Source organism: Polyodon spathula, chromosome 3 (assembly GCF_017654505.1).
Source record: "Polyodon spathula isolate WHYD16114869_AA chromosome 3, ASM1765450v1, whole genome shotgun sequence".
Taxonomy (NCBI): Eukaryota; Metazoa; Chordata; class Actinopteri; order Acipenseriformes; family Polyodontidae; genus Polyodon; species Polyodon spathula.
The window spans coordinates 4349915-4926630 of NC_054536.1; the positions used below are offsets into that span (position 1 = coordinate 4349915).

At 37.8% G+C, this 576716-nt stretch overlaps 6 protein-coding genes across 13 annotated transcripts; 3 read left to right on the forward strand and 3 right to left on the reverse strand.

Annotated features, from left to right (window-relative positions):
* Window positions 1–23372: 23372 nt before the first annotated feature.
* Window positions 23373–66621, reverse strand: LOC121310680 (la-related protein 4B-like). Of its 3 annotated transcripts, XM_041243682.1 has the most exons (17): window positions 66145–66621; window positions 54355–54487; window positions 47842–47989; window positions 44833–45006; window positions 42333–42414; window positions 41550–41686; window positions 41116–41219; window positions 38661–38771; window positions 38010–38063; window positions 37712–37921; window positions 34795–34901; window positions 34294–34542; window positions 33459–33504; window positions 32055–32219; window positions 29842–29966; window positions 27044–27155; window positions 23373–24974 (listed from the first exon to the last, which is right to left on the reverse strand). In XM_041243682.1, exons 2-17 carry the CDS (start codon window positions 54433–54435, stop codon window positions 24663–24665), a joined length of 2217 nt encoding a protein of 738 aa, XP_041099616.1. In that variant the 5' UTR covers window positions 54436–54487; window positions 66145–66621; the 3' UTR covers window positions 23373–24662. The 3 variants fall into 3 exon arrangements, with proteins under 3 accessions (XP_041099616.1, XP_041099614.1, XP_041099615.1); XM_041243680.1 differs by lacking the exons at window positions 54355–54487; window positions 66145–66621 and adding an exon at window positions 48922–52382; XM_041243681.1 differs by lacking the exons at window positions 44833–45006; window positions 54355–54487; window positions 66145–66621 and adding an exon at window positions 48922–52382.
* Window positions 66622–75135: 8514 nt separating this feature from the next.
* On the forward strand, window positions 75136–87043 carry LOC121310713 (nucleolar GTP-binding protein 1). Its single transcript, XM_041243686.1, has 17 exons — window positions 75136–75242; window positions 76157–76327; window positions 76412–76515; window positions 76875–77011; window positions 77432–77532; window positions 78601–78693; window positions 79500–79691; window positions 80224–80289; window positions 81454–81543; window positions 81638–81748; window positions 82261–82338; window positions 82831–82882; window positions 83257–83357; window positions 83836–84033; window positions 85632–85697; window positions 85814–85957; window positions 86384–87043. The coding sequence occupies exons 1-17, from the start codon at window positions 75195–75197 to the stop codon at window positions 86534–86536; spliced, it is 1905 nt and encodes a 634-aa protein (XP_041099620.1). The 5' UTR covers window positions 75136–75194; the 3' UTR covers window positions 86537–87043.
* A 2136-nt stretch (window positions 87044–89179) lies between these two features.
* LOC121310761 (isopentenyl-diphosphate Delta-isomerase 1-like) lies at window positions 89180–94157 on the reverse strand. The gene is made up of 5 exons (XM_041243700.1): window positions 93938–94157; window positions 91435–91607; window positions 90991–91083; window positions 90386–90516; window positions 89180–89640 (listed from the first exon to the last, which is right to left on the reverse strand). The coding sequence occupies exons 1-5, from the start codon at window positions 94060–94062 to the stop codon at window positions 89323–89325; spliced, it is 840 nt and encodes a 279-aa protein (XP_041099634.1). The 5' UTR covers window positions 94063–94157; the 3' UTR covers window positions 89180–89322.
* A 214-nt stretch (window positions 94158–94371) lies between these two features.
* Window positions 94372–105309, forward strand: LOC121310729 (leucine-rich repeat-containing protein 37A-like). Of its 3 annotated transcripts, XM_041243689.1 has the most exons (11): window positions 94372–94715; window positions 95423–95720; window positions 96707–96778; window positions 96872–96943; window positions 98239–98310; window positions 98398–98478; window positions 99504–99575; window positions 99937–100008; window positions 101259–101333; window positions 103548–103672; window positions 104371–105309. In XM_041243689.1, the coding sequence occupies exons 1-11, from the start codon at window positions 94655–94657 to the stop codon at window positions 104496–104498; spliced, it is 1128 nt and encodes a 375-aa protein (XP_041099623.1). In that variant the 5' UTR covers window positions 94372–94654; the 3' UTR covers window positions 104499–105309. The 3 variants fall into 3 exon arrangements, with proteins under 3 accessions (XP_041099623.1, XP_041099622.1, XP_041099624.1); XM_041243688.1 differs by having other exon boundaries at window positions 94372–95720; XM_041243690.1 differs by lacking the exon at window positions 99937–100008 and having other exon boundaries at window positions 94372–95720.
* Window positions 105310–107005: 1696 nt separating this feature from the next.
* On the forward strand, window positions 107006–145314 carry LOC121310772 (WD repeat-containing protein 37). 4 transcript variants are annotated; one of them, XM_041243713.1, is made up of 15 exons: window positions 107006–107194; window positions 110154–110331; window positions 123948–124044; window positions 124916–125011; window positions 125296–125360; window positions 127776–127859; window positions 129188–129323; window positions 130374–130445; window positions 131349–131393; window positions 132065–132141; window positions 132461–132695; window positions 133952–134093; window positions 141650–141784; window positions 142037–142151; window positions 143435–145314. In XM_041243713.1, exons 2-15 carry the CDS (start codon window positions 110194–110196, stop codon window positions 143564–143566), a joined length of 1569 nt encoding a protein of 522 aa, XP_041099647.1. In that variant the 5' UTR covers window positions 107006–107194; window positions 110154–110193; the 3' UTR covers window positions 143567–145314. The 4 variants fall into 4 exon arrangements, with proteins under 4 accessions (XP_041099647.1, XP_041099640.1, XP_041099657.1 ...); XM_041243706.1 differs by having other exon boundaries at window positions 107007–107194; window positions 132458–132695; XM_041243723.1 differs by lacking the exon at window positions 127776–127859 and having other exon boundaries at window positions 107008–107194.
* Window positions 145315–154012: 8698 nt separating this feature from the next.
* On the reverse strand, window positions 154013–310180 carry LOC121310805 (double-stranded RNA-specific editase B2-like). The gene is made up of 10 exons (XM_041243728.1): window positions 309819–310180; window positions 209061–209147; window positions 200244–201187; window positions 178137–178251; window positions 173085–173253; window positions 169328–169479; window positions 164399–164567; window positions 159852–160033; window positions 155398–155579; window positions 154013–154638 (listed from the first exon to the last, which is right to left on the reverse strand). The coding sequence occupies exons 1-10, from the start codon at window positions 309919–309921 to the stop codon at window positions 154435–154437; spliced, it is 2307 nt and encodes a 768-aa protein (XP_041099662.1). The 5' UTR covers window positions 309922–310180; the 3' UTR covers window positions 154013–154434.
* Between the last annotated feature and the right edge of the window lie 266536 nt (window positions 310181–576716).

Here is a 576716-nt window from a genome sequence, read left to right on the forward strand (position 1 = left end):
TATCCCTCTTCCTTAATTATAAGATTCAGTACCTTTTTGCTTACAAAATGAACTCCTGGATATGCATTAGGAATCCGACTTGCACAGGCTATTTATCAAATTCACATGACATGTCCATGCAGTAGAACTGTCAACAGAAGACTGCAGGATGAGACTGATTTTCTCAGGCTACAGGAGAAAGAAAAAAGAAAATGACACCATCAAGAGGATCTATTACACTAATAATAGATGGAAAACAGTTACAAGCATGATAATGTTATCATAATGAATCCATCCGCAGCTGTGAACGCTGAAAACGTCTCAATAGTCCACTGCATTTTCCATCTTAGCGTGTATAATCAATTTATAGTATACACTTAAATTAAGGGCATTCTGAATGGCCTTTCATATCTCCTAAAAGATAGAATCAGGAATCCTGCATAGACTTCCCATAGTGGGACATTTTACATTAAGAAGCTCTTTTCTTTCTCATATGAAGGTGTTTCTATTTTTTCTTATCTAACCACTGTTAATGACATTCTGTACACGACAAAAAGAAGCATTCAAGTTTTCAGAATCATACCTGTTGAACTACAATAATCTATTAATCCTATTAGCGCACTGAGTCCAGGATCATCTTCTTAATTACTCATGAGTATAAATAGTTAATGACCTCATCTATACAGGGCCGGCGTCGTGGGGGGCGAGAGGGGTGCGACTGCACCTGGGCCTAGCCTCTGCTTGGGCCCAAAACAAAGATATTCTAGAATATTTTTGAAAAAAAAAAAAAAAGAAATTGGTATGGCAAAGTTCATTATCGAAAAACTGTTCTTATACTGGTTAAAAAATAAACCATGGCAAAGCTCTACTGTCAGTCAAAAAACAAATGATCAAATCAGAGCTACGCAGGCGGGACTCAGCGTGAAACTTTATAACAGGTCAGTGTCGATTAGAAAACAATAGACTGTTCCAGCTGCTGTTTATAACGATTCCAAGGTCACATAGGCCTATCAACCCTCTTTAGCTCTCTATGCGAACTCCTACATCACACCACAGTTTTCCATCATAGACTTGCCTGGTAAAAAAAAAATTAAAAAAAAGCTTGGTGGAAGCAGGCTAACTTTTCCACAGTCGTGGTAATAAGTACATAATGTACGGTATATCGAATATGCCATCAAAACACAAGTCGGCTTACTCAAAGTGAAAAAGCAGAAAAGATGGTAGAAATTTCCCAAAAAGAAGCAAAAAATACAAAAAATAAATAAATAAAAAGTACAATAAATGGTTTGAAAGTGGGCCGACAACAGCAGATGGAAGTATAGTGCAGCAGCGGAACTGCCAACCTCCTCCTCGCACAAAAGATAAACAGCTGAGCCAGAGGAAAGACGTCAATCAGAGACATCTAGCACCGGCCCTGCATTTAGATCAATAGTATAGCATACTCTACTAGTATATTAATATTGTATTCAAATGAATACATACAAGTGTGTTCACAGTCGTTTTCACTAATACAATACGAATAACACAAACAGTCACCAGGCTCTAGATAAGAACATTAGAAAGTTTACAAATGAAAGGAGGCCATTGAGCCCATCTGGCTCGTTTGGTTGTCAGTAGCTTATTGATCCCAGAATCTCATCAAGCAGCTTATTGAAGGATCCCAGGTTGTCAGCTTCAGCAAGATACCATAAATGAGGACAATGTTATACTCTGTAAAGAATGAACTGCTCTAGAACCCCACTGCTCATAAACCCTGCAATACTCAAGCAGCTGTCATATCTAACAGCACCCTTGCAGCAAGCATGTATTACAAACAGTGATCCATCAAAAACAAGAATCCAAATCTAACATGTCAGTTCCTTGTTCAGTGATTGATCCTCGTGACATACAAGGCTGACAGCAGGACCGAGGAGATCAGAAAGCGCATTGCTGGCACCCAGGAGATCACTCTGCCCCCAGAGATGCTTTGCACCCATCAAAGAAGACAAGCCCCTTCAGACACCTTCCCGGATGATAAGTGGTCGAGATGTTTTGAATAAACACCAAAAGATTTCACATAACAAAAAAAAAATATATATATATATATATATATATATATATATATAAATATAGATGGTATTTACTTTACTTGATGTGGCAGCATGGCAGGGTGCAGGTGCACAGGTGGGGACGTGGGGATGTGAGATTGTTTTTAGCACATACATGTTCCATATTAAAGCTTTATTCCCACAGAGCTCAGATAAGAGAAGGGATCTATTTTAATGACAGTAGCAGATTTAAATGCTGCTGCCTTGTAAACCCTAACCCTGCTGGGGTTTTTCTACTTAGGGTTCTATATGTCAACATTATTAAATAATACATAATAAATGGTTACACTTTACATTGTCTCTAATTACTGTGTTAGTAGTTACTTTGTAAATCCATGTGCACTTATACATAATTACAATGTTATTATGCACAGTACAATGTACTTAATGTGTGAATCTTTTTGTGCAATATATAAGTACACAACTATATCATAATATATGCATAATATTAGGGGGTATGCACAATAACATTGCAATTGATTTCCATTACATGAGAGTAGATGTTGAACTTGCTGATTTGAACTCTGCTCTCGCCAGGATAAGCACCAACTAAGACGTAGCTTTGCAGTAAACTAAAGTGATCCATCTGCATCTCCATCCATTTGCGTTGTTTTCCATCTGATGATGTAGATATCCTTCTGTCTGGCGTTGATTGCTGAAGGTTAATGTTGGCTCCAGGAATCAGCTCATTTTACCTCCCCAGCGCATCAGCACACACAACGGCTGTGATGCTGGCTCTGGGGATCAACCCAGTGCGGTCTCCCCAGCGCATCAGCATGACAACCGTCTGGATTGAGCTAAGTAGGGTGCAGCTCTGGGGTCTTCCAGTGGGCACCTTCCACCCTCGGTGTTTCATTGACTAGTCCACGACACCTCAAGAGGGCTCAACAGTGATTCTGGCGTCCCAGCACCACCCCCCTCCATCCCCCACTCAGCTCAGCTCAGCCCAGCTTACCTCTACATCAGCGTTGCTTGCTTTTTTGAGATCCCCATCCAGAATCTTTCCATCTCAACCACAGCCAGTTGCTGCTCCTTTCTGCTGCTTCAGATAAGTTCTTCACTGTGCGACGCAACTCTTGGCCACTGAACCTGATGTCTCTGAGAAACTGGGTTGTAGAGGATGCCACAAATCCTCGACAACCCACCTCCACTGGGTAAACTCGGACTCTTCATCCTCACTGTTCCGCTTCAGCAGTTAGTTGAGCATACCGAAGTTTCTTTCTCTCATACGCCTCATTTTCCCATGGCACTGTTAACTCTACCAGATGAACAAGGCATGCTGATCCAGACCACAAGACAATATCAGGTCGAAAGTTAGTGGTGGCAATCTCAGGTGGAAAAATAAGCCATTGACCAACATCTGCCAGCATCTTCCAGTCTCTAGCAGCTTCCAGTTGTCCTGAGGGAGGCTTGATTTTAACACCTTTTCTTGGTGGTTGCTCTCCTGGACGGAGGAATATTGTCTTTTGTGTGCAATGCTTTGATGGAACTGGTGGCAACTTATTGGTCAGGTTACGATTGTCTTCCAATGCTAAGGCCAAACATTGCAGCACCTGGTCATGGCGCCAATTAAACCATCCTTGGCTAAGACCCACCTTATATCCTGTCAAAATGTGCCTTAATGTTGCAGGTAATGAACACAAAGGACATGAGGGATCCTCACCCACCCAGAGGTTTAGGTTCTGTGGTGATGGGAGAACGTCATATACTGATCTGATGAGAAAACTGACCCTGCTCTGTTCCATTGTCCATAGGCCTTGCCAGCCGATCTTGCGTTGTTCCACACTCTCCCATCTCATCCATTCTCCCTGCTTGGCCTGGGAAACGGCCTTTACACACCTGATCTTCTCCACCTGCTTTTGCAACTCCTTTTCCGTGCTGCACTTGCCCCATAATGTCTCTAATTCGAAGGGCAGCCTTAGCATCTTCCACTGCTTTCTTTGCTGTCCATTTTCTTCCAGTTTTCAACACAGGTGCTGCCTCCCTTACGCATTTGTCATGTGAATCTACTAATGTCATTTCCAGTCGGACTTTGGTGCACTTAAACTCCTCGGTTAGAGCAGAGATTGGTAGCTGCAGTATTCCTTTACCATAAAGTCCCACTCTGCTGAGGCAGCATGGAACTCCCAACCATTTCCTGACGTATGAACAGATTAAAGCTTCCAGCTTCTCAATTGTTGTCAAGGAAACCTCATGTAATTATATGTAAGTACACATGGATTTACTAAGTACAATGTACATGTTTTAGGGCGGTGGTTTTAAAATCCAGTTTAAATCATTAAAATGGACCTCATTATAATTTTCTGAGATGACCACAAACTTGGAAGAAAAATGAGAAGCAGCTGGATTATTCTGAGCCTCCAGGAGACACTGTCAAACAGGCAAGTAGATATCACACAGGCAAGTAGATATCACCCTGGCAAAGATGTACTCAACTGTTTTTGCACACCTTTATGACACCTAATGAACCAACATGTTGCATCCTTCAGGCTTCTTAAAGTGCAGAGGCAACCTCTGCTGGAACATATACACTCTGACAACCTCTCCAGCTTCAGAGCTAGTCTGCCCTGATCGGAGTATCACTGATCACCTTCTTGTCAGTTTTTTGTATATATGAAATACAAATCGGTATGTAATTCAACATGTTACGAAACATTATTCAGCAGGCTTCATTCAACATTATACAGCTACATTTGTTTAATTCTATAGGATAATGCAAAACTTTTTGGCCATTGTTGTAGATTATACATTTGTTCACATAAGACAAGGGAGAGCCATATATTTACTTGAATGGAGTGAGAAACTATGCTCTGTGCTGGCAGTTCGGATTTTCCAGGTAAGCTAAAAGCAAGCTCAGAGCCAGATATAGATAGATATAGATAAACATCATGAGAAGTCAATACAGGAGCATCAGAACTCCAAACCGCTCAGAATCTTTGCATTCACCCGACAAAGGCAAAATCAAATATAAAGGAATCAATTAAAATATATTTGAAGCTACATATTCTTTAACATAATTCAGACAAAATGTCAGTGTTGTCAATTAAGGACTTCTTGACTGCAATCACAGGGGTGTGGTATTTGTGTCTATCGCAGGGCATGTCCTTTGTCTGGAAGTTTCCTTGAAAGCTCAGAAATAACTTGCTTCCTGAAGCAGGGTTGAATCATTTCATTGAATGTACTCCTTGTAAAGTCTATTTTTCCAGTGATATGTACGAAGCCAGCAATACAATCAGGGAGTATGGGTATTCCCCCCATTATTTTGTAAAGTTTAACAATTTGGTTTTCTATACTTATAAAAGGGGCACTCTGGAGCATCTTAACACAACACATGGCTTTGCAAAATTGTGAGAGAAAATTGGCTGGTTGATATAACACATGATGCATTACTGTTGATTTAACCCTTTCAGTCCTAAGCTGAAGAAAAAACTACTGTATTGAATATACATGAGAACAAGACAGAAGTAATAGTAACATTTTTACATATATTTCTACACTAGCTCAGACTGGGACCCAGGACTCCCGACGGCATGTGTTAACATACGGAGCCAAGATAAGGACTGAAAGAGTTAATGATCCAGAAAATATATTACTTTGGAAGTGTCTCGTTGAATAGCATTACAGAGCTTGAGAAGCATGAAGGATTAAACAGGGTTATTCTTTGCAAAAGAAGTTCACTAAAAGATAGGAGACTTTGAAGTTACCTGATATATTGTAGATTTCAAAAATTACAAAAAAGGACTGGAAAAAATTGCTATAGTAATTAGGACTGTGTAGTGACCTTAGGTGAAACTTTAGTTTTAAAATATTCAATTGGAAATTAAAGAGTGAAGGAGTTAACCTACATTGTAATACTTTTCAGATAAGAGGAAGTAGACTCATATTTGAAATACAAAGTTTGCCCTATTTTCTCTCTGTTTTCTCTAAATTAATTCAAATTAACCAGTTGATCACAGCACCAGTCTTGGACTTCTTAATGTTATCTTAGATAAGGTCTGTGAAACTAACAATACTTAAAACAGTTATTAAACTACTCCTACATGCAACAAAGTTGTTAATCTAATCAGTAGTAGACTCTTCGGTTTGCAGGTGTATGTAACTTGTGATTCACTGCTGTTACAGATTCTGTCCTGTCAGTGAGATGAGATGAGGTGAAACGCTCTCTCACCACGAATGTAGATGAGCCTGGCTCTTTTGCATAGTGATTAAGATGCTCGCTTGTGGTGCGCACGGTCACTGGTTCGCACCTTCACCCTGTTACATGTAGCATGAGATATAATGCATGCTCATATAAGATGGACACCCAATTTCATATTTCTAGGGTAGTCTTCTGCACATCAGATTTTTGCAGCCTAATGTTGGACGCATCATTGGCCAATATTCGAGGATTCTACCAGGTCTGTTCTTGAGCAATGCGTAGGCATCAGCGGGCACTGTAGTAGATGTCCCATCATCTGTATCTGGCCGTATTCATATTCGTATTGTTCATCAATTTGAATCCCCCACTGTTTCAGGGCACCCTTGCAATGACCCTTCTAGGGTAGTGGTGCTACAGGAGTAATCACAATGGCATGAGCCATTAATATAATCTTAAAGCAGTGCTAACACTTTCATGTTTTAATATACCAATGGTATTACACTGTAGTGTATAAACCAATCCAATCCACACAGGTAATCCATGACAGTACCATATGTTAGCAACGTGCTACTGGGTCTGTAAGACTATGCAATACTTTGTTCCGAAAAAGTTGATTAAATTTGAAGTAATCCCGCCCCCGGGCAAGTGTGTGCTTTTGATAACAAGTAAATAAGACAATTAGATGCTTTCAGCAGCTCACACTTTTTCAAACCATATTTAGGTATTGACGGTACTGTTAGTGCATAAGGCATACTATCGGATATCACTGTCTTGAATTGGTTTTGCTATTGAAGAGAGTTCCAATAGGTTTTTTCCAAGCAGGTGACATCAACAGTACCAATATCTATAATAGAACCTCATTATGGACCAGTTCATGCCATGAGAATAATGTTTGTTGCAATGTGTTGTTGCGTACAGACCACAAAATATGTGGCCCGATTGGCTGAAATATATTTTCCTACAGTGAGCACCGCAGAGAATTGTGTGCACTAATTAATAATACACTGAATTTAGACTGTGAGAAGGTTGTATCAACCAAACAGTGCACAAGGACAGAGTGTGGATTTTCCATGTACTAAGGATCTGGTCACTTCATGTTGTCCTGCGCCTTTTAAATGGGCTACATCCTGTGTAATTACATTTAAACAGTAGAACTTCATATAATCAGCAGTAACTGTTTGTTTTCAGATGAATTTCATCTGTAATGTTTGAGTCCTGCATTATAGGAAAGCCTATAGCCCAGGTTAGCGGAGATATTTATAAATCAAACAGAACAAACTCTTATGGCGATCTTCTCATCATCGTCGTTGTTGGTCTGCAGCAGGCAGCTATGATCCCTCTCCAGTCGTCTTGGTGTGAGCAGGCATATTTCACTCTGCACTTGTCCTGTTTGGGTACGTCTGTGTTGGCATTCACGGTGTGCATTATAGTATTACGTGGTTCATTTCCTTTCCAAGCTGAGAATGTGTGCACTTAACCAAGCAAAGCTGTCTATGACAGATGGCTTTTCACAGAGGCTCTGGGATCAGAAGTGATAAACTTAGTAGGGACAACAAGATCTCAGAGCATTGCTGGAAGAATTGCCTTTATTATTTATTTATTATCATTAATAACTACAAAAAGTATATTTGTAATACAAGGGTTTTAACCATCCCGCATTTAACTGGCCCTGGAACACAGAAGATGCTTATATTTAAAACCCTTAGAAATCTCAATAAGAGGACCCATTTTTAGACCTTACAGTACTTGATAAAAGAATGGTAGTTAGAAAGCATTAGTAATGTATCAATCCTGGGTTTAATACAGAATGGAATTCCTCACCTTTAAGACAGTAGAGCTGTAATGTGTTATGTTTTTAATACAGTAGGTGGTAAGGAGTATATTAATATTAGTGAGCAAGAAGAGGCTTTTAGTGTGCATGCAGTAATGTTATTATGATACTGAATAAACATCACCATGTATTTTACTGTGTGGATGCTTGAACTGTGATCAACCTTGTTTCACCCACCTCAATTCCTTTTTCATGACATTTGCCAAGCCCCAAACAGGATTTGTTTAATATATTTCAGGTGTGACTATGTGGATATTGAATATTTTCAAATGGGTCATTTTACCTTATGGAGTAACAGCAGGGGCTCTCAAACAGAGGTCAATCCAACTTGTTTCATCTTGTTTAATATCCATCTCTTAACGTCCCGGTGTATATAATTAGAGGCGAACGCTCGCCTGCACTGCAGCAAAGCATTCTGGGAAGGAGAAGAACAGGGTTCTTCACATGGCAGTGAGCAGGTGCTCCCAAGGGCCAGAATATACATACGTTTACATAAGCTGAAAACACCAGGGGCATGTCATTGAAAACACGTGTGTAGCACAATTCAGGGAAGGGAAATAAAATCTGAATGGGACTTCCCCTTTTATAGATAAATAGCAACCCATTTGACACCGGGAGGCTTCAAAGAGCCCTAGCAGCCTATCAGCTGGAGAAGCCTGCTTTTCATTCCAGATATCTGGAGGGTTGTGAGGGAGGTCTGGGGCTGGCTGAATATCCCTCAGAGCTCTTAATAATGCCTTTGGCATCTAGCGAGATGACTGGGTTGGATTTTCTATTTAGCTGTGTTGGAAAATTGCCTTCATTTAAGTCAAAGAACCCATGCAACGTTGAATGCCACTTAAGAATAACATAAATATAAAACGCACAACACAGTAAGTGGGATTATAAAATGAGATCTGTGCTTCAGGTCAAGTCGTATCTTATCAATACAGGATTACAGTGGTCAGTTGCTCCTATTTCCCAATCACTGTTAATACTTACTGCAAGAAGGTTTTGTGGTAGGTGTGTGAATTACCATCAGCACTCTACATCGACTAGAAAAGCCACAGCATATGTGGCTATACACCCCAGGTTATTTTATGCCAGCCTTGTACTGTATACTGTGTCTTGGGTGCTTGATTCAACACCCATTTGTCGTGATGCAAGAAAAAATACTAGACCATCTGCTGCAACAGAAAACTGAGTAACCGGATCTACTCCACATGGCCCTATTCATAAGCCAGTTGCTTTTTTAATAGCTTGCATAAAAAAAAAAAAGTGTTGAGTTCTGCTAAAGCGTGAATGTGGAAAAGGATACGGTCACAGGTTGTTTTTTAATATCAGCCACGGTACTCCTATTACAATCAGGGTCCGCTTTTACCCATGGCTTCTTGTTTTAAAGGTGCATAATGGGAACCTGTGCTTTGTACAGAAACAATGTGACGGTTCAATCAGCTACGCCTAAAGGTTATGTTTTCTCAGCATGCAGACAATGCAGCCTGCATCCAGGCTACAGCATGCTGAAGTGGCACCCAATCAATGAACTGCAACTGACAGCAGTTCTTATTAGGGGTTTTCATGTTTTCAATATGTGTTGCAAATCTAAATAGATGACATCAACCGGGGTTATTTTGAAAGTGGGCATTAAAAACAATGTGATTAGGTACTGCTCCCAGGGGTTTGGAGTGTGAACAGCACAGTCAGGGTCACTATATGCATCCTGCAATATATTTTAAACATATCTGCATTCACAGCAATCACCTGTAAATACATTTCTCAGGAGCGTTTGTGTAATGGGCAGTGCTGTGTGATACGCTGTCTTTACAGATTCAGATACGACTGTTAGTTTTGTAGCTGTACCGGGCAGTGCTGTGTGATACGCTGTCGTTACAGAGTCTGTCCTGTCCTGTCATTGAGATGTGCCCAGGCTCCACCCAGTTACATTTGTAAGGAGAAAGAATTTCTTGTATGAGTATACTGTATCCAGATCATGCTCTCTCCTCGGTCTGGATCAAACTGTAAAAGAAGGTTGTCATACGTCTGAGTTACAGTGCTCATATTATATCACAATTATTTGACATTCCCTGTGTATACCGAGTGGAACTATTAGGTAGTTATCTAATTAACTTCTAAGTAAACCCTGTATGCAGTATGTGATCTTCACATGATATGCCTTGTAGACCGCTACTGCAGTAAGAAAGGGGTTGTTGCCTTTGCTGTGTTAAACATTTGGCCATCCTTTAATTCCAAGTTTGCAATTTTCTCTTCATAAAGTGTATGTTCTGCCTGCACTAGATAAAGAAATAGAGTTAACCAAGGCTTGTGTCTTTTAAATGTGTCAGTTGGGCTTGTGCAAAAACAAGCAGAATAGTTCTCTAGTTTCTTTGTTTCTGTTTGGAATATTGCAACCATGTGGACTAATACAGCAATTGCACTATTGTTTTTGCTCTTCAAAGTAATTGTAGCTAAGAGGATTTCATTATATTGGTCTATTCATGGTTTAGGTCTCACATGTGCAGTTTTGGAAGAAGCACACATTTTATTAAACAGATTTACTAAAACATGCTATCTTATGACACTAGCATCTAGAATCTCTGTTTGAAAGACAGGCACATTTTTAGATGGCCTTACCCTTCCTGGATCATTTTACCTATAGATGAAATTGTCCCCTCCTCCTCACTGGCTTCTTTCCTAGCAATAATCAATCATGTGCTTTCCCTATTGACTGACATGCTTTCAGCCATTAACACACACTCAAGACACTGCTAGGGTGAAAGGACCAAGGAAATGAAGCAAGGCAAGCAAACTGAGAGCTCAGTGTAGTACCAGAGGTCTGTTTTTAAATTTAAATACATGTTTGATATAAACTGCAGTTTAGACCTGTGCGCACACTGGGGAAGATGAGCGCAGTTATTTAGTTATCTACAATACCACTATGATGCATTAAAGTGCATCAATTATCTGCAGCTAATAGAGAGTAACTTCAATTTATTTTATTTCTATTTGCAATCCAGACCACCCAAGTGACCCACATTTCATGTGTCAGATCCACAAATTGACATTAAACCCCCAACCTGCGACTGTCATTGTACACCCTCAAAATCAAACAAATAGGGACCCAACCTGCGACCGTCACTGTACACCCTCAAAATCAAACAAATAGGGACCCAACCTGCGACTGTCACTGTACACCCTCAAAATCAAACAAATAGGGACCCAACCTGCGACCGTCACTGCACACCCTCAAAATCAAACAAATAGGGACCCAACCTGCGACCGTCACTGTACACCCCAAAACAACCGTCATTGTACACCCTCAAAATCAAACAAATAGGGACCCAACCTGCGACCGTCACTGTACACCCTCAAAATCAAACAAATAGGGACCCAACCTGCGACCGTCATTGTACACCCTCAAAATCAAACAAATAGGGACCCAACCGGCGACCGTCACTGTACACCCTGAAAATCAAACAAATAGGGACCCAACCTGCGACCGTCACTGTACACCCTCAAAATCAAACAAATAGGGACCCAACCTGCGACCGTCACAAATGTACACCCTCAAAATCAAACAAATAGGGACCCAACCGGCGACCGTCTGCACACCCTCAAAATCAAACAAATAGGGACCCAACCTGCGACCGTCACTGTACACCCTCAAAATCAAACAAATAGGGACCCAACCTGCGACCGTCACTGCACACCCTCAAAATCAAACAAATAGGGACCCAACCTGCGACCTTCATTGCACACCCTCAAAATCAAACAAATAGGGAACCTGATGTATGGGCAATTTTGGCTGGTTCTTAGCCTCATAAGCATATGAATGCAGAAAGTGAATTAAGCTGTATGGGTGATGTAACTGAAGTTTGTCAATATTAACATCTGATTGTATGTACACTCCATTGATAGATTCTTAATTCAAGTTGAAAATTATATAATTTTAAATTAACCAATGTTTTTGCTTTCTTTTTTTTTATTGATTTAATGAATTATGTCAGATTGTCCAAAGTTTTCTCAAGGAAGGGGCATACCCCTCCCCACCCCTCCCCTAACAAACAGTCAGGCCCAGCATTCCAGCTGATGAAACTGGAGGCCTATGCACTCACTGAAAGGGGTTCTGGCTTCTCGTGCAGGGCAGTTTTAGGAATATCCATTTTCATTTACTTTCTTTAATGTATTAAAATAATGTCAGATTGTTCAGATGTATTGAGATACACGGTGAAAAATGTCAGTCCAATATTTGGCAAAGCTGTGGCAGCACCCAAGACTTGCCATAAATCCTTTTTACACTAATTGAGTCACAGTAGCTTCTCTCCATTCTTATTAACTCGGGCTGAGTCACTCCGATACAGGGTAGCTAATGTGACTATATTTGGAAATACTTACTGCACATCAAACCTGCTGTGTGCTTGCAGAGTTACAGCATGAAAGGGAACCTCCCTTTGCAGCGACAGAGTTTTAATATATCAAAGTTGGGAAGCCTCGTCTAATAGGAGGCCATGGCCCTATAGGAGAATGGAAAAGTGGATACCTTGGCAGAGGCACAAGGATCAGTCTCTAAGAGTCACAGGGTTGAGGAATTTCCCCAACTAGTCAATACTTTATCAGAGAGACACTTCAGCAACATCAGAGCTCCTCTCACACCACTGATGGGAGATGACACACATCCCTCTCACTCCCAAACAGGATCTGAACTCAGGACCTTCTGGCACAGACAGACGTGCACTAATCTAACAAACTGACAATGCTTAAAATGACGCCTTTATAGCAAGTCAAATACAGGCTGGCATTTACAAACTCCATTCCCTGTATAAATACAGGGAAATGTTTTGTTTCTTACTCCAGAGTGCAAATGAGAGTGTGCAGCCAGGCAGGGACTTTCCTGGATCCCTGGGCTGGGGAGTTTCCCCACAGCTGCCGGGCAGGGACTTTGCCCGCTTCAGCCAAACCAGAGCGGACATTTCACCAGCTGGGAGTCCCCCCCGTCCCCGTCCCCCCCCGGCTCCCCTATAAAAGGGGCTGGGAGCTGGACATTGGGGGTTAGCCTGGAGAAAAGGGACTGAAACCTGGAAATTGTTTAAACTTGTTATTTTGGTCAGCGTTTTGTGTGCAAAATAAAGCCAAGTGTTGTACTTCCAGAAGCTCTGTTTTGTCGTCTCCTTGACATCGCTACAATATCATAACCACGGGGAAAGTAAAGGAGAACTGGTGTGTTTGAGTGTTTTATGTTAACCCTACATAGACAGTGGATGAATCAGCAGCTGTGTCTGTGGGGCGTTACAGGCCCATACTGGAGACTGTCACTTTATAATACACCAGAAATAAAGAACAATATGCCTTTCTCTTTGTCACAGATTACCTGCTTGAACAAGTGTAACAGAGCGGAGCCCATGCACGAATGCAGAAGAGCCAGGCTTGTGTGCACTTGTGGGGTTTTTTAGAGCTTTTAAGCTCATCTCACTGATGGGACAGAATCCGTTATAGCAGTGTTTCACACAACACTGCCTGTTACACAAGCTTGATTTTCATCAGCTTATTGCAGACTCTTAAAAACTTACACATATCAATGTCAGGTGAAAAAAAAGACAAATTCACTAAATTGTATTCGATCTATGTATGTATGTATGTATGTATGTATGTCTCAAGCAGGTTCAATTGAATGATATAAACAGCGACCAGTAGCAGTTCCTTACCAGGCAGGCTTATATCACTAGTCTTCCCTAGCAGAGTGTTATGTGCTATAGCTGCATAATGAATTGATGTACGAATCTCAGGAATGATACATTGTGATGTGTGTTTGACTGTAACATATGTCATGAGAAGATATATAAGCAATGGAAATGTAAACCGCACATTGATAAGATGAGCAGGAACAGTGGAATGAATGTTGTCTGTTAATGGTTCTGCTTGGTGTCTTATTGTATAATGCGATTGTCGGGGTCAGAATTATAATGAAGATTGGCATTTGTGTTCCTGAAATGACTTACAATGCCCACAACCTTACCAATTCCGCACTATAACAGGTCAGGCTATAACAGGGTGGCACTGTATTTCAATGGTATCCCAACTTTACTGAAGAGTTTTGAACAGCCAAGACACTACATTTAAAAAGTGTTCTCACTGCAAAAAGAATATTTAAAGGATGTAGGAAAACTACTGCGGCTGCCTTTACAGAACTAGGGAATGTACTGTATCCAATTGGTATTTCTTGAAGCACAACTTGGTTACCTTGGTCATCTATAATGGTACTGTTGTGGTCAAGTTAGTACAAAGGTCCGAGTGGCTCCCCTGTGCGATGCGGGATTCCGGAGGGAGCGTCACATTGGGTCTGGTGCTCCTGCGGGTTCAGGCAAGGAAAACCTGCAGGGACTGCTTCTCATCGCACTACAGCGCACCCTACTGGCCAGGCACCCAGTGAACTCCGACAGACACCTGCAGGGCTGGCCTTTATCCTCCAGAGGCCGGTCGCTTAGCGACATCCGCTCTCGAGTTCCTGGGTGTGAAAGTTAGCATAAAGGGGATAAAAGTAATATTAAACAATACAGTTAGGGCACTGCCCCCTCTCCCCCCTCCTCCAATTTGTTACCAGGGACTAGTATCAACAGAAATAAAAAGTTTCACCAAAGGAGATCAAGAAGAACATGCCACTTAGACAATAGGTATATATTGGATGGATTGAAGAGTTAGATTCTCTTACTGTTGCGAACATGATACAGTGCTACATCATTTAAAACGACGCCCTCTGGTGACCAGTGAGGGATTTTTTTTTTTTTGAGGTTCTAGGTCGTCACAGTAATGTTTTTTCTCCATTCTTTTATACCCTGCAGTGACTACAATGGCTCCCAATTCACATTCAAATGGAAGAAGCAACACTAATGTGGATTTGAATCCCAACAGGTATTTATGATCTGAAGTGACTACTGTACATAGGTGGGACGGGAGACTCATTTCAAACGCTGCTTCTCCAGTAAGCTGCATGTCTCTGCAGGGTTCAAGTTACTCCCACATCTCTGTAAAAGCCTCGTTGCTGCAATCCCACCAGAACGTTGCCTCTCCTGCAGTGAAATGTTTAAAATGATTCTATTCTAATTTTTACCGATGTCTTTTGCAAACATAACAAAATGACTTATCTACCAGAAAACAGTTTCAGAAATACTGGTGTCAAATCGTGATTGCACAATACCATTGCTTTACTGCTCACTTTTCCACTATAACGTGAACACTGCAGTTAATATGTATTACTTCAGAGGGAAATAGTGTTATGATGATTAACTGCCGAATGACATCATAGAGCAAGAGTTCTTTGACTACTGTCTTCTAAAGTGACTGTTGGTTGGTTAGTGGACAATAGTTCTAACTATTTGTGTTACACTGTATTAGCCAATAAGGTTGTGAGTTTCAATCTACTTGTTTAATAACATGTTCTATTTAATTGACTTTTCTTGCTGCAGAGTGGGAATTCAATAGCTTCTTCAGGGTAAGAACTAAAAGTCGTTTGTAGTTTCGGCTTGTCTTCAATGGCTGCCAGAACACAGATAAGAAATGTTTCTGCTTCATGATTTTGTCACATAACAGCCAGTGGCTGTTCCAATTATTTCACTGAAAGCAGAATACACAGCAGCAGGCACATGAGCAGCAAGTAGATGTAGAGTTTTTGTGGAAAAGGCGGCATTTATACAAGGTGTCTGTCAAGGCACAAGGCCTCTCTGCGTGCAATGCTATGACCCAACTAGACTATTTTAACTGAAGAATGCTTTTTGCCCTTTGAGCATGCTCAGTTCAACATGCCCATATGAAACGTGGGGCCCTTTAAAGAATGGAACGCAATGGGTTTACTCAAGCGCTTGTGTCTTGCTGAGCTCCCATGTTGGGATTCTGAACAGACCAAACACTGGACACTGGCATGGTTTGGTTAGTGCTGGCCAATCTGTGACAAGTGGGAGGCAGAAAGGGTTAGCATAATCAAGAGAAACTGACTTCCCCTCTAATGAGGAATACTTCTTTCTGTGCATGCACATTAGTTTTTAATGTACTATTTTAATATCTACGCATATTAAACATGACATGATTTGGATATATGCTTCTAATAAAATAAAATGAGTTTATCAATGGCAGCTGCACATGTTCCTGTTAAGTTTATCCAACACTAATTTGCCCCTCTTCCTTTATCTAAACACATTGCAAATAAACCTTTTCTTTTTTTCTTAAGCTGCATTTTTTAAACCCGGTTAGAGTAACTGAATGTTAGTGTACAGCTGGCAGGTTGGCATTGTAAATAGAGATCAGTCTTGATAATTATTGTTAAATCCATATTATCTTGTCATTTTTATTTCAATTAATTTTATTGTTGTACATCTACCTGCATCCTAGGCCAGGCAAATTAAAAGACATACCTGAGTACCGCAGTTTATCATTCACTGTTGTACATCCATTTGCAATTATAAATAATTCATCCTTACCTGAACGTTTTTGTGCCATTCTCTTGTTTTCCCATTTTGAAGCAAATCTTGTGTATTTTTTTTAATTATAAAATACTGGAAATAAAATTTCTGCCAGCCAAGTGCTACTTGGAAAAAATCCTGACTTGATTTCCAAAATACCTCGAGAGAGATTGTATGAGTCTGCAAACTAAAGGAATCGGATTTACCTGCTCACCTCAATCAATAGAAGCAATCTGTCATTCACACTGCCACCCTGGCAGCGGAGGAGACCGACACTCCAGTTATAAAATGTGATACAGCATTTCTTTGAATCATGTTTGTTATAAACATTATTTAATAAGTGGTGCGTATTCATGGATCGTGGTACTGGCAACAGTCGAATAAAAGGATAAAGGAAAAATACTTAAAAAAAAAAAAAAAAAAAAAAAAAATGTCTACACACGTACACTAGTTAAAGCGACAAACATTACATTGGCGTAACCCTAATAATAACCACAATAATTCACACTCATAAAAAATAAGAATGATACAATACATAAATAGCCTAGCCTACATGCAAAATGATGCGTACAGGTCGAAATGACCAAGCTTCTGGTTAAGAATACAATCACAGCCCAACACTGTGGTTCTGACCTCAGCTCACAACCAGAGCGGTTTTGCTATTTCATTTACTGTCTACGATGAACAGCGCAGTAGGAATTTTACGACTATTTTAAAAATTAAATTTGAATGGTATTTAAAAATAAAACATGTCTAAAAACCACTGGCCTGTGACGCTGCTGCCTGTCAAGCCAGGCGGGCTGTTGCCTAGCAACCCAAACAGCTAAAGGTTAGCTCAGGAGAACTCCCCATTGTGTAGATGCCCTCCTTAATTATCATACAATGACACCACTGCTGCAGATGAGGTCTGTTGTATAAACGAAAAGGCAGGATCAATGGGGATTTTGTTTCCAGGAATAACACTGCTACTATCATAGCGTGCTACCGCTATTTTTGTTGTAAGCATTGCTGATAACATGATCAAGAGCTGTATTATTGTAATGGGAATGCTATTGTAATTATTGTTACCTGCCTCCAAACACTGTGAGAGAGGGGATGAATCAAAAGAATAACACCCAAGGAAATGCTTGCCTTGATCCCACAGAAGCATGCATGTTTGAAAGAAGGGGGAAGCAGCACTGCAGCTTCGTGTTCAATAGAGCAGCTGGATAGGGATATACAGATACACACATTATATAGATCTGTTCGTTTTTCAAAAAGTAATGCAATGCATTATATTGCTGCTCTGTACGCAGGCAGAGACTGCACAGCAATTGCACATTTGCCAAAACTACCTGCGTTACAGCAGCTAAAATAATGTAAAAACACACTCATGACAAGTACTTGCATTGCTGCACATAACCTCATTGATAACTGCACAGAGTAACAACAATACATGGAACACAATACAACATATGCATTTTACCAGCTTAATCTGCAGGAGTTCATTGTTGTCACTCTTGGCCGTTCCTCCACTCTGCTCAGGGGGGTTCTCGGCGGGTAAAAGTTCCAGTCTTTGGCTCTGGGGCGGTTTATAAAAAGCTACTATGGATTTTTAGTGTCCCGTCTTCATTTCTTTAGTATCGTATGCACCTCCGATGATAATAACAAATAGCAGTTTGAAATACAGCAGCTGAATGACGTGACGTAGTTGATTTTCAATGATCAATTTGCCTTGCTACGGTGCATACAGCACTAGTGTTGGATGAGAAAGTCGGGTGAGTGGAATCCGAGCCTGATCCACTGTATACAGCTGAACCCGGCTCCAGTGATTCAAAACTCCATTCCTTTTTATTATTTTTATTTATTAAATCTTGATAATACAATGTTGTGCTGATTTTTTAAAAGTTAGTTTGCGTAAAATGGGGGAACCTACCCCCTCATCAAATCGCGCCCTGCCTTACAAAATGTAATACGTTAACATAGAAACATACTGCAGGAGTAAGGAATAAGTCGCGTAGGGTTTATTTTACACACGTGAATTAACTACTAAACAAAGGATGGAATAGGACATATAGTTGATAACGCACTGTATTTTTTTTTTCCCCCCATTCCTTGCCACTGCTGTTTCTTCTGAGGTTTACTTGTGCCGTTTTGTAGCTTAGCAAGCATATGAAAACTTAAATGAACTTTAGCCCTTCAAATAAAACAAAAACGTGGAAATTGCGTTGTACAGTGAAGGGGGAAAAGCTCACGCTTATTACATAACAGCAAATATATACAGTCTATATAAAAAGCACGATATTTCCAGCAAGTTGGGCGCTGTTTAAGCGAGTTATTTCAGAATGACGTGCTTGCCTTTGTCCAATGAGATCCTGACTCGCTGTAAAGCAGCACAACGCTTTTCTGTCCCAGATGGCTTCCTGTAGAGATCACCATGTGTGCGCGCAGAATCTGGTCTGTTTACTTTTTGCTGCCTGAAACATCAGGGGTTGATTGCAGCGTAGGCTTAGTACGCATCAAGTGGACTGAAAAGCGATCTGGCAAATCCTGCAGATCTGTACTAAGCTAGTCCTGAGTCCTCCTGCAGCGTTCCAAATATCAAGCGGTTTGCTAGTCTGATCAAGTTAGCCAGACAATGAGGGCTAACCCATAACAACGCGGATGGAAATTCACAATTTAAAAGGTGTAAAGACAAACAAGACATCTTGTACATCGTCATTACGAACATTTGATTAAAAGCATTGAGGACAGTGAAACCACTGGCAAGTGTCAGAAATAAAAAAAAAAAAAAAAAAAAAAAAGAAGCAAATACAGTAATACATATGTAAACACATTTAATATATATTCATAATCTATATCGATAGGCCTAACTGTACTTGTCTTTATGCACATTCCATACTAGCGGATCATACTTGCATTTTAACTCTCCTTTACCCTAGTGCTGCATTGACACAACTCAAACGTGTTGTTTATATAATACTGATTATACATTTGACGTTTCAGTCGGTTAAATTGGATACATATAACGTCCATTTTATTATTAATTATTAATACAGGAATGTTATTGTGTGGCACTTTATTACAGTTTTTGCAACATGTTTATGAATAGAACAAAACCAGGCTCTTCAGAATATTGTGTTCCTCAACCATAATAAATAAGAACAGGAAAAAGGTGCCACATTTAAATTATAGGCTACATTCTCGATCTACCTAGAACATGTCTAATTGCTTAATATTGTGTATCAATGATACAAGGTAATGATACAATGTACACAGTGCAATTGTCAATGTGATACAATTGAACATATTGTATATAGTTCTGTACTCTGTTACATTTTAGTGATGCCTTTCACTTGCGCTTCATGCGACTTGACATTGGCAAGCTAACCTTACTGAACACTATGCTTTAAAAGGCTGTGAAATATCTGGGTTTTTTTCTATTGGGGTATGTAACACATGATTTGAACTGTATAGAGTAGGTTAAGATTTCCAACACAACCAGTGAGCAACTGGGAACAGAGAAGCCAGTTTTGATTTCCCTGGCAGTGGGGTCTATAATTCTAATCATTAGTAAGATGTAGCTGGCTGGCTTTACATAGGCAAAAAATAAACTAGGTTTATGAAATGCAGTGCGTTTCAGGGTACAAAATAAAAAGTCTTCATATTTAAAAACGAGTACATTTCCAAAGCACTGAAGTGCATTAATGTGCAAGCCACTTCAGGGACTTGGATTCAGGGCAGGGAAAAATGGACACAAGAATTCTGGCCTTGTGGATAACATGGGAGAAGTTTGACATTATTTAGCCAAGACATTATGAGATCACAATGCTATCCTTCCATAGATGTTACCCAACAGTGATCCGGAACACATTCAATGCAGGTCTGCTCCACCCCCTGTACCTCAGCCAAGATACTTGTGTATCAAAATGTATTTGTGTAACTAAGTCTACAAAAGAATCTGAAACTGCATTTTTTTTTTTTTTTTTTTTTAAACAAAAATACAAGAGAATATCTTCTTTAACAGTGCCTAAATCTTTATTTTTTCAATAAGCTACATTTCTTTTCAAATTAGACAGTTTACATCATGACACAAAGAAACTTAAATTACCAATAGTTTACATATAAGCTTGATTCCAGTCTTAATGGAAGAAGACAGACAACAAAAACATAAGCCCTCAAAATAAACTCTCCGTTAACAACTGTTACTGCTGTTAGCTCTTTCTCTTTAAAGAATCCCCGATTGTCTGCTGCTGTTAGTGTAATGTGTCATGATACATAGGAAAACACTCCAACCACAGCTAGCTGATAGATAATGGTATGCATCATTAGTCAGCTGCTGCCTTTTTACACTGCATTACACTCACAAGCATGGTCAATGTGTACAACTAGCTGCAACCTTCACAATGCGTATTACAGTGGACTACAGATGTTAAGATATTTAAAAAGAAATGTGGGACTTGATGTGAAATTCTAGATTACACAAGCGTAATAGTCCAAACATAATAGAATTGTAGTGCTGGGGAAAAAAAAAAAAAAAAAAAAAAAAAAACCCCACACACACACTGCAGAACATTAGCATAACTTTTTCATAAGCACTGCCCAGTGACAAAAAAAAAAAATGGTTCAGATAACCAATAAAACACTGCCTTTACAAGGCAAAAAAGTTTCTTTCCAATATAATCTATTATGAAGCAGTCTACAGCCCCACCATACTGCCTAGAGAGAAAGAGAGCTATCCCGCTCTCTCTCATATATGGCTATTTTGCATTCTGGTATTCTTTACAGACAGAAAGCAAACTAGAAACACACATACCAGGAGTCAAGCTTGATTCAAACTTCATACTCAATGGACTATAACAGCACAAACAAGTTATACTTTTTGCACAACTGGCCCAGGCATACAATAGCTTAGTGTAACAATACAGAAATGTTGGCCATGGTATACAAACTAAAATGTGCCAGCTGGCTTTAATGATGAACTGCGTGTTGCTGGTGTGGAGACCTTTCTTTTTTTCTGGTTGCAGCTGTTGATCGCTAACCTTTCCAGCAGCCAAAATACAACTAAAATCACCACAGCTGGCTTAAATCTGTCAAGTATGAGATGGCACAAACAGCTGGGATATTTTGCCACACCGACTGCAGTCCAGACATTTATAAATCTAACAATACTAGACAATGTATGGATTTATTGTGGCATATGAGCCCTTTCCCCCCAAAAAAATTATAAATGTACATTTCCTAAATATGTATCCAAAAAACAAAAACAAACTGCATATATCTGAATTCATCTGAAGTACTATTAAAAGTTAAGGACTGCTGTAAGAACATTTCACTTTTATGAGTGGAAGTTAATTGACAGTGTGTTAACATACACAACATAAAAAGGCCTTTTGCCCTGTAAATTCTGTGTTAAGACTGAAACTGATAATGATTTTGGTTATAAGTGGTTAAGTTTTTAAATTTCTGATGGTAAATGTGCTTTTCCGATCAGTCAGGCGGTGCACACCAAATGCCACTTTGGTGTCAGTTGGGTACAGCACCTTATATATAGTTTAAAATATCCAAAATGATTTACACAGTAAAGGGCTTACCTTGCTACTTTGACACTTAGTAGTCAACAATTATCATAAATCAAGACTGCTTACTCACAAGGGAAATGGAATGAGACTTTGCATTTAAAGTATTACAATCAGAGTTCTTTCTCCACACTGTCTCCCCAAGAAGACAGATTCAATTCAGCACACAAGGGGAAGAAAAAAAAAAAAAAAAAATAGGTTGGGGGTCAAAGTAGTTGGGTTTAGTTTTCGGTTTCATCTTAAACATCCAGCTCGACAGTAACATTTTAATAGTTCAAGAGATCAAGGAGATCATATTTTTTTTTTTTTTTTTTTTTTTTTTTTAAGGTACCTCTTTATATGTTCTGATTATTTACAACTGTACAATCATAGCACATACTTCCAAGTGCACATATTTAATACAGTATCGACTACTTGCATTTACAGGATTTTTTTCTTCAACAAACTGAAAAAAAGATCAAACTCATAAGATCTCTAATATAATATTACAAAATGTGATCTGATGCTAGTTTGTGATTTTGTGTTTGTTTTACCAAGTAAGATCAGTGACAGTAGATATTATTTGGTAATGCCGTGCCACTATTGGTAACCCTTTGGGGGTTGAAAAGCAACAAACTCTAAGCTGTCTTATATAAAAGTTAAGGCAAAGTCATTTTCAAGTTTAAATAATATTCAAGTTTTCAAACACTGGATGGAATTTCTTAAAGAAAGAAAATGCTCAGTTGTTTAAATACCTTTGTATGGAATAAACTGCATTGGTGTGTAAATAAGCATGCATGGTACATCTTGTTTACACTGACTAACCAAATGGAAATAAAAAACCACATTGTTTTAAGTGTTAAATAAAAGTAAGAATCACCTGGATTTAAATCACACACTGACAAACAGTGCATTCCAGTCTCAGAACTCTAAATTACTTTAATTATACTAATATTTTAAACAAAGAAAATCTCATCAGAAGTGTAAAAAAACAAAATAAAAACACACCCACAAATACAGAGCCCTAGTGCCGTCACAGCTCACTAAACTGAGTCCTGTTTTGCAGGGTTTTAAAAGTAATCCTCGTTCACACACAAGTACTCCAAGATGCTCCTTGTTGCAGGAAGGAAGACATCAACAACAACAACAACAAGTTGAACTAAGAGGAGCAGAGCTCTGTAGAAGAGCACTTGGCACAAGGTCCAGAGAGCAAGGCTTTGTTTTAGTCACACAATTTAGAGCACAGAGGGTAACTGGTTATACTTATGATGAGTCAGTAGAAATCTACAGGGGGGGGGGTGGGTGGAATAAATAAATCCAAGTTATTAAAATACTGTTATCTGGCTAAGAGAAAAGAAAATCCTGTTTTCAAAGCAAAGATATAGGTAATATACCCAAATATATATTTCTACACATTGCAGGGTAAAACTAATATTTAAAAAAACAATGCTTGCAATAAAGCGCTAGGTTCTGAACCAGATAACAGAATTCAACTGGGCTTAAAGAAAAAAAAATCCCTCCTTTAGTGTTTTATAGGACACAGGACAGAACAGTACATGCTAACTTCATACAGTACGTATTGCTGCCTACAGAATCTATGCCTGCCAATCAAAGATGCAAATGTGTTAAGACTATTACAATCAGCAAGTGATGTATACAGGCACAGCAGGCAAATAAAGTGTCACTTTTTTATCATAAATCCACAGGCACATCTGAATCTATTTGACACGTCTTCTGTGTGCTGTCTGTGGATTTCTACTGCCTCTAATTATAACCTCTCCGTGTGGCAGTACTGCCATTGTGTACTTTGTATTAGTTATAACTAGTTACCTTGGCACTACACAGACAGGTATTTGCTTGCATTCTTCAGCATAAACTAAACCAAAAAGTAATCTACCAAGTAAGGTGCTCAACAACAACTATGCAGAGAGGCAAAAAGAACCAAAAGGGGCAGCGTTTATTCCAGCTATAACACCACAATGCTTGTAATTATATATATAAAAAAATAAATTAAAAAAAAAAAAAAAAGGCTGGTGTTAAAACAGAAAACTTGTGGGCAACATCTTTACTTGTGCTGCTCAACAAACTCTAAAATCACTTGGTGAAAAACTTAATCTTTCAGGTTACTCAATACTTCGATCTCATTAGCCAAAATGGCTCTAACATTCCACCTCGCAAATTAAAGCAATTTAAAACAGATAACCTGACCAGTATGGTAATTCACGGCACCCTAGTTGCTTACACAAATTACATTAGAAGACTAAATATAGCAATACAAAGAAAACAAAAATCAGGTAAGTCGAGCACTGCATTAACCAACACTGGACCCAATCTATTTTTAGTTCACTTTCATATCATGACATCCAGATATAATAAATTATTATTAAACTCTTTCTAAAAGTTGTCATTCCTCTGGCTAAAAACTAATCCTTTTGCCAGCATTCAAGTGCTTCTTTGACAGATTAGTCATTTCCAATGCCATCTCTACAAAACGAGCTAGTTCTGGTAGACACAAAAGAAATGGGGGGGGGGGGTTCTCAACATTCGAAAACTGCTTTTGTCTGCAAGCCCTGTACCAGCAATTCATCCTCTATGCTGTGATTGGTGACTCTGGGATAAACATCCGAAAAGCACAGACTAATTTAAGCCTCATAAACCTCGTGTTTACTGGGGGGATTTGGGGGGTGTGCCGAAATCTTTGTTGGGGTGTTTTCCAGCCCCCTGGATCAGTGGTGGTGGTGGCGATGGCCGACACCCCGATTGTTTCCTTGCCTCTCTTGGTCGACCGGGGACTGCCTTAGCTGGGAGAGTCTCTCTGAGTTTAGACTCCATTTTCTCTCCTGTGGTTTCGGGTGCTTTTTTGTCTTCATTGGCAATAATGGAATTGTTTGGCTTCACTTCTTTAGGAGTCTGTAGTGTTGGAGTGTCTTTCGCCGTCCTCTGGCAAATTTCTGCATAACTAGGCTTTCGAAGCTCCTGTGCAACAACAATGAAAAAAACAAAAACACAAAAACACACACATCAATTCATACATTCTGGGCACATGACATCATGAACACACTATAGATTACAGGTTTCCATTTCTTGTATGCGTCAACTGTGTGATCTATAAAACAGACATATAAAACTTAAATACAAACTTTGCTGTGCCAAGTAAAATCTCCTGTCTAACTTAAACTTCTGTTATAGACTAGTATTTTAATTTGTTTTTTTCTGTTCCACCTTGTAATTAAGGGTGACTTTCTACAAGCACTGTAACTCAACCCTGCTGACCTGTATGCAGGTCTAGGAAAGAGAGCTCACCTCACAATATACTCTAACAGCATAGACAAGGTAACTCCACTCAAAACAGCAGACTAGAAAACTAAATCGGATATACATAAAAAGCAGTCTTTCACTTATAAGTTATTTTGCTAAAGTGCGCAATTTCATCATTACTGTTTGTATTCATTTTCCATGTTTAGATAGAAAGATACATGATTTGAAAACAATGGCACCAGCTTTACAGTGACAAGCTGCCACAATAATCCTGCGCAGTCAAGTAAGTCATGAATATTTTTCCAAAGTACGGCTGTATTGCAGGGTTTTCTGGAATTAAACTGCAACTATGGAGGGAAACTGGGTAGCAGAACAGAGAACACACTGCTTTTATTCCAAGAGCAACAGCAGCATGTTTAATGTCTTCATGAAATCAAGAAATTATAAAACATTATAATAAGTGAAATAAAAACACATCTTTTTTAGAAAATCAAAAACAAAACTGTGGACTGTAATCTTAAAATGAAAAATGCCAACCGAGTTGCAACATGGGTCAGGTCTGTGATTCTTCAGGAGATGTACTTAGGATTTAGGTCTATCAAGAGAAACCCTCTACAGCATGGATCTGAATGCAAAGCAATCTGACTTGTGGCAGCTTAAACATTTTTGTCTGCTTTACTAAAACAACACTAAATTCAAAAACAGAGTGCCATTTTAGTTTCAGGTAGCTTGATTTCAAGTGTTCTCGCTTTCAATACAGCAGACCAGTTACCCGGTCCATTTACAACACAACACTAACTATTTAAACTAGTTATAATTAGGACTGCATTCAGTGCCTAAAAATAGGTATTTCAAGCTATTTCACAAGTAAACATTTATTAAAAAGCAGAAAAAATGCTTTGTCACATTCAAAATTAATAATTCTCTACTTATAATACAACAAATGTTCCTACATATTTAAAGGTTAAATTGTAGACTTTTGTTTATGTCCATCTTTTCTATTCAGTGAATTTTCAAACAAAATAAAACACAATAAACTAAAGATCGCTGGACAGCGATTTTTAGCAGAAATGTTTACGATCTTTGATGCAGCTGGTGTCTCTCGAAGACTTTTAAAAATTGTGCAGTTCTATGCAGTGTGTTCAATCATTTACCAGAAGCAAACTATACTAGCCGCCAAATAAGCCAAATGTTTGCTGTATTTATTTTTAAGTAGACTAAAAAAAAAAAAAAAAAAAATATATATATATATATATATATATACACACTATTTTCAAAGGGAACTACACATTACATGGCAATGGGCAAATCTGTGAAAGAAATACAGCCTTAGTTATAATAGGATTGTCTTTTTCAAAAGAATCATGCAATACCACAGACACAGGGAATTACAACAGGATATACACTTCTCGGTTGTAATGAGTCAAAGACAAAATATCTGGTAATTCCCACTGTGTGAATAATTGTTGTTATTATTATAGGGTCAGTAAAATATGGAATGCAAATGGAACCCGGTGCACAGGTATATTACTTTCAGCTAATGGTGATGCCAATAGCAACATAAGATGCATTTTAATTTTTTTTTTAAATCAGATTTTCAGCCATTGGCATTGGAAAACAGACACTGACCAACTTCACATACTGCACAAACAAAAAAAAAAAAAAAAAAAAAAAAAAAAACGACCAGGGCTCAAACTTCACCTGAAGATATTTGTTTAACTTTACTCATTACTGAGTAAATAATAGCTTACTATATAAAACTGAATCTAAATTATATGAAGACTTACTGTAGCAGCACCATTCACCTGAACCGATTTACTTGCAGTGCTAAGAGCTGCAGTTAGCCGTTCAAGGGGAGTGTGTGTCTCTCTCGGATTTGCATCTTGGACCTTCACCTCGCTGTAAAAGCAATGGATGAAAGATAAATTCAAGCACACTATCCTGATGGTAGAAAACAAGTGGAGCATTCTGATTCCCTGCCACGGAGCCCAGGAGAACACTAAAAGCATGTTCTATCAATTGTCTCAAATCTGCAAGCAGCAGAATGACTTCTTATTTGATATTTAAAAAGAATGCTTTTTAGTTTCCAAGGACAAGTTCTTGGTTTTCTTCTCATTCAAGTTTACAACTTTAGAATGCAAAGAGATGCACTGCTCTTCTGCATCACATAGTATCGTACATGTGGATCAGAACTAAATAAAAGGAAGCCCCCTCTAGTGGGCTGAGAGGGTACTTATCAGGCTTGTTTGATTAGAGCAGGGGTTTTCAAACTTTGTCATAGTGAGTCTTCCTGAGCTATGAAAAAAAATGAATGTGCCTCCCCATAGTTTACTAAAACTATGTAACAACCCGAAAATCCTAAAAAATTAATAAAAAAGTAGAAGGGATTTGATCAATATAGATCAGTATGAGTTTCAGAAGTATTAATTTTAATTTAAAAAACAGTACAAATAGAAGCAGCTCAAATAATTTTTTGTCCTGTTAACTTTTAGTGGGTTTTAATGTAAGTTTAAAATTGCTGCTTTTGTATGAAGTGTATACTCTTTAACTCTTATTTAAATAGTCTAATTGTGGCAGTTGTATGTGTGACATACTATAAAAATGTATTGTGGTTTGTTCTTTTTTCCTGCTATGTGCTGTAAAGTGCTTTGCCATACTTTTGTATAAACAGCGCAATATACAGTGCTTATAGGAAGTATTCACCCCCCTTGGACATTTCGGTTTATAGTGTTACAACCTGAAGCTGCACTTAAATGGGATTGTTTTCCCTTTGATTTACACAACCTACTCAACACTTTGAAGCGGCAAAATTATTGTAAAAAAGTTAATGAAAACAAAAAAAAAAACAAAAAAAACCTGAAATGTCTTGGTTAGATAAGTCTTTACCCCAATACTTTTATAGTCAATACTGTCAGTCTTTTGGGGTAAGTCTCTACCAGGTTTGCACATCTGGATCGTGCAACATTCGTCCATTTTTCCTGACAATTTTTGAAGCTCTGTCAAGTTGGATTGGGATCGTTGGTGGACAGCAATCTTCAAGTCTTGCCACAGATTCTCAAACTGATTCAAGTGCGGGCTTTGACTGGGCCACTCTAAGACATTCACTTTCTTGTTTTTAAGCCACTCCAGTGTCGCTTTGGCTGTGTGCTTGGGGTCATTGTCCTGCTGAAAGGTGAATCTCCGTCCCAGTCTTAGGTCTTCTGCAGACTGAAGCAGGTTTTCCATCAAGGATTTGCCTGTATTTAGCTCCATCCATTTTGCCCTCTACCCTGACAAGCTTCCCAGTCCCTGCCGATGAAAAGCATCCCCATAGCTTGATGCTGACTCCACCATGCTTCACAGTAGGGATGGTGTTACCTGGGTGATGTGCTGTGTTGGGTTTGTGCCAGACATAACTCTTTGCATTTAGGCCAAATAGTTCAATTTTTGTTTCATCGGACCACAGAATGTTTTGCTCCATCTTTTCAGAGTCTCCCTCATGCCTTTTTGTAAATTCCAAGCGGGACGTTACAGGGGCTTTTTTCAGAAATGGCTTCCTTGCCTCTCTTCCATACAGGCCAGATTTGTGGAGTACCTCAGCTATTGTTGACACATGGACAGTTTCTCCCATCTCAGCCATGGAACGCTGTAGGTCTTTCACAGTTGTCCTTGGCCTCTTGGTGGCTTCTCTGACCAATGCTCTTCTTATCCAGCTGCTCAGTTTGGGAGGACTGCCTGCTCTAAGCAGATTCTGGGTTGTTCTGTATGCCTTCCACTTTAATGATCGACTTGACTATTCAATGCCTTTGAAATCTTTTTATACCCCTCCCCTGATATGTGCCTTTCCACAACTTTATCCTGGAGTTGTTTTCAAAGCTCCTTGGTAATATCTTTGCTTTGAATGCACTACCCAACTGTGCGACCTTAAAGAGACAGGTATATTTAATCTGAAATCATGTAAACCACATTGCACACAGAAGGACTCCATTTGACTTATTGAATGAATTCTGAAGGCAATTGGTTGCACCTGAACTTATTTAGGAGTGTCATAGCAAAGGGGGTGAATACTTACCTAATGAAGACTTTTCAGGTTTCGAGATGCTGGTGTAGCTTGCAGGGCTGCATACTGTGGTTTGCCAGTATTTCGCCACATAGTTTTATTCTTGTATTTTACGTATATTACTTACTACAGAAATTGTATACATACCTTTCCAATGTTTTTGTTATTATATACAGACCTACCACATGTATTTAACTTGGTCAGATTTGAGCTGTTAACAGATTCTCAGCTGAAAGTAGAATGTATAAGCTTTTCCTTGAACCATCAGAAAAATAAGTGAACCTTCCACCTCAAAATTACTTTGAAAAGAAGGTCAAAAGGAAGCATATATTCAATTTTTTCAGTACAGACTACTTAAAACAGAGAAACCACAGACAAAACATTATCTTAAGAAAATAGATTTACATTTTCTTTTGAAGAAACAGAAAAAACATGGCTTCAGAATCGCACTTTCTGACAACTGAAATCGAGGAATGGGTGTTCAGCTGTGTGTATTTTAGAATAAACATGGTACTTTAAGAGTTAAAAAAGATGACAACAGCTTACTCTGGAGCTTGGGGTGGTGAAGGAGGGCCCGCAAAGCTCACTGGCAGTGCAGAAGTAATAGGCCGTGGTGGCTCTTGAGGGATTCCTGAAGGGATAGTGTTGGGACTGGCATCTGCATTTACATTCTGAAATGACATTTAAAAAGATCATTTCACAAGCTTCTCTATTACAGGATCCAAATCAAAACAATAAATAAGTCTGACAGTAAAAAATCTATTCAGCATCTTGAACTTAACATGTGCTGTAACCCCCCCCCCTTTCTTTTATAAGAGCATCTATGGTAAAATGCACCACTATACCTTATAGCTTTCATTGCACATTATCATCTGCGAACATCATTTTGTTAAGTTTGTGCACCAGACCACCAGTAGAATGACATTACAAACATGGGTAACACCATCATTACAAAGCCAAATCTAGTTCACTCCAACCACCCCCCCACCCCACCCCCAGTCCGACATAGCGGCAATCCCTTTCGGTCCATTGCCGAAAACTATGATCTAACACACCATGTGTTGCGTTTAAGCCGGAAAAAGCAGAGGCGAGGTGTTCCCTAATCATCTCTGATCGGAAAGAAGGCGGAGACAGCCGAATAGACCATGTACAGGCTGAGCAAAGCAGAATTGAACAGATAGAGACCGAGACAGAGTGAGAATGGCGCATAGAAGATAGAGAAAGTCAAGGCAGCCTGAAGAACTTGCACAGATGATGGATGAGGCAGACAGTACAGACGAAAGCGGCTTGGATGATGATTTTGATCAATCCAGTGACGAGGAAGTAAATATTTCTCTTACTGTGGACTCTGAGGAAAGTGACCACGAACCAGACACGCAGCCTGAGGCCGAATGGAGGCACGCATCGGTAAGTGCAGATGCTTTCACAAAACTCCAATTTACTGTGGTAAATTGTGGATATCAAGGGTGTACTACTTTGAGAACTGCACTGGAGTTTTTTCACGAACGCTTTGTTTACTGAAACTGTAAATGAAACCAATAGATATGCGAGTGTAAAACTAACAGGACCGGTGCGTCACAATTCTATTTGGAACTCCTGGAAATCTGTTATGTTACCAGAGATGAAGGCATTTTTTGGGGTGTTCTGCTGAATATAGGACTGAATGTAAAAACGGACATAAAAAGAATATTTCTCTGAGGAATGGGCTAACAGAATGCAGTTTTTCAAAGATGTATTCAAGAGATCACGTTTCTTGCAGATCTTCTGAATGCTACACCTTTGCCACCCCCCACTCAGGTGCCTCTGGCTGCTTCTGTTAGCAGAGGACAAAGAGTCAGGAATGTGGTCAGCTACATAGAAACAAAATGCTGTGAATTAATTATTCCATTTGCATTGACGAGAGCAACGTTGGCTTCAAAGGAAGGATTATCTTCAAGTGCTACAATCCTCAGAAGCCTACTAAGTGGGGGATGCATGTGTTTGTTTTAGCTGACTGTGAAACTGGTTATGTCTCTACTACTGTACCTTACTTTGGTAGCCCAACAACAGACTCCATGTTAAGACCTGACATGCCATTTTCATCAAGAATTTAAATAGAATGGAAAGCCACATTTCATTTCCAAAAATGAATAGAAGAGCACCAAAGACTGTGCACTGTGCAGCGACAAAGACAAAACGGGGGAGGAGAGAGACTGTATACCTCTGCAAAACATGCTCAAGGCAGCCAGGATTACACCCAGGTGACTGTTTTGAAAGATACCATACCATGGACACATACAGATCATTTGTCACTAAATGCCTTTTTTGTTTGCAAACCTCGCCTGGTGTAAATAGTTATAACATTGATGAAAAATAGTAATATTATATTATATATTATACATGTTTTTTGTTCAAATAATTGGTACTGTTGTCTTTGTATAGAGTACCATTTGGACTTGCACTGCTTTGTTACTTGTTTTAAGCAAACAAAGTCACTTTATTTCAATTTGAATAGCATGTGGTCTGAAATTTTATATTGTTGACAAAAATTAATTGGACCTGACCAGCCTGACAGCCGTAGAATAAATGGACTGCAAAGGGTTAATCCAAGCACGAAAAATTAATTATAAAAACACCTCTAACTTGATGCCTTGAGTGTATTTAAGAGTAACAAATAGTAAATAAAGCCACAGCAAGCTATAAACTATTTCAATTTGGCTATGGAGAAATGACAGCCTACGGTATGTACATTGTAAGGCTAATACAACATTGTCCAATACCTTGTCTTTAGAAGATCCTATTACAATATTGGACAGTCTGCTCTCAAACGCCTCCTCAGTCTTCAGATGACCTGCAGCTCCAGGCAAAGGAGGGAAACTGGACAGCCCCAGCTCGAAGCTAGGGGAAGGGGGTTTTGGGGGTGGAGGCGACTGTGTTGGTGCCCTCTACACAAATAAGAATTGAGAGACAGTTAGGATAGTATGTGCTGCTAAAGTATACAGTTATGCAGTCCAAGCTGAACAAAGGGGTTCAAACAAACTGTTTGCCTTCGGAGCCAACGGCTCCTTGGCCCAAAAACAATTAGTCGACAAATACAATTGTTTGGAGCCACTTCAGGAGCAAGATGGTTGCTAGCATATTCATCTGCTTAAAATACACGACAACTTGTTTTGATACTAAGAGAGATAATAAAACACTAACTTAATATTTGTACTCAGGTTTGTTGCCTCGTTCTCCTGAATGGTTAATCTATGCAACGGATGAGTGCAATTAACTCGGCACGTTCATATTTTAGATATTTTGCAAACATCACGTATGAACTTGGAGACTGCACTGTTAATTGTTTATAGTTGTAATATGGGAAATAGCATGTTGCAGCTGAGAGCTACATTTAGTGAATGACTATTATTGCAATCAAGTAAGCAGCATGTCATTTTTAATTCCCTAAATGTCCCCCCCCCCCCCCTATACATTTCCTAATTATAGTCCTAAGTGTTTCTATGCTTGCACTGTTCTTCAGATAGTCAGTTTAAGAAATAAACTTGTTTCCCTGCAACAGCTGACCCTGCTTTACTACAAAACCCACACTGGATTTACTGGTTTTTATTACTGTAACATCTTAAAACGGCTGTGCCTGTTTTTTGGCTGAAGAGATACCAGCTCATTATCTAACTAGAGAAGCTGCTGAGCAATTAATTCATTTTCAAACCCCTGATGGTCAACAATAACCAAATCGATTATATCTGGTATAGATGGGGCTGTTAAAGAAGATGCAATAGATTAAAAAAATAAATAAATAAATAAACCCTGTTTGTGCTGTCTTAAATATTATGACACCCTGCAATTTGACTGGTGAAAGAAGACATTTGTTTATTGGAGATCACAAACAAAACTTTGTTTGATAAAGTACCCTTTTTACATTCATAAATATATCAACACATTTTTAAAGGGAGGTGCAGCAGTTTTGTGTAACAGGCACCAAGGCCCCCAAAAAACAGTTGCCAAAAATGCAGTTGCATGTGCAACCATTTGATTCAGTCTGGAGGTCTGAAAGGGCCTATGTCTAGCAATGAAAGCAATGGGAACTCCAATAAGGGCATGCAAACATTTAAGGTTAGGACTAACCTACACAGTGCTGTATCTTTGGGGCTTTTGAAAATGAAGAAAATGAAATGAAGTCTTACCGTAAACTTGTCTTCCCTTTTCTTCCTATATCCATATACATTTTTCCTTAAAATTAATTCAACAAAATTGTATACAGTTAGTAACAAACATCCCACAGAACTGCTATAAATCTAAAATGACAGCCTCCAGAATGTCAGTTTCAGAACTATTGCACAAGCAGCTCTCTAGAGATATAGTAACATTCCAGTCTGACAGTCTGCTTTGAATGTTCCTTCGTCTTCATGATGCAGTTTTTGTTAGGAAATGTACTAACCAACTGTGGGACCTCCCAGAGACAGGTGTATTTAAACACCTTAATTGCACACAGGTGGACTTCGTTCAACTAATTATGTGACTTAAAGACAATTGGTTGCACCAGATCTTATTTAGGTGTCATAGCAAAGGGGGTGAATACTTATGCAATCAATTATTTTCTGTTTTACATTTGTAATTTAGAACAATTTGTAGATTTTATTTTTCAATTTGACATTATGGACTGTGTGTTGATCAGTGGCAAAAACTAATTAAATCCATTCTGATTCCATGTTGTAACACAAAATATGGAAAAGTCCAAGGGGGGTGAATACTTTTGAGAGCCGCTGTATATCGTTGCTCAACTGATTACCACAAATGCTGAGAATGTACAATATTTCCTTAGGTTGATTTATTTCATTTAAAACCAGACATATTACAAGACATGAGGTGCAAAAACAGAGAATCCAGTTAACACAACTTTGGACAGACCTCAGCTTCAAACAACTTTAGTGAAACTGTTAACTGCACTCTTTGAAAGTTTCCATATTCAATAGCTAAACTTAAATTCAAGGAGCAGATTATAAAGAAGGCAGTGGTTACCTTCCCCTTCCCATACTAGATGAACAGTCTGCACTGCTTGGCTCCTCTCTCCCAGTCCCTATGTCTCTCTTGTAGCCCATGCTGCTCTGTAACCGTGGTCTGCTTTGTCCAACCGGCCGCGTCTGAGGGCTGCGAACACCATTCAGCAGCCGATCAGTGGGAAAGTGAAATATAGTTGGGCTGTCAAGAAGTCCTGGTCCACGGTCTATATTAGGTACTGTAGGTCTCAAGTGAGGTTTACTGTGATTCCTACAAAACATATGAAGCTTTTAATCCTGAAAAAGTTCACAACAATATTAACACATGACAGATAACTTTTTTTGGTTGCTGCTTATTAGTTAGAACTTAAATGTAAAATTTAAAAGTAATTTGTTCATTTAAAAACAAAACAAAAAAAACCTGGATCATATAGGTTATTAAATATATCTTTAATGTGTTTAATGTTAATGTGGCTACTCAAGACTTTAGTCTAACAAAATAAATATTTGCAAAATGCCACACCTATTTCTGGGAGAGTACGGTCTGATGGTTAGTGGAGATGAAGCAGGTTTAAAGCCGGGAGATGTAGTAAACCCATTTATAAATCCAGTATTGGAAAACGGCGATACCTGTTGAGGAAGAAGAATTTCTGCAAATTAACATGGACTGAGGACATTTATACCTGGTGGTTTGTGTTACTTTAAAGAGTTCACAGATGTACTATCTTTCAGGTAGCAAACTGATTAAAGGAAAAGGGAATGCATACTGAACCACAGTGTTCCCTTGTGAACATACTTATTTTAGTAGAAAAGTAATCCTTTTTTGTGGCAGTTATGACATGTTGGGGATGTAACATAACAACCTAAGAAAGTAGCTTATTCATCCCAGAATCTCATCAAGCAGCTTCTTGAAGGATCCCAGGGTGTCTGCTTCAACAGCATTCCTAAAGAGTTGGTTCCAGACTCCAACAATTCTCTGGGCAAAAAAGTGGCTCCTGTTTTCTGTTTTGAATGCCCCTTTATCCAATCTCCATTTGTGACCCCTGGTTTCTTCAGGTCGAATAAGTCCCCTGGGTCGACATTGATACCTTTCAGAATTCTGAATGCTTGTTCACGGTGTAGTCTTCTTTGTTCAAGACTGAATAGATTAAATTATTTTAGCCTGTCTTTTAAACTCTGGATAATTCTGGTCGCTCTTCTTTGCACTCTTTCTAGAGCAGCAATATCCTTTTTGTAGGGAAGTGACCAGAACTGAACACAGTATTCCAGATGAGGTCTTACTAATGCATTATAAAGTCTTAACATTACTTCCCTTGATTTAAAATTCAACATTTTTCATTATATATCCAAGCATTTTGTTGGCCTTTTTTATTGCTTCCCCATATTGTCTAGATGAAGACATTTGAGTCAACATAAACGCCTAGATGCTTTTCACAGATTCCTTCTTCAATTGGTAATCTCCCATATGGTATTTATAATGGATATTTATTGCCTGCATGCAGTACCTTACACTTTTCTATATATGTCTGCCCTGTTCTGAATGCTGTCTAGATCATTTTGAATGACCTTTGCTGCAGCAAAGGTGTTTGCCGCGCTTCCTATTTTTAGGTCATCTGCAAATTTAACAAGTTTGTTTACTATACCAGAATCCAAGTCATTAATATAGATTAGGAAAAGCAGAGGATCTAATATCAATCCATGTGGTACTCCACTGGTAACCTCGCTCCATTTTGAGGTTTCTCCTCTAATCGGTACTTTGTTTACTACATATTAACCACTCCCTAATCCATGTGTATGCATTTCCTTGGATCCTTACTGTGTTCAATTTGAGAATCAATCTTTTATGTGTGACTGTCAAAAGCTTTCTGGAAATCTAAATAAACCATGTCGTATGCTTTGCAATTATCCATTGTTGATGTTGCATCCTCAATTCAATTAAATTAACGATTCATTTAAATTGATATTTCTTCTTATAATAGCAGGTATGTATCATTTGTATTATTATACAATACCAAAAGCACAACATAGATCATCATAATATACCAAATGGTTCTTGAATAAAGAATGTGTAATTTAGATGATATACTATAAAGACAGTATGCTCTTCCATCACATTTACTTTCTGTCTTAACAAAACAGCCCATCCTGAAAGACTGGTTGACCTTATTATACATCACACAAGTAGCCCATCAGGATACAGACGCCTTATTTTAAATTATACTCCAATCTACTGCAATACAACAATAGGAGAAACTCCTAGCCAACGTTGCTCCTATATAACTGTTGATAAATCTTACCAAGGAGGTGCAACATCAATTGAGGTTGAACAGCCCATTAAAAACTTAGAAGTGTTGTAACTGGAATTACTATATTTGCTACTATAGTCAGTCTAATGCCAAGAAGGGAAGCTGGAAGGAATCCAGATATTGACCTCTATTAAATGTGATGTCTTGATGCACTGGGCCATGAATACAAATTGCAAAATCCTAAAAAAACGGCATCATTAGGTAAAAATAGTCTTTGGTCAGAGACCCCTGCAATGGTATAAATAACACCGTGTAACAATTTTTTTTTGTTCCTGGGTAGTAAGTGTTATTTCCTAATTGCATATGCCTCAAAAGTATAGAAAATGTCTATTATTCCCCACAAACTTTGCTTTTGTGACCAGGACAGTGATATTTCAAAATATCACTATTTCCAATGGGAAAACAGGCAAATGTGTGTCTTTTCTTTCACAGTCAGAAAAAATGAATATATGAATCCAAATTAACATGTATTTATACTAAAGTAATACAAAAATGACTACAGAAGATTTAGAAGCGAGTAGTTTTGAGATTTACGATTATACTGTATTTACAGTATAAATAAATCATACAGTTTTCCTTGGCTGACCACTGCGTCTACGGTCCTCAACGTTGCCCGAAATTTCTGCCAGCCTTGAAATTTGCCTGGGAAAGACCTTGCTGATGCAGTATAACTACCTTGTGTCTTGTTGCTGTGCTCAGTCTTGCCATGGTGTATGACTTTTGACAGTAAACTGTCTTCAGCAACTTCACCTTGTTAGCCGAGTTTGGCTGTTCCTCACCCAGTTTTATTCCTCCTACACAGCTGTTTCTGTTGTGTTTCAACCTACATATTGAATTGACGATCATTAGCACCTGTGTGGTATAATTGTTTAATCATACACCTGACTGTATGCCTACAAAATCCCTGACTCTGAACAGTTTCAGGAATACTAAAACTGCAGCCCAGTATCCAGATCATTTCCCACTAACTATATCAGCAGTTTAAGCCAAAACATACAACCAACAACTTATGCATACGATTAAAAAACAAAAACAAAAAAACCCCACACAAAACAGCAACCAGAAAGGAACCCTAAAATTGTTCAACGTTTGCTAAATATTCGCTACATGCAAAAGAAAATGCTTTCTGCTTACCAATGCTGGATCAAGGAAACTGTGTGACGTTGACCAGGTCTGTGGAGTAATTAAGCTATATAGTGGAAATTGTTGCTGTGGGCTGTACACTGGAGGTATGTAAAATGATGTTGTGTAGCGCTGTTGAGCATACAGGTTCACATCCACTGGTCTGTAGCCATTCTTTGGCAAAAAAGTGTTGATGGCTATTGCCTTTGCTTTAATTCTTGCCTGATTGACGAAAAAAAAAAAAATCCATAAACACTTAATTATGCATTGCTTTAAAAATAGAAGAAAAAAAATCAGCAAAACACTTTACCTTGATGGGTTTTCCCTGAAAAGTTTTCACCTCTTCTCGAAGGTACCTATAGGCCTATATATTGGAGAAGCATAACTTTAGTGTTTTATTTAAATCAAATAGGATAGAAAACACAACTTAAAAGGAACAAAAGCAACCAGTTGTGTCAATCTCAGGATAAAGTGTTAAAGTCCACGCTGCTAAACCAAACAAGAAAAAAGCTATTTAATAACAGCAAACTGATGCTCAGTGGAACTATTTTGAATTGTTAAAACCATTCATGAAGAGGTCAGAGAGTGCTGGGCTTGCTTCATGGGGTTTGTTTTTTTATTTTTAGAACCAACAAAAATAACCTTTCAGGCAGCTTATTCTGTCGAGACATTTTCAAGCAATTTTCTCCACGTGAAGAGATAAAGCAACAAAAAGTTAATTTGATCAACTTGTGAATGAGAAAATGTCAAATACAAAAATCAACAATTGCCAGATGTTTCAAGGGCTTAAGACGTGTTACAAAAATTACCAGGGGGCAGCAAAATACTGGTTGGAAAACTCATGTAACATCAGTAACACACATTTCACAACATGGATGAAACACTAAATAGATTATGTAAAACCGTAAATGTATTCATCTTAAAAAAAAAAAAAAAAAAAAAAAGCAATTTATTCATATACCTGTTGTGCATCAGCTTCAGATTCAAAGGTGATAAACCAGTTATCATTGTAAGCAAACTCGCAATTGATGAATCTGGGTAGGTTTTCTCCTTTAAATAGAGCTTCCACCTCCTGAAAGAAAAGAATGTGAATATCCGAGTTAAGTGTGCAATTACACAATATCAAATTCAAGATTAGATTTAGTGCACAGACAGAAAACAAAAGCTATGCAAAGGTTGTTACAGTGCAATGACAGACAAGATCACCTTTCATAAAAAATAAATAACACAGGTCTTGATTTCTACATAAACTGTAAGATGTATGCAGGTACAGTATTAAGTCAATTCTAAAAACCAAAACAAATCAATTACCACCAAAACTTTCTTCCTAGTGGAAAACATTCGATTTGACAAGCGTCTTTACAGAGCTCTAAGGCTTTGTATGAAGTCAAAACAGGGACTTTCTTTTGTTATTCTTTGGCATATTTGCTAATGTTAATATTTTTTAATACTAATTTCCTAGTGCTTGTCAATTAATTGACCCCTTAAGTCAGATAACCAATGCAAGAGAGGTATTTGGTATTTAATTTATCTAAGTTAACCAAGTGTACAGTACGAAGGCAACCTCACAATTTAGGCCACTTTTTTCATACAGAAATAAAAAAAAGGAACATGACTGAAAGATGGCAGCCATCTTAGGTCACAAGTCAAAGTGAAGGGTGCCATTAGACTTTTCCAGTGCAGTTTCCACAAAACTGAAAACAAAAATGCGTCAGTTTGTTTGTTAAATAGTTTGGAGATATTTTCTGTAGTAGGTACAGCTCATACCAGCTCCCCTTCCAGGGATGCTTAAAGTATTAGAAACTAAAACTGTAAAACCAGAAGTTATATAAAAGAAAACTAGACAAACATCTAGAATGGTTCAATTAATTGGAAAAAATCTTTTAAAATAATCAAAATCTCACAATATTTGTGACAAGAAATTAATGACCGTTCTATAGTAAGACTAAATAAGGCCAGACTGTTTGTCTCGACTGGCATTAAGTGAGTTTTCACTATTGTTAGTTTAATGTTTAATTAATTTCTATAATATATATATTATATTGTGTGTTGTGTGTTGTTGTATATTTTTTGATGTTGACCGGCACAAACACACCTAGGGTGCGTGTGGTTCCCATGATACATACCACGCCTAGGGTGGTGATAAGCAGAGGGCCTTTAACCACCCCAGAAGTGGTGTATATATATAATATATATATATCTATCTATCATCGGAACCGCACAGCCCGAAGTGGCTTTTGCTGCTTGTAACACGGCTACCTGTCATTTGTGGGAAGACAAATAAGAAAAACTAATTAAAACGCATTTAAATTAAGACAAAACCAGAAACTTTTTATTGGGTATATATCCGCAGTGTAATAGTCCCAAATTTTATTTAATTGAATTAATTATTTGCTTATTAAAAAAATTGCACACGTTCGTTTATTGTGAATTTCTGCAACGAAAGTGCCATCTCACTAGAAACTAGAGGGCTGAGCACAAACGATGATGGGCGGAGTTTCAAATGACACTAAGGAAGTAAGGAGAGCAGCTGCGATGGAGACTGAAGCCGGATCTTGAAGTGAGTTTGTTAACTCGTTATATGCAAGCATTTACTATAAAGTTTACACATATTCTTTTGGATCTCAAAATATGTTTTTGTTATTTGTCGGACACCCTCACGTCCAAGTCGTGCCAGACTAAGTTGACGATCGAACCAGACTTCACACACCAATTCGACCGCGATGTCAGGGGACAGTGTCTCAGTTTCCCGCAGATGCTTCAGATTCAGGCCGGTAATTCAAGGGGTGGTGTCGTTACCTGCTTTTCTAAGAGTTTTCCTGACGGAAATGAATACATTACTGCTGGTTTTAAACTCGCTGTCAGCAGAGATGTTAATTTCTACTGTTAAAATATGAGTTTTTTGGATTTATTTCCATAAAATGAATGTCCATATATTTCTTTCTTTAAGTACATTAACCAGTCCATGCTGCAGTGGTGTTTTTTTTTTTTTTGCAATCTTTGTTTTCTTCTATTTCATTTACCTGTTCCCCCATCAACTGTTGTCTTATTTTATTTATTTATTTATTTCAGATGGACTGCTGTCTTCATTTAGAAAGTTGAACCAGTTATGTGGATTTTCATTCCCAAATATATTAAAGGAAGTAAGTGAAATGCCACTCATTTTTGGCAGTGGTTTTGTAACTAACAAATAATATGGCAGTTTGTCATGGAATTTAGAATGTAGTGGTGCGTAGTGATTTAGTCAGTGTGAACCGGCTCATTTGTATGCAAGCCATGGTATACGCATACATACACACAAACAATTAGTTTTATACTTATTTTTGAGAAATACATATCCTTGTGTACTAAAATGATAAATCCAATAGGTCAAGACAGACAATGGCTTGTATTGTAACGGAGACAATACAACTAACCTCAATTGGGGTTGACTCTGGAACTTCTCGCAAAATGACAATGCAGCGATTCTGGTTTGGTCTGACTTTCTCCCCCTTTTCATCCACTTGAACTAAAGGCAAAGCTAAAATAAAGAGATACACAAATGGTCACATTTAGACATCACATCTTGCACAGTTTATTGAAGTTTCTTACTCCAAATGCAGTCTTAACAGAAGAAAATTCCCAATAGGTGAAAACACACATGTTTCATAACCTACTTGATAAACTGAATGGACAAAATATTCTAATATTGTCAAACCACACATGCTTTCAATGCTATAAAACAGCATGTAATAAAACAAACCCCAAACCAACCAATGAAACCTGCTAGTTTGTTTCACTTTGAGATAAAAATAAATACAAATTGAACACAAGGCATTATTCAGATTGACTCCAGAACTGTCATACTTACTCCTTAAGATGTCGACGATCAAATCCATATCAGTGCTGAGTTTCTTTATATGATCGAGGTTCGCTACTGTCATTATTGGCACATACTGGTCACTGTCCATCTGAGATATTAGGTACATGTCGCTGGCAAGGTTTTCACTGAACAAGAAAGCAACAAATGCAAACATGTCACTCTTAGTTGGCCTTGACTTGCCCACCCACAGATCAAATTCTTTGTTGTTAAAAGAGAAAGCTTGCATTTAGAGAACACCTCCCACATAAACCAGAGAAAGGACTAATGAGAATTATGTTGCAAAATAAAACTGCACTTCTTAGGAACCAATTCCCCCAAGGATACTTGGAAACAAATTATTATGGCTACATGTAAATCAAATCAAATTTTATCCTACTGGAAAGTATAATTTTTACCCTTTCCATATCACAGAAAAAGATATTCTTATCAGTTGGCTTGGGATCCAGAAACACTCCATCTTATGATTTAGAGGACTAAGAATCAATATTAGGTTTACTGTTACCATTTAATTTTACAGTGTGTACTACAAATTTAAGATTTTTTTTTTTCTCTCAAGGAGGACAGCTACAGAACTCAAGCTTTCACAAGGAAACATTTTACCCATAAAAATAACGTGTGTTTTAACAAACCTTTTGGCTATAATGTATTCTACAACCGCCCATAATTCAAAGTGGTGCCAACACTAACAGTTCCAATATTGTGCCGACCTTGCAAATCAAGCTGCAGAAACATGTTATTTTTTTTAAATGTGTTTTTAAAGAATGTACTTGCCGAGATAAGCAGAACTCAAGAGTCTTTTTCAGATGTTCCCGAAGGTCCTCCTGACTCCGAGACCGAGGTGGATCATTTCCTCCTAAAAGAGACACAAAATGAAAAGATGTAAATGTGCAGGAATGTTACATTTACATAAATCACTGTGTTTAAAGATTGCTGTTTATTGTAACCAACAAACCTTTGTCGAGTTACAACTATGTATATTATTTTCTATTAATTTGTATTTCTCTGCAGCAGTGTTTGTGTAGCAGCTCAGACTGCATTCATGTATATTTAAAATTGACAGTGTTCGGTTTCTGAACTCCTTTCCATGACGACCACCGTTACATCTGTTAGAAATGGATCCATTGTTATTAATACGGTTTTGCCGTCCTGTCCACGTACACACTTTTGTTTTGGTGTTCAATTATTATTATTGAGACGAGCAGAACGCGTAAACAATTAGCTGTCTTTAAAAGTATGAGGTTGTGAAGACAACAGGCTTGCATCATGGCTTTGGGAATGCATGTTTTTTTGCTTTTTGATATTCCATCACGAGGGATTTTGTCAGAGCAGCACTGCTCTGCAGTACACTTTACCTCAGTCATCATCACTAACTTTGTGGAGATTCATTTGTCACTTATTTTGGCATTTTTTGGTGTAGCCATGACAAACCTGCTCACTGTAAAATGTAAAGCAGTTTAAAATATTTAAACTGTAAAGCAAGTCGGGCGCGTGCTTCAGAATATTGACTTCACTGAATCAATAACATGTCGGTTTACCTGTCCACACTTAAGCTGTTCCGAGTATTGAAACATTAACTGTGACGCCGGTACTAAGTTAGCGTTTGCCTTTTTGAGCCTTTTTACACATGCGCGAATCTTAGACCTTAAAGGCAAGATTCTCTTGGAGATTCACCCAAAGTGACAGGATGCCATGTGCATTTTTTTTGAGAAAGGAAAACAGGTATTGCATTGCAGACTGTCATTTTTGTTTAAATATGCTGTCATCTTATTTGTCAAACTGTATTGCAGGCAGCACTTTCTTTAAAAAAAGGTGGCATTTATCGTAATGTATGCTTGCGTTTAATTTGTTATACATATAATTGCACATCAAAATAAATCACAAGACAAATACATAATGGTTTCTGATACAGTATGTCACATACAAATTATACATGCATTTCTCTTTCACTGTATTTGTACAACGAAAACCTAATATAAATATCCGAGGTGATTACAAATTTAAAAATGCCACCTCTGGTGAGTTTGCCACATCTTTGTAAATTGGGAATTAAACACCTATTATTAAATAGATAATGTCGTATTAGAAACTTATTACATTAACACCAACATAACTGCACCACAAATAAATTAATTTCTGCTTATGTCATAACCCACATACAAAATAATGCATGTACTGTATTTCTCTTTCACTAATACTTGCAAATATATTGCAAGTACATGTACGAAGAAAACCTATAAAGCAGCGAGCGATTAAATGTAATCTTTGTAAACTACGTAGCCTAGAGTTAACCTATTATTAAATATGAAAACATGTTATTAATATTACGTTTTCGATTTTTACCACATATAATGTAGCTTTTAATAAAGATCCTGACAACATTAAGAGTAAAACAATCAACTAGACATTGGAAAAATCGTAATAAGTCTTGTTAAAGTAACTTGATGGCTTAACCTTGCCTTTTAGAAAGGCTCAAAAAGGCAAACTCCAACTTATGTCCTGTGACACCAATACGAAACCTGCTCAGAGTTTCGTACCGATATAGTTATATCGGTACGACACTGATAAGAACTCCAGTCTGGACAGCTGTTTCGGTACGGATCTGCAAAAATGTTAGTGTGAACAGGACAGCTGTGGACTCTCTCCACGCACTAGCTTCAAACGTCACATGACAGATATGACAGGTCAATGTAATGATTGCAACACATGAAGCATGCAGGGTTTATATAACCCCGATTATATGAAGTCTCTAAACTTAAATGGTTTCCAAGATATGAGGCTTTCACACTGTGGCAATGGCAGCTTTGCAAAAACAAAAAGTCACACAAGGGTTACTTTTTTATAAAACACCCAGGGGCCAAGCGGCAATATGCATGTGCACTGAGTATGAAGACAAGAACTTGCACTGTTAGGTCTTTCATTCAGAAACCAAAAAGTCACATGACCCCAAAACAGCAGCCAGCAACACAAGTCATAGGTGAGTAAGAGTGCTGATTTTGCCAGATCAATTTTTTTAATGTTAAGAAAACTTAAGTTGCCAGATTATGGTTTATGAGAGACTAGCAATAGTAGAGGTGATGATGGCAGCGAGTTTGCAAATGCACACAAGCTCTTACGGGGATGCTTAGATTAATGGTGTAGTTCTGACAATGTATTCTAAAGACAGTAAAAGGCAGCAACACAAGCTCCACTGAGTATCATAGTTAGACTAAGATGAATATAAATTTTGCTGGTTTCTAAGCTACATTCATCCCAGTTATTCCCAATTGTTTACCCGTTTGACTGGCTTCCTGAACAGAATCAAACTCAGTGTAAACAGAGTCTGGGCACTCCAGAGCGACAGCAGCGTTCATGTCTGCTTGCTCTGTTAATGCTGTTGGAGGCTCCTGGGGTTCAGACAACAAAGCCTCCCGATACAGCTCATCTTTATCACTGTGGGCATCATAACCTAGTTTAAAAAAAAAAAAAAAAAAATTAAAAAATACTGGAAAATAGAAGAAAAAAAATGTATCTAAATAACATTTCACCAGAAGACTGTATACAATAATCTAGGCGAATCACCAAAGGCTTTTACTGCAAACTTTCACACAATTATGCACAGTAGGCTAATATAAAAAAAAGGCTGCACCTTATGTTTTAAGCCAAATATCAGAAGCAACCTGATCCATCTTTGTGACAAACTGCCCGCCCCTGTGTGTATTTTCTGTTATGTTGCGTGTGGTGTGTTAAATGTTGGTGTACAGTCACTGGTACACGGGATATAAACGGGTCTGTGTAACATGAGTGTTTAAAATGCGTATTTGTATTTAGGCAAGAGGATTGCACAGACTTCATGTGCAAGTAAAATGTAATATGTGAGCACGGGGAATTGCACTTTATTCATTCACGTGCAGCTGTACCAAGACTCCAATTGAATGATTGATTATCAGTCGAGTCTCGGTACAGCTGCATAAAAGCTGCATGTTTTTAAATACTCAGAGTTGTTTGTTCGGTGAGTGGAGAACGGGATTGGAGACGGAGGTAATGAGAATAAATAATAAAATAATAATCGTTAAACCAGCTCACCGTGTTTTTTGGCTACCAGTGCCGTGTCCTGTGTTTTTGTTTGTTACCACCGTTTATTTTCTATCTGTTCTGTTCACTCATTAAATGCTGAGCGAAGCCATTTGCTCAGCTCCACCAAACTCCACCTCTCTCTTTGTTTATTTTCCTGTTTCTGGTTGGACATCCCCCACTCCGGCCGTCTGACACGTGGTGTCAGAACCGGGACAACAGCGCCTCCAAGACGCTGACCAGAGCAGGAACCGCAATTTGTTGTTTTTAAAAAAAAAAAAAAAAAAAAACACACACAACAAAAACAAAACAAAAAAAATAAATAAATAAAAAATGGAAGGCTGGAACTGGAGAGATGGCTGCCAGGATCTGGAGGACCTCCTCGGTGGTCTAGAGGACCAAGGCTGGTGCCTTGCCTGTGGAGAGTTCAGTCACCTGGTGGTGCGCTGCCCCTAAGAAAAGGGAGTGGAGGAACTGGCCCAGGAGAGGAAGGTGAGGAGGAGGCAGAGAAGGGGAAAGGGGAAGAGGAAGGCAGAGTGTCTACCGCTCCCATCTCCACTAGCAGATGAAGAATGCCTGCAGATTTTGCCTCCAGAGCCAAAGGGAGAGCCGCACCAGTCCCCTGAAACAAGGGTAGACTACACTCCGCTCCCACCTCTGCCGCCAGAAGCAGAGCAACAGGAGCTGCCTCTGCCTCCTCCACCAGCAGACGGTGAATGCCTGCTGGGTCCCTGTCCACCAGCAGAGGGTGAATGCCTGCTGGTATCACTTCCCCCACCATCAGGGGGAGAGGAGCAGGAGCAGGAGCAGGAGCTGCCTCTCCCTTCACCAGAAGGACCAGGACTAGATGCTGGCGGTCCTCAGCAGCCCTTGCATAGGTAGCTGAGGGAAGCACCGCCCGGCCGCAGTGGCCGAGAAGAGGGCCAACACCCACACCCCAGCTTGTCCTGACTCCCTGCCTCGCTTCATCCAAGGATGCTTGCCTCGCTTCGCCCAAGGATGCCTGTCGCGCCGCATCACCCGGGGTCGCTGGAACTGCTTTGCCAGGGGTTGCAGTCAGCTCTGCTTGGCCGCAGGGGTCAGTGTGGCCGGTGTCCACCCAGAGGGAGCTGTCGGCTATAAAGGGGGGAGAGGTCAGGAGACCACCTTCCCCCGCAGCAGTTTCGCTGCCGGAGATCTTGGGGGAGGTCTGGAGACCACCAACCCCAGCAGCTTTTCCGCTGCTGGACTTGCCCCGGCTGAAGGAGTCAGTCTGGGAGCTGTCAGCACGTCTGCTGACGGACGCACCATTGGCAGCATTTCTGCTGCCAGTGGTACAGCGGGAGGAGAGATTCGCCCCACTGTCAGCACGTCTGCTGACAGCATGGCCAGTAGCAGCCTGGCTACTGGCAACATTGCCATCCATCAACCCCTTAAAAGTCCCAGTTCTTGGCCCAGGACTTCGAGCAAGACTTGTGGGATTTTAAGGGGGAGGTGGCCATTGAGGTCATGTGTGCTTTGCACAGGGAGGGTATATGTGACGAAAAGCCCGCCCCTGTGTGTATTTTTTGTTATATGTTGCGTGTTGTGTGTTAAATGTTGGTGTATAGTCATTGGTACACGGGATATAAACGGGTCTGTGTAAAACAAGTGTTTAAAATGTATATCTGTATTTAGGAACGAGGATTGCACAGCACTTCACGTGCAAGTAAAATGTAATATGCGAGTACGGGGAATTGCACTTTTAATTCATGTGCAGTTGTACCGCGACTCCAGTTGAATGACTGATTATCAGTCGAGTCTCGGTACAGCTGCATAAAAGCTGCATGTTTTCACCCACTCGGGGTTGTGTGTTCGGTGAGTGGAGAACGGGATTGGAGACGGAGGTAATGAGAATAAATAATAAAATAATAATCGTTAAAGCAGCTGACCGTGTTTTGTTTAGTGATAGTCCGTTATTTTTGTCTGTTTATTTTGGCTACCAGTGCCGTGTCCTGTGTTTTTGTTTGTTACCACCGTTTATTTTCTATCTGTTCTGTTCACTCATTAAATGTTGAGCGAAGCTATTTTGCTCAGCTCCACCAAACTCCACCTCTCTCTTTGTTTATTTTCCTGTTTCTGGTCGGACGTCCCCCACTCCGGCCGTCTTTGTGACAATCTTATAGAAGTGTATGTGGAATATTAATTATTTAACTTTAGTAACGAACAATTTCAATTTTTCAAAAAACATTTTTACAAAATATGACCTTACCTTCTAGACAAGTTTCAGCTGATTTATCTGAAGTTTGTTTCCAGGTTTTGTGAACACTGCTATCGGTGGCCCCAGTGGATTCCAAGTTTAGCATGGGATTTGCCCATACTTTTGCATTTGGGTTAAGGTCAGAAACCTTGGTAGATTCCTGCAAAATAACAACAAAATTAGTTCACAACTGTATTACACATGAAGCATTAATATCCACAAAGCAGAATAAAAAGATCATGAATTCACATGCTAAGGCTATCTATACTCAGCAAAAGGTAAACATTTTATTAGAGTGTTCATTATTTGCCAAACAGTTAAACAAAAGCAAGATGCGATTCATTAAAGTGTCAATCCATAGCATGAATCAAGCCAAGTACAAGGTTGTCCTGGAAGAAAACTTGCTTCCTTCTGCTCTGACAATGTTCCCCAACTCTGAGGATTGGTTTTTCCAGCAGGACAATGCTCCATGCCACACAGCCATGTCAATCAAGGTGTGGATGGAGGACCACCAGATCAAGACCCTGTCATGGCCAGGCCAATCTCCAGACCTGAACCCCAATGAAAACCTCTGGAATGTGATCAAGAGGAAGATGGATGGTCACAAGCCATCAAACAAAGCCGAGCTGCTTGAATTTTTGTGCCAGGAGTGGCAGAGTCACCCAACATCAATGTGAAAGACTGGTGGAGAGCATGCCAAGACGCATGAAAGCTGTGCTTGAAAATCAGGGTTATTCCACCAAATATTGATTTCTGAACTCTTCCTAAGTTAAAACATTAGTATTGTGTTGTTTAAAAATGAATATGAACTTATTTTCTTTGCATTATTCGAGGTCTGACAACACTGCATCTTTTTTGTTATTTTGACCAGTTGTCATTTTCTGCAAATAAATGCTCTAAAAATGACAATATTTTTACTTGGAATTTGGGAGAAATGTTGTCAGTAGTTTATAGAATAAAACAAAAATGTTCATTTTACCCAAACACATACCTATAAATAGTAAAACCAGAGAAACTGATAATTTTGCAGTGGTCTCAATTTTTTCCAGAGCTGTATGTATGTACGTATGTATAATATATAATGATACTTACAGTTTCATTATTTTTGTTCTGCCAACCCCATAATCCAGATTTGTCTGAAACCATAAGATTGTAAGGACAAGCCGACATAAAAGCCACAGCAACCTGCAAGTCTGGCGGTCCAACAAACGGTTTAGTCATCTGTTGCATGTTGTCTTCTGTAGGTATTTCAGAGTAACTAGAATCCCATATGCAGTCCAACGGACATTCTGGGGACTGTTTTCCACAAAACTGCCCAAGCAGCTCTTCACAGTGCAGTTGGTCCTGGGCGCATGGTGACCTGCAAAATTCCTTTGAAAAACCCTGACTATCATTTTGTAAGGGGTCCTCCAAAATGTCTGCCAAGAAATCTACCATGCTATCATTTTTATGAAGGCCTTCATCATTTAAATTAGCACTCTCACAATGTTCTGTTTCCTTGTGTTCAGCCTTTAGTGTGATCAGATGCATTTCGTATGAAGGCGTAGAAGCATACATGTCAAGCTGATCAGGATCCACCATTGAGGCATTTGGGATATCAACTCCACTGCACACATCTTCCTCAGAATTACAGCCTCCATCGCCATTAGCAGTGCCCTTTGAATTATCTGCGTTTTCAGACCTCATAGGTACCGTCTCCACTACACCATGTGCTCCACCTTGTGTTAGTCCTAGCGGCTTTTTATTAACAATGTCTGTTTCCCTCCAAATATTATTGACTGCACCGACATGGCAAATTCCAGTTGGTTCTCCGACATCAAAGCAAGCCGTCCCCTCCCCTGAAAAGTGTTGCAATTCTAACTTTGCTAAAGCCTCTGTAGCTCCACTCTCTGTTTGCTGATCACTCGTAGCATTAGCTGCATCACAGACTCCCAATTTGGATTCAGCAGAGGAGACTTGCATGACGTTGCAAGGCAGTTGCTGTTCAGCAGCTATAGCATGCAATCCATGGTCTGACCAGTTTTTCTGAGGAGAGACACTCTTGCAGTTTTCCAGTACTGCAGGCCTGTTTGGCACACAAGAGAGTGCACTGGATTTGGTATTTAAGTCCCTGTTGTCATTTAACACCTTGCTTCTATTTTCAGCTATAAAGACAGCTTCAGACTCCTGCTGGAAGATTCCCATGTCATATTTCATCAAGACATTCTGCTGCATTACACAATCAGAAGAATCTTTTGAATCCTGTCCTCTGTCAAATGCTGTGTCTAAATGATCTCCACTTAAATGAAGCAAACATGTAGGCCTATCCCATAATCCAGTCGCGCTATAATGCAATACCCTCCTACTCACATCTGACCTTGCTGCCACAGAAACTGAGCTGACATCACTGCCTGTGTCAAATGCTTCAGCCTGTTTCAGGCAGATGTTACCTTTATCATCTAAATGCTCCTGTGTTGCCAAGGGGTAGAACTGTGTTATTGTTTCCATGACATTTTCACAGTTTTCATCAGGGGCTAGCAGTTCAGTATCGATTTGATAAATACATTTGTTACTACTGTGACAGAGATGCTTTTGCTTTTTAGAATTTAGGTGCTGACTGATGTTATCAGCAAGATCCTCTGAATTATCACACAGATCAAATTTTAGACCGATTGTCTCTTGTGCTTTATTTAACAACTCACTTTCTACTGTGTCACCAGACTTGCCAAAACTTTGTGTTGCTTCCTCATTACTAAAAGATGCTCTCATTTTGGCTTTTCTTATTGAAGTCACCACTGATCCTGATACAAATGATTCCAATAAGTCAGGGGCAGAGTCATGAAGGTGCTCTGCTGTGCATGGACTGCTACAAATTTCTAGTTCTTGCTCCATTTCTCTGCCTGTATTTAAGCATTTTGGTGCATCAATGCACCCAAAACTAATTTCAGACGAACCACCGGTCATACCACAGGCTTCATCTTCATCACCGTAAACCCTTTCACACAGAGGAGGACTGCACAGATTCTCAGTTGGGATACTTTCCTTTAAGCTATGGCCAACTGAAGAATGAGTGTGCAAAAACATTTCTAATAAATCAGGAACAAAGGCTTTCTGTGGACCTTCTGCATTTTGTGACGTTGTGGTTTGAATTGACAGCACCAACTGCTGTGGCTCACAGGCAGCTGCTGTTTTTACAGACTGCAGTATTGAAAACCCCCTCTTGGTGCCTGGAGACCATGCCACATTGCAGATTCCTTTTTCTGCAACAGCTGAATGATTAAAATCCATTGCAACGTCTTCTTGGACGGCAGCAGGTTCCCTCCAATCACTTTCTAAATCTTCAGGGTCTATTGAACAAATGTTATAAAAACTTTGTGTCCTCAGCTTACTTTGTTCCAAGCAAATAGCAACAGAACACATATTTTCTTCTCCAAATGTGTCTAGTTTCTCTTTATTGATCAATTCATTCGTTCCCATATTAGAAGAGAGCATGTCCACTACCCCTTCAAGTTTATGTTGCAATATACCTGAATTTCCAAGATGTATATGGCTGTTTTCCAAGCATTTCACATGTAGCAAACCAGTTTCTCCAAGTTCCTGATTTAAAGTCAGCTTGTGTTTAAGGGGAGTATGATTTGTGGTTGTTATATGTGACTTTCCTGAGCTTACTGCTGGAATAGCATGGCAGCTATCGTCCTCTGGCACCTCATTAAAAGTCTCCAGAATTTCGCTGCCAAATCTTTCTGTTGTCAAATCTTCTCTGATCAATTTTTCATCCTCTGCATCACCGTTCCCAGACCCCGTAAACATTATTCCAATAAAACTTTTCAAATTTTGAACACTGGAAGAGCTGTTTTTTTTTCCATTTCCCTCAGTGTTTGTGAGTGGTTTATTAATAGACAAACTCTGCGTCTCGTGATTTGTAGTGGGGAGACTCCATAATAAATGCCCATCCTGCTCATGCTCTCTGCGGTTCCCGTCAGTATATGATGGGTCACTAGCGAGAGAGACCCCTATCCTATTACTGTGCTTCACAAACTCACACCGCTCCTCACGGTTAAGATCTGCAATTGGGGAGACGTGGTCACTTATTCCTTCTTTAACTGCTTCTTCTCCTGGAGTGGTTGGTAAAAGCCTTGTTCTTTCATTGGGCTTGTTTGGATCCATTTCTTTACTAAAACAGCAACCCATGCTGACTATAGCTGTCGCAAAGCAGCAGTCCTTCCTACAACTCTAAGGTCTGGAAAGTAAATGAAATGGCACTTTTCACAAGAGCCGCAGACAGCACCCGGAGACCGAAAATAGCATATTTAAATCAGCATGAAGGACTCACATGCTCCTGTCACTCCAAATTCAAATGCCAAACGTGATGCTGTGTGTAAAGAGTGTCCCTACCGAAATGTTTTTTTTAGTCCTTTTGTGCTCAAATTCTAAGTATAGCAGGGTTCTCCCCAGGATTTCCGTACAGCAGAACATTATAGCCTTATCTTGCATACATAATATGACAAAGAATTTGAATAATGTGTTGTCTTTCGTTGACTATATCTGGTTGCGCTTATGCTCTACATTTTCTTTTTCATTACTGTTTTCTATCATAGTAGATTCCTGTGCTTATTTAGGCACTCTATGATTTGACTGGGGAAAGAGAACGTAGGGTTATTGGAGTTCACAAAAAAAAAAAAAAAGCCCACGGTACTCTTTTCACTTCCTTTTTTGCGTAATTATTGAGCTTATTGCTTCTTTTAAATAGTTTTCTTTAAGTTTTCAGGGCATTTTGTTAATGCACGCCTTTTTGTTTTTCGTTATTCTACGTTTTTTGGAATGCAACTGTTTATTTAACCAACACAACAGTACTCGCACACGTTTGGTCACTATCATAACTGTTCATGAAACCGCAGTGTAATAATCCAGCACCTCTGCACTCAAGCATTTGTATGTCTGCTGACAATAGCCGATATCCCATCACGCCTTTCTTAAAATCCATACAGCCCCTATAAATGAACCCCCAATATCTCACAAGCACCTGAGTACATACTGTTACGATATCACAACAAAAGGAATGCTGTTTTTTTTTTTTTTTTTGGTGCATACATATAGCTATTCTGTACTATATATCATCTTGCAGTACAATAATACGACAAAAAAATGGAAATAATCTTATTTTTTTGATAAAGCAGCCAGCGCAAATATTGTATCAGGCGGTGAATTGCGGCGATCACCGGCTTATTTTGACCCCCTGCATTCAGTCACTATTTTTGTTTTGAAAACAATTGGTTGTTTTGTTTTTTTTTTTAGCAGAAAACCCGCCCCTTCAGCTCAACGATTGGTTAAATCTTGTGTCAAGATGTGACACAGCTGACGTGGTTCCAAGATTTTTTTTTTTTCACCCAGCAACACACATCTAATCTAGTCTTCTAGAAGCGCAATCAATCCTTACTGTTTAAGGCACAGTAGCATCTGCAAAATGGGCGGATTGGGTTTTTTCACCCAGGTGACGACAGCCTCTTTGCTGAAAAGGCCTGATGAGAACCCTGTATAGCCAAATACTGTATCTCCATAAAGTTCCACTTTCTTTTGCTTTTTCTTTGCCCACTTGAGAGAACGTTTACAGAGTCTCCTACGTAACTGTTAAACAATATAATGCTATATATATATATATATATATATATATATATATATATATATATATATATATATATATATATATATATATATATATATATCTTTATATATTATTAGCGAAGGTATCCGAGGTTGGTTATATTATGTTATGAGGTTGGTTGAGGTATGAGGTTGTTAGGAGGTTTTTAGTTTTTGTTTTTTTTGCACCAGACGGCACACAAAAACAAACTAACGTACCCGAGGGCCACATCACCGCATATGGCCAGGGGCAAGATTCTAATTCTGAGGCCAGGATGTGGGCTGTATCATTGATATGGCCAGACGCTAAAGCAATGTGGCACTGAAAGAGTTCATTTTTACTGGACAAAACCAGGTATGGAACTTGAGAAAGAAAACAGGTCAGTGGATAAATGGCAACTGTATGATTATGGACACAACCAGGGTCCTGGCACTCCTCCAAGTTTCAGGACACTCACATGACTCCTTCTACATACTCTTTGTTTATACGTGCAAATGCTGATTTACACTATTCCATTTACTTCAACTACACTAAATACACTGCTAATGGTTTATAAGCAAGTAGTTTTCATTCCTGGTCCTTACTTTATTATGAAGTCATTAGTACAGGGTACATGACCGACAATTCTCCTGATCGACTGGTCATTTCAAAAAGCAGCACACATACGAAGGTTTACAGATCAGATAATACAATGTATTCCTCTCAAGTTAAAGACTTGTATATAATTGTACTGTATTATCCAACTTTCCATAGGTGTTCTGTGTTGATTGAATAGCACCATAAAACAGAGAAAGCAAGCAGATTGCAACAGTGCAGGATTTTGTGATTTCATCTACCCCTATGCAGGAGTAGGACTTTAGTAAATCAGAGTTCTTTGTTTAAATATATAGAAGACACAGACTCACCAGATGAGAACTGTCTTTTGCTTCTTGTACTTGCTGCACCTGCGGTTCAGCTACAACTTTTGTATCCTGGTCAGAAGTCATGAGCCGTCTACTTTCTGGCTCCTCAGGGAGAAGTCTGTTGGTCACAAGTAAGCTGTAAATAAATAAAAAAAAAATTAAAAACGTTTTAGGTAACATTTAATTTTCTGTTACACCATGTACAATACAGTAATTTCTACAGTAAATACAGCAACGGTGTTGTTCAAACTGTAAACAACATCTCAATCAATCTAACTTCTGTTTCTGTCTCTTGCTTTTGATGCATGATCCGAACTGAAGAAAAGCTGTGCTGGCACTTTATAACACAAACATCTTATTCAGCATTCATTTTATAACTAAATAAATATTAGGCCTATTAAGTCTTTCCTAATGTATTTACTTTTGCTGCAAAAGGAACTGCGGCTTTCTCCGGGAGATGAGACACTTCCGCTTTGCTTCAGCCCCGCTCCGGCAGCCGAACTTGGGGCGAGCCCATTCCCTCTCCAGACCTGCTCTCCTGCTCGTACTTGGTTTGCTTGTCTGTCACTTCGAACTGAACTCCCGATCGTTGTTTAGCCAGGCTGTTTATAGTTTAAAAACTGCCGATTAAAATGATCTGAGAGGGAATGTTTTGTAAAAAATATAGCGCTGATTACATGGTGCTTTATGCATGGTTAATTCTGGGAAAGCTACATTTTGCTTCACTAAGTTAAAATATCCAGTTTTGGATATCAGACAGGACGCTCTAAAAGCACCGAGACACCTCCAGATAATTGAGATTTAACAGAGATGTTCAGTTGGATATTGTCAGCATACATATGAAAACCAACACCCTGATGCTGCATCAATTCCCCCAGTGGTAGTATATAGATCAGAAAAAGAATAAGGCCCAAGACAGATGCCTGGGGTACTCCACAGGTCAACAGAAGCATACTGGCCACAGCCTGTGAGATAGGCCTGGAACCAGTTTAAAACAATACCAGTAACAAATAAATTTGATTCCAGGCCATTTAACAACAAAATCCATAAGGAACAGGAACCTGCGTCACAGTTCAACATCATAGACGTGAACAAGAGATGTCTCGGTGCTATGAAACGGTCAGAAACCTGACTAACTTCTCAAAAATAGTATTTGCAGCTAGATGTGCCTACAGCTGGGAGGCAACCACTCGCTCCAACACCTTTGACAAAAAAGGCTAATTTGATATTGGGCAGTAATTACAGAGAACATTGTTATCAAGATTAGGTTTTCTTCAAGGGTGGAACACTTCCAAATGTAAGGGATAGGTTTATAATATGCAGTAAAACAGGAGCAACAACACTCGACTGAGTTTTCAAAAGAACTGAGGGGAAAGAATCAAGATAACAGAGACAAGCACATCAACAAAGAGTAGATGAGATGGGTGCAACTTCAGAAAAACTAGAAAATTATTTTCACTTAAATAATTGAGGGCTTGGAACAGTTGGAGAGACAGATACTGCAGAATCACATAAAACAGATATCTTAACGAAGAAATCCATAAGTTCCTGACAAAAAGCAACACGGGAAACCGGCAATGTAAAATTTGCAGCAAGAAACAACAGTTTTTCTACTGAAGAATATAGAACTCTGGAATTTTCATAATTATCCTCCGTAATTTTAGAAAAACACTTATGCCTAGGAGTACAACACAAAAAAGTTGAACTGTACATGTTAACATTGATTAGGATTCACAAAAATAAATACTTTGCATGCCAAGATGGCATTTGTGCCATGCATTCCATTCGCGGTCCAGTTAAGGAGAGCCTGGGTTGTTTTTCCACTGCAGAGCCAAGCCGTGCTACTGACGCCACACGCAATGAAAGACAGTTGTTATTAATTAGCTCAGTTTGCCAAAAGATGCGCAAACAACTTATGTTAAATTAATAGACCAATGGTACAGGTGTATCTGGTATTTTGGAAATATATTTAGGCATTTCTTGATAACCCACAAATTTTACTTTTCAATTACTTCTGGTGAAGGGGAAAAAATAAGGTTTTAAAAATATGATTTGCCAAAGATATCACATATTAGGATAGTTGTTTTTCTAGAGTTGCTTTTGTTTGGGTGCTTAAAAAAAATCACAAACCGAGAGCCATAGTTGTATGCTGTACAGTATTTTGGTAGACTTTTTGTAAATACGTTCAGAATCGTTTTATTAACCACATTTTTTTCCTTTATATGAATATAATAAGGTCAATCCAGACCTTTGTGAACACTTCTATTTGCCCACAGAAACTAGAGTCTGCACTTCCTCACTGTCCCAAGGATAACCTTGAACTGCAGCCCAGGCAGCTAAGCCAGCCTTAATGAGTTATGGATGACGGACTTCTGCTGGAAACAGGTTCAGGACTTGGAAGACATGCTTCCACTGGGTTCCCGTTCCAGGCAGACCGCAGCTTCTCTTAGCAGTTGTGGAATTGGTTTAGCCATTGAAGAATATTATTACTCCTGCTTCTTCTCGATTCTACACTAAATCCAACCTGGCAGACCAGCTAGTAGATAATCGACCGCACCAACAATATTGTCCGGCCTTCCAGTGCGATTGACGCTAATGAGAAATACTACAGCGAAAATAAAAAACTAAATAAAATGTTTCTGGGTAACGTACTTAGATGTATTTATTTGACTTATTTTAGTTTTAAATTATTATTTATTTTGTTTTTTTCTGAATTTGATGTTTATTTATTTATTTCGTTTATGTACTGTGACAATGTTACCCGTCCGTGTGTATTTCAGCGTTATATATTGCGTGTTGTGTGTTAATGTTGGTGTATAATTATGGGTACACGGGATATAAACGGGTCTGTGTAACACAAGTGTTTAAAATGTATATTTGTATTTAGGCACGAGGATTGCACACTCTTCACGTGCAAGTAAAATGTAATATGTGAGCACGGGGAATTGCACTTTATTAATTCACATGCAATTGTACCATGACAATCATGAATGATTGATTAGCAATTGAGTCTCGGTACAGCTACATAAAAGCAGCATGTTTTCACTCACTCGGGGTTACGTGTTCGACGAGTGGAGAATGGGATTGGAGACAGATAATAATAAATAATAAACAACAACAACAACTAAAATATCAGCTCATCGTGTTTGTCTGTGTAATCCGTTTTGTTTATCTCTAATTTGGCGAAAGTGCCGTGTCCTGTGTTTTTGTTTGTTATAACCTTTTAATTTACTGTTCTGTTCATTAAATGCTGAGTGCTAGCAAGCACTCAGTTTCCCCAAAACTCCACCTCTCTGTTGTTTATTTCCTGGCTCCTGGCTCCTGGTTTCTGGTTTCTGGTCTGACGTCACCCACTACAGCCGTCTTTGTGACAAGTGGTGTCATCGTGAGATTACCAGCGCCTCCTAGACACAGACCAGAGAGGGAACCGCAGTGTTTTTTTTTTGGAAAAAAAACCCAGCAAAAATTGAAGGCTGGAGAGATGGCTGCACTGAGCTGGAGGAGCTCCTTAGTGATGTGGAGGACCAATGCTGGTGCCTTGCCTGCGAGGTGTACGGGCACGTGGTGGCTGTCTGCCCCTACCAAGAGGGAGAGGAGGAACTGGCCCAAGAGAGGAAGGTGAGAAGGAGGAGGCAGAGAAGGGGAAAGGTGAGGAGGAAGCAGAGGGAGCCAAGGTGGTACACTACGTGCACTGCTTATGGGCATGAGGATGAGAACTGCCCAGAACAGGAGCCAGAGGATGAGGATCCCAGTTACCCTACGCCCTGAGGGGGTGGAGCCCGAATGTCCTCCGCCTGAGTGGGTGGAGACTGCGTATCCAGCGCCCAGAAGGGGGGGGGGGGGGGACGACGACACAGGCATCTACAGCCTGTGTTTCACCTCCACAGCCTGCGTGGAAGGAGGCCGAGCATCCACAGCCCGCAAAGGGGGAGTCAAGATATACAGGTGAAGAAACATTGTAAAGGTTTGGAATAGAAATAAATGAAAAATCAGGCATAATGTTGCGCAGGACATTTTTCCTTTGTCACTCGGAGCCACTTATGAAAGAGCTTGGTTTCCATGAATAGCTAACAGTCAGTACTTACACAAACAATTGTAATGAACAATCCATACCACAAGTGCAGTGGTACAGTACCCCAAACGTTATACATGTATTAACAAGTGGGACTCGTTTCAAAAGTCATCCATGTAGTAACAAGTGGGACTCGTTTCCTATCATTTCACCCCAAATCATATGTTTTTGCAATGGTGACTGCCAAGGATCATCCCACATTGAAATGTGTTTCAGTTTTTGGCAGTCATTGCAGAAATATGTTTCAGGGCTAAATAAAGAACACTTGTCATTCTGTACTGGTAGCAGATGATATTTGAGGTATCACAGATTTTTTATGGCTATTTTGCATATACTTAGAGGATGCAATTATCTATTCAGGGATACCAAGTTATGTAATGAGCAAGGGGTCAGAGTGGGAAACACTGGGCAATAAAAGCCCCACATCTAGGTCATTCAACATTCCTAAAAAAAGGACAAATGAACATCTTTCTCTAGCAACACACACATACATAAAAACTAGGGCTGTCCCAATTAAAATGTTTGATTGGTTAATTTAAGGGCATTACTTGATTAAATTGGTAGATTAATCCGTCCACATTTTTAATAAAGATAACAATCTTATCGCGGCTGTCCTGCATAGTAATACTTCTGAATCGATATAATCAAACAAATCCAATGAGAATTTAGTCTTTTTAAAAGCAATTTTATTATTTAAATTTTTTGTTAAATGTAACAAATTCACAGAACAACCATTCATTCGGGCCACAATCAGTCACATACCTGAAAACACAAGACAGCTGAGCTGCGTTTCCCATTATAGCTACATAATTTGCTTCCTGTACTGTAAAAAAGTGTTTAAAATGAACAGTTGCATTCAAAAAACGTACACAAGCGAAAAACAAAAAATACAAATGTATATGCTCCAAAATATTATCTACTTAGGGTTATTCAATGTTTAAACAGGTCCACGAAATCTTAAATTTTATTCCATAAACTACCCAGGAAAAATATGTAAATTCTCCACGATTTATGTAGAAACCTACTTATGTTCCAATGACAAAAAAAAGTAACTGTTGGAAAATACTCATCTGTATTATTTTGCACTTGTTTTTGGTTAAAATAAGATAAAACTAGAATACAAATCAAATCACGGGGCTAAACTTTAACCCGCTCTGGGTCATGTGATAATCACAGTGTATATTTTCTAAATGTCACAGACTACAATTTTCTTGCATTATACCGCCCCACATACTAAACTACACGCTGTCCCCATCCTCAATTGTTACTTTTTAAATTGTAAATTACAAATAATAGTACTTTATTTATCTTTGGCACTAAAAATCTGACTTTCTATTCAACACGGTTTTAGCCTTATTCACAAACTAGACAGTAGCATAAAATCCAAAGCCAGATGCATACTCAATAAAAATAGCCAAGTTATCAATCTTGGCTGGTGAGCCATAGGGAGAGCTGTATTGCTTTTTGCGCTCCTGCAGGTTTATGGTTAGTGTCCCACTGCCTTGTTATCCCTGTAATGAAACAGTCTGCTCCACCCTCCCTCAGCATCCCATGCTTAGGCCTACTACCAGCGTTCCCTCCAAGGCAAAAATGAGCACATTTGTCACAGTAACTGGCAACAACCTTGGCACTCAGTTTACTAACTTTCACAAGTTATTATCAAATATCAACCTCAAATCAAGACTCCAGCCACTCGAGGTAAATTATTTTGAGACCATACTTAAAAAACATTAACATAAGTATATTTGTGTCTGTCTTGCAGATTATTTGCTGATTTCCCTCTGTAAAAATGCATGTCACAGAGCAAGTCACTACACTACACACCGTTGGTTTCATAAAGACATTGGAGTGTGTCTCCTCTGGAGAGGAGACACACCTTTTTAAAACTTGCAAGTAACACTACACAATTTTGAAAGGAACAATTGAGAGGATTAATTATGTGTTTACATTAAAAGGGGCTCTATTTAAATTAAAATCTAGCAATACATAGCAGTGAACCTGTTTTAGAGCAACGAGTCAGTCAACATGCCTTTAGCAGAGTTTCATATTTTATCCTGGTTATTATAACGCCAGTATAACGCTAAACTGAATTTGTGGAGTATTGTGCATATGATTACACTCAAAAGACATTGCTGGACTGTTACTAAACGGTTTCATGTTTGTTATTGTTATTGTAAATGCCAGCAATAAGCTAAACAGGTTGCATTAGAACAGTTTCAAAATTGTACAATGCAACAAAAATATATTAAAAGGGTTAAGGTGTGGTTCTCACTGATAATTTACCCTTTCTCAGTCAATATGGCAAGTTTCTCACTATCTAAAAAGCTTGGAGGGAATGCTACCTACTACCAGTACTGGTTTAGTTGTCCTCCTCGGTCTTGGTCTCTATCTAAACCTCAAGTAGGAACTCAGTCAAACTGCTGACAAGATTCAAGTTTACTTTTCAAGTTGCTTTCCCACAGTGTCCATCGATTTTAAATTTATACGACACAAACAAATATGCATCAGAAAACTTTTCTGGATAGCACGTGTTTTCATTTGGTTGTACTTGCTATGCAGCTTTTCATGCTTGTGACAGAGACAGAATGATTCTTGTTGATAAATCTCCCTCCAAACCTGCGAGTGCCCTGGACTGGATGACCCGACAATTCATGCCCAGGGTTAGGCGGAAGTCGGCCATCTAGAAAGGGGGCGGAGCTAAGGTACACTAAATCATCGACCCCGAAGGGAAACTACGTGGCAGCCACGGATTGGAGGTGCAGTTGCAATCGTTAACCAAGAGGCCATGACTGATGATACATAAGGGGATGTATCGAGGTAATCTGTTCCTTTGTTATGGTTAACACTGAAACGGAAGGAGGATGGTATTGTCTATTGTGGCCAGCACAAAACCCTGACAGCACTGCACTTGTTTCACGATAAATTGTATTTGCACCACAAGCACTACAGCACTCACTTTGGACTGGTGACTGTGTTTGCATATTGTGTGTGTATTAAATACCGTGTTTACTGTTTTGGGACTGAACCCCTTTGGTTATACTGTGTAGTACACATTCTTGTGTACTACCATTCTTTATTATTTACAGTTGTGACTGACTTTTTGGATTATAAATAAAACACCATTGCATCTGGATTATCATTGTCTGTCTGTTATTGACCACCGCATCACTCCTGCACACCGCAAACCACTTTGCCACAATGCTTTACAAATTTGCGAGAAGGTTTTTGCATCACAGTACTAATTTACATACAGGTTTTTACAATAAGATTTCCAAAAATTTGGATTGAAAAGGCTGTCCTTGTATTGTTAATTCTGAATGTGTGAGGTTTTGTTTATGGATAGGTGGTTGACTACTAGCAACTATTGTTTATCTATGGCTTCTAGCTTTACATATATTAGAAAAATTGATATCCAGCTTTACTGTTTCAAGCACAAACGCCAGCTACAGTACTACAGCTTTCCAATCAACAAGGTCTCCGATATGGTGTCTAAGTGTTTAAAGGCAATCCGACTACTGTGCAACAAAAGAAAACATATTAATTGCAGTTGACCAATTAACTAAACCCTATACCATTTGGATATGATCCTGGATCAGATCCCATTAGTTCAATTGACCCCTGATGTCCGGATGGTTGTCTATCTCGTTCAACAGGGTTTGATTTTGGGACAGGTGTGTAGATGAAATCGTCATAATTGAATGTCACTGTTAATCTGACAAGTCAGATATAGTTTCATAAAAACTGAAATTTATAGTACTGTTTGAGTTCACACTTTCCTGTTAAATGTGCTCTTGACTTGAACTCTGAATGCGATGGTTAGTGCCTCATTGGTTTAACACAATGCTATCTATCTAAGAACTATTAGGAAAAAAGCATTCCTCAGAATGTGACAGCAAACCAATACACATCTGTTTCTTTATTAATTTACTGAGGTATGCATTACTTTTCCACTTGCAGGGCTTGAAATGGCTGGCGGTCATGCTGCAATTGCCGTGGGTGCCCTTATCAATTGCCGCAATGCCCATCAAAATGTTTATCTATTCATGGCCATTATGGCCACAGCGCCCTTTCTGCTTCAGCAACTAGAGAGATGCCTGTACTAGGAAGTGTTCGAGTCCAAACAAGAACAGGATTACATGATTTGCGTGCTTAAGTAGCACCACTTCCATACAAAAAAAAAAAAAAACAACACACAAGATCTGTGTTTTGCACTTGTGCCATAACAAAACGAAAACTTAAAGAAAATAAAAATTCAGCAAAAGGTCAACGATCATGTTTTTAAAAACAAAGTGAAAAGGTTACAGTATCAAGCTAAAAAACATTTTCTTTGTGAACTCCAATAAAATAATGTTAAGTTAAACTGGGTTTTTATTCTGTGCCCAATGATTAGCTTTATTTATGACTCTTAAGCAAACTTGCACCACATCTGAGACTTTGGCTTTGACTTAAGTTTAGTGGCCTTGGTGCCCTCTACAAATGTATTATACTGGAGGCCATTTTGGCTTTGCCCTTTTTGTTGCCAATAACTTATTTTAAATGGCAGTAAAGAATGTATGTATTACACAAAAACAGTTTAATTGCTACTGTAGATATAAAATTGCATATCTGAAATCAACCATCACAATGAAGTAGTATTTGCCACAATAAAAGTTATTTACAAAAATGAATATTTTTCATTTTAAAGCTATTCTTCCAGTACAATCTTCATTTCTGTGATTTATAATAAGTTAACACATTGTGCGTAGGGTGCCTCTTATTGCATAAGAGATGTCATTCCCCATAGTGGAGCAGCCAGGAGCACTCAGCTTCATGATGACATCTCTAATACTGTACAACAAGAGACATCCTCCTCACAATGTGTTAACTTAACACAAAACTACTGGTATAAATAAATAAATAAATAAACCACTTCTAGAAGACTGTTCAGCTGAGGAAAATAATGAACAGTACAAACTTTCACATTTATTAGTCAATACAGCAGTGTTTCTTTCTTGTTTGAGACACTGGCTCAAGCTCTGATCCTGCCCCAGAGCAGATTCTTTTAGTGCAAAGTAACAACCAGGATCGGATGATGGGAGTCCCTATAGAAGCAGGTGATGTAGAATCCCATGCCTCCTTGTCCAAGACTTCATGCCAAGCATGCAATATTACTAGATAGGTAGAGACCAAAGTGACTCCAAACTGGTCGGTGCAGTCTTCCTGGAACACACATTTCCATGTTATTATCGGCTCCTAATTTGAGTAGCTTTTGAAACAGCCAATGATAACACTGGGGAATTGAAATAAGTCCAGGGTCCTTCCTTGGTGGTTCATCCAATAGATTGCGATTTTTGACATTTTTTAAATTTCTTTAACTGGCAACTGGTGGTGCCATTTTGGGTGCCCAAATAAATATTTGGTGTCTACGGACCACAGGGCCACCCTTAACTTTGAACCCTTCAGTGACTGAATTTGGTATAAGGTAACACCACTTACAATGGCCATATTATACACAACCTATGCAAATTAGTGAAAATATGCACTTTATAGACAAGAGGAGTGTCCAAATTCACTAGCCAAGAATTCAAAGGTAGTTTTAAACCAAAGGTTCACCAGGTGGCATTCACACAGTGTATATTTATTTTGTCTGTCAACAGAAACCGTTTGACAATGTGTGAATACTATAAATCACACATTAAATCACTTGCATGGAAAATTCAATCTTTTGATTTGTAGAATGCATATTACATAGACAGTGTAAGAGAAGTGCTATGGTAGAATGTTTGAAACATACAAAAAACATATACGCTAACACAATTAATTAAAAAAACTGAGCACCGTCCACCCCTCCAGCTTGTGTTAATAAAACCAATAAAATCTAGCCCAAAAGTTTGTTCAAACTGTACAGTCATTGCCTGAGTTCACAGTATTGTGCTTTGCAAGTAAAATAAATAAAACATAGCTGGTTTAAAAACATACTACAAACACACACAAGACTAGTAGTAGACACTGCACCATGTTTAAATCGATTAAACAAACTGCTAGAAACAATGTTTGTTCAATAACCAGTTTAACCTACTTTGTATATATTTAATAAACTGCAATATAGAACAGGATCTGTTTAAAATTACTTAAGGGTTTTCTGTAGTAGACAGGTGTCCAACTTGTATAATTATACATTTCGGGAAAGAATACAAATGTGAAACGCACATTATTAATGCTCTGAATACTGCAAACAGAAACGATCAAGTTTCATTCATAACACGTTTTCATAAGAACTTAGCACAACAGATTTATTCAACAGATCTGAATGATGCCAATTATGGTAAAATGATAGGCCTCTGGAGTTTTCTGTCTATTATGAACCACACACATTCTGTCCTAGTTCTTCTAATCGAACAGCACAGAACTACAGGTAAAGATATTAGCATAACTCTTCCAGTGTGGCCCAAGTTGAGAAAGTTCGCAACTGTATTAAATAGCCAGCGGTCGACGCAGTGCGGGTCTGAGGAGCAGCTGACACAGCGATTCCTGCTGACAGAGGACCAGAGAAACTATACAAAGTAGGCATTAAACACTGAGCAAACTAACCCTCAACTAGTATGAACAACCTTGCAAGGTTAAATGTAGCCTGTACAGACGCAACATATTTAACAGCCTTGTGTAAAAAGGCAAATTTAAACACGCGTGTTTTACTTTCATTTCTTTATAGCTCTGATCGAAGAAAAAAAGTTTTCAAAAGCTGGGCGAGGCTTTGATAACTCTAGTACAACAAACATGGCAAATGCATCACTAAAGCACTGGGCTGTTCTAACTAGCTTCTAGTGGGAGGGCAGACCCAGACGTCAGTGGTAAAACAAACATTAAGCCAGGAACAAGGCAGCGACAATCACCAGCTATCAAATATGCACATAGCGTGGCCTCTTCGGGTTCTAAAAATATAATTTCGTTACCTTGTGATCACCTCCACAAACACGCATTTCCAAGCAATAAAATGTAATAAAGCGCACCTATCATTTCATAGCTGTCATCAAACCTTTGTGAAATGGCGATTTAATTATAAACTTTGTCCACCCTTTATATTATGTAATTTAAAAGTGAACAGCAATAATGATATCGTATCACTGCGCTCCAGTCACACATCTAATGGCATTCTACCAAAAACATTAATAAGTAGAATAAACTGTCAGTATTACAAATAACTTCTCGGGGTCTTTTTACACCAGCATCAAACTTGTTCTAAACACCCGGTATAAACGCGATTTAACACAGACTCCATCATCAACAATTACCCATTTACAGCTACAACAACATTGATTCAGCAGCAGCATCCTGAAAGATGGCGACCTCCGTGTATGGGATTCAACCCCCCTTCCTTTTCAAATCCAAACTGTCCTCAAACCAGGCCCTCTATCCCACTTAGCAAGGTGGTAAGCAGACAGCAACCCAGAACTGATTTTATGCTAGTTAGTTATTAATTTCTCTCTATGTACCATCACTGGCCTTCTGACTACTCTGCTCAAACCGCCATGGAAAACCCGAGGCAGGAGGCATCTGTCGGTGTTATTTTTCACATTCCAAAATACTTTATTTTTAACCGATCATTCAACGTATACATATAGCTCGGTCAGATTTTTATATAAAATACATAAAACGCGTATTATGTTACAAAATAAATAAAAACAAAGTAAATATGTAAAAGAATCTCCTTTGCTGGGAGAGGGAGAAAGGCGCTTACTCACCTGTCGACTGCACACAGGCACAGCGCTACTGACTGTGGGCCGCCTCGCTTCGGATTCCTGTCCCTTAATGATGGCAGGAATTCAACCGGTAGCTTTTCAAAAACAAACAAAAAAAGGAAACAAAGTAAGGAGTAGGATGGGTGAGGGGTCCAAATATGTTCTAAATAAGTCTTAAATTAAAAATGTCGGACTAGACGTAAAAGTGAAGTTCTGGCTGATATGTTTTTCTTCTTGGTGATACAACAAAAAAAAAAAAAAAACGCTCGGTTGCTGTTTTTCAATTTCTTTTGTGGGCGGCTCAGACGTGCTGCTGGTTGAGGAGGAGAATAACAAGGGAATGCCGTTTAATTGTCACTCTCTTCGCTGCAGTTTACGACTCTTCTATCTCAATATCAGTGGAGAGGGAAAAAACACACTTCTTGTCTCCCACTCGGAGAGCAGTAACCACTACACACACACACACAACGACCGCAACCGGAGCTCCCGCCTCCCTGGCTTCTAGGTTGGCTGCTGCCGAGGCCCATAAGACCCACTCGTGACCGAAGACGTGGGTGGGGATTGGTTGTGACCTATGGGGAATTCGGCGTGCACACAGTGACGGCGCGTCTAGATTATTATTTTGTTTTATTTCATTTAGTACCAAGGGTTTAATTGTACACGCCATTCGAAGACGTATCCCCTTTAAAAAAAAAAAAATTAAAAAGCAGAGAAACATAAAAAGCAGATTTAAAAATCATAATGGAAGTCGACTCTCTCCTGTTGCACCTGTTGTGACAAGCATCAATCTAACACGTTTAGGCAAACGAATGTACTGTATAGGGTAAGTTAATCAAAGTAGGCGATAATTTAGGTTTAGAGTAACAAGAAGAGCAATACCTACTGCCACTATATTGCAATGCCCGACACTCACGTTAGACGAAATCAGAAGCAGCAACAGCACTGAGCATTCACCCTGCGAAGTACCCTTACCAGAGGATTTACCCTGCGAAGTACCCTTACCAGAGGATTTACCCTGCGAAGTACCCTTACTAGAGCGTTTACCCTGCAAAGCACCCTTACCAGAGCATTTACCCTGCGAAGTACCCTTACCAGAGGATTTACCCTGCGAAGTACCCTTACCAGAGCATTTACCCTGCGAAGTACCCTTACCAGAGGATTTACCCTGCGAAGTACCCTTACCAGAGCATTTACCCTACGAAGTACCCTTACCAGTCAATACAACTTCAAAGCGGCACTGTGTGGCAAGATTGGACAATCCCGCTTTTCAATTAAAAAAAAAAAACAAAAAAAAAAACAGGCGACTGTATCGGTATCCCTTTAGTATGTGGCTTTTCACAGAACATACTGTTAGACTGTGGTCTGAAAACGTCTCGGTTACTTGCAGAATGAAATACCGGAAATTAACATTGTTTTCTATTTTAAAGGAAGGTTTGGGAGACAAAGACGTGATGTGCTGCTAACTCAGTACATAGGCCGATTCTTAAGCGTTAGATTGTATTAGAGGAGTTCTAATCAAGGTTATACAAAAGCCATATTATTTGCAATTATGAACTATTTGCTCTTATGTAAATATTTCAAATACAGTACTTTCCAAATTGCTGCCTATGATATCTTATCTATAGGGCGCATGGTCTGATTACAGCTGAGTCTAGAGTATTGCAGGCGGCTTATACTACAACACGTGACCAGCAGCAGCTTCATCTAAATTGTGTTTGAAATGCATGCATACTCAAAACTGAAGTATAAAACAGAAGCAAAGAAAGAAACATACAAAAGCTACAAAAAATAACATTGGTAATACTGCCAGTTATAATAAGAGGGAACAGCATTTTTGTAATGCATTAGTAAAAACAAATAATGATCTTTTCGCTATTCAAGTTTGTCATAATTAGAATTGAAAACTGTATTTAATTCATAACTTCTAAAAGCTCAAACCTTGGTTCAGGTGCATTTCAGAGATACTGTACAGTTCAGGAAAAAATATAATACAAATCTGTGATATGTATTACACACTTTTGTGTTAATGAACTAACTATATAATGTACGTGAAAGCTACCAAACAGACCAGACCCAAGGCCCTAGCCAGCTGGTACTGCCCTATGAATGGAGTGCCCATGAATGAAACCTCTATTAAGAGGATGCCATGTGTGGTACAATACAATACAAGCAAGTACAATACTGAAGAGAAATTCAATAAATCAATGTACTACCTCCAGATGACATCACAGTTGGTGGAATGTATGAAAGTCATGCAGCTGGGAAGTAACATGACTGCAAAAGAGGAACACTAAATTTCAAGTCAAAACATTCTAGGATTAGAAAACAAACAGCAGTATTGGGTATGAAAATACCTTCTAAATATCTATTTGTTTATTCTGTTGCATACAGTATATTAAACATAACATATCTGCCACCTTATAAAACATTTTATAAAACAATATGCCACAAAACCACTGTAAAATATTTATAACTGGAAGAATAGGTTTTACTTGAACATTAGGCCCTAAAAAGAGTTGCATCTGGAACTAACTGTCCTTTGATTATCCAGCTGGTAATTCCGTGTGTCCCTGATTCTTCAGTAATGCTCAATTCATCCGGTAAATTGCTGTAAAATAAACAGCAATGCGCCTGCACTGGTAATTGTGCAGACAAAACTACAGTACAAAATGCATAGCAAGACAAGTTTGCGAATGCTGGACTGTTCAAAACAAAGCCTGAGGGAACATGTGGGAATACAAGGAAGTACATGCAAGTGGATACATAACTGGAGAGAGTCCTTGCAAGAGGAGAAACCTCTTACTGGGGTCATGTACTCAGCGGGGTGCCACAGGGATCCTTGCTTGGGCCCCTGTTGTTTCTACATCAATGACTTGGATCGAAGGATAATGCATACGACACAAAGCATGGGGGCCTGGCCTACATGCTTCCAGCCATCCAGGAAATCCAAATGGATTTAGTCTGCATATGGAACTGGGCAGAAAAATGTAGGATCCAAATACTAGAACAGGCCCACCAGAGAAAAGCCTGGGTGATGTAATAGATTCATTGCTGTCAGCAAGCACCGTGCAGGGAAACAAGCAAAAAGGAAAACTGCATGGTTATATAGCCACAAGTGTTGAGAGCAAACCGAAGGCCGTTGCGATGAGGTGGTACAACACACACCAGAGACTGCATTTCTGCTCACCACAGCACCAAAAAGGACATTGTGACCCCGGGGAGAGTCCAGCAAAGAGCAATCAGACCAATCCCAGGGCTTATAGGAGTGAGATATGGAAATAGGCTGAAGGAACACATGTTGTGCCATCCTGCTTTACTGACATTTGAGAGCACTATACAGGACAGGGAACACTGAGCAATATATCATACCTGCAAACAGGAGAATAGAATGGTCCTTTATAGGGTATAGCTTTGTGCAGCACAACACAAACTAAAACCCCAAACTCCTACAAAAGTCTGTCAGTGAAATAATATAGTTCAGTTATTCAATTGCTGGTGAAGAGATTCTGCATTTTTAAAGATATTAAATACGATTAAAGGTTATATGAAATGATAACATGTTCTATTTGAGGGTGAACAGACTTTAAAAGGATAAGTAGCACATCCAGTAAAGGCACTCCGCGTGGAGTGCAGGATGCACCCTATAACCTGGAGGTCGCTGGTTCGAGTCTAGACTATTCCACTACCGACCTTGTACGGGAGTTCCCAGGAGGCAGCGTACAATTGGCCGAGGGCTGCACGGGAAGGAGGGCTTAGGTTGGCCAGGGTGTCCTCGGCTCACCCCACAGTGAGCTGGAATGAAATAGACAATTAGGGCTTAGTGAATTGGGGAGAAAAAAAAAATGGCAATTCAAATTAAGAAAAGAATGATGTAAAGTCAGCAATTTGAGGGTGTGTGTTTTCAGTCTGTGTAGATTGAATTCAGTTTCTTTTACATATGACCCACTCATGACAGATTGTAGGTCTTTGAACAAAATAGATGTAGTGATTTAAAATACTGAATGTAAAAGGCCGCTTATTTATAAAAGAAGTTCATACTTACTTTACTGTATATGATATCAAATCAATTCTAGAATTGCAGTGGTGTCCTGTGAACCTGACACTTTTTTATTATTCATTTCAAGACCTCTATGTTAAGTTCAATGATTATAAAAAAATAAATAAATAAATAAATGACGTTTAATTAATTTTTTTTGTAAATTATTCTATGAAAAGAAACTGCCCTTCTTGGTATTCATGTAACATCAAAAACATATGCACAAAAGCACACATACAGACCTGAAATCAGCAAAAGACATATACAGTACAGAAGTATTGTACTGTATAGAAGGGGTTCAATAAAGCATAGTCTTTGATAAACACATATCTTACTATTTTCCATAAATAAAAAGCACACATATCTGTATACAAGGGCACTGGAACTAGGGGTGCTGAGGGTGTGGCAGCACCCCCTGTCTTTGCATGGTTTCCATCATATACAGGGGTTACAGTTTTGTTCAATGGCTTTCAGCTGTTCCACTTGAAAAATTGATCCAGTGTCACTGTCTGTATACATCTTGAAAATAGGTTTGAAAGGTTTGCAAATACAGTCCTGTGTATAATATTGTATTTATTATAGTTAACACAGTACAAAGAGAATGCATTGAAGCATACTGTACCTTCCATTCATTTACAGCATAATGACAATACTGAAACAGTAGCTTGCTCAGACAGCTGGTTTATAAAATACATGTGTGCAGTTTCAAAGGTAAAATAGGCAGAAGCAAACAGGTGTGCTACCATCCTATAAAATGTTAACAGTCCAAGTGTAAAAAATCCTTAAAGGTAGAACAGACTTTTTTCCTACCTGTCTCTAACATTAACCTTTTAAAATATAATTGGAACCGCTTGCACCATATTATTTGATGAATGAAGACTGGAAAAAGAAGCAATGAAGTAAGCCATGGTCTACTACAGCTGTATAGCAGTAGAGTTTAGGGCTGCTGTGCAAGCAGCTCTAGGATAAGTTCTACATATAACGCATTGCAGACCTTGGAATAAGTAAGCCCTGCTGTCAGTGTAGGATTTGACTTGCATCTTTGTGTTGTTTGTTTATTCTCATTAGGCTCTTAAGCAGTAGGGGTGTCATGTAGGAACGTGCTTGAAGATTAATGTTGGTGCTGTAGAAAGCACCCCAGCAGTCTGCCCAGACAGTGTGAGCTGCCTGCAGAAAAACAGAGGGCTCCTGCTCTCAAGAATGAAAGCACTCCCAAATATTTGAAAAGCATCTTGTTTTTGATTTAGCTGGGAAGGACTGATGCTGTGATGCATGATGATATATGTTGTGCTTACAGCAAGTGCTTATACAGCTAACAAAATAACTGCCTAAGCTGAACTGCTCACGCACATCCTTTCACTATTCAGGCAACAGTTACAAAGCCCCTGTGCTCAATACAGTTCTACAGATATGCTCTAGGATAACATCTTAGTGGGTAGAATCCCGCCTCCCACACTTTGACCAGGTGTTCTCAGAAATGAACCACTTATTTCATTGTGTGAACCCTAGTAAGGATATTCTTGAGCACCATTTGTACAAGCGTTGACGAGCTAGCATCGAATAACTTGTTCATATTTGGTGGACCTGATTCATTTTGGAATGTGTCTCGTGTTTATTCAGTACATTATAGTTGTTATATTGCAGAAGACACTAAGAACGTTTACAGTGCTGTGGTAACTTCACTCATGCTGATAGCCGTAAACACACCCTTGGGGCTTGTGGGTTATTCGGCTATCCTGATTCGTGCAATAACTGCAGCACTATAAACGGGCATGGTGTATCCTCTATTGAGTATCAGCATCTGATGCTATATATTAAGGAGGCGCCTATCCTTGTCTCTTCTATTTCTGCATCTATATACAGATCCAGAGGTGTTTGTTTTTTTTTCTCAGTGCCGACTCCCATATTTAAGAGTTCAATGTTCTTTTTCAATTGGAACTTCAGAAGTGTAATGCCATACCAGTGCATACCAGCTCAACAAAAGCTTCTGTGTCTGCTGCATTGCCCCAGGGCATCACAGTTCGCAATTCACTACATCTCTTGCGTTTAATGCGTGTGTGTTTCTCATAGTGAAGAATCTGTTTCCAGATTGTATTTCTTATTGCAATGGCTCAGCAGAGAGATGCTCATTGTATTCCAGGGTAGGCTGCTTTTTGGGGGGATGCTGTTTGGCAGAAGGAATTGTCTGGGGTGCCTGCAGCAGGTCAGACAGGCATGGAGGCTGCTTATCTCTTGTGGCCAGCTATCACTGCAAGAATAAATGTTGCTAATGCTAATAAAAGTGATGGAAAGTGTTGATGACCATTCCAAGTAGTTACCGTTTTCTAATATAACAACAGGCAGTTACAATGATGCCAGCTAAAAAAAAAAAAAGTAAGAAAATGTATTTGTAATCTACAGTTTACATAGCACTGTAACAATACTGTTCTATTATCTGTGCCTTTTTCAGATACTCTAAATGCAGTGTATGTTCATATGGGTAAAGATAGGGGGTGGCTGTTTCTTGAAAACATATTGTTTCTGCAACTTCATATTTGCTGAAGGCTCATGAAAGTTTCAAATGCTGCTGTATTCAGAAGCCAAACTTATTAAACATGAAAATAAAGACTGCTGCATAAATGAGATGAAAGAAGCTGATGTAGCGCATTGTTTTACCCAGAAGACACCTCAGCAGGTAACAGTCATTGCATTACCTCCTTCAGCTTTGGGAGTTCCAACTGCAATTGGACATTTTCCACTGGCACCATTAGATCACAGTCTAGACACATTCTATGCAGGATTTGAACTTGTACCAGTACAGTCTCTCCACTTGGTATTGTGTACTGGGATTGTACCAGTACCAGCAAAGTCTCCACTTGGCATGTCTACTGGGAGCCTCCAATTGGGATTTCAGCTGGAATCCTTTAACATCTTATTGGACTGGAATCGCTACCTTGATATATATATAAGTCGTTCTCAATCTTTCATAGAGTTAAACAAACTTCAGTCCATCTAAGAAAACAGTACAAACTCTGTATACTGATGTTGTTATTGGGTTGATTGTACAATGTACTTTTACATTACAATTGTCTTTTTATTGTTTTTCCAGGACCCCCTTGTAAACAAGGCCTCTGTCTCAATGGGTAATTGTTCTGGTTGAATAAATAATTAAAGATATAAATAATACTCACACATACATTTCAGTCAAATAGACAGGTGGATGCCTTAATCAGTATAATTACATGCTTGTCTACTTGTCTTATTGTTTTTGGCACAATAGTTTACAGAGGAATTCTGGGTACAGTGGAATCGCTGCATAGAACAAATATCCCTTCACATAAAATCCATGCAAGAGGGCAGAAATAAGCATTCAATGTATTCCACCAGCATCCTTTATCCAGCAAATAGGCACCCACACACCAGATATAAATACATGACATAAAAGCAGGAGCTAAAAGGCTGAGGATTTGAGAGTTGTTTTTCAGTTAATATGCGATTCTGTGCTAAAAACAAGCACCTTGTCTGACTGGGGTGGGAAGGGCCAAATCAACAGCCATGCAAATCAGTTTTAATAGGCTTGATAAACATGCACTGTCAAGAAATGCCAATGAAAGTGACAGTCCGTCTTTCTCTGATTCCTCCCACAGCCCTACTGCAGTAAACAGCATGACTGGCCAGCCCACACAACAGCGAGCACCAATCCCTACAGGACACAGCCAGACCATACCCGCCAATATGGCTCATCAACAGGATTTATGTTAGTGCTTAAACAGACTCCTCTGTGGTAATATTAGCTCAGTGTGACCGGCAGAGTCTGCAGTGATCTGACCACAGCATGGTCATGTAGGTGGCACACAGCTCTCTTTGTGATTTAGAAATTACACTTGTTGTCGTCCCCAATGCATGATTTGTTTCACCTAGCTTGCATAGGAGTGTGAATTATTATTAGCGATTCCTCTTCTTTATTCAGCTATTGAAAGCTGCAGATAGATTAACGTGGACATGGCAGCTAGGGGCACCATTCAGCACCAGGTCAGGAAATAAACTTGCGTTCGTAATAAATTACAGCACATTAGCACAATTAATAAACACCGAGCCAGACTTTGCAGCCTCCCGGCAACAGCAGAGACAATTTATAATGTAAGAATAGTATCTGGCTCATAAAGGCATTGGGCGCGAGGAATGGTTGAGTCGGGCATAAGACCTTGTCGCTTGAACCTTTCATTCTTGAAATATTTTTGTCGAAATGAAGGACAACATTTATTTGTTTGTTTGTTTTACCCAACCAATGCATGATTCAATCAACATGCAACAATCTGCCTGCAGCCTGGACACAGTATATAACAGAATACCAGTAGTGCTGAGGCAGTGATACAGCATGAGTCCTGTGGCTGTCAGACAAACTGCAAAAGGGCTAACTGCAAATGATCAGCAGTACTTCTGGACAGGTGTGTGCCCCTGCCTGTGGCTGCAATACAAAACAATGCTGTAATCCTGCTGGGTAGACAGCAGATGGTCATGTTAATTACACTAATTAAAGCAAATGCACCTGCTTAGAAAACCAATCAGAACACAAGCTGTGGTTGTGTAACTTGATACATTACATTTATAGGTCACTTTTGTAGTTTAAAAAAAATGTTAGTAAGTTATCAATCAATATAATTAAAGAGAAAGTTAAAATAACAGGTAGATGCCAGTTAAGAATACTCCAATTTTACACGGTAGCCTGTCCTCACAGCAGGACAATGGTACTTCATGGTTACTCCTTGCACGACCACGAAAGCCATCTGTAATACAAATTCCATCATGCAACGTGCACTGGGGATTGCGTGCAACAAAAAGTGACACGAACAAGCATAAACATAGTGACGCAGTTCCAATGTGCGCAGCAGAGGGCAGTAGCGAGTAACCGTGCTATTCATTCTCCTTTCCGCATGCCCTCCTGCGCAGTCACATTTCTCGGTGATTAGAGTAGAGAGTTGTTCCGTACACGCTCTCGCGATATTCTAGGCTGGTGAGCGCTGCATAGGGTGGCAAGATGGCTCTCTACAACTTTAAGAAGATTATGGTGGTCCCTACCGCAAAGGTATTTTATTTATAGGCTAAAAGTAATTTCAGGCTGCGTGTTGTTTTGTATGTGAATGTTGAACTCTGCCGGCTAGTTGGCAGCCTCGTATGAACGCAAGAGCTGTGTAACCTGATCGAGAGCTCTGCGTCTGCGCTGCCATTGCATTGCAGGAGACACGTGTTTGTAAGAGTGTGCTACAGTAATGTGCGCGTCCATTTAAACTGGGATCCAGAGACTATAAACCACGCACATTTCACAACTAACACGATTACAAGAGTCGTTAGATTTTAGTTTTGCGTGTTACCTCTGTGAAATGCTATTAGTAAAAAAAAAAAAAAAAAAAAAAAAAATAGTGATGAAGGAAGACAAATAGAAAAGCTTTATTTATTTTGTACAACAGTAAAATACATAGGTTTGAGTGACACATCATCACGATTGACAGCTGGAATACCCCTTGTGTATTGTAACCAAACTGGACTGTCAACAAGGTCTGCTTACTAATGAACTAGTCTGGACAGAAAACCAAAGAAAGACCATTATCTAAAATTGCATTGCAGTATAAAACTCAGCATCATTTTGGGTCACTTACTGTAGGTGAATAGATCAGAATGCTATTGTACAAAGCCATTCTGACCCTTACATTTGTGGAGATAGAGAGAGATTCTATACTGCTGGGACGAACATGCAGTTTTCATGTTTGGATATTCAAAATTCAAGCAAGTGTTTCTATATTTTCCTGTGTATTCAAAATCAGATGCCATGATGGTAAAGAACATAAGAAAAAAATAAATCACCTGTGTTAAGCAAAGAAATGGTCTGTCTACTCAATATTGTTCTTGTCCAACACACAAAGTGTGAATCACAGCCCCAGTTAATGCCTGAGGGTGTGTTGTTTTTCTTGTGGTTTTAAGATGCATCTTTCTGTTGTTTAGGACTTCATAGACATCACATTATCGAAGACCCAAAGGAAGACTCCCACAGTTGTTCATAAGCATTACCAGATCCACCGAATCAGGCATTTTTATATGAGGAAGGTGAAATTCACGCAGCAGAACTACCATGACAGACTCACCCAGATCCTAACTGATTTTCCAAAACTAGATGTAAGTATTTGTTCATCATGAGTGTCTTGGGGGAACGGACATCATAGTAATGTAGCCTGAAGAACGTGTGTATTTTCATTTCAGGACATTCATCCTTTCTACGCAGATCTTATGAATGTTCTGTATGACAAAGATCATTACAAGCTGGCTTTGGGACAGATCAACATTGCGAAGAATCTCATTAACAAGTAAGGGGTTCTCAGCGCTCATCCATGTTGTTCAAGAACTCTCCTTCTTCTGATTTACACATGATTAATTATTTTAGCAGCAAGTAAATTCAAAGACGACTCCATGAAAACTCATTAAAGTCACCAGTGTCCAGTACTGTAATATGTGAGCCTATACATCTACATATTGATGTGTCAGATTAGTTTGCAGCTGCCTTGAGTGGAGTGTCTTTCCTTTATTACCAGAGTGATCTGCAGGTTTACATTGTCTTTCCTACATGTGGTACAGGTCTGCAGTGTTGAAAGATGGAACATGTACAGCTTGCTGAAGTTACGCTGATCTCATTTTTTTTTTTTTTTAATTGCTCTTTTTATTTTAGTGTTGCCAAGGACTATGTTCGGCTGATGAAGTATGGAGATTCTCTTTATCGCTGCAAGCAGCTGAAGCGTGCAGCTTTGGGGCGTATGTGCACCATCGTCAAGCGACAGAAGCAGAGCTTGGAATACTTGGAGCAAGGTAAGCCGTGCTTGGGAGGGGACATGACACTTGTGTTTGACAGCTCACGTTGTGTTCAAAATAAACAGAACACATACAGTAGTGTGCAAATTTAACACCTCAAGATTGTAATTGATATCATTTTATATACCTACCTGCATGAAAACCTCAGGGTGTAAGAATTTCAGTTTGGGTCAGTAATCGGTGATGTAGAAACTATAGGCACTCGTGAAAATGTTAGACCACTTTGTGCTTTTACTAGGTATCTTAAACAGCTTCTAAAAAGTCTCTTGCTTTTTACCATTTGTGGTTATGTGTTTCTTTTTCTCTTACTATTTTAAATTATATGTGTGGCCTATTAAAGTCATCAATCAGTTCTGTTAAATTTGTCCACTGCTGTTTATTGACAGGAATGTGATTCCCTGTTGTGTTTTTGTGCAGTACGTCAGCATCTTTCCCGTTTGCCAACCATTGATCCCAACACCAGAACCCTTCTGCTCTGTGGGTACCCCAATGTGGGAAAGTCTAGCTTCATAAACAAGGTATGTGGCTGAACATCCGTGTAGAATATAAAGTGGTGCTCTTCTGTTTGCCGTTTAATGTTCTGTCTACTAAAATCTTTTGCTTTGTGTAAACTAGCCTTGTTGGGCCATGTTTTCAAAGTGTTTAGTCTTTAATTAGTTCCTATTTTTTGAAAGGAAAAAATCATGTTAAGGTTAGAAAATGAAAAACAGCCCCACTGAGTGCTTAAGAGAACTTGAAATATATTACTTAATTGTGTGGTTCTAGCTGTGTAAAATAAACCAGTCAGTCTGTGACCTTATAAGTCTTCCTGCTATTTTTGATTACATTTGCAACCGCAGAGACTGTGATAAGAGGGTGCAGTATAAAAAAAAAATTGATTTTTTTTTTTTATAAAGTTAACCTTACCCAAATGTCAAAGTCTTGTAAATTCATATTTTGTGTGTGTTTTTTTTTTTTCTCTGGTGATGAACACTGTTGTAGCAGATTCATCAGTACTAGGACGTTGGTATTTTCATGTTTGGAAATTTGTTCAAAATTCAGACAAGCATTTGAATATTTGTTCATGTGTAAATCATAATAAAAAACATTATATTTAACACTCTGTTAAAGTGAAAGACTATCGTAAGAGTACAAATAGCTTCTGAAGGCCTTGCTTTACCCCACTGAACTCACTCCAAAGCAAATGATGCCATCTAGTTTAAGTTAATCATTTTTGCAGACCAAAACAGTACATCAAGTAGTCATGTGTTTGGCAGCTTGGGCTGCGTGTGCATCCTTTTTATTTTTTGCTGCTAAGTAATCCCACACGTCAGACGAAGCTCTTTTTCCACTTTAGAAACTGTAGCGCAAGTACTGGCAAGGTGGTAAGCAGGTGCAAAGCAGAACCTGCTGTGATATGTATTTCTAAGTTTTAGTAGTGGTGTAATTTCTGGAGGACACAGACATTCAGTTTTTCCCTTTTGAATACATGTTGAGCAGTGTTCAATCAGATATTGGGCTATTTGTCCCAGCACTGATTTGTAGTGATGTAGTGGGAACACATGCTTGTAAGCACAGTGGTGTTGATTCTTTAATTCCCTCCACAGGTGACCAGAGCTGATGTTGAAGTGCAGCCCTATGCCTTCACCACAAAGTCTCTTTTTGTGGGACACATGGATTACAAATACCTGCGCTGGCAGGTAAGTGCCATTAACTAGTAATGAAACCAGTCCTAATAGAAGCCACCAAACAGCTGTCATGATATACCTGTGGTGCTGTAGTTTCTGAAATCGTGGTCCTGGTCCAATAGACAGTTTTGATACCTTTTCTCTGTTTGGATGTACTATGTGTACCGGTGGATTTGTTTTTCTCAAATCGAAACTTTTAAAGTATTTTAGAAATAAACAGAATGTAACGCTGCCGATGTATAATACACCTTTCTGCTACCAATGTAGGGAAAACTGCCTTTGCATGGAGGAGGCAGTACCTGTTTAGTGAGACTGCTGTTACTTTTACAAACTTCAAGTTGAGTTGTTCTGATTACATGGGTTCATATTGTAATAGCTTAAAATGAAACTGGACGAAATAAAACAGCTTTGCATCAGGCTTGGAGTAAATTCCTGTTTTTCAGTTCAAATTCATTTGTTAAATTAATCAAAATTGCCATTAGCAGTATTCTGTTAAAATGAGCCTCTCACAGTGGCAGCAAATTTACTTAAATTGAATTTCCTGTTAATCAATTAAACTGGCTTCAAATTAAAACAGTTGGAACAATTACAATGATTACTGACCACGACTCTGCTGTGTGTTACCTTGACAATGAGGCGTGTGCACTCTTCCTTGTTGTGCTGTAGGTAGTGGATGCTCCTGGTATTTTGCTGTGTGTTACCATGACAATGAGGCGTGTGCACTCTTCCTTGTTGTGCTGTAGGTAGTGGATGCTCCTGGTATTCTGCTGTGTGTTATCTGACAATGAGGCATGTGTGCATTATTCCTTGCCCTGTAGGTAGTGGATACTCCTGGTATTCTGGACCACCCTCTGGAAGAGAGGAACACCATTGAGATGCAGGCTATCACGGCGCTGGCCCACCTGCGCTCTGCCATCCTGTATGTGATGGATGTGTCCGAGCAGTGCGGGCACGCTCTGGAGCAGCAGCTGGAGCTCTTCCACAGCATCAGACCCTTGTTTGCTAATAAGGCGAGTCTCTTCTGGAAAGTTACAGAACTCTGAGCTGTGGTACTGAACTAGCTAAGCAATGTTAACGTACTGAAGTGCATAGGGACCGGGACACTGATCAGGAATGTCTTTGTATTGAGAGTGTGGTTTGTCAAGTTGTGCCCTGGTGAAGATTGGTGTGCCCAGGACAGCCCTCTCTCTGGAACTTACATTATCTGGAATACTGTAGTACTCCTGTAAAGTCATGATGTAGTACTGCAGTACTCCTGTAAAGTCACGATGTAATACTGTAGTACTGATATAACATCATGACAGACTACTCTTCTCAATCTCTGCTTTTTTCTGTGATAAATCTGTATTTAAATGTCATTAGCTAAATCAGGTTACATAATTTATGCTCTTGTGAGAAATGCACACTGTGGACAAAATATTCTGGAAAAGCCTAGGGCATGTTTGTCCATTCTGTCTTGATTGTGGTGGTAAAAGGCAACATGTTTGGTAAAAACGTTATTCAACATTTTATTCAATTTTTTTCTAATGTTTTTCATTACAGCCATTGATTGTTGTGGCTAATAAATGTGATGTGAAGAAGATCGGCGAGCTCTCTGAGGAAGACCAGGTCAGTGTCTTTCACTTCCCCCTTTTAATCAAGCCGTCAGATAGCTTTTAACCATTTACTGTCCTGGGTATGTTCCCATAACTATTTAATGCCTATTTTCTCAATGTCAGATATACTGGACAGCAAAGGGTCATTTTGGGGATTGTTTTACTCAATTCAGATATACCATGTGACTTTCAGAAGTATTTAACCCTTTGCAGTCCATTTATTCAGTGCTTGTCAGGCACGTCAGGTTCAATTTATTTTCACACGTGCTGTTTAAAATCCCCCCCCCCCCATAGACGTGCATACTGATAAATCCTCTCCTGATCACTTGTTTTATCACCAAACTCCTCAATAATGCGATCCAAGTCATTATTTTATTACTATAACATCTGAAAAAGCTCTGCAGATGTCTGTGATATTCTTTCAGCGCTGGATGCAGAAGCAGCCACCTCCTTTGTTTATGGCTGCTTATCTTGGTGTGGCGCAGCTGCTAGGGCTCTTGCTCGCATGCCCCTTTTTTCAGTTTCATTCGGGCATTGAATGGTTTTCTTAACTTATTCTGGAGAAAAAACGACTAGAGACCTGTGCTTTTTACGTGTTTTCGGTGATGTCGGACAGGGTCCGGCAAATGGACTGGAAAGGGAAAATCGTAATGTCGGACCTGGTCTGAGATTGGACTGCAAAGGGTTAAGCTTCACCATAGGGGGACCTTGTAGGAGCTTGCAAACCCAGCAGCACTTACTGCTGCTAATATCTCAGACTATTAAGTCAAACTCTAATGACAATTTCACTTTGTCCCTTGTAACCTAAGATGGCTGCCACATTGTGGTCATGTGGTTTGCTTTCCGGATGCAGTTCCATTCAGAGTAGTGTCTAGTGAATATTAACTGTTTCAGTGCCCCATTCTTCTAATCTTTAACCATATTTTTGATAGACTACTTGCTTTCAGACAGGGTTATTACAAGCTGTGTTCTATGATTCTCTCAAATAGATTCCATTACAAGCAGTGACCAGTAGAAATTTCCATATTACTGTGCTTATTGAACCTGGTATGCCGTACCTCTTACTACGGGGGCTGCTTTGTTTTTGCATTGTAGATACCATAATGTAACATGCATATCAAATAATTGATAACATTTATAAATAAACAAAACTTAAGACTTTTTTTTATTGTTGCAGAAAATCTTTGCCGATTTTGAGGAGGAGGGAATTCCAGTCATAGAAACTAGCACCCTGACAGAGGAGGGGGTCATTCAAGTGAAAACGCAGGTCAGCTGTTCAACCCATGCACTGTGCTCTTCATTTTGTTCAAGTTAAAATGAAGGCGGTTCAGGTTCTGATTCTCTCTCGCTTTGTTTTTCAGGCTTGTGATAAATTGCTGGCTCACCGGGTTGACAGTAAGATGAGAGGAAAGAAGGTGCATGATGTACTGAACAGATTACATTTAGCTGTTCCTTCTAAAAGAGATGAGAAGGTAAGTGTCGGGACTCCCCGGGAATATCTAACCCTTCCACTTCACCCACACACTCACGCAGAGCGTCATCCTGTTAACACACACACACACACACACACACACACTCGCAGCGTCATCCTGTTAATACACACACACACTCAGTGTCATCTTGTTAACACATACATATACACACACACACACACACAGACACAGAGCGTCATCCTGTTAACACATACATATACACACACACACACACACACAGAGCGTCATCCTGTTAACACACACACACACACAGAGCATCATCCTGTTAACACACACACACTCGCAGCTTGTTTTGCTTTTGTGTTATATAACTGTAGAGTAACTATAGGTCGTTTTATTTTTTCTTGATAGACTACATTTTGGAGGATAATGTTCTTTTTATAGTGTTGGGGAAAGTGTGTTTTTTGTCTTGGATGCATATCTAAAATCCCTAGTAATTGTTATCTGAGAACATGGAAAGGTGAAATACATTTATTTCAATTACATTGCAGGTGCGACCTCCTTTCATTCCAGAGGGGGCTTTGGCGCGCAGGAAAGCAATGGAAATTGATGCACCTAAACGCAAGTTGGTAGGTAGTAATGGGGGAATGCAGAATGGTTTTGGTTACAGTGGTCATTTAAATCATTCCAGCGTCGGTATTGCCACTAGTTTAAGAGCAAATTTAATGTTCAGAACAACAAGTTAGAATAAACAAAAGCATGGAGGAGAGGTGAAATCAAGCCTGATCAGAAGCCTGATCGTATTTAACACAGTGTAATACTGCCATCTCAAACATTATCTGACTACTCAGCATCACAGGTACACTTCTGGTACAGGTATAGAAAATAAACTGAGTGTGAAATAAACAGGCTGTCAGATCACAAAAATAAGAAAACCACCTAGTGGAACGAGCATAGTTCACTTCTAAATTAACAGAGTTTGGTTGGTTTCAAACAAACCCAGTTCCTCTTGAACTGAACTCCAGCAGTTCAGTACACTGCAAACTAGATCTGAGTGAGGAGAAAACTGACCAGTGCATGGACATGTCTACTTCACTGAATCCATTTGCTTTCATCATCAGGAGAGAGATCTGGAGGTGGAGCTTGGTGATGATTACACCCTGGACCTACAGAGTAAGTGTTGTCCTCAGTGATAAGCTGTCCAACATAGTGAACTGCTCCACAGCATGGGGATCCATTCAGAGCCCTCCTCCCTTGTGTGTCGTATTAGCATTCCATATGCACATGCTCTGGGTGCCATGGTGCCCTACTGTTGACTCCTACTGATAGCTCGAAGCTTGTATTCATAGAACACAATAATTGGGTGTGCCAAGCTGGTGAAACTAATATCTCTAAAGTATAAAATGTCACCACAAGGAAGCTGTGATGCTACTGTTACATTTTCAAAGTTGATATTGTGTAGTACTATATGTACATATTTATAATGCATGCTGTTTGACAGTAATTAACTTTAGATTTACCCATGTATCCACTTCTTTATTTTCTAGAATACTGGGACTTGTTGAATGAGAATGAGAAACATGATAAGATCCCAGAGATATGGGAGGGTCACAATATAGCTGATTATATTGATCCTGAAATCATGAAGGTAAGTGTCCACTGCTTGTACTGCATTTACTCCTTTTATCTGCTCAGTTTGTAATGTGGTGGCCTGCTGAGTAAAGTGGAGTAGATGCTCTGATTTACTAGAGAGTTATCAGAGTTAAAGAGTATCACGTTCTGGGATGTAGCGGTTGTTTGTCAGTTCATCCACCCGTCTGTTTCCCTCTTAAAGTTTTGCAGAATTGCTAATCAGATTCTGATTAAACATTTTATTGCTAACTCTGTACTATTCTGTAATACTGTTAATATGTCATGGTAATCAACTATATCATGGCTTATCACATTGTCATGAAACATGGTCATATATATTCTACACTATTCTGTACATACTGTTGATGTCATGGTAATCAAATTTGTCATCATACTGATGGCTCTAATTTAAGTTGGCATGTGTGCTTACGCGAGGACATGCGCTATATTTATATTGTATTTAATTGCTTCTTGTACCTCACCTGCTCTTCCAGAAACTTGAAGATCTGGAGCAGGAAGAGGAGTTGAAGGAGAAAGCCGGAGAGTACGACTCGGATGATGAAAGTGAAGACGAGGAGATGCAGGAGATCCGGCAGCTGGCCAGCCAGATCAGAGAGAAAAAGAAACTGAAAATTATTGCGTCCAAGGAGAAGGATGTACATGGACCAAGAATGCCCAGGACCGTAAAGAAGGTATTGTAGTGACTGTCCTCTCAAACAAATATTCTAAATGCTGGACCTTTTCAACTGGTATGACACAAGGAATCGCACAACAAGAGCTTTTCCGTTTAACTGTGAACGATGCCCCAGTAGGATTCCCTGTAAAATTCAGTAGGAGCTGCGTGTGTGTGTGGAGGATGTTGTAGTGGGGTTTGGTAAGAGCTGCGTGTGTGTGTGTGTGGGGGATGCTGTAGTGGGGTTTGGTAAGAGCTGCGTGTGTGTGTGTGTGGGGGATGCTGTAGTGGGGTTTTGTAAGAGCTGCGTGTGTGTGTGGGGGATGCTGTAGTGGGGTTTTGTAAGAGCTGCGTGTGTGTGTGTGTGGGGGATGCTGTAGTGGGGTTTTGTAAGAGCTGCGTGTGTGTGTGTGTGGGGGATGCTGTAGTGGGGTTTTGTAAGAGCTGCGTGTGTGTGTGTGTGTGTGGGGGATGCTGTAGTGGGTTTTGTAAGAGCTGCTGTAGTGGGGTTTTGTAAGAGTGTGTGTGTGTGGGGGATGCTGTAGTGGGGTTTTGTAAGAGCTGCGTGTGTGTGTGTGTGGGGGATGCTGTAGTGGGGTTTTGTAAGAGCTGCGTGTGTGTGTGTGTGGGGGATGCTGTAGTGGGGTTTTGTAAGAGCTGCGTGTGTGTGTGTGTGGGGGATGCTGTAGTGGGGTTTTGTAAGAGCTGCGTGTGTGTGTGTGTGGGGGATGCTGTAGTGGGGTTTTGTAAGAGCTGCGTGTGTGTGTGTGTGTGCTGTGGGGGATGCTGTAGTGGGGTTTTGTAAGAGCTGCGTGTGTGTGTGTGTGGGGGATGCTGTAGTGGGGTTTTGTAAGAGCTGCGTGTGTGTGTGTGTGGGGGATGCTGTAGTGGGGTTTTGTAAGAGCTGCGTGTGTGTGTGTGTGGGGGATGCTGTAGTGGGGTTTTGTAAGAGCTGCGTGTGTGTGTGTGTGGGGGATGCTGTAGTGGGGTTTTGTAAGAGCTGCGTGTGTGTGTGTGTGGGGGATGCTGTAGTGGGGTTTTGTAAGAGCTGCGTGTGTGTGTGTGTGGGGGATGCTGTAGTGGGGTTTTGTAAGAGCTGCGTGTGTGTGTGTGTGGGGGATGCTGTAGTGGGGTTTTGTAAGAGCTGCGTGTGTGTGTGGGGGATGCTGTAGTGGGGTTTTGTAAGAGCTGCGTGGGTGTGGTGGGGGATGCTGTAGTGGGGTTTTGTAAGAGCTGCGTGTGTGTGTGGGGGATGCTGTAGTGGGGTTTGGTAAGAGCTGCTTGGGGGTGCTGTAGTGGGGGGAGCTGCGTGTGTGTGTGTGTGGGATGTTGTAGTGGGGTTTTCTACCACGTAGCAGTGTCAGTGCATTCATCTCCTCTGTTGTCAGTTGTCCATTTACACAGACAAGGTTACCAGAGATCAGAAACCAGAGGTCTGGAACCCCATTGAAAATGTTTTACCAAAGACTTGATATTCACAAGACAATGTGGAACTTTGTACAGTCGGGTAGATCCACGCATCAGAGCCTTATTGAAAATAACTTTTGTCGCGTTTGTGTGCCATCTACCTGCTTGTCTGCTTTTTTTTTTTCTTCTAATGCTTTTGTATTTTCTCAGGTTGAAAGAAAGACTCTTGAAAGAGAGATGAGTAGCCTTGGTATTGATATGAGTGGTAAAGATGACGTAAGTGTTTTTGCAGACATGATACGTCTGTCTATTTTACTTTATTCTTTATACATTGAAAATGCCTGATTTCTGGCTTTTCCCTTGAGTGCATTTTCTTTGTAAATCCGGTTCAGGCTCACTATGCTGTCCAGGCCGGCAGATCCAGAAGTCTTACCAGGAAGCGCAAACGTGAAGCCTCTGAGCCGCCCACATCCAGAACTCGCAGCCAGAGCGCCTCCCGCCCCCCACGGGACGTGTCCGGGATTCGGGATGATAAGGTAGGTTGAGAGGGCTCTTTGAGAGGTTTTCTGCTAGACAAAGTTTTGATAATGCTAAAGTTAAATAGAAGAGTCCTTAAAAAAAAACAATTTCAGGCAGATCTAAAATTGCTTGGATATTTTTAAACGGAGGGAATTTTGAAGTTTTAGGAGGTGTTAAGCATGAAGACTGGGTATCTGCTAAATTTATTGTATTTCAGTTACCTGAACAATAAACATAACCTACTAGAAAAGCCTGGTAGTTGAGTTAAGTGGAATGCCAGAGCTTTCATTCTTAGAAGTGTTCATGTGATAACCCCCCTATTCCCCCAGTGTGAGTGTTCCTTTGTCACCTAACAAAAATGTGGCCACAAATGAATCTGTTAATTCAGTTCTAGATTGATGTCCAATCGCTGATCATTTATTTATGTTTAATTTCATTCATAGATGTTGAAAAAGGTTAAGAGGATGATGAAGAACTCCCAGAGAGACATGAATCGCATGGGCAAGAAAGGAGAGGCAGATAGGCATGTGTTTGATCTCAAACCCAAACATCTGTTTGCAGGCAAGAGAAAGTCAGGCACCAACGACAGAAGATAAAAGTGATATTTCAGATACAAACTGAATTTACTTTCACCGTGTGCTTGGTATATTGTCTAGAGAAAATGCATAATTCAATGGACAGATTCAGACTCTGCCGTATATATTTGTTTGAGAGATGGGGATGCTGTAAGCCTACATAATCCTTTTCCTGATGTGTTTAATTCGGTAATGCAAAGCTGCTCCAGTTTGGGTTTGAAAAGTAACATTGAGGATGCACACAAGTCCGGCATGAAGTGTGATGGATGTGCATGTCGGATAAGAACTGAATATTTAGCTGGTTTTACCATTTTGTAAAACCCTTGGTGCACTGTTTGCTCTGTAGTTGTCTGCAGAGTTTATTAAAATACTGTGTTTGGGATGATTTCTTAGATACAGGAAGCTCTTTTTGTATTTAATCAGTCAAATAGTGCTTCAACATCAGGGTTGGGAATAAGACTTCTATTGCATACGTTTCACCCATTCCAGGTTGTAAGAGGAACTTGATTAGCCACAGTATATACTGTAGGTATCAAGCTCAGGTGTCTTATTAGACGCACAGTAAAACCAGGAATGGATCAAACCGCTATGCAATGTGAGTCTCATTGCCGCACCTGGTCAGCATGAATACTTCCTACCCGTCTACAAAAGGGCCTTGTTGAAATGTCTCGAATAGAAACTGGTTTTCAACGAGTGACATCATACCTTATTTTGTGTCATGTTCCCAAATAATCGGATATTAATGTATCCATGCCTTTCAACATTATATCATTATTATTATATCAATGATGGACTTGCTTACCAAGTTGAAGATTAGTGCTCATCAAGATTAGGTGTCAGTGAAACTGTCTATTTATCATAAGTTGAGGGGAGGTATTGAAGAAACTGACTGGGAAGAGCTGCAGCTGTATTTCTTCTAGAACAGTTCACAGTGCCAGGGATACACCCAGATTGTAAATATGGAGTGGTAATTCCAGGATAAGCACGGGTGGACAGTTGATTCAGTTCTTGGTAAATTCATAGCGCTGTACAAGGCTCTTCAAAAAGAAGACACACTTGCTTATCCCAGCCAGGGAATGAAGTAGACAGATTTTTAGGGGTAATTCTTGCATTCTTGGGGGAATTTGCTTATGCCATGTCGTTTAAAATATTCCACGTCAATTTGAAATACATGCTTTAAATGTATGTGTAGTATTTGGTAGTTTATTGTACTGTATAATTTGTATGCTTCTACATTTTTGGTCAGGGTTTGGGTATGGTGAAATGTAAACTTCAAGTGAAGTTAAACCATGTCTCTCATATGGGAGATACTGAAATTGGAGAAGGAATCTATGAAAAAGATCTAAGAGTTTTTGTTGACTCAGAAATGTCTTCATCTAGACAATGTGGAGAAGCTATAAAAAAGGCTAACAAGATGCTCGGATACATTGTGAAAAGTGTTGAATTTAAATCGAGGGAAGTAATGTTAAAACTGTATAATGCACTAGTAAGACCTCATCTTGAATACTGTGTGCAGTTCTGGTCACCTCGGTATAAAAAAGATATTGCTGCTCTAGAAAGAGTGCAAAGAAGAGCGACCAGAATTATTCCGGGCTTAAAAGGCATGTCATATGCAGACAGGCTAAAAGAATTCAATCTGTTCAGTCTTATGTTCTTCTTATGTTCTATTAAATATCTCTTCTCCATGACTCTTGACATGCGCTTCTGCATTGTGTTTTTAAATGGACAGTAAATCAATCACACTAATATTCCTATAGAATTTGGAGTTGTGTAAAGCCATGTTTTCCTGTCATGATTTGCACTGGAACTAGGCATAGATAAATGACAGGATGGGGGGTTTAAGGGTCAACTTTGGGTTATGCTTGGATTGTTCCTTGTTCAGGGGATGGCCAAAGTTGACCCTTCCACTCTTGGCCTCATGTTACCCTTTTCTAAATGGTTTAATTGAATGAATTAAGCCGCTATCCAGACCCTGAAGTACTTAATTATCTCATTTTACCCATTAAACCTGGTGTGGAATGCTCTCCAGGACTGTGATTGGACAGCCCTGTCCCACTTTATTTCATTTGAGAGACAACTGTGCTTGTGATATCCATGCCACATGTAGTTTTGATCAGTGGTGTAGCACAGTAGTTAGTCACTGTCTGTGTACTTTCAGGTATGTCAGTGGCATACTGTGCATGATGCTAGGTAAAGGGGCAGAGGTTTCTTCAACTTGTCATCCATGTAGCTTAGTATCCTGCATTTCTTTTTGTATACACCACCACTGTACTACACTGTACTATTATAAAGAAAATAGTGCTAGCAGGGAAGTACTTTGAAACACTGTATGCTTCTGTTTTGCTGACTTAGTAGCAGGAACCAGCTGAGTGTCCAATTTAAGGACCCTTTTCTTTTAATGTTGAAAATACAGCACGCCGGCCACAGCACAGACCTTTAAGTAAAGTCACTTCTTAATATACAGTATTAATTCAGTATTTGGATATGATTAAGACAATGATGGAATATATCATTACTTGCTGTATACCATACGGTTTGTCACTGCATAAAAAAAACAAAAAAACCTGTTAAGCTGCAGTCAAGTATTGTTTTATTTCATGTTAACAAATAACGTGCAATATTTACATACTGTAACTGCACCAGAACATTTTACAAAAAATAAAGAAAATACCCTGTGTGCTGGTTACTGAGATGAATACCTAAAATAAAAATTACTGTGCAAAAAAAAATTAAGATTAAAATGCATGTAGCAGCTTCTGTACCGTGTGGTATTTGCATTCTATACAGACTTTGTTAAAATAAAGGCTTCACATCCTATGTATTTTGCCGTGGTCCATAAACTGCTTTAAATTCTGAAGGTTATCCCACCACTTGAACAGAAATGTCTCTGCAATCAGGCTGAACCACGGCGTGATCTTGATCTCGTTGTTCTTCGCCTTGATCAACATCTCTTTGAGCTCCTCCTTTGAGACGTAGCAGTGACTTTTGATTTCATTGGGGTCGGGGTTTAACTCCACCTCCTTCTGCACAAACAGAATGTAGTCAATTTCGTGCTCCCCCCATATCCCATCAGACTGCGCTTTGTAGTGAATGCGGGTCAGGTATGTCAGCTCATCTGGAAGTACCTGCATTAATAAGATGAGGAAGAGTTAGAAATCATTGCTGGCCATTGAGTTAGAGCTCATAGTGCTAAAATAACTTAACCTGAGAGAGCAGCAGGTAGTCCAGAATGAATGCTGATGGGTGTCTGAAACAACATGATAAATGTATAACACAACCCATTTAACTAACCCTGGGTTTGATTATATACCCTTTTCACTGCCCTTTACTGGGAAATCCAGCGTTTCAGTTGTGTTATTAAACTACAAAAACACAAAGCAAAACGTGACAAAGGCCAGGAAAATTAATTAAAACATAGTCTCAGGAACTATTCTGCAAACTACATGGACTTTCTTCCTGATCACAGAAGACACTGTATAGTGGGATAACTCAATGCTAAAGCAATTCCTAGGCATCAAGATGTTTCAGTGCAGTTTTCAGGAATTTCCCCCTCTGCATAGAACGAGCTTCGTTAGCCACAGTACGTAGTTATCAAGCTCAAGTGTGTCTTTACAGTAAAACCAGGAATGGATCAAACTGCTATGCAATGGGAGTCTTATTTGTATCCATGTGATTGCTTTAGTACTAAGTATGTTTACCCAAGACATACAATCTTTTCATCTAAAAACATATAAACATGCTTTCTTAATTAACCACTAATAAAATCTGCTTAAAACTTGAAATCCTGGTACTACACAGTGCCGAAAACAGTATTCAACAAAAGGTGTTCTGTTAAACTGTATTGAGGGTTTAGTGCAATGCTGGAATTACCTGCTCCATTGGGATCCCCAGCTCTGCTTTCAAGCGCCTCTGTGCTGCCTTCCTCACGCCAGCCGCATCCTGTTCCTCCATTTCCAGGGGCGTGTGCAGCGGGTGACTACAGCAAGTGTTAGTGAAACAACCTGCAAGAAAGGTAGAGAAACACATGGCTTTGAGCCTCTCCAACACGGAAGTGATGGGAGTTTTGTCCTACATGACTGTCATACAGTTTTCTATATCTATGAGGCACATACAGATTGTGTGTAAACATTTTCAAGGTAGATAAGCCACAGTTCTACTCTACAGAACTGGCAAAATGACTGCAGCCTATGTGGGAAATCATACGACTGACCCTTGTCAGAAGAGGTGGGTGACCGGCATTGATCCTTGTCTCCAGAAACAGGTTAATCAGTACAGTATCAAACACATGGCAGGACAGTTGTGGAACATCCCCTTCGGTCACAATTTTAAACTTTAATTTTAAGACATTTTAAAACAGTTTGTGAACTCCGTGGAGTTTGAGAAGTTGCTCTGAAAACTTTGAAAAAAAAAAAAAACATGAATTATAAAAATATACAGAGATAGGACACGGGATATAAGAAGAAAAAAAAACATACCTGGGAAGGTGATCTTGGCATCAGATCTCTGTTGTAGCAACAGTTTATCTTCATTATTAAACAGGAAAACACTGAAAGCTCGATGCAACAAACCTAAAGAAAACACATTTAAAATCACTTCCAAGTTATCTGAAGAGTGTCTTATAAACAGTGGCAATGTGGGAAATAAAGCGGGCAACGGAGAATTGGTTCAGAATTTAAAATTAGGGTTGATCTGTGAGGCCGGAGTTGACTGATTTGTCTATGTGATTCTTTGTAGGTCCTCAGAATAGACAGGACCTTGGTTTGACACGTCATTGAAAGGAATCCCCTTTACTAACACCCAATCCAAGTAATACCCAAACCCAACCTTGACGAGCTTACAAGATATGACTCCAAGAGTGTATGGCTGCAGTTCTTAATTAATAACCAATACCACTGATCAACACCAGTGAGTCATTGTACCTTCATCAATGTTTGAGTTTAAGTGGCAGTTTTTCTTTGTATCAGCTCCAATCGTCCCATCATTTTCATCAATAAGGATGCACATTTCAGAAAGAAGCTGGACCTGCTTCTCATCCAGGCTATCTGTGTTTACTTCTGGCATTGTCAACAAGCTTCCTGAATTTCCAAAATACCTACAAAAAAAATGCTGTTAGCCTGTATTGACATTTTAACAAACTGTATCTGGTATTACAATGATGCAAACAAGACTCTTATTGCATAGCAGTTTCACCCATTCCAGGTTTTACTATGCGCTTGATTAACCAGTGTATAGGCAACAAGCTCTGGTGTGTCTTATTAAACTCACAGTAAAAGCAGGAATGGATCAAACTGCTATGCAATGGGAGTGCGAAATGTTTACGTTGCTCCTATATGGATAGATATACGTGTGTATACAACCCATACAAATAATCAAAGAATACAATAGCCGCAAGAAACCCATGAGAGAGAAATAATGAACCAGTTTGAATACAGCGTGCCTGGTCTAGAACAGTGGTGCCCGTGGGTAGTAGCGTGGGAAAATAAAGAAAGCTTTAAACATATTTTCCAACAAAAGCACCACAGCAGTCTGTTGACACAACTTATGCTTATGCTGTGTACGTACTCTACATTGTTTTTTGTTTGTTTGTTTGTTTGTTTTTGTTTTTCCTGAAGGACTTCTGCCTTACGATCAACCAACTGAATATCTGTATTGTCTCTGCGGTAGCCCAATCATAAGTTAGCTGGGTGGGACATAAACTTTGTCTGTTTCAGTTAGAGATATTGACAGTAAGTTTAACCAATAGGAGAGTCATATCTGGCAAGTTTTACGCAACTGTCCAATCATAAGCAAGCAGAGGCTGTTCACGGTATTCTGCATAAAAATTGAGGGCGAGTGAGTAGCTAATGGGAAAGTGAAAGATCTGACAGCGATCCAATCATTCGTGAGCAGAGGCGGGTGGTAATATGCCAGGTAAGCACTGAATTTCGCTGACTTATTGATAAATATAATAAATGTCAGTATGTAGAATTTAATTTTCTATCTCTATATTTTTTTTTTTATTTCACCAGACAAGGGAAACACAGTTCATGTGAGTGCTGTTTAGCAGAATGTATTAACCAAGCCCTCAGAGAATTGTCAGTGGTACCCTAAACTGCCTCATGTACTTCTGGTAAGGGATACCAGAGCACAAATCTACACACCTTCATATGAAGTGTAATTAGGCATGTATGACGTTAAAGATCCTTCAGTAGTAGTTTTCATGTTTTGCTCAATCTCTTGAGTGCTGCTAATGGATTCTGAATTTTGCACCCTGCTTGGCGAATCTGAGGGACTGCTCTGCTGCGCTCGTATTTATGAAATTAAATAACACAAAGTAAAAGGGCACAAGGGCCAAAATAAACACAATACACAAAACAAGTACCTTTCAAATAATACACCACCAGCATTCATTTGTCTTTTCTTCTCCAAACTCTAACTCTATCCAGAGAGGATTTCTCCTGGCTTTTATAGTATGTGACTGGATCCCAATTAATCACTAACACCTGTAACAATTTTTTTTTTTTGTTCCTGGGTAGTAAGTGTTATTTCCTAATTGCTTATGCCTCAAAAGTATAGAAAATGGCTATTATTCCCCACAAACTTTGCTTTTGTGACCAGGACAGTGATATTTTGAAATATCATTATTTCCAATGAGAAAAACTGGAGCTTTTGTGTCTTTTCGTTCACATAAAGTCAGAAAAAAACAACACATGAATCCAAATTAACATGTATTTATACGAAAGCAATACAAAAATGACTACAAAAGATTTAGAAGTGAGTAGTTTCTCGAGATTTACGATTATACTGTAAAGACACAAATTCGCCCGTTTTCTCATTGGAAATAGTGATATTTTGAAATGTACCTGTCCTGGTCACAAAAGCAAAGTTTGTGGGGAATAATAGCCATTTTCTATACTTTTGAGGCATACGCAATTAGGAAATAACACTTACTACCCAGGAACAAAAAAAAAAAAAATGTTACACGGTGTTATTAACCAGTGTTTTGTTATTTGCAAACATAAGTTTTCCAGACTGATCTAAACAGAAGGCTCGTCGCTGTTGAAATAATATGCCCAAAGTGAAAATGTGTAATGGTATGTTGTAATCAAAACGAGAATGGGAATTCAGACTTGTACGAAATGATGTACTGTTGTTTATCGGTAGTTACATGTTCAAACCCCAGCACAGCTGAAAAGTAACCTGAAACAATAAACATTAAACTACATCATGTTCTTATTATTACTGTACATATATGATACACTTTGATGTGCACATCTGCTGCCTGGCCAATGCCAAACCCGAGATACAACAAAAAACACGCTCTGTAAAAATAACACACATTCTATTTTTGTTTGTTTGTTAGTTTATTTTTACCCATACATTCTCGTGGAATGTGCTGTAGCTAAGACAAGAAAACCAACAGAAAAACGACGTATAGCTTACCTGGCCCGTGTGTTAAAACAAGCAGCGCTCGTTTTTACTGCCCCAAACAGCGATGAGTTTGGCTTAGTCACAGTAAACCCGTCACAGGGCACCGTCCTTAGAGCCGCCCCCAAGCAGCGCAGCATCGCCAGACCCGACAAGCGCACCAATCACACAGAATGCCCTTACAGACAGGCGATCGAACCACAGCCGCTCGGAGCTGAGGTCCCAGCCAAAGCGCTGCTTCAGGCGCAGTAAACTGTTACAAAACAGCGTCTTACTGAGGCACTTACCCGCTTTGTTTTGTTAAGAAATACTAAATATACAAAAAAACCTCACTACTGGACTGAAGCGCTTGGAGGAAATAGACGGTTGTCAGCTGACACTAAATACCGCCCACCCTCACCACGCAAGATGGTTTTGACACAGAGAACACACCCTAAGAAATCGTGCATGTATTTTTTTAGATGCATCTCGCTGACTTATCCATTTTTAGCCCTCTGGTGGCGTATATTGGCAATACACCTTTTCACATATGATTCGTTTGGACGTTGTGTTTGAGAATCCTCCAGGTTAAACCAAATGGACTGAGAGCACTTCAGTGCGGCATTGGACTTCGTTTAGTATGTTACCAGCCTGGTTCAAATGGGTTACTTCAGTGCAACAGGAAAGCAAAACGGCCTATTTTCACTTTGTAAGGATAAAGAATAAACCAACAACCCAAACAGGGAATTATCAATGATAGGAAAAAACCTGATCACTCAAAACATGAACCACATGCAACTATTCGTGTTCTTTGGTAAACTACAGTATATACATTTTAACTTTTTGCTGTCCAGTGTCTGATATGTTTGATATTAGGTGTGATTTAGAAAATTGGTGCTAAACTGTTTTGAAAGTTTAACACCGGCGAGCAGACTACTGGTGCTAAATGATCAAACCCCACCCTAATCAAGCAACTCCCAAGATACATTATTGTTTAACTCACAGGGCTAACGTAAACATGTTTAATGTGGATCTCTTTTTTGTGTGTGCGCGGGAGGGTCTGCATTAGTAAACTACAACTAGTCTTAATCTAGTTTTAATCTGAATGGGCTCTAGCTAATCAACGTTTTGGTGCGCTGACATTGTGATTATCAATAGCAGGCTATCCTAAATACAAACAAGTGGATCAGACTCATTTCATTCTAGTTTTTAGGCCCATCAAGTGGACTAAAATTGATATTCAGCAATCGACCCCTATGCAGTGTGCGATAAAAAAAGGCGCGTTTAATGTTTAAGTGCTGTAGGCTACATGTATTACAAAAATACGATTGTTGTACTACAGCTTGTGATATTTTTTAAAAATGTGATATACAAAATCCGATTCGCTGATGAGGTCGACTCTAAAGTTTACAAAAAAAAATCGAACGCAAACGGAAAACTATAGCGAGACAAAATTCAAATTAAATCCCATAACTGTCTATAGATCGTCCCTGACCCGTGCCTTTTCATTTTGTTTTACAGCATTCTGTTTGTGGTTAATTTATTTCAACCGGCAAAACTTCAAAATGAGTCACACGTGGTTGCGAGGAAGCGACATTATCATCGCGATGGCAGGTTTTCCACATGTATTGCTTCTGCTGTCGTTATTTTGCTTCCTGGGAGATTTTTCTAACAATATTTTCGCCACTGCTGCAGCATTAGCGTGCCCACCGGCCCCATGCTTGTGTTTTCGAAACATTCTGTCCTGCACTTCGGAAGATAAGCGGTTAAAGTTGAAAAACATCCCCGCATTAGACTCAGCAGCAGACTTCTCTATCCTGTAAGTAACCTTTGTTATGATTATAAAACATTGCTTGCATTTTATGAATTAGTCATTTAAGAAATAACAACAACAAACAAACAAATAAATAAGTTACCGAACATGTAAGGTATGGCCCATGTGTTTTTTATTTTTTTATTTTGTTGGTGTTACAATACATTTTTTACATGTGTACTTAAATCTAATTACAATGTTATTATCCATAGTTATATGTAAGTACACAATTATATCGGAAAAGAGTCGGGTGGTTAGGGTTAGTGATAGGGTTAGGGTTATATATGGTGCAAATAAAATTCAACATGTACTGTACATTGTAACTATGCATAATAACGTTGACATTATGTAAGTAGAACTAAGTACACATGTATTTGCTATGTAAATAAACAGTAATTATAGACGCCTATGTAAAGTGTTACCCATTTTGCATTCACATATATTTCTTAACAAATTGGGTGGGGAAAGGGGATAACTGACCTTTCAAATTTCTAGTGAGAAAGGTCTGAAATTGCTAACGAAATGCCTTTTCACACTGCATTGTTTTCAGGTGTACACACAGTAAGCTTTCACAGCCGTTAGATGGCTCTGTATTGTTGTAACTACAGTATCTAACAGTGACAACACAAACCAAGGTTAGCACTGCAAACTGTGAATAGTAAACTGAATAGAGGGAAAAAGGGGACTTCATTGTTATGGTTGAAGGGTCGATTCATTTTTGCATGCCTTTTTTATAAAATAACATGAAATAATAAATTAACTTAAAAACAACAATCTCTGATTTTATCATAATATTGAAGTTTAAAACCAGTATACCTCTCGACACTAAATGGTCTATTATGGTAAGTACAAAGGGAAAGTAAAAAAATGAATCAATAGCTGTGAAGAGCTGGACTTGAACCTTTGCTGCAGGACAGACAACAATGGTTTATGTTTGTATCATGAATGCACAGTAATTCTGTATGATAAATCTGCTTTCTGTTTTCTTTAAGAGATTTCCGTGGTAACAGTATTTCCAAATTAAAAGGAGCGACATGGGCTCAGTATCAGAATGCAGCATACCTGTAAGTAAGAGATGCCAGAATATTTTAAACATACGCTTTGTTGAAAAGTATTGTACTGCATGTCATTTTAAATAACACTCTTCTTTTTTATAGCAATTTGAAACATAACAATCTGACGGAAGTAAACAAACTCTCCTTTGCTGGCCTGTTCAAATTAAAATATCTGTAAGTTTCATTTAATATTAAAAACTGTATTTCTACCCATGTTATGTATCTGGGTAAACTTGGGCATGGTTTATCATTCAAGGAACTGTTTCACCCTGAAAACAAGGAAACAGCTGTTCTCCTCATTGTAGAATTTTGGAACGTTATTATAGAACAGATTAAAAAATGAACAGGAAATCATAGACTGCCTATATGATGCAGTAAGATGCATAGCTATGTTTTACAGTGCCCTTTGTGGCTTGAGACTATGTTTCAGGCCACTGCATGACACACCAGGGGAGACTTGGGGGTGTGACACAGCAAATCTGACTCAAACTATGTCTCCCGGTCTACTGGAACCAGGTTTCACAACACTGTTGCTGAAGAATTGGCTTTGTATTCCCTCGGCTTAAGCGACCATCAATACTAAAATTGAAAACATACTACAGTGTTTGTTATATTACAGTAACCTGTTTGGTAAAGTTGGGATTTCAGTTTTGTGTGAAATACATTATAGAAGCTAAGGGGTTCACCTTCATTATAGATGCAGTTTTTACTTTGCAACAAGATTCATTTAAAGAATATTGAAGTTTGAGGGAAATACATCTTTTGAAAATTGTTAATTTGACCAGGTAACCAGTGCATAGCTTAAATCATACCCTCTGCCACTGTTTCATTGATTTACATATCATTTGTTGTGGTCCAGCCTGTTAGTGTTAGTTTCTTAATCTTTTCCCCTGTGTTTTGAATGCAGGGGAATGAATACATGTTTGGACTTGTTGTTTGGGGTGGTGTTGTGTTGCGTTATCACTGAACTCTGAGATCTTCAGCAGCAACATGTTAGAGAAAGTGCACAGATTTCTGTGTCTGCCTGCATATCTTCACCTTCCACAGATAATGATCTCCTCAGATGGGATTCTGCCTCTCGCAGACCAAACTAGGTTGAGGAGTATGTTTTCCCAAGCTGTTTAAATTATGGTATTCATTTAATGTATTAGAAGGAGATTGGGAATCTATAAGAAAAAGATTGAACACTCTACTAGAACTAGCCTGTATTGATACATTCAGTAATGCACTGCTGTTAAATTCCTGTTCAGTCTTTTCTACTTCAGTAGCCCTTTCTGCTGGTGCCAAATTATATTTCTGATTTGGAACTGCAAGAAACAAATACAGAAATGTGTTGTGTGGCTTGTTATTGACAGTCTGACTGGAGGGGCACATCCCTTTATTTTATTTATGGAATTATTTTGTTATCAATTGTACTGCTTTTGTCTTCTCATCATGGTATTGAAAACATGTTATGCTTTTTCCTGCAGGTTTTTATCTGACAATCAAATAATGTTCATGACAAGTTATGCCTTTGAGCCACTGTTACATATCCAATTAATGTAAGTTAAACACAATGCAATCTAAAATTCACCTCTCAGTTTGTTTCGTTTTATTTTTATGTTTTTAACAGTTTGTTTATCTTACAGTGATCTCAGTAACAACCAGCTCATTGGTATTCAGGATGATCTTTTCAAGTCAAACTCCGGATTCCCTTACTTGAAAGTATTGTAAGTTGCACTGTGCACATTAGTGTTATAAAATATGCGTAAAATGTGGGACTATGTTAAAACATAATCAGTTAACAGAGATCCCTGGTAACATGGGTGAATAGACTCAGCCACACGCCCTGGGGGGTTAATTAACAAGAAGAAGAATGAATTCTGCAAACACACACTGAATGTAAGAGTATTAACTAAACAGCGGTCCTTGTCAAAAAGGAAAACTATGAAAGTAAAGTGATTAAGAAATGTGTGGCACTGTAGTTTAACCTGGTGCAATTATAAAAGCCTGCCTATGGCAGCACACATACAGCAGCCCATTGTCTAAAAAGAAAACCCAATTCCATAATCATAATCATATGCAAGTCATGGAGTGCACCTCTGTCCTGCGTGACAAAGTCAGTTTCAATATAAGTTTGGGCAGAAACACTTCATCTACTTACAGGAACCCCCACTTTGTCTGGTGCAACAGTTTATTTGCACACTCACTTTTTCAGCAACTTGACTGAGTTAATACAGAGGTATACCTGGCCCATATCTCCAGTAGGCCCTTTGTTAATGCCGACTGGCAGTGTGTGAGTACCTTACCTGGGATTTAATACAGGACATGACGTCAAATCAGAGTTCAGTTGCTATTATGGTTTCTCCATGTAAAATATATAGAGAGAAAGAAGTTTAAAAATGGTAACTCCTCTCTATCATGCCATCACGCTTAAAATGTTGCTTGGATATTGTTTTTCTATTTGAATTCTTTTGACTTTTCTAACAGGTTCTTGGTTATATGAAACTTTTGCCCATAATGATCCAGACAATGGTTGGTCTAAATACTGGCACTCCTTATATCTGTATCTGTTGGTGTTTCTGTCGGGGACTATTTATTGGGTGCTTATAAACATTATAAATGTAACAACATTACAATGGAAAAAGGTCCAGCAGTTTATAACAAGGATTGGTTCAATGTTTAATGCTGCAACTAGAAATGAAATACTACAGAATAATCACTTATATATAATTTTTTTCGTATTTGGAAACAGAGATCTGAGCAACAACCACATTGTAACCATTGGCTGCGATGCTTTCGGAATGCTTTCCCAACTGCTTTTCTTGTAAGTGCAGATATTTATAAAACCATGCTATTCTGTGCTGTGTAACATAATATGCCACATTGAAAACACTGTGAAATAAAGAACACCATTTCAAATCCAAGTTTTATCAGAACTAGACATTTGTGACCAATATTTGACAAAGAGAAGGAGATGTGATACCTTTTATTGGACTAACACAATAATAATTAATCACAAGCTTTCGAGATCAATATTTGAAATTAACCATTAAGAATGAATGACTAGACTAGAAGCAGTAGGCATGCCAACCACCACAGGCTTGACCCTTAAGTTCCTAGTTTCTGCACTAAGAATTTAAATTGTATACAAATTTAAATACTGTTTTATTAAAAAATTCCTGTAGGAATATGAGTGGCAACGATCTGGATTTCATAGGCGATCGTGCTTTTGAAAATATGACATCATTAATGTATTTGTGAGTATGTCTGTAATGTATTACCTGTAGCTTTTGTGTTATTTATTGATAGGTACAGTATTCGGACAAGTGAGTATAACAAGCAACATGACATGTGGAATCTGCCATTCTCTTTTATTGGGATTGACTCATTCTGTTGAAGTCGGACTCAGTGGGAAGGGTTAGGGTTATAACTAACTTTTAAAATATTTTCAATCAGAACCTTATAAAGAAAATCTTCAGCACATGTCAGAAAATAACAATAACTGGAGCATGCATCCATTGTACTTGGAGACATCAGTACTACCCTGACCTCCTTGGCTTATACCCACTCACATGCCTGTTATCTAGTCAAATACTGTACTTATCACAAGTGTCACAGAGTGTTTACAAGAAACTCATTATTTTACCATTGCTGTATCCAGTATTGTCTGTATCGCAGTGTTATATATTTCAATATAATCACAATTTTTTTGTAAATGGTTACGATATTTCTATTCATAGGTAAATCAAGCAGTGAATTACTTTTTTTCCAACTTTTACTTGGAAACGTTTGCCAGGAGAAAAAGATGTATCGCAGTGTATCCAGTTGACTCTGTCTCTGGCTCTGATTGGAATGAGGGGCGTATTGTGAGAACACAAAGTCAGCATTGTTGCCGGAGAGATTGTGAACTGGTTTATTCAGAAGAGAAGTGGTTTTCCTCAAGAGTAATTGTTGAAAAATGTATTCCCCTGTTGATTTATGAGCCATGGTGTGTGATTACAAATTGTGAAATAGAACACTGTTATAGACAACATGGGGCACAGCAAAGGTAACACTTTCATTATCACAGTGGTGCTACCGCTACTCTAACACTGTATAGCAGGAATCATCAAGTGCTGCTTGGAAATTATTTCAATGTTCCTGAAAATAACAGCAGCGCTCCTTATTTCAGCAATTTAGAACCCATTGTCAGAGCAACCTTTAAGATATTTAGGATATTTATGCAGCATTTTTCTCAGTGACAGCTTAAAAATACTGTTTATTCATGGAGTAAAGCATCATTGTTGTTGTGTAATGTTCATCGATTGCTTGCATGACCTATCCAGAGGTATTATTCAAATGTGGATTATTTGCTACTGGTTTGTAATGACACAAAACCTGTTTGATATTTGTCCTTGAGTTCAAAGAAAGGGTAGAATAGGTACGCTACACCACATTTTTAAATTGTTACTTATTAAAGCATCAGCAACTGATTAATGATAAAAAATATGTTTTCTGTTCTTTTTAGGGATATCCACACAAGCCAAATCTCAATAAAAACGCTTGGAGTTATACTGCATAAGACAAAAAGTGTTATAAACCTGTAGGTATTATTATTATTATTATTATTATTATTATTATTATTATTATTATTAATGGACACCGCAGGCATGTGTTTCAAATAACAGGATTGATATTTTGTCCCATACATATAGCTCTCACACACATTTACATTTTCAGTTCAGATAAAAAAAAAAAAAAAAAAAAAAAAACATGTAAAAGAAGTACAAGTAAATACCAAAGAATAGGAAATTGGATTGTAATTTGAATTTGTGATATTTTTATTTGTGTTCATGTAATATTGTTTATTAGAATGTATTAACCAAGCCCTCAGAGAATTGTCAGTGGTACCCTAAACTGCCTCATGTACTTCTGGTAAGGGATACCAGAGCACAAATCTACACACCTTCATATGAAGTGTAATTAGGCATGTATGACGTTAAAGATCCTTCAGTAGTAGTTTTCATGTTTTGCTCAATCTCTTGAGTGCTGCTAATGGATTCTGAATTTTGCACCCTGCTTGGTGAATCTGAGGGACTGCTCTGCTGCGCTCGTATTTATGAAATTAAATAACACAAAGTAAAAGGGCACGGGGGCCAAAATAAACACAATACACAAAACAAGTACCTTTCAAATAACACACCACCAGCATTCATTTGTCTATTCTTCTCCAAAATCTCCAACTCTACCCAGAGAGGATTTCTCCTGGCTTTTATAGTATGTGACTGGATCCCAATTAATCAGTAATTAACAATTACCTAATTAAGGCTCCAGCCACATTCTCACATGTATTTCTGACAGGGAGGTATTTAACCCCCTTCCTTCCGATCAAAACACATAATAGAAAAATCATAATAATAACAAGAACAAATATCTATCAATCTATCGAGATATATATCTGTATATATATATATATATCTATATCTATATATATATATATATATATATATATAGCATAATAACAAAATAATATATACATTAATAAAGGGGTGGGCACACGTCATAGGCACTTTGTAGGGGGATCATGACTTTCACGTTCGATTCAATATATATTCAGTATGGCTGCCTAGTCATAGTGGCAGTTTCCCCACTGTCTTTATTACTTCAAAACGGCTGAACAATTGACTTTAATGAGTATTTACTCGTTATGCATAGATGTATTTAGTTGAAGAGGATCAGATGAGACGTGTTGCTTGATTTAAATGAAGCAGTGTTTCTGATCTTGTTTCTCATTAAGCATTCCTGTAAGGGAAAAGTATGCCTTTGTAAACACACCGTCCCTTCCACTGCTCCTACTGCCTACAATCATAAACTATTCAAGCTGGCAACATCATGTTTACAGTGTTATGAAAACTCCTTGGGCAAAATCAAACGACACCTTTTGCTTTGACCTGTCATACTGGGGTCATGTAACTTTTTCATTTCTGGATGATAAGGACCTATTGTTGAACTTGGTACACACATTCTGTATTTCTGTAAGACAAGTTTTAGTATCTCCAAAACCATTTGAGCTAGTGACTTTATATTTTCAGGGTTATCAAAACCTTCTCAAGACATTGACCTCTGCCCTAATGTGGCTGCCATATTGAGGCCATACGATTTTTGAAGTTACAGCTGCAGAGGGACCATACACTTTGAGTTATTGTGTTAATGTTTGACACAGCTGTATTCTTTGAATCTCTTAGTTATATTACCAGTGTTGTCCACAGGCTATTTGTCGAGCCAAGTGAGACTCTGGCTTCGCTTCACATCTGAATCTGTCTCGGAGCCGAGCAGGGCAAGAGGACGGGATTCATGATTTTTCCTCATTACATTAGCTATCGATCTGTCTGCAAATCTGATTTAAGAAGTAATCCAGACAAAGATTACTCTACAACATTTAATATTGCATGCACACAGTTTGAAAGAAGAAAGCATAAGAAGTCGATAACCTTACCTATTTTACCATTCAGTGTCTAAGGCTGAGTATCTTGCTCATCAGATCCTCTCAGAAGCATTTTTCTCCTCTTTGCTTACTCAGCCCATTGTTGAATTTAAGTTGTATTCAGTAAGATATGAAGTTGAAATTGAAGAAAAATACAACCATAACCTCAACTCAAATACAGTGCCTCTTAATACATGTACATGTGACTTGACGCGCTCATTGCGTGTGACATTGTGATGTCAGTTTACATTGAAATTAGTATTCTGCAGTACTTCTACAAGATCTTTGATCTCAGGAACTGATCCAATCCACCTCTATCTTTTCCCTCTCTAGGTATCTGTCCCATGCCAGTAAATGCTGTTTGTGCATGTTCCCAAGTCACGCTCGCTTCTATCTTAGCAGAACTTTGGAACTGGATTGCAAAGATTTGAAATGTGAAATAACTTTGAAAAAATGCTGTAAGTTATAGTATTAAATAAGCTTACTTAAAATTTGTATCATAACCCCTGACACACAAAAAACAACCTTTAGCTATGTTTACAATATTAAAAGAGGTACCACACACTTAGCACTATTATTGGGTTTACATCAAATCTCTGAGTGACTGTCCACAACAACTTTGTAAGATTTTAGAATAATATTAACACCCAAGTGGCTTTGAAACATTCCTTTTGTCATCCTAGCTTTTTTTTTTCCCCTGAGAATGGTTAGCCTACATATGTCATTATTTGATAATTGGTTAGATTAAGATTTTAGGACATAAAAAAAGATTTGTTAATATTGTGTGCTAAATGAAAGTCTTTGCAAGATACTTGTACAATGTACTTTTAACAGTTATGGTGAAGCACTAGTGAAGCTCAATACCTCTCATTAGTTTGATTAACAATCAGAATCATACTTTCATTAACCTTTACAAAGACAGCAAGCAAATACAAAGTGAAACAACTGTATGTGTTGTGTTACACTGCATTGTACTGCTACTACTTCAATAATATTAATAATAACAAGCCTGATTGTTATTGTTATTTATGAACATGTCATTTGTCATTATTACTTTACCCTTTAAGTTTGGATTAACATGAAAACTTTACACAAACAGTGTCACTTATTAAAGTGTTGAAAGTCATTAATATTGTACATTCTGCTGTTTTTGCAGATCCAAATGAAGAAAATTCCCTGGAGTCTGTAAGACCCAGCTGTAATCAGAGGATTCCTGAGAAAACACCAAACATGAATGAATCCAAGAGTTTATTTAGGCGTAACGACTTTAACTATTATATCTGATATGAAAAGTACTACTACTGCTGTAACCATAAACAACACAGACAAACGTGTGGATATTAACTGTGACTTGCTTGCTATTTTCAGTTTGCTCTCCTTTGCTTCATTGGATCGGAATGCCAAAGAGGCTCCGTGTTTATTTCAGAGATCCTACCTCTTGAGAAAGAGAGGCTCCAGACTTCCATCATGCTAGTAGGATTTGCTAGTAATGAACCCTCTACACAGACTCCATCCAATTCCACTAATAATATTTTTACTGGTTACAAAGAATACTTTAAACAATAATATAGTATACTAATAACGGTATATCATATTATATTATTGAAAACTAACATTAAGAATATAGCATTATACATGTATAAGTAGGGTACTTCAACAATTTTAGATTCTCCCATTTGTGTCAAGCAAATCAGCCCTGTTCCAGCAGGATTCAGCTTCTCTTTCGTTCAGCTCTGAGTGGTTCAGCGAAGGCCACGACAGGATGAGATAGCCATCTTTTCACATCACAGGTATGAGGGACAATAAATAGCCTTTACTTGATACCTGCAAGATATCTGGACACGTCATTCAGGAATACCTTCTTTACATTCCAGTTAACTCAAATGTGCCTATCTTACAATATGATCAGTTTCAAACCCTATTCGACTAATCCTACATTATCTGGATCAATATTCAGATGCGAGAATGACACTCCTTCTGGGCCATCACATTTAAATAGCATTCGACAATGCTTAACCATATGGCAAAAAGCAGGGCAGGGTTTTGGCCCTATAAATGCTCTCCTGATCATTCATTTTATGACCAAACTCCTCAATACGATCCAAGTCATTATTTTATTACTACAACATTTCTAAAAAGCTCTGCAAATGTCTATGATATTCTTTGAGCGCTGGATGCGGAAGCAGCCATCTCCTTTGTTTGTGTCCATCTTATCTCTGTGGTGCAGCTGCTAGCTATATTGCTCACACGCCTTTTTTTTGGCTTCATTCGGCTCCTATTGGTCTCACACGGCCATTAAATGGTTTTCTCGGCTTTTTCCGGAGAAAAAACGACTAGAGACCTGTGCTTTATGTCTTTGATGATGTCTGACATCAGACTGGAAAGGGATAATCGCAATGTCGGCCTTTCAACACTTGTTTAAAATTACATATTGGTTCCAATGGGGTTACCACTGAAGTAAAGTAATTTCTAAGGCTCTGAACCTGCTGGTTGATGCTCCTCTCAGAGGGTCTTTCACTGGACTTTACCCAATGCCAAGTCCATATACCACCACGAATTGGGTGTGAATGGCAGATGTAAGGCGACTTTTAATTGGATTTAATTGGATTTGAATGCATTGGTTCTCATTTCATTTTCAGTGATTTGATTGTCCAAATTACTATGTGTAATAATTAGAATTACAACACACGCTAAAGTTAAATTAGAATGTTTGCTAAATATTTGAAACATGTACTGAATACCGCGTTTTTTGACCAGGGTGGCCTTCTACAGTTTGCTTGTCACATCGTGGCTGGTGTGTAGAGGCCTTTAAACTTAAAAAATATATAGGAGTCGTCTAATCTATTGGGATTAGAAAAATGAACTGTAGCATGGTAGTATTAGAGGAATGTCGGGGGGTTTGGGGGGTACTTCAGCCTTGCATCAGAGCCCAGTAAATCCTAGCACCGGTGTTCTGAAAATCTGTGCTACCTACAGATCCGTGTTTAATTGATTTTGTTTTTATGACACACCTATAAAGATGTGAGCTGCCATTTTTGGCGTAAGCTTCATTTTATACTTATACTTTATTACGTACATTTGGTTTTTGTGACCAAAACCTGATTATATGCTATTTAGACTTGACTGCAAATGCTGTTTAGAAGATAGCATTTTGAGATGTTGGTGTTAACATTAAGTTAATTTGAGTGCCCTTACTAAGTTATATATAGCTGCTAGCTATTTTTTGTTATATATATTTTTTATAAATATGTGTTTTGTTTACGGGGTAGCCCATTTTGAGCTGTCATTTCTGCCTCTCCAAAAGAGTTCCCTGGGATTTAATGGGTTGAAACCTGTACATTTAGTCAAAACATAAGTAACCTTTTTTGAGGGAAACTCTATTTTTCAGATTAGTCTAATCTGTGCTACCAGGAAGCCCATTTTGAAGGGGAGGCACAGAGTTTCAGAACACCGGCACCGCTGTATGCTTTACTCTTGCTTTTACTATGTTTAGTGTTTGTATTTCAATTGTAATAAAATATAAATGAGGAGAACAAGGTAAATATAATTTAGTTAAATATATAGGCTTGGTTAATGGAAATTTTGCTATTTTGTTTTATTAGTAAACATGTATGTATGTAGTATAGCATCCATTTGTTCATTTTATTGATTTAAAAGTGACAGGTCTTTTCTACATTAACCAAGTTAGGCCTAGCACCTTTATTAAGCACCCTCCTGCATCTTTGTAGGCAGTCGCGCTGCAAAGTAACACCCACATCGGTTGCCCGGAGCGCTGTCCTTTAACCCCAGCTATTGTCGGTGCCCGGATGCACCGAGGGATTGTCGGTTTGACAGCAAAGAGGAAAGCGTATATACAGTAATTCGTGCCAGAACGGGCAAAGAAACCTGGTCTCTGGAAAATGGTCACGCAAAAGGCCGTGCAATATCTTTCCGGCTTGCAGATGAAATAACCGAGAATCGGCTTTCCGCATACTGTCTATGTGAGTACGGAAACATTGCGCTTGTGTTTATATTTCATGAGAGCAAGCTTTGGATTCGGGAAGTTGCATAATAAACATGGCCTGCAGTGGAGAATACGTCGTTGGTTATAATATTTGTAACATAACACGGGTTTCGCTGTCTTATTTTTTGTTTATTGATACTAAACGCTGTTTGCTAAAATCAAGAATATCCGCGTACGTGTAACGAAAGAAAATTAATTATGATGACAACAATGACAGATCTTTTCAGTTAGTATTCATTTTCAAGCGAGTTTAACACAAACAAAAATTGTTAAATCACTACGTCATTGTAGTAGCATATCTATCTATCTATCTATCGAGTTGAAATCCTAGTGTCAAATCCATCGCTTTTTATTAAATAGGCCCAGGGGTATTATTTTTATGCACTAGCAGACATAAGATCAGTGCGTGTTGGTACTGTGCTTGACTGGTTTTACTGTTTAGTATATGCTACATTGGTGCTTCTTAGTACGTTAGTTAACGTGTAAAAACATTGATCACGTTAGCCTTTTAAACCTTACCAAGGGCACACATTGAAAATGCACTGTTGTTTTCAAAGCCAGGTCATCTGCGGTGCTTTTGTATTTTGAAAACATTTAGCCTAGAGAAGAATACAATATCTACCACTGTAGCGTTCCATCACAGACTTACTGTAGCTCTTAATGCGTTTTGTGGTATTGTGCACATAATCGGTTCTCTTTACTGGTGCTAGCAGTTTTTTTTTTCAATGCAGTTTAAACATTTCCAGCCTCTCAAGCAGCATCCCGTGAAGGGCAGTGTTGATTAGCCTTGGCAGGAGTCAAGCAACGTCATGCCCATCCACCTGAAACTGCTGTGAAACAACCAATTGCAGGGCTCTAAATTGGCAAAACAAGGGCAAGCCAGAACGGCCTTCACTTGAATAAAGCTGTAGAGGCACCAAGACCAGAGTGTAGGATGCGATGTAATTTTGATTAGAAAATATAATTATTGGCCACAGAAAGAAACAACATACTTAAACTTAATAAGTTTAACTTTTTGTTAACTAGCAACCCTAGGTCAAAAAAAGTTGGTTGGGAAATCGTAACATTTGGTTTTGTTTAATTATTGACCTTTTGCTGTGGTTCAGCCCTTCATTTAGTGCTGGGACAAAAAAAAAAAAGAATATTCAAACAATTGGTTTTTGACATCAGATGTTCATATCCGCTACAAATGACGAAAATACCTTGCACTTATTTACTGTTTCACCAGAATATGCACAACAGTTTTAAAAAACAAGACAATTGAAAAATAGCTCTGTGTGATATGTGAGATTTAAATGTTTTTTATTCTTCTAAATTTCTTGAATGCAGCGTTTTTTTTTAGGTAAATTGTACTTGCACACGTTTGAGCCTGATCATAGCTGCTGCAGGATCCTTTATACAGCACCTCTGGACTTCCAGGCATTTGTCCTCGATCCAGTTGTTGTTGTTCCTCTCGCACTTCAGTTTAAAGCATGTGATATGCCTGCTTTTTCTTCCTTTACAGACTGACGTCCGTTCATAAATATTGTATGGAATTGGTGCGACTTAAACTTGGATCCAAACACATCCTAATACAGGTGTCTCTCTAGTTACTGTAGCTGAAAGGGTGCCGTGGCCATAATAGCCATGAATAGATAAACATATTGAGGGGCGTTGCGGCAGTTGATAAGGGCACTCTTATTGCAGCATGGTCGGTGTTCATTTTGAACCCTGCATTTGTGGTGTGGTGGTTAGCGCTGCTGCCTCACAGTGCCAGCGTCCTGGGTTCAATTCTGGCCTAAGGGTCTGCCTGTGTGGAGTATGCATGTTCTCCCCGTGTTTGTGTGGGTTTTCTCCGGGTACTCCAGTTTCCTCCCACAGTCCAAAGACATGCTGTTCAGGTTGATTAGTCACTCTAAATTGACGTGCGTGTGTGTGGTGCCCTGCGATGGGCTGCTGTCCCATCCAGGGTGTAGTCCTGCCTTGCACCCTGTGTCTTCCCTGTGTTAGGCTCCGGCTCACCGCTAGCCTGTAAAGGATTAAGCAGTTAATGATAATGGATGGATGTCTCAGAAATGGGATGTTCTGACGGAAGCTTTTTGATATAATGCATAAGGTCAAATTTCCTAAATCAACAGACAATGTCATTTCTTTGAATCTCATTTGGTATATAAACATTAATTATTATTTATGAATGTTTATTAAATTATTTATTATTTGAGGTGTTTTCATGAACTTTGGTCATTTTCTGAACATATCCTAAAGCCTAGTACCAAATTCAGGATGTAGACATAGTTAAAAAAACAAAAACAAAAAAACATAGAAGTGGTTTACCTAAATAAACTTTGTAAATACTCCTCTCCATTGGATGACTTCAAGCTATACTGCAGCTGGATCCAATACCAATTGATCCAAATTGCTAAATAGGATTAACATGGATTTTGCATTACACAACAATAAAAAATAAAAGGTAGCCTAATAACTAGTCTACTCATAGTCAAAAGGACAGCTATTAGAATGTTGCATCCCTAATATTATTATTATTATTATTATTATTATTATTATTATTATTATTATTATTATTATTATTAACACATGTATTAAGAAAAAATAAATACAGTGAAATGCTATTCTGTTTTATTTAATGGCATGATATACAGAACGATAGGTATTTAGTATTTCAAAGTGTGTTTGAGCTTTATTCCTATTACTCTATTAAATTAGCCTAATGAATGAATGATAGCCAATATGCAAGATACCTGAAACAGTTTAGATTTGCCCAGATTGTTTTACTAGATCTGTTATACTAAATTGACCGTTGTTGTTCAGGAGGAAAGTTTTTGTACACAAATTATTTATAGATAGTGCTTTAAGCTTACACATGTAGTATACTAGTTTCTTATGCACCACACACAAGGATCTTACAGCATTGTATGAACTTAATTCTATGTGCTTAGTTTCAGATAGGAGACTTGGTGAAGACGTCACTAGGGAGTAATGCCTGTTGAAAGTGGAACCAGTTCAGCTGCTCGTCAAGCAAAACAGAAGCGCAAGTCCCACAGCCTTTCCATCCGCAGGACCAACAGCACAGAACAAGACAGACCAGCAATGCAGAGGGACGTGCTGGAAGGACAAGTAAGTCTCTATGTCTCATCTATTATTATTATTATTATTATTATTATTATTATTATTATTATTATTATTATTACTGTGTAACAGACAGCAGAAAAGGCCCATTCTTTGTCATATCAAATCAACCTCTGTAACATTCATGTAGATATCGTGAATACGTTAAAACCCTGGCCACTATATATTGTACACACGTGATATGATTAACTTGTGCGTGTAGTATGAAAGTGCAAAGAACTTAACAGTTGACCTCTGTTGAATGTAGCTATATCTTCCAAAAATACTTCCCTGTTTATAATCCTTCAAAACATTCTTTACATTTGTACTTACCCTTTCCTAAATTATTATGTACATACCTTGTTAAATATATTGTTTACTCAGTTAAACAAAGTGAACTGCTATATTCTACTACTTGGCCCTAGCTTGTCAAAAAGCTGCTTCATCTGAGCAACGTACATAGGGTTGTGCATATTACAACGGCAGTTGGTTATGTTGTAACCCCTGAGCTGTCTACTGTATAAGACTTCACAATGTAGTATGTGTGCTGTTTATGGTAAAATAATATGTCTATGTTAATATTATTGTGTTATGCTGCTGTGCTGTTCCAATAGCCACATATATATATATATTGTAATTCGAAGGTGAAACATCATGCATATATAAATTCAAACAAGGGATTCAAAATAGCCTTTTAATCTATGCTGTCTGGATTGCAAAACACATTTCTGCCAGTGCCAACTAAAATAAAAGATGACATTGGGCAGTACTGTACACCTTATCTACAATAAATGCCAATACTAGCTTATTCTCAAGGGATGGAATGAAGCAGGATCATGTTATGTTGCCAATGTTTAAAATGTATCTGAGCAGTCAGGTAACTATTTATGTGCCAGATCACTTGTGTATTGCTGTGGGCTTTGTTTTTTCTCCCACGTTGATACTGTAGCGCTTGCTACACATGGCAGCATATGAAGCTTGGTTCCTGCTGTATTTAATTGAGTGGCAGATGCCTGGCTGGTCAGTCGTGTTGTTCTTATTCATTTGTTGATTAGACAATGGCGTTCTTTGGAAATAAAGTAAAGTATGCTAAATTAAGTTATAATGGTAAATTAATCAACGCATCAATAAGCTCTGTTTATTTTCGTATATACAGTGCCTTGCAAAAGTATTCAGACCCCTGACCAATTCTCTCATATTACTGAATTACAGATGGTACATTGAAATTTCGTTCTGTTTGATATTTTATTTTAAACCACTTAAAATAAAAAAGCAATTATTGAAAGGTGACATTGGTTTTATGTTGGGAAATATTTTTAAGAAAAATAAAAAACTGAAATATCTTGCTTGCATAAGTATTCAACCCCCACACATTAATATTTGGTAGAGCCACCATTCGCTGCAATAACATCTTTAAGTCTTAAGTATGTACCAGCTTTGCACACAGTGTCGGACTGATTTTGGCCCATTCTTCTTGGCAGATTTGCTCCGGGTTGTTCAGTTTGGTTGGACGACGCTTGTGCACCGCAATTTTCAAATAGTGCCACAGATTCTCAATGGGCTTTTAATGGTTCACAGGTGGAGGCCATTGGTAAGGTAATTGTGTCCTCGTTAGGGCAATTTCTTTCATCGGTGCAAACTGGGAGCTTCCACAGCACAGGGGTTGAATACTTATGCAAGAAAGATATTTCAGTTTTTTATTTTTCTTAAAAATATTTCCCAACATAAAACCAATGTCACCTTACAATAATTGATTTTGAGTTTCAGTGTTTAAAAAAAAAAATCAAACAGAACGAAATTTCAGTGTACCATTTGTAATTCGGTAATATGAGAGAATTGGTCAGGGGTCTGAATACTTTTGCAAACCACTGTACCTGTTATTGGCACCTCTGCATTGGCTCTCTGTGATTGCTAATTAAATATTCTCATTGACCCTAACGTTAAACTCTTAAGTGATTCGTGTAAATTGGGAACAGGTTTAGTCTGATGAAACAGTAATTATTTTTCACTGTTATCTGAATGGGTGTTAAGCCATGTCTCTTTAAGGAAGGGCACATTCTCTTTCTTCTTGTTTCCTGGTTTGTTATTTTTAATCTCTTTTTAAAGCTTACCTCCTATAAGAATAATAGAATGTGTCATGCTTCTCACCCAGAAGCCAGGAACAGTTGAGTTTGTACTGAAGTAAAGTAGAGCATGGCAGCATTCACGAGGCACTCGGTGCTACCACGATGGCATCCAGAAGGACAGCATTATATTTTTGGATTCCTGAGTAGATCTTTTTATGTAATTCTGACTGTGGTGTTCTATTTGTGGTGCAAAGGCCCAGCAGTGAATTGTAGCCCCAAGCATCGTCTGACCATGTAGAATCTTGCCATTCGAAATATTTCCAAGGATGGGTAGCTTTCATACTTGGCCTGAAGATCAAGCCACCACTGAATAATATGTTTTGCAAATGCCGGTACAATCAAATGCCAGTACAGTTTTGGTGTAAGCTTAATATAAGTTTATATGTTTTCTGTATTGTTACAGTCCACACTCACATGTCTGATTTGTGGCAAAGTGGCTGCTGATTGTGAACAGGTGTAGCGGTGATGCAGTGCAGGAATCATCACAGACGATTTGTAATCCGTTACAGAAAGTGTTTTATTTATAATCCAGGTCTGGCGACCAAATAATAAACCCCAGCAATACACAACGTTGTGTAATGCACAGAGGTGACATACAGGCTTACAGTCCAAACAATAAACACAAATGATCTGCCCACAATAGTACTGGACACGGTCACCAGCCCTTGGTGCGTGCAGTCGTGCTTGTGGTGAATGATAAACAGGGTTACTTTTGTGACTATTGGTGCAGTGCTGATCCGGCTTGTGCTGGCCCAAGGCGACAGCTCCGGGGTCGTGTTAGCCGTCTGGTGGTTTAACAAACACAGACAGTTACTAACAGAGAATACAAGTAAACACAACACTCATGAATATTCTTTTTAGCGAATTCTTTATTTCTCACACAGCAACTACTGCGGCTCTCACAGTCCTTCTAGGTCCATACACAAACCCAAGCGAAGGAAAAGATTAACGATTCTCCGGCCCCTTTATGCTATCATGCATGACCCCATGGTAAACAATTGCAGCTCCCTTTATTGTTTGCAGCTGCTACCTCAATTACCTTCCAGGTCAGTACGTACCTGCAACTGAGTCTCGCCGCCTTCCAGGCTGACTGACTTCCCAACCCTGGAAATGAACTGTTAGGCCAGCCCATCCAAGGACTTTCCCTTTCGCTACTTAGTACCCTCACAGGTTGGGAGGGAGATTTCCAACCAGAACTCATTATATTTCCGTCACAGACCCTATAAAACTTTGGCTTTGCCCCGTTCCAATCCTTGTCTGTTTTTTAGGGAACACAAAAGAGATAAAATATCAAAAATACATACCAGAAAGGACTGTGTTCCAGGCTTCCATTTAGATGTACTGTATTAGTTTTGTTGGTACAGTACTATATTTTCAACAGAAGTATTTTAATTCTGAACAATATGATTCTGAAAAAATCACTTGCCAAAAGAGATGACACATGGGCTGTAATACAGTACATACTTTTAAATCCGGTACGTGTTGTAGCAGTATGTAAAATTCCTTGTTAATGACCCAGCAGCTAAATTAAATCAAAATGTTACCCATGCACAGAACTGCATGTAATGTAAAAGGTAATGCAGTTTAGCAAAAGATTAAAATAAAAACCAACAACACAGTTTCCAGCATTAAATCAGTATCCAAAATCAGTATTCAGAATTGCAGTATAGTGCTCAATAAGGCCTAATGTCACAGTTCACTTGCAAATGAAAATGTACAAAAAAAAAATTAAGATCACAGATTTTAAAAAATACATCACAGTATCTAAAACTGTTTAATGATTAACTGTTACATTACCCTAGCTTGTCTCTTCACTTTGTTTTGACTGCATTTGTCAGGTGAAACTGGAGGAGTATAACTGCACAATAAAAACCGACTGATTTGACATGCAGGGAGACAAAAAAAAATGTGGGCAGTGACGGATAGTCAAATAAATTGTAACATTGAAGAGATGGGCTTTGTATCAGAAAACTGGTGATGAAGTCGGAAATCGCTGTAACGAGTAAGTGCATAAATTTGTTATACATATACAGTACCTGTCAAAAGTTTGAGTACACTTGGTGGAAACTAGGTTTTTTTCATAACTGACAATGTTTTACGTCATACGTTTTGTAAATATTTGAAGATGAAAACCATGTTATAATATACAAAACAAAACATAAGGAGTAGCAAAGCAATATTCAGGAAAATTGAAAATTGTCTTTAAATCTTGGATTCCTCAAAATAGCCACCCTTTGCCTTAATAACAGCCTCACAAACACGAGGCATTTGGTTAACAAGTTTCGGCAGGAAAAATCACCCGACATGTCTTCCCAGCTCTTCTGCAGCAATTTCCAGAGATGTAGGGCACTTGTGGGTAGCTTTGCTTTGACTCTTCTGTCCAATTTGTCCCATACAAGTTCTATGGGATTGAGGTCTGGAGACTGGACAGGCCAGGTCATTAGATTGAGTTGTCCTTCACTTTCCTTCTTCGCCAGATAGTTCTTGCACAACTTCAAGGTGTGTTTCGGGTCATTATCTTGCTAAAGAATGAAGGACTGCCCAACTAGCAATAATCCTGATGGAATGGCACGCCTCTGAAGTATGCTATGATAGCCATGCTGGTTGAGCTTGCCATGGACTTGGTAAAGATCACCAACTTTGTCATCAGCAGAGCAACCCCAGACCATGACACTGCCTCCTCCATGCTTGACAGTAGGAACCACACATGCAGAACTCATGCGCTCACCCTCTACATCTTACAAATACTCGGCGGTTGGACCCAAATATTTCATATTTTGACTCATCGGTCCATAAGACCAACTTCCACTCCTCAAAAATCCAGTTTCTGTGTTTTTTGGCCCAGGCAAGTCTCTTCCTCTTATTCTGCACTCTTAACAATGGAGGAATTGCTGCAAATAAACCAGTTAGGCCAGCTTCACGCAATCTCCTCTGAACAGTTGATGTTGAAACATCTGTACTTCTAGTAGCATTTAGCTGAGATTGTATTTCCGGGGCAGTTAATCGCCGGTTTCGCAGACTTGTGCCTCGAATTAACTTGTTTTCTGATTCCGAGGTCACCCTTGCTTGGCCTGCTTGATCTTGTTCAGTCCTCATGAGTGCCAATTTCTTCAAATCGTTTGGCCTTGGCCACAGCAATTACAGACACTTGCAAAGTTCTTGCAATTTGTCTTAAAGATTGACCTTCATTTCTTAGAGTAATTACAGTAGTGCTTAACTGCTTTGATTAACTGAGTGCATTTTGCCATTTTCTGCTCCCTTACATTCAGGAATGACAAACTTGTGCCTATGCTACCTATATTTATAGTAATTATGGACTCTCACCTGTTAACAGTAATTGGTGACAAAAGGTTAATTAGGTAACATGCTAGTTAACTCAGAGAACATCTAACAAAGACACTTTTATACTTAGGCTAGTGTTCTAACACTGTGTTATACACATTTCAGACTTTTAACTGACTTGGGCTTCAGACTGAAATCCCCTTGCTTTGGGTGACCATTTCATTGAAATTGACAAGATTTACATTTTCATTTAAAAATTAAATTTTGGAATGCAATTCACTTATGATTATCATATATAAGTACACCATATAATGAAATATTAAGTGTTTATAGACAAGTTTATACAGTTAAAAGCATGGATATTCATGAAAAACCTGTAACTGATATCCGAGGCTGACTAGTCTGAAGCTGTAGTATAGGCCTGAATACAACTAGTGACGTGGATGTAAGGTGTAAGGTGACCAACTGACAGGACCACTTTTGTGGGGCTTTGTGGGATACTGGGATAAACTAATAAAACTATTCTAAAAATCTTGATGTGTTTTCGGTATACAACAGAATAAAGACACAAGAGACCGAAGCACCGCTTTACTAAACGCTACTGATGCAAACCCATTACGGCAGTGAACTGTTGCGCACTTGCTCAGTGTTATCAATGTTATGTAACTGAAAGAACTTAACACTTTCCTTCCTAGTGCACTTGCTATTGAACTACATACACTAAACCGGCAGTGGTTAAAGAGGGGCGGTATGACATACCGACAAAAGAAAAAAAAAATCTAGGGGGGGGATAAAAATAATATAATTTTATACTGCAGCAAAACACCTAGGCTTACCCGCAACTCTTTAGTTTTGCACAAAAATAAATTTGACTTTATTGTTTCTACATTATTATCAAGCACAAGTTTCCATGTTGAAATAAACGCCACGGTGAGAAAAACGTAAGTCTGGCAACATGTTTCAGCTTGGATATAAATTAAACTTATACAAATCAACAGAAAAAAGGAACGTTCCTCAAAAACTGAAAAAAAAAAAAAAAAATGTTTGGTACTGTTTACACACTACCTATCTGTACAGCTGACTGCGAGAGAGGTTTTAATAAAATTAATATAATTAAACATAATCCGTTGCTCTGGAGGTAAAATCATCAAACGAATCCTCCCCTGTACATTTCTTCCTGTGCATACCAAACCCTTTATCATACCACTTTAAACACTGTATACCTGACATTTAAAAACAAAAGCTAAAGCTCACAACATTTTTAATGCATTTTTGTTTTACAAATAGAGGAAAATTGTAATGTATAATTGGACAGTAAATTGATAAAGAAGCTGAACTCTGCTTACTAGTAATTTTTATGTTGCCTTCTGCTTCTTGAACTTGTACTTCTCTGATTGGGTAGTTTCCAGAAGTGCCTTTTCCTTCAAAGCAAAAGCATAACACTCTTGTCAGTCTTGTTCATAGCTTGCCTTGACTTGAATCTCACTCTTGATGAGGTCCACGCTGCCCCGGTTACGCTGATCTGTCCATGCACCAGACATTAAGGAGAAGAGTCTTTCAACAAAGACGTTGGTTACAGGAAGGCTTAATGCTAAAGAAACCAGAACAGTAGTATTTGGAGCTTTTGTGCTCTTCAGTAAAGTGCACCATTTTTTTCCCACAGGGTCTGTTGATTCTGTGATGCTTTTCAAGACCTGGCAAAATACTACAAAACTTGCCATAGAGAGCATCCATTTCTAGCTTGGGTGTCATCTGAAGAGCTTCACATAGTTCAGCAAAGTGGAACTCTTTCTTCAAAGAAATCCTCAAATCAGAGCTGGGCTCAAATCTAAAGAAAGAGTCAGTCATTTTTTGCTGGATTTTGAGTGTAGCCATGATTTCATACAATTCACTTGCTGTTAATTCATTAAACTCTATAAGAAGAACCCTGCTGTAAAATATTTAAAGTGCATTTTGTAAGAATTTCACATCTCTCAAGTCCACATCATCCTCTTTGTCATGTTCAAAGTATTTCCACAGGGTTCTTGGACACTCGTCTTCCCCTAAGGACAAGAAGTAGCTCTTTAAGGCAGGCCAGCAATCGTGTAACATCTTGACAGCAGGAAGCAAACTTACCCACCTTGTTGGCACATGTCTACGTAGTCAGATATTATTCAGACACGAAATCAAAAAAGATTTTTAGTTTGTGGACAGGTTTGGCGGATGATGAAGTAAGTGTAAGTTTTTGTTACCGCACTCTCTATGCCGAGTCTAAGTCTGTCAGTTGCGTGATGTGCACAGTTGTGTAGAATGTGGGCCATGCAGTTTGCTTTAATGATGCCAGGATTCTTATCTTTTTTTTTTTTTTTTTTGCATTTTTCTTCCATTTGTTTAACCCTTTGCAGTCCTGTATTGGACCAGGTCTGTCGTGTATATTTACATTTTTACATCTAAGGTCATATCACAACGTGATTTCCTCACAAATTACTATTAAAGAACTTAGTCACTGTAGCTCACCAATTTTCTATAAACTACAGCAATAAATTACTCCAATAGTAATTCGCAGTTCTGAAAATTAATTTTAATTGATTAAATCATGAATGTTTACTCTCTGTAAAAGTGCACCTTGTTTCAAACCAAAAAACCACAGACAATTTAAGAAATAATGATTTTTAACTAGTTTTATTGTATAGCACACATGGATAAGCAAAGACAACACATAATAGATATTCTAAATCTAATAGCTATAGGCAACTCTTGATAGGTTAAGAATTATATATTTCCCCTTGTGGAGCTTGAAGAAAGGTTTTAAGAGCAGGAGTGTTTCAAAGTTTTGCAAGTCCAGTTGTAAAAAGAGTCCATTAATGTGCAAAACTTGATTTAAGAGTCCTGGAGTTTCATTGCAAATTGTTAGATTTCCAAGAACAATGTGTGAAGTTTTTCTTTTAAAATCCCATGTAGAAAGTCAATTGCAGTTAATCCTCTTCAAAGATAATGTCTTTTGGTTGCAGTTCAATTCAAAGTTTAGTTCCAAGGCAGATCGAAGTTCTTAAGTTGAAGAATGTTTTCTCCAACAAGGCATCTTCAGCAGCTTCCATATATATAGATGATTCCTCAAAGATTAGGTCCAGAATAAAACTTGAATGGATGGAAAAATCAAGACCCCGAAATCATTCGATTTCCAATCTTTTAAAATTGGCATGAGATGGGTGTTGTGAGACACCAGCCAATCATTTGGGATTGACCCAAATTGTAACCTCATTGGCACTTCTCCTTAGAAAAAGGTGTGTCCTTGATCTTCAAAGATTGTCCATGCCTTGGATAAGACTGTCCATCAAATATCTTTTTAAAAGATAACTTAAGAAAAGTCTCTTTTATTAATAACTCCACTCTGCTCCTTCCTGTCTCTATAAAACCTTCGTATTCATGTTGCCCACAAAAAGATGAATAACTCCTTACCTTATTATATACGGCTACTCAGAGCCTGGGTAACACAAATTATATTTGGTTATAAAGTACTATTTGTTCATTTTAAATTGTAACTTATTCTTTACAGATTTAACTATGTACGTGTCAAATGACATTGTAAGGCACAAAACAAATATTTTCAATCCTTAGTATCATACCGACAGTTATCAAAATACAATTTGACAGACACCAATCATCACAGTGTGGATAGTGTTTGGCACTGTTAGTTTAAGAAATTTATGAACAAAATGTTAGTGTCAGTCTTGTATTTAGAAAGTTTTAGGAAAACTATGTATACTCATCTAAACATTTTAAAGGTTTTCTGACTACAAAGCTAATTCAAAGACATTCTCTAACCCACTCAGAGGTACTCATAAATTTCAATAAACATTTTAACACCTGGGCTAGACAGCCATTTTATCAGAGTCTGACAATTTAGAAAAACAGACACACTTTCTTGAACCACTTGGCCTGGTATCCTTTATCTAATCAACACAATCTTGTTAATTTCTTCCTGGCCCTGGCTAGCAGTTCTGCAGACTGTTTCCTTAGTTTTCTTTTGAAGCTTGCATTTTAAGATGGGTGAGGGGAGATGAGAGAAAGAATGCAGGGAGAACTCAGCACATACAAGAAAAATATAGAATTATATTAGGATACATAAATCTCGCTCACAGATCTGACATTACAGTTTTCCTTTTCCAGTCCGATGTCGGACCCTGTCTGACATCATCAGAAAGATGGAAAAAAATGAGAAAACCTTTCAATGGCCGAGTGAGACCGATAGGAGCCGAATGAAGTGAAAAAAAGAAAGGCCCATGCACCACAGAGACACGAACATAAACAAAGGAGATAGCTGCTTCTTCATCCAGCGCACAGAGAATTTCACAGACACTTGCTGAGCTTTTTGTAATAAAATAATGACTTGAATCTCATTATTGAGGAGTTTGCTGATAAAACAAGTGATCAGGAGAGGATTTATCAGTATGCACGTCTGTAAAGAGATATGTGAAAAATACAGCGAACAAGGGTTAGGGCTTGGCTGGAGATACAGTACATAACATAAGAACATAAGAAAGTTTACAAACGAGAGGAGGCCATTCGGCCCATCTTGCTCGTTTGGTTGTTAGTAGCTTATTGATTCCAGAATCTCATCAAGCAGCTTCTTGAAGGATCCCAGGGTGTCAGCTTCAACAACATTACTGGAGAGTTGATTCCAGACCCTCACAATTCTCTGTGTAAAAAAGTGCCTCCTATTTTCTGTTCTGAATGCCCCTTTGTCTAATCTCCATTTGTGACCCCTGGTCCTTGTTTCTTTTTTCAGGCTGAAAAAGTCCCTTGGGTCGACACTGTCAATACCTTTTAGAATTTTGAATGCTTGAATTAAGTTGCCACGTAGTCTTCTTTGTTCAAGACTGAACAGATTCAGTTCTTTTAGCCTGTCTGCATATGACATGCCTTTTAAGCCCGGAATAATTGTGGTCGCTCTTCTTTGCACTCTTTCTAGAGCAGCAATATCTTTTTTATAACGAGGTGACCAGAACTGAACACAATATTCAAGATGAGGTCTTACTAATGCATTGTACAGTTTTAACATTACTTCCCTTGATTTAAATTCAACACTTTTCACAATGTATGCGAGCATCTTGTCTGCCTTTATTTATAGCTTCCCCACATTGTCTAGATGAAGACATTTCTGAGTCAACAAAAACTCCTAGATCTTTTTCATAGATTCCTTCTCCAATTTCAGTATCTCCCATATGATATTTATAATGTACATTTTTATTTCCTGCGTGCAGTATCTTATACTTTTCTCTATTAAATGTCATTTGCCATGTGTCTGCCCAGTTCTGAATCTTGTCTAGATCATTTTGAATGATTTTGCTGCTGCAACAGTGTTTGCCACGCCTCCTATTTTTGTGTCGTCTGCAAATTTAACAAGTTTGCTTACTATACCAGAATCTAAATCATTAATGTAGATTAGGAGTAGCAGGGGACCTAATACTGATCCCTGTGGTACACCACTGGTTACCACACTCCATTCTGAGGTTTCTCCTCTAATCAGTACTTTCTGTTTTCTACATGTTAACCACTCCCTAATCCATGTAGATGTGTTTCCTAGAATCCCTACTGCGTTCAGTTTGAGAATTAATCTTTTGTGCGAGGACTTTGTCAAAGGTTTTCTGGAAATCTAAATAAACCATGTCATATGCTTTGCAATTATCCATTATCGATGTTGCATCCTCAAAAAAATCAAGCAAGTTAGTTAGACACGATCTCCCTTTCCTAAAACCATGTTGACTGTCTCCCAGGACCCTGTTACCATATAGGTAATTTTCCATTTTGGATCTTATTATAGTTTCCATAAGTTTGCATATAATAGAAGTCAGGCTTACTGGTCTGTAGTTACCTGGTTCCGTTTTGTTTCCCTTTTTGTGGATCGGTATTACGTTTGCAATTTTCCAGTCTGTCGGTACCACCCCTGTGTCAAGAGACTGCTGCATGATCTTGGTTAGCGGTTTGTAAATTACTTCTTTCATTTCTTTGAGTACTGAGTCCTTTTGCGATTCAATGCCTTTTAAACCTGTTTTACTCTGAAAAGTATTTTAAACCGCACGTGTGAAAATAAATTGGACCTGACACGACTGACAAGCACTGAATAAATGGACCGCTAAGGGTTAATACTATTCACTAGCACTGTACCAACTGTTTGAACTGAACTGACTATACTTGCGCTAAATTCTCAAATATCTAGACCATAGTAACAATCAGATGGCCGTGACTAAAGCAAAGAGTGATTCCTATCAATGGGCTTCAGCTGCAAACAAGGATACACTGTTGTGTTGAGTTGTGTTTTTGAATTTAAATTTTTTGAAAATTTCTGTTTGAAATGCGGTATGCTTTCTTATTTTAGCGGGATGTGGGACAAAGGGTCCAGTTTAGGGAGTGTCCTGCACAATGTGGGACGGTTGGTCATCCTACATGGGTCATACTTTAGCCCCTCCTCTCCACCCAGACCCCCGTCAGGCATGAAAAAAAGCATAAATGTCACTGAAACTCTTACTTGGCAGTCATGTACTGTGTTTCCTGGTTAATTTTTGTTATTTAAAGATTGGCATTAAAATTTGAGACCAGTACTCATTCACTCGGAGAATTGACAGGGAATGATCCACAGGTGTTCACTGATGACATTTGACTGAACAGCTGACTTGTCACTGCAAATGCAGAAAATGGTGCTCCATTGTGTTTGACAGCTGATACTGTAGATACTGTATTTATTAGACACTTTTGTGCTTATGTGAGCAGTAGTGGCAGTGTACCACGGTATACTGAGTGGGACTTTCCTGGTTTAAATATTTCTGTTGCGTATCGTAATGTTCATAGAGTGCAGGGTATTGAATTCATCCAGTACTTGCTCCCTTCATTCATATTTTATGGCTGATGTGTACCTGCAAATTATTCTTTTTGTTAAGTTGCTTTATTGAGTTCAGTATAATAGTACCTGTTCTCACATTGTTTGATAGGGCCCCTATTGTAAGCCAACAGGAGAGATTAGACTGCAGTGCCTTTTGCGGCTGAATGCTGTCATTATGTCTGGTAACCAAGGAGACCTTTACTTTTAGGCACATGATTGAACAGCTTTGAAAGCATAAGAGACCAACTGTTTGCTAATTGCCTGTTTCAATATGTGTTTGCATGTGGTGTTGACAGAGTGAATGGTTAACCTCTGTTTGACGTAGACTGGTCTATGAATGCTGCAGCTCTCCTAAAACCAATCAATTTGGCCTTCTTTGCAGTGTCTAAAAACATGGGAGATAAGTTGAACTAATTGAAGTGAGCTGAGTTAATAAAATGGTTGTTTATTCTTGGGTGGATTTTCTATGACTTTCTCGACCTGAGTACACTGGAAATAGCATTTGAAGGAGTATGGAAGTAAGTCCTGTTTTATCTTTTAACTTGTGCACACATCTGAAGTACATATGCACTAGAGTTCTGTTGTACAGTGAAGTGTTGTATTTTAGGATCTGAAAACTTTCAGCAAAGATCCAGTCTCAAAAGATAGCTTGAGACCCAATAATTAATGAAAAAAATATTTTGAAATCAAATATAGCCATGATTTGATAACTAATGGGAACAACTTATAAGTTGTTCATTATTTATTTATTTATTTATTTATTTATTAAATATTTTTGTCCCCGTGATCACTGATACATAAGCAGTTGTTACTGCATAAAGCACAAGCCACATAAGATCTAATACCAGACTGGTTTAATGTGCAACTGTTAGTCATCATAATTGTAACTTGTCTAAATAATTTGTACAAAAAAATGTGATCCAAATAATGTATGCTTCTTAAGCACATACCATGGCATATGAACTTCTCTACGGTATGTGTTTCTTTGTGTTATTCATCTTGACAAGTGCTAAACCATATAGTTAACCTCTGTTTTATCTATAAACAAACACAAGTGTAAGATCCATCACAAAATGCACAGAAGTGCAGTCAAAATGAAAACTAATTTGAATAGATAACCTGTAATTACATGAGCTGTATAGCTAATCTTGGGCACTGCTTATGTAATTTGTGAATTTCTGTGTATTTAGCCAAAGCAGTTTACCCTTTGGTTTATATGGGGGAAAAAATAGTGTAATAGACTGAGGTACTTTGAACAAGCAGCACAAATGTTTGTTCTCTTGATGGCAGGTTTATTCAGGTTCTACAATTGAAAACCTAACAGTAATTTATTAATCCTTGTCGATTTTTCCATGTAGGATTCAAAACTGCCTTCAGCTGTACGACACAATCTACTTGAGCTTTTTGGACAGATTGAGCGCGAGTTTGAGAATTTGTATATTGAAAATGTGGAGTGTAAGTACAGTTTTTTATTTCTTCTGTTCAGCAGTATACACAAAGAACTAATTACAAAATTGGATCCGTTTTAGACAACTAGATAAAATGTGAAGTTTTTGGGAAATTTGAGAAAATGACTCCAAGCAGTAAAATAAAACAAACCTATAAAATATCAGAATATTTTTTTTTTTCTTTCAATCATTATTTTTTGATTAGTATGACATTATGTATTCATACAACGCTATCAGCACCTTGCAGTTCCAGTAAGGCAGGTATAAAAAACATAATTGATACAAAATGAAATCCAGTAAAAATGAGTCATCTATTCAAATACGTTGTGTAATTGTTGCAGCACTTGGATAAGATCTGTGATTTTTCTATGAGCTTTAAGAGTTTTTAGGCAGCAGTATTTGGATTTGCCACTGTTTAGATTAAAATAGACTGCAGTCTTGTAGCACCTTTTATTTTAAGACACGTATTAAGGATATTATATTTATGAAATGCATATAGAACATTATGAGATTAACTAAGTGTAGACCAGTCATAGCTACATCAGTAATTGCTTTTAGAGAAAAGAAAGTTTTTTTTTTTTTTTGTTAGCTTGACCAGCTCTAACAGAATATTATTTCTGGAGGACATTTTTGAATCTCAAGTTATTCCCATAAAACCAAATGTTGCCTGCCTAGTAAGCTTATACAGTGCAGTCCAGTTCTGACGAGCTTTAAATGATTATTTTTTTTAACGGTCATATTTCTAACTCTCAGACATCTTTAAAAGGCCTCCTTGACAATCATCTTTTACTCCGTCATAGCAAAGGTAGACTCCAGCAATGTTATGAAGTGACTTTTACTAACCATCATTGTAACAGCACTCATTTCCATATCCACAGTGCGCCGAGAAATTGACACACTTAATGAGCGCCTGGCAGCTGAAGGACAAACCATTGACGGAGGGGACCTGAGCAGGGGACCTTTGAAAGCAAAAGGTGAGCATAGAATTTTACAGTACAAATACAAACTTGCTTGCTTCTGTGTTCAAAACAATATGAGCTACAAGTGGTGCCTTGAGGTTCTCGACCTGCACCGTTCCCATTGCCATTCAGCGTTGGGCCTCAAGCTCAGACTAATGTCATAATGTTGTGGTAAGGGCTGTTAAATGAGTGTGCGCATGTGTATAGCTACAGACAGTGTTTTCACTTTTCCTATTACTGATGCTTTGCTTTGATTCTCATGCTTGTGGATTCATTATAATGTATTTTTTCTACCACAGCCAGCCACAGTACCAGTCAACTGTCTCAAAAACTGAAGACAACTTACAAGGCCTCAACCAGCAAGGTATAAACACATTTTTATATATGTTTCTTTAATACAGCTAATTTTAAATACAATATGTGTTTATATGCTATTAATTATTTGTATGAGTCCTAACAAATTAATACAATTCCAGTATCATTTGAAAATTAACCATACATGCTATGACTCCAGCATAAGCAATAACAGACTATTGTGATCTTTTATATATGTAAAAAAAAACAAATCAATAACAAGTGTTAATTTGCCCACCACAATTCCAGTGTTTGTGAGGAAGATGAGAACTTTATCAAGAGAATCAAGCAGAAATTAAAATGCCCTGTGGAATAAAAAGTGAATAATTAGTTTTGGTTTAATTATTGGGATAATTTAATTTCTAAGGATATGGTAAATGCAGTTGCTTGTCTATTGGTTCATAAAACAAACCAGCGGTGTGTTTTTACGTAAGTATTGTACGTGTATTGTTTTTTAAGCAGGAAGTATATACAATAAAATCTTAACTATCATTAGCCTATGTTATACCACAGTTGAGAAATTCCACTGTAAAAAAAGAAATAAACAATGCATATTTTTTGGTATCACTTCAAAAATCATGGCATAAAAAAAAAATACTTTCATATGTTTCATCAAATTAAATTTCCAGTGAACTGCTAGGCTGTGAGGCATCATCCGGTTTTGAAACTCCCTGAATTCTAACAGTCCCTGAACAGCATTAACAGTTAGGCAGTGTACCACATAGCAGAGCCCTCAGCAGGACTGGGATCACGTGAGACTGGGATCTCGTGCATAATAGCGGCAGCGGGGAAAAGGTACTTTTGTTGCGGGTGAGACTGGGTGGGCAAAAAAAACAGACTGCGGTAATTGCGGGAAAACACTACCTCTCTCATCAGTTTACCAAAAGTAGCCTAGAAATTGCTGATTATTTTGTTTGAGCTTCTCTTTCCTATATGTGTTTGTTTCCCTCACTCCGATTCCAGTGTAGCACACCAGTGCCGGCTCAAGTCAGGTCAGAGAATCACACTCGCATGTTTTGTTGTTATGTGACGTCACATTCGCTGCTGTTTTCTGGGAAATGGATGCCCGTTACAGCACTGAACCCATAGATATACATTGAATGTAGGGGAAGGCTTTTTCCAGTAAGAACTACACACGGGCATCCCTTACATCAATGGAAAGCGTAAAGCATGTGCTTTTAAATTAAGCTAAAAGTAGAATGCTCTCTTTTGAAGCGACCGATTAATAGGCAAGAAATGAAATCTAGGGATCTGACTCCTGTCACGTGACAAGCATAAGTTTCGGTTTGCTGTAGTTTCGCTTTGGAACGTCTGATACGGGCATACGATAAATCACTGGAAAGCTCTAAATCTGTACTTTAGGGTGTGTATTGAACCAGTAAGCTGGCTATTATGGTGCCTGAGATATTCACGTGAGGTCGGGCCAGCTGGCTATCCCAGTAAAATATATAGAAGTGTATGGGGGGGTGGGGCAAAATTTGTTTTATTCTTTGTGTTCCAAATGTCTGAATTCCGTTTTTCTATATAATATATTAACATGTTTTTTTTGTAGCATGGGGTAATCTGTCTCTTGCGGGATTTGTGGGATCTGATGTTTTTGCAGGTGAGAGTGGGATAAAAATGCAAGAAACAAATGCGGGAGCGAGTGGGAGTGGGTATTGTGGGGCAGGGCGGGAGCAGGGCCCTACCACATCAGACTGTTTATTAATAATACGGAAAGCAACATAATACTACTTCAGAATTCAGTTCGACTGCATACTATACTGTCTCACACACATTCTTATGTGTGGTGACAGTGCCACGGTACCTCTATCACCACAAGTATGACTGGATCATTTTACATCCAGTCCCTATACCAGTTTCTCTCTGCTGCTTTCATGCTGCTTTTTACTGTATAGAAAAACAATCCTTTGTTAGATGCTCTGTATTTATCCGCTCCTTCTGCGTAGAAAAACGGACCGTAAAGTTAATCTCATGAATAATAAATGTGAAGTTAGACAACTATGTTTTAAATCTCACGGAAATTTCTCAACCTTGGTATGAAGTAGTGACTCTTTATTTTGTACAGAGAATTATCCAACACGTGGTGAAGAGGTCAAAGTACGCCTTTGACGCTGAGCATCTCGGGAGTTTATTAGCCCTCTGACTCATACATGGGGTAATTCTCAGTACTCAATGGAAATTCAATACATAATCTCAATTACACTTCAGATTTTTCCCATTTTTGGTGGGCTGCTTCCGAAAGACTGTGTGACTACTGTGATAACGTTTCCTCAACAGAAAGACCAGTGATCAGGAGACTCTTAACCAAATTACTAGTTTCCAAATTGAAACGATAGATTGTGAGGTAAGATTTGTATGTACTGAAGGGAGCTATTCAAACCCTAAGGTATTAAAATCTTTCTTTTTTTCAATTGCTATGTAGCGCTCACATTCTTTCCATGGCAAATTAGGTGGACCTTGCAACTTCAATGTGGGAAACTGGGAGTTATGGGGTGGAGACTCATGGGTAACTGCATTACTTTCCAGTGTGCCAGTATGCATGCACAGGCTGGGGTTGGTGCTCATATATGGATGGTTGATAAGAAATACTAATACCTGGAATTCATTAACAGTTTGTTCTGCTATGCAACACAAGTGTCTCTTGTAGCTGAAATGCAAGAAACCAAAATATGGAATGCTTTACTGGATAGAACAACCCCTGTTGCTGTGCCACGCTGATTTGTGTACAGACTTTATATACATTATGAAAGTGACTGTAAATATTGTAATGGTTAAACCAAACTGAAAGTGGAAGTCAGTAAGAGATGCATGATCTGTACTTTTTAATGTAGGTTTACATGAGTTTCATATGTATGTCTGTATCTGGAGCATTGTAACACACTGGAAAAACACCAAGGGTGGCCACTATAATATTTTGATCTATGAAGCCATGTTTCCACAAGCTTGATTCAGCAGAGAAGCCACATGTCTGACCTGCCGTTGTTTTGAGTTTTCTATTCCTACACAATTTGCACTGGCAAGGTGCGATATAAAAGCCATCAGATCCCCGTTATTGAACTGACGCTGTAACTGTATGAAAGTAATGCCTTTTCTATTCCCTTTTAAACATTTTCTGTATTAAAAACACAGGCCGATTTGACAATTGCAATAAAACCGAACACCCAGAATATCATGGGCAGACACTACCCAGGTCTGCTCAGGGCCTGGCCTTGTTTTCAAAACAACAGTGTGGTTCATATAGAACTAGACAGGCTCTGGACAAAAAGAAAGCAGGGGCCACACATACGAGTGGAAACGCAGCTTTAGAGATCTGAATACAGTGCTGGCTGCGGTTATTAATTGCTCCCTGTCTCAAATGTAGGTTTTAAAAAAATATATATATATATATATATATATATATATATATATATATATATATATATATAAAAATTTATTTATTTTTTTTTTTTAAAGGCTGTGAATTATGGAACAGTAGAGTTTTGCTTTCAGTTCCTAACATGTTTGACCTAACAAGTGTTGTAGCATGCAAAATAAAAATGGCTTTTGACATTCTCTAGTTTCCTCAGAAGTAAAAGAAAGGGTATTGCTTGCTTGTTCTAATTTCAGTGTTTGGAACAGCATACAGTTTCAGAAGGAATTCATTATACATGAAGTGGATGTCAGAAAAATGTCTGTATTTTAATTAAAAAATGTCTGGCTGAGGTTTGAGCTGTTCACATAAACATGTAACGATAAACTGCCTACTGTATTTGCTGTACAATAGTTTTAATAACGCAAGCACAGTACTTTAGAGAGATCGGTGTAAGCTACATTTTTCATGGCTCCTCATTACAGATTGTGTCCAGCTTCAAAACCACAACCTCAAGAGCAGTCTGCCAGCTGGTTAAGGAGTATGTTGGACACAGAGATGGAATTTGGGATGTTAGGGTCACACGGACACAACCCATTGTCTTGGGCACCGCGTCAGCAGGTTAATTGGATTTGTATGCATTTTACTAATTAGAATGTTGTGGGTTGTTTTTTTATCCAAGAGTTAAAAATAATTAGTTCCATCATATACGGAACAGCAAACCCGTAATAGTTTTGTTAAAAACTGGAAAATCGAAAGTCAATTAACAGAATGCTAAGTTAATAATATGCCCAAAACTGAGTGTTAGAACTATTGCCCCGATTTTATAAATAGTAAAAACAAGCTTGCTAGATATACTGTAGTAGTTCCAATGTGCATGGACCCTAAGTAATACAGCAATGTTACTGTGTAAATCGTTTGCTACCAATTGACAATTTACCTGCAAATGTTCCATACATATTGTGATGCACCTGTGTTTGTGTTTGTGTATTGTGTTTGTTATTTTCCTATAATTAAAGGTCCAGTGTCACAGTTTAACTGTCATAGTGTTGTACATGCATTATTTTTCAATTAGAACCAATTTTAACTTTCCTGAAAAGACATTTAATACTGTGCTGTTATCTCATTTTAACATTTTAGAGAGTACCCTTTGTGTATTTTTGATTCAGATCCCAGAAATAAAATTCTGGCCATCAACCAAATTGTAATTTAAAATTGCAATTTAACGTTGTCTAGAAATACTAAAAAAAAGTCTAAAACTGATAGGCTGTTTAGTTCATTCATCACAAATAACACTGCTGCATATGACAGCGTGAGCATCGTGTATAAGATTTAGCTTGGGGGAACAATCGAATAAGAATAAATATTTGCATGGACTTTAATCGTGGTGCACCAGGTTACTACCTGACCGGAACACAGATTCCAGGACTGCAGCCAAAATTATAAACTACCACCAAGCGTCGAGACACACCAGAGCTGCTTGAAGCAGTTCATAATGCTGAAAAAATACTGAAAGTTATTTCAAGTCATCCTGGAAGATAGGAAACAGCACAGTTAGGTGTAATACCTTACAGGTATTGTTATAACTTTCATGGAACAGATACTGGCACTTTAAAAACAAAAGTAAATTCAGTCTATTTCACTTTCTCTGCTTTATGCTTTTTTATACAGATCACACTGCCATGCTGTGGAGCATTGAAACAGGAAAGTGCCTTCTTAAATACGTGGGTCATGCTGGGTCAGGTAAGAGGTTATATAACAACTTCACATCTCTGTTTTTTTTTTTTATTTTATTTAAATATGTGCTAAATGTCAGTTTCTACTACTGGTTAATTCCTATCGGGTTGTGTAGCATTTCATTTCCTTTACCTTTATCTGCCTTTCATGCACTGCAAATACCTGTTTTAATTAACTACAACATTGTTGACCATCTATAAATGACTTCGAAGGCTGCAGTAAAATAGTTTTAAGCAAAGCATCAGTGTTGTACATTATTGAACATGCACAGCGGGAGTTGCAGAGAAAGGAATTGTATGAAGTTGGCATTCAAAAGCAGATCATGGTGTCAGGGATTAGGGTTACAGGTACTCCGAAGAAAGGAAGGTAGATTTGTAAACATGATACCCGATTAGATCAGATACATTAACTGATAATAAAGAGCGTTTTGAACAGTCCTGCATCACAATATCTGAAGTGATGGTGTTATAACATTATGAAAGTGACTGGAATGCAAACGCTATCTGTTTCCCTTGTTGGAAGCTATTTTCTGACTTCTTCAAAAGCCTTCTGATTGACAGGTACAGCAGCAACTGGAAAGTGCTCTTGGGCTAGCCTAGAGCATCTTGTGTAGCTTATTTCAAAATCTTTAATAATGCTGGGCTTGCTGTTCAGTTAAAGGTTTATTATTGCTGAAAGGAAAAATGGAAAGCAGATTAGTTTCAGGCTATGAGTTCTATCTCGAATGACCGGTAGGCGAACTCAGTAGCTCCAGGTGTGTAGATCCTGGTTCATGTGTTTTTTCTTGTTGCGGGCGATGGCGGGTCTGCTTGGTGATCATGAAATAAATAGAAAGGAACTTCAATTTTTTTACTCTGTACATTTAAAAAAAACAAAATAATAATAATTTATCTTATGCTTTTCTTTCAGTTAATTCAATTAAATTTCATCCAACGGAGCAAGTAGCACTCACAGGTAATGACCTTCAGTACCTTTTAAACCACGTGTCAGTGTGTAAGATGTGAGTGCATGTCCTATTTGAACAGCTGTGATAATAACTTGCAGCATGAATAAGATAGAGGTTTGATGATGTTGAATTCCTGAAGAACTTCGCTGATATGTGATGTAGTGCAGTTCAGATTTTCTGCTTCCAATGCAGGATAAACTATGTTGTGATGGTTCAGTTTGCTATTTGAACACTGCACTACAACACTGTGAGAAATAGCATGCTTTCTGACAACTTAAATTAAACTTAATACTTATCAAAAGTATTAAGCCAGCATTTGTGAGACTATATATTATATGTAGCAGTGATAATCTCTTGAAAAAAGACTGTTACGTTTATACAGTTCAGCAGTTATTTTAGTCAGTGTGGCACATTCTTATCACTTGCTTAGTTGTATTATGCCACCTAATTAAAGCGCAGTTTTCTCACTCAAGGCATGAATTTGTATCATTTACATTTGCTTTAATTAATTTTAATGATGGTTTTGTGAAGTGGTTGTTAGCACTATATATTGCCACATTTATAATATTGTAACAGGCCAAAAATGTGTGTACCTAATTAAAAAGGTGAAATGTTTTGATGAGTAAACATTCATTTGTTAGGTAAACTCATGTCAGTCCATCTGCATTTACACCAACAGCATCTGGAGACCAGACGGCTCACATCTGGAGGTTTATGGTGCAACTGCCCACCCCACAGCCAACAGCAGACACCAGTGTAAGTCAAGACAAGCTGTACACTTTAACAGTAAGCTGTGGTTAGTTCGTTGTAAGCCTTGGTTTAGATATACCAATTTTACAAGTTTTAGATTACTAGTATTAAGATCTCCTGCTGTTTAGATTATTAAATTGACTATGGCGTTAATGTGGCAATTGTTGGCATAAAATAAATAGAACAAGCAAGCAACCATATTTACCCATTTTACATTAATTCTAGAAGAAAAAACAGGGGTGAAAAAAGACTTGCAAGACTTGTCATGGAAAAATAATTACAATTTAACAAAATAGATAACAACATTGTTTTGTTTTTACAGCAGGTGTCTGTAGATGATGAAATTGACTTTTCTGATAAAGATGAAGCTGATTGTGACGGGGATGGCTCCAGCGAGTGTCCGACTATCAGAATTCCTTCGACCACGCTGAAGAGTCACCAGGGCGTGGTCATAGCCGCGGATTGGCTGGTCGGAGGAAAGCAGGTGGTCACAGCTTCATGGGACAGGGCAGCTAATCTGTATGATGTGGAAACATCTGAGCTTGTCCATTCACTTACAGGTATGGTCAAAAGAGTCAGCAACAGTTCTGATGGTTACTAATATGTCTTGCGTTTCATTTACACCAAGTTTTTGTTTTCTACGTGACAATGAATCTCACTGTGATGTATTATATGAACCAGCCTTTTTGTTTTGTTTTATCTTGGATTTGAATGGGTTAATATGCAGTATCTCAGACACAATCCAAGTTGAAGAGATTTAAGAGTATATTAAAGGGTACCTGTACCCTAAAATCACAAGTTGCACATTTAGCGATGTTTTCTTTGTCCACTTTCTTGGTTAAGTAACACATGAGGGAACTGACATATTGGAGCCTTTCAGGCAGTGATGTGACGTCACGTTGCGCACATGGGGTTATGGGATACAATGGTGAAAACCCATAGAGTGAAACATGGGGAGTGCAAGCTTTTGGGTGCTTCAAAAATAAGCATAAAAACAAGACAGAAAAGTTATTTCATGTGCCACAGCCTATTAATTCAGAGTGGACGATCATAGCAAAAAAAAAAAAATGACTACATAATTTGAAAATGGGGCATACACAGACAACCTTTCCATTCGGTCGAAATCGTGTGTGAGCACCACTTTGAACCTGAATGCTACAAAAGGAACAGAACAGGTAGAGCTTCTGGGGTATGGATGCAAGACGAGGCTGACGACCTTTCCATTCGGTTGAAATTGTGTGTGAGAACTGCTAGAAATGCATTTCTCAACTTTTACTTGGGAATGTTCACCAGAAGGAGGATTTGTCTTGGGAGCGTTCACCAGGAGAAGGAGGATTTGTCTTGGGAGCGTTCACCAGGAGAAGGAGGATTTGTCTTCGGAGCATCCCAATTTATACAGGTCATGCTCCCCTCTGCAACGCTGCTCTGGTTCTGTTCCCACAAGAGCCATTAATTCAATCCGTGCATCAGCGTTGCAGCCAGAGGTATGGTAATATCTCTGGAGGGTTACAGAATGGGTCTTAATGAGCATCATATGAATAATTACTGTAGGTACAGAAATAGAGCAGTGTTCCAGGGGGTAGCATCGTCCTGAATACACTATGATTCTGATGTGACAAATTGTGTAAGGAACTGCAGTACAGAAAGTGTTCATGTTTCCATTATCTCAAATAAGTGCAACTGACTCTGACTCAGACATTGTGTGCTGACGGAGTGTTCATTCTGCAATCATGCAATTTACAAACAAACCAGTAGATAGCAATAGACACTTTTAAGAGGGGAGTAACAAATGTATCGATGTTCTTGTTTTTTTTAGGTCACGATCAGGAGTTAACCCACTGCTGTACTCATCCCACACAGCGTCTTGTGGTCACTTCATCTCGTGACACCACCTTCCGTCTCTGGGATTTTAGAGATCCTTCAATACACTCTGTGAATGTCTTTCAGGGTCACACTGAGTAAGTGATTGGTATTTACTGTAGTAGTTGTATTTCTATCTTTTATTTATTTATTTATTTGTTTATTTTTAAATTTAGATGGCTTTTCAAGCAAGAATGCCAAAAGTAATTACCTTTCCCTGTTGTCAGAAATGTGCTTGTTGTTTGCAGACCTGTTACTGAATACTAAGGACAAAAATATTTGATTTGTCTCACCCCCTCCCCCTTTTTTATGTACAGGTGTATCTAGAAATGCTTATCCAATTGAGATGCAACTCCAATTTTGTATTTACGCCTGGGTTGGGGGTAATTTTTGTTTGTTTTTTAGGTAACATTTGGTAACAAGCAAGATTTGTTTGTGTACAATATATAGTGTTTTAATAGGTTATTAAATATAATAGTAATGTGCTACATGTATGCAAGTGTTATTTACAGTAGTTCCAGGAATAAGAGAGGGGAATGAAAAAGGGCTAACAGGTATCTACAAACATTTCAATTTCATTGAACTTGCAGTGTAATTTAAACGTGCTGTGTGTGTATATATAGGGCTTCAGTTTTTATTCATTTCAATTTTCGGTGCTTTTTTTTTTTTTTTTTTTTTTAGCTATTTTTTAGTTTTTTTCGGTGCTTTTGCTTTTTATATACTATTAATTGTTTTCGGTGGAGGTCTTTTCACACCAAGCGCGTCGCGTCAAAAAGCATCTGCTTCCAGATTATTTTGACGCCGTGAAGTTGTCAATCAATCTGAAGCCCCGTCACTGAACTCAGCGTTCCCCTTAAAGTACAGAATTCTATTGCTGTGTCTTTCAGCATGAAGCACTGTAATATAAATACTGTCTTGTGAAAACTAAATAATAAAGTTCTGTGTCTTTTGCAGAACAGAAATTAAATACAAATGGGAATATGTTATGAATATTTCATGTACATGCATTTGGTTAGCATGCTGTTAAGAGTGAAAAGCAGTCTTTCTTTAATGTACGTCTTCACTGTTGAAAGTTCCTTCCCATTTGACACAGGCATACACACACAACAATAACTTCATTGTATAATGAATTATAAACACTTGCTTTCTACCTGCAATCGGCTGTTGAAATTTTGAACAGATCGTATGTTGCTGTAAACTCCTCGTTGTGATCTTCATAGACACACAGCGCTTGCTTGTGCCCACTTACATTTTTATTTCTTGAAACTTGTTTTCACACAATGCAGTGTAACCAAGTAGTCTTGAAAATAAATACTCACTTTTTAAAAAACTAGATATCGCTAAACAAAATACTTAAAACTGCCGTTGAACATCTTTTCTATTTACTAGATAAATGTGAGGTTTATCTGTCTCTAGTATTTTTTTTTTTCCTGAGCTTTCTGGTCCCCCCCGTTTGTTGGACACACACACCCCACAGAGAAATAGGAACACAGTCGGGTCTGTTTTGCACTACGCGGCCGGTGTGAACGCATCCATACAGTGTTCTGTAAACAATGTTATGCTGGACGCTGATGCTTTGACACAACATGCTTCGTGTGATAGGTACGAGTCAGGAAGGAGCGACATTGTCCAGCTGCTCTGGAAAGGTAGTTTGTTTTTGTTTTTTTGTATTAGGCTTTTTTTTTTTTTTTTTTAATGGGAAAGGAGTGACGTAAACGTGAATTGATTAACCATTCCCAGTGGCTTCTGGTGTTTATTGGCTATACACCGATGGGGGGGGGGGGGGTTATCGGTTTTTATTGGCTAAAACTGAAAATCAGAAGCCCTAAGTGTATAGAATTTTAAATGTGCAACATCAGTTAATAGTTATACTAGTTTATCTGTTTATTATTGTTCCTTTCACTCTTTGCCACATTGTGGATCACAATGTTCCAGTAGATACACAGCTGTACAACAAGATGGCAGTGCAGTCCTTTACTGTCTTGAAAAGCGTGCTCCTGACTTGACAGCATGACTTACACATGTTCTCCTCGTGAATGACAGTATCATACATCTCTTTAGAAACTAGGGCTCTTAGCAGCACAATATATTTGTTACAGTGTTATTATTTATTGCTGCTTTCTGTATTTAATGGTTAATATTCATGCAGCTGCTTCATTTTTCATCCTGTGTTTAGAAAATTAATCCCTTGGTCATTTCTACTTCTTGCTCATTGCTTTTTTTTTATCTCCTGGGTATTTTGCTCTGGCACAAGCAGGCAGACAGCATTTCAGAAAGTTCATTGTTCTGTAACAGCAAAAGTTTTTACACTTGGGAATCCATTGTGGATAAAGAGAATTGCAGAGTTTTAATTACATTACCAGCCTCTTAGCACGTGGAATTGAGCACTTCCGATTTGTAAGCACCTGTCAAGTTAGTTGCATATTCCTTGCAGACAGTTCTCCATGTGTCTCTTGCAACTCTGCACAGCTACATGCCATCACTGTGTAATATGCAGAACATTGCTCCCCACATATGAGCACAGGTTCTAACCTGGCTCATCACTACACTGGTCAGCATTGTATGACTGTCAGATAGAGATGGAAAAACCATTAATGCTGCTGTACTGCCTGTATTTTACTGTATTTAATAGCGCTACATTAATGAACAAAGCCCCTAGGACACAGTGGATTCATCTTTTTAAAGTAATTACAGTTTTAGTGATTGTTGAAAAACATGCAGACTGATGAACCATGTATTTTTCTGAGGACTAAGTGATCTCCTTTAATAGCAGGAAAATAAAAAAAAAACATTCTGAAGGCTCATTCTATACATTAATACAAAAAAACCCAACAAACAATATCTGAGCTGCTTAATGAATATCCACTCAAGTAATTTTCTAAAGTGATTATTCAGTGGGTTTGTAGAACATATTTCAGTATATATTCATAGCTAGAGACTGGTTATTGTTCCCATTCTGAGTGGTATTTGGAGAAGAACCCTGTTGGTTGCTTTGTATTATGTTTGTGTAACAATGATCGTAATTGCTTTAATAAGTGATCATCCGGGGTCCTAGTTTTCCTCAATTAAAAAAAAAAAAATAAATCATCAAAAAATAAAAATAATATTTTCTGCGTTATTCCGCAATTAAAATAAGTCTAAAATTGAGTTCCTCCCGTGACCTTATAAGAAATGCAAACAGTATTATGGAATAACAGTTTACACTGGAAGTATTTATTTGTACACTTTTGGAACAAGAGAAAAAGAAAGCAATTTCCACAGCGTCTTTACTGCAGTTGTGAAGCTGGCCGAGTGCTTGGATACCTGTCCGTGGAAGCTTGCAGAAAACTCCAACAGCTTTTCACCATTTACTTTCACCTTGAGCCGCCTTTGAGGAAAAAAAGTGTAAATGCAGAGTAACAAAAGCCAATAAACTCACACTGTAAACAACTTGTTAGAATGTTGATGTTTAAAATGGTCTAATTGAATAAAAACAAAAACTAAATTGCACTGAAGTTCTTAAACACAGTAAACTCAGTACATTTCTTTGATAGCGGGTGTGTAAGTGCACAATTGTTGAAGTCAGTTTTCTTATTATATGGTATGACAATTTAACATACAACATGTTTTCCACATTGTAAATGGGGCACATTTCAGCTTTTTTAATTTTGTTAGCAATTGTTGTTTTGTTTTATGCAAATCAGCTTTGTGTCTCTGAGGAGCCAGGGAGACAGCTGTTAGTTCTAACGAGGAGTGCTAGCATTCGAGTATTTCTGTTGATTGAGACCCTCGGAGGGAGCAGAGTGTTCCCGATCAGCCAGTGGTGTGTGGTAAGAATGTACCGTGCTGTCAGCTTGAAGTGTATGCTTGGCTGCTGTGTACGACAAGATAAATGAGTGCTGCTGGGATTTGGCAGATACTGAAGTCTTTCTTGGGAATAGTGGTGTTGCACCATACCTTGCTCTGGAGATCTCTACTATTACACCCATGCTGAATACCATTTTTCCGGTGCTGTTTTAAGTTTGTCACTTTATGAGCTGTTCAACCTATGGTGAGTTATAGGGCCAGTGCTTTCTGAAAATAGAAGCATTTTGAAAAAAAAGGAAAATGCATAACTTGAAGAATTAAGCAAAGATCAGAGATAGATCTATTTCTTAAAGATTCATTTAGGAAACACACTGTGTTGACTTTCTATGCATCCTTCCTGGTTTGGACTGTTCTGCAGCACATGTATGCAAAACCAGGTCTCTGCAATTATAGAACACATGCCTTTAAGATTGTGTGTGTGTGTGTACAGTATATGTGGTGCAGAATAAAAGGAAAAAATAATTAAGGTTGTGTAGCTTTAGAAAACCATAAATTCTTGGTTTGCAGACTGGCGGAACTTCCTCTTCTACTACAGACAAGCCAATTAACACAGAATAAGACCTTGATCTATATTACTCTACACTGCCCAAACCTTTACCTCCCTGGAAGCGATGTCTATTTCCCTGTTAACTGAACACAACAAGTCCTAATGATAAAATTCGTGCTAACTCTCATCTTGAGGTGCTTTTGTAATTCACGCAGCACTTTGCAGATTTCCTCTCCACTGAATATGAAAGATAAGCCAGCTGTGTCAGAACTTGACTGTTCTCATCAGTCTTTAAATTGAGATTGGAATTCTTGTTTTTTTTTTTTTTTTTTTAATATCAGCCTGCACATCGCCTCAGCAAAGCGCTACCTACTGATTGTGCTAAGTAATGTGCTTTGGAAAAACAGTGGCAAGTACATTACTTTCAGCTGTCTAATGACACATGACTCAAATGTGTTTTGTTTTTGCTTTATTTTGATCATGGAGATATGATTAGCAAACATATTAAACCTAGAGGGAAAACTGGGGAATTACTGACACATTTTTGCTCCTGTACAAAATGGAAGTACAATTAGGGCTATGCATGACCTGGTACAAAACAACCTTTCTGAAGTTTATCTTGCTACATGAGCATGTTGCATCACTTACCAGGCTTCATTTGGTACCAATTGCGCTGCTCAAAATAAAAACATTGTTGCAGTACTTTGAGATGGATCTTTAATACATCAGTTCAGCAGTTGATTCAAATCATTTTTAAAGCAGTTGGCACAATGTGCTGACTTCAAGCAGGATACACTGAATGGGGTGTGTATTTGTGTGGATGAGATTCTGGCATTCAGAAGAAAAATCTAAATAAAATCCATATTTGGTGTGACCACCCTTTGCCTTCAAAACAGCATCAATTCTTCTAGGTACACTTGCACAGAGTCAGGGATTTTGTAGGCATATAGTCTGGTGTATTATTAAACAATTATACCAAACAGGTGCTAATGATCATCAATTCAATATGTAGGTTGAAACACAAGCATTAACTGAAACAGAAACAGCTGTGTAGGAGGAATAAAAGTGGGTGAGGAACAGCCAAACTCGGAGCTAACAAGGTGAGGTTGCTGAAGACAGTTTATTGTCAAAAGTCATACACCATGGCAAGACTGAGCACAGCAACAAGACACAAGGTAGTTATACTGCATCAGCAAGGTCTCTCCCAGGCAGAAATTTCAAGGAAGACAGGGGTTTCCAGATGTGCTGTCCAAGCTCTTTTGAAGAAGCACAAAGAAACGGGCAACGTTGAGGACCGTAGACGCAGTGGTCGGCCAAGGAAACTTACTGCAGCAGATGAAAGACACATCATGCTTACTTCCCTTCGCAGTCGAAAGATGTCCAGCAATGCCATCAGCTCAGAATTGGTAGAAAACAATGGGACCCTGGTACACCCATCTACTGTCCGGAGAAATCTGGTCAGAAGTGGCCTTCATGGAAGACTTGTGGCCAAAAAGCCATACCTCCGACATAGAAACAAGTGACTCAACTATGCACAAAAAGAGGAACTGGGGTGCAGAAAAATGGCAGCAGGTGCTCTGGACTGATGAGTCAAAATTTGAAATATTTGGCTGTAGCAGAAGGCAGTTTGTTCGCTGAAGGGCTGGAGAGCGGTACACGAATGAGTGTCTGCAGGCAACAGTGAAGCATGGTGGAGGTTCCTTGCAAGTTTGGGGCTGCATTTCTGCAAATGGAGTTGGGGATTTGGTCAGAATTAATGGTCTCCTCAATGCTGAGAAGTACGGGCAGATACTTATCCATCATGCGATACCATCAGGGAGGCATCTGATTGGCCCCAAATTTATTCTGCAGCATGACAACGACCCCAAACATACAGCAAAAGTCATTAAGAACTATCTTCAGCGTAAAGAAGAACAAGGAGTCCTGGAAGTGATGGTATGGCCCCCACAGAGCCCTGATCTCAACATCATCGAGTCTGTCTGGGATTACATGAAGAGAGAGAAGCAACTGAGGCTGCCTAAATCCACAGAAGAACTGTGGTTAGTTCTCCAAGATGTTTGGGCCAACCTACGCCAAGTTCCTTCAAAAACTGTGTGCAAGTGTACCTAGAAGAATTGATGCTGTTTTGAAGGCAAAGGGTGGTCACACCAAATATTGATTTGATATAGATTTTTCTTCTGTTCACTCACTTTGTATTTGTTTATTGTAAATATAAACTATTAACATGTCTATTTTTGAAAGCATTCTTACTTTACAGCATTTTTTAACACCTGCCTAAAACTTTAGCACAGTACTGTGTGTGTGTGTGTGTGTGTGTGTGTGTGTATATATATTATATATATATATAGAATATATATATATATATCTAGATATATATATATATATATATATAATATATATTAAAAAATATTCAAATTATATTTTTTTTTAAATTTAATTTCTACTGAACCTGAAGATGTGGAACCTGACTTCATTCCCTCTTATACTGCCAAATAGTGTAAACCACTGTGAAATAAAGGAAAAACAATTTAGACCAAGGTAATACTAAATGGGCAGTACTTGTCAGCTGTGGACATTTATAGAGTGGAGCTGCTGATCCAGTTTTATTACACTTTGGAAACCAGCTCCCCTTTCCCTAATGAGCTTCGACCTTGCTTGTCAGTGGGCTCAGGGGGAATAGAACATTTAAAAATATCTTCTAACTTATAATGGGCCACATTTTTTAATCGAGCTTTTGATCTAATAGCTTTCCTTGTGTTCCCTGGTGGCGACCTACAATGTCAAAAAATGATTTCACGCTGATGCATTAGATCTCAAACCATGCAACTTGGTTTTGCTGTAATTTAAAGCACAGTAAGCACGCCTGCACCAGTAACGCCCTGGAGTTCAGCCCTAATTAAACCTTAATATAATGTCAATTTGAATTAAGAGGGCTAGCATGAAGAGGCCCCGCTGGCCTGGATGGTGCTAATCTTAATCAGCAGCCTGAACAGAACATGAAATCAAATTCTTTTTTAGTAGCACAAAAATGACAGGAACGAGTGACATTATAAATTAGAAATATTTAACTCCATTAAATGAATGCCTGTGACTTCAGCTATCTCGAAGTACGGTGAAGAAATGCGGTTCGTGTTTGAGATACCGGGGGTGGGGTGAGGTTAATAAGTTGCTGTGTGCCTGGGGCTACATATTTATGTAAATCACGATTTATATATCGCTTACATATAGAGAACTGCTTTTCCAATAGAGGTAAGCCTGTTAAACAATTGTTATATATATATAAACCAGGGCCGTAACATGTTCTGTTTTTGCTCATTTTAGCACTGTTACTTCGGCCGTTTTCACTGTGGGGGATAATGTGGTTTCTGGCAGCGATGATCGTACTGTAAAGGTTTGGGATTTGAAGAACATGAGATCTCCAATAGCAACCATCCGTACCGACTCCGCGGTGAACAGGTAAGAGCACAGGGAACATGACTGCATGTTCATATGTTAGTGCATATGTTAGTTTATAAACGAGCTGGGCACCTCCTTGACTTGGATCATTATTATTATTATTAACTTGAAGTTCCAGTAACAAATGGAAATGCATGGATACTGCATTATTTACAATGCATGTATTAGATTTGGTGAAGGCTGTTTCAACTTGTCAATTGTAACATTTTATATACTTAACATAATGCAGTAAATATTTTCTCTTCCACACAGGATTAGTGTATCTGTGAGCCAAAGAATAATTGCTCTTCCACATGACAATCGTCAGGTCAGGCTGTTTGATATGTCAGGAGTCCGGTTAGCTCGTCTTCCTCGCAGCAACAGACAGGTAATACGTCTGCCAGGAGCCTATGTCTTCCCATCTGACACCAAAAAGTAAAATGCATAACAGTTCCAAAATATTATTGATTTAATGGTCTAGGTTTTAGCTGTTATGCCTGCATCCTCTAGGGTCGCTTAATATTTCCTAAGTAGCATCCTCAAAAAAGCAGATAAATTAAATCTAGTTTAGACATTTGATATTCTGATCCTTGGAGCATTATAAAAGATAAATTAAAAGAAAGTAGAGTTCTGTAAAAAAGAATATGTAAGGTCCCTCCACAGATGGTCAACCCAAAATTATATATTTCCCCTTCTTTTTGTTTTTCTCTTTGACGGTTTTGTTATAAATGTCAGTTTTGAGATGTACAAAGTAAAACTTTCCGCTAAAAGCCTTTTTTTGTACACATTACAGAAAATGGGTTTTGAATAGTTTTATTGAAAAGCAATTGAAAACAGGACCAGCACTAATGTGTCATTAGTCACCACTTTGTTTGATTTAGGATTTGCAAATGCTTTATGCTCTGAATCACTCAAGTGCTAAAGAAAGTGAATATATGCAGTATGTGCAAATCACTGTACTGGTAATAGAATTTACATGATGAAGAAAGTTAAATATTTACATTTAGCATGTAGAGATTAACATTTTTATTACAGTGATCTGAGCCTAGTTTGAAGCAGTGCAATGGAGGCAGTCAGGGATAGAATAATTTCATTGTATAACACAAGCCAGAAACTTCTTAGATCCTTTGTTTCTTTCTAGGTGAATTTATGTCATGACAATGGTTTTGTTCCTCCTAGAAATGTTTCTTTTACTTCTACAAACAGCATGCTATTTGTTAACATCTCTCATATTCTAAGTAATGATTACTGAATGTAAATAGGATACCCTGAAATAGATCAATAGAAGCCTTCACACCCTACCTAAACCTGGACCCCGGTATTGTTTCCAATGTAAATGGCCTTGTTTTCTAATAGACGCCAATAATATCATGACGAAAGTTTTTCATGAACATGAATTTGTATTTTCAAGCCATTTTGTCCATCAGATTTACAAAACATCAGTTGTAGTTTAAAAACGTACTTGTCAAATATAATCACTTGGGGAAATTTAACAAATAACAAAGTTATAACTTTGTTTAATTTGTGTCAAACAGCTGTGAAGAAATTCAGTCAGTGGGATGTGAATGTATTATAGTTGTCTAGTTTGATTCAGCTTGTCCAATGAGAAATGTATACCTGCTGTTTACATATCCACATGAATACAATGAACACATCTTTATTCCCTCAAAGGGCCACCGCCGAATGGTGTGCTGTTCAGCCTGGAGTGAAGACAATCCCACCTGCAACTTGTTCACCTGCGGATTCGACCGGCAAGCCATTGGATGGAATATCAACATCCCTGCCCTGCTGCAGGAGAAATAAGTTTTAGAAGCGCTCTCAAGCCATGAACTGTTACCCATTGAAGTGTTTGTGCTGAGCTCAGATCAATGTGAAACTTTCTCCAGGGAGAAAGTCTTGTGTATGTGTTGTATTTGCACCTGTGTGCACCCTGCATGGAATGTATATAAAACGTGGGATTGTTTTGGTTTTAAAATACCCTATATGCCAATATTTCAGTCTATGAGCTCTTCTGTATTTTTCTATTTTGTTTTGGTCATTAGAAAAACTTTAGTCTGGTAAATGTAAAATTGCACATAACTTATTACAAAAGCTTCAGCAGAAAAAGAAAAAAAGAAAACAGCCTTCTGACACACTTATGGTTCAGATGTGAAATGCATTAGTCATTGTAACAAAACTGACCTTTACCTAGACATTACACATCTACTTCATTCTTCACCTTGTATATTTAAAGATGTAAACCATACAGGGCTGGATGTTGCAATATTAATGTAAACTTCAATTGAGTGTGCAGTTCCACTGTGTACTGTTTGGGATTGGCATACAGTAGTGTAATGCAGGTGAAATGTTGTCATCTAGGCTTGTGAATAGTTCTGTGTAAAGGATTTTAAGACACAGTTACTGATTTAACTTTTGATTTTGAACTGCATTTGTACAGAATTTTACAGGTCCTTGTTTTAACCCTATTTTGTAGACCTGTGCCACCATCATGGTATGAACTTGGAGAGGGAGGCGTAGTTTGTTTTAGCTTCAGGAATGAAGTGATAGTTCTTTTCAGAATATGGAGAAATAAAGGGTAAGTAGTTAAGGGTTAAATACATTGTAACCTGTTGTACTTTTCTGTGTGTAGAGTATGAGTGCAGATGGTTGAACACACAACGTGTGATTATTGTATAAAACTAGTATATAGCACAATTTAAGTACCTTAATAAAAAGGTTTTGGCTCACTGCCTCACTTTAAGTATTAAACATTTATAAATGCTTGAAACCTAAAAATTGAGCCACACGTAGGAAACACAGGTTAGGATCTTAAAAGATCGATTTTTTAATGTGCTGTAAACTCTGAACATGTTGCTGGTAGTTTGAGACGCATCACTATTTGCTCTTGAATGTAACAGATACAAATCAGCCAGGCCCTTCCATGCATGCTATTTGTTAAAGCAGTTCTTGCTGATTTGATCAGTTGTTCTTTGACAAGGGATCCAGAAACGCGGTTGCTTCTTACAAGCTAAGATCATCTGCTTGTCAGTGGGTTTGTTAGTATTTCAGTTTCACAATGTTTAGTTGTTGTGGTTTTTTTTTTTTTTGGTCTTTTACATTTTCCTTTCCACTCTAACACAACTGTATTCCCATTTAATTAAAATATAGGTGATTTGTCTTTTTCTAAATCTTTGTGGTGGTCTTTTTTTATTTTTTATAGATACAGTACTGTCTTTTTCATTTCTCAGACTTGAAAAGCATTCTAAACTTCTTTCAGCATGGTCAATGCAGTCAGCTGATCATTTTGTTCTCCATGTAACTCCTGCGACACAAGCTCAATATAATGGCTGGGTATTAAAAATAGAGAACTGCCAATTTTGCAGTTGTCAAAAACACATAGAAAACGGAGAACCTGGTGGAGGTGGGAATTGCACAGACAATAGCAGAGTACTTTCAAATAAACCTTGTTGTTTGATCAGCAATACAAACATTTAGCTTGACAGTGATAATAGTAGTGTATGAAGAACATGAGCTTTTAAATCCTAATAAAATATGGTGATTTTGTTTCATTATTCAGTTGTCTTGGTCTTGTGTTACGAACTGTTAACAGTTTATAACTTTTTAATGCAATTAACTTTATAATGCAGCTTAATTATGGTGCAATGATTTTCAATCAATTAATATATATATATTTAATTAGTTATATTAAATGTTTACAGACCTTTAACGAAAGGTGTTAATACATTTGTCGGGAACAAATATTTGATTGCGTTAGTGCTATACCATGCAATATAAACAACAGAATTATTATGGTTAGTCTCATTTCACCTTGAGTGTGATATTCCTATTCTAAATAAGTGTAAAACCAAAACTACAATGATAGTCTTTTAATTGAGGTTGGTTGCACTAACATATGAACATGCAGTCATGTTCCCTGTGCTCTTATTTCCTCATTTGCAACAAATTCAAAAACCCCTCTGACCGTATCATATTTAACCTCCCCTGCTCCTTCCATACCTCCCCTGTCCTCCAGCTACACTGGCTCCCTGTTTATTATCGTTGCCTGTTCAAATTCCTTACCCTTGTGTATAAATCTCTCCAAGGTTTTGCCCCACCTTACCTGGCTGCACTGATCACCTACTATGTTCCTCCACGTCCCTTACGCTCCTAATCCTTATTGTCCCTCTGTCTCACTCTCGCCCTGTGCCCGTTACCGTTTCCGATCCTTTTCCCTTCTTGCTCCCTTAAATTGGAATAGACTTCCACATCATAAAAGTCACCCACACTACGTAGTTTCCACACCTCCCTCAAAACGCACCTCTTCTCCCTGACCCCTGACCTCCTGTTATGACCTTGCTTGCCCGACCCTGACCTAGCCTCTGGCCCTCTGCTTTCATATAAGCATCTCATCTGTATCTCCCCACCCTATCCCAATAAATTTACATTGTTTTTTCACCTATTCTTTCTTGAGTGTACCATTTGGTTTAAATTTGTAAAGCGCCTTGGTTAAAGGTGCTATGAAAATGTGAACAAATACATAAATAATATGCCTGTGACATTAGTGACAAATTATATAAAGTAAGTATATTTTAAATATAATGAAGAAAATAAATGGAAGACAAGTTTCTGGGAGATATGTATAATTATTTGTCTGAGACTCTAATCCCAGGAAATTTGATCTAATAATTACTGGTACAGATTAACAGTAAGTAGGCAATGATGCTCACGATTTATCAGTCAGGTTTTTAACTCCTTTGTGGCCAATTTCTATCTAAAAATACAGGATAATTGATCCCAGTGAGCCGCACCGAAGGGCTTGTGGGTGAAGTCTGATTCATGAGTGTCACTACATCCATGCAGTCATTACGAGAGTCTGAAACCTCAAGACAAATTAGTCTTTCCCTGCTGATGTCAATTAGTTTGAAAAGTATCCCTGCTTGGAGCACAAGATACTGTGCACAACAGACTAATACGGGATTGTCCTTTTGATTTATATATTGGTATCAAAAATAAAAAAATGTGAGCAAATATTTTTTTATGTCCGGTTCATGCAGTGCTACAACCTTCATTTTATTAAGATGGGTATTTAAATGTTTATTCATCAGCCACACTACAGTTTCACCTGGAGAGTGAAATCGTCTGCACCCCTTCAAGAGCTTCTTTACTGTCATTAACCATCCAGCTGCTTCCCTTATTGACTGACATGCTTTCAGCCAGTAACATGCTGCTGATGTGAAGCAACCCAAGAAATGTAACCGATTCCTGAGAAACTGAAAAAAATACATTTTCAACCAGATTATACATGATAATACATGCTCACTATGACATTTAAAACAGTGTTTCTTTCTATATACATTGGAATTGTTGTTGTTTAGTAATTATTCCTTAGTTGCATGTTTATAAAACCGTGTTGCTATGTTTACACTCTGTGTTGTATTCATTTGTATTATTATTATTATTGTTATTTATTTGAAGACATTGACAGTATTTATAACATATATACTGAAACACAGTGGAAACAAAAGAAACCCCTTTATGTTGGATCATTATGTTGCCTGGAAGGATTCAATACAAAAATACAGCACTTGTGTTTCCCCTGTTTATGATGGAATAGCACCATGAAACAGCAATAATGTGGGTCTCAAATCTACCCCTCGTGGTGGCTTTGATATATAGAAGGGCAGAATGATGGCTTCCTTATAATTGACACTATACAGTAGATGCCAGTTATTAGCAACCCTGATAAAGACAATTTTTAGTTATAACAACATTTTCCCAGGAACCAATCCCGTCCCATAGACTTTTATGTTAATGGAATTCTGATATTAGCAACTACACATCGCTTATTGACAACTTTATTACGAGTTGAGTTGCCAGTGGTCAGAGCACACTTTGATGATTTATACACATACTTCATGCATCTTTTATAACACACTGACTTCGCAACTGCATATTTCTGGCAAACTGAGGCAGAATCGTGGCTTTGAAACTGACTACAAAGCGGCACGCAAAATTGAGATAGATTTACAGTGTGAGGTGGTACATTGTGAAAAGCAGACATTTCTTATTTCTTATCCGAGAGGTTGTTAAATAAGTGACATTACTGTACAAATATTTCAGCAAAGCAGGGTTAAAAGTATCGGAGAAGCAAAGGGCAAACTATGCTTTACAAAATAGCTGTTTTTAATTTTAGTTCTCTTTCAAGTACAAAATGTAACCATTAGCTTATGGGTATTTACCTCTTAAAGTCCCGAAACTTGAATAAGATATATCGAAGCTGCTTGACGAGCCTGTGACGCAGTCATGGCCCGCCCCCAAGGACATAAAAATACTGAGGTCACAGAGCTAAACACCACTGTTCCTTTCGATAACTGACCTGACAGGAGAGCTGTTACACAGAAGTACTTGTTTCGTATAGTAACGCCCAAGGCAACCTGTCTGCTTAGCCTTGTAGCATTCCAGTCGTTCTGCAATATTGCCCTTGCGATGGCTTTGGCACACTTACCCATGAGGTAATGGTTACATTTCGTACTTGAAAGGGAACATTAGATTATTATCATAACGTGGTTCCCTGAAATAGAAATGTAACCATTAACCTTTTTAATTTAATGGTTAATTGTTCATTTTTTTTCTTCTGTGTGAAGTGCTTTAGGAAACTGTTCAGCACCCATATACCCAGTCTACTCTCTGTGAAACTGCCTACAAATGAAATGGGCTGAGACTGCCAGGCTGAAAATGATGCTTTCTTACGGTTTAGTTAATTCTCTGGGCTCTGGTTGACACCTGCAACAGGAGCTGGAAGATAACAACTTCCAAATGGATTTCCTTTGGGGGGGGGGGGATTAATCTATTTTCTAATATACTGCAGCCTCCTTCATCTGTAACATCTGTCACATGTTGCAAATCTTCATTTTACAGCACAGTTAAAGGAACCCTTTAAGGTCAGTGCCAGACAGTTGTGTGAGATAATGTCATTTTTTCTCCTGCTCTTCGTATGTGCTTTATCAGTTCCTGATCAAATTTAATTACACGTATTCATGCGCTGGAATGGATTTCATTTTCTTTTTTTCTCTTCTGATGAGATTTGAACACTTCCTCACTATAATTATAGGGCATAACTGAAAGAGACAATTAATAAGAGCACATTTGAAATATGGTTTGGTAGCTATTTTGATCTTCCTAGATTTCTCAACTCAACTGTTGAGACCATTGCTGGCAGCTTTCTGCTTACACTAGAGGATTTTATTATGACGGTGTCCTCACGCTCTCTCTTCATCTTCAATACTGCATAGCTATTCATTAAAAACCCAGGATACTTTCTTAATAATGATCAGGATTATTTGGGTAAAAAAATAGTAAAAAGCATTTAATTTATTAAGTGTACAAAGAAACCTATAATTAAAAATGTAACACAAAACAGTTAAAAAATAAATAAAATCTTTTTACTATAGGACAAGACTGGCAAGTATGTTTCTATTTCCATATTACACACTAAGATTACATCTTTTTCCTTGTAGGCACATGCATACTGGGCAACGGAGCTGTGTGTCACTGCGGACGGAACATTGGGATCCCCCTGTATATCCTGTGTCCCTTGATTACACTGGAAGGCTGAACGAATACTGGAATTGGGGGTCCGGGCTTGTCTTCTTTTTGTGGTTTTAGATCTTTTAACCTCATCTCTTCTCACCACCAGGACAGGACAGAATCCGCAACAGCAATGTATCACACAACACCGTCCATCACACAAGAAAACTCAAAAATGCTGCACTGCTATTCCTGCTGCAGATAGCTGCTTTCAAGATGATAATGCATCCATCCACTGAATGGTTTTAATATCATTGCAGAGATGCTTTAGGAATCTTGGCCACTACGATCAAAATGAGCATTGCGGATGAACTTGAATAACGCGTCTGTCATCAGGATCCTGTACCTACCCCTCTGCACTGAACTTGAGACTGAATCTTGTTGAGATCTGTCATCAGAATCCTGTGCTTACCCCTCTGCACTGAACCTTGTTGAGATCTGTCATCAGAATCCTGTGCTTACCCCTCTGCACTGAACCTTGTTGAGATCTGTCATCAGAATCCTGTGCTTACCCCTCTGCACTGAACCTTGTTGAGATCTGTCATCAGAATCCTGTGCTTACCCCTCTGCACTGAACCTTGCTGAGATCTGTCAGCAGAATCCTGTGCTTACCCCTCTGCACTGAATCTTGTTGAGATCTGTCATCATGATCCTATCCCTACCCCTCTGCACTGAACCTTGTTGAGATCTGTCATCAGGATCCTGTGCTTACCCCTCTGCACTGAACCTTGTTGAGATCTGTCATCAGGATCCCGTCCCTACCCCTCTGCACTGAACCTTGTTGAGATCTGTCATCAGGATCCTGTGCTTACCCCTCTGCACTGAACCTTGTTGAGATCTGTCATCATGATCCTGTGCTTACCCCTCTGCACTGAACCTTGTTGAGATCTGTCATCAGAATCCTGTGCTTACCCCTCTGCACTGAACCTTGTTGAGATCTGTCATCAGGATCCTGTGCTTACCCCTCTGCACTGAACCTTGTTGAGATCTGTCATCAGGATCCCGTCCCTACCCCTCTGCACTGAACCTTGTTGAGATCTGTCATCAGGATCCTGTGCTTACCCCTCTGCACTGAACCTTGTTGAGATCTATCATCATGATCCTGTGCTTACCCCTCTGCACTGAACCTTGTTGAGATCTGTCATCATGATCCCGTGCTTACCCCTCTGCACTGCATTGAACCTGAGACTGAACCTTGTTGAGATCTGTCATCACGATCCTGCACTGAACCTTGTTGAGATCTGTCATCATGATCCTGCACTGAACCTTGTTGAGATCTGTCATCAGGATCCTGTCCCTACCCCTCTGCACTGACCTTGTTGAGATATGTCACAGGATCATGTCCCTACCCCTCTGCACTGAACCTTGTTGAGATATGTCACAGGATCCTGTCCCTACCCCTCTGCACTGAACCTTGTTGAGATATGTCACAGGATCCTGTCCCTACCCCTCTGCACTGAACCTTGTTGAGGCTATGCTACAACGTGGCAAGGCTGTGGTCAAAGCAAACCAATACAGGTCTGAATAAAATGTCCAGACCAGTGTAGGTAAATTGGTTACTGTTCGACAGGAAGATGCAGTATATCAACAGCTTTTGTGACAGAAAGTTGACTAAATCAGTTGTAATATTGTCTTTTTTTATTCACTTAAACAGAAACATTCACTTATAAGGTATCACTGAAGTACAATTTACAGACCTTAGCAGCAAATTTATATATTTCAATTCACAATTCTTTTTTTTTCTTTTTTTATACAAATATTACAAATGTACATCCATTATTACAATATTGCCATTCAACCATGCCTCATATGCATTTCTCTCATTATTCATTATTCAGTTTTCTCATTGTTGAAACGTTACAGTGTAAAGCGACAGAAAAAACACAAGATAAATGAACAAAATAAATTCATGAATCTATATCTATATCTGTATATTGCACTTAAGTTTTACGATACATTTATGCAGAGGGTTAAACTAACCATTACGTCTATAGTGTATTATATCATATATCAAGAACTACAACAAATCTATATGAAAAAGAAAAAACAAAAACCTGTAGAACAGCAGAAACAATACATGGAAACTAAAAATATGTTTTCTTACCCTGAACTAAATTCTATACTGATAGAAACTGTTCAAACAAGTCTATGATAAACCTGCAAACCCTAATTCACACCTAATTTACATTGGATTCCAAGACGCAGACTCCTTTTGTACTGAGCCCTTCTATATAACCCTTTATAAAAGAACACCGGAGGGGCTTTATTGTTAAATTGTAACTATTTCTTGTGTGCCCCCCCCCCCCCCCCCCCCCCCCCCCCCCCCCCCCCCCCCCCCCCCCCCAGCACTAGAATTTCCGGTAACAAAGCCAGATGAGTAATTCAGAACTTTTCAGTCTGTGTTCCACATTTTGAAAAAAAAAACAAAAAAAACATACAAAAACAAGGTTATAGTAGAGAATCGGTCAGATATGAGATTAAAGTAAATATTTCCACTTTGTGTTGCAGACAGACCTTAGCAACCTGGCAAAATTCAATACCTTAAGCATAACAATATAGGCCACCCTGCTTGTTTAAAATGACTCCTATTAAATGTGTTAACCTGGCATGTAGAAAAAGTAACTCTTGATAGACATCCAGTTAATGCTTACGTTAACTCTTTAGGGCAAAATATTTTAGTTGCGCACCACCTGCCTATTTAGATCTTTGTGTGGTCCAAATCAACATGCTTATATTTGCATGTGTGCTACTGTAGTACTGATTACTAGAATTAACAAGGTCTTGTCTGGGGGATTTTAAGAAACAAACAGCAATTAAGACAACTGTTTAGCTACCTAGCATACACTTTTATCAGTGCTTCAGCCTCCAGCATCACTGTAAAGGGGAAACGAATGCTGAGAGACAGGGAAAGGTAATCTCCTGGGAGTACATCTGGCTGACCACTAGGTGTCGATGTTGTTCAATATAAGAGTCCTATTTGAAATGTGTTGCTATGGTTTAAAAAATACCCAGCAACAGACAAGCAGGCTGGGTTTTTCAGACTCGTGTTACCCTGTTTTTTTTTCGTGGTGAGGTGGCTAAGTGCTCCCAATAAACCCATGAGTTTGTATTATTTGTAATGAAATGAACACGTGCCACAAATATACAATGCAAGTTAAATTGTACATTCTTTACAAAAGAACATGCAAGAAATATAATTAACTACAGCAAGTCTGTACTACGCTGTCTTGGGAGAAACAAGGGCTATACAGCTAGTGGCAAGATATTATATTTATTGTGTTTAGCTAGATTGCAAAATTATAAAAAAAGTTTTATATATGTTTTTGCTCAAAGTCAATTTCCCAGTGTTTTGGTATGTATAACATATCTTTGTCAAGGGAAAGTGTGTTTGAAAACAAACATTGGAAGTATTTATAGACTTGATGCCATGGTAACCACACATTTATCTCTGCTTAAATCTAATGTGCTTGTTGTGTTATTCATTATATATCTAATGATGTAATTATCTACTGTTTCTATTTAAACCTTCAGGCGTCACGGTAGCTAGTGTATTTATCCATGTATTTTCTTTTAGACTTCTATACTGTACATGATCTAATTTTATTGTTTCTAAAATCACAAGCTTGTGCTCATCCAGGGCGTGTCTGTTTCTTGTAAGGTGCTGAACTTGGCTTCTCCATGGTGACTTCATAACAGTCATGTTCCAGAATTTCCAGTAGTGTGAAAACCCGTCAGTAGGAGGCCTTCAGACCCTATCTTTTGAATGAAGACCTCAATTAAGGAAGCTTGCCTTCAGTTCTTTGACCTCCAACAAAGATACTGGCTAAACAAGGTGAAATACTGTAGCTGTAAAATGAAAGCCATGGGTTTTAGTTATTTAAAGATAGTCTTAAAAGCAAAGGTGCAAATCAGTGTCACAACACCATTCTGGCTACAATTAAGGTAAAAGGAGGAATGATTACTATTTATTTCTTTGTACAGATAAAATGCTAGATTGGGTTGGAAAACTGAAATGTATTCACAGCTTAATAATGCAACTGCAGCAGTTACCTTAAAATGTTAGGGCACTGCTGTCGAAGCGGCCTGGAGTCGGGTTTGTAAGTGTGAACATGTGGGTGGTTTGTGCACGGCGCACAATATGTGTGAGACAATGGGAGTGGATTATCAGTAACCTGTGCTTGAGGTGCATTGTTTTGGTAACACTTTACATTAAGGGTCTCCAAATACTGTGTATGTACATACATAAATCTATGTGTACTTACACATAATTACAATCTGATCATGCATATTTAAAATGTACTTAATATGTAAATCTTTGTGCACAATATATGTAAGTACACAATTGGTACATATAATCAGAAAAGGGTTAGGGTTATGTTTGGAGTTAGGGTTAGTGTTAGGGTCAAGGTTAGGGTTAGATATATGGGTAGGGGCTCCCTGAGTGGCATATCCAGTTAAAAGCATTGCCACTCGGAGTGCAGGATGAGTTACACAGCTTGGAGGTCACCAGTTCATGTCCGGGCTGTGTAAAGAGGCCGAACTTTGTTGGTGACTTCGAAGGGGGTATCACATTGGCTCTGATGCTCCCGGGGAGGGGGATGGGAAAACAGCAAGGATTGCTTCTCCTCATCGCGCAACAGCGAACCCTACTGGCCAGACGCTCACACACCGTCAGAATGTCTGTGTTGTGTGGGGTCTTGCTGCGGTGAGGAGAAAAAACATAATTGGATATTCTAAATAGAGGGAAAAAAAAGATATAGGGTTAGGGTATTATAATGCACAAAGATGTACACATTAAGTACACTGTAACTATGCATAATAACATTGTAATACACAGTAATTAGATACACTTAACCCATTAAGTACCAAATCCTTTTTTATTAAAAACAACACAGTTGTATTTATGTAGTTTGATACATTGCAATTTGGACGATACATTTGGACAAGTAGGCTGTCCTCAAATGAGGACAGTGGTGCTTAATGGGTTAATGCAAAGTGTTACCATGTTTTATTTTTTCCCTGTGTCTTCTTTGTGAGGCCTGCTCTCCTATGGAGGGGAGAGTTGGCCGGAGAGCCTGAGTTTAACAGAGCACTCCAGTAAGCTTTCACAGGGGGGTGCTGACATGTGCCGTTTCTACAGGCAGTAGAAAGTGACCCTGCTCCGGCGGCTTCTTTATCCAGGTGCCCAGTCCGGCTTCCTGCAGCGATTTAAACAACTGCTGCTTCACAGTTTGATATGTTCCAGCAGCCAGCTTGGCTTCACAGTACATCACTGGCATTTCCCCATGGCTCGGCACTTGCATGCTCAGCTGAGGGCAAAAAAAGGAGCAAAACAAAACGAATGAGCCGGCACAAACTGGAAACTTCAACAGCTGTGTAATCTTCCCATTTAAATTTCTCAAGCAATTTAACATTCTCTGTGCTTTTGTGGATTTTCTTTATTTCAACAAAAAGTGGGGGTGGGGACAGTAAGGGGATTGGGGATAGGAAACAGTGTGGCTTTTGAAGTTACTGCACCAGTTGGTTATGATATAGATTATTCACGATTTCCTTAAATCTGTACACATAACTTCTAAATATGTAAATAAAAATATTGCATTTCCATTATTTAAAGTCACTCAATTTTTTTTTTATCCTCTAAAGCAGGGGTGCCCAATCCTTGTCCTGGAGGGGGTGACCTCCTGGTTTTTGTTCAAACTGTATAATGAATTGATTAATTGGACCAATTAAGCTTCTAATAACCTCCACTCCTGTCCTAAAAGAATGGTATCCAGTTCAGGTAGATATTGTGCACCTGTTGTGTAACTGTTTCTAAAACTAGTTGACCATTATATCGCCCCTAGAAGTATAATTGCAACAATTGTATATTTCTATATTACTAATAATAGTTCAATAATGTAAGCTTAATAATTATGTTTGATTGACTTTACTCACTGTTGTCAAGTATAATTATTAACATGGACTACTTAAAAGTAAAATGAAAAATGATTGCGTCCACTTCCTTACATATGTCTCATCTGTACACTCATCTCAGGGCTGAAAATATTCCCTTGAGCCCCGAAGCCTACCTTGTCATAAAGCTTTGCCCAGCGAGTGAAGAGTGTGAGCTTGCAGAGCCGGGATGAGCTGCTCGAGTCCTTCTTCTTGCCTGTCGTGGTGTTAATGACCTCCAGTCCAGTGTCTCCCGCAGTCCAGTTCACACTGAAGCAAGGGGACTTTCCTGGCTGCCGGCTCTCAGTGCTGCTTAATCCTAAAAAGAATCACATGGACCAGACCATTACAAACCATCAGCTGCTTACTAGCAAGTAACAGTAAGTAACAAATAAATACAGGCTGATACAAACATGGACATGGACAATACTGTTAGGAGAAAAAGATACAAAAATAACCACCTGTTACCTCCTACCACACGTCCACCTCCTACCACATATCCACCTCCTACCACACGTCCACCTCCTACCACAAGTATACCTCCTACCACATGTATACCTCCTACCACACGTCCACCTCCTACCACAAGTATACCTCCTACCAAACGTATACCTCCTACCACATGTCCACCTCCTACCACACGTACACCGTCTATAGGTTTATTTTGTAGATTGTTATTTTTTTCTGCTTACCGGTACTATCTGTGATGAAACGTGACACAGTACTCTTTGATTTTGCAGGTTGGGATACAGTTGCTTTGACTAGTTAGGGACTATTATGCCCTGATAATATATGTCTTCAAGCCATTGTACCACCATCGGGCATCTAACTGCTCTAGGCCTTATAAATGGCACAGTCGGTGACTTGGCACATCACGTAGTTGAGTTCCTTTGCATAACACTTCCTCATAGTTTCCTAATATTGAACAAAGTAGCCACTTTCTTTACATTGTAAACATGTCTTGTGTAATCCCAAGTCTACAGATAATAGGTTCCTTGGTAGAGCAATTGAAATAAATATATATAACCTTAGAGGGAGGGTCATTAGAGGGAGTGTGTCTCTGTGCGTAATGGGAACATTTAAAACACATCAACTTGTTGGTAAATAGTCTACATAGGCAGCTGACCCTTCCAGTCAGTTTATGTTTGTTTTCATCACAATTAGCCTGTGGGACAGTTCTTTAATATTACTTCCACAAGAGGGGTAATTGTTACCTTCAATATCTTACAATACAGTTGTGTACTGAATGTGATGCCAATAAAAACCACCCACAGCAGAAACATTAGCTTGCAGGTGTGAGAGTACAGTAACATTCTGTCTGAGGAGAATGGCTTGTGAAATATGAGCTGATGGTATAGCTGGAGGCCTCAGATTTGTATAAAAACCTGATTGTAAATAAATCATACATGCTTTTCTTTCTCTCATATGATCTTTAATTAGAGAGCAGTGAGACAGACTGCTTCAGTGCTGCAGGCCTGCAGTCAGGTGAGGTGTAGGCTATGGTAATTGGATTTTTAAATGCCATGCAGCAAATGTTTTATTGATTTCTATGGTGTCTGTCGTTCTTTTGTATAGCCAAAACAAAAGTAATTTATAAGGAGTTTGTTGAAAGTAAACTAGTAATACAAGAAGGCAAACTTCCCAACAGATGCCTTCATCAGCACGATTGCAGAATTTATGAATTGCGTCCTTAAAGTTATGCCTGATGTAAACTATACAGCAGGACGCTGCCACATATGTTATTGGTAATGCAAATACTATAGTCTCGAGTCAAGGGAATTAAAATGTACATTGATGAATTCTTACTAGTAACTTTACAGTATTTACATAAAAAAATGTTAACAAAAACAGTGAGCGACTCCAGACAGACGAGAACAGCATGCTCTTAATTAATTTCAGCATTTCATTGTTTTCACTGAGTGTATGTGTACTACACTGTCATTGTGGATTCTGTTTGATAGAGGTGTAGCGGGCAGTGCTGTGTGATACACTGTCATTGTGGATTCTGTTTGATAGAGGTGTAGCGGGCAGTGCTGTGTGATACACTGTCATTGTGGATTCTGTTTGATAGAAGTGTAACAGGCAATGCTGTGTGATACACTGTCATTGTGGATTCTGTTTGATAGAGGTGTAACAGGCAGTGCTGTGTGATACACTGTCATTGTGGATTCTGTTTGATAGAAGTGTAACAGGCAATGCTGTGTGATACACTGTCATTGTGGATTCTGTTTGATAGAGGTGTAACAGGCAGTGCTGTGTGATACACTGTCATTGTGGATTCTGTTTGATAGAGGTGTAACAGGCAGTGCTGTGTGATACACTGTCATTGTGGATTCTGTTTGATAGAAGTGTAACAGGCAATGCTGTATGATACACTGTCATTGTGGATTCTGTTTGATCGAGGTGTAACAGGCAGTGCTGTGTGATACACTGTCATTGTGGATTCTGTTTGACAGAGGTGTAACAGGCAGTGCTGTGTGATACACTGTCATTGTGGATTCTGTTTGATAGAAGTGTAACAGGCAATGCTGTATGATACACTGTCATTGTGGATTCTGTTTGATCGAGGTGTAACAGGCAATGCTGTGTGATACACTGTCATTGTGGATTCTGTTTGACAGAGGTGTAACAGGTTGGTGAGATGAGATGAGCTTAAAAGCCTGGCTCTTTTGCATCGTGGTTGAGACACTTGCTTGAGTTGCGCGAGGTTTGCGTGGTGTGCCCAGCCTCTGCCCTGTTACATATGCTATTACACACTTTAAAGGGAGTGTGCCAGCCCCCTTTTTTCGCAGATATTTCACAGTGTGACTGTGACTGTGGGACTACGGTTCAAAGTTAAACATGGGACTTCAACACATCAGTTGGAATAAACTCCAGTATGGGTTCCTTTTAAAGGAGAAGGAAAGCACTGGAAGGACTACTCAGTCCTTTTGTCACCAAGGGTGCTAAAAGAACAGGAATCTCAGTGCATTTGACTCACAGCAGCTCCACAAACATCTGGTGTACAGACTAGATGTGATCATCAGACCGTGTAGGCTCACATAGCATACTGTCACTGGAATGAGGACGATTCAGATTCATTTATTTAAGCAGGATAGGATCCTTGAGGTATACATCTCATTAGAAGGGGGTCCTAGCAGGAAAAGATCAACGACAGACACTGTTACCCAAGACATGACTTCAAATTGAGTGAGGAGAGCAGAAAAAGATGGCACGAATGGAAGTGGAGTAAAAGTAAGTTTAGAACAAAAGATAGGAAGGCTCTTTTTTCCAGTTATAAATGCATGCAATAGCCTACCAAGTGACGTAGTAGGATCTAAACACAGCGGACAGTGTAAAAAAGACCAGATTCTGTGCTTTTAAATTAGACCCCCCCCACCCCAGTAGGGGAGATTGGTGTGCTAACAAGGGACAAACCTTGAAGGAGCGAATAGCATTTTGTTGTTCTCAAACTTTTGTTATATTCTTATGCTCTAAGTAATTAGACATTCAGTGCGTGAAAAATAACCAGGTAAGGTCAACAGAAGACAACGGAGCTAGACCACAAGCAAGGATTATATTCATGTTCAAATCCACAGTTACACACAGTAACACCCGGGAGCACATGGTTTTACATATGAAACACATACTGTGTGATCAAGACAAAATCAATACAAACTTCCTGCTCTGTGCTCAGGCCATTTAGCATCAGGGGTTTCCACTGACCTGCTGAACGGTTCATTAGTAACCATGGGCATGGTTCATTTCCCAATGGACTGACCATGTATGACAATGAATAACTGCCAGAAAACAGTTGTCAGCAAAATGAATGGCTGGAGAGACCAGACTACTGATGTCTGAGAACAGCCAATGCTGTATATCAAATGTCATTTGTGGCAGTTGCATTGCAGTGTATTGATATTTTCACGAGGAGTCTTAGTATCCCTTTGCACTCCAAAAATAAAGGCAAACTGAGAAACCTTTTCTTTCCATATCTTTCAGGTTTTCTGACGTTTAACTGAATGTGTTTACACTCAAACTTTAAATTTAGTGCCTGCTTACTTACAAGCACAGAAATATGACTTTTGCTACTAGTTAATACAAATATAGCCGTAATGATGGAGCTACTTTATACAAAGCATGATACTCAAGTTCATTCAGGAAAGTCATGCGATATGATTATTTATTGAAGCTTAGACTAGACAACACTATGGCTTTATACATATTTTTAAACTACATTCTTTGGCCTTTGGCCTTGCCTTTCAAGGTAGTCCTGCAGGATAGCTGCCTCCCCTTTCGACAAAGCCAAAAAGCAGGTGAAGACTGGGGAGGAGGAGACAAGGGATGTAATGGATTGAGGTAAGACATAAATCCCTTCCTTGCTGATCACTAAACATATTGATTATCAAATAACAAATAAGATACTAGCTATTCGACTAATGATTTGTTCTGCTATTGGAAGTGCCTAAAATATGCTTGATAATTATGTCATCTGATCTAAGGTTAAAGTGAGTTCCTTACCAGAATCTCCACTTTGCTTAAAGTGCCTGTGCTCTGAGATGCATGATTATATGCATCATCTCATTTCATGATAATGGGCTTCATAACTTACCACTGAGAAGTGGCTGATTCTGCTTGTATGACGCTGGCAGCTGACCAATGTGCTGTACCCGATGGCTCACTGTCCTTGAGAAGTGACCGATGTGATGAAGGCTCCCCACAATGAAGCTGTGCAGGTAGATAGGCTCGATAAAGTAGCTGAGGAGCGATCCCTGGATACCAAGAACATTCCATCTAAAAGACAAATACATGAAGGGATCAATACGGTGTCAGCAGAGATCTGTTTATTTAAGTATATTAAAGGTCAGGCACTCATAGCTATGTTTATTTGCATTCCCCCCTTTCCAGAACAGTGTGGTCTATTCTATTGATCAAAACTGCAGTGGCTATAAAAACAGCCACCATGTCAGTCATTGAAATAACCATTTTTACCTTTACAGACTGCACTAGAGACTTAAATTCCCCCATTTTCATAACCTTCATGATATCAATATTTACTGTAGTGTTGATTCACTTCTATTTAAACCACAGAAGAGTCCCCTGTGTTTCCTGCATCCGTAATGTAACCGTTCCCCATCTTACTTAACCTATGAACTCCCACATTGATGCATATCATTATACATTGTAGTGACCTTGAAAGCAGGTGTGCTTTCTGGAGGCTCCAGCTGTGCCAACACTAGCTTCTTCTCTGGGGTCCAGCTGCTGTTCCACAAGGAAAAGCTTTTTATAAGCTGTGGTAGTTTCTGAAGGACATCCACATGAATCCTAAGCCGCTTGACCTCTATTCATTGAACCTGGTGGTTGTTTCCATTCTCTTCCATGGCTCTTCTGTAAGGTGACCCGACGCATGCTTTGACAAACTGCTGAGACAGCCTGAAGGGGCTAGATTTTTTTTTTTTATTATTATTTTTTTTTTGTGCTGTTGCAATTGAGTTTTTACAAAAAGGTGTTACTGGATTTATGGCTGTTTGAAAATATGTATCGTGAAGTTCAGAAATGTGTTCATATTCATTAAAGAATATTAAAATAATGATATTTACTGTTCCATAAGCACAGGCAAAATAATATAGAAAACACTAGCTGTGTCACCTTGCAGTTTATAAATCAAATAAATTCAGCAGCACTGTGGTCTGGGCAGTAAAGTTAACACAAGCCAGGCTGGGGATTCTCTATTTGGGGGGCAAAGCGAAACCCAAAGGAAAAAGGGAGATCCAGCTTCAAGAGTTTGAATCCCTCTGGATTTGAGAAAGGTATTCATGAGTTCTGATGGAGGGAGTGCTCACTGAAGAAGAGAACCAAGATGATTGCTGAGTGTACTGTATTAATAAAGGTGACCAAAACCTCCACTTTTCCATAGCTTCTTTTCGTGTGCAGCAATCTCATGACTCTTTGCACAACAAAATGTTCCTTCTTAAGCTTTGAACATGTTGCTCATTTCCAATATTTTATATGCCATTTTTAAAATGCATTTATTTATATGAATATACAATACAATACAAATCTAATATATTTTTTTATATAGCAGCCTTCATACTGTGGCCTCCCAGAGCGCTTTATGAAATTAAAAACAAGCGCGCTTATATACACTCCAGCTACAACCAATTATATACAAGCACATTAAAAAACAACTATTGAATTTAGACTTAAACGAACCCAATGTTTCATTTTGAATTGGGCTAGGAGACCATTAGGGTCTTTCAAATGCCATCTAATGATTTTCTGAACTCATTTTGGTTATGCCTGCAGTGGTGTTGGTGCAAGCTACAGTAACATTATTAATATTTGCAGGACATGCCAGATAATCAGAACAGATATTGAGCCCCCATGCTTTAGTACCAGCTTAGTGCCAACATAGAACTATCCAAACATTGCAGCTTTTTTTTTTTTTTTTTTTTCTATTAGACAAAAATTTTCCTGAAATCAAAACACAAAACGATGTGGTTTGTACTCCAAACCCTCAGTCAGCAGCCTGGTGAGCTTGGAAATGCACAATCAGCAGCAAACATTATGAGGCTAATTTTCACATCACTGTTCTTTTTTGTTAATTAATGTCTCTAAATCATTACCGCAATTATTGAGCTTGCCTCTTCCCTTCGCATCTCCTTTATGATTGATAAGGAGTCATTATATTTGTTGCTTCCTTGAGCAGCCAATTAACACACAGAACACTTTCCAATAATTACTGAATGCTGACATTCAGCCCGCCCTACCTGGAGAACGAACTGTTCAAGGAATCTACGACACCTCTTATATGGAAAAAGGATTTGGGTTTAATTTTTTTTTTCTCTCCCTAAAACACAATCGATTTAGCCTGCAATATTAATTTGCCTGTGAAGCAGCGCTGTGAATTAGAAACATCTTTTAATCTCATGCAAGAAAAGACAGCCATCTGGCTGAGTTTACGGGGGAGTCTCTCTCTACTTCTCCCTATCTCTCTTTTCATCTCCCTCTCCCTCTGTAAATGCAGACCATTAAAGTAATGTGTTCATCGCCATAAAACCCAAATGGAATATAAAGGATAATATTCATACACAAGCCTTCAATTAAAACAGCCATTGCCTTAATTAAACATCTACTCCGGTCCCTTCATTTTACTTAGAAAAATAAATTTTTATTGCATTTTGTAATCATAAAACCGCCCCATCTACCAAAAACAAAAAGGACTGTCAGTTTTGCAAGCAAAATTACCAACGCACCGTCTGGTGCGATAACCCGAAAATGCCACAAACTGCATTGATCACATCATTCTTCACTGCAGAGCTACAGAACGTCAAGGCAGCTGGATAAAGATTCAACTTGCTGCTCTTGACAGTGCCCTTGTAAGCTACCCTGGTGACCTGAGCTCTTCTGTGGAAGTATAAATTACAGGGATATAAAATGAGTGTGGGAAAGCGGAGGATGGTCTATTTTTGTGTAAAGTAATTACACTGACCCCCGCAGTGGCCTGGCCAGATCTAATCAGGCCATTCCCAGCCCCTATGAAGTGAATCAAATAGGTCACATTAACACCAGCAGAGGTAGAACAGCAACAGTGATTGGCCGACACCGGCCCAACCATCCCAGCCTTTGAATCCTCCAGTGATTGAAGCATGGATTACAGGCCACTGCTAGGATTAAAACTTCTGATTGCCTTCTCTGTTAATTCAGTATCTAGGGATGGCAGCCCAGAATAGCGCAAAACTGAATTAAAAGCACCTGGAAATCTCTTGTAATGGCCTAATTGTAGCAGTGAAAGATACAATTACTTTGGAGGATGTTAAAGGCGCTCATCATCCATGGAGCTACAGAACAAAAAGAGCATTTTTAATCTTATATAATTCATTTTCAATGGGCATTAACAATTTAAAATGGTGTGCCTGCACTACTTGGATCTCTGTTTTTGAAAGACTGTACTTTTTTTTTTATAACGGACATCTCACTCATATAATATATTTTTAGGAAGCTGGAAACTTTCACTGTGGAAAATGAAAAGAATGTCTAACAGTGTATCAGGTTACAGAAATATTCTGAAACTGGCCAAAGTTCATTTCATTTTTAAGAAAAATCTATATTTTTACATTTCTGCCAAATCTAAAATATTATACTACTGCATGTCCAGTTTTCAATGAACTGCTAAGACATCCTTTGCATTACTTTTCAGTAAGCAGAAGTCAAAGGAATTGATAATGTATATTTCAGAAGCAATTGAATTATTCCATATAAATAAGGCTACATTCACTTCTGCAACGAAAAAGAGGTTTGCTTTCCTAGCCCACCTGCACCACGGAGTAGCAGCACACTGAGAGATTAATAAAGCGCCAATTTCTTTGCTGGTAAGAATGCCCTCCCACATAAAAAATAGTAAAAGGCCTCCAGTTTTATTGTTGAATTGCTTTATAATACTCCAGTATTTAAACTAACCCCCCATGTCTAGTCTTTAATAAACATAATCCTTAAATCAATATATTGCCCTTCTCCATCTAGCACTGAAATATCACTGATCTGGAGCTGGACAGATCTATAGCAAATGTTTTTCACCAAGATGAAGGGGTCCTAATACTCTTTGGTAAATTTAAAAATACTGGTAATATTATTCCCAGCGGCCCACTGTACTGCCTAAATGTATTAGAGATATTTTATATCCACCCCCTAAAACCAAGACCCATACAATACAGATTCAAGCATTAACTTAATAATAAAGTATGAAAAGCCTGTGCTACAGTCTAACAGATGAGAAAGTAATACTGTGAGAAAGAGTAATACTGTGCACTGTTCCTTCTCACAAGACATCCCTTGCACCCCCCCGTCCCCCGTCCCCACGATGGCCCTGTTGCAGATAAGTGGAAAGGCTGACCATAGGGAAGCCATAGGCAGGGGGGCAGGATAGCTGCCCTCCCCGTTAGACAAAGTAAAAAAAACAGGTGGAGGAGGCGGCGAACGCTGGCACACAGCAGGGACGTAATGGATTGAGGTAAGATATAAATCCCTTCCTTGACAATCATTGGACATATAGTGTCTAAATTGTGCTACATGTTTAATGTGATTTGATTTACGGTTAAAGTGAATTCCATGCCAGAACCACCGCTTTGCTCAATCTATGGAAGGTGCTTGTGAACCTACCTGGCAATTTTATCCGTGCAGGACATGGTGACGAGCTGCTCCCCCTGCATCACCCCGTCCCAGGTCTGCACTGCACTGTGACCTCGCACAGGAACGGTCCCCTCTCCAGATTCGATCTTCGTCCGTAGGTGCCCGTGGAATTTCTTCACAATGTGCTTGCCGCTGTGCACTTCACACAAACACAATTACATGCAAACATTTGTTAAGATAAGAACATTGTTATTTTTGGTTTTGAAGTCATAATTCATATATCTTTTGGATTCATTGTACATTAGTATGCAGACCAGTCTTTACAATGTTGTAACCCTTCAGTCCTGAACTGAAGAATGTAAGATGAAGTTTTGCAGTATAATTAAAAAAAGGAACTCCTTTATTAAGTATACATGAGAACAGGACAAAAAATATTTTGTACATATGTTTTGGTAAATGGGACTTTTAAAGTCTTGTCTGTACTTTACAAACACTAATAAGGCCTGCCAGGACTGAAAGGGTTAATGATTGAAGGTAGTATGCTGTATGTATACACATTTTAGGTCTTTTTAAGATTATATTTATGTTTATGACAACTCAGATTTATACAGCAAGACACTTAAATACGTAAAAAGAGGGCTACAAGTTCACCCCAAAGACCTTTTCACATCGAGCTCAGTATTGTTAGTTATTATTGAGCATACTTTTTTGCAGTCATGAAACATCCTGGATTGATGACATTGAAAACTGACCCAGCTAGGAAGAAACAAATGGTTCCCCATGCTTCATGAAACATCCTGGATTGATGACATTGAAAACTGACCCAGCTAGGAGGAAAAGAAGGGTTCCCCATGCTTCATGAAACATCCTAGATTGATGACATTGAAAACTGACCCAGCTAGGAAGAAACAAAGGGTTCCCCATGCTTCATGAAACATCCTAGATTGATGACATTGAAAACTGACCCAGCTAGGAGGAAACAAAGGGTTCCCCATGCTTCATGAAACATCCTAGATTGATGACATTGAAAACTGACCCAGCTAGGAGGAAACAAAGGGTTCCCCATGCTTCATGAAACATCCTAGATTGATGACATTGAAAACTGACCCAGCTAAGAGGAAACAAAAGGTTCCCCCGTGCGTCATGAAACGACCTGGATTGATGACATTGAAAACTGACCCAGCTAGGAGGAAACAAAAGGTTCCCCCGTGCTTCATGAAACATCCTGGATTGATGACATTGAAAACTGACCCAGCTAGGAAGAAACAAAGGGTTCCCCATGCTTCATGAAACATCCTGGATTGATGACATTGAAAACTGACCCAGCTAGGAGGAAACAAAAGGTTCCCCCGTGCTTCATGAAACATCCTGGATTGATGACATTGAAAACTGACCCAGCTAGGAAGAAACAAAGGGTTCCCCATGCTTCATGAAACATCCTGGATTGATGACATTGAAAACTGACCCAGCTAGGAGGAAAAGAAGGGTTCCCCATGCTTCATGAAACATCCTAGATTGATGACATTGAAAACTGACCCAGCTAGGAAGAAACAAAGGGTTCCCCATGCTTCATGAAACATCCTGGATTGATGACATTGAAAACTGACCCAGCTAGGAGGAAAAGAAGGGTTCCCCATGCTTCATGAAACATCCTAGATTGATGACATTGAAAACTGACCCAGCTAGGAGGAAACATAGGGTTCCCCATGCTTCATGAAACATCCTAGATTGATGACATTGAAAACTGACCCAGCTAAGAGGAAACAAAAGGTTCCCCCGTGCGTCATGAAACGACCTGGATTGATGACATTGAAAACTGACCCAGCTAGGAGGAAACAAAAGGTTCCCCCGTGCTTCATGAAACATCCTGGATTGATGACATTGAAAACTGACCCAGCTAGGAAGAAACAAAGGGTTCCCCATGCTTCATGAAACATCCTGGATTGATGACATTGAAAACTGACCCAGCTAGGAGGAAAAAAAGGGTTCCCCATGCTTCATGAAACATCCTAGATTGATGACATTGAAAACTGACCCAGCTAGGAAGAAACAAAGGGTTCCCCATGCTTCATGAAACATCCTGGATTGATGACATTGAAAACTGACCCAGCTAAGAGGAAACAAAAGGTTCCCCCGTGCGTCATGAAACGACCTGGATTGATGACATTGAAAACTGACCCAGCTAGGAGGAAACAAAAGGTTCCCCCGTGCTTCATGAAACATCCTGGATTGATGACATTGAAAACTGACCCAGCTAAGAGGAAACAAAAGGTTCCCCCGTGCGTCATGAAACGACCTGGATTGATGACATTGAAAACTGACCCAACTAGGAGGAAACGGAGGGTTCCCCATGCTTCTGGATGCCTGATTCGAATGTCCCCTGATGCACCTCTTTTACCAGCAGATGAAATGAATCAGTATTTATGATGATTATGCCCTGAAGGGACTCTTTTATGTTTGTTTGTTTGATTGTTTATTGAACAGGTGCATGTCTTGTTCAGGACGGGACCATGACGGGGGTTAGAATAGGGGGAGGGGAATTAGTTAGGTGAGGGATAGTGAAGTGGGGGGGGGGGGGGGGGAGTTAATGGCATCTCAGGTAGATCACTCCCTGGAGATGAGTGGTGCAGCTCCTGTTGTTGTCAAGCAGTCGGTGAGAGTGATGTGCTGCAGTGATTGGTGGGGCAGTGGGTCAGGGGTGGGTCTTGGCATGTTGGTATAAAGCAGGGGGATTATGCCAGAGGGGAGAGCTGTTAGTGAGTGCAATTGAGAAAGGACAGACCATTTCAATGTGTTGCACTAATTGAGGGCTACGAGACTTAGCCAGAGAGAGAGAGCCGGTTAGAGGCTGTGAGGGCGACTGGAGTAGGGAAGAGTAGAGAAGGCAGGACACTGTTAGTCTGGCGAGATAGTTAAAAAGGGGGTTTGTTGTTTTGGAGTGGTCTTGTGTTATTTGGAGTATATATATGTTACGGGTAATTTCCGAAATGAATCTCAAAGATCTTGCATTCTATGTTTTGAGGGTCAGAGTCATCCATGATTGAAGAGCTTGTTTGACCCACCTACCTGAGTAGCATCACTTACTCACTCATTCACTCACTTACTCACTCACTCATCTCATTCATAAAAACTACACAGGAAGTCCTGTTTCAGAAAATAGGCATATATTTAACAATGTATTTTTATTGAGGACATGACTATATAAAATATTTAATGACACATATAAGACTAATTTATTTTTTAAATCTAAATATGTTTTACGTACTTAACTTACACTCTCAGTCACTCAAACGTGAATCAGCTAATCATTCACGTTCACCCAGTAACTGCATCCAGCTCTCTGATTGGACAGTTCAATACAACTCCTTATTATTATTGGTTGTTATTATGCTATTAATAATACTGTACTGTTTATATGCAAGTGTCAATGAAGTTTCTCATGTTAATTCTCTGTAGTAAGCTGAATTCACTGTCGTGTTCGTGGAACCATTCCTGGACAATCCTAGCCTTGTGGCATGGGGCATTATCCTGCTGAAAAAATCCATTAGCAGATGGATACACTGCTGCCATGAAGAGATGCACCTGATTGGCAATGATGTTCAGATATCCTGTGGCATTCAAACGTTGCTCCACTTTCATCAAGGGGCCCAATGTGTGCCATGAAAACACACCCCACACCATCACACCACCACCACCACCAGCCTGCAATGTGACACTTGGCATGATGGATGCATGTAATCATGTGGTTTTCTCCATAACCTAGTCCTTCCATCAGCGTGAAACAGCAGGAACCGGGATTCATCAGACCAGGCAATGTTTTTCCAATCCTCCAGTGGCCAGTGCTTTCATTCCTTAGCCCACTGCAAATGCAGTCGCTTGTATTTTGCTAAAAGAAGTGGAACTCTGTTAGGTGGTCGGCTGCCATAATTTGTGTCAAGGTACGACGAGTTGTGCGTTCTTTTATGGGTCTTTGGGCACCAATGTTGTACTGGACTGTCAGTTAACTAATTGTAGCCCGTCTGTTGCTCTGCACAATTTGTGTCAGCCTCCTTTGGCCTCTTTCATTAATGAGCCATTTGGCTGGATGTCTTTTGGGTGGTGGACCATCCTTGATACACATAGGAAACTGCTGAGCATGAAAAACCCAGTAGCGTTGCAGTTCTTGACACACTCAAACCTGTGTCCCATGGCACCTACTACCATACCCCGTTCAAAGCCACTTAAATCTTTTGTCTTGCCCATTTACCCTCTGAATGGTACACATACACAATCCATGTCTCAATTGTGTGAAGGCTTAAATAATCTTCTTAACCTGTCTCCCCTTCATCTACACTGATTGAGGTGGAATTAACAGGTTACATCAATAAGGGATCATAGCTTTCACCTGGATTCATCTCGTCAGGCTATTTCATGGAAAGAGCAGGTGTTCGTAATATTTTGTACACTCAGTATATATATATATATATATATTATATATATATATATATATATATATATATATATATATATATATATATATATATATATATATATATATATACACACACACACACACAGTAGTGTAGTGTAAATGTATTACTAAATGTGTATATAAAATCAAACCACTGTAAACCTTGAAAATCTTGGAAAAGGTTCAAAATAGGCAAATTAGTGATTGTCTAATTTAATTGACATCTTTAATAGGCCTTGCATGCAATTAATTTAAAATAGTGAGAGAAAAGGAACACATAGCCACAAATGATAAAGTGCATGAGGCATTTTAGAAATTATTTAAGATGATATTCTGAGGTAATCTAATACATTTGCACACTACTGTACTGTATATATGTCATGTGCCGTGTGCGTGTGTAACGGCTCAGATTATCCCTGCACATCACTTTCTGTAATGCTGAAACAAACCCCTTTGTAAATACAGCGCAAGACACAGTATGTAAAAACAAGGGAAGGAATGGGTCTTACAGTGGGATGTAATCTCATAGGGAGAATTGAGGCGTGCATCTCCACAGGGTGAGGTGCTGATGTACATGTGGAACAGGATGTTCTCTCTCAGTCTGTAGCCTGCCTCCTTGTGCCGGATGAAGATTGATTGCTCCCTGTCCTCTCGCTGTTTGCTTTAGACAGGAAACAATAAAGAAATTGATGTGTGAAGATTGAGGCAGAAAAGACTGTTCACGATGTAAACTTAAGTAGGACCCCCCCCCCCCCCCCCCCCCCCCCCCCCCCCCCCACTGTTTCTAGTAGACATTCTTTTCTTCTCTTTTTTTTATTTGAAGAAAAAAATATTCCAATACAGTAATCCATTGCATATCCGACTGTGGTGGGATACCAGAGTAAGGGTGGATATCTAAAAAGTCGGATGAATGAATCCTGTTTTAAATACCATTATATGCAGCTGTACAATGACTATATTCACACAATTATTGTTTTGAGGTTCAGCTTTTATGAGGGAGCTCCCCTACATCCTTTGCTTAGAAAGATACAGGGTATAATGCTTGTGACAAGGTAGCCGTCTGCCGTGTGGGTGTGTACATTTGCTGCTGAGTGACAGGCAGGAGTTCGAGATGGAGGTTGAAGTTGATATGCCCCACGCAGACGAACAGGATTTATTTACATATCAATACACTGAACAGCTCACGTGACACTACCAGCAATGGCAGCAGTACATACAACACAGTGTATGAAAAATTTGGTAGGCTCTACAGTATCTGAACTAATTTGCTCTGTTCAACGGTCCTGAAGAGGTTGATCATAACAGATGATCAACCTCATGACTGTATTAACGAATATGTTAATACAGTCATGTAATATTGTTATCAATATATTTTTGTACTGTAATGAAACATCTGTGTGATTTTTTTTTTTTTTTGCGTATTTTAAAACAAGGTTGACATTGCTGCTGCTGCTGCAAAAAAAGTTTGTATATGTTAAATGCCCAATGGTTATATACAAGACAATCTCCTTAGCAAACCAGACCTCAAACCTTTTGTGCCTGTATGTGTGTATATCTATCTAATGTTTGTATAGAAGTAATTTCATTTTGGATAAATGGTTAGGGAGGATATGGGACAGGCAGATACGCAGCAGATTACTGTACTTTTAGTGTTGCTGCTAAATATTTAATTGCCAATGTGGGCTATCCCAGAACTCAAGAGATCCCATGGTGGGAGGTACCATACCATATAATGGACCTCTATGAAGTCTCAATTAATTGCACAAGTCACTGAATACCCATGCATATCCAGACAGGAAATTATCATATCAAAATACAGTAAAATCAATAATAATTGTGGCAATATTAGTTCCTTCTTTAGAAAGAGAAACCCAGACACCTCGTCTTTATTATTATTACAACACGTAAAGGTTACAAAAATTGATGAATGCAAAAATGTACCTTAAAGAAAACATTAACATTTCAGGGGCCTGTTGATGCTGTGCTACATCTTGCAATTAGATATCGGGCTGAGCCTAAAGGATGGATTTCATAACGATGATTATTCACTTGTTCATCTGGTAAGGTCAGTTTTTTTGTATGCAAATATGACATTAAAGGAGGGATCACTGTTTTCCATGAAACTGTATTACAGGGGGCATTTAACACCATTAAGAAGCAAATAGGGCTTTATCTTTATGGCATGAATTAACAGTATGACTGGCAGACGCAATTGTTTTCGTTTTCATGGAGACATCTGTTCAAATAAGAGTTTTGTGGCATGAAAACTCCTGAGATAGACAGACACAGCAGAGCAAACAATAATGCTTATTTACTGAAGCTTTACAAAAGGAAGGACCAAGTGATGGAAATGGAAAATGTGCCTTTAACACTATCATTTATCTGTCTCTGTAGCCAGGCAGAGGAATAATAAGCATTTCTGTGAGCTTAGTCATTAGAATGCATTTGGTTTTTCAACATGTCCTGTTACCATGGTATTAATTATGGGCCAATTATGAAGATTAAGTGCAGAGGGGGAAAGAAACAAAGGCCATAAGACAGTCTTGCTTGTGATATTCCTGCAGTGTAGTTAAACCTGAAAAACATGGTGTGTGACACTTCAGCTCTTCAGGATAACATGACTTGGAATCCCAAATGAAAGTCAATAGCATAGGAATTCCCTTTGTCATCTATTTAGGGTTCTGTTCTTTTCACAGTAAAACATATCTTATTTCACAGCATTTCATGGTCTAAAAATTGATATTTCAAGATATTTTATAATTAAACATAGTATTTTTATTATAATGCTGTTGCTATTATACAAGAAATGCTCCTAAATATTTAGGAATATTTCAATGCTTAGCTGCAAAGCAGTACATGCAAAATTGTAGAACATTTCATTTTTATGTCCACCTTTTAAAGACAGTCTATTGTTACCATCAGTGAATTATCAAACAAAATAAAAACGTAAATACATGTAAAAATAACAACAGACATACAGTGTGCCCTTCTTGTACTGGACAGAACGATCTTTAAAACAAATATTTCCAATCTTTGATGCAGCTGGTGTTTTTTTCATTGAAGACATTTTAAAGAAATCTTGCAGCTCTGTGCTGTGTGTTCCACAGTGTAACAGGTAGTGTGTCAATGAGGCAAATGTTTGCTGTATATATTTTTAAATGATAATATACAGTTGTGTGTGTGTGTGTGTATATATATATATATATAGATCTATATATATATATTATATAGAATATATATATATATATAGAAAGTTCTTTCAGAAAGAGTTTTCACAGGGAACTACATATTTCATGGCAATTGTTAAATTTCATTATTTCATGATAAATTTCATGGTAAAATTTTCACATTATTGATAACCTTATAATGTGTTATTTTTAGGACTTGAACTTTTTGATTTTTATTTTCCAAATCTCTACCTCCCTTTAAATGTTAATCAGTAGTTGTTAAACTGTCTTTGCATCCTAATAAAGAGAAAAATAAAGACTGGATTTAAGATATTTTTTTTCTTTGCTACAAATTAAGGAGATTTTTAAATGATGGGCTTGCTATCAGTGTACACTCCATACTGTGTGATTTATGCTGAAAAGAACATCTGTCAGGACAGCTCTGTTAAACGAGTGAAAAGCACAATGATAAACCAGGAGACTGCAAGAATCAAATGCAATTAGGATCAGCGATAAGCAATTAACAGAGTTTGAAATAAAACTCAGTCAAGAATTGAAGGTAAAAACAAGTGATGTCATTTTGTAATTAGCAGCTTTTTCTGAGTTTAATTAGGAAACAGAATTGGTTTAAATAAGTTAAAGGGTCATGTGATCAAAAATCCCCCCCCCCCCCCAAAAAAAAAGTCAAGCCCTAGTTATATTATAAAGGTACCTCAATATCAGACTTTCTTACATTGTATCAAATGGAGTAGCTTGCATTTCTAGTGGGGGGTTCAACAAGCAAGAAATAAATAATGGATGACTCAGGAGAAAATGGATTTACAAGCAGAGTCAGTCTGCATGAGTAAGTGTTGCAATAGGGATGTTTCTATGAATATGAATTCTAATTCAACAGACATGCTATTTTAGTTCTTATTGAATTTCTTCAGGTTAAAACCCCAGTCACAATGTAAAATGTTGCCAGAAAGCTTCTACCTAAGATTTTAGAGCTGGAATTGCAGACCTAGCTGGAGGACTATAGAGTAGATTGATTCAATCACACAACTATGCAGACACAACTGACAATGTATCTTAATTAAAGCTTTTAACCATCTTTTACCTCAAAAGGAGCTCCAGCTGAGAGTAAAGGAATCGAATGAATGCTCTCCGTACAACAATTTCAGCATGGCAGTCATTGACAACAAGCCCCTGGTCACTGATATATTCACCGTTGATACATTTGGTACCAGTCGATAATGCAATCACTTGTGCTTGCCTGATGTCCAAACCTGTTAAAAAACAGTAACACAAAGCAAATAACAATGCAGGTGAACACAAAACACAGCAAGAGGAACCTTTTGGCTAAACCTTTTGGTAACACCTTCGGGTCAACGAGCACATGTATTGAACCATTTATGACATTGCTACTAGCGGTACCTCATTTCTGTTGAGCAGCTTTTTCACTTTTTGGGAATGACAGATAACAAAACAAATAGGCCTGTATTTTTCACTTGTGCAATTGGCCACTCCATTTTGTATGTATAATGTGTAATTGCTAACCAATTACTGTACACCTGTCTTTGCCCTTTAATCTATGGGTGATGTATTTGGGCTCTTTAAGAGTTGAACAGTCAATGAGCGAATCATCTTGAACTAGATAGTAACTTAATGCAATAAAAAAGGGATTTCCACTTTGTTAACCCCTATAGACTTAATCCGTTGCACTGGCAGAAAAAAGCCTGGTCTTTCTCATAAATTCTTTGCTCAACATGTTTTTTAAGACGCAAATCTCATTCTGCACCATAAATTAGAGGCATAAAATACTAATTCAAGTCGACAATAGATTTTGAATCCCACAAAGAAAACAAGCATTGGAGAAAAGCTAAATTTTGTTTGATTATAATTCAAAAGCACAGTCCAAAAAAAAAAAAAAAAAAAAAAGGTTCAGCAAGATTTTGACAGAATGGTGCCTGACTGCTTGACAGCCCTACTCAACATGCTTACCTGTGCTTTGTTGTGCAACTTGCTAAATCTCTATATCTTTGCAGATGACATGGTTCAGTGGTTTTGCAAGCCCCCGGAGGCACAGTGTAACATATGAACTTTTATCTGAAATGCCCCAGATGTTATTGTGCACAAGGCAGCATAACCTAAGCTCCAGAAAGCTGGTAATAATTTTAATCAGGTAGAGTGATAGGTATGTTTCTTCAATTCCATATTGTTATCCTGCTTAGGTTGTCACTTTATGGAACGATTCTCTTTCCTGGCATTAAACTGCTTTTAACTGATGGAAAAAGAAAATACCTCACGGAATGAGTGTGCTGAATTTACCACCATAACCCCACCAAAATGATTCAAAATGTTATTTAAACCTGTCAGTCAGCATTCTGCGTGTCGCTCACAGAAGCCTTGACATCATAAAGAATGTTCTGATGTAATAACCTTAAAGGGATGGTAACCTCTTGCTTACCTATTATTAGCCTGGCTAACATTATTGTAGGTCCTTCTTATTATCCTCTGAATATTTAGCTCTTTCGCTTGTTAATTGAGAAAAGCCAATGCTATAGATAGACTGCTGCATTTTAGTATATTTTCTGTTGGCTACACAGTCTCTCTGCAGTTTATTGTACCTATGGAGAGAGTCTGAACTACATCACACAGTGATTAGGTACAAGGTACATATAGCATCAGTAATTTCTCACCTGTAGCATTGCGTTTGAAATATCTGCATAGTCCGCATTTAATAGTATAACATACAGGCAAATAGCCAACAGAAGTTAACCAGAAGAAAAAATAATAGCAGTAATAGTCGTAGTAGTTTTTAGATTACCGTTTTTTCAATAATAATACAAAATGGCTGCAGATACCTTTTTAGATCTAAGAAGCTTAGCAGCAATTTCTCTGGCTAACAACTGTGGAATACATAGCTGGCGCTTGAATGGAGACGTCACTCAGTCAACATTCCAGCATGGCAAGGTACTTTAATAACATTACAAATGCATGTGGGTATCAGACTATCGTGGAAACTTGGAAGATGATCCAAATTGCTTATGAGTTATATTCCCACGCACATTGCCATAGAACCTCTTAAAATGCAATCAATCAGACTGGTACTGGTAGGAGTGCAAATCCACGCTGAAATCTGCATGCTTTATGCTGGGTCCATTTCAAAGGGCACCGCTACCTACACGCTACATTATTCCAGGGAATACCAAGTTAAATGCTCGGAAACATGGTCTCATTGACATTCAAGATTATGCTGGGATGTCAGCACAATCCCACTGTTAATCTAACTGGAAAGGGCCACGGAGACACATTGTCAACTTCATATTTTCAGCTGTTGTACTTAATGTTTAGATCAATTTTGTACAAGAAAGCATGCAATAAAATTCCAATCGTTTATCTCTGCATGAAATAGCTTTAAAGGTCCTCTCTGTCCAGTGTGTGCTGCAGAATAAGAAAAGCTAAACAGCCTGTTTGAAATCAAAATGATTGTCAGTCTCACAAAGAACTCAGAGGGATGGGAGCAATTGTGACAGAGCTAAACACAGGTGCCAGTCACTAACACATCAAGATAGACTTTAAATGTGAGGCTCTAAATGGGGTTTGAGAGAGAGGACCTCCCTGGATTTAATCTGTCAAAATCTACTTGTCAAAGTCAACAAGAGAAATACTTTCTCAGTATTATCTATGTCCTTATGATAGTGCTGTAATGGGATTTTTTTTAAAGGTCCCTGATTTAATGACATAATTCTACAACATTGACTACATAAGAAAAAAGAACCAGTGGAAATGTTGCTTGAGCTAATAAAAGGGAAGACATTGTTTTTTGGTTTCTTTTCATCGGATCCTATGTGCATGCATTTATATTCAATTATAAATGGACAGTGTATAGTGTTTACTATGATTGGATATTGGACGTCTGTGTATAAGGCAATTTTGTAGACATATTATGATTACACTATGAGTGTCAATATAACCCATACTCGTGCAACATCCCGTAATTCTATTAGACACATTATTATGTACTTGACCAATTGTGATGTCACTGTTTTGAATCAACTTAGTTCAAGAAAATTTCAGGAGGTGCCTTAAACTGAAGGAAAATGAAGTCACTTTGTGGCTTGGAACTTGGTTTTAAGAGACTAGGTTTCAGGCCACTACATGGTAAACCACGGGAGACTTGGGGTTTGGTATGGTGAAGTTGCCTCAGACTAGGTCTCCCAGTCTGCTGGAACCAGGCTTCAAGCCAGTATTCCTGAAAAAGTGGCTTTGTGTTCCCTCAGCTTAAGGTATGACTTTTTCAAGAAAGGTGATGTCATGAATGGGTTTTGTTTGTGATGTTTCAAAGCAAAATTCCATTAAAAAAAAAAAAACACATAGAGAATTATTCAATTTAATAAAATATATGATGCCCATACTAACAACATGCCTCCAGCTGGAGAAGCAGAGTTTTGAAGAAGTATTAAAAAACATTGGGAAGAATAGTATTCAGTAAATACAGTATGTCAAGCTCAGATTAAAAATCGTTTCACTAATTCTATTGAATATAATGTTGCCAATGTTTTTATTTTTCTTTGCCATGTGCTGTTCATGTACTGTACTCATAAGCTTCTTATCAAATAGACAAGGTTTCTGATTCTCACTTTAAGAGGGACTTGCAAAAAATACATTTTTAAAATAAACTTTCCTTTCTTTAAAGAGTTTGGGAATAGCAGTTCATAAGAAAAAAATGTTTACATTTATATCTAAGAACACAAGAGATGTTGGAAATGAGAAGAGGCTGTTTGGTTTATTACTAGCATTATTATCTGCCCCGAATTCCATGGGACAGAATCACAGTACAATACTGTCCCTAGTACTTCCCGGTAAATTAATCCACGTGTTTAGAAATTTCTGCTTTAAAAAACCAAAACAAACAAAAAAAAACTTTCTGCCTTCTATTCTTAACATATTTTAGCAATTGTTCATTTTGCCTAGTTTGAAGTGCAGCCTTTTGTTAATTATCATCCACTTCAGGTTAAATAAGACACTTTCCTGCAAATGATGCCTCGATTCTTTTAAATTCCTGCCTGCACACGCCTATAATATAAACCCTGTAGACATGCTGAGAGGGGAATAACGCCCCTGGTGTTTCTGTCAAGACTCCATTCCTGCTCACACACTAGCCATCCTTGTGCAGCCAGCATCTGGATCTTTGAAGATAATTCTCCTATTAAGCAACAAACACAGCAATTATTGGCGGCAATAGGAAATGGGATTAGGCCAGCGCGAGTGTGGATATTCAGAAGCAGGAATGAGAGCCACACTACTGGCTGCGGTAACAAGATAGTGATCCCAAACTGCAGTGCACACTGATGAAGCTGCCCATGGCAGCAGGCCCCATTAAACTCAAAGCTGGGCAGGTATAACCAGGAACCTAGTGAGGCATGAACTTCAGGGGAGATCTTTCTATTAGCAGTGTGTTTAGCAGTAGGGAGGTAGCACCAACTGCATAGAAAGCAAATAGCTAAGGCTTACTCTATGAGGAAAATACAACAGCCCATTTCCATTAATGACTGCAGTTCCTATAATGGTAATACAATCTGTTTTTGCTTTGTGTTCCTGTGCAATTATTATAGTTGTTGTAATGATAAATTAGCAATTTCTTATTTACTTATAAATATTGCAATTTGGTCCTGAGAGGTGCTGCTCCAGCATTGAGTTGTATTAATCTCTTCCCTATGGCTGCCTCAGATACATTCGCTAGTCACTTTGCTAGTTGCTGCTGTTGTGCTTCACTAAACAAAAAGCATCTGTTAAAAGGTCCCAGCAAACACCATCTAAAAGGCAAAGAATATTAAAATTGCATTTCACCATTTTATTCTTACAAAGACATAGAATTAAAGCATACTATAATGGTGTCTAGTTTGGCTAAATGTTTTTACAGAAAAAAAAAAAAAAAAAATGAAAAAGCTTTCATAACCTATAAATAAAGCCAAAATAAACAGAAAACATTTTAGAGACCAACATGGATACCTTCATGCCTAGATGTTTCATAAAGCACAAGTTTAAATATTTCATGTTTGTTTGATCGAATGCTGCAGGGTGCAGGTAGAATGCATTAGTCTTCAATATATTGGACTTGATAAATAATTCATTGCCATATAAAAGTCATTAAAATGTGCCATACCTCTGGTCATTACGATTCCTGCCAAGACTTTGTGGCGTGCATGCAAGGATGTACAGCTGTCTGTCAACTCACGGAATTTCTCAGTCACCAACTGGAACACTGAATCTGCAAATTCCTGAAAGACACAATCAGTTTTCCTTACACTAACAAACAGAGCAATTCAGAATTACGTGCATTCATTTAACTGAATGCAGGCAACAACATTGAAACACCTGTGTTATGTGTAAATGGTTGTCCCTCATGTGACTGGTTAATTTGTTATATAAATGCAGTATATAAAAGCTGCATCTCCCTCTCTCAATGCCTGCCATATCTGCTGTCTTACCCATCATGACTGAAACTTGCATAAAATAAAAGATGGCAAAAGTCAAAGATGCGCTGAATAATAATCCTGAATGTTTTATTCATTAAGGACAAGTAGCTGCAATAAACACATTAGGACTGAAGCTCTAAGCCCTGGACATGTTCCCATACCTATTTAATGCCTATTTTCTTGATGTGAAATACATTGGATACTGGGCATAAAAGGGTTAATTCTCAATTTAAGTGAACCCTCCATTCTATCTTTCTATTTCTGCCACATTACACTCTTTTTGTTTTCCCATTGGAGAAACAAATGACGGGTTTTCAGCAAAATGAACTCATGCTGGTTAGCAGATGTGATCTGCCTCCCTGTACTGGTTTCACATGTTCTTGACCCTATGTATGTTATTTTGTCTTCTAATTGGCAGCTTACCCTCCACAGCCCATAACAAACAGCAGATTATTACACATCAAAAACAAGGATTAGAGCAGTGCAAACAACAGTCTTAATTACTTCTCCGGTACCAAATCTTGTAACGGAAATTAATGAATGCTTGGATGAATAGTTAAACAAATACCTAAATATTTTATATTCCCTACACTGGAAATGCAGTAAAAAAAGACATTTGACAGGGCTGCAGTAGTGTAAAAGTCAATAGATTACACAGCTAAAAGCCTTTAGTAAACATTTGCTATTGAATGTCTGTCTTTAGACTTAAAATAATGGATTACAATAAAGGTTAGATTTGCATATGCTGAATTCCAGTAAAGTCACTATTTCTCCCTTGACTGGGTTGTTTTTACTTATTTTCTCTCTCAGAAAGATTTATTTTACATGCCATAAAAATTAAACATCTAAAACAAGGATTGGAGGAATGCAAACACAAACACTGATATATTTAAAACTGCAGTTCCCCTCAATCCTGTTCAGCTACATACTACATTACAATTACTTGTTGTAAACTACATTCTTTCATTCGTGCCCTCTTCTTTATCAGAGACAAGCTAGACATTGCTTGTTTACATATTCTGCCTTTATAAATTCCCTAAAAGAAAGGTAGTTGTGACACAATCTTAAGTCATGCTAATACTTGCAGCTGTAGGTGGTTATACTTGTCACTATCAAGTTCAGTCATAGCTCTGAGAGCAAAACACAAATCTAATTTAGAAACAATTTGAAAGATGTATAACTGGTATGAGGCCTTTCACCTTTTAAATATAACAACTGCAAATGTCTGCATTCAAATATATATATATATATATATATATATATATATATATATATATATATATATATATATATATATATATATATATATAAGTCCAAATTTTGGCATTTAACTTTATTCAATATCACAACAATTATTTTTAAGGAACAAAAATCCTCAGTGAAAAAAAAATAAACAGAAAAGCTATTTATCATCAATGCTTCTGTCGCACTCCCTGCAAGCAGTTCTGCATATGTTGGTTAGGTAATGTTCAATGCCAGTGCCAATTTCACAGTTTTCTTCTAGAAGTCAATATTGTGCCAAGAAACAAATGTCAACAGGGATACATCCTCTACTGAACCTTCACCCAAGAGCCTTTTCCTGTGGGGATGTATCTGACTTGGGGTACAGGTGCTGAATAATTCAGAACAAAGAAACAATATTGAAGCTGTAGGACATGCCTCAGGTGTCAAGCTGTTGTGTTGCTGTGGATTTCAAATTACTACAGTAATAAAGTTTTTTCACATAGCTGGCATGAAATAATAACTCCATAAATCCATCAGTACAGTATGTGCATCTGTCTACATATTATCAGACATTATCCATAACTTTAAAGACAATCACAAACCTTTAGGCTAATGCCTTCATCAAAGTTTATGTTAGACTTCAGAGACTTCAACAACTTCAACAAATTTAGTTTTTTTTGTTTTTTTAGGTCCATAGGTGGCTCTGTCTAGGCTGAAGGTAAGCAGCAACATGTAGCAGGTGTGCTACAGTGATGTCATGAATAGGGTTTCTCCAGCATGTGTCGTGGAATACAGAAGGTGAAATGTGCACTCTGATTGGCTGAAAGATCCTGAGCAGTCTATAACGTGGGATATCACCATGTCTCAAGCGTCTGAGGAATGGCAATATCCCACAACGGCACACACCCTGGAGTGCCAGATCGTACTTATACAATGAATTAAAAACAACTAACAAAATGCAGCTTACAGGCAAACGTAGCAATGTCCTGAGACGCCACATAGCCCATTAAAATGAATAGGAGGAAGGTCTTGGCCAATGTAAAATGTACAGTATAACACAGGGTAATATGTTGTGCAACTGGGATTTTCCTATACATTTAACTTATTAGATACTTCCAAAATCAGTCCCTTGAAGTGAACTCCAGAAGTTCAACACCTTTCTGAGGGCAGAGCATTGCACTTTAGTTTTTGTTCCAGAAATATGAAAAGATTTCTTTTCTTTAGTATATGCAATTGATTTTGCATGTTTGTAAGAAAATGTAACTTTGAAACTGTCTGCCTAGCTTCAGGTCCTTCATTAAGCTTATTCAACACAAGCTTGTTTACAAAAAAGCTCTTTCACCATACACTGTTGTTAGACTGATTGATTTTGGTTCAGGACTGTTTACAAGGAGAGCATGAGAATCAAAGAGTTATATCAGTCTTAATAAAACACTCAGACACTCCCCGTTCCAATACTGGCAGCTCAGCACTGTGAACAGCATGCTCTAGCAGCCTGCCGCATGAATAAAACCGTGGTAAAGAAGAAGGTTTACCCACAATTTAAATTTGTATTTATAAAGCGAACGCAGGTACACAGCTTTCCAGCAGCACATCCATGATGCCACAGTACAGTGCTATATCAAGTTCAAAAAGGCATTCATACGCTCCTGTATGCGGCCACGATTTATTCAAACCTGCTATCTTATCAGGCACTGCCAGAGCTGTACTGACTGCAGAAACATAGACCGTGCCTGATATTTCCTTATAGGTATTTAACAATTCATTCTGTAGCTTTTAATGGTGTCTCTTTGGGCAGTGCATCACCATATTTTCCACAGTAAGAAATCTATTGGCTTTTGAAAATAGATATCTTTTCATCTACTAGATTTGTCCAAGAGTATTTTTTTTATCCCAAAGCCGTAGTTATACAAAACTAGTAACACATTTGCTCCTTAACGGTATGTAGCCCACCTCTTCTGACATTGAATATTGCTTTAGAGATCTTTAACAAGATCTGACTCCAACGATGGGAAGTCGATATCCAAACCATTCTGGACAACTTACTGTTTTTTTTGGGGGGTTTTATTTTTTTTTCAATGACAAAATTTTTCTGACAACATGTTTGGAAGATGAACTGTGCGCATATTTGAAAGTGTGACAAAACGTTGCCTCAAACCATCTCCAACCTTTTCAGCATAAAGTCCAGATGGTTGTACAGTCTGTGCAACAGACTTTGCCCACTGACTCTTATCACTATCAGCAGGGTGTTGTCTCTCAGACCAGGCGAACCCCGGCCCATTGACAGCTTTTTCGATCAGCTACGTGCTTCATGCACTGCTCAAAAATGGAATGCTTTACGAAACAGGAGCATTGAACCTGCTGCTCGTTCTATTTACTGCAGGACAGGAGTGTTAACAGCATGACAATGCCTGAGGAAGAAAGTAAAAAAAGAAAAAGCAAGCAACTTTATCTTTGGCTATCTATGCTGCTTCTGTAATATTTGATTTGTAAAAGTTGGCTGTATCTTTGAAGGAAAATGTCAAGCAATGTCAGCTGACTCTTGTCAGCACTGGGAGTTTGAAAGAAAATTAACAGTAGCCCTAGAGGTTCAATCAGTCAGTTTCTACAGTTGAAAATAAAAATAAAAAACAAATTGGAAGACACGTGTCAACACAGACTAAAGGGGTTGTAAGATCTGTATAAAGAAAAGTTCACAGGTACATCATATTAACATGACATTATCCTTTGTTGTTAATGTGCAGCAGTAGTATGTGTAAGTTATATATATATTTATATATATTTTTATTTGAAATGGTAGGAATACATACACTAGGCTAAATTAATTTCAGACCTACTGTAGTTAAATGACTCAAAGCAATATTTTCACTGCTCCTCCTGCAGTTAAAGTCTTATATACACCTCTCGGAAAATGTGTCTTTGCACTTGGTTCAAAATAGAGCTGTGACAGGCTGGCGAGTGGATAGAGGCCCAGAGACAGACTGCAGTTCAAAAAAATATACTTTTATTATAAATAAACACAAAATTAAAAGATATTTAAACACAAAAAGAAAGACAAAAAGCAGAACTTACAAAATTAAGGTTTCCAGGCTGGGCGATGCTTTCACTGGATTAAAAAAAAATTCAAAAATCACAAACAACAAAACACCAACCCGCTTCCTCAGCTCCCTCTCCCTAATGGGAAGCAGAGGCCTCCTTTTATGACAGGTGGCTGGGCGCTCATTGTTAATTAAACTAATCATCTAATCAACTAATCAACCCCAGCCACCTGAACATAATAAATCCAGGCAGGTAGGGGAAATTAACCCCATCCCTGCCAATTTAAAAATGGCAGAGCTTTGCTCTGCCACAAGAGCCCTAGGAAGGTCATGTATCAATGCAATAAGTCAGTAGAGCCGAGTTTACACCAGCTTTATCGTGACAGTATGTATTGTGACACTTCGCCGTGCAATGCGCTCAGCCGCTCATTGGCCATGCACTTTAAGGATTGTCAAGCCTTAATTATATGCATGGGCAAACTGTAGGTGGGGCTCATTTGTAAATGAAGTCTGAGATGTTAAAATAAGATATATGAAGAGGCAGAACTGCCACACTGGCCCTAAAAGGGTCCACAAATAAGCATGATGCAAAGAAAAAGTCAGAAAGCAGCCGACAGGAAAGAACGTTATGGCAGCAGTCATAATGTATTTCTTACGATGGAGAATGCAGGCTCCTAACCTTCCTGAACAACCCAGGAACAGAGGCAGAGTGCAGGCTCCTAACCTTCCTGAACAACCCAGGAACAGAGGGAGAGTGCAGGCTCCTAACCTTCCTGAACAACCCAGGAACAGAGGGAGAGTGCAGGCTCCTAACCTTCCTGAACAACCCAGGAACAGAGGGAGAGTGCAGGCTCCTAACCTTCCTGAACAACCCAGGAACAGAGGGAGAGTGCAGGCTCCTAACCTTCCTGAACAACCCAGGAACAGAGGGAGAGTGCAGGCTCCTAACCTTCCACAACAATCCAGGAACAGAGGGAGAGTGCAGGCTCCTAACCTTCCTGAACAACCCAGGAACAGAGGGAGAGTGCAGACTCCTAACCTTCCACAACAACCCAGGAACAGAGGGAGAGCACTGTGGATGAAACTATAGCTCGATACCGGCAATTTCATTATTTACAATTGTTTGTATTCATCGTCTAATAAACTTGGTTCATTAAGTTATCCTTTTCATTATGTATATTTGGTTTTATCCGTCATATAATAATAATATAATCTAAAGTCAAGACACTTAGTCAACACAGGTCCTTTCTGCCTCTTGAAATGACCTACTTATTGTTCACTTGAGGTTGCCCATTTGGAGGGGAGGCGCTGTTTTTCAGATTAAGCTGTACCCTGGATGTAACAGTGGTGTTCCAGATGGGCATTTAATTTTCCACTATGAGATGAGTGTGCAGTACATATTTAATATACTGTATGAATCAGTCTAGAAAATAAGTGAGGCAAGGTTGGATTGTAAGTATGACTTTATATATACAATATAAATAAATAAATAAATAACTATAGTTATCAAAGTCTTTTTGTTGTACAGCTCGCCGTCTGGGTTCCTGACTGCTGCATAATACTCTCTTAATAGTGCGTTTAGATCCTGGCCGTCAAATTTGTTTACTTTGTCGAGTTGAATTTGTTTGAATTACAGGAAGCAGTGACAGTGACATTCGTGTTTGGTGCATCTTTCTTTTGTAGTATGTATTGTAAAGGGGCGGAACTGGCAGCGATGTGAATCAATCACATGTCAGAAGGGAAACTATTGCCTGGTGGTGTAAGGATGTTAGGACAATAGTTCAGTCTATTTTTGCTCCTATAATGAGGATTTAACCAATCACAGACCAGAATTTCTGAGCACTGATTTGTGTGTGTATATATATATATATATATATATATATATATATATATATATATATATATATATACACACACACACATATATATATATATATATATATATATATATATATATATATATATATGCGTTATATATATATAATATTATAGCCAAAGAGCCAGCTGCCTATCGTTTCGATATGTTGTACATATTTTTCTCAAGGGAGCCTATATATATATAAAACAATATGCATTGAATGTTTGCACATCCCTAACAGTCATTTTGCAAGACAAACATGAACTTTCAGATTTGCATTGGACCTCTTTCACTTATTTATGGCAATCTGACACTTGGAACGCTCTTCATCCCTGACCATCAGAGCAAGCAGAGGTCTGGACAGAGAGATTGTGCAAAAACATAACAAATGTTATCAACATTTGAATACACACACGTCCCTGAATCTATATAAAAATATATAAAAACAGGCAGGCTATATAAAACTAGGAGGCAGTGTGGTTCAGTGGTTGAAGTCCAGGGCTTGTAACCACAAGGTCACTGGTTCAAATCCCACCTCTGCCACTGACTGACTCAGTGTGTGACCCTGAGCAAGTCACTCAACATCCTTGTGCTCCATCCTGCAGATGAGATGTTAAATCAATGTCCTATTGTAAGTGACTCTGCATATAATGCACAGTTCACAGCCTGCCTCTGTAAAGTGCTTTGTGATGGTGGTCCACCATGAAAGGTGCTATATAAAAATAAAGATATTACTCTTATCTGTACAACAGACTCAACCCTATTCACAAATCTTCAACTCAACAGCGTTTAAATAACTAAGGCATTGTTTCAGATTGCTTTTGTGAATAGGGCTCGGTAATACAATAAAAATCAAAATGGAAAAATCAAAATGTGATTCGTTCAAATAGAATTATAAAGGAATTTGCTTGATGAAAACATTCAGCCTATTCAGGAGAGAGACCTCACACTTATGATGGTAAACCATCTAGCAACATTATTTAACAACAAATTTATTTTAAATTGATTCATTTTCCAGTTCAACAGAAAATTGGATTTGTCAAGACGAATACTGAAAACTGGATTTGTCAAAGAAACCACAGTCACTGAATCCACTGTATTCAAATGCTCCTTTTCCTATCTGCATATTAATTTCATTGTAATACGATGTAACAGGTAGTGTTCTGATACACTGCTGGTAAGGATTCTGTCCCTCGTTGGTGAGATGAGATGAGGTTGAAAGGTCTATAACCATGAATGCAGACTAACCTGGCTTTGCATCATGGGTAAGACACTCACTTGCGGTGTGCTGGGTCGCTAGTTCATGCACAACCTCTACCCTGTTAGGATTCCACTGTGCAATTGCTAAGAAGAGGTGAATAAAAGCATCTCAGTGATTTAGGGATTATTTGAACACTGATTCACCCCTTTGTAACTCCAGTCAGATTGACCAACCAGAAACACATAAGGAAGAGCTATACTTTTAAACCTCAGCTATATGCTGTTTTGCTTCTGTTAGAAGAATGTATACTGTAAATGTAGAGAGCTTGGTATTCAGAACAAAAGTGTGCTTCTTTGGGCGTATGCGGTAAATATTTCAATGTAACTGCAATGCACCTGTATTATGAAGTGTATCTGCTACCTTACGGAAAGACTCTTCTAAATTATCTTAGCTAAAATCAGTGCTTTTGTTTTTTTATTTTCAAATGAAGGTTAATACTTCATATTCAATAAGCACTGTTGAGAAACCGATTGTTTGCCATTTTCTGATTCTTAATGACCTTTACTCTTCATTAGGGCTATATTAGTAAAGACTGGCTGTCCCATAGATAAGGTTTATCACATGCCACCCTCTGTTTCTCCCAGACTTGCATTCATAATGCAGATGTAACATTACTAATGTAAAGGGCTTTTAAATGCTACATGTTTGCCTTTTGCTATGGACGTTCTCTATAATATCAGAAAGCCAACTAACTACAGCTAAATCAATAACTATAAAACACTCAACACTCAATCAAACAATATGCAGAAATACTAGAAGGAGTTAGAAAAACATCTCTGACAAACCTTCCAACTAGAGAAAGACTTTTACTAGTTTATTTTGGTAGTTCAGCTATTTATATGACAAAGAAAGAAAAATGATGCCCAATAATTTTAATTATGTACAACCCCCTTACATGCCCTTGATACCAAGATGAATGCATGTACTGTGTAAAAGCCTGCAACGCAATCACTGATGTCAGTAATGCAGTCATGTTCAGTGTATCAAATCGCACATTCATTTACTGCAGCGCTGCACACACAACATGGCTGACTGACTGCAAAGCATACCCAGTGTCATGTCTGGCAGGGGTATGCATTCGAAAGCCTTCTAGCAAGCCATACATCATGAAATATTGATGCGGTTCCACTAGACTGTCACACCTGACATTTGAGTTATAGCTTAAGGTGCTTTTTTCTAATTCTAAATAGTCAACAAGGGATCAAGGGAAAATGTCACATGTGCACTATTTGGAAAGGAGCAGTGGCATGGCTGAAACTGATGCTGGTGGGACCGAGGTAACTTTATTTTGATTTGATACCCTTTTTTTATGCCTAGCACTTTAACTGACAAGTAGCTATTTCCCTGTGCCCCCCCCCCACACACTTTGCCACAACATTTCAAATATTTATAATCTTAAATATTGCCCACGTCTTGAATATTGCAATTCTTTTAGCTTTTCACATTTCAATGATTTTTTTTATATTATTTCCATTGACCAAAGTAAATTATGAAATAGTTTCAGATCGCAAAAGATAGCATAGCAAAAATCAATAATTGCATTTTAAGGGACTTCCAGTGGCTTGAATACACACGTTGTTTTCCCACTTTAAAGAAGTAATTGTGACCATTAAATAGCATCTTTAGACCGAACAGTGTATCATTTACAGTATAATTGCATGTTTATGAGCACCTCTCTCTTTTTTGAAATGCTCTTTTAAAACACTAGCTTGTAATTTAATGCATTTTTCTGATACTAATGATTTTGTTTTCTTATTCTATGAGGAAAATGCCGGCTCCTTGTGAAGAGTCATGACCACGGTAAGACCATATCTTGTTGCCACCTGTCTAATTTATCATGCTATAGACTTTGTGGTACACATCTTATAGTACAACCTCTTAGGCTAGGACCACTAGGGAATATTTAAGATGAAACTTACTGTTATCATATAAGGGATTGGAAGATGGTTGTTAATATTAGTTCAATTATAACGATGGTAGGGTGTTCCTAAGGTGTTTCTTTGTAATAATGTGCAGATGCATTTACACAATTAAATAGCTTTGACATGCTGTAACATGTTGTGTGTAATAATCCATTTGCTGAGGTCTTGTACGTGTTTGTTTCTTCCTGTTCATTTTGGCTTCCAAGGGCTTTTTGAGTTGCTTTGTATGACTTTGGTGAGAGCACATCGTTTTATTTTTTGTCTACAAAGGTTTGCATTATAACCATTTTTAGGCATTTAAGTCACAATGTCAATGTGCTCTTAATTTGACCACTGATAATGCAGTTGAATGTCTCAGACGTTCTATGCAATTTGTATGACATTCGTCACACATTTTACATTTCTCACAGTATGTTTAATTCATGCATTGCTGAATGAAATGCTATTTCAACCTAAAGGTCTGGCTGGGGTTAACGTGTTTATTTTATTATGATTGTCAGAGGAAAATATACACTGATAAACTTTGCAGATGTTAAAAAAATATATCTAAAAATATTATATATATATATTATATATATATATATATATATATATATTATATATATATATATATATATATATTCTGGATGCCATTAAGTGAAATGTTGGGAATATTTAGAATAAATGATTCTGGATGCCATTAAGTGAAATGTTGGGAATATTTAGAATAAATGATTCTGGATGACATTAAGAGAAATGTTGGGAATATTTAGAATAAATGATTCTGGATGACATTAAGAGAAATGTTGGGAATATTTAGAATAAATGATTCTGGATGACATTAAGAGAAATGTTGGGGATATTTAGAAGTTCAGTTCAGACCACAGAATATAGACCTGCACTAAAGCCTCCAATGAGGTCAAGAAAATGCTCTTAGGCCTCATTACAAGACATCTCTCTTGGCTGTAAAATGCCGTTCTCAATGGAGCGCCATGAGGTTGGGGGAGACAACAATGGATGCAGCTAATTGAATTCTAATTTCATAGTGATTTCAGTGCCCAAGCAATAGACGCTTTTTGCAGCCCAATAAACCCTGAGGTGTTGCCAATTACTTTGGGATCTCTGCTGTGATTATAGTTTTACTCAAAATAATTAAAAAGGGCCTTTTATTTTTTCATTTTATTTTTAGTTGTTATTCAATTACACAGATATGTTGAAGGGAAGGCAACAGGCATAACTGTTTTGATTGACGAACAGCTAATAGAAATATAAGACAGGTTTACAGTGTTAAAAGTGCTTCCATCTTATTGATGTAGGTTTCCATTTGTTCAGGAAACGTGCCTATAAGCATTGTATTGCTGGCTTGAAAGCTACACTGAACAAAAATATAAACGCAACATGCAACAATTTCAAAGATTTTACTGAGTTACAGTTCATATAAGGAAATCAGTCAATTGAAATAAATTCATTTGGCACTAATCTATGGATTTCACATGACTGGGAATACAGATATGCATCTGTTGGTTACAGATACCTTAACAAAAAAGGTAGGGGCATGGATCAGAAAACCAGTCAATATCTGGTGTGACCACCATTTGCCTTATGCAGCGCGACACATCTCCTTTGCATAGAGTTGATCAGGCTGTTGATTGTGGTCATGGAAAGTTGTCCCACGCCTCTTCAATGGCTGTGAGAAGTTTCTGGATATTGGCTGGAACTGGAACACGCTGTCATACATGTCGATCCAGAGCATCCCAAACATGCTCAATGGGTGAACTGGGACATTTTCCACTTCCAGGAATTGTGTACAGATCCTTCCGACATGGGGTCTTGCATTATCATGCTGAAACCTGAGGTGATGAATGGCACGACAATGGGCCTCAGGATCTTGTCACGGTATCTCTGTACATTCAAATTGCCATTGATAAAATGCAATTGTGTCCGTTCTTCGCAGCTTATACCTTCCCATACCATAACCCCACTGCCACCATTGGGCACTCTGTTCACAACGTTGACATCAGCAAACCGCTCACTCACACGACGCCATACACGCTGTCTGCCATCTGCCCGGTACAGTTGAAACCAGGATTCATCCGTGAAGAGCACACTTCTCCAGCATGCCAGTGGCCATCATAGATGAGCATTTGCCCACTGAAGTCGGTTACGACGCCGAACTGCAGTCAGGTCAAGACCCTGTTGAGAACGTCGAGCACTCACATGAGCTTCCCTGAGATGGTTTCTGACAGTTAGTGCAGAAATTCTTCGGTTGTGCAAACCCACAGTTTCATCAGCTGCCCGAGTGGCTGGTCTCAGATGATGCTGTAGGTGAAGAAGCCGGATGTGGAGGTCCTGGACTGGCATGGTTACACGTGGTCTGCGGGTGTAAGGCTGGTTGGATGTACTGCCAAATTCTCTAAAATGACGTTGGAGGCAGCTTATGGTAGAGAAATGAACATTCAATTCTCTAGCAACAGCTCTGGTGGACATTACTGCGCTCAGCATGCCAATTGCATGCTCCCTCAAAACTTGAAACATCTTTGGCATTGTGTTGTGTGACAAAACTGCACATTTTAGAGTGGCCTTTTATTGTCCCCAGTACAAGGTGCACCTGTGTAATGAACATACTGTTTAATCAGCTTCTTGATATGCCACACCTGTCAGGTTGATGGATTACACTATGTAACACAATTTTTGTTCCTGCGTAGTAAGTGTTATTTCCTAATTGCGTATGCCTCAAAAGTACAGAAAATGGCTGTTATTCCCCACAAACCTTGCTTTTGTGACCAGGACAGTGATATTTCAAAATATCACTTTCCAATGGGAAAACGTCTTTTCGTTCACATAAAGTCAGAAAAAAACAACATATGAATCCAAATTAACAAGTATTTATACTAAAGTAATACAAAAATGACTACAAAAGATTTAGAAGCGAGTAGTTTCTCGAGATTTCCGATTATACTGCACGTACGAATTTCGTGTCAGCTGTACAGCACCTTAAGAAAATTACATACTAGCTGTGTGAAAGCAGGGCTGCTTAGTATACAGCATTCATTTTCTCCCTCATGGAAATACAACAACTGCGTGCCAATCAGTTATCAGAAAACTAGAAAGCAGTTAAGTGCCTTTAATATGTGCCATTAAAAATAGTGAATTTGACATGCTCTGTTTTGGTGAAACCCTTGGAGTCAAATGTGGTATTGTAGCAGTGTACTGTGCCAATCACTTTGCTTCCAATGGGTTCATTCTTTAGGGAACAGCAAGGCTTGTTCACCATTAGCTGCCTGCACCTCTCAACCTCAATGCCTATGTGTTTCCATCTAATTTGCCTGCAATAAAAACCTGACAAAAAAAACACACTGACAAAAGCTGTTTTTTTCTTTATTTCTTAGCATAGTAAGTATTTTTTTTTTTTTATAGAACTCTATTTTACAGTGGATATGTTAAACTTTTTCTGTTCAGAGAAAAAGAGGCTCAGTCTTAAAGAATATCTGGAACAGGTGAATATGCACAAGGGCGTGTCAGAAGCCAGTCTCGGGGGATTGCATTGTGGGGTTCGCGGAGCAGCATATTCTCAGCGGCCATTTTACAAATATCTTAAAACGTTCTTCCTAGTTATAAACTGAATATTTACGTTACTATTTAGCATGTTTTCTCCACTACACTACAATCCACTTCTCTTGTTTTTCCAGTGCAGGTATAAAAAAGGACTATAAAGGCTCACTATGAGTATGTATTGCACTTGAGTTCTGTCCCAGACTTTTTCTTCAGCTCCACAGTCATGAAACATGCAGCACATCCAATGTTGTTCTATAGTCAGTAGTAGCTGAAACCTGTCTGCAATGATTTATTCAGTATGTTCAATTACTTCTATTCATTTTTAAATTGCACTTTATTTTTGATGAAATATGGAATATGGTTTGAGTTTTAAGATTGAACAGTCTATTACTGTAAAATAACACCTTTTAATTCCCACCCTTCAGTCTAAGTTATATTCAGGCTGTCTATGAATCTGCAAATCTTAGAAACCGTGATAATAATACCACAAGAGGGAGCTCATGGTTGAATAAGAGGTTGAGGCTGGAACTGGGCTTGATTTTCAGAAGCTACCTAATTTTATGTTCAAGTTTCTTTCATCTCATTACTAGCCCTTAAATTTGATCAAACAAAGTGTCTTCATCTCACAGCAGCAACCTTTTGTGTTATTTATCTAGCTTTTGTTGCTTTTAATAATAAAAAAATCAACAAAACAACACTCTAAAATGTCCACTTCAAATGTACAGTACAGAATCATCCTAGTGCCAGGACTTTCCATCTCCTACACAGGACTTTCCATCTCCTACACAGGACTTTCCATCTTCTACAAAGGACTTTCCATCTCCTACATAGGACTTTCCATCTCATCTCCTACATAGGACTTTCCATCTCCTACATAGGACTTTCCATCTCCTACACAGGACTTTCCATCTCCTACACAGGACTTTCCATCTCCTACACAGAACTTTCCATCTCCTATACAGGACTTTCCATCTCCTACACAGGACTTTCCATCTTCAACACAGGACTTTCCATCTCCTACACAGGACTTTCCATCTCCTACATAGGACTTTCCATCTCATCTCCTACATAGGACTTTCCATCTCCTACACAGGACTTTCCATCTCCTACACAGGACTTTCCATCTCCTACATAGGACTTTCCATCTCATCTCCTACATAGGACTTTCCATCTCCTACACAGGACTTTCCATCTCCTACACAGGACTTTCCATCTCCTACACAGGACTTTCCATCTCCTACACAGGACTTTCCATCTCCTACATAGGACTTTCCATCTCCTACATAGGACTTTCCATCTCCTACACAGGACTTTCCATCTCCTACACAGGACTTTCCATCTCCTACATAGGACTTTCCATCTCCTACATAGGACTTTCCATCTCCTACATAGGACTTTCCATCTCCTACATACGACTTTTTTAAAAGTCTTCAATAGGAAATATAAAGCCCTATGCTGAAGATACAAAGTCCTACGTAGTAGATAAACAAGTATTATGTAGGAGAGATAAGGAAGGATTTTCAAAAGGGCATACATTATAACTGCAGTGTTAATCAAGAGATCGGTAAGTAACATTGATTTTGGCATTTTCAAGTGTATGCCTATTTCATTATTAAATTGTGATTTCCGAAATTATGTTGATTTCTGCAATAATGTTAATATCTTAACGAGCAGTGTTTCTTGGGACTATTTCTTTTGTTTGCATGGGAATTGAAAAGCAAATCCATGTTACTTGTTATAATTTATCAGGAGTTAATTCACACTTGTAAAAGGAAGGTTTTAATTAAGCAATCGAGCCTGTTGATGCAGGCTTTACCGTGTAGTAGCTGACCACGGTTGGAGTTATGCGTCCCAAGCTGTAGGCAAGGGCACTAACGAAAGTCAAGGTCATCGACCACATGGCAGAGCCTGCATTGAGAGGCCTCTATCTCTATTAGAACATGATTCAGTTCTTTATTTTCTGTATACTTCTGATATTTCACCAGGTAACATTCTGTTGAGGAAAATAGTCCCTAACATAATTAGAATAGAAAAACGACATCTTATAATCGTATAATAGTCGGGACCGTCCTGACTTCCTAGCAAATGTCTCGTGTCCCGATGCAGAGGAAGAAAGTCCTGATATTTATCCCTGGAAATGCTTCACAGCTCTAGCGCCCGTTCTGTTGTTTTCTTTTTTTCTTTAGCGGCTGCTGCCCCTCATGCACTGGCTGGGATTGTGTTCACGTGACCAGATCTCAGTGTACTGACACATGTCATATCCAGTCATGTTGAAGTGTAGTGTTTCATCACTGCTGCTGCAATGTGATTTGATTAATTATTGATTGATTATGAGTAAAATGTGGGAGCCAATGGAACGCAAAGGACTGGCGTTAATAAAGCCAGCCTGTCGGGACCAGCAAATGAAAATGGCATCGATAAAAGCAACAAAAAAGAAAGTGCTCATTTAACAGTGGCTGGAGTAAAACATATTCATTTATTCTGTGCAGCAGAGTTAAAGAAAACCACACGTTCTGCTGATCACTAACTTATACAAAGGTAAGAACACTTCATTATGTCTATTTTTACTATCATGATGGTCATGTGGTGTTTAGTTGAGAGAGGGGGGGCAGTCTATTACTTATATGATAATGAGTGTTTGCATGTATGTGTATTTTTATGCTCATGACCCAACTCCCCACCCTGGGACGAGTGTCCAATAGTTTCCAAATGTTGGCAAGTATGTGTTGGTGCTATACTGAATGAAGCCTTGAACTTCATGGAATTCCATTTGGGAAATGCATGCTCATAATAACAGATAATAAATACCTACAAGATTACAAAATACATGAGGCAATGTTTATTCCTGATGTCTTTAATTTGGGAATGGGCTCAGATTAGGTGTCAGAAGTGAGAATGTGTCAGTTTTTTTTTTTGGCAGATTTGGATTAAGAATAAAAACATATCAAAGTCTGAAACCTGCTGTAAAGGTAAATCCCGACTACCTGCTGTTAATGTACGACCCTTATGCAAAAAGGTCTCGTAATTACTCAGGGCAACAAGAGAACACACAATCTGCAATGTCATCAGCATGTGTAGTGTGTGCTTGTGTCTGCTGCCTGGTTGTGGATAGAAGCTGTTGTGTGTTTTTAAATACAATATAAGGGTAGAACAACACACAATTTGACACCTCAGAGCTCTTTGGAATTTCAAGAAGAGAATATCATAATCTCTAGGACAGACCCCAAACATACCTGTTATCCTCAGTGGCACAGAGGCACATTTTTGTCATCCTCGGTGGCACAGAGGCGCATTTCCACAAGGGGGCGTATGGACTGTTTTCTGGTGGCACTAGGTTGTTCCAATGCTCATTTGTGTAAATGATTTCTTGGGCTGGCCTTTCTAGAATAAAATATGTGTGCAGACATACTGTATCCTGCAGTAAGGTCATTGAAAGGGCAGGACTGGGGGTCTTTTCCAGTCTGCTAGCAGATAAAGCCTAATTCAGAGGGGGAATTGGAACCGCTGCTATGGTTTATAATGACCGATTTGGTACCTGAGCGTCTATGAAATTTTAATGAACTGATTATCTTTCAAATGAAGTGTGAGCTTTTTTATTGATATGCCGTTAGAGCAGAAGAACAAGCTTGAGCAGAGATGGGAAGTTAGCGCAGGAACAGAAGCCATGCATTAACTGCTCCCAAATGAGCACCACAGTTTGTCTCAGGATGAACTTAGCACTTAGAAATGTTTGACCTGACGTGCCAATTGGCTATTTAAATCTGACTTATTTAACTGCTTTTTATACTGATCATATCATTTGAAAATGGATGCAGGCAGCAGAATAAATTTGATATCCTTATAGGTCAGATTTTGCATAAGTATGAGACATATCCTTACCGTACTAACCTTTACCCTGTAGGAAATTGCAGCAGTGAAACACGAGGCTTCCATTTACAGATAACAACGACTGCACATGTTTTCATCTGTGCAAAGGGACACTGACACTGCCAACTGTAAACTGCAGACTGCCAACATATTCAATTACAGGTTTGTTTTAATGTGTCCAAATATGACCATTATAGATTGCTGAATGCTGATGCTTTTTTTGAGAACCAGAAATAAATATGTTTTTGGTCAATCACGATTAACAAAGATAAATACGGATTTTTCCTTTTCATGGACTAAAATGGATTTTCAAAGCACGTGAATGACAGAACAAGGTGCACTGACGGTCAATGTGTTTGTTTTTTAAGTGCTTCATTTTAAGGGGTGCTTTTTAGGGTCTTCATTTAAGAAATGGGGAAACTTATACACTGAAAGAGTCCGTCTGTCTGTCCGTCTGTCTGTCCGTCCACCGTCACACTGTAATGGGTGAACACAATAACTGCCTTTCTTTTGCATCAAACCTTTACTATCTGTGCATTCACTCTTTCACTTTCTTACTGTCAGCAGTGCAAATGCATTACATCATTACATTATGCTGTATTAGCCTAATGCACAAGCACAGAACGCAGAGAGTGGTCAGAAGTTTCTCAGATTAGGTTAGGTTCTACAGCAAAACTTACTGTCTTCTATACACAGAGCAAAGTTAGCCTTTGAGAATGCTCAATACGATTGCAATGTAATAATAACAGCTGGGTGTGAAACTAATGACTGGATTAACCCTTTTGCTCTGGCAAACATTCAACCTGTTTGAGGTCTGACTGATATATCGTGACTTTCAGCTTGTGTATCAGGACAAATATCCACTGAAAGTATACCGTATTATACCTTTCTAAACAGCAGTCTGAAGATTGTCAAGAGAATAACATCTTCACTCTCTGATGATCAACCAATCAGGTATGGTTTTGTGTACTTTCAATAAAAGTGAAGTTAGATAGACAGAAAGCTAGACAAGTGAGCTTCTAGTTTACCAAAAAAATCGTCCAAAATGCAAGCAGTTTTAACATTTAATCCTCAATTGCTGATATAAAGAATGGCATTATTGATATTATGAATGGCATTTCTGATATCAGTATTGCAATCGTATTTTTTATATCAATTATTGATATCGAAAATGCCATTCTTGATATCAAAAATGCATACTAATAATGAGCATCCGGTTTGAATTCTTGATATCAGAAATGCATACTAATGAGGTGATGAATTACACCCGGTCTGTATGTTTGTTTTGTGTTTGGCAAAAATGTCTGAGAATTCTTGTGACATGGGCGAGCAATTTATAGAAAATTCATTTCCAGACAGGATTGGAACTCGCAAAGATTGTATAGTTTCAAATAATTAAGACAGAAGTAGTAATGTTCAGCTAAAGCATTCTGAATGCTGAAAGGTTTTTATTTATTTATGTTTTTAATATATAGGTTATACAATGTGTTATTTCCATACAATAAATTGTTAAATCTCTTTTTCTTCATTTTTGAGAAGACTTGTATGTTAAAGTCACTAACTGTGATGCTTCATTATTGTTAGACATGTCCGTTCTGTCCCGTTCTATAGACAAGAAAATGTGCCTTAATACAATAGAAATATTATCAACACTATCGGACATGGCATTCTTGGCCTACCCAGGATAATGTGCTTAAAAATGTGTCGACCAGAAGCCTCCATCTTATTAGTATGTGTTTTTGAAGTCCAAAATTGAGTCTGGATGTTCATTAGCATGCGTTTTTTATATAAAAAAGTCAGACCAATGTTCATTAGCATGCATTTTTTATATCAAAAATGCCATTTTTGATATCAAAAATGCTATTCTTGATACCAAAAATGCCATTCTTGATATCTAAAATAGAATTGTTGATATCGGAAATACAATTGTTGATATCAAAATAAAAAAGGTACTATTTTTGATATCAACAGTTCTATTTTTGATATCAACAATTGTATTTCCGATATCAACAATTCTATTTTAGATATCAAAAAACAACATTGAGAATTGCTGATATCAAAAATAGAATTGCTGATATCAGCAATACATTACTGATATCAGTATTAAAATTGCTGATATCAGCATTTGAGGATTAAATGGTAAAACGGCTTGCCATAACAGTGTAACCATGTATCTCTCCCCCTGCAGACTCTGCCTCTGGTGGATGTACGGAAAATAACACATAGGGCTCTATTAAAAAAACTTTCAAGAATGTTTTAGTTAGGACTGTTTTATTATTATTACTCCAATAAAGCTGGCGGTACATGAAACCTTCAACTGTTCAAGAGAGGGTTAGTGAGTTTATGCTCATATTTTAAAGCACTCTTTAACCTGAATGAATGTTTAAAAACACTCCTTAAAACATTATTTTAAAAGTTCTGTGAATAGTACCTATTAGCAAAGGTGGTATTTATTCAGTCAACACGGGGCGAGGCTAATGTACTGAAGGGTTAGACATCATTCTGAGAGCTGTAGTAAGGGAGCAGGGGTCCTAGAAATTAGTTCTAAAAAAGATACAAAATCAATCTAAACCAAAGAAGAACACTGTACAGAACACCTCATTCACTCTGCTCTTTAAGCAATACTCGAAAGAAAAAAAAATAGACCCAAATACCTGTCTCTTAACACACAGCAACGAAGCCTTGAATATGATATGAACTACCATTTGGAAAAGCACATAATGATGGTAAAAAGCATTGTGATTGGCTATGTACTACACTAGCAATGAAGATGTTAAAACAATCTCCCAACCTCATAATGTGCTTTTCACACCTATCTAAATGTATATCTATTTGAATGTCTGCGACCTTCGATTACTAATTTATTATAGCAATATTAATTAATGGTTTTGCTTCATGGCAGGTGAAATGCTGTTTATATTGAGTGAGACAGATTAGTAGGAGTCGAAGATTAGAAAAACAATCTGTAAACTGGTCTCTGGCAGCTGGGGGTCACCTTGATGTGTCTCAAATGATTTTTAATTCTCATCTCATGTAAGAAAATTGCATTTCTAAATTACTCCAATGCCAGTCTTCAGATAATGCGGTATTTTAATCATTGTGTGGTTAATGCAATGTTATGTAGCAGATGGGCGGTGGGGGGGCTTTCGGAATTTGACGTGAAACGAGAAGTATCATCTTGGACGGCCTATCTTGGGTGAACAGTTTCTTTTAATAAACTGTAAACCTCAAAGTCCGTCACTGCTTTCAGTCACTGTTCTTCAAGCACACTGTCAAATACGCACGATAGACTCGCTGCGTGTTTACTGAAGCGCTTCTCTGTTTGTATTCTTCTGGCAAATCATTTGAGCACTCGGGTACTCAAAGACTCATCCAAGGACAGGCAAAGTGAAACCTGGTTTATTGCTTTCTTTTTGTAATTAAGCTGACATGAATAACAAACTGCAACATGTAAAACTGCTCAGCTTATGTACCAACGACAAGCAATAAACAAAGTCAAGCAAAGCCAGTGGGACAGGGAGGAAGAGTGACTGACATTCTGAACCCTCGCTCAACTCTTGAGTTCTTTCCAGTACTCCTGTAATCTCTTGTTTTCATCTTTGTAACAGCTATCTGCGATCACATGGCTTTTTTACATGGCTGTTCTTCATTCTTTTTGTCTTGTGTCTCAACACTTATAATACTAACGTTTAAGATAGGTGTCCACCACCTGCTGGACCTTCTACAATATGCATATCTGCTTTGTAATGTTAATGTGCAATTTACTTCCATTCATTTTTTCTTTTTATTGGTAGGTTGCTTTTTAGTATGTATTTGTTTCAATAGGCAAATAAATTAAGAAAATAAAAAGTTTGCTTGCTTGTGTTTGATCGTCTCAATGTTTTTCGGCAGGGACGGGGATGTGTGCAGCGTGGCATGAAGTCATCTTGAGGATTCAATTTTTCATTTAAATGTAGAAGAGTATTGAGGTGTCCTTGTGCATATATGCCTGGAGCAACTCATGTTGGCATGGTGTTTCCCTTTAGAAAATACTCATTCCTGTGCCAGAATTCCTCATTATGGGTCTCTGGCTGTCTTCTCTCTTTCATTTCTCTCTGAAGGTGCCCTTCCCTTTCAGGCTGATTTTCCCCTCTCTCTCCAAATCTCTTAAGACAGTATCTCTGGGATGTTCTTGCTTGAACCCTTTTAAACAGTGTCCATGGTTATTGTGCTCCAGCATGCCAGCCAATAACAGATGTAGTTTATTCAAGTATTTATTTTCACAATCCACATTAGACAAATTCAATATGTAATAAATACATACAACCTGGTTTTCTATTAGGTCTCACGGGTGAAGAGAAATCAACACGGTTCATCCAGATCTATTCACAACACAATCCAAAATCTATTAGGTACAATCCGATTCTTTCATGGGCTTAAAGTTCTCCACTCACACCAATGAGCACTTTACATTTCAGAACAGGGGAAAATGAGAATGACCTGGGGCCACTTCACCCATTTTTTGCAACTTCCCTGTTTTTCAGTGTAAAGTAAACTGTCATAAACTTGTCACTGACGTGTACAGCATGTTCTTGTCAGTACAATAATATATTTAATTCTGTTAATTTTTCTGTTTTCCCTTCATCAATAAAAGATGCTCTGTGGTTTTCTTTATATCCTACATGTTTTCATATTAAATCAGTTCATAGGTGTCCACATTATACACATAAATAGGCCATATATATAATGAAAATGACAATATATTGGCAATTACACCTCTAAAAACAAACAAGTAATCTAATTAAAAAGCAACTGTATTTTCTCTGGTGTTAGAAGCCCAAGAACAAACATTTTTCTTCAATTAACATGCTTTCCAGCTGAACAGATCACTGAACAGATTTTGTTTACACACAGATCTGGCTTTACAACAAACACAAACATTTGCGTGTTTTGCTAAAATTAGCCACACATTTATACCTAAAGTAAATGTTTCACTTCCCCCCTCCCTTACTCCTCCCAGTTCATTAGAAATTGGACCCTGTACCCCGCTTAACTCTGTGGTGGCAGCAACACAAAGAGCGCAGAGCCTGCCAGTAGCTGGTTATACTCACCTGTGGTAAATGAGGGCATCTATTCCTGCTGGGCGTATGGCTGGTTTTCCCCTCAGGTGCCAACCTGATGTTAAAGAGGGCTTGTAGAGCTGTTTGTGCTGCCTGGGCCTTTGCCAGCTTCTTACTGCGTCCAGAGCCTTCAAATGTTTCCCCATCAACCCTCACTGCCATTACAAAACTCTTGATGTGTTGCCTCTCCACAGCCTCCGAGAGGCAAATGTACCTCAGCCCCGGTCGCAGCTCATTTAGCAGCACCACTGGGTTCTTCTCGCAGTCTGCCAGGGCTGCCATCTTGTGCTTGTTTTGTTTGGCTTGGACCATTAAGTCCAGCGTGTGGCGGAGTAATCTCCCATGTCGATAAGCACTGGAGATCAATTCATTTTCTGAGGGCCTGTAGCATGGGTAGTTGTCGCTGTGTGCAGACGACTCAAACTCTTTGAACAGAGTGTCTGGGAAGTCGGCCTGGTCAGAGGTAAAGTCTGTTGACGGGTTGCTGAGGTTTCCCATTGCAAAGTGGGCCTGAGAAGCGTTTGGAAACTGTACAAAAGACTTGAGGGCCAGCTCAGCAGCCTTCATTTTTGCCTTCTTTTTTGTAGGCCCCTTGCCTTCAAAGGTGAGTCCGTTTACCTCCACGGAGATGGAAAAAACAGGTGCGTGCACAGGTCCAGTCTGGGAGACTATTTTGTATTGTAAGCCCGGTTTTAGCTCATTGAGTTGAACCAGGGCGTTCTTTGGTGTGACTGACCAGGAGAGTTTCTTATAGATCAGCTGCAGTTTACAGAGGTGTCCGTTGTTTCCTTCAAGAGGCCTTTTCCTTTTTAGACCTGAAGTCCCGCCCCTGGGTATGTCTGTGTAACAGAATGGCTGCCGGTCCCCGGTAACAATGGAACATTCCTCCAGATTGCCTACATTCCGATTCTCCTTCACTTCTGCGCTGCTGGTACCTGTTTTTTGACAAAAACACAAAGATAAAATCAAAAAGAAACACTCAACCTAATGTGCTAACTTTATTATTTAGTGATATTACTGCTGTTGATGTTGATTACTTGATGTTGCAAGGAAACATTTTAATTTTGAACTTTACTCCAAGTAGTCATAAGTATAAGTATGATATACTGTGTGTGTGTGTGTGTGTGTGTGTGTGTGTGTGTGTGTGTGTGTGTATATATATATATATATATATATACACACACACACACACACACACACACATATATATATATATATATATATATATATATAGCTTTAACAGACCTTTCCTACACCTACATCAGACTTAGACCTTTCACATTATCCCTGTACAAATACCCCCCCCCCCCCAAAAAAAAAAAAATGAATTACAGCGTAAACGATTTTGTAATCTTTGATAAAACTGGCTTTGATTAAAATCAGTGTGTTTTCTTGTTTTGAGCACAAAACCCCAATCCCTTTATAATTGAAGGATAGTGTATGGTGTTAAAGGTTGTTGGACAGAAAGCTGGCTGAAACCTTTTTATTCTTCGATGAAATCCTGGAAGCTTTAATAGTGTCTCTAATGCAGCCAAATGCAAAACCGTACATTTCAACAACATTGTTTTGTAAGGTGGCTGTGTAATTTTGAATATGTTATCTTTAGATTACCTGTACTGTAGAAAACTTGTAGGGGCACTGTGTCATACATTTTACAGTAGCTGACACTTCCAAAAATCACTAGTCTCAATTGTTAAACAAGTCCTTTTACAAAACAAAACACATACAAAATGTCCTCGCTATCGTGTAATAATCATCACACAGTACGTAAGAGGAAAACATTTTTTTTTTGTTTTAAATAAAACGGATTATAGCAAAATTGAATCTAAAACGCCTGTAAGAGGTGTTTGGTGAAAACAGGTGCAAGATGAAGACAGGTATTGTTCTTGTCGACTGACAAAAGGAGGGACAGGCAAGACAGACACGATCAAAACATGAGATACCCAAAGTGTTTTGAACGAGGACCCTAAAAATGAACTAATGAATTTAAATTCTGCATGACAATGACATTTTAAGAATAAAAATTAATATTGTATTCAAAAAGAGAAACCAGGCTGATTGTGTTCTGTGTTTACCACAGGGCTACAGCTCCAGGGCACATGAAATACACAAGGAGGTTATAGTCTTTCAGTATCTGAAGTTGAGGCCTGTAGTTAGAGCTTTTATGTGTGTTTTGGTATTTCTTGTTTTAGGAGCTTGGTTTTTAATAAAATAGATTTTTTTTTGTCACTTCCGCTGACTTAAAAACTAATCAAGGGGACAAGGTCGGGCACATGCCTTTGACCTTAAAAATTAACAAATAGACACGAGGCAACTTCGTAGGATTAAAGTAGGTTTTTAAGCATTTCTTAAGATTCATTCATGAGATTTTGGTAAAGGAAATATTTGAATATGTCAAGCTTTTTCCAGAAGTATCATGTAGAATTATTTTTCTCCAAAAGGGAAATGACTACAGGAGCCTGAGGAAAACAAAAGTGCTGCAGATATGTGCTCAGTTTGTGTGGAGAGAGTCCTGGAGCCGAGGATGTTCCTTATTTTCATTGGGCACATTGACAAGCTGTCTTGTGACTGCTAGGCTGTCTTCTCACCTTTTTATTAAAGCAGCATCTATGAAGGGAAAACAATTGGGCAAACAAAAGAAGAATGATGAAAAACAGCCAACAATGCTGAAACTCCTTCAGGTGTATCCAGGTAAAAAAAGTGTTTCAAAAAAGTTTTGAAAAAAAGATTCTGCAAGATTACTATAAACTTCCTAAAGCAGTATTGCTTCCTAAATCAGGACTCCTTTGATTAAATAAAATCACTAAACCATTCTTATACAGCATTGAGCATTTTAATATCTCATACACATGCTTAAGGCATCTTGATAGTCATATTTAGCTGTCAAAAGTAATTTAATTTGAATGGCTTTAAAAAACAGTTATATGAAGACCTGAGTATTCAGCTGCATATATGAATGGGACTTTTATTTAGCATGCTGTTTATAGAATATATCACCATCAGAATTCTTCATGAGGCTTACTTACATTAGCACTATATACATACAGCTCTGGAAAAAATTAAGAGACCACTGCAAAATTATCAGTTTCTCTGGTTTTACTATTTATAGGTATGTGTTTGGGTAAAATGAACATTTTAGTTTTATTCTATAAACTACTGACAACATTTCTCCCAAATTCCAAATAAAAATATTGTCATTTAGAGCATTTATTTGCAGAAAATGACAACTGGTCAAAATAACAAAAAAAGATGCAGTGTTGTCAGACCTCGAATAATGCAAAGAAAATAAGTTCATATTCATTTTTAAACAACACAATACTAATGTTTTAACTTAGGAAGAGTTCAGAAATCAATATTTGGTGGAATAACCCTGATTTTCAAGCACAGCTTTCATGCGTCTTGGCATGCTCTCCACCAGTCTTTCACATTGATGTTGGCTGACTTTATGCCACTCCTGGCACAAAAATTCAAGCAGCTCGGCTTTGTTTGATGGCTAGTGACCATCCATCTTCCTCTTGATCACATTCCAGAGGTTTTCAATGGGGTTCAGGTCTGGAGATTGGGCTGGCCATGACAGGGTCTTGATCTGGTGGTCCTCCATCCACACCTTGATTGACCTGGCTGTGTGGCATGGAGCATTGTCCTGCTGGAAAAACCAATCCTCAGAGTTGGGGAACATTGTCAGAGCAGAAGGAAGCAAGTTTTCTTCCAGGACAACCTTGTACTTGGCTTGAGTCATGCCAAAGCTGCCCGATTTCAGCCTTGCTGAAGCACCCCCAGATCATCACCGATCCTCCACCACATTTCACAGTGGGTGCGAGACACTGTGGCTTGTAGGTCTCTTCAGGTCTCCGTCTAACTATTAGATGACCAGGTGTTGGGCAAAGCTGAAAATTGGACTCATCTGGGGGTGCTTCAGCAAGGCTGGAATTGGGCAGATTTGTCTTTGTGAAGGATACATGAATCAAGCCAAGTACAAGGTTGTCCTGGAAGAAAACTTGCTTCCTTCTGGTCTGACAATGTTCCCCAACTTATTTTCTTTGCATTATTCGAGGTCTGACAACACTGCATCTTTTTTTGTTATTTTGACCAGTTGTCATTTTCTGCAAATAAATGCTCTAAATGACAATATTTTTATTTGGAATTTGGGAGAAATGTTGTCAGTAGTTTATAGAATAAAACAAAAATGTTCATTTTACCCAAACACATACCTATAAATAGTAAAACCAGAGAAACTGATAATTTTGCAGTGGTCTCTTTTTTTTTTCCAGAGCTGTATGTGTGTGTGTATATATATATATATATATATATATATATATATATATATATATATATATATATATATATATATATATATATATATGTTGCTTTTAATATTAGTACATCCATTTCTTCAAATACCTATATATTTTCATATCCCATCCAGTATTTACAGTTGTCTAAAATTGTAAAGTTATCACATAACAGAATAGTTACTGCTCTGGATTTTTCCCATGGCTGAATCTATGGGTTTTATTCAATTGATCTAAACATTGGCAGATACACTGTTTGAGCGTGGAGGTTATGGAAAAACAAAAATGTTATAATAGTGCAAGTGAGTCTCTTCATTGTTATTGTATTTATAGAAATTGTATAAAAACAGCAAGGAGGTTATTAAATAATGACATTGTTTTTACCCTCCTCCATTTAGATCACACAAATACACCCCTACATCTCTACAGTACAGAATGTTATAGGAATTCCAAAAAAGCAGACAATCAAAAAACAACTTTTTTATACAGGTCATGTTCTTTTAGTTTAGTACTGACCTAGGCAAGTCATTGCTGTAAAGAAACATAATGGCATTTCTGAAATAAAATGAGGGTATTGGTAACTGTCAGTGAGTTCACCTCCTCCCACTGACAGAGATAAAACCCTGGCTCAGAACATTTTGTTCTGTGTAGGTATCAAAGCTGACTGGCACAGTAGTTAGCACTGACATTTTGAAATTGGGAAGTGTCCTGTTTTAATTCCCGGCTGGGGCTGACTCATTCTAGCTCTGAAGCCGGTATGAGAATCTGAGCCAGTCTAGCTGACAGTCTGGAGGAAAGGTAAATCCAGCTGGGTTAGAACAGAATACTGCACTGGGGGAGGGGAGGGTTTGCAATCATTGACAATGCTTTTGTATGGAGACGAGATTGGGGCTGTCAGATGTGGTAAGAACAGCCTAACAAGAAGTCTTCCTCAGGTAACCTTAGCTGCTTTCAACACCTGTAGCCTGCAGTTCAGAGATGTGTTCTATAGGGCACTATTTGTACGATTCTCTTAAAGAATTTATATATACACACACACACACCACACAGTAGGTATAACCGCATTGTGCAAAAGTTTTAGGCAGGTGTGAAAAAATGCTGTAAAGTAAGAATGCTTTCAAAAATAGACATGTGAACAGAAGAAAAATCTACATCAAATCAATATTTAGTGTGACCACCCTTTGCCTTCAAGACAGCATCAATTCTTCTAGGTACACTTGCACACAGTTTTTGAAGGAACTCGGCAGGTAAGTTGGCCCAAACATCTTGGAGAACTAATCAGTTCTTCTGTGGATTTAGGCAGCCTCAGTTGCTTCTCTCTCTTCATGTAATCCCAGACAGACTCAATGATGTTGAGATCAGGGCTCTGTGGGGGCCATACCATCACTTCCAGGACTCCTTGTTCTTCTTTACATTGAAGATAGTTCTTAATTACTTTTGCTGTATGTTTGCGGTCGTTGTCATGCTGCAGAATACATTTGGGGCCAATCAGATGCCTCCCTGATGGTATTGCATGATGGATAAGTATCTGCCTGAACTTCTCAGCATTGAGGAGACCATTAATTCTGACCAAATCCCCAACTCCATTTGCAGAAATGCAGCCCCAAACCTGCAAGGAACCTCCACCATGCTTCACTGTTGCCTGCAGACACTCATTCGTGTACCACTCTCCAGCCCTTCGGTGAACAAACTGCCTTCTGCTACAGCCAAATATTTCAAATTTTGACTCATCAGTCCAGAGCACCTGCTGCCATTTTTCTGCACCCCAGTTCCTCTTTTTGTGCATAGTTGAGTCACTTGTTTCTATGTCGGAGGTATGGCTTTTTGGCCACAAGTCTTCCATGAAGGCCACTTCTGACCAGATTTCTCCGGACAGTAGATGGGTGTACCAGGGTCCCATTGTTTTCTACCAATTCTGAGCTGATGGCATTGCTGGACATCTTTCGACTGCGAAGGGAAGTAAGCATGATGTGTCTTTCATCTGCTGCAGTAAGTTTCCTTGGCCGACCACTGCGTCTACGGTCCTCAACGTTGCCCGTTTCTTTGTGCTTCTTCAAAAGAGCTTGGACAGCACATCTGGAAACCCATCTGCCTTGAAATTTCTGCCTGGGAGAGACCTTGCTGATGCAGTAATGCTAGTACATTCGTATCTCAGAGAAACTGTACTGCTGAACCTCGCCTTCTTTAATATTAGTCTAACAAGGGTATCCATGCATCATAAAAAATGTATTTTCACTGAAGCCCAGGAGGAGAAATGAAGACAGCAACTCCTGTTTCAATTAATTCCACAGCGCCAAGGAATTCTCAATAAAAGCAATCGTCTTTATTTCAATATATTGAAAATCAGGTAAACATAATAATGGCTTACGCGTTTCAACCCGTAGGTCTTCCTCAGAGCACAATAGAGATTTATGCACACACACACACACACACACACACACACACACACACACACACACACACACACACACACACATATAAAGCCTTCAGAAGGATTAGTATATAGAAGGATGACATGATCTTTCCTCCCCTCCACTGAAAAGGCTACACAGAACAGAAAGCCACTGTATGTATATGTTTTTTAACAAAGGAATGAGCGAGCCTGGAGTATTCCATGAGAAATGATACCGAGATGAGAAGCTGTTTACAAGATGCTCTCTGCAACTCCAAGCTTGACAGCTCAAACACGTGCTGTTCAGTACACTGAGCATTTTGCCTTGTGGTAATACAAGAAAGCCATGTGTAGTACATACTGTATTTATGAAGTGGTTATGTGTTGATATTGCAGATATACTCTAAAGCATTTTATATAAAACAGTATATGGTTCTTTATAAAAGTGTAATATAGTAAATGTATGGCAAAGTATAATAAAAGCATAGTATAAGCAATGTAAAGAATAGATAAGTATTGTAAAGAACAATGAGGTGTGGTAAATCAAACAAACATGGGAAACTGGGGTAAACTGGTAAATGCATAGCATGACCATGGGAAGACTGTAAAATAGCATGCAAAAATACCCATTGCATTTTAAGGTATGCATGTTGTGAGTGTTTATGATGCTCTTTTGTTTTTTTTTTATATATTTTTTAATGTAGTAGACTATCCTGATGGTTGATAAAAGCATGAATCATACACTCTTAACAAGAGGTGACTGCTATGCTCTGGTTTGCTGATGATTACTAGGACACGTCTCCATTTTAAACATTAGATTTAATCCCATATTAGTCTTTAACAAATAAAATCTAAAATCCTAGTGCTGGGATTGGGGGTTTACAGTAAGCTTTATCACAGCGTTTCAGTGCTCAGATCAGATATAAACACTTTACTACTAAAACTATGTAGGTAAGAAGAAGTTATTGTGAGGAGGGGATCAAATCAATAGCTGTCACAAACACTGTATTTTTTCACTTAAACAACAGCATTAAATATGCAGTACACTGCTAACACAACGACAATAAAATTAAACCCTGACAATAAAACAGGGGCCAGCAGGGAAAGCGATCTGTGTTGATATTTACAAAATCGACCGTGTTTCACAGACAATTGAATTGGATCTAATGCAGACAATTGAATTTGATCTAATGTAACTGTGAGTTCTGTGTGTCAGTGTACAGTATATAATGTGCTAATGTAACTGTGAGTTCTGTGTGTCAGTGTACAGTATATAATGTGCTAATGTAACTGCGAGTTCTGTGTGTCAGTGTACAGTATATAATGTGCTAATGTAATTGCGAGTTCTGTGTGTCAGTGTACAGTATATAATGTGCTAATGTAACTGTGAGTTCTGTGTGTCAGTGTACAGTATATAATGTGCTAATGTAACTGTGAGTTCTGTGTGTCAGTGTACAGTATATAATGTGCTAATGTAACTGTGAGTTCTGTGTGTCAGTGTACAGTATATAATGTGCTAATGTAATTGTGAGTTCTGTGTGTCAGTGTACAGTATATAATGTGCTAATGTAACTGTGAGTTGTGTGTGTCAGTGTACAGTATATAATGTGCTAATGTAATTGTGAGTTCTGTGTGTCTGTGTACAGTATATAATGTGCTAATGTAACTGTGAGTTGTTCTGTGTGTCACTGTACAGGACAAAATGTGCTAATGTAACTGAGTTCTCTGTGTCAGTGTACAGTATATAATGTACAGGGAGAAACGCAAGGGATACAAACAGAGATCAATCTACATTCAAATGTTTTGCGTATCAAGCAATGCAACTTTAAAACCGAATAACAATCTCTCCTGTCAAAAAGATTTTTCAGGGATGAACAAAAAATGTACCATGTTCACTCCTTAAACTTCATACATGGGACACATTTGTTCTTCAGTGCATTTTAACATGATTTCATTCATTTGAAATTATTCCGAACTACAAAACCGTGACATCATGTTTTTATTCTTGCTTTTATAATAATCAGTGTCACTCAAGAATGCAAGATTTTGCTGCTGGTACATTCATGCATGCCAATTGCCTAGATTAAAAAACAAAAGGAAACGATTAAGGAGAAAGCGACTTACTTAAATTATCTTCATCCTGTGTGCTCGTAGCCCCTGGACTCAAATACTTGAAAGGACCAATGAAAGCAGAAAGCATGCTTACTTTCTCTGAAAGAAAAATAAAACACAATCACCATTTAAGTGTAACACAAACCCTGAAATTAAAAAGGTTTTGAGTCCCTGTGGCTTATATACAAAATGCTGACAAATGTCATGGTTTATATATTGTAAACATGTGACTTTATCTATTGTAGTGATACTGTAAAAAAGGTTAAGGCTCCTTGGTTATCTGCAGTTATTCAATTCAGTGTATTACTCTATATATCACCAAAGAACAAAAACAAAAGCTTTGCATCTGTACTGTAGTTTCAGGTTTCAGTGATCTGTGTTTGCTTTCTCATTGCACAGGTTCACATTAAGGATGCCACATGGTTCAACGGTTTCAGCACAGGCAGTGTACAATTGACAAGCTGGACGGATCCTTAATTAGCGTCTCTGCATCTGAACAGTTCTTAATGATCAAGAGTTTTAATGGTCTCATGCAAGAGAAAGAGAAAAGGAAAGTAATAAAAACAAGGGAAGCCGATCCTTTTAACTCGGGCGAGAGACTTCCACAACGTCTTAGGTATCTGAAGTAAGGGACATCAAGGGACATCTGCAGTATGTGCTTCACTCTTACCACCCCACTAGAATACAGTTACTATATTCAGAGTATTTACTGCAATCCAGTATCACATGGGACTTGTATGATGTGTGATACGTTGAATATTCATATGCTGTCATTTATAAGTTATTTATTTGAAAGAAAACAGCAATATGAAACAGTGTTATTAAAAACGTTTCTGGTCATCCAGGATCACCTTGAAATAAAAAAAATAAATAAAATAAAAAAAATCTCAAAAAATGACACTGGGTTTTACTAGATTGTGTGTAGTGGACTCACAATCTAGGGCGAATGGCTGGAGGTGCATTAATAAATGGACAATAGACTCAATGCCATGATGCCTGAAGGTTTAAATAGAAAGGAATAGTAGATGGTTACATGGTTACCATGGCATCAAAAGCCTAGAAGTACCTCCGCGGTTTGCTTTCAAACAGACATTCCCTTGACAGAGGTATGTGCTAGAAGTTGGATCGTTTGAGCAAAAATATGTTTCTTCCTCTCAAGAAGAATCTTAGTCTTCACTTTTACAAGAACTCTCACTCTCACCATTGTATTAGTTCACTCTGTAAACAGGGGATCTTCTACTCAGCAATGCTTTGGTTTAGACTGTTACTGAACAGGCTTATTTTTATATATATATATATATTTTTCTACAGGACACATTACCTCCTGCAAGATCTTTTTTCTTTTCCCATAATTATGATGTCTTTTTATATCTCCCTTGATGGACTCCCCATTACCCAGTGGTCTGCAGCTATGCTGCAAAAATGAACTATTGCTAAAACACGGAGCAGAAAACAATTCTACTCAGAGGGAGTGTTCTGCTGCTTGATATAAGTGTTCAGAAAGGGGCTCCACAAACACAGTTTGTAGTCACTAGCTGGAATCCAATCTATGTAAAAGAATGCCACTTCTTCCCCGGTAGAGCGATTACATTCCTCACCGCCTAAATGTGTGGACCTCTAAAAGTGTTACAATTTGAAAAGTATAACAGACTTGGAAAAGAAGAAGTAAAGTGAGTGGGAAGCACAATGTGAGAGGTGGATTTTCTTTCAATTGGGTACCTGTTGTCCTCCATTAAATTGCACTGCAATCAATGTAAAATCCAATTCCGCCTCAGGAAATTAGATCTAGATCCTTGTAATAGTGTTTGAAAAGCTCAGCTTTTTTATGTTACCCTCAGATAACTACCTTGAGGAAGAGTATTTAATGAAAAACGCTGGCAAGAAGTTTAGTCACACCTCTGCCGCGTGGGAATAACTACACAGCAGCACTGTTTGGGGCCCTGAATCACTTTGTATTGAAATGGTTTCTAAGTAGCGTCCAATGCATTCTTTTGGTTTATTGAATTTTTTATTTGTTTTTAGATTTCTATTGAATAATTTTAACCCTAATTTAATAGTCTGCCAAGAGACAGCTAAGGTATTTATAGTTGTTCTTCAGTTTATTTGCTGGAAGAGCAGTTGACCACTTGCTATATAAATAAAGGTCTTCCTTTTCTTAACTAAGAGCTGTGATGACAGAAATGTTAGAACTGCCCCATCTTAAGACAGTGGTGTTATTATCATAACAAGTTTATCAAGTGAGCACTGTTTTTATTCACAGCTTCTCTAGTTCTCTCAAAATATTACACTTCAAAAGAGCAGAATCCACTCTTTCACACCTAGTTTAAATTCAGCATGCATCTTGATGTTCTAGATGCTGGTACAGTAGCTTTAATACTCTGTAATTCATCGAATCAAACAGATGATGCACCATTCATGCAATGGCGTTGTAGATTTGTATTCAAGTCAATTATGGAGCATTCTTCTATTATTTCTACTAGGTAGTGTTGAAACAGCAATAGAAACCGTAGGACGATTGGGCTAATAAGATCAGAACATTTGCATAGCTGATTGTATAAACAGGGCTTTTCACTAATCTCTTCAAGGAGAAACACATTTCCCTTTATTCATACCAATTGCAAATATGTAAAGCAAACACATATTAATGCAAAATAATACTGATTTATTTTCTGTTGTTGGAAAACAATAAGCTCTGGCTTTAAATATTGCATTTTAAAGACAAATAAGAATTACTTAATAGTTTCAAACATAATTATGAAATATAAACTGTTATCAACAGTAGTTATGCAAGAAAAGATAAATAACTAATTAAACAAATTTCATAACTTACCTACTTTTACAATGGGTTTTATTTTTTACTGTGTCACTGTTTGATAACACTGTTGAAAAGTTCTAGGTTTAATAACATTGTTGTAACAGATTTAGATTCCCTTACATATATTTTGGTTGCGTAATTACAGATTAGACCTATTAGTATTTAATGAAAATTACATAATGGAAAACTGTTAATCCCTGTATTATCAGGAATTTAAATAACATGTTTTCTTATATACAGTTTTGTGCTTGAAAAGACAATATCATGTATTTTGCCTCTACTGCCACTGAAGGAGGTAAAGAGCCCTTCCAGATAGCCCCGTGGTAAAATATAACAAATGGGACACTTAGCACACTATTCAAACAATGCATTTGCCCCCAAATTATTATTATTATTTTTTTAATTTGTAGCAAACGTGGTCAAAGTACCTTAGCCCTGTAGTGTGATTTTTGTGACGTGCTTTCCCCAGTCTTTGTCCATCAGTGCTGGTGCCGGGAGTCAGCTTTTGGGGCGTGGCCTCATTTACATGTTAACTTTGAGCGATTTTGATGATGGGCCAGAGGGGGGCATGTTCCACATCACAGTATAAAAGGCTGTGCGAAGCAAATCACAGTATGAAACCACACAATCCCGGATGTGGAAAACAGAAAGGTAGGACCATCTGCATGTGTTAGCATGAACATTGCCAAGTCATGCAGCATGCAAACAGTATATGGGAACAATCCATACCCCCCTGCTATCAAATCTATCTGCTACGGGACTATAACAGTAAGTAGGATGGCAGTCCTATATTTTAAACATCTCTCCAAATTCCATTTCAACATACGAAGACCTTGCTAGAGTTGCTTCTGATAAGGTTAGTGGCACAGTTGCCAGCCAATAATAACAGAATGGCAATGGCTTGGGCCAACAAACCATGGTAATAGCCTATGAGAAGTGGCAATGGTGGTTATTGACAAGGGTTAGGTAGCAGGTATATATATAAAAAAAAGATTGTACTCAATCTAATGAGACTGCATTGGCATCACAAAGAGTGACAGCTCATTGAATTACAAGGATGAAAAAGGTTCTTCAGGGTGGAGATACATTTGAAAAGTTAACACTACAGGGAAGTGTCCAAAATAAGGAACACCAGCAAAGTTTTCTTGGGAGACGACAAGACAGACCTAGGAACATTTTGAAAGTAGCAGGGGAAATAAAATATGAATTGTGGCATTGGTAGGATCTGCCAAGCACATGACACCAAGGGAAATAACTACTTTTACAGCAATGCTTCCACTGTGGCAGTCAAGGTTGCGAAACAAAAGACTTTTATTTTGGAAACTTTCAAAAATACACAAGACGGAGCCCTTGAATGCTTTAGACAGAATAACAGTTATTTGCTTCTCCTACCAGCTTATAGAACCACGCACAATGATTTTTTTTTCTTAAATAAATGATGTCAGTAAAATCAGTTTTCTTCCTCCCATTTTCTTCCCCTCCTATCTACATAACAACCCTTCTGATATAATTGCTCTGCATGAATAACTCTATACAGTTCATAACCATTAAACAATTAATATAACATATAACATTTAGAATTATGAATTTTACACGTGTATAATGTGGTTCATGGATTATGATTTCCTGGAGATAAAAAAACATTGTGTGCATGTGTATATGTATATATATATATATATATATATATATATATATATATATATATATATATATATATATATATATATATATATATATATGGCATTGTTCCAGTAATATACAATCCTTGTACATGGATTGTTGGCAAGAGAAGTGTACATTATCTGTTGCTGTAGCAGCCTGATAACAAGTAGTAATTTATCTAATTTCTGAAGTAGAGCATTTACATATATTTTCTTGTAATGCGTTTATGAGACAAGCAAGGGCTGATCTTCAACTTCTTAAAGTCAACATGAAATCAGAATGGAAACGATACACTGTACACTTATGTGTTGCTTAGTCAAAGAAGCATGCAAACCCTTTTAAAGAATTTAATTAAACTTTGTGTAGTTCTTTTTTTCACATACTTTTGTCATGTTTTACTGACTCTCTTGATTTTCCTTTTGTCCTCATTAATTAGTAAGAAAATGCTTCATATGTATTCCATTGTCAACACTAAGTAAATGCTATTCCATCATGAATAATGACAGTGTAATGATGAATACAAGGTTCACATTGGCATTAATGGGATTTTAAATAAAGCGTGACTATACTTTTATGCTTCACCAGATGACATGACACAGCTACTGTATACTTTGCAGTGGACTGAAAACTCACTACATAAAACTATGAATTGTAATACACCCCTACCTCTGTCTTATCACAAGACATTTGGGCCTCCTACTAAACTCCAAACACAGATATCATGTAGTGGTTTAGTTCAATACAAAAAGGGCATATTGGTGTCACAAAAGATGTTTGGTAAAAGTATTTCCATGGTCAGACACCAAGGAAAAAGATAAATGGACACTGCCAGTTTGGGAAGCCAGTGTTGCCATGGTTTTCTACTTGTTAAGGGGAGATCACAAATCACAAGATAGTTCAACTAAGGTTTCATATGGTTGTTTTATTTATTTATTTATTTATTTAATTTATTATAGTGAAAAGGTTAGGATTCAAGCTCTGAAAATAAATTGTATTTGTCTTGGCGTTGCAGTTTTTAAAAACAAGAATTATTTCAAAAGCTCATGAGACATACTGTATTTTATATTCTACTCCAAGGGCAGTCTGGGGAGAGCTACACCACGCAAGTACTGTTTTGTACTGGTTGCAGCAACATACAGCATATTTTCTTCACGCAAGTGTGAAAAACGAAATAAGGAAAAAGGATGTAACAGCTTAGCTCTTTCACATCTGGTGGATGAACTTACACCAGTAATCTTAAATGCTGAGACTGCCGAACAGGCTGCTAAAAGAGTAACTGCCAGAATGAAAAAGAGTTATTGGCAGCAGTCTGAAGGGGTCACTGAGATGGGATAAGTGCTGCGCTGATCAGACTGAGGCTGACAACACGGTTGCCCTTCTAGTGCAAAAGACATGCCTGCTAACCTGTCTGCCATGCAAAGTGCACAGCCCTGGTAGCCTCACATTAAGCACTGAAAAACTGTCCCTGTAAAGAAAATTATTACAATACACAACATGTAGTGTAGTATAGTATACTGTAGTGGAAAAGGAGTCTTATGAATGAAAAGAAGCTTTTGACTTAGATTTATAGGCCAACAATCTGCAATGTATTCCTTCTGTGACTTTCATCCTGTCATTAGAATCATTCATTTGATTACATGTTGATACGTCTGTTTTATTTAAGTCAGGGTGATCCAGACCCCAGAAACAGCCAGGTACAAACTTGATGTACAAGACAAACAACATTTGAGCTGCATCCAGTTTGATCTCCCTGCTTCATCTTGTCTGTATCAAAATGTTTAATAAATAAAAGCTTTTGATGCTTTCCATCATTACATATACAATCAGGCTGAATGTTGCCAGTGTTTCGTTCAGCAGTAGTTACTGCACCAGTGGGCACAGAAAGCACAGATGGGACTCAGACAGTTTTTCATTGCCTGTTCCATACGATAGAACTCAACACATCTGGTATGCAGTGAAAAGCATCTTTGCACTAATTTGTTTGTCACTATATATTGAAAGGACTATCTGTCATTCTGCCATGCTTTGCTTGCACTGTGATGTTTGAAGACATGGCTAGTCACAAGTTTCAGCTGTTGGCCGCCTGGGATATACTTATGGCAGCCGCACTGTAATGTGCTGAAATCACAGAAAAATAAAAAAAAGCTTAAAGAAGCAGTGGCATTTCCCAACATGATACTGCTGCCATATGGGGAAGAGAAGATACCTAGTAGAGTACTTTAGTTAGGCTAGTCCCTGTCTGAGGGTCCTAGTTTTTAACTAGACTGCACTTATGGCCAACCCTGTGTACTGTTGGCCAATAAAGGTCCTCATTCACTAAACAGCGGTAACGTGTTTTTACACGCAGTATGCCCCTTTACTGCGTGCTTTGCGCACATGCTGTATTCACTAACCAGTGGCAGGCAACGTGGATAAAGTATCACGTTCGAGTCATTTAAATATAATGAATAATGTTAATGTGTGCAAATGTATGCAACTCATTCATATGAAAACCATATTCACTTAAGGGTGCTAACTTTACTAGGTGCCTCAGCGTGTATTAAAAGTACCGCTTATTGAAACCAGGCGGTGTCACAGAACCAGCAGAAGAGCTGCACAGGAGAGCGAGAGTCAGGGAGAGAGTATTTTGGATTAGGCAGATGTTACTAGGGCTGTGTGAGGAGGCGGTAATAACTAGACACAGATCATACTAGCCATATATGTAGGGTCCTGGAAAATTCACGATATCACGAATTTCAAAGAAAAATATGTCTACCTACTGTGAAAAATATGCATGGCATAGGTGGAGATTAAGGGACCAAGAAAATGGTAAAGGGGCCAATTCATAATGATGAATTCTGATCGAATCGATGTAAATCAGATCAAAATTTTCTGTTCCTATCAGATTCAGAAAATTTGTAGTTTTTAAATATATAGATCTTAAATTAAATAGCACTTTTAGCTGTTTTAGAAAAGATTTGGGTGGCTCTTTAAAGAGTCTTTGGTGGTTTTGCCGATGCTTCCCCTCATGATGTTGTCTATGGCTGCACTGCTCCTCCGGGTTCATCTCCTAACCCCACTGCTGCTGGTCCCACCCCCTGCACAGCTGTGTGATCTCCTAGATGCATAATATTTAGAAACGCATCTCAGCAATTTTTAGGATGCAGTAACTGACAGGAGCAGAACATTCCATTACCAACGGACATAGACAGAATGTGGCTGGCCCCTTATTCTCCACCAGCTAAGTTGCTTGGCCCCTTATTCTCCACCTATGCCATATGCATTTTATTTTCCTTACAGTATTTTACATTACTCTTCACGTCCCGAATTCATTTAAAGCTTTTATCAAGTAGAAGCAGCGCTGCAGTACACAGTCTGGCGTCAGTGCCGTGCATTTGGTTACTGCGTCAACGGGGTCAAACAAATGCCAGCTTCATGATTGGTGAATTCCTCATACTGTACAATGACGTAACATGCGAGTCAGAGGTGGGGAGTTTAAAATGGCTGTTTAAATAGTGTTGATTTATCAGCTTGCAGTGTTTAACAAGTTCAGGCTAAGCAATTACCGAACGAGCCGGTCACAATCACAGGATCGTTTAAAAAGAGCACAGAAAGGGGAGAAACACGTCACGTCAGCACGTCGGAATTAGAGGAAGTCTTTTTGCAGTCTTTCTTAATGAAAAAAATCCCTAATTGTGGAGCTGTGCCCAACAGTGACTCACTCAGACGAGAGCATCTCCAAAAAGTGTATTTTATAAAGAAAAACACAAAAGATTCAGGTTTGCAGTTAACGTTTATCCCGTGTTTAATATTTTGGGATTAAAGGCAGCAAAAAATTAATGTGTCAGCATACATTTTTAAGGTTTAGCCTACAAAAGTCAAAAATGTTGCTGGGTATGTCATTCAAGGTTGTTTTTAAAAAAATATATTTTGTGTCTGCTTGTTACTTTTTTTTGCAGCCAACACAGACCATTTTAAACTGACTCTAGTTTCCAGTTTGTTTCATTTTTAAAGATTGTTTCAATAGCGACTTGAGTTCCAGTGTTACAATGTAGGCTACTTTTACATCCTCAGACAGTCCGGGATATATGAAGATTACAAGGCAGGTGTATAGCCTATGCAACACTTGTTTGTGCCCGCTCTCCGCCTGTTTGTGGATTGCCTCGTTGTGTGATGAGCCTGCCTGCCTGATTCAGTCACCAGGTACTTGTGATATTTAAGTAGGCTATGCTCAAAATAGCTTTAAAATATACAAAAGAAGCTGTAAATGTCCAATAAATGAATGCACACAGAGTGCGAGTTGAGGTGCAGTCATAAATACAAGCAATCAAACAGCATCTAATGTTAAAAAAGTGACGTTTAGCCAAACACCATTTGAATTGTAAAGAGTGAACTTTTAATTGACTGGGCGAGTGCTTTGCTGACTTTTGATTAATATTACAAAATAAATCAGAGGGAGATCAAGCTGAACAAACTATATATATCTATCGATCTATATATATATATATATATATATATTTGGGGGGGGGGATTTTTATTTAGCACAATTTTATTAAACATAAATGTTCCATTAACAATTACTTTCTCTGCTTGGACTGTCTCCTATGGAGAGCATTTATTTTGTCTCTAATGTTTCATTGAAGTTAATGTTCTCGCTGATTCAGCACTAAATTTCCTACCACTTCTCCTGCTAATACATTAATCTCCAGGTCTGTAAACTTGAGATTCCTCACTCTGTCCCTGGGTTGCTGTCACTGTGACAAACTCATCACAATGAAACCATAGTTAGCTTTTCTTTCGAGTGCCCTTATATACTATAATAAAGTGTGTGCAAACATCATGCATAAATCCACGTGTTGAATTCTACGCTTTGTCACAACTTGCAAATGAACCATTTAGTGCTCTTTATTTGTGCATATAATTAGCTTAGTGAACAGAGCTACAGCTGGTTCATTTTTGTGCGCGGTGTGGCTTCTTCCCTCCTGCCCATTCTGCTCATTTACCACAGTTTAGTGAATGAGGCTGTAACAGGGGAGACCTGGACTGGCCGTCTGGCGTATGTACAATACTACAGCGGCAACCCAGGGGAATCAGCCTGTTAGCCATGGCAATGACACAGAGAGGTGGGGAAGAGGGTGTGTTGGCTTTCCCTCTCTCTGAGTGGCTGGGAGGTGGGCTTTGGGGGGTTGCTGGCTATAAACGAATGCTCTGTTGTTTCCTCGGCTCTGCTCCTTTAGACCAGACCGAGCCTGCGGAAGCGTGGCTAGTCCTGACAGGGACGAACAGAAAAAGGAAAATGAAAACCAAAATTCTGCAAAAAGACGCAAACGAGATAGAGAGAGAGAGAGAACGGGGAATCCTTGGGCAGACCCCGATAGTGTGCCAGGTAGCCAAAGAAATAGCAGAGTAGGATGGAGACCCAAGCTGTGCGGGCTGTGACGGCTGGGGTGACGCTGCCGAGTGCAGCACCTTTTATTTGTAGTTTGTTTACTGTCCTTTATTTTCATTGTTTCTTTCGCCTTTGGTTTTGATTATTCTTTTGAGCACCAGCGAGTGAGGCCGCACATGTACTGATTACCGCTCGCGGTATTCCTTTGGTAATGTTTACCATAGTTAGTAAGCAGGCCACTGACAACAGCGCCATCTGCGGTATAAATATAAAATAACAAAACAAAGAAGCTGACTAAAACTGGGCACCTGTGTGGTGTTCCAGTTACACTTCTCTGTCTGTGTCAATGAATTCTCCACCCTTCCACAGAGGCCCATAGTTTTCAGAAAGAAAAAAAAAAGTTGGGATGTGATATTATTATTATTATTATTATTATTATTATTATTATTATTATTATTATTATTATTATTATTATTATTATTATTATCAAATTATGGTAATGGCACATTTAAAAAAAGTGAATCTAACATTGGTTTGTTTAGTTCACAGGTGCCTGTGTTGTTTTGAACAGGATTTGTTTAACTCTGTACTGCCAAGGGTATGTTCCCATACCTATTTAATGCCTATTTTCTCAAGGTCAAATATATTAAACACTGGGCAGAAAAGAGTTAATACAACAAAGCAAGAGAGAAATGCCTAAACCACAACTCTTACCTCAAACCCTAACTCTTTTGGAGTTTTTGCCGTGTTTCCTTGTGTGACTTGTACACAAACAAAATCCCTGACATTACACCGTATTCAAAACTGTGCCAGTTACTGGAGGACCAAACTGAATCAGTGCCATCCTCACTACACGCAGTGGATCTACCCCCTAATCAATCAGTGCCATCCTCATGACACACAGTGGATCTACCCCTAATCAATTAGTGCCATCCTCACTACACACAGTGGATCTACCCCCTAATCAATCAGTGCCACCCTCACTACACACAGTGGATCTAACCCCTATTCACCCATGGTGGGCCTATTTCCTTGTGTTTGTATTTTCATGTAAAGAGACATTTAAAAGTAAAATGCATTATTTAATACAGACTGCCATTGTACATAGAGAACATTCAATATCTGCTTTATAGTTCTTTGTTTTGGCATTCTGTCTGCTAAACTACTAAATAATTTAGTTTATTGTATAAAACAGTTTGCCCTTACAAGAACATCTCCACTCTTTTTTGTAACTACCTTCATTTAATTGTTTATATTCAAGCCCAGGAGCCAAAATGCAACAAATGCAATCTGATAGCTCGTAATATCAATTAAAGACCTTTTCTAATTGTCTTCACTGTGCTAAGGATGAATTAGTGTCAATTAAAAAAGTGTGTGATTGAATGGGTTTAGATTGTAAACTGTATTTTAAGAAAGGAGTGTGCCTTTTTTATTTAACAGATGGACAGTCTCCTTTTACCCCCAGCCAACTACAAATTAATTTTGTTCAATGTCTCTGCTATATATCAAGAACCTTCAGACTCCTACAAGCCTGCTCGTTCCCCAGGAATAACAACCTTACACATTTAAATCACAAACTGAAAAGCTTTTAAGCACTTTTGAAGTGTTATTGTGTCCAAGATTGCACATTATTTAAACTTTAAGTGCAGTAGTGTTACTGTACTGTGCTACATAACAACCCTTAATGGAAACGGCATGAATTAAGTTTCATGGGAAAAAGCAACAATTCAGTTTTTAAATGTCACCTACCCTCAGAAAAGTAGCGTTATACTTAAAGTTCAAACAGATCAAATGTAACCATCAGAGCTAAAATAAAAAGTGAAAGGAGGTATGGACTAAGCTTGAAAAACATGACATGGCATGTGGACGAACTGAGGGCCCTCGGCTCAATTAACCCCCATTCTTACCCGTCTTCTAAACATTCATCTCACATCTATAAAAGCTATGCGCAGACAACTTTAAATGGCTCCCCAAAGAGACAAGTTAAAAGGCTTTTGGTGTAAACTTGTTTCTTTTAAAGGTGGTAGCTTATGAGTCATGGGCAGGTTATGCCAGCCCTTATCATTGAGATGATTATTTTATTACATAACCTCTTGTTTTATTTTATGACTCATGAGTAGCATGCACTGAATGCTTTTAATTATCTGGCTCTCTGTTAGCACTAGACTTCCATCAGAAAAGAGTTTCCACCAGGAGGAAAGGGGCCAAACTAACTTGACGTTTTTTGCAGCCCTAATTACCAGGGCTAATTAAGCAAATTCTTTCACTTTCTTGATTACAGGTTCTGCTGACGTGGCTGACACAACAGATTGGGCAGTATTGATCAGGGTTTTTACATGTAAAGTGTGCACCGCATTTTATAAACAAAAACACATACTGTTCATGTTACATACTATAATAACTAGTAATAAGCAACATAGGCAATTTACCTTGTGAGTAGCTGAAAAAGGGTAACAGTTTTATTCTGCAGGACACACTTTAAAGTGTCAGTGATTGACGTATGGTGATGTAAGAACACATTTCCTAAGGACTGTGCAGTACTTTCATCCAGGATGCATTCAATGCTTACTCATGCTGGTGACATTTTAAAATACGTGCTTATGCGTGGTTAAATGGCGTGTTAGCGATATGTACCTTTGCTTCATTTGAATAAAAAAAATGAATATTATGTGTGTTCATATGTCGTTACAGCTAAATTAAAGAAACATATTGTAGCGATTTGGGTTCCCGCAGGCTGTACAAAAGAGCTAGCTCTTTGTATAGCGGTATTGGTGCTATGCTTTAGTACGAGAGGTCCCGGGTTCGAGCCTGTGTGATGTGGCTGCCTGCATTAACCTAGATTGCTACAATATTATAAAGTGTTGCCATTTTCTTTACCAAATAATTTGTGAAATAGCATTTTGGTGAAAAGATAAGATGTGACTTAAACGAGAATCCAGTCTCTGCCTGTTTATTTTTACTTTTAACCTTTGTTGGCATCTTGCTTGACAGCATTAGTGACCACATGCACGATCGAAGAGTTGAAACGTACACACGTGACTAGCATGAACGGGAATCAAAGCAATCTACATAATAATGTATACCACCCTCATAAAGATCCAGATGCAGTGAGCACTGCCCACAGTCTGATAATTATGTAATACTCTTTATGAAGCTAGACACTGACATTTTGTTAGAAAAGTCTATTTAATTGCTCTAAGAGAGGACAAAAGATCTTCAGAATAGGAAAATCATCAGAGCTGACTAAACTCTTCCCTCTTTCTGCTGTTTTATCTTCCTCTGTGATGTGGACAACCTGTAGACACTTGTTTAAATCTGTCCCTGACAGGACAGTATGTACAGCTATGGCCAACAGCTGTGGATCACCTGCAGTGTCCAGAAATGTAGTGCTGCCCCTTTAAGTAATACAACGTAAGCAGTGATAGCACAAAGGAAGTAAGGTCAGGAACCGGAAGGATTGGACAGACACTGTGTGGATAGACACGGCAGCAGAGTGATTGAGTGGATTAGTGCAGGAGAATAGTAATAAACATCATTAATGTTAACTGATAAACCATGGAAGAAAGTTCATGGGAATTGAGACCCATCTGTGCATCAGAATCTCATTACATGTTTACCAAACAGTAAAAGCATTACATCACCCTACAGAACTAGATCTAAATTATGTTCATTTTGTTGTTATTTTTTAATTATGTTTCATTCCTAAAATTCTAAGTGATGCAAAACTGGTGGCCTTAGCTGGAATTCTTCTGAGCTTTGAGTGAGAGCACATACGGGAAACATCGGTACGGGTGTGCTAGATAAACAGCACACATGGACCCTGTAGATTGTAGTCTACATTGCTCAGCATGGTGGAGTTGTTGGGGGACAGGGTGACAGCAGTTTATTAATAATGGTTGTGATGGGCTCAGCTGAACCTACCGCAGCTGTTTATAATCAAAGCAACTCCTCCCACATGTCATAAATGAGATTTTAATCAGGCTCTGTATTCACAGGGCTTCTGTGCACCAGTAAATCATTACAGTCCCGTGCCTTACAGAGTACAGAATGAAAAGTAGAAAGAACCATGGAGGGGCTTTGCCTATATTTCAGCTAAAAATTAAACACACATCTCTTTCATAAAAGGGCCAATGCGACCATCAGCATGTAATTTAACTGTAATATTCACTTGGAGTTTAAACACAGTTTGTCTGGTAAAAGATTTACAATTCCTTACATATAACCCATGCGATTTTTAAACAGAGGCTTTCACTTTTGTGTCAAAATACCCTTCAAAGCAGGATTCAATGAGATTATTCTTAAACCAGGGCTGCAATAGTAAATAGATTACACTGGTTTGAGATTATTTAGGGAGAACTATTGTTAAATTCCTGAGAATGTAGCCTACTTTGGATAATTGTGGTGATGTACTGATGTAGCTCTGTGCCCTTACTCTGCCTGGCATACTTTCTTAATACAGAGTTTAATTGGCTCTTGTGTTAGTAGTTTGATGTTGTAAAACAGCAATTCTGATTTGAAGGGAAAACCAGGACATTTATTTATTTCTGTCTCAGTAAAAAAAAAAAAAAAAAAAAAAAAAGTCTTTACAATAATAATAATAATAATAATAATAATAATAATAATAATAAATAATAATAATAATAATATGTCAAGCTCAGATGCAGGTTATTAAAGCAAAACGAAAAAAAAATCAGTGGAAAAAGCTCTTTGAAATGTACTCCATTGCAAAGACATTTCAAGGATAGTTAGATTACAATAACAGATACAAGGATTTTAAACAAGTTGACCGTGAAGCAGTCAGAAGTTTAAAATAAGATATTAACATCCACTTACTGCATGGATAAAAGCAAATATCCCTAGAGGACAATGTCTTAACATTCTCCTGTTAAACCAGTTATGTCATTTCAATAGCAAGGTCTCTTCTGCAGTGATGAAAGAGCAGCTTGTTCATGTAACCCTGGGGCTCACTGATTTATTATTGACGAACTCCCTAAGGAAAAGAATGCTTAAGAGTTCCTCTGTCTTGAAATGTGTTTTCATTTCTTTTTACACACAGCACACAACTGCTAGGCACACCGGGCACTAGAACACTATAAGAGAGTCCTCTCAATATGAGGGAGACTAGTGAGAATATTAAGACCAGTGAGAATCTGACGTCGCCCACTTCGGCCATCTCTGTGACAGGTACCCTTTAAGGGTCTGAAACTGTTTGCTTAGCAACAGCATTCAGAAACCACTCATTAGAAGCAATGAATCAACAGATTAAAATATCTCAGCTTTAGCAGAAGCAGGAAATAAGCTCCACATTGGGTATACCTCAGCAGGAAATAAGCTCCACATTGGGTATACCTCAATAATCTAAACAGCGTCATCACTAAATACCAGCGCAGTATGATCATTAAAAAGGAACCTTAACTGTACCCAAGGTTATGAAAAACAATATATAGTACTCTAACTGTGCATGTGAGTGAATAATGCCAGGGAGGGTCTTGTTTAAATTATTTTACATCCAGCACAATTTAAATCCATTGCTGGTAGACCCTGGTAAGCAGATACACATTGCAGGCTCCATGTAGTAGTTATTATGTCTGCACTGAACTCAAATACAAAATACATTTTGTGTTATCATCCCAAACACACAACAGTATAGAATACAGTACATAACACATGCACTATATACTATTGTATAGTTTGCACATACAATTCATTAATAGAGATTAGTTATTACTATGGAAGAAGTGTATTTTAAAATATCATTAATCTACAACTTTTTCTTCTTTATAATTGTCAATGTAACTAAACTGAGGATCAATGAAAAGCACCTCAATAAACAGCTGATGCTTTAAACACTAGTACATTAAATACAGCTTTCTAACTCCATTTAAAATCATACTTTCTACGCAGAGCTTAGTTTTAAAGCAGAGTCCTTCGATTAATAAACCCTTCATGTAAGTCGTACAATGTACCCGCAGATTTGAAGAAATACCCTGTTTGACTCCACAGCAGCATTTTAACAGATGCACATTGGAGAGTTCTGCACTGTGGCCCCTGAACCCAATCATTCCAATTGGGCTGTCTCTGAAAGAAGTGATTCATCATCTGGCCCTTTACTTAGTGGGCCAAACGGAGGGGGCTATTCATCACGCTTCCTGCCACAGGTCCACTACAGAGCTACCAGTGCAATTGAAAACCTCTCTGCTCCTCAATCCCGTGCCAAAGAAAACAAAATTTTAACTAAAACACCTTGCTTTTATCCCCGCTCTGAAATACCCAAGAGTGGTGAAACAGACGTTTTTAATTCAATGACAAATGCTTTGAAAGTCTCTCTCAATCTATGCCAAGTTAAAAGCAAAGTGTAGTAAGGCAAAGTGAACACATAGAAAAGCTCAAGCTATCATGACTGGAACACGATGGAACAACACGAATACTTATTAACACAGGCTACCTATGTTAAAGAATGGTAAATACTTTCAATTAAAAAGCATGAGGGAAGCATGGGAAATTGTAAAACAAAGGAAAATGCTAATTTACTAAGGGAACACAAATGAATAAAAAAAGAAACCACGTTAATAAAAAGCATTGTTCACAGATTGAAGTCAATCCTTATCTAAGACTGAGCTTGGCACAGTCTTCTATTTGCCATTTCCATCTCGCTACCTTTGAACTGTAAAGCAACTGCAACCTGCATGGGACCTTCGTTTTTTGACTCACAATGAACTGCCTAAATGTGACACGCATGTGTTGTGCAATCAACTTCTACATCCCACATTGGTGTTTTTTTGTACTAAAGATAATGTTTGGAGGCCTGGTTTGGTTGATACATAACCAAACTGCATCTTTAATATAACAACAACCCTTGTCGCTTTCCAAACACAAACAACGAGAATTTGAAACCTCTCTTTAATATTCCATGTCCTGTGTATCCACCTATTTATCAAAACTGTGTACTCCAGGGGACAATTAGGAACCAGTAATGTAGTAATATTAATAAACTGGTAAAAACTGCTTAAGTTGAGGTAAACATCCATAAAATTAGTGTTACTCACTTAAAATGTTGACTACTTATAATGTCAATACTGTAATTTTATGGGTATAACATGCACCCTGTATATGCCACACATGAAAGTCTTGGGTTACATCCCTTGTATAACGTGGACCTCTTGTATACTGCCCACTATGTGTCTATCACCCTATCAGAAATACTCTTTATACACTATATATATATCTATATAACCTGAGTACTCTGCATACCTTGTATATAACTTGCAACCCATATACAGCACGTGTCAAATTTGTATATTTACTCATTTGGTATAGATTGTGAAACGTTTGATCTTCTCAGTAAGTATGCTTCTCAAATGACTGTAGAATGAAAGTAGTGGACACTTGGTAACACTACATCTCACGAACCTGTTCCGTTTAACACCATTAGATATTCTTTATTGTTCTGGAAATATTCTCAAAATCAAGCGTCACTTTCAATGTTTTTTTTTTAAATTTAGAGTTCTTTAAGTTTATAAATTCAGAAGTATTCAGTGTTTATGAATGAAATTCAGAAGCCAGAGGTTTTTTTTAGTCGTTTGATACTAGTCTTCTAGTATAATTATTTTAATTACTAGGGATGTAAATATCACAATTGATAGACTTACATAGATCATATAAAGTATATTTACTGCCTGTAGAAAGTATATTTATTTTAAACATATACAGTAGTTCCTTTAAAGGTAATATTGGAATGCTGCAAGTTATCCAGTGATTCATAGATGTAATAAACAAAAATAAAACCTCAGGAAAAAAACAAACAAAACAACCAACCTATCATCATCCATTATTTTATTTTTAAAAGACAGGTTTGCTGAAGCAGGATCCAGTGGTGACAATACATTGTAAATAGTTTTATCTGAAAGGATTTTAGCTTTAGGGTTTATAAAAGGAATATGATGTTGTAAATCAAAGAGGAAAGTGACAGGTAACATTAATGAATTGCTTAAAGATGCCAATTCTCCTGGTCATTGATTATATTATAGAGTTGCTGTGCACAATGATCATACCAGCATCGCTCATATGTGTTCATACTCTCAGTGTCCTGTGGTTTCATATCTGGCCGTTGTACACTTAACTCATAACCTGATCCAATGACATTTTTCATATCCATCTAAAATTGCTGTAGAAAAGTACATTTGTTTTCAGGTCTTTAGCTATTTTTGAAACACTGTATTAGGCTTTTTTTTTGTACCACCGAACCCAACAATGCCACATGCTCTAGCTGAATTACAACAGTTACATTCTGGGTAAATCTCATCCTGACATGTGAATCAAGGTCATAAAGTGCATCTTCAGGGCTTACAGTATAATGAGATCTACTATAATTCAGGGAATAATTATTAACAACATGGTAACGTTTATCTAGTCTTGTTTTTTCACACATGGTCAGGAAACAGATGCTTGTTAGCAAGGAAATTCAGGTAGCAGGCAGCTATTTACTGAGAAGAAAATGCTTCCCATATCCTCAGCCAGATGTGCATATCAAACATAGCCTAAAACCCATAGCCTTGGAGAGATACATTCAGTTTATAACAGTATCACAAAATAAACACAGTTTATTATTCAGCACATTGGCTGATCACCAACAGGCAAATAAGTGTTTATTTTAATTACATAAAGATAATTGGCTCGAGCTGGTTTATTTGTTTATTCTGATTACTGCTTTTAGTCAGTTGATCAAGCAGGCCGTGTCACTTACACTCGGAGCGTACTGTTTTTGGAGAATGTTAAGTGTACGCACAGGTGTGTGAAATAGCACTACTCTTTAAAGACAAATACACAAAAGCCATACTACTTTATAAGCAAGATGGAAGCAACAGCATGCCAGGATACAGTAAGGTTAGGAGCCCAATATTACGTTTTTTTTTTTTTTTAATGCCAATAGGGCTTTTATTTTTGACCCACGACTAGCTCGATAAAAATGAAAACATCACCATTTAAAGGCTGCCCACAGCTCTTTTGGTAAGCACAGATCCCTTTTGGTGTAGGAATTTCTGTTACAACCTAACAAGCTGACAATGAAAAGCGTGTGTTATCTGTGACATCTACAAATCTCAAAGTCTTCCCATAGAACCTATGTTAAAGCCAGGCTGCCTGGCCAAGCACAAATCAACAGAGCTGTATACATGCATTAAATTATTATTTTCTGCAAAGGGCTTATTGTCATTTAAATTGTATATTTCAAGCCAGCTGTGGGTCAAATCTGATGGCATACAGTATGTGTGATGATGGGGCAACCCCTTATAAAAGTACATATTTGATCAGTACAGCTAGAAAAATCCCTTACTCCTAAAAAAGCCTAAAGTACAAGGAACACAATAAGAGGTTTTAGGTTATGGTAATGAAATGTTGAAATCCGAACATTTCCCTCATAGCTGTCAGAGTTTAAACATTAGTGTAATGTGCAGCATGAGTAAGGTCACTTAATTTTTTAATATAATGACTTATCACTGATCATACACAAGTAAGGCACTGTTCGCTTGCAAGCTGTTGGAATTTGGTGCAAATCACATCTATCCAATTTAATTGAAAGGTTTCTCCTCTGAGTACAAGAACCTGTTCTCTGGATTTTTGAACAGTACACACATATGAAACTGACCTTTAAAGTACTGTAATAATGAACACTGATATTTTTAAATATAACAAGTGCAGTGAGCAACCCTGGCTTACTGTATATCCCTTGTACAGTATAACACATAACTCTTGCATATCACCTTATCACAAATACCACGGTATATAGAATACTATAAACCTTGTGCACCTTGTTTATCACATAACCCATTTATAACACACAGAAATTATTCTAAAAGTAGTAGAAGGATGCATGTTATAGTCACACAATTATACTATTCCCTTGCTTTTACATACAAATTGGAGCTCCTGTCCATGTTAATAGAAATGCTTTACAACTTTCCTTGAGCACTATGACTGCAATACACCTGTAGTTTGTAAACGTATATATACAGTAGTGTTCAAAAAGTTTGGAAACAACACATGATTTACAGCAAGACTTAGAGGGGTAGAGATTGAGGTTATCCAGCAAACTAACTCCCCCTCCCCAGTTGTCGTCTGTTTTCCTAGAAAAAGGAGAGCATTGCGGGGTACCATTCTACTTGTGAGATGTCTTGCTCCTTTAAAATACATACTATACTTTTAAAGCAGACAATTGTCTATTCAGAGATACCAGGGTATTTAGTAAGTAAGGGGTCTGAGTGAGGAAACATTTCCAATACAATCCTCACCCCTAGTCTTGCTGTAAATAATTAGTTGTTTCTAAAAATAATGGCAATTCAAGCAACAGCTGCAGCCCCAGCCTTGACATAATAAATAAATGCAGTAATAGTGCAGGAGGAGGTCTAGACACAGTCTAATGCTCCCGAGGCATTGGCAAGTGGCAAGAAAGGACACAGATAATCTATTTTTCATTGGCATCAACGTGATGTGTAGTTTGAGCCACTTCATTACGTGTCTTGTGCTGTTCCCTTTTTAAATCGTCCAGTTCCTTCCTCAGTTTGACTGAGATCTCATGAATCTCAGGAGGTGACTGCTCAGGCTCTCACATGCAATGGCATAGAAAAACATAACTGTGCAAGCTAATCAGCCATCCTGAGGTGGTCAAATCTCCCTTCTTCAATGCCTTACCATGAGATTGCACTTTAATTATGTCATCGATTAAACTATTATGCCATCGATTAAAAATACGCACACACACACATTATATTCCCTTGCTTTATATATATATATATATATATATATATATATATATATTATATATATAGATATATATATATATATATACACACACATAATGTAATTTGATGGTCCCACATTAAAGGTTTCTCTGGCTCTGATTTTTTTTTCTTTCAGTTGTCATCCCAGGGAGGGCTGCACTTATTATATTTAAAAAATATTTTAAATGATAAACGTGTGCTGCATCATTTTTACACAAACTGACATGAACAAAATCTCAGCGTTAGCACTTCAGACCATAAGATCAGTAACAAATTGCATTAACATTATTTTAAAAAAATAAATAAAAAAGGAATGGAGTTTTGTTTCACTGGAGCTGGATCATGCAGTTCGGCTGTATACAGTGGATCAGGCTCGGATTCCACTCACCCGACTTTGTCATCCAACAGTAGTGCTGTATGCACCGTAGCAAGGCAAATTGACCAATGAAAATCAACTACGTCACATCATTCAGCTGCTCTATTTCAAACTGCCATTTGTTATTATCATCGGAAGAAATGAGACAGGACACTAAAAATCCATAGTAACTTTTTAAAAACAGCCCCAGAGCCAAAGACTGGAACTTTTACAAATCCACCCTGTATATATATATATATATATATATATCTATATATATCTATATATATATATATAGCCATCATGAAATTATTACACGATGGAGCAACATAGATGGAGCAGACAGGCTTTTGTGGAAGAATCTTGGGGAGGCCTCAGTGGACTGAAAAAGGCTGAAGATGATGATGATGATGATGATGATGATGATGATGATGATGATGATGATGATGATGATGATTATATAATTATATATATATATATAATTATATAATCATATATATAAAATGTACCCATGGAAGGTGACAACTGTGTTAAATAAACAGTGCTAAATATTGCATGCTGAATCCCACAGTTCATTTGTAAGCCTGATCCCTAAAGAGAATAAGTTCTTAATATTATTCAGTTCTTAACATTCATGAAAGCACTCTTAAGATAATGCATATATGCACTAGTCTCAAATATAATTACATTGCTTGAAGTACAGAATAGTTTCAGTTTGAATTACTGGTGCGGGGCTTATGAAATGAAAAAGCACTAGTGACTAAAATTGCTATTCATAATTTCATAAAGTTCTTTACATGAACATTAATAGAGTTCAACGGTCAACTCACTTTAACTCTGAAAACCATGCTATCATAACTCAATTATCCATGTAATACATCTGTTTCCCACCAATAGCAAATAGTGTAGCAACACATTCGTAGTCATAAAATGTCTTCTGATTGGACCGCTTGACAGAAAGAAATGATAATACCACAAACCCAATTACAGCTAGCATTGATATTTGAGAGAATTCAGGGAAAACAATAAAAATGCTTTTACATTCCCATGTGTTGGTAGCTACAGCTGCTTGGGGGATTAATACATCTACAATGGCCTTGGTGCTTTTTGTTCCCATCCAATTATTTCTTCAGACTACCTTGCTCTCCTTTTAATACTTCTAATGTTGTTATTATAGAAGATGTTCCCCTGGTGTGTCTGCAGGATCGCTTCAGTGACCTACAGGCAGCTCAGATAGCACTGCCTTTGTGAACACACTCTGAGATCTCTTTGTCTGATGACTCAGAATATGTACCACAGACTTCCATTGAAATCAGGACAATTCCAGGGGAAATGTTGACTTGCAATACAGTTTTTTTATGTTTGCACTGCACTTGCAAAACACATTCTGTACATAAACATTGATTTGTTTTTCCTTTCAAAAATACTACAGAAGTAAAAACTGGAGTAAATTCCGTCATAACTTACAGTATTTCATTGGAATTAAAAAAAAAAAAAAAAAAAAATTGTACAGTACATTTGAAATCCAAATTCTCTACTGTGTTTCACACTTCCACGAGCTACACTGGTCTCAAATGTGCATTATAACAAATGTGTTTAAAAATGATATCTGGTATTTCATTTGGTTAAAGGAAGTTTTCAGCAGTGTGTTCTGGATCAAAGTATGTTACTGGAGGAAAGCATGTCAGTCAATTGGGAAAGCAGATGATTGGTTTATGACAAGACATAAGCCATGTAAGGGGAGGGGACAGTTTGACCCTATAGGTGATTTGACCAAGCAAGTGCAAAACTGAACACACCGCTTGCAAGCTTCATATAAAATGATACACAATAAAATCCAAATGTGTGCCTCCTATAACATGTTTCTTTTACAAGCACCCATTTGAGACCGACATAACGAATGGAAGAGCACAGCCGCTATGATTTACTGAATTGTTTGTTATCTACAATCATTTTAAGTTCAGTATATCTAGAAAACTATGGCGTACTTCCAAAGCCATTAGGTACAAAGAAATGCTTCAAAAACATTTTAAAAAATAGTTCTTATAAAATAGGTTATGTTTATTAATTTAAATGTTATATCGCATTATTACATTGTACTAATGCTTAACAAAAATAAATTAATAATAATAAAAATTAAAAAATCCTGTTAAAATATAATCCAGAAACACATGTTGATATACAGTTCTCCTCTATGCTGCAGGGAAAAAAAGCAAGTTTATTCAAAACATATTTCCCAGGACAAAATTATCTCACATGCACAGCCTACATTTCTCTTTGTTCAGGGATGGGAGAACTTTGAAAACATTATGAAAAATCCATGAAAAAAAGCACACAAAAGATAGCTAAAGTGCTACTTAAGGTAACTGGCAGCAATGTGTTGGTGTAAGAGAATTATTCTGTTATATTGGTCTGCCTTCAAACAATATTACAGATTGGATCAAACGAAGTACAAAGACACAAGGTTACATGGCCTGTATTCTAAAGGGAAGTCTAATTGAATTATTTGTTTTAGGAGTTGATAAGTTGTAGTAGCTCTCTGGTAGTTAATGATGAGGAGTTTTTATTTTTGAAGTATTTACTGAGGTATAGAGTAGTGATTCTGCTGGAGCTCAGGAAGTATGTTTAAACTCTTGAGTTAGGAATTACTTTCCTCATTTCAATCGTGGCATCTGTTTTGCAGCATGGCATACATTGGAACAATGCCATTCGTCAGGTAATCCTATTACTGGATTTGGATGAAACAAAGTAAATTCCAAAATGAGATTCAGTAAAAAAAAAAAAAAAAAAATCTGGAATGTTAAATATGTTCATTAAACCATCCCATCACTTCATGAGCTTCATCCACAGTTAAAAAACAACAAATACATTTTCATCAGCTACTTCAGCTAAAGAAGAGCTGGTGTTCCACACTGGGAAGGGCAGACTATGGAAGCTCCACTCTGTTCAAGACTAACCTTGACACACTTGAGCCTATGTAAAATTTGCAATTTCACCTTGTATGTCAATTATACTGTAGCCATATCAAATTTTAAAATGAAATATTAGAAAACTGCAAAAGGATATTTTAGCAACAGCAAAATTAATACAATTATACAAAGTCAGACTGCTATTTGGGATGTGTTTTGACCATTATCTTTTTCTTTTAAATCACCTGGTTAGCTTTGCTTTTTATTTGCATTTTCCTGTCAATGTAACATATACTTAGGGCTCTTCATTTTCTGAGGTTTCTTTTGGTAACATGATGTCCCTTTAAAGTTATATTGAGCCGACTCTTAACTAAACCTTTGGAAAAGCGATTTTGAAACAAGATCACGTTTGTTTGGTCTCCAATAGCTTGAATGAGACGATGATTCTGCTTCATTGATAATGTGAAAAAAAAAAAAAAAAATGCAGCTCCTTATTTTTTATTCAAAGCGAACACAAAAAGTGAGTTCAGTTAAGATTGCTTTCCCCGGATTGAAAATCTTAATGACTCGTTACAAAAATGTTAGAACCTGTTTTGCAAATAATAGCTTCCTCTTAATTACAATTTAATTAAATCAATTTAACTTCACTTGCTCCTTGCGTTCTGTTTGATTTAAAAATAAGAAGCTGCCTTTTTTACATTATCAATGAAACAGAATCATAGTCTCAATCAAGTTACAGGAAAAAAAAAAACTAAAGTGAACTTGTTTCTTAATCAACACTTTTTTAAGAGTTTAATTGAATTGAGTTGGCTCAAAAAAAGGGATGTCATGTGATAAAAAATAAAAAGCGAAAGCGAAGAGCCCTACCTATACTGTATACACACATACACATAAATAAGAGCCCTACCTATACTGTATACACACACACACAAACAAAGAGCCCTACCTATACTGTATACAAACACATGCATATTAACAAAGAGCCCTACCTATACTGTATACACACACACACACACACACACACACACACACACACACACACACACACACACACACACACACACACAAACAAAGAGCCCTATCTATACTGTATACACACACACACACACACACACACACACACACACACACACACACAAACAAAGAGCCCTATCTATACTGTATACACACATACACATAAATAAAGAGCCCTACCTATACTGTATACACACATACACATAAAGAGCCCTACCTATACTGTATACACACACACACACAAACAAAGAGCCCTACCTATACTGTATACAAACATATGCATATTAATAAAGAGCCCTACCTATACTGTATACACACACACACACACACACACACACATACATACACACACACACACACACACACACAAAAGAGCCCTACCTATACTGTATACAAACATATGCATATTAATAAAGAGCCCTACCTATACTGTATACACACACACACACACACACACACACATACATACACACAAACAAAGAGCCCTATCTATACTGTATACACACATACACATAAACAAAGAGCCCTACCTATACTGTATACACACACACACACACAAACAAAGAGCCCTACCTATACTGTATACACACACACACACACAAACAAAGAGCCCTACCTATACTGTATACAAACACATACATATTAACAAAGAGCCCTACCTATACTGTATACACACACACACATAAACAAAGAACCCTATCTATACTGTATACACACATACACATAAACAAAGAGCCCTACCTATACTGTATACACACACACACAAACACAGAGCCCTACCTATACTGTATACAAACACATACATATAAACAAAGAGCCCTACCTATACTGTATATACACACACACACATAAACAAAGAGCCCTACCTATACTGTATACACACACACACACAAACACAGAGCCCTACCTATACTGTATACACACACACACACAAACAAAGAGCCCTATCTATACTGTATACACACACATACACACAAAGAGCCCTACCTATACTGTATACACACACATACACACAAAGAGCCCTACCTATACTGTATACACACACACACAAACAAAGAGCCCTACCTATACTGTATACAAACACATGCATATTAACAAAGAGCCCTACCTATACTGTATACACACACACACATAAACAAAGAGCCCTATCTATACTGTATACACACATACACATAAACAAAGAGCCCTACCTATACTGTATACACACACACACACAAACACAGAGCCCTACCTATACTGTATACAAACACATACATATTAACAAAGAGCCCTACCTATACTGTATACACACACACACATAAACAAAGAACCCTATCTATACTGTATACACACACACACACACAAACAAAGAGCCCTACCTATACTGTATACAAACACATACATATTAACAAAGAGCCCTACCTATACTGTATACACACACACACATAAACAAAGAACCCTATCTATACTGTATACACACATACACATAAACAAAGAGCCCTACCTATACTGTATACACACACACACACAAACACAGAGCCCTACCTATACTGTATACACACACACACATAAACAAAGAGCCCTATCTATACTGTATACACACACACACATAAACAAAGAGCCCTATCTATACTGTATACACACACATACACACAAAGAGCCCTACCTATACTGTATACACACACACACAAACAAAGAGCCCTACCTATACTGTATACAAACACATACATATTAACAAAGAGCCCTACCTATACTGTATACACACACACACATAAACAAAGAGCCCTATCTATACTGTATACACACATACACATAAACAAAGAGCCCTATCTATACTGTATACACACATACATATAAATGTACAAGAACTGGACATGCACCTAATACTTAAAATAACATCTTTCTGATATGCTGGTGGTTGCCATGGGATACACCATGTAATAGTAGTATATCAAACACTAAAGCGGCCATGGCCATATCACAAACACCATTTGATTACTGCCCTTACAGGACCCGACAAGGCTAAACATTGACTTCTTCATTGCCTGCACTGTCAACTGTGGGTGATAAATTATTTCCTTGAGAAGGTAAAAAAAAAAAAAAGTCCTACTTGTTTGTTTGTGGAGTTGGATGCTCTATGTACTGATTCTCCACATTGTCTATAAATAAAGGTTAAATACATGTACAGTATGGCTGTGGAAAAGTGGTTAACTGTGTGCAGGTGACGGTAATGCAGCAGTGATTAATAAACAGACAGACAACGATAATCCAGGTGCAATGTTGTTTAGCGGCATGTATTGCTTATTTATAATCCACGGGTTTGCCCCAAAATAAAAACAGTCCCGTTTCAGTTCATCCACATGTAACACATACACAAACACAAACACCAGTCCACAGTGCATGCTCTAGTGCTCGTGGTGAAAATACAGTTCTTGAGTGCAAACAAAGTGTAGTGTTGTCCAAGCTAGTGCTGGCCTTAAGCAACAGCTCCTGGATCGTTTCAGCCATCTAAATAATAACAAACAGTATTCTTTTAGACATGACAATAAACAAACAAAACACTCACAATTGTACAGCACAGTTTCCTTTTGGTTGATCCCGTTCTAACCATTCACAAAAGAACAGATCACGTCACTACGTCCCCTTTTAATAATGTCACCCATGACCCCTTGGTCAATGAGCGCAGCTGTTTCCTGTCCGGGTCATTGAGTTTGTGTACTGTAGCTCCACACCCTTTTTAGATGGTTGACTTCCACCTAACCCTGGGAATAACCCAGCATGCCATTTAGTCCAGGGTACTCTGTTCCCTTTACACAATGCCCTTGCAGGTCAGGAGGGAGATCTAACACCAAGAATCATTTGATCTCTTTCACAATGGTAGATTTTTTCAATTAATATTGTGATACTTCAGGTATTAAGGAGTTAAAAAAAATGGAATAGGAAGGTAGCAGTTTTCAAAAGAAAAATGGTATCACTTTACATGAACTGTCTCTAATAACTATGCATTTACATTTTTTGTATGATATAACCCTAATTCTAACCCCAACCCTATCTCTATCCCTAACCCTATCCCTAACCCTACCCCTATCCCTAACCCTATCCCTATTCCTTACCCTTTTCTGATACAATTGTGCACTTACATTGTGCAAAAAGATTTAGACGTTAAGTTCACTGTAACTATGCATACTAATATTGTAATTATGTGTAAGTACACATGTATTTCCTAAGTAACTACTATATAAATACAAAGTAATTAGAGACACTCAATTTAAATTGTTACCCGAAGTATTTGGTAACAGAGGTTTCAATTTCATGAACTCCAACAAGAGCTACTTCACTTAATCTATGCTTATAATTAAACAGCTCTAGTAAGGTATTGTGATTTCACTTGAGGGGCAGCTGGTCTGTCTGGCCATATACTGCACTGTCCCCAGAAAACTGACTGAGAGGCCAACTACTTAGTGGTTGAAATGGGTGTGTTTGGACAGGACTCCAGCAGTCTGCAGTTTATTCAGACTTCTTTTAAGCCTGAAATTAATGTCTGGTATAGTACATTAATGGCCAAAATACTTAACCTTAATCATTCCCAGAGATGAGTGCCTGCAAAGAACATAAAGACAATTAAAAACACTACTTTACCCTGGAGTAATACTACAGACCCCCTATGCTACCAATTGGCATGGTGAAATAAATGGGACTGCCATGGAAGGAATTGCATCTGTGTATAGTATTACACAGCAAGGGCACTGCTATTCAAAGTTAAAATTACATTTGTAATGTTTTCTACCAGCTGAGGCTCTGCCCTTTTTCATTTTAAGAGAGCTTCCCTGCTTACATTATGGCTGTGTCCTGTGATGTACTGGAAAAGTTGCTACTGGTAAATAAAGTTTGGACGTGATGGATGCACTGCAGTGTAAAACATCTTTGTTCAGTGTAGCAGGGGTGTGTAATTTATATCACCCGACGCCCGGGTTGACAAGATTTGTAGGACGGACAAGTTTTGCCGTTATACTTTGCCTGTCAGACAAGTAGTGTTTATTTATTTATTTTCCCGATGTTCATTCTGTTGCTAGAAAGACACTATAGATATATCTGTAGAGAGCCACGCAAGCTTTGAGATCTGAATTGTGGAAGTCTACCACACACCCAAACATTTTAAAAAGTGTTTAAATCCCACCCCTATTACTTCTGATTGGCTAGCTGTGGAAGAAGCTGGTCTTCTCTTGGTTACAAAGAGACCCAGAAATGGCTGCCTGAGTGGAAGCATCTCTGTCAAAGACATAGTCTAATCTTTTAAACTTAAGGTACAGGCCGATTTCAAGTGACGTATGCATACGCAATTAGGTAGGTGCATGCGCATACTGGGTGCAAAACAAGCGTGACTTGTAGCTCGTGAATCGACATTTGGCAGAACTTTAGTATAACTCCTACAGTGTTCATTTATCAAAAATAAACAAAAATGCCTTATTGCCATGCTGTTGGATGTGAATATAGATGCACAAGTAATTCAAACCTCAAATTTTGTTGGATATCGGCTGGAGCACATCCATTTCAACAAAACAGAAGACGGCTATGATTGGCAGCTGTCTACAGAACAAACTGGTTGGAAGAACAAACACGAACTGCACGGCTTTACAAAGATCTTTTTCTACCAAATTGCTAGTCCTCCTCTCCAGTCCATATATAGAACTTTTCAGTGTTTCTAACACTGCATGGGTTAATTCCCTAAAAGATCATCTTCATTAGAGTGGTTACCTGATGACAGATGAAGCATTGTAGCATTTATGTAGGTGTTTAGTTCCAGCGTTCAATAGCGTATTTGTATTCAATGCTACAGAGTGAATATTTTGGTTTTACATGATCTAGTTTCTTGCATTCATTCAAACCCAAGGACAGAACGAATGAACGAATTACATTGTGCCAAATGAGGCCACATCGCTAATCAGATGCAGAGCTTGGTTTAAGGCACGCAATTCTCAAAACACAGCTGTTTATTTTACGTTTAAACATCCTTTATTTTCTACAACTGTTCTAAATTGCAACACGAAGCTTACATCACACCGGATAACCTAACAAACACTCCACGCTGTCCAAGGTGCTGAAGACATATAAAACAGTCATGGTAAGGTCAGGTCAGACAATTAAGTTTTCAACCTTATTTTGAAGATATTCGGTGAATCAGATGGATATTCTATGACAGAGAGTTCCATAATCTGGGTGCATAGTCACTACAGCATATAAACTGCCACCTTACAGTCAAACTATAGGATCCACAAGCAATATTTTTATTATGCAGTACATTCATACAGACCAAATAAATGCCTATGGCATTTTTTTTTATAAACTAAATTCTGATTTTATGAATTGTATATATGTATTGTTTTCCTTGATGCAAAGATCATCCTCATATCATTAAAGCAATAACATGTTACTCTATATTGAAACTATGGATGTTTGTACAAACGGACATTCATATTTTAAAGTTACAAACATGAAGTAGTTTGTGTATGACACAGTTAAAAAGACTGTAATTGTAAAAATCATCGCTCATTTGACAATTCTTGGCACAGAATTATTATTCAATCGTTTAACATTTTAATAACTTATGCAAATCTGAACAATCTAATCCTAGTGTTTGCTGAACTGTAAATCAGACAAGCTCTTTTTTGGCAACAGATGAAAATAAATGACAGTTATCTGCTCTTTGCAAATCACCCAGAATTAATTCTTTGAAATATTTTCATAAGGAAGATGGAAACATAGTGAGATGTTAGTTCTTTCCATTTCTTCTAAAGCATTCATCTTAGTTCTGTTCAAACTGATAAAGATTTTAAAAAATATTCTGGGGCATACAATACTTCATGAAGCACATCTTGAGGTCCAAAAACTAAAACAGATATTTGAATTGAACAAATAAACAAAAACAAAACATGTTTGTAGCTTTTGAAACATACCTAGTTCACTGATATACAATGCATTCTAAACCATCAATTTTTTAGTGTTAATGTGTATGCTAGTTGAAACAGTAAAAAGTCCTTCACACAAAAGATTTACACATTTCATCTATTAAACTTTAAGATGTACAACTTTAAATGCTAATTAACTAGAAGGACCTGGGAAAGCCTCCAGAATGGGGGCTTAATCTTCAAGCTAACACCCTTACTTCATGTGAGAAACATAAAACAGGCTTACATTCCCTAAAAAAAAGCATTTTCCCATAAGTACTTTTGAAATTGCTTGACCTGAATCTTCTATCTGTGTTTACTGTTTACTGCTCTATGCCAATTTAAACACTTTCACTACAACAGACCAAGTGTTTGAGGTAGGGCCATAATACCACACCATTTCAGAATGAAAAAGAAAAAAAAAACTCTTAAAAAATGATCATTATATCATTAAACCACCTATTACACCTGACTGATTTGATGTGTAAGCTGTTTCAATATAAAGCATGTCAATGTGTGTTTAAAACAGCTTCTCGTTTTTTACTTTTCTATGCAGTCTAACAGCACTCATGAGGACCATAATCTAAGCAGTAGTTTAAAAGCGCGTTAAATGGTTACTTTCTGCTCAACAGAGCATTAACAAATCTTACGTGTTATATGGCAACATGTTCTTTGGAATAAGTTGCATTATCTGCAAAAGCACTTCAAAGCCATGAGCATAAATAATATCTCCAGAAATCTAAAACACATTAGATACAGTTGTTAATCAGGCTCAATGATTTATATGTCGCCTCAGATTTTGAAAAAAGAAGAAAAAAACATGCAAGGAAAAAAAAAAGAACAATGACAATGATTTTATAAAATGACAGCCCTCTTGCATGTTACTGTACTATGAGCACATTCAAAAATGTAGAAATCTGAACTGATTTCTCCAGTGTGGTTAGTATTGCTACAGACAGCCATGACGTTTTCAGACACTCTAAATCTGTACCATCCTGTACAGAGGTGCAACCCAAATGAACTCAGGAAAGGCAAGTGAAATGACATTAGAGACCCCCCAGGCCAGTAAGATTGAATTTAAGTTCCTCGTGACTCACCCAGCTCACCTGGAATAGTCACTAGGGGAGTTTCCCTGTGTGGTTATTTACACGTGAAGTGGCGATGTGTGTGCACGTTTGGGAGGACAGCTCAAGAGGATCAGGGTTGTGGCCGAAAATAACGGCCAAGGAGAAGGATATAGTAAATCTTATTTACTCGTGAGCATGATGTAAAACACGGGAAATCCACACCCATTTTCACATGGAAACCTGCATTTTACGTGAAAACGGCCACTGCTCCCAATCCAGACAGACTTGGGAGCATACGTGGAAGGTGTCTGGCACAGATCTCCATAATCCTATATCTCTGCTGGTTTTCAGCCATGGTGATCTGCAATAGCTAGGTTGGACAGTTTCATTACATACCTCGGGATTAATTGTTTTCTTTTTTCTTTAATTAATAAGTTGTGTGATAAATTAGCTGAAATAGCATTCACTACTAACGATATGCCATCCCACCAATGGGCATTTAGAAAACAATTTGGGCATGAGCAGTAAAACACATTATTAAACAACCAGGCATGAGGCATTTAGAAAATCACAACTTTATTACAAGAGCTTAACACTGTGCTTTAAACGGTTTCACTCAAGCAAGATGTCACCTGACAACCATACATTTCCAGGTGAGATTCTCTATTGTACCTGTTCTCTCCGCATGGAAACCACATTCTCCCTCTGTCTGCAAAAACAGCACGAGAACTCTATGCAGGGTTAATTTGCATATAAACCTCCTCCTTACCCCTTCATTTGCATGGCATTGGGTGAAAAGAGGGTTGTCTCGAGTAAAATAAACTGAGACCATGGAAACCCAAAATGTACAGGGACATTTTTTATTTGACTCAAGCACAATGTCTTGAGTAAAATTAGAACACACATGGAACCTCCTCCATTGATGTTAAAAACTCTCTCTATCACAAGGTTTGTCTGCCTTGTCTGAAATTACTACATGGACCAGGTTTTAATACGAATATCAAGAACTTTGGGGCACCTAAAGGAATACTTTTTATTTACATTTTCCCAAAATTCCTGTTTAATATTCATATTTATAAGATATCATTGGGAAATGGAGCTCAGAGATTGGCTACCTAGGCACTCTATACATGGAGGCCTTTCCCCAGCAACAATTAACTGTATTTATACAATAAAACCAAAGCATGGGCAGCAGGTTCAACTGCTCTGAAAAGTGAATTTCGACACCTCTTTAGAATTTCAATTTGGTGGGCTGTGCCGAATGTGCCTCCTGCTTGGAGCACTGAGCCTAAGAGACTGGTGGACTGGTGGTGAGATTCAGTGGAATACTACGTCACTTACTGATATATGACAAATTCTTCAGCATTTTTGTACTGATAAATATTTTGTAGATTTACAAAGCAGCCAACAAAAGGTCACTGAAATAGAGATTATATTTGTGAACAAGCTAGGGTGCATTAGATAGGATTTCTATGAACAGTCTGAAATATGCTAGGTAAATACAATAAGATACTCCCCCAGTTAAAAGGCTCTTTCTGAGTATAGACTGTACAATATTTCAATTCTGTAATCTTCAGTAATCTTGTTTCCTGAAGAAATTGCCCACATGTTGACAGCATATCTTGCCCTCAGTTCCCAGTGCACCCTTATCTGTCTACTGCTGGAGCCAGAAATTGAATGAGTCCCAAATAAATGTTGTATTTACTTTCTTGTTCCAGGGCAGTGCTTTTGTTACATGAATTCCTTTACTTCCTTATACATCCAATGCCTGTCATTCAGGTTGTGTAAAGTATCGTATCACAATATAACCCTAGTCAGAGGTAAAAGGATGCTTATATACATATAGGAGACAATTGATAAGTTAGCCTTTACCTAAAGGAGAACAATACAAGAGTTCCGATGAAAGGCAGAAAAGCAATAAGACAAATGTTAATTAACACGCATTGCACAAGCCTGAATTCAGTGAAAAGTCATGGTTTTGATTGGACCGCCATTGTTACTTTGCACATTTTGGGGGATGTACTGTACTGTATAACTCCACCCATAAGACACAAGTGAGATGTCAAATATGATTGTGTTTATTTTCTATTGGGGTTTTAATAATAAATGCACAAAGAACTAAATCAACAAATAATGATACAAACCCTAAAATATCAGCGGTAAGATAACAAGATCACAACCACTGCAGTTTCCATAGCTACAGACAGACGCTATCTGATCTTCTTTTAAGAAGCACACCCTTCCGGACCTACCTTCTTAGCAGTGCTTAGGAGGGATATGTTACATGCCCAAGCAATGGTAGAAGTATTTTTTTTTTTTTACAATGCTATACCATGTACTTACATGTGATTACCATGCCTTAACTTTACTATTGATTTTACTCTGCTGTGCTTTTACTGTGCTATAGTACAGTAAATTCAAATTGAATCCTTTTTTTTAATGAAAACTACTGCACTAAAGTAAAGGGCCCGTGAGACGCAGTTCAGACAGGCAGGCCAGGCATCTCTTTACAATTTAATGTAAAGTTGTGTGGACACTTGGATTTGAATACTTTACGTTATTTAATAATACTTGCCCATATACAATTAACTGCACAAGAAGAACATTATATTAATTACTTAATATATTACTTGATTGTGTGTTAATTTGGCATTTAAATAAGACATGTGGCAATGTTTGGGAGGTTTATGTACACTAGTACAGTATGTAAAGGAGAGTGTTTTTTGATTCGAGTACTCGGGAATTATAATGCTCAAGTACGCGTCTCAGCCAACAATAGCTCTCAAAAATCCCACCCCTCCTATCAAAGGCCGCAAACTTTTAAATCTCTGAGGCAGACTTTGTAATATCAGTCACAGTGCTCTTTAAAATTCCAAAATATTGTGCTATTTATTGTGAAATTACCTTTTCCAGAAGTGAAAGTACTTTCAATTGTAAGCACAACCTGCTTTCACGCTGTGCACGGTCACGGTGATGTTCGTCTCTTCATTTTAATTTTTTTTTTTAAACGATATAATTTTGGGCAGAGTTACGTAATAGATTCCTGTTTTGTTGTTGTTAAATGAACCTTTAAGAAACACACTATTCTATAAAACATTATTCTATCCAAAAATGTGCTCAACATGTATGTAGCATAAAGTTATATCTTCACTAGCAACTAGCAACTAACTCTTTGCGATGTTAAAACGTTATTTACTTATTCATGGTTTATTTGCTTAGAAAATACTAACCAGGGCTGTCAGTACCAGAATGCAATATAAAGATTGTGTGTGTGTGTGTGTGTGTAGGTAGATATGGTTTAAACGTTTAAACGATGACATTGTAAAGAGTTTAAACATTCATAAAAATTTACCAAGAGCACATCTCTTATATTCTCTCTCTCTCTCTCTCTCTCTCTCTCTCTCTCTCTCTCTATATATATATATATATATATATATATATATATATATATATATATATATATATATATATATATAGTGGCTTGCAAAAGTATTCAGACCCCTGACCAATTCTCTCATATTACCGAATTACAAATGGTACATTGAAATTTCGTTCTGTTTGATTTTTTTTTTTTAAACACTGAAACTCAGAATCAATTATTGTAAGGTGACATTGGTTTTATGTTAGGAAATATTTTTAAGAAAAATAAAAAAACTGAAATATCTTGCTTGCATAAGTATTCAACCCCTGTGCTGTGGAAGCTCCCACTTTGCACCGATGAAAGAAATTGCCCTAACAAGGACACAATTACCTTACCATTGGCTTCCACCTGTGAACCATTAAAGTTGCTGTCACATTTTCTGGATAAAAACCCCACTGTTGATGGATCATTGGTAAGGCTGTGACTCTGAAGGAAAATGAAGACCAAAGAGCATTCTACAGAAGTTAGAGATAAAGTAATACAAATGCATAGATTAGGGAAAGGGTACAAAATAATATCCAAGTGTTTGGATATCCCAGTGAGCACAGTTGGATCAATAATCAGGAAGTGGAAGTTGCATCACACCACCCAGGCACTGCCAGGAAAAGGCCGTCCCTCAAAACTCAGCGCTCAAACAAGAAGGAGACTTGTGAGAGAAGCCACAGAGAGGCCAACAATCACTTTGAAGGAGCTACAGAGTTCAGTGGCTGGGAGTGGAGTAATGGTGCACCAGTCAACCATATCAAGAGCTCTGCATAACACTGGCCTGTATGGGAGGGTGGCAAGAAAGAAGCCTTTACTCAAAAAGTACCATCTGAAAGCACATCTGGAATTTGTTAGAAAGCATGAGAGTGACCCAGCTGAGATGTGGGAAAAGGTTTCGTGGTCGGATGAGACCAAGATAGAGCTTTTTGGCCAAAACTCAAAGTGCTATGTGTGGCGCAAACCTAACACTGCCCATGCCTCAAGACACACCATCCCTACAGTGAAGTATAGTGGTGGCAGCATCATGCTGTGGGGATGCTTCTCATCAGCAGGGAATTGGCATCTTGTTACAATTGAAGGAAGAATGGATGGAGCAAAATACAGGAAAATACTGCAAGAGAATCTGCTTCAGTCCGCTAAAAAACTGAAGCTTGGGAGGAAATTTACCTTTCAGCAGGACAATGATCCCAAGCACGAGGCCAAAGCAACATTGGAGTGGCTCAAGAAAAAAAAGGTGAATGTCCTACAGTGGCCCAGTCAAAGTCCTGATCTCAATCCCATTGAGAATCTGTGGCACTATTTGAAAATTGTGGTCCACAAGCGTCGTCCAACCAAACTGAACAACCTGGAGCAAATCTGCCAAGAAGAATGGGCCAAAATCACTCCGACACTGTGTGCAAAGCTGGTACATACTTACCCCAAAAGACTTAAATCTGTTATTGCAGTGAAAGGTGGCTCTACCAAATATTAATGTGTGGGGGTTGAATACTTATGCAAGCAAGATATTTCAGTTTTTTTATTTTTCTTAAAAATATTTCCCAACATAAAACCAATGTCACCTTACAATAATTGATTTTGAGTTTAAGTGTTTTAAAAAAAAATATTGAACAGAACGAAATTTCAATGTACCATTTGTAATTCAGTAATATGAGAGAATTGGTCAGGGGTCTGAATACTTTTGCAAGCCACTGTATATATTAAAAAAAACATTCTTCACATATTGTTGGTACAACAAAGATTGTACTTGCTTACTCAATATAATAATAATAATATTTTCAATAATACTGTATGGAGTTGTAGATGACTTGCATTATATGATTTTCTGCACCAACTGTCCATTAACAAAAAAGTACAGTAAGACCAGTCATTCAGGATGAAATAGCATAAAACTGTCAAGAGAAACAAATATTCAAAATAAGGGTAAAATACAGTATATAGTAGAAAAAGAAATATGTTTGTATTTGTCACTTAAATGAAGATTTCCAGTGGCTTGTACAGTTAGAGAAGCCTGCTTTTGTGGTTTATGGGATCATAGAGGGATAGCTTTTGGCTAAATTAACTACTTATCACATTTCTGATACACCAGGAATCAAAGGTTTCCGAGACAGTATTCTGGTGGCTCAGAACCCTTTATAACTAATGGATACTGGCATTAATCTGTACAGAGCCTGGTTCTGGACAGGCTGTGTTATGTAAAAAATTGCTGGGTTTAAGTGGTTGACTCGATCCACCTATATTGTGATGGGATAAGCCACACCTGGATTTCTAAGAGCATCTGACAGTACCACGGAATCCACGTGGATTGCATCCAACATGTATTTTCAGTGTTAAACGTGATAGATGGAATCCAGGGTGATTCCCCAGTGCTGTAAAATGCTCCCATAACATTCATCTGAGGCTTGTCCCAGCAGTTATAGGTTGAAAAATGCGGTCCACAAGCGTCATCCAACCAACCTGAACAACCTGGAGCAAATCTGCCAAGAAGAATGGGCCAAAATCACTCCGACACTGTGTGCAAAGCTGGTACATACTTACGCCAAAAGACTTAAAGCTGTTAGTGCAGCGAAAGGTGGGTCTACAAAATATTAATGTGTGGGGGTTGAATACTTATGCAAGCAAGATATTTCAGTATTTTATTTTTCTTAAAAATATTTCCCAACATAAAACCAATGTCACCTTACAATAATTGATTTTGAGTTTCAGTGTTTTAAAATAAAATATCGAACAGAATGAAATTTCAATGCACCATTTGTAATTCAGTAATATGAGAGAATTGGTCAGGGGTCTGAATACTTTTGCAAGGCACTGTATATATATATATATATATATATATATATATATATTATTATATATATATAGATATAATATATATATATATATTAATTATAGATTGCTTATTCAACCAAGCTATTTCAGTTTTTAATTTAATTAATTTTCTACAAATTTATAGAATTTTTTTTTTTCACTTGGAAGTTGTGGGGAAGGATGTGTAGATAAATTAAAAAAAAAAAAAAAAAAAAATTTTAATGCATTTTATTTCCAGGCTGTAAGGCAACAAAAAGCGACAATTTTGAAAGGGGGAGTAGGCTTTCTATAGTCACTGTATATATATCCTGGGTTTGAATTGACCCAATTCGACTGAGACCTTACTCTGAAGTTCACTCATTGGTATTTTGTACAGAATTTCAAACATAACAATTCATGATTGGCATTTCCTAAACATGTGTTGTAAGCAACGTAAAATGATTCATAAAGCCTGAAATGATTCACCTGTTTTTTTTAACTTCCTCAGTAAACATGTTGCTACAGGGGATCTCTAATATGCTTTTATTATTTTACTGTCACAGGCAATGCCATTACTGAGTCTGATGAAGTATTCTTCAGAGGTCTCCTATTCATTTTATACACAATCACAGGGGAATGTAAACGATAAATTTAGTTTAATGCCTTCTGACTATTAACTAACTCTGAGTGTGTCCTCTAGGACTCCCAGGACTACAAACACTTCAAAGGATTTTTCTGTGATATTGAAATTGATATTCGCCTTGAGACAAAGGTTTAAGTGCTGATCCGCTACTGTCTTCTTTATGATTAGAACTGCAACAGAGCAAAGTGCCATTTAGTCAAACGGCTAACTGCAGGATTTGGAGCACTGTTTGCATTCTAAATTCATTAACCTGATCTCATGAATAAAAGCAAAGAATAAAGTGCTTGGATTATATCTGGACCTGCTTAACCTGTGCTGAAAAGTCCAGGACCAAAATGTTGACCGGCATTATTTTGCAGACCATTTTGAAAGGCTTTTGAAGAGAAACCTGTAACAGACAGCTGTACCCAGTGCATACCCAGTGAATGAGAATAGAGTGTGCTGCATTTAATCCTTATCGTTTAAATAGAAGCCACTGAGGCCCTATACACATTGATATCAGTTTTACTATAAATAGAACAACCACCTGGCCCAAGTGGGTTAAGGTTAGCTGTGGACCCATGAAATATATGCAAATGATCTATTTTAAGATACCCAGTATTAACTACTCTCATATTTCGCACTTTCATAAACAATTTAGGTGCACTTTGTTGGATTAGTTCCTTTCACACTCGAATAGCTCAATATTGCAGTGACTGGCACTTGGGATTTAAACACATGCCAAGAAGATTAGCATGTGTCGGTTCAATGTCACTGACATAGGAAATGAACCAAGGTACCGTTTTTCTGTTTGTCTCCTACAGACATTATAAACACTCAGTGATCAATATCACTCGGCATTCAGAGTGATCAATGACTTTAAAAGACAACATGCAGCAGATGAACCATTATTGTACTACCATTATATTATATATATCTATATATATATATATATATTAGATATATATATATATATATATATATATATATATATAGATGGCTGTGAGAACTACTGAAAGATGTGGACTGAATGTATAATTGTGAAGTAATACTTGAATTGATTCATTATACAGGTGAATTTAAAAAAAAAACATTTTAAAAATATGCGTTTCACATGAGAGCAGGCAGGGGTGACAACATTGTGACTTTATTCTGTATTTGGGGTTAAAGGATGCCCTCAAGAAAACAATTGAACACTAGCTATGCCTTTTCTGTTCCAGCACCTCTTTGACAGAATCTTCAGGTCAATCCGAGGGTCAAGTAATCTCCAGGGTTCCAAGTGATCATCATTTGACCTTTAGAAGTGCTTTTGTTTTTATTGGTCTGACAGGCAGGACTGGTTACAGTGAAGCATTACATCTGGCAAGGAGAGAAATCATGTAAAGCAAACTGTGCAAGAACAGAAAAAAAGCTAAATTGAGTATATAAAATGATTCTCCTCATTTATTAAATAAGGCCATGTCACAAAGACAGCTGTAGTGAGTGACGTCAGACCAGAAACCCGGAAATAAACAACAGAGAGGTGGAGTTTTGGGGAAGCTGAACGCTTGCTTGCGCTCAGCATTTAATGAATGAAGAGAACAGTAAATTAAAAGGTTGTAACAAACAAAAACACAGGACACGGCACTTTCGCCAAATTAGAGATAAACAAAACTGACTACACAGACAAAACACGGTGAGCTGATATTTTAACTATTATTATTATTATTATTATTATTATTATTATTATTATTATTATTATTATTATCTCCGTCTCCAATCCCGTTCTCCACTCACCAAACACATAACCCCGAGTGAGTGAAAACATGCTGCTTTTATGCAGCTGTACCGAGACTCAATTGCTAATTAATCATTCAATTGGAGTTGCGGTACAACTGCATGCAAATTAATATAGTGCAATTCCCCGTGCTCACATATTATTACATTTTATTTGCACGTGAAGTGCTATGCAATGCTTGTGCCTAAATACAAATATACATTTTAAACACCTGTGTTACACAGACCCGTTTAGATCCCGTGTACCCATGACTATACACCAACATTAACACAGAACTCGCAACATATAACATTGAAATACACACAGGGGCGGGTAACATTACCACAGGCCACCACTATATGTAATTTGCCCTTTTTGGTACCCCTTATACTGGGGATTGTATTTTCTGCTTGAGTGAATTAGGCGATCATTTCTGTCTTGTGCACAGCCAGGGTTTGTGGAGTTCACTTAAAGGAAATTAAATAAAATGTTTAAATTTATCTCCTTTCTATAAATTAAGGGATTGCTTCAGAAAAAAGTCTGCAAATTCATACAGTGCAATAATTCATTTTAATTCTCATAAAACCTGGACTGCTTTGGTGTACAATGATAATAAACAATTGCTATCATTTCCATATCTAAAGAGCCCAGTACCTCATATAATCATTATTTTAAATAGACACCTTCACAGCTAACTCATTAATTATGTTTATATGAAAATATAACACATTTATTCAGCTTTCAATATTTTATTATTCGTGTTTTACTTTTTTCCAGTGTTCTCTCTTTCAGGTTCCCACACCCCCACCTCCCCTCCCCTCCCCAAGATATATTTTAAAACTTATTTCGCAATATTCAGCGTGCTGTTATCATTCAGAAACAATTATTCAACATTGAATGTGTATAGTGATCACCATAGCAACATCTGTTGACGGTTACACAAGTAAAAGTAAATTCAATGAATTAAAATGCCAGCCTGGAAAGGTCATTTTTGTGTGAAACCAATACGCTGTACAGTACTGTACATTTTAAATGGCTTTTACAACATGACATTATTTAAACAAAATGCTCCAAATCACAGATTAGGTCACACTCCAAAAGCCTTAACAACTACAAACAAGTTTCTTTTGTTTTTTTTATGATTCCTGTAACCATGCTCTCAATTTTGTTAGGTTGATGGGCCATCCTGACAGTAAAAATCAATGCAACAGAGTAATTCTGTTATTTTTAATTTTTAATTTTGCAGTAGTACCCTGACCGTGACTCTTTGTACCCACTACTTTGTTGAACTAATTTAACTGTGATTAAACATTGTTTTACTGATGAAGCACATGCTTCCTACATAGCAAGCCTGACCTTTCTAGTATGGGGAATGATAATACACAACAAGCTGGACCCTTCTCTTCTCTACATGGAGCGTGTAACTTTTTATTCAAAATGACTCGATGCATACCAGAGGCACACTGAGCAGCCAGCTACCTTTGCCAAGCACCCACCAATGCTAAGCTCATTTGATGCTGTTGTCAATTTAAAGGTTTTTCTATGCTGACAAACAGATTTAAAACAGACCTCATGCTCTTATTTCCAGGCAGATAGGATCGAGGACAGGGCATCACATACCAACTCATTCATGAGTCACTCGAGCGCTGCCAAAAGCATCCAGAAGTGAGATGAGCAACGGACAATACGCGCAAAAGCACATTAATGCGTCTGAAATCTCTGTAAACACAAAATACCAATACAGATGATGCTGTGCTTGGTTTCTTCAGATTAAATATATCGCATTCCACAGATTTATACTGGCACTTTATGGCTTTTGCAAATGACTGTCTCAGCGCTGCAAAGTAATTCCACCCTGTCATATTTGTCTTTGGAAATTGTAACAAATTATGGTGATTTATAACATCAAATTCTTCTCCTCTGTTTTTTCGCCAGACAAGACTGTCGCTGATGGCAAGATTCTAGACCATCCATTTATTCCGCGTGGCAACTGACAGCGAGACATGTTTCATTTCGTTCACGTGACACTGTCCTTCCCTTTGAGGGGAGGCTGTCAACATAACTCAAGCTATCAATGCGCCTTTGTTAGGGGCCTGAGAGAAATCGGAATCCTCCATTACCTGCAAACCGGCTAACAAGGTGTGACTTGTCTGTCGGATGCCTGGACCCGCTGAATCTCCATGGCTCTGCCCCCTCCTGCTCTCTTTGAGTCAATATAAGCTACTGAGCTTTCTGTCAAGGTTAGAGACAACCCAGAAAGAGGCTATGGTTGGACTACAAATTTCTCAAAATTCACATGTGCTGTAGTAACAGCAGAGGCATTAGCAGCAAACTTACCTCTCTAAAATATTTCTCCACACATTATTGTTTTTAAAGGGATAGGGTATGGATTTACAACGGAAGCTTTTGTTGCCTTCCCCGAAATTATGAATCTCTGCCCCGTCCTATTACTGTGGTGTCTGAAAAGAAAAACAGCAGCCACTCATTTTGTTGTCAAGTTTGGTACAACATTCAGTTACAGAACCACTTTTAGATCAACTGAAAGGAATGTGTCAAGTATTATTACCAGCAGGCATGTTGTAAACATGTATTCTTTCAAAAAGGCTATTCTTATAATATACATGTTCCTAAGACAAGTTCCCCTGGTCAGCAGCTTCATTTAAAACAAGCTGTCACTATTATCACTCTCACTAAAACAAGCACAGAACAGCAGAGAAGAAATTATAAATTCAAAATAAAGATGTAGACATTCAACCAAACAATGACATTAGCTCGGAAACAATGGCATTCAGATCAATATGATTTTTGATGAAAAATAAAAAATGATGACATTTTTATATAGCTTGAAATATTCACATGCCTTCCTGCAAAAGAACTGTAGCCATGTGAGATGTCATTTTTGTCACAGTGCATTATATTTTGCTTTTTGTTTGAGAAAAAGGATCCTCTAATTAGCACATTTCCTTTCCAGAGTACAAGTATACAAATCCTACCTGTCACACAATACTACTCGGCTTCATTTTCAGATTAAAAAATGACGCATACTTCTTGCAATGTTTCTTTAGTTGCTAAAATACAATAAGCTATCAGGACTACAATAATACAATCTCATTTGATACAAATATGTATGTTTCAATATAAACAGTAAGCACACATGTGTTGAGGGACTTTAAAATGACTTGAGTTGCCTTTCTCGGTAGATGCCTTTTTTTTTTTTGGACAGAAAAAGAATAATGTTTTTACCGCTTTAGAAATCCATGAGCTAATTAAGTTATAATTATGATAAAATTTTGAACCAGTGCTCAAATTCTGCAAGTCTTACGTGTTTGTGCACTATATATATATATATATATATATATATATATATATATATATATATATATATATATATACACACACACACATACAGTGCCTTGCAAAAGTATTCAGACCCCCTGACCAATTCTTTCATTTTACTGAATTACAAATGGTACATTGAAATTTCGTTCTGTTTGATATATTTTTTTAAAACACTTAAACTCAGAATCAATTATTGTAAGGTGACATTGGTTTTATGTTAGGAAATATTTTTAAGAAAAATAAAAAACTGAAATATATTGCTTGCTTAAGTATTCAACCCCTGTGCTGTGGAAGCTCCCAGTTTGCACCGATGAGAGAAATTCCCATAACGAGGACACAATTACCTTACCATTGGCCTCCACCTGTAAAGCATTAAAGTTGCTGTCACATTTTCTGGATAAAAACCCCACTGTTGAAGGATCATTGGTAAGGCTGTGAATCTGAAGGAAAATGAAGACCAAAGAGCATTCTACAGAAGTTAGAGATAAAGTAATACAAATGCATAGATTAGGGAAAGGGTACAAAATAATATCCAAGTGTTTGGATATCCCAGTGAGCACAGTTGGATCAATAATCAGGAAGTGGAAGCTGCATCACACCACCCAGGCACTTCCAAGAAAAAGCCATCCCTCAAAAGAGAGAGTCCAACAATCACTTTGAAGGAACTACAGAGTTCAGTGTCTGGGAGTGGAGTAATGGTGCACCAGTCAACCATATCAAGAGCTCTGCATAACACTGGCCTGTATGGGAGGGTGGCAAGAAAGAAGCCTTTACTCAAAAATTACCATCTGAAAGCACATCTGGAGTTTGCCAGAAAGCATGAGAGTGACCCAGCTGTGATGTGGGAAAAGGTTTTGTGGTCAGATGAGACCAAGATTCCAAAACTCAAAGCAATATGTGTGGCGCAAACCTAACACTGCCCATGCCTCAAGACACACCATCCCTACAGTAAAGTATGGTGGTGGCAGCATCTTGCTGTGGGGATGCTTCTCATCAGCAGGGACTGGGCATCTTGTTACAATTGAAGGAAGAACAGATGAAGCAAAATACAGGAAAATACTGCAAGAGAATCTACGTCAGTCTGCTAAAAAAAAGAAGCTTGGGAGGAAATTCACCTTTCAGCAGGACAATGATCCCAAGCACAGGGCCAAAGCAACATTGAAGTGGCTGAAGATAAAAAAAGGTGAATGTCCTACAGTGGCCCAGTCAAAGTCCTGATCTCAATCCCATTGAGAATCTGTGGCACTATTTGAAAATTGTGGTCCACAAGCGTCGTCCAACCAACCTGAACAACCTGGAGCAAATCTGCCAAGAAGAATGGGCCAAAATCACTCCGACACTGTGTGCAAAGCTGGTACATACTTACCCCAAAAGACTTAAAGCTGTTATTGCAGCAAAAGGTGGCTCTACCAAATATTAATGTGTGGGGGTTGAATACTTATGCAAGCAAGATATTTCAGTATTTTATTTTTCTTAAAAATATTTCCCAACATAAAACCAATGTCACCTTACAATAATTGATTTTGAGTTTAAGTGTTTTAAAATAAAATATCGAACAGAACGAAATTTCAATGTACCATTTGTAATTCAGTAATATGAGAGAATACTTTTACAAGGCACTGTATATATAACTCGGTATATATATTGCTTGAGAGACGTGTCTAATGAGAACTCCAGGATGGTCTTCACTCCTAACTAAGCATATAATGTCCTATAAATGCCCTGGCTGGTCCTTGAAAGAGATTATTAATTAACTGCCTTTCCCTCAGCCAATCATTAGAAACTAGAGTAGGATTCATCATTTCAGTGAGCACATGATTTCCCTGTTGGGTCTTTAAGCCATTCAGGGAACTTCAAGGAAAGTGTTTAGCATTTTCAAGGAAGTATTTAGTTTTTAGTAGGGATGTAAATATAACCATTCCCGTTATTCATGTACACATGTGTTTGCTTCATTGTATTATGTTAAGGTAAAAGTCTCTACACAGTATTCTCTTCTAATGTCATGGTCCGATCAATCCCGATTAGTGAAGGGTATGTACCCTCCACTAATTCAATGCCCTTGATTTTTCATTATTTAAATGCATATTCATATGTAGCTTTAGAATACCCTTTAGTTGCAGTGGAAAGGCTATAACTTTCAATATAGCCCCAAACATTTGCCACAGCTTGTCAGGTAGCTACATGAGACTGGACTGTATTCAAGTTGAAGAGAGATACTCTGTTATTTAAATGCATTTGTATTAATCTGAACTATTTGTGAATGTATGTAATATCATTTTAGGAACGTGTTAATAAATCTAATAAATATTTACTGAGTCAAGACCAACAAACGTTCTTACAGTGCAGAACCAAACCAGCAGCACTGTATCTTAAAGTGAACATGATACTGCATGCTGGGTAAACTGAGTCAAAGGAAGATTTCTGAAAAATAGTTTAATTTGTCAGAGCTAACCTGAATTACTCAACCACCCTTCCACAGTAAAATAAATAGGCACCGCGGAGACTGCTTCACGGTCAGGATGATATATAACAACCAGGTTTATGTTTAGCATACACATGTACAATTCGAGTGAGTAGAGGTCAGTGTGAATAATGCTGTAATTAGCTGTGAACCTCGTGCTTGTTCCTGTAGCTATACTGTGGTCCAGTAGAGCTCCTGATTTACAAACTGATTCAGGGACATGGATAATCTTCATACACTAGTATACTGTATACATAGTGTTCAGTTGATTCTTGTCAAATGTGCGGGGGGACACTCCTTCATTTTGTATAACAGCAGTTTGGATAATGAGGGTTCTACTGTACAAGTTGGACCCTGTGCATCAATATGCCAAATCCTATGGAGCTGGGCATTGAAGAGCTTTGTTTAACTATAGCTGCAGTACAATCTTTAATAACTTCCTGTGCTGACGCAGTACATCATACTACAAGTATTTCCATCAGAAAACATCACATCAAAACTAATTCCCTAATGCAAGTTTACAATTGCACAAAGTAAAACAATTACTTTTCAAAGAACTTCCACTTCCCTAAGCTATCTTAAAATAGGTACACAATTGTAAAGTTAAAACGATGGAAGTAGAATCATTTGTATTCCCGTAACCTTGAGTATCCCTCACGGCGCGACACATTAATATTAATGAATGGCAATGTTTATTTTCAGTTCACTAATTTACAACTGCAACACCCGTTCTGCCGCTTTTAATTCTGCTCTTGTCTCTCTGGCTCCAAGTCAAGGAAAACCACAAAACCCCAGGGACCTTTTGATCAGTAATAGCAGTGTGCATTCAATTCAAACAGGAAACATGACATGAAAGGCCGAGCTGGCAGATTTATTGATTACATTTCACCGGCGACCATCAAGAGATAAACACTCTGAAAATCCCCAACGGTGATTATTACTACCGAGCAACTGTGTCACTAAACATTAGCGCCACCAATGCACTACAACTAAAGGGAGAGTGGGTATCTAAGAATGGGAGCACCAGTTTCATTACCTCTGGGATTGTAAATACATCCAGTATGCAGACTGAACAAAAAACATTAACTGCAAGACTGGGTTTAATTTAGGGAGCGTGAGCGCTCTGCATGCTCGTTCATGGTCAAACCCAATAAGAAGGCACGCAAAAGGACTAAGTGGAGATGAGAGCAATGTCTTAAAATGTGACATCACATCTGTTTTACCTGCATGTCACATATTATGCTTTTCTTTTACTACCGTTGCATAGACACCATTTTAGATTTAAATAGGTTTATTTGTTAAAGAATCAATGTAGCATTTCAGATCACAATAAATGCAGAAAAATAATACACTCACAAAAAATGCACAGATGTCTTTCATATACCCAATAAGGTCTATTTCAATGAACTAAAATTCCCTCACATTAAAAATTTCAATGGTATTTTTCCCATGGATGGTTCTTTGACTTTGTGAACATCCCTAAGTACAATCCATTATGAGCAGGTTTAATATAGGCCGGCTGTATTCACTGTGTGGATTATTGTTAAATAGCTCAGTGTAATTACACGCTGTTAGAAATGACTGAAATTCCAACAGTGGTTTTAAACTGATCGGAACTGGGCTGGTGGGGTTTTATTATGGGCTGGATCACTGGTGTGATATTTATTCGTAAAGTTACTTGTTGTGAAGCTGTTATCTAAAACATAAATGGGTGTTTCCAGTCAAGGTAATTAGCCCTACAGGTTCGACTGCAGTGGTACTATTCTACCCTGTCTCTTACCTCTCCAGTCCCTTTACTTCACCTTTTCCTTCACCCCAGAAACCGACAGAAATAAAAAGTGGTCTGATATTATAGACACAGGCCTCAGGCAATAAGCTCTTAGGCAGACTGCTTATTTGTTCGCTGACTGGTTTCATTTGTGTTACTTGTATGTGTGGCTGTCTGCATGCTTAGTGAAAGGAATTCTATAGTGGTTAAAGATATCTGCTGTGAAGTTTGCAGCTTCTGGGTCCAAGATTTCAGAAGGTGAATATTAGGTTCCCTTGTGGCTGAACAAGACGATACAAGGGATCAATTTGTTCAACCTATAACTGCTGGGACAAGCCTCAGATGAATGTTATGGGAGCATTTTACAGCACTGGGGAATCACCCTGGATTCCATCTATCACGTTTAACACTGAAAATACATGTTGGATGCAATCCACGTGGATTCCGTGGTACTGTCAGATGCTCTTAGAAATCCAGGTGTGGCTTATCCCATCACAATATAGGTGGATCGAGTCAACCACTTAAACCCAGCAATTTTTTACATAACACAGCCTGTCCAGAACCAGGCTCTGTACAGATTAATGCCAGTATCCATTAGTTATAAAGGGTTCTGAGCCACCAGAATACTGTCTCGGAAACCTTTGATTCCTGGTGTATCAGAAATGTGATAAGTAGTTAATTTAGCCAAAAGCTATCCCTCTATGATCCCATAAACCACAAAAGCAGGCTTCTCTAACTGTACAAGCCACTGGAAATCTTCATTTAAGTGACAAATACAAACATATTTCTTTTTCTACTATATACTGTATTTTACCCTTATTTTGAATATTTGTTTCTCTTGACAGTTTTATGCTATTTCATCCTGAATGACTGGTCTTACTGTACTTTTTTGTTAATGGACAGTTGGTGCAGAAAATCATATAATGCAAGTCATCTACAACTCCATACAGTATTATTGAAAATATTATTATTATTATATTGAGTAAGCAAGTACAATCTTTGTTGTACCAACAATATGTGAAGAATGTTTTTTTTAATATATACAGTGGCTTGCAAAAGTATTCAGACCCCTGACCAATTCTGTCATATTACTGAATTACAAATGGTACATTGAAATTTCGTTCTGTTCAATATTTTATTTTAAAACACTTAAACTCAAAATCAATTATTGTAAGGTAACATTGGTTTTATGTTGGGAAATATTTTTAAGAAAAATAAAAAACTGAAATATCTTGCTTGCATAAGTATTCAACCCCCACACATTAATATTTGGTAGAGCCACCTTTCACTGCAATAACAGCTTTAAGTCTTTTGGGGTAAGTATGTACCAGCTTTGCACACAGTGTCGGAGTGATTTTGGCCCATTCTTCTTGGCAGATTTGCTCCAGGTTGTTCAGTTTGGTTGGACGACGCTTGTGGACCACAATTTTCAAATAGTGCCACAGATTCTCAATGGGATTGAGATCAGGACTTTGACTGGGCCACTGTAGGACATTCACCTTTTTTTATCTTGAGCCACTCCAATGTTGCTTTGGCCCTGTGCTTGGGATCATTGTCCTGCTGAAAGGTGAATTTCCTCCCAATCTTCAGTTTATTAGCGGACTGAAGCAGATTCTCTTGCAGTATATTCCTGTATTTTGCTCCATCCATTCTTCCTTCAATTGTAACAAGATGCCCAGTCCCTGCTGATGAGAAGCATCCCCACAGCAAGATGCTGCCACCCCCATACTTCACTGTTGCGATGGTGTGCCACATATAGCGCTTTGAGTTTTGGCCAAAAAGCTCTATCTGACCACAAAACCTTTTCCCACATCTCAGCTGGGTCACTCTCATGCTTTCTGGCAAACTCCAGATGTGCTTTCAGATGGTACTTTTTGAGTAAAGGCTTCTTTCTTGCCACCCTCCCATACAGGCCAGTGTTATGCAAAGCTCTTGATATGGTTGACTGGTGCACCATTACTCCAATCCCAGTCACTGAACTCTGTAGCTCCTTCAAAGTGATTGTTGGCCTCTCTGTGGCTTCTCTCACAAGTCTCCTTCTTGTTTGAGCGTTGAGTTTTGAGGGACAGACTTTTCTTGGCAGTGCCTGGGTGGTGTGATGCAGCTTCCACTTCCTGATTATTGATCCAACTGTGCTCACTGGGATATCCAAACACTTGGATATTATTTTGTACCCTTTCCCTAATTTAATTTAATTTATGCATCTGTATTACTTTATCTCTAACTTCTGTAGAATGCTCTTTAGTCTTCATTTTCCTTCAGATTCACAGCCTTCCCAGTGGGGTTTTTATCCAGAAAATGTGACAGCAACTTTAATGGTTCACAGGTGGAGGCCAATGGTAAGGTAATTTGGGCAATTTCTTTCATCGGTGCAAACTGGGAGCTTCCACAGCACAGGGGTTGAATAATTATGCAAGCAAGATATTTTAGTTTTTTATTTTTCTTAAATATATTTCCCAACATAAAACCAATGTAACCTTACAATAATTGATTCTGAGTTTCAGTGTTTAAAAATAAAATATCAAACAGAACGAAATTTCAATGTACCATTTGTAATTCAGTTATAAAAAAGAATTGGTCAGGGGTCTGAAAACTTTTGCAAGCCACTGTATATATATATATATATATATATATATATCTATATATATATATATATAATATATATAAATATATATATATTATATATGACTTTTTTTTTTTATTATAATAAAAAAAAAAGTATCTTACCATGAATAATAGAAAATTGTTGAGTAAAAGGGTTTATTGCTCATATGACAGTCCTAGTACAGCATACTGACAGGGGTTTGTGAGCTACAGTGTGTCACTCTGTGAGATAAACTCTCCTCCCAACATGATAGTAGCTATTGTACCATCTATAAAAAGCTTAGTATGCAGGGCGCAAAAGGGAGAACAGATTAATTTCAAAGGATAAAATGCATATAATAATAACAAATAAAACAGGCAGAGGCATTTAAGATTTCCACGACAATTTACTGCAAATGAGAAATGGATGTAGCAGTGCTTAAAAAGGAATATATGTGGGGTTTGGAGATATTTAGGCTTAAATGGCTTATACTGTAGTACATATATATATATATATATATATATATATATATTATATCAATATATACATATATATTCTATGAATATATAATATTATATATATATATATATATATTATATTTGTCCTTGGAAGGTGTTACAGAAACGACCTCGTTGCTGACCAAGCAGTTCCTTCTGCTGCTGGAATTCTTACCTCCACATGCTCAGGACCTACCCCAGAGACACACCCAAATCCTAACTCAAAACTAAACTAATCTCGGAACCTCGTTAAAACCTTACCCTAACCTTTATCCAAACCTTATTCTAATTTTAAACCCTGTGGGCTTCTACTGCTGAGTCTGTGCCAGTATCAAAGACAAATGTGTCTTGAGAACCTTGACACCTGCCTATATATACAGGAAACAAGGTACCTGGAAACCCAGGCAAGGCAGGGTATATAGCACTGACTGGAACAATGTCAGCTGATAGCGAGGTAGCTGAGCGTGACAGGTCTGCCGTGCGTGAAAACGACAGCACCATCATTCATCAGCACTTACCCTTGGGCAGGCTGGGCACGCCCCTTTTTCATTTACTGTAGTCCTGAATGTGACAGGCAGTTAATCAGTTCCTTTTTCATGCAGAACTTCATGTTACTAGTCAATAAAAAAAAATACACAATATTACAAAACAAAATCCATTCCCTCTTTCTTTAGCAATTCCATGTGAAGTACTATTGTTATCACACTCTGTGCATATAGAACAGATTTGTATATATTACTTCAGTTCTCGTGTAACTCCGCTGTACTTTACTTTATGGAAAGTGCCCACAGCATCATCTTTCAAAGATGGAAAAGAGATGGTGGACAACCTCCTCATGCACAGATTAACTCAGAGTGGTCACCAAGGGTTTGCAATCCATTTCTTACCATCAATTGGCATCAATATTTGTTCCCCTTTCTTCGGTTGAGTTTTGGCTCTTTGCTTGTATGTTATAATAATATCTGAAAGGTAAGTATAACAGTAGAACTCAAAGTCACTGCTACGTCCTAGAATCACATCCAGTGTTGTTGCTCAATATCATCCCAATGGTCTAGCAACATTCAGTTCATGTGAGCTACTACACAGGAAGGAAACGCTTGTATTTGATCAAGAACAAAATATGTAAGCTTACATTTTAGAGAGGTAAGAGAAAGTAAATGTAATGGTAAGAGGTAAGAAATGTGATTTTAAAACATTGGTTGGCACTTTTTTTAATTACGTACTTCCCCTACCCATATATATATAAACAAAACAAACAAACAAAAAAAAGTTAGATTTTAGTGTATCTAAGCTATATAAATAACTACATTCTTTCAATATTTCCTTCTATAATAACATCAGAACGATGGAACAACTAAACATCCCAAAGCTGTCTGAGAATGCACACAACAAGAACAAACATAAGGGAAGGCATGGTTCCAGCAGCTCAGAATAATATAGCTACAGCAGGCTTGTTGGTAAATAAGACAGGTCTGGAATTCCCTTTGGCTGGCTACTGAAAAGTCAGGCACTATATAGGGCATTCCATTTAAAAAGCTGCGGCACAGAAGCATCCCTTTGTGGCATCACAATCATTGCTGAGCGTTCCCTGGATATGGCTGTCAAAACGATGGAATTAGGCCTGAGCGATTAGAATGCGTTTATTCCACAGGTTAGACAACTGGGTCCTCAGCAGGTCCTTTTGGGATACTGCAATCCCTTGCTGAGTGATGATAAAAGCGGGGCTCCTGTTATTATTATTATTATTATTATTATTATTATTATTATTATTATTATTATTGATATTATTATTGATATCATTATTGATATCATTATTGATATCATTATCTAAAGAACATTTGAATAAATTAGTGCTGGTTTACTATATTGTAAATGTACATTGTATTACACATATTTCTGTATGTTTTTTTAAAAAAATATATATATCATTGTAATATGTAGGTTTCTTTTATGATGTGTTAACATGCAGCTTGAGACTTGCCCTCAAACAGTGTTTTCATGTATCTGAGAGATACAATAACAAGACAATGATAATTTCCAAATAATAATAATAATAATAATAATAATAATAATAATAATAATAATTCTATTTACAGGAGGACAAGTGGTACATTATATTTCACTTTTTATCACAGTATTTGGTTGCCTTTCAACAAATTGTTTTCCAGACTTTAGTTTTTCATAATGGATCTCGTAAATGTCTTTAAAACTTATGGGAAACTAAGGGCAGGATTTAAAAAAAAAAACAGTGTTGCGGCATAGTAACAAGAGCTTTAGTATAAAGTAATTTTCAAACGTAATGTTTTAATTAAACCAATCCGTTAATGCTTTCAAATTGGGTCGATGAGGTGGTTAATGAACACATTTCTCGTTAAAAAGCTTAATTTTGCTGGTCAAGCACATCACTTCCGGTCACAATGACTAAATAATGGGAACTTGTTAATCAAAATGCATGTTAACGAGATCAAGAAAAATGAATGGAAGGGAGGTGGCTCTCCCACCAACAAGCAGCAGCCAAATGGAAATGAAAAATAATGGGAATATGTATGCTGTGTATAATTTGTGAACTTCAATTAAAATTGTGCATTATGTCATTCGGAATGTGCATTTATTTAGAACACTTCACATATAACATGCTGATTTATCATTATCTGACGTGTGGGTAACAATCAGACTGCACAGATAAAAAGAAAAAAGAAAAAAAAATGAAACTCCACGAGTCGTTTCCCCTCATTCAGGGGGATATTGTACCACAGCTTACTATATACAACTCTCTCAATGTGCATTCTGCAATCTTTTTTGGTTAAAAAGAGCTGTAAGCTATCTATGTATGTTGGTTGGAATTTATTTTGTGTGTATTTTAGTATGTACGATTGTAGGCTATAAATACATAAGTTTCAAGAGCCATTGGTGTTTGTAGTTGTTTGTTATTATACATGTATACTATGCATGTAACACTTCATTATATATTTATTAAAGCATTTAAACAATTACAATAGGACTCCCTAACCCTCCACGATAAACTCAGCATGATTAGAAGTAGCCACCGAACACTTACAGTATTATAAGAACATTTTATATGCATATCGTGTGAAGGTGAAAGTGTTCATTGTACACAAAGTGTGGGGGGAGTCTGACAACATTACAAACACGTTTAGGCAAGATCCATGTCAATGATCTCGATCACATTCCCAGTGGATCTGTGTGTCCTTGACACCTGTTCTTTGTTCTTGTGTGAATAAGACAGGTGTTAAAAGACAAGGATGCATTGGAAATCCACAATCACCTAAGGAAACTTTATTGTAATATGTAATATGCCATTCTCTATACCAAGATTTCAGTTGTATAATTCAAATAAAATATACAGTAGATGGCAGCTGTCATATATGTATGTATGCATAATTCAAATAGGGCACAGTTGCATTGATAATTTCTTGTTCATAACATTACACTGGGTGCAAATAATGATATATCATTTTAACAATACAACAAACATTCTGTAAGGTTACAAATGATTAAAATAAGTGAATAAATCTTATTCATAACCACAAGTATAGAAAAGGCTAAACATATTCATAACTACAAATAATGAATGATCTAGGTAGTCTGTAAGAAATTAACCCTGGTCATGTACACTCCCTCTGTATCATTGGCATCATAGATGCGGTCTGTTAAATGTCTGTTTCAAGGTGAGTTATATACTCTTTCGTTAATTAAAACTCTTTATTTCCCCAAGTGCAAATTAACTCCTGGTAAATGATGACAATTAACACGGATTTGCTTTTAAATTCCCACGTAGACAAAAGAAACAGTCGCAAGAAGCACTACTAGTTAAGATATTAACATTTTTTTGTAAATCAACATCATTTCGGAAATCACATTAGGACAATAATAACGAAATAGGCATAACAACCTCTTGTATATGCCCAAATCATTGCTGCATACCGATTTATTGATTAACACTGGAGTTATCATTAGAAACTTTTGAAAATCCTGCCCTAAGTGTTTATCTAAGTGTTACATAAGTAAACATTTCTTTTGTATTTTTGTTTCTACTCACTGCAAGATTAAACAGGAATCACAGCCTTCCTCTCAACAGGCAGTAATTAATTATGATCTTGATAACAGGGTAAGAGATGATATTTAAACATGTTATCTTTCTTTAGACAAGCAAACAAACACAAAACATGTGGCCATATACTCAGACTTATATCAACCGGATTTAAGCCGAAGGAAAAACTGAGCATAATCTACAACATCCATCACTTCTTTCTAGCACGAAGAAAACACAAACTGCAAAGCAAATCAATTACAGTAAAAAAGAGCCATGTTTGCTGTCAAACGCACGCTCCATTATTTATGCTTTTATTTTTAATACATCATAAAATCTCATATTGAATTCTGAAACCCTTATATATTATTAAGTCTCGAAGTGCTCCATCAATTTCTCACAATACTTGTTTATATGTAGGGAGAGGGACATAAAACGCTTTTGTTAGTTTTCTAATACTCAAAAGCTGTGTCCGGAAGTCATGTTCATTGCCAATAAATAAACACTAAAGAGCATTGTAAAACTCTAAAGTCGATGACGATTTATATTGAACTCGATAACAAGCATTAAAGTAAACCCTATCTTAGAACCACAATCAAATACAGTGATATACCAAGGTGTTGGAAATATCATCCCCTACACACTAAGAATAAGAATAAGAAGGCGTGCTCCTCAATATTGTTATGTTTTTGCATACTTAGTTATGAAGCATGGTTGGCAGGTGCAACATAATAAAGATACCTGACAACAGCACCAAGTAACAGTGAAGAAGTGCATGTACTGTACAATGACAATTAATAGTGGGCACCATGGTATGTACACTGGTGGATATTTATAGGGGGAAACAAGACCCACAGTAACTGTCCCCTCTTGGGAAAGCTGAATCATTTATTTTCTTGATCTAGCATGATATACCATGGATATTGCACCAAAGTACTGCACAAGGTCTAAGATAAGATACAGCTGTTATTTCATCATAAGAAGGAATACAATATCAATTACATGGTGATAACACTTTACAAATCAGTGGTGTAGTCCTAAATCTGAATATGCCGGAATGATGTCAGGGCAAATTTGCTCCCCCTCCCCCATGACAATGCCACTAAAATATAGATTTTAAAAAAACAATAATTATTATCCAAATTCACATTTTGTTTGTAGGCTTTACTTTTCGTATGCTTTACATGTATGTGTCAGTGGCTTTGTTTGTGTTTGTGTCCACAGTTGTAGTCGATGCACTCTTGCTGTCATTTTCTTCAGCATTTTAAGCCTTCGTAATAGAAAAGTTCCTAATGCTCTTTTCTACATCAACAGCATTGACTGAATCACGCAGTTGTGGGGAGATGTGAGTCACGTGACTTAGCTTGCCTATTATGTGAGTTCTGGCTTGACTGCCCCACTGCTAACCACCGAGCCAGGATCACCACTGGAGCCTATAGAAAACAGTTCTGGAACGGAGTTCCAGCATGTTCCGGCTGGACTACACCACTGTTTACAACAGTCTAATGTTTACAACATTCACTATAGGACACATTTCTGTGTTTAGGACGGTTTTTATCTACATACACTAACAATGTGCATGTAAAAGCACTAGCACTTAGTGCCTGCTATAGTGAAGTTAATATAATGTGCCTGCATATTGCAGAGCTCCCTCATGGCTGTTGTTGTATTTACAGGATTATCGTATGTGGAAAATTAAAAATGATTTTTTTGCACACCCTTAAAGTTTCTAGCAAAGACCATTATGACTACAATTTTCTATTTATAATGCCCATAATTAGTAGATGGTATTCTATATACAATTTTGTTTCAGTTTAATGAACTGAAACTGAAATACAACAATATGGCTCATGATACTTTTCCCCTGGCATTATAGATGTGTGTCAAATGGTGACAAGACATAATCAGCAGTTTAAAAAAAAGTACCAGGCAGCTCCTAGAGTAGAGTCCCCGGCATACTACTGAATGGCAAGAAACGTCTGAAAAGACAAGGCTAGACTATTTTTTTTTTACCAACCTTTTCACACCTTGTGCATGTAAAAAAGGAAGCACTCCATATAGCTAAGTCAGTCTTTAAAAGCTTCACACACTGTTAGTTTTATTACATGCTAAAGAGTTTTTTAATGATTGCGCACACCATCAAAAAGGCCCTGGGTGTGCTTTTAATTGAGTTATACAGTCAGAAGATTAATCCTTGTTAATTAATTGGCGGAAAGACTGGAATCCGACTGGAACCTGACTACCCCCAAACCGCCCCCCCCCCAAAAGAAAAACAAACAAACAAACAAACAAACAAAACAAAACAAAAAACATTTTGTTAAAAAGAACCCTCAGATTAGTCACTATTGCCCAAAATGAAAAAGTCTTTTTCTATTCTGTTTTCTTCTTAATGTGAACTAAACGCCTGAAAATGTAACAAAGCAGCCTTACAAATTGGCTGCCCTTTCATGTCAGCAGAAAACGCCCACTCAGCAGTCGGAAAGGGGAAATGCTGTGTCTGGGAGAGAAGTAGAGGTGTCTCGTCATTACTGACTACATTAAATACAGCAGCAGCTATAAACAGCTGGCAGTTTTGATTTGTAATCTGGACAGTGCAAGATAGTGATAAGAGGAAGATTAGGTCTACAGAGAATTACTGGGCTGTTATTTAGTTTAATGAAGTCAATTTCTATATATGCTGCACCCATTAAAGACACACTTATGGCAGGTGCTGGAGGTCAGAGAAGGTGTGTGTGATTGCACCATACGTTACCTTACAAGAGGGTATGAACCCTGATGCGTAAATACATAAGGGAGTCATTGTATGCAGCAATTGAAACATTGCAAGCTGAATACTTGTCATGATAAACCGAAAAACCAACCCGACAGTCGTTTGTGCATAGTATCACCCTATGTCTGGTTGCTGTTTTGCCATATTGTTTTTGACCAGGCAATTTGTCCTACTATACTATATTTTTTATTATACAGTTCTAAAAACTGTTGTTGGAAATGGAATGAAGAAAAAAAAAGAGTTTCTAGAATGAAAATGGGAGATCTTAAACATGCAGTGTCAATTACCTTGTTAATTCTACTCCACTGTCAGCTCCATGAGCAGCACTGCTTCCTGATTATAGGGTAGATCTATCGACGGCTTTAATCACTAATTACTACCTGTAAAGAACAGACAGCAGCATCCGAGAGAGGTTTATATAGAGCAGGCTCGGGTTCCAGTGTCACTTCTCATGATCTCAGTGGGTTCTGCTGCCTCAGTGAACACCACAAGGAATGCAGTTTCACTTCTCATGTTTTCACTGGTCTCTGCTGCCTTAGTGAACACCACAAGGAATCCAGTGTCACTTCTCATGATCTCGCTGGACTCTGCTGCCTGCCTCAGTGAACACCACAAGGAATCCAGTGTCACTTCTCTCAATCTCGCTGGGCTCTGCTGCCTTAGTGAACACCACAAGGAATCCAGTGTCACTTCTCATGTTTTCGCTGGACTCTGCTGCCTGCCTCAGTGAACACCGCAAGGAATCCAGTGTCACTTCTCATGATCTCGCTGGACTCTGCTGCCTTAGTGAACACCACAAGGAATCCAGTGTCACTTCTCATGATCTCGCTGGACTCTGCTGCCTTAGTGAACACCACAAGGAATCCAGTGTCACTTCTCATGATCTCGCTGGACTCTGCTGCCTTAGTGAACACCACAAGGAATCCAGTGTCACTTCTCTCAATCTCGCTGGGCTCTGCTGCCTTAGTGAACACCACAAGGAATCCAGTGTCACTTCTCATGTTTTCGCTGGACTCTGCTGCCTGCCTCAGTGAACACCGCAAGGAATCCAGTGTCACTTCTCATGATCTCGCTGGACTCTGCTGCCTTAGTGAACACCACAAGGAATCCAGTGTCACTTCTCATGATCTCGCTGGACTCTGCTGCCTTAGTGAACACCACAAGGAATCCAGTGTCACTTCTCATGATCTCGCTGGACTCTGCTGCCTTAGTGAACACCACAAGGAATCCAGTGTCACTTCTCATGATCTCGCTGGACTCTGCTGCCTGCCTCAGTGAACACCGCAAGGAATCCAGTGTCACTTCTCGTGATCTTTCTGGGCTCTGCTGCCTGCCTCAGTGAACACCACATTAAATGTTCACTTAACTTCAAAAGAATCTTTGCTCATGCTTATTATTGTTAAATGTTTGATGAGTGAACATGTCAAAAGCAGAACTTTGCCAGAAAAACTACCAGCTGGTATATTTAGTGGCTATGGGTTACATTCCCGAATCATTAGCATTCCAGCTTTTGCAGTGCAATCCCGTTCGCAGTTATCAAGAGAACAGGAAATTTCTCGTAGTACAGTGCTGAATGTAATTGTAAGGTGTGCTATATAAGTTTTCCTTTCTAAATAAATGACGCAGGAACAGTGAAAGGCTAATATTATACATGATGTAAAATCTGACAACATGTGTTTTCTGTCTCATATTCTGTGCATTGCAAATGAAGACATCTGCAAAATCAAATTCACAGGAGCAATTAATTGTGAGCCAATTGCTTCAACCTTTTCTACAAGATAATGTTAAAATATCTAATTTACATTTAGAGTATTTTTGGGGTGGATTTTGATCATTTTCCGTAAAAAAAAGAAAGTGGACTTTTTACTTCAGGCTATATTGACTTGTACCAGAAAAATAAAAAAAGCAAATCAGCCCCTTTTTTGTCTCATTAAATATTCAGAATATTGATTGGTAAAACATTTGTTTCAAACTCTAACAAAGATTTAAAAGCAAAAACAATTTGTATTATTATCTGTCAGGGTTGGCTGATTTAAATCAAGCTGGTTTAAATCACTGATCTAAATCACTTGATTTAAAAAAAAAATCATTGATTGAAATCATTTTCTCATTTACTACCTATTTTATATGGTTTATCAAGGAAAATACATGAAAAGTATGTTTTAAAAATATTTTTATTAACACAAACATCTTAAACTCATACTGTCTATAAACTAAAACTCTTAGGGCTGTATTCTGATCACAGCATAAGTGCAAGTGCAAGTGCAAATGGCGCTTGCCCCTGATTCTGTGGCTCATAAATGGAGTGAAAATGTAAAAATAAAATACTGCACTGAATTGGTATTCTGAAGCACTGTCTTAACCCATTATAGAGCGCCCTCCCCATCATTAACACTGCTGTTCTAGAATGAGTGCAAAGAAGAGTGACCAGAATTATTCCAGGTTTAAAAGGCATGTCATATACAGACAGGCTTAAAGAATTGAATCTGTTCAGTCTTGAACAAAGAAGACTACATAGCGATCTGATTCAAGCATTCAAAATTCTAAAAGGCATCGACAATGTCGACCCAAGGAACTTTTTCGACCTGAAAAAAGAAACAAGGACCAGGGGTCACAAATGGAAATTAGATAAAGGGGCATTCAGAAGAGAAAATAGGAGGCACTCTTTTAGACAGAGAATTGTTGGAGTCTGGAACCAACTTCCCAGTAATGTTGTTGAAGCTGACGCTCTGGGATCTTTCAAGTAGCTGCTTGATGAGATTCTGAGAACAATAAGCCACTTATAACCAAACATGTAAGATGGGCCGAATCGCTTCCTCTCGTCTGTAAACTTTCTTATGTTCTTAGATTCTGATGACCCAGCAGTGGGGTCCCAGAAAACAACTGAGCACTGTGTTAAGACCTGTTGAAACCAGATTTATTTAGTAGTGCAATCAGGAACTTTAACAATTGAACACACTATAAAAAGCAAAGTAGTCCTAAGTAAAAACTGTGTGTGTGTGTTCAGACTGACACAAACAGAGCAAATCAAAGAGAGAAAAGTAAAAGAAAAGAATGACTGAGATGAGTGAGGGGGATTTTTCACTGGCGTACTCCATCGCTTAATTCTTGTAGTTCACATATTGTAGCTTACATTTAAAGGATGCCACAATGATAACACAGTAACAATTTTATTTTTTTTTGTTCCTGGGTAGTAAGTGTTATTTCCTAATTGCTTATGCCTCAAAAGTATAGAAAATGGCTATTATTCCTCACAAACTTTGCTTTTGTGACCAGGACAGTGATATTTCAAAATATCACTATTTCCAATGGGAAAACGGGCGAATGTGTGTCTTTTCAGTCACATAAAGTCAGAAAAAAACAACATAAGAATCCAAATTAACATGTATTTATACTAAAGTAATACAAAAATGACTACAAAAGATTTAGAAGTGAGTAGTTTCTCGAGATTTACGATTATACTGTATTATTTACAGTATAATCGTAAATCTCGAAATACTACTCACTTCTAAATCTTTTGTAGTCATTTTTGTATTACTTGTTATATAGTGCATGTGCTTTAAGTATGTAGTCATTTAATAATGACTTGTTTAGTTTGATATGTAAGTATTCACAAACCACCATTTTCACCATCAGTAAATTTACAGGTACTCTAGAGCTACAACTACAGCAGTCAAAAAAAAAAAAAAAAAAAGAAAGAAAAAAAAATCGATTTCAATAAAAAAAATCAAATAAATCAGATTTTCTTTTACTTAAAAAAAAGAATCAGAAAAATTGCCAACCCTGTTAATCTATTATTATTAATAATAATAATAATAATATGAAAAAGATTAACTTAAAAATATGGTATACACTTATTGAAATGCATGGACTATAACAATTATGCCATTTATGATTCCCCTGGTAATTTTACTATTACAAATGTTGGAATACAGGATAGCTGAATCAAAGATAGAAAAGCAAGAACACCTGTAAAGGTACCCAAGGTGAAAAAGGCTTAACATAACATAGATGTATATCAAGATACACAGTGTAATAAATGAGTCAAGGCATTCTTGGGAGGTTTATACAGCAGATCAAAACCGTAACAGGACAGTTTCTGTAGCTGCTTAAATCCACTTCAATACAATGCTGTTGCATTTCCTTTCAGACTGCTTGAAGTAACCCTCAGAATGAATCTGGAAGGGAAGCAGTAGTTCTATTATATTCTTCTCTGCTCGTGTGCAGTCAACACATCTTGGACTTGGTTCAATCGACAGCAGCTTTATAACAGAGTAATGTACGTTTTTTCAGGTTTTTGGTGGTGCTGCAAAACCGATTGTCCTTCATGAAGTGTGATGAACCTTTGCTACCCCCCACCCCCAAGCAACGGTGCACATTAACTACAACTATCATGTGCAACTTATTAAACACTTCACCTAATGTGTGGCATTTGTCTACCTCTATATATTATATAGATTACAGCTTAGACTCAGAACAGTAACAGCGTTTAAAGCATTAAATGTTAGAATTTCTGCTGCACTGTACATTGTGGTTGTATTCTACACCTGTTACCAGATACATTTTAAGCTGTTATATTAGATGTATTCCTGTATAAAACGTGCAATCCTGAGCAGATACAACAAAGAGACATTGTGCAGAACATAGTAAAGGCTACAGAGTGAGGTTTGTGTTGATGGCAAAATAACTCAATGTTGCGTCAGCATCCTTTTTTTTAATTAACTACAGTATATGAAGTATCTTTTTTTTACTGTGCATGATGTGCATGGTTTTGTGAAATAATGAATTAAACATGCTTATACATGTAAAAACAAGAGTAACAATTCCATTAATCACATTCTTCAAATAAAATACTTTACCATTTTAATAGACTTGTATAATGGGTTTGGTTATATTTGGCTGTACAAAATATATTTAGAAGATGCACTATTGCATGCAGACAGAAATTCAGATTTGACTGTCCCTTTTGTCTAACAGTAACATTTTAAAATAATAGTGTAATTACAAGTACAGGGCCACTAGGGGTACAATCTACTAAAAATAAAAACATGTTTCATTGGAACTGAACCAGAAAAAAATTCGAATTCCCCACGCTTCGTATATGAAGGAAGACCCTGAATCAGTGCAGGGTGGCAGATATCTTTTGCCAGTCATGCCTGACCATTTTTACGATTTGTTCAGGTCACAAGTGGGATGGAAATGATCCTCTGTGCTGCTTCTTCACACATCACGACTTAATAGACTTTTTCCACTGATAAAAGATCTCTAATGAGTTCATTCCTGCTGGTTACAGTGAATTTTTGTATTCTTTAACTGTTTGACAGCCTGCCTTTACTATTTATTTGCACAATTTAAGATGGTCTTGCCTTTTCAGGTACCCGTAAATTCGTTTTCAGATAAGCAGAGAGGCTGACTGTAGGGAAGCAAGGGCAGGGGGGCAGGATACCTGCCCTCCCTGTTAGACGAAGCCAAAAAGCATGTGGAGGCTGGGGAGGGGAACTCTGATATACAGAAGGGATGTAATGGATTGAGGTAAGATATAAATCCTTTCCTTGCTGATCATTGGGCACACAGTTTATTGAAGGACAAATAAGATATTAGCCATTCGACTGACGATTTGATCTGGTATTGGAAGCATCTAAAATATGCTTGACGTTTATGTGATTTGATCTGTTAAGTGAGTTCCCTGCCTGAATCACCATTTTGCTCGATTTATAGAGGGAATAACATTTTGCAAACCTATATTTTCTGTCAGAGATTCAAAATACAGTATAAAATACAATCCATCCATTACAACTACCAAAAAATGAGTCTTTTAGAGTACCTATTATAGACACAAAGAGATTCATACTAATTTCCAGAGTAACACTCTTCCCTCAGGCTCAGTGCACCTCTTTATAGTACTGGACATGTGAACACTGAGGGTGCAGTAAGTGGCACTAGGATACATTTTTTCTCTTCACATTCATTTCTTCAATTCTAACAGTTTTTTCTGCCACTATTCACAGAGGATGAGCGAATTTGAAAACATCTACCATTATTGGATTTGAGAAGAATATATTGACACTGTAATATTCCACAAACAACATAATCATTGTTGTAAACTGGCTCTGAAATGCAGATATTGTATGTGTTTAATTAACTTAAGAATGATACATACATTTCTTTTTATGTGGGGGTATTATATATGTGTCGTCATAATAGATGGCTCTAAAACAGAATAGGAAATGAAGTGATATGCAAACGTGTGAGATATATATCCGATGTGCTATTTGTAGATAATTATGCTAATACACTGTTCCACAAAGCACGATATGAAACACTCAGGTACTTTATTAACATAATCACCAATATTCCTTTGACTGTAGATTTCTTTGTGAAGAGCTATTATTCCAGCTCTTATTTCACTGGTCAATTCACATCTTCATTTTCACTGAGGCATTCTTTTCAAATTGGAATGGTAATCTGCAGGCAAATGGTTGTTCTCCCAATGTATATCTGATTTCCAACACATACCTGACACAAAGAAAACAAATCCATTACATGCACTCATTACTAAAGCACTTAATAACAACTCATAAACGTGTGCAAGTACACTACTTGATGTTTGCTATTTCAGGCTTACAATCATTTCCTTGCCAATACATTAGTTTGGCATAAACAAATGGAATGCTTATAGAATTTTAAAATCAGAACCTTGTGAAATTACTTCACAATCTACAGTGTAGGCAGTTAAAGGACTTATTGGTGGAGGGCTTAGGCTTGTGAATTGTAGGTATGAAGTTGTAAATAAATGTCAAGATTCAGGTTGCATTGTGGTGGATAGAGTTGTGCCTATACATATTTAGACATATGGTATACAGTATCACACCACATTTGACAAATAGAAGAACATTTGAAAACTACAAAAAATTTGTTTCTTTCAAACCTGCACACGAGCTTGAGACCTATATGGTGAATACATGTGCATGGTGGAGACAATTATATATGGAAGGCATTGTCACGCTATATATATACATACATACATACATACATACACACACACACACACACACACACACACACACATATATATATATATATATATATATATATATATATATATATGTATATATACACACACACACACACACACACACACACACACACAGTGCCAAGAAGAATCCTTGAACCCCAAACGATTTTCACATATTTCAAACCTAAAATGTTATTAGATATTAATTTAAGTACTAATAATAGATAAAGATAACATAAAAATATGATACTTTTTTAACATTTGTTAATCCACAAATGATTCAACGATCAATATCCATGTATGAAAAAGTATGTGAACCTTTAGATTCAGTAATTGGTGGCACCCCTTTGAGATGACTTCAAGTAAGTGTTTCCTGCAACTGTGGTCAGTCTCTCATATCGGTTTTAGGGAATTTTGGCCCATTCCTCCTTACAGAACTGTTTCAACTCGATGACATTTGAGGGCTTCCTTGCACGGACAGCTCGCTTCAGGTCCTACCACAACATTTCGATGAGGTTTAGGTCTGGACTTTGACTAGGCCATTCTAAAATGCGGAATTTCTTCTTCTGCAGCCATTCTTTTGTAGATCTGCTTGTATGTTTAGGATCATTGTCTTGCTGCATGACCCACTTTCGGTTCAGCTTCAGCTCATGGACGAATGGCTTGACATTCTCCTCTAGAATCTTCTGATACAATGCAGAATTCATGGTTGTGTCAATGATGGCAAGCCATCCAGGTCCTGAGGCAGCAGAGCAGCCTCAAACCATCACACTCCCACCACCATGCTTGACGGTTGGGATGAGGTTCTTCTGTTTGAATGCAGTGTTTGGTTTTCACCAAACATAATGTTTCTCATTGAGGCCAAAAAGTTCTACCTTTCCATTTTCCGTCCAGAGAACATTGTTCCAGAAGTCTTGTGGATCATCTATGTGCTCTTTGGTGAACTTCAGAAGGGCAGCAATGTTCTTTTTAGAGAGCAGTGGTTTCCTCCCGGCTATCCTTCCATGAACACCATTCTTGTTCAGTATTTTTCTGATAATTTTCTGATAATTGATACAATTTATTGTAAATAAATATACATGTTAATAATAGAATAATAATAATAATAATAATAATAATAATAATAATAAGATTATGTATTATTATTATTATTATTATGGTAGTCATTATTTTGTTTGTATTTACTCTACCTATGTCATTAACAATTAAATTTGTTTAAAATTAGAGTTCTAATTAACGTAAAGTAAAAAAATAGCGAACTGACAGTTTATATTATATATATATATATATATATATATATAAAACAAAAACAAAAAAAACAGTAGTTTATTTCTCCAGGAGTATAAAGCTATTAAACAGATGACCTTTCTGTACTGTACTTCTTGGCTAGATGCTAAATAACTTGTGTTGACTGTTAGCATGATGGAATGTTTCTGCTGTTAGAAAACATTTTGTGTATTTATTTATTTATTTACAAGAAATCAAGTGTCTCTTCTACACAATACATACTAACCAAGCCTGCACACTTGAAAACATAACTTCAGCAGGGCAGGTGTAATAGAGACATTGCTGTGTTAACAATTCAGCTGTGTTCTCTAGTAATATGGTCAACGACAACTAGACATTCAGCGCTTTATCTTACGCTGAAAAATGTCTGCGGAAGTCCATTGGATAAAATAAGAGTTAGTGATTACATCACAGACGGCAGTTGCATTAATTTCCAACTTGTGAGAGAAATCGTTATAAGGTGACTTTGTATTAAGCAGATAATCGATATTTTTCACGTGCTATTCCTGTCAGTATGGATTGCACCTGTTACTATCACACAGCAGAGTGCATCACTTCTTTTTTCTTGATGATGTCTTTTGTTCAGCGACCAGTTAATCAGTGCTGTAAACGATCACTTCATCCAGTAAACTTAAGTATTCATATTATTATCTATTGTTTTTTTTTACATTACATTTGCAATATGATAGCACACCAATTTTTCTTTTTAAACCAAACTAGTCCAGTATGCTAGATAGAGTAGGTTAACTTATGATCCATGAATTGAGGTAGAGGTCATTCAAGTCACAATAGACCAGAACTGCTAGAATGAGCTCTTTTAAAAGTCCAGCAATACTGCAGGTTTTATCCCCCTGTCTGTGAATACACATTTCTATTCATAAAAACATTTTAATTAGGGGTTCTATTGTTAATATAAAATATGTGTGCTGGGCTATGATCTTTACACACCCCTGGTATTTCACAATACCAAGAGGACCGCAGGACCAGAAACGCAGAATGAGGCAAAGGCTGCACAAAAGAGAAATAAATTCACTACAGCTGAAGCGCACAGCATTATTTTACATTCTATTATACCTTCAAAATGTCATGATCTGATCTGAAGTGAACCATGCTGTTCCAATAATTCAGACTCAAATTGGATCCAGCCATTATTCCTTTTAAAAGGAGCCACTTCACCATAAAACTACTTTACTTACCAACCAGAACAAAACAGAACCAGAAGAACAATAAACCTCTTTTTGTAATTATATTGATATATGATGTGCATTTCAGGTACAGCTAACACTGTATCAGCAGTCGAAGAAAGCTAGGTAAAAAAAAAAGACGAAGAAAAAAGCAAAATAGCTGTCTACCAGTTTAGCCCAGCCTGCTTCTTTTTCACGAAGGATAAAAACCAGCATGCTCTTACATGATTGCTGCTCTGGGAATAGTAAGATATAGCGAACGTTGTCATATCAGTTACAGAGATTAAAAGGATGTGATGCTGCTAGTACCCTGTGAGAGTACCAGGCAGTAAATTCACACAGCAGCGATGCTAAGCACATTGCACTAACTCTCAGAACACATTCTCTTCAGCTTGTTGAGGAAAGAGACTCCTAATGCTTACATGGCGAAGGATCAAGAGGGGAGCTCATCAGTGCTTTACGATAACTGTGAATAAACCCTAAGCTGTAGGAGTAATATTCCTGATTAATTGCATTCACCAGACATTAGACAGAATTATTATCAGCTGCTTACTGCTCGGCGCTTGCTATGATGTTAATTATTGTTGTGTCGCTCCAAGGGATATTTTGAAAACATATTTTTGAATCTGTCTCTGTCACAGTGTATGGAACATCTTAATAAGTCAGATTTATGTATCAGGGGGAAGTATGAAAAAGAAAGAATGATTCACTTACAGTAAACATATACAGTACACTACAGAATATTCAGTGCTTATATAAGCAGCAGTGAGAGTGACTGGTGGATATTATTAGCAGACGTGTCATCTTCATTTTTGTACACAATTATCTTTATATACAGTATTATTCAAGTGAATTCAACATTAAATGATGCACAGCAATTTAAGAGAACATGTCTTACGGCAAACATAAGTGTTCTTATCAGTATACTGTGTGCTTTTGTTGCTGACTATCTGTTCATTACAAGCTACAGAACTGTGTAGATACTGAACTAGACCTGCTCTTGCTCCATACACCCAGTCCTAAGAAATGTAAACTTGCATTCCGGCATTAGACTAATGTGCCAGCTGAGGGTTGTTTAATAGCGAAGACTTGGATTGAATTCCAGTCTTATTTTGTTGTCATGCATTACTTTGTACACTGAGGGGTTTTAGAGGCAAACAATATTTGATTAGGTTTAAATAATGACAGTGTCCATTTATTTATTTCTGACATTATCAAAGTGTGAACCCTTTCTACTTAGATGTTCGTATTATTTGATCATTATTATTATTTACCTTTCTTACAGATTTCTTCAATTGGGGGATTATTCAAAGTACAGTATTTGTATTTATTTATTTATTTATTTAGGAGACACTCGAGACAAATAAGGAGCATTTTCTGGAGTCACTGGTGCAAATGTGGTTTGCTGTGCATGCAAAACATAATTTGAAAGCAATGCACTACTCTGTAGGAGCTAAACACAAGAGAGACAAACACCAAATACAACTGCTGTGAGTTTCTCTTTTACTGTGACAAGGTGCCAGCAGTTATGCTGTTTGTACACACTGGTGAGCATCTCTTGCAATTCAAACCTCTGTGACCCAGTCCTGCTACGGTTGCGATTAGTCGGGCTGTGCAGTCCTGTTCCTGTTTGCTGTGCCAGTGGCGGCTCTCCATCATAGATCCTGAGCTACCACCATAAACTTTTTCTTTGCCTCCTGTCTCAAAGCTGCTTGCTTAAAGCACACAATTATCCACTTGCTTGTTTGTAACACACATATACACGTACAAATGTTATTTTTAGCCACCTGCCTCAATCACAGTAGGTTCTAGTCGATGCTTCCAGGAAGATTGCACAAGCCTTTTATTTCACAAACACTTACAGGGGCTGACAGGGCCCAGGGTTATCAAGAGCATGACACAGAGCCGTGCTGGCTGTTCACAGAGCTGTCACTTTTGCTTGGTCTTCTCCTGTGAAGGGTTGATGCCGAGTGGACAGCTGATCATCACGCTGGTGTGAGTGCATTAGTCCCGATGGGCTTCAGCACTGAGGGATTTGAGGTTGTGTGACAGTCAAGTTCTTTAGGGTTCTTTCACACCGGTGGCACCGGGTGAGTTTCACTTTGTTTTCATTTTTAATTAGTAAAAACATAACACTGCGCTGATGCAGGATCTGCGCTCAAGAGTCAACCAATCTGCGGTGGGCAAAGGTGTCTTGATTCTCCCTTTTCATTTTTGAATGACCTGATTTCATAATCTCACTTCACGGTGTTGCTACTTCAATTAGTAGCACACCCACCAGTGGACTGGAAGGTCACATAGTCACATGCTGCCTGGGGATTATCTGGATTTACTCAGACTTTCAAGCCTGGTATGAAGGGATGCAGAACCAATATGCCAAAGATTCAAGCTTGGTGTCTGAGGGGATTGATAGTGGTACAGAGAGTCAGCTCAAATCTAGACAATAGAAGTTTTCATCTGTTGTGGCTGGGGGCCCAATGTGGAAGGTGTTGTGGTGTTCTGACCCCTGTCCCAAGCAGACAGGTATCCATGTAAAAAAAAAAAAAACACAATCACAGTTGGCACAAATGGGCACCTTTGCAGATGTTCTCCCAGGGAGGCAAGTGATAAGACATGAAGACTGAAATGCCCTGTCACCTAAAAACATGTAGTAGCTGTGTGAAGGAGGTGTGAGGCACACTAGAGGGGCAAACTATGGGGATGAATAGATTTATTTTCAAGCACTATCAATTAAGCACTAAAAGTAAGAAACCCTTTTTTTATTTCCTGATTGAGTGACATACTTTATTATTTGTCTGTTAATTATTTTAGTGTTTTTTTTTTAATTGGAGGAGTCAGTGTTTATTAATGTTGTATATTATGAGCAGCTCTTGGTAATAGTTTGGCTTTTTTTAATTTTTTTTTTTTTTTACATAAGCACTTAAAGGAGTGCTAACCAATGCTTTCAAACTCATTTTCTTAGCCCTTATTATTACTGCTGCCCATTTAATTGTTCTGAGAATATTGCTTCTTGTTCCTCATCTTTTTTTTTTTTTTACTTTTTTTACAATAGTTAAGGATGTGCAAATGTTTAAATAACTTTATATTCAGAATGAACTTTGGTTAGTACTCTGTTAAATGCACTTGTAGTACTATTACAAATCAGTTGGTTACTGTACAAAGGCACCAGTCTGAGTTAAGGGGGTAGCTATTCTGTTCTGTTTAGCTTAAGCAGTGACTAATAATGTTTTATGACATCTTTAGATGAAGAGGGGAGTGTATACTGTGAAGAATACAGGAATCAAGCAGCATCATTTATTGTTGTATAGTACAATTAAATCAACCTTGTGTTTAAATAAACTGAACTTTCATTGTTTGGAACTGTCAAATCTATATACAATAGGCAACTGATTCAATGACTTAGACAAAAAAATAGTTCAGACCAGGGTAGTGGAATGTCCAAAATCTTCAGAGCACTTGCTCCAAACCTTCTAGAAATGTCATGCCTTCCTTAACCAAATAATTCTACATTTATAATTAACAAAAAACAGAAGTTATAGACTAGGCTTAATGTTTATATTCCAAATCTGATAAGAGATTTGATTAGTTGTGTATAACATAGCTAAGAAGGGGGCTTCCGGCAGCAGCTGATGCTGACATGAGAACGGTCCTGTCGGCTTTCAAACAATTATAGGTAAGAAATCTTCGGTTCCCAACCAAATCCTTCAGTGCACATTGTGAACGTGTGCGCAACCATTCTGCAGTGCACATTGTGAACGCATGCGCAACTATTCTGGCATGCACATTGTGAAAATGTGCGCAACTATTCTGCAGCCTTGGTCTAGACTATCCACTGAAACAGTTTTTTTTTCTTTTCAAGCCCTTCAATCAGGTGGTGAAATCCTTTTAGGTTTTGGTTCAATGAAAACCAGATTGTCCAAATACATTTACAAATGTTGGATTGTTATTTCAAAATGAAGCATTAAAACTGTCTAATATCTTTCTCTTTACATTTGTATTACCATTTCTAGTATTATTATAATCATAAGGAGTGACAAAGGGTAAACAATCTTACCAAAGTTTCAAATAAACTTTTTTAAAAATTATATCTGTTCTGGAGATATTTGAGCCAGTTTTTCACATCTATGTTATTATTATTATTATTATTATTATTATTATTATTATTATTATTATTATTATTATTATTATTATTATGATAGTCACCTGCAGAGAGCCATAATGATATTTTAATACATTCAATTAAAAATCAGCAAAAAACAGGGATCAAGTACTCTAGCTGAAAATAAAATTTGTTTTAATGTGCAACTTGACAGTCAGCAAATGTATTTTTTAATTAATCTGGAGGAATCTCAAGTGACATCTCAATGAGTATCACATTGCCCAGTAACTGTCCACTGTACATCCAGCCCAGCTTGAAATCCATCTTCAGCGACACAGCTGAGGGGCTCTGAATCACTGCTGACAGATATGACAGCTGAGGGGCTCTGAATCACTGCTGATGGATATGACTCCATCTCAAGTCAAACATACACAACAACACAAAACCAGTGTGGACATCCCCGGGTCAAACTAAACACAAGAGCATTTCACAGAGATACAGGAGGATCACCTGCCTCAGAAAAGCTTCAAATACACAAGACATGACCATTTCTTTTACACCTGTATTTCTAACATTCCTAACTATTTATTTGCGGTCTGCATTATTCTACATTACCCATCAACACACCAAGAACTGGCTAAGATCATTTACTACATATTAAAACTGAACTGTTACTATACAGTTAAAATACAGACAGAGTTATTCCAATTCAAATACATACTGCTATTGAGTTGTTCCATTGATTTAAAATGTGACTTGAGTTTAAAAGCAGGAATACTGGCATGTTGTGCTAACTGTGCTGCTGTATTCCACAGCAGAGCAGGTAGTCAGAAAAGACTGGCAGAGAACCCATTTAACACTTGAGACAATGACTGGAGAAACACAGTATTAACCTGGCAGAGAACCCATTTAACATGTGAGACAATGACTGGAGAAACATACAGTATTAACTTAGTCTGAAGTGAAGGGTTACACAAGTATATGTGTTGTGAACAGCCTTGTTTTAGGTCAGTGGATATGAACCCCAACATTTTTACTGTGAACATTTGTATTACAAGAAACTTTTTAATTGAACATCAAACATCTGGTGAATGCTAATCCTTGCAGTGCAGAATTAATGGTAAAAAAACCAAACAAAACAAAAAAAAAGCACAAAGCTTTCTCAACAAATTGATAGAATCCCAATCTCCTTAAAAGTGAAAATAATCTGAACCCATTAATTCACCTGACCCAGAAACAACATGTATTATGGAATGCCAAAAGAATAAATCAGAACTCAAAAAATACTTATAAAAGCCATCAGATCCCTGACATTGGCACTACATCTTTAGCTGCGCTCAGGTGTGACTGTATGTGTGTATCAGGTACTAAATTTGGAATTAGCTGCTCTCCGACTAACAACACATACATCATACTAATGAAGTTCTGTCATCTTCTGTATTCCCTTAATCAGTGAGCATCTGTGTTCCATTGGCTTCACTACGGTGAAAATAGGATGTATACATTAAGTCCAGGCAACAAATTATTTGCACTGGAAAAAAATTTGTACCGCCATTTGTGATTGTACCGCCAACATACATTTTTGCTCCCCTACAGTAGGAGTACTGGCATAAAAATGTTTTATCTAGAGATGTGCGAAGCGATTCCTTTGAAACCGGGTACCCAGTTCCTGCTTTGGAACAGACAAACTGGATACAAATGTCACGGATTCAGTTCCTTTGAGTATTAGAATGTTTTTAATAAAACTGATTATGGAAAAACATAAAACAATTAACAAAAAAAATCTATAAATGGACATGTTTATAATTGGGAAAAAAAAAAAAAAACGAAAAAAAATAGGCTATTTAGCTATATATTTGTGTTTTCTTGTCCTTGGTGTCTGATTGCGGCTGTGATGAGTTTAGACTTATTTTTTGCTCTGTGATTGTTGTGGTCTGTGGCAGGCTGGCGAGTGGATAGAGGCCCAGAGACAGACTGCAGTTCAAAAAAATATACTTTTATTATAAATAGATACAAAAATAAAAAGGCCAAAAAGGCCAAAACAAAGGGATTGAAACACAAAAACAAAGGCAAAAAGCAAAATGTACAAAATAAAGGTTTCCAGGCTGGGCAATGCCTTCACTGGATTTAGAAAATTGAAAAATCACAACCAACAACCAACAACCAACAACCAACAACCAACAACCAACAACCAACAACCAACAACCAACAACCAACAACCAACAACCAACAACCAACAACCTGCTTCCTCAGCTCCCTCCTCCCAAATGAGAAGCAGAGGCCTCCTTTTATGTCAGGTGGCTGGGCGCTGATTGATCGTTAATTAACCTAATCAACTAATCAACCCCAGCCACCTGAACATAATAAACCCAGGCAGGTTGGGGAAATTAACCCCCATCCCTGCCAATTTAAAAAGGGCAGAGCTTTGCTCTGCCACATGGTCTTTCTAATGTTTTTTATGCTGACTGTAGCACTAGTGCTTGTTTATATGTATATAAGATGCTAACCCCCCTACCACTCACACGCTGACATGCGGACATGTTTTTCAAGAGAGTTTTAGGAACCAGAGTCGGAACCCGATTCCAAAAATCTCCTCAAATGCACATCATTAATTTGATCAGCTGTGGGGGGCACTAATTTGTACTTACATTGACTAGATGTGATTAATCAGAAAACGCAGACGGAGCTATGTATACAGATAGATATATATATACACACACACACATACACTTACATATTTCATGACTCAGAATATTGGTGGTGAATATTAAATGTCTTTTTGCAGCCTCACTGTTTCCAAATATGGTGTACAATATTGCTATTGATTGCTTTAAATAACTGCCACAGGGTATCTGCTATTCTCTGGTTTTAGTTCTGCCACTAATGTGACTTCCAACAAAGCTGTAATAGGTAGTAAATGCAATCATGTGAAATGCTTTGACTTCATTTATCTACATTACAGTGCCCTAGGACAGTACACATAATATAAAAACCAACACACTTTATAATCCGAAAGTTGGCCTCCATTATTATTATTATTATTATTATTATTATTATTATTATTATTATTATTATTAGGCTTCCAGGCCATAGGCTGGGAAGCCTATTGTTATTGCTGGGTTTATTCCTGTTCTTCTTATTTTTATTTCCGCCAGAGTTGCTCGAAAACCCACGAAAATCGGAAGGTTGGTAGATGCCTCAGAAAGTATTGGGGAAGAAAAAAACATATGTTGTTGGTCACATGGTTTGGGGCCATATTAGATTAATTGAAAAATGGTTTGCTGAAATGTAAAAATGTTTCTTTTGAAAAACACTTATTGCAGAGTGCTGAAACTGGGTAAATGTTGGACGACATCATAATCACACTTGGATGACAGCGTAATCACAAATTAAGATCTTCTCCCAAACAACTGGTCTGATTGAACTAAAAATTGTTAAAAACTTGGCCAGTGTGGTTGTCTTTAAAGTGTGTTCAAGGGAAGTTGCTACAGTAAAAGACATGGCGGCCACTTTGGATGACATCATCAACATACAAAACTGGATAATAACTCCTTGTAGAGTGCAGCTAGGGCCATGGTTACTATGGAACCCATATAGGAACCCATATATGCGCCGTAAAAATGTCATTGCCTGTGACCTTTCACCTCTCCTGAATGTCAAATGTAAAACTGGCTTATAACTCATTATAGAGTGCAGTTGCTGGTAACTGTAGTTATTATTATTATTATTATTATTATTATTATTATTATTATTTATTGCTGTAATGAATATTTAAGGTTACGTGTGTAAAGGGAATATCTAGCAGATAAGGTGTCTTATATGGATCTTTGAGGCCTATTTTTATTGTAATGCTCTGTATATCCTCATAAAAATCCAAACCATATTATAGCAGCTCAAAAATATTACTATCCAAGAGAAGACAAGAGAGGAAAGGATTCCAGTTCCTGCACAGCTTGTGCCTATCGGCTCCAGGTATTTCTCCAGTAAAGATGTCTCACGTGCTGTTTTCCCCCAAAATGGTCACCAAGAGAGACGAAGAAATTGACATTAACAAAATGTTGCCAGAACTCCATTTTACACCAGTAGGGTGCGCAGTATGTTAAGACTAGCAGTGGATGTGGTAAAAGTGCATTAATACACTCGACCTCTTTCTGCTCATCAAAGCTTATGTTACTGTTTCTGCACCACTGCACACAGGCCTTTTGGAAGGACACATAGGATCAAACTATAACTGCAAGCACAGGCACATACCCAGAGCTCCTCTCTCTCTCTTTCTCTGGGAGGATTGTGGGAAGGGCTTGCAGAGAGGTGGAACGCCGGTGCGGTAGGACCGGGAAATTTAAAACTTTATTTATTTATCTATCTATTTATTTATTTATTTATTTATTTTTTTTTTTGTTTGTTTGTTTGATAGTTACTTAGTTGTTCTTTTTGTGTGTTTGTTTGTTCGTAGGTTAGTGGTGTGTGTGTGTTTGTTTGTTTGTTTGTAGGGTGTTTGGAGATCCCGTTATGGGGTCTCGTTCAGGAGGGCTGGGGGCTCTCACCCGCCGACACGGGGTCCGTTGCCTGCCTGACCCCGGGGTTTCGGTGGAGGAGTGCCTGCTGGCAGTAGGAGAGGTGGTGGGGTTTGAAAATATTATGTCGGCGTCAAGAATGAATAAAGCGCTAGTAATATTTTTAGTGGAGGTGTCTCTGGTACACAAGCTGGTAGAGGAAGGATTTACAGTAAAAGGTGAATTTGTTCAGGTTTCCCCTCTAGTAACCCCGGTTACGAAAGTTATTATTTCTAATGTGCCTCCGTTTTTAAAAAATGAGCAATTAGAAAAGAATTTAGCTCGTTTTGGTAAACTGGTGTCCCCGATTAAGGGAATCCCGCTGGGGTGCAAAAATAACAGTGTTAGGCACGTCATGTCGTTTAGAAGGCAGGCGTTTGTCTTACTAAATGATCCTAACCAAGTCATTAATGTTGCCTGGAATTTTAACGTGGAAGGGATGAATTGTGTGGTGTTCGTCAGTTCCGAAACGATGAGGTGTTTTTACTGTGGAGAACAGGGACACCAGAGGAAAGCCTGCCCGAGAAAGGAGGCTAGAGCGGAGACAGGGCAGGATCAGGGCGATGCTGGCGGGGAGGAAGTCGGGGGTGTTGGGGGTGAGCGGGAGGAAGAGTCGGCTCCCCCAGCGCAGCCGCAGAGCGAGCCCGTGCTGACCGAGGAGGGGGCGATCCAGAAGGAAACCGGAGCAGAACCACCAACACCACGGCCTCGCACAAAGAGACCCAGCCGCAGCCTGTCACTGACGGGTTCGGAGGATAATACCGCTACTACTGAGAATGGTGAAGAATCATTCAAGGTAGTAGCGAAAAAGACACGAATTCAGCGGAAGGCTGCAGAGCTGCCGGATGGCAGAGCGCAGCCAGTGCAGAACTCCGAACCCGTGCAGACAGGGAGACTGCGGGCTCCAGGCGGGGCGTCAGTCCCTCCCAACGCGGAGGAAGAGAGCACAGCGCAGGGTGAGCCGGGCGCGGTGCAAGACTCTCCGCTAGCTGAATCTCAGCCGCCTGAAATAGTGCCGGCTGTAGCAGAGACCGGTGTCGAGGAGTCAGAGGGAGCTGCGGAGGAGCGGATTCTCGGGGGCGAGCGAGAGGACAGCGCGGATGAGATGGAGGGGGAGCTCTCTGACTCCTCGCTTATCTCAGACATCCCTGATAGCCAACCCGTCAGTAAGAAAAAGTTATACACGCTTGAGCAGGTAAATGATTTTATGATAGAAACAAAAGGGAAAAGGGGAGTAGAAATAGAGAGTTTTTTCCCTGATCTAAGGTTATTTCTCCACTCCGCTCACGTTATAACAAGGAAAGCCACAATAGAAGAATTTGATCAGCCAAAACGTTATAGATTAAAAAAAATTGTTCAGAAAATTAAAAAGGATCTTAAAAGTGGTTCAAAATCTCTTGTTTAAAAATGGCTGTGTTTTATGAAACTTCTTTTATTACTTGTTTTAGTGTGTTAGTTTTTTTAGCTATGATGGAAAGGTGCGTTTTTATTTCTTTTAATCTAAACGGCTGCAGACAGTCTTTTAAGAGGGCGCAGCTAGTCGAGTTTTTAGAGCAGAAGCAGGCGGGGGTGGTGTTTCTGCAGGAAACGCACTCGGATCAGGAGAATGAGGAGGCGTGGCGAGTGGAGTGGAAGGGGCTGTGCGTGATGAGTCACGGCGCTAGTACTAGTGCAGGAGTAGCCGTGCTTTTTAAACACAGCCTGGGGGCAGTTTTACTAGATATGGATGAAATCGAGAAAGGGAGGATTTTAAAAGTAAGAGCTAGGCTGGGCAGTACAGTGTATGTTTTTATTAATATTTATGCCCCCAATAGAGGGGGGGAACGAATTTTATTTTTTAAGAAATTAAAGCAAGCTCTTTTTAATATTAATAATAATGATGTGGTGGTAGTAGGAGGAGATTTTAATTGTACTGTTAATTTTAATATTGATAGAAATAATGATGAACCACACCCTCAGTCCTCCAGAGAGTTGGCTGCATTGTTAGAGTCCAGTGACCTGGTTGACATATGGAGATGCCTGCACCCCAGTTCAAGACAATACACCTGGTCTCAGTATCACACAGACTGTGTATATAGAGCAAGACTAGACCGGTTTTATACTTCTAAAAACGATTTAAATAAATTTATCAAAGCAAGAATCATCCCCAGTAGTCTCTCTGACCACCACTGTCTATTAATTACAGTAATAATTCAATCAGAACCCCACAGAGCATCTTACTGGCATTTCAATGTAAAATTATTACAAGATGTAAAATTTAAGCAACAATTCAAACTTTTTTGGATAATTTGGAAAAAAGAAAAAGCACAATATAAAGATTTAAGACAGTGGTGGGACATTGGCAAAATACAAATTAAATGTTTTTGTCAACAATATACTATAAATGCAACCAGGTCACTGAACACAGCCGTGAGAGAACTGGAGTCCAAAATCCTCCTCCTAGAGGAAAGTTTAAATTCAGAATTTAAAGAACAGACCCTGGAGAACCTAAAGGAGCAGAAAATCGCGCTGGGGAGCTTGCTGAAGGAAAGAGTGAAGGGGGCGATTGTGCGTTCCAGATTCATGGAGTTGAGAGACATGGATGCCCCCACTAGTTTCTTCTTCAACCTGGAGAGGAAGAGAGCGGACAGTAGACAGCTGTGTTGTATCAGGACTCCTGGTGGGAAAGAACTGCACACCCGGGAGGAAATCAGCAGAGAGGCGGTGCGTTTTTACAAGGAACTTTATAATAAAGAACTGTGCAACATAGAGGACACTGAGCGGCTGCTCCAGGGGTTACCCAGCCTCAGTGAGAAGGAGCAGATTCAGCTGGACGCACCGCTGACCCACCAGGAGATGACCGCCGCTGTCAAGCAGCTCTCCAGCGGAAAGGTTCCCGGGATCGATGGACTGCCAGCAGAATTTTATAATAATTTCTGGGATATAATGGGGGAGGATTTGCTCCAGGTTCTGAGAGAGAGCCTCAGCCACAAGGAACTGCCTCTTAGCTGCCGTAGGGCAGTGGTTACACTGCTGCCCAAGAAGGGAGACCTATGCCAGCTTAAAAATTGGAGACCTGTGTCAATTTTATGTTCTGATTTAAAGATTTTATCCAAAACAATCGCTAATAGATTAAAAAGTGTTATTGGAACTGTAATACATATGGATCAAACATATTGTATACCGGGTCGCTCTATTTTTGATAACTTGTTTTTTATTCGAGATTTTTTAACTGTAAGTGATATTTGTGATTTTAATGTAGGAATGGTCTCCCTGGATCAAGAGAAGGCTTTCGACAGAGTCGACCACACCTACCTCTTTCATACACTGGAAGCCTTCGGGTTCGGTCCTGGTTTTATTTCTTATATTCGGCTTTTATATTCCAACATTTTTAGTATTTTAAAGATCAACAATGGGCTGAGTCAGCCCTTCCCAGTGTGCAGGGGTATAAGGCAGGGCTGTGCCCTGTCTGGTATGCTGTATTCACTGGTTATAGAGCCCCTGCTGCACCTGCTGAGGGTCAGGCTAGCTGGATGGACAGTGCCCTCCTCGCCCTCCACACCCTCCTCTGCCACAGTGAAGGTGTCTGCCTACGCAGACGATGTGACTGTGTTTGTGAGGGGGGATGCAGATGTCCAAGCGCTGCAGCAGACTCTAAATGAGTTCCAGAGAGCATCTTCTGCCAGAGTAAACTGGGCAAAATGTGACACCTTCCTGTCAGGCGGCTGGGATGAGGGCACCCCTCCTTTCCTGCCTGAGGGGCTGAAATGGAACAGAACAGGTATTAAAGTGTTGGGGGTGCACCTCGGAACAGAAAACTACATGAAAAAGAACTGGGAGGGTTTGTTGGATAGGGTGAGGGGGCGGCTGCAGAGGTGGAAGGGACTGCTGGCTCAACTGTCCTTCAAGGGCCGGGTGCTTGTTATTAATAATCTGGTGGCCTCTAGCTTGTGGCACAAGCTGGTATGCCTGGACCCACCCCAGGGCCTGGTGAAGGAGATCCAGAGAGTGTTGCTGGAGTTCTTTTGGAGCGGGAGACACAGTTTGAGGCCGGCAGCCCTCTACCTCCCTAGTGATGAGGGGCTAGTCAGCATTGCCAGCAGGGTGGCAGCCTTCAGACTGCAGGCGGTTCAGAGACTCCTGTACACTTAGGAGGAGGCTCATTGGAAGAGGCTGGCCTGTTTCCTTCTCAATAGATTTGGGGGGCTGGGGTTAGGAAAACACCTGTTTTTAATTGAGAACACCAGTTTTAGTAAAGCAGGGGTCTGGTAGACTCTAAGTGGCGAGCTTACTTGGCTGTAGAGGAGGGGCACAGGCCGGTGTGGAGGGTACTGTACAAGCCGCCTCTCGCCAAGAGAGTGGGGGACCTGCAGTGGAAGATTCTACACTGCATTGTGTCCACAGGCAAGTTTCTCCATAGAGTGGACCCCAGCATCAGTGAGCAGTGCGCTTTTTGCTCAGCAGAGGAAACTCTCTTTCATGCCTACAGTGAGTGTGAGAGGCTGCGGCCACTTTTTAACTTACTGCAGGGAATCCTGAATAATTTAGGGGTCGTTTTTAGTAAGGAGCTTTTTATTTTTGGGGTTCTATACAGTTTTAAAATGAAAAACAGGTGTGTTCTTATTAATTTTTTAATTGGACAGGCAAAATTGGCTATTTTAAAGACAATGAAAAATCAACTCTCTGGTTCTAGACTGACCAGTTTAGTGGTTCAGTTCAGGGTGCTTGTGGTCAGCCAGATCAGAGTAGAGTTTGAGTATTTTAAACTGGTCAGTAACCTGGAAGACTTTCAGGAGAGGTGGTGTGTGGGAGACGCCTTGTGTGCTGTGAGGGAGGAGGGGGAGCTCCAGTTTTTGTTCTAATTTTATTTAATTTTTGTTTTACAGTGTTTTATTTTGGCTTTTATCTGTTTTCAACAAAGAAAAAAACACTGTTTAATATTGATTTTTTAATGATCCTTTTATTTTGTTTAAAATCTGTTTTTAAGGAGAACACGATGTATTTTAGGATTTTTTAAATTTTGCTCAGGCAGTAGGAATCTTAACTTTTGTTGTGTTTTACCTTTATTTGAATTTTAATGGATTTTATTTGGAATATTTAAATAAAGGATCTTGAAAGTCAAAGTCTCTCTCTCTCTCTCTCTCTCTCTCTCTCTCTCTCTCTCTTTCTCTCTCTCTGTCTCTCTCATTTTGAGGCTGAGGCTGAGTCAGAAAATGCTTTGCTTGCATGATATATGTTTTCCAAAGTCAGCATTCATCTTATAAGATTTACTAATGTTTTTAACAACTGACACAGTAACTCCCTTAGGAGTTTATATAAACCAGAGTGTACCACCCCACGAAAGAGTTCATTTTCTAATAAGTCATCCAACTTGGCCTAGGGAATCACATTATATGTGTACCCATGTGTACCAGTATGATGCATATCATATGGAAACCAAAAGTGAGGGATGCATAATTACTTGATACATCATAGAAATCGTTAAAACAAATGAGCATGCAAATTACCTAGAAAGACTTGAAGTCCCAGTTTAATAATAATAGCCCCAATGTAGGGGTTGTAATAATAATAGCCCCAAGTGTCAGGGGTGGAGGAGGGAAATGCAGTAATTGTGAACTAAATGAAGTAATGATTTGTCACCACTTTGCCTACCGGCACTACCTAAATAATGTGCTATTACCGCATTTTGTAACCGTAGTTTTGGATGAAGTGAATGAATGTAGTTTCAAAGCATGTTGACAGCACATTATATACAGTAAGTGTGGATGAGACAATGTTTCTGTGGATACGTAGCAATATTGACCTCTGGCACAAATGGGTCAATCTCCAATATTTGGTACCAAAAAGTGGGAACACACAGTCATTTAAAAATGACTTAATTGCTTCAGTTATCAACTTTACAAGGTATGAATTTATATGACACACAGTTTTATTCAATGACCATTCTACTATTCACCATCTTTATTTCTGTGAACTCAACATTTCTACCGATGTAACAATGCTGGAAACCAATGAGAAAAATGCTCAGGTAAAAGAGATTCCTGCTTTGAGAAAATACTGAAGTTGCAATAAAAAAATAAAAAAGGTGATTGTGGTAAAGTACTAGATTAGGGTAATCATGAAAAATATGTATATTTTGAACACAAACTGCTGTTCATGTTACATATCCTGATATTGACTCCAAGAAGGTGGATCAGGCCATTAAAATGTTGTTATTATGGATTTGAATATCTTTGAATTGATGAGAACTCAAAATGTGCATATTGTATAACACAATATAAAGTAATGCACTCTGAATTTACAAATATTTACATTTAGCAAATAAATTACGATTTTTCTTGTAGTGTAATTATTGACACCATATGTAACACGAGAAACCTCCCTTTTGATAATTCTACTAATAATAATTTTTAAAATGCATTTTCAACAAAATAACACATTGAAAACGTAAATAACAAAGGAGTTTATTAACTGAGTGATGGATGCACCAAGCATGTCACAAATACCAGGGTATTATTCATGTCACGTGCACTGTTTATGCCAAGTAAAACATACGTTAAGCAAAATAATGCAGTTATGTTTTTGTGTGTTTAACGTACCAAACATTAGAAAACATTTATCTTATAAACTTGAACAAATGCTACTGTGCCTGTTCGTACCAAATACTGGAGACTGAACCACATGTCCATTGATTTTGATTCAGTTTCAAAGGCAGAAGGCAACAAATAAATATGAACACAAAAATCTTGAGGCTTGTTCACATTAGATGTTGAAAAATGTCACCTAAAATCACTAAACCTAATGGCATATACTATATAATATAAAATGAATGAAAAAATGTTGGATGTACACAAAAGGTTTAAATGATTAAAAAGCATAATTATTTATGACAAAAGCATGTCTTGAAGCCTAATCCTGTTTTTTTTAAATCATTTTTTCAATTGTATACACTGCAGTTATACAGTACCTTCTTTCAAACACACACACACACACACACACACACACACACACACACACACATAGCTTACAGACTTTTACACTAATATGATCTCTAAATTAAGCTTAAATACATGTGTAAATGTGTAAAGAGTAAATAATGCATTCAAGGAAATCCATGCTGGTTTCTGCTAGTACCTAATTTCCTTTTCCATTAGTCGTTTCTCATGAAGGCTTCATTAGAAAAACATGTTATTGTAGATAATCTGCAAACAGCTGAAATTTTCAACTGCAAAATAGTTTTTACAGACAAAAATATATATATGATAATCATGTCACCCTTTTTTGGGAACAGACCCAGTGAGGGGAAGTCATGGTGGCTCAAATTCTGCTTTCAGATACTGCAACACAGCTCTTCATAAAAGACTTCATGTATTGCTTATAAAGCCTGCAATAGTACTGTACCTCTCAATATTTTATAAAGCCCTGAATGATGAACAACAGGAGCAAGGCAAATCACAGACACCTTTGTTAAGTTTATAAGTTCCTTCCTCAGGATTAGTTGGGAAACTTCTCATAGTTTATTTGAGTTACTCAGCACTCATTTCTGCACAGCCATTTCAATGTAATGAGATGAGCATGGACAGCATCATTTAATATTGAGATATTAATATTGTTCTTGCTTGTGTAAACTTACAGTCCTAACTAATTTAAGTATAGGCTATTTGATTTGTATAGGGCTTTACTGGTTAGGAATTACACAGCTAGTTTCACAGACCCTGATTAGCACTAATCTTATGTTATTTTATGTAAAACAGTCCAAGGTTAGTGCTAACTTGGGCCTCTAAAACCAGCTATACGTCATTGAAATCCACACATTAGACAGGAATTTTAACTATAAAATCGATTTAGTGGCAGAACATAAAACTATTAAAAAATGCAATTATCTCAAATGTTAAATTAACACACTCCAATGCTGTTTTTTGCACTTAAAATATATATTTTTTTAATTTTACACCAATAAGGGACGACAAAGACATAGTGTGAAAAAGAAAGTGTGAAAAATCATCTTCATGTTTAAAATAACTCTGTATTGAAGATATTTGAGCCTTTACAGTTTTTCACTTTACAGTTATTATTATTATTATTATTATTATTATTATTATTATTATTATTATTATTATTAATAATACATGTTTTTCTTGGTGTGAGTGTAAATCAATAGTTTAGTTTATGACTGTCATTGGCTTGGTTTCCATGCCCGTGAAACTCGACTCTACAGTCATGACCATGCGTGCACCGAGCACCGTGCAACTATAGATACCGTGCGCTCCACGTGCACGGCATGCACTGCTTGTACCGAGCACCGGACTACCGATTGCACCTCATGCACCGTACTGTGCAGCACCGCCACGCTAGCCTGTATCGGTACAGCGAGACAATGGGCACCGTGCGCACCGTGGTACCGAAGTAGCACGGGCAGAGTCTTACATACCGCGGTATTATAAAAAACCGGGACAGCTAGGCACAGTGCCTACCCTGACTGCGTGGTCACACGCCTGAGCAGTGCGTAGCGTACAACAGGGGCACTGGGCCAAAGCCGTGGCAGGAGATTGACTTAAACACACAGTAATACAAAACAGTTTTTAAAATACAAAAAACAGTTAAAATATTACCGGACTGATGGGGGCGAGCACATTGTTGATTGAGCGACCTACACCACAGGGATCACAGGGATGCATAGCTACAACCAAAACAAGGCCTAACCTGCAGCCCGCAGCTGGCTGGTGGGCTAACTCGACAATGGAGACAAGCTCAGCCCCGTGGAGTAACAGTGCTCTCTGAAGCAAGAAAGGGTGAAAAACACACACAATTCTTAACAATAATACTTACCGTACTAAGACGAACAGACAGAAAGAAGCAGCCTGACATGCTGAGAGAGCAGGTGCTGATAGTCAGAAATAGAAGAAAAAGGCTACACATTTTTAAACCACTGATTCTGGGAAAAGTGGTGAAGGCCAGCTTTCAGCACAAAGTGCAGGGGAACTAGCAATAGCTTACAGAACACTTTTTAGAAGAAAAAAGGCTCAATGCAACACAGAGAGATCTTACCTTACCAATCGTGATAAGTGAAAGAGAGTGAATCTCTCCTGCATGACGGTTAAGTACCCTCGGGAGGCAGGACCAAGGGGGTAACCAGATAAACAAGTATCTAATGCGTGGCGTAATTCATAATGTGCTCGACAGCACATGGATAAATATCTCTTGTTAAAAGTTTTTATCTTCATGGCAACGCATGAAGCTCTCCTCACGATATTTCTATTTTCACATTCTTTCCCTACTTAGTAAGTAGACACAGACATTTAAATATCCCCTCCCCTAAATGACTATGAATTGAGTAATCTGCATTAGTACGGACAATTTTTTTCCTAAATTTTCTGAAAAGTACTGCAAACACGTTGTGAGGAAAACTGTCATGACTTGTGCATGTAAACACCGCCATTGAGAGTTTCTTGCTATCAGAATGTAATTCAAATTAGATTACTAAATCAATTTTACAAAAATATGTGACACTTGAAAACTTAAAAGCAAGTAGTTCCATCTACAAGTTGTACATGCAGAGGCAACATAATTGAACCAGTCGAGGCCCAGTTATATTAAATGGAGCAACAGCAACATGATGGCATTTCAACAGAGCAGAAAATCGGAACCACATCTGCTCTTATCTTGTAATAATAGATTACATTCAGGTGAGATCCCCGGAATTTCCAGAGAAAATTATTTCTTGGCACACAGCCACAGACAATGAGAGACAGCCTGCCAAGGCACTGCCTGAGTTTCGAGAAGCCAGCCTGCTGGCCTAGGCTGCGGAATGACAAATGACATCCTTGCCAACATCAGAGTGAGAAGGTTTCTCTCCACAGCCCCTCCAGATGGGCCTAATTAAACTATTAGCCAATCAGTAAAGGCTGATAGCTCCATTAGGAACCATTCCGCCTAAATAAACAGCACAAATAAACAGTTTTCTCAACTACAGCTTTTCACATGCACAATTTGATAGTATTTTGAAGAAGCCGATTCAAAGTAATGTTCTCAGTTGGCTTGCAGAAGGCACTCGTAAACAATCTGGCTGTAGTGTACAGCGAGTGGCTCTTCAGCAGAAGGACTGCAGTTTAAAAATAAATACACAGAGATGCGATGACAATTGTACCTGCTATCCACAGTTCATTAGGACAAAAATTCTTCTCAATTTTCTTCTCTTACAGTTTCATCTCAATATTTAGCAGGATACAAATATTTTGCCTTTCCCCCCAGCAAGCCCTCTAACCCCAACCCCAATGTTGTGGAAACCTAAGTCATAGTCACACAGAGCCACATAGGAAACAATGTTTAGCCAAATGTAAAAGTGCACAGTGTGATTATTGTAGGTGAACAGTACATTTTAAACATCAGATTTACATACCAATGTGTATAAAACCTACATGCACAAGTTTCCTTTTCAGAAAAAAACATATACCTGGAAATCTGAAGCATGATCCTAGCTAACAGACAAGGGTTTGAGTGAATGATCGTCTGATACAGAGGGGCAATAAGAAAGTGCATACAGAGACAGAAAAGAGCTCCTGGATTTTTAGATTATCGTAATGTAGGTGGTAATGTTTACTTGCCAGTGCCGACGTCAATGACATTTTTGTCCCCGCCCCCCCCCCATCAGACAATGTCGGGCTCACTGTTACACCGCTTGTTTTTTTTTTTTTTCTTTTACAATGAAATGCAGTGGCGTGGATCTGGAATTTCCATGGCAATAGAGAGGAGCTGTGAAGCTGTCCTACTTTCAGACATCAGAAATCTGGGCTACTTGACACAGAGTTAATTATAAATAATTTTTGTAACCATTATTTATTTTGTAGCTGCTGGTAAAGAAAGAAAGAACAACTGAGGTATCACAGAACCCTCTTCCTATTTTTTTAAATAAACACTATCTAAATAAGTAATTACGTATCGTTGTAAAAATCTTAGGTGAAAATGCTACTATTTGGGAGAATAAGTACTGTAGATACTGTCCATTGGACATATAATTGTATTCCATTGTATTAGTTCAATTGATATATAATCATATTTAATCCGCAATGGACCGTTTGTAAGGCCAAGCTGATAATGCATCTGTAACAGCTGAACTATTAGGCTTTCCCCATTCTGAAGTTTTGGATTAGTGTTTTTTTAACTCCTCTGTAGCTACTGTATGTGCCATTCAAAGGATCTCTTTGGGTAGTTATATTATGGATACCTATACCTGTTTTTTTTATTTTTTTGGAAAAAGGAAATATATTATTCTCTTAATTCTTCATGATATCAATCACAATAAACAGAAACAAATTGTACTACTCAGTGCCTGTGCTAGAAGATGACTGGTAGAGTCACACTGCTAACTAACTCATGCTACACAATACCAGGCTTTGCTGTCAATGCTGACAATGGCTTCTGATTTTGAGACAGCGCTGCTGTTTAGGGAATCAGATTCGGTGGTGCATGGAAATACCTGCTAAGCTCCATTTGAATCAGACCCAGAAGTGTGTGAAGGTGCCGAACAAACACAGTTGCCGCAAAATACTGCATAGTGCTATCTATATACTGTTAGAGCATATTAATCAATGGTGCCAACTTGGTAAGAATCTCAAAATGAGAAGTGTTAGTCAGTGTAAAAAGGCATGGATAGTGGACCAGGGCACAGCAACTTGCTTCAGGTCAGTTAGTGCTACATTCTTGTCAATTGTACATGTAGATGTTGCCAAAAACTCTACTAAAAAAATGAATATGACACGAGTGATGTACAATTTGAGGTTCTAAAATCAGATAATGCACAGATATGTAAACAAACTGAAACTTTGGGAAGTTGGCTCTTTTGAGCAAAAACTTTTCACATGACAAGCCTGCAACTTGAGTTGGCGCATTCACAGTAAAATGTTTGTTTCTAATGTTTTGTCCAACCCCTGTTTACATGTAGTATTTGTTTTGGGCAAGTATGTGCTGTGTGTGATAGTGGAAATGTATTTCTTACTTAAGAGCCCCAGTAAATCACAGATAACTGTAAAGGGAGACAGGTCCCTAAAGATTGATTTTCCTCAGACAATGTGGTCTAGCTCAGTGGAAATCATTCAAGTAGCGGTTAACAAAACACCACCGAGAGGGAGACATGTCAAATTAGCGACTTCGTAAATCTCCTGGTAATTGTCAGTCTAATTAAAAAATTGTTAATTATAATGTTTGTAACTTCAAATAACTGCTCAGCTATAAAGTTCTGTCTGTCAGGTATAAACAAGACACACAACAGCAGAAGAGGAAAATCAATCGACATCTGTTCATTTATCACAGGCAGTGCACTAAATTGAAAAACGGATTACCCAGTGTGCTCCAAATCTGCATCCCGGTAAAAGAGCAATGCATTTCAACACCTGCTTAATGAATGATAATGGGCATCTTTATTTGTTAGCCGCAGGGCTTAGTTTGCCAATCAGAATACAATTGATACCTTTACTCGCTGTGGACTTTAGAGTTGCTCAATTTAAAAGTGTAAACAAGACTCTGCAGAAGAGCGCTTCCGTCCTTATATTAACTGCTCCTCTGGTAGCAAAATACCATATTACTTTTAATTACCGCCACCTACCCTGCACTCGGTTATCAGATTTGTAACGACGCCACCCTCGAATAAACGTTGCTGTCAGTAATGAAACATGTACTTTATTTTCCCTATCCCAGCTCAAATAAATGCAGCACTTAATAAAAGAAACACATAAAAAACACAGCATGGCAAAACATTACAAACAGAAACAAAATTAATTGAATAAACTTGAACTAAATGTATTTAAAATATAAAATTACACACTAGAGCACACCAGTATTTTACTGTGAAGTGTATATATATATATATATATATATATATATATATATATATATATATATATATAGGAATTAGCAAGAAAAGTAATACATTTTAGTTACATTAATCATACATTTTAGTTTTATGATTATTATTTAAGTTTTTTAAATGCATTTCTGTTTTGGTTGTATGCAGGTATTTTGGCTAATAAGAGACAGGATCAGCTCATCCTCACCAATGCCCTGCCTGGATCAGGAGACTGTGAGTGTTTAGTTGTCTTGCTGGGTGACGAGAAAAAAACGCACCATATATTAAAGAGATCAGCCCTGCAACTCTTAGAAACTGCTATAAGAAAAGAAAGGGAAAATAAACCGTCCTCCTAGGTGCTGAATTGTCATTTATCTTTGTTATTATTTCCCTCTCCATGCTACACTGGTATGTGACCTCACCTAGTCCAACACCAATCTGATCTGCGAGCTCAACAGCTTTCAATTTAAAGTTGTAGGACTTCTTTCACCATCCTGATCAAGTTGTATCCGCAGAAATAAACTTCAATATACGCCTTCCTCAAATACCGTAAAAAAAACACAATAAAAGATTGTGCCTTTCTAAAAACAGATAATTATATACTGTATATATTTGTATATACTGTTATATTTTATATAAAAATATACACTATAGATATCGTTGATATTACTACTTGGCCACCAGAGGTTCAAAATGGTATTTTAAATACAGGCAAGGCTGAGTATTTATTTATTTATTACTTAATGTACAGCATGTTTCTGTTATCTGGTACAGTATGTATGCTCACAATTCTACAGTCATTGAAACGTAGTGAGTCAGTGGTTGACTTTTCATTTAAACCCGCAGATAATTATTGTGAGTTTCTTCTACTAACTTGACAAAACCAAACCACAATGAACAGTAAACTTCAAATCACATATTCAGGATTGGTTTAAACAAGCTAAATGTAGGTCAGTGTTGGGGTCAATTCCTGTTTTTAAACACTTGTGCGCATACCTCATATTACATCCTGTGTACCAATGACTATACACCAACATTAACACACTACACGTAACATACAACACCGAAATACACACAGGAGTGGGCAACATTGCCACAAAGGCACTATATAAAGACATTATATTATTATTTTCCTGAAAAAGATAATACATCAGCCACTTAGAGGGAACACACAGCTGGTGCTCATGGCCACACCTACTGTGTGTTTTCTGCAATTCACTTGTCAACCCACAGGACAAGGCTATGTAGCAGAATGATAGTAAAGAGTTTCACCCTTTTTTCAGCAGTCCCACAAACACACAATTTCTTTGTCCGTCATTTTTCGATGTCTCAGTGTGGATGAATTACTTCCACTGCTTTTCCCAGAGGCCCCTGGGCTCTACTGCTTATCCCATAAAGTCTTAACTGTTGTTTTGTAGCCCGCAGTCCTTTTATACAATAACGAATAAGGAGTCTCCTTTATTTTTATACCCAGGTACCTCCCTGGGCCTTGGATCTACTCCACCTCGATGCTCTAAACAGTGGCTCATCCAAACTTTCACTCTATATTAATTCAGCTTGTGCAGCTTCTTAGATAATTACACGAGACCGCTGAATCTCTTATTCCCAGCCCCCCCAAAAATGTTTGCTTGCTTTTTTTCCCACACCACAATAATGTAAACATGTTTTGTCTTAAACTGTAGTAGATTAAAATACTGTACTGTGCTAACTATCTGAAACCTTTATACAAACCATAATGTATTCTGCTAATCTCTTCAACACCAATAAACGATGCAGCAGCTGAAAAATACAAGCTATACGTTTCAATCACGTTATTAATCAGCTGGAAGAATGGTGCAGCACCCTATCTTATGAATTATTAACTATAGGTTATAAAGCCGATGTTATTGCCTCTACAGAGAATTAGGCAGTGACTGCCACTCTTCAGATACAGGTTCTTGCTGGAACATGCATGCACAGCTATTAGCTACACTGAACACCTATGGCCAGCTCTAATAGCACCGTTTTGTTTAGTTATTTTTCATTTCTGTGAGAATATTGGTGATTTCAGCCTTATTGCTAATAGTGTAGGAGTGCCATTAGCTTGACTATCTGCTGTAAAAAAGCTTTAACTTCTATTTCGACTTAATTTTATCTAAATTGAGAAACCATTCTGGTGGGTAATAAAAAAAAAAAAAATAAATAAAAAACTTTAAGCTGTTTTATCCAATTTGTTCCTACATTTAAAATAAATCTGTCAGCATTATCCTTTTCTTTTTTTGCCTGCCTGTTTCCCAAATCTAGAGCAGAGTATTAAATATAGTTACAATCCTACTAGAGTAAGGACCACCTGGCTTCTGATGTTCCAGTGCATTTGCTGTAGAAACAGCTATTGAAATGAATTTCAATTTTGAACCCCACACTTACAGAAGCGTCCTAGTGCCAATTAAAACAAACAAAAAAAAAAGGTATCTACTACATAGGACTTTTAAACAGTTTACATCGATCAGCAAATCAAGCCAAACATATGCATGAATTCTAAGCTATTGTATATATATATATATATATATATATATATATATATATATATATATATATATATATATATATATATATATATATATAATATATATATATTAAAAATTTTTAAAAATAAATGCTAATGCTGATTTCCTTTTTAACACCACTGGGCGCGCTGAACTAAAGATTACAAGTTCAATAAACACATATTCAATTGACAAATTTAACTAGTTAAAGGATGACAAAAAAGAATAGACTGAAAACATTAAACAAATTAGATTTGTAGGTTCATTATTACATATGAATGTATTATAATGTATATAATGCATTCATTAAAATAATAAAACAATTGACCAGTCTCTGCAGTTGACAAAAACAGCATGTATACATGTTTTTATGACAAATATTGAGAGGTAGATTTAAAAATAAAGAAATGGACAGATTTAATTACCTGCTGAATATTTCATTTTGCAAGGGTTTTTCTTTTTTTTTTTTACCTTAACCAGACAATTACCTCAATAGCTCAGCTGTGTTATTGAGACATTTCAGCATGAAATTTGTTTTTCCTCACTGAACTTTAAGCAGAATTTCAAGTGCCAAGTCTCAAAAGCCAAGAGGGCCTATTAAGAGATAATTACTAATTATGCTAATTTGCAAAGTTGTGCTATTTCTTTCCTTGGTCATTTTGTCTGCAGCTCTCTGGAGAGAACAGTCACCATTCAATGTTAATAACCTTTTTTCCACAGTTGTTCAGTGGAGGACGAAGTGTCCTAAACTGGGGATATTTTTACAGTTAATCAGGCTGTGACTGTGAATTAAAAAATGTCACATTACACAGAATGACAAATTTTGCTGAAAGTGTTAATGGAACCTTCATTTAACCTTTGGAAAAATCTTTGGCTGCAGCAAAAAAAAAAAAAAAAAAATATATATATATACTATTATATATATAGATTATATATTATATATATAGAATTATATATATATATATATTACTACAGCTGATCCAGAACACATACCTTTTAATTGTAATTAAAATAGCAAAAAAATCACACTGTGATATATGTCTACAGTTTGCATTTTGGTCCAATCTATTTCAGGCAGGTGTGAAAACGTATCGGTATTTTGTACTGGGACTTACTCTATCTGCTTGTCATCCAACACACATGCATTCCCTTCACTCTCACACAATCCACTAGCGCAGCGTTTCTCAAATGCGGCCACCAGTGGGATTTTGTGCGGCCAAATCAGCCCCCCAGTGACTCCTCTGTTAGCTGCCATTGGCCAGCATTAAGGTCAGTATAATCACTGCATGTTGATTGACCAAGCTATCATTCTGATCAGCTTTCATTTTGGCATGCTTCACAAATCTCTATCCATTTTGCTCTGTGTCAGTGTTCATTGATTGATCAGCGAGAGAAGACTTTAGCAGAGCGACATGAAAACAGCGGGATGGTAATTATTATTTTCTTAGTGCAGCAGACAACCTATCTGAATATTCAAACAATCATTGCCGCACATGAATTTGAAGGCAACAATTCACGTAAGTGTCCGCCATAAATTATACAGTTGATCAATATTACGTTAATAATAAGTACCACAACGTGTTCTGCCTTGCACGGATTTACCACCTTGCCAGAATTTGCTTGAAAGTTTCTAAAATGGCAAGTGTTGTTTAGGACAGTAGGGAATACATAAAAAAAAGGATTATGATAGTGCTGTTTCAGATTTGGTAAGCGAGTCAAAATCGGGAAACAGATATAGGTGTGCTCATAACTTGCAAGGTACATGTATAGTGTATAGTGATCAATATTTGGTTTTGTTGTGATCCTAGTATTTTCTGTTGTGAGGACTGTAATAAACAAAAACAAAAACGATGAGGTGTTCTTTCTTTGTACAATGCCCCCTTTTCTACATTCGTTGAAGAGTTTATTTAAGTTAAATTTGAGTTTTCACTTGCGTGTAAATCTAAAAAAGGCATAAGTAAAACACAGTAATGATATTACTTTATGCAAATGTGTCTTTTGCCACTTTGTTTATTGTGCACAAACCACAATGCCAGGGATAAAAAAAATAATAATAAATTCTACTGCTCATCCCTAATAAATCTTTTTCTGGAAAAGATCATGGTAATTAATCTGCACAGAAACACAACAGAGAAGCAAACAGAACATATTATTGTAGGATAAGTAAGAAGTAAAAAAAGAAAAAGAAACAGGGATCCGTGTTCTAATCCAAGGCTATCATTGTAGCATGGACAGGTCCTGTTGTAGATAAGTACCCAGGGTCTGGAAAGTATGGGGCTGATTTCACATTAAAATGGCCAAGTCAAGTACACCCCTGTTACATGAAATATTAGAGGGTATTTTAGCCGCTATTGTGCATTACTTGACTTTGACATTTTTGTTTTATTTGTTCATGGCACAGTTGTTTATTTACATCATTTTTTTTATAACATTATCCTTTTTGGGGGATATCTTGAAACAAATAGTGTAATATTTTTTAATACTTATCATTTAAGTTTTAACTTAAGTGTTATATTACAGTACATGATTGAGTGAAACACGCAGAGGGTACAAAGTTTTCAGTATTTTCAGATTCTTTGTTTATGGTGATTTGGTTATATTTTATCAGTTATTTTTTAAGGTTTATTTTTAATTCATAAATGCATCGTGTACCGATATGTATACTTTTTAAAGTATTTATTCATTGGCTCTCAAATTGTTTCATTTTTTTAAATGTTTACACTTGGCTGCTTATTTGAGTGCCTGCACTTTTTTGTTGAGAATTTCACCCCAGATTTCAGGCTACCTCTTCACTTAAGTGGCTGGAAAATCCAGTTAATTAAATTTACTTTTTTAAACTCAAAGGAAGCTGTTTATATTTTCTTGTTAAGATGTGTTACTAGTACAGAATTGTATGTTAAGAACTGTATTATGTTAATTGTGCACAATATGGCAATCATAACAGATTTATAAGTGTAGTTGCTTTCTACATTCCAGTGGTGGTATAATAATAATAATAATAATAATAATAATAATAATAATAATAATAATAATAATAATAATAATAATAATAATAATAATAATAACTGAGGAGCCATTAAATGCATGTATAGAAATGGTGAGGGAGATTTATGTCACACTTTTGCTATTTTGATACACTATTCTACTGACTACATTCTCACATGTTTTGTGCGAGTTTGAATCATAGTAATATACAGTAAGTAGCATTTCTTTACAGTGCCACAGCGAGGCACCACATTGATTCAAGGGACCTTCTCTGCGTGCGGACAGTGCATGCAGACCAGCTCATACTCATTTTTATAATGAGACAGCATATGATTAGAAAATAAATAGAACAACTAAAAGCAAAAGACAAAGACAAATGTTTCAGAGAAAACATTTACAGTGACTGTGGCATCTCCTTTCTCCCCAGGCGGCTTCTGGAAATCAATTGTGCCATGTTAATGCTGAGGGAGTCTCTTTAGTTCTCATCCATATTTACAAGTACAGTAAGCAGTGTGTGTTTTATTCCTTAGTACAAACACCACATCAGATTTACTCATCGTTTTTTGATCACTGCTGAAGATGTGTTGACCTGGATCCTTGGTTCTGGCAGGCCCAGGGAGTTCTTCTCTACAGGAGCGCGTAAACAGTAATTGCTACATAATTGATGTGACACCTGGAGACAGCTCCTGACTTGCTGCCAGATCTCTGATGTGCTGTTGATTTAACATTACAAAGAGAATAACACACACTAAAATGAATAGTTCCATTGATTATTAGTGCCACCTCTCTCTCTCTCTCTCTCACTCCCTCTCTACATAATTGTAATGTCATTTAAAAAAAATATATAATAATCTTGCTGCATTGAAAGCAAAAGATGTGTGCTTCAGATCAACACACAGTGCTGACAGAACCATGCTTCGGAATTTGATTCTATTTTTTTCAATGAAATTCTTTTTAACAGGTTCATTTGGCTTTTCAATCTTGCATGCATTTAATAACAGTGCATTGAAATCAAACATAAGTAAAAAATGATTGTATTATTTAGAAAGGGACTCAAGCCCACAGTCAGTCCATAAGGAATCAACATGAACTGCTGTATAAAACCATAACGTTAGGCATGTTTTTATTTAGTTTTAATATAGATTATAGACAAAGAGAAGGTGATGTGATACATTGTATTAGACTAAGTAAGCAAAACTAATTATTGTTTAGTTAGTCCAATAAAAGGTACCACATCTCCTTCTCTTTGTCTATCATCTCTGGACTGGTATGGCTACCATTTCATCTATCAGCGACTATGTTTAGGAAACCTAGTTGGTAAATGGGAAGCAGTTCTGTTTATTCACAGCTAGGTAAATATCATTTATTGTTACTAAAGGCAGCCAAATCTTTAGGCATGGTTTTTGTGTACTGTGTAAATCACTGTGGCATGATTAATTAAAACAGTACTGCGGTATTACAGATTACTGCAACACATGTTACACATAGGATGTTGGACATGTGGGGTTTTTCATCTTTTTTAAATATCAATTGCTGAAATAAAATCAATTTGCTGCAAAGTAAACTTAGAAATGAAAGAAAACAGTTTATAGCAGGTTTTTTGTACATATTTAGAGATTGCTTAAAATTTTAATTCAGATGTTGAACTCAGATGTTTCATTGAAAACTACAATCGTTGAGAGAATTATTAGTATCTGTTAGAGTGGTGTTAGTATCGTTGTGAATCAGGGCGCTCTGCTTCAAAAGTACTCCCATGCTTTTGGGTTTGGTACTGAAACACCCTACCTGGGTTTTTTTGTTGTGTTTTCATCTAACCAATGCCCTACACTGTAGTTATGTGATCCAAAAAAAAAAGACAATACCACGTAAAAATAATAATAATAATAAAATCAACATAAGATCTGCTTACTGTATATCCTTTGAACATGTTTTAATACAAACCCCATCATAAATTAATGCTCCATTTGCTAGGGATTATTTTATCAAATCCCTGGTCTGTGTAATCCTAAAGCACCCACCACTTGCCAAAAAGACTATCAACATAATTGTCTAGGCTTTCAAGATGACGAAAGGCATTAAAATTACAAACAAGAATTACAGTTTAATCTGCCTTTTTAAGGGAGTTGTTTAAACAAGTTTTTGCTAGAAGTTCATGGAGCAGACTATCTTTCTGATTAATAAAATATTGTAGCGATCTTGGTTAAAGCAGGCAGGCGCATCACACAGGGCAAGGCAATCCACACACAGGTGGAGAGCGGGCGCAAACCCGGGACCTCTTGCACTAAAGCATAGCGCTGATACAGCAGTACAAAAGAGCCGGCTCCTTTGCAAGGAGCTTATAGCCCTGCTGCTGCCTTCCCCTGCACATGCTACATTATTATCAGTTAATGAAACCATTTTTTCCTCTATTTACAAAATATATTTTAAGTCACTTTAAAATTAATAATAAAAAGAGCATGTTTAGACATAACCAGGATGTGAAAATGAACAACTTCATCAATCTGTTTAAAAAGAAATGTACACACACATGCAGGGGCTGTATAATATATGGACAGCCTGTACTTATATCTGAAGGATTTCTACTTTTAAAATGATCACACTTTTTGGTGGGCTAAAAAATGAAGTACTGTAAACAGTCTGAACATTGTTTTGACAAATGAGTTCATCAAAGTTCTAGTATAATAGTTGTACTGCTTCTGCAGAATAAACAGCTACTCTATTCAAACTGATCTGAATCAGCAATACTGACAAAAAGGTACCATTTCAAAATGTAATGTGACAGCTTGAAGCATATCTCAAGCAAATACACTTTGTGCATCTTGTCTGCAATGCCTAATGTTGTGTAACCAATTTTATTATATCCATTATGTAAATATATTTGCCTCTGCTTTGTTTTATTTATTGTCCTTCCTCTAAAGTACCTAGTTATTAATATCATGATCTGTAGTAAAAGTCATTGTACAGTAGATGAAATTCTATATAAATGGCACAATGCATTGAAGAAACCTAGACGAGCATAACAATGTGATACTCTGATTTTAAATAGGATTTTAAATAGGTTAATGTGTTGCAGCTCTTGTTTCAGAAAGGCACCCTTCCACATTTCACACCATCTGTTACAGTAAATGTTAGACAGTAAGCAAACCTTAAAACGATATATCGACAGAAAATACCTGATGACATTTTACAAAGACTGGGTATAAAATAAATGCAAATGAACCTGTTAGAAAAAATAGGACAATGTGAATATAGGTAATGTGTCACTGCCTGCTAATTTCTTGCATCATGCTTTTTTATAAGTTACAGCTGTTAAGCACAAACTAGCATAAATGGACCGGGTTAATAGAATATATTTCCCTTACAGATATAGTAACATGTAGTTTTGATTCAAATTGGTTAATTGTTAAAAACAACATAATACATTAGAAGCCTCATTTCTATGCTTAATAAAGCTATTCCATTCAATTAATTTCTCTTTGCCCTGCGGCCAGCAATAGTCCTGTCTGTTATTAACTAATCTGTACCATTTCTGAAATAGACTCCTGAATCTCCTTTTTCTATATTCACAATGCAAGTTCTGTTATTGCAGCTAATGGTCTTGTTGCAATTTTCACATGAATGTTATTTCACGGATGGCTAAAAATCTGCAGAAGAAGAAGAAGAAGAAGAAGAAGAAGAAGAAGAAGAAGAAGAAGAAGAAGAAGAAGAGCTAAAGGTTTAATGGAATACATGTTATCAACAAATCCAGCCTTTCCGTTTCATCTGTCAGGGAGTGTGATAAGCAGAGCAGGTCTTGAAAAATGGCACAGGCTTGTCGTTGGTAAAGACTTGTGTCTCTGAATCCAGGCAGGATGAAACATGCTCATGTATTATGTTGGCCTTGCAGGGAGATGACAGGCTATAATGACTTCCTACCTCTAGCCCTGTGCAATCTTTCTATTCTGTTCATTTTTCACCAAATTTCATTTCTCATTAATCCTACTCCACTCATCCACCTGGAATATTTTTTTCCCATAAGACTACTCTTTATTCCCTTTAAAAATAAAATTAAAATACTAAAATAAAATAAACTCACCAGTTTAAAAAAGGCACTAAGTTTTTGACAAAACGTATCTTCATTATTCCTTGAACTTCAGATAGATTTTGTTCTTCAACTTTATCATTCACATCTTATCTACCATAACATGTTTAACGTAATGGCTGACTTTCATTACAGATCCAGTATATCGTTTCTAGGTAAGACTTTAATAGAGAAGAAGACAAATGCAGTACATAAAATCTCAAACAAGCTAATGTGTGCCGGTAGCAAGCTGTACTCAAAACCCTGTATGGAAAGCTCCTCTCTTACACTTTTAGATCACATGCATTAAAACGTGCTTGCGTTTTGGTATAATTAGGTGACACCTCCAAGTTAAGACTTAACAAATTTAACAATAAACTTAAGCGCAATTCAAACAAGATTTGTTCTTTTAGAATAACATACATGCTCTATGACTTCAGGTCTCAGAGTCACTATTACTTGATACTTTTTCCCGTCATGTCTATAAGAACTTACAGTATCTAAAGTTCCTTTTATTGTTCTGGACAAACTATTCAACAAGCATGACCTACAGTAGCAGATTAAACACTTGTTTGCCTTACAGTTTACAGTATATCACTATACCACATCTTGATATAGTTTCATATCTGTCCCCTCACATCCTATCCCATTTTTACTCTGTTTTTATTTTTATTTTCCATACTCTTGAATTATACAAAACTCTTCAGTAGTTTTCTCTTTTCTCAAATATAGCACTGCATCACACAGCAATTGCCCTTCACATGTCAGACTCAAAAAATAGCTGAATGGTGCTGTATGATATATTGCAACACAAATCTGCTGCAGTGGTAGAAATACTGGAAAACAACATGATGAGCAATGTATGTTTCTTTAAGCTGTACATCGAAAACAAGGTTTGCATCACATACACAAAATAAACCCAACCTAGAAATAATTTGGTACTCACTGAACTGAACCAACATATTTAAAAAGGAGTGTATCGTTACTGTATAATATTTACACTTAAGATAATTTGTTCCATTTACTAGGACTCACTCTGGGGGAAAAATAAAACAGTATGGCATAATATATCGCATAGGCTAATACACAGACGACAGAAAGATTCAAGCCACACAATACCAATCTGCAGCTACACAAAATACTTTGGGAAAGATAGAACTGCATGAGGCCTACATTATATATGAATTAATTAATTTTCTAAAAGAAAACACATTTTCTGTACAAACTAAATTAGCCATTTTTGGGTACCAGTATTTGAAATGCGCAATATACATATAAAAACATATAAATTATATAGGGCATTGGATTATATCCAATTATGGTTTGTTAGGTCAAACCCACCTCTATAGTTTTCAATAATACAACGCCATACATAGTAACCATTTAAAAAGAAGACCAGATACAAATGTATCTGTTGTCTGGAAGGAAGAAAAGATTTTACCTGCTGTATGCAGCAGTCCCACTATATATAGTTCTAATTTGGATTTTGAATTAAATCTGACCTTAGTCAGAGTCGTGTGAAAGCAGTGCAATGTGAAAATGATCCTGTTTTGATCACAGGACTCACCAATTAAGTTATGTAGAAAGGCAGACATACTCCTGTAGATGTCCTTGTACCGCCACATTGGTCCCCAGAGAAACAAAAAGGACACAATAACAAATAACCAATTAGGTATCTACTTGCGCTGATTTCTTGGTAAATAACGCAATACTGTGACATTCATATTTAACAACCGATAACGTTAAAAGCTCCCATCCACTTTATGTGGAAAGAGCAATATCAAGAAAGCAGGTGGTGAATTGACTAGTAGGTTATACAGTATTAGGCTGGCATGTTTTCAAAAGACTTGAGGTTAACTGGTTCTAAAGACAACATACAAAACTGATACAATATTCCGATACAAAATAATATAGCGTGTAGACAGGCGCACACACGACATGCCGGTCATTTCAATGTTAACCGGGGAGTTATTTTGTAGTTAAAATAACTTTATATGGTATACAACTGGACAACACGAATGAAATGTTAAGTAATCGAGGTACGACAGGATAATTATCAGTCAAATCTCTATTAGCGTTTTTCTTACTGCAGGACCATGTGCACAGCATCTATTCTCTGACATAAGTTTTACATTATGACAAAATATATAAATACATAAAAATAACATTATTTTTCATATATTATTGGCTTAAGTATGGTGATCAAAATTGTGTACTAGGCATGAAATAAGAATGTCACTTTACACTCCCAGGAGTCCCCAAAATACGCTTGGTTTCGGAAAAAAAAAAAAAAAAAGGTCTCTTGAAAAGTTTACCTTTTCTCTTAGACCTCCTTCTCCTCCTTCTCTTGAATTTGCATTTCAGTTGGCTGTTTGGAGTTCCCGAAGCACGGGTGTTGTTTCCAAGGACTGATGCCATTGTGTTTGCTCCGCAGCAACGTTAAGTAAATGTTCTTTTCTCTGTTTGTTTTATTCCCTAGGCAAACTTCCTTTTTTTCTCCACCTACACTGTCCTCAAAGCAGTTTTTGGTGTTTTTTTTTTTTTTGTTCTCTGTATTGGTTACCCCTTACTGATGCAGCACTGCCTGTGCACAATTACGCATTAAAGTTGCGAGCAGCTATGACAGAAGATGTTCAGCACCATCACAGCTAGATAGCTCTCACTAAAGGCGCCCTTTTCTCGAAGGGCCATTTATATTTGACGAAGATCAAAGACGTCTGACGATAATAAAACTGTGGTCGGTGAAACTTCAGGTTAGGTACGTCCTTCGGATAGATGCTGCACGACGACGTTTAAGATTAATCTGGGTTAGTACCGTCAGAGGTCTGAGACTCAGTCACCACCACTGAGGCGCGTTGGGGGGGGGGGAGCGGGGGCCCCCCAACACACACATATTGTGTGTGTACTCCCAGGGGGTGGAGGGGGTGGTGTCAGCTTGCAAACTCAGCTCCTATTTGAGTTGAGTGATGTCTAGGACCTGATAAAAAAGAAAGGGGCAGCAACATTGTTGACTTGCAATATATATTAAACTAAACTATAGGTTGTAATATTAAAAAACAAACAAACAAACAAACAACTAAACAAAACAAAACAAAAAAAAAAAGAAACAAACAAACAAAAAAAAAAAAAAAAACAGCCCATGCTCACATGTACTGTCCCGAGTATTCGTTTCGAATGTGTTGTTACTTTAGTGACCGTACTTTACGTGAGCGGTTTTCATATCAAAACGTATTTTAACTGATTTATTTATTGACACTTAGCAAACATTCTTTAAGATTTACGTTGTTTTAGTAGCCTGTTAGAAATCGTGTATTTTAACAATGTATAGTACAGTAAAGCAATACCGTATGTTTTGTTAAAATATGTACATTTATGAAAATCTGATTTGTAACTTTTTTTGACTATTGACAATGTGCTTGTAGTAGTACTGTTTTTCAGGAAGTACGTAGAGACCAAAATGTTTTATTGAGCTCAGAGAAACAAAGTCCAAACCCCACAAATATGAATAATTGTATTTATTTATTTATTTATTTATTTATTTGTACGTATTTTGTAATAGTTGTAATAGTTGCTTTTTTGTTTTGTTTTATGTATCTATGGAGACTGTATGTATTAAAAGTCATATTGTGTAACAAACACTAACTACGCCGTGATCATGTATGGTATGTATTCAAGTCCCTGGGAGCAAATACGTGCTTAGTCTACACTAGTCATTTTTATTCAGTAGTACCATAACATGCGCTGTGTGCATTAGATATATCGGTGCTTTGGTACCCTTCCTAGCACGGTGTTATCATCATTTACATTGTGCTAGGTGGCTTCCGAGTCATCCATGGATTTCCATGTGTTTAGAAATGTGTAGACATATACATGAAGCTGCTAAAAGTGCTGATTCACTTTCTTACCCCAGAAAGCATTTCAACGCCCAAAGGAAAAAAAAAATACATAATTGAGAAATCGTGTAACTACAGTGATTCAGACTTAACAAGACGTGTAAAAACTAAAATGTATAGTTAAACGGTTCATTTTTTTATGTCAAAGTTGGGCATAAAGGATTAGAAGTAATTCCTAATATGTAGCTTTGAATTGGAACCTACGGTTATAAAGCTATTGCATGTTGCGCAGCATATAATAATAGCTCTCAATGGAACCCAAAGAAAACAAGATTTCCAGAGAAAGATTTTTGACATGGCTCTGTATAGAACGTCAGGTGACCTTAGTGTGTGGTTAATTATAACATTTTCCTTCTTTTTGTTTTTCAGAAAGCCAGGTTGGGTGTTAAACGTATACGTCAGCATTTTGTAAAGATGTAAACCCGAATATGCTACTCTCTTTATGACCTTCGGTGACAAGAGTTATATGACAGTTAGCAAGGAACAACGCATAGCGCAACATGACATTCTGACATTTCGCACGAATAAGCATTACGGATAAATTGCGACAAAATTTAGATTATTTTTGCTTGCTGGTGGTAATGCTGACCTCTTAACCTCAGGTAAACAGGCCTACAGACGTGCAATTCTACTTTATTTGTTCAGGATCATAAGCTAACCTAAAAAAAAAAAAAAAAAAAAAAAAAAAAGGTTTTGCACATTAGGCTTTTATATACCAGCTTGAAATAGAAATATTACTTTAAATGTTGTTTTCCTTTTGTAACGGGAAGGTTATGAAGCTAAACCCAGGGGTGTGCATAGCTACAGCGGGGGCATTACGCTCAGAGTAAGTCACCGCCATGCAGTGCAGTAATCTGACTACGCCATCTCTGTGAAACAGAAGAGCAACTCAAATGTAATGTTTCCCAATGTTGCCCTAGTTTAACAGCACATGTTCTTTTATTAGGAAGGAGTAGTGCACAAGAAAAGCAGAGGACAAGTACAATGGAGAGTTACATGTTTTTATGTATAAGATAAAACAGGCTTTTCGAATTTACTAAAATAGAATATATCAAATTGATTCCTTTCTCCAGGACTTCGTAAAATATTTGGCACATTAGTTACCATCAGCTACACAAATTAGACACCATCGTTCACAAGTCAGCATCACGGGTTATTTTTATGTTTTATTCTGAGTTTTATTGTCATTGTTTTATTGTCTGTTTTTAATAACTGTACTCTTTTCTTACTGTTTATTATTGTATTTTTGTATTTTTTCTGTATGTAGCGCTTTGAATTGTATTGCACACGAATTGAGCTATATAAATAAAGGTTTATTATTATTATTATTATTATTATTATTATTATTATTATTATTATTATTATTATTATTATTATTATTGTAAACACACAATAAACTACAAAGAAAGTTTAACCCGGTTACACTTGAATTCACTAATTAATGTTTTGCTGTTACCTAATTACTCTTCAAGTAAAGACCTGAAAATAAAATAGAGTTTATTGTCACATTTCTAAAATCCCAGCTCCCTTCAGAAAAATTACACATGAAATACGCACTTCTTTCTTAGTCTCATTTGTGGATAGTTTAGATTCCATTGTCTTTCTGCATTAGGCACACGACTCAAGACAAAACTGACATAATGATAGTCAAGCAATGTGAAATAAATAACATATTTTCGAACAATGCCAGATTTGCGGACATTAGGGGTCAAGTCACTTTGGTTTGCGTGTGTGCTGAAAAACAAAAGCAAAACAAACAAACAAAAAACATTTGCATGACAGCAATTGGCATAGAACAGCAAATCCGACAGAGGGGCATCGGCTGCTGCGAGGACAGCCCAAAATATCCATGCAAATTGCAGTTGAAGAGACGTCAATAGATGTGACAAGCTGCCAATGTTGCTATCTGAGGGCATAATAAAGGTGTGAGCGTGTAAACCGCTAGCAGAGAACAATGCTGTGGGAAATTACAGGGCACCGCGCTAGCACTGAATAAGTATTGTGGAAAATGAGCTGCAGCTCCCGGGTCATGCCTCCCTGTTACTGAAGTGTCGCTGCACTTGTCCTTTATAATTGTAAGTGGCAGTAGTACCTTGCTGAATAAGCTGAGGGACTATTCAACCTCCATCTGTTCAGTTTTACAACTGCTCGCGAATAACTCCCAAAAGCGTGCCGCAAATGAGCTTGTATTTATAACAGTTTTTCAATAATAATAAATAAATAAATAATAACAAAGTATAAAGAAAGTTCCTCTACAGAGTAGGCGTAATTATTTAGATGACGCAGGCAGATTATTTTTTTTATTTGAATTTAATTTATATATAAACCGCTTTCATACTTCACACGAAAACTCATACTGTATCTGAAGATTTTTGTACAGAAAATTATGAAGTTTAAATTTAATACGCCTTTTACGATATCCGTAGCACTATAATTGTTGGCATGCTAATTACACCACGATGACTCACCCCATCAGGTTTATTAAATACAATTGTTTGCTGAAACGATGAGCAATATCTGTCAAACAGGAGATACCTATTGAACTATTTCTCCGTCTTGGCATTTGTGAATAGTTTAAATAGCTTTTATTTATTTATTTTTTATTTTTTTAAATCTGAGTGTTATCAAGTGATTACTTGCCTGTGGTGTCACGTGGACTCTAATTGGAATGTGGCTGAAGGGTGAAGAAAGGTCAAAGATAACGCAAATTAGTTTATAGAGTGATGATACACGCGTCTGCGGAGACTCTATCCATGGTGCTGATCTCAAAGGGACGTGTGCTGCACTGCTGTTCTTCTGAATAGCACAGTGTGCCAGCTTACTGATTTTTTTTTTTTTAAATTATGTATTTTGTTTCTTTTTGTCATTAATAAAGTATCTTACAACGTTACATTTCTTTTGTTACGCTATGTACTAGGAGTTTAATAGAAGAACAAGCAACACGTTTGATAGGATCTCATAAGTCTCTGACTTTTGAAGGAGTGCACACCGATTTCTTTCTTTCTTTCTTTTTTTATAATAGAATACACACAAATTAAAGCCGCCTAGCACAGCAGAAAAGTAGTCAATTTAACAATCTAATCATAGACATTGCGTGTCGTGGTCTTTATATGCCTCTACAATCTGTGTAAGACATATTTCCATGATGTTATGAGGATATAAAACTACCAGCAACCTACCCACATTCCAGTGTATGCATACTAACGTTAATAAAATGCATCATATAGCGGTATATGCATTCTCTCTTAGTAGTAATTCCACTTTCAGCTACAGCTATAGTTTCTCAATTTCAACAGACACGTTTCTCGAACTGTTACTGTCATCTGTAGTTTTCTTGTCTGACTCATAAGCTACAGTAATAAAACAAGCAGGTCTTACTGCTTAATGCCACACGGGGCGCACCTTCCTTCTTCTCGTCTTTATTTCACATATTGTCTTTATTCATCTGTATGGATATTAGCTTGAATAAAAACCAAACTAATCCTAGATCTCAAGTAATGTCTTTTTAGTTTTGCATTTTGTTTAGCGTTTCATCCTTGAATGCATATTTAATGGTTCACAGATTACATTGATTACATTGAACAATAAGTTTGACTTAAAAAGTGAAAACCAGTGCTCAGATTGGAAGAAGAGTTTGACAGTTCTTGTCAAACAATGAATGCCACTTATGACTTGAACCTATTCAGTTTATTGAAGTTTCGCTAAGTAGCTTTTTCAGCAAATAATAATTTTGGAATTATAACAATTGTAACACTGTATGTGTGATCTGAGTTACATATGAAATACGATATAAAAGACGTCAAAGGTCCTGCAATTCATATATACCCTTGACAGAAAACAAAACAAACAAAAAAAAAAAACAGATTCAATTAAAATCATTTCGGCTTGTTAAGTTGCGTTCGGGGTATTGCACTGGAAATTAACCTTAGTACAACTGAGGCCTTGTTCTGTTTACCTGACACAGCATCAAAGGGGATTTCCATACTCTTAATTTACTCCCATAAGGGAAACATGCTATACAATTTACAATGCCTATACTTTGGGGGGATAAGATGTTGGTTTCAAAGTACGGTTGAACTAGTGAGTTACTGTATTTAATTTAATTTAATTATTTTAATATTATTATTATTATTTGTAAGCTATTGTTGGTGTCTTATTCAACTTTACTTAATTTACCAAAATAGACACTGAAAACAGTCCTTAATTTCAGTTCTTAATTAATGAAATTATATATTAGCTCAAAAAACCAGCTGCCCAACGTTTGGATATGTTGTACATCTCTTTTTCAAGGGAGCATGTGTGTTTGAATCAAAACATTGGAGATATTTATAAATTTTTGATGGCATGACAACTGCTTGTTATTGTTGATATTCAAATCAATGATTTATTCTTACATGAGGTAATGGTGTTCTGTATATTCTGACATCATTTTTACTTCTATCTTTAAATCTATATCAATTCTAATTAACAATATTTTATATAAACTCATATTTATATTATCATGCAATGCTAGCTCTGAGGATCAGCCTTGATTTGGCCTCCACAGCGCATCAGCATGCATAACTTTTGAATTAATTGTATTTATTTATTTTTTATTTATTTATTTATTTATTTATTTATTTAAATGTTATATATTTATTGGAGTTAATTTGTTCATTCTTTTCTGTTGAGCCCCGCTGGCATCATCATGTTCAGTCTATTTAAGCATTTACTTTCTTTCATTTTTCTATATGTCACATTGTCTAATATTAGATATTCTAATGCTACAAATTTTACATTATTTATGTCATGTCTTTGACTGGTGAAGTGCTGTACAAGTTCATTTCTTTAAAGTTCTACTTAATGAAAGATGGTTTTGAATTATTTTATATGATGTTGTTCTAGTCTCTCCAACATACAGTGTTTTATTTCATCACATTTTTCACAGGCTATTCCATAAACAGCATTGCTATTTTTACAGTAGGTATTCGTATTTAGTGGGTATGTGTTGTTCTTGTGTTTAATTATATTTTTTCTTTTGTCTAGTGTACTTATAGTAGTACTTCCTAGTGTAAGTATTTGTAGAACCTATTCTGTCAAATATTATTTTATGTTTATTGAACTAAAATGTCACCTAGATTAGCTTCTCTTTTTAATGCTACAATTGTGGCCTTAAGAAATAGATTTTTCATTTTTTTTCTGAATTATGTAGAATCTGCGAGTGTTTCCTAACTATCTTAGAAATGTTAGGCAAAAGTAAATCATTACTAATGGGTCTCTTTTGACCTTTTTATCTCTATTTTTACAATCTAGTAGTTCATCTCTTTTTAGTTTATCCACTTTTCTTAACTCTGTCTCTATAATTCTTTCTTTGTATCCTCTTTTTTAAGATTTGTTTTTAATACATGTCTTTGTTACATAGTCACTTTCTTTAGAGCATATTCTTCATATTCTTATTCCTAGACCCTTTGGGATTGCCCTTTTAGTATGTATTGGATGTGGAGAGGACATGTGTAAATACTAGTGGATGTCAATAGGTTTACAGAAGAGGTCAATCCTAGAGTTTTACTATGGTATCTAGAAATTTGATTTCTTTTCTTGTCCATCGAAGGTCCACCTTAATATTAATGTGTATTTCATTTGCCATTTTATGAAATAGAAACCCACAAAATCTAATCTACAAACTGAATGTATTCTAAAGGTTCTCTTTCCAATTTTCTAAGTAATTGTTCTTCACATTTCCTCATGTATGTGCTGGCAAAATACATTCCTAATTTAGATCCTATTGCTGTGCCATAATTTTGTTTGTAATTGTTATCAACAAATGTAAAATAACTGTTTTCTAAAACTACATTGATCATGTTCATGTTGTTTTTCTGCTATTTCAGCTATTATGTGTGTTGGATTATCAATTGCCCTGAGTATCCTTCACATTAATGATTGTCTTTGTGCCTTTTAGGATTTCCTCTTGCTAGTATAGTCTCGCTGCAATTTCCTTAACCTCTTTTACAGATTTATTGATCTTATTGCTTTTAACTTCTTTAATTCATGGTCTACAGATTTCATATTGTCATCTGTGTTCATTATCACTATTCCCAAACCTTTATCTGCTGGTCTTAGACTTATATCATCATCATTTAACAACTCAGTCATAGCTTGTTCTTCAATATTGGTAAAATTAAGTTTACATTTTTTATTTAGACCTACTATAGTTTCTTATTTAACTACTTCAACGCATCAGTGATACTTTTACATGAGAAAGGAGATAAAGAAGACCTCAAGAACTGCAGATCTATTAGCTTACTTCCTATAATCTACAACATTTTTACCAAGATACTCACCAACAGACTTCATGATAAATTTGACTCGGCACAATCAAATGAGCAAGCAGGATTCGGGAGTGGATTTAGCACAATGCATCATCTTCAAGTTGTCCGGCAAGTGATTCAAACCAGCAACGAGTACAAACTACCACTTTGCATGGGATTCATTGAGTATGAAAAAGTCTTTGACATGAGTTGAGAAAATGTGCAGAGACATGATCAGCACCATATACAAGAATGCAAAATCCACAGTAAGACTCCATGAAAACAGTGACAGAATCAAGATTGAAAAAGGAGTTCATCAACAAGATACAATTAGCTTGTCAAATTAGACATTTTCAAAATACTGGATTGAGAAAATAAGGGGCTGAAGATCCACAGAGCCTACGATTTGCTGACGACATCCTCATGTTTACGACTTGTGCAGAAGAATTACAAACAAGAACACAAGAACTACACAAGGCCAGAATTAAAGTGGGTTTGAAAATGAACCTGAAAAAGACTCAAGTTATGTTTAATAAATATACCACTCTACAGGCAATTGAAGTCAATGGGATAAAGCTTGAAGATGTCAATAACACTTGGGACAGTTAGCTTCGGCAACAGAGAACCAAATGTGCAAAATCAACTGAAGAGAAAAATGGGCTGGAGTGCCTTTGGAAGATTAAGCATGGGTCTGAAAGGGAAACTACCCTTATGCCTCAAGAGGAAAGACTTTGACCAACGTGTGCTGCCAGTGCTTACTTATGGATGCAAAACCTGGCCCCTCAATGCAAAAATGACTGAAAAATTACAACCAATACAATAGAGTATGGAAAGATGAATGTGTCGATTAACAAGAAGAGACAGGAAAAGGAAGGAATGGATGAGAGCACAAATAAAAGTATCCAATGTTATTATAAGAGTAAAAAAAAATGTCACTGGGCCGGACATGCAGCAAGAAGACCATCGCTGGACCAAGGAGATACTAGACTGGATCCCAAGAGATATAAAGAGACCAAGAAGAAGACCTGCAGGAAGATGGCAAGATGAAATTAGGAAACATGCTGGAACAATGTGGATGACACAGCAGACAGGCTTTTATGGAAAAATCTTGGCGAAGCCTTCATCCAGCAGTGGATTGAAAAAGGCTGAAGATGATGATATATATATATATATATATATATATATATATATATATATATATATATATATATATATATATATATATATATATATATATATATATTGGTTTCAGCAAGGGCATGTGCTAATATGCACCAAGGAAATAAGCTTACACATAAATGGGCAAAGTCACCAACAAGGAATTGTTTCTGTCGGTTTACAAAAGCTTGTTGGAGATGATTAATCAAACCTGGTTTCCTTGTGGTCCAGAGTTGTAGAGACAAGCTTAGTGAATGTTCTTCTAGTGATCCACACTACTCGAAGGTTTATCGTTCATTTCATTTCATTTTATTGAACAAATGTAAAAGGTATAACAACAAACATAGCCACGTCCACGGCGAGTCTTCATAAGGTGGTGAACAAATTAGAAAACAATTCCTATTCATACATCATCATTAAGCACACAATTATAATTGGCAATATTCAATTAAATAATTCAACTGATTTATTAGGACTTAATATCATAAATCGCTAAAATGGTTACAGGTATTTGTAACCATTTTAACAATGTAGGATATTAAGTTAAGTCCTAATAAATAAATTTAATTATTTAATTAACCTAGTGTAATTATTTTTGTCTTGCTTCACAGTGAAATTTGTATTTTGACTACAGTTAGTTTACATCATCTATTACTTCTAGCAAGACACATAAATAGATGCCGGGGAACCAATACAAGACTAAAGTATAATTTGTCATTGACATCCCAAATTGATAAATATTATCATATAATTTGTGAAAGATACCACCAAATTACAAAAACATCAAATACGATTTCAATTGTATAGAACTGTGGGCCTACCTGTGAATAACATCCATCAAATTTACAGCAATATGTATTATGTTAAAGAGTGAATGCTCATAGAATAAAATTGTAATTGGCACCTGTATTGATAAGCAAAACCTGTTTTTCTGTGTTTTTTTTTTATTTTTGTTTTAATTAATCCATCCATGTTTGCTTATGTTCCCTGCTGATAAGTAAAAAAATCAGTTAAAACCAATGACAGGGTTTTGCAGACCTTTCAGTTAATGCAGCTTAGTGTTAAAATGATAAAAAAAAAAAGTAGGAAATGGATGGCAACCAAACATGATTGGAATGTTAAGTGACCAAGTCATTGGTTTCAGCAAGGGCATGTGCTAATGTGCACCAAGGAAATAAGCTTATACATAAATGGGCAATCACTATTATTATCATTAGAGCTGCCAACAAATAACTGTACCAGTGGTGTGATTAATAATGCAAATCTAAATTACTGATGCATTTAATATTTACTCTTACTTTTACTGTATGACAGTATTATTTAGATTATTTTTTTTTTGCTAGCCCAGCTTGTACTCTGTCATCCATGTTAAGAAGTAGTTTTAGGTCCCTGGCAGAGTTTTGGCTCATTATTTCTGTGAAGATAGGGACTCTTAAGCTGTCAAAGAAGGATTAGGCTGCGGTTTCCTTATCTTCTGTTCATGCTCATCCTGTAGGAATTCTGTTGAGATTCAGATCGACCTTCATCTATCCAGCCAGAGATTTTACTCCACCTCCCCTAATCCTGCAGCTGGGCTTCCTACCTTTATCCGCCCGGCAGTTATCTACAGTAGTTATCCTTTGTAACAATATTAACAAAAGCTCAGAATATCCTCAATAAACACATGTTTAAACAAAAGCTTGAGACATACACAATGAATCTGTCTTACTTGTTGATACACACAAACCCACACAAAGTGGGCAAAAAGTAATATCAGTCCTAATGTAAATAAATCAAATGCTCAATCACTTTTGTTAGGGAATCAGTTTTATGCCAGTTTTAGATAGTGTGTGCATATTATTTAAAGAGTTACACTGATAAACGCTACATCCATATGCAATGTATTTAGGTGCAGTATGTGCTTAGTCCATTGCTAAGCACACTAAATGGCCCCATCTGGTGTACTGCAGGTACTGCAGCAGAACACATACTATTCAAAATATCAGCAGGCTCATTTTTAACCCTGCTTTTTATACCAAATTTGGAATGCCCCATTGAATCGTTGCTTCATTGCTGTGACCCACTTACCAAACAGGCGTCCTCCATGCCTGCTGTCATGCCACCAGACCTAATCAATGGATATAATGTAACCTCTCAACTGAATTTTGGAGGCAGCCAGGGAAGTCTCTTCCTGGGGCAATCAGCTTAAAACACCGGGGGCACAATTTTGATAACATAGGGGCAATCGCAAGGGCAACACTCAAAGTCATTGTGGATAGCGCTTCTGGGAGTGGTCTGTCCCCAAGAGAGTGATTTTGATCAGATTTAGCGCCCGGTGCAAGGTTAATCTGATGCAATGTCAGCGCTATGCCAATCACTGCCCAGTGGGATGTGCAATCTGATTCCCGGTCAGTAACATTCCATTTATTTATTTCTTAGCAGACACCCTTATCCATTTAAGAAGCTGTTTGCACTGGTGCCAAGACGCTCAGCAATGTTGCATTTAGAAAAAAGAATAAGCAGCACTAGCACTGTTATCTGTATCCAACATGGAAGAGACACCATCGCAGCATGAAGTGAAATCTGGCAATTCACAGACAAGGAAAGGAATGCTTCACACCAGAGGACTAGATAGTTTTGCAGGAGGTTGACAATAATATATGGCAGAAGACTTGAGAACCCAGGGCAAATAGCTGCATCTATGAATGCTTCTTTGGCCGGCATCATCTGCTTGCAGGGCTGCAGTATCTACAATTGGGGGTCCCTCTCTCATGGCAAATTTAGCCCCCCACAGTAGTTGTAAATGAGTAACATGACAATTCAGTTTTGCCATTAAGAGTCAACAGAGTAAAAACAAAAACAGGCTGCAGAGTTTTTTCTAAATTAAAAACCATAATTATACTTACAAATATCATCTGTATCACGAAACAATCCATAGTACTTGACGCTACGAGAATGTAATGTAAACTATTTATTTTACTATTTATGTATTAGAAATGTCATTTATTTTATTTTTTTTATTAGTTATATAATATGGTATTACTATATATATATATATATATATATATATATATATATATATATATATATATATATATATATATATATAATATAATATGTTTGTTTTGTAGCTCCCATTCATTTTTGCTGTATTCAGAATAAAATCATAAATAGCAACCTAAATATTCTACATTTGTTTAATCCTAACAAATAATAAGCATTAATAAAATAATCGGTACAGTGCAAATTCTACATTGTTGAAATATATTTTCTGTTGTTTTGGCCAGATTACAATATTTCAATCAATCAATCAATCAATCAATCAATGTATTTTTATATTGTGCCTTTTATGGCAATGCCATCTCAACGCACTTTATAAGGAAAAAATAACAATAATAAATACAAAGTATAATGTAACTAAAGAACTAAAATAAAAACATGATTACAAATATTACATAACTATTTACACTTACATTGCTATTACCAAAAGCTATGAAAAAGAAATGTGTTTTTAGCAGTGCTTTACATTTCTCAAAAGAATGAGAGCCTCTCACAACTAGTGGCAATGAGTTCTAAAGTTTAGGACCACTCTTGGAGAAACTCTAACCTCCCAGAGTGGTACACCTGTCAAGGAAACATCCAGCACCTCAAAGAGTGACACACCTGGTCAAGGGAACAGCCAGCACCTCCCAGAGTGACACACCTGGTCAAGAGAACAGCCAGCACCTCCCAGAGTGACACACCTGGTCAAGAGAACAGCCAGCACCTCCCAGAGTGACACACCTGGTCAAGGGAGCAGCCAGCACCTCACAGAGTGACACACCTGGTCAAGGGAACAGCCAGCACCTCACAGAGTGACACACCTGGTCAAGGGAACAGCCAGCACCTCACAGAGTGACACACCTGGTCAAGGGAACAGCCAGCACCTCACAGAGTGACACACCTGGTCAAGGGAACAGCCAGTACCTCACAGAGTGACACACCTGGTCAAGAGAACAGCCAGCACCTCATAGAGTGACACACCTGGTCAAGGGAACAGCCAGCACCTCACAGAGTGACACACCTGGTCAAGGGAACAGCCAGCAGCTCTGAGCTTGAAGAGCTCAGTTGACGTCTAGGGATGTCCGATAGATATTTGGGGCCAGTTCCCCCGGACAGCCTTGAAGGTTAACAGAAGAATTTAAAAGGCATCCTATGCAAAGTTTCCAAGTCAATGCAACGTGTTCAGTTTGTTTTGTACTTGTCAGTATTCTTGCAGCAGCAGTATTATAGACCAGTTGCAGTATTCAGATTATTTTTATTAAATTAAATTAAAAACATGTATAATATTTAGGTTGCTATTTGATGTGTTATTTTATTCTGAATACAGCAAACATTAGGGTACTCTGTTGTGTACTGCACAGCTAATGTGGTACTGCAGCTTTAATTGGAAGACTGACGTGCATTATGACATTGTTGCTCACTGCTTGTGCTTTCGGATGATCTTCTTTAGATCGGGTTTAGGTTAAGTGAATTTTCTGCATCACGATGGGGTAATTCGCAAGACAACCTCAAACCGAATACAAAAGATAATGGTTCTGAAAATGGTAATTAACCCCTAACATATGCATTCACTGTCTGATAGGTGTAAAAGTATGGAGCCCGTGAAGGGACATGATAGAAAAATATATACACTCTCTCGTGAGCACATCTTACTATCTCATGGCCACCAGATACCTATGTTGTGCATACAAGATATTATCTCTCTCACGTCCACTCCCGGGCTCTGTATAAAAGAGACACAGGTTTGGAAAGCTCCCTTTGATGCAGCAATACTAATGCATATTCCATTCTCTATAAAAACAAACACAAAATTAATAAATATTCAATTTATAAAATATAAATATAGATATGTATCTGTACATTTCGTCTTTACATTGCTCTTCTGTTGTATTTCTGTGTGGCTGGATAGCGTCAGGAATGAAACTCAGAGGCTAGAAACTGCAGTTAAAGCATGTATGCACACGTTTATTACACAAACAAAAACTCTGGAACCAACAAACAGAGACACACAGTGGCCAAAATAAAAGAATATTAAATTCACACTGACGCCAGGCTGGGTAGTCGCCTATATTGACCGTTACAGAGTATACAAAGAGTACAACATAGATTACACTCAACTACACACCACCACCAGACAAAGGATTTTTCCTTCCTTAAATACTATGGCTGGAGCCTAATTAACAATATAACCATAAAATATTCAATTAAGGCCTCAGCTACATTTCCACGTGTTTTCTGGCAGGGAGAATTTTAAGCCCCTCCCTGCCAACCCTACAACACACACACACGCACACACACAAACAAGCAATTTACATTTAGGGTTTTCTCCCTGCCTCACTTCCTTCTACCCCTGTTGCTGATGACTGCGCTCCAAATAAGCCTGCCTGAGATGCCCCTTTCAAAATACAAAATCAGCACCCAGCGCTGGCTTTGTGCCAGATCAAAATCACTTCACAATGAAATGTTAATGACACCACGCCTAACCTAACCTAAAAGACGGCGTACTCCAAAATCGCATTCCAGTGCAAAAAAAGTTTGTCCTAACTCTAAAAATTGTGCCGCACCTGCGCCACTACTTTGCGATGTCATGAAAATTGGACCCCTGGAGAACAATCCCCAGCGAATGTTCATACTCACTGCGGCTTCAGGTAAACTGCAATTTGTGCTTTGCATTTGGGGCAGTTAAATGATTTTGCATTTATAAATTAGAAAATAATTTCCCAAGCCAAGGGAATCTATTTATATATGTATGTGTGCGTCTGCATTTTTTAAGGTTAAATATTGTATCATAGACTGCATTAATAAAGAATGCTTAATGCTCCTGCTTAAATATGATTAACTTTTGTTCTGCATTTTCTCTATGTCATATAATAAGCCATTAATCAAAAGGTTCTTGAAAATAATTGTCTGCTTCTTAGCTGTCCTCAGCGCTTCCAGCATTTGGAAGTTTAAGATAAAGATGTATTGACTTCTCTGAAATCCTGCTTTTCAAGATTACCACTCATGGAGGTGTAAGCATATTGTCAAAAATGCAAAGCAGATGACCCCAGTGTCAGGCTATTTGGCTGTGTTGTTACCTCATTAGCTTATTGGGACACAACTGAAACATGTGCTTAAGAATGGATGTTGTTTAATCCAGCCCACTAATGAAACTAGTAGTTTATTTTAATGTGTACAATTATTTTTTCTCATTTATCCATAAATATGTGATCATTAAAAAGAAATGCTTAGCTGCAATACCATTTACCTTTCCCTGAAAAGTTTTAAAGATCAACTGGGGATGGCTATGAAAACTCACAGCTATGCTAACTAATGAATTCTTCTTCTTGTTTAGACTTTCTTTGTGCATCATGTACTGTTTCAGTGATGATATTCTGGTGATGTTTTAACGCTAATATGTTTACAGAACCTTTGTGGTCTCAAAACAGTTATCTACCATGTCTTGTCCCTCGGTGCAGCTGGTACACACAGAGTAGATGTAAGAAATACCTTATAGAACACAGGTGGTATTTCTTACATCTGTTGGGTAAGAGTGTTGCAGAAGGACAGATTTACAGTGGGTTGCGAAAGTATTGACCCCCCCTTGGAATTTTTCCTATTTTGTTGCCTTACAACCTGGAATTAAAATTGATTTTTATTTGGATTTCACGTAATGGACATACACAAAATAGTCCAAATTGGTGAAATGAAATGAAAAAAATAACTTGTTTAAAAAAATTCTAAAAAATAAATAACGGAAAAGTGGTGCGTGCATATGTATTCACCCTCTTTACTATTAAGTCTCTAAATAAGATCTGGTGCAACCAATTACCTCCAGAAGTCACATAATTAGTTAAATAAAGTCCACCTGTGTGCAATCTAAGTGTCACATGATCTCAGTATATATACACCTGTTCTGAAAGGCCCCAGAGTCTGCAACACCACTAAGCAAGGGGCACCACCAAACAAGCGGCACCATGAAGACCAAGGAGCTCTCCAAACAGGTCAGGGACAAAGTTGTGGAGAAGTACAGATCAGGGTTGGGTTATAAAAAAATATCCAATGCTTTGAACATCCCACGGAGCACCATTAAAGCCATTATTAAAAAATGGAAAGAATATGGCACCACAACAAACCTGGCAAGAGAGCGCTGCCCACCAAAACTCACGGACCAGGCAAGGAGGGCATTAATCAGAGAGGCAACAAAGAGACCAAAGAAAACCCTGAAGGAGCTGCAAAGCTCCACAGCGGACACTGGAGTATCTGTCCATAGGACCACTTTAAGCTGTACACTCCACAGAGCTGGGCTTTACGAAAGAGTGGCCAGAAAAAAGCCATTGCTTAAAGAAAAAAAATAAGCAAACACATTTGGTGTTCACCAAAAGGCATGTGGGATACTCCCCAAACATATGGAAGAAGGTACTCTGGTCAGATGAGACTAAAATTGAGCTTTTTGGCCATCAAGGAAAACGCTATGTCTGGCAAAAACCCAACACCTCTCATCACCCCGAGAACACCATCCCCACAGTGAAGCATGGTGGTGGCAGCATCATGCTGTGGGGATGTTTTTCATCGGCAGGGACTGGGAAACTGGTCAGAATTGAGGGAATGATGGATGGTGCTGAATACAGAGAAATTCTTGAGGGAAACCTGTTTCAGTCTTCCAGAGATTTGTGACTGGGACGGAGGTTCACCTTCCAGCAGGACAATGACCCTAAGAATACTGCTAAAGCAACACTCGAGTGGTTTAAGGGGAAACATTTAAATGTCTTGGAATGGCCTAGTCAAAGCCCAGACCTCAATCCAATTGAGAATCTGTGGTATGACTTAAAGATTGCTGTACACCAGCGGAACCCATCCAACTTGAAGGAGCTGGAGCAGTTTTGCCTTGAAGAATGGGCAAAAATCCCAGTGGCTAGATGTGCCAAGCTTATAGATACATACCCCAAGAGACTTGCAGCTGTAATTGCTGCAAAAGGTGGCTCTACAAAGTATTGACTTTGGGGGGGGGGGGGGGGGGGGATTCTTATGCACACTCCAATTTTTGGTTTTTTGTCTTATTTCTTGTTTGTTTCACATTAAAAAATATTTTGCATCTTCAAAGTGGTAGGCATGTTGTGTAAATCAAATGATACAAACCCCCAAAAAATCCATTTTAATTCCATGTTGTAAGGCAACAAAATAGGAAAAATGCCAAGGGGGGGTCAATACTTTCGCAAGCCACTGTATTGTTTCACTGTGGTGTACCAGCTGTACCTAGAGAGAAGGTAGGTTTGAGAGCTCTACAGAGGTCACAAGGAGGGTTTTAGCCCTTTAAAAGATCACCAGGAAGCGATGACTGAAGTTAACAATAAGCAATGATAGGCTGTGCAAAAAGACATATGTCACACACACCTGGGTGCGTTGTGAGAAACAGACTATACAGAGAGGGAGTTCAAACACCCAGAAATTGGGCTTGTCTGCTTTCGTGGTTTTAAAGCTTTTAACCTAATCTCATCTCACCAACAGGGGATAGGACAAAAGCAGTAATAGCAGTGTATGTCACAGTGCTGCCTGTTACAGTGGTTTCTCTGTTAGACCAAGTGTCCCTTTCCATGTAAAGGTTCATTGTACCAACTGTAAATAATAGTGAGGCACAAATAATAATGAAAGAAAGCTTGAAGGGGGCACTCTGTGGAGGTCATTCCAAGGGATATACTGAAAATGTTTAATTAAATAGGGGATAATGCAAGAGCTTTTGAAAATGATTTTAAAACTTGAGTTTAAAAAATAAAGTTATGTGCAGGTATTACTTTAGAAATACATTCAATGTTACAAATGACTTACACACGTATATATCCGGTCATTTTCTTAAGAATTAAAAAATGTTTACATGTGCACATGTAATGAATCAGGAATGGAATTGATAGATAGTACTGCATTTAATATTTCTATAGTAATATTTAATAGTACTTCGCTATTTTCTGATTTTCTTGTTCAAGAAGAAACGGGGGAAAGACGGTTATGCAGAATAATTTATTACTGTGTTTATAATGTATTCCCTTTTTAAAATTCACAGATAATAAGGGGTTATTCTTATATGGGCCCCTGTTTATTTAAATCAAACCGCCATCCTCATTGCTAATAACATTAGTGACCTTAATGTCATATAACATTATCAGCTCAGTAGTTCTCAACAATGGGCCTATTGTATTCTCTTTTGAAGAGAGGCTTATCAGGGAAAGACAGGGATGGAGAAATTGAAGCAGTGAATAGAAATAGGAGGAAAAAAGATCATTGTATTTACCAGAATAATTGAAATAACAACAACTTCTGTGAAAAGTAATACATTCATCCTCGCTGTGTGTGCTGTTTGTGGTTTTTAAATGTTTTTTTTTTTTTTTTTTTTACTTTTTTTCGGTAAAAGTCTTCTCTAACTTAATAGTTCTGTGAAATCTGTTTAGACAGTAAAACTAACTTTAAGCAGTACCGCAGGTGAAAGAGGTAGAACTGTCACTTCTGATCAATGTAGCAGAGGTCAGCTCAAGGCATTAGACCTCAGAAAGGCATAAAAAAGACCATAGGCAGCATGCAAAGTTAGTTTTTTTTCCTTCTTTACTATTTCAAGTACAGTATGTATAACATTTGTCATTGTCAACTGTAATTTGTCATTTACAATATGCAACCACAAAAGGTCAGAAATAATTGCAAATAATTTGAATTCTGTCCATGTTCAAATAAAAACTGCATTGATTGCATTGACTGGGAACTTATTGTGCTTGATTGCTTTAAGGTTAAAAAAATACTCATTTATTTAGCAGGCAGATTGCTTTTAAAGCATCTAGGACCAAGTGGAAATGCCAATCAGCTGAAGCAGCTCGGATTATGGTTGATCTCAAGCAGAGAGGAGAAAGCAGAGCCCTGTTTTAAATAACTGTTTTTTTTTCTTTTCATTGTAAAATTTCTCAATCATGATACCATTTCCAATGTCTATGGTCTCTATGCTATACATTCTTTTTAAATATTGGGATTTGATTGTTGTAGAGTTGCTGTGAAATACTCCCTTCTGTCCTCCGAAGAGGGAGTTCACGACTGATTTGAATGAAATGAACGTTCATTTTTAATTTTATTACTGTATGTCCCAGCTACAGAAACTGCAACCCCCACTTTTGAAACTAAAGTTACACCACTGCCTGTCCTCTAATTCTGATTTGCCATACAATATATGCTAGTGGGGGCAGATGGATGCTCAGGTTTACATTGCACAACTCAAGCTTCTGTTTCTTTCTGTGGAAATACTGTCAAGTAACATATTGGGGATGTTGTGCTCATCCCTTTTCAACCTTCGAAACTGCTGTTGCTTACAAAGACAATCCCCACTCCTTTCAAACAACAGCTGGTAGCAGCTGAACAACTGGTAAGAGTCAGCTGTCTTTAGTGGCTGCTTTGTATTTCTTTCACAAGCCAACTAAGGTTGATTTATGTGGACACATGGTATTATTTACTGTAGTTGTGAAAGACATGTATCACCAAAAGGCATCCATAAAGACAACGGCATTCAGTAAGCTTCTGATGCTCAATTAGTGTGTTTGAACAAAATTTAGAAACACATGCATTATGTAGCACACTTTTATGAAAATGGGCTGTCAGCATGACTGATTCAGTTATTAAATATAACATACCTAACGTGTACCATGTAATATGTCAAAGGTCAGTTTCACTAGTAACAGCAGATCTGAGAGAAGGATGAATCAGTAAGCACTCAGTTACAGGTGCTTCTGTATCCAAGACAGTACAGACTCTTGGTGTCTCAATAGGAACAGTCTTTAAAGTTACTACTTTTTTATTTCTAGAGAAAGGCTAGATGCTGCAGATTTCCACATGTCCCTTTGCTGAAGGAAAGGGCAGTGCTCCTCACTGAGGGATGCTGATGTACCCCTCAATAGCAATTTAATCACCTTGCAGACTCAGACATGTACACTTAGTGCCATATTTGTTAAGTGGATTGGAATAAGCTTATGAATTGTGTTACCTTTGTGTTATCCCCATCCCTGGGTTCAGAGCCAGACCAGGTCAGTTAACTTTGGTGGTCTCTGTCCAATTTCTAGTGGCCAGTCATAAACCACCATTGAAATTTACACTAAAATACATTTTTTGCCCTAAAGAGGGCAGGAATTGGATGGATATGGAGAATTCAATACCTTATCACCCCGAAATATTGATGGGGCAACATGGAGGGGCTACCCTGTGGTGTACCTACTTATTGATGGTTACACACTCTGTGAATAACCAGTGACCTTATGAAGTTTAAAAATGTTTTGGTCCAGCTGTCCTTAGTACTATATGTCTAGCCACCCAAACAATAAATACAAAAATAAATAAATACATCTCAGCACATCCTCTTTGGTGTCTCTGGTGAAGTGAGGTCAGTTCATGCCTGTTTGTCCATCCCCTCCTCAAACCTCACTTCCCCCTGTTGTTTCAGCCTATTGGCACAGCTGTTCATGAGCACAAGACAGAGGAGCCCCTCTTTTTATTTCAAGCTGATCCCATGGGTGGCTGATATAGATCACTGACCATTACAAGGACAAGTTACCTCAGTTAGGCCTGCTGGTACCAACACTAATGACATCATCAATCTCCATTGAGCGCAGTAGAATAGAAAAGGGGAAATTAGCTAAGAATCAAACCTTTTGTTATCAGATACAGTGTCTCGGTTAATTGAATATTGAATGACTGTATGTTTGTACAGTAGATATGCTTAATTACTTTTAAATAGTGCCTGGACAGGAACAACTTTCAGTAGTTATAAACTCTAAATGATACACAAGAAATGAACATTATGCTAGATATTGTTTGTAACCAGGATTACCAACTGGCTCTAGAATTTATGGACACTTTATGCCAGATCTGGTCTTTTAACTCACCTCTCTAACCGCAAATTAATTGATTTTATTGAGCATGTAATGTGGTCGCTAAAGGAATGGAATTGTTTTGCTAATTATTACTAAAAGCACACACCTGTCTGGGGGCGGGAATTCCTGTGAGAATCGGTTCCATCAATCAGACCTATACAGCTTGCTGATTTGCTGTATTTGTCCGATTGGGACGGGACTGTGCAAAGCAGAAATAAGTATTACATTAATAGAAACTTAACCCAATAGTTAAATGAGAAAGAGTGTGGGTGAGTGCAGAATTCTCTATAACGACAGGATTGTACTATTTTGATACATATTCTTTACCATATAACATTTCAAGCAGTATGATTTTAATTCATGTTACGATGCTCTCTGGATAGAATTGCCACCGCAATTAAACAATTGAACACATTTATTGAAGCCACTCATGCATCTGCTTTACTTGTTGATTTAACATCAATTCATTTGTGGTTAGCGGTGAGGTACAAAGTCTCACCTAGCTTAAAGTGTCTGTAGATTCTGGAGCCAGTTGGCGACCCTGTTTGTAATAGAATATGGAATGGAACACCAGAAGAAAATAACACTGTTTGAGTCCCATACCCACTTTTGGCTGGAAAGCATGCTGACCCCATTTAAAGAATGCTTCCTGCACACTTTGGATTTTCAACATGACATGTTTAAAGATTGTGAATAATCGTCTGCTTTCTGCACTGGCAGTAATCCTTGGGGAGATGGCCTCCGATCAGCTAGAAAAGAACTGAAGGAGTTTTAAATGCTCTGCTACCAGGGAGGAAGCTTCCTCAAAGTAAAGGGAAATCACAGCTACAAGATGAATTTCCTGTCACCCCCTCTTGGGTGTTATTTTACGTCATCATGCTTTTTTTTAAACTTGCCTTGTAACAGTTAATTGTGTGATTCTCTTTAACAAAACCCAAAATGAAACTGTTTCCTTTGGGGCCCACAAGTATTCAGTGTGTTTGAATAAACAGCACTGTAAACATACCATATGTTTATTTTTGTTTTAATCCTTTAAGCTCTGCAATGAAAACAATCAAATAATGTATTGACAACAGAATGCAGATAATGGTCAATCTGGACTTTATTTATACCGTGAAAGCTGCATTCTTATGTTTAGAGGACTGGGAACATTTCATATTCAAATGCTCAAGTTAGGATTTACAATAATAACTTTAAAAAAATGAAAAGAACGAGAGATTACAAAGCATCTGTTTACAGCACTTGAACTGCTGGAAAAACGATTATTAAATGAAAGTGGAATTCCCCAACTCATTAAAGTTATGTACCAGTGTGGCTTGTTTCATAGAAACATTTATCACATATATTATTCTGGAAGCAGCTTTATCATTTATCTTTCTATAGATAATTACAATATTCACATCCTCAAAGAATAGACTAATCCCTCCCCCACCCATTACTGTCCATCACTAGGGCCACAACATGATGTAATAACTGAACATCTCCTTAGATCAAAACTGGAAACAAGTCTGAAACTAAAGATGCCTCCAATGGCTTGATGAAGTTCAGCGAAAAGATCAGCCTGCCGTTCCATTGTAGTAAACCGTTTATTATTTCTTCTGTTCTTTAAATAAGATACATCTAGGCATTGCAGTTTCTGTTACTTTACCCTTTTACATGGTTCTCTTATCAGTAGTTAATAAATAAAATGAATAGAACAAGTATAAGCTCATCTAGTAGTGATCCACAATTAACAAGGGCCATGTGGTTTATTTTATGTTTCTGGTTTGCTTTAGATTTTGTTTCTTATAGAGTATACTGATGTAAGGGTTTAGGACTGAAGACCATTGGTGGCTGGGTCATGTTGGTGGTTAGTTAAGGATGAATGCTGTACCGGAGCCAGGTGGGGAGTCAGGTGGTTGTGTTTGAATGGGTCAAAGCAGGCATTATTTAGCTCTGATCGGGTGCTCCACTATGCTGCACACTGCCCTTGAGTACAGAAGGAACCAGTGGAAAGTGCATAACACATGATAGTAGCTGTCAAAAAAGAAATTATTAATCATTAATTGTACAAATATAATACATTTTTGAATTATAACACTTAGGGTGGAAGTCAATTAAAATAGGATATAGTGTACATTCAATTTTATCTTCTCTGGAAATGTTAGGCATGGTCTATGGAATATTATACATTTCTGTTATATATTTTTTTAAGCACTGGCCTATGCCAATTATTGTACACAGCTTTCTTTAACTGTAGCTGCTGGTGGCCTTGTATTCTTTGACAGCGTGACCTGCTGTTCAGCTAACCCCTCTTCACACACCTCATTACGCTGACACTGATTACAAGATGCCATAGACCACAAGCTGCCTTGCTTCCCTCTCTGTCACATATGAATAGTATGTAATCAATCTTTAATCCAATCAGGGGACCCACTGCCTGCCACTGATAAAGAGTGTCTCCAGGGTTCTGATGAGGCCGAAGCCGAAGAATTTCTCAAGGGGCACCTGTATGCTGTGAGGTGAGGGGACTGCAAGAGTCGGACCAAGAAAACAGATTTAGAGCAGCAAGCATACAAAGCCTGTATTAACTACTACAATACCAAGGGCAAAGAGGAATTGTTCTTTAAGTACCAGGGTTCATATTCAGTTTTAGAGCTGTGCTGATGTAAAAAAAAAAAAGGCACAGATGTATTGAATGTCCTACAAGTTTGCACATTGTTCTATTCTTCAAGTGGATAATCTCAGCTTTTCTGTAAAATACAAAAAGTAATCAAGGAGATCAATACACCTCTGTTAGCTGAAGAAAGCAGCCATATTTTGAACCATTATGTCTTTTGCTGGGGCCGAATCCCATTAAATTTTACTCTATGCTGTACAGCAGGAACAGCTGTGTTTAGATTGACAAGCATTGTTTGGTTCCTCACTAGTTTCATCTCAGATGTTGGACAAATATTTAACCGTTTAGTGCCTTTAACCCTTTCAATCCTGAATTGTTTTTGTGAAATTAAGTTTCACAATTCAAAAAACAAACTCCTTTAAAGAGTATACATGATAAAATATTTTTTACATATATTTATACATTAACTCAGATTGGGACCTAGGAGTCCTGCAAGGTTTCAACATGATTTCCAACAGCATATGTTAACATACGGTGCTCAGATAAGGCGGGATCTTGAGGTCCTCCCGGGACTGAAAGGGTTAAAGGCCTTGTGCCATGGTACCTCTGTGAAATAGTGACCCACAGTTCACTGACTCACACTCAAAGGTTTTCAACTAAACATTTACATGCTGGCCCCACTGTTCTCATTCTATGAGTCTAATTTTGGTACACTCTACCAACAGAAATACTGGAATCTCCATTCTTATTTTACACTTGTCATAGTCTTGTCATCTGATTATTTAGATTTCTCCTTATTGGACTACAACTGAACTACTGCAAATGTCATAGTTGCTGTGGCAAAGTGCCCAGCCCCTGTGTGTATTTTGTGTTGTATGTTGTGTGTTAATGTTGGTGTAAGGTTATTGGTACACGGGGTATAAACAGGTCTGTGTAACACAAGCGTTTAAAGTGTATATTTGTATTTAGGTACAAGGATTGCACAGCACTTCAAGTGCAAGTCAAATGTAAGCAAGGGGAATTGCACTTTATTAATTCCCATGCAGTTGTACCATGACTCCAACTGAATGATTGATCAGCAATCGAGTCTCGGTACAGCTGCATAAAAGCAACATGTTTTCACTGACTCGGGGTTGTGTGTTCGGTGAGTGGAAAACGGGACTGGAGACGGAGGTTATAATAATAGTTAAAATATCAGCTAACCGTGTTTGTCTGTGTAGTCCATTTTGTTTGTCTCTTTATTTTGGCGAAAGTGTCGTGTCCTGTGTTTTTGTCTGTTACAACCTTTTTATTTACTGTTCTCTTCATTTATTAAATGCTGATATTTTAACAATTAACTATTACTATAACCTCCAATCTCCAATCCTGTTCTCCATGTTAGTTTTTACAGTTTGAAGTAGCTATGGAATAAGGACTGCAGTCGTCCTGTCTGGGGGATCAGAAATCAAAATCAGGTGGAAATTAACAACTAAATAAACTGGAAAATATGTGGTTCACTGGGTTTTAAACCTTACCCTGATGTCATCGGAAAACACAACATTATTGTCCAATTTATGGCATAACTATATTTCCTGAGAATCACCCACTCACACACACACACACACACACACACACACACACATATATATATATATATATATATATATATATATATATATATATATATATATATAATTTTGTTTTGTATTATAGCTTTAATTTCCACCAGGTCTATTAAGGTACCACTAGATATTGAATATGACAGGCCCCCTTCATAAGAGAGTGTGAAAAGACATTTGTGGGTATGTAGAAAGTGCTGTGTGTGTATCTAGTGTCTCTAGTACAACTCTCCTTCAGCAGTGAATTTCACCCTTTTTACAATCCCACATGATGTAATTCACCACATTTCAATGCTGGGTCAGTAAGAAGAACAATATAGTTCGCTTGACCAAATTACATTCATGGTATGAAAGGGTTACATTACAGACACGAAAGACAACAAAACAAATTAGAATGCATAAAGGAACTGCCTGGCATGCCGAGGCAGCAATGGACACCTTATAGCTGTTAAACATGAAGTAAAGGACACTGCCAGAGTTAATCTGACTAATATCTTCCCATCATAATGTAGTCCAGATCAGGAGCACTGCTTGTTCTCAAAGGTGCAGTCTGCCATTTCAGTGATCTAAAAGAGTTTTCATAGCCGGTTTGCTGCAGTCTTGTTTATTTTATATATATTCTTAACATGAAAAATAAGAGATTTTCTGCAACATTAACCTTATAAAATAATAAACATAGTGCATTAGTTAAGTCATTAATGGGCCTTTTAAGCACTTGATCTTTTTTTTTTTGTATCACTGCTGTCTCTAAAGCAAGTTAGACATTATATAATATCTTCACTTCATTTTAATTGGGTTGTAGCCCTGCTTTCTTTAAAATAAGTGATATGTTATATAATATCTTCACATGTCATTTTAGTTGGGTTTGTTTTTCCTCTTATTATTTTATGATGTGTGTAAAGGCTGTTGTAGGATCTGATGCTCAAATATGGAGTTATTTAAAAAGCAGATTGCATCCAATCTTGCTCTAAACCTGCCTTTACCTGGTTTGCCTTGAGCTTGTCTTGGATTTCTTTATTTCACTGAAAACATGTGACCCTCTGGCTATACAAATACGCAGTGACGTCAGGTTTGTAAATTTTTTGGTGGTGTCCAAGTGTGAGGGAACAAATACCCCTATCCTTGGGGTTAGGAGGAAAAAAAAAAGAAAATAATCTGTTGTTTTTACAAAAAATTAATTTAACATTTTCAGTAAACCCAATATCTATTGGATAATATCGTCGCTGTCTACTCATTTTTTGTGTGTATGTATTGCTAGTCTATGTCACAATGTTTGTTCTATAAAATATTGTAGAGGATAAACGATTACACTTTCTTATGTTCTTATACATAAGAACATAAGAAAGTTTACAAACGAGAGGAGGCCATTCAGCCTATCTTCCTCGTTTGGTTGTTTATAGCTTATTGATCCCAGAATATTATCAAGCAGCTTCTTGAAGGATCCCAGGATGTCAGTTTCAGTAACATTATTGGGGAGTTCGAGATCCTCACAATTCTCTGTGTAAAAAAGCAGCTCCTATTTTCTGTTCTGAATGCCCCTTTATCTAATCTCCATTTGTGGTCCCTGGTCCTTATTTCGTTTTTCAGATCACAAAAGACCCTTGGGTTGACATTGTCAATACCTTTAAGAATTTTGAATGCTTGAATCAGATCGCCGTGTAGTCTTCTTTGTTCAAGAATGAATAGCTTAAATTCTTTTAGCATGTCTGCATATGACATGCCTTTTAAACCCGTAATAATTCTGGTCGCTCTTCTTTGCACTCTTTCTAGAGCAGCAATATCCTTTTTGTAGCGAGGTGACCAGAACAATATTCTAGATGAGGTCTTACTAATTATGGCAAAGTGGCTCCTTCTCTCCTCTGCATCTTGCCTGCTTTCCAGGGCCTGCAGCAGCTCCGCTAGTGTGTTGAGGTCCATCCCTGATCTAACACCACGTGTGGTAAAGTGGCTGGTAAGGGGAACAGGTGTAGCCATGATGTGGTGCAGGAGTGACAGGCAGACAATGGTAATCCAGTGAAAAGTGTTTTATTGCTTTTCCAGGTCTGGTGACCGTAAAATAAATAAATCCCCGACAATACACAACAACGTGTAAAGCACGGGGATAACAAAAACAGGGCACAGTCCCGAACAAACAAACAGATGGTCACCAGTCCTGGGTGAGTGCAGTCGTGATGGTGGTCAGTGCAAACACAGATAGTGCGGTGTGCAGTGATGCTTCGGACAGTGCTGACCCTCGGCGACAGCTCTGGAGTAGTGCTTTAACTGTCTGGTGGTGGAAAACACAGACAATTACACAGACAAGACACAACACGTAATTTCTCTTTACAACAAGAGCTCCTCTCAAGATCCTTCTCTCTCCAAACGTTAACCCAACCGAAGAAAAAGAGCAGCGTTACCCTGGCCGCAATATGTAATCCCGCATGACATCTAGGTAAACGGTTGCAGCTGCCTTATTACTTGCAGCTGCCCCTCGTTTACCTTTCAGGTCAATACGGTCTTACAACAGAGTATCGCTTCTTTCTAGGCTGACCGACTTCCCTGTCCTGGAAACGAACTGTCAGGCTAGCCCTTCCAGATACTTCTCCTCCCATTCTTTAGCACCCTCACAGGTCGGGAGGGAGATTTATCACCAGAACTCTGTGCTGCTTCTCTGGTCGCTGGCTGTGAACACACAAACACAGTGCGTTTAAATTAAACCAGTTTTAATTTCTGAACAAGCCAGGAGATTCAAGTCAATCACATCTGATATAAACTATAACTCAGCTGTTTTAAAGTAGCAGCATAGACAGAATAAGTCAGAATACAACAATAGTAATGAGTCTCAATTATAGTAAATAAAACATAAGAATGACGAAAATATGCGTACGTTACATGATAATGATTGACTGCATATATACACAACTAAAGTAAGACAAGTCATGTTTTGTAACTTGGATTATAAATGAAACTGCTTCTGAAACTATAAGGATATTTATAACATATTTATGTATATAACATATTTATAACATATAATTTTATTTTTTATTTTTTTTGGTTTCTGGGTAGTAAGTGTTATTATCTAATTGCTTATGCCTCAAAAGTATAGAAAATGGCTATTATTCCCCACAAACTTTGCTTTTGTGACCAGGACAGTGATATTTTGAAATGTACCTATTTTCCAGAACATTCCAGATAGAGTCAGTGCTGAGTAAACTTGGAGTAACTTCTAGAACTTTCCAGTAATATAAATAGTAGTATAAATACAGGGGCCTTAAGCCCACCAGTTCAGTTTAGTTCCAGCTGCCTAAGTGGATTCATATCTGCATTTTTCTGAGATGGCATCAAGAGGCTGCAAGCATCCGGCAGACGCATTTTGCTATGTCTGCGGCCAATTTATCAAGACAAGAGCGAAAAAGTACTCCGTGGAAGCATCTGCTAAGATGTGTGAGGCCTACAAGGCATATTTCGGCATGCCTGTCGGGGATCAAGACAAACCCTGGGCACCTCATTTCACCTGCAAGCACTGCAAAAAATACTCTGGAAGGTAAGATGGACAATTGTTGCTCGGAATTTTATGTTATAAAATTTGTTAAAATTTTTAAAATTGTAAAAGTTTTTAATTTTAAAATGTTTTACAATTTTCAATGTTATTGAAAAAATATATCATATATGAAAAATGTTGCGAGAATCTCTTACACATTAGTCATGGGTGAAATAAATGTATTTTTGTAGGATGGTACAGAGGGGAAAAGAGAGCCATGAAGTTCGCTATCCCAAGAATTTGACGGGAACCCACTGACCACTCAAGCAACTGCTACTTCTGCATGGTGGACCCTTCCAAACGTCGGACTGGCAAGAATGCACCTGCTATCACGTATCCGGACCTTCCTTCATCCATCGCCCCGGTGCCACACTGCCATGAGCTCCCCGTACCCACTCCTCCGGAGAGAGAGCAGCCGTCTTTAGAAGAGAGCAGCAAGTCAGAGAGCGAGGAAGACGTTGTAGATCCAGATGACAATTTCAGAGGTGGAGCTGAGGAGAGAAACCCATACTACCCCAACCAAAAAGACCTCAACAATGTGATTAGAGATTGTGGTCTCACCAAGTCCAATGCTGAGCTTTTGACGTCTAGGCTCAAGCAATGGAACTTGTTGGATGAAAGTGTGCAAGTCGCAGATCAGAGGAAGCATCACCAACCTTTTTCCAGCTTCTTCACCTGTCAAGATGGGCTCTGCTTCTGCCACAATGTGACCAGTCTGTTCGAGGCAATCGGAATCGCCTGTAACCAGAATGAGTGGCGCCTCTTCATTGACAGCTCATCCAGGAGCCTCAAAGCCATGCTGCTCCATAATGGTAACAAGTACCCGTCTCTTCCCCTGGCTCACTCGGTGCACCTCAAAGAGGATTACAACAGCATCAAGACCTTGCTGGACGCCTTGAAGTATGATGAGTACGGCTGGGAGATCATAGGAGACTCCAAGGTGGTTTTACCAAGTTTCCCTGCTATCTTTGCCTTTGGGACAGCAGGGACACCAAGGCGCACTACCACAGGCGGGACTGGCCACAGCGGACCGAGTTCTCTGTGGGGAGGAACAACGTCAAGTGGGAGCCACTGGTGGAACCCTGGAAGGTGCTGATGCCACCACTGCACATCAAATTGGGCCTTATGAAACAATTTGTCAGAGCTCTAGATAAGGAGTCGGCAGCCTTCAAGTACCTTCAAGACTTCTTCCCTAAGCTGTCTGAAGCAAAGGTCAAAGCCGGTGTCTTCATCGGACCACAGATAAAGAAGATCCTGGAGTGCAATGAATTCCCCAAGAAGCTCACTAGTAAGGAGAAAGTGGCTTGGAACAGCTTTGTCACAGTGGTTTGGAGCTTCCTGGGAAATCACAAGGCCGAAAACTATGTGGAGCTGGTTGAGACTCTGGTGAAGAACTACAGCACAATGGGCTGTAGGATGTCCCTCAAAGTCCATATCCTTGATGCTCATCTTGATAAATTCAAGGAGAACATGGAAGCGTACTCGGAAGAGCAAGGCGAGCGCTTCCACCAGGATATACTGGACTTTGAACTACGCTACCAAGGACAGTATAACGAGAACATGATGGGAGACTACATTTGGGGGCTGATTCATGAAAGTGATTTACAGTATAATCGTAAATCTCAAAAAACTACTCACTTCTAAATCTTTTGTAGTCATTTTTGTATTACTTTAGTATAAATACATGTTAATTTGGATTCATATGTTGTTTTTTTCTGACTTTATGTGAACGAAAAGACACAAATTCTCCCGTTTTCTCATTGGAAATAGGTAAATTTCAAAATATCACTGTCCTGGTCACAAAAGCTAAGTTTGTGGGGAATACTAGCCATTTTCTATACTTTTGAGGCATAAGCAATTAGGAAATAACACTTACTACCCAGGAACAAAAATTGTTTTACATAGTGTAATTGATAAAATAAAAAAAAAACATTTTATAAACACTATCGTTTCATACCCTATTGTTGTTGCGTATGTCATATGAACTGGACAGTGCATACAGCTGACCTACACTAAAGTAATTAAGCCAGCAAACCAGGAGAAACAAAATTTGTACATAATAAAGCATTTATACTAGTCAACTTAATTATACATTCGTGTTCAAACAAAGATAGAAGTAATAATTGATTAGTGCATAGACAACTTACTGCTTAGTAAAGAGCAAAAACATTTAGCCACTTTTAATTTCTCAAAATGAAGTCATCAAGGAGATTTTATCTATTTCATTGCAAGGTACGTTTGAACACACAGCTGGCAAATGATTCAGTTCTCCTTGGCTCATACATAGTGGTTCACAAGTAATGTTGTAGTCTTGGTAGGCAGACTAACAACACACTACCATAATAAAAATAAAATACACAAACATAATACTGAATATGGAAATGACAAAGAAAGTAGACTAGGGCTCTGAATTAATGAAGGAGAAATATAGCTGATTTCTCTGTTAAACTAATCTGATGTGAAATGTTATTCAATAGGTACACTGTTTCTCATGTATTTTACCATTATGAGGTGTGATTTTAAAAACATATTCGAAAGGTTTGCTTACTGCGCAGAGGATTATGCACTTCGCAAATGGCTGTTTTGCCGAAATTGTGCCAAGTTGCCATATTCGAAACTTCCTTTTGCGCGTCACAATTTGTTCTGCGCTGTGCAGAAATAAAATGTATGCATCGCGCAATATGGGGGGAGTGGCCGACAATATGCGTGATCCTGGTATATTCGAAGGTATGCGCCAAGCACAAAAACAGGTCTGTTACGCGCAGAATAAGGATTGTAAAAGGCACACCTAGCAACAGCAACCCCGACATAGGTGAAGATATGCTGAAAGTGTGCACCTGCTTTGGTACACATATGAGGAGCTCAGCAATGAGCAAATCATGTCCAGGTATCTCCTCGACTCATCTATGCCACATGCTGCATGATGATCTGACCAGAGCAAACCTGGAAGTCAAGCCTTGTCTGAGCAATTGGTAGTGTCTGTCTGTATGTGTATCCTGGCTACTGGGACCTTCCAGAAGGTAGAAGGTGATACAGTGGGGATCACCCAGTCAGCCATGTCCCAACACCTCGACCCGTTCATAACCGCGTTGCTGCGACGTACTGAGGAACATATTAAATTCCCCAGTACCAGAGCAAACAGAGAGGAGATAATGAAAGGTTTTTATGAGGTCGCTCACCTGCAGCGCGTGGTAGGTGCAATTGACTGCACCCATATTGCTATCCTTGTCCTGTTCTATCAGGATTCCAGTTGTATTCGGAATAGTGGGAAATTTGAATAGCTATTCCATGCCATGTAAACAGGGTATTCCGAATAAATCCATCCATATTCTGGATACCAGTATTCCGAAAACGTGATACCGAATACCCACTTAGTATTAGGATACTATCGGAATACTAGCCCTTCTAGACACCTTATTCAGAAAACCAGTTTTTTTTTCTAGACACACGAGTCGTAGTTTTATAATCTATAATATATAAGACAATGACTTGTGTGCCCAACAAAACCTTTGTAAAAACTGCACAAATATATTAGTACTTGTACTATGGTTACTATGGGACTATAAGGTATTCATTTAAATAAGTATATTCATATAGTTTACATTGAATAGCCTTATATACCAGAATATACCAGTGCTTCAACCTGCATAAAGCCAAAGATGTCCAGCTTACCAATTCGTATAATATACAATGATGAGTATTAAATCTTGTATTTGTATTGTACCTCAATGCTGCATGATATAGTGAGCCCAGTTTACCTACAGTTGATTGTAATGCAAACCTATATACTGCATCACTATAGTCAATTTGTGGCAAAAAAAGGCTCTTTTTTGTTTCCATAACATATATAACATGTTTAAATCATACTGACGTTTATAGAGTATTCCCATGCCCAACAGACAAGTGTGGAAACATGCACTCACCTCTATCCAGTACACTGCCTTCCTTTTGTTTTTTTAATGCAGTCCTATTAGCATATGGTAATGCAACGGTAATTAGTAAAGTGTGAGGCAAATATATTCTAGGTGGACATTCAATATGCACATAGTGCAATCAAATTTGAATTGGGAGAAAGCACTAATTTATCTAAATAAATCAATATCTGCACAATAATTGCGATGCTCTAGTTCCAATAACTGCACACTGCTGGCTCAAATAGTGTCAGAGTATAGTAGGCTACAATTAACATTTTTGGGGCATATTTAGATTTAATTATTATTCTTACAAAAAAAAAATCCATTCCGGAGACACTCAAAACCTTACAAACTGGGCTTAATCATGATGTTCAGATGGGTGAGTAGAATGAACAACATAACGCATTTCTATGTATTGTGTATATAACAGTGCTTGATTGATGTTTACTTTGCAGGTGAATTAACTTGTTACATTTACAAATCAGAGAGTGTTCTAACATTGTAGACTTCGTCATGGCCCAACTTATGTTAAAAAAAATAATTTAGCAAAAAAAAACAGACAGTATCTAAAGCCTTTTTAAGTCTTTTACTTAAAAAGCATACAGCTATGTCAGATCAGTTTTTTTTTAAAGAAACCTATGTAGTATTTCCTTGTGATACAATACTGTCCATATTCAATGAAACAGTGGTGTTATCAGTACATCAGTTTGAAAACTCGGCACCTAGCTATGGAGTCAATTGTGTATTTGAATGGGCCGTATATATGTGTGCATGATATATTGTGTGATCTCGTCTGTTGTCATATCGGTACATATTGTGGTGACACCAATGATAGCAGCTTGTCGGGGTAATGCCATTACTAATGGCGACTGTCCATCATTCTGCATTCTTGCTTGGCTGTTGTGTGCAGTTGCTATATTGGTAGTGAATGTGCAGACGGTTTTGCGAGGCACAAACAGATTTGCAAATTGCTCAGAAAACTGCTATATTCCAATGTCTCACAACTGCTTTGTGCCATTTTGGAATATCTCTCATTTTGTGCCAAAGCACTATTTTCTTGCGAGGCACAAATTTAGCTAGGGGATTGCGCAAAGATCGAAGATTGGGCCCATTGTGTATAAAGATATAGTTCCCATCAAAAGGTATGTACAATTATTATCAAACACTGGTGGTGCTGGGCCCAAGGTCCAGACTATTGGTGGAGCTTGGGCAACACAGGCCCATACAACCGGGAACCTATGCGAGCACGATGTAGTGGCATAGTTCAAAGCTCACACTGTGACATCATTATAATGCAGTGAAGAAGAATGCAATTGCTGTTAAAATGCAGTTAAAAGGTGTGCACTGAGAATGGGCCTGTCATTTTCCCACAGGTAGATGAACTCTAAAAGCTAACAGGAAACATTCTTTAAACAGCAACATCATTTCCAAGCTGCCTTAGTGGCCCATAGTCCAAAGTAAAATACATGTCTATTCACTATAAAGCTTTTAAATGTGCAGTTTCTTAGAAAATATGATATTGCATAGTTTCATTTCCAAACAATACATCTGGTGCTGCACAGATAAAAAAGTTTTTTTTTGTTAGTTTGCTTTTTTAGTCTTCTACAAAACCTGTTACTCTTGTACTTCCTATATCATTTCACCATTTCTTAAGAGCCAAGCATTTTATTGGTGGCAAAGCATGTCAGTCATTAGAAACGTAGCTGATTGCTTACTAGTAGGAAAGAAGGTCCTGAAGGGGTGGCAAAAATGTAGTTCACCAGATGAAATGACCAAGAAAGTACAAGACTATCAATAGCAAGGTCTTCAAACTGAGATTTCTTTAACCCATTGCAGTACCAAATAGCATGCTTTAAATGTATTAAAAAACATGCTTGTTAAAAACATATTTTTTTCAAAACTACACATTTGAGACCTGATTAGTAAACATTTATGGAATTATTTTTTTAGCTACAAATCGCTCTAAAACACATTTCAAACTCGAAAACATTCGCTCAGTTAAAATACTGTTTCCTGTAGATTATTGCCCTCACCTTCAATGATCTAGGAGGAATGACAGCTGCACAAGACGTAATTTAATACTCAAACCTCAAAACACCACATAGAAATATTGGAATAAGAATAATTTTATAATTACAGGTATTATATTATGTATAGATGTCACCAAAACTTTTACATCATCTTTAGTACTGAGACACTACAAATTTTAAATTAAAACATATATGCACATAATTTAGACATTTTATTTAACATAATGTAATCAAAAGTCTAACAGAAGCCATAATAGTAGTACAATATTTCATGTTAGATTTTGAAATGTCACATTTTTCAATTTTGTTTTCATGTATATGGAAAACTACAAATAAGTATGTAATTCAATATGTTAACGTAACATTTTTCAGCAGGTTTCATTCAACTTTATAAAGCAAAATTTGCTAATTCTGTAGGGTGATGCAAAATGTTTGACCATAGCTGTGCTTATTAATTAGCAGTTCCATCATCAAGGTTGTTATAGCTCTGGAAACAACAGAATTTTTCTCCCCAAAATGGTGTTATTTGTTGTATAGTAATAACATTGCTGAGACTCCACAGATGAGACTTCTGTCATACAATGGGCTTATAAAGTAATAGACTGTGGAAAACAAAAACTGTATGGGACACTGTATTAAACAGTACAGTTAAAAGCATTTCATAACAAAAAAATTATAAATAAACATTAATGTATGCTTAAGAAAGTGCTAAGAATTTCCTGTAAAATGCTTTCCAATGAGAGGCCTGCGACTACATCTAACAACAACGGTTTGCTTATCAATAAATCTGAATTGAGCCAGAGCTCAGTGGTAGAAACAGGGTCCTGATTAATCTTTCCAATGCAAGCGGTTTTATAAAATAGATCTCATATCAGCTGATTGTGGGGTTTAAATCTGAGGAGTGAAAGGGTGCATTCATTGCTTAAAGGTCTATTGACAAAGGCTTTAATAACATCTCTTATCTTGTATTACCATAACTGCATTTAAGTATCTTACTGTTTGAAGCATACTATAGGCAACTGTACATTTTCTGAGAGGGATAAAATGTTTGCAATTGTATAAAACTATGAAGAAACAAACTAGTTGCAGGAAGGAAGGGTTAAATTAGTAGTTTCTTTTATTATATTTCTACAATCAGGATCCAACAAGATACTCATAAATCACTAAAATATACTTAAAGAAGAAGAAAATTAATTGAACCATCAGTCTGCCATAATTACCAAAAAGCTGGATCAACCTGCTTCAAAGCACTTCAACTCACAAAATCATAATCTTACTGTCATGAAGACTCTTCCAGTGGAGATCATTTATAACATTCTAACATTAGATAAAAGGGAACATTTCTGGATTCACAGACTTAAAACTGTATTTACCCATAGACTGAACCTGGAAGGACCTGTCCCTTCAAAGCAATTTTGCAAACAGGAAATGTTATTTGAGTAGATAGGTTTGTTGATTGTTTGAGTAGTATTGTTCCTTGGGATAACAAAATACTGAGTTCAAGTCATGTGATTTCATAAAAACGCCAGGTGGCAGTGTCTGGTATTTGAGTTGAGTTAAAATTGCCAAAATGCGTTGATTAATAATCTGTATAAATATCCATTCGAAATTACATGATTTTAAATAATGCAAGAACAGCGAAAGATAAGACCATGCCTTGCTTGAGTAATAAAGATTGCCTGGTTGCTATCTGCATGATTGAAAGTGGCCGTCTGTGAGAGAAGTTGGCTGGAGACTGAGATGTTCTGCTGCAATAATCAGAAGACTAGTCTAGAGAAACCAGGAAACCATCTCTGTGAAGGACAGGCCAAGTCCTGGAAGGCAAAGGGTCACCACACCGGGCCAGGAACCTCATATCCGACTGATCCATCTGCGTAATCATTTTCAGACTGCAGTGGCTACAGCATGAGAAATTCTAGTAAGAAACCCACACATCAGCAGAATGACTGTAGCTCGCCTCATGCATGAAAATTATTTTTTCATGTCCATTCAGGGGTAACATGTTGACAGCTGAGAGAAAACATCGCTGTCTTCTGTGGATCAGAGAACATCTGAGGTGGTGGCAGAGAAGGTGGTGGAGTGTTTTATTCACAGATGAACGTCATTTTGCCCTTGACAGACCTGACGGAAGACAACATGTGTGAAGAAGTCGTGGTGAGCGTTATGCTGACTGTTGCATTGTTCAAGCCAACCGTGGGGCGGTGGAAGTGTGATGATGCGGGGAGGAATCTCCTTTAACACAAGAACGCGATACATTGACGAAGTCCTTGAGGCAACAGTTTTCCTGTTTTTGCAAGCCAATCTGGAAGTGTCGATTTTCCGGCAGGACAATGCAACACCATACAGTGATAGAATTAAAACTGCATGACTTCAAGAAAACAATGTCGAGGTCTCCTGACCTGAGTCCAATAGAACATCTGTGGGACCAAATCGCTAGTGTCATCCACAGGAGACAACTGCGACCGGCCAATCTTCGCCAGCTGGCTGCAGCTGCACAGGAAAAGCGGCGGAACAGCCAGCCTGAAATAAACCAACTATTAAAAATACATGGTTACATACCCAAGGGGACGTGTGTAGTTACAGGGGAACCTTGGCCACTCCATTGTATAGTGCACAGCGAAACATAGGCCGTAGACCCGAGCTGACCAGCATAGCGACAGTGGGGGCACTGCTTAAGCAGCTCTTTTGTTTTGTAGTTTAATTAGTGTGTTTTATTTTCCCTTTTTTCTTTTGCTTTTTGTTTTCATTATTGTTTCTGAGCACTTGTGAGTGCACCAGCCCTGAACTGTCTACCTGTGTTGATATTCCTGTGGACCTGGCTTCCATCGGTGGTAATCAGGCCACGGACAACTGCGCTCTCTGAGGGCTGAAATAAATCCTTGCTAAAAGAAAACAAAAAAAGAAACAAATAAAACTTGGCAGCTGTGTGTTGTTTGCACATACACTTCTGTCTTCCGTGTCAGTGAATACCCACACTCTTTTACAGTGTTATTTCAGCATAATGACTTATACAATCAAAATACATTTAGCACTACTGATGTATGTGTGTGCAAATTTATATTACATTTTTTAAACCCGACACCTCCTTATGTCAGACAAACACATCCGCTTTTTGGTAGAAACACATTTTTTTTGGGGGGGGTGAAAGTGGGGGCCCCACTATAGAATCTGATGGGATTAAACTGCCTTTAAGTATTTATTTGCACTGCTAGAGATCTCACTAAGATGACGCAACAAACATTTAAATTAGTATATTGCGACTCTATTTATAACTATTTTATTCGCTGTTACACTATGAAACAATTAACAAGATGTGTCTTTACGTTGTCTTTACGTTTAACACCATACAACTCGACGTTTGACCGGTAGAACATGTAGATGGGGAGACACACCACATCTGGGATTAACTGACCATTAATATATGGATATATATATTATATATATATATATATATATTATACTGTATATATATATCCTATTATAGTGATATATATATATATATATATATAGCATGTTATCAATCACAAAGTATAATTACCGTAAATTATTTTAAGCAGAGACACAATTTAAATCTCAATTCATGTTTCACAATGGATTTAATCTTTGTCTATATTAAATGTCATCATAAAAGTATGATTATTATACAGCAAAACAGAAGTGTGATTTAACATTCCATACCTACTCTAATAATTTCATTTTTGACCAATCGTGCATACAAAGCCATTTCATGCCTCTGATGTTCCTCAGCACATTTTAGAACTAATGATTTTCCAGCTTGCAGATAAAGTAAACATGCAAGGGTATCTTTTCAGGTTTGTTCTTTTGGGAACTTTATAATAAACATGAATGTCACATCTTTTTCCATATCTGATCATATCTTTGTTTGGTTCTCAATAAAACATTGCAGTAACCATACTGGGCCCTACCTACGTACGTAAGTAAATTGACGGTCATGCTTGTTCTAGGTATGCCTGTAAACACGGTCGTTCTAGTGTTACTTGATTGACTGGTATGACAGATACGTGTGTCTGATCATGTATGAAAATGATAAAAAAAAGACATTGTGATTTTACTTATGTATGGATTTGAAACAGCAACCACAGCTGTTTGAAATTAAAATGAATTAAAACGATAGCAAATACGCAACTTATATACTTGCTAAGCCAGATTATATTAGCAGATATTTCCTACAATATCATATGCTCTAGAGAAAAGGAGCTAAAGAGTAAGATACATTATTATAGTTTTATTACCATGCTTATTACAAGCTGAAGCAAGTTATTGACAGAGCTATACCTAGTTACTAGTTTCCCCCAAAAGGAGATGACATTCTAGTGTATGTCATAATTACACAAAATATGATGTTTTGTGTGATCTTAACTGTATGCCTGTGGCAGTGTGAAAGCCCTTCTGGTGCATGTCTGTGTGCTGGTGTGGGCAATAATGGGCTGGCAGGGAGCGGTTTAAATTTCTCCCTGAAAAAACATGTGGGAATGTGGCTGGAACTGAATAAACCATGGGTGTACAAGCTACGGGTGTATGAAACAGGTGTTCACGGGTGTTAGTGAGTTTTCAGAGTGTAGGTTGGTGTTAGGTGGTGAAGGTGTGCTGTGTTGTGTATACATATAAATAATGATCGCTGGGGTGTAGGGGGGTTTGTTTGATGACGTGGTTTATTGAAAGCGGCGGCTCCGTCTACAACAGCACCCTTTAAAATGATTCATATTCTCTTTGTTAAGCTGTTTGTTTTGGCCACCATGCCACTGTTGTTTTGTTCCTGTCTTTTGTTGGTTTTTCTATTTCTTTGTTTGGCTTAATATGCTGCTCTATTGTATGCTATTTTTCTGTCATAAAGTAGCCCATCGTTACTATCTGTAGTAGCATGTTCAATGTCCTCTCCTTATTATGTGCACGAGGTATGGTTACCGCAACTTCAGGTGTAGCATAACCTTTGGTTTCTGGATTTAAAATGTTTACATTAATTTAAAATTCTAATTGAATCTAAATTTTGGTCGATTTTCTAAATAGTGATATTCTTGATTAATTGTCCAGATGGATCATTTATCTGCAAGCCCCACGTTGGGCGTAATATGTTAGATTAGATTCCACATAATTTTATCTCTATCTATCTATCTATCTATCTGTCTATCTATCTATCTATCTATCTATCATATATACACACACACACACACACACACACACACACACACACATTACTGAATGTACAAAACATTGGAACACCTGCTCCTCTAATAACCAGCTATGATCCCTTATTGATGTAACCTGTTAAATCCACTTCAATCAGCAGCAGTGTAGATGAAGGGGAGACAGGTTAAAGAAGGATTTTTAAGCCTTGACACAATTGAGACATGGATTGTGTATGTGTGCCATTTAGAGTGTAAATGGGCAAGAGAAAGGATTTAAGTGCCTTTGAATTAGTGGGTGTAGTAGGTGTCAGGAGCACCAGTTTGAGTGTGTCAAGAACTGCAACGCTGCTGGGTTTTTCATGCTCAACAGTTTCCCATGTGTATCAAGGATGGTCCACCACCCAAAGGACAACCAGCCAACGGCAGGCTAGTGGTTGAAAATGGATCATTGATGAAAGATGCCAAAGGAGACTGACACGAATTGTGCAGAGCAATAGACGGGCTACAGTTAGTCAACTGACAGTCCAGTACAACATTGGTGCCGAAAGACCTATAAAAGAATGCACAACTTGTTGTACCTTGACACAAATGAGATATGGCAGCTGACAACCTAACAGAGTTTCACTTCTTTCAGCAAAACACAAGAAACTGCGGTTGCAGTGGGAAAAGGAACGAAAACACTGGACACTAAGGATTGGAAAAACATTGCCTGGTCTGATGAATCCCGGTTCCTGCTGTTTCACGCTGATGGGAGGACTAGGGTATGGAGAAAACCACATGATTACATGCATTCAACATGCCACGTGTAAAAATTGCAGGCTGGTGGTGGTGGTGTGATGGTGTGGGATGTGTTTTCATGGCACACATTGGGCCCCTTGATAACAGTGGAGCAACGTTTGAATGCCACAGGATTTCTGAACATCATTGCCAATCAGGTGCATCCCTTCATGGCAGCAATGTATCCATCTGCTAATGGATTTTTTCAGCAGGATAATTCCCCATTCCACAAGGCTAGGATTGTCCAGGAATGATTTTACAAACAAGACAGTGAATTCAGCTTACTGCAGTGGCCTGCCAATTCACCAGATCTCAATCCAATTGAGCATCTGTGGGATGAGATGGAACAAGCTATTCGGAGTAGAGATCCACTACCAGCCAACTTGACACAACTGTGGGAAACATTGGAGTCAACGTGGGCCAGCTTTCAACACTTTGTAGAGTCCATGCCCTGATGAATTGAGGCTGTTCTGAGGGCAAAACGGGGTGCAACTCAATATTAGGAAGGTGTTGCTAATGTTTTGTACACTCAGTATATATCTATATATATATATAGCTACTATATATATCTATATTAGATATATATATATATATATACTATATATATGCTCTGAGACAATTCTTAATCCCAAGGGGAGGGGAATGTTTAAAGAGGACACAGAGATGCTTTGGACTCCTGTAAGTGGTTTTGCTCATGCACTGGGCTTACAATATATCCAGACAACAATAAAACCTTTTTTCCCCTTAACAGTGTGGAGTATGGTGTGCAGATAAGTGGAAAAAAAAATCCTCATTTAAATGCATGAAACTCTGAGGCACTGACACTACAAAATGTGAAAAAAAAGTAAGAAAGTTCAAGGGGTGTAGGTCTCTAGTAGGTTTCCAAATCTTTCTATAGATGTAGACTTTCTATAGGCACTAATTATATATATATATATATATATATATATATATATATAGATATACTTTGTATATATATATATGAGAGAGAGAGAGAGAGAGAGAGAGAGAGAGAGAGAGAGAGAGAGAGAGGAGAGAGAACACCAACTTTGTTTGATTTTTTCCAACCTGGGTTTAGAAGTATATTTTCCTCTTGACTTTAAAAACATTCCTTTCAGTAAGTTAGCTTTGTTTTATGTATGGATGTAGTTTAACAAACTAATATTGAATGAAGACTGTTAGAAGGTTCATGACAAACTTCTAAGTCTGTAGTTATAGATTCAGTTATTTTCATTCAACTCCAGGCTATAGAAATATAGTTGAAAGTAATAGTCTAATGATATCGTTTTAATTTCTTAAACTAAGCTTGACATCTCATTCTGTTTCTGCAAAATCCTGTTCAGGCAAATTTCAGACAACCTGCTTTCCTGCCAAGGTCAGTTTTTTTAAATATAATTCTACTGTAATCATTTTCTCCAATTTATTACTTTTTTTATTGGATCTAAGAAAGTGTCCCATACCATTACTCCTTTTTTTCTGTAACCCGAAGGTACTTTGTCATTAGTTAATATTAAAAGATCAATCATTATGAAGACCTTGGCTTAAAACTGCTGATGGCCAGTGAGACTTGCTTCTGCTTTTCTCTCAAGGTTATAAGCCTTGGCACCAGTAGCTCTCAGCTAATGAGAGTTTAACTCATTTCACAGGTATTTCTGGTCTGGGAGACCCCAACCCAGCTCCTCCTTTACTCAGACTTACAATGATTCCTATAATAATAATTTCTACTATTATACTAGAATAAACAGGACTATAGTATCCTACAATATTCTCATAGACTAATACAGAGTACATTATAACTTTTTGTATGAACAGTGTGTTTTAACAATTTGTTTAGTATTTCTGCTGGCTTTATATTCTTTAAAAATCAGTACAGATATTGCAATATATTAACATTGTTGCAATTTCACAAATATTCAATTTGTAGTCCAGAAATCAGCCTGCTTCCAGTAGTGGTGACAGTCTTGGGTCAGCTTCTGGTCTCAGTGAGTGTGTCAAAGCCACCACAGGTGTGTGTGTGTGTGTGTGTGTGTGTGTGTGTGTGTGTGTGTGTGTGTGTGTGTGTGTGTGTGACAGTCTTTTAAAAGCCTGATATCTGCAAAAAAATGTAATCTTAGCCAGGCTCCCATCTTTACATTTTCATTCCCATCATCAGTGGGAAAACCTCAGATAAATCAAGCTGGTTCTGTCAAAGAATAACAAACACTGACAACAGTAGTACAGTTACCCTCCGTGGGTTGTATATATTTTTTAAAACAAAGTCAAATAAACAAAACAAAACCTAACCCTTTCTTGGGTCTTAAACTAAACACTTATTTTTCCCTCCAAACTAAACAGGGGCAGGCTAATTCTGCTTACCCTGAAACAAACTATCCATTCCGTTTTAAAGTCCTCTGTTACCTCAGTGTTTGGTCTCCTCTCTTTGTTTTCCCCTCCCCCTACCATCTCAACTTTATCATCTTTAACTGCTAGACAATTAAACAATTAAACAATTATGATAAATTGATGATCACTCCTGACATCAGTATGCTCCCCAGGGTCTTAAAGCCTTCATTTGTCTTTTCTGACATAACTATTTTTTTTTTTTTTTTTAAACAAAACATAACATAAACCCAAGTCTGTGATTTAAGCTAACACATCAATCTGTGAGAACCAATTTACATTAATTTATTAACTATAATTTTACTTTTAAACACATTGCATTATTTCACACTTTGTTTACTACCCAGTTGGTTTATGTTGTCTTCACATGTTAATATTTTAGTTTTCTTTGAAACCATCACCACAACCTTTACACTTCTCATTCGAATAAGACATTTTTTCCAAACTAGTGCATTTTACACACACACACACACACACACACACACACACACACACACACACACACACACACAAACAAACCCAGAAGAAACCAAACACTTTGTTTCCTATTTCAGAAAATGTTACAGCAGAGCACAGCTATTTTACTCTGATAAGTTTCAGAGCTTAGTTGCAATACATACTGTGTGCTTGAGATTATTAATCTGGGAGACCTAGTTGCATTCTAGATGTGTTCGTCCTTTCTGTATAAGTAACAGCAGAGACTTGACTGTAGGAATCCATACATTTGCGTTTCGTTACGATTGGACCATGTATATCTTTTTAATTAATGATTTGCATTTGTTTGCATTTATTTTATACAAATGCCATATCAGAAATACCTACTTATAATATTTATAATGTAAATACAACACTTATTTACAACCAGGAAACAACCATCACTAACAATGAGTGCTGTGCAGATACACACCTATTTTCAGAGTATTGTTTTTGGATGGCAGGTATAAAATAAAACAGAAAAAGCCTATTCATTAATGTGCTAATTTCACAACAAGAAAAGTTGCCTTCACTGCCCTTCACCTTTACAGTTCAGTATCAATCAATGACAGTTACCTTCCTCATTGTGTAAGTTCAAAAGCTGCTTTAAAGCAAAATATAAATATATTCACCCAGGTGCTGATATTTTTTACTGCTGTACAAAGGCTGTAAACTGACAATGAAAATATGAACTTGCAAATGCATCTGATTTGTCACAGACACAACACCTTTCTTTAGCCCTTCCTTAAGAGCTGCCTTTGAGCATACTGGGATATGTCAAGTTTAATCCAAAGTTAAATCTTGCCCAGGACTACAATCCCACAATTCACTGTAGAGATGTTGCATTTCTAAGAAGAAAAGGTAAGACAATTAATAGCAGATAGAATACGGACGGTTAGGGTAGTTTGATCATGACATGAAATCACACTGATTGGGTTAACAAGGGCAGATGGGGGAATGCTTTGTTTTGTGTTGAGTAATTAACAAATGTTATTCCATTTAATTAGTACCTAACAACTTAAAGCATGTTAAAGAGGATTATTGTGAGAATCTAAGCATCTGCACAGCCCTATACTCTACGAGGTCTTGGCTTTAGATACTTAAGCAAGTCACATGTTATATTAAGAATAGTTTGGGTGGGCTGCCACCTCTGATCTATTTACCGATAAGGCAATTTCAAAATTGTAAATATCTTGTTAAAAGAAAAAAAAAAACTGGCAAATTGATCAACTCACAAAAGATTTTGATTAACATTCGTTTCCTCTTTCCCTTATAAATAATGAATATTTTACTTCAAGGCGAGGAATACATTTGCAAGTTTAAATGTGTTCTTCAATGGTAAACTTTTGTTTTAAACAATGCACAGCCGTGGTGCTTTTGATACAAGCTTGACTTTAACTGCACAAAGAAAGTGTGCTGAATTACTTGTAGCAGAATATGCTACACAAGCGTGTATCAGAGACTGATACAATTGATACAATTTGGCAACACAATATTTTAAAGATAATGACTCTCGCTGTCTTGTTTTAAGCAGAAAGAACACCATGTGTAACTTTCTAGAAATAAATGGCTGATTTCAATCTGATGACCTTTGTGCACTCTGTTTAATTATTTAGGTCCTTTAATGTATGGATTAATTCTACAATTTAGATACACTGTAAGCGTTTTGCACCTTGCTTGCTGTAGACACAGATTAAATGATTAACATTTTAGAAGCTAGGCAGAGTGCCAAATTCTTTTCACGTTTATTGTCAGTCTAGCAAAGCCAAGTCTCTGAAATAAAGGGGGTGGGGGGTGGGGAGTTACATTTTACAATTGTTGACATGGCAAAAACAAAAAACAAAAATGATGACAAGCGGGCAGGAAATAAGCTCATAAAGTACTTCCTGAAGGAAAGGATCCGGCAAAAGCATTGCAAGCAGGAGTATTGGTACCAGAAGTACTTTCTACAAACTAGTTGGCACCAATGTGGAAAACAGGTCCAGCACCGGCTGCAAGAAGGAACACAGCCACGAGATCATTTTTCATCTGAATGTCACTGGATGTTAATCAGCAGTAAATGTTTCATGAGATGCTAATGCTCTTAATCAACTGCAGGCACACTTGTCAACTTACCATGAGGTCATTCATTGTGTTGCCCAAACTAGAGGGAAAGTAGAAGGGCCTGGCAAACATTCAACAATTCTCTGGCAAGCACAGCCACTCGTAAAAAAGTGTAATACATCAAAAGTTAAGTGATTGATAAGATACTTGACTGCAGAAGTCATTCCAGGTCTTCATTAACAGCCAAGCTGAGCAATGCTGGAGTTCTGTGTTGGCTGTTTCAAGTCCTTTGTAGACCTATAAGTTGTGTTAGCTGGTTGAGTTTTTGGAGTAGCTGTGACACAAAGTATTCCATGACAGTAGATCTATGAAAATGATTTTTAAGCTGAGAAGAACAATGTAAGCCACTCTGTCAGTAAGTTGTCTTAATAATGTTAATACTGTACAAGTATGCATTCAATGTTTATATTATGGTGGCAGTTTGAGAATTCCTTCATGGAAACAGCTGAGATCTGTGAATTTATTGCTGTTACTTCTCAGTTTTTAGCAACTTTTTGTTCTCCTGGAGTAAAGTATATGAAAATGTACGTTGATTTAAATATAATGCTAACAATAAAATTATTATGTTTAAAACAATATATGTCATTAACACATAAAAAAAAAAAAAAAAAAAAAAAAACAGTTGCCCACCTCTACCAGTATACAAGTACATTACCCTTTAAAAGGGAATGTCTTAACTAGCAGCTCATTGCCTGTGTTTAGCTTTTTGTTTGTATCCATGGCAACTGGTATCTGGCACTGACATGACATGTGACATAATTTCTATACATGTAAATGGAATGTAACTTGCATTTATGTAGTACTTTTCAACCACATGAGTTGATCTGAATCACTGGAGCACCACTGAAGTGCTGCCACATTTGGGGGTAGAATGCGGCAGGAATTTTGCTCCTGCACATCACACAACAGGCTTCCACACTTTAGTGTTCTTTTCTGGGAACACCAGAAACCATTTCACCTTGGTGTTGTAGGGGTCAGTAAAGGTTAAACACATACTGTGAGCACACTAGAAAGCGCCGTGCTCAAGCTCAGCTAAGAGGCGGGAGGCTGTTTCCCATCTCAACCAACCCAGAATACAGAGGAACAAGGAATCGATAAAGTGGGGTATATTTCACCTGTAACTTGCGCCAAGAAGTTGATTGTGTTTTGGATATTGTCAGAAAAACAAAGTGTAAGCAGAGTTCACAAAGTGCGGCTTCACACACACAGGCAAGATATATAAGACAGGCATTTGTGAGTGTGCGTGAGAAAAGCCACGTGAATCCTCTCCTGACAACAGATCGGCACAGTACCTGAGCTTTCTCCTAGACAATCAGGTCATTGATGGTGATCTAATTTCGGTTTATAACTAGGTGCTACATTGTTGTGTGTAACTATATTGTTTGAACTATATAGCTTTTGAATATTGGAATCAATAAACGAAAACTTAACATAGCAACTGGTATTGTACCCACTCATTTACAGACATCAAATTAGTTTCCTTGCAATGCCAAAACCAAACTTGGGTCCCAGAAGTAAGAATATTAGTACCCACTACAACCTACACACCTTGTTTACAATGAGAAATCCCTCTCACCGTGCGCATGGCTCTTGGGTGGGATAGTAATATATTACAGTAATTCTCTCTCTGTCCTTGGAGGCCTCACACACTGCAGTCAAACTCAAGATATATCTCAGGAGATCTGTATTGTCTTCCCGTAGTAGCTTTTTGCCAATAAAATATAATTGTTTTATCACATAGTGGAGTGTTATTGCATTTCAAAACCCTCTCAGGAGATACACTCACTCTGTTTAAATTGAGTGCATTTAGGGTTATTTTTTGTAAACTAATTTCCATATTCTCAGTGTTATTTACTTGTACATCTAAACTAAACAAACACCCAGTTTATATTTTTTCAATAGTTTAAGAGATATTGTGATATTTGTAAGCATTTGTTTAATAACATTTCCAAGACATTTGGAGACCTACAAAAAAACAAACAAAAACCTAAAAAAAGCCCTAAAAAAAACAAGCACCAACCAGTTTTTCCAACCCACGATAAAGAATAGAGCAATACTGCACCCTGTTTAAGAAATAAACAGAAAAAAAGGTAAAAGGGAGAAAAATATCACTTTAGAATATCAAATGTCAATTTGAGAAAAAAAAAAATCAGCACGAGTTGGCAATATGCTTGCTTCATTTATCAATTATGATTCTGTGTTTATACTTTTCTCTATTGATTTTAATCAAATGCAGTTCTGGTCTAAAGCTCAAGATGATAACTGTCTGCAAATTTAGCATTTTAAGCACAAAACAGAAAGTAGAGAAAATGAAGGGTGTAAAAAGTAGGACAGCAGAAGAATCTGGCTTTACTCATTACAAAAATCGCCCTGATTTTTCACAATGTAATTAGTAGACATCATAGTTTCTTTATAGCATTACATAACACCACACTACAGTAAATTCCCTTTTTTGTCTTACATTGTCTTGTTACCCTGAAGCCTTTCAGCTCACCATGTTCAATGTTTCATTGCAGGCTATCAAAAGACACACTCCTTGGCTCAGATCATTAGACTAGCTTTAATCCTTTAGAACAAAATTTCAATGCTGTTTACACTGGGGACTCACTTGTATAAATCCTCTCTACACAAGACAAGAACAACACAGGAAGGAACTCCTATTTGTCTCTGATCTCTGCAAAGAAGAGCAAACCAAAATCTCCAGGGGGCTTTCCATCACTTAAACTATCCAGAAGGGGATTAGTCAAATGTAGCTTTACAGCATGATGTACAGTCTGCTTCAGAGCTGCAGCCGCAGTGATAGATGTACAGTATAATAATAATGGTGCCCGCACCACCTAGTATTTTAGTCATACTGGATCACTGCTGTCTAAAGCAATCACTCTTCTCTATTAAAGAATGGCAACGCACTTACTTCATCTAAACAGTATGTTGATCATGAATGAACTTCAGGCTTGCTGCTGCAGTGTTTAGAAGTGGATGAGGCTAAATGACATTGCTTGAAGACAGAACTAAGGAAACCCAATGACTGATTTTATTTGTGCTTGTGTTTCTCTGTTTGAAGGAGCACACACAACAAGGATTTAAGAAGAAGTGAACAAGTTTCCTTTTATTGATTCTAATATTGAAAAGTTACACACATATTGTTCAATCATTGTCATTCAGACATTTGATCCCAGATTTTTCTGTCTAGATTATCTCCACCAGTTATGGCTGAGCTAATGTCTAAATGATCCCACAAGAGACCATTTTATATATTATCAATATAATTCCCATGTGTTCAGTGTCTAATAATAATAACTTTTAATAATAGTAAATTTACATATAGCACCCTTAACAGTGAAGTGTCACAAGACACTGCACAAAATGTTCAAGATACAAATTAATTTATAAACATTTTAAAATTAAATACAAACAAGATAAAAGCAGAATTTTACAAATACATTGGTAAACAGTGTAAGCATGAAAACAAGATAAAAATAATTCTTATATTTCAAAACCTAGGAAGTCTAAGAAGAGAAGACAGCCAAAAAGAAGAGAGAAGTTTTAAACTGAGAAACTGAAGTAGAATTTCAAGGCAGAGTTCCATAAGGAAGGGACAATGCAACTAAAGCTGTGCCCACCAAGAGTAATACACTCGGGTAAAATGTAGTTAAGAAGTCTTCCCAGGGATGTATGCGCTAAGAAGGTCCATGATGTAAAAAGGACCCTGTGATGAGTCAAAGGGTTTTCGGTCTGCAATTCAGCCTCCCAACAGTAGAAGGCATCAAACCAACTCGGGACTTCCCTTACCCCTTACCAAGTACGGGGGAGTTTGGACTGTGTCACGAACGGAGGCTTTACCAACTTGGCTCTTTTCTGTTTTTATTCCTTTTTGTTTTATTTTTGGATTTAAGCAGAACGCGAAGAGGACTAAGAGGCTTCCGTTCCTTTATTTTTGATTACTCCAGCACTCCCTCCCTCACATCCTTCTTTATTATTTTTCTTTTTTCCGTGTAATATTAAATAAAATTTTAATTTTTACACGTAAATCACTGTCTGGAAAATCCATTTTTACTCACACGCCTCACACGTGGTGTCATTGTGGGAGATGGATCCAGCTACAGTTTTGGTGATGTTTAGGGAGCAGGAGGAGAAGCGAGAGGAGTGGGAAGCATGGCGCCAGGAACAGCTCGCCCAGTTCCTTGGTCAGCTGGTAGAGAAAATCTCGACACCAGCAGCGGAAACAGCGGTTGCCCGGATGTTTTCTTCACAACCAAAGCCACAGAAGATGACTCCGGAAGATGATCCTGAGGTGTTCTTGGTCACCTTTGAGAGAGTGGCAGAAGCAGCAGGGTGGCCCAAGGAACACTGGGCCATGAAATTGGAACCCTGTTTGACAGGAGAAGCGCAAGCAGCGTATAGAGCCTTGATGGCCTCGGAGGCCGCGGATTATATAAAAGTAAAAGAAGCCATTCTCTCACGTCTCGGGATCACGGAAGAAACATACCGGCGCCGTTTCCGGGAATACCAGCTGTCCAAGGGGGTGCGGCCCCGGGTTGCGGGACAGTATCTCCTGGATCAGTGCACCCGGTGGCTGCAACCGGAAGAACACACACCCCAAGAACTGGTACAGAAGATCGCTATAGAGCAGTTCGCCTCCATACTACCACCAGGAAATCGGGAGTGGGTTAAAAGGAATCAACCTACCACTCTCGAGAAGGCCATCATCCTGGCAGAAGCTTATGAGGATGCGAATGAAGGCGCCGCCTCTGACCTCACTCCTGCGCCTAAACTAACCAGGACCAACCCATCAGTGAAGCCCAGAGGAGGTAACCAGACCTTCAGACCATGGAGGTCGAGGTTAGCCCCATCTTGGGCGAGAGAAAAAACCCCTAACCTGTCAGTCACCGACTCACAGGACAAACAAACCTCATTGGTGCCTTCTACCCCAGTTTGTTACCGATGCAATGAGCATGGACATATAGCCAGGGATTGTCCGATGATGGAGGTAGACCTGGCAAGAAGATCCTGGTTGGCAGTAACAGGTAAGAACACTGGGGAATGTTGGGAGGGCCCTTATCAATTAAGAGTACAGGTCGGGGATAAGAGTACTAATGCATTTGCAGACTCTGGGTGTGCACAAACATTGATTCGACAAGCTCTTTTGGAGGGGGTAACCTGGGAGCCACAGGGTAAAGTGGCTATCTCATGTATCCATGGAGAAACTCGGGTTTATCCCACCACTAAAGTTAGACTTACTGTTGATGGTTACTCAACTTACGTTAAAGTGGCTGTAGCGCAATGTTTACCATACCCTGTTCTCCTGGGAAGAGACTGACCGTTTTTTGATCATATTTTAGGTCGGGAAATGGTCTTAGTTTCTACCAGGGGACAATCTAAGCAACGGGAGAAAACAATTGGCGAGATTTTCCCGTTACAATCCGACCTGTTTAACCCTAAAATCCACCCGAGAAAAACAAAGAGAGAGCACAGGGTGGAAAAATATGAGGGAACTCTGAGACGACAAGGGGAGGGGTCTGACTCAAAGGTAAACCAATCTTGTAAACGGCAGGGTAAAGGAGTAGGTGTTCAGTGTGACCGGGGCTGCGAGGTTACTGATGTGGAAGGCCACATAATAAAAGACACTTCTCTCAGCATACCTAATCATTGGGACCGAGATATTGACCTGGGCTATGAACAACAAAATGATCCCACATTACAGTATGCTTGGAAACAGGTTAGATATGTTGAGGGGAAGGATATGCAGGAAGGACAACCAGTGGTATTTCCGCATTTTTCTGTATCTGGGCACTTATTATATAGAATAACCCGGGCTCCCGGGACAGGACAGCTCGTAAAACAGTTATTGGTTCCTAGGCCTTTTCAGTCAGAAGTCATGAGATTGGCGCATGACATTCCATTTGCAGGTCATTTAGGAACTGAAAAGACTCAGGAACAAATTCTGGCCCAGTTTTTTTGGCCTGGGGTTTATGGTCTTGTGCGGAAGTACGTATTGGAGTGTCCTGAATGTCAATTAGCTGCCCCTAAGTCAGTTCGCCCCGCACCTCTGGTTCCACTTCCAATTATTGGGGTACCGTTTGAAAGGATTGGTGTAGATTTAGTAGGCCCTCTGGAGGGAACAGAGTCAGGATATTGGTATATTTTAGTAGTAGTGGACTACGCAACGAGATATCCAGAAGCTGTTCCCTTACGCTCTATGAATGCAGTAGCTGTAGCGAATGAATTGGTAAAAATATTCTCTAGGGTGGGAATCCCGAAAGAAATTTTCACTGATCAGGGCATTAATTTTATGTCAGACTGTATTCAGCAACTATATAAATTATTGAAAATCTGTTTAATTAGAACGTCAGTTTTTCATCCTCAAACGGATGGGCTTGTTGAACGATTTAATCAGACTTTAAAAAATATGTTGCGCCGCTTTGCAGATCAGGAGAAACGTAATTTGGCTAAAGTGCTTCCCTATTTGCTCTTTGCAGTTCGTGAGGTACCACAATCCTCAACGGGCTTCTCTCCGTTTGAGCTCTTGTACGGTCGGCAGCCGCGGGATATCTTGGATCTCATAAGAGAAGGCTGGGAAGAACAGTCAAAAGTCTCTAAAAATATATTGAAATATGTATTACAGCTACGCGATCGCTTAGAATTAGTCGGTCGATTGGCACATGACAATCTCAAAGTGGCACAGCAGAAGCAGCAGCAAAGCTACAATAAAAATGCAAGAATTAGGAACTTTCGACCTGGAGACAAAGTGTTGTTGTTGCTTCCCTCATCAGAATCTAAGTTGTTTGCTAAATGGCAAGGTCCCTTTGAGGTCATTCGAGCAATTGGAAAAGTTAATTATGAGATCCGACAGCCTGGGCGTCGGAAGGAAAATCAAATTTATCATGTTAATCTCCTCAAACCGTGGAAAGAACGGGAGGTCCATTTTATATCTCCCGAACAGGAGGGAGAGGACTATGGACCCTCAATTGAGCCAGTATCAGCAGCTGGGGTTCCGATGGGGGAACAATTAACTCCTGATCAACGCAAAGAGGTAAGCAATTTAATCAAAATGTTTGGTGATGTGTTTTCTAGCGTGCCTGGAAGAACGCATTTGATTGAACATGCTATTATCACTCCGCCAGGTCTGAGAGTTAGACAGAGACCGGAAAGTCGTAGAGATTCTGTCCGGAAGGAGGTGGAGTGTATGTTGAAACTTGGGATAATTGAACCTTCCCGAAGTGAGTGGTGTAGCCCAATTGTACCAATAGACAAACCAGATGGGTCACTACGGTTATGTATAGACTTTAGGAGGGTGAATGCTATCTCTAAGTTTGATGCATATCCCATGCCTCGGGTAGATGAACTCTTAGACAGGCTGGGGCGAGCTCGGTTTATTTCAACTTTGGATCTGACGAAAGGATACTGGCAAATTCCATTAGCAAAAGCCTCTCGTGAGAAAACAACATTCTCAACCCCAGATGGTCTTTTTCAATTTTGTACTATGCCGTTCGGACTTCATGGAGCTCCCGCAACTTTTCAGAGACTGATGGACAGGGTATTACAACCTCATCGAGAGTATGCAGCTGCATATATCGATGATGTAGTCATATACAGTTCTTCCTGGAAAGAACATTTGAGTAGATTAAAAGCCGTCCTACAGTCTCTGAGGAAGGCGGGGCTCACAGCGAACATGGCAAAGTGCGCTATTGGAAAAGAAGAAACAAAATATTTAGGTTTCATAATGGGTAAGGGTAGAGTGAAACCGTTGGTTTCAAAAGTCCAGGCTTTGTTGGATTCACCGGTACCTACCACAAAAACCCAGGTGAGATCATTGTTGGGATTGGCTGGTTATTACCGCCGCTTTATTCCACACTTTTCCACTATAGCCGCCCCTCTCACTGATCTCACTAAAAAGAACGCTCCAAATAAAATTAAGTGGAGTGCAGAGTGTCAGACAGCCTTTGAATCTATTAAAACTAATTTGAGTCAGGCCCCAGCATTAGTAAGCCCGGATTTCAGCCGAGAGTTCATCCTTCAGACAGATGCATCGCAGACTGGTCTGGGGGCGGTTCTGTCCCAGGAAAAAAATGGTATAGAACACCCGATATTATATATTAGTCGGAAGTTACTGCCGAGAGAACAAAGGTACTCGGTGGTAGAGAAAGAATGCCTGGCAGTAAAATGGGCGGTGGAGTCCTTAAAATACTATCTTCTGGGACGACCCTTTGTACTCATCACAGATCACGCCCCTTTAAAGTGGTTAGACACAATGAAGGATTCAAACGCTAGGATTACGCGGTGGTACCTGGCGCTCCAACCCTTCGCCTTTCAAATAAGGCATCGTGCAGGTAAGTTACATCAAAATGCTGATTTTTTTTCCCGGGAGGGAGGGGAAAAGGAGGGGTTAGAGGTTTCCGAGTGATCCTTTGGCTCCACTCTGAGGGGTGGGATATGTGATGAGTCAAAGGGGTTTCGGTCTGCAATTCAGCCTCCCAACAGTAGAAGGCATCAAACCAACTCGGGACTTCCCTTACCAAGGTCTTGTGACCATGACAAAAGTCATCTTTTTGAGGGGCGGCATCTTGGTGAGGGGCGGAAGTACGAGTATGTAAATTCCAGCCACTGGAGTCAAGTGAAATTAAGGATACCTGTCAGTTTGGGATTGGTGATCTACTGACTACCGGGGCGGGGTTTGCATACTAAAGGGAACGTGCTACTGTGTTCGGGGTTTGGTCCTAAGGAATAGAGGCGGGGGAAAAAAAGCTGGAGGGAAGTACGTGGGAGTTTGGACTGTGTCACGAACGGAGGATTTACTAACTTGGCTCTTTTCTGTTTTTATTCCTTTTTGTTTTATTTTTGGATTTAAGCAGAACGCGAAGAGGACTAAGAGGTTTCCGTTCCTTTATTTTTGATTACTCCAGCACTCCCTCCCTCACATCCTTCTTTATTATTTTTTTTCTTTTTTCCGTGTAATATTAAATAAAATTTTAATTTTTACACGTAAATCACTGTCTGGAAAATCCATTTTTACTCACACGCCTCACAGACCCTGACCTTATGTGTAAGCAGCTGAATCTTGAAAGTAAAACAGGAACAGACAGGTAGCCAAAGCAAATTCACAAGAACAGGAGTCATGTGTTCAGCCCGTCTAGTGCCTGTCAGGATTCTAGCTGCTGTATTTTGTACCAGCTGTAAATGACCTATAGAGCGAGTGGGTAGACCAGTGTCTGTTACCAATGCAGGAAAACAGTACAAAAAGTATTAAATTTGTTCCTATTTATCTTGCTTATTAAAAATCGATTAACAATGTGTTTGCACATTTGCCATATGAATAATATAATGCAGTGAAACTATCGATTTATACATTGATCTGTACATAAGGGAAACTATTTGAAAATGGAGTATATTCATAATACATTAACATCCCGATAGATGAATAGAATTTAAGTGAATATGTTCATATACTACCGCGGGGACCGCGGGGACTGGACTTTTAATGTCATATATATATACATACATATATATATATATATATATATATATATATGTGTGTGTGTGTGTGTGTGTGTGTGTGTGTGTGTGTGTGTGTGTGTGTGTGTGTGTGTGTGTATATATGTATATGTATGTATATATATATATATATATATATATATATATATATATATATATATATATATATATATATTATATCTAAAATAATATAGTGACTTTTATTCCAGTGTTTTTTCACCTATGAATGTCTTTTTTTCATGTTTGTGCTTTTGCACTGTACACACTGTTTGCCTAATTGAAAACACGAAACCACCTACCTAATGTTAAAAATACTGCCTCTGCAAAAATGCTTGTAACGTTTTCGCCCCTACCTGAGTCAAAGACCCACCCCACACTTTTGCGGATTACTGTTAATGACAACTTTATTACCCGCCTTCAATGAACGTTGATATGATATCATATATATATATATATATATGTATATATATATATATATATATATATATATATATATATATATATATATATATATATATATATATATATATATATATATATAGGGCTGTCAATTAATTGCAATTAACTTCTGGGATTAATGTGTTAATTTCTTTGGAGATTAATTTTTTTAACTCATTTTAATCTTGCATTTGTCTTTATTATTTATTGACGTTTCCTTTTTTTAATTGATATTTTTTGTTAATATACCAGGCTTTTATCAGCATCTAGTTTGTTTGTGCCATGCATCGATTGCTTCCTGAATTCCCCTGGTAACAGAGGGGCAGGAAAATGTGTGCAGAAAAAAAAAAAAACCTCCTGCTTTACAATAAATGTCTCTTTCTGTCACAGCTGATGTGAGGCAGTGATATGGGATGGAACACAAGAATCACACTGAACGTAGCATCGCCTATTTTATACAGAATATTCTTCTCATTGGTGAAATTCGACTCCTATTGCAGGTACTTTTTTTTTAAAATACAGGTGTATATATTTACACATCAGTGAATAAAAAAGTTTTTGACTATACATTACCAGGGCCCAAAAATGTCTCAATTCATCTCAAAATGACAAATACTTATTTTTTTGGTATGGCCTACAATAGTATTATTTTAGTATACAAGCCCCACCCCACTTCCTTCCTAGCCCATATGGAAGTATGTATTTCAATGGAATGTGGGGGGTGGAGTGGTCTCCTGTAATTCAATGAAACTGCTGCTGGATGTAAACAAACCTTATATATAGACAATGTCACGGAATCGTTTTCATCAAATCTTGAGGTGTTTGCATTTGAATTTGAGAAAAATTATAAGCATTTGCTCTGGCAAGAAGCACTATAAAAGGTAACGTTATTATTATTATTATTATTATTATATTATTATTATTATTATTATTATTATTATTATTATTATTATGCCCCTTTATAGCATTCATGTTGCCATCAGTTAACGCAATCAGTAAATATAGGCTTTGTCTATAAATGATAAATCGCTTCATATGTTTGCTTGTGTATTAGTCGACCCCCCCAAACTTAAGGATTGTGTTTTGGGTTTAAATTTCTCAACTTATACTCAAGAGAATACAGTAATATCATGAAATGCCTGTTTTGAGTGTTATTCCTTATAATTTAGCCTGATGGTTACAATATACAAGCATTGACTGGAGTTGAGGGGGTTGAAAAAGTGACAGGCAGTGGGAGATGATTGGTCACTGGAGATCACTTTCCTACCTGTGGTGAACAGGTTCCCTCTATAAAGATAGTCAGCTGTAAGTATTTGTGATGCAAATCTAAGGGCTTGAGATTGTAATGCATTCCCAAAGTGCTGGGACATTAGTAGGTGTAATGCTTACTACTGCTAATATCAGCAACAATATAAAAGAATATGGAGTTTCATCCTCACACTTACAGTACATATTTTAATATACTATTTTTTTTTTTTTAAATAATAAAAAAAATGCTTAAGAGTTTGATACATGAATGGTATACTGTACATCAGCTTTGCCTTTACTTATAAATTAATTGGGTCTATCTTGAAAATATTGAAAACTAATTTTTCTCCAGTAATTTTAAATAATGGTTGACCTTTTAGCACAATCTATTATTATTTTATGCATTTCACATATTGATCCATTATAGTTATTTTTGTATTTTTTCAAAGAATCTTATTAACATATTATTGATAACTGATTACAAACCAGACATCAATTCCAATTAAATCACAACCTGTAGTCCCTTTTGGATTTTAAATAAGATTATTGTAGGTCTCAGACATATGATTTAAAGCTTTTCTGTCTTTATAAGTGGACTCAAATGAAACACTAATGACTTACAATTCATTATTGAAGGGAAGTGTTGGATTAATTAGTATATATCATTGGTAACAGTGTAAAACCTCCTAATTAGCTATTACCCAATGGTGAGACTTTTCAAAAGGGGTTCCCAGAGAGTACTAATACCCTCTAAAAGTTTCAGATAATAAAAGCATAGCAAATTGTGATAATGTATTAAAAGCATGGCAAAGTATTGGAAAGCATTGGAAAACTGCAAAATAACTGTGCAAAATTACAGTGACAAACTTGTATAAAAGTCCAATTCATGCTTTCAGAATATATAGTATACACCATATATGCACTTTCTAGTTTATCCAAATTGTGTAATTGTCATGTACCCTCATCTAAAACCACTGTTAAAGTTTTAATTCTCTAAACATATATATTGAAAAGACCAGACAAATTTAAAGAGCCAGTAGCACAATACAACCATCATGGTGTTGTACATCAGTTCTCTTTCATTATAAATGATTTTTCCTTGCCTGGATAAGTTCTCATGCTGCAGTTTGGTATTTTCTTGGTTAACCATATCAGTGAGGCCTGTCTGATGCAAGGCTCTCTGAGACATCCATTCGTAAAAAGGACCAGAAATCAAAACACACTAAAATCTAAGTGTATCTGAGAAGAAGGGGTGGCTTATTTTGTTGAATCAATATGAACAATATGTTCAGTGCATCAAATTGGACAGCACTGCATGATATATAATTTGTTGTTTTTGTTGTTGTGCAAAGGTCGCACCATGTTTGCTTTAGTTAGAGGACAATTATATCTGTAATCTGTATTTTTTGCTGTGCAGTTGCCCTGTAGAGAACACACTTGAAAATTAAACCTATATATTTTCTTTTAAACTGCAACAAGCTGAATGCCATGTCTAACTGGATGATAAAAGTCCACTGACCTTAAGCCTGTATAAGTTTGGTTGCTAACTGTACTTCTGATCTTTTTCAGCTGCTGGCTCCTAATGCAGACAATGGCAACATGTTCTTTCCATAAACACTTTCAAGCATGTCACCTGCGTGTGAAAGGGATAATCTTTTAAAAATGCAAATGCACATAATTGCACACATGATTGTTTTGTGCATGTCTTCATAAAAATAGAAATGTTCTGCAAATGACATGCGTGTGCTTTGAGGAGCTGCACTGAAGGCACTTTGAATGGTTCAAATTTATCTTCCTAATTATGTTACCTCTGAACTATCCAAGGGGATTTTAAGTGTCATCATCATAAAGCAAAATTAGCACTATAGAAAAAAAAGGCTTATGCTGTCTACAGTTACTCAGGGATTATCTGTTCAAAGTGTCAGCTATCCCTGCCAACATGAGCCAACAAGGAAGAACCCCACATTCACAAACTGCCTTCTGATGCAAAATGCTTTTGCTTTCAGTGTTTTATGGATTAACTTTAAAGGTTAATTTTGCATAAAATATACAGGATTAGGGAAAAGCTTCTAAGCGGCCCTTGGTTCCTGTGTTCATATTGAAGGATGTATACTAACGATGTTGGTTAATGTGACGAATCTGATGTAAATCAAAGAAAGAAAGTTATTTGAGGGTAAAGTTTAAATTCTGTGTTGCTTTCTAGCAAGTAGCTCTATGAGACACAGAATATCCTCATTAACCAGATTACTGGTCAGTTTGGACTTGGATCGTAGCATTTCATGTTCTCCTGGTTTCTTGGATACATTTACATTAACTGTCTGTAATTATTGTGTATTGACATAGTAGTTACTTAGTAAATACATGTGTACTTACACATAATTACAATGTTATTAAGCATAGCTACAATGTACTTAATGTGTAAATATTTTATCATGATATATATGTAAATACACAATCATATCAGAAAGGGGTTAGATTTAGAGTTTATGGTTAGGGGTTTAGGGTTAATATTAGGTTTAGAGAGGGTTAGGGTTATATCATGCAAAACAATGCAAACATTAATACGTTGTGTGAATTTTATTTTCCAAAAAGAAAAAAAACAACACAAATAATTATATGAAAGAGAAAAATAATGAATAAAATAAATAAATTCACATTCATTTGAAAACACAAAGAAGTGAGAGAAAATAAATAGAAATACACTCATTCCAATAGGAGTTTGGCGAGGAAGGTGGAGACCAAGTCCCACGTCTCCATCATCCCTGGTCTCACCCTATTCAGTATAGCTGTTGCTCATTCCAGACTAACTACATCTCTAAACACAGTTAACCAATAGGCAGCTGCAGCAGTTGTAGACTCAATCCAGAGTTTAAGAATAACTTTTTTTGCAGCTGTCAAACCTGCCAGTAAAATTTTACACTGCGTAGAGCTGAGACTAATCAGCGAATACTCATTAAGTAAAAATAAACAGGGTTCAGGCACCAGCTGAGACCCTATCAATACAGAAAGCATATTGGCTACATGTTTCCCAAATGCTGCCATTACTGAGCAGTTCCTGAACCTATGTAGCACAGTACCACGTGTATCAAGGTTGCAAATATAACATGAGGAATACGTTTGTAATGTATCAATAGATGAGGCCGCAAAGGTGTTTGTCTATACATTATCCCAATTAGGGGGGTTGCCCAAAATCCCTAGTTATTGATTCCAGATTTTAACAACAGACAAGGAGCTATAAGATTTTGCAAAAGATTATTATAAATATTAGAGACAACCCCACGGAGAGATTTTGATGAAACTGGATGAGAAGGTAGAGCTGCATCCCATGGTACATCATAAGCATGTATAGCTGACCTAAGTGCTAAATACATGAAATAAGAGAAGGGAATGGGCCTCCTTGAGGTCTTGGAATGTACAGAGACCATCATTATCAAATATATCCTTAAAAGTGGCAATGCCTCTTGTTGACCAGGCTGGATAAATATTTCCTGTCAGGAGGAAGTAGTTTTTCCAAATTGAAGAAAATGTATTACATTTGTAAGGATCCCCCCAAATGTTTTTCAATGCCGTTGCATGTTCTCCAAGAATTAGCTATAATAGGACCAAATTTCAAATCGATATTTCTAGAGCTAATGCAAAAGGCAAGACTTGCACCCCCTGAGGTGACACTAAGGCCTCTTCCACAGAGCACCAGGGAACGTGAGAATCATGTTCCATCCAGGTTCTCAAAACTTTACTCTGAAAAGCCCACTATTAATAATATTTAAAAGTAGGAACTGATAATCCATCTCACACTTTAGCTTGTTGAAGAGTAGTTAACTTTACACGTGGACGTTTACACCCACACCAAACAAATTTTGATATAATTGAGTGAGCTTCCTATAAATATTTCAGAGGAGGAGCTAGAGGCAACATAGAAAACAAAAAATTAAAACAAGGTAAAACATTCATTTTTATTGTAGCTATTATACCTTGCAGTGAGACCTGCAAAGCAGACCACCTTGTTAAATCTGCCTTGACCCTCTGAATCAATGAGTTATAATTATTCCTAGTAATCTGAGGTAAAGAGGGACACATTTGTATGCCTAAGTAAACAAAACCTTTATCTATAGGAATGTTAGGAAGCAAAGCAGAATTTAAAGGAAACAAAGTAGATTTGGTCCAGTTAATTTTGTAATCTGACATCCTTCCAAAAGTCTCCAACAATGTTAAAACATGAGGTATAGGTTCCGATTCCCAAAGTGGTCCAGAACTAGCCAGAGATATTCCCATTCCACCTGATCGAAGGCCTTTTCAGCATCAAGGGAAAGAACTGCTCAATCCTCAGAGCGAGGATCTGACAAATGAATTACGTGAAGGAGACGACGAATGTTATCAGAAGCTAATCGTCCTTTCATAAAACCAGATTGATCAAAATGTATTACTTTTCCTATATATAACTCTAATCTGGCAACAAGCAATTTAGTGAACAATATAAGATCACTGGAAATTAGAGATATATAGGTTTATAGTTTGAGCATAACAGGGGATCCTTACCGTTCTTTAATAACAAAGACATCAAGGCAGTTTTTTTGGTCTCTGTGAAAGGATGCACTTTTAATTGCAAAATGTATGAAGTCTAAAATCAAAGGGCCAACTATATCCCAAATTTCCAGCAATAGTTCAGGGGAGATCCCATCTAACCCTGGGGCCTTAACTTTTTTCATTGATTTAATAGCAGTTTAAAGTTCATCCAATGTAATTGGGGTATCAAACTGTCTATTATCTTCAGCTTCTAGTTTAGGAAGATCTAAATTAATTTTTTTTTTTTACAATTATCATGGTCAGTGTCTATTTCAGATTCATAAAGGTTGGGATAGAATGTTCGAAATGCAGCATTTACCTCCTCTGGCTTCGAAACTAAAACATCTTCTTTTGTTTTTATTGCATTGGTAGAGGCCAGAGATTCATTGTGTCTTAGTCTCAATGCCAACAACCTGCTTGGTCTATCCCAATGAAAATAGTATTATTAGTATACATAATAAATTCAGCCCTAGATAGAGAATAGTACATTAAACTCCCCCTTTAATACACTCAGGCCCAGATTTATAAAAGGATTGCGCATGTTTTACGACTTTAAAACGGGCGCTGAGGCTTCTGAGTTCTTGGATGGGACATGCAATGGCATAAACACGTAATTAATATGTGATTTGTGGGGGCAATGTCTGAGTGCTTTAGCCCTTGATGCATATGTAATTATGTATATGCATATGTAATTCTGTATATGCATATCTAATTCTGGGGCATTTCTGAATGAAACCGCTAAAATTGGGAAGGGATTTTGCAAATGAGGTCATTAAATATTCTGTCTAATTTATTAAAGTATTTGCTTGATTATTTTAAGAGCTATGAAAAGCAGGTGTTAATATGCCGCAGTCAGACAGCAGACTATATAAAAGGCAAGGTGATGTGGGAGACTTGTCTGCAGCAAGGAGGAGACATCGTTTTCAATGACAAAGAAGCATTTAATAACATTTTGTAACAAGCTAATTTTTTAACCCATCAAGTCACTTTGTAAACTGTGGTTTATAATAACGTATTGTTTTGCAAACTCCAATTTTCAATACATGTTTCATAGCTTACATGACAAAAAAAGTCTGCAAATAGAGAATACAGAATCCATTTATATAAAAAATACAAGGTTCTTAGAAGCATCTAAAAAGGTCTCCCCACAGTTCTAATGAGAGACTCTACTTCTAGAATGTAGGCATTATTATAGTAGAGGAGATTAAGAAAAGATGGAATGATATTCTGAGGTGCACTAAAGAAAAAGTCACATATACATGTAATACAATAAATTTATGTTTTGTAATATGGCATTCTGACACTTAAAAATACCGGTTCAGGCAGTATTGTTAAATTCCAGTTTGAAAGAAAATGGTTAAAAAAATACCAGAAGGACCGATGACGCAGTTAGTTTGTAGCTAGAGCAAATACAGTACAGCTGGGTGTAGGGTGTAGCTATATTATAGACCCTACACATATGCTTTAAATTCATACAGAGAGTCAGAACTGAAGATTGTTTGTTGTTGAACATATTGCTGTACAGGAAGGATTATCCACCCGTTTGACTGCCATGGATGTGGGTAAATAAAACGTAATGTTTCTGAAGTTTGAAAAATCTATACGCCTGAAATTATTCTATACAAAATAAGAAGTTGAACTAATAGGTGAAGCACAGTAACTGGATGATGTGTCATAATCTGTAAGCAAACTCTGAAGTGGTACATTTGTTTATTAAGAAGCCACCACACATTCCATATTTTATTTATTTGTCCTGGTGATGTATTTCGAACTTCCGAGCATCCTCATCACCACAGCTAGTACCAGGCTGAGGTCTTTGTGTGCTATCCATTTTCTTTTGTAATGTGTAGCCTACACACGCAGGGTTGACCCAAACCTGCTATTTATTGTGAGAGGTGTGTAATTCTCCACTGCTAATTGTGGCGAGGGGTATTTAAATTGGTTGATTGCAGAATTGCCTGCTTTACCTAATTAGTCTCATAAAATAGGTGATATGTGCAGCCATACTGAACACGCATATTACGTGTTTTTTTGAAGTAGTTTTTTTCTTTTAATAAATGTGGGCCTCAGTGTTTTAGCTCTGTCTTCTAAAAAATAAAAAATTCTGTGCCTTCTCCAAATCCAGCAATTGTCTTTCCATGTCAGTGATACATTTATTCCGAGATGAATTTAGACATGAAGAGAAAGAAGTGCAGTTGTTTCTCAAGACGCATTTAGTAACCTCCCAGAGTGCCTGTGGATTCTCCGCAGAATCCGTGTTAAACTGTAGAAATTCTATTACATTTTTTTTTTAAGCTGCATTAAAAATTCTGAATTATGACATGAAATCATCAGATATGCATCACAAGTGTTTAACAGTCACGGAAGTCAAAGTATTATAGGGTCGGATATGTGTACTGACTAAGTCTGTTCGAATCCATTGTGGTTTCATCAGCAAAACCACAGTCAGAACAATTCAACAGAAAAGCAAATACAATCATTTCAACAACTAGTTAATAATTATAGTATTACACAGTTTTCTATGGATTTGTAGCACAAACTTTGGATTTGTTAATCAATAATATATCTGCCCCGTACTTCCCTTCTCTTGAAAGCAACTTTTAGTTAGAAGAGTCATAGAATGAATCAATCAAAAATCAAAGCCGTCACAAATGTTTTAAGCATGATACAATGTTATGTAATTAAGACTTGTTAACTGTAAGATATGCAGCAGTTCCCCTATGCCCAGTGACTGTTAATCCCTAATAATCATCTCTGGCGTTTCCTTGCCTACACAAGACAACCACTCACTTTGTCATTGAAAATCTAGTGAGCTGGGATAGTATACTCTATGATTTGCTGTGATAACAACAATACAAGTGTATTATTCAGTCCTAATAATATAGATAAAAAGAAAGGGTAGCTATGGTTAGTTCTCTGTTTATAGAACTACGGATGCAAAGTGTTTAAGGATTTGAAAGACAAAATGGGTTGTTAGACTGAATTAGGATTAGGCCTAATACCTTTATATGTTATTTAACTCAAATGAAGGGAGAAAGGGAAAAAAAAACAGCACAATGGTCAAAGCAGCTCTGGCATTATACTGCATATTAGGTCTGTTTTGGTGGAAAAGCTGTAAATGTGCAACACCACCACCACCCCCCCCCTTCCCCTTCAGAACTTTAATGAGCTGCAGAAATCTTCCCAGAAAGGTTCACTAAATCCCTAACTAGCTGAACTATATCCTATGGGAATGCAGCTCAATGTGAACTCAACTTTCAAGTTCCAGTTGTTAGAAACGTTGTTTGAAATTGCTGTCTACACCTTTAAATTACAGGTTTGAGCTAATGCATGATTGCATTTAGATGATTAGTCTTCTTGTATACTGATTGTGGTTGACCCTCATAGCATAGTAGGGGATAGGGGAAGTGAGAATGAGAGTAAAACGTGAGTAAACAGCTGCACTATCCCATTTGCTTTGCACACCTTCTCATACTGTATACTATCCCTTGAACTTGAAACCCCTTATTTCATAGACAATTAATACATGTGCCTGTGGCAGGCTGGCGAGTGAATAGAGGCCCAGAGACAGACTGCAGTTCAAAAAATACATACTTTTATTATAAATTAACACAAATAAAGTGCAAAAGGGCAAAATAAAGATATTTAAACACAAATAGAAAGACAACAAACCAAAACTTACAAAATAAAGGTTTCCAGGCTGGGCAATGCCTTCACTGGATTCAAAGGTTACAAACAAAAACCACCAATCTGCTTCCTCAGTTCCCTCCTCTCAAATGAGAAGTAGAGGTCTCCTTTTATGTCAGGTGGCTGGGCACTGATTGAGTGTTAATTAAGTTAATCATTTAATTAACTAATCAACCCCAGCCACCTGAATATAATAAACCCAGGCAGGTAGGGGAAATTAACCCCATCCCTGCCGATTTCTAAATGGCAGAGCTTTGCTCTGCCACTGTGCCTTACATTATGACTAAAAATATACTGTCTCGGGGAAGGACAGAAGGGGTTATTAGTGGATGAAAACAAAAAAAGAATGTGTACCTGATGTCAATGCAATCTGCATGCTTCTGGTATCAGGTCATGGTAGACTGTAATATAGTTTGTCATCGCCTAAAATCAAGTGATTTTTTAGTGAAGAAGAAAAATGGGTGAGTGTCCCATGAAGCCTAATACTACACTTCTTATAATTGTAACATATATGGATTTGTTTAGCGGCAATGCTTAATTTTATGCTTATATATATATATATATATATATATATATATATATATATATATATATATATATATATATATATATATATATTATATATATATATATATATTTGTGCCATATTTAACATAATTAACATAAATTCAGATATTGTTTGAAACCTCTCATTTTAGTATTGCTCATTTCTTTTGATTACTGACTGTCAGCTTCCTGAGTTTGACAAGCATATTAGCACATCGTTATCAGTATTGTCTAATTTTAGAAAGCGATTACTTTAATCCTTCATTTGAAAAGAAGCCCCCTCACTCACCTGTCAGTTATTGCCAGCTCAAACATAAAAAAATAATAATTGTGCAACCCAAATGTCCAAATAATAAAAGTACATTTACTTACCAACTTGAAACATTTTCATAAGGCAAATATATTTGTATGGTGCAGCAAGAATCTATGTATCTGAGTGCCTGCTGCATGGCATTTTACCCCTCCATGGTCATGCGAGACAACTTCCCTGGTGCTGCTCATCTTCCTTCCAGTGCATCCTGATGCTACAGCCTGCTGAACTGAACTGCCCCAGCCCACATTCTAAGCACTTAGGCTTTAAACTGACTTGAAGTTGCTGAATTGTCAGAGAGTGACACGCAGTTGGGGATTAAGTAGCATTGTAATACATGGGTAATTACCAATAGATCAAGCTATTGCTGTTGCAATCACCGTGCATGGGAATTGTTCTATGAACAACATTCTGTTAATTACCTGATGGAATTCCATGGTGCTACCATGGTACTGACCGTTTCCATGCACTGTATTTGCACACTTGTTCTACCATGTAAGGGCAGTCATTATCCACCCAGTTGCTTCCTATGGTAACATGCTTTGACCCAGAAGGCAGGTTAAATGACTCAGGAAGTGCAAGTGCAAACCTGAGAATAAAAGCAGAAAGTGTGAACTTCTATTAAAATAAAGTAGTAGCATATCTGGCCTGATTTTCCACTGTAGGCAAATTGCCCATGTAATACATTTAATATAAAGGTTTTTTTTTTCCCGACGCCGTCTTCCTCTGCTTCGTCCAGTAAGATGGGTTTGGAATAACCAGGCACGATGTCACACTACAATGTCAACAACAGAACTATGGTTTAAATCAAAGCTGCAGCCATGCAATCTGTCTACATGGTTTACATGAAAACATAATCAAATGCTTTTTTGCAATAGGTTTTATTTAATCTTGTGTCTGAGAAGAACATACCTCTTTTTTATTTTTTATACAGGGTAGCCTAAACTGTGATTGCCTTTTTTTAATTCACATTCTTCAAACTACATAATGGTATTTTGTCAGGCTAAAAGTACATTTACTTATTGAACCTGAATGTCAAGTTAATTTGCAAACTAGCATCTGATCTTGTTTGTGTTCCTTGCCAGTATATTTCCTTGTTGTGCTGAGAAATTTGAAAATTGAGTTGAGCGTTTGCATTGATCTATTTGTCAAAGTAGATCTTCCGGCAGCTTCACTGCATATTTGTCACTGTGTAAATTAGGTTCCAACAATTAAGAAGAATAAAAACAAGTTACAAAACTCCCTGTAAACAACACCCTGTAAACAAGGTTTCTTCTGTTTTCTTCTGTATTATTCCATCTCTGATAGCAAAAAAAAACCCCAAAAGAATGTAATTAGATTTTTGCAGTATGCCCTTCAGTATGTTTCTCTATTTTCACTGCTGCTGTCATCATTCACTCAGCAATGTTACTTGGTTTGGAAAAAACTTTTCCAAAGACAAACAATGCTAATGAGCCACAGTGTCGTCTCAGTCAATGTCCTTCTCTCCCAATCTCGATCGGGAATCGTACATGGCAGCTAATTCCACATTAGATTTTTTTTTCTTCTATTCTACAAAGCTCAGAGGCATCCAGTGCAGGCCGTTTCCACAGATATCAAATGGCTTGTTATCAGAGCTCTGCAGCGATGCGGTAGGGCGCTCTGTGACACGGCTGATCACTCCCGGGGGCATGGTTACAGCTGGCACATTCTGATCATAGACTCAAGCTGACAAAGGTCACAGAAAAACAATTCACTCAAACACTGTCTGAATACTGTCAGAATTACAAGGCGTAAATTACATGACACAGGTGCACACAACCCCCAGTATGTCTACCCTTTTTCCAAACTTCTTTTCAGTTTGTACTGAGCTGATACTCCTCTTTCTAGAGTTTCTGGGCTTTTATTAAAGCAAATCAAACATGTGTTGATACAATAAAACACACACAAAAACCCATTAGCTAATACATTAGTTTTTTTTTTAATTTTATTAATGTCTTTTTAATGGGCTGTTTTTAATTGTTGTATTTTTACAAACTATTTTTATCTTAGTTGTTTTTTTTGTCATTTTACAATTAAACTACTTTAAATGCCAGTTTTATTAATAATGCCAATTTTATTTTACGCTTAATTGTTCTAGTTCTACAAACTATTTTTTATCTTAGTTTTCTAATTTTACAATTAAAAAATTACTTTTTTTATCTATTGTTTTTAAATTTCTGTTTTATCAAATTCTGTATTAGGCTGTTTTTAACTGTATGGGTTTAATTGTTCATTTTTATGTGTGTGTGTGAAGCGCTTTGGGATCCTTGTGTTGAAAGGCGCTATTGAAATGTGAATTGTTGTTGTTGTAAATACCTTAAAGCACATTGGATTGGCGTTTGATGATTAGGCAGGTAAAATAATGAACATTTCATTTTGAAATAAGCACCTTCAAGCACTATCCAGCATTGCTACTTTATAATAGATTAGATGTTGTTGTGGAGATAAATCTACAGTGCTAAATTAATCTTAATCTTATTTAACTGGTATTGTGACACAGTGGTGTATTTATTATAATAGCAGCAGTCGTGTTATCTTTAAGTTTTCAAGTCTTTGATATGTTAACAATGTAGGTAGGTGGCATTTAATTCAAAGAGATCCTTGTTGATAATACTGAAATAAAAATGTCATGGCATGAATAGTTTATTTTATACACTTCCAGATTGCATTGCGTCTTGGAATTTATGACATCTGTGACCTGTACATTCTCATTGTGGGCTACATTTTAGGTGACACAGTTCCCAATATTTTGCTCTAATTCAGTTTAAAATGATTAAAGTGTAATCTACAGTAATCTGTGTGTCTATGGTATTTCCTCTCAAATACACATTCACCTGTAAGTTTGGTATCTAAAAAGAATTAAAATCATTATGTTTATTTATTTTTTTAAATCTTTTTTTCATCAAACATATAACACTAGCACCCCTGAAACTTGTGTTAAAAACTGTGAACTGTGCTGATTGTCTAAAAGACATGCTATAAATTCATATTCCGTTGGATTCACAATGGCTTGTTTCAAATTCTTGGTTATGAGCGAACCACCCTTTAGTTTCTGATTTTCATGTTTTATTTTCCATACATGTGTGGGATAGGGTCTTAACAGAAAAAAAGCAAACAATGGATCCCATCCCAGAAACAGAATGACTGCACTTAAACTCAGTGTTGGAATAAGCAACTCAACAAGGCTGTTTACAGCTTGAGTGGACACCCACTGAGCATTAGATGGCCAACTCGGAATTGTTTCAATTGACGTGGAAGAGCCAATTAAATCGATCTTGCTGATATGCAATTGCAGAAATTGGATGCCTATATAATGGCTGATGTCAAAAAAACAGGTGATCAAAGACAGCACTGCCAAGAAATCAGTACTGGAGTGAAAAATATACTTGTTTGGGCTTGGCTTCTGGATGAAATCTATATTGGGAATCACATCTTTCTAAGAGTGTGTGAAAATCAGGAACACAACTGGGTCCAGGATGGAGTCCTTAGGAAATACTGCAATACATTTTAAGATCAGATGTGTAGTTTATTGCACTTGCACAAACTTTCAAAAGAATAATAAAAATGATCAGAATTCACCTGCACATAAGCCAGTCAACCTGTTTGTATATCAGGGGACATTTTGATGAATGGCTTATGTAATGTATTAATTGCAGTGGTGGCTTGTCATAAGAGGATATGGAGGCTAAACCTATGTGTCATTTTGTAAATGTAAAAAAAGTAATTTACCTTAAAAATAACTGCAGTGCAGTAACCATACTGATCTGTGATAGCTGTATATTGCGGGTGGGTTTACTCAAATCATGCTTTCCAAGGTTTACTGTATTGCTATTGGCTAACATGACAGAATCCCACCCATTTTTTAGTTTTCTGTGTGTATTCCACATTCAATCATCCTCTGCCTGTCAAGTTTTATTGTATTTGTATTGGCTATATGATACAAGTTTGCAGCTAGCTTCCACCATTCATAATTAGACTTAATCTTGACGTGTCTATTGCCAGGCAGGGTATGGGTCACATGTGGCTTCTCCCTTTCGAAATCCATATGCAGTATGTAGTTGTATGTTTTTTAATTCATACACCATTTTCCTCTCTTTCAATTGAGGACAAAATAAGACTAAAAAACAAAAGTTGTCCCAAGCCTAAATTGGAACTTCTTCAACAGGGAGGACCAAAACAAAAATGCCTTTTTAATTGCTCATGGTACGAAAAAAAAATGGTTGACTCAGTATTTAACAGCAAAAGCTGTTCTGCTTGTCATGTTTGCTTTTTCAAACTGGCTCTTCATCTTCCCCGTGAATTTCTATGGACTCCAGTGATTTGAAAAATCTTCCACAGGCTATAAAAAGACTGCACCAGGTCACGTATCTGCAGAGGTAAAACTTCAGCTTCTTGGGGAAGTCAGAATTGACATCGCGTTAGATGAAGGTTGTGTATACAAATTGCTAAACACAATGCTCTTGTTTAGAGGAACAGAGATGTGGTAAAATGACTAATAGATGCTGTTACCTATTTAGTCAGAATTTATATTGTGTGTTAGATGAAGGATTGCGTATATAAATTGCTAAACACAATGCTCTTGTTTAGAGGAACAGAGATGTGGTAAAGCAATTAATAAATTAGTAATACTTATTTCTGACTGATTTCCTTTGGTTTACAAATACTTGACATTTTTGTGACTGGGGTTATTATATGTAATTCAGTCAATATCTGACAGAGGGTGCAACAGACTAATAAAAGGTGTTACAGAAACTTAGTGTTACAATGTCATGTGATCAGGAGTTTTGTAGGCTCAATAATTCAAGTTTAAAGTTGCAGAACGTACTGGTACATTCGTACTACTCAAAGTTTTAAGATATTAACATTATTTCGTAAAGCAACATCATTTCAGAAATCACATTAGGACTATTATTTTATAATGAAATAAGCAAAATTTAAAATTATTATTATATAATTATTAATACCTTTTGAAACATGCAACGTTTATTGCATATAATAAAAAGTATTAAATAATATTGAAATGCATTTGATTATATAAACAAATGCAATAAGCTTTAAAAACAGGTTTTGTTGTTTAGCCTCACCACCTATTAAAGTCAGGAGCTGCTACTGATGTATTTTGGTATATAAATGGGATATTTGATACAATACATTTCTCAAACTGTAACTGTACCTCTTAAGTAATCTGTCAGAAAGGACTCATTACAGCCAATATGAATAGAACCTACACTTTTGATAAGTATCTTTCACACCATAGGCAGCTCGGGAGCACCACCAGGGCAGCAGTGGAGCAATGCGAAACAAATAGGATTGAATCCTATTTATTGTGATTTGACGTGTGTCAACTAGATAGGCCACTGAGCAATCAGAGAACAGCTTCAATGCACATGGTCCAGCAGTTTGAAGCGGTATCCAAAATGACAGAGGAAACAGTAATGCTTGCCGTTGAAAGAATCTCCAGGCATCTTATCTAAAATGAAATGCAGTTGCTCATAATACTTTTAGACACTCTAACAGAATCAATGTGATTAAGGGGCTTGAGAGGGATATTCTATTCATGTCTTAACTAGGGGCCTTCAAAAAGAGTGATTCATTAAAGTGAATAGGGCCACCAAGCTGCCATGTCAAGGATGATTGTCACCTGTGGCTTTATAATAGCTTGCTGTAAACTGCTATCAGCAGAATTTTGTTTTGACAAGGTGCAATGAGCTTCAAGGCTTTGTAAATGTATGCACAGTTAATTGGTGGCATGCTCCAATCAACAGACTTAATGCTATCATTTAGCACAACTGAAGGTTGCTGCCTAAACACTTTCAATTGAAATGTTGTGCCATTAACTGTCATTTTGCTATATAGAAATGTCCTGTAACACAATACTGGTACGTTACATACTGTACAGCGTGTACTGTTTACATCAAAACACTTCTTTGAGGAAGTGCGGTGAAACTCAGTTTAGTTCTTAGGTGCAAATACACTATTTCATTTCCTTTTTTCCAGTTACACTACATCATCATTTTACTGCTAACTAAACCTAAAGACAGTGTTGGCAAAAATACTGGAAGAATAAAATTATCCATGAGAATTCAAAGCAAAAGGGTTTAGGGAGATATAATTAATTAATCAAAGAAAATGTCAGAAAATATCTATCACCATTTATTAAGTGATACAGTATAGTTGATCAACAAGAAAAGTGTTACTTTGAAGTACTTTAATAACTGTACTATGATATATAAGTCACTGGAAATTGATGACACAGATACACAAATAGTGCAGTGTCATCAATGCAATGTCTTTCATGAAATATTCCAGCTCAGGGAAATGGGTGCTCCCAATAATGTTGCAGGACGCCACCACTTGTTTTAAGGGAATGAGTTAAATCTCTGACAGTGAAACCATTTGAACAAAAGAATCAGCAGAGGAAAAGTCTCTGTCACCACAAACACAGAATGAAGAAAGAAGAACAATGTAGGGCAGAACCATATATCAAGGATGCCTTTAATGGCCAGTTAATGACTGTCTTGTGTATTAAATGCCCTTGGGTATGTCTTCAGCCTTAAAAGTGTTCTAGCCAGTCATTAACTCTCAGATAATAGTTACCACTATAACATCATTCTTCCTCAACTTGTCATTAGTAGCCCAGTACATTTATCCTTAACCTTAAAACATATGTTTATTAAACAATAGGTACTGACGTAAAGTGTTACTGAACAGGCTGTAGGGTTTGAAACACAACACATTACTTTCCCTAGCTTTATGCTTTGTTGTACGTATAACTGCTATGACAACAGGTTTATGAATATGCATGACAAGCCCCGTATAATCACAACATCTTGTTTACAGAGCCCGGCCCAGTTAGAACCGGTTAGAACGGAGATGCAAGAGGCAATTCTTAATCAGAGGCAGTAGAAACAGGTGTGTGATGGACACAAGTGAAAACAACAAAGTCCAGTGATGCGCTATGATGTGCAGAGAACACTTGCAATGTTGTTGTTCTTGCTTGAATGAGAATTGAAGCAAACCGAATCAAAACAGTAAACAAAACAGTAAACAAAACAACACCCCCTTTGCCACTTTTTACCACAGCCCCAAAACAGCCAGCTTCCTTTCCCGATGTCCTTACACAGTTTCTGCACACTCAGCATACTTGCTTGTTGTAAATGACACCTCTTATTAATAAATTGTTTTTTGACAGCAGCTGAATTAATGAGTAAGGAAATACATGAATTGAAGTACTGCAGTTGCTTTGGTCAAAGTTTCTTCCAGGTTACTATTATATTATATTACGCTGCCAAGGCACTTTGTGTGCAGTGTGAGAGCTCAACTCTATACTCTAACTATAACATGTGTATATATTTTACCTGTATAGCCAGTCATGCAATTCAGATATTTTATTTGTAATTGTAACTGTGTATGTTTTATAATTGCTCTTAAACAGAAGCTTATAGTTTAACATGATTACATAGGGACAAATGCTTTGTGCTCTCTCAACTCCACCAGTTCCAAGCAGTATGCCCAAGCCTAGTTAATTACCAACATAAACACTTAATTGTTTTTTTTTAAATGCACCAGGGGTCAGGTTTCTGGTACACTTAACACTTAATGTGATTAGCTCGTTCAAATGTGTCTCCAATATGACACCTTTCTATTTAATATAAGTATGGGTTGAGTACAATGTGTTAAGACTACTTAGATATCAATCTGGAATCAAGTAGAGTTAATGTTATGAGACAGAGCCCAGGTCAGGGCTGTCAAATCTCAACAAGAGACGAAAACACCATGAACAGTTACTGCAGTGGCCCTTACTGTCTTTATTGCATTCGAAATATATACTGTATCTGTCACGACACCATTTCTCTTTTTTGTCCATCTGTATTCATTTTATTTTATTATGTTTTATCTTAATAGCCATGTCATTTACTTGGCATATATTCCTGCTTCACAAAAAATGTAAAAGTGAATTCATAGCACCATACGCTGTGCAATACTGTAAACGCCTTTATTTGGGGCCAGTGTCAATGATCTAAACAGCCATGGGTGTTAATGTTGTTAATGTCTCGGCTACTTGGAGCATTTTATTTGGTCCATTATGTTCCAAGGTTATTCCTAACAATGAATGCAAGTCAGTCTAGTGTATGTAAGTCTGCAAAATGTATATTAAACGCCAAAGAGGTGCATATTTTGTAAATCACCAAGTGCAACTACTGTACATTTCCACTGAGATGCTGAAAACTGGATTTTACACGCTGCGATCAGAAAACTTGATGTGCAACCAAACAGGCAGACAACTGGGTTTGGCATGAAATGGTTTTCAAATTTTGCAGCTGGCATTCCACGGCCCTAAGGTTTACAAGAAGCAAGTTACTCCATTATGAATCAAAACATGACGGATGCATTTGTGCTGGAACATATTCTGCCTTATTACTCTTTTTCTATTTTGTGTTCTAGGAGCAGGGGATCTTACAAGACCCTCAAGTAACAGTCAGAGTTGTGACTTTACATACAACTGAGAACTTGATTGAATAATGGTGCCTTTGATACCACTTCTTGTGTCAAAAACACAGTTTTGCTTACCCTGTAGGCAATTACTAGCAAAGACATTTTAAAACCCCTGGATGTGTACCAACATTAAATACCCCAGTAATGTCTCTGGAAACCAGAGACATCACTAATCCCTGGCCTAATAGGACCCGAAGCTGCAGTGATAACTACCACCACGGGTGTTTGTACAGTCTACAGTCACTCTCTATTGGTGGCACCTGGTGTATCAAGCCCTGTTTCACTGTAGAAGGGCCTTATTCTGCTTCAGTTATACACAGTGCTTTAAATAGTGCCATAATTGTCTAACTGTACACTGGTCCTGCATTAGAAAGTACAAGGTAAGGGTTTCCTATCAGAATTATACAGTATGAACCTCTCTTTGTTGTGTTTTGTTACTGTATATTGTTGTGTATGATAGTTGATTGCTTTTTAATGGCATACAGAGCATTGTGAGCTCCATCATTTCTGTGTATTTTTTTTAACCGTGTCAATGCCTTTTATAAGAAATGATTGGGCATACACGTATCCTTGCCCTTGAGTGAAATAACAACGGCAACAACGACAGAAAACATTATAACAATATTATAATCCAAAATCTGTTCTTATTCTTATTCAGAACGATGCTTTTTACCTTGCTGTGAGGTCCTCTTATCCCTAAATACAGTTTACATAATGCAGCAAACGCTTTTTTCCCTTGCTCAGAGTAGAGCAACACATTGGCTAACCTTCATCTACAAGATAGCAGACAATAGTTGCTCTCTTATCTGTCCATACTAACAAGTCCTGGCTGTTGTGTATGGCATCTGTCCAGATATCCATGGTATCTTTGAATACTGCTTTACCCAAAGCCTTGGATAATTCTAGCATGTAACCTGCTATTGATGTGATCCTGTAACATGTGTCACACACTTTTATTGTATAATAATTAAATAGGTTTTGTATTTCAATATGCTGTAAAATAATTGTCTGTTTATCAGTCAGTAATGTAATTATGTTCTAACGATGGTGCCTCTGCCAACAAGCTGCTACTGTGAATAAGATGATTTGCTATCTCCATGAGCCTATCACACTTCTAAACAGCTTGTTCAATCGTAACAACGCACGGGATACTGAAGTGAACTTCAGCTATGTTTCAGCGTATATGTGACAGTACGCCTCGTTCAACATTGACCTCTATACACCAGAAGCAGTTTTATTGAACAAGTATGTCTGTGTAAATTGTAAAGCACCCTTGCCTGTGATGATGGGTATATATGATAAGTGTATTGATTTGTTTATCAAACGAACAAAAAAAGCCTCAAGTGTAAAACAAATAATTCTCAGATAAAATACAAAATGTGTGTCTTTCCGCGTTATTCCACAGCAAATGGATTCCTTGGATCTCAGGTGATAAGTGATTAGCACGGCATACATATGGACAGACACCCCCATATATCTACAGAATCGAATATTTTCAAGAACTTATAAGAAATAATGTTAATATCCAGATTAGCAGTTTTCCAGACATGCATTAATCTGTGTAGTGTAACCTTGTTCTGGGTGTTTTGACAAACAACAAGCTAAATTGTAAAACATAGCAGAGGGCTTGGGGTGCCCTTAAGCCCCCAGCAGCAGTAGAGTATTTTGATATTGTCTTAACATTTTACCCTAAATGGCTGTTAAACACATTTCTCCATTAACCAGCAGAGAGTTAAACAGTAGCTCTTATTAGCTTATTCTAAACAAAGTTGTTAGGCAGGAGAAAGGCTGATAAATTTCAAGCACATCTGTAGCAGGGCAGGAGAGCCTTTCATGTACATATGAGGCAGGGCAAAGCTCTGCTAAAAATGTATTATTTTAGAGTTGTATTGTGGTGATTAATTGTAATGTATTGTACAGTTTAAATGTGGTTTGGCAGGGGTGATGTTAGCAGCTCATGTGGTCGGCAGCTAGTGATTTATTGACAAATTGGCTGTCAACCACACAGGTTAAAACTTTCATGCAGAAGGTAACTGTAGGGTAATAATTGCATAGAACCATTCCTGTACCTGTTTGTTGCTACTCTGTACTACAATTATTCACTGAGTTATATGCTTTAAAGGATTTTGAGTTTATTATCTATTAAGTTTATAGAAACAAAGTAAATGTATTAAACTGCAGGTATGTGTAGCTGAAAACCAAACTGTGGGTGGTGTGACAAAAGGAACATGGCTTCAGCTTATCGGTCGATCAGGGAGAACCAAACTTTCCACCTAACCTTTATTGTACTATCTTCTAAATACCTGTCCCCTTTTCTCTGTTACACCAACTGAGTTGGCTCTAGCTTATTGGTTGAAAGGGAAACCATCCTGTCTCTCTGTAAAGGTATAATAACCGTATGCTAACTCTGTATGGCAGAACGCTGCTCGGGCTTCCTAACACTGATGTGATGAGCTGTTCTCGTTTGTGCAAACTAATAAAGTTTTATATCTCTGAAAACCTGGTGCAGTTGGCTCTTTTAGTTGCGGACCTGAAAAGTTCCACGACAGTAACCATCTCCCGATTTATTAATGTATCGCTAATTTGGAGATGGCCAGGTGTATATAAACTGGGCTTTGTTTGTGTTTTGGGTGCTTGTTCAGAGTGGAGAATGTGAGTGAGATAGGAGGTAAAGATTTAAGAAAACAATTGCTACCAGGGCTGGAAGGAAAAGCAAGATACTTCTTTGGGAGTCAGTGGTTTTGTGTTTGAGATTTGTTTTTGTTCAAGCTTTTATTTGGCTCTGTGAGCTGTGTTTGATTTATTTTTTAATTTAATAAATCCACGCTTCAACCCGTAATACTCGAGTGTCAGTGTCAGCTTCCTGGTCTGTGATGTCACCACCAAGCCGTCCTGCCACAGCATCCCGTCGACTTAATTTATTCAACGTAAATAAATGTTCTGCACCAGTGGTGGCTGGTGACATCTAAATCAGAAGAGGCACTACTACAAACACACTGTCTCATCATTGTGCCATGCAAAAAAGGAGCTTCGTTAATTTATTTCTTGATCTCTTCTAGCACAGCAAAGGAAATGGATGAAATCAAGTCATTCTGTATGTTTTTTGACATCCTGGCAAATACGATTGCTTGTTCAATGTCAGCAGCAAGTAACTCCTCATAGTGAGCAATTACTTCTGTAAATTCCCAGTCGTGCTGTATTTTGTATTACCTTGGTTTATGCACGTGTCAGTGTTTTGTATAAATTTATGCATCATCGTGGTTTCAATGTGAACATTCGGCATTATAAATGAAATGCACTTTTTAGACATCAAAACAGTCTAAAAACACCAAAACACAAAACACATCCAGTGAAATCTAAATGAAAACAGTAGTTATTGCTTTCCGTTGTGCCTCCTTTTCAATGATATATTTGCTTTGAAATATTCGCCATATCTAGCCTCAGACGACTAATTTTGAAATACCACATGTATTTAAAAACTAAAATTAAAGGTAGAAGCATTTGAAATCATCAAAACGTATATATCCTTCTCCGTTTTCCATACACTACATGTATACCTAATATGAGTATTGTTGATGATATAAAGTGATTTCTAGGTCATTATATTTCAATGTAATAGAACTGACTTTATTTTTTAAACCCAATTGCTTGAAAAGAACACACTAAAACAGCTGTTCAGGTTGATTGGTCATTTGAAATTGCCCTGTGTGTGGTGCCTTGCAATGGGCTGGTGTTCCGTCAAAGGTGTAGTCCTGCCTTGCACCCTGTGTCTGCCAGGTTAGGCTCCAGCTCACCGCAATCCTGTAAAGGATTAAGTGGTTAATGATAATGGATGGATCTCTTTTTTTTCTGGTCACTTCAGCAGGAGGCTGGAGGGTTTGAGTTGCTTCTCCATTGAAACCAGGGCTCAGACTATGTCACCTGTCATTGCTAGTACCGTGGCTATAGAGATCAGGTCATCTGCTACTGCTAGTCCTGGGGTTAATAGCAGATAAAAGTTTATAATGGAGGAGCCAGTACTGCTGTTAATATAAGCATGTTGAATCTGGAGTTTAGGTTCAAATGTAAATTTGTCTTGCATTTTAGACTAGATTTTAGTTTTTTTATTAATTGAACATTATTATATTGTAATGCTACACAACAATATGTAATGTTATTCTTCCTGCTGACAATGATAGTGCATTTATTTTATAGAGCATTAAAAAATATTGTATACATACATACAATCTATATCTTTCCAAACATTTTCCTTTATGAAAGAAGTCACATTTAATCAGTATTTCATGGATCAAAATTACATTTTTTTTTTTTTTACTTTGATATTTTGAGGAGGCACTATCTCCCTTGCTTTCTCTAAGGAGCCTCCACTGAATTATAGTCATGCCTTTGTAGTTCTGCAAAAGTCTTCAAGAAAACAGTTTTGCAAGTAGAAGAGCAGAGTTCCTGGTTTTAACTAAAGAAAATGTAAACAGCTTCACAAACACAGTTTCTAGTTGCGCAAGATAGAGCAGCACTGGTTAACGTGGTAACCTAAACAGGGAAATGAAATCAAGCTTTCAGCGTCCCCTGTGGAACTCCAAGATCCACTCTCCTTTGCAGAAGATCCGTGTTATTATCAGGGTGTATTCTTTTAGTTCTGCAACCCTGTGACAGAAATATAATGAGTTCTGGTGATAAATCTCCCCCCTGACCTGTGAGGGCGCTAAAGAACGGGAGGAGAAGTATCTGGAAGGGCTGGCCTGACAGTTCGTTTCCGGGACCGGGAAGTGGGTCAGCCTGGAAAGAAGCGAGACTCTGTTGTAAGACCCTATCGACCTGAAATGTAAAAGAGGGGCAGCTGCAAGTAATAAGGCAGCTGCAACCGTATACCTAGATGTCATGCAGGATTACATATAGGGGCCAGGGTAACACTGATCTTTTCCTTCGTTTGGGTTAACGTTTGGAGAGAGAAGGATCTTGAGAGGAGCTCTCGTTGTAAAGAGAAATTACGTGTTGTGTTTGTCTGTGTTTTTCACCACCAGACAGTTAAAGCACTACTCCAGAGCTGTCGCCGAGGGTCAGCACTGTCCGGAGCACCACTGCACACCGCACTATCTGTGATGCACTGAACACCATCACGACTGCACTCACCCAGGACTGGTGTTCGGGACTGTGCCCTGTTTATTGTTGTCCCCGTGCGTTACACACTGTTGTGTATTGCTGGGGATTTATTTTATTTTACGGTCACCAGACCTGGAAAAGAAATAAAACACTTTTCACTGGATTACCGTTGTCTGCCTGTCACTCCTGCACTGCATCACCGCTACACCGTTCCCCTTACCAACCACTTTGCCACAGACCCCTAGAGTGAAACAACAGCAATTACGTCTTGACACGCACCCACTGTCCCCATCAGAAGATGTTTACTGAGTCAGTGACACATAGGAGTTACAACATCTCATACGAGATGAACTTCTCGGCACGTCTCTATCTTACCAGCTAGGGCATGAGATAGTGTCTCCCCCTTTGCAATCTGTTAAAAATGTCTGTTTTGTTTGATGGTTTGATGTTTCAAACTAGAACAGTTTCCCTTTCTTATGTTTCAAAGTTTAAACACCGGCTTGTAATAAGCACTTCTGAGGTCTCCTTGTGAAAAAATAGTTTTCTTCATAATAGTTGCTTGTTTGTTAAGAAATGATTTTTAAGTCCAAATGCATTATAAATTGTTTTTTTCCCACATCACAAAACTAAATGGAGGAGTTTACACGTCTAAAGTCTTACCTAGTGGGGAATAATAATAGTGCCATTCCTCAGGCTGACAATCATAGTGCATTTACTTTGTAGAGCTTTTAAAAATATTCACAAACTGTGCTACATACAATTCATATATTTTCAAACTTTTTTCTTTTAAAATAAGTCATATTTGATCAATATGTCATGTATTGTTTTTGAAGCCAATTGTCCTCCATTTGAAGCTGCATTTAGTATGAAGTAGCATTTTGGTAATAATAATAATAATAATAATAATAATAATAATAATAATAATAATAATAATAATAAAATAAATAAAATAAATAAAAAAAATAAATAAATAATAATAATAATAATAATAGTTAGATGTCTTTGCAACACAGAGGACGGCTTAGGTAGTCATTTTAAAAAGAGAGCCTCAAACCTTTATGTCCCTGGTGAAATAACATGTCAATTATATTCAATTGGGATATTAAAAGTACAAGGGTTGTTATTTTAAAATACTTTTCCATATAATGGGCTTGATAGTTAGAGATTATTGGTGGTAAAGTGAGGGTGTACTCAGGAGCTGATACTGTGAAGACTGAAATCATATTTGGTACTCAGTGAAAAAGAGTTATAAATGTCAGGAGTGTCATTCATTGCCCACCCACTTCTAAAAATTCTACAGTAGCATAATGAACTGACTGTTGGACCTATACTTATAATGTGGCTAACTATGTGATTGGTTGTCATCCAATTACAATAAATGGACAGTTCATTTATATAAAAGCTTGAGTTGGACATGGCATTATACAATACATTTTGTTCTAAAGCCTGCTTTGTAATGGCTGCACACAAAGGTTGCATTCTGCTTTTGTGAATTCACAGGTTAGTTACAAACATGTTTGATAACTTTCAATTAATTCTTAGTTGAAACACATGGTGGAGGTCCCTGTCCCTCTCACCTACTGTAACTGTCACTCTACTTATCTGTAAATGCTGAATATGGTTATTACTGTTTTTTTTTGTGTTTGATGCAAAAGAGAGGGGCATGTCTGGTTTTATGGTTATAGAGCTTTTAACCTTTAACCTTCTCAATGACGGGGTGGAATCCTGAACGGCAGTGTATTACAGTTAGAGCACAGTGTTGTATGTAGTGGTTAAGACATTAGCTTGCAGTGTGCAGGGTCGCCGGTTTGCACCCCACCTTTGCCCTGTTACAAATGTCTTGAGGGTAAACAAGCCTAATATTACCTGTTTTGGAATTCAAGCACAAGAAAAATAGGATGCCCATGCAACACGATAGGGAATTGGTCTATTGGACAACTTGTACTGGTTAATTAATGTATTAACAATAGCACTATTTACACATCAGACAGTGGCATAATATATGTGATGCAGATTGACAAAGTGTTTGGAGAATGCTACCAGTCGCTGACCAAGCCCTCAAGCTTCAGAAACAACCACCTGGACCTGCCATTTACCAAAACGCCCTTCCACTGCCCTTACACTGTCAAAATATATTGCCACAATATCATATCCTCCAATTCATTTGCTTTCCAGTTGTTTACCTGGATATTCTGTTTGAATAAAACAACCAATGCGGCAAAAAGTCACATGACCTCATGTGACAGAGAGAATGAATCTGAGTTACAAATCTCCTTCACGACCTGTGAGGGTGCTGTGTAAAGGGAACAGTGTGTCCCAGACTGGATGGTTTGGCAATTCATTCCAGGGAAAGGTGGAAGTTGGCCATCTAGAAAGGGGGCGGAGTCACAGTGCACCAAGTCATTTCCTCAGATGGGAAGCGATGCGGAGGAAAACTATTGCACTCGCTAACCAAGGGGGTGTGGCTGATGGTATAAAAGGGGATGTGATTATGTGAACTGTTCCTTTGTTATGGTTGCGAGAGAAACGCTGAAGGACCTTGTTTTTACCGTGACTGTTTAGTGTTTATTTTGTTTGCTGTGCTAATTGTACTGTTTGTCTTTTATAGATGGCTAACACATCTGGGAGCCAACCCAGACTTCACTGAACTCGTACTGACTGAATAAACTGTATTTCAACACTGTGGAATTGTGACTGTGTTCTGTGTGTGTTTAAATACCATGTCTATTACTTCAGGACTGAACCCTGTGTTTTTTTAATTGCGCAATACACATTGTTGTGTATTGCCAGTCCTTCATTATTTTACTATTGTTAAATGAAGTTGGATTTACAACTAAATCTCCATTTCACCAGTTCTTTGTTGTTTGTCGTTGTCTTGAGCACTGCATCCCATCTACACCTGAGCACCGCAACCCACACTTCAGTATGGTGGCCATTTTAGGTCACAGGTTGTTATCGGTAAGTTCCAATCTTATCAGTTTTCAATGTTATTTCTCCAAAATATGGTGAGTGGGCTAGATAAAAATAATTATACAACAACAAGAAATAAGCAAATGAACAGTGACTCTGTGCTAGATTCAGATTTGTTGGACAGAGATTCACAGCTTAAAACAGTTTTGACCCAAGGCAGTGCCAATGGAATTATGTCACTGACTTGTAGTCCTGGGTGTAGTCATGCTAGGAAATCTATTCTTATTGCGCCCTCTGTCAGGATGAAACTGGAACTAATGCTTCTCTAGATTGCACTGTATAATTATTTTTCTTATTCCCACGTTCCAAAATTGAATTTGCAAAATATCTTAGATGAAAATAAGACACTGAGACCTACATGTGTTACAAAAGATTATAATGATTTAATTAAGTTTTACTGAGCAGACATCAGATTCTACTTTATCACAGTAATAACAAGAGCTCCATTTGGGAAGCATGCAGGATCTGATTTAGAATGACAAAGCTGTTCATTTAGCCTGCCTCATCACATTCCATCAACCACTGCTGTCACAGAGTGAGTGACAAGCCTGTCTGAGAAAACTCTAATAACAAAGAACATACCAACTTCAGTTCATAAATCTTCACTCACTGTCGCTATCATTAATAATGCTTCCGGAATCTTCTCGACAGCTGATGATGAAATAGAACTACAAATACATGTTGGGAATATAATTTCCATATTCTGTAGTTGCATGCATCCTCGGCTGGTTTCACAGACATGATCAGCACTAATCTCGAATTACCTAAAGTAAGATTAGGTAATCCAAGATTGGTGCTAACAACAAACCTAGACACAGACAGTTCATTAGCATTACTCCATTCAGATATCTGGCACTGTATTTATTTATTGTTTAATAAAGTTATTTATTATTATTTATCTAATTATGGATGTGATCCTTTTCAGGACTATTTTTTAACAAATGCACTTATATTATGTGATTGTTTTCCAAACAAGACTAACCAAATGATTTCTATTCTATTGTTTAGAAACCTTTCTTTTTCTGACACTAGTTGTACACAACAGGGATGACATAAAACCAAAGTAACTGCAATGTAAGAATGATGGATCTCTCCATTTAAGATAAGACCCTCTTCTGCATCATGTTCAGTCTGCCACTGCTGTCCCAGTTTCCCTAAGCTATCATGGCAGTGCTGTCTGAGCGAGCTATGATAAGAGAGAACCCTAAACTCACAGGTAAATCAATCTCCACCTTCTCCTTGGGGGCTCTCGCCATCATCAGCGCTGCTCTCCCACACTCTTCCCCCATTTTTTTAATACAAATTCTTAATGAGATTAGCAAAGTCAACAGTATTTTACTCAGTTAACTGATTAACAAGATGCAAACCTCTCTTTTCCATCAGCCACAGGAGTCGTATTCATGCATCACCTTTATTCAGGTTATTGGAGTGAGAAGTCACTGACAGCAACCTTCACTGGGGAAAGCAAATCAAGGTGACTGTCAACTACCTACTGAGGCAAAACTGTCATGCAGTTTTTTTTTTTTATTCTGTAGATAACAGCAGTGCCAGTGCAGGCAGAATCTTTGCTTTTATCAAATAATTTATCTACTTGAGCTGCCAGCCCTAGAGCTGTTTTTGGAGGACTTTTTTTCTTCCAGTTTCTACCTTTGTAAATCTTTCTTGTTTATCTTTTATTGATTCATAGATTCTGAAAAAAAAGAGTGGTAATAGCTAAGATGAAGCAGATATGTATGCTTGCTGACACATGTATGTATTTTACTAGTTTTTGTTTAAAGTGCTAGTGGGGATTGTCTGAAAGAAATAAGCACATGCTCAGTACTTCCCATTTAAAAAATAATAATATATGAAGAGTTTTGGCTGGGGTGACAGTTTTGTGAATGCCTGTTTGTCTTTATACAGTTGTCATTATTAAGAAACTTTAGGACATGTGATAACCCATTAATGATGATGTAACAGGGAGAGATGTGTGCTGACTCTGCTGGCGTGTTCACGGGCTGCAGGAAGAGGACGGCAGTCGTCCAACAACCGCCTGTGAGTCATGGCAGTGACACGGGGAGGTGGGAAAGTGGGTGTGTAGACTTTCCCCCTCTCTGAATGGCTGAGAGGCGCGTCTTGGGAGATTGTTAGCCCTATAAATTAATGCTCCGTTGTTTCCTCAGGTCTGCCCACTTAGATGCACCGAGAGTGCGGAAGCTCTGATCCAGATCGGGAATCAGGAGAAACAAAGAGAGTTTCATAGCGAGACAGAGAGAGCGGGGAACCCTTGGGCAGACCCCGACGTATTGTGACAGAACAGGCTAGTTAGCCTATAGAGTAGGACGGTGATCCGGGTCGTGCGGGTAGCGACGACCGGGATAACGCTGCCGAGTGCAGCACCTTTTATTTGTAGTTTTATTACTGTTTTATTTTCCATTGTTCTTTTCACCTTCAGTTTTCATTATTATTTCTTTGAGCACCTGCGAGTGCATTGCTGTTCACGTACCAGCTGTGGTATTTCCGTGGTGCTGTCTATCATCGTTGATAGGCAGCCCACGGTCAGCAGTGCCCTCTGCCGGAAAAAGCAAGAACTGTTTGAAAATAAAACTGGGCACCTGTGTGGTGTTTTCAAGTACACATGTCTGTCTCCTAGTCAGTGAATTACCCACACCCCTTCCACAGATGATCACTACACAACAAAAAAAGACATGCTTGCATCCTCTTTTAACAGCAGTGTCAAAACAATTAGGTACATTTTAAGACAAAGGTGAATTTTCAGATAAAAAAGGACAAATGTAACTGAGAAAAGACTTAGGCCTAGGTTTACTAAAGTGTTACACCTGTCACAATAGTCACAAAACAGTCGCAAACGAGTCGGAAGTCTCAGATGAAATGTAACTAGACAAGTGCAATGCTATTTGAGACTTTTTAGGGAATGCTTTGCGGCAGCAGTTTCTGTTTCTGGTTCAAGCGTAGATGAATATGGAATTATTGGTATTCCCGCATACATTCGCAAAAAGGGGGCGGATATAGTGCAAATGAGGGTTCTCAAATATTATAATGAGATGTACTAAAGCTGCAAGCAATTGCTATACTTACAATTGCATCAATTTGTTAAGAACTTTTGAAAGCATGTTTAAACATTGCTGCTGGCATTTCCCAGTCCACTTTTTCTTGTGCATTGCCAACTGTGCACAATGCACTTTTGAGACCAACAGCCAAACACCTATTCTAGTGATGCACAGGTGGTTTGTAATTCTCTACAATTTAGCACTGCACCCCTGACTAACTAAAATAAAATCGGACAGTATTATGATAATACAAATTAGTGGTATAATGCAATATTTGTTGCAGGTCCTTTGAAATGGACTTTCCAGCTGTAAGTATCATAACTTGTCAATGAGGTGCCATGGTCTATTTTGTGTTAACTGTCTTGGCTGCCAACTTTATAATAATAATAATAATAATAATAATAATAATAATAATAATAATAATAATTAAGCAAAACTCCAAAATTGCTAATTCTAAAGTATTCATACCCTTTGATGCTATCATAGTACTGTCAACAAGGTGCTATAAATTTCGTAAGCAATAAGGCACGACAGGGTTTGGGATATACTCTAATATCCACACATCCCGAGTGAGTTATAAGTCATGAGGTGAAGCCGAGTGGCTTTAACCGCCCAGGGCATGTGGCTATTAGAGTATATCCCATACCCTGAAGTGCCTTATTGCACTTATAAAAGAGATCAACCAACATTACAAAAAAAACAAAAACAAAAAAACAACATAAAAACATGTTTTAAATAACAACAAAGTCATTTTTATTAATATCCTTCCACCTCTGCCTTACCTTAGAAAAAACAGTCCCTTAAAACATCTTAAAAAATGCATTAATTAAAAAATAATTTCAGATGCTGAATTGAACATTGCCATTGAAAGAGCAATTTTAATTTGTTACACTTCTTGTAATTCTTGGTTTATTCATTACATTTTAAAATAAAATATTACTGGCCATTTTCATCATGACACAACACAAATGAGTCTGCCTTTAAATCACGCAGCACAAATAAGACTGCCTTTACTTGAAATCATGCAGACCTTTCCTCACAAGACCTGCATTAGTATCAGATGAGAGTGCGATTTTTTTTTTTTTAATCATTCTTCGTTATCCGGGGTAGTAACAGGAGGTATCCATACCAGAATTGTGCTACAGCTTCACAGTGGTGAGAAATACATTATTTTCATGGAATACCCGGTCACTTATCAAACTAACTTTGCAATTTACAGCTTGGTAATGTGGAGGAATACTGGACCAGTGTTAAGAAACAATTTAAAACAATACAGGCTACAGCAGAAGTACCTGGACACATTTAAAAGGTATGTCAGGAACTGTCGAGATGAATTTATAAATGTTCAGGTCACACAACTATGCAGGGGGTGGGTCCAGTGGCAGCAGGCAGACCGAAGAACAGACAATGGGAGCAACGGCAACAAAACATCTTTTAACCCCAAAGTCTCTTTTAAGAGGGACCCAAATATTTTGTGAAAAGCTGAAAGTTTAAGAGATATTTTTTTTTAACTATTTATTTTCAAAATGGATCAATCAAAATCAATTTTCAATGGAAAATCAGAATGGCGAGTTTTGAATTTATTTGAATACTTTTGCTTTTTATCACTGCTTTAATTAATCATTGGTGTCTGATTCAGATTCATTCACTATCTCATGTACACTTCGGCTTCCCAAAAGTTCAACATTTACATAAATCTCGTCGTCGTCAGTCAGATTTTATACTTAGGGAGTATAAAAAGTTTAGTCATAGGATTACCAATTAGTAAATATGTGAAAAATAAAGAGCTATCTGAAGACCTTAGGCAGAAAATTATTTATTGTCACAAAGCTGGAGAAGGATACAAGAAGATTTCCAAGCATTTGAGTATCCCAATTTCAACTATTGTTTCTATTATGAAAAAGTACAAGGCTCATGGTACTGTCACAATGCTCCCTCGGTCTGGAAGAAAGAAGGTTCTTTCATCAAGAACAAGTAAAAGAATTGTGAGGAAGGTTAATAACAATCCAAGATTGACTGACAAAGATATTCAAATTGAACTGGCTGCAAGTGGGACTGGGGTTTCCACTTCAACCATAAGTTGAGTATTGCATGGTGAAAGTCTCAATGGTTGCATGCCAAAGAAAAAGACACTCTTAGGAAAACGTTATAAGGACAATCGCTTATAGTTTGTAAAACGGCATTAGAATGATGCATATGAGTTCTGGAAAAAATTGTGTGGAGTGATGAAACAAAAATCAAGCTATTTGGTCACCCTGATAGTTGTTACATTTGGAGAAAGTCTGGTGAGAACTGAACAGAACTGGCAGAAGGCACAAGGTGGTGTTATCCATCACATCAGCAGTAGAAAGGTCACTCTTGAAATCAGGACTTAAAGGATGTGTTGCAGTAAGAATACCTCTTAAGAAAGGGGAACAAGACTAAAAGGCTAAAATATGCACAAGAACACAGAAATTGAACAATGAAACAATGGTCAAAGGTGCTTTGGACTTTTGATGGATGGACAACAACACCTGTGCCTTCTGCCAGTTCTTTTGTCAATGCAATGCTTGTCTTCTTTCTATTCTTTAAGGATATTTTCTTCAAGTATTGCTCATCCTTGTTAAACAGCTTTTTGTGTCTTCCAGTTCTGGGTTTGTCAGTTACAAATTATGTTTCTCTGTACTTGTTGATTCTGCCTCGGATACCACACCTTGAAAATCGAGTGATGCGAGTTAATTCATTCAATGCTTTTCCTTCTTTATGCAAGTTAAGGTTGTTATAATAGTAGAAAACACTAGTGGAAGCTTTGAGCAAATTGTTGATGCACATAATGCATCAGAATAGAAAAATGCAACATGTCTAAGACTTTTGCACAGCAGTGTATGTGTGAGACTGGCAGCTGCAGTATCTCTTTACCATACAGTCACACTCTGCTGAGGCAGCTTGGAACTCCTAACCATTTCCTGACATATGAACTGATTAATGCTTCCAGCTTTTCTATTATTGTCAAGGAAACCTCATACACAGTGAGAGGCCACAGAAGTAGACCAAACTGAAAGCACCAGAGTTTAGGTTTGCCTGGTCCTACCCTTGCACTGCTTGTTCTCTCACTTCTCCCACATGAACTGTGTCCTTTAGGACAAAATTGCAAATCTCTGAATTAGGCTTTCATTAAGTTTGTTATTGTCCTTGGTACACTGAAAAAATCAAATGCTGCTCAAAGAAGCTCATGTGGCACTGAACCATATGCATTAGCCAAATCCAGGAATGTCAAATGGAGCTCCTTCCTCTCCTTTTTTGCTAATTGAATTTGTTGCCAGATTACGCTGATGTGCTCTAAGCATCCTGGGAAACCTGGAATACTGGCTTTTTGTACTGAAGTGTCAATTAAGCAGTTCTTCAATAGGTAAGCTGCAGCCACAGACACAAACCTGGAGCTCCATGTCTCTGCTCATATCTGTTTCATAAACATATTTTCTCATAGTACGTATGACAAAATGTTTACTTTGCTGTATGTTGCAATGAAAATGCAAATTGCGGTATGTTTGCACTGTGACTGGCCCATCTTAATACATCTAGCCCCTAATGTGCACCATTTGAGATTAAACAAAATCAAAGATGTAAATAAATAATATTTGTGCAAATCCATTTAATTCTTCTGAGCAGAGTGTGTCTTTCTTAAGCTGAGGGAACATGATGCCACTTCTTCAGGAACAGAGGCTTGAAACCTGGTTACAGAAGACTGGGAGACATAGTCTGAGGCAACTGTGCCATGCATTTGCCTTAAACCTAGTCTCCTGAAACCAAATTCCAAGCTACAAAGTAACTTTGTGTTCCCTCAGCTTTAGTAGCACTGAGCATAGGAAATCTGTGTACAGAAAATAAATGTGTAAAATCATTATCTAAAGGCAGTAAATACAGTATGTCAAATTAATATTGTTATAACATGTATAATTATCCTCATAAACTGAATCTTCATATCCATATACATCCAAAGAATATTTTTCAGTAATGTGTGAGCAGTGCCATGATGCTATCCTCTACTATCCTCTACTATTATTATTATTATTATTATTATTATTATTATTATTATTATTATTATTATTATTATTATTATTCTGTTTTTATTAATGTATCTTGTTGGTTTTGGTAACAAGTGTATTGCTGTCTGAGTATTATGGTTATCAATACACGTCTATAAAACATATCCATAGCTTACCAAGCAATAGAAAACAAAATTCTGCATACTTCACAAATGGACCTCTTGTTATTACTGCATGTGATAAAGTGGAATCTGAGGTCTGCTCAGTGAATTAAATCAATAGCAGCAACAGTAGAAGAGCAAGTAAGGCAGAGAAGGGCTTAGGTGAATCAATGCATGCTGCTTCTGGACGATTGTCAATATATATGATCTCCCCATGATTCCAGTGGAAAAGATTGACAGCCTGATTAGCAGCTTGTCAGAATGAGGTTTAGACTACCAAACTGCATGAAACAGCTGCAGGTTATCACTGTTTGAGAAGGAGAAAAGGTGTGGAAAAGCAAGGCTTGTCAAGACCTTCAGTGACTCCCAGGATAAGGTTATAAAAGTTGCAACACCTCCGGTAAGAACAGGTAGGAAGTGACAGGCTGTGATGGTGATGGGGGAAGCCGTTAGCAGAGTATAGCACAGAGAGGTAATTGGATCAATTCTAGGAAAACAGGACATGATGATGAGCCAAGAACAAGGTGTTAGAATCTGAGAAACACAGAAGAAAGAAGCAGTGGATTGTTGAAGATGTGCAAAGAACAGCTGCAGGTTCCAGTGTCATCACGGCTTCTGCACAGCATCAGTGTGTGGTCAGAAAGAAGGAGGACAATCATCACTAGGAGGGAGGCTGTGCCAATTCACAGAGGTTTTGTTAGCTAAGCTTTTGTAACCGTGGAAGATGTGTGAGTAGTGGACATGAACTAATGGTGGATCATAGAGGACAAGCAAAAGACAGAGAGCGAGAACAAGGGGTTCTATGTGGTGAAAAGGAGAAGGGTTGGGAATTAAAGCATAGCTAGGCAGTCAGATATCATGATATTATGTGTTCATGCTGTATTTGGCTAATCATATATTTTATCTCATTATACAGTTAGTTTTATGGGTGGTCTCAGTGCAGCGACTAAGAAGAGATGGTTACCAACTTAATACTTTTACTGAATCGCCCGTTCGTGTATCAATAATGCATAAGAAAAGTTTTTGTGTCGACTAAAATTTCTTATATTCAATTGTTTCAAAAGATAGAAGTCTCACCTTTAGAAGTTAGTTTTCCATGATAGTCTTATAGTCTGAGGCTGTTTTTTATAAGAAGCATTTCCTTCATGCATTCTCCCTAAATCACTTATCAGAATGATTTATACCTCAGAAATGCACACGCTATATCCATAAATACTGAGTTCAGATTGATTTATATTGATATTTGTATTTGTACAGTCTGTTTGTCACTCTTACAGGGTTTGGATTAATCTGTATTTTGGACATAAATTCTGTACGCTATGATTAATATCAGACAGGTTTTACTTAATTAAAGAGACAGACTGGCAAGAGACACTTTAATCACAGACTTCATAAACAAAAAGTACTACTGTATTTTTAATACAAACCATGCCCATTCAAATGATTTACTTTTCTGGATTTACTGTCACTGGAGGTTGCGCTGCTTTCTGCTCATTACTTTTCATTTTTTAAAGGAAAATCTGGTATTTTTTCTTTTTTTAAGCTCAATTATAAGTGTACAACATCCAATTGTAATCTGAAATAAACTATGTGATATCTGTGCATGTCTGTGCTTGTTATAATACGCATCTTGTGTCCCTGATCTCTCATATTGCAGGCAGAATGACTTTGCAGAGTGATAGAAACCAGGAAGACTGCCGAGGAAAGCCAGCACTGAGGATCTATTTAATTCCTAAATGCACTTGAACTGTAACCAAACCAAATTCAATTCTGTCCCTTCCTTATGAATTCACCAGGTGTTAATCCCATAATCAGATTTTCAAAAGGCTTTTGCTGGGATAATTTAATTTATTTTATTAAGCACATGAAAAGCCATGGTCCAGAGCCCACAATGGCAATGCCCAGGTGACAATACATGGAAAAACTAAAATACAAGAAAACACACTGTGCAAAAGCAACTAAAAACTAAAGGTGCTGTGATTACAGAATGCGCTGCTTTCGCTAGACAGAGAGGTCCCACTGACACACTCCTGTACTGTTGTTGGGACTTAAAAATCCAGAAACTAGTCCCTGTCTCATGTTTGTGTCCGAGAAGCCAGTGACGGAACATTGCTCCTGCTACAAACTCAAACAGTAGCAGACTGGTATTTACGGAGAAGCCAGTGATGGAACGTTGCTCCTGCTACAAACTCAAACAGTAGCAGACTGGTATTTACTGAGAAGCCAGTGACGGAAAGTTGTCCCTGTTACAAACTCAAACAGTATCAGACTGGTATTTATAGTAACAATTTGTAACGAGAGTTTAATCACTGTCACCTTGTTGTGTAATAACATGAAAAGATTCTCATGATATACACATCAGCGCTGAACAAAAATGTTTTACTAGAAAACTTTTGACTGCATGAAATCATTTAAAATGGCAAAGCTGTGGTTAATAAGAGTTGATCCATTATTGTACAATTACAAGTACAATTTTTCAGCTGTACCCATCTATCCCTCCGAAAACAACTAAGGTTTTTCATTTGCTTCGATCACCATTAAATAAAAACAAATAAAAAAGTCAATGATTGCATATAGTCCAATAAAATGTAAATAGCATAAAATATTTTTCTCGCTAGAATAACCTTTTGCAGATCATTATTCTGTCTTGCAACAGATGGCCTGTCAGCTACATCCATGTGCATAGAATGGATAGCTAATTGCAGCAACATTAGAAAATTAACGTTGTACAAAAAAATCAATGATTACATATAATCCAATACAATGTAAATAACATTTCTAAACATGATGAAACACTAAAAGTAACGCGTGGAGTTACAACACGACTACAGGTGAGACTATAGTATATTGTTTCAAAGCCAGAGACAGCTCTTATTGACTGAACAGGTTAGCAAGTATCAAAGACGGACGTGGAGTGGTCAGGCAAATGATTGACACTTTCTGAAACTGCAAACCTAATATATGAAATGCACAGTCACTGAATTGAATGTACAGACATTGAAGTGAATGTACATATATTGAACTGAATGTATAGTAATGAATTGAATGTACAGTCATTTAATTGAATGTTGAGTCCTCTAATTGAATTTCAATTTGAGTTATGCTTATATTTGCTATTTGATGCTTGCACATTTTAAAATTCGATGCTTGTATTTAATATTCAATGCTTGCACACGTTAATATTTAATGCTTATAGTTGCTATGTGATGCTTGCACATTCATTATTAAACTTTTGTTAGTTTCACCTTCAATACCTTGGCAGCTCCTGTCTTAAAATTTCATAAATTTTGGCACAGGTAATTTTGTAATTTAAGTATATGAAGAGTTCAGCTTTTACCATTATAACTTGGAGCCAATTCCTTTCATCAGTCCATAAGTTCTGCATAACACTGAAAATGTGTTCCACAAATACTGAGCAATGCAAAGTAAACTAGGGGCCTCACAGCGCTTAAAGAATTCTACCCATATATCAGAGACATTGGTTTGACTGGGATGCTGGCTTATTGATGGAGCATCATTGCACTCTGTCACATTTTTCAAAGCCGGTAGCACCTTACTCAGGCCCAGATTTATAAAAGGGTTCCTTATGGTTTACAACTGCAAAACGGACGCTGAGGGTTCTGAATTCTTGGATGGGATTTATAAAAAACACATGCAATGGCATAAACACATCATTAATACGTGATTTAAGGGGGCAATGTCTCTGTGCGCTTTAGCCCTTGATGCATAGGTAATTCTGTATATGCATATGTAATTCTGGGACGTTTCTGAACGAACTCTGAAAAGCAGGCATTAATTTGCAACAGTGAGACAGTAGGCTATATAAAAGGCAAGGTGATGTGGGAGACTTGTTTGCAGCAAGAAAGAGACATCGTTTTCAAGGACTGTGGCAGAGCAGAGCTCTGCCCTGTATAGATTGGCAGGGATGGGGTTAAATTCCCCTACCTGCCTGGGTTTATTGTGTTCAGGTGGCTGGGGTTGATAGGAGTAATTAACAATCAATCAGCACCCAGCCACCTGACATAAAAGGAGGCCTCAGCTTCCCATTAGAGGGAGGAGGAAGCTGGTGAAGCAAGCTAGTGAAGCAAGCTAGTGAAGCAAGCTGGTGTTTGTGCTTGCTGTTTTTTTGATTTGCTGTTTTATGTTCTTGAATTTCTGATCCAGAGAAGGCATCGCCTAGCCTGGAAACCTCTATTTTTGTAAGTTTTGCTTTGTGTTTTGTTATTTGTTTTTAAATGTCTTTGTTTTGGCCCTTGTGCCCTTTTATTTTGTAATTTGATAATAAAAACATTATTATTTTTGAACTGCAGACTGCCTCTGGGCCTCTATCCACTTGCCAGCCTGTCACACTTGGTGTCAGAGTGGGATTATAGCACCTCCAGGAGGCTTAGGGAAGTACTGCAGTGTTTTTTTTTTGGAACTTTTGGGACAATTTTTAAATAAATACAATTTTAAAAAAAATGGGAAAAAAGAGCAGACAGCAGCAAAGGCAGAAGGAGATGCAGCAGCCGAAGAAATTTAAGCTGGTGCAACAACAGCTATCGCTGGAGGACCCGGCCAGCCTCTTCCCCTGGTGTTCCTGGTGCGGGAAGGAGGACCACTGCTGGAGGTCGTGCCCAGAAGTGCCAGCAGTAGACTGGTGTGACCGTTGTGAGGAGGACAGCCACAACTGGGCAGGATGCCTCTACAATCAGGCCCAGGAAGAGGAGCACTTTTCACCCCGAGCATCAGCGGTCACTCCACTATCTCCAGAGCCACCACCTTCACCACTGTCCCAGGAGATATGGGACTGGCTGATGCACCCTCTTCCAAGATCTCCCTGTAGTTATCAACATGGGGGGAGGTGGGAAGAGTGGGAGGAACAACATCACCCAGAGTACTTCCCAGAGGTTACCCTCATGGAAATTAATTACCTGGCGGTAGACATGGGAGAGGCCCCAGTCATTCAAATAGAGAGAGTGGAGTTGCTGTCCCGAGAGCCAGAGAGAGAGGATCCGCCGTCTCAAGAGCCAGAGAGGGAGGAGCCTCCGTCCCAAGAGCCAGAGAGGGAGGAGCCTCCATCCCGAGAGCCAGAGAAGGATGAGCCACCATCCCGAGAGCCAGAGAGGGAGGAGCCGCCGTCCTGAGAGCCAGAGAGGGAGGAGCCCCCGTCGCGAGAGCCAGAGAGGGAGGAGCCGCTGTCCAGAGAGCCCAGAGGGGAGGAGCCATGGACCAGGGAGCAAGAAGGGGAGAAGGCTGACACTCCACAGCAGCCTTTACATGTGCCACCAGAGGGAGCCAGGCCACCGTCCCGGCCTCAGCCACCATAGGAAGCCGGGTTGCCGTCCCCCGCCTCCGCCACCAGAGGGAGCTGGGCCGCCGTCCATCACAAACAACTCAAAATATATTCTTATTTAGTCAAATCAAAATAATTGAATCCTTGTCGTGAAGAATATAAATTATTTAAGACTATCCTCCCCTAGGTTTGACCATAGGAGTATGGCAGTCTCAAATTACCTGGGTGTAATAAAAAAGTGTGTTCTAGAAAGTTCTAGAAATGCGTTCGAGTTCATCTTTGCCCTTGCCCTATACTAACCCTGTATCTTATATAACTTGTTTTTGTCACGTTTATATAACTTGTTTTGGTTAGAATGTTCTAGGGAAAGGAATGGTTTATTCAGAGGGCCGAGCCTCGAGGGAGTGATCTGGCCAATTACTCTCTCGCATGCAAAAGCCTAACTTGGTAAGTTATAAAGGACAGGGTTCTCCCCTGCTCTGATGAGAGTCAGCCGTGAGGATTAGCGCGCAGTCCTGCTCGGTAATTTCTTGGAGACAGCTGCTTTCTCTTACCAGGGTCGAAGGGCTCTCCCGATCCGCTTGGAAGGGTAAGAATTAGTTCAGTTGCGTCTAATGGATTGTATTGATCTGTGATTAATATAATCTTTGTATGTAACCTTGTTGGGTTGTGTCCCGTTAGGGATATCGTTATTCGCAGTATAGCATCTGTGTATGTAACTGCGTGTGTGTGTGTGTGTGTGTGTGTGTGAAATAATAAAGGACCTTTTAAAATTACTCTGTGAAGTAATTGTCTTATTTACTTCCACATCAACTTCCTTTTAAATTTAAAGTAATTAAATTTCACACAACACTGGGAAATAGCCCTGGATGATGTTTGATTATATCAGCCTGCATTCCTCAAGTGAGCTGTCTGTTGAGATTTCTATTGTTTAAATGAGCCTCTGCTAGCCCATCGAGCCGCCTTGACAGCTTACGACACCAGGGTGTCTGTCTGCACTGGTTACTAGTGGATCTCTGAAGAAGCAGGACAGAAAAGAATGTTTGGAATTATGTGGTAAATGCACTGCATAGTTTGAAAAGTGCAGTATCTGTGTGATTTATGCCAGCACTTAGACTTTGTTAACGATTGTAAATGAAGCCCATTCTGTTCAAATGTTTATTTATTCATGTCATGTATTCATCGTTTCAGTTGTACCGTTTTGAATGTATATGATATACCTGTATATACACAAATTTATTTTCAATTTTTTTTTTTTTTTCATTTTATACTGTTTTTTGAGGATGTGCGTTATGTCAGGTCCATTTATTTTCAATGTTTCGGTTGTGTAGATGCGTTATATGACTTTCTTGAATAAAACTATGACTTATATTCAATTGTTTGTCCTTTCATTATAATATGTATGTTGCTTTTAATATGCCAGTCAAATTGACCGGTCATGGTTTTTAGGTAAGCTTATAAACACGGTCGTTCTAGTTTTAAAGCAAGGTCCTTACTTTTATACAGCAGGGATGGGGTCTCAAAGGTAACTTTATTGTAAGGACCTTCCATTACTGAAGTATCATAAGTACATACTAATGATATTGGCTTTCAAAGGCTAGCTACCCTGAAAGTACATGGAAATGGTCTAGTTAGCAGCATTTTATTACTATGGTGTATTTACATGGTAACACCATGGTATAATTTCTCACTTCTTCTGCCAGGAGGTACCATGAACCATTAGTAGAATAATGAATACGTACCTGTACATTACTAATGGTTGAGCGCTGATATAAATAATACCACATTAAAGACTTGCATACCTTACAGTAAGGTGAAAGTTGTAAAAAGGGTACATTTTATTGTGTATACCTCATCTGGTGTTCTTCAAAAGCACAGAGGTACATTTCTTACTTTAATTACTAGGTGTAACCGGTCTTGTGTGTGTCTCTTTCCTTGACTAGTAAGAGCTAAAAACTCTGTTTCCCTGCCTCCGCTCACACTATGGTTGTCTTATATCTGCGTTGTGTTGATGTTACTGACTGGTTTGTTAAAAAGAAGACCACTTGAGATCAAATGCTGGAAGGCGTGACGTTTATTTCTCTCTGTATAACAGAAAATGAAAGAAAATAAGCAAACAGATGGCTCGGTTCACCATTCCTCTCCCCTCTAGAGTCCATTAATGCATTAACATTCATATTAATTTCAGTAATGCCATTAAATTGATTTAAAAGAAAATACAAATTCACAGACATTGCTGAAAGAAATCACATTTTAAACTGACACGAAAACAAAATACATGGTTTAATTAAAATACAGAAAGACAGCATACCTGTACAACAGAAAATGAAGGAAAATAAGCTAAAGATGGCTCGGTTCACCATTCATCTCCTATGGGGTAAAAAAAAAAACTTCAGAAACATTTAGGAATTGCCAGCTTTTTGAAACAAATTAACCCTTTGCCGTCTATTTATTCAGTGCTTGTCAGGCGCGTCTGGTGTGCTGTTTATTTTACACGCACTGTTAAAATATTTTTTTTCAGAGTAAAACAGGTTTAAAAGGCATTGAATCGCAAAAGGACACTCAGTACTGTATCTACAGCCAAGCCTCACCCCTTGTTCGCTGTATTTTTCACATATCTCTTTATAGACGTGCACTGATAAATCCTCTCCTGATCACTCGTTTTATCACCAAACTCCTCAATAATGCGATCCAAGTCATTATTTTATTACTATAACATCTCAAAAAGCTCTGCAAATGTCCATGTGGCAGAGCACAGCTCTGCTCTTTAGAAATTGGCAGGGATGGGGTTAAATTCCCCTACCTGCCGTTGGTTCATTGTGTTCAGGTGGTTTATTAGATGATTAAATTAATTAATGATCAATCAGCGCCCAGCCACCTGACATAAAAGGAGGCCTCTGCTTCTCATTTGGAAGGAGGGAGCTGAGGAAGCAGGTTGGTTTTTTTTGATTGTTTGGAAAGTTTGAATCCAGTGAAGGCATTGCCCAGCCTGGAAATTGTTATTTTTGTAAGTTTTGCTTTTTGTCTTTCTTTTTGTGTTTAAATTGCTTTGTTCTGGCCCTTGTGCCCTTTCATTTTTGTGTTTATTTATAATAAAATAGTTATTTTTTTTTGAACTACAGACTGTCTCTGGGCCTCTATCCACTCGCCAGCCTGCCACAGTCCATGATATTCTGGATGCGTAAGCAGCTATCTCCTTTGTTATGTCTGTGTTATCTCTGTAGTAGATGGAGCTATGAAATACACCCTTTTTTCTGTTTCATTCAGCTCCTATTGGTCTCACTCGACCATTGAAAGGCTTTCTCAGCTTTTTTCAGCTAAAAAACAACAAGAGACCTGACAGAATCCGACACTGGACGGGAAAGCGAAAATTGTAATATCGGACCTGGTCCGACATAGGACTGCAAATGATTAATATAATGAAAATACTTCATTTCACAAACTCAGTTGCAATATTGTACCAATACACATTGTATTATGTTCATGAGTATTATTTAACTACATTCCAGCATAATAGTCCATATAAAATAACAAATAACAGAGCAAGAAAATAATGCAGCCTACCCCTGTAGAGTCCATTAATGCATTAACTCAGGGTTGTCATGCATTCTAATATAAGACTACATGTTTGTACACAATAGTGGCTGCAGTGAAAATGTGGCACTGGATCAGGATAGGGCTGTGCCAAGCAATGAGTAGAAACAGATATCCATAACAAGTAGAGCCATTTTTCTGATAAATACCCCAGTAACGTTGCTCTTACCCGTTAGTGTGAGAGAAAAAAACAAAAAAACATCTGTAAATCTGCATTGAATCAGCTCCTGGCTCCAATAGGGAAGTGACGACTGTCAATCTAGAGATGTAATCAATCCAGGGCAGAGGAGGAGGGACCAGTGTGACACACTGTCTCTGGTACAGTGAAACAGCGTCATCTGTGTTGCATGAATGACGGCGTCAGAAAGAAAACGTTAGGCTCAGAATCAAGCTTAATGCATGATATATGTAAGTTCACAATTGTATCAGAAATGAGTTAGGATTAAGGTTGAGAAGATAGAGTTAGGGTTAAGGATAGGGATATGGTTTTATAGTGTAAAATATTACATATTAAGTACACTGTAACTATGTCTAAGTCCACATGTATTTACTAAGTAACTATGTAAATACACAGTAATTAGTGACACGTAATGTGAAGTGTTACCTATATTAATGTAAATGCAAATATTGATGGATACCTTATTATAATAGAAAATAGCATTTTAGTTCATGCTGTAATTACAATTGGATTTTTATATCCTTACTGAGTTTCTGGGGTGAAGCTGAGTTTCACCGGCAATGTGGTAAATGCAACAAAACATTTCCTGGAAATGAACATTGTAGCAGATGTCCACTTCAATGGCTGACTCAAATTAAATGAGGACTCAAGAGCACTGAGGCAACTAATCAATTTCACAGCAGGTCTGCCAAGACGCAATGAGTATGTTTTGCTCTCCAGGCTTTGTTGCTCCCTACATCAGGTTTACCGTCACCACTTCTGTATCCCAATTTTTGTATAACCCTAGGAGGAAAGAAATGTCTGCTGTAATATCTTCGCCTTGACCACAGACAACGAAAGAGACAGCTTTAACAATCTTAACACGGGTAAATTTAAAAACTACCACTGTTTAAATCCTTTATGAGATCCCAATCTCACATTGTATTCTCCTGTGCAGTCATACAGTAATCACACAAAGGAGAAGTGTTGGTTTTCAAACCTTCTAAGCTGGACTAATTTAGATTTGCCACTCCAAAATCACAATTTAACTGTAACTAAACTGAAGGAATGGAAATAAAAAATCTAATAGGGTAGGCCAGGGTAAATTAGACATTACTTTTCCTTTTGTATTAATACATGTGTTTTTTAGTGGGAGCCGGAGACAGAGATAAGTTTCTGCATGTTTTGTGTTGTGTAATTAACATGTTTTTAAGGAGAGGTTTTATTCCATTTAATTAAATCCTGAACACTTAAAGCATGCACACTATGATGCCTGCCATCTTTCCAGGGAGAGTGGCACAACAAAACCAGGATTCGTTACTGAAGACCTCTGCACTCCCAAATTACATTTTAAATGCCTGCTGTAAAATTCTGGTACAGGCATATATATATAGATATATATATAATATATATTATATATATATATATAATATTATATATATATGATATATATATATATAGTATAAATTATATATATATATATAATATATATTTATATATATATATATATAATATTATATATAAGATATATAATTAAGATATATAATTATATGAAATTTAAACAATACTTTAATTAAATAGTACTTTAATTTTGAAGCAAGGTGTACATAGTACACGTCAGTAACAAGAAAACAGTCTGTAAATCTTGTTCTCATCTTGTTCCAATATAAAACTAAGGCTATCATTGAATCTATGTGCAGTCTAAAATCAAATCTGCAATCAGACATTCACCTATATCTAATATTTACCTGATAGTATAATTCATTCACAGGCCTCCATATTGACTACATGGTTATTTATTTTTTTCTGCAGTCCAAGGTTTAAAACTTTCCTCTAGCATTCTTTGCATTGAACGCTCCTTATGAAACTTCCTTTGAGCCACTAAGCACATTTTCAGTTCCTATTTCAAAAGTGTACTGTTAGAGTCCCAGTCCAAACTACATTGATGTGACCGGCTTTAATTAATTTCAACCTCATTTTACTGGCACATATAAACAAGGTTTAATTTTCCTTTTTGTATGAATGAAACTACAAATGCATCCTCCCTATCTATTCTTTGCTTTCAGGAGCATCTGACAGTTGACTAGCACACTTGTTATATGTTATATAAAGCCACATGCAGATTATGTTAGAATTCCATACAACAAACAATTAAGAATAATTGTTACAAATTACAGAAACATTTACAAAAACACTACTGCTACAGAAATATAATTAACATTGCGTAAACAAAGGTGCTTTTCCATTTACCAGCAAAATAACTCATGATTAGACGATGTGATCTCTACACTTAACTCTACTCTACCCTGGAAACAAATCTGAAGAAAATAAAAGCTCTATGGCATAATATTCTTCAAAACACATATATTCATCTTCAACAAGCCTTGCTGTTTTATAGTATTCCGTTAGAATGTATTTCAGTCTCACAAATGTCTTGGTAGTCACTCAGATTTTAATAATCTGTTTTGCTTAGAATATTCTGTAGTGTATATTAAGTTAATTGATGAAGTTAGTAAATCAGTAGACTATGTCACAAACATTGTGTTTAATACATTTTGTTTAACATATCTGTTTGAATTTAGGACTGTTTAATAACATTTATTTGTGTTTTAGATTTTAAAAAAAACAGCAAGATGACAAGAATATTGCTATTTAAAGGGCTAGTCAGTGTAGTAGCTAAGTAGTAACTAACTTTAACACTAGAACCGCCATGGTAGTCATTTTGAAGGTTTTCACTTTTAAAATTTAAATTACCCTGCGTGTGTTAATGATCCGTGGTTATCTGTTCTCGACTTTTCCTAAATACATGTATAAAATATCCTGTTGGCTTCTGAAAGTCAGAATCGCAAAAATATATAAAAAAATTATAAGCACTTCTACCCAGAACCGCTAAAAGTAGTCATTTTGACGGCTTGTTACAATACATGCTTTTATTGTCAATATAACCTACAAAACGTTATTTTGTATTTGTGTGCAATCCAGTTTGTTATCTCTGCCTCCGCTGAGTTTACAGCAGTATGTCTTTTAATAAAATATTGCTCTTGAAGTCTAGATATGAGTTATCCTAATCTCTGTTTTAATCTAATCAATTCCTTGGAGAGCTGCAGTCTGGCTGTCTACGTGAGCATATACTGTCTTCTAATATTACTATTACAAGAATTTTTCAAGAAATCCTGAGATTTTTGCATTTTGATTTGAGAGCAACTACAGATATATTTGCATTGGCAGCAGGAATTTGGAATGACTTCATTGAAAACACCATTGCCTGTTTCACTCTAAACATAAAACAATACATGGACAAGAGACTGTTTCCGACAAAAGCACTGTATCACTGGATACAATACACGTCAAACAAACCTGTCAAATTTGGAATCAAGTTTTGGCTAGCAGCGGACCCTACCCCTACCTGTGCAAAGATGACACTCGCCCAGCTGGTCAGAGACTGGGTGGCAATGTGATACTTAGGCTGATGTAACCATGTTCAGGAAAAGGGATGAATGTTACCAGTGACATTTTTATATTATTTCACTGTAATTAGCAAAACAGTTGAAGAAAAAAAAAACAGCCTAGTTGGAACAGTAAGCAAAGCAAGAAAAGAGTTTCTACTATCTGCGCAAAACTCTGTGAAAGCAATCACGGGGTCCAGTTGCTGTATTTTACAATGTACTGGGCATGGCAGCCATCAATTCCTTCGTTTTATACAATGAATGCACCGGGGAAAATATCACCTAATGATGCTAGCCACGGAACTTTGGCAGAAACATTTCGATCAGAAAGTTGCAAAGCGGCAGGGAAACGTAGCTCAACCTCGATGCAGTACGCATCAAGTGACAAACGCAACAGAAAACAATGCCAGGTAACTAAAAGCAATGAAAATAAAACGTCTGATATCTGTGCCCTGTGTGAAAGAGCAGTATGTGGTAAATTCACACGACAAGTGGATATGTGGATTGTGGTAATATGGGGGCTACTTTGAAGTGTTTCCCTGAATGCGCATTCCCGTTACACAATGTGAATGGAGCTATTTTCTTTTTTATAAAGGGCCTACATATAACCAGTTTACAGCTGGTTACACAATATTTTCTTTGAAATGTTTATTTTATTATAATTTTCATTTTTTCAAGTTGGGCTAGGCGGTAGCCTTTTATGTTATTTTTGTAAATAATTACTTTGTTTTTACAATTTTGTATGTACATATAACAGTTTACACCTGTTTACATAATATCTTCTTTTGAAATGTTTATTTTATTATAGTTCTTCATTTTTTACATCATGCATTATATGCGCTAATGTCAAAAATAAAGCCTTTTATGCTTCTTTTTTCATGCAAATATTAGATATGATGTTCATAAATAAATCTTTTGAGTTGTGTCTGATAGTTTGCATTTCATTTTCATATCGAAGTTGTTTAAAATATACCCGTCAAAATGACTATTGTTGACTGTTCTAGGTAGTAGAATAAACCCAGGGATTCTAATGTTAATTTCCCCTCTTGAGTCTTGGGCTTGAGTCTGTCCCACAAGTGATTATGTTGGGTGCCCCTTCACCACACAATTCATCTCAAGCGACTGTATTTCAGTGTTCTGTAAATCACACTCAAGAGAATGGTTTGTTACCAGGATTTGTTTGTACTGATTACTCAGCACCACCCTACTATCTATTTAATAAATATAAGACAATAGATGGATTGCAAAGTATTAAAGCCTATAATTCAATCAAGGGGATCAAGTGAAATTAACGCTCAAGAGCAACACTTACTACAGTAACCTAAAGTTGACATACTAAACATTATATATGGTCTGTAATGCAGATCTTAGTTCAATACAGGCCATTGCACAACATACTTCTTCATTTGTTCTCTGCAAGTATTAATGTACTCAAACATTCAGAACAAAGATGACTAAAGCTGCGTCTTCAAGTTGCTCCAGCAGTGATGAAGAAAACAGTAAACCACTAATGTGTGGAGTAGACACCAATACAAGGCAAACAATAAGAAAACTGAATAAAGGTGCTCAGAATGGATGCTGATAGAGCTCACGTTTATTTAAGATGTCAGTGATTCATTTTGTGGAACTAAAACAAAATACTGGGCTATCTTTATAATATAAACACAAAGTACTGACTCTCTATCTGCAATGCACATTGTTTGGTATATGTATGAGGTATTTATATTGTGTGTATAACAGACCTCACATAGGGTCATCACTCGTTGGATTGAGAGGGGGGCTTTTTTGAAAGGACTTGTCCCGGGATCCAAAATTCCTGGCTGCAGCCCTGATGCCCATTACTGTAGCTACTTATATAGTTATTCTTATGCTTAATACATTTAAAACATGAAAATGCTTGATTCTCAGTGGTGTATTACACAATAGAAATGCATCAGATGCACTGCAGTGTTTCTAGTTATTACATCCTTGATTCACAGTGGTGTATTACACAATAGAAATGCATCAGGTGCACTGCAGTGATTTTAATTTTTGTTCATTAATGTTCCTTCTTCGTTATTAAATTATTGATTGTCCCAATAATTGATATACAGACGCATCCCTTCATATTTGCCTTACAGTTAAAGGGGGCTGTGTGGTCCAATGGTTAAAGAAACAGGACTTAACTAGGAGGTCCCTGGTTCAAATCCCAGCTCAGCCAGAGACTCATTATTTGACCCTGAGCAAGTCACTTAACCTCCTTGTGCTCTATCTTTCACATGAGATGTTGTTGTAAGTGACTCTGCATCTGATGCATAGTTCACACACCCTAGTCTCATATCTTGTAAAGCACTTTGTGATGGTGATCCACTATGAAAGGCACTATATAAAGATTATTATTATTACTATTATAGTTGAAGTGACTGATGTAACTGTCCATGAATTTATAATTCCAGTACTTTTAGGTTGTAATAAGTCATTTGTGTGTTTTCTGTGCTACACATCCTTCTTTCTAGGAAGTTAAACAAATTACACCTGCAGCCTTTCATTCGACAAAGAAAAAAAACATCCCTTTGATGAAGGATACACGATTTTTTAGTTTTTGCCAGAGGCATGCTTTACATTGTAGATAAGTAAAAAATAGTTTATACATTGAACAATAGATACATAGTCTGTCAAATCTTTATTAGCTTTTTTTGCTCACGTACTTTAAGAAATCAATGGAATTCAATTTCTCCAGTATTACACAGCCTTCTTTGGCACTACATAATGAAATCAGTCATTTTTATGTTGGATATTTGCTCTGCAGGATCTTTTCAATTCTGCAAACCAAGGAAGATCAAAATACTGACTCTATTTTATGTTATATATAGGTCCATACTTAATTGATGATATTCTATCGCAATGTCTAGCAGTGCACAGGGGCTGCATTGCAAAACACTGAACCTCTGCAAGCTACAAAATCTCAGGACTTGATTTTTACTTCATGGCATGCAAATCATCTGCTGGAATTTGCAACATAGTCTAGTTATTCTCCCCGACTTCTCTCCTTAGCTAGAGTAGCAAGGTACACGTCAGGTCTCGTGCTGGTATCCTTTACGTGTTTCAAGGGAACACAAGCTTTACCAAATGTACAATTACAGTACAGTCTCCAGTAAAGAGAGCACCCTTCGGGAAGCAGGCAAAGTGTTCTTATAGCTGAAATGTTCTGTAAGATGGTTAACCACCAGACACAATATGAATCAATAAATAAATAAATAAATCTGTATTACTAGTCATGACGCATGTGCATCAACATATGTAATGAACCGAACAAAAGAAAACAATAGGCAAGTGTATATTAATTAACTATAATAATAAACTAAATGTCAAACTAATTTAACACAGCACCCCTACACACGTTAAAAAATGCACCTGCAATATACAAGACATGCAAATTATTTAACAGAATGGTGAAGCAACTCACCAGAATGGGAAACACCTAATTGCTCGGCAACTTGTGCCTGATTCAAATTTTTTTCATGCGCTCAAACAATTTCAGACTATTTGTACCAAGAGAAACAGCAGTGTATTTTGCAGTTTCTTTACGTGTCATTTTTCTAGTGATGAGGTGCACTCGTGGAAATCAGAATACAAAACAATTCAACGATATGATGGCGGTTCTGGAAAGATTTAATAAACCAATCAATGTGCCTCAAGACACTCTCGCGATGACATGCTGCTTTTACTGTATCCATTGTGAACAAATCGCTAGCGGTGCCAACAAGCTGATCTTTTAAGCAAAGTTCCTGTTCCTTTAGCCAGAGCGTTTGCAATAGGAAAAATCAGTTTCACCACAATGGTGTTCCCTTAGACAAAGTTTTCTCTTAGGAGGTGTTCCTATATGTGAAGACAACTGTGCTGTACAAGATGAGTTAAAGCAAAAATGGTGAATGCTAAAGACTAAAAAACTACTAAACATATCCGTGTAGTAATGACTTTCTGCATGAGGTATTATGTTATTAATTATAAGTTTTACATTTAATTATCAATTTATAAAATTATGTGTGTCTTTTATCAACAAAATATTTTTAACACATTGTGTTTTAAGCCGTTGTGAAATATACTAATTCAGTTAATTCAATGATTATATCTAATTTTCTTACTTTAATATGATTTTATATTAAGTTTCTATACAGTATTGTGTAAGGAAACCCCTGTCATTGGACAGAAGTAAGACAAATGGGAGTGGAATCACCATTTGCTTACGAAGGTATAAATATCAAACATTGTAAAAGTGTGTTAGTCTTTTCATCTGAGGAAAATTTACTCAGGCTTTTAAAGACACACCGTGGTGGCTTTGACAGACTCACTGAGAGCAGAACCTATAGTTATGTTAGAGCATTCTATATTCCTGTTAATTCTGTTAGAGTAAAAAATATTATTGTATCTTTTTAATTCTGAGTAAAAAGGGAGCTGGGTTGGGGTCACACTGACCAAAAAACACCTGTGAAATAAACTAAGCTTGTCTTTGTCTGAGCTACTGGTGCCAAGGCTTATAACCATGAGCAGAAAGGCAGACACGAGCATCAAGTGTCTTATTTAGAAAAAGGAAGTATGTTTGATCTTAATTGTTTAAGCTGGACACAGGTATTCTAGAATATTTCAAGCAGAATATACATGTAAATGTTTTATTATAATAAAGGAACTGTAAGAGTTTGAAACTAAGAGAAAACTGTATAGTGTAGAAATTAACTTAAAGTAAAAAACTTCAGTCAAAACATAATGATACCAGTCTGTGTCAGGAAGGCTATAGTAGGGTCTGCCAAAGAGAATGTGACTAATTTGTTAACCTTGTCTTTGATTGAAACTAAATGGTACCGGGGGGGTGGGGAGTAATTGAAGGAAATAATTTTTTAGCAACTAATGTGAGTTTTAATGTCTGGGGGGTTGAAATCCAAGTTTCTATGATGAGTGTTCCTAACAAGACATACCTATTGGTACTGGAAAGGGGACTCAGTGGTGAGCTTTATATGGCTTAATTAAATCATAGACATTAATGAGGGCCTGGTGAAAACCAGTGAGGGGAAACAATAGCATAGGACCATGTTATGCCATACGTCTGATAAAGAGCAGAAACTCCGTATTTATATTGAAAATTAAACTTTTTCTTATTTTTTTCAAAAAGACCACATATACATAAGCATGAAAAACTGTAATAAAATAGACCTTACACAATAAACTTCTGTGTGAACAAGTGTAGAAAGCTGTATGCACATATAACGTTATAAAACATAATAACCAGTTATAAAACTAGCATATAACAAAAATGAACATAACCTATGCAACGTGAAAGCGCTTTGCGTGAAACAGAGTTCAAAGGCTCTGTCTGTCCCTTTAGAGTTCTGTTACAGCTTTCTCAATACAATCTACACAGAAAACACGCTTTACAACTGTACCAGTGCATTTGTCACGGAATGCCTTTTCACAATGGGTGCAGACATCAAAAGTTCTGTTTTTATTGTATTTAGCAACCTGGCATTGTCTTTTATTCTGTGTGCCAGTGGGCGCAGCGCTGGCTGAAGATTGAGGGGTATTTGCCAGCCGGCTTTCGTGTCTTTTATCAAAATGTTTCTGCCGTAGCTCCACGGCTAGCTGCAAAATGAAGTCCCACCGAGTGATTGTATTGCTGGTGCACTTCTTGTACAAAACCAAAGCGTTGAGAGCTGCCAGGTCCAAAACATTATAAAAAACAGCCACAGGCCACCAGCGAGTACCACCTTTCACAGAATACAGATTGATCCGAAATATCCACACCGTACTTCATTGCGTTGTAAACAGTCTCTAGCTTTCGTTTAGCATCAATCCTGATGGTGAGTGATTTGTGCAGAGAGCTTAGAATAAGCACTTTTTTTTTTTTACACCTGTACACGCTCAGTGCGGCAAAGTTGTTCTGCCTGAGGAGTGGTGTGGAGTGCAAGGGGGCTCGCATGGCTTGAGCTGTTGGTGGTAACTCTTTTCGGAGGACAGGCAGACGAGAAAAAAGTAGCGTAGCTATATCACACTGTATTGTGATTCAATGTGTATATTTTGTGACAACTGCTAATAATAATAATAATAATAATAATAATAATAATAATAATAATAATAATAATAATAATAATAATAATAATAATAATAATAATATGTGTAGAATGACTTTCATTAGTGTTTCAGAACTCAAAAGGTATATAAAATACATTCTTTCACAATGACTTTGATTGTATTACAAAGCCCTGACTAAATTGTCAGCTATATTATATTGATTTCAATATGGTGCACACTGTATACTGCGGATGTAGCAGTTACAGAAGCAAGTGCTTATAGCTTATTCATTTTTACAATTCTGCAGCTGAAACACTGTATGGGTATTTAATTCAAATATTTAGTAACACTTAAGAACGGGCATTCACATTCGCAGAGATATTGAAATTTCAATTGCAAAAGCCATTCAAAAAGTGGCTATTGAGTTGCTAGTGTTAAAGAGCTATAATTACTTTTCAGCAACTTTTTGTCCAGTGCCATTAACTGAAACATAAAAATATAGTAGCTCAGCTTGTCATTGTCACTAACATGTGTTTATATAAATCATTGCATAGGCATATGTATTAGAATGGAGAATTGCTGTTGTGGATTGTAAAGGGTGGGGTGTCTGCTTATAAAAGAGAGAGACCATATGGCCTCACAGGGAAACAGATTTATTTTATTCAGCAATATGTACACACTTGCAATGGCATTTCTCAGAGTGGTGTTGTTTCTTCAGAAAAGCTGGGTGAATGCAATTTATGAATCCAGGGTTTATTATGAGCACAAAGGAAAACAGTCCTGCACCAGAGCCCAGTAAATCCTAATGTGCTTCAAGTTTAAAAAAAAAGGTTAATCCTTCTTTAAAAATGCAGGCTTTGTATGACATTTTGGATCCTCAAACTTTTTGAAACAGGATGGAAACAAATCAATATTTGATTATGAAATGTGTATTTTGTTATCTCCTAGTTCCAGCTATCGGCAGAAAATCTTGTTATCTCTCGGTGTCCATCCTTTCCAAGGTGAGAAAGGATTTGCAGCAGACAGATGCTTGTTGTAACCCCGCCTCCACTCGCCCCAGACCGCACACTTCTAATTTGGTTGCCAGGGGAAACAGGAAGGAAGCAAAAATTAAGACTAAAAACCGGGGGACTGCAAGCTTTAATAAAGGACATATTTAAGATGGGAACTTGCTCTGAGAATTAGAGGATGATTAGAGCAGTTAATGCAGCTGTGTCACTCCTGATGAGCCGAGCAGGCAATTATAACAGTTTCTTTAATCATTACCTTAATTCTGACTCATGGTTGTTTTTTTAAATTTTTTTATATAAACCAAACATCTTCCTGTCCCTTATTATCTTTTAAGTTATGATATTAATAAACCAGATAATTATGAAGACAGCTGCCTTTATGAAGAAAACTGATTGATTCTCTGCAGTCTGCCATTAGTATGATTGTCAAGGTCAAGGGCCAGACGTGTAAAAGTCACCCCTGAGTCACACATTCTTCAAATTAAACCGAGGGATACAAAAGAAGGTTTTGGGATTTTATTAGCAGAGAGCGAAAAGTCAGCCTTTCTCCAGAGAGTCAAATTCGTGGAGAAGGATTTCAAACAACAGAAGACTTAGCTATTTAAAGATGTCTGCTCAGTAGAGATAGGAAATAGTTCATTACTGAGGCGGTAGGGAACCTATTTCAAGAGTTCTTTGTCACACAGACTTTAATTTACCTCTACCTTTTCCTCGTGCTACAGCTATAAGTGATGTCTAAAAAATTAAGAAAACATTCATTTTCTCACATTGCTATCTAAATAGTTTATGCATGCATTTTAATGCTTTTTTTAAATGCATATTCTTCACAGTTGCCTAGTGTCACATAGACATTGGTTTCCAGAAAATTCTTATAAAAAGATTAAAGTGAGATTATGGGTTATTGTTAGCTATTTATTCTTAAATAATGAAAGTAAAAAAAACATGTTATCAACCAACAAAATAATTATTCCCAGAAAGAAATGCCATGTTTCTGTGCCATATTCCGTTGTTGTTTTAAACTTATCGGACCACATACATAGAAAGTATTTAGCACTATTAACTTTGTACTTTTTTCTTTCTTTTTTTTTTTTGTTAATGCATGTTTATAAACTTTCCCAATCCATCAGGAGAACACTACCATTTGCTCTAGAAGTTTTGTACATATTTTCCCTGGTTTCCTTTGCACAATCATGAACATTTTTTCAACAAATATACCATGATAGATTAAAAAACAAACAAAAAAAAAAAAAAACAAAACCAAGAACAACTTGATACTAATGTATCATCTTGCTTTGACTTTCTGTAACTATTTCCGAAGCTGCCGTTTACCTGCTTCAGCCCATTTGTTCAGCATATAATAAACCGCAGAGCTGAATTCATGACAGTGCTGTGATTCATTACTGGATATGGCCTTTCACAGCAGCAATATTTGTCTGAGGACACAGAGAGAATTAGCAATAAGTACATATTTGGGAATTCAACTTTCAGCTGAATCTAGGGCACCATAACCCTTTCTTTTTGAAAGATGTAAGTACATGGTCAAAACCACCAGTATCTATCCACTTTGCAGAATAACATGACAGCTATAACAGTATCCTAATCTACAGGATATATGTACATGCTGTATTGAATATGAGAGGAGTTATTAGTGTCTGCATTAGCAGCAAACACATCAGACTGGTTAAGAATATGGGTTGAAAATGGAATGGGAGGCAGCCTCGATTGGATATTTGAATGAGATTAGATCTATTTTTAACAGGAAGAGCAATTGTTAAAATGCTATATAATACAATGGTTATTTATATTATATTATAATATAGTGTTCATCTGAAAAATCAAATATGTTAAATATTAGGTGCAACTATTCAGTAATGGTTATGGGCAGAAGAATCCCTGTTACTGGGGTATGATAGTGGTTGCCAGGGCTACCGGCTCATCCTACGAATAACGCAGGTGTAACAGCACGGAGGCTGGGTGTTAACTGGTGACCCTGCACACTGCAAGAGGGCGTCTAAAAGACATTGCAAAAAAGCAGGGCTTGTTTGCATCTGTGGTTTTGGAGTGTTTAACCTCATCTCATCTCACTGATTGGGGACTGGACAGAATCCATAACAGCAATGCATCACACGACACTACACGTTACACAGGGTGTGCCTTGAATGTTGATGTTTGCAGAAAACCAGGTAGCAGTTGTGCCACAATTGTTCAAATGACAAGAATCTGCAACACTGCACAAGCAACACTTGTTTTTACTCAAACGATGTGCCTTGAACTACGCTTGAAGCTATGCTATTAAGGATATTCTTTAGTTTTCTGGCCAGGCAGTGTGCCCAAGGGAATTCCCCAGTCACATAAAACAACTACAATTATGTTAAGCACTGCTTAAATTATATTAGTGGCCTCATCACCTGACATAATTTTATAATTTGTTATTTAAATGCAATGAAAATAAACCGAATTAATCGGTTGACATCTAATAATTTAACGAAATTCTCACTCTGCAAAATGAACCAGGAAGCAGGATGTTACCTAATTGTCAAGACATGTTATGATTTAGTCATTTTGCTTTTTCCACAAAAGGCTAAGAAAAGGAAGGAACAAAGCCAAAAGACATGCCACTCTTATTCATCTGCTGTTCATTTATTCTAAGCCATTATCCATTGCTGCTTCAGGCAGTGTGTTGTAGACACAAACATTTTCACAACATCTGCCAACTAAACATCCGTATTCTGCTGAAGAAGAGGTCATTCTGAGCAGCTGTCTGTCTAAAATTAGAGGCACTCAGGGTCAGTATACTACCATAATATCCTTATCAGGCAAGATAATGTTTATTACATTGCAAACTTAGGGTATTCCATTTTAATACCAATATATGTATTGTGAACAGGAAGACAGACACTGAATAAACAGACAGTGGTATTAGATGAAAAAGTCCAGGGTTTATTATGAGCACAAGGGAAAACAGGTAAAACAAAACCACGCGGGTAGTAAAACTACTCCACAACATAAATGCTACAACCTTGGTTCAAAACAGTTCCAAATGAAAATAGATTGCTTTGTTCTGTTGAATGCAATGCTACTATTGGTCCGTAGAAGGGATCCTCAAACAGGTTTTAAAAAAAAAAAAACAATTAAAAAAAAAAAAGTTTTTTCTATATGTAGAAATGTTTATATAATAGTTGCTGAACTTTCTGGTAAACTAACAGAATCACTGACCCATTAACCCCAGTGGATGTTATATTATGCACTTGACAATGTTTTTGTACTTTACTGCTGTCAGGGGTTTGTTTGTTTACATAACTTTACAGGTCAGTATATATTTTTTGGTCATTTTTTGGTCATTCAGTGATAATACTCTGGCCTTAATACTCGCTGTCCCCTCCCCTTCTCACTACCCCATCTCACTAATTCACACACCCCACATTTGGTCCTTCCCTACACGAGCATTAGTCTTCTGACCTGGCTACTGATACTTAGCTCTGAAGCAACATACACTATACCCTTTGTTACTTCATACACTGCTGTGAAGCAACATGACTATACCTCCTGTTACTCCATACACTGCTGTGAAGCAACATACACTATACCCCCTGTTACTTCATACACTGCTGTGAAGCAATATGACTATACTCCCTGTTACTTCATACACTGCTGTGAAGCAACATGCACTATATTCCCTGTTAGTCCATACTCTGCTGCGAAGATTCCAGCAGTCCTGGATAGTGTAAGTACTATCTAGGACAAGGGTCTCCAACCCCGCTCCTGGAGAGCTACTGGTACTGCTGGTTATCGTTTCAACCGAGTTCTCAGTTATTTAATTGCACCAAGTATTGGCTTAATTACTCAAGATTAACAGGTGTTCCAGATATTTAGCTTTAATGATGTAAAGATATCAAGAAAACCTACAGGATAGGGGCTCTACAGGACCAGGGTTAAAGACCCCTGATCTAGGCCCTGCTATCTTGTGATAAGGCTGGATGAATTTCACACGTTTATGTACTTGGATTTGTTCAGTCCCTTCCAGTCCATTTCCATCCAAACAAGACCTGGTCGAGAACAAAGTGCTGGAATGTTAAAAACAAAACAAAAAAACAAACATTATTACATGGCAGGATGTGCTGTATTGGAATTTACTGTCAAGAGCGAGGACCATTTCTTTCAGGTAAACTGCCTTTGTTTATTAATGTATATCATGTACTTGATTATAATATTCATATAGTAGTACAGGTTAGATGTGGCTTAGTGGGGAGCTACTGTGACCATGTGGCTTAAAATAAATTATACTAGTCACCAATCAATTTCTATTAGGTTTGCACATAATCTACACTGATGCAGCATTGTATTATCTGAAGTGGTTTTGTACTGTGTGAATGTTAAATTGAAACAAATAAAAAACTAAAGAATCACCACTATTATCATTTATAGGGACAGTCAATAAATGTATAAATTAACATGCAGTAGCCCAGTTTTAATAATAAGGCACTGTATTGGCACCACTTTCATACTACTGCTACTCCACTTATCCTTTATCCCTTACACTATACATTTGTTTTCCCTTCTACTAAATACACCTGTATTTTCCTCTGCAAGTCCTCGAGCTTACAGTATAATCTGATTAGTAACAGGAAATGCCATCACACCCACAAAAAATCCAAACAGAAGAAATATCTACCTTTTTGAACATAATAGTTTCCCTTTTTGATATGCATTGTAAAAACAAAAGCATCAGCATAATGCTCTAAAATGTCAAAAATAAAAGCATTAGATTGATACTTTTTAAAAATCATTGAACGTCCCATTGGAAATGCTTTTCCTAAACTGTAGATTTTGCATTAAGGTGTTAGAAACACTTTTGCCACAAGTGCTTCCCCTAGACCTGCTTCTTAATTGCTGTTATTTGGCAGTGTGAAATATTAATGACATTGGTCAGAGAGATTGACAGCTGCTTGAATCGTTATTAACCAGCCTGTTGGCCATGGCTTAACGTTCAATAAACACTGTGATATGGCATAAACCCCAAAGGAGTTGATTTCCTTTTCAAACAAGAGATAATTAACCCTATAATGCCTGTATTGCAGTCAGGTTATGAAAACAGTTGTATATCAGGCCACTGTATTACATAGCTCGACTAACACCATTGTTTTGAAATTGTTGCTTTGCTGTCATCTATAACTTTGACTGGTGTTGTTTTATGATCAAATAATGCTGTTTTACTGAGCGCATAAAATGATAGCCAATGTCCTTTACATGTTTTCAAATGGAGTGGTGCTACCGTAGTGTGGGATTGTGGGATCTTTCAGTCCTCTTCAGTGACTGCATACATGTTTAAATGTACCATGCTAAGTATTCTATATTGTATCTATTTTATAATGCATAATGTTTTGTTTTTTTGTTTTCAAAGTTTTGGCAGGTCAACTTCTCGAACTTCATGGCATTTATACAAACTGTTTAAAATTTCTACAAATTAAATAAAAGTGATCGAAGGGGATAATTTTTTACATATTTTGTTTGATGGAGCTGAAAGAAATACTTTTTTGGAACTGAGAATTGACACCATTAATACTAATTTTACACCTGTTGGAATGTTGGAGACTGCAGAATACAGGATTGCCAGTCTGTAACTTACTGGTGAAGACCGCCACTGTAAACACAAAGCCTCATCACTTATCATGAAAATGATAGCAGTTGTATACAAATACCCAATAACCTCAGATGTTACATAGTGTCGATCCCCTATAAAAACAAGTAAGTACAGCTATGGCCAAAAGTTTTGCATCACCCTATAGAATTAACTCATTTTGCTTCATAAAGCCGAGGAAAAACCGGCTGAACGATGTTACAGTAACATATTGAATTACATACCACTTTATAATTTTTCGATATACTTAACTAAAAACTCAACTAAAATTGAAAAATGGAACATTTTGAAATCTAACATGAAATTCTGTACTACTATTATGGCCTCCGATAGACTTTTGAGATATAATTTAGTAGTTTCTTTCATTACATGATGTAAATAAAATATCAAAATTATGTTCATATAGTTTTTTTGTTTTTTTTTACTGATCTAAAACTTTTGACCAGAGCTGTACATCTGTGTTGGTCCTTTACTGTCAGTAAATGACATTCAGGCTCCATATTGTTCCTTTACTGTCAGTAAATGACTTGCAGAGGTGTTTAGAACCCTCAGCCCTTTGGGTCAGTAACTTCCAGTAAAGGGCATCCATGTCAGTCTTTATAACAGAAATGTCAGGAACAGGAAGCCACATGCCTTAGGCATATTTGTTTGTAGATCACACACAGTATACTACTACCTTTTTCTTATATATATATAGTTTAAGGCATGGATAAATTGAAGATTAGTATACAACATGAAACACCCCTTACAATCAAAACACCCCTTACACTGGCAACACTGGAAACAGTTGGCAGCTGCTAGCAAGTTCATGGTTTGGACCAGCTACCTTGTTTGTAGGCTCCTTTAAGATGAGTTATTACTTTGCACATGTAAAGTGGATTACACTGGTGTTTTTAAAGTGGCACTTACTGAATTCAAGCACAGTGCATGGAAATGATGTCTCAGTTTGACGTTTGGTGATTGAGGAAGCAACATCTACTGCACGATGCAATGGGATTTGTGCACCCAGGCCCCACATTACCGGTATGTGTGAAAACATGCATTTCTTGCTCTAGTTGTATGCTGTCTGTTTCTGGAGCTTTACTATTTACCAGTTCCTGTTCCATTCATTGGTTTGGAGTCATCCTCATATTGACTCAGCTACTTCCCTATTTTTGTTTTGATGGTTTTTAGTTGTATTGTAAAGAGCCTCAAGTTTAATATGTTTGAGGTGAATGATAAATACATGTAAATCATGTGCAGCCCTTCAAGTAAAATAAAGTCAAGTTAGACCTGGCTTAGCAACAAGAGTATTTCTATCACGACAAACCCACTGTAGGGCCCAATCGAGATTATATTGAACAAGCAACTTCAAGATAGACGGTTTTATTAAAGTTAGTGGTGTCTTAAACCTAAGTAACATGGTTTATCTAGGAAAATACATTTTCACATGTTTTATATAAATAAAAGCTATTTTATATAATAGTTAGTCATGCAGCCACTCCATTTTTGTTCTCAGTGTCTGGTATAATTGAACCCGCTGCTTTTAATTGCTGGCACTTAATCAATAGATGCTAATGGAACCGGAGACCTATTATTCTTGTATTCATCAATCTTGTCAGACAGAATGCAAGCTTGTAAGATAATTGTGTAGCAAAGGGATCCTAGTTAAGGTCAAAATGTAGTTTGTACATGGGATCAGCGTCTAGATTTGTTGCGTTTACAGAGCAGTCAATTTCAGTAAATCTTGTTGGTTTAATGTAAGGGTCTAAATTAAGCAAAATAATTACTTTTTTATTGGGAGTCTTTCTGAAAGTAGGACAGCACCCATAAACATGCACTCTTTCAGTTAACCAAATTATTAATCACACAACAGGAAGAGATTTTGCAAACATCAATCTTTGTAGAACAGCAGGTGCTATGTTGGTTTCAGTATCTGACAACATAAATAATGCGGTTCAATCAGTAATATGTCAGTTTGCATTACTGCATGCTATATATGTTTTTTAACATACACTATTAGTAGTAGCAATAAGAGTTTGAAAGAAGAAGTACAGTAATATCTGTATTTATTAGCTAGGACATTACCAGCACACCCCTAGTACAAAGCAATATTTATTCACTGTAACACGAGCACATAAAGACAAATATAACAGTGCTACAAAAAAAAAATAAAACTGCTCCATAATGAAGCAACAGATGCTATATATGGAATCCAATATTATCACTCCTGAGTACTGAAATCAAGTTATAACCCATATGACACTTGCTTCTAAAGTTATGGATATTTTTATGTGGCTGTCATTATATCATCCTGGTTTTCCTAGAGACTCGCTGTACACTTGCCATTAAATACTTGGACGTCGATTACAGTTGCCTCTCAGTTTAATGTATTTGCAAGGAATAGCCTACCTATAAAAACTCTGAGATTAATTTAATCATGCAAACCCAGAAGTAAAGTGTTCCATGTGAGAGCATAAATATGCCGTAATGGATAGCAACCTTGGGGACCAATGAAACTCTTTCACTTTTTGTAGGATTGAAACAGAATAAAAATTTAAAACAGAAAAAATGTCAGTATTTGGTGGGCAGTGAAGAATCTTATTGTAAATTTCCACAAGAAAAGCAAGTAAAAATCTATTAGCTGATTAATTTAAGAACATATACAAGTTCTATCTGGCGAATGCCTTAACAACACAATTTTTACGGTTATTTTTTCCATGTTTAAAATTTGCTCCTTAATTCTTTTGAGTAGGGTGTCTTTTTTTCTTATGATATCCATTTATCTATCGATCTATCTATAGATCCATAGATAGATAGATAGACAGATTCCCTCATTATATTAGACCCAGGGGCTTCGAATTATGTCTTAATGGCAGCCCTGTGGTATTCTGGGGGATGTAGTCCCATCACCCACCAGGATTACCTTTCCTCCCCCTACTCTGCCACATTACACAGAAGGATCAGAATTCTTAAACCGTACATGCAATCCAATTGAAACTACACAGGATCATTCTGTGTCTCATGGCTATTGAAGTGTACCCACACTGCTGAGACTTCTGGGTGGTCATGCTCTCCGGGTGATGTAGTCCACTTGGACATTTTCGCTGTCTTATCTCCCTCTGGCTTTCTTAATGGTAACATTGTATTAGTCTAATATGCCAATGAACATATTGGATTGCTTTACTCTCCATTTGCATGCTGATTACCAATGAATATTGTGAAGAATGCCTTAGCAATCACTAAAAAAAACCCCAAAAAACAAAAACAGAATTAACTTGTGAAAGATAGATCTCTTCTCAAAGAAAGCTGTAGTCAAAGGAATATTACAAGATTGTGTTATTACGGAAATAATATAAATTTGCAATTGCTGCTAAAAGGTGTTTCAGTACAAAAATGTGCTTTACACCAAAAAGCTGCTATTATGTTAAGAAAATATGATCATATACTTTGGATATCATTCCAAAGTCTTATGTTGGTCTCACCTTTTTAAGTACGCCTCAACATCAGCAGTTTGTTTTTCATGCTGGGATGCAACTCCCATAACATTTGTTCTGCACTGTCCTATTCAGTCTTGTATATTGTATTAGCTTTTGAGCTGTACATTGCACTGTAGGACATAGTCCTTCAATATGATAATACATGATTGTGTATTAATTATATAAATGGGCTAATTAATGAAACTGCTGTCTCTTAGGAAAAAGAGCAAACTGCTGTGTCTTAAGGAAAAGGGCCCTGGGGTTCCTAGCAGGAATACTGAACTGAAGCTGACCATGGCTAGGAGGGGGCATCTGGACTGGGTGAGGCTGAAAGGACAGTGAAGAGACTGCAAAACTGCAAACACAAGCGGTTTGGTGCATGGAAGACATACAGTATAGATGTCAACAAGTTTCATCTGCAACAACAAGCTGCTGGTCGAAAGGAATCAAACAAAGGACAAATCTCGAAGATTTGTGAGTTAAAGAGGCAAAATGCAAATAATTTGTGCAAATAATTGCAGATACAAAATTCAATTGCATTGCGGAAGGCAATTATTTTGCACCACGCCCTATGTAAGTTTAAGAGCAACGCAAATTACTCAACACGCACAAATAATGATCTGCAATCATGATAATGAGGGTCTGAATGAGTGCACTGGTCTATTTAGCGGCCTCACTTGCAGCCCTGAGGTGCCGGAGTTAGGAGTACGGAGAGCATTCGGCGCAGTATAAAGTTTGTGGTGCACGAAAATACAAACCAGAAAAATATGGCAGCAAAGTACTCTTAGCACACAGAAAAGAAAAGTTTTCTGAGAAAGAGGTGAGAGTTATTACGGCTGAGGTCATTCAGCATGAAACAGATTTTTTTGGAAAAGCCTCAGCCAACATCAGTTATGCTAGTATCTTTATGAAATGATATGTATTGGCCTGCTCTTTTCAGCATTACATCTAGAAATTTGCCTAACACTGGAAAAGGTGGATTTTACTATACCTCCAAACATTTCAACTGTGGTCTGAAATGAACCAGATGCTGAGTAGCGCAGAGTTTCACACACTTTCAAATGTGTAGGGTTAGTAGTCCCTAGATTCAGCTATTAGGTCTAGGATGACCTGCGGAGTGAGCACCACATTCTCTGGCATTCAAAACAAAGTGACACTGGGATTGAATATGCAGGGTGTTCTTCATTTTGCCCTTCTCCTCTGAATGTGTTCCTCCTCTCTTCAACAACATCCAAGTGTTCCTGCAACAGGAAGTGTACTACAGATTCCATCCTGAAGCCAATGACAGGGCTCTGCAGGTGTGTGCATTTATACAGCTCTTAATTACACGCTTCTACAATGGTTTGCACCTTGTAAGAAGAAATGTACATTTTTGGAGGGTCAGCAATTGCTTAAGTGCAAGGCAAGATCCTTACATCACATTATAAAGCTTGCTTATTATCCAGATCCCACCCAATTCCATGCTGTTTTCTTCATTTTAATACATTTCAATAATTTACTGGATTAATGATGGCAAAGTGCAAATTTGATAGCGGGTGCAGAACACCAGGTGAACACCATTCTTTATATATGATAGCTGGTGCAGAACACCATTCTTTACATATAACGCAGTTTCAACGGCCGCTAAAATCAGACTTCATGGCCACATTACGGGGGTTTTGCACCCGCAAATCACTTTGTGCATATCCTTACATCTATCCCTAAATCATTTAGATTGTTTGATCTGTGATTCCTATCTTGTTATTTATGTCTTTAAAAAAAAAAACTGCTAAACAAGGATCAATAAAGGGGAATTGTTTCCATGGTGTTTTAGTCATATAACTAAAAACTGTTTGATAGTTAACCAAAAAGGAAGGCTATCACATTAAGAGGCTGGCCCTAGAGAGACTATTACTGAGATATGCAGCCAAAGGAAAGAAAAAGCAAGCAAATTCAGACATTAACCCCATTATCACCTGCCACTGTGTATAGAATATAATTCCCCATCTCAAGGATAGTCTATTATCAGATTATTTTTGCAGATTGCTAACTTGTTGCTAACTGTGCATGTTTTTCTGAAGCAGTCAATAACTTTAGCTCGGACACAGCTTGGGAGTGAATTCTATTACACGGATAACAATGCCCTGTGCCCGTATTATCATTAGTTCTGACCATTTGTGTCATCAGATATGTTTAAGTATTTAGGGTCGCCAGTTCTTGTGTCTGATTTATTGAAGGCAGAGATATAACAGGCTGTAGTTCTGTAAGGTCAAACATAAAGCTTTAATGAGACTTTCTGTAATTACACCTGTTTCATATATTCATATTTTGTTTAAGTTATTTACCACACTGTTTTCTTTCTTTGTTGTTGGTTTTATAATAACTACCATACTTAAATGTATCAATAGGTAGAATGAAAAGTTAGATATATGATTTGTAGTAAAACAAAAATAGTCTCATTCTGAGTTGAAAGAAAGAATAAAACACAACCGTTTCTTGCATGGTTTTAAATTCTTGTCTGAGCTGACCTGAATTAGCAAAAAGAACAGGAAATTATACATGACCTAGCCCAGATTCTGTGAATTATTAATACTAAAAAAAAAAAAAAACCTTGAATATAAATTGATGGGTTCATTCCCATTTCATTGTGTTTAATGCATTTGAATTGTATTAATTCAGCTGTCCTGATTTCACCAAGAGGTGCTCTATCACCAGTCCTACAAGTCCTCTCTCTTTTAAGTTGCAGGTGTGGAAAGTGTATCTCATCCACTGGGTCCTTTGTGTTGCTTCCGCTGTGTTCTGGCTTTATATCACTGAGATATAATTGTGCCATAGGTGACAAGTGCATTATTCCTTCTTGTTATATTCAACTTCCTGTCTTAATTACCAAACTAATTGTTCCCCACACATGCAGCCTCTTCATTACTCATGTTCAATTATATGATACAGCCATCCCCTAGACTTTAATTACTTCTTCTGCTGAGAAGATAAATTAATTTTCTTATTAACCCTCTGACTCCTGGAGAATCTGTCATGTGCTGCTAACAAGTACACTATTCTGAGATGTTCTATTGTTGTTGTAGTGGCGTTTGTTGTTTTCAGGACTATTTATAAAGCCCATTTGTATTATATGAATAGTGCTAATTTAGCAACATTTACACAATCACTGTACACTGTTCTGTTTAGATTAAACACTTCTTGTGTCAGCCTTGCTAGGCTGGGCATAAAGTAATGGGGTGGGGGGCAAAGCTGTAGTCAAAATTTTTTGAAAACAAATCATATTCAGGATGCTGAATTGAAATTAGCCCTAATAAGCATTGTGGTTCAATAAAACTGTTAAGAGATAGGGATATCAAAGTAACTAATACTCCTATGAATAGTCATGCAATCATGATGTCACCATAGGTGGGTGGGACTAAAACTGACCATTGAAATGCTTTTGTGGCCCTGATTTTTAACCAGAAAGTGACCATACAGTGCTGTAATGTTTATTTGCAAGGTCTTTTATTGTTTTGGAGTCCTAATGTGTGATTTTATTTTATTTATTTATTTATTTATCTTTGAAAAATGAAAACTCAACTATTTCCATGGTTGAGCGCACGCACAAACTGAAGGACTAGCTTTTAAAAAGGTTAAAATCCCCAAGTTACACAAGATCCACTCAGTTTTGTTTTGTATATTTAAAAAAATTATATTCTTTTATAAAAGTGCTTAAGAAATCCCATTTTAACTGAAAGTAATAAATCTCTTGAAAGATTTTGATTCTGAGCCAAACGCTCTGTCAGTCTCCACTAGACTATCTCTAGACTGTCCTACTGGATCTAGGAGCTGATTACTCTGCATCATGAGTAATAGCAAAATGTCTTGCATATTGTCCTCAGAAAAATGATCATACTCGTTACGAGTACTTGTTTGTACTCATACTCTGGCACATTCCTGGTAAAAAAATAATATATAAATACATACATTTTCAACATGGTCTAAATGGTCTCCACTTCAACTGTGTACATTACTCACCACCATATCACAGACCTCCTATATATGTTGATAAATAATAATAGTAATATGGCTTGTTTGATAAGGATTAGACATATTAGTTCTTCAAAAAAGAATTAACAAATCATTGTTAACTACACATTAAAACACTGTGCACAAGAAATGGTCTCTTTTAAAACCCTAATTTTTGGTGTTGGTGTCAAAGTAAAAAAATAACACTATATATGAAAGGCCTGTATTTTGAATGGAACGCTATAGCTCTTCAATGGACATTGCTGTGGCTGAGTTGGCTCCACAGCTTGCAAAGATTACACAAATAAATACTTACAAATGAACTTTTGAGGTTTTGAGAGGTGGTAAAGTATATTTGGATTGCAATGGCAAATCTTGCTTCTTAATTTAATGTTTTCACTTGCAGAAGAAACTGTATGAAGGACTTGCTTGTGTTGATAACAACATTGTGAAAATCTTATCAAAATACAGTCCCAGCTACATTTGTAATTCTTACAGAATGAGATTCACTGCTAGAATTCCCCAACTGCTAGAATTCTACACCCCTAATCCCCATGTGAGGTTCAAAGGAATACTACCCACTTGGAAGTGTGGACAGAACACTATGCAGCCAATAAACAAGTCATGTTTACTCAGAATGGAGTCATTTAAATTGGTCAACAGCCCATTTAAGGCAGTAGATGGTGGGTTTCGTGTTTCATGGTTTTCAGTGAACTTTTGGAACATGGAAGTCACAGTTTTTTGTTTCTTTGCAAGAAAAGCAGTCACAATACTGATTTCTGCCTTTCTCTTTCGGTGAATCCTTGAATCTAAATACCTGTCAACAGTTGATTTTCAGTAGTGATCTACAGTAACGCTGCAGGACATACAGAAGAGCTTACCTCCATCTTTGTGTAAACTCCTGCTGGATGCTGCTTTACGTGATCTGCTGCAGACACATTTTTATCCTTTTTAGCGACGTCCATTTTCTTATTTACAGTGTGTAGTATTTTAATTTCCTGCCTAGATTGCACATAGTCACATAACATAATCACTACACAGCACAGTGTGCGTGGTGAATAATACACACAGGCACACAGCAGAGCTGTACAGTTTCATTAAATGTTTTTTTTTTTTTTGTATGAAATACAAATAATAATTATGAAATATTTTTTTTTTATTTCTTAAGAATATTGTAAAAATCACAATATTGTTAATTTCACGATTTTCTCGCAGCCTGTGAAATTACGATTTACACAGGGCCTTATTTATGTAGTGCCTTTGACACAAAGTGTCCCACAGTGTTTTACAATACAATAAAATCCACTACAAAATTACAGTATAATTAAACACTGAGTGCATAAAATTGAGTAAAATAACAATTATTAAACAACTCAATAATCAAAAACACCAAAATACAGTGAAAGAAAAACAAATAATAAAATGAATGAAAAGAGAGGAGTAAAATTACAATATTAATAGATTGATACATAAAATCAGGATTCAAAAGCTAATCTAAAAAATGAGTTTTTAACCTTGACTTAAAAACATTAAGTGGCTCTACTTCTCTAATGTCATGTCACAATCTATTCCACAGTCGTGGTGCATTATAGCAAAAAACCCTTTCACCCTTTCTCTTTGTCTTAGTCTGGAATAGCTAGAAGGCCAGAATCATTACAGCATGGATAGGTGGACATGGGGGGCAGGAGCTCTTTCAGATCATCTGGAGCCAGCCTTATAAGTCAGCAGCAGAATCTTAAAATCAATTCGTATTGGAAGCCATTGAAGTGCAGCCAGTACTGGGGTTATGTGCGCTCTTTTCTTCGTTCTACTTAACACCCTAGCAGCTGCATTTTGAACAAGCTGCAAATGGAATAAGGCATGATTTGGTAGCCCGAATAACAGAGCATTGCAGTAATCCAGTCTAGATTAAACAAATGCATAAATTAGCTTTTCAGCATCAGGAAATGTTAGACTATACCTAATCTTGGCAATAGTTCATAAATGATAAAAATACACTTTTGTGACATTATGAATATGAGCCTCGAAACAAAACCTAAGAGTGAATTGTAAATCCTGGGTGTGTGGCCTTGGATGTTATATTTGAATTATAGTTACCTTTGTATTAATGGAATTATGGAATGGAAGCTCCAATTGCTGCTGAGAACCTAAAAGCAAGACTTCAGTCTTACTTGAATTTAACTGCAAAAAATGTTGGGACATCCAGCTTTCCACTTCCGACAGGCATGCAATTAGGGTGGAGACAGCTGATGCATCCCCAGGTTTTACAGTGTCATCAGCATAAGAGTGACAGTGTACATGGTATTTACAGATTGTCACACCCAATGGTAGCATGCATAAGGAGAATAGCAAGGGGCCAGTAATATAGCCTTGGGGGACACCACAGAAGATAGTAGATAATTGTGATGCAGAGTCTGCTATTGAAACAACATTCTGCCTGTCAGTAAGATATGACCTAACCCAGTCTAAAACTGTTCCTGACAGCCCTACCCAGCTTTCAAGGCAATCAATTAAAACAGCGTGATCAACGTTGTCAAATGCTTCACTTAGATCTAACAGAACCAGAATGCATATAGAAACTGAGTCTGCACTCATTAGTAGATCATTTAGCACTGTGACTAGGGCAGTCTCTGTACTGTGACCAGATCTAAAACTTGATCTAAACTTTTCAATAATTTTGTTACCGCCAAGAAATATATTGAGTTGGCCAGCTATCACCTTTTCTAAAACCTTAGATATAGGTCTAAAATTGCTTAAAATAGTAGGATCTAAATACCAGGCCAGTTTTAAAAGCAACAAGAACTATTCCAGGTGACAAGGATTTATCAAGAATTTTCAAAACAAAGGGACACAGATCACTAAAAATAAATTTAAAGAATGCATCCTTAACTTATTCGGGTCTAACAAGAAGAGAGAATGATTTCATGACTGAACTGTCTGGTCTATGTGGTACGTTCAAGTTAAGGACCATTCTGAGAAATTTGATTCCTAATATTAATAACATAATTTTGAAAATGATTAAGAAATTCATCACACTTAGAGTTATTATTATTTGCATTAATAATACTGGAAAAGTATGAGCTTCAGGCTGCCCTCAGAGCATTATTGAAATTCACCTGTTGCTGTTTCCAGATGTCAAAATGGATAAGCAGTTTTGTAGTCCTCCATCTCGGTTCCAATTTACAGCCTTCCCTTTTCATCTTGTGTATGTTAGCAGTTACCCAAAGTGAAGTTTTTTTAAAGGGGACAATGTGAATTTTGACCAGGGCTACTGTTTCAAAGGTAGTTTTTAAAAGACTATTATAACTGTTGACTAACCCATCCAATGACAATGACTGAGAAGGAGTGAGTGATGATAACCTTATTATATTAGAACACTTGGTGTTGTTAACAGATTATTGAATGAGTTTTAATAGAATGCATTTGCCTCTTATTTTGTAAGTGCAACTCAGTATTAGAAAGAATAGAAAGATGATTGGAGGTAGTAAGATTTCATTTTGATGGACTATGAGCACCAAAGCCCGGAGAAAGGACCAAGTCTAAAGTATGGCCATGATTGTGTGTAGGCCCTGCAACATGCTGGGGGTAGTATAAAGAATCTACAAGCCTTAAAAAACTCCACAGACTGTGAACAATATTCAATATCAATATGTATATTAAAATCCACAAATAAAAGAACACTGCAATGCTCAGCAGAGAGTACTGAGAGAAAATTAGCAAACTCTGTTAAAAATTATAAACTATGTTTTATCTGTTGGTATATAACAGCAATAAGAATAAGTCATTTGATATTTAACATTGATATCAAACATTAATAATCTTCATTGTTACCCTGTTTGATATTGTGAGTACTGTGACAGATAGTAGCAAGTAGCAAGCTGGTTCTTTTTAGAGGATTCCTATGGCAGAAGTTACTGTCTACATAGTGTATAATGGAATCCCTTACTACAAATAACTGTGACTTAATGATAAAAATTAAGTTTATTTTTTTTTTCTATCAAATTGTACTTTCTTTTAAATAGGCCAGTGTAACCTTAGAACTGTTTTCTAATTATGCCTTCATTGTTCAAGTTCTTACAGGCACATAGTGCATGCCTTTCAAGATAGCTGTATCAGGCTTATCTGATGAATTTTCACAAACAAGGCTTTCAGTTATGAGCTGCAGGTAATTTTTATTTAGCACAGGGGGTGAGCATACCGCTGTTTAGCATTTTTCTTCAACCAATGTGACATCTCTGCTGATTACTCACATTATGGCTAATTTGCAGCTGATAATCAGTCTCAGTTTCCTAATAAATTCCTCATTAAGCTGCTGGAGTTGTCATTTGGGATCATAGTTTGCCATGCCAAGCCTAATCTCTAACTTGTGTGAAGAAGAAAGAGCTGCCACACGTCACACACGTCATGTGTAATCTTGTAGAAGGCATCAAAAAGCAGTTGTTCAGTAATAATCCTTCATGTTTCATCATTTCAAATTTGTAGAGCAATTAGATACTATCACTGTAAAGGATTAACTGGTTAACTGCCAGTTATGGTATCTTTCATAAAATCCATGCTAAAGCAAAGCAACCAAAAAGTGAAAAGAGGATAAATACATTGTGTAAAAACAAAATGTAAAAAAGAAATGTCTACATTATACAATAGTATAAGTGCCAAATCAAGTAAAGGATGCATAGTAAAATAAAACATTGGCAGTAAAATGGCTGCTGTGTACCTCTAGCTTAGACAAAGACATCCACAAAAAAACCCCAAAACAACTGAAATAACAACACAAAAACATCTTTAAAAAACAAAGTATGTCCTGCAATAGTCACTTTTTTTCTTGGACACATTGTCGTGTTGTGTAACTGCCATTATGAATTCTGTCCTCTCCCCTATCAGTTCGGTGAGATGAGGTTCAAAGCTCTAAAACCATGAATACAGATGAGCCTGGCTCTTTTTGCATAGTGGTTAAGGTGTGCGTGGTCGCCAGTTCTCATACAGTCTCCACCCTGTTACACGTGCACCAGGCAGAAGGAATAATCTAATAAACCAGCAACCATTATATGAACATAATTATATCCATGGGAAATCCCTTATTCAAAATGAATGTATGTAAAAATGTGATGCCCTGCTGTACACTGAGTGATCAATGCCTGATGCTTTGCTTAGTTCAGAGAATTTTTAATTTTTAGTCCAATAGAATTGTTCCTTTTTGCTTGGCACCAGCTAGTTCTTAGTGGTATGAACACAAGTATGGAGAGTGAACGTGCTACAAGCCCTGGTAATTGATACACCATGCATTCACGTTTCTAAAGACAAACCCCATGTTCTTGATGAAAGTATCTTCTTCTAGTCAATCACACTGACAGAATTATTTATACATTCTGCAAAAAAAAAGAAAGACAAATAGTTACTTTGCTTACAGAACTCCCAATGCCTCCCAGAAAAATGTTTGACTAAGTCACTGACTTGGTCCTTAATTTAGACTTGGCTGCTAACTGGTATTGCTTAAAAAATAAATTTAGGTATTTCATTACATGTTGATCTCTTTACAAGAATGAATATTCAAACAATGTGAAGGGATAAAACATCCATATATGTCTTACATCTTTACTTCAAACAAATCAGTGGAGTTATATAAGTCAGCTTTGTTGCATAATTTAACAATCCCCATTGCATCCATACACAATTCATGTTTTATTTACTGTAATTAGCTTTTTTGTTGGACGATTTATGTACTGTATAGTTAGATCATTCTATTAACCATGTGGCTACTTCCGTCTGGCCCTTCTGGAATTAATGGGGTAACCGCAGGAGAGTTGTACTTAAGTAGCACCATTCATTTTAAATGACATTTTTCTTTCTATAAAATACATTTTCATCAACACCAACTCTCATAAGAGAAACACTGCTTTATTAAAAATATTTTAATTAAAGGTTATCTCTTTGTGATTTTCCTGCAGTCTATCCTGCACGGCTGTGTAGTTAATTATTAGTCCAACATTCTAAATGCTAACTCATGATTTCCTTTGCTTAAAGCACATCGTGGTGTTTTTTGTAGGTAAGGGGCCACGCTAAAGTATGTTTGGGGGCCCTGTTAACAGCTCTATCTAACCCTCAAGTTGGTGCTGGTAGTCGGAATTGTCAGTTGTATTGGTCAGACCTTTTCTCCCTCTGTCCCTGTCAAAGATTACATTTGTTTCTTTAATCAAAACCCAACGAGAACCAGCCTTCATTTACAGAATTGCCCCAGCAAGATGACCAACAGGAGACAGCAATATTTGACATCACTAAATACATCCATCTCAGACTACCTTAATCATTTCAATCAATGCAATCTTGGACAAATAATGCAATGCATTTGCTCTTCAATTTAAAAGCCATTATCCCGGTCTTCCTTGTAACATGACAGAGAATATGGCAGCCACCTTTGTGAGAGTGGTACTTGTAACATGCCCACCTCGGATTAAGGGATCTTAATCAATTTGGCCAAGCACAATGCATTAACAAACATGTTAATTGTTCAGGACAGTAGGTTTAAAGACAGATATTTTCTTTATTTTGTCTGTAGTCTCCTGCTCACCTACAATGCCCTTCATCACACAGGTCCTGCGTACCTCTTCAACCTGCTGACCTGCTGTGTCCCTGCATGCAAGTTGACTTCCTCCGACTCTGGCCTGTTTGTTATCCCCAAGCAAAAGTGGACCACACTCGGAGAACGCTTGTTTAGCTTCATAGCTCCGACTCTCTGGAACTCTCTCCCAGCTTTGGTTTTTTTTGTTATGCTGTCAGCACAGACTGCCTGTGTGCCAATCTGATTGTGCATTGAAAGAAGAAACTGATGAAATGCTTAAGAGGCAAGTAATCAGACTCCTGTTATTATTATTATTACTGTAATAGCTGCACCTGGAGTTTGCATTTTGCCATGTTCATTTTAATCTTAAAAAATGCAATTCACTGCATGATACAAAACCTTTTCTCCATTTTCTGTATGAAAATGTATTTCTCAAGAAAAACTTAAAATATATATATTTTTTGCCTTTACAAGAATTTAAATACACAGAATCATTTGACATGTTTTCAATGTCAGTTGTGTTTTGTCATGCAACTTCTTGGTAGAATTCTAATAAACAATGAAAATGTACCATTGAATGTAAGTAACATACAAAAAAAATTATTAAATTAACTGCATTAACAGTTTCATATAGGAAAATGTGAGCCCTTCGAAATTAGGGTTTAGGTCGGCCAGGGTGTCCTCGTCTCACCATGCACCAGCAACCCCTGTAGACTGGTCGGGTACCTGTGAGCCTGCCTGTAAGTTGCCCGGAGCTGCGTGGTCCTCTGACGCTGTAGCTAACTCTTCAGTATTATATGCACGCCACCTTGAGTGCAGCCAACAGGGATGCATGAGCGCCTCCCCTGTTCAAGCCCACACCCCTTTCCCTTACCCACTCCACCCTATCCACTGAACACGCCTTCCTCACTGACTCTAATTCTCAGCCTAAAGTGATAACAAAACATAAAACAGAGACTAATCTATCAGGGGAACCCTCCTGATTATTACTGTGCATTCAACATGCACAGGCTCCACCATGACATAGTCCCTCTAGGGACATTCAGACAAAAAACCCACTGCACATCTCCCGGCTGGTGGATATGTCCACCTGCATGCAAACCCCCTGCACGGCAGTCCTCTCCTAGGGCGTAAATCATGCTCCAGTGTATGTGCCTTCAAAGCATGGCCATCAGATTCCAAATTCTCTTTCTGCTGGATGTCCAGCAGTTTCCATTCCAGGCTGGTTCATTTCCACTGCGGTAGCCATTGTTCCTCTGCTCATCCATCTTAAAGACACCAAACTGATTCATCTAATTTTGGTCCTGTGGCTTTGTCAGGATGTGAAAGGTGCAGTAGTGATCAATGTAGTTCCTTTTTATTCTAAAAGAGTTACCACCGCTACCAACAATGGTGTTGGGGGAGCACAAACAGTGGGATTGCAGTTCCCAAACAAAAGAAGACAGTTTCAATTAATAAATAATAATCACAGTCCAATTTACAGGTGCACACTTAGATTGAGGTGATGGGGAAGTGCAGGTGCTCCAAGTGAAAGTCTTGGTGGCTGTGCTGTGGAAGTGCAGGTGCTCTGGGTGCTTATGCTGGCTTGGTAGCTTCAGCTCCCATGATATCTGTGTGCCAAAACAAAGCAGCGCTCCGGCTGGGTCACGTTTCAAAGTAACGGGACGTAGTCATGTAGCTGTGTCCTCTTTGTACTGCCAAACTCCTCCCTGTGATCAGTGCAGTGCCACGCTCTATCCAATCACTGCACGCAACTCAGCTGATCACAACAGAGTCGTTCAGCAGTCTTACAGCTACAGCCTTTTCCCAAGGTGGCCAACTTCCGGTTCCATTCTACCATTTAGTCGGCCCATCCCTGTGAAGTGTACCACCAGCCATACTTAGCACCCTTCCTGGTCAGGAGGTAGATGTGCAGCTCAGATTCCTTTTCTCCCATTTACAAGCTAGTTTCCTCCTCCACCTGGATCTTCCAGCTAAGTGACTGCCATTCTGGATAAAATATGGGATACAGCAGTGACCTTCATGCTTACAATCTCAGGTTCTGACAGCTGGAGAGTAGGGTTGTACTGAATGTGTTAGTATTTTCAGGTAACAATTTACAGAAAGTGTCTCTAATTACTGTATTTATTTATTTAGCAGATGCCTTTCTCTAAGGTGACTTACAAGAGACTAGCAGAGTCACTTACAACAACATCTCACCTGAAAGATGGAGCACAAGGAGGTTAAGTGACTTGCTCATGGTCACAAAATGAGTCAGTGGTTGAGTCAAGATTATAATTTTATTATGTATAGTTATAATGCACTTAATGTAAAAATATTTTTGCACAATATATGTAAGTACACAATTGATTCATAAAAGGGTTAGGTTTACACTGTACAAAAAGATTTACACATTAAGTACATTGTAACTATGCATAGTAACATTGCAGTTATGTGTAAGTACATATGTATTTACTAAGTAACTACTATGTAAATACACAGTTAAATGCAGTACATGTAAATACACAATTAGAAACATCTAATGTAAAGTGTTACCAGTTTTCCAAAACCAACCAAGCCTGAAAAGCGTTAAACCTTACAATTTTGCCCTTCCAGTCTGATTTAAAATCCTGTCAAACATAATGAAAAAGGCATAAAGCACAGGTTTTTAATCATTTTTTCTCTGGAAAAAGCAGAGAAAATCTTTCAATGGCCAAGTGTGACCAATAGGAGCCAAATGAAGCCAAAAAAAAAGACGTATCTGATAGTCCCATAACATGGATACAGACAAAGAAGATAGCTGCTTCCGGATCCAACTCTCAAAGAATATCATGGCCATCTGCAGAGCTTTTTGAGATGTTATAGTAATAAAATAATGGCTTGGATCGCATTATTGAGGAGTTTGGTGATAAAACAAGTGATCAGAAGAGGATTTATCAGTATGCACGTCTATAAAGAGGTATGTGACAAATACAACAAACTGATGCAGTACTTTTTCGATTCAGTGCCTTTTAAACCTGTTTTACTCTGAAAAAATATTTTAAACAACGTGTGTAAAATAAACAGCGTGTGTGAAAATAAATTGGACCCTCGCAACTAACAAGCCCTGAATAAATGGACCACTAAGGGTTAAAACAAATCCAGATTATCATCAAGATGATTTTGTTACTTTCGATTATATTTAAGATAATTAAATGTAAGAGATATGACAATACTCATGTACGCTCTACACTGCACTTGATAGCTTGATGTCATAAAAGATAATGAAAAAAAGAAAAAATATTTAAAGAAAATATTCGGTGTCCATTTTCTCTTTAGCTATTTTATTGTCATGCATAAAAGGGTTACTGTTTGTTTTTATCCCTCTTTAGGAACATTTAGATAAATTAAAAACATTGATTGTTAACACTAAACTGCTGTTGCAGAAAACCATTAAAACTGAGCTTTTAAAATGTTGTTCACTATTTTTAAACCATTAATGCAATTTATTTTTGAGCTCCCTGAGGACCTTCATTCAATTCAGCCTGTTAAAGATGAAAAGAAAAGACATAAAGATGATGGTGAATAATGAAACAGCATGTACCACAGTGAACTGGGAATCTGAGCCTTCGCCTACAGCTACAAATGAAAAAAAATATGAAATGTTAGTTAATAACTTATCGTGTTATGCAATATTTTGTACCACCACAACATTTAATAAAATGATTATTTAAAATGATCACTCTAAGGAAAATCATGAATACTGTTGTCATGGTTATTGGTGGCAGAGATGACATTTTGGGTGAAGTGGAGTATTGCGTGAATGACAGGTGGCTGTGCAGTGCACCCTATTCATGTCAATGGGAATTTTGAGGCATGCACCTACATTACTTTACAATGTTAAATATGTGAATACTTCTCACTCTAAATGCACTATGGCCAAAAGTTTAGCATCACCTAGAATTTCAGGATTGAGACATAATTTAAAAACATAATTTAGATCTTTTATTTAACATTACGTAATTAAAGAAACTACAAAATTATACTGCAAAAGTCTACAGGAAGCCATAAAAGCAATAAAGTATTTCATGTTAGATTTAGAAATGTCCCATTTTTCAATTTTTGTCAGTGTTCGTTAAGTATATAGAATAGATATGTGGCAGGCTGGCGAGTGGATAGAGGCCCAGAGACAGACTGCAGTTCAAAAAAATAACTGTTTTATTATAAATAAACAAAAATAAAGTGCACAAGGGCAAAATAACAGATACTCAAACACAAATAAAGCAAAAATAAAACTCACAAAAAATAAAGTTTCCAGGCTGGGCAATGCCTTCACTGGATTTAGAAAATTCAAAAACCACAAAACAAACACCAACCTGCTTCCTCAGCTCCCTCTCTCCCAAATGAGAAGCTGAGGCCTCCTTTTATATCAGGTGGCTGGGCGCTGATTGATCGTTAATCAACCTAATCAACTAATCAACCCCAGCCACCTGAACATAATAAACCCAGGCAGGCAGGGGAAGTTAACCCCATCCCTGCCAATTTAAAAGGGCAGAGCTTTGCTCTGCCACACACCTCCCCCCATGTACAACGTACACCGGCCGCAATCGGCCAACTCCCCCCTTCCCCCCCCCCCCCCCCCTCCTCCCCCCAAGAGTCCAATTATGTCCCTTGGGTGGGCTGTTATGGTGGGTGGTGGTGGGCGGGGTTGATGTCGGAGCCCCCAAGCCTTCTTTGGTTGAGGGGGCCCCGAATCTCCAAGGTAGCATGGCGACGGCGGCCCGGCTCCCTCTGGTGGCGGAGGCGGCGACGGCGGCCCGGCTCCCTCTGGTGGCGGAGGCGGCGACGGCGGCCCGGCTCCCTCTGGTGGCGGAGGCGGCGACGGCGGCCCGGCTCCCTCTGGTGGCGGAGGCGGCGACGGCGGACCGGCTCCCTCTGGTGGCGGAGGCGGCCCGGCTCCCTCTGGTGGCGGAGGTGGCGGAGGTCCCTGTGGAGGCGGCGGCGGCGGCCCGGCTCCCTCTGGTGGCGGAGGCGGCGGCGGCGGCCCGGCTCCCTCTGGTGGCGGAGGCGGCGACGGCGGCCCGGCTCCCTCTGGTGGCGGAGGCGGCGACGGCGGCCCGGCTCCCTCTGGTGGCGGAGGCGGCGACGGCGGCCCGGCTCCCTCTGGTGGCGGAGGCGGCGGCGGCGGCGGCGGCGGCGGCCCGGCTCCCTCTGGTGGCGGAGGCGGCGACGGCGGCCCGGCTCCCTCTGGTGGCGGAGGCGGCGACGGCGGCCCGGCTCCCTCTGGTGGCTCTGGCGGCGGCGGCGGCTCCTCGGCTCCCTCTGGTGGCGGAGGCGGCGGCGGCGGCCCGGCTCCCTCTGGTGGCGGAGGCGGCGACGGCGGCCCGGCTCCCTCTGGTGGCTGGGCGGCGGCGGCGGCCCGGCTCCCTCTGGTGGCGGAGGCGGCGACGGCGGCCCGGCTCCCTCTGGTGGCGGAGGGAGCGGCGGCGGATCCTCCTCCCCTCTGGCTCTGGGAGCGACGGCAGATCCTCCTCCCTCTCTGGCTCTGGGAGCGACGGCAGATCCTCCTCCCTCTCTGGCTCTGGGAGCGACGGAGGCTCCTCACCCCTCTCTGGCTCTGGGAGCGACGGCGGCTCCTCCTCCCTCTCTGGCTCTGGGAGCGACGGCAGATCCTCCTCCCTCTCTGGCTCTGGGAGCGACGGCAGATCCTCCTCCCTCTCTGGCTCTGGGAGCGACGGCAGCTCCTCCTCCCTCTCTGGCTCTGGGAGCGACGGCAGATCCTCCTCCCTCTCTGGCTCTGGGAGCGACGGCAGATCCTCACCCCTCTCTGGCTCTGGGAGCGACGGCAGCTCCTCACCCCTCTCTGGCTCTGGGAGCGACGGCAGCTCCTCACCCCTCTCTGGCTCTGGGAACGACGGCAGCTCCTCACCCCTCTCTGGCTCTGGGAACGACGGCAGCTCCTCACCCCTCTCTGGCTCTGGGAGCGACGGCAGCTCCTCACCCCTCTCTGGCTCTGGGAGCGACGGCAGCTCCTCACCCCTCTCTGGCTCTGGGAGCGACGGCGGCTCCTCACCCCTCTCTGGCTCTGGGGACGACGGAGGCTCCTCACCCCTCTCTGGCTCTGGGAGCGACGGCAGCTCCTCACCCCTCTCTGGCTCTGGGGACGACGGCAGCTCCTCACCCCTCTCTGGCTCTGGGAGCGACGGCAGCTCCTCACCCCTCTCTGGCTCTGGGAGCGACGGCAGCTCCTCGCCCCTCTCTGGCTCTGGGAGCGACGGCAGCTCCTCGCCCCTCTCTGGCTCTGGGAGCGACGGCAGCTCCTCGCCCCTCTCTGGCTCTGGGAGCGACGGCAGCTCCTCGCCCCTCTCTGGCTCTGGGAGCGACGGCAGCTCCTCGCCCCTCTCTGGCTCTGGGAGCGACGGCAGCTCCTCGCCCCTCTCTGGCTCCCGGGAAGGCGGCTCACCCCTCTCTGGCTCTCGGGAAGGCGGCTCACCTCTCTTTATTGGAGTGACCGGTGGATCTCCCATGTCTACCGCCAGGTAATTAACCACCATGAGGGCAACCTCTGGGAAGGAGGCCGGGTGGTGCTGTTCCTCCCACTGTTCCCACCTCTCCCCATCTCGACGCCACAGCGTGTTGATAACTATGGGGAGATCGTGGACGAGGTCTGCCTCAGGGTGCATCAACCAGTCCCAGATCTCCTGGGACGGTGGTGAAGGTGGTGGTGCTGGAGGTAGTGGGGTGGCCCCTGATGCCCGGGGTGAACACGGCACCTCTTCCTGGGCCTGGTTGTAGGGGCATCCTGCCCAGTTGTGGCCGTCCTCCTCACACCGGCCACACCAGTTTGCCGGTGGCACGTCTGGGCAGGACCGCCAACGATGGTCCTCCTTCCCACACCAGGAACACCAGGGGAAGAGGCTGGCCGGGTCCTCCAGCGGTGGCTGCAGCAGCTTACATTTCTTCAGCTGCTGCTTGTCCTGCCTTTTCCACTGTCTGCTCTTCTTTCCCATTTTTTTTTTCTCAAAAAAAAAAAAAAAAATAAATACTGCTCTGAGCCTCTAGGTGGCGCTATCCCACTTCTGACACCAAATGTGGCAGGCTGGCGAGTGGATAGAGGCCCAGAGACAGACTGCAGTTCAAAAAAATAACTGTTTTATTATAAATAAACAAAAATAAAGTGCACAAGGGCAAAATAACAGATACTCAAACACAAATAAAGCAAAAATAAAACTCACAAAAAATAAAGTTTCCAGGCTGGGCAATGCCTTCACTGGATTTAGAAAATTCAAAAACCACAAAACAAACACCAACCTGCTTCCTCAGCTCCCTCTCTCCCAAATGAGAAGCTGAGGCCTCCTTTTATATCAGGTGGCTGGGCGCTGATTGATCGTTAATCAACCTAATCAACTAATCAACCCCAGCCACCTGAACATAATAAACCCAGGCAGGCAGGGGAAGTTAACCCCATCCCTGCCAATTTAAAAGGGCAGAGCTTTGCTCTGCCACAAGATAGTATACCACACTGTATGTAATTTAATATATCAACGTAACATTATTCACCAGGTTTGTGAAGCAAAATTAGTTCATTCTGTAGGGTGATGCAAAACTTTTGGTCATAGCTACAACTCATGGAATTACAAAAACTAAAGATGGAGCACATATATTACTGGAGCATATATATGCAAAACATTTATTGTGTGTGACAAACCCCCCCCCCCCCCCCCCCAAAAAAAAAAAACAGCATAAAAGGGGATGGAGAATCGTAATCTGTTCCTTTGTTTTGGTTGTTAACAAGTGACCTGGAAGGACCTGTATTGTTGTGGGTAATCGTAGAGTGTTTGTTTTGTTCTGTCTATTTGTTACGTGTTATCACTAGACACCTAACATGTTCCTGAGCTATCGCCAGATGCCAGAACTAACTCACACCTGCATCTGCACACTATCAACCACTTTGCCACAGGTGGAGTCAGAACATAGGATTATGGATCACACAGCACTTTCAGTGCTGTTGCAGGCACTAGACAGCAGACGGGAGGCTGTGGAGAGATGGAGAGAGGAGCGATATACTGCGTTGGTGGAGAAGGTTGGTCTGGCGACCCGTGATGATGGCCCCAAGGGCATGGGCAATGAAAATGATGGCGGGGGATGACCCCCAAGCTTACCTGGTCACTTTGGAGTGGCTGGCTACCAGCTGGGATGCTGCCTCAGGCAGCGCATCAGGCCATAAGAGACACCGAAGCCTCTGACTACGACCTGGTAAAGCGAGCCACCCTACGCCAGCTGAACATCACAGGGGGAAATGCACACTATCAACCACTTTGCCACAATGAACCACAGATATGCTTTCAAAAGAAAAAGGTAAAAAGAATATATACAGTATGTGTGTGTGTGTGTGTGTATATATATATATATATATATATATATATATATATATATATATATATATATATATATATATATAATCTCTCTCCCTAACCATGTGTAAGCTGTTTCTCAACTGAGTCAGAGTGCTATTGTTGCATTTTAACAGTCACTGTGAAAGCTACAATGTGGAGCTGGTTCAGATGATAAAATACATTCTAAAAGTCTGTTGCACAAAATCCTTTTTTTTTTGCCTCTGTGTTCAGAACAGGCCCTTGTGAGGGATTCTGAATGTTCCCCATTGCTGACTGCCTATCTGATTTATTCATCTTTGTTGTTCAATGCTAAGCGCCCAGGCAATATAATGGATTCTCTTATTGCAGAAAGCCATGTAGCAGTGATCTTTGAACGGATAGCTTTACCAGCTTTTTAGTATGATAAAGAATAGAGAGCATATAGACTGGAAGTAATTTAGTTCAACTAAGTATGGCAATTCAGTCATTCTGGATGAACACAGAGAGACAAGTATCTGATGGTCTGTGAACAACAAAAACATAAAGAAATGTGTACACTGTCTAAACATATAAAACATCCCTAGAAAACCCTAAAATGCATTACTTTATGTACATAGTACAAGAGAGAGTATTTTGTACACAGAAGTCAGTGTTTTACACATGCAATGCCAACTAACCACCCTAAGATTTTGTGAGTATAAAAAAAATACATTCAGAAATTCAAACACTCAAAGACAAAGCATAATAATAATACTAATAATAATAATAATAATAATAATAATAATAATAATAATAATAATAATAATAATATTATTATTATTATAATAATTTAACTTCAAGGAGAGTGGAAAACCTCAATATTGGTCTTCCGTAGTTGTTACATTCAAAAAATCCACAATGTAAAAGCAAGACTACTCATTTGTTATTTATATATATATATATATATATATATATATATATATATATATATATATATATATATATATATATATCTTATACCTTATGAGTTCTGCATCATGTAGAACCAGAAATTCCTGGTCAATAATTGACAGCCACACGTGTCAGAAATATAAAACAAGAGTTTATTTAAGAATAAAAAGGGTGCACAACTAATCTAATATTAGAGAAAGAAAAGGTGATTGGTTATAGATATACGTGAATAGTATGCAGTTCATTGATTTCTTAGTCAAGTAATTACAACAACCAAAACATTATTAGCATACATGGTTAATATACTAATATTAATTCATACAGTGACAGCGAGATGCGACAGTGTGGGAGAAGTATAGTCATGGAAAAGTGAATTCATCTGATCATTGAATTCATGGGTGGTGTCCAACGTCTCGCAACATGTCTAAACAGGGGTCTGTTCACCTCTGGACACTCCTTGGCCTTGCCCACAGCTCATGATTGACAGTTCACTCGAATTGCCTTTGTCTTGTCATCTTGATTGATGCTTTCCCCCCTCTCTGCATTTAAGGGGGAAAAGAGAGAGACTTGCTTTTTGTCCAGAATTGTCATGTCCAGAACTACATGTTTACAAAGGTCTCTGTTTGTGATTACGCAAAGGAATTTTTACAACTCAGCTTTACCTGTTTGGTGTGCTTAACCAATTTTGAAACCCTTTTATCTGCTTTGGACAGATTGTTTGTCCTTTGTGCTGTATTAATGTTTAAACTTTGGTACTGTTCTGTAGCAACTAACTGCACTGCAATGTCGAATGAAATAAATATTTTGAGTAAATTGTATTCTTCGGATTGGTAATGAGAGGGCAGCAGTTGTTACTGTTACTGGCTCATTTGCATGCTCAGACCTCCATCAATTAAACGAGGCAGTCTTCCCAGCGACAGCGAGTGGAAGCGACAGCGAGTGGGAGAAGTACAGCGTGGAAAAGTACAGAGCAGTTTCGAAGCAGAAAGGAGAAATTGCATCTTGAATTGCTTTAATCGGAAAACAGAGGACATTGGGGAAACACAGCCGCGTGTGTTTTTCTGATAACAAACAAGCTGAAACTCGGAGCAGCTGATTCAAATTCAGCGGCGTTCTGAGACACGGGCGAGGGGAGGAGCCGACAGCACAGCAGAACAACGCAGTTAAACGAGGCAGTCTTCCCAGCGACAGCGAGTGGAAGCGACAGCGAGTGGGAGAAGTACAGCGTGGAAAAGTACAGAGCAGTTTCGAAGCAGAAAGGAGAAATTGCATCTTGAATTGCTTTAATCGGAAAACAGAGGACATTGGGGAAACACAGCCGCGTGTGTTTTTCTGATAACAAACAAGCTGAAACTCGGAGCAGCTGATTCAAATTCAGCGGCGTTCTGAGACACGGGCGAGGGGAGGAGCCGACAGCACAGCAGAACAACGCAGTTAAACGAGGCAGTCTTCCCAGCGACAGCAAGTGGGAGAAGTACAGCGTGGAAAAGTACAGAGCAGTTTCGAAGCAGTTTGAAAGCAGGTTGACGGCTGCAGAAGAAACTAAACTTCAAAAAAAAAAAAAAACCCTCAACATGGTCTTCAAGCCAGTAATCTGTGACACCTGCTTGATGTGGGAAATCCGAGAAAACCCAGCGGAGCTAAACCAAGTGTGCGTAAAGTGCCGCGCGATCCAGGACTTGCATAAACTAGTAAGTATGCTAGAAATGGAGCTGGAAGAAGTGAGACAGCAACAAGATCTTGAGGAACTGGCACACCCACAATTCATGGAAGTCTGCATCACCCCTAACAGACTGAAAGCCACCAGGGAGATAGAAGGTCAGAACAGCTGGGTTCAGGTAGGCAGAAGCAGGGAAAAAAAGAAACTTCGTCAAACACAACCACCAGAAATCAAAACAACCAACAGATTTGAGTCACTTCAGAATTGTGATGAGCAGAACCAACAACAAGAGAATGAAAGGAACAACATCCAGGACCCCATTGACAGTGGTGACCAGACAGCAAAAAGAAGGGAGGTCATGATTGTTGGGGACTCCATATTGAGAAACACAGCAAGTTCAGTTCGCAGTTTGGACCCCCTTACTACAACAGTGTGCTGCCTTCCGGGAGCCTCGGTCAAGCACATCACTGAAAACGTGGACAGGCTCCTAGAACGAACAGGAGACGACCCGGTAGTAGTCGTCCACATCGGTACAAACAACATTGGAAGAGACAGACCAAAATCCCTGCAAAACAAATTCAGAGAGCTAGGAAGGAAATTAAAAGAGAAAACCAAAACTGTGGTATTTTCTGGTATACTACCCGCACCTTGCAAAGGACCATATGGACAGCTGGAAATAATAAATCAAAACCAATGGTTGAAGACGTGGTGCACACGGGAAGGCTTCACCTATCTTGATCATTGGACCACTTTCTACAACGAGGACTATCTGTATAGACGGGATGGACTGCATTTAAATAACAAGGGAACTAGTCTACTTGGAGAAAAGATCCTCGAGCAGGTTCGGAAGCATTTAAACTAGAAAGGAAGGGGGGAGAAATCAACAAAAAAACAGAAGGGAGACCGCATCAAAACAAGAACAACAACTCAGGTAAGACAACCATTAAATGTATTTATCTAAATGCTAGAAGTATCAGAAACAAAATTCTAGAACTTGAAGCTACTGCACTAACAGGTAACTATGATGTGATAGGTGTTACAGAAACTTGGTTATCTGAGAGTGATGGGGACGAATATAATATTTGTGGGTATACACTGTATAGGAAAGACAGGCAGGACAGAAGAGGAGGAGGGGTAGCGCTATACATAAGAAACAGTCTTGAAGCCCAGGTGTTAAACCTGGACAAAGAAAATAAAACCGAATCAATATGGGTCAGAATAACAGACAAAAATTCAAAAGGCATAATAATAGGAGCATGCTATAGACCGCCAGATTCAGACGGTGAGCACAATAATCTGTTATACAATGACATTAGAAATGTGTGTAGCAAAGGAGAAGCCATACTAATGGGGGATTTCAACTTCCCCCAAATAAAATGGGAAAACCCGGTGGGTAGCGCGAAGGATGAAATAGAAATGGTGGAAATGACAAATGACTGCTTCCTAACACAATTTGTGAAGGCACCCACTAGAGGGGAGGCATGCCTTGATTTAGTCTTTTCAAATAACGAAGATAGAATAACTAAAACAGAGGTCAGAGAACCACTGGCAAACTCAGACCACAACATGGTCTCATTTGAAGTGTTTTTTAAATCCTCAAAAGTAAAGACTAAAGCTAAGGTTTACAATTTTAGAAAAGCAAACTATGAAGGTATGAAACAGAGACTAACAGAAGTAGATTGGAGTAAAATAGAGAAAACACCCACAGAAGAAGGATGGTTGTTCTTCAAAAACGTAGTACTAGAGGCGCAAAACAATTATATCCCTAAAGTAGACAAATCTAAATGTAAAACTAAATTGCCAAAATGGTTTAATAGATCAATTAAAAAAAATATTCAGCGAAAAAAGGCACTTTACAGAGCATTAAAAAAGGACCAAAAAGAAAGTACACAGAAAGAGTACACAGAACTGCAAATGCAAGTCAAAAAGGAAGTTAGAAAGGCCAAGAGAGAAATAGAAATGAACATTGCTAAGGGAGCTAAAACCAATTCCAAAATGTTTTTCCAATATTACAACAGCAAGAGAACATTCAAAGAGGAGATTAAATGTTTAAGAGATACAAATGGCAAAATCGTAGATGAAGAAAAAAAAATAGCAAATATGTTAAATGATTACTTTTCACAAGTTTTTACAAAGGAAGATACTGACAACATGCCCCACATGTCATCCAGTTCCTATCCAGTTTTAAATAACTTTAGCATAACTGAGGCAGAAGTGTTAAAGGGACTAGGAGCTCTTAAAATAAACAAATCCCCTGGGCCGGATGAGATCCTCCCAGTAGTACTCAAAGAAATGAAAGAAGTAATTTACAAACCGCTAACCAAGATCATGCAGCAGTCTCTTGACACAGGGGTGGTACCGACAGACTGGAAAATTGCAAACGTAATACCGATCCACAAAAAGGGAAACAAAACTGAACCAGGTAACTACAGACCAGTAAGCCTGACTTCTATTATATGCAAACTTATGGAAACTATAATAAGATCCAAAATGGAAAATTACCTATATGGTAACAGGGTCCTGGGAGACAGTCAACATGGTTTTAGGAAAGGGAGATCGTGCCTAACTAACTTGCTTGATTTTTTTGAGGATGCAACATCGATAATGGATAATTGCAAAGCATATGACATGGTTTATTTAGATTTCCAGAAAGCTTTTGACAAAGTCCCGCACAAAAGATTAATTCTCAAACTGAACGCAGTTGGGATTCAAGGAAACACATGTACATGGATTAGGGAGTGGTTAACATGTAGAAAACAGAAAGTACTGATTAGAGGAAAAACCTCAGAATGGAGTGTGGTAACCAGCGGTGTACCACAGGGATCAGTATTAGGTCCTCTGCTATTCCTAATCTACATTAATGATTTAGATTCTGGTATAGTAAGCAAACTTGTTAAATTTGCAGACGACACAAAAGTAGGAGGAGTGGCAAACACTGTTGCAGCAGCAAAGGTCATTCAAAATGATCTAGACAAGATTCAGAACTGGGCAGACACATGGCAAATGACATTTAATAGAGAAAAGTGTAAGGTACTGCACGCAGGAAATAAAAATGTACATTATAAATATCATATGGGAGATATTGAAATTGGAGAAGGAATCTATGAAAAAGACCTAGGAGTTTTTGTTGACTCAGAAATGTCTTCATCTAGGCAATGTGGGGAAGCTATAAAAAAGGCTAACAAGATACTCGGATACATTGTGAAAAGTGTTGAATTTAAATCAAGGGAAGTAATGTTAAAACTGTACAATGCACTTGTAAGACCTCATCTTGAATATTGTGTGCAGTTCTGGTCACCTCGCTATAAAAAAGATATTGCTGCTCTAGAAAGAGTGCAAAGAAGAGCGACCAGAATTATTCCGGGCTTAAAAGGCATGTCATATGCAGACAGGCTAAAAGAATTGAATCTGTTCAGTCTTGAACAAAGAAAACTATGTGGCGACCTAATTCAAGCATTCAAAATTCTAAAAGGTATTGACAGTGTCGACGCAAGGGACTTTTTCAGCCTGAAAAAAGAAACAAGGACCAGGGGTCACAAATGGAGTTTAGAAAAAGGGGCATTCAGAACAGAAAATAGGAGACACTTTTTTACACAGAGAATTGTGAGGGTCTGGAATCAACTCCCCAGTAATGTTGTTGAAGCTGACACCCTGGGATCCTTCAAGAAGCTGCTTGATGAGATTTTGGGATCAATAAGCTACTAACAACCAAACGAGCAAGATGGGCCGAATGGCCTCCTCTCGTTTGTAAACTTTCTTATGTTCTTATGTTCTTAATTACGACATGGTTGATTTAGTAAATGTTCTTTCCATCAGTATGATTCAAGGTCATCTTGTTAACATAGTCACATTCCTTTGTAATCATTTTCTTAAGAAATAACTGTCTGGGTCACTATGGCCATTACCTGTTTTCAAAAGATTAAGGAAGCATTTTGCCAGCACTATGTCTATTATGCATTTTAGGGTAAGGTGACCTTATTGATCCATGCTCACTGGGACAGTTTAGGATTTTCAACTCACAACTCACATGTTTTACCTTCACCATGCAATACTGGACCTGTGGCTGAAATGGAAACCCCAGTCTGACTTGCAGCCAGTTCACTTTGAATATCTTTGACAGTCAGTCTCTGATTGTTATTAAGCTTCCTCACAATTCTTCTACTTGTTCTTGGTGAAAGAATCCTCTTCCAGACCGGGGGAGTGCTGTGACAGTACCAAGAGTCTTGAACTTCTTGATAATAGTTGAAATTTGGATATTCAGATGCTTGAAAATCTTCTTGTATCCTTCTCCAGCTTTATGGCAATAAATCATTTTATGCTTAAGGTCTTCAGATAGTTCTTTACTTTTTCAAATATTGACTTACTGGTAATCCTATGCCTAACTCTTTTATATTCTCTAAGAATGTTCAACTACAATAGAGCATTTTCTACACTTTTCTAGAATTCGGTACTGCATTATCATATTGACATTTCTAGCACCTTGTAGACAATACTACCATAACATCAAAGGGTAGAAATACTTTTGAATTAGCATTTTTGAAGTTTTGCAAATATATCTTGTAACTTTTTTCCTCATCCACAAAAGCCAAACTTTTGCTACAAAAGATTTTTCTTTTAATTCTTTGTCTGAAAAATTTTGGTGTATGTAAAATTTTATTTAACATAATGTAATCAAAGAAACTACAAAAGTACAGTACTTTAAGTTAAGTTAGGTTTTGAAATGTCAAATTTTATGTATATGGAAAACTACAAAGCGGTATGTAATACAATATGTTAACTTAATATTATTCAGCAGGTTTCGTTCAATTTTATGAAGCAACATTAGTTCATTCTATTGGGTGAGGCAAAACATTTGACCATAGCTGTAGGTAGCCCACAGTCCTTTTTTTAAACTCCTGTATTTTAATGCTCATTCTGTTCAAGCATGGTCAATGAGTCCCTCTTATCTGTGTCTTCAAATCACTTCACCCTCTTTTCTTGATAATCTCTACTTATACATTGAGTGGAGTGGGCTCTATTTCCCAGATCTGAGAAAAATACATTGTAACACTGTTTTGTTATTTTCAGTCCTTGTGATAGGGGGGTGTGAATATCCACAGACAGAGGGAGAGACACAGGAAGTTGTCATTGAAAACACCGCTAAAGCATCCAGGATTTAGTCACAAACAAAATGAAAAGCTACGTGATGCTACCGCCAATTGTACAGCACAAGTATACAAGAAGTGCACAAAAGGCAAAGCAAAAGCACTAAAGACAAACTAGGAAACAAACCCTTTTATCTTGACCCTCCACCGGTACACACTCACCGGCCGGTCAAGGAACCATAGCCAGCTAATCCTTGACTGTGATTCCCTGTAACCAAACCAGGCTGTCAGGTGGAGCATCTGGCTCTTTAATTATTTACAATAATTTACACACAAAAAAAAAAAAGAACAAAAAATGAACAAAATGCAAATCTCACTAATCACCAAGTACAGAGCCTCAGCCTTGACACAGTCAACAAGTTCTAGAAAACCATCACAAATGCATTTGTTTTAAATATCTACTAAACTTATTGAATTTAGTTTGCATAGCACAGCAAATTTGCTATCCATCGCCTCTGTAGAAAAATAAGTGGTACCTTTCAACACTAATACAGTATACTCATTCTACAGATTCCAGGTGCTGCTGTCATTTTACTTGCATAAAGAGACCAACCAAGTACAATTTGAAAGCACATACTGGTTCTGAAAAAAATTCATTTCTGTAATTACCTGTCTGTAGTTTGTAGAGGCGGCTCCTTCACTAGCATGCACTAATTTAATTATTTCCTTAATAACTTCAAAGCTTTTTTAAAAAAAATTGTACTAACCGAAAGGCAGTAGAAGACTAGAAAAATTGCATACATGAAACCCAAGGCTTAGTTTCCCCAACTTGTTTAAGAGATGTTGTGACGGAAAGATGAGTTCTGGTGATGAATCTTCCTCCCAACCTGTGAGGGCGCTAAAGAACGGGAGGAGAAGCATCTGGAAGGGCTGGCCTGACAGTTCGTTTCCGGGTCAGGGAAGTGGGTCAGCCTGGATGGAAGCGCGACTCTGTTGTAAGACCGTATTGATTTGAGAGATAAACGAGAGGCAGCTGCAAGTAATAAGGCAGCTGCAACCGTTTATCTCGATATCATGCGGGATTACATATAGGGGCCAGGGTAACGCTGGTCTTTTCCTTCGTTTGGGTTAAACGAGTGGAGAGAGAGAAGGACTGAGAGAGGAGCTCTCAGAGTGGATTGTGTTCGTGTTTTGTATTGTTGTGTTTGTTTGTAATTGTCTGCGTTTTGCACCACCAGACAGTTAACTCACCTGTCCGGAGCTGTCGACCAGGGTCAGCACAATCCGGATCACCACTGCACGGAACCGTCACGAAATACAGTGTCTTCACCCACCACAAGCACGTCTGCACTCACCCAGGACTGGTGACCGTGTGTTCGTTTTGTTCGGGACTGTGCCCTGTTATTGTTATCCCCGTGCTTTACACATTGTTGTGTATAGCCGGGGATTTATTATTTAACGGTCACCAGACCTGGATTATAAATAAAAGCACCTTTTCACTGGAAACTGTTGTCTGCCTGTCACTCCTGCATCGCATCACCGTTATACCTGTTCCCCTCCACTAGCCACTTTGCCACAGATGTGCACCTTATATAAGTGCTAACGACAAAAGTCTTCCAGCCAAGATAAAAAAATCTCCAAAGTGTCAAAAAGCAATTGATATGCTGAATGCAGGCAGTCTGTGAAGAAGAGAAAAGGAAAATGCAATTAGATATTCATTTCTGAAATGTCTTTAGTAGGCTGTTGAATAACAGGTATAACTGTGTTTCAACAGTGTAACAAAACAAGTTGTTATTGTGCTTCTACTGTATGATACATTGTCACAAAGACAGCCAAGTGGGTGGCGTCAGAACCAGGAAGGAATGAAATATACAAAGACAAATGATGTGAAATGAAATGATGATGGCGCTGGCTGGCACCGGTTTATTGTAAAATAAAAGGGTTTAACAAACAAAAGACAGGACACAGCACTTTGCGCCAAAATAAACAGACAAACAAAATGAATAGACACGGACAAAACACAGAGTGCACGAACGCTACACAAACAATTGAGATTTATAGTTACACTTCTCTCTCTCTCTCTCTCTCTCTCTCTCTCGTTCTCCACTCCCGAACACCCAACCGCCAGTATGTGACAACGTGCATCTATATATACACGTGAAGTGCTGTGCAATCCTCGTGCCTAAATACACATATACATTTTAAACACTCGTGTTACACAGACCCGTTTATATCCCGTGTACCAATGTCTATACACCAACATTTAAACACACCACACGCAACACATAACAGATAATATACACAGGGGTGGGCACTTTGTCACATTCATCCTAAAGGGATCAGAAACATGTTAAAAACAGTGGAAAGTGGCAGTGTCAGGAGACACCATGGCAGAATGAATCATTGTGAATGGGAGCGAATGAATCTGAGCTGCAAATCTACCTTCCGATCAGCTAGGGTGCAAATTATGGTTGGTGGTACGCTTTCACAGGGACAGGCCGACTCGATGGTAGAAAGAAAAAAATAAATGGAGCCACTTAAACCACCAGATAGTCTGTGTCAAGATAGCAATCTGGCAGAAAACTAGAGAACATGGATACAGAAATTAGAACTGTTTCTGTCGGCGAGCGGAGTAGCGGAGAAGACGAAGAAGGTACAGTGTGCCATGTTTTTGCATGTCGCTGGAGAAGAATCAATATAGGTACAGTGTGCCACATTTCTGCATGTCGCTGGAGAAGAATCAATACAGGTACAGTGTGCCATGTTTCTGCTGAAGAAGAAGCAATAAAGGTATTTAATATGTTCCAGTTTCATAATGCAGAAGACAGATAAGTACTAAAAGAAACATTTGAACAGTATTGTGAACCAAGAAAGAACATGTCGTATATTAGACACATATTCTTCATGACAGTGCAAGAACTGTCTGAAACAATAGATGCGTACGTGACTGATCTGAAAAACAAAGCTAAGAGTTGTGAGTTGGGGCAGCTAACTGACTCACTTATATGGGATAGAATTGTGTGTGGCTTCAGGATGACCAAGTAGGAGGCAGACTTCTCAGAGAAGCAGACCTCACACTACAAAAAGCAGTGGTTATACGCAGTGCTAGCGAAGTCAGGCACAGTCATTTGAAAGTGCTCAATGATGAAGCAGAAATACAAGTTTACAAGCTAAAGAAAGTTACGCCAAGCACGAGTAATTTTAAAAGCAACAGCTGACAAACAACAATAGAATACAAAAAAAATACAAAAAAGATTAAAACAAATGTGGTAGCTGTGGCTATACACACACAACAGGTGTAAATGTTCTGCCTGCCTCAAGAAAAGCCACTTTGCAAGAACAAAGATGGCGCCACAGATGAAAGAGTTATCTGCACAGCTTAGACTGAAAACCACACAGATGAGAGCAAAGTGCCGATTGGAGCTATTAATGTTAACCCTTTTAGTAGTGAGTTATAAAATGAGTGAGTTTTCTTTTCTGTCTTCTGCATGTGCGTGATTATTACGAGTACAGCGTACAAACATGCTGAAACCTGTATGTTTGTATGTATGTAATGAATACTGCTGAAATACAGACAAATAATTGTTACTGTAAATAAATAAAACAAATAAATATATATATTTTTTTTATTTTGTCATAGGGAAAGATGACTAAAAAATAACAGGTAGATAATACACAAGGGGCTGAAACAACCACAACAACATGTCCTAACAAAAAAAAAGAAGGCTGAACTAGAGAGAGAGAGAGAGAGAGAGAGAGGGGAATAACTCATATCCGGGTAAACAAGTGCTGGGGGCGGAGGGAGTGAGAGTGTCTAATGCTTCAGCATATGATAGTCCTTGAAGCATGAAGCAACAAACAAAGCTTGGCGTCGCCTCTTCGCTGGATGCCTGTCACTTGACGTTAATGGTAAATATTCTTCACTTAAAATATTGGTAAATATTCTTACATTCTCTTACACCCGATTCAGTGGAAGAATTGTATGTATTTGAATTTAAATCAGAATCTTTATTATTTCAAATACTTCAATATTATTTCTAATACTTCTTTCTCACTAAGCAATTTTCGCCAATTTACAAACATTGCTAACATTTTGGTGATGGTTTATTGTATGTAATTCAGTCAATATCTGGCAGGGGGCGCAAGAGACCAATAAAATGTATTACAGAAACCTAATGCTACATTATCTTATCATTAGGAGTTTTGTAGGCTCAGTAATTCAAGTTTATCCCTTTGCAGTCCATTTATTCAGCCCTTTTCAGATGTCAGGTCCAATTTATTTTCACATGCGCTTTTTATTTTACACGCGCTGTTTAAAATATTTTTTTCCAGAGTAAAACAGGTTTAAAAGGCAGAATAGCAAAAGGATACTCAGTACTGTATCTCCAGCCAAGCTCCACCCTTTGTTCACTGTATTTTTTACATACCTCTTTATAGACCTGCAAATCCTCTCCTGATCACTTGTGTAATCACCAAATTCCTCAATAATGTGATTCAAGTCATTGTTTTATTACTATAACATCTGAAAAAGCTCTGCAACTGTCTGTGATATTCTTTGAGTGCCGGATGCAGAAGCAGCTATCTCCTTTGTTTATGACTGTGTTATCTCTGTAGTGCATGGAGTTATGAGATACATATTTTTTATTTTATTTTTGGTTTTATTAGGCTCCTACAAACTAGGTACAAACAGTGACTTACTTAGTATACCAGACTACTCCAAAAGGGCTAAAAGTTCTCACATGTGACTACAAAGGCGAGAAATATGACATCCAGTTCCAAATAACTGAGGACGATGCACCAGCAATACTGGGTTGCTTAGGCATGCTGAAGAGGATCCTTGATGTGGACTGCAGTAGATGTGACATACTGCATAACTATGAAGACTTATTCCCAGGTCTAGGATGTGTGCCAGGGCTACATCATATTCAAATAGATCCCTCTGTCAAACCTGTAGTGCACCCACCCAGGAAAGTGCCTGTGTCACTGTAGGACAGAATCAAAGTGGAACTCCACAGAATGGAAAATCTAGAAGACACTGAGAAACAAACCAAGCCTACAGACTGGGTTAACAGTATGGTAGTGAAGCCCAACACACTTAGAATCTGCATTGATCCAAAATACCTAAACTGTGTAATTAAAAGAGAGCAGTACCCCCTGCGCACAGTGGAAGAAGTAGAAGCTGGAATGCCAGATACCAGAGTGTTTTCAGTCTTCTGTCCCAGAGCTCTTATTGACTGCCAGAAGAGGTACGCTCAAATTGCTGCCAGTATTTGCCTATGTATGTGAAAAATTCAACCAATACTTATATTTGAAGCTAGTGCATGTGGAGTTAGATCATTGTCCATTAGAGGCAATTTTTAAGAAACCTTTAGCTCAAGCATCTCCAAGACTGCAAAGGATGCTCATGTCACTGCAAAGGTACAGCTTACAAGTTAACTACAAGCCAGGAAAAGAAATGCACATTGCTGATATATTAAGCAGAGCTTATTTTAGAGAGGAGACTGAGAATTTGGTAGAATAAGATTTGGAGGTAAACCTGATTGTAACTCAACTACCCATCTCAGGCAGCCACTGTCAAAACTTAACATTACAGAAGCTCAAAGAAGTTTTGCTAAATGGATGGCATAGAGCAAATGAAAAAATAACCAAATTAGGAACTATTGGGCATTTTGTGAAGAAATTACTTACTGTGGTCAACTATTATTCAAAGGATAAAAACCGATAGTCCCAAAAGAAATATACTGTATTATAATAATCTTTATTTTTATATAACACCTTTCATAGTGGACCACCATCACAAAGCGCTTTACAAGATACGAGACTAGTGTGTGTGAACTATGCATCAGCTGCAGAGTCACTTACAACAACATCTCACCTGAAAGATGGAGGACAAGGTTAAGTGACCTCCTCAGGGTCACAGAATGAGTCAGTGGCTAAGCTGGGATCTGAAGTGGGGACCTCCTGGTTACAAGCCTGTTTCTTTAACCACTGAACCACACAGCCTCCATGAGGCAGCAGGTGCTTCAGAAAATACATGAAGCCCACCTAGGCATAATAAAATTTAAACAAAAAACACAAGATATTCTGTTTTGGCCTGGGATGTCCAAGCAGATTGAAGATATAGTTTCACAATGTGCTGTTTGCGATGCAAAGAAAAACAACAATCTGAAAGAACATCAGCTACCTCATGACATACCTGACAGACCTTGGCAAAAATAGTTGAACTCTTTCAGTTCACCAGATCAGATTATGTATTATGTGTAGATTATTATTCTAAATTTACAAAAATATCAAAACTCAGTGAGACTACATGCAAGACCATCATTACAGCCATGAAGTCAATGGTTGCCAGATATGGTTCAAAAGGGTTCAAAAGGTTTGCAGGCAACTGGGAATTCAAACACTTCACATCTAGTCCTGGATTCCCACAATCCAAGTGTCAAGCAGAATGGACTGTTCAGAATAAAAAACTTACTGAAGTGGTGGAGATCACTACATTGATCTGTTACAGTACAGGAGCACATATCTGGATGGAATTGACTTTTCCCCTGCCCAGTTACTTATGAGGTGCAGATTGAAATCCAAGTTACCAGCATCAACAATGCTGTTAAAACCTGAGCACAAGATTGACATGAAAAATAAAGTGAAAACAAGGCAGCTCACCCAGAAACATTTCCATGATAGACCTGCACAAGAGTTAACAGTCATTCAGAAGGGAAACAAAAACGAATCAGGCGTGATGAAAAGTAGAAGCCTGCAGTTGTTCTTGACAGATATGCATCACCTAGGTCTTACATAGTTTGCACACCTGATGGAAAAACATACAGAAGAAGCCGGAAACATCTTGTGAAAAGACAGTAGAAAACATTTCCCACAATGATCCCCGATTCTTTTGATCTCTCAAGCCCAGAAGAAACCATAAACATCTTCTGAAGACACAGGAGAAAACATTTCCCATGATGATCCTCAATTATTTTGATCTCTCAAGCCTATAAGAAACCAGAAACAACATCTGAAGACAGAGGAGAAAACATTTCCCAGGGTGATCCCTGATTCTTTTGATCACTCAAGCCCAGAAGAAACCAGAAACCTTTTCTGAAGACACAGGAGAAAACATTTCCCACAATGATACTCGATTCATATGATCTCTTAGGCCCAACAACAGAACAGGACCAGTTAGACTGTACTCCAGAGTCCTGAGTGTATTTATCTGGTGTACTAACATTTTCCAACAAAGAAGACCCAAGCCTGTGTTAATACCAGGAAGGATGACCAAAACTACAAGAAGATTTGAAGACTAAGTTAGGACACTTGACTTAATTTGTTTTAAAAAGCTGGCAATTCCTAAATATTTCTGAAGGTTTTTTTTACCCCATAGGAGATGAATGGTGAACCGAGCCATCTTTAGGTTATTTTCTATCATTTTCTGTTATACAGGTATGTTGGCATAAAGGGTTAAAATAATGTAGCATGGACTGTTGGTAAAGACCACGACCCAACATGACTATGTGCCAGCAACCTCTGGTCCTAATTATTGAAAATAGGCAACATTTTTTTTTCTTTATATATATATATATATGAACCAAAATAAACTTTTAAACGAAAACAGTCTCGTAACACAAAACCCTTCCACCCAAAGAAGTACTGTGCTTCCAGCACGTGTAGCAATTCTTATTCTTACTTTTGTTTTCTCTTTCAGTGTGTCCCGTCTCTCTCATTCCCCTTTCCAAACACCCACCTGAGCTTTAAACATATGCAAAATACATTTAAACACAACACCAATATCATCACCCATTTAAATAAACACCAAACAATGCACTTATTTTAAATAATAATACAAAACACCACGATAAATTGATTTACAAGCAGGGCTTTGCCCTGCCCCACTAACTTAAGTGCGGTGCATGCTACAGAGGGAGATGTAATATAGAAAGTGGTCAGCAGGTGGCGCTGTGACAAAAGCCACAAATGTAAAATACTTTGTTTGTGCTCTTGATCCACTCTTCAATAAAGTTATTGAAGCTAGGCAGTCTCTTGCAGTCACATACATTACAAGGGCTACTTTAATAACTTTGTTTTATTTTGTATATGCTGGTACTGTACATTCTATGATTCAAAATGACCAAACTCTCTCTGGTTTCTTACACTCTAATTACCAATAAACAGTAAAACATATTCAAGCTATTAATACAAATTGTGAACAGGAAAACAAGGGTGAGTATTTTTCTATAGCATATTGTTAAAACAAAATGTAGCTTAAATGCTGCTGTTAGCAACTTTCACTTGATGTTGGATCTTAAAAGAGCAATCCGCACATCTAGTTTCTTGAAAATGTCAGAACTTCAAAATGATTCCTAATTGTTCCACCCTAATGCATCCACTGAATCATTCATAAATCCTGTGAATTTTGTCTAAAATATAAAACACATATTTTTTCTTCTATACCTGTATCTGTTTGCCTCCAATGTATAATTTTGTTATAGTGCATTCTATACCCCGAAAAGAGTTCAAGATTCAGTTAATTCTGTCACCTGAACGAACTGTTACTAACTCAGCTTGTCATGTATGTCTACTCTAACATATGAACTGATTTGGTCAGTGACATTCTAAATGCTGCAAGCCATTAGTAATATAATTTAACCTGATGCTTCATGGGTTTTTTTTTTTTCTTGCTAGATGGGTAGACTGGTGATACCTTACTGCCTGGAGTAATATAAACAGAACATGGACAAAAACACAAAATATTTCACAGTACACCTTGAGGAAATGTCAAATAAAACAAATCTGATAGAAAGGGTCTAAATGTAAATGGACAAATGCAGTACATAGAAATATTACATTTGTTGGGGCATTGCAAGGTCAAGTGAAATGAGGTGACACAAGACTAAAGGCTTGGAGGTTTCTTACCTGTTAACTTTTCAGCTTCTGTCACTGAGGTGCATACATTTTGCGACACCCAAGTCAGTCCGCTAAAAAGGTATCCTAAACAAAACCTAGAAATGTCATTGTGGTGGCAATATTGTATAAAAACATTCAACTCAAAACAAAGCTGCAGTGGTTGTAATTTATCATATAGAAATAGAGTACTAATAGAGGGAAAACAGCAGTGTACTAAATCTGAAGACTCTGGTCACTTCAAATTGTCTAAACAGGGAAGAATCTGAATACAGCCACTGAACGAATATACAGGAACATTCACACTCCCACAGTTATGAAAATCTCACTGGTTTACTATTCAGCAGGAACAAGACTCACGGGACATTAATTTGGCAGTCTTATCAGGACAGAACTCAATGTCAAGAACTCATTTAGCATGCAGTGCTTAGATAGCAAATATTAAGGCAGTTGCTCATATGGAGGGCCCTGCATTTTTACCACTTGTTTTTCAACCTGGTTTTTAATCCTCTAGTCACGCAATGTCAATATAGCCTCTACAGTAAGCCACATAATGAGCAATCATTAAACAATCACCCCATCACATTACTTCAACCATTTCAATTGCTCATCCCATTACTGCAAAGTATTAGCAGATTAATAGAACGCTGTACCTGTATTTAACCCTTACATCCCTGTGAATAAACAGGATTTTAAAAGGAAGTTTTTTTTCAATATTATTCAATATTATGTAATTCGTCAACAGAAGGGGAGATTTGAATGGATTGCTGGTTTCTGGCACCGATCCCAGAACAGTACAACAATTTAGAGGAATCTGGGCATTTGATAGATTCTGTGTTTTTTGTTGTTGTTGTTGTTTGTTTGTTTTATTATTTGTTTTGTTTTTATTTTGTTTTGTTCTTTGAATATAATTTAGTTGGTAAAATTACATTTCAAATACTATGGGAATGAGATGCTGTGATGTTAAATAAGTTTGTCTTTGGCCTTCCTTCCCCCAAAACTTCAAAGGACTAGATATTAGTAACAGGGTTGTAAAGATTTAAATTGGGGAATGGTTTAGATTTCTGCTGTGCTGACCTGTCAGTCTTGTCTAAACAAACAAAGCTGATTCTCATCTATTAATTAAGAACGTTTGTCTGGAAGACAATATGCAATTGTCTTCCTATAAAGAGTTAAGAAGTGCGACACCTGGTGGTTATGAGGTGCCATGACTCTCTCCCATGAAATTATTAAAATTATAAAGATTAACAATTTAACTGATTACATTGTTTTAGAATCATTTTAATAACTAATCTTGTGGATGCAAGTTTAAGAGTTGTTTAAGTATGTTTTCTCAATAAAACTGAAATGTTTATTGTGTTTTAATGGTTTAAAGTGAAAATAATTATTTAATTATTTACCTTTAATTATTTGACAACTTGTTTAACATGCTTGTAACAGTAATTTAATTAGGAGAATGAAACTGAAATGTCTTTTATTCTACTAAAGTTATATTAAAATGAAGTTGTGTTCTATAAAGGTTACTGTTTTTATAAATTATCTTTCCATGGAGGCAGGGCACTGCTAGTGTTGATGTTGCTTGTGTAAAAGTGAAACATCATTCAAATTGTTTAAACCAATGAAAGGACTGATTTTGGTCAGAGATTAGCTTCCTGTTTACCCCGGAAGTGATTGGATCACCAAAGTAAACTCCTTTTTGGGTGCTATATTTAAAGAGAAGCAAGAATTACCTTGTTCTTTTAAACTCTTTTCTTAGACTCTTGGCCTTGGATTCTTGGACTCTCATCTCACCACAAAGTAACCACAGAGCCTTCGCTTGTAATGGTGACCCTGTCACAAGGATGGCTTGTGGTGACATCAGACCAGGAAGAGAGAAACCTTACTGCGAGGTATGAAACTCTGCTGCGCATGTTTATTATATAAGCAAATACAACTTTTAAACAGACAAAACAACCACTTTGTAAAACAAATGGCACAATGGCCAAAATAAACAGATAATAATCAAAACAGTGAACCAAAAGAAGTATGGTGCTGGTCTAACTCCAGCACGAGTAGCAATTGCTTATATTCTAATCAGTCTTACTGTCTCTTTCAAACACCTCCTCTGCATTCAACAACCTGATGAGCGGCTGATCTGCTGTTTTATACAGCTGTGCCTGAGCTTGATTGCTTATTAATAATTCAACCGAGCTCAGCACATTCTGCACCTGAAGTGATTTGGCAAGGAAGGTAATTACTCCTTCTCTGTCGATCTACAAACCTGTGCACACCAAACATATATCTTAAACATTAATAACACCACACCCCATGCATGAATACATGCATACATTTAAATCATAAAACAATAGACAATACAAAAGAATACAAAATACACACAAGGGCATGGTCACAGACCCATTCAAGCATCGTACGCATCTTCGTCCTGAATTCGACTGCTCGCCGATACCTCCTGCAACTCTACGTGTACGGATAAGACCAACTGTATTCCCACTTCATTTTCCCACAAAGACCACATCTCCAGAATAAGTATTACATTTCAAAAACTTTAAGATTCAAGTAAAATGCTTTGTTTGGATAAGAAATATATATAATCATCAGATCTTTATTATGTGAAAGCAAAAATCCCATGACCATATTATTTCCATAACAGGGAAAATAAGACATTTGCTTTTGAAGTGGTTTAGATATGGTTTTAGAAGTTGAAAAAGAGATGGCATAAGATTTACCAAAAAAAAAAAAAAAAAAAACTATATGATCTCTTCTCACATTAAAATTACTTAAATAGAAATAAAGATCAGGCAGGGACACTATGGGCAGTCTGCAAGGTCTTTAAATCGTCCAGGAAGCAGGCATGGCCATCCCTCAGTGATTAATGTCTCTAATTCCTTCAAGAAAATGAAGCCCAGTCATCATTTTTTAGACTGTTCTTCATGAAGCATCTGTAATATTTGTAGTTTGGGACATGCAACAGAGCCTTCTTTTAGGATTTGTCAGATCAGTAGATGTTTTGTTAAACCACAGTAGGTTTTTTTAATGAAATTTTGTTACACAGGTCTGTCTTTGCTTTGTTCAAATGTGCTGGTCAGTCTGATGAATACTATAAGCAGCGGAGTAATGTCTTGTGCATCCATCTGCATAAATGTCAATGCTCCTCTAACATGATAGAAGGCTGGGGCTCCCCTGAGTTGAGGTTAAACAAAGTTCGTAACTATGGTGTTGTGTTTTGTATGTGATACCAGAATTGTCAAACTTTAATAATTAAGACCCCCATACCCCCTCCCACAAAAATAAAGAAAAAATCTGATGAAACAAAAAGTATAATATTCTTCCTTGCTCTGTACAGGCTGGATTTTAATTTCTTCACAGAAGAATATAAGAACGTTTACAAACGAGAGGAGGCAATTCGGTTTGGTTTGGCCCATCTCGCTCGTTTGGTTGTTAGTAGCTTATTGATCCCAGAATCTCATCAAGCAGCTTCGTGAAAGATCCCAGGGCGTCAGCACAAACAACATTGCTGGGGAGTTGGTTCCAGATCCTCACAATTCTCTGTGTAAAAAAGTGCCTCCTATTTTCTGTTCTGAATGCCCTTTTATCTAATTTCCATTTGTGACTCCTGGTCACTGTTCCTTTTTTCAGGTCAACAAAGTCCCTTGGGTCGACATTGTCAGTACCTTTTAGAAATTTGAATGCTTGAATCAGATCGCTGCATAGTCTTTTTTGTTCAAGACTGAATAGATTCAATTTTAGCCTGTCTGCATATGACATGTCTTTTAAACAAGGAATAATTCTGGCTGCTCTTCTTTGCACTCTTTCTAGAGCAGCAATATAATTTTTGTAGTGAGGTGACCAGCACTGAACATAATATTCTAGCTGAGATCTTACTAATGCATTGTAAAGTTTTAACATTACTTCCCTTGATTTAAATTCAACACTTTTCACTATATATCGGAGCTTAATATTTACTGCTTTCCCACATTGTCTAGAGATTTCTGAGTCAACCTAAACTCCTATGTCTTTTTCATAGATTCCTTATTCAATTTCAGTATCTCCCATATGATATTTATAATGCAAATTTGTATTGCCTGCGTGCAGTACCTTACACTTTCCTCTATTAAAAGTAATTTGCCATGTGTCTGCCCAGTTCTGAATGCTGTCTGTTGAATGACTTTTTGCTGCTGCAACAGTGTGCCACTCCCCTATTTTTGTGTCATCTGCAAATTTAACAAGTTTGTTTACTAAATCAGAATCTAAATCATTAATGCAGATTAGGAAAAGCACCTTTCTCCATTCTGAGGTTTCTCCTCTAATTTCTACAAGTTAACCACTCCCTAATCCATGTACATGCATTTCCTTGAATCCATCCTGCGTTCAGTTTCAGAATTAATCTTTTATGTGGGAATCTGGAAATCTAAATAAATCATGACATATGCTTTGCAGTTATCCATTGTCAATGTTGCATCCTCAAAAAAGTCAGGCAGGTTAGTTAGACACAATCTCCCTTTCCTGAAACCATGCTGACTGTCTTCCAGGATACTGTTACCATATAGCTAATTTTCCATTTTAGATCTTATTATAGTTTCCATAAGTTTAGATATAATAGAAGCAGGCTTATTGGTCTGTAGTTACCTGGTTTGGTTTTCTTGAAATCATACACATTTGTCATGCTTCTTGTTATGTTGTTATGATAAAGGTTTTAGGAAGGCTATTTTCTTTATCAAACCACAAATCATTACTAATTATCAGTCCGAATTATTATTATATTATCAGAAGCATATACTCCCCTTCAGGATTTCTATACTATGTACTAATCATTGTTTAAATCCACTAAAGCTAAAATCTAAAAATCTCTGCTTGGCATTTTTTGGCACTTCGGACAACTAGCCGTCCATTTAAAAAATTCCAATTCAAGGTGATTAAATTTAGTGTGGTTATTAAATCTCAATATTGTAGCCATAACTATAACATGTGTTTAATATCTTCAGTGTTGAAATTACTTTTGATTGATATACTTTTGTTACTGGGTGATGTGGACTTCCCTCCCAAGTGGTAAAGTATAAAGCATCTATTTACTCTCTGTAACCCTGGCACTTTGAAAAATGATGAATCCAGTTGTCCATTTACATAACAATCCTCCTCAAGATAACCGTCAAGTATCAGGTATCAAGCATTAGTCCTTCTCTTGTTATGACTCCAGGAGGACCTCTGCCTGATGCTTGACACTTGACTCGAGGCGAGGTGATGTCTGACACTTGACATGAGGAGAGGTGATGTCTGACACTTGACTCGAGGAGTAGTGATGCCTGACAATTGACTCAAGGAGGAGTGATGCCTGACACTTGACATGAGGAGGGGTAATGTCTGACACTTGACTTGAGGAGGGGTGATGCCTGACACTTGACATGAGGAGGGGTGGTGTCTGACACTTGACTCGAGGAGTAGTGATGCCTGACACTTGACTCGAGGAGGAGTGATGCCTGACACTTGACTCGAGGAGGGGTGATGCCTGACACTTGACTCGAGGAGTAGTGATGCCTGACACTTTACTTGAGGAGGGGTGATGCCTGACACTTGACTCGAGGTGGGGTGATGTCTGACACTTGACTCGAGGAGGAGTGATGCCTGACACTTGACATGAGGAGGGATGATGCCTGACACAGGAAGGAGTAATGTGAGGTTGTCCTAAAATGAACACTGTGCAGCTGGCTGCACGTCTCAGATGGAGCGTTCGGCCCTTTCCTGCAGATCGAATTACACTGTCTGCGAGAGAGGGAGAGAAACATATTTAGGAATTTGTATTAATGGTCTAGACTGCTCATGTAAGTAATGGGAATTATTAATGTAAATTGGCAATTGGTGTAATGAGGTGTGTTAAACCTGTTTTTAATGACAAGATTCTCATAATGCAGCTGAAAGTAATAAGACTCAGCTTGATTACTAGTCCAGTGTTTGTTCTCACTGCTGCTGTTGTCTACAATAATCAATAATAATCATGCAGCTTAAGGTTAAAAGGAATATAGGAACATACAGAAAAGAATATTGGTTTCACAGATACTGTATATAATGCATAATGCAGAATACTTATTGGCAAATCATGACAGAAAAAAAAAAAAACATTTCTAATTTAACAGTAATACTGTACGTACTTATTTGTTTATTTATGTATTAACTAACTATTTGTTTCTTGCAGCCATGCTAGGGGAAATGTTTTTGTTACCAGCTCACAATTATGTTGTTTTCTATATCGTACATTTATTTTTAATTGCTTTAATTATGTCATAAAGAACCAAGACCTGGGTTTTCCACTTCACCTTTATTAGGTTGTGTAGAAAAGGTCCCTTAAATTAAAAGGCAATGTAATTTAAAAGTAAAAGGTGAATATGAAGCAGGGATAATTACAGATTATGTGCGATTATCTCATAACTTGGTGACCTTTCTGATTTCCATTACATTAGAGTAGATGTTTAACTTCATGCTGATTTGAACTCGGCTCTCACCAAGATAAGCACCAACTAATGTGATCCATCTGCATCTCCATCCATTTGTGTTGTTTACCATCTGATGATGTAGATATCCTTCTGTCTGATGTTGATTGCTGAAGTGTAATGCTGGCTCCAGGGATCAGCTCATTTTACCTCCCCAGCGCATTAGCACACAAAATTGTTGCGATGCTGGCTCCGGGGATCAACCCAGTGTGGTCTCTCTTAAATATAATAAGTCGTGATTTGGAAATAGGAACCCAAATTCCATGAAAGTGGTGTAATGTAGTGTGTCAATGCAGTTGCATATATCGTTGTCTTCATAGTTATAGGATTGGCAGAGGGGTACTGTGGGTAACACATAGAGGATACCTGTCTCGGTGGTTTGGGTAATTGTAAAAAAAGAATTCAGCAATATACTAGCAAGTTTTCTTTTTATAATACCAATATGGTTTAGTTAGTGGTATACCAGTGTGCTCCAAGAATACTGCAGAGTAAAACCCAAACAACTTGCACAATTTTTCCAGCAGGATTTCCAACTAAACTCAGACAACCTTTGCAGTACCGTAAACGAGTAATCTTGATCTAGCTTCACTTTTGTGTACCTCATTTTCTGCCAGTGCCATGAGTGACCTAAAGAGATTAAATAAGTGAAGCCAGGACCAAGGCTATACTTCTCAGCCCTTCCTGAGATCCCTATTTGTGCAGATACTTCATAAAATAGTGTGACAGATGATTTGGGTCATCACCTTGCTGCACCGAGAATCATATGCATTCTTTCTCCACATGCCATCAAGGACTTTCCATTATTTGGACAGCAGTCTCTTTTCAATTTTAGTGTGAGATACTGGTTGCTTATTTATTGATTGATTATTTTTCCATTCTTTTAATGGAAACTAAATTGTCTATACCTTAATACAAATGAAACCAACAATCTGTGGTTTTATGTGTTCACTAAGACCTATTGGGACTAATTGACATCTGACAAAAAAGGCGAGCGGCCATCACACAATTTACCTTCAATATCTAAATAAAATGGCTTAACATTAGTTTAACATCCAAGAATACACTCCCTATGTAACTCCTCTAGGACTGTAGCTCTGACTGTTGATTGGACTAGAGATGTACTGTGTGCCCCAAAAACAATGGTCTGCATATTGACATCTTCCACCATTGATTTTACCTTAGCTCAACTTGACCAAAGATGGAATTCCATCCTTCACAAGACATTGGTTACACTTGAGAGTGGCCAACTTTAAAGCCACTCGTTGCCTATTGCAAAGAACAAGATTCCTGCAGCATTCTGGGAAATCACAGTGTCTTCTTCATTTTTCTTTTATACAGACACTAATTTAAAATCACTTTAATTTAAGTAGCACACATACCAGATAATGGCAACAGCTGCATTTTATAATATTTTCCAGAACACTAGTTTGGTTATTAAACACAAAACACTTTTGAACCAAATTTGGTTGAAATTGATTTTATTTTCACTCATATACACAACAAAAAATAAGAAAGTTTTTTTTTTCTTAATGACTTGTTGGATGTCCGTCTGAGGTGGCTATTTGAATTATGCATTTTTGGGATACTTACAACTTCGAAAATACAGGGTTTAATAAAAAACCTTGGGGTACAAGAAACTAACAATGGTTAAAAGAAAAACAAAAATAAATAATGTTACTACTTGTTCTAACCTTTTAATATAAACATTTAGAAATATATTTATTTACAGCAACACAATTTAATTTATTTACAGTTTAGCAGTGGCTAATTCAATCTACCAACTGAACCACAACACTGTCAAGGATATTCATTGTTAAATGCATTCTATTATAAGCATTTCCCAAATATTTAATTCAGACTATTGTCTGTGTGACATGCTGTGGTGATTGGGTTCTTAACACCAATTCCAGAACATTCTTTACCAGATCTACTTCAAAGCTTGTTGATTTGACCAAGGCACAGGCCACAAACTGTGTTAATTCTTTGAAGCTCACCTTCCAAAATACTATCTGATTGTCTGGCCTCCTAAGGTGTCATAAAACTTACCAAGGAAAGCTATAGTGATTATGCAGTTGTGTTAAAAGTTAGTTAAAATGCTTTAAGAATCATTTTTAATTACATAATTTGTGGACACAAGTTTACAAATTATTTTAAGTAAGTTTCCAAATCAATCTGAAGTGTTTGTTGTGTTTTAAATGAATATTATAAACTATTTTTTTAATATTATCCTTTGATTGTGTTATGATGTGTTTTATATGCTTGTAATCGTAATTTTGTATAGAGAATGAAACTGGAATGTATATGTTTCTGTAATGAATGTAACTATAGTTATATTGAATAGGAGCTTTAAATGATAAATATAAAATCCTTTGATAATGAAATAAGTGGATACATTCCATTTCAAACACACCCTTTTTGTGTGATACGCAATTGTCTATCAAATACTGTGAACTAACGGAAGGATCGACAAGGACTTGTTTACAGTACAAGGGAACGCCTATACATCATGTTATTTAAACTCAAAACAAGGATTTTTGTAGCACTCTCGATTCCCTCTCTGGATTTGTTCTTTCTTCAAAACATCTCATCGCTCTCAACTCATCAAACTCCGAAGTTCTTCAGCGAAGACGCAATGATGTAATCTTTAAAGCTGTCCCTAAGAAGATGGGCTACCTCCGGAACGATGAAAGCTTTTGCCTACAGATTTCATGGTGATACTGCACTGTGCTGCTGCACAATTATGTTCTACAGAGAGGACGACCGTGTTAAGAAGACTTTGTTTTAAACATCGCACCAACAGAATAAGTATTCTATCAAAATTATATTGTGTATTTACAAGTAACTGAACTGAATCCATTCTATTGATATTGTTACAATACGTAATGTGCACCTATTCAACTAGATGCTAGAACATTGTACATGCGTACTTAGCCACTTGGAAGCTACGGCATGTATACATAATACGTGACTGAATCAAACAATGCATGATGAACTATTAAGACTGCTTCACTAATGCAGAACTATGACCACAGAGCACATCATGGATTAATTATGAACATTTAACAATGCATTACTTTTCCTTGAATGTTTTATTTTGTTTCTTCTCTATACATATGTTTTTAACTATGAAGCCTAACCTTTATTCTTCTTCCTTTGAGAATATGAATAAATGTAATAATAATTTGGATTGTTAGCTTTCTTTTTGTCTTATAACAAATACACATGTGATTGATTTGAAATATTTAAACATACATAATATTAATTGTTACTCTCTTTTCATTATGAATCTAGGGATTATTATGCCAGAATCGATAGTTCTTATTGAGGCATTGCGCTTATTATGGTTAGTAATTACATTATGAGCTATAATGGGTATTTTCTTTAATGGTAATTGGCCATGACACAGTTGTGACATAAATCCTAGATATACAACGTAAATATGCACTCCATATCTTCATTCCAACATCTGTTTCTAATACTATTGCTGGTACGTCAGTTGCTGCTATGAATGTTCCTGTTTGGATCCATGTTCTAATAAAAATACAAAATCCTATATCCCAGCTGCTGTTTCAGAACTATCATCTCTCATGCAAACCTTGCAAACCCAATATGCTGTCCTCTGCGGGTGTCCAGCAGGTACACAAATATTTCTTCATGACTAAAGACCCTATCGCTTATGGCCAGGTGTTAGATCCTCAAACCAAGAGGGTTTCAGGCCAAATGCTTTACTTTGAACCAGACTCCATATCATCAACTAGATACCATTCATTACAGCATCTGTGTTGTGTGCATTTGTCCTGAACTACTGAATGATTGTTTGTTGAGATTCTGAGTAGCCTAATTTGGGGCATTTTTTGGTAATTATGATACAGTATATTTTGTGGATTTTATACACTAGCGAGATTAGAACAGTTTGAGCATTTGAATATTGCATAAACTCATTCAGGGGAAAATAAAAACATGGTCTTGAGCATAGCCTTTTTAGAATTACTATGTACAGATAAAGCTTATAAAATCATAAAATGTGCAAATGGCTGCAATTTTGTAAGGTGGGCTTAAGGCTCAATATAAAGTGCTGAGTGCCACACTTTGGCTAGGAGGGAGTTTGCAGTTTTATTAACCTGACTGAAAACTCCAGACTCAGTAGAGAGGCAGACAGGCATCTGTTTAGCACAGAGAAAAAATGTAATAATATATTTTAAAAGGATGTATTTAATAAAAACATCAACCACAATGTACTGTAGCACTGACAAAACAGATCATAGATTAAATAAGCATTTAGCGTTTAAGCATTATGGTAAGATTGGCTTGTGTAAGTGTGACAGATAAACAATGATTCTTGGTGGTAAATCTCCCTCCCGACCTGTGAGGGTGATAAGTAATGGGAACAGATTACTCTGGACTGCTTGACCTGACACTTCTTTCTAAGGGTTAAAAGGAAGTTGGTCATGTAGAAAAGAGACAGAGCTTTGGTACACTAATTCATTGACCTGGAAGGGAAATGATGTGTAAAAATAAAAACAAACCTTTGCACCTGGATTACAATTGTCTATCTGTTCTTTACTCACCTGCACCTGCACACTATTAACCACTTTGCCACAGTGAGGTACAGATTTTTTCACACTGGTCAGTGGTCCAGTTTTTATCAAAAGATATTTTAATTTGGCTGTGTTTTAAGATATATTCTGACATGCTATGCTTTTCAAAGATTCAAAGAGCTGAACACATCTATTGGCAAAATATGGATTTATTCAAATAAATTTCTAGAACCTTCAGGTATGTCAGTAGGTGGGATAGCAGTGTAGTGATGGCTTTCTGCCTGAGGTTCTGCCTATGATGTTATTAATTATAAGTTTTACATTATGTGTATGTGTTTATTTTATAGTTAAGTTGTTTTTAATCATTATGTTTAAATTATGTGTGAATGTGTTTTTATAGTTGTTTTGATGTGCTTAGTAATTCAGTTGTATTAATATGCTTTTATATTAAGTTTCTATACAGCATTATGCAAGTTTCGAGTTCTTTCATTTCCTATTGGCAAAACCAACTACGTGGAGTTTTGCATCGCCTAACACGGCTCAGTCACAGATAGCTGTCTGAGCTAAATGCCAAAAGGCAGGAGATTCGTAGAGATAGTGTGAGATGGGGGAGGGGAACTGAAAGACAAGATGGATGCGCCCTGCTAGGTACAACGTGGAGTCAACAATTGTTTACATAAGTATGAATAGCCAATCTTGTAAAAGTGTGTTAGTCTTTTCATCTCTTTCGAATTGACTCCATGGATATCCATGCTTTCTGATACAAACGTATCATGCACTGAGCTGTACTGAGACCTTGTCAGAAGTCAGTTTAAATCTCATGCTGATATGATTGTATTGGAGGTATACCGTTCTTGTATATAATGTGTTTTTGAATCAAAAACCATTTGTCAGCTTAATTTTCTTGCTACTGCAGTGAGAGTAAAAGTGAGATGCAAGGCATAGCCGTGTTAGCCTCTGTGCACTGTGTTAATCTCCTGAGTTATCATCTTTTTTACACAGATTCATGTGATTTTTTTTTTTTAAATAATGAGCCTTTTGTAAGAATTTTGTGTAAAAACAAAGCTTTCTATAACATTTATGAGACTCTTTGTGATCTTAGTTCCCAACGGTTGTGGTGACCATAGTAATCTAACAGAATTTTAGCCAGAAGATCACATTGTACATGTTAGGACATGTCTAACATTCAATCTAGGTCAAAAAGAATGTCAGCTTTTTAGAAAGGTTTGATACTCTATACTCTATGTGGATATTTGCACATACAAAACCTAAGGTAAATGGTGAAGGGGTTTTAAATTGTTTGGAGGGATCTTCAACATCTTGGAACAGAGTGTTAAGAACACAAAGCAAATTCTATTCCGTAGATTCTTTTGTTAGAAGTGAATGTATTGCAGCCTAATGTTTGCACGGTAAGAATTTACAATGCAATAACTAGACCTGTTTGTCCAGATTATATTGGGATTGCAAAAATTGTAAAGTAATACTATTGTACAGTAAAGGTCAGTTTGTACTATAAAAACTAAGATTAGTGTCTTACTGTTCAGGTGAAAAAAAGGTTTCTGAGACTCTGTAAGTTCTTATTGATGAGAACTGATTGAACCTTTAAGTGTGTTTTTAAAGAAATTAATGCTTATTACATATTTTTTTAAATCAGATATTGCATGATTGTTGTTTATGCTTGCATCAACCATCTTCCCCTTAATTATGAACACCTGCATTAGAGCATAAGAAAAGATACGAGCAGAGGTCACTTGGCACATCAGTGCTCAAACAGTTCATGATAGCTAACTGATCCCGAAACTCCATGCAGGCGGTCATTGAAGGATCCCAGTGAATAAGCAGCAGCAGCAAGGCTTGGCTTGGAATGTCATCCATTCAACACATGCGCACAAAGCTTGCAATAACCTGTTTGCTGATCAGTGATTTACAGACTATGTGGAAAAACAGGACTCTGAGATATTCTAGCAGAAATTATAAGAGTGACCTTTCTGCTTAGTAGGCTGTTGTAGGTCCATTAAACCAATTATGATTGTAATGCTATGAAATCATACATGCAGTTTCTACTTACTATTCTGGGGAGAGAATGATTAAAATCAATCCATAGAATACAGCTTACTTAAATGACACAGGGAATCTGACAATGTGTTACAATCTTTTATATATTTCAAATTACCTAAATGTTCTTATGTGCAACAAAAAGCATAAACATTTTTTTTCAGTAACTACTTTAATTTTTTATATTCATGAAACTTTATGACAGATTTCCTTTGCCAAAATGTAATTACTCCACTTCTAAACTGCCAAGAATTAAAAACAGCACTGCTTTAGAATAAAATGAACTTTTAGGGAATTGAAAGATAAATCATATTAGCTTAATTAAACGATATTAACATTTTTGTAGAGTATGAATAAAAAATGAGACTCAATGAAAACGTGTCTTCTTTGAAAAGACAATTTATGGAGATTTATGAACATCTTAAGAATTTGCAGAATTTCATTACCTAACATCTCTATTAAGATCTGTACAAGCTTACATAATGAAAGACCTAATAAAAGATTTAATAAATGGACTATGTTTAAAGTCAAATGGATTTGGCAGAGGGGAAAAAGACTTAGAAGTATATTATACAGTGAAAGCACAGACTACTGTCAGAATTAAATTGGCGATGCAAGAAAGAATTTGCTTTCATTTTAAAGCATGAAGAATAAACTTACTTTAAATCTTTTAAATTTACTAAATACTTAGGTTCCCTGCTGCTTAGCAGTATTACACCACACTTGATTGACTGTTGTCTTTGTCTTAGGAAAGACATTGCTGTGTTTGCCATCTCGTATTCTCTTATTTTAAAGAGTAAATAGTTTTAAAAAAAATAGCGTTATACATGCCCACATGTTGCTACAACTGTTATATAAAGTACCTGTAATTATTCTTTTCTTTGTTAGCATGCTGACAGCTTTTTACACTTAGAATTTTAAAGTCTGTTTCAATGCTCTTTTCAAAATGTCTGCTCTGGTATACTAATAGGGTGAGGATTATTGCCCACCTTGTCAAACAGGTGACACAGCAATAACGATCCATGATGTGGTACGGAACTGAGAAGCCAGAGCGCTTTTTATTTATTTATTTTTCCTTCAGTGATTTAGAGGACAGATCTCCAACCCCAGTACATTAGAGTGGCCATCTTGAAACAAGCTTTGGAACAGACTTTAAAGTTATAAGTGTAAAAAGTTGTCAGGATGTTAATGAAAAGTAAAAGCAGGATTTTCACCTTAAGGGAGGTGGTGGTGTAGTGGTTGCATTTCCAATCTAAATCACTGTCAAATACTGGTACAGAAAAAAAAAAAAAAAAAAAAAAAAAAAAAATATGTACCTTTGTTTTTCAGGCCCAGTAGGTAAAAAACACATTCAACAGTATAGTCAAATGATCAGATAAAGTGTACACCAGGTATCATTGAGAATGAGTTTTAATAAATATACAGAGTGTGCGGAAGCTGTTACTAACATGGTGATGTGCTGAACATTTTACTTTTAAACATACAAAACAAAAGCATGTACATATACTGTCTATTATTATTATTATTATTATTATTATTATTATTATTATTATTATTATTATTATATATTATTATTAATAATAGTAGTAGTAGTAGTAGTAGTAAGTAGTAGTTGCAATACATGAAATATCAGATGATAAAACAGTTATGGTTACAATATTTCAGGCTAGTCTGTTTAATTTGTTGCTCTTCAGTTGAATATTCATTTTGTGATCTAGTCATATCTTCTTAGGAAGCCTTGAAACATGTCTCGATGCACAAAACCTTCACAGTACTCGCACGCAGCAAATGTGATATTCAGAATATCCTACCATTGATATCCAATCGAAATTGTATCTTGTGGTAAAGCAAATTCAAACATTGTATCTACAGCATCTCGGGCCTCTAGGGTATAGTGTTGTGAAAATATTTATTTAGCCAAGTCTGTTGTGCTTCACCATAACTACACTGACTGATTGTATTGTGTCCAATATTTCCCACCGGTTTGTGTTTTGATGTGTCAGTATTTATGTGTCTGTAACGCTGGTATCGCGTAGATATATATATATATATATATATATATATATATAATATATATATATATATATATATATATATATATATATTAAATTTTGGTTATAGATAGTTTCTTCAGATACCTTAAGAAACTTTATATTCTGACTTCTAAAATATCACCATTTTATCTGTTTGTAAACTATTTATTGTCATTTTTTCTAAATATGCCTGTACCTGGCTTTTGAACTTGTTCACAGAATCATAACTGCCAACACTGAGCTGTCTGCCTCATTCTATTCAAATCATGTGACAATGTGCCCTTTCCACCTTATGTACAACACACGCACTACTAGCTCAATACTGGATCTTAACCTATAACCAGATTAAAATAGGACCAAAACCAATATTAAAATAGACATAAACAAGGGTACAGGACTTGCACTTATTTTGAATATAAGGAGAACTTATAGTATCAGTCAGTAGTCAATCAATCAAATTATTTTCGTTCAGCGCCTTTCATGGCGAACCATCCCAAGCACTATAAAATAATAGTAATCTTTAAATACGACCCGTAATATCAACTGCACTGAAAAAATCTGTTTGCCCAGATGTACTTGAGTTCCAAACCAAATGCATGCTTTTGCCCTCTGAACCAACACAGCTGTTACATCACTAAGCACCTTGCTGCTGCAGGATTGATTGATTCATGGTGGGTCCTTCACATTGCTCACATGCAGTCTGTTGTATAGATGTGAAGAACTGCATCTGTGATGGTGAGTATTGATGGGTATGATCATGTTGGACTAAAGAATGAAGGTATCATAGTGGGTGCAGCTACTTTTTTAGTTGCGGATGGACTAAAACTTATACATTTTGATGCCTTTATATGCAAAGAAGACTTCCTGGAGTTGAAAATGAAATATATGTTCCCGGAAATAAACTACATGGAAGATGTGGCAGACTGGCTGCTTGTGGCATGTTGTATTTTTTGCTAGGCAAGGTCGTTAAGGATTAATAGGCTTTTTGTCAGGTGGTGATTGAAGAACAGCATGGGCTATTACATGTCTTGTATTACAGGTGAGTCATTGTGTGAAGCACTAGGACCTTTTGTTTCTGCTTTGGGTACCTAGCATAGATGGTGAAGTTAGGAGCTTTCTTTACAATTGCAACAGTGTGTTTTATTAAAGTTTTTGGTTTCCTTTTCTCTATCTGATGACAAGACAACACCCTCTGTCCCTTACCTACAAATAATAATAATAATAATAATAATAATAATAATAATAATAATAATAATAATAATAATAATAATCAAGGCATTTTAGTCCCCCATGTCAGATAACTCTGAAAAGGACTGAGGAAGAAACAAGCCACCTCACCAAAGAAACTGCTGTGGGCAGCATATATTTCAATCCAGCAAGCCACTACTATCCTTCAGATATCCAAGCCTTTCTGTTGCCACCTTGCCCGTGCCAAAGCATCCACCACAACCAGTGCCACTGATGCTACTTCTATGCAACAGGCAAAGTGATAATATCTAAGCCCCTTTATTGACATTGACAGGGATTTCAGATGCTAAGAGTGAAATTGATGTGAAAACCTGTTTCTATTGAGTAACTGCAGTTGTTTACAGATGGTATGTCCTTCCCTTTTAACTGTTTGAAAGTCTTTAATTCACCCATCAGATGCAGCATGCAACACTGGCGAGTGACAATGCAGGGGGATATTTATTAATTAATTAATTTAATTATCTTGCACACTGTTGATGTGCATACACATTTAAACAACACATTTATTTGGACTATTATGTGAAGTTTTTAGAGAAATCGATTGTTTCTCCACCTAATGTATAAAACATTTACCACATAGTCCACATCTATGAATATAATGCATCCACATTTAAATCAACATTTTTTAAACCATTACATGAATAGAATCAGTGTTCTATAAAGCACAGTATGTGGAATGACTTGTCTGTCTGTCTGTCACTCTCTACATGGTGAACTAGATACCTGCCGTGACTCTGCACCCATCTTCACTCAACTCATAATACACACCCGGCCTCCTATACACGTTTCAGATTGCAATTTACTAAAGTCTTGTTCTTATTACCAGATTATGAGGACCCTCTGTACTCTCTATGGGCCTGCGGTGGTTTTCATTCACATTAACCTTTTTCCCACATCTTGTTGTAAAGGAGTAGATTAGTTGCAGATGAGATAATGTAAAGACAGCTTGTGGGAGTATGAACATGGCCCTTTATATGTATCCTGTTAAGAAACAGCAAGAATGCTCGATCTTCTCTTTCTACCTTCCATCTACCCACTGCTAGCCCACGCTATTCTTCAAGTGCCTGGATGAATGCTCACCACACGAGCCAGCTGTGAACAAAAGGCTTGCGGTATTACAAGCATTACATATATTATACTACTAGGATTTATTTTTGGAAATCATTTGATTTCAAAAGTCTTTCAATATATAGAATAGAGCTTCTTTTGCTTGGGTTTGGCAGTAGCTACACATGTCATATATACAATATATTATACAATTCCGAATCTGTTTTCTTGAGGTCAAATAGTGAGCCTCCTTTTGTGTTTCATTATAAAATGGCTTAGAAATGTCCTTCCTCCTGATTGGCTGCTAACTTTCCACGAACTTTACTGTCTATCATATACTAGAATTTCTGAAATATATTTCTGGTCTTTAACATTGTTTTTTCCAAGTAAGCAAATCCTTGATAACTCTCCAGTTGCTTGCTTCTCAATCGTGGCCTACAAAAGTTCATTTTGGATTGATACAGCAATCCCAGCAGTCTTGGTTTCAGCTCTGTAGCTATCAAACATGCTGATCCCGCTCCCCTTCCTGTAAAATGTATTGTTATTGTTAAACCAATTTGCTGAAGGTGACTTTGACATAAGTAGAGTAACTTAGGTTTAAAATGGTTGTAAAAGAGATTGATTAGTGATTGGCTGCACTTGAATGGAGTAACAGCTAAGGGGCTAAATTCTATTGATAATTAGTAAGGTAACATATTGTAATCACGTATATTCTTCGCCTAGTGTAGTATAAATATAAGGCATAAAAGCAGACACAGGCTTCTTAAAAAATAAGTGGGTCACAACGTTATGCATTATGGGATGATAACATACCGATCTGGCTTCCTAAAACTTGTTGTAAACATAGCCACCATCAGCAATGCACAGAACCAATTAAAGGCATTAATGATCCATTAATAATATGTAAATGCCACTCAATGCTCTGTTATTACAGTATAGGACAAAACACTATCAATGGTGATAGAATTATCAAGAATTTGTAAATATTTATCCATTTGATTTCTAATTCATACCATGGTTTACAACTAATTGCAAAAAGCTTCAGGACCTCTTTGAGAACTAGATACCAATTGGTTATCATACCAGCACAAGCCGGTTTGTTTGTTAATTTACAATGCAATAATCAGTTTAAACAGGACATTGTTATTGATCCTGTTTTAAAAGCTATTAACGCATAAACCTCTAGGCATTAAGAGTGATGTACACATTGTATTCATTCATTTACTTTAGATGTGGTCTTCCTGCCCTACAGCTGCTAAATTGTATGATAACAGCTAATTTATTTCTATTTTTTTGTGTCAGGCACTTTCACAATATGACACCTGGTGGTAGGTAATGCCTCATCCCACAAGCAGTTTCTTTCTTTCTTTCTTTCTTTCTTTCTTTCTTTCTTTCTTTCTTTCTTTCTCTCTCTGATCTCAGCTACTTTCCCCACGTAATTAAAGTCAAAATCATGATATGTCAAAAGCTCATCATTATGCCATGTATGTCGTGGAAACGTCTGGCTTATCAGGAAGTTATTGATCTGTACAGGAACTGAATTAAGGAAATTGTTTTCATCTCTTTGGTAGGACACTGCTGTCAGAGGACAGCACTGCTGGCCCATTTCAAGTGGAATTTTTGACAGAACTACAAAGCACTGCCTTTCCGTTTACCTCTGCTGACAAAAGACATTAGCTTTTCTAGATGACCACAATGGAAGTTTCACATTTAGCTTAATTTTTTGAAGGAACCTGCCTCGTTTTATTTTAAAAACCTTTGTAATTTTAGGCCAACCACGTTTCAGTTAATCTGTGAGGGTGAATGTCATTTGCATATTCAGTTACTTTAATTCTGCTTGTGAAATAGGAAGACATGACCTTCAATTATTATGCTTCTGGTTGACTACAAAAGAGTAAAAAACAACAGCTGCACTGGTGTCTCTAATTACTTTGTATTTACCTAGTAGTTCCTTAGAAAATACACGTGTTATTACACATTGCAATGCTATTATACATAGTTACTTAAAGTGTAAATATTTTTGCACAATATATGTAAGCACACAATTGTATCAGAAAAGGATTAGGTTTAGAGTTAATTTTAGAGTTGGGCTTAGGGTTACAAATAGGTTGGGTTCTATAATACCAAAAAAGTGATTAATCAGAAAACAGAATGTTTTGAGGTGCATGCCACACATCACAAGATAATCCCAGTGCAGTGATTTGCAGCACTGCAAAACCCTCACTGTGTCTGTGCTGCCCATTTAAGGTATATGATGCTAAAAACATTATTCCTGTATATCTTACCTGATATATACAGATGCCATGAAAGATTATTGTAACAAATCAAATACAAAACTGAGTTATTTGGAATGCTGTTAGTATGAAGGTTCTGCATTGCAGAGTCATGCACACACTACTGTTCCCAAGTATTATATTAGCAAGATTATCATACCTATGTAATGACATGTTATTTAACATTTTTGTAAGTACAATCTTAATTACAAATATAAGTACCATGTAACTACATGTGTAATTATGGTGTAATTAATTGTAAATAGGTGCAATTAACAGTAGCTTGTTCATTTTAAACTACACATAAATAATAGGTAGCTAGACTGTGCCCAAATCTCCTTTGTAAAAAGCTTAATGTATGCAATCTCAATCCTTACTGCCAGTACAGTAACGCAGCACAGAACCAGCCCTTCCTCATTTATAAAGTAAGTCATTAGTTTAACTTACCATATACTGTACTCTTCAAAAATAAACGTGACATTCAAATGTGCTTATTTCTTTCAAACATGTTACCATGCACATGCATATCTCTCAAAGTGTTCTATTAGATTTTCCATATCTAGCTCCATATTTAGATTTTCATAGATTCGCAACAAAGTGATAGTGTAAAATAGTTTTTTGTTAAAGCAGTTTGCAAATGATTTTAAAATTTAGAAACAGAGATACCGTCTCTTACAAAAGACAAGGTTGCTACAAACAAAACCTGACGATTCCCCCATTTCATATTTAATGGGATATTGAAAAATCACCTTTTCATATGCTCCACGATATATTCCATTTCCTTTCGCATATTACTCCCATCTTTTGGTAAATCTTGTAATAAAGATTCATTGATTGAAAGAAATTGGCCCCATTTCTCATAATAAAAATCTCATTGATTGAGAAGCTGTGGCTGTAATGACTTCTTCATGACAGCAGGTGTTATGTATTAACCTTTTCGTCTCAGGATTCATGGGATATGAATTTCTGGCACAAACTCCTGGTTGGATGACCTGCTCCTGACATTAAATAAATTGCAATGTCTACTTATAGATTCAGGACTTAATAAAAAGCAAGGGAACTCAAAGAGGAAAAAGCATGTCAAATACATATAGTAGTATAACTTTTCACAGAAAATCGCTTGACACTGTTTTGAAGGGCTCAGGTGTTAATCTCGAAGCTTTAGAAGTAGTGAAAAGGTTTTCGGGATGTTATTAAGCTAGCAAGAAACAACCCAGGGTGTTGTTTCTGCTGTTCTTTTACTCATTCTACTATCATTGTTTTGTTCTGTTTTGTACTAATAAAAATTAGCAATATTTGTATGTTTTTTGTATGTATTTTTTGCAGCTAAACTTTCGACGGAATTGATGAGGTTGGATACCACATCTTGATAGAAGATTACGAAACCAATGTATGTGTTAGGATTCAGTTTTTAGAAGAATTATAAAATACATTTATATGTTGACTGAAAGCAGCATTTGGATTTCTATGATTAACATGGATTGTTTTCTATTGTACTCAACAATTAAATAAAAAAAATGGAGGAGGAGTGCTTAAAATGAATCCCTTAGTTGTTTGTTTCAAGTTTTGTAACATCAATGGGTGTTTTTCTCCTTTCAGAAAAACAAAAGTTAAAAAGAACAGACAAAGTATCTAGCTGGAATTTAGGAAAATAGACGAGAATGCAGCCCGTATATTTAACGAGAGTCAAAGCAAATCTCGTGTACACTGAACAGTTCATACAGAAAAAAATACCCCTTTTTATATACAGACTAAACAAGTTCTGCACCACTTGTATTAGTGCTGTATTGCAACACTTTGAAACACTCTGCAACGTCAAGTGCTACCTTTTTAGTTATTTATTTTAGCCATGATGTTAAATTGAAATATCAAGAGTGAAATTTACAAATAGACAAAGTTGTATGATCATAAGATGGCTGTTAGAAATGCATACAGTAAAATGGCAAATTGCAGTGCACTTGGGACTGTGGGGTACTGGATGAGGGACTTACAGGATCTATTACACACTTTTACATTGCCAAATGTGCTTTGAAAACTATATATGGTAAACTGTGGCACTGATCTTTTGGGATTTCATTATACCACCAAAATGCATCTGTACATAGGTATGCATCGCATTTGACCATTTCATATGTTTTAATAATAAATGTGCCCATTGTTAGGCACAATACACATTGGCTTACATTTTTCTTCAAATAGTGGCTACAGCTATGTAGTTCTCTATGTAGTAGCTACGTAGTACATATAAAACAAAATAAATAAAACAAAAGCTAGCAAATCAAGCAAAAAATAATAAAATGCTTTGCAGAGCTGAGGTACTGTCAAATCTGTCAGCTCACCGCCAGCTTTTAATTTTGATGTTCCCGAAGCCATTTACTTGCACCAAATTGTTTTATACATCAACTGAATCAAATGCAAATAAGCAAAAGGGGCTGTCGACGCTGTCACTGTGCAAAGACTAAAATGCCAGTAAACCTATTTCATGATTAAGAAAAAAGCACAACACGCCAGTGACAACCCCACCCATATCTGAACAACAGACAATAAGCTTCATGCATAGCCCCCTCCAGACACAGAAACCAGCGGGAAGATAATCATAGTGGGTTAACTCAGGTCTGATCCAGTGCTTCATTCCCAGCAGGAACATTCAGTCCTATCTGAAGAATGGAGTTCTGTGGACAGGGGTAGAACATGAATACATGAATACTAGAACTAAAATTACAACAGCTAAAGCAAGAAAGGGTACTCTGTATTATACTCAGAGCAGTGATAGAAGAAAGAACACTGAACCTACTCCAGTGGTAAATGGTTAAAACTTTTATTGCATCGTGGGTGATGATGCAGGTGGAGTGACGGTTGGCATGGCATTTTAGACACACTTTCACTCGACCTTCCTGGAAGGTAATCTATATATATATATATATATATATATATATATATATATATATAGAATATATATATATATATATATAGTATATAGTCACACAGGTTTTCTAATTGCAGTTTAGGTTCAGTGAAATTTTAGATTGCTCAAAAGCGGAGCCTGGGTTTTTGGGTATGAAATTAGTCATGTTTTATTTAGAGAAGGATATTTTAACTGCATCTCTTTTTGTTAACCGTTAACAGTGCTATCAGTGCTTTCTTATCGAGCTGCTGTAGTCCTCGTCTACTTGTCATATTCAAGTTTTATTCCTTATTTTAAAGACAACAAAATGGGCAATTTAACTGTGGCTTGAGGGACAGCTGACATTTATCTTCTTGTGGAAAAATATTTTGAGTGGTTCTTTTATAGAGATGGTCTTTAAGAAATGTATGAACAATTGTTGCCCTCACTAACACTTATATCTCACTGAATTCACTCAAAAGTAAGAGAGCAGGGTGATACTACACTGTGTCTCTAATATTACTGTGTATTTACATAGTAGATACATAATAAATACATGTGAACCTACACATAATTACAATGTTATTATGCATAGTGACAATGCAGTTCACTTGTAAATCTTTTTGCACGATTTCAATGGTATCAGAAAAGGTTGAGAATTTAAGTTAGGAATAAGGGGGTTGGGGTTAGGTTTACAGTTAGTTTTAGAGTTAGGGTTAGGGATAAGGGTTATATCAATCAGATTTTTAAGTACTTTGTAACTATGTATAGTAACATTGTAATTATGTGTAAGTACACATGTAATTAGTAAGTAACTACGATGTAAATGCACAATAATTAGAGACACTTCATGTTAAGTGTTACTGACAGCAGGAAGAACTGTACATGGATGAGGCATGACACTGGAAGATTTGAAACACAGCCATGTAATGAATGGAGATTTACAGGGACATCAATTAACAATAAACTGGGATCAATTTGTGAGATGTTCTCATTTAAGGCTCAAACAAATGCCAATGTATTTGGGATGAACACATTATGTACTTCTCAATCACTGAAACAGGTAAATATGGCAAAACTAGGTTTTTCCTTTTGATTTACTTTTTCAGTCTATTGGGTGATACAAAGAACAAGAAGATGAAATTTCTCTTTTAGTCCAAAAAAGTTGGAAAACCCTGTTTATAAGCCATTGGAAGAATAGTATCCTACAGATAGCATTTTATTTTTACTGTGGCAATGTTATTACATGATATGAACCCTTCCATTGGGAGCAGCGCTTGGCTGATTTAGTCAGCTTTGATTTTGTAGCTGCCATTGTTGGTATAGCCACATGGTTCATCCTGTTTGAGCCCATACTAGGAGTTACCATTGCTGGTCTCTCTCTCTCTCTCTCTCTCTCTCTCTCTCTCTCTCTCTCTCTCTCTCTCTCTCTCTCTCTCTCTCTCTCTCTCAGCAGATATTCCCATAACCCTATAACAGTTTTTAAAATGTAAAAAGATGATAGCAACCGAAAGGGTAAATGTGATGACTGTTTTGTTGCTGCTAAGTATAAAGTAACCGAAGAGCCACGAGAGACTACCTTCATTATAGCATATTGTTGGGCTGCCTTGCTGGAGATAGTTGTTCTTATAACACGTCTCTGTAGGTACTTGTGGGCCCATGTTGTTTTCAACCTTTAAACCTGTCAGTGCCTTTCCTGATTATTTTCTTCTTGTACATTTATTGAATGCAGGTAGTGGAATCCAATTAGTGTCATTCTGTCTTTCATGGCAGGCTACCCTAAATCTGTCTCAAAAACTAGAATCCTATTAGCACAAAGTAACCGCCTCTGTATTTTATGCTATGGCTTTTATGGGCCTTCCAATGTCACTGCATCAAAGAAATCCTGTCTGTTCATGAATCTTGGGATGCCAGAACCTCCAACCCCATTATCCAGGTGAAGTGCCCTTCCACAGCTATTTGTATCTGACAGTGTCTCACTCCATTACTTTCTACTTTGTAATACTTCTGTATTTTCACAAGCTTTGTCTGAGTTTTTTATGCTAAATCTGTAAACTTGTAACTACTATTTTGTCCTGGTTTGCAGGACTTGTGTCTGATACAGGCTTTCGATGCTGTTGTAATATAATTGAGAGCACGGCTGAGGGTCTGGAAGTCACCCCACAGTGGAGCTAATTTGCAGAGAAACTCTGAAAACAAACCCAGTTCTTTTGATTCGATCTGATTTTTTCCAGAGGATCTCTGAAATGAACCCCATTTCTCACTCATTTCCAGAGCAGATGGAAAACATAACAATAAGGGATCGGTGGTTTTATTTTTTAAATGTTTTGGAAATAACGGTCATATGATAATTAGTCTGATTTTCATAACCCTTTTCATTCTGTGTTTTCAGGGGCAGATTTGTTGATATACCTAGCCAGAATAAGCTAAATCTGGGTTTTACTGGAGTCTTTCACAGAGGCGGGGAATCACTCTGCATTGTCTTCACCACTAATCTGGATGCCCCAGGATGATGCTTAGAAATAAGGGGCTAATTAATTGGTTTATTTTATTATTAACCATAGCTGCACGTAAATAAAAAATACTAAATGTTGCTTGCCACTTCAAGGAAGTGTTATAAAACATAGGCTTTCACATCCTCTGTAATTTTAACCCTCAATGGCTTCTGTCCTGTCATTAACCCTTTGCAGTCCTATGTCGGACCAGGTCCGACATTAGAATTTTCCTTTTCCAGTCCGATGTTGGAACCTGTCCAACATCATCAAAAAGACGTAAAGCACAAGTCTCTAGTCTTTTTTTCTCTGGAAAAAGCCGAGAAAACCTTTCAATGGCCGAGTGAGACCGATAGGAGCTGAATGAAACTGAAAAAAAGGGGCATATCTCATAGTCCCACGCATTACAGAAATAACACAGACATAATAAAGGAGGTAGCTGCTTCTGCATCCAGCGCTCAAAGAATATCACAGGCATTTGCTGAGCTTTTTGAGATGTCATAGTAATAAAATAATGACTTGGATCATATTATTGAGGAGTTTGGTGATAAAACAAGTGATCAGGAGAGGATTTATCAGTATGCATGACTATGAAGAGGTATGTGAAAAATACAGTAAACATGGGGTGGGTCTTGGCTGGAGATGTAGTACTGAGTGTCCTTTTGTGATTCAATACCTTTTAAACTTGTTTTACTCTGAAAAAAAATTTAAACAGCTGGTGAAAATAAATAACGTGTGTGAAAATAAATTGGACCTGATGTGCCTGACAAGCACTGAATAAATGGACTGCAAAGGGTTGAAAAAAACATTGACTGACAGTGCTTTGCAGCCAATAACTTGCTTTGTCAGTGTAAACACTGCTGAGGTGAATTGACCTCAGAAGCGGAACAGTAACAGACTACTTGAAATTAAGGTGAGCAAACTGAGAACTGTCTTTAAACCAGCATGCTTTGAAATATTTTAAAATGAAAATACATGTTTGCTGTTACATGTTTTTCTTCAAAAATCATTCACGTGAGACCTATATCCTAAATATGAAGTGTATGGCAGATACTGTAAAACTAGAATGCATTTGCCCCGGCTCTAGTTCTTGTATATCCATATTTACACTTCTTGCCTTATATCACAGGCTATTTATTTTGTCATCAGATGCAATTATGTTAGCTTGCATGCTCCGCTGGAACTTGTGTAACTTTATTTTTGCCTTTTACTCTTCTGCTGGAAGGCAAGCATAACTTTCATACAAAAGGCTAGCATAACTTTCATACAAAAGGCTAGCATAACTCCCATACTTATTGCTCTATTTGAAAGCTTGATCAGCTGCAGCCTTGTAATCATTGCACATGTGATCAATCCTAACCCAGGGTATTACACACAAGACTGTGTCACAGTAAGCACATATGTGTGTGGAGCTCCTTCACTGATGATGCATTGCCTGTATATTCATTGTTTTGATGATGGTTGTGCACTATGAACTATTGGTCGTGTGTTTAGGGGCATTATTAAATTTTCGTGCACTGACTGATAGCACAGCTAATTGTATTTAGTTGTATGACCTGTCGTCATTTATAAGGCTATTTTGTTTTACATAAGAGACGCCAGAGATGTGTTGTTCGGTAGAGGTGGAATACTATAAAAGGAGGGTCATCTCTGTTTCTTATCATAATAGTTTTGCCGGATTTTTTTTTTTTTTTAAATGTTTTGTAGGAAACTCATAGATATTTGACCTTTCGTGATGTCACTGTTTGAATTGACCTTGCTGTTGAAGGTGCCTTTTTTTCAAGCAGGTGACGTCACCAAGCTGATATGGAGAATAAGGAGTGGCAGCAAAAACTCAGCATGGTACAATTGATGTCATGATGTCATGAAGCTTCACGGCCCACAGAAAACAAACCTTTGACTTTGATTTTTGCTGATGTGCGTGACTTGCGAGGATGTCAGTAAATTATGTTCAATCTGTATGTATTTTATTGGACAGTGTTTCCTATTAACATTAAATTTTGTGTTAAAAAAATGCATTTATCATTTATTAATTCAAATAAATAATTACATATTTACACTAGCTCTAACTTGATGTCCTGTTTTTTTTTTTTTTTGTAGAAGAATAAAACTAAGTCAGTCAAACTAAGCTCTTCGATTAAATACTTCTTGAAAATTATGTTAACAGTTCATTAATTCAGTGTGTGCATGCGTGCGTGTGCGCGCGTGCGTTTGTGTGTGTGCGTGCGTGCGTGCGTGCGTGCGTGTGTGTGTGTGCTATACTAACTGTCAGCATTCGTTGCAGGACATACTGTACATTGAAGAGTTTTCTCTTTTTAATTGAAATGATTGTTCCACTTGTTGTTTAATTGTTGTATGGTTGCACTTAATTTCTCGCCCCCAAAGTGTCATGCTTCTCATTTACTTACCCTTTCCCCTGTTTGCGTCTGTATTCTCTGCTTAGTTCAGCGCTTATAAATGTTACTGTTAGATAGTCATCGTTGCAGAGCAAATAAAAAAAGCAACACATTGAAATTTCATTTGCTCGTCTCGTCCTTCTTTGCTGAAACTGTGTGCACCAAGGCCACAATATGCTTTTATTAAAGAGTTATTTTATTAAATTTTTATCCCTGTAACTTTATTCTCCCTCTGTCATTTTCTCCGTGATTTTGAACGCGTTGACCCTGACTGCTCCGTGATTTATGTCCAAATTTTCTGTGACAAACTCCTAGCCCTACTGATGATCAAAGCGTGCCGAACTTCTCACTGCTAAACTGGCAGTCAAGGACTTAAGGCCCCTGAGATATTAACAATGGACTTCCTGCACACCCTGTGGTGGGTTACTGCTAACGTGTCGCATTGCTTCTGTATGTTTAAAGCTAACTGTTCAGCCTTTGGACTCAGATACTGTATCCTTCATATTGATTCTTCAACTGCAGCAAGCCATTTTGTTTCTTCTAAATTGGCTTTCTTATCATCACTTGGGAGAATGCAACGGTTTATGTATTTTAAATTATCAGCTATTTGAAAGCTATAAAATCCAAATTATACATCTTTAAATATTTATCTGTTTTGATTATGTGGCTTTATAACAAATGACACACACACATAAAGATATTTAGTAAAACATGTTTAATGGATTTGATTGACATTTGACTTGTTAATAAAACAGCTAAACACTTTTGGCCTTTTATTTATTTTCCTAAAATTGCATGTGCAATTCTCAATTTATTAAATGTTAATGATTATTCAGAACTCTAGGATGTTGAAGTCACAAAGGCAAAGCAGAGCTATAATTGCTTATTTTAAAAATGATCACAAAAGCAAAATAGTTTCTACTTCTAACCAGCCATTATGCAAAACAGATACAGTTAATATCTACAACGCTACAGATGCACACGCTATTAGACAGAACAATTAAGAAACAACTGGATCCAATGGTCAGATTTTACTCTAAGGGGTCTTACAGAGGTTAGTCTATGACACATTCTTTGAATGTTTCACATTGACAGGATTCAATACGGAGCCTGATTTGCAATGTCACTTCCAGAGGGACTGTCTAAACAGTGTTACTTACTCGGCTGTACTACAATGATGTGCCTTGCTTCTCAGTAATTGCTGACATGTTCACTAAAGTGTGCAACACTCATGGGCCTGCCAGGGAGAGACACAACCAGGCACAAGGTTGCTAAGTGTCAGGGCTGATTACTTCGCAAATATTCAGCTGCTGGCTGCAGGTTTTCCAAGGAGAGAAAAGGATAACACGACTAAGGGTTTCTAAGCATTGCCATATAGCACAACATACAGTGCTTGTATAATAGTTTCTGCATGCCTTAATACTTTGCCTCTTCAGAACCAACTGCATGTCTTTTGAACTGAATTGAACAATATGGTAATAGAAATAGAAAATGACAACAAACTGCACCAGCAAACCACCAGTGAATCAGCTGCTAACCTTTTATATACTTTTAATTGATCAGTTTTATTACCTATGTCCAATTAAATACAATTTATGTATTTATAATCTAATAGATAAGTATTCATAACGTGTTGCACGCAGACACACTCATAAAAAGACAAATATTAGTATGTACCTGATAACCACAGTCCATTAAACAGAAGTGTGAAAAGTGTGAGGGGCATGTAATCAGCTGACAAACCTGATACATCATTAATATTATATGTACAAAAAATATACATAGCTGATCTAATTACTTTGAGTGCACTTTGTAAAAACATGAAGAGGCAGTAGGTCATAAAAATCTATTTAATTTGATTTCATATTCCTTATTCATTTTTTATTCATTATTTTGTCTATTCACGTAATTCATCTGTCTATAAGACATTTTTATATAAAAAATGCTTTTCAAGTTTACAAAACAATAAATATACACACACAGCGTATCTTTATGATCTTGCATTGGCTGAAGTATAGAGATACCACTGTAACAATCTTGTTTTCCTTGTGTATCCTTGTGAATCTCTGTAACTGTATTTAAACTGTATTTAATTCAGCATGGTGCATGATTGGCAGGATCTATGCTCATACGTTGTTGTATTAGTGTATATCCACATATTAGGTTCAGTCCCTGCAGTTGTGATGTAATTAGTTAAAGTCCATAGTTGATCAGACTTCCATAAAAATAATAATATACTTGGGCTGTAGTTGCAATATTGTAAAACACTGGGAGGCTGTTAGTGTCATTACTATCATTACTTACAGCAAATGCCAGTCACAGTTACCATTTTGTTTCCGAAACATCAATCTCTGCTAAATGTATATTACATCTCTGAATAAGATCAACGTAGCTCTGGTGCATTACAAGACCAACTAAATCTTGGAAAACACCCTTATTCAGACATAAACTAAGCATCCCAATTAAGATAGCTCCCCTTCCACTTGTTTGCCCATCCACATAGACATAAAAAGTTAACTGACAATAACAAGATCCGCCAGCTCAGCGGAGTCACAGCAATGTAACCCTTATTTCCTCCAGAAAGTCAGGCAGCAGCTTGGATTGTTTTTAAACGTGTTTAAATATTATTGTCATTGCAATGCACACACTGGGTACATCAGCATGTGGGACGCATGCAGTAGCAATGCACACGCTGGGTACATCAGCATGTGGGACACATGCAGTAGCAATGCACACGCTGGGTACATCAGCATGTGGGATGCATGCAGTAGTGAGTTGATGGTTGTTGGCCAAAACAAATGAGGCTGTAGAACAAATGCATTAAGCCTCCAGTAACAGTATAATCTTATTATTGTATTCTGACAACACCTTCTTCTTCTTCTTCTTCTTCTTCTTCTTCTTCTTCTTCTTCTTCTTCTTCTTCTTCTTCTTCTTCTTCTTCTATTTATTTGGTAGACGCCTTTAGCCAAAGTGACCTACAGGTGTTACAGGGCAGTACTGTACAGGCTTACAATGCAAGATTAATATTTAAATACAGTATAGTTTACAGTAAGTGCAAATAGTACTACTAAAATACAGTATTAACTGGGATGCAATAAGTTATGATTACAAGAAGTTATTGTATATCTACAATGACTTATTAGTGCGAGGATCAGCTGAGGATCCAGTAGCGTGGGGCTTAGCTCAGGCAAGTCCAGTGCATAGTGGTTGTGGTAGATCAAGACATCTGCCAATGCAGTCTAAAAGGTTTTACCACAATTCGGTTGTGGAAAGCATTCTTCTCCTGGAGCTCCGAAAGCTGTAGGTTTTTATACAGATGACCATCTCTGGTCACTAAATAGTCATTTTTTAAATAAATGAACAAAACACAAACGCACCCTTTTTGCCGTCATCTTAAATAGTCATCATGTTGGACGGTCTTCGTCCATCCGCACATAAGCAGAATATATAATAATAATAATAATAATAATAATAATAATAATAATAATAATAATAAATGAATGAATACATACATAAAAAATAAAATACACCCAAGGGGTGAAACAGTGCTTGATTTCAAACCACATGACATGAAGCTGTTGTCTGATTGGTCAGTTGTGTATTTGTCGCTCGACGAATTTGCAAAAATAGGATCAGTTTCTATTTTTTTGTTTTATTGATATATTATAATTAGGGCTATCAGTTAAGAGCAGTTACTTTCTCTGATAAATGCATAATTTCTCCTGCAGATTAATCTTTTTAACATGGTAATCTCACACCTGTCTTGTCACTCTTAGCATACTGTAATTACTTTCCTGAAGTGCCATTTTAGTGCAAGCAAGGATTGAATGAGTGTCATCATCGTTTTGACATAAAATTAGTTATGGAACCACATTTTGTAGCAAAGTGCTCAAACTTTCTGACGGTTCACTGGATAGAAAGAGGGTTACTTGTATCTACTATCAAAGTCAGTTCCAGTATCACAAGTGCATCTAGTCTGCTGTACCACCTGTGTGCTAAACATGCTTTCACTTCTCAAAATACACTTTAGTAGTTTTATTAGTAGATTTAGCAGTTGAGAACATAAGAACATAAGAAAGGTTACAAACAAGAGGAGGCCATTCATTTGGTTGTTAACAGCTCATTGATCTCAAAATCTCATCAAGCAGCTTCTTGAAGGATCCCAAGGTGTCAACTTCAGCAACATTGCTGGGGAGTTGGTTGGGGAATATGTCCAATTGAGCAAATAGTTAGATGAAAACCAGAAGGCCCTGCAGCCCTCTAAGACTGAAGTTTGACACCCCTGCACTAGATCATTCCTCTGAGAAAACATTATAAAATCATTGTGGCAGGCTGGCGAGTGGATAGAGGCCCAGAGACAGTCTGAAGTTCAAAAAAATAACTATTTTATTATAAATAACACAAAATAAAAGTGCACAAGGGCAAAATAAAGGGATTTAAACACAAAATAAAACCAATACAAAAAACAAACTTACAAAAATAAAGGTTTCCAGGCTGGGCAATGCCTTCACTGGATGTAGAATTCACAAATCACAAAAACCACAAACACCAACCTGCTTCCTCAGCTCCCTCCTCCCAAATGAGAAGCAGAGGCCTCCTTTTATGTCAGGCGGCTGGGCGCTGATTGATCGTTAATTAACCTAATCAACTAATCAACCCCAGCCACCTGAACATAATAAACCCAGGCAGGTTGGGGAAATTAACCCCCCATCCCTGCCAATTTAAAAAGGGCAGAGCTTTGCTCTGCCACAATCATCTATCCAGTACAACAAAGTACAGTAAAAAAAGAAAAACATACCAAGCTGCCACATGCTCAGACATGACGGGAATGTTTCAAAGATATTCCCAACAGCACAGAGGAGCTGGTGGTGACGTCTCCTCTTTGTGCCTCCTGGGCGTGCCAGCAGGTGCAATTGCAGCTCTTGTGTTTGTTGCTATCCCAGAATGCACATATGCTAGTGGATTCCACTGCTCCACAGGCGGTCCATTTGGGAATATTTGATGGGAGTCTGTTACTTGCAGCCTGTTTGATTTAAATAGCCCCCTTCACAAACCATTGAATGAAAGCAATACATTCTAAAGGACAAATTCACTTTAGCAAGAGCCTCCTCTCACATGTTACTTGAGAGCTCAAAGGGACTGTCAGTTAAGAATAATAATAACTGTAATTATTACATTTAAATGTATTAAAATGATAAAAAAAAAAAAAAAAAAAAAGGCAGGTGATTTCCACTCAGGGCAGACATAACCTTTTGTTATATACTGCAGATGACAGGTTTTATAAATGGGTTATCTAAAATCCAATATATATTGGAAGAAAGATTGTGGCAGAACACTGTGCTTGACTGTATTGCCCTGATCCATAACTTTCACATAAACCAGAAACCATTTATTGTCGATTCTGCCCAGAAGATGGCCTGTCAGTTCAGTAGGAGTTCCACTGCTGTTTATTTTGAAATCAATACTCAATTACTACAAGGAAGATTCACTCCTTCACCCATTTTCAAGATGAAATTATGGACTGGAGCTATAACACTTAGTCAAGGCAAGCCACTGTCCATTAACTTGTGATGCTACTGGATAACTACCCGGATACTTTATTAACGCTGGCTCTTTTCTTTCAGCGTTTAATTAATCACTGTGAAAAAGACCTTTCACAATGTGACTGATGACCAGAGAAAACAATTTTCCCCTAACAGCCTTTTAATTTCAGCTCTGGGAGAGCTCATTGACTGAAACTCACAACAACCCATCAATGCTCGTTTTTAATGTGCTTTCTCTTTTGTTATTGAGAAGAATGGAGTGGCAATGAAGCTTTCTGGTCCTCTTCATAACTCAAGTAATTGATTCAATAAATGCCACACATGTGCCAGGGGATAAAAGTGCTGTCAATGGAGATAGCAGGTTTGTGTAAATTACTCCACTAAGAGGCAATGGGGCTATTTATGATTTTACAAAGTATGGGTGAACAATCACAAAATGTGCTATTCTCAAAATGTATATGCCACCCTGCAACAAGTAATGTAATACAACTGCACACAGTTGGTGGGGTGTATATACAGTATATATTATTCTTGACTCTCTTTTTAGCTTCATATGTACTGTACAGTATGCATCGTCAGTCCTTATTTAGTTCAAAGGTTAGTCAGGTCTCATTGGTAGGTAAAACATGTTGTTCCAAACTACGGCATCTTAAGTTGCCACTTATAACACATCAAATGAATCAGCATAACAAAGCGACAACATAAAAAAATCTCTCCAATGGAAAAGTAGATTAAACATGACCAGATGAATGCATTGACATTGACACAAGCAAGCTGTGACATTGCTTTAACTGGATAGTATTTCAAAGAATTTGCAATTGCCATAAAAAAGGGAGTTCGAGTAGATGAAACAAATGAATCAAAGTCTTTACAACAAAATACAATTTGTTCATTTAAAAAAAAAAAAAATCACATTGTCAATCTTACAAAGAATGAATACACTTGTAAAGTTAATTCAAAAGTTTGCCTGCAGTATGCTGCTTGTTTCTTGTAATGTAACATTAACAGATTGTTTTTTCTTTCATCGAATTGTAATTGCATTTTAGTATAAGAAGCTTGATAAAGCTGTCTCATAGTACTGAAGTAAAAAAACAAACCAAAAAATTGGTAAAATGACACACATTTTTTTAAACGCATATGTTCATCCCGAAAATTGTCTATATTTACAGATCTGCAAAATGTGGTTGCAGTAAACATTGTTTTATAGTAGCGAACATTTCAATAAACTTACTTCTTAGTAGTTAGGTAAAAATGGAAGCTTATTGCTGCCATACATAAAAAAAAAAAATCATATCATTATATGATGATTACATGTGCTTATTAGAGTTACTGTATCATACTTACAGCGTATCTACTCAAACAACATGGCTGTAAAAAGCACCCATAAATTATCCCTATCATGTAATTACATGACAGTTTGTTATCACAAAATGACGTGATAATCATTGTGTAATTACGTGATATATATTTTTTAATGTATAGCAGCAATGTGCTTCCATGGTTAAAATACCTGCTGTGCTTTCCTGAAAAGACTATATATATAAAATAAAAAAGTATTGCCAAAGTATTATTTTTATGTTTATATTTACTTATGGTGGTCGAGAAATGATGTGAAAATCCAGGAGGGACCAGTGTTACAGTGTCTGACACAGTGGAATTAAGCTTCATGTTGTGCTGCATGATTGAACTCAGACAGACGGAACGTTTGGCTCAGAATCTAATTATTTTCAGAGATATATTACTTTCACTTTGAAAAAAGGATTTCCTAATAATGTTTCTTAAAGAATATTTTTTTTAAAATGTACTTTTTTAAAAAGTTTTTTTGTGTTGGTATTGGGCAGCTTGGGGATTTTAACCTTGCTCAAGGCTAATCCTCCAGGTTGTGTGTGTGTGCTCGACTCTGCAGCTAATTGTATTGTTATTTTTTAAACAATTAAAACAAAAACTGACATGTTTTTAGTTTATTTAAAGACGTTTCTGTGTTTTAGGATCTTTTCTTTATCTCACAAATACAGCCATTTTGTGTGCATCTAAAAGCTTTAGCCTCCTCTATTTTTACGCCACAAAGATGGCACTAAAATATATTGCAGATAACAGAGTTAAATTTAAATACTGTCTGGTTTCACAAAATGACAATTTAAAAGGATTTGAAAAACATGTTTAATATATGGTAGAAGCTACGCCAAAATACAAAGAAAAAAATGATCTATTTTCTGTTACAGCTGCGATTCTTAGCTGAATACTGTTTTACAGACATGGGTGGAGCTCGGTGGAGCCAGCAGTAAGCGCAGTGAGAGCAGGTGATTATAAACTGCTAATGCTAATGGATAATTTAGAGAGGAAAACAATTCTTGGAGATTGTTAAATCCGTCACAAATTAAGTTGCTGGGGATATTTTGATTATTATATGTATATATATATATATATTATTATAATATATATATATATATATATATATATATATATATATATATATATATATATATTATATATATATGATTGCACATAGTTGTTAAACTCTTGTGTTGTGGCAATATTGCTAACCAGACGTGGTTTAATGTATTACAAATAACATAAATAAAACTTCATATTTAGGTGTTATTGTGTTGTTGCTATGGTATCGCATGCAGCTCTGCACTAGAAAAGGGAATATGTCACTTCCTTAGCAACAGTCTTAATGACCACGAACTTCGTTCTACACAAATCAACACCACAGCATCGCCAGTTGGTTATTATTATTATGCCTTGTCTGTGTTGTTCTCTTCCCCTGTGGTGTGCACTGTACTACTATAAACGTAATAAAATGTAAAGGACGCACGATTTTTTAAACATCAATGTAATAAAGGTAAACCAAAAACATCACAATAGGATAGACAACAAGTAAGAACTTAATTTATAGGAAAATGCAAATAGATAAACGGCCCTTAAAATTCCCCAGCCAAAACTACAACATGTTAAATGTGGTACCAGTATTTATTTATTGGAATAAAATTAAGAACAAATTGATCTCTGCCTTCGCTTTTACTGATGATTCAAAAACTAAACTACAGCACTGACTAACAAAAAATGACCATACTTGAAATAAACTTGTTATCATTGGCTGGTCCTGAAAACGTGTGAACTGAATACAATCGTAGAGGCAGGAAATCTACCCTTCCACATGTTAGCAAATTCCTTTTCATTTTAAGTAGTGTCTTGTTCCCCTCAAACATGTCAAAGGAGAGATTCTGAAATAACAATAAGTGAATCAAAACTATGAACCATGAGCAAATATACCATCGACTTGGGGTAGGGGTACAAATATGATTGCCTGCCCCAGGAGCTAAAATGCCAAGTTACTGCTCTGTAAAGCTAGTATTTCATTAATTTGATTATTTGGATGGTTAAATTTCCCCGTTGTTCAACTAAAATTTCAACTGAAACCCACAACTATTTTTCGTTTATGTGACTGAAATAAATGAAGCAGTACTAATTTTGGAAAGTTTTAGAAACTTTCTGTTTTCAACAAATTAGGGTTGGAGATACCTGTAAATATAGAAATTGATAAAAGATTGGCATTTTTATACGAATAATATATTGGAGATTAACTATTGTAAGTCCAACATCAACTTCATATAAGATTATAATTTTCAGAGCTTAGGAGTGACAGATCAAGCTACATTAACTTTTAAGATTCCATTAAAAAGAGGTAGAATGCCTAAATAATAATAATAATAATAATAATAATAATAATAATAATAATAATAATAATAATAATAATAATAATATTTGGCCTCAAACCATTCCACTAATTTTGGCCAAAATAGAGGCCACACCTTCCAGATCAACAGGGACCAGCCCGCATTAAATGATGGCAGGGAGAATAATGAGGCTACCGATAGATCCTAATCCAACTGACCTGGTAGGTGCTCAAATAAATTAAATCTAATAGAATACCTGACAAAGGTGCAGAACAGGTTAGCACAGCTCAAAATTGAAGCTGGTATTCAACAAAGAAATGATACAAGCTGAAAATGACCTCAAATATGCCACAATTAAGGAATCTGAAATTAACGTAAGAAACAGCATCATGGTCAGGGTATTTATACCAAAGAGGCCCCTCATCCCAAAATGGCACGGTCCAAACACGGTAACCAACAAGGTCAATGTGTGTGTGTGTGTGGGAGTCATTATCAATAAATAAATAAATAAATACACATTTAAATGGTACCACATTTCACAAGTGAAAGTTATAAAAACTGCATAACAGTAAATACTACACTTGATCACTCTCTCTCTCTCCACAGAATAAGGGAAGCCAGATGGGACCCTCCTGCGACCATGGTGAAGAAGCCACAGTGCATTAAATATGTACAGTTGTAGTTCAAACATGCATTGGGACCACAGGCACAGCCAAAAGGCTTTGAACCTACTTCCTGTGGCTGGAGTCGTGGAGACCCATGTGAAAACCTGAGCATATCTTTCAATGGAGAAAAGGAGGTCAAGAGGTCAAGGTCAAGAAGAGCCACATTATACTAAATGAATCAAGAATGAACTTTGATCATAGACTGTGCCTCCACAATTGTAAACAATGACACTGAATAGTACACTCAGCAATGCTTGGAGTTAGAGGGAGGGCTGTGGTCCAATAATGATGCGCTAAACAGTATGGTCAGAACAGAATGAAGGAACTTATGAGAAGGGACAATGCCACACACCAAAAGAATATCTGGATAACAGCTATTTCTTGAGGAATAACTATAATATGAGCAGTCAAAATTGTATTTAGAAATCAATTTGAAATATAACTCAGACCTCCTGCAAAAATTACCAGCCAAGGGAGTGGCCAGAAATGCACCCCCTACTGGTGGAAGACATCATTATTGGTGCAGAGTGTAAAACTGTTTTGAATAATGTAAACCTGGTATTGACACATGTTATGTTTAATATTGCTGTAAATCATACTAATATCAGAAAGAAAGGATAGTGGTATGGTGCACAGAGCATGTTGTTATGCACATGTGGTATGTCAATAGCCTGCAGTACCCTAATTAATACAAACATCACCACTCACCTAGTATCTGAAATGCTTAATTAAGAAGCAGAAGTAAGATTTGTTATTGGTAAAGGTAATTGCGTGCAACAGACTCCAAGATGTTTGTATACATGACATTGCAAGCCCACTTTCAAGGAAAGGATGAATGGAGCTCAGGTTGCATAGCAAGTGAAAATTTTCAAGGGTGACCAATGGTGAGAGGCTGCAACAGGTGAACAAAATCCTGCAAGCAATATGTTATTAAGAATGCCATAGCGACCTCATTAATTTTTGGGTACAACAGTTTCTGACTCTGGTTATAAAGCATCATTTTGCACAATAGCTTTATTAAGCTCAGGAATAATTAATAAGATACATAAAAATTTGGTTGTACTTGATTCTAGTTGTACAATTCAGTACAAAAAGGGTGGACTGTGGTAATGGCTTTCTGCATGACGTATTAATTATGTTATTAATTATAAATGTTGCATTATGTGTGTCTTTTATAGTTAAGATGTTTATAATCATTATGTTTTTATTGTGTGTGGATGTTTTGTTTATATTCGTTTTAATGTGCTTGCTCTTTAATATGCTTTTATAGTACGTTTTAATGCAGTACTGTCCAAGCTTAGAATTTTCACACTACACGTGGCTGACCCTGAGATGGGGGAAGCATCATTAAAGGACAAAATGGAGACACTATGCCACATTACACATGGCTGACCCTGAAACAGGAGGAGGCATTTTAAAAGACAAGATGGATGCACCCTGCTGCATGTAGCATGTGGCGGACCATAAGGTCAGAGAGCACCGCCACCCTTTCCCACAGAGGAAGTATGTGGTAGGCTCGCTGTGTGTGATGAGAGAATGACTACCTCAATTACTGGACAGAAACCTGTTGGGTTAAAGGGGAGTCAACATTTGTTAACAAAGGTATGAATATCAAATCTTGTAAAAGTTTGTTACTCTTTTCATCTTTTTCGAAGTGACTCCATGGATATCCATGCCTTCTGTTACAAACATATGCACTGAGCTGTACTGAGGCCTTGTCCGAAGTCAGTTTGAAACTCATGCTCATATGATTGTAGTGTATATAAAATGTTTCTGAATGAAAAACCATTTGTCAGCTTAAGTTTTTTCACTACACTACCGAAACAACACAATCTGAAATTCTCCGATCTCTGTGTGTCTTAACTGGGATCAAAGCTTTGTGGAGAAGTCGAATCCGCCACCGGCCTTGTGTGTAACTGGAGTCGGGTTTGTTTACTTGTGATAATTAAGGATTAGTTCAGGGAGTGTAGGTCCCCTAAAAATATATATATCAAGGTGTATATGCGGGACCTCCATTGTTTAGAGGAGTAGCGCTCGCCATCTTCGAAATTGGCCCCTTTTTATATATTTAAAATATACACTGAGTGTACAAAACATTGAGTTGTATCCCCTTTTACCCTCAGAACATCCTCAATGCATCGGGGCCTGGACTCTACAAGGTGTCGAAAGCATTCCACAAGGATGCTGGCCCATGTTAACTCCAGTGCTTCCCACAGTTGTGTCAAGTTGGCTGGTAGTGGCTGTCTACTCCAAATAGCTCATTCCGTCTCATCCCACAGATGCTCAATTGGAATGAGATCTGGTGACTGGGCAGGCCACTGCAGTAAGCTAAATTCACTGTCATGTTCGTGGAACCATTCCTGGACAATCCTAGCCTTGTGGCATGAGGTTCATTATCCTGCTGAAAAAATCCATTAGCAGATGGATACACTGCTGCCATGAAGGGATGCACCTGATTGGCGATGATGTTCAGATATCCTGTGGCATTCAAACGTTATTTCACGTTTATCAATGAAAACACATCCCACACCATCACACCACCACCACCAGCCTGTAATTGTGACACGTGGCATGATGGATGCATGTACTCCTCTGGTTTTCTCCATGCCCTAGTCCTCCCATCAGCGTGAAACAGCAGACCAGGCAATGTTTTTCCAATCCTCCAGTGTCTAGTGTTTTCGTTCCTTAGCCCACTGTAACCGCAGTTTCTTGTGTTTTGCTGAAAGAAGTGGAACTCTGTTAGGTCGTCAGCTGCCATACCCCATTTGTGTCAAGGTACGACGAGTTATGTATTCTTTTATGGGTCTTTCTGCACCAATGTTGTACTGGACTGGTAGCCCGTCTGTTGCTCTGACACACTCAAACTGGCGTGCCTGGCACCTACTACCATACCCCGTTCAAAGGCACTTAAATCTTTTGTCTTGCCCATTTGCTCTCTGAATGGCACACATACACAATCCAATGTCTTGTGAATTGTGTCAAGACTTAATAATCCTTCTTTAACCTGTCTCCCCTTCATCTACACTGATTGAAGTGGATTTAACAGGTTACATCAATAAGGGGCCATATCTTTCACCTGGATTCACCTCGTCAGTCTATTTCATGGAAAGAGCAGATGTTCCTAATGTTTTGTACACTCATGTTTTGTGTAGGATATATTTAAAATATATTTTAGTCTGTAATCCATGTATTTATTTTATATGGATTACAGACTTATGAAAATATATGGTGCACCATATATTTTCAACATATAAAATAAATATATGGATTATAGTCTAAAATATATTTTAAATATATCCCATATATTTTAAATATATAAAAAGGGTACAATTTTTATGTATGAAAAATAAAAGGATCATACTTTTCTACCATATATAAAAAATATATGCCTCTTTCCATAAGGGCATGAGCTGCCATCTCTGGTAGCATGACGTGAGTGCGTGTTTTATAAATAAAACCTGCGTTCCTGTGAGGCATGTCATCTAAAACCTCAGTCTCAACCTCCTACCTGTCAATCAGCAGAATACCCATACCCCCTAGTTTCCCCTGTTACATGTCTATATACAGTAACATAGAAACATCGTCAGAGTTCCTTCAAGCAATTCAAACATTGTTTCTTACAGCTATTTAATGTTGACCATTAATTTACATTTTTGACATATATTTCTTTTAAAATGTTTTGCTGAAGCCGTGGTGTGCTGACATATGAATTTTCCAAATGTATTCTTATATAACTTGCATTGCTGTCATTTCGACAAGAGACAGATAATAGTATAGGGTTTTGTTGTTGTGTTTTAAATAACTGTAACTAGCACATGTAGACATTAAATACCACACCTATAGCTCTAGTTTTCTCTGTGCAAATGAGCATTGTTACATTTTTATACTTGCCTGTCTTACAGCACAGTATTTAAATATTTAAATATCTTGGTAAGGGGTGCCAACAAGCCTACCAAGCTCTGGAATATGTAAAAATAAAAAAAACCCTACAGAAAGAAAACAGTAGACTTCTTGCTTCCTTGTGTCCTGTCTGAAGATTGTAATCATGGTTATGTGTCCAATGTGTTCTAAATACTTACCATTATCATGGATTTCAGATCAATTTTATAGGTAAAACTGCCACTATCCAGGGCTTTGCAAGCATGTTAAGTTACCCATAAATGGATGAGAATGGTAACCCTCAGAATGTACAAGCTGCATTAACAGCATAACATACAGACATTTAAATTATATATAATTATATATATATATATATATATATATATATATATATATATATATATATATATATATATATATATATATATATATTTTTTTTTTTTTTTTTTTTCTTCAAACGCCTTGAAAACAAAAGTTTGCCCTGAAAACTGAAATGCCTTTAAGTTACCTTGACTGCTTTAAAAAGTTCTAGCACAGCTCAGGGCTGGCATATACTCTATAATAGACCCTTCTATTTTGTGGGAAATCTCCCATTGAATTCTGGAAGCATACTGTAATGGAATGGCGGTGGGAAAGAGCAGAGCCGAGAGTCGCTGCAGCAGGAGCCAGGGTGCATGGCCTCTGGACTGTGGACTGAGCCTGTTCATTGTCATTGGGTCTTTTACGTTTGTGTCTGTTTGGTGTATTTTTCACTGCGCTCATTTGCATAACTGTACTGTTTTGCTTTTTAATTGTATGCCTGTCTGTCTCCAGTCAGGTCCACTAGGACTGTATTTAGACTGTGCAGGGGTCTGGTTGGGTCAGTCTGTCGTTGGTGCCAGTCCTATGTGCTCCATTGGTTTATTTTAAAACAGTGTTTTCTCATACTGCTTGTAGCGCCGCTAGAATACTGTAATACTGCATACTGATCAACCTCAGAGAAACATAATTAGGACTTGTCCTGGAATTCCAACTTTAAATAGAAAAAATGTGTATTATTACTATGCACTACAATATAGGATTGACAGATTTTCCATAACAGACATATACCAGCTACAAGAATCATACATAAAAGTCCACTATAGGAATCTTTAGGAATGTTTTAAAGGGTGTCCCATTAGTTTTTTTTTATATCTATTTGTATTGTTTTTTAAACTGAAAAGGCTATTCTACAACCTGTCCTGGCCAGTGTTCTTAAAGCAGCAGGCAGTCTCTGACAACTTATGTTGCTTTTACCTGCCTAGCCATTAAACAAATGATGTACCTCTGGTATAAAGAGGACTGGTGCTGTGACAAAGTCTCCTACTGTGCAATTCAATGACAAAAGATGTCTCAAAAAATATAATTTTCTAAAGGCTATAATTATGATTTCCATTACATGAGAGTAGGTGTTAAAACTTCATGCTGATAATTGCACTCGGCTCTCGCCAAGATTAGCACCAACTAAGACATAGCTTCTTTTACAGGAAAACTAAAGTGATCAACTGCGTTTCTTTCCATCTGATGATTCAGATATCCTTCTGCCTGGTGTTGGTGGCTGAAGTATAATGCTGGCTCCAGGGATCAGTCCATTTTGCCTTCCTGGTGCCTTAGCACACACAACTCCAGGGATCAACAGTGCAGCCTCCCTAGTGCACAGCATGACAACCATCTGGACTCAGCTTAGTAGAGTACTTCTCTGGGGTCTTCAAGTGGGCACCTTCCATCCTTGGTGTTTTCTGAACTAGCCCACTACATCTTAAGAGGACTCGACAGTGATTCTAGCGTCCCAGCATCATCCCCCCCCCCCTCCGTTCTCAACTCAGCTAAGTCCAGCTAACTTATCTTCCTTTACATCGACATTGCTATATTTCTATGTTCTTGAGGTCCCCAACAAGAATCTTTTCATCTCATCCACAGCCAGTTTCTGCTGCTTCAGGTAAGTTCTTTACTATGTGTCACTACTCTTAATCACTGAATCCGATGTCTCTGAGAAACCAGGTTGTGCAGTGTGCCACATATCCTCTTTGACCCACCTCCACTGTGTAAACCTGGACTCTCCATCCTCTCTGTTCTGCCAGCAACTAGTTGAGCGTACCAAAGTTTCTTCCTTTCATACATCTCATCCACAACATCCTCCCATGGCACTGTTAACTCTACCAGGTGAACAAGGCATGCTGATCCAAACCACAAGACAATATCAGGTCGAAAGTTAGTGGAGACAATCTCAGGTGGGAAAATAAGCTGTTGTGCAACATCTGCCAGCATTTTTAGGTCTCTAGCAGCTTCCAGTTGTCCTAGATGAGTTTTGGTTTTAATAGTTTTTCTTGGTGGTTGCTTCCCCTGGGTGGAGGGATGTTGTTCTTCATATATTGATGGCACTGGTGAAAACATATTGGTCATGCTGCTCTTGTCTTCCAATGCTAAGGCCAAACATCGCAGCACCTGGTCATGACGCCAAGTAAACCATCCTTGGCAAAGACCCACCTTATATACTGTCACAAAGGACACCATGGATCCTCTCCTAGCCAAAGATTAAGGTTCTATTGTGATGGGAGAAGATCATATGTTGACCTGATGAGGAAACTGATCCTGCTCTGTTCCATTGTCCATAGATCTCTCCAGCCGATCTTGCGTTGTTCCACACTTTTCCATCTCATCCATTCTCCCTGTTTGGCCGGGAAACTGCCTTTATGCACTTCATCCTTTCCTCATGCTTTTGCACCTTGTTGACTACTAGCTTTATCCATTGAGCTGGGGCTGCTTTGTACCATGTAGGAGGAGCTGAACTGAGACCAAGGTCTTTTAAAGAGAAAAATGTGTGAGAAGAAGCAGATATTTAATTGTTAGATTATATAGATATGCTTTAGCCCCAGTGACATCAAGAATTGTCCACATTGTTGGTTTAAAACTATATCATCAATGCCTGCACAGTCAGTTCTGGAAGATATTCAGTTCATAACACCCTGCAATGACACCTAATATAATTACTTTTAAATATGACCTGTATTAGTTTTTGTTGCAGACTTTTTATATAACATTTAACACAATTCTAATATGATACAGTCATTCTTGAGCGTACTGCAGTCTAGCCTAATGATACCAGAAATGTTTTACAAATGACTATTACTGAGTTTGAATCTGGATTCATATTCACCTTTGTTGCAAATTCGTTTAATTTCAGGATTTCAATAGTGAATTAAACCTATAGCCTCACTTGTATCTATGAAAGTGTAATAAGCCAACTAATGTTATCGTATCCAAGAATCGTTAAGGCTGGAATAGGACCAAAACGACAGTGGTAGTATTATAGTCTGGGGTCCATGTCAAGGTTTTAACTTTTTTTTGCCCCTGGAAGGAATACAGTTTTACCTGTGTCAGCCTGTTAGATGGACACATAGTAGTACAATACCACCCACAATTATATGAGTCATTGGTAGAATTTGATGTACCTAGATATTGACCTACCTAGAGTATGGCAGAGTATTGTTTTTTTTTTTTAAAGTGTGTTTAAATGTGTTTCTCTTAAACTAGCAGTTACTAAATTCAGCCTTCACAGGTTATTTTCTACCCCAATTTGGTGGATAATAGCACAGCAATCAAGCTCCTTTGTTTTGGGTTTCTCATTAAGCACTATATCAAGGATCTGTAATTTGTATAAAGGGATTTAAAATTGTAATTATGACCAGCCCCTTTGGTCACCCTTACCCCTGTTCTTTGTACAACTTCCTTGATACTCAAATAAAATGTCAAGGAATTCAGTAGTAGCAGTGGAGAAAACGTTAGGTTACGGAAGGAACCTTGATTCCCTGAAAGAAACGACCAACAACAATGCTTTTGGGATATGCCTGCCACAGGTCAGGTATTTACTGAGCATTTTATGTCAGAGCTGCCGATAGGCCCGTCCAGGGAGTGATGTCCTCGGTCCTGCCTCCCGAGGGAATAAGTAGTCACTTTCCGGAGATCATGTTCTCTTTTGCATAGAACCCGCAAATGCAAGTGATGCAACCTCACAAGAGAGCATGAGCGTCACGAGGGAGCGTGAGCAGAGACAGCAGATAAAGGATGTTTCACTACCACCAAAGTAATGTTTGTGCTGTAAGCGTGCAACCTCAAGGACCCTTGTGCCTAGAGGGAGGCATAGAGGAACCTACATGTTAAGTTGGTGGAACTTGGAGAATGTATGCGAATTAGCCCAGCTAGCCTTAGTACAAATATCGGTCAATGAGGCAGGCAATGAGGTAGAGTGCGTGGCCATCCTCCCAGGTGGAGGTAGACTGGCATTGGTATATGCAGTCAAGACTGTGTCCTCAATCCAATGGGACAGTTACTGATTTGAGAGGGCTTGACCTAGAGTCCTTTCGCCATGACAGACAAAGTGCTGGTCTGACTGACACAGCGCTCTCATCCTCTCCACATAACCTCTCAATGCCTGAACCATGCAGAGGGAAATCAATCTACAATCCGGGAAAGCTTCTAATTCCACAGATTGGTTTAAGTGGAAAGCCGTAACCACCTTAGGGAGGAAAGCGGGGTCTCCCAGTCTCACCAGATGCTCTGTCAGATGTGGGCCACTCCTCCTTCCTGCTACTGGGAGCAAATCAGCCAGTCGTCCAGGTAGTTCAACACCTTGATTCCTTGTAGCTGCAAGGGGGCTAGGATGGCATCCATGCACTTAGTGAACGTGCAGGGGGCTAAGGAGAGGCCGAATGGCAGCACGGAAAACTCAAAGTCACTTCCCTGAAAGGTGGAAGCCTGAAGGCAATGCCCCAATCACCACGCGGCACAGTGGGGATCAAAACCGTCTGAGTCACCATCTGTGTCATGGGTGGACGCCAACGTCTCATCCTCTCCCGCACCGGAGCACAGGAAGGGAGCATCGCAGCCTTCTGTCGAGACACCTCCTGCTATTGGTGGGAGCATCTCCTCCACTGCTGGCCCAAATGTATAGCCAGGGGAGATAGACACATTCCGCAAGACCGACTTGTCCATAAGCGGGCCTGTGCTGGCCTCTGACAGTCAAAGCTGTCTGTGAGCCACTTTCACTTTCACGTGGAAGCCTGATATTTGCAGCAGCATGCCTGAGACCAAGAGCAGCTCTGAAGCCACTGGTTCAGGGAGGGACGCCAATTGCAAAATGCCATCCATGTAGGCCATGAGGAGACCTGCCGTGTTGGCCAGATGCGTTACTTGTGCTTCAGCTGCACTTCTTAAGGTGGGTCTCTGTTATCCTGAATTGACAGTTAGGGCATGCAGGGTCCTTCTACCTTCTACCGGAGCAGCTTGCACCAGGGCTGTGATGGTAGAATCCATCGGCGGGAATTCTGCTAAACCCATCGCCGTCCAAGTAAGCCAGCGTGGCTGCTTGTGTTGAGACACACGGCGCCGAGGCCGGTCTGTGCCAATCACATCTTGTTCCACCTCGCTCATCGCCACGTCTTGCTCTGTAACATCCAGGGCGACCATCGGTGAGAGCAGGTGACAGAGGTGGAGCTGGGGTTGGAGCAGGGGGTTCAGAGATGTCCTTTGCTTGCCTCGAGTGTCTTGCTTGCTTACAGCTCCTTGAAGGAGACTTTAAGCGGCTGCAAGCTCGATGGAGCCTGCGTACAGGGTATGCTCTGCGAACGGCTCAAAGGCAGATGGAGAAGGGGGGAGGACAGGGTTCCTAACGCTGCAGAGGGCTCAGCTGAACTGGCTGAGGAAGCCACACCAGTGAACCGTACGAGTTTCCTGCACAGGATCCATGGCTGGAATGTTGCACAATTTGTTCAGAAAGTTTCATTCCCTAAGGCGGAGGAGGCACTAAGGGTGCCTAAGCACCAAGGCGCCGAGGCTCAGAGCGTTTAAGCACCGAGGGTGCCGAAGCACCGAGGCACCGAGGCTCTGGGGCATCGAGGGAGTAAGCGCCGAGGGTACTGGGCCGGGTGTCTGGACTGGACTATGTGCAGTCACACAAACAGGGCTGCACGTAGCTTGCAGCGGTGTGGAGCACTGCCTACAGACAGTACCAGTCTGGGCTGTACTTTGTGGGCGGACAAAGTCAGCCCAGCGGCGTTGACTCATTAGTGGGCGTGACAGAGCCAGGTCCCGTCTCTCTTTTCTCTCTATTTATTTATTTATTTATTTTAAGAAAAGCAGACTACAGCTGGCAGGCGAGGTAGGCTGTTAAAAGAAAGATTTTTTAAACAGAGCTCAGTTGTGCAACATTTATAGCTCAGTCTTCAGGAGTTGAGTTTCTGATTCCGGGAAAGTGTCAAGCTGACTTCCTGCAATAAATTACCAGAAAACTCGTAGTGAGAGCTCTTTCACACAGACTCAATCACAGCAACTGGAGAGGTTAGTATACCTACCTTACCTACCTGATTGTGAGAAGCAAAAGAGAACGTGATCTCCGCGGAGTGACTACTTATTCCCTTGGTAGGCGGGATCGAGGACGTCACTCCCTGGAGGGGCCTATTGGCAGCTCTGACATAAAATGCTTAGTAAATACCTGTGGAAGGCATATCCAAATATGCTAGTAGCACATATTGTATTAAACAATAACATTAAGGGCATCATTTACGAAAAAGCACTAAACTTTATGGTGCAAGATAATTGCAATTACTGTGCACATTAATGATTTCTGTATTTACTGTTGCAATTTTATTCATTGTCGCGTGAAATAGTGGGTAAATAATGGTGCACGTTAATTTTATTGTGCTATACATTGGTAATCAGAATGAATATCTGATTTGTATGGTAATACATGATAATACATTTAAATGAGGCACCCCGCTCTGAATAATGAGAGGAGCTTCATTCACACCATATTTACTAAAGAGCGCTGATTGTATTGTGCACATTAAAGTGAGCGAAAATGAGTTCGATTGGACACCAGGCTTTAACCACTGATAGGCATGCTATTTAAACCTAATTTTCTGGCCTGAAAACTAGTGATGTGCAGTTCGATTCTTTTTACTGACTCGATTCATTTGATTCATTCAGTTTAGTGAATCAATTCAACAGATTTGTTTGTTTTTTCACTAACACAAAAAGAAAATACATCTTGCCTAATTACTTGGTTATGAACATTTGTTTGAACACATTAACTAGAAGCAGCTTTCCTAGAACACTGACAAAAAAACCCCTCAATATCACAATGTAATATAGTGGAGGAAATAGAAGAGTATTTTATTTCAATCGAAACCTAATATTTTTACCACTGGATTCGCCTGAAAACTAGATGATGTGCAGATTTTTTCCGCGAAAATTCGTTTACTTACTTATTTTATTTATTAAATTATTTTATTTATTTTATTTACCTACGATTTTTTATTTTACCTGCGTCGATTCATTATTTGATTCATGCGTTTAGTGAATCACTTTTCAAACAGATTTGTTTGTTTTTTTTTTTCACAAACACAAAAAGAAAATACATCTTTTCCTATTATTGGTTATGAAACATTTTTTGAAACACATTACTAGAACAGCTTTTCCCCTTTCCTAGAACCCGTGACAAAAAAAAACCCTCAATATCACACAATGTAATATAGTGGAGGAAAGAAGAGGTATTTTTTTCAACCCCCAAAACAAAATCAGTCGAAATTCAAGAAACCAGTAAAAAAAAAAAAAAAAAAAAAAAATGTCAGAGTATATAATGCTGTCTCAACATTTAACTTATATACTCCAAAGCACTGAAAAAAAAAGATACTAACAAGCTGTGAAAACGCAAAATATTAAACAGTACCACTATGAAATGTACCTTTTTATGACTTCTGTCAGGACACTTGACTTCTTTCTCGCACACTTGGTAACACTTGTTCTAATTCTGTAACTTTTCCACACAGTGCCTGCTGATGCAGAATCCAGTGTAAGAATACAGTTACTTCTACATTTCTTTCTTGATTCTTTTCCAGCACTGCTGCACTGTTAGCCTAGCCACTCTTTCCTCAGTCATGGTGCACCCTCTGTTGTAATCCCACCAGCAGTTTCTTCCAAGGTAATTCTGCACTTTCCAAAGCTTCATGAAGTTAAAAAAAAAAAGTCATTTCCTTTCGTTGAGACTCCATAGCGTCTTTAATTTCCAGTAAACTCAAAATACATTGCTTTGCACAGTTTATCATAGTGACGTTGTATGGTATAATCTTTCATAACAAACCATTGCAATGCAAATCAGACAGTTTGCCTTGCCGTTAAAATTATTCAGTGAAAAAAATAATCTGAATAATTATCTTTTTTTTGTTACAAATTTTAAATTTTACAGAAAGTAAAATAGTTTAGATAAGCCTTCGCTTCTCTATCCTAACCAAAATTATGTGGCTGTGAGGATACAGATCCTGTGTGCTATTTGATTGACTAATTTACTAGCTCTGTGAGCTGTGATTGGCTTAATGGGAATGTCACTCATACAATGTAGACGATACATGTGTTATATCAAAGAGGCGGGTTGTTTTAAAGAATTCCAGAATGATACATTTCATCAATGCAGATTTATAAAGTAATGCAAGGGCCAACAAATATTGCCCGTGTGCTGTATGTTTTACACCCCTGCTTTAGAGTATTAACTATTTATTTTAAACTATGTCATTCAGCTTTAACTGCAACCTATTTAATAAACTGCAATTTACACAAAAAAGCCCTGCTAAAGCTCACATTGCATTATATTAAATTTGCACAGTGGACAGGTTTACTCTGCAGGGTGGCAATGCCGAGAAGGAAGAAAATTGAGGCTATGTCTTATCAATCAATATTTCTTGAGTAAGCAGAACAAAAAGAAAAATACACCATTGCACAGCATTACTTTTATTTTGTATGCATTAAAGGAAAAATGCTTTTTTTTTTTTTTTTTTTTTACATGTTAAAATTAAAAGGTAAGCAGTGCAGTTTCACTTTACGTTACCTCTGCCTGTCCCCTGCTGAGTGCTGTGTCTGTTGATCGCTCATTTTCGGTCAATATAAGCCAACTCCACTTTTATAATTAGCTACTGGCCAAAAGATACGACGGGCCTGCTGGGGCTTTTGCTATCACGGTGGTCACAGGTAAGTCTCTGACATTATTTTGCACAGTATGGTATATAAATTAGCCAAATACTGTACATGTAAATTAATGCGTTCTCTGTTCGCTCACGTTAGGCTCTCTACTTTACGTGCACACTAACTCCAAATGTAGTGCCCTCTAGTAAATGAGGCATGAAATGTAGAATTTAGCTTGGGTATTTGGAACTATAAAATAGTAAAAATTGTAAAATTTGAAACATGGTCTGGTCTCATCCTTATAGCGTAACAAAGTACTTAATTCCATGTTTACCTTAATTCATAAACCTTACAATTGATAGTAAAATAATGTTACAAAGCAAGAAACAAGTGACTCAGTTAATATAAGAACTCAAAAGTACTGTACGCCTAAATATAGAATATTTATTACTAGAAACATAGAATGAAATAAAACCGTTAATAATAATAATAATAATAATAATAATAATAATAATAATAATAATAATAATAATACAATCTGTGTCACTGCTGCTGCTTAGTTATTCTCCTGTTTAATTATTTATTTAGTGACAACCATGACTACTTGCCATGCGATCCGAATGTCATTTGTTGACTGACACTATAACTACGAAGTCAATGAGATCAATTGTTATCTCAATAGCCTCGTGTCTTGAAACAAAAGTCAATTACATGTGGGTCAATGCACAATCTCTGCTGTACTGGCATCAAGTTGTAAACCAGCAAAATGCATTAGGACACAACCACACAACACAGTCAGTACTAACAAAACAGCTACATGATTTCCTGTACAGAGATACCTTTATCAATATTATATTATATTATATATTATATTAATATTATAGATAGTTTATCAAGCATTTACAAACGGCTACAGTAGAACATGTTTTTCTTAATAGTGATTACATTATGCTACTGTATATTTCCTACATGGACTATCACTGTAAAAACTGTAAAGAGGACCGAGACAATGCTCTCCATAGAATGCATTGTTTCGTTTTTGATTATTAGATTTTTTTTTTCATTAAGTGATGAAAGAAAACCTAACACATATCAAATATAAACTGAGAAGAAAATCTAAATAATTAATAAATAGAATCAATATCATATTACTGTGTTGTTAATCAGAGTAAACAAATACAAAACAAACCATAACCCTAATAATATTTTATCTCAAATAAAGAATCAAAATTTTGTCAACTGGAAAATCAGTTATCGCTTTATTTTATTTTATTTTTTCCACACTAATATTTTAGTATTACTTTCACTCTAGAAAATGGATAATGACTGATTTAAAGCAAATATGTACTTCTGTCTGACACATAGTTTACAGTTTTTTTTTTATTTCAATAATTCCAATTTTATAATTGAGACAAATTGAGTGACTGATTTCTTTTTTTTTTTAATAAGATGAAGTGTTAATTAATTTATAACTGTGTAAAGGATAATGAGAATTTGCTTTTGTTATTTCGAAAGCGCAACGTGTAATACTGATATCTTTGCATTGCTTCTGTATTCTTTAATCTGTTATTTTACAGAATATGTCTTACAGCATAATTAGGATTTTTGCAGCTGTCTCTTGGAAACCAATGGGTGTTTCCTTGAAGAGAAGATATCCGGTCTCAGCTGAATTGTTGATCACATTTCAGGGCCGCCTCTTTCTACGTTTCTGGAACACAAGTGAAGAGGCATCTGGAAATTGTAGTTTTAACTAACACTTTACTGTATGATAGTAGTGGTTTTGAGTTTGATGGTTTTTACAGTTCACCAGCAGACAAGATTTGAGCATTTCAAACAAAAAGTCAGTGCAGGGGGGCTATGGTTTAGAATCGAGTCCAAGACCCGAGGAGCAGAAGTTCAAGGGTGTTAGCTTACCAGATTTAAATACATTTACACCACATTCATTCATTGTGGGCTTTCATTTTATTCATTCCATGTTTTAATAATGTATATTTTACCTGGCAATTAAAATAATTTGTTATTAGATTTGCCATATTGTTGCTTAGTGTGAGTAGGTTTTGTGATTGTCAACAGTGGAAATGGAAAAGGGATATGTGACTTAAACTTAATCACTTAATCTATTCTATACTAATAAAATAGCTTTATTTACAATTCTCCCTATTATATTTAAGTGCCATTTGTAATCTATTGACACATTGGGAAGCCAGTGGGATGCAGAGGATGGGGACATTTCAGATGTCTCAGTAAAGGCACAGACTGTATCTACCAATCATTCCTCGGGCAAAAGCAACTTTGACTGCTGTATTTGGTCCTCCCAATAGTACTCAAAAAAATGAAATAAGTTATTTACAAACCCTTAACCAAGATCATGCAACAGTACACAGGGGTTGTACTGACAGACTGGAGAATTGCAAACAGAATACCGATCCACAAAAAGGGATACAAAACCGAACCAGGTAACTACAGACCAATAAGCATGACTGCTATTATATGCAGACTTGTGGAAACTATAATAAGATCTCTGTATTTAAAGTATTATGGATTATTTTGTTGTAACTGCATCTTGTAAATGGTTACTACTGTAACTGATGGTGGTCCACTATGAAAGGTGCTATATAAAATAAAGATTGATTGATTCAAATAAAGATTGATTGAATGGAAAATTACCTATATGGTAACTGTATCCTGGAAGTGCTTAACATGCAGAAAACAAAAAGTACTGATTAGAGGAGAAACCTCAGAATGGAGTGTGGTAACCAGTGGAGTACCACGGTGATCAGTATTAGGTCCTCTGCTCTTCCTAATCTACATTAATGATTTAGATTCTGGTATAGTAAGCAAACTTGTTAAATTTGCAGATGACACAAAAACAGGAGGAGTGGCAAATACAGTTGCAGCAGCAAAGGTCATTCAAAATGATCTAGACAGCATTCAGAACTGGGCAGACACATGGAAAATGACATTTAATACAGAAAAGTGTAAGGTACTGCCTGCAGGCAATAAAAATGTACATTACAAATACCTTATGGGAGATACTGAAATTGAAGAAGGAATCTATGAAAAAGACCTAGGAGTTTATGTTGACTCAGAAATGTCTTAATTTGGACAAGGTGGGGAAGCTATAAAAAGGGCAACAAAATGTTCGGATATATAGTGAAAAGTGTTGAATTTAAATCAAGGAGAGTAATGTTAAAACTTTACAAAGCATTAGTAAGACCTCATCTAGAATATTGTGTACAGTTCTGGTCACCTACTGCTGCTCTAGAAAGAGTGCAATGAAGAGCGACCAGAATTACTCCTGGTTTAAAAGGCTAAAAGAAGTGAATCTATTCAGTCTTGAACAAAGAAGACTATGCGGTGATCTGATTCAAGCATTCAACATTCTAAAAGCTATTGGCAATGTTGAACCAGGGAATTTTTTTGACCTGAAAAAAGAAACAAGGACCAGAGGTCACAAATAGAGATTAGATAAAGGGGCATTGAGAACAGAAAATAGGAAGCACTTTTTATACACAGAAGATTGTGGGAATCTGGAACCAACTCCCCAATAATGCTGTTGAAGACGACACCCTGGGATCCTTCAAGAAGCTGCTTGATGAGATTCTGGGATCAATAAGCTACTAACAACCAAACGAGCAAGATGGGCTGAATGGCCTCCTCTCATTTGTGACCTTTCTTATGTTCTTAAGTGATGTGATTTATTTATTTATTTTGCTTGGTGATAACAGACCTAACACATTAAGTTAATTTAACTAATTAATGACTACTTAATATCAGCTTTAGAAATTCTTTGTTTTTAAAGTGCTTTCCAAAATAAAGTTATACTGGGTGAAGCAAATAATTTCTAAAACACATACATGTCCAGACACAAGGCCATTAAATAATCAAGAGCAGAATGTCATAAGCTAGACCATCTTTTATGACTGAATAATTTGTAAAAATTTAGTGATGACTGATAATTTGCTTGCAAGATATCGCTTAACAGGAGCACAGCAGCGACAATTGCATTGAAATCTCTGTGATTCTTTCTTTTTTTCCTCTATGACATTTTGATAAGGCAATTATAGCATAATTACCTTAACAAGTGGCATTACAGGAAATTATTGTCATTCTCTTGCTAAACATAATCATAGGTGAGAGAATTTCAGACTCTTCAATCAGCATCGCATTAACTGCTGCTGGCTCAGAAAGCAGACTGCAATCTGTAGCCAATAATTGACAAACAAATTACTGCTCAAAAGATGAAGACTGTGGTGAGGAAATCAGCGGGAGTGCAACCTGGCTAACTTCCTGTGGTTAGATTTCTATTTAATATGCAGAAGTTAATTGTATTTAGTGCAGTTTTAATACTTGAAAGTGCCCTGATTACACAACCTTACCTTTCTCAAACAATGAAGCAAAAGCCAGCATTTAATGTTAAAAGCTGATACTGCAGTATGAAAGCACAGGTGTAAAAGATGGCTTGAATGCCCATATTCCATTTGATTACCCTAATATAAATAGGATTGTCCAAGCAATATTGCCTAAGCATAGAGAAAAGCTCCTTCTATTTTATCACCTATTCTTAACCACCAGAAATTTCAAATGAGTCATTATCAATTATGATTAGTGCATTACAATGAAATAATTTCTTTATGAAGGTAGCTGTTATTTACATCATATTAATATTGGACTAGGCTTTTACCAAGATAAAATAAGATAGCAGTGGATGGGAGCAACCAAGGCATAGCTTCATTGTAATATATGAGCCTTCAACGCTTTTCCTTTGCCAGGTAATGTGGCTTTCCTATTGGCCCTGCTTTGATGGCTGAAGTGTAATGCTGGCTCCAGGGATCAGTCTATTTGCGGTCTCCCTGGCGCACCATCACACACAATGATGGTGATGCTGTCTCCAGAGATGAAGCAATGTGTGGCCTCCCTAGTGCATGGCAATGGTCTGGAACGAGTTGGTTGGGGTAGGCACCTCCCATCTTCTGTATTTCATCAATTAGTCCACAACACCTTGGGAAAGGTAATGATGCTTGCATCTCACCTCTCCCACTCGGACTGTGTCTATTCAACCTTCATGGTACTACCTTCCAAGACTCTTTACATGGTTTTCTGATATCAATATAGAACACCTCATCCACTACTTTGCCTTTGATGATGGAGATGCTTCTCGACTTGGCGGGCTTGAACTGCATCCATGCTCTTCTGATGTTACCTGCTAGTTTGCCAAGCAGCTGATTGATACAGGCTGCTGTTGTAGTCTTGGTTGTCATGTTGTCCATGTATTCTCTAAGTGGTGGCAGCCGCATGCCAGAAGCCAGCAGTTATCCTGCCATTACTCACTTGGATACCCTAATAATGACTTCCATTGCCATGGTGAAGGCCAGTGTAGAAATGGTGCAGCCGACTCTGAATTTGAGAAACTGGCAAGTACTGGTAAACACTGGAGATGAAAAACAGAATCACGCTCTTTTGTGGTCTAATGTCTCAGAGAATGAGGAGTGGCTAGGATTGAAAATAGTTCTGCAATATTTGTATTTTCTTCACTGTAGCATTATGTTTTTTTTAGTGTTGGGTTAATATTGTGCTTTGTGCCTGTTACTGTATAGTTCTGTTTGTTGCTTTCTCTTCATAAAAAATAGAGCTATTGTACTGTATTACATACAATATGGGCAACACATATAAGCCTATGGTAATTCAATATTCCAAAGGATGTGTTGTTTACGTTTTAAATATTTGAATTTAAATATAACAAATCTTCCTTTAGCTCCATGCTGTATAAATAAATGCTTAGTATCCAAGGAAGAAGATCCTTGTTGAGAAAAGAAATACCTAGTTAAATAATAGCACGTGGTGTAGTATTTTTGCAGAAGTCTGCTGACACTTACAAATTCCATGAATTTTTTTGAGAGAAGCTAAATTAGAGAGCATGTGTCCATTGGCAACCTGTTTTTTCTAAGCCAAAGCATTTCTTAAAGACATACAGTACTTATTTTTGTATTCAGTAACCAACAACATATTCCAACCCACAATTCCCATAACCATAGCTTTTTCAATAGAAGTGATCTGAATTCCATCTTCGTATAAAGACATTACAATGATTAAACATTGAATATTAAGACAAGCATGTAAGAGTGCCATTAAAGTATACATGCTCAATAGCATATAATGGCACGTTTTCTCTATTCTGCAGGAACTTTCCCTTCTCACATTGAAAGCTACAATCCATTTTGGTGTTATTATTTTTGGTGTAATCTTTCCCTTTCAAAGAGTGCAGGAAGATACATTTACAGCATAGTAAAATATATACTCCCAAGCATTATCTAATATTGCACCAAAGTGCAAAAGGAGGCTTGACAGGGTGGTTGGATTAAAACACAGAAAAATGCAACGCGGTGCAAAATAACCATAACACAATGTGCAATAACAATGGTATTCCCTTCTCATCAGCTCCAACTCCTCACAATACAGATTTACCCTCTTTATATGCTGCTGCGCCACTCCGCCCGTCCCACCAACCTCAGGCACGCACCGGTCCCCTCCCCTCCTGTGCACCTTATGCACCCTGCCATTCATTTACATGAGGGGCTCTTTGCATGCTCATGATTGGTAGTCCTTATTACCGCCAGCATAAACTGGCAGGCTTGTAGAGTGACAAGAGTTACATACCCGAGCTCTGCGGAGTTGAGGCTTGGCGTCCCCCACAAACAGTCCCACAGAGAAACCCTAGCTACGCACAACCGTTCCGCCCAGACCCATCATTCCAACATGATTATCACACGTAGATTCTTTCAATTTGTAACTTTCAAGGAATATTAGGTAAACTTTATGGCAACACTTTACATGATGTCTTTAATTACTGTGTAATTGCATAGTATTTATTTAGTAAATACGTGTGTCCTTACACATAATTACAAAATTAAAATGTTATTATGCATAGTTGCAATGTACTTCATGTGTACGGTATATGTAACTACACAATTGTATCAAAGAAGGGTTAGGGTGGTTAGGGTTATGGTTATATCATGCAAAATATGAACATATTAAGTACATTGTAACTATAAATAATAACAATGTAATTATATGTAAATATTCATGTATTTACTAAGTAACTACCATGTAAATACACAGTAATTAGAGACAGTAAAATAAATAAATTCTACATGTATTCACTTGTACATATTATATGTACAGAGTTTAACCTTCAACCTTGAATAAAAATATGCACATGTGATAATAACTGAGGATGCATTCAGACAAAGTGGTCACAAATAATTCAATATCCAACTAAACTGGCAAAGAAACAGTTAAATGCATGCAGTTTAAACTACATCATACTGTTCAAGTTTTTCTAATGAGCTTTGCACCCACTCAGAGCACTATATTAAATCAGAGGATAACCTGCAATGATAATTATTATAATTAATCAGTATTAAGGAGTGGCTGAAGTATTAAGGTTCCCTTGATTGAAAGCATCTGTGAAATTCTATATAAAACAACAGCATTTAGCAATGTTGTTGATGTTTCAAGTGTCTTTCACTGTGGCATGGTCCTCGTTACAGGCTGGTTGAAAATGAACTTTTAAGGTTAGATTTATCCTTAAAATGTACCAGCTTTGTTAATTTTTTAACACCATACCCATCCAAATATAATCCCATAAACATACCCCTGTAATACCTTTGCAAGATCGCCACAAAGAAACAAATATATCAATACATAAACTCAGCGTTTCATTATATCATACTGTATGACTTCAAAATTAAAACAACATTTGCTTCACAAAAATCATTCTAAACCCTTTTGCTTTGGGGCAGCCTTGCTAATGACTGCCAGCGGGTCTTCATATCGAACCTGTCTGAGGGAAAACGGATGATAACTGTATCAAGAGTTAAGCATAGCTAGTTGGCAAACCAAAAAAAGAATATGTATTTAAAAAGTATGCATAATTGATGATTAATGCATGTAGGTTATGACTACAGGAGAAAGGAATGAATAAACAACATAATTCAAATATATAGCTGCTGGTCATGTAATTAATAAATGGCTCCATTCCAAAGGCTGAACACAAATGATTGAGGATTATTCATTTATTGGGAAACCCAGAATGTAAAATATATGACTGCATAATAATGCAGCATCAATAAATGCAAAGTAGTAGATTTATTTTTGTATAGTTGGTCAAAAAAGTATTTGGACAGGTTGCTCTATCATTTTCATACTTGTTTTAAGTTACTCTGAAAACTATTAAATCTAGTTTACATAAAGTGGGGTTCAATCACTGCTTACTGAAACTATATCGGTCAATACGCTAACTCTCTCAGGAGTCACTGCTTGCTGAAACCATATCGGTCAATACACTAGCTCTCTCAGGAGTCACTGCCTACTGGAACCATATCGGTCAATACGCTAGCTCTCTCAGGAGTCACTGCTTGCTGAAACCATATCGGTCAATACACTAGCTCTCTCAGGAGTCACTGCCTACTGGAACCATATCGGTCAATACACTAGCTCTCTCAGGATTCACTGCTTACTGGAACCATATCGGTCAATACACTAGCTCTCTCAGGAGTCACTGCTTACTGGAACCATATCGGTCAATACGCTAGCTCTCTCAGGAGTCACTGCTTACTGGAACCATATCGGTCAATACGCTAGCTCTCTCAGGAGTCACTGCTTACTGGAACCATATCGGTCAATACACTAGCTCTCTCAGGAGTCACTGCTTACTGGAACCATATCGGTCAATACACTAGCTCTCTCAGGAGTCACTGCTTACTGGAACCATATCGGTCAATACGCTAGCTCTCTCAGGAGTCACTGCTTACTGGAACCATATCGGTCAATACGCTAGCTCTCTCAGGAGTCACTGCTTACTGGAACCATATCGGTCAATACGCTAGCTCTCTCAGGAGTCACTGCTTACTGGAACCATATCGGTCAATACGCTAGCTCTCTCAGGAGTCACTGCTTACTGGAACCATATCGGTCAATACACTAGCTCTCTCAGGAGTCACTGCTTACTGGAACCATATCGGTCAATACGCTAGCTCTCTCAGGAGTCACTGCTTACTGGAACCATATCGGTCAATACGCTAGCTCTCTCAGGAGTCACTGCTTACTGGAACCATATCGGTCAATACACTAGCTCTCTCAGGAGTCACTGCTTACTGGAACCATATCGGTCAATCTAGCTCTCTCAGGAGTCACTGCTTGCTGAAACCATATCGGTCAATACACTAGCTCTCTCAGGAGTCACTGCTTACTGGAACCATATCGGTCAATACACTAGCTCTCTCAGGAGTCACTGCTTACTGGAACCATATCGGTCAATACACTAGCTCTCTCAGGAGTCACTGCTTACTGGAACCATATCGGTCAATACGCTAGCTCTCTCAGGAGTCACTGCTTACTGGAACCAACCATATCGGTCAATATCGGTCAATACACTAGCTCTCTCAGGAGTCACTGCTTACTGGAACCATATCGGTCAATACCCTAGCTCTCTCAGGAGTCACTGCTTACTGGAACCATATCGGTCAATACACTAGCTCTCTCAGGATTCACTGCTTACTGGAACCATATCGGTCAACACGCTAGCTCTCTCAGGAGTCACTGCTTACTGGAACCATATCGGTCAACACGCTAGCTCTCTCAGGAGTCACTGCCTACTGGAACCATATCGGTCAACACGCTAGCTCTCTTAGGAGTCACTGCCTACTGGAACCATATCGGTCAATACGCTAGCTCTCTCAGGAATCACTGCTTACTGAAACCATATCGGTCAATACACTAGCTCTCTCAGGAGTCACTGCTTACTGGAACCATATCGGTCAATACACTAGCTCTCTCAGGATTCACTGCCTACTGGAACCATATCGGTCAATAAACTAGCTCTCTCAGGAGTCACTGCCTACTGGAACCATATCGGTCAATACACTAGCTCTCTCAGGAGTCACTGCTTACTGGAACCATATCGGTCAATACGCTAGCTCTCTCAGGAGTCACTGCTTACTGGAACCATATCGTTCAATATACTAGCTCTCTCAGGAGTTGCAAATATTTGCACACCAGTGTCTGCAGTATAACTTACTGACAATGGCCACCAGCGCCCCACACCCTGGCTCCATATGCAGTTCCTGATTACTGGATTAAACCTGTGATAGAAATACAAGATAAGCCAAACATTAAAGCTTCAGCACTTTGAAAAATTGAAAATGCACTTCAAATATTTTTGAAAGCCTTTAGTGCGTGGATAACATTAAACTCCCAGTAATTTCCATGCCATGAGTTTAGCATTGGAAGCTATTGGTGTAAAAAACACAAACATTCAGTACATACATTAAATCAGGCTCAGAGCAGCCCTGTTTTAAGAACGACTTTAAATTAAAATAAACCATTCATGAAAGACTAAAGTAATTGTCACTTTGGCAATGCATCCAGACAAATTAGAGGCAATGTTACAGAAAATCGCATTGGATATGGTCTAAAACCCTTTAAAATCCCCTTTCAAATATCTCAGTTAACTCTGGATAGTTGCCCTCAGATTCCAAATCAGATTTAAATCCACCATCACATGAAAATGGATCATCCGTCCAACTGCAACAGCTTCTGTTTATTCCCATATTCTGAGGTTTTTCCTCTAATCAGTACTTTCTGTTTTCTACATGTTAACCACTCCCTAATCCATGTACATGTGTTTCCCTGAATCCCAACTGCGTTCATTTTGAGAATTAATCTTTTATGCGGGACTTTGTCAAAAGCTTTCTGGAAATCTAAATAAACCATGTCATATGCTTTGCAATTACCCATTATCGATGTTGCATCCTCAAAAAAATCAAGCAAGTTAGGGTATAGTGTTACCAAATCTCTCCTCTCTCTACCATATAGGTGTCTCTCTCTCTCTCTCTCTCTCTGCAATTTTCCTCTTGGTTAGCGGTTTGTAAATTACTTCTTTCATTTCTCTCTCTCTCTCTCTCTATGTATATTGAATAGACCGACCGACTTTGCATACTTCTTCTGCAATTGCATTTGATACACCTGTTGTTATGAATTGATTTCGTCCAATTTATTGTCTGTAGAATAATATAAAATGTGCTTACAGTTGATGGTTGTCCTCTATGTGCTGAATGAAAAAGCCATCTTTACCACAGAATCTGAAGCGTAATACCTAAAAGTGTCCTGAGACAGGTTTAAGTCAGCGTCAACACTGGCCAAATAGGTACATGAATCTGAAAATACAGAGGTATGTTTCAACTGTCAAGAGGAATCTTTGGATGGCTATTCTGCTGCTTATATCATCACATAAGAGCCAGGCGCCCTCAGTTCTACATATGGTGACTATTACTGGGAAAGCCCACGTTGTATGCCCATCCCAATTCAGCCTCCATGTCCAAGCATTGCCAATATAAATCCAAACTTCAACTAGAAGAGGGCTACCTGCTGCCGTGTAAAAGATGACTAATCATTCCCCGAAAACATCTGGAAAGAATATGGGCCTGTGAGGCGTGTGAGTACAAATGGATTTTCCAGACAGTGATTTACGTGTAACAATTAAAATTTTATTTAATATTACACGAGAAAAAAAAAAGAAAAATAATAAAAAAGGATGTGAGGGATGGAGTGCGGGAGTAATCAAAAACAAAGGAACGGAAGCCTCTCAGTCCTCTTCGCGTTCTGCTTTAATCCAAAAATAAAACAAAAGGAATAAAAACAGAAAAGAACCAGTTAGTAAGGCTCCCGTTCGTGACACAGTCCAAAACAACCAAGTACTCCTCCAGCCTTTTTTTCCCCGCCTCTATTCCTTAGGACCAACCCCGAACACAGTAGCACGTTCTCTTTAGTATGCAAACCCCGCCCCGGTAGTCAGTGGATCACCAATCCCAAACTGACAGGTATCCTTAATTTCACTTGACTCCAGTGGCTGGAATTTACATACTCGTACTTCCGCCCCTCACCAAGGTGCCGCCCCTTAAAAAGATGACTTTTGTCATGGTCACAAGACCTTGGTAAGGGAAATCCCGAGTTGGTTTGATGCCTTCTACTGTTGGGAGGCTGAATTGCAGACCGAAACCCCTTTGACTCATCACAGGGCCCTACTCAGCTGCAACTGCACTGCTGTCCATTGAACACTTCACAATTACTATCCATTGCAATTCAAACAGCTCAATACAATTCAAATATTCATACTGCTAATTTGCTGCTAGTATATAACGTTAAACACACAAAAACATACACTATGGTACCTGCTTTTGCATGAAACAATAACATTGATCTAATGTGTGCTTTCCAGTACATTTGGAATGACCTTTATCTGAGCATAAACAAAATAAAGACTAAGTGATATGCAGTTAGTCAGCTGTCGGATTCTGAGGTCAACAATCACTTTTCTATTGGACTAATTTACTATTTGATGCCAACCCTACTTCTGTTTATTGTAGTAATTTACAGTAATATTTAAGTTTATCATGCTTTTGATAACCACCTTTGTGTTATACGTGCTTTGTCAAGCTCATAATTACATTTTAATCATGTTTTACCATGCGGTACTTTACTTTGATTTACCATGCTTGTCTATGCTTTACCATGCATTATTATGTTTCTCCCATGGTATACAGCAATAAACTTGCATAAATTAGGGTTGAAGTATTATAGAAAAGAATTGTTTTTCAACTGAAATTTCCCCCAACAAGATTCACTTGCCAGTCTCTGCATTGTTTAAAATGTTTAGTCAATATTAGCTTGTCATGTTCTTTGAACCACATAATTTCAAATAGGAAAAAAAAAACTTAGCCTCTTTAAAGTACAAAAATGGCCTGTGGAGATTAAACACTGCTGCTGTTTTAGAGGTTAATGAATGTCATTAACTTCAACGTAAAAAAAAAAAAAAAAAAAAAAAAACTTATGTTAAAAGTGAAATGCTGAACAGAGTGAGACGTAAGACAGATAACACTGAGACACTGAAAGCAACAGCAGCCTTCATGAGGAATATCTTAGCAGCAGAGACAGAAACAAGCTACAGAGAAACTAGCTCAAAATGTAGTGTCGGAAAATATAAATTCATGTCACACTGGATGAGAAATTATATGAACCTTGTAGTTGCAAATTTAAAGGGTATGTATTGAATATCTTAAACAGTTTTTTGTTTCCATCTGTCTTGATTCCAATCTGTCTGCCTGCCTCCCTGACTGTCTGCTTGCCTCCCTGACTGTTTGCCTCACTCTGTCTCATATTTCTAAAGATCAGATATGGACTGGGATCACAAGGTCTTCCCGGAGGGGAATCAATGTATCTCTAAATCTACCCCCATCCATTTATGGAATAATTAATCTTTCTGCCCATATATCTGTCCGTCTATTTTATAATTCATTATTTGTTGTAATCTATATATCTACACACTGTAACTGCTGGCTAAACCTTATGTCTGTCTGCCTGTCCTAGATGGTACTTGCAGAAAAATGCATTGCTGTAGAGCTTTACATTTCTTTAGCCTGGAGGTCAAATGAAAAAGCATACAATGGTAATACTTCAGGAGAAAGGCTAGGTTTCTTTTCTAGTTTTTCAAGGCTGAATTGCATGAATTGTCTTGCATGCAGTTTAGTTGCTTTTATATTGTGAGAGGAAGTGTCTACTGTCGAATGGTCCAGACTGGGATTGGGGGGTTGGGGAGAGAAATTAATCTTAATAGCCTTCCAGTTAGTTAAAGACACTGGAACTGTTCTATTATGACCAAGCTGTTTAATAAATAACTGGTCCAACACAGCAGATTTGGAAAAATTAAGGAAAATTCAACCAGAATTGTCCTTATCATTATTGTGCATGTTGCTTTCTTCACTGCTGGTATCATAATCGGTTCTATGAAGACACATCATTTTGTCAAATGAGACCTGTTTGGCTTCCTCAAGGATAAATGTTTCACCTTTCCTTGACATATTTAATCCCAAATCTAAAACTAATAAACACATAGTACCTTATCATCTCCATTGCTGTGGCAGGAGCCCTCCTTGGAAATTGATGGAGGCACAAATGCACAGAGGCCATTTCTGCTCATCTGTATACAAGTCATTATTTTTCATATATGTTCGGGATTCATTGGCCAGCTGATTGAAGACCCAGGTTGTGTGAATAATAATATCAAAACAATTATAATTATATGGCAACATGTTGTTTCACTGTCATGCCTACAACACAGCAGATGTTAATGAATGTGTTTTTCTGTGACCCTGTATTGCAATATGTACTTATTTGAAGAATACCAACTTACAGGAGCAATGGCTTTGTTTACAATGACATTTGGCAGCCAGAATCGAGCGTTCTTTTTCTAGAATGGTGACATCATATCACCATTGTACAACAATGCAAATATGTGTTCCAAACCTGGAACGCCTGGATTTCAATGGAATTAGCAGTACTGAGACAAATTCATCAGAGCACTTCAATATATCTGTTTTGTACTTGGGTGAATGTTAAGGGAAACATTTAACAAATATATACTTTTAACCATATGTGGAAGGGTGGTGGGTAATTCACTGACACAGGAGACAGACAGGTGAATTTGGCAACACCGCACAGGTGCCCAGTTTTATTTCAGGGTGCTGTTTTTTTCTTTAGTCCTGCAGATGGCGCTGTGGGTCCATGGTCTGATTTACCAACGATAGTAAACAGAACCACAGGCATACCAAGCGATGGTACACAATACCAGCACCCTTGCAGGTGCTTCGAAACAATAATTCAAAACAGAAGGCACAAAGAAACAGGGAAAATAAAACAGTAACAAAAACTACAAAGAAAAGGTTCTGCACTTTGCAGCGATATCCCTGTCGCCGCTGCCCGTGCTACCTGGATCACCGTCCTACACTGTCAGCTCACTAGCCTGCTCTGATATACTAATCAGGGGTCTGCCCAAGGGTTCCCCGCCCTCAATGTCTCGCTCTGAACCTCCGTTTCTTTCTCTCCCACTGGTTTTCGGTCGTTGACCAGCGCTTCCACACTCTCGGCGCGTTTAACAGGGCAGATCTGAGGAAACAACAGAGCGTTCATTTATAGGGCTAACAATCTCCCAAGATGCACCTCTCAGCCATTCAGAGAGGGGGAAAGTCCACACACCCACTTTCCCACCTCCCCGTGTCACTGCCATGACTCACAGGCGATTGTTGGACGACTGCCACCCTCTTCCTGCAGACCGTGAACACGCCAGCAGAGTCAGCACAGATCTCTCCCTGTTACACCATAGAACAAAAAACTATATATTTCATGTTACAAACAACTTCAACCGAAAAATGTGTGTCTATGTCAATGTCAATATATCAGTTTGAGGGCTCTCTGCAGGGATTCACGTACTCCTATCAACTGGCTACCTCTGTTAATACTAGTGGCGCATATTGTAGCTAATCAATAACGTTCAATATACAATGTAATGTGGGTGACCCTATGGGAGATGTTACAATGTGAACCATACAGCAAGTCAAACAATGTTCTTAGGGGAAAGTAGCTCTCACACCTGCCTTGTGCAGCGCCTCCTGCAGGTAAAACTCTTAACTGTATCATGAGAGCTCCAATTATAGAGAGTTTTATTTAAGCTAACATTTTCGAGGAGGCTTAGCGGTCTACTAATGGATCTGTGTGCTCTACCGGGAAGGACCGAATATAAGACTTGTGTTTGCAGTCCAACCCATATCCCTCAGAATTATAGTACTATTATCATAGCCTGCTACCTCTTTTGCAAATATAGCCATTGACAGATATTCAGACATCTTGAAAAACTTACAACAAAAAGCTTTCATATCTCTTTAATTATTTGGATCATTAAAAAGGGCTTGGCTATAACTAAAGTCAACAACAGCGTCTCATTATCATCTAGCATTTGGAAAAAAGGGTGTGTATGATAAAGCAATAATGTGGAAAAAAATACTGGAAGAACATTCCTAATATTGCCCAAATGTCACGGCTCCTAATCAGGCACTATACAGGTCGTTAACAAGACAAACAAAACCCTTCAATTGACTCGTTTAACCTTATCTAATAGACTTGCTAGAAGGGTCTTATGTGCTAACACAAGAGCAGTAATTATCCTCATTAAGGACAATTATAATTTCTTTTCTCTGGATATGTTAATTGCAAAATGCTCCCTTTGTTTCATCTCACGTCAATACTGTATGGTCTACTGGTTTTGTCTTAGAAACCAGGTGATTTTGGAAAATATTCTCTACATATTATAACTAACATATATGTTACCAGTTCAAAGTTAGTTATACAACTAATAATAGTTTATGCAGCTGAGAATGTTAACCGCTCTAATATGCAATTTTTTTTCCAGTTGTATAACACTGACATTTTTTCCATTGCTGAAAAATGCTGATAAACTTCAGATTGATAACATACAGTAAGTTGTGGCTCTCTGAACAAAAAGCACACACGCTAAACTGAATTGTTACAAAGAAATGAACAAAGGCAGGGAACAGTCAGTATCCAAAGCAGATCAGGAACAGTCAGTATCAAAACAGATCAGGAACAGTCAGTATCCAAAGCAGATCAGGAACAGTCATTATCCAAAGCAGATCAGGAACAGTCAGTATCCAAAGCAGATCAGGAATAGTCAGTATCCAAAGCAGATCAGGAACAGTCAGTATCCAAAGCAGATCAGGAACAGTCAGTATCAAAACAGATCAGGAACAGTCATTATCAAAACAGATCAGGAACAGTCAGTATCCAAAGCAGATCAGGAATAGTCAGTATCAAAACAGATCAGGAATAGTCATTATCCAAAGCAGATCAGGAACAGTCAGTATCAAAACAGATCAGGAACAGTCAGTATCAAAACAGATCAGGAACAGTCAGTATCCAAAGCAGATCAGGAACAGTCAGTATCAAAACAGATCAGGAACAGTCATTATCCAAAGCAGATCAGGAACAGTCAGTATCCAAAGCAGATCAGGAACAGTCAGTATCCAAAGTAGATCAGGAACAGTCATTATCCAAAGCAGATCAGGAACAGTCAGTATCCAAAGCAGATCAGGTTCACAGCAAACATCCAGCTCCCTTCTAAGCCTGTCTTTGAGATTTACCTAAACAAATAATCCTACAGGTCTTGCTCCTGGACTTATTTCCATGCCCACTAACAGACTTCAATCTCTGCTCCACCTTTTTCACACTTTTGATCAGGTCAGCAATAAAGATAATTAGAGATTTGTATCATACATTAATGTATCCAACCCTGACCTTTTGTACTCCACAGCAATCAGTTTATTTAATATTTTAGTTTACTTGTATCCTAACTTCATAGGACTCACCCTTTGTCATGTTAACCAGAGAAGTGCATTATCACTAAATGTGTTTGAACATAATCAAATAGTACCCTTAGAAATTGGAAAGGGTCTTTAAAATAAATAAATAACTTTCCCTCTGGCATGACCACTCATATCTTATTATTGTAAGTAATTATTTATTTTAAATAATCTCTGGGTACAACACTGGGTACAGCACAGGTAAAATATCTGTAACCCCACAATTGCTAATTCTACTGGGACTACTGTATATTTTCTGGAACATCCATACTTTGAATCACGCCTGTTGTGTAGACAATCATTTCAATTGTCCCACTGTGGGACTGTGTCAGATATTGAATTTAGAATTAAGGTTAGGATTAGATTTTTATATACAGGCTCTTGGGTGTTGATGTTTCTGGAGCACATGGGAAATTTTTAACGATTTCCTTGTAATATGTAGCTCCCTGTGAAAGTATCCATTCCTGAAAGAGTAGTGTAAATAAGCATATTTGTTATCACTTAAAATTAAATATAGCAAACGTTTGCCTTATAGACACACCAACTGGCTCTGCTTCCTGTAAATGACTAAACACACTGCATAAAGCTGCACAATTTCTTTAAAATGTCTTCAACCGAAAAGACACCAGCTACATCACAGATCGGAAATATTTTTGTATGTTTGCTAATGATCGCTCTGTCCAGTACTAAGGGGGGCATTTCACGTGTCTTGTTATTTTTTATATTTATTTATGTTTTAATTTTGTTTGATAATCCACTGATAGTGAAAACGGAATGTCTTTAAAATATTCTACAATTTACTGTTTGTCAGGTAAGCATTTAATATTTAGGAATATTAGTTGTAAAATAACAGAAATATATAGATAATTATGAAATTTAAACCATTAAACCATTTTATACAATGAAAAAAATACAACCTTACTGTTAAATATTTATTAGGGGTTCTGTGACAGGGTACACCCAGCCCCTGTGTTTATTTTGTATTATTTTGATTTAAAGGAGGGCCTCACACCACCACCTCAGCCAGGAGGCCAGTTACCATCACCTCAGGGTCCTTTGCTGTTGACCCCACCCGTAGGCCCATTGGTGCTTCCATTCATGTGCCAGGATCCGGACCGAGACTTCTGGTCCTTTAAGGGGGAGGTAGCCTTTATGTGTTTTGTGACAGGGAACACCTAGCCCATGTGTTTATTTTGTATTATTATGATCTAAAAGTATTGTTTTGTGTTTATTTTAAAGCAAGTGTTTTGTTACTGTTTTGCAGCATGGATGGGATTAAAATGCACCCTGGCCATCTCCCAAATGAATGAAATAATTACCAATTGGGAGACTGCCACATATACAACACCAAAGCAGCTGCTGATAGAGGGTTGATGAGAGTGGAGAGGAGGAGCACGAGAGAAAGCAGCCGCTCATAGAGGGTTGATGAGAGTGGAGAGGAGGAGCAGGAGAGAAAGCAGCCGCTCATAGAGGGTTGATGAGCGTGGAGAGGAGGAGCAGGAGAAAAAGTAGCCGCTCATAGAGGGTTGATGAGCGTGGAGAGGAGGAGCAGGAGAGAAAGCATCCGCTCATAGATGGTTGTGAGAGAGGAGAGGAGGAGCAGGAGAGAAAGCAGCCGCTCATAGAGGGTTGATGAGAGTGGAGAGGAGGAGCAGGAGAGAAAGCAGCCGCTCATAGAGGGTTGATGAGCGTGGAGAGGAGGAGCAGGAGAGAAAGCAGCTGCTCATAGAGGGTTGATGAGTGGAGAGGAGGAGCACGAGGGAAAGCAACCACTCATGAAGGGTTGATGAGAGTGGAGAGGAGGAGCAGGAGAGAAAGCAGCCGCTCATAGAGGGTTGATGAGCGTGGAGAGGAGGAGCAGGAGAGAAAGCAGCTGCTCATAGAGGGTTGATGAGAGTGGAGAGGAGGAGCAGGAGAGAAAGCAGCTGCTCATAGAGGGTTGATGAGAGTGGAGAGGAGGCGCACAAGAGAAAGCAGCCACTCATAGAGGGTTGATGAGAGTGGAGAGGAGGAGCAGGAGAGAAAGCAGCTGCTCATAGAGGGTTGATGAGAGTGGAGAGGAGGCGCACAAGAGAAAGCAGCCACTCATAGAGGGTTGATGAGTGGAGAGGAGGAGCACGAGAGAAAGCAGCCGCTCATAGAGGGTTGATGAGAGTGGAGAGGAGGAGCAGGAGAGAAAGCAGTTGCTCACAGAGGGTTGATGAGAGTGGAGAGGAGGAGCAGGAGAGAAAGCAGCCGCTCATAGAGGGTTGATGAGAGTGGAGAGGAGGAGCAGGAGAGAAAGCAGCCACTCATAGAGGGTTGATGAGTGGAGAGGAGGAGCACAAGAGAAAGCATCCGCTCATAGAGGGTTGTGAGAGAGGAGAGCAGGAGCAGGAGAGAAAGCAGCCGCTCATAGAGGGTTGATGAGAGAGGAGAGGAGGAGCACGAGAGTAACAGAGGGATATAAAAAGGAGAAATAACAATTGTTATGCATACTGGAGTTGAACCAGCACAGTCTTTGTTTTATTTTGATGTCTTCTATTCAGTTTGTTTGGCCATCATGCCATTTTGTTTTGTCGAGATCTTTATTTTGTTCTGTGAGTTTTATCATTTTGTAAAGAATTAAGAGCGCATTTGCCACTCAGCTCGTAGTACCTTGCCTGTGTGTTGTTACTTCCTGGTCTGTGACATCACCACTTAACCATCCTCTCCACAGGTCCACATTCAAAATGTGAACCTTTATGCAATGATCATGCCTGGCTGATGAACACTCTGCATGGTAAACATGACATAAACTGCCTGGAAATTTCCTATCAAACCTTCACCATTGTCTCTGAGCGGTCTATAGACATTTTCAATGGTATTCTGGTTTAATCAGCTAAACAGTTGATTTTATATAAACATTATTATGAAGATCCACTGTATGTATGCACTTGCTTAAACTCTCTTTGATATTCTGAATGTAACAAGTGATTAAAAAAATTGCAAAGACTTGCTGTTTATAATTATAACGTGAAGGTCAAAAAGTGTACCATTTGTGATCATTCCATCGCTCGCTTCACAGTGTTAGATTTTTGGCCAAAGAGATTAGGGAGTTTAATTAAAGTTTCGTTATCTCAGGACACTAACAGGGAAGCTTCATTCACCTTAGTAAGAACACAGTCTCCTTGCCTGTGCTTCAGATCTGATGAGCAAAGCACGCATTCCTTAGGATAGAGTACTTTACATTTTGCAGGGCAAACTCAGTCAATCAAAATTCAACGATTTTAAGTTAATTTAGTACTATAGGCTGCAACCAGGTTCAAGTCACATTTAATGGTCTTAACTACTCTTACACGTTTAGACCTCGTTGTGTATTATGACAAGAGCAGTGGTGACTCATCATAAGAGGCTATGGAGGCTAAGTCTACGTGTCATTTTGTAAAAGTAAAAAAAAAGCTTACCTTACGTCATGCTTTTCAAGGTCTATGGGGATTCTGTGTGTATTCCACCTGCAATCACCCTCTATCTATCAAATTTTATTGTATTTGTATTGGCTACAGGATGCATTCTTTCAGCTAGTCTCTACCAATTAGACTTCATCTTGACGTGTCTGTTGCCAGGCAGGTTATGGGTCACGTGTAGCTACTCCCTTATGTTTCGATCTCCACATACTGTACTTTGTAGCTATTTTACATTCATACTCCATTTTCCTCATTTCAATTAAGGAAAAAATAAAAATAAAAAATAACAATAAAAGATCATCCAAAGCCTAAATTGGATCTTCCAATGAAGTAAGTCCACAATGTTTTTTTTTATATTCAGTTGCTTACCTTATGTGCAGCATGTACTATATTATTGTAGTATATTTCTTATTAAATTACGAAGACCCTTTTGAAACATGTACTGTTTTATTGTGTATAATAAAAGGGGTAGTATAAAAGGGTTGCAGGCTTGATATGAGGAGGAGAAGGAGATGACAGGTGAACTGACAGGTAAGAATAGAGGGAGACAGAGATAGAACAACCCCCCATCCACTGTTAATACAGCCAGCCGCGAGAGGGACAACGACCACTGTTGTGTAGCAAGGGAAACGGTGATGCAGTTTGATGCAGTTTCTAATGTGACCATGTGCGTGCTGTGAAACTCAGGGAAGAACAAAAACGCAGCACTCTGAAACACGTTACAGCATGATGATGCAGAGTCGTTATTGGCATGAGATGGGTGTCTGTGTGGTTCAGTTTTGCGTACCACGTGAAAGATTTCTGGGGAAACTCCTCATAAGCACCATCCTACAAAACTGTCTGACAACTGTGTGTCCATAAATGGACACCGAAACATTGACCCAAACCAGGTTTCTCACGATAACCCCACCTTTATTCTATCCAATCAGCTTGCTTTGGTTTCTCAAAATTTCAAAAAACTTCAACTTTAAATTCAAATCAAAACTGGTTCAATTAAAATCCTGTATGGGACAGACATTAATGCTAAGTTATTCCTTTCTCCTGTCATCATGCAAATCACGTGTTTTGCCGAACCTGTGCATGTGTGTGTTGTGCGCGAGGCCGGGGGTATGAATAACTTGACATTTTAAAATTCAGTACTTGCGAGCGCTTGGTTAAAAACATAGCATTAAGTGAAATGCGTCAGAGACAAATTAGACATGAGCGGGAGCACCGGGACATGTCTCAAGTTAACCCCCCCCCCCCCCCCTTAAACTCTTCTGTTGTACTGTGCTTTTTATAGCAAGAGTGATAATGGTGATGGTTTGCTTTAAATAAAGCACCCAAAAAAGGGGCGTCATGACGTAGGAACATATAGGAATATATTTTTTGCACGTACCTAGTATTTACGTGGTGATTACATGGATAGTTTTTCTTTACATATAGCATTCTGTTTCCATGACAACACATAATACATGATCTTTCAATATGTATATGACCACGTAGCTCTCCTTAATTGTATGTTGATAATGAGTCATAATGGGGTGTTAATTTCTAAAATACAAAAATGTATTTAATGGAATAGGATAATTAAAAGGCCACTGTGGTTATTTGTTGAAATAGAAAACAATTAGGGACTAATTTGCTTTTTAACATTCTTCCAAGACATGAATTACTTGTGCATTAAATTGTATCTTTTTTCTAATGGCTCATGAATTCAGAATCTGCTGCTATAATGATTTATATAATCTGACGTGGACATTTTCTCTACTTCATTACTTTTTCTTAAATGATCATTGGTGTCCTAATTAGTTGACACTTAACTGAGACTGTAGACATGATGACCTTGAATAAAGTTTTTCTTTTTTTTTTTTTTTTTTAAATGCAGTCTGCATTGTTTTATATAGTCTTTTGAAAATTGAGGATTGTTCCTGATTTTATACAGTTTTAGCCTATTCACATTATCTAAACAAAGTGTGATTAACATAAATTGAAACCACAGGATTAAAATTCACTCAATTCACAATTGCTTTTTCAAAATATTGTAGCACTGGAAGGCAGTCTTAACAACAGAGCACTGCAATAGCCGGTAGCCTCTTTATTTACAGCAACAGGTTCACAGCAAGTAACACACCTCATAGCACACGATTCTCCACTCTCTAAATCCACACACACTTACACACCTGATGCATCCTCAGACCCAATAACAATTACAATTGTGTGAGGCTTGACCAATCAGCACCCACTGACCTTTAACTAACAACAATGTAACAGATTATAACATTCCTCACCCAATCAGAATCCTGTATCGCCGCATGAGGTCACATCCCCAAGTCGTTCCAGGATCCGGCAAGGTCCCACCCAAGCACTGTCCAGCTTGAGGCAGTGTACGGTGGAGGCTATAAACCCACACAAACTCCCCGGCCAAAAAGTGTCGTCCCCTCACCCGAAGGTCATAGTACCTCTTTTGGCGGCTGCCTGCAGCCTGCATCTAGCTGCGGGAGAAGCAATGCGCGGTGTCCAGGTAATCTTGCAAGCGGCATGCGTACTCAGTCCCTGGGGTATCCTCTGCAGCATCAAGTGGCTGGTCAAACAGTAACTCAGCCGGGGTTCTGATCTCCCAGCCGAGCATCAACAAAGCAAGGGAGCAGGCTAACAGGACCAGTAGGCTAGCAGGACCCAGTCCTTCTGGTGGCTAACGGTAGCAACACCTGAGCGGAGAGAGTATGGTTAAACTATTCACCAGCCCATCTCTCTGGGGGTGCAGTGGAGTGGTGCAGTCTTTCAGTATGAATCCCCAGATGACAGCACATCTCCACAAAGATCCTGGACTCAAAGTAGCGCCCCTGGTCAGAGTGCGGCTCCTGTGGAAGTATGACCCATGTACCACTAGATCGTCCAAGTACACCAGGCAGCATTTTGGTGGAATCTCATTCAGCACCTTCTCCATCAGCCGCTCAAAGGCAGCAGATGCATTACACAGTCCAAATGGCATGACTCGAACTGCCACCGGCCCCCAGCTGGTGGAGAAGGCAGTCTTTGCCTGGGCTGCAGGGGGAGTTCAACCTGTCAATAGCCACTTTTTAAGTCCAGCGAGCTGAGCCAGCTCATCCAGAGACTCATCGATGCGGGGAAGGAAATAAGAGTCCTTTCAGGTCACTTCATTCAGCTGGTGGTAGTCCACACAGAACCTCAAGTTTCCATCCTTCTTGGGGAACATAATGACCATCGCAGTCAATGGGCTGTCAGATGGCTTGATGAACCCAGCCTCTCGCATCTTGTAGAGAATCTTTTCTGCAGCCTCTTGCCGGGCCAGGGCCGGTTGACGGGGCCGCAGCAAGATAGGTGCTGCATACCCTGTATCAATGACGTGTTGTACTAGGTGACTATGGCCCACTCCCTCAGGCATGTTTTGCGAAGGTATTTTTGTACTCCAGTGTGACAAGGTAGCTGAGTGGATACAGGTGCAGAGGTGATGCAGTGCAGGAATGAAACAAACAAAGACTGTAATCCAGTTTGGAAAAGGTTGTTTTATTTTTATTCCAAGTCTGGCACCACCAACAATAATGGCAAACAATAAATAGGTTTGCAGACCCATACAATAATAACCAAAAACATGTATCCACCTGTGGCAGAGCAAAGCTCTGCCCTTTAAATTGGCAGAGATGGGGTTAACTTCCCCTACCTGCCTGGGTTTATTATGTTCAGGTGGCTGGGGTTGATTAGTTGATTAGGTTGATTAACGATCAATCAGCGCCCAGCCACCTGAACATAATAAACCCAGGCAGGTAGGGGAAGTTAACCCCATCTCTGCCAATTTAAAGGGCAGAGCTTTGCTCTGCCACACAGCCTCACAATAGTACATACATGGTCACCATTCCTAGGTGAGTGCAATAGTGCTCGTGGTGAGTGATATAGGTTATTTGTGACAGCTGTGCAGTGCCGTTCCAGCTTTTAGTGCTGGCCCTCGGCAACAGATCCGGAATCATGTTAGCCATTTAGTGTGGTGCAAACAAGACGATTACACAGACAAACAAACAAAACATTCACGAAACTGCTCTTTTTAATCAGGGGTCTCTCACAGTACTTCTTAGTTTTAACTACAAACCAAATGCAAGGAACATATTTCGGTTCTCCGGCCCCTTTTATGCTGTCACGCATGACCCCTTGGTAAACAAGTGCATCTGCGGCTGCTATGTCGTTTCCCTTCTGGGTCAATACATCATTCAACGGAATCTCGCCTTCTTCCAGACTGACCCACTTCCCAATCCGGGGAAAGATTTACAACCAAGATTCATTGTATTTCTCTCACATCCAGCACCAGTTCTCGCAGCTGAACATGCTGCTCTGGGCTAAGCCCCTCGAAGCTACGCCGGCAAACTATTTTTACTGCCGCTAATGCAGCATCCTGGTGGGCATATGGTGGGCAGAGCTGTGGCCAGACTGGCAGGCTGATGAGTCTCTAGCTGTGGCCGAGCTGATCGGAAACGGCTGGTGGTTGAACTCACCACCTTCTGCAGGGTCGTGATGGGGTTTTGCTGATTCCCCCGGTTTGCCTACCACAGGCAACAGGCCCTTCTCTAAGCAGCAGTCGGTAGCATGCTGAATGCTGGGCTCACACTCCTGACTGTACTACCCCGGGATAGTCAGCACAAGGCTCCGGCCTCCGTGGAACCAAAGAACCCCCTTCTGCAGGTCCAGCTGGCTGCCTCTCTGCCAGAGAAAGTCCAACCCCAGGATACAAGGGTTCTGGACTGCCGCAACTCACAGTAAGGCACAGTGGTGGGCTCCAAGCGGTGCTGAAGTTTGCTGGTTGATATCGGGCCACACCAGTGTCTCGCTCGACCCAGTGGCCACCAGCATGGTGCAGGAGATCCCTTCGATCAACAGGGACATTTTGAAAAGAGCTTTGAAACAGACAAAGTTATAAGTGTAAAAAGTTGTCAGGATGTTAACAACTAAAAGAAAAATGACACGTATGTTATTTAAACAGTTGTAGCAACACGTGGGGACGTGTAACGCTATATTTTTAGGAACCCTGCTATTTACTCTTTAAGTGTTAGTTTAGGGTTCATACTACAACATGGCAAAGCTGCTGCTCACACCCACAAATTACACAAAACTTATTTGCTCATTTTTTGTTTCTTCACATTTTCACATATTTTTCTGTCCGCCCAGTTGGTTAAAAAAACTATACATTTTTCTGAAGAGGCTTCCATATAAAACTTGATAGCGGTCAACTGATAAAAAATGCTTTTCACAGCTGTAATTATAATATGGGAATTTTGAATGTAAACTGTAAGGTGGCTCATCTAGCCGTTGCTATAGAAATGATACTACAAAAATGTAAAACATACTCATTAATATTGTTTACCTAATAACTATACATACATATAAGTTTATGGTTTAATATAACAAATGGCAAACTGCTGCATGTCACACCCAAAAAGCATGGTGCAGGAATCCCTGATCCCGTACATCAAATCATAAACATATTTGCTCATTTTTTTGTTAAAATCTTATATACAAGTTTTTACATGTACCAAGGTATACTTAGTAACATTTGTTTATACTAAAAATATTTCTTTTGTATATATTGTTCTGAACTGAAAATTTACTTTAACTGTTAGAATAAAAAGATTTTCCACCGTGTTAAAAATTTAAAACAATTTTCATTGATATTCCTCCCTGTTAATACAGTTCTAATCTTCCATAACGACATAAGATTTTTGAAACGAAAGTACACTGTAAAGCTTATTTCGTTTAGTACAAAAAAAAAATGTAATCATTTTAGTACATAGAAGCTATGAACATTTACACAATTATGAGTAAAAAATCTTTTACTAATGTCATTGTCACTAATATGTTCCATTGATAATATATACACACACACACACACACACAACAGTATATATGAGAACCACTTAATCTTAGATTTTTAAATGTCACTACAAATGTTACAGTTCCTTTTCAGAACACACACACAACAGTATATATGTTCAGAAATGTTCATGGTTCCATATGATATGTAAAAAATATGATTTTTATTAAGAAACATTTAGCTTACATTTCATTCTGAAAAACTGATTAAACAATTTAATAAAAGGAGCAAAAATAAAGGAGACATGTCAAGATTTAGGGTTGCTGTTGTCTAATAAGCAAAATCATGTTTTTTTTTAATTAGCAAAATCATGTATCAGTTGATAGTGTACTATAATGTTCTGGTGTACAGTGATTTAAGACAAGGAACACACACATACAATACAGCTCTTTGTGAATTAACTGAAGTGGTATTTCCTTTACGATGATTTGACTAAGTGATATATATATATATATATATGTAAATGTGTTGCTGCGTTGCCACGTGGGCGAGTGCTCATGTCGGGCTACCTTTGTTAACTTTTGATGGATGCGCCACCTTTAATTATTAGAGTTAGCTATTGTGACTTTTTACATAATCAAACATGTCCAAAACCTAGCATTGGAACAAATGCTATGATTACAGATGTACAGCATTACTTTAAATCAATACATTGCTTGAGCAGCATAACAATATATCTCAGCAATGCAAGGCTTCTACATCACCCCTTCTGATCTTCCCTTTCAGCAGTGGACCATGATATTGGGAATATGGCATTGTTCCTCATAGTGCCCAGATCCAGTGTTATATTGCCATAGCTCTTAATAGACACAGTTTGAGGTGTGTGTGTGTGTGTGTGTGTGTATATATATATATATATATATATATATATATATATATATATATATATATATATATATATAGGGCCACAGGTACCGTACCACTTTTTTTGTCCATTTCAAAATCATATATTATTACTATTATTTAATTTGTGTCCCTAATTATTTATTTTTCTCCCAGTTTGAACTCCCCTATCTTCTCACCGCCGTTAATCATTCATGCTTACGAGCGCTAAGGTTGCCTTCACTCCTTGTTCTGTTCTTACTAGCCAATAGCGGCAGACCTTCAACGTTGCTAGGCTACTGAACGTCAAATGCAGAACCGGCAATCTTCTGAGGCAGATCATTTAAAAATATTGTAACTAAATTAAATATGGTCTAGTCTAAGTTTTTAGCAAATTTTCCACAAGACTGGAAACCCCAGCAATTTCAGAGAACAGTAATCAATCACTGGTTTAGGATTTTCCACAGCAATTTGGAAAAACACAGGTATTAAGTAGATTATTCATTACGATGAAAGCTGTGACTGTGTGTTTTTCTTTATATGTGCAAAAGGAATAGCGAAACAAATTAATTACTTATACCGCCTGCCTTGATCTGTCTTTTATATTTAAGGGATATTATCTGGAATGTACAAAAAAAGACAAATACACATCTTAAACAGGTCACAAATAATTTTTGGGATTATATGAAGTTGGAGGAACCAATACAAATACACTGGTGCACACAATGAAAGGCGTTCTGATGCGTACCTTAGCATCACAATTCAGGGGGCAGTGTTTATGATGGTGTGTTGTTGCTGCTATGGCTGAAAAAAAGTCAGGTTTGGCACAGCAAATATCTGATGCAGAGCTAAAGGCATTCATTGTTTGTTTGTTGGACATTCTTTAAACTTAGCATATATATATATATATATATATATATATATATATATATATATATATATATATATATATATAGAGGAGAGAGAGAGAGAGAGAGAGAGAGAGAGAGAGAGAGAGAGAGAGAGAGAGAGAGAGAGAGAGAGAGAGAGAGACTGTACATTTTAACAAATAATGTGTATGTGGTGCATAACTGCTCAATAACTTTTATATCCCTTTGGCTATTCTGGATTTAATTGGAGAACATTTGCTTAATGTACCATAATTTTGTATTTATATTGTGGATCCATGCGCTTGGGAGACTTACTGTAAAAGCTCCCCTTCCTTATTAAGACAAACTGCAGATGTCTCATCATTTTAGTAATTTTTTTTTTTTTTTTAAATAACCTGAGCAACATATTTTCTGTTCTTTTCGCCTCTCCTCTAAAGATAAAGAGCATTTGTCAAATTAGATTCCTGGATAAGCATGAGTGACCTTAATGCCTCAGTTCTCTGCAGCCTCATGCACCGTAGGCACTGGAGTTTCCAGAGCTCAGAGGTGAGCTCCAGTGGGCAGCTGGCAATACATTCCCTGATAAACACTGAGTCAAAGATACACTGGTATTCATTATGGTATGCTAATCACTTAGATTGTGCGATTACACTTAAACTCTTTGCATTTCTCTATTGCAGATATGGACTGCACAATACAGTATGAGATATCCTGTGATTAAAAACACCCCGATCCAGGTGTATCAGTGAGTTTTCTCTAACGTACAAGGAAAAAAAAAATTACCAGTAATGTTGCCAAGCTATTCACAAACAAATCATGAGGACTCAAATGTGTGCTTAAGTTGTTTGGTACTAGTTTAGGGACATTCATCCAAGTAGATTAGAATTGAAAAAAATTATTGCTAACCATAGTCTCTTTGTTTAATAAATGCAATTGCAGTAGCAAAGTCATACATCAGCACTATATTGTTTTGAAAAAAACTTCTTTAAACACATCTCAATAATAAAAATAGATATGTTTAATGGACTGGCAGAGCTGCAGTGCCCACGCTCAGACCCACATTTGTTGCCGTAACAACTAGTATTTCAAATGGAAGGAGGGACGCATATGGCAAGCAATTAAGCTGACTAGAATGTACCTTCTGATCTTTAATTGAAATCCTTGGATTATGTGGAAAGAGAAACATATTGCAGAAAGCAAAGGAAAATCAATCTCAGGATCAGGAATGTTTGTGGAGGTATTTCACAGCACCAATCAGAAGCTAAGCTTTGCTTATACTTGCTTTTATTTAAAACATAAAATAAATAAATAAATAGGGACAGTTTAAAAGGACAATTGACCCAAACCCAATTTAGCTTAAAATTAGATCCAGTCCGACTACATTGATATAATAATATTAATAAAAAATAGCCTAAAGTCCAATGCACACTGGTCCACCGTCTTTATTAGAATGTAATGTATCAAATTATCATATGGATGTATGTCTAGTTGATTCATGAGTCATTTTGTTTCAATCTGTTTAAAATTTTGGGCAACTGTAGGTATTTAAAAGAAGGCATTAGCCAAAATATAGGTCTACTTGCTTAAGTTTCTCATAAGTTAACTTACTGTATGTCAGGAGTCATCTGATCTGTATGATGACTGCTGCAATCCTTTACCTTCATTTGATTAAAGTGGTCATCTCTCAAAAATAGGCACTGAGCTTTTATTATATATTGCCCTGTGTCAGACAAAACATGCTGTCTGTTATTTAAACTAAATCAAAAGATTGTGTCAAAATATTTGTGCCTGCAAGTTGAGTTTCTGAATTGATAGATAAAGCTGTTTAATACAAGTAATCATTTTAAAATGTAAAGTTTATCCTGTGCTTTGAGAGGCCTGATATCTCAAATACTTTTTTTTTAAATCTTGTCAGTTCTGATGCACCCAGTCTCACATCTTGGTATCTAAGGCAGAAGCTACACTATAACATTACTGAACAGAATGAATTATGACAGTTCCTTCTTCTTTCAGGCATGGCCAATTTGACTGAAGTCATTGCAAACTGTTAAGACTTTATCATGAAATGTTTACTAGACTTGTGATGAAGATTCAGGTTTACCTGTTTTGTATATGCATCTATGTGGCGCATGCTAGATGATGTCACCACAGAGCCTTTTCCTTTAAAAAACAAGTGCTGCTGCTGCCAAATTCAAATCACACTTAAATCCAGATTTAATGTTACCTGTAGCAACCTCTAAAAGAGTGTCAGGCTAATTTACAATTGTTTTGCTTGCAAGCTTATTTTGCACTGCTCCACTTTTTTCTTTTTTTTTTTTGTCAAATTGTTCCTTCAATACCTCCTTAATGTAGACTGTAGTTTTCTAGAAGAGTCAAGAGCTCATCTTTTTGTTGTGACGATTTTTTTAATTATGTCATGTTTTACATTAGGCAAGACGTATAGACATTCACTAACTAACCTAACAGCTCCCACGTCCACGCAAGGCTTGCGTTTGCAACTGTTTAACCTTTTCTTCGTTTTTATTTTTGGTTTTTGTTTGTGGTACACAACTCTATTTCCATGATATTTGTACTACGGTCATTATAGTTTCTCCGTCCACCCCGATGGCAACCACAAATTCTCGACGATAATAATAATAATAATAATAATAATAATAATAATAATAATAATAATAGATGAAATTGCAAACTAGAACTTGTACAACTAATCAGAGGTCGTTCTTTTTTTAAAGGCGAATTTACTGAAGTGTTTTAATTTACAGTATACTTTGTTTTTTGCTTACAACATATTTTTATTAACCAGGCAGGCATTAATTTAAAAGAGTCCACTTTTGCACAAGAGTAATTGAGGAGTGTTTTGGAGCAGAGCTAAATCTTTGAAAGTTGGCCTGTTAAACTTTATCTACAGTTTCCTTTGACCTACAGAACTCAGCACTGACACACCGGCACCTTAACCACAACACACGCAACATGTAGTGCAGGTGTGACAGCGTTGTCCTGGCAACAAAAAGAGCCAGAAGATGGAGTGGTTTACAGCAGAAGGCAAACAGAAATCAATGATAATGCTAAACAGTAGCCATAGAGAGGCTCACCTGGGAAAGGCATCATCATGTGACGTGCAGGGCGAGTCGTTCAGTCAGGGGAATGCAGGTTTGTGGCTTGGCTGTGAGCATCATGTCTGGAATTTATTTACTATAAAAATGCAGTTAACCACAAATCTGCCTTTATATAAAAGACACATTACTGGGCAAGTTTTGAGCATTTTGCCAACTCCATTTTGTATTCATTTTTTCTGAATGTACTGTTAATGTAATTTAGTAATATATCAATAAACTAGTTCTAAAAAAACAAGCGCATTTTATTGTGCCTACTTTTCCAAGCACAGCGGTTATCTTTGACTAACTCACCAGGTGACAACTTTTATCTGACTGGTTACAATTAAATTGCACAAAGGAAAAAAGAACATTGGCATATCCAAGTAATTCTACCAATCCCAGGGGTATACTTTAACATTGCAGGTGCTTTTGTAGCTGGCATTATGCTCTGGTGAGCCATAGGTGACATACCCAGAATGAAACTCCTCTGTTCCATTGATCAGAGTGTTCAGTTTCACAAGGTATAACTCACTGGAGTATACCCTAAAGGATACTGCCATGCCAACTTTAACAATAAGATCATTTGCCTTTTTATTTTGGGTCATCTCTTTGTCGCGTAGGTTTTTCCGAAGCTGCTTTTATGCTACAGAACATTAAGCTGAACACTTAACATACACCATTGCTTCCTTTTCTGAAGCGGGCTCTTCTTCTATAGTCGGTACACAACTACAAGTTACTGGTTAGTACCTTATTCGTTCAATATAAAACAGCCCTTCTTGGATTTACCATGTAAACAACCCATGTTGTTTTTTATTGTGACTTTGCACATTTTTTTAAACACTCACACACGCAATGTGTTCTCTTCCTTATTTTTTGTGCCCAGTGAGCCCTTTGTGATTCACTACATTTCTGATCAACTCCCTTCTTACCCTTCCACTAAGACCATTGCTAACAAAATACATTATTTGGTATCTCTCCTATATTTACAATATCACAAAGTTTATGTTTATTTTTAATTCATTAACATTAACATAATATTGTCCAAACTTTGAGCTTTCTGTTATTTCAATGCTACTCGTCAGATTAGCAATACACTTTTTCCAATAACATATGACATTTAATCAATTCCTGTCCACTGCACTTCTGACTACCCTAAGCTGCTCAAGTACTGATTAGAAGGGAAACCTCAAATGGAGTGAGGTAACTAGTGGAATACCACAGGGATCAGTATTAGGTCCTCTGCTATTCCTAATCTACATTCATGATTTAGATTCTGGTATAGTAAGCAAGCTTGCTAAATTTGCAGATGACACAAAAATAGAAGGAGTAGCAAAGGTCATTCAAAATGATCTAGACAAGATTCAGAACTGGGCAGACAAATGGCAAATTACATTTAATAGAGAAAAGTGTAAGGTACTGCACGCAGGAAATAAAAATGTGCATTATAAATATCATATGGGAGATACTGAAATTGAAGAAGGAATCTATGAAAAAGACATAGGAGTTTTTGTTGACTCAGAAATGTCTTCATCTAGACAACGTGGGGAAGCTATAAAAAACGACTAACAAGATGCTCGGATATATAGTAAAAAGTTTTGAATTTAAATCAAGGGAAGTAATGTTAAAACTATACAATGCATTAGTAAGACTTGATCTTGAATATTGTGTTCAATTCTGGTCACCTCACTACAAAAAGGATATTGCTGCTCTAGAAAGAGTACAAAGAAGAGCAACCAGAACTATTCCGGGTTTAAAAGGCATGTTATATGCAGACAGCCTAAAAGAATTGAATATATTCAGTCTTGAACAAAGAAGACTATGCGGCGACCTGATTCAAGCATTCAAAATTCTAAAAGGTACTGACAATGTCGACCCAAGGGACTTTTTCGACCTGAAAAAAGAAACAAGGACCAGGGGTCACAAATGGAGATTAGACAAAGGGGCATTCAGAACAGAAAATAGGATGCACTTTTTTACACAGAGAATTGTAAGGGTCTGGAACCAACTCCCCAGTAATGTTGTTACTGGACTTCATCCTGGATTTCATGTCAAAATAATAGGCATACGGTATGTTTTACAATATGTTTTCAAATAGAACATTTTTTAAAAGATCATATTGTTACCCTTTCAGTATTGAAAGAAGTGAATTACATAAAAAGTGTCAATTACATTTCTGTTACACACAATGCAAAGATATTCAGTACCTTATGCTGAAAAGAATAGCAGATATTAGAGAACAGATTCTAATTACTATCCAAACATTTGTCAAATATTAAACCTATGTTTATTTTTATTATTAGTCGATGAAATCCAGCAGATAGACTTTTTGCAAAAATAAAAAAAAAAAAAATAATTTTAAGTGTAAAGTATGTATGTGTCAGCAATTACAATAGATTTAATTTAAATTCATGTCAATGTATTTATTGTATGTCTTTACACATTCACAATTATGTTGAACCCAGTGCTTTGTTAAGTATAAACAACTTTGTTTATCCACACAGCTGCCCTTTTATTTTAGTTTTGGTTGCTGATTTTTCGTTCTTAGCCTTCAAATAATCAATTTCTTTGCTTTATTTAAAAAAAGACACTTTTTTATTGTTATTATGAAAACCAGAAATATATTATTTCAATAGAACTTAAATAACAAAATAACAATGTGTTTACAATTGCAGCATTAATAACAAAAACATATATTTTTTTCCAATGGCAGCATTATGTAAGCATAAATAACATATTTATTTTTTTACAATTGCAGCATTATAAAAACAGTGCAATAAAAAGTCATATCACTTTTTAGAAATTATATTTTGTGCTATAAATTTCAAAGAAGATGCCCTTCAAACTCTCATCAATGCTAACATCTTTATCTAGTACACATACATCAGAAAACCTACATTGCAAATTTTCAATCACATAAGAACATAAGAACATAAGAACATAAGAAAGTTTACAAACGAGAGGAGGCCATTCGGCCCATCTTGCTCGTTTGGTTGTTGTTAGCTTATTGATCCCAGAATCTCATCAAGCAGCTTCTTGAAGGATCCCAGAGTATCAGCTTCAACAGCATTACTGGGGAGTTGATTCCAGACCCTCACCATTCTCTGTGTAAAAAAGTTCCTCCTATTTTCTGTTCAGAATCGTACAGGGTGATTGATGTGGTAAACTTACTTTCTATCGGGTTATAAGCAATATTATCTGTGAAGTGTCCTTCATCAGCAGAATAAATCAGATCCTTATAACCCCTTATAACATCAACAAAGAAATAAACACCCTCATCTCATTATCTATAGCTAGCTGGCGTCCATTTTCTACTGCCAGCTGTGCTATCTATGGATGGGCTGGTGGGTGAAGCACGTTTCCTGAGAACTGCTGCCACCTGCCAGCGAAAAACTAAACTGCAAATTTTAGTACCATGTAGTCTGCTTATTTATTTTGTCTACCATGTTGAAAAGATGTGTTAAACTTTGCAGATACACATACAAGCCCCTGCACGCTATTCTCACGGGAGCGCCAAATTTGGACTCGCTTGTACTCCACATGGAAATCGCGGGATAAGCAGCTGGGTGGTTAATATGTTGAAAATATATGTCAAGGGGTTTTATTCATGAGTAAAGTTAAGGTCCATGGCAATTTGTCCCGCGACAATTTGTCACCAACAACTCGCCCCTGCAACAAATTGTCCCCACGACAATTTGTCCAATGACAATTCGTCCACATGACCGTTTGTCCCCACGTCAAATCATCCCCACAACAGTCCACCCCCGACAATCTGTCCCAATGACAGTTCGCTCCCTCTGCTATTTGTTCCTATTACAAGACTGTGATGAGTCAAAGGGATTTCGGTCTGTGATTCAGCCTCCCGACAGTAGATGGCATCAAATCAACTCGGGACTTCCCTTACCAAGATCTCGTGACCATGGCAAAAGTCATCTTTGAGGGGCGGCACCTTGGTGAGGGGCGGAAGTACGAGTATGTAAATTCCAGCCACTGGAGTCAAGTGAAGGATAAGGACACTTGTCAGTTGGGGATTGGTGTTCCACTGACTACAGAGGCGGGACATTACATACTAAAGGGAACGTACTACTGTGTTCGGGGTTGGTCCGAAAGTAAAATAGGAGGAGTAACAGGTGGAGGGAGAGACTAGTTTGGTGCAGAGGGATTTTAAAAAAAAAACACTAACATTTCTTTCGTCTTTTTTTGTTTATGTATGGTTTACCACGAAGACGATTAAAGACGAGTTATCACGATCGGTTTTGGATTTCACCCCTACACTCCTTCCCTCACACCATTTTGTTTTCTTTTGTTATTTAATTATTTTGTTGTGTATAGATAATAAAAATAAATTATTTTATTTCTGTACACATAAATTACTGTCTGGACATTCCATTTAATACACTCTCGCCTCACAAAGACATACATATTTTAAGTCACTTTATTTATTGATAATAGACTGCGAGAGCAGCTTGTGTTATGTTTGTTTATTTATTTATTTAATTATGTTCTTGTTTTGTTCATTTAACCAGAGTGAGATGCAAAAGCGACAGTAGTAAATGTGTGAGATTGAGATGGCAATGTAAAATGAGTGAGATGTAGATTGGATTGTTTAACGGTGTCACATTTTTAACGTGGTATATGTTGGGCATGATGATTGCGGTTTCATTAGCCTGTAATGTAACATGTAACTGTCGTTGGGATGGATTTGACGTGGGGATGATTTGCTGCAGGATGAATTTTCAGACACTAACTGTTGGGGACAAATTGTCATGCACCCAGAAAGTTAGTACAGCACTTAATCTGAAAGAATAACCGGACTAACTTAATACCTTGTTTTACAATCCTATCGGGGCAGGCAACTGATGCATTGTGTTTGCTGCAATTGAAATGATCTTAACCCTACCTGCAGTCTACCTAGAGGCACTTGATTCATTGCAATTGAAACTATCCGGCAGATTATCATTAGTACTGTGCTCTGTACTAGTCACAGGATCAGCCCCAGTTAGTACGCTATGTTTAGTTCATTACTTGACCACCTTTGTCAGGCAGACAGCTGCCCTCAAGGAGATGAGGCCCTTCGGTCGAGTCTCCATGGTGATGTGGCATGCTTCACCTGCCTCCCAGAGCGAGATAGGTGTTGCAGAGGTGGTGTTGAGGAGGAATGGGTGAGCAAAGATGCAAAAACGAAAATGAGGGATCTTGATTAGGGGTTTAAATAGCAAGCTGTTTGAAGATTTGAAGAGCGAGGATCCCTTGCTCCTGCCCCTTGAAAAATAAAAATACAGTTACATGCAGTAAAAAAAAAGAGTTATAGAAATAGTTATATATGTAGACATGCATCAGTTTTGTTTTATTTGAGTAAATCAGGCTGTACATGTTCAATGATATATTAATATTCATTATATAAATATCTTACAGTCAAAGACATAGTTGAGAATATCTTTATTCAGGATACAAATTTACCATATGCTTAAATTATTTAAAACAAATGAAATAAAAGAACCATTTACAAAACCAGCATTACTGTCACACAGAAATACACAAATGCTGCAAAACAAGTTAATCATTAGAATTTTATACAGCCCACCAGCTAAACAGAAAGGACAACATTGCATGTTCAATGTGCAGTAATTAAACCTTTCAGGTTTATCTTATTGAACACTGTACAGCATAACTGTAGGTTGTCTGAAATCTAATGGCATCTTCACATGAATAATTACCATGTAAATTATTAGGTAGGAAACATACCCAAGCACTTCTGGTGTGGATGGAACATTAAAAAAATGTCATTTAATAATAACCAAGTCTTTGAAAAAAATAAATCTTACCTTCCATTAGCATAACAACATTCTCCAAATCTGTCTGTCTGTTTGTCCTTATTGGGTTCCTTTCCCCATTCCCATCCTGTATTACAGATACAGTAATATAGGGCCCCACCTAACTCCACAGCCCCCTATGGGAATGCCTCCACTGGGTTGTGTCATTTAAGAACATGATATCTCTTATTTCTGTTTGGGGCTCTTTCTCCCAGCCTTTATCATGACAACCTAATGGTCTGTGTGATATTAAACCCTAGATGTAGTCAACATTTAAACACGACATAGTTTATGTTACTTGATTATCAGTGTAAAGGGCAGTGTTGTGTGATACACTGCCATTTCAGATTCTGTCCTGTCCCATCAGTGAGATGAGATAAGGTTAAAAGCTCTAAAACCACAAATGCAACAAGCCTGTACTTAACGTGTACATTTATTTGCATTATATTAACCAAACCCATTAAGTCCACTGTAACTGTGCGTAATAACATTATAATTATGTATAAGTGCACATGTATCTGCTATATAAATACTGTAAAGTGTTACCAGGTAAGTCCACTATTAGTTCGAATCGGGGTCTGTAACACCAGATGAAAAATGTTGCCACTTGTTATGAGCTCATTTTGCATTTCTGTTTTCGTTTTTATATTGTACTTCCCAATACTGCAGTGCACTGCATTGTCCAGAATGGCTCATCAGTTTGGAAGCTGAGCATTTGATTGTGTTATAGGATCCTTCATGGAGATGATCTATACTTAATTCTCCCTGAAATGAACTATATTGATTTACTTATTAAATATTATCTACCCACAGTGAATTTTACACCCCGCTTGTATGATGGATTCTCCTTTTAAGTCAGTTATTTGCTATTCTCTACATACATTACTGGATTCATTACCAAGGTTGATAAGGTGCTGCATTGAACAAAACTGAATTTATAATATCAAGTTTTTGTGGTTGGTGCTTTTTACATCTTGCACTAGGGACTACACATTGTTACAGACAATGCGGAAATACAAAATGTTATCTAAGAGGAGGAGAGCTGTCTACACACATTTTCAGAACAAATGAATTGAGCTTCAGTGAATTTCATATTACTATTTTATTAGGGAAGATTCTAATCCCATTAATCAAACTTGGTATTTTCTAAATCATTTGGAATTATTACCTACTTGCTAGGCATCTACTGAAAATTCTTTACTACAACCAGTCTGTATATTTGGATACCAGGTGATGCATTTTTTATGGATTTTCATGAGACTGGTTACTATCCAGTGTGATTATTAATGAGGTAAATCGAATTAATTAGTCTGTTTAACTGAATGTCAAATTAGAATCCTTTCATAGTTCAATGCATTTTTTTAAAAATCTGTTTGTTATATACAAGTTACATGTACTGTATATACAAGGTGCTTAGAATATGTTATTGTATTCTATATAGTACGCAAGTATGTTTTGTACGAGAGCACTATGCAAGAGATTTATAGAGCAGGCATGTGTTATACAAGGGATGTAACTAATGGCTGCTCACATACTTTGCAGTTAACATTTCTACGTTTCTAAAACAATTCAGCACTAGCAGAACAAACATTAGCTATATTAGAACGACTGGCAAGCAGAGATATGTCTCTCCAAATGTCAGTGGTGGAGAAATAAAGATGAGGGTCAAATACTTCACAAAAGTTAAGAGAGGGTTAACTGAAGTAACTAAGGACCATGTTGATTTGCTCCATCTATACTTCTAAATATCGGTTAGCCTTGATTTTATATTATAACTAGAGCTGCAAGTTTGGTTCAACGTGATAAGTGAGCACCCTGAACCAATGATGTTTGAGTCATCAAGTTGGAACCTTAAAAAAGATATATCTCTCCAAAAACAAGGATAATATGGACCTGAAAGTCCTACACACATCAAGGAATCTGTTGCAAGATTTACCATCTGAGAAGGTTATTATGTGCTCTACAAGTTTCAAAGTGACAACAGTGTAGAAATCCAGAAATTACAGTCAACTGTGTCTGGGATAGTTGCTTTACTGCAATATTATTATTATTTTTATTTGAGAGTAAAATGAAAAAAATTCCAAGTGACAGTTTTGTATGAGGGGAAGGTAATCAAGAACAAAAATATGTTGTTTTATTTTTCAACTACTGTTAGCCTGTATTGTCAGATGTACTGCTTCAGGTACAATTGTATGCTTACATATATCGGGCAAAAAGATTTGCATATTAAGTACATTGTAGCTATGCAGAATAACATTGTAACACAGTCGAGACATTTATGTAAAGTGTTACTCACAAAAGTCTCCTGCATGTAAATTGTTTCACCAAACTCCAGTATATTCTTGGCCTTCGTTTCTGCCCACATATTTTTTTTATTCTGTAGTCTGAGATTTAACCCGCCTCTCATGTCCTTCTCATTGGATGCTCATTAGATACCTTCCACAGTCAAGTAGGACAGATCCAGTTTTGCCAGCCCACAATTCTAACTGGTGCTGGCAGAGTTCCAGCTCAACTTACTTTAAATCATCCATATCCTGCTGCTGATAGAAATGAACGAGCCTGATTTCAAATCGCATTAATGTCAATCCCTGTGACATGTAGAAGCGTGGTCGACACAAGTTAATCAGACACGATACCTAATCAAGCATGCCACATCAGTAGCAGAAAATACAATGCAAGAATCATTAGTGCAGGTCATTTGGTTTTGTCACATTCGTGGTATTCTATAAATAAAGATGATTTCTACAAGTGTGTGGCAAAGTGGCTGGTGGAGGGGGGAACAGGTGTAGCGGTGATGCAGTGCAGGAGTAACAGGCAGACATTGTAATCCGGTGTAAAAGTGCTTTATTTGTATTCCAGTTCTGGTGACCGTCAAATAATAAATCTGCAGCAATACACAACAATGTGTAAGGCACGGGGATAACAAACAGGGTACAGTCCCTAACAAATGAACACATGGTCACCAGTCCTGGGTGAGTGCAGTCGTGCTGGGGGAGAGTGCAAACAAAGGTACTTTCATGACGGTACTGCAGTGGTGATCCGGATCGTGCTGACCCTCGGCGACAGCTCTGGGTGCGTGCTTTAACTGTCTGTTGATGCAAAAACACAGACAATTACAATACAGACAAACGCACCACAAAACACGCAACACGTCTTCCTTTTGTTATTGAGAGCTCTTCTCTCAGTCCTTCTCTCCAACGAGCTTTACCCAAATGAAGGAAAAGATCAGCGTTACCCTGGCCCCTATGTGTAATCCCGCATGACATCTTGGTAAATGGTTGCAGCTGCCTTATTACTTGCAGCTGCCCTTCGTTTACCTTTCAGGTCAATGCGGTCTTACAACAGAGTCTCACTTCTTTCGAGGCTGACCGACTTCCCGGTCCCAGAAAAGAACTGTCAGGCCAGCCCTTCCAGATACTTCTCCTTCCGTTCTTTAGCGCCCTCACAGGTCGGGAGGGAGATTTATCACCAGAACTCATTATCTTTCTGTCACAAGGTGTCATGTCAGTTTTTGTCTACGGTCTCTTTTAGGTACTTCTGTATAGTATATTTTATGTTGAAAGTTGTTTAAAAAAAAAAACCCTGTGCACAAACATTTTGCTGAACCATACTTAAAAGATTCCTCTTGGATCATTAGGTGATTAAAATATATTGACAGCCTTCAGAATACAGTACCCTGAATCACATGAAAGCAGCAGTCTGGTTCTGGAAGATTATGCAGCACATTTCTCTTTGAAAACTCTTTGAAGAAAATAATATCAAATGCTGCTATTATATTTAAAAAGGTGAGTATAGTGCTGAGGTGTTGACCTGGTGTCGATTGCCCTGGTGCTTTCTGAGTCATGACAAGAGACCATGGCAGCACTGCTGTGAAGGAGGAGGGGGCTTGAGAGCACTAACCTAACTTTCCACCACTAAAATATTGACTTCTCATTAGATAAACATGAATTTTCTCAGAAAGAGGTGAATGGGCTGGAATTGACCATCCTTTTGTGTCCTGCAGTTAAAAAAGGCAGCAGGACACAGTCCAAAGAGTTTAATTATATCTGTAATTATCTTTCCCAGTGAAGTGTATTGGAGTAACAAATGGGGCAGACAGTTGAAACTCAGATTCTAAATGGAGACCACAAAGGTCAAATGACAGCAAGAAACTCAAGAAAAATGTTGAATCATGAATACAAAAAAAAAAATGTTGAATTTAAAGAAATATAAAAAAACTGATATTGTAGGTTTCATTATTGGTGTATAGTTGTATTTATTTATTTTTTTATTAAAAGTTTAGTCCTCCAAGTATATATATTACTTGTTCTTGGGGGGAAAAAATGGCCATACTCGTTACAAATACTCATTTGTGCTTGTACTCAGGCACATGTCTAATCTTTACCTAACTTTTCTTCGGCTCTTTGCAGCGTTTTTATATTTTCCCCTGATGTGTCTTGTGAATTGTATTATGCTTATGTTTTAGATGCACAAAGCTATTTTTGTTTTGACCTCTTATGTGGGAGACACGAGGATTGAATGAGAGAGACCACAGTACTATTTAACTCCTTTAAGTATCTACTGTAGAAGGCAGTTAGTTCAATTAAACAATTTAGAATGTTTTCGGAACACAGCCCATGGACTGGAATGGTTAATTCTGCCCTCACTTGGTTTAGTAAACTTGAACACATGTCCCTCACCCCCAGTAGAAATAATCACTTGGTGGGAGTGTTACTTACTAAAGGCTGGGACACATTTCCTCTCTTTCTTTGAATTGTGTTTATAAATACATGTGCCACATACTTGCAACTGTAACTCGCTAAAAGGAAAGCCAGACTTACAGTTAGACTGTTCCAGTGCTTAGGGATGTGTTTCTCCTGCTCATTGGACCTGGCCCTCTGGTGGGACCCAAGTGATAAAGCTGGTGTAATACAGTGTCATGGTATAATGGCAGCAAGCTTCAGGGGCCTGTTTATCAAATAGTGGTGCGAGAGATGAGTGTGCTTCAGTAAAGCCAGTAAATTAAATCTGTACAGCAGTTTAATCAAAAGTGTGAAGTTTGTCAGTAATTAAAATATATATAATAATATATATATATATATATATATATATATATATATATATATATATATATACACATACACACACACACACACACACACACACGCACACACATATATATACACACACACACACACACACACAAATTAAATGAATTAAATTAAATGAAAATCCGGACTCGGGTACCTGTGGTGAAAAATACCCAAATCTTTTTGGGTAATGATTAAAAAAGAAAAGAAAACACATATATTAATGTTTTAAGAGCACAATACATATTAAAATACTAAATAGTACTCAGAAATGTTGTCCCTACAGATCTGTAGTCTTGTGTAACCTTTTTTAGTACTAGAAACATTGGTAAGAAACTATATCTGCGCAGTAACTGTAGATAAAGCCTTCTGTATTGGAAGCCACACAGTTATTATTATTTTATTAATGGATAATTAAGAGGACGTTGCTATCTTGTTTTCTTTCTGATTTAGTTCCTCAGAAGAATAGCTGCCTCAGTTGTTATTACTGAGGTGTACTTGCAGTTAATGCAGAGCTTGTTTTAATGTTGTCTTTATCACACCGGCCAGAGACCTGCGTTTACAACTGCATTGTCATATTTGCTACATTTTCTTTAATTTCTCAAATTAATAAATCAACCCGGGTAGTAAAAAGAGACTTGTTGGTAAATGAATTTTTCTTTTTCACTTCAGTGTACTTACATTTGCTATTTTTTGACATCCTATTATTCACATAATTGACAGTAGGCTTTAAAATCTCAATATTTTAGAATTTCAGCTGCTCAACATGTAATACATGTACAGTACAGTATTTACAGTAAATCATATCTATGTCCTAAGAATAGTGTTTTCACATTTAACATGTATTGTCCGATAGATTTGCTTCAAAATATCTAACAATAGCAAGGAGAAAGATGTTATTCTCTGTTCATTAATTTATTATATTTTCAAAATTACTCTATTGTCTATAGTATACGAAATATAACTTTACAAACCTCTCGAACATCTAGAAATAAATAAGAAATAAGAAATGCAAAACTGAAAACATGAAAAATAAAACTCTGCTCAACACATGCACCCTTAAAAAAAAAGCTATATTGCAGAAAGATGATGGTGGAGAATATATCTGGTTAATAGGTCCATGTAAACCTCTATTAATCAATAAGGCAGTGGGACGTATCAAACCATTACGCCCTGTGTCTTTCTTTTAATGTTAGCTATTCATTTTCAGACGATCATGAATATCCATTTAGATGAAGACTGCAGAAAATATACACACTCACAACACTAGGTCCTGTCACATGAAGAAACATTGGTATCCTGAAAATGCGTTTCAACTGCTGACAGATCTGGTGGTGCATTCTGGTATAACTTGTTTCCATGCACTTGCTGACATTGCTAAACATGGTTACTCAGCGTTTAAAATGTCAATGAATGGCAATTTAATGTATACACACATTTGATATACTACTGTTACACAACCCAAGCAATATAATATAATCCTGACAAAAAATGACACCCATTATTGCAGTATTTGTTGTAATGCCATGTCTTTTTAAAAGCATACATTTACTAATTAAAACTGCTGTATTTACCATTTTGGAAAAGTCATGCAAAGTCATGCACGTGTGGGTTGAATCCCATCAGCTGCCAATCTTGGTTGGAAACCCACAGGGAGCAATGCATTGGTCATTGTGGTTCCATTGGGTTTAGCAAGGAAAATCTGCTCTGGCATCCGGCAAGAGACAGTAACACTTTACATTAAGTGTATCTAATTACTGTGTATTTACATAGAAGTTACTTAGGAAATACATGTGTTCTTACCCATAACTACAATGTTATTATGCATAGTTACAAAGTAATTCATTTGTAATTTTGCATGATATAACCCTCATCCTAACCCTAACATATGCATTTACTATGTAACTACTATGTAAACACACAGTAATTAGAGACACTGAGGGCCTCATGCACTAAACAGCTGTAACCAGTTTACCACGCAGTAAGCCTGTTACTGTGTGCTTTGCACGAGAAAGGAATTGAGTGGAAAAAAATATTACACGCCAGTCATTTACATACAATTAATAATGGTAATCCATGGAGATGTATCCAAATTCTCTCCCCTAATACCGTGAGGGAGGGACTTGATATAAAAAACATATTTACTTAATGGTGCTAACTTTCCTAAGTCTCACAGCACATTTTAAGTGTACTGCTTATTGAAAGCAGGCAGTGTCTGTCTAAATCACAATATAAATAGAGCAGACCACAAGTGGTGCTGTGTGGGAAACATGATAAACGAGTATGTCCACTTTCAGGTACTGTATTAATTTTTTTCCAGGATAAACGATTGCCCGTGTTCCACAGAACACTACAAATAAAATGTAAAATATAGGCTACATAGGATGTATTTCGTTGGTTTTGTGGATTAAGAGAGCAATATTTTACGAAACGGCTCTTGTAATACTGTACATAATGATATAATTCAGAAAATGAAACTTTTATTCCGATTTTATTCGGACTGTTGCTTTCTCAATGCCAGATACATTGTAGAAATAGACAGTGCTCTATACAATCCCATGAGGTACTGTATTTTTTCCATTATGACGTTGTACTGCTGAAACAGCCAAGAGACAGTTTTATCACATGAATTACACTGAATTATTTCGGCCCTGAAAACAGTAGCATTTTTGTCATGGAAAAGACAACAGTGAGTACAGCACAAATTGTGACTAGCCTGTGCAGCACGTCGAAATCACCGGATAAGCAGCCAGAAGGTTAAAGTTCCTTTAAAGAAAAAAAAAGAAAGAAACCGCACACTTGCAATCCCTTTAAAAGAAACACATTTATATTTAGCCAGCGTTTCGGTACCAGAGTACCTTCAAAATAAACCAGAGGGGGATAAAGGTGAATAAACAAATATTTGTTTTCAGTCTCAAAGCAAGACATTTCCCGGTGTTACATAGAATTCTGTATCAACGCATGATTCAATGTGTGATATTCCTGTGCCGGAGTCCCACTGTGTTCTCAAGCACTGCCATTGAGTTCTGCTACAGTTTGCAACAAATATTGAAAACGACCAAATCAATTCCGTAGCAAAATAAAACAGCACATTTAACACCACTGATTTTCTACAGTACGCTCAGCCTCCTGCGTTGCTCAATACACAAAACCCTTGATTAAAAGTAACCTAATAAAACTATATTTTATACTTTTAAAACAGATTTTAATTTTTTTACATCTATAGCGATCTTGACTTACGCAGGCGTCAAATCTGAGGGGATACAGGAGTCTATGGGGATACAGAAATCTGCACAACACCGGGCCGCCTCCTCTCATCCTACGGAGACCCACTGAAGATGTAGCTGCTGCCGGCTGCTGCCTCCTTGATCGCTGTCATTCTGACAAAGTGAGAGCAGGACTACTTGTCCATTGTATTGCCCATATACTAAAATAAAGGGTGTGTAACGCGTGCAGTATTTCGCGTGCTATGGTGACTGTCAAATGAATAATTTAGATCACTTTATTTGTGCATATTATTATATCAGTGAGTAGAGCGATCACACCTTCATTTTTGCAGACAGTATGGGTTTCTCTTACCACTCAGTATTTCAGGTAATTTACCACCTTTTAGTGCATGCCGCTCTTAATGTAAAGTTCCCAGGCTGGGCCCTTGTCTCCAGGGTTTACTGACCAGTTAACCTTCATTCCTCCTAATTGGTATGTGGTGTGGTGACACTCAAATTGGCTATTTAAAATTAAGTAGAAAATAAGGGGCAATTTAGCAACATTATTATTATTATTATTATTATTATTATTATTATTATTATTATTATTATTATTATTATTATTATTATTATTACCTTAATATGTGATATTAAACAAGTACATCTGCCAACAGTACCCCAAACAAATGTTTTCAAGATATTCTTTGCAAAAAAATTGCAGTCAAGACTGCATAAGCAAAAAACAAACAAAAAAATGCCATCCAAAATATGAAATCTCAGCTTCTGCTTTCACAGATAAAAATCCATTATTTCTCTTGAACCTGTTGGCTGAAGCATGGTGAAACAGAATGTGATTGGAACTGAAAGCCATCCAGTTTTATTTATCCCTGCTGCCCTGATTAAAAACGAAGCCTGGCTGTGTGCAGATGATAACTGTGAGCAAAGGTGGACATCAATAGGAGCAGTGGGACAAGCTGTCTGTGTGAGGAGGGAAAATATCACATACTGAGTGACACTGACAAAACAGACAAGGCAGACTACATCAGAGACATAAAACATAGCTGTCACATACATGATTAGTGAACTCCTTGGAGGACATTTCTGGTTATTGGAATGCATTATAAATGCTAATTATTATTGTGCAACATTTCTAGTAGTAATATATAAAGATTAAAGTTAAACCAGGAATTTCTTCTGCCTGGGTGTTATTAGCTACTTGCCTTACAGACATCATGCATTGGATGTCACAGAATCTTCAGTAACACTTTATATTAAGGTGCTGCTTATTAATGTTTTTTAAATGTTTAACATACACATAATAACTATGTTATAGAATGTTAGTAAAGCATTATAGATGGTTTATAACCATGCAATAGCCATAGACAGAATTACGTTTAAACATCCCAAAAGAATAGGTGACTAAAAACTGACCCCTTTTTAAAAACGCAATTATTTCAATGGCTATTGCATGGTTATAAACTAGCTATAATGCTTTATTAACACTTTGTAACATAGTTATTAAGTATATATTATATATTTATAAAACATTTATGAAATAATAATAAGCAGCACCTTAATATAAAGTGTCATCTTTGATACTGATTATCATTTGCGACACATATTAAGGATGTTATTAAAGTATTTTTTTGCCATTTGAGAAATACAGAAAACTTATTTCAACAATTATTTCCGTATCTGATGTGGGGAGACTAATGCATGCCTTTGTTTCATCTAGAATTCATTACTGTAATGTACTTTTTTCTGGTGTCCCAAAATGTGTGGTATCCAGCTTGCAGCTTGTTCAGAAAATCTCTGCTAGAATTCTGACTAACACCAGGAAAAGTGAACCTAGTACCCCTGCTTTGGCCTCTTTACACTGGCTCCCTGTGCAGTATAGAATTGATTTAAATATTTTGCTGTTGACTTACAATGCCCTGAATGGATTAGCACCTAGTTATTTGCAAGAGTTACTGACCCGATATCTTCCAAACCGCACTCTGAGGTCACAAGATGCAGGGCTGCTGGTTATTCCTAGAGTTAACAAAAGCAACACTTGACGAGGGATGACTTTTTTTTTGTAGAGCTCTGAAATTATGGGATGCTCTGCTTTCGTTTGTCAGGGAAGCTGGAACAATTACAGTTTTCAAGTCAAGACTAAAATCACACTTTTATAAAATGGCTTTCTTATCTTAGTGGGTTTTAATGTAAATTTAAAATTGCTGCTTTTGTATTACATGTATACAGTGGAACGTCACATATCCAACCATCACATACCGCCCTGATCAATTAATCACCTCAGTAAATAAATAACAAAAAAAAAAAAATCAATAAATCAATAAATAAATAAATGAGGCTTTGAGAGTAATGGTATTGGCAGCAAAAGCAGTGCCCGCCATGGAAACAGAAAGAAAGGGTCACAGCAGTCAGCCTTTTGGTACTTTCCCCTTTAAGAGAGACGGGCTGTGTGCGTGTGTCAGTGAGCTGTGTGGAGCAGTGGCGTTTCAATACACTGTTGACAATGTTAAGAAAGAGCACAAAATACTGTGACAGAGATATTAAGAAAGCAGAACCAGGGAGGCAGGGACTTCTAGAGTTAAGAAAGAAGCCATCAGTTGCAGGTTAATGTACATTTACCGTTTGTTTTGTATTTTTTTAAAGCTTTGCGTGGAGATGGTTTATAGTAACCCGTATTGCAACACTGTGTATTGTAGCCTAATTAATCTTGTTTACATTTGCTTATTTTTAAACCCATGTTTAAAGATGAGTTTTGTTTTTGTTCACTAACCTATTTATGGATGTGTAAATGTCATTTTCTATAGATGTTGGCAAATCTGACTTTTTCACATATCCGCCTATACTCCAGTCCACAGGGGGTTAGATATGCAATGCTGTACTGTACTGTTATTTACACCTGTTATTTAAAAGGTCTGATTGTGACAGTTGTATGTATGACATGCTATACAAATATATTGTGGTTGTGTGCCTTGTGATACTTTTACATAAGAAGCGCTATATAAATGCAATAAAAAAATACATTCTGAATGAAGCCTTTCCCTTTAGCTCTGTCTTCAATTTTAACATCTGTTGAGCAGAATTTGAAAAATAGGAAAAAAAAAAGATGTAAAGGGTAGAGTATGTGGTATTTCCTAAGTTTGAAGAAGCTAATCTAAATGTAAATGGGGAAAAGTTTTGATAATATTCCAATGGAATACTGAAAGAATAAATGCCATTTAAACATTAAAAGAACAAAAATACAGAATTGGTCCGGTTAGTGTACGTTTTTCATCCACAGTCGTGGGGCTTAATAAAAGACAACCTGATGCACAGGTGGAGGCTGGGTATAGGTATGAAACATACAAGCTATCTTAAGTAATTCGTCTCTCCAAAACATATTCAAATGCATTGCCATCTCCTCACGAACAGTGCTAAAAAAGTGAGGTTTCTATTATTATTAATGTGACACAGGACACACTGAATACACACAGGTTCTGTTTACATTTAATACAAACAGCTAGAGACACCACAATATCCATTTAAGATATGATGCGTCTGGTTTGTCCTTCAGATAGCTGGGAATCCCTTTGTCTTAAATCTGTTGACAAACAAGCATGGACACATGTACTTTACAAAATATAAATCATTTTGGGGTAAGGCTTTCGAAGGAAATATCAATAGTGCCCAATTAAAATGCTTTTGATAAAATAGAAAACATTCAAACAGAAACAGCGCAATTTCACGTGAACGGCTGTGTACAGGGTTTATAAACGTCAGGAATAGCACTATCTAAAGGATAGTCTTCATGTTTGCGGATAGACTAAACAATGGTGTGTAAATATTCAAGAGATGGATTTGTGGAGCTCATCATGATGTATGCCAGACAGAATCAGGCTGCTAGCAAAGGCATTTGAGTGGAAATATTCCAACTAACCCAGTCTCCCAGACAATTGAGGATCTGAAGAACAACATTCGAATCGACAAGAATCCCACCTGAGGCCCCCTGCTTGTTCTAGGCTCCTCGCTGAGCCCTGTCACGCAGGTGCTCCATGTCAACATATACTGTTGAGGTTGTTAACAACTCATTATTCTTGACATTTGGAAAACAAATGTATATTTACTAAATCTTAACTAATAGAATCCATTGCAATGTAATTAAGCACTAAGTGCTTACTTTGCCCAATTCATTTAATAATATCGTTACTCTACATGCAAAGGCTGATAAGTCTGAATGTGTCTATACCTTTGGAACCATGGAATGGGCAAGGGCAAGGGCTTCTCCCTACAGCTTAGCAGCTTGCCACAAAACACAACCACAGCCATCAACTTCAGACGCCACTGCTGAATCACAAGCTCTGGCCTCTGATGTATCCCATATCCACTTATCAAGAGAAAAAAAGAAAGCTGTCTGCTGATACACCTCCTGGATGTCTCATCTCTGAATGGCCCACTGATAAATTACCCAAAGCCCTCTTTAAATGATGAGTTCCCATCCCAGCTGCATGCAACAACCATTGCTTATTTTTGCTTAACTGTAACTCCACTGCTGTTATCCTGGATCTCCCTGGCTCCAGGAAAAACCAAGCACGTTAACTATTTGAGATAGATAAAAAAAATAAAAAGAATAATGCATTCATTCATTAATAATAATGCTGACAGCTTACAGCCAATGTTGCTCAGGCTGGAAACACAGATCAGGACTGTTCTTCAATGTGAAGAGCCACGACATCCATCCATGCAGTTAGATGATTGCCGTAGTTAGAGACGCATAGTAAAGAAACAAAGCCTCTCACCTGGTCCAGTCATAGAACTCCACTTCATAAAACTAAACTAAACTAAAACTGTTGGATTTATCTGGTAATTTGTTCTAGTCTCTTAATTAATCCAGTTTAAGATATTTAGGCTTGTGGTCAACAGGGTCATTCAGCCTACATGCAGGACTCAGTGATGATCTGCAAAGGAACTGAATTGATTGTATCAAGTAGCTGAGCATGTGACCTGTTGCACAATTCACAGATTTGAATGATATTTCAGTTAAGAAACAAAAGCTCAAAATAAATACTTTTCTCTAAGTGATGTATCATTTTGAAAACTCCTCATAAGTGAACACCACATAAAAGAGCTCTTAGTTTCGGTGGACCTACCACATTTGAAAGGTTACAGCTTAACATGACTGGAATTGACAAAACAAAAAACAAAGACAGTTGCCTTGCCCCTAAGCATTCAACAACAGTGGTGAGAGTAAGACACAAACATAATTGAAAATAGAAATGTACAAAGAATGAAACAAAATATACAAAAATTGTAAAAAGTCAAATGTATGTTCTTTTTATCTTTTTAAAACATGTTATGACCTTGAAGATATTGATAAGAGGGATAAATTAATTTACATTTCTCCAAAAATAACCCATTCCTGTCAGGAGAATGTTCCATGACATCTACTGTGTGAATATTAGGGCAAAGCTCTTTAAAGGTATCCGGGGGGAAAAATGAGGAAAGCGATTAAGGTAAGAGGATTAGGCATTAAATGTCATTCAAAATGTTAGCACTTCAGCCAAGAAACAAGAATTGATGTTTCACGGAAACTGGCATCTAGTATAGAGATTTTTTTTTTTTTTTCACTACAGGGGATGTTCCTTTCATGTGCAGCACATCTTTAGGGCATTGGAGACAAATATCCACAACATCAAACTTTCTTCTTAGGTTACATGAACAACTTACAACCCCAGAGACAAACAGCCATATAAGAGTATATGCTCTTCTTCCTATGTGTGGAATTGTAATACTGTGTGGGGAGGGGGGTCACAATATTGATACACATTGCATGGTAGGGGCTCACAAAACATTTCATATGAACCAGGGAGAGCAGGGTAAAGCAACGTGGTGGATGGCAAGAACCAATCAAAAACGAAGTAAAAAACATGTTAAAAAAAAAAAGAAAAAGAAAAAACAACTTTAGGTAGAAGTATTTCAGTTTTCAGAGCTGTTTCATTTGTTTATAGCTTTTACCCTTCTGTTTTTACCCTGGTCTAAAAAACAGAGGAAAATAGAGGAAGATAGAGGTGCAAGCCGAACACAAATATGCCCTAGGTGTTGCTCTAAACAGCAGCAGATTTAAATACCGCGGTGTGGCAAAATGGTCAGTGGCATGTGCAGGTGCAGTGCAGTAATCCAGTAATGAAGAGGTCTGATGACCAAACAGAAACCAAACAAGAGAACCAGCAATACACAGCTATGAACACAGCAATGTACACAGTGATGAACACAGCGATGTACATAACGATGTGCACAGCTATGATAACAGCGATGTACACAGCGATGAATACAGCGATGTACACAGCGATGAACACAGCGATGTACACAGCGATGAACACAACGATGAACACAGCGATGTACACAGCGATGAACACAGCGATATGTATTGCTTGGGAATATGGAGGTTTTGCAGTCCCGTAAATAATACCCCAGTCCAGAACACCACACACAAGCACAGTCACCACTCCCACGGAGTGCTGCAGTGTGGGTGGTGAAGGTACAATAATACATGACAAACAGATAGTGCTTTTGTTGTCTGGGCTTATGCTGGCCGTAGGCGATAGCTCCGGAGCATGTCAATCGTCAAGTCTAACAAACAAGACAAACAGCAGACTTCAGACAACGCTGACAAACAAACAAAAAAACACACTTTCTTTTTCAGGTCCTTTTGGTCAATGATTATAACCAATTTGCAAGGAACAGATTGCATAGCTAAGCCCCTATTTATACCATCGACCTTGACCCCTTGGTTAACTAGCACACCCGCTCCTCCAATCCGTGGATGCCACGCCGTTAACCTGCTTAGTGTACCGTAGCTCCGCCCCCTTTCTAGATGGCCGACTTCCACCGCACCCTAGGAATAAACTGTCAGGCCAACTAGTCCAAGGAACTCTGTTCCCTTTACAAAGCACTCCCGCAGGTCGGGGGAAGATCTAACACCAAGGATCATTCCATCTCTGTCACACGCTGTTAAACACTGCATTAACCCTACTAATGGTTTAGCCCAGGGTGGTTTATCAACCACTGAACTGACATTACTAAAGACAATAATAACACAGTGCTCCACGATAAAGCAGTTTTACATGTTTTAGGTCAGCAGTATTAAGAAAAATGACTCAAAGTTGTTCCCTGTAATCTCTGAACTGATTCATTCGTTTGAAGATTTTATAAAAACATGTTCCTGCTCAGCATAAAAGAAAACAACTTGCAAGCCTTGTTGATGCAGCAGGATTGAAACTTTTAAAGGGGGTGCACTAAACAAAGCTGTGCAATCAATGCACAGCACAAGCAGGATGCATGCTGAATAACTGATTACAGTCAGGCATCATTAACTTGCTTTCTTGCAGACTGACAGATGTCTACTGCTGGCATACTTAGTGATTAGGATAAGCAGAGCAATAATCACTCATTTTTAGATGTACATATAAGAACTTGACAGATACTTGCTTATTACACCCAGAATAGGAACACAATTACATTTTTAAATAAATCATTATAATCATAGCATATAAAGCTGGACAATCAAATACAAACTCAAGTTAAAGTCATCATAAGGTACAGAAAGTGAATATATATATATATATATATATATATATATATATATATATATATATATATTATATATATATATATATATATATATATATATATATATATATATATTTAACAGTATCACTGTTTTTGTTTGTTTGTTTTTTTTAACATGTACTGTTGTCCATCCATTGCTGCAAAAACCCAAGTCAGAGGAAAAACTACTGTATATGCAAAAGAAAACAGCAGCTAATGTTCTGCTACTGTGTGCTTTGAATGCAATGTGTTAAAAGCAAAGCAACTGTATATTGTTCCCATCCGTAAGAGGATGGTGATTTCATCTTAACAAAGGTATGCTATTTTTGAGTATCTTCCTGTTAAAAAATAGGCATTTTCATCTTGTTTTTGTTGTGACATGTGGTGTGTGATATACATACAGTCAACATCTGTTCTGTGTGTCTCATAAACACTTTAGTCTGCTATTTTTGCAAATAAAGAACCTACTAAAAAGTTTAGTAATATCGTATTACTTCAATTTGGCACTGCAGCGTTTATTTTAAATTGATCAAAAAGACTGCGGCCCTTAAACAAGGATGGCCATTTATTAATAATATTATGCTTTACAAACGCTGCAATATTTTGTTAATTGATTGAAGGAATTTTAGAAGCGGCGCTGTGAGAGGCTCCGATCTGCAGCACTATACGCTTACGTTTCTTTATTGAAAGCGCTGTTTAATCGAGGGCGGTGTCTATTAAGAAGCTAGTATATGAGTGAGGCGTTAAATCGAGGAGGGTGTTAATTTGAGGGTGGCGTTAACTCCAGGAGGGCATTAATTTAATAATTTGAGGGCGCCGTTAGCTTGAGGGTGGCATTAATTTGAGGGCAGCGTTAACTCAAGGGCAGCATTAACTCGAGGGCACTGTTAACTCAAGGGCACTGTTAATTCGAGGGCTGCATTAATCCGAAGGCGGCATTAACTCAAGGGCGGCGTTAACCTGAGGGCGCTGTTAACTCGGGGGAGGAGTTAACTCAAGGGTGGCATTAACCTGAGGGCGCTGTTAACTCGGGGGAGGAGTTAACTCAAGGGCGGCATTAACCTGAGGGCGCTGTTAACTCGGGGGAGGAGTTAACTCAAGGGCGGCATTAACCTGAGGGCGCTGTTAACTCGGGGGAGGAGTTAACTCAAGGGCGGCATTAACCTGAGGGCGCTGTTAACTTGGGGGAGGAGTTAACTCAAGGGTGGCATTAACCTGAGGGCGCTGTTAACTCGGGGGAGGAGTTAACTCAAGGGTGGCATTAACCTGAGGGCGCTGTTAACTCGGGGGAGGAGTTAACTCAAGGGCGGCATTAACTCGAGAGCTGCGTTAATTGGAGGGTGGCATTAATTTGAGGACGGCATTAACTAGAGGGCGCCATTAATTTGAAATAATACTGTATTTAATGTTGGACAGCAGTACACACAAACACATTTAACCCTTAGCGGTCCATTTATTCAGCACTTGTCAAGCACGTCAGGTCCAATTTATTTTCACATGCGTTGTTTAAAATATATATTTCAGAGTAAAATAGGTTTAAAAGTCATTGAATCACAAAAGGACATTCAGTACTGTTTCTCCAGCCAAGCCCCATCACTTGTTCGCTATATTTTTCACATACCTCTTTATAAGAACATAAGAACATAAGAAAGTTTACAAACGAGAGGAGGCCATTCGGCCCATCTTGCTCGTTTGGTTGTTAGTAGCTTATTGATCCCAAAATCTCATCAAGCAGCTTCTTGAAGGATCCCAGGGTGTCAGCTTCAACAACATTACTGGGGAGTTGATTCCAGACCCTCACAATTCTGTGTAAAAAAGTGCCTCCTATTTTCTGTTCTGAATGCCCCTTTATCTAAACTCCATTTGTGACCCCTGGTCCTTGTTTCTTTTTTCAGGTCGAAAAAGTCCCTTGGGTCGACACTGTCAATACCTTTTAGAATTTTGAATGCTTGAATTAGGTCGCCACGTAGTTTTCTTTGTTCAAGACTGAACAGATTCAATTCTTTTAGCCTGTCTGCATATGACATGCCTTTTAAGCCCGGAATAATTCTGGTCGCTCTTCTTTGCACTCTTTCTAGAGCAGCAATATCTTTTTTATAGCGAGGTGACCAGAACTGCACACAATATTCAAGATGAGGTCTTACTAGTGCATTGTACAGTTTTAACATTACTTCCCTTGATTTAAATTCAACACTTTTCACAATGTATCCGAGCATCTTGTTAGCCTTTTTTATAGCTTCCCCACATTGTCTAGATGAAGACATTTCTGAGTCAACAAAAACTCCTAGGTCTTTTTCATAGATTCCTTCTCCAATTTCAATATCTCCCATATGATATTTATAATGTACATTTTTATTTCCTGCGTGCAGTACCTTACACTTTTCTCTATTAAATGTCATTTGCCATGTGTCTGCCCAGTTCTGAATCTTGTCTAGATCATTTTGAATGACCTTTGCTGCTGCAACAGTGTTTGCCACTCCTCCTACTTTTGTGTCGTCTGCAAATTTAACAAGTTTGCTTACTATACCAGAATCTAAATCATTAATGTAGATTAGGAATAGCAGAGGACCTAATACTGATCCCTGTGGTACACCGCTGGTTACCACACTCCATTCTGAGGTTTTTCCTCTAATCAGTACTTTCTGTTTTCTACATGTTAACCACTCCCTAATCCATGTACATGTGTTTCCTTGAATCCCAACTGCGTTCAGTTTGAGAATTAATCTTTGCAATTATCCATTATGGATGTTGCATCCTCAAAAAAATCAAGCAAGTTAGTTAGGCACGATCTCCCTTTCCTAAAACCATGTTGACTGTCTCCCAGTACCCTGTTACCATATAGGTAATTTTCCCTTTTGGATCTTATTATAGTTTCCATAAGTTTGCATATAATAGAAGTCAGGCTTACTGGTCTGTAGTTACCTGGTTCAGTTTTGTTTCCCTTTTTGTGGATCGGTATTACGTTTGCAATTTTCCAGTCTGTCGGTACCACCCCTGTGTCAAGAGACTGCTGCATGATCTTGGTTAGCGGTTTGTAAATTACTTCTTTCATTTCTTTGAGTACTACTGGGAGGATCTCATCCGGCCCAGGGGATTTGTTTATTTTAAGAGCTCCTGGTCCCTTTAACACTTCTGCCTCAGTTATGCTAAAGTTATTTAAAACTGGATAGGAACTGGATGACATGTGGGGCATGTTGTCAGTATCTTCCTTTGTAAAAACTTGTGAAAAGTAATCATTTAACATATTTGCTATTTTTTTTTCTTCCTCTACGATTTTGCCATTTGTATCTCTTAAACATTTAATCTCCTCTTTGAATGTTCTCTTGCTGTTGTAATATTGGAAAAACATTTTGGAATTGGTTTTAGCTCCCTTAGCAATGTTTATTTCTATTTCTCTCTTGGCCTTTCTAACTTCCTTTTTGACTTGCGTTTGCAGTTCTGTGTACTCTTTCTGCGTACTTTCTTTTTGGTCCTTTTTTAATGCTCTGTAAAGTGCCTTTTTTCGCTGAATATTTTTTTTAATTGATCTATTAAACCATTTTGGCAATTTAGTTTTACATTTAGATTTGTCTACTTTAGGGATATAATTGTTTTGTGCCTCTAGTACTACATTTTTGAAGAACAACCATCCTTCTTCTGTGGGTGTTTTCTCTGTTTTACTCCAATCTACTTCTGTTAGTCTCTGTTTCATACCTTCATAGTTTGCTTTTCTAAAATTGTAAACCTTAGCTTTAGTCTTTACTTTTGGGGATTTAAAAAACACTTCAAATGAGACCATGTTGTGGTCTGAGTTTGCCAGTGGTTCTCTGACCTCTGTTTTAGTTATTCTATCTTCGTTATTTGAAAAGACTAAATCAAGGCATGCCTCCCCTCTAGTGGGTGCCTTCACAAATTGTGTTAGGAAGCAGTCATTTGTCATTTCCACCATTTCTATTTCATCCTTCGCGCTACCCACCGGGTTTTCCCATTTTATTTGGGGGAAGTTGAAATCCCCCATTAGTATGGCTTCTCCTTTGCTACACACATTTCTAATGTCATTGTATAACAGATTATTGTGCTCACCGTCTGAATCTGAATACTGAATACTGGTAAATCATCTCCTGATCACTTGTTTTATCACCAAACTCCTCAATAATTCGATCCAAGTCATTATTTTATTACTATAACATCTGAAAAAGCTCTGCAAATGTCTGTGATATTCTTTGAGCGCTGGATGTAGAAGCAGCTATCTCTTTTGTTTATGTCCATGTTATCTCTGTGGTGCATGGGTCTATCAGATACGCCCTTTTTTCAGCTTCATTTGGCTCCTATCAGTCTCACTCAGCCATTGAAAGGTTTTCTGTTTTTTCCAGAGAAAAAAACAACTAGAGACCTGTGCTTTACGTCTTTTTGATGATGTTGGACAGGGTCCGACATCAGACTGGAAAGGGAAAATTGTAATGCCGGACCTGGTCCGACATAGGACCGCAAAGGGTTAATAAGCTACATGCCTGTAAACAAACCAATAATTCCACTTTTAATATACTTTGCAAACACAAGATATTGTCTCTTTTGCATTAGCTTTTAAGAAGACCATTTTTGTATGGCAGAACACGTTCCTTGAGTTGCATGTGTTGTTTTTTCCCCAACAAGTTGTGTGCTTTGTGTAAAGGACCATGCACATGCATTGTATTTTTTCATTAGAGATACATCAAGTATCACTTTCCAAGGTTTTTTGAAAATATGTGTTTCTGCAGTTTGAGGCTTTAGATTCAGTAAACAGTCATTACCCTAATATTGAAAAATAATCTTTACAATAAACACCTAAAGCCCCCAAATAAGTAAAATAATAAAGAGTCTGTTTTGCAGATTTGTTGTCATTATAATTACACATTAGGACATACAACCCATTTAAGCCGTTGTTAAATAAACACTGACAATGTCAGGTCACTTTCTGAGAGAAAATCAAGACACTTCCGGTGTTTGCCCCTCCCACTTCCAGTGACATCTCCCGAGTGTTCCTATGAGCATTGGTGTCTGAGGGCAGTATGATTACGAGTATGAGTGATCTCTGCACACCCCTATTAAACATACAGATTATGTGTCAAAGGCTTGTTGTCCGAGTAAGTCAGCGCTCTGAGGCAGGCTTCTTGTTTTATGTTGAGAGAGAAATAGGAATTTCCAGTGCTAGCTGGATTGTTAGTGGTACAATAAAAACATTTAAAATCTCATTAGATGAAAGTAACAAAAAATGTTATGTGTTTTGTGGAACATGATATACAGTATAATACATGTATGTGCTATAATATGTGAAGCTAACTAATATTGTATTTATTAGTACTATTCTCAGGTCTTTTGTTTAATAAAAACATAATTGGTGAGTATATGCAGTAAAACAGATCCACTTTAAGAAGCTAATCTAAGGGCCTGAGCCTCAATAAATACAAGAGCATTATTAACAACCATGCCACATAACAAAGAAAAATATCATTTTCAGAACAAAGATGCACATCCAAAAGAAGGAAGAAGACAAGCCATTCTCTTTTATTTTGTCTCTGAGAGAATCTCTGAGTAATAATTGCTGACTCCCTAAAGCCAGCTCTGCAGAGTGCCTTTAATAGTTTTCATTTTTCTTCTGTACAGGATGGCCTTTTTCTTGCCATTATGAGTGATCAGCACATGCCCACCACTCTGGGCCTCTGTAGAGCGTCTCTCCCTCAATGACCTCCATCCTGCACAAGGCTTTGGTGACCATTATTTTGCTTTGTGTTTCCCTCACCTCCCATTTACACCATTTCCTACACTGGACAATTTATATAAAATACTTCTCTTAGCTTTCATCTAACCCAGGTAGCAGGCCCATTTCGTAACATTAATTGTCTCCCTTGCCCACCGCCACATCAATTCAGTCCTTTATAAAGTATTTCAGGGATCCGATTTATCAGGCCTGACAGAGCTTCACACAGAAATAAACAGCACTGCCTCGGCCTAGCTCCCTCAGCAGCTCCTATTTATCATTGTTTAATTCAGAGGCCTAAAATTCTCTGACATTATTAATAGTAAGATGAATCGCTGGAAAACTCCAGAATCTGTGACCAACGAGGCTGAAATAATCCATTCTGGTAAGAATGCCTGCGTGGAATTGCATTCCCTGATGGGTAGCCTCTTTGTCATTAGTGCCTCCATATGCATGGTTGGTAAAGTACTGAAGCGGGAAGTCCCAAAAGAGTTAGACACTTCCAGTGCAATTCCTTTCCACCAGTCAGCACCACAGTAAGAGGACTGCATTACAGTTTAACACTTCTGTCACTTGGATTTAAATGCACTAATGTAAGCCTTGTACTTGATTAGCTTTAACCTGCTTCACTCTGAACTTGTGTCTCAGGCAGCCCTGGAAATGTATTAGATCATTATTAGAGTGCTATTACTTAGGCACCTTGATGAAAGATAATCAGCTGCCCAGCCAATCTTTGAATACTTAATGGATTTTTGCAGCCATTTTTACCTCCTTTAATGCTGTTTTGTTCTGTATTTGTATAAAAACAAATCATTTAGATCCTACAGTAATAGCCCAGATGGGACATAGTTTTATCTGGTTTCGTAAATTCTTCTTTTTTTTTTTTTTTTTTAAATAGATAAAATAGAAGAAAAAAAATGAATCCATAATAATTTGTACACCACTAGTGAAAGTACTATCTCTTTCAATACAATGTACCTGGAAAGTGCTTAGGACCATGAAGTACTATCTTCTTCAATACAGTGTATCTACTCACTTCCAATACATCTTCACACTCTGTGTTACTTTTATAGATTTATTGGCCTTTAAATATGTAAGAGTAATAAAGCATAGATAAAGATGATCAGTTGAACAATATGAAGCAGATAACAAATGTTGTTTTTGCAACATAGTCTTGTTAGTTTATTTTAAATACACTCAACAGTGTATACAAGTCTCACATAATGCATTTTATTTACAGATTACTTACACTGCTATATATCAATTCAGTACATTTTAGTTGAGTAAGCAATACGCTCAATCAATGCATTCCCAAGGTGCATTCTAAAGCATGAGGCGGGCATTGATTGAGCTGAATTCACATCCTGAAAGGTGTTACTGTGCTTATAACATTGCATGATAAGGGAAATATAAGTTTATATAAAAATAATGTTAATTAGAATTAATATAGATTTAAAGATATAAGTAAAAATCATGGATTTGAATAAAACAATAACAAGTAGTTGTCATGCTGTCAAACACCTATAAATACCTCCAATGCTAAGATTCAAACACATTGTTCCTTCAGAAAGATATGTACAACATATCGAAACACACACACACACACACACACACACACATATATATATATATATATATATATATATATATATATATATATATATATATATATCAATCTTTATTTTTATATAGCGCCTTTCATAGTGGACCACCATCACAAAGCACTTTACAAGATGCAGTAACAACAAGAAAATCTATAATACTTCAAATACAGAAAAATGCATAATACATGATATACAGTGGAAAGTACATAATACATGACAGTAGCATAATATCTTTTTACCTTTTTTTATATAACCATGCAGTTGTATATAAAAATAAAACCAACCAATAGAAGATCTGCATTTTCTCTGCGGCAGTTCAATCATAAGTGCAGGGAGGCAGGACATAAACAGCTAAGGTCTTTAGTAGGTTTAACCAATGGGAGAATCAAAGATCTGCCCCTTGTTATACAGGTGTCCAATCATGAGTGAGAAGAGACGGGACATAATTGCAAAATGGAGATATACAACAGAAATGCCTGAACTGATCATGAAGGCACAAATTCTTCAAATAGAGGTAATTCTGTGAAAGGACTTTCTCTAATTTCTGACTAAACAGCATGTTAAGCAATCACTGTCAATAGCCACGGTATTCTCGGGCATCTGTAACAAGATTCTAAACGACTTCATCTCTTCAGTGCCTCAAGTTCTGCTAGATGCAGAAGTACAGAAGGAAGCCAAGTATGTAGCTATGGAAACAACCAATGTTCCATGAAAATACGTACATTTACTAAAATAAAGATAATAATAAAAATGCTTTTAAAAAGACCAAATTACCACTGGGCTTTTTTTTTTTTTTTTTTTTTAATTCTATTGATTTTTTTGTATTACTATGTAGGACAGCTGCTATAAGAATGTTACCTTTATTAAAAATGTGCATTTAATCTACCGATTAATCAACTAATGTCCACAAATTAACCAGTCAAAAATTGTAATCGATTGTAAATCGATTACCAGTACAAAATCTTCCCCACACTTTGACTGTAGATGCAACAGATTGGCTTCAAAAACGTATTACTGCTGAATTAACATATACCTTCGAATAGCTCACTCAATTTGAGGAATATAAACATAAGAGCAATTTATACAAAGAAATGCTCCATTCTGTGCAATGAAATGCTACAAACTTGTCTGTTAGGCACACTGGTAAAGCATATTGCATATTAATAATTGAACATGCCTGTGAATGGCTCCCTACATGTCATGGATGACTCGAGATCAGGCAGAAAAGTTTTTGTCCCTCTTTTCTCAGCAGTCAGTCACGTTGCTGCTTGTGTACTCGGGCAGTCACGTCTTTTGTTGACATGCATTACTACACTCAAATTTAAGTCCCAGGTTATTTGTGAGAAGAAATAAATTGGTTTGAGAAGTGTGTCTTTTATTCAAAGGAACACGTTATGCTGTTTTTGTTGTTGTTGTAAATCCTCTGTCACGTGTCTTTTGAAAATAGACCCCTAATGCTACCCACTACCTTGCACTAATGTGATTAAATGACACTTGTTTCTTAAGACAAAATGATAAACTATGATTTTATGCTGATTGTTTTGTTTCTGTTTTTATAATATTTGCATTTGCATATAAAACAGGCATATTTATATTCAATTGACAGAAAACTGAAAACAAATGTGTTAACATATGGAACCATTTAGGAAGTTTGGTTAATAAAGATACAGCTATGAAGATATGACCCTATTTGAACTCAACAAGGCAAATTCAATTAATATACTTTGCATTCCTGGCCTAGGGCCAGGGACAAGGACAAGGACAATTTCAGCTATTGGCCGACCAACAGGAAAACAAATTATAGTGATTCCCAAATATGTCACAGATTTTTACACTCTGCTCTGAGATGCCCTCCTATAATATGGGTCAGACATTAATCCAAATACACTGTTGAATTGCAACAAACTAGAGGTAGCATACTAACTGGGGCTGATCCTGTGGTTAGTACAGAGGACAATACTAATGCCTGCAGTCTGCAGGATAGTTTCAATTGCAATGAATCGAGTGCCCCTGGATAGACTGCAGACAGTACAGAACTAAGGACTACATTCCAGGGGAGACTTTGGGATTTGCTACAGCAGTTGCCTCAAGCTAGGTCTCCCGGTCTCCTGAAACCTGGTTTCAAGCCACTGTTCCTGAAAAAGAGGATTCATGTACCCTCAATTTTAGATTAAACAGTGTTATGAGAAATGAGAATAAATTCAAAATTAAAATTGTATTTAGCAAAACGACGGTCATTAACAAAACACTCCTAAAGTGTTACAGAAAAGTATGTTTCTATGGTTATTTTTGTTCATAGTTTTGTGTTTAATTTTGTAAATACTTATTAGAGAAATGGACTCTCCATCTGGGATTGTCTGCCTGTTGTGTTTGGTTGCGTGGGAAAAGCAGCTAGTGATTGGCCAGCTGTCCATTTCCTAACCAGAAGGTGGGCGTGTCCCAGCGGAGACAGAAGATCCCAGAAGATACCTGGTTATACACCTCCAGTCCTGCTGCAAGGCCGTGGGACTCAGAGTGCTCGGCGAGACCTTGAAAAGCATGTCTTAACCTGGATCGGAGTCCTAGAATTAAGAATTCAACCGTGTGTGTAACCGGGGTTTGGGTTTGGTGAAAGTGGATAGGAACAGGGAATACTTAGAGATGTAGATCCCGCTCATTATAGTACTATTTTATTTTTGCCTTTTTCTGCCTCTGTTGTATGTCCTCTATGAGCTACCATCGCTGCTTTCTGCTTGTAAATACTG

Bases quoted from the DNA above. Each gene is read 5' to 3' on its own strand.
- LOC121310680 (XM_041243680.1), bottom strand. From the start codon at position 51,999: ATGGGTTGCTGTTTTAGTAAAGAAATGGATCCAAACAAGCCCAATGAA. The intron at 37,922-38,009 runs GTAAAGTGTTTT...TTCGTCAATCAG, and splicing joins TTCAGGGAAAACCCATCAAG to GCAAGAATTAAAGCAAAGGC. The intron at 24,975-27,043 runs GTAAGTCTTCAT...GTTGTTGCACAG, and splicing joins AGGTGAATGGTGCTGCTACA to GAGCTTCGAAAGCCTAGTTA.
- LOC121310713 (XM_041243686.1), top strand. From the start codon at position 75,195: ATGGCTCTCTACAACTTTAAGAAGATTATGGTGGTCCCTACCGCAAAG. The intron at 81,749-82,260 runs GTAAGTGTCGGG...ATTACATTGCAG, and splicing joins CTTCTAAAAGAGATGAGAAG to GTGCGACCTCCTTTCATTCC. The intron at 82,339-82,830 runs GTAGGTAGTAAT...TTTCATCATCAG, and splicing joins ATGCACCTAAACGCAAGTTG to GAGAGAGATCTGGAGGTGGA.
- LOC121310761 (XM_041243700.1), bottom strand. From the start codon at position 94,062: ATGCTGCGCTGCTTGGGGGCGGCTCTAAGGACGGTGCCCTGTGACGGG. The intron at 91,608-93,937 runs GTAAGCTATACG...TTTTTTTTGTAG, and splicing joins TGTTTTAACACACGGGCCAG to GTATTTTGGAAATTCAGGAA. The intron at 91,084-91,434 runs GTACAATGACTC...TGTTTTCTTTAG, and splicing joins AAACTCAAACATTGATGAAG to GTTTGTTGCATCGAGCTTTC.
- LOC121310729 (XM_041243688.1), top strand. From the start codon at position 95,290: ATGAGGTCGACTCTAAAGTTTACAAAAAAAAATCGAACGCAAACGGAA. The intron at 96,944-98,238 runs GTAAGTTTCATT...TTTTTCCTGCAG, and splicing joins CTGTTCAAATTAAAATATCT to GTTTTTATCTGACAATCAAA. The intron at 99,576-99,936 runs GTAAGTGCAGAT...AAATTCCTGTAG, and splicing joins CTTTCCCAACTGCTTTTCTT to GAATATGAGTGGCAACGATC.
- LOC121310772 (XM_041243706.1), top strand. From the start codon at position 110,194: ATGCCTGTTGAAAGTGGAACCAGTTCAGCTGCTCGTCAAGCAAAACAG. The intron at 110,332-123,947 runs GTAAGTCTCTAT...TTTTCCATGTAG, and splicing joins GGGACGTGCTGGAAGGACAA to GATTCAAAACTGCCTTCAGC. The intron at 132,696-133,951 runs GTATGGTCAAAA...TGTTTTTTTTAG, and splicing joins GCTTGTCCATTCACTTACAG to GTCACGATCAGGAGTTAACC.
- LOC121310805 (XM_041243728.1), bottom strand. From the start codon at position 309,921: ATGGCATCAGTCCTTGGAAACAACACCCGTGCTTCGGGAACTCCAAAC. The intron at 173,254-178,136 runs GTATGGCACATT...GTTTTTTAACAG, and splicing joins AGGAATCGTAATGACCAGAG to GTTTGGACATCAGGCAAGCA. The intron at 155,580-159,851 runs GTAAGTTATGAA...GATTCTTTTTAG, and splicing joins GAATCAGCCACTTCTCAGTG to GATTAAGCAGCACTGAGAGC.